The 576,716-nt window shown below is 39.3% G+C and overlaps 12 protein-coding genes, 2 long non-coding RNA genes and 1 other non-coding gene across 27 annotated transcripts; 6 read left to right on the forward strand and 9 right to left on the reverse strand.

The window, feature by feature from the left end:
- The first annotated feature begins 6,301 nt into the window (after window positions 1–6,301).
- On the forward strand, window positions 6,302–8,655 carry MAD2L1 (mitotic arrest deficient 2 like 1). Its single transcript, XM_021554940.2, has 5 exons — window positions 6,302–6,428; window positions 6,605–6,751; window positions 6,835–6,955; window positions 7,252–7,355; window positions 7,834–8,655. Exons 1-5 carry the CDS (start codon window positions 6,347–6,349, stop codon window positions 8,004–8,006), a joined length of 627 nt encoding a protein of 208 aa, XP_021410615.1. The 5' UTR covers window positions 6,302–6,346; the 3' UTR covers window positions 8,007–8,655.
- Window positions 8,656–9,088: 433 nt separating this feature from the next.
- On the reverse strand, window positions 9,089–12,763 carry RPL7L1 (ribosomal protein L7 like 1). The gene is made up of 7 exons (XM_021554930.3): window positions 12,706–12,763; window positions 12,449–12,557; window positions 10,992–11,155; window positions 10,691–10,828; window positions 10,341–10,450; window positions 9,959–10,171; window positions 9,089–9,707 (listed from the first exon to the last, which is right to left on the reverse strand). Exons 1-6 carry the CDS (start codon window positions 12,720–12,722, stop codon window positions 9,963–9,965), a joined length of 747 nt encoding a protein of 248 aa, XP_021410605.1. The 5' UTR covers window positions 12,723–12,763; the 3' UTR covers window positions 9,089–9,707; window positions 9,959–9,962.
- An 80,187-nt stretch (window positions 12,764–92,950) lies between these two features.
- On the forward strand, window positions 92,951–143,058 carry PDE5A (phosphodiesterase 5A). 5 transcript variants are annotated; one of them, XM_021554931.2, is made up of 21 exons: window positions 92,951–93,155; window positions 105,470–106,052; window positions 106,745–106,834; window positions 113,033–113,104; window positions 114,193–114,282; window positions 115,496–115,633; window positions 116,079–116,146; window positions 118,221–118,329; window positions 120,019–120,103; window positions 122,876–123,051; window positions 124,444–124,503; window positions 127,555–127,701; window positions 129,067–129,192; window positions 130,391–130,485; window positions 133,675–133,762; window positions 134,871–134,971; window positions 135,059–135,136; window positions 135,478–135,541; window positions 135,762–135,836; window positions 136,321–136,404; window positions 137,746–143,058. In XM_021554931.2, the coding sequence occupies exons 1-21, from the start codon at window positions 93,052–93,054 to the stop codon at window positions 137,878–137,880; spliced, it is 2,568 nt and encodes an 855-aa protein (XP_021410606.1). In that variant the 5' UTR covers window positions 92,951–93,051; the 3' UTR covers window positions 137,881–143,058. The 5 variants fall into 5 exon arrangements, with proteins under 5 accessions (XP_021410606.1, XP_021410607.1, XP_021410611.1 ...); XM_021554932.3 differs by having other exon boundaries at window positions 124,444–124,494; XM_021554936.2 differs by lacking the exon at window positions 92,951–93,155 and adding an exon at window positions 93,656–93,673.
- Window positions 143,059–147,140: 4,082 nt separating this feature from the next.
- FABP2 (fatty acid binding protein 2) lies at window positions 147,141–149,024 on the forward strand. Its single transcript, XM_031504619.2, has 4 exons — window positions 147,141–147,207; window positions 147,875–148,047; window positions 148,642–148,749; window positions 148,974–149,024. The coding sequence occupies exons 1-4, from the start codon at window positions 147,141–147,143 to the stop codon at window positions 149,022–149,024; spliced, it is 399 nt and encodes a 132-aa protein (XP_031360479.2).
- A 2,029-nt stretch (window positions 149,025–151,053) lies between these two features.
- On the forward strand, window positions 151,054–152,199 carry LOC110484351 (uncharacterized). Its single transcript, XR_002467729.2, has 2 exons — window positions 151,054–151,300; window positions 151,625–152,199. It is a non-coding gene; the product is annotated as an uncharacterized LOC110484351 (long non-coding RNA).
- A 1,454-nt stretch (window positions 152,200–153,653) lies between these two features.
- Window positions 153,654–182,493, reverse strand: USP53 (ubiquitin specific peptidase 53). Of its 5 annotated transcripts, none has more exons than XM_077783050.1 (17): window positions 182,374–182,493; window positions 180,600–180,716; window positions 174,913–175,612; window positions 173,068–173,160; window positions 171,098–171,232; window positions 169,939–170,052; window positions 169,777–169,859; window positions 169,360–169,465; window positions 168,783–168,929; window positions 168,107–168,256; window positions 167,446–167,617; window positions 166,688–166,837; window positions 165,922–166,065; window positions 164,810–165,536; window positions 162,825–162,898; window positions 158,035–158,140; window positions 153,654–157,260 (listed from the first exon to the last, which is right to left on the reverse strand). In XM_077783050.1, the coding sequence occupies exons 3-17, from the start codon at window positions 175,054–175,056 to the stop codon at window positions 156,258–156,260; spliced, it is 3,348 nt and encodes a 1,115-aa protein (XP_077639176.1). In that variant the 5' UTR covers window positions 175,057–175,612; window positions 180,600–180,716; window positions 182,374–182,493; the 3' UTR covers window positions 153,654–156,257. The 5 variants fall into 5 exon arrangements, with proteins under 5 accessions (XP_077639176.1, XP_021410649.2, XP_021410650.2 ...); XM_021554974.3 differs by having other exon boundaries at window positions 180,594–180,716; XM_021554975.3 differs by lacking the exon at window positions 180,600–180,716 and having other exon boundaries at window positions 182,374–182,488.
- Window positions 182,494–194,980: 12,487 nt separating this feature from the next.
- On the reverse strand, window positions 194,981–210,221 carry MYOZ2 (myozenin 2). Its single transcript, XM_021554983.2, has 5 exons — window positions 209,918–210,221; window positions 204,708–204,877; window positions 203,168–203,297; window positions 201,615–201,798; window positions 194,981–195,410 (listed from the first exon to the last, which is right to left on the reverse strand). The coding sequence occupies exons 1-5, from the start codon at window positions 209,991–209,993 to the stop codon at window positions 195,179–195,181; spliced, it is 792 nt and encodes a 263-aa protein (XP_021410658.1). The 5' UTR covers window positions 209,994–210,221; the 3' UTR covers window positions 194,981–195,178.
- On the forward strand, window positions 204,789–361,859 carry SEC24D (SEC24 homolog D, COPII component). 3 transcript variants are annotated; one of them, XM_021554979.3, is made up of 29 exons: window positions 204,789–204,891; window positions 286,885–286,945; window positions 294,631–294,724; window positions 297,241–297,311; window positions 303,352–303,421; window positions 312,277–312,370; window positions 317,342–317,519; window positions 322,350–322,532; window positions 323,411–323,537; window positions 324,911–325,059; window positions 326,394–326,666; window positions 327,420–327,541; window positions 330,172–330,283; window positions 331,598–331,725; window positions 345,144–345,282; window positions 346,459–346,574; window positions 348,886–349,010; window positions 351,393–351,584; window positions 352,220–352,313; window positions 354,199–354,315; window positions 354,621–354,788; window positions 355,251–355,347; window positions 355,954–356,099; window positions 356,657–356,795; window positions 357,206–357,324; window positions 357,986–358,165; window positions 358,300–358,491; window positions 358,963–359,052; window positions 359,431–361,859. In XM_021554979.3, the coding sequence occupies exons 7-29, from the start codon at window positions 317,441–317,443 to the stop codon at window positions 359,569–359,571; spliced, it is 3,228 nt and encodes a 1,075-aa protein (XP_021410654.2). In that variant the 5' UTR covers window positions 204,789–204,891; window positions 286,885–286,945; window positions 294,631–294,724; window positions 297,241–297,311; window positions 303,352–303,421; window positions 312,277–312,370; window positions 317,342–317,440; the 3' UTR covers window positions 359,572–361,859. The 3 variants fall into 3 exon arrangements, with proteins under 3 accessions (XP_021410654.2, XP_021410655.2, XP_077639178.1); XM_021554980.2 differs by lacking the exons at window positions 204,789–204,891; window positions 286,885–286,945; window positions 294,631–294,724; ... (2 more) ...; window positions 312,277–312,370; window positions 317,342–317,519 and adding an exon at window positions 319,202–319,280; XM_077783052.1 differs by lacking the exons at window positions 204,789–204,891; window positions 286,885–286,945; window positions 294,631–294,724; ... (2 more) ...; window positions 312,277–312,370; window positions 317,342–317,519 and adding an exon at window positions 319,325–319,386.
- LOC144246192 (synaptopodin-2-like) lies at window positions 231,100–233,070 on the reverse strand. The gene is made up of 3 exons (XM_077782652.1): window positions 233,049–233,070; window positions 231,960–231,988; window positions 231,100–231,666 (listed from the first exon to the last, which is right to left on the reverse strand). The coding sequence occupies exons 1-3, from the start codon at window positions 233,068–233,070 to the stop codon at window positions 231,100–231,102; spliced, it is 618 nt and encodes a 205-aa protein (XP_077638778.1).
- LOC110484360 (synaptopodin-2) lies at window positions 241,439–253,772 on the reverse strand. Its single transcript, XM_021554958.2, has 3 exons — window positions 253,632–253,772; window positions 248,707–249,497; window positions 241,439–245,617 (listed from the first exon to the last, which is right to left on the reverse strand). The coding sequence occupies exons 1-3, from the start codon at window positions 253,670–253,672 to the stop codon at window positions 243,402–243,404; spliced, it is 3,048 nt and encodes a 1,015-aa protein (XP_021410633.2). The 5' UTR covers window positions 253,673–253,772; the 3' UTR covers window positions 241,439–243,401.
- A 1,491-nt stretch (window positions 361,860–363,350) lies between the features above and the next one.
- On the reverse strand, window positions 363,351–399,261 carry METTL14 (methyltransferase 14, N6-adenosine-methyltransferase non-catalytic subunit). Of its 2 annotated transcripts, XM_021554981.3 has the most exons (13): window positions 399,196–399,261; window positions 380,675–380,787; window positions 380,391–380,572; window positions 380,218–380,306; window positions 379,395–379,482; window positions 375,199–375,279; window positions 374,739–374,826; window positions 372,294–372,384; window positions 370,704–370,845; window positions 369,315–369,407; window positions 368,499–368,615; window positions 366,053–366,263; window positions 363,351–365,201 (listed from the first exon to the last, which is right to left on the reverse strand). In XM_021554981.3, the coding sequence occupies exons 3-13, from the start codon at window positions 380,454–380,456 to the stop codon at window positions 364,888–364,890; spliced, it is 1,380 nt and encodes a 459-aa protein (XP_021410656.2). In that variant the 5' UTR covers window positions 380,457–380,572; window positions 380,675–380,787; window positions 399,196–399,261; the 3' UTR covers window positions 363,351–364,887. The 2 variants fall into 2 exon arrangements, with proteins under 2 accessions (XP_021410656.2, XP_031360536.2); XM_031504676.2 differs by having other exon boundaries at window positions 380,391–380,787.
- PRSS12 (serine protease 12) lies at window positions 393,051–426,111 on the forward strand. The gene is made up of 13 exons (XM_031504675.2): window positions 393,051–393,398; window positions 401,043–401,181; window positions 403,092–403,270; window positions 404,571–404,721; window positions 407,355–407,533; window positions 407,732–407,873; window positions 408,804–409,009; window positions 411,973–412,114; window positions 415,751–415,956; window positions 416,630–416,708; window positions 418,635–418,757; window positions 421,641–421,921; window positions 423,554–426,111. The coding sequence occupies exons 1-13, from the start codon at window positions 393,080–393,082 to the stop codon at window positions 423,859–423,861; spliced, it is 2,454 nt and encodes an 817-aa protein (XP_031360535.2). The 5' UTR covers window positions 393,051–393,079; the 3' UTR covers window positions 423,862–426,111.
- Window positions 426,112–427,543: 1,432 nt separating this feature from the next.
- On the reverse strand, window positions 427,544–429,281 carry LOC144246235 (uncharacterized). Its single transcript, XR_013339903.1, has 2 exons — window positions 429,169–429,281; window positions 427,544–428,753 (listed from the first exon to the last, which is right to left on the reverse strand). It is a non-coding gene; the product is annotated as an uncharacterized LOC144246235 (long non-coding RNA).
- Window positions 428,895–429,025, reverse strand: LOC116183624 (small nucleolar RNA SNORA24). The gene has a single exon (XR_004148286.1). It is a non-coding gene; the product is annotated as a small nucleolar RNA SNORA24 (small nucleolar RNA).
- Window positions 429,282–431,123: 1,842 nt separating the features above from the next.
- LOC110484356 (bifunctional heparan sulfate N-deacetylase/N-sulfotransferase 3) lies at window positions 431,124–482,802 on the reverse strand. 2 transcript variants are annotated; one of them, XM_021554945.2, is made up of 15 exons: window positions 482,652–482,802; window positions 477,388–477,433; window positions 475,154–476,280; window positions 458,792–458,879; window positions 458,055–458,209; window positions 455,110–455,295; window positions 452,569–452,697; window positions 443,555–443,737; window positions 441,925–442,021; window positions 440,936–441,059; window positions 438,033–438,207; window positions 437,507–437,677; window positions 436,418–436,527; window positions 435,860–435,962; window positions 431,124–434,681 (listed from the first exon to the last, which is right to left on the reverse strand). In XM_021554945.2, exons 3-15 carry the CDS (start codon window positions 476,132–476,134, stop codon window positions 434,562–434,564), a joined length of 2,622 nt encoding a protein of 873 aa, XP_021410620.1. In that variant the 5' UTR covers window positions 476,135–476,280; window positions 477,388–477,433; window positions 482,652–482,802; the 3' UTR covers window positions 431,124–434,561. The 2 variants fall into 2 exon arrangements, with proteins under 2 accessions (XP_021410620.1, XP_021410619.1); XM_021554944.2 differs by lacking the exon at window positions 477,388–477,433.
- Window positions 482,803–576,716: the final 93,914 nt, after the last annotated feature.

A 576,716-nucleotide genomic window follows, 5' to 3' on the forward strand; every position in this document is an offset into this window, starting at 1 on the left:
AGAAAGAAACCCCACTGTTTAAGTTTTATGGGTACTGAAAATCTCACACAAAGTGAAAATATATATGTTAAATAAAGTAAAAGAAACACAAAGTAATTTGACAGCTGGACTGTGGTTCTGCACTCTATTTGCAAGGTTTGATTGTTAAAGCTCAATCTCTTCCTCTTCCCTGCTGTCTCCAAATGGATTTTCAACTCTCTTCTGTTCTGTGGCACAGTTTCAACAGATGGGATAAGGAGTGTTGCCCAACCAAACTAACTTAAAGCCTGGTGATGACAACGCTTCCCTGGGCATGGGAGATGAGGGTTTGGATTTCCTCTGGATGTAAATGTTACTGAACCTCAATTTTCTCAGCATTAGATGACTGTTCTCATATCATAGTGTTAAATGAGTGTGGGCTCTGTCATCACTGTCAAACCTCTACCAAAAACAAAACAAAAAAAACCAAACAAACAGTAGAGACTCTGTTCTTGAAAATAAAAGGATGTCAGTGCACAAGGCATCTCCATGGTAGAAGCTGCAGAAACTCAATGTACATGAGCTTGGCAGGACCATTAAATCCTTTTGTGGAAATTTGTAATCTGCATCCAAACTGATTAGCCCAAGTTCATACAAAGTCCCAGGCAAGAAAGGATGGAAAAGGAGAGTGCTGACTCCCAGCTACCACAAGGGAATTTCCTCAGTAGCCAGACTGACTTGACCCTTCAGGTAAGAATTTACGCCTGGCCTACCTTCCACTGACTGTCAGATAGTGGACAAGGAATAGCTTATTTTGAGCAATAATGCCATGTTTTCACTCAAATCAGATTTCAAGGAAAGAAGACTGTAAGGAACAATTAACATCAAAGTGCTACTCACATTACCAAGCCATCTGGTTTCCATTTTTACACTCCTAGCAACATCACATCATGAGGTTTGGATGAGGCCTTCCACTGTGCACGAGGCACAGGTAACTGCTTTGAATTTGAATTTTGTAACTGGACTTCCAAATAGTGTTATAACATTCTCTAGATTTTCTCCTAAAAATTTTGCTGGTGTTGACTAACAGCAAGCAGTGAATTGGATGTCCTTCGGGGCTTATGAATGACTTAGAAAACCAAGTGCATTTGTTCAAATTGTACCAGCAAATCCTTTCTTCACTTTTCACATGTGATGCAGAATTGTATAAGCTTTGGTTTGTACCTGATACTTCCCACACTTACCTCAATGCTGTTCTTGTGCAAAGACAGCTTCTTTAATGGTAAAAGAAAAACTCCTGGCTGTATGATTCCCAGAGCACAGTTCCCTTTCCACTGAGAGGGGAGTTTTGGGTATGCTTTTTCCACATATCCAAAATAAGCCTTCTGGAGCTTTCCAATAGTCAAATTTTTGTTGATCTATATTCTCCCAAAATTTGGAAATTTCTGGGATGCCAAAGTTAAGTCATCAGTGCTAATAATCAGATATTGCCCTGATTTCCAGATAAAGGCATTTTTAACAGCTCATGTTACTTCTGGACTGCTCATGTTTGTTTGTGAACCAGCAGAGCAGATGAGTTCTGATTAAAGGCACACACAAAGTTCAAGAGTCAAGCATTTGTCTCCATGCTATGGGATGAGACTTGCAGCATGCACTGAGATGCAGGTATGGGATGGAGAAGAAGTGCTCAGGGTACAGTGGCCTGAGCATGCCTCATAAAGTATTTCAACTCTTTTCACTATTATAATTCATTGGTGACAAATTGTTCTTTTTTTTTTTTTTAGAATGGCATGCATAAATTTCTCAAAACATATGGAAACAGAACTTTTTCTTGAAATAAATCATCTTAATTGAATAATTCTTCATACCACATAGGAATAAATATCTTTAGAAAATCATTTTTTGCCATTTTCTGTCCAATACTTTGGAGAAAGTTGTTGTCAGTAATGATTATCATTCTGCCAACAGGACACCTAACTTGCCTGGAGATTTAACTGTAGGAAAACAAATATATATAAAGGATCTAATTTTCAAGTGGAAATAAAGGAAATATTCATATTTTTTGCCTCAAATGTTTCTAATGCCAATGACATGCTTTTCACAATGTATTTCCCTCTTCAGTCATCCCAATTCTCAGCCACTATGTAAGCTGCACTGTATTTCTTGCTGCACAATCAACTGAACAAGCCCATCATGATTATACATCAGAAGAAACACAATTAGAAAGCAATCATAAAGCAACAATTCCCATCTAACATGTTGCAACCACACAACAGAATCCTATCAAAATTCCATATGGTACTACCAAGCCGTATTTACTGTGCTACCAATCTTCTGGATCCTTTTCTCCTCATTTTCTGATGATCCACCAAAAGTCTCTGTTGACAAACCTATAAATGATAAATCAATGTTCCAGGGTACTTAAGAAGGCTCATTTTGAATTTAAAATTTAATAATACTGGCTCAGTAAATTTAAGCTACCTGAGAACTCCCTAGTTTTCTATTGATCTATTAATATGAAAACTTCAGATGTGACAGGAGCTAAACTGAATTGGATTAACATTCACCTTTCAAACTATAAACCTTCAGGTTGGGGATTAAGTAATGAAGGGGATTAAGCTGTAAAGAGCAGGATTCATTGGATTTCACATAGCATGTTACCAGTGTAATAGGACATCATCCAGCACTAAGAAGTTCTCAAGGCACAAAAAAACTCAGTAAAGTCCTGTTCTTCCCAATTCTGAAACCAGATTCTTATCCTCACATGAAATGTTTAAAGATAATAATTCCTTTGTTAAATTGTCTCTAATGCGACAGAAACCAAAGATAAACAACAAAACTGGGCATTAAGTATCCCCTTCATTCTGGGAAAAATATTTTAAATCTAGAAAAAGGTGTAAAACTAGTAAAGAACCTAACAGTGAAACTAACGGTGAAATCAACTCGCAGTACTCGAACCAAAACTGAAGGGGCGCAGATAACGCGTGTGCCTGCTGCCATCTCCTGGTAGAAAAATGTCAGGTCTCCGAAGGAAAACCTTCCCCAAAAACGGAAAAAGAACTTTATGTTCTACAGAAAATGCTTTCAAAACTCTCAAAATTTACAAGATTTTATTTCACTGTACAAGGCAGCCACTACCTGGACATAGCTCCTTACAAGCTAAATGGAGTTCTAACACTGGCTTAAGCAGAGAAACACCAAAGCTCTGTGATTTTTATAAAGGAAATAAGTACTCACCCGACTTACTCTAATTTAAAAATACATTCAGAAAATTAACTGTAGAAATTTACACACGGCATTCAAAATCAAAGGAAGTCGCTTTGGGAAGCCTGATCATCTTATTACAAGTTCTAGTGCAGATTATTGGCCCATACTGACTCATTTTAGTATCCATTTCTTTTCATGAATACTTGAAGTTCAAGACAATCTTTCACTGTTGTGCTACCCTCATTGCCTTTGATGAATTGCACAGAATTGATATTTGTAATAATATTCCATGTTTTATGTTCTAAAAATAGGATTAGCAAACTTGAAAAGAAATTTTATTTTGACAGCTGACAGAAGGCACCTGTACTTACCCTGCAAAATTTAGTGCCACAAAGACTGTTTTAACTTGCATTTCATAGGCTATTTTGCTGTTCTGGAGAGAAGAGACTTGTCCACATCCTCCCAAAGGTCAAAAGATAAACAAATAATGGGAATAAACTTTACAAGTGGATTATGTCTCCTAGGGTGCTGAATGACTGTGGGAATGTGACCTGGCGTGCCTTAGAAAAAATGATGGCATACTAGTGATTTGGATTGCCCATGGTTCACTGACAATTGCCATGGGGAAATAATCACTGAATGTTGCAGAAAAGCCAAGCTAAATGTGGAACATTTCCCTTCACAGAATGAGAATCCAAAAAATTGTGTTGCAACATCAAGCTGTAACTGAGAAACTGAACAATGACTGAAGAGTTGTAAGAGATCTAAATTAAATCCAACTGGGATTTCACATTCCTTATGAAAATGGAGGTTTTATCATGAGATGATTAAAGCAAGGATAGCCAACTCCTGGTGTGCCAGAATGTACAACTTAGCCTGTCATCCTGGTTCGTGAGAGTCCCTTGGAGCTGGTCAGGAAACAGCCTGTCACAAATCAGCCACTCGCCCTCAGCAGGATCCCTGGCAGAGCTGCAGAGCCCTCCTCCTGCTGGGCATTCCCAGCCACAAACTGCAGGCACTGTCTATGGAGCGTGGTCAGGAACATGAGGAAGGACTTGTGTGCATGTCCCCATCACACCTGGCCCGGCCATGGTCAGATGCCAGCTGCAGCTTACTTACAGCACAGAAGAAACAACACATTTCCAAAGGTTGTGCAAATTGCACCAAATGCAAAGGTGTTGGGGATTTGTTGTGGAGGAGAAGGGAGCACATCAGGGCAGAAACTGGTGCTAATCACAGCACAGAACCAGGGAGAGAAACGACCCAAAACTCTGAAATGCCAGGTGCAGGAAGCTCAGAGTTCCAACAGAGGTCACCAACCACTCTCAATGTCTGCCAGGTGAACCTTGTCAAAAGTAACGAGGAAGAAAATAAGTCTGACACTGATAAGCATATGCACCTGTGTGCGTGCAAACTATCCAAACTGAAACACAGACATTAACTTGGTAAACCAAGAAACACCTTGATTCCTTTCTTCTGTCTGATTTCAACAGGAAGACAGCTAGAGGAGAAATGTGTTAAATATTAATCAAAAGCTCTGCTATTCTTGCCTGGTCTCACGCTTTCAAGTTATTCTGTTTATCACAAAAATGAGCAACTCTTCCAAAACAAAATGGACAAGAAGCCAAGTGTAGGAAAAACCCCAGAGGACTGAGACCATTTGGGGATGGATAAATAAGAGCACCACAGTACATAAGGTTTTAAGCAAAACAGCTAATATTCACAGCAATTGAACTTCTAAAAGTTAGGCTTTGGATGAAAAATGCTTCCATTATTACAACCTTGGAAATATACCACTCTTACTCAGAAAATACTTTATTCAGAAGACTTATGTATAACACAATCACTAGTGAACAAGATCCAGAATAAATCTCCCCTGGTTAAATTAAATTATTCAGACCCTTTCAGAACTTCAGCACATGACTTCAGGACAATACCATTTGTTTTAATCACAGCAGCCTGAATCCTGAGAAAAACCATATTTCCTCTTGGATCAACACAGGAACCAAGAGAAAGCCTAAGCTTTTGTGGAAAAGTATTTTATTACAATAAATAAGCAATCACACCATCAATTCACTCTCTTAGCATCTGGCCCACTGTACTGTGTAATGATTACATGGTTTTTATTCTCAGTATAAATATTTGTGTTTTGAATACAACTTCATTTTAAGACTGATCAATTTGTTTCTTTTAAGGGTGATATGGTTATCTAACACAAGTATATCTTAGATGATAATATCAGATGATGCTTTGGAAAAATCACATTCAAGTTATAATTAATTTCATTTGCAGCTCTGCTCCATCCATAAATCCATAAATTTTCATTTTCTTGCTTACAATTGATTTTATAATCTAATTAGCTGGTGACCTTGTTACTATCCCGACAGACCATAACTTCCCCTCCTCATATTATTAACATACTTCAACATTTCCTTGTTTTTCTCAGTCTCTCTTACCTGTTAACCTCTGCCACAGCTTCCTCCAGGTGACGGACACTGCTGGTTGCAACATCTTCCTTGGTGTCCCTGTATTAACAGGACTAAAGATGTTTGACCAAGTAGCAAATTCCCTTCACCAAGGCAGCCCAACAACCCTAATGGTTCTCAACCCTTTATTATTTTTATTATTACTTCTGGAGTTGTTATGGATTGAATTAAATATTGTTTATCCACGTTCTCCCCACCTGCCTCTTCACACGTGGGGGGTGCTTGCAGAATAGTATTTTTGATTTCAAACAGCTACTGCATGACTTACACCATGAAAGCCACCAGTAAATCGTAAATGAAGTATTTGTTGAATTCATACCTGGAAAGTACCATTTTTAGGTTAGTACGGTCGAATACACCTCGGCAGAGTGAAACGCAACTTCCCACAGCATTCCCAAAGCAGAGCTCCTCACTCGCTCCACGCCCGCCCCGCGCTCCCCTCAGCCCCGCCCACAGACGCGCCAGCACCGGGAGCGGCCGGGCAGTTTAACAGGGAGGGAAAGAGCCCTTCCTCTCCCGGCAGGCTGCAGCCCGGTTTCCACGGCTAAGGGGCGCGGGGAATCGCCATTCCCGGAGGGAAAGCCGCCGCGGCAGCCTGAGGCGGCGCGCGCCCCCCTCCCGCGGCCGCGCGCGCGGGAAGGGGCGGGCCCGGGGGCGGGGCCGGATTCGAACCGGGCGGCGGGGAAGCGGCGGCCATGGCGGCGCAGCAGCAGCTCGGCCGGGAGCACCAGGGCATCACCCTGCGCGGCAGCGCGGAGCTCGTCGCCGAGTTCTTCTGTGAGGGGGCCGCGGGGCACCTCGGGGACCGCGCTGCGAGAGAGGGAGGGAGAGAATGGGGGTGGGAGGGGAGGGGGTGGGAGGCCGCGGCTGGTGGGGCGACATGGCCGCCGGCTGGGGCGTGGGGGGGGGTGGCTTGGTACACATCCCTTTCCCTCTCCGCCTAAATCGTGCAGCCTATGGAATCAACAGCATCCTGTACCAGCGGGGCATCTACCCCCCCGAGACCTTCACCCGCGTGCAGAAGTACGGGCTCACGCTGCTGGTCACCACGGACGCCGAGCTGGCCAACTACCTCAACAACGTGACCGAGCAGATGAAAGGTGCGGGCCGGCGGCGGGGCGCTCCCTGCGGTGTCCCTGCCGCTGCTTCTCGCGCTCTGAGCGACTGCCCCGGCTTCTTGCAGAGTGGCTGTACAAGTGCACCGTGCAGCGCCTGGTGGTGGTCATCTCCAGCATCGAGAGCAGCGAGGTCCTGGAGCGGTGGCAGTTTGACATCGAGTGTGACAAAACTGCAAAGGATGACAAGTGAGTTCCACGGTCCCTCCACTCCTGCGCTTCCCTATCCTGAGTACCTGGGCAGATCAATGCCACGGACTTGTTCCTTCAAAGCTTTCTCAGTGCCCTGCCCTCTGTTTGTCTGCAAAACAATAGAGGGAGAGCAGCTATCACTTAACTTTTCTAAGGACTTAAAAGTGTCACTACTACTCTAAAAATACTCTAGCAAACAGACTACCAGAGCTTAACAAAGATAACTATATTTAGAGGAAACTGTCAGTGCAGTAGTAGTTTCTTCTCTTACCAGAATTTTCTTATTTTTCCAGTGGACCACGGGAGAAATCTCAGAAGGCAATTCAGGATGAAATTCGCTCTGTCATCAGACAAATAACTGCCACAGTAACCTTCCTGCCACTCTTGGAATCTGCCTGTGAGTATTCCAAAGTGCACTAAAGAAATAAAATACTTTTGAAAAACCTCAGTAACTTTCCAACTTCGGAAAATATTTTTCTGAGGCTTTTTAATGATTACCCATTGTGCACCGTCAGGTTTGTGAGACAGCATGAGATCAAGACAGAACTTGGTGTGGCTTAACGAACTTGAGGAAATTAATGTGTTTGCCCTGAGGAATGCAAGTTTTCATGAATAATTTGCTCCTATGAAATGTTATACAGAGCTCATCTCCACAGCATTGTAACATGCTTTAAAAAAAATTACAACACAATTTAGTTATTGAGAAAACTAAAAGGATGTCACATTAATGTAACTTTTGGGTTGGTTTTTTTTTTTTCACATAACTAGTATCAGTGTAACTTCTGAAAACCTTGATCCTTGTCTCTAAGTCTAGAAGCTGCACTTCAAAGCTGCCACCATGTCCTTATGGTGAATTTGTTTTCCCTTGCTCCCAGGTGCCTTTGACTTGCTGATCTACACGGATAAAGATTTGGCAGTGCCAGAAAAGTGGGAAGAGTCAGGACCGCAGTTCATAGCCAATTCAGAAGAGGTTCGGCTACGTTCCTTCACTACCACAATCCACAAGGTCAACACTACAGTGGCTTACAAGAAGGATTCTGTTCCCTAAGATGCTGGGGCAAGTTTTGTGTGTGTAAATATCCTGTCACCTTGTATAGTTTCTGTTCATCATGCAGCTAAGCTATGAGCACATCATTACTGTCCTCTTGATAAAAGTATGACAAAAAGACAACGTGCATGTCTGTGATACTGTGACACTAGACTAACCTGGCATTTTTAAAGAGATTTAAAAAAGGTACTTATGGTCATAGTTCAATTCTTACTTTACTGTATGTAAAATAAGCTAAACTAATGGTGTGTTAAACCACTGCCTCTGCTAGAAAAACTGCCTAAATCTAGGATTAGTTGCTAGAGTTGTATTATTCTTAAACTGCATTCTGTTAGCAGTCTTAAATTCTCTGTAGCAACTAAAATAATCTCATTCCTAGTGTGCCAGTTTTCATGTTAGAAGCCTGGGCTGTTTTATTACCAGAAATAACCCTAAAACAAATCAACCAAACAATTCTTGTACCACTCTACAATGGTAGCAGCTGTTTTATCAGGAAAACTTTAAACACATGAAGCCTTCTATTTTAATGACCACTGGGCTCTGGTTCTGGGGACACAGTTGTTCTGTGTACGTCTGTAGTGTCTGTCCAGCGTTTTCTATGTTTCTATTCTTGGTTACAGAATAAAGCTTCGGGTTTTATGTTCTCTAATTGAGAGTCTACAGTTCTTGGTACTTCAGATGGTTCCATGAATGCTACATTCTAGTTTATAACTGTCACACAAGCAACACCCAAGACATCCTCCTTGTTACTTAACTGTTTCCTTCCTGAGTCTCCATGTGGTGTGGACTCTGTATGAAATCCATTAATGGATTAACACTTTGCTCCCACCTAAGTTTTCAAGCAACAGTTTAAACAGTCACAGTGAACTAATGACACTGCCTTCCATATTTGTTAAACAGCACTGGACTCTTTCATGTGTTCTTACCATTTCTGTAGTGGAAGAAATTAGGGATTTAAATCTCTGGAACTTTCAGACTTACATGGTTTTGTTCACTTCCTTCACTAAATTCATTCCAGCCAGAGTGTTTAACTGGTTTTTCCACTCTTTTACAGTGATGCAGAACTTTCTGTTATAATAATATAATTTCAGAATTTTATTTAAAAAACACAGATTACATATACCCTATCCCAGGACTGTATTTCTTGCATTTTCTTATTTCCAGGAAATACTTCTCCCCAGCAGTCCCAATACAGCAAAAGAAAAAAAAAAAAAAAAAAGGCAAAAAAAAAAAAAAGCTCTTTAAATCAGGACCACAAACCCTTAATTTTTAAAAAATAAATACAATCCAGGTACTTAACAAGTGACATTATTCACGGCTAGGGCTTGTGCTGCAGTAACAGAGCATGGTGTTTTCTTTTTTTTCTTTTGCCTATCAGCACAATTGTGACTGCACTACCCCTTTCACCCCCAGAAGCACATCAAAGAGTGAAGTCTGTAGTAGTGTGCATAAAAAACACTTATTTTACAGAGATGCAAATGTGAAATTGCTCCAAGAAGCTCATTCTTGTACCAAAGAGAATTTATCTTCTTTAAGAAGGGCCAGCCCAAAGTCCATCTCCATCATCATCTTTGTGTTTCTTCTTTTATAGAGGCACCAGCAATCAAGAGAAGTTGCATACAGATCACTGCATGTAGATAATGTCCACAAAAGGTACATGTGAAAAGGAACAGGTCATAGATCCCAGTTTTCACAAAATCCCTGCAGAATAGGGAAGAAAATATAAAATAAAGTCATATTATCTCCCAGGAGCCAAGCCTTCATGGAGGTGTCCAACTGCATGTGCTGATCCTAAAGGGATCACTCTTGATTAGTTTCTCCTACTCTGAGGTCAGTTTTGCAGAGTGACAAAACCAAGTGAGCACCCCATTCATCTTCAATGGCAGTCTGGTTGTCCTTAGGACAGGGAATGAAGGGTAAGCTTCAGAACTAACCCAGCAGGCACTGCTCACCTGACTAGTTGAGCTGACGGATGAGCTGGTTGATTGCATCACCTCTGTAGCCAGGCTTGCCCATCTCCTTGAGGAAACCCACTCTGTTCCGTGATGCGTGGCGAGCCACTGACAGGTGGAACGGCCACAGAAAGCTGGTTACTCTTTTGAAATACTTCCCAGTTGAGTAGATTTCATGAATAAGGTCTTCCAGGCAAATGATATTACAGCCCCCTGTATGAGGGAAAAAAAAAGATGTCCAGCTGTATAATCTTTCCTCACACTGCTCCAGAACTGCCAGTCCTCCAGTTTGACAAGATTTTGTCTGTCCCCACCCTTTCAGGCCAGACTGTAAACTCTCAACACCTAACCCTTTCCTCAATTTTCTCACCCTCTTCCTCACCTAAATGTTCCTCTATCAGCATGTTGTCTGTCAGAGGCACCTTCTTTTTCTTGATCTTGGCTTGGCCCCGTTTCAGGATGAGCTCTCGTACAGATTTCAGGTTAGGCTGTCTGTGCAGAAACAAAAATCAGATCCTGTAACAGAGAGACATGATGCAGAGGGACACCCATACCACTTCCTTGTGCAGAGGTGGGAAAGTACACAAGTTATGTCAAGAACAATCAGAACAAAGAAAATAGCAAGTTTTTAATACAAAGTTGATTAAGTTTTGACCATGATTGGAGAAGTAATGGATCTGTGATAGCAACTGGAGAATCCAATGACCCCCAAGTCACAGGAGGGGCACGTACCCCCACGCCACATAAGGCTCCACGATGCGCAGCATCTTCAGCGACAGTGGGCTCAGCTTCACAAATACCCCGGTATAATTCTTCCTCAGCCGCAGCAACTCAATCACTCTTTTCACCCTCTTAGTCACTCCCTTAATACTGAGGAAAACAGAATTTATTAGTAACCACATTTTTCTAATACAGCAACTAAAGGCCTCAGATCACCTGCAAGGAGACATGTCTAGGTTGATCCCACTGCCTTGGTATGGAAACGACACAACAACGGGTAGCAACAATGGAAGGAGTAGGGGAAGGCTCTTACTCCACAATCCTCACGACGAAGGCCAGCTTGCTCTCCTGAGGTGCCACTGCCTGCCCAGGCCTCTGCTCCATGCGCCTCAGCCGGGTGTCATCCCGGCGTTTGCGCCATGAATCCCGAACAAAGGTCTCCAGGCGCCTGAACTGGATCTGTTTCCCCTTCTGCTGCTGCAGACAAAAGGAAAACAAAGTGAGGTTTGCATCTGAAAGGCCAAATGAAATGCAAAGTAGTGAACAATGTCCTTACAGCTTTGGAAGCAGTAAAAAAATAAATTTGATTATCTAAGCCCAAGGGAGACAGAACTGAGGGACAACATGAATTTATACACAACTATTATTTATGAACAGTGAACAAAGAGTTTTTCCCTAGGAAAAGTATAAGTTAAGGAAAAGACCTGGGATACTTCTAGGCATAGCTACAGACAGAGCTCAGCAATGGCTGGGAAAGCCAGAAACGGCATGTGGGCAACAGATATTTAAATGTCTCTCTTTACCTTAGGAATGAGTACATCCACCAACACTCATAGTGTTTTCTCATACAAACAGGACTTGAAAATGCACAGCATTACACAATGATATTTAAGATACTCTACTGGTTAAATTACCTGGCCACTTTAAAGAATCTAATGTTGTGTGTCTTCTGTTCTATTTCACCTTGTAAATAACCCATTAAATTCGTTTGAATTTTCAAAGCATGGAGACCTAATAAAAGTCTCATCACTAAGATCCTTTTTAATGAGAATCTTAAGGAGTGGCTATGTAATATTACTGCTTATGCTCCCACCTTGGAAATACAGCAAACCACTGATGCTTTTAAAAATGTAAACATGGTATCAAACAAAAATGGCAGGAGTTTTGCACATCCCACAAGATTCACTGGAAATCTTTAAGACAGACACCTATTGTATTAGCTGTGACACAGCACAACAAGTCTCAGATTTGGAATTAGAAAGGTTTGCTGTACTCTGCTAGTCTGGAAATGGCACGATGTGCACAGGGTGTAGGACATGTGTCACCCCACTCGCAGAAAAAGGCTTCATCATGACCAGTGCTGCTCTAACAGAAAACTCTAAAGCCGCCCTCAGAAAAGGACGGCTTCCATGCAGGGTTTCAACACAAAGGTGGTTTCAGGCAGTGAAATCCCAGGGCAGCAGAGATAGCGCTGCAGTTTCCCACATGTGACTGCAAATACCTGACCACCACTGATCCAACAGGAACAACTCACAGTCTTCTATATATTTCTGTTTCGGTGTAATAACCGGTACAATTCTGTCCGCTTTACAAGGCTCAAAGGAGAAGATGTTGAGGGACTCAAGTCCCCCTCGGAACCCCGGAATCCCGCGGCGCTCTGAGGGGCCCGACCACTCGGGTCATTTCCCAGGAATTTCAAGGAATTGCGGTTCCCTTCTCCGGAGGGGGAGCTGGAGCTGCAGGCCCAGGCTCTGCCGGGACCCGCCGTACCTTGCGTTTGTTGAGCAGCGCCTGCTTGGCCTGGGTGGCCTTGATGGCCAGGTACGCCTTCCTCTTCTTCAGCAAGTTCTCCGGCACCAGCGGGATCCGCCGCTTCGGCCTGCGGGCGGGACAACCCGGTCACATCCCGGCCCCATCCCGCATTCCCGCATCCCGCCCCTTCCCGGGCCGGCTCCGTGGCCGCCCCCAGCCCGCGGATGGCGGCGGATCCCGCATGCCCTCCACTCTTCCCCCTACGCCGCACTCACTCCTCCAGCTCCGCCATGTTGCCGCGCTGCTGCCGCGCATGCGCGGGGGCGGGGCCATGGCCGCTGCCCCTCGGGAGCCGCTCGCCGGCCCGGGATCGCGGAGTGCCGGGAGCGGGATGGAGCGGGATGGAGCGGGATGGAGCGGGATGGAGCGGGATGGAGCGGGATGGAGCGGGATGGAGCGGGATGGAGCGGGATGGAGCGGGATGGCGGCGCTGCCGGCCCTGCGCTCGCCCGGCAGCCACAGGCGGCGGGCCCGGGAGACGCGCGGTGTGACCGGCGCGTCACCCGCAGGTGGTGCCAGAGCCGCGCTCTCGGCTGGGTGCTGGTGGAGATGTGTTCCTGGTGTGCCGTGCGGGATGCGGGACCTTACAGCCCGAAATCCTTCTCATTTCCACTGACCGTAGTGTCCTCTCACCGGTGAGGAGCTCCAGCCTTGCCGGGAGGTTCGGTCGTGCCAGGGTTTCGCTGCTCACCTTGGTGATGCTGCAAACCTTTACAACACTCTAAATGAGCCCGCTTCTGTTTTGACACCTAAAACATGAAAATCCGTATTTAGCAACTCGATCCCAAATGCCAGGAAGAACAAGCCGTCGGTGATCAAACCCAGCTCTCATATGCATTCTTTTTTTTTTTTTTTTTTTTTTTTTTTTTTTTTTTTTTTTTGCATATGACACACAAAGCAACAAGCTTAGGAAATAAATAATCTGAAACTTTTCCCATAACTACACAATTTTCACCCTGACTTACAAAAATAGCTGGAATCCCTCGTAGTTCACAACAGAGAAAGTGGCCCATTTAAATCTACAAATGAGTGTGCTTTGTTGAACAGGAGGGAAATGCAAACAGGCTCTTGGGTATTCCACCATTAATGGCCAGGAAGCAATAAGTAAGTAAATATTTGAAGTGCTGTTGCTGTTGAAAAGTCTCCCAGCACAGCAGCATTCCGAGGCTGATTTGCTGAACTTCAACCAGCAGTTATATTGTTTTAATGAATGGATATTCAAATGTCCCTGTTTGCAGGGATACCCAAGAAAAGTGTTCCCACTTTCCTAGACAGCAACCTGCTGTACACTGGCCTTCAGCACTCTGAATTCCCACACACAAAATTTTAGGGCTCCAATTCCAAAAGCCAAGTCAGGAGATGAGATGGGATGTCAGAGGTCCATGGAACTTCTTGACTTATTTTCTCATTCCATGGGTATAAAACTCCATTAAATTAATTCCAAATCCCACAAAACCTTTATTGATGCTGTATGCAGTCTCGAAACAGCAAGAGGGCTTTAGGTCTATCACTTTCATCATTGAACTATGCCCTAGTCTGAAATCTGTTTGTAATAAATTCTTTATAAAAAGAGCCAAAGAAATTAAATTTTGTTTATTTTACCAATGATCTAATCCTGAGAATATTTTAATAAGGAAAGTACCTTGAGATTTTAAATTATGCCTATTTTCAGATCTTTTAAGGGAAAAGTTTATACAATTAGGACAGATGTCTGGAAATTACTCCATGCACACACTCTAACCAATAATTAATAGAGAGAAAAGTTGGGTGATCCAAGACTTTCTTTCATGGAAACAGCAATCATATAGAGATGGACTAAAATTTCATTAAAATATTTTTAGAAACACTGTAGATAGATGCATGGGTTTATTATTTTCAAAATAAGCTTCCTTAAGATGGGCCTTTTTGTCAGTAATCCTGCAAATTCACTACAAAAGGAGCAATGTGGGTATGAGACTAACATAGATGGGTCCCCTCAGTTAGCGGCACCTAATACGTCAAATTGAAAAGGCTAAAACATAAAACTTGTCTTTGTGTCTCCCTAGAAAAAAAATTGAATGGGGCAAAACAATTCATTCTTTAGTGCCACTAATTTATCAGCAACAATGGAAAATATTCCAGTTTCAAAAGCTCATTTTTACAGTAACTGTTGTGAATAATTCCCTAGAAGAAAATCAGACTACTAATAAAGCCCTGGCACAATTTTCAATTATTGTCCCTGGAAATGTTATCTGAAGTTTTAAGTTACAAATATTAAATTACAGATTTATATCTGTCAGAATGTTCTGACATATTCTGAAAGAGTGGTGTTACCTATTTACAAGTTTCCAAAGTGAAACAATTGTAAGAATTAAAATGTAAATTGATTTTGTTTTACTTCTAATGCACTTGTAAAGGCCTGGCTAATGACCCCAAAATAGAAAAATTGTTTTTCGATTGCAATAAACAGCAATGAAAATAATTTATTTCTCTGCTTTGTCTATAAGAGAGTGTACATGGTGGCTGCAATTTGAGTGTACAACAAATTTAATTGTATCTTTAAAGAACAGTGGAGATAAAAATAGACATTATTATATGTAGTCTCCACAGGTCTCCATGACCTCTCTCCTTCTTCCACAGGGACAAAAAGCTGCATTGTATTTGGGAGAAAGATCAATTATGTCTGAGATGAAAGACAGTGAGAACAGAATAGGAGTCTTTCCCACACTCAGTAATTGGGAATCCTACCTCCTACTTTTTAATTGAACCTTCAAGATAATTATGCCATTTAGGTTGTGGAAGCATATTAATAAGTACACCACAGCATAAACTATTCATAAAAATACTACAGACTGGGGAGCCATAAAAAGAGATGGAATGGAATAGCCTAATTAGGAAGTTTATCATGTCAGTGTAGACAACTCAATAGGAGATGCTTTGCATAGACAGATAATGCTCTCTGTTCTAAACCTCAGTGGTTCTCCTACAAAGGTGTTGGGTAGTGGACGATAACTTTTAATCTATTTTTCTTTAAAAATAAGCATTTAATTATTTTTATTTTATGGCTCTGGTTACTGACACAACTATGTAATATTCTTTTGCAAGTTCAGTTTGGGAGACTAGGGAAGAAACAGGCAGCAGTTGTTTCAACAGAAACAGGAATCAGAAAAGGATTAAGACATCATAAGTGAGAAGTGACCTGCAGTAATTAATATAAAATCACAGCAGTTTCACAGGCTGAGCCCTGAAGGAAGGTGTGGCCCTGAGTGCTGACAGTGCAATAGGGCTATAAAGGTCCTCTCACTTTTTTTCCTGTTAATTTATGCAGGGAAAGTTCTGATTGGAATATTTGAGTTTGTCTGCAATTATTGGTGACAACTGCCCAGATAAAGCTACAGAGCGTCAGTATTTGGCCAGAAAACACCAGGCAGAAAAACACAGAGAGAAGGAGTAGGAGGGATGTAAGTGGTCACCTGTAGCTTTTTCCCAAGAAAGAGGCTGTGTCCCTACACACAGCAGAAACAAAGGAAGGGAGGAGGTAGTTGCAGGGTTCTCCTCATGGCACAGCAGATGTTATAAGTCTGAGTGCTAAGCAGTGAAACAGCAGATAAAAATCAGTAAATAAAAGTGCAGCAATGTTTCACAAATTTTTCTATGAAATGATGGGTTCAAGGTAAGATAATAAGATTGGGAGTAGGATTTTGGAACTATTAGAGATAGATAAAAATATCAGCTTAATGCTTAGGACAACTGAACAGTAATTGAAAATTATTAGAGAAGGGGTAAGGAACAAAGCAAAAACTGATTCCACAGCATAGCCTCTCACACCCGCATTTTGAATGCTCCAGCTTTGGTCGGTCATCTTTCTTCCATCTGTCCATCTCATACCTCCACCCACCTTCCCCCAAGACAGACTTGGAAAAGATTCAGAGAAAGAAGATCAAACACAGGGAATAGTTTCCATCTGTGGAGCAGTTATATAGACTGGACCTGCCAGCTGGGAGAAAGGTGCTTGAGGGAAGATAAAACAGTCAGTAAAATGATAAATTCTGGGATTCCTCTTTCAGCACAAAAAGGGAACCTCCGATGAAGGCAGCAGGAGGCAGGTTCACAGGTAATAATTTGGGTTTTTCAGCACATGAACTTGGATTGAAGACCCAGACCTCTTAGCCACCAGAGGAGTTACACATTCCAGCCGTGTGTTCCTGCCCACCTCCCCTGCCCCCAGTGGATGTGGCCTTTCTGCTAGCTCAGCTCTAAATTTTCCATTCAAATGAAATAGATCCCATTTTATATTTGCCCTTGCTATTATAGCCCAGCATTAGAAAAGGCAGACAGAAATCAGTTTCTTTGCCTGCATACAGAAGGGCTCATTTAATCTGAATGCATGCCCTTCCCTGCTCAGCTGCACCGTGTCCCATTTTCCTGCCTTTGAAGTCCACCCTTTCCAGTCTTTAAAGAGCTTTGGATAAATGAATCCTGTTCCTGCAGTGATCTATTATCAGCACTGTCTAAAAGCGAGAAGGATGAGGCAAATTTGCCAAAAAGCTGAGGAGAGGTGGAAAAAGTGAGAAAGGAATCAATATCTGTGTAGCTCCAGGTAGCACTGCCCGGACCACAGCAAGCAAAGCCCAGCTGCTTGGTTCCAGCAGCTTGGAGCATCATTGTCCAGCTGTAACAGTGATCCATCAGCTGGCAGACTGAGACTGCAGGGGCACTCCATCACCTGGAAAAAAGGGGGATGAGATGAGGGGAATGCCTCAACACGAATAAACCACAGGAATCCAAAGAAACTGTGCTGCTCCTCTGTGCTGTGCTCAGCAAGACTTGGTTCTTCCCTGAGAGTTTTCCATAACCCCTGGTGGAATCAAGGCATTTCTATATCAGATGCTGTGTTCTCACTTCTGAGATAGTTTCTGACCCAAGAGACATCCTTAGGAAGAGCTCCTGAAGAAAAAACAGGTCCTGTTTCTAAACCAGTCAGCAGGATAACAAGCCTGTCTTGCTAGTTCAAATTTTCTATTCACATATTAATTATACTGTAAATTATTTTTGATGTATTGTATAGAAAAAGTAGAAGAGTCATCATCTTTTTTTCCTACTTTTTAACAGTAAGAGTAAGCTTCTTTCTGTCAGTACACAAACCCAATAGTGAAAGAAATCACTCGGATGCAGGTATGCTTCAAACAAATGTTAATTATCAAAATAATCAAATAATTGTCAAACTCTTAATTCTCAAAACAGCATCTCCCACCTTGGCATATGACACACTGAAGTTGTAGCTGAAAAATGCTGGAAAACATATGCTATTTTTTTTTCTTTAAACCAATTTTGTCAAGGCACTGCCTACTCTAAGAGTTGGTGACGAGGCAGAGCTAATTAGGCAGGTAGGTTTTATCAAAGAATAGAAGGCTCTTAAATCTGCAGCAGAGAGAAGAACCTGACCTACTTTGTGTATACCCCTGGTGCTTTTATTTCAGGTGTTTTCACAGTCTTTCTAAATTCCTCATATAGCCATTGTAGAAAGGCTTTCTGTATTTTCATAGTGCTTAATTGAATTGCTTTAACTCAGGTTTCAGCATCTCCCTGTCAAAGAAAAATCATTCCTCACAGCCTTTTAGACAGGAGATGGAAATGAATACCTTCAAACACACTACATTCCCAAATCTTGAAATCTCTATGCAGAAACAATTTAACCTGAAGGAATGGGAAATGATGGCTTCTGCATCTCCCCTTCCCTTCAGCTCCAGACTGGCTCCCTTTCTGGGAGATAAGCTTGAATGAAAACACCTTATCTGCAGGATTCACTGTAGAGATAACAAGGTGCAGCATAATGACTGACCAAATGCACTGCTGCAATGTGATTCTGCTTCTGGTGTCAGGAGGGATGTGGGCAGGAAGAGGTGCCCATTCCAAGGTTTGGGCTGGGGCTCAGCTCCAGGGATTTACCACAGCTGTTTCCAGCTCCTGCCAGGGCAAGCCCTGGCACAGTCCTCTCCTTCCCTTTGTATTCTGATTTCTATGTGGAAAAAGTAGACATGCAGGACAGGAAAAAGCCAGAAAACATTCCTACCACATCCTAGTGAGGCCTAAGAACTGCAGACTGCATTGCAGCACAGACCTGTATAGCCCAGGATATGCTTTGGCCCCAGATAAGGATTTCATTCAAAGAGGTCACTTCTTCATGGATACTTCAAAACCTGGAAGGCATTGCTGGAATTCAACCCTGTTATCTGTTTGCAATCATCTGAAGATGCCTGGATTGTGTGGTGTATTATTATTATTATTATTATTATTATTATTATTATTATTATTGATCACCCACCAGATTATTTCAATAAAAATACTTCAGATGATGAAGTATATTTGTTTTTGAATTCCTGACATCACTTTAAAGGTTTGCTTTTCTGAATTTGCATTGTGGAAGTGCTCCCTTGGGCTTCCTTGTATTTTTTTTTGTTGCTGATTCTCTTCTTCAGTTTACAAGATACTACATCTACAAGCTGCTTTCTGCATAATCACATCTACCTTTGAGGTGTGGACACTTCTGCCAGAACACACGGGCTACTTATCACTGCCTTCTTTTTCTACAAACAGAAATTCACTGGCAAATTAATGTAAAGTTTCCTATATGGAGCTAAAAGGGAAAATTGGGGGATTTAGTGGAAAAAAGGGAAATATTTTTTTTCTTCATTCACCCTAATTAAAATTAATATCACTTTGGCTCCAAGTAACCCCGGTGACTGTAAGGAAATGAGTAGTTCAAACCAGCAGCTCGCTGAGCTGAGACACTGCCACACATATGGCCTGTGTGCTCACGGACTGTTCCTGAGAAGAGCCCAGATGGGTTACAGCAAGCAGAGACAGCCATGCTTTAGCCCCACTTGTTGCTGTTACTAAATTGTTTCTAAGTTTCACTCTATTTCCAGCTATAAGATACTTGTCCATTGTCTATTTTCACCTTAGCTACAGTCTCTTCAGCTCAACTGTAATTTCTCAGCACTTTCTTGTAGCCCCTCTTTTAATGACACAAGTTTTATTATACAAAGAAGCCTGAGCAAGGACCAAGGACTGTGCATCTTTAACAGACTCCTCCAAACACATCACTTACTGCAGCAGTGGCATTAATATTCCCTGTCACATCTCACAGTCCTTTGGGAAACTGCACTATCTGCCAGTAAAGCTTTTCTTTACATTATTCCCTAAGTGGTCACTGAGTGTTTCACACAAATACATACAACAGGAAATATTCTTCCTGTTCTTTTATAAATTCAATTTTGAATAGAAATATCTGTTTTGTTGTTTGTATGCTTGATATGTTCTGTGGCTGCTGCTCATAAGTTGTGAAATATTCTCTTTCATCCCTTCTAAATTCTATTAAAATCTAGTGCTTAAGTTACTGTTCCCCTGAGCTTAACCCATTTTAATAAGTTTTAGATGCTTATTTGGTTTCTAAAATTTATCATATATCTCCTAAACCTCTTTCCTTGCTCTAGCATACCCTTTGGAAGACACATGCCCAGAATATATTAAGAAAAATAATTACCAGTGGTGCAAATATAACAGTTTTGCTTTGTTAGTAATTAATTTGATGCCTGCAGTTCTAATGCTGATGTTGAGCAGAAATTAAACATAGTATCTGTAGCAGAAAGTTTATTTATGAAGCATGAGAATATCAGTCCATTGCAAGTCAGCACACTTTTGTACCTAAAAACCACCAGTAGCTTTATATATATATATATATATATATATGTATTTTTGGTATCAGAGCTCTTCATAGAGATTTCACAGTGCATTGACTGGAGGGAGCTCCCCTTTTCCCCGGAAGAGCATTTTAAGCTGAAATAGCAATTTTGGCCACATGTTCTGACAGAGTGTGTACTTCATTACTTTCTGTCATCAAGTGCTGGGTCTTTATTATGCTGACTGTAAAAGGGGATAAAAAATAGAACTATGCTAAATCTTAGTTTATATAACACTAATTTAATAGGGAGCAATTAAAGCATAGCTAAAATAGAAACATGCCCTTTAGCCCAAAACTTAATGTCAGCTGAACTCGTGTTCTTTCCAACATAACAGGAGGCCCATGCTAATTCTGTAAAAATGAACTTTTTAAGTTACACTTACTTAATAGTAGCATTTTCATTAGGACTAACAAAAAAAAAAAGGAAATAAAAAAAGGTTAAGCTTAAATCTTTAAGTAAAAATATTCCAAAAAATATATTACTTGGCTAGGAAATTATTAACTCTTAAGAAGCTATTGCTTATTGGGATAGTCGCAATTCTTTGTGAGCTTTCCTTTTTTCATTTTGGTTGTTTTAAACATGTTATTTTTGAGAAACTTAGTCTCTTGATTTCACTGAAATCTGAGTTAAGCCATTTCTTGAGAGAGAATTTCCAAGGCAACAGGTGCTATGGTTTGTGTTAAATTAGGTGTATGCAACACAAGTGATGCCACAAGCAACGTGACAATTAGACACAAAGATCCCATCTCCACAGGTGGGCAGTGAAATCCCAGCCTGAAATGAACAAATTTATTGTGCACAGTAGATAAATATTTGTTGGACTTCTATTGGTACTCTGTTGTTGCTCCTCTATTATTTTTTCCCCAATCTCATTAAGATTGCATCATAGCTTAATATTGCTTTATTGTCTGCACTTCACCTGCACAGCAGCACAGCAAGACTGTTACTTGAGATTTAGAAACAGTTTCACACTGACATAGATGAAAATTCCTCTCAATTCTTGTGGAGGCAGAACAAGAGAAGGAATAAATGATCACCAGAAGACTGGCAGGCATGAAAATGATCCCTGGATTTCAGTGGGACTGAAAATTCAAAAAGGGACCAAGAAAGAGTGGAATAAACAGCCCTAGAAATGCATCTTCACTTATCTAATGTTACTGCACTAACTTAAGAAATCTTTGCAACAAAATAAGTACTGTCAAAAGAACTCAGTTTCTCCAGGAAAGGTCTCCACTTCTCTAAATGACTCAAGGGATCACTTGCAACTGAGGAAAAAACTCCTGTGGTGACCAGTTCTGTGCACTTTATCACCAGCTCTAGGAGCTTCCCATAATTATGCTCTGCAGGTAAATTACCATCAGCATAACAAACACATCCAGACATTAAACATGAACTGAGAGGCATCTGGGATCTTTGAAGAGACAGAAAATGTAATTTGATTAGAGTTACTCTGAAAACAGCTATGAAAGAACTTCCTGTTTGAGAAGACTTTGCCCTCATGTCCTCCCAAGAATAATACCAAACAATAACTGACATTTCTGCAGGGTCTTTGGACCAAGGAGCTTAAAAAACAGAAGTGGAATTGCTTCCAGTTACCCAAGGTTTGTTTATCTTTTATGATCAGGGCCTCAATGCTCCAGTTTGAAGCTGTTCCTCTTGGTAGGGCAGCATGGTGCTGACATTCATGTCACCCGTTGCAAAAGTTGGGAAAACTGTGCCCAACAGACAAGATGTCCATGATCATTCACCCACTATGATATTATCCAAACCCCCTGGGGCTTGTGCAAGGAGACTTGCTTCATCTCCTGTGCTTTTCACACAGGAGTTAAAGGCCATAAGATCCAGCTTCTTCCTCCATCTCTTCCCAGCAACCAAATTTCAAGTCTGAGCACACTCCTGTGGGCTGTTGTCTCTGTTTGAGAGCAAATTAATTACAGGCACAATGGAAATGTGAGCAAATTAAAATCCTTTTGCTTTATATATTTGTGTCATCTGGTCTGAATTTCCTGAGAGAAAATGGACAGTTAAAACTGCACAGAATTCCTTAGGAACTGCAAGTAGTCATGCAGGAGCCGGCACATGGCTGTGGGGAGGCAGCCAGAAGCTTGTGAAGGAATAATTGAAAGGACTAACAGGGAGTACCATATGCTCACAATTCAGATGTGGCCACAGGCAGCATGGAGCATGTAGCCAGGCCAATAAGGGTCACAGGCACCAACAACTCTAGGAACCAAAAGAATCCCTAAGGAAAGAGTAGCTATATCTAGGACATGGGCATCACTCAATGAAGGATCGGTGTAGGAATATAAAAAGGTAAAAGACTTTAGAAAGTGCAAAAAGGCCCCAGAAAGTAGACATAAAGCTAAGAAAGTCTGGGAAATTTCTAAACCTTCTCATGGGAAGCTAGGAAGTTAAGAACCAAGTGAATACATTTATATTTATCATAAGGAACAAGAAAGAACTTATTGATAGTTCATGATGTGAAAAGTCCTAGATATATGCTTTGCAAAGATGGAAAAAGTTTAAATCTTAAATAATTAATTATTGTGTATTGTTTGAGGTTCATAGAAGTCATTTTACTTATGTTAAACCCACGTAGGTCCTTTTCTTATTGATTAGAGTATAATGACCTTGCACCTTTACTTTTATGCTATTGGTTCAAAGAATAGGTAGAAAAAAGCTTTGCATAAGCTGCCATCTTGTCTCTGATCTGGATTTGCATGGATGTTGTTATTTCCCTGTGTCTCTTGCTTTTTGCTTGTATGATACAGACAGATAATAAATCCTAAGTCTGCAAACAGTCAGGGTCCCATCCTGTTTGTGAGACATGAACCGATCCAGCAGAGACCAGGACAGATGAGTCCTAGAGGATTTTGCTGCATCTGTGCAAGATATTTCTGCAAATCCAGCTGTGAGTGGCTGGGGATGAATCAGGGATTGTTCCTCTGCCTTAGCCACCCCTGTCTGCAGTGCAGTTTTAGAGCTAGAACACTCCACTTCTGTGGGGTTTGTGCTAAAACAAGGACTTCTAACTGGCCCATTCACAATGAAGACATGTATCTTGCTCTGATGCTGTGACAGGCAGTAATGGACTATTTATCTGTGGGCAGCACTGCCAGGAGCCCCTCCAGCTCAGCTTTTAGGGTCCCATGTGAGCTGAAAAGACGGTCTTGTTAGGACAGATTCCTCATGGGAATCTTCTTCCAGGTCATGCCCAGACACATCAGGGCTGTTCACAGCCTATCCTGGAAAAGAAGAGTAATGCTCCTTCACACTGGCTTGCATGTTCTTTTGTCTTAACATATATCTAGAAAAAACACACTTGAAGAAATAAACTCAATTTTAAAAAGCCAGAGGTGAGGTGTTTACTGTTAGTATGTCCTTTTACTCAAAGATAAATAGTTATACTCTTCCCAAAGATTCTGAACACCAAAGACAAAGCTGCTTTTGTGACAGCAAGTTCAGTGAAGATGTGGGACTTGACACTTCTGGATACTGAATTCTCTTCTCTGAGCTTATAGCCGAGAACTGGATACTGTGGGAGCCTAAGCCCTGACTGTACAGAAGAGGTAAAGCACTGCTTACCCACTATATAAGGAATAGATCTCCAGGCCTGCAATCTCAGCAAAAGGAGGAAGACTTACTAATAAAGTACAATAAATACAGAAGTGTTTATGGAACATGTTATATAACACTCCTTCTTGAGCTTTGTGCCTTCCCCTGCGCTGACAAACACCATGAAATGTTTTATCTCTCTGCCTCTTTATATTAAAGAGAATCTAATTTTAAGAACAGAAACTGGGCCAGTATCTTATGATTTAAACCTATAAATTAGCATTCATATGAGCAAAGAGTTTGCATCGTATTCTGTTTCCTGTTTCTATCCTACTTTTCCCCTCCAAAGAATATTATGCTTTTTTTTTTTTCCTGTTTGCAGACTAATGCTGGAAGCAAGAGTAGTTCCACAATTTCAGAATGCACTTAAGAGAGAACAAATATATTTTTCAAATGCATTAATTGGAGAATTGCACTAAAAGGCTTAAGTAATTTTTTTGAAGGTTGAGGTAATAGATGGCATCTGCTTTTCTTTGCAAATAAATGTCACAGAGCAAGCCTACAATCCTAAAAGATGCGAACAGCTGCTAACCAAAAAGAGGCCAAAAGTTGCAGTGGAACAAAGTATTTTCTTAATATGCTGTAAGGAAGAGAGTCTGGCTTTGCCTGGTCAACATGAGGAGATGATATTAGATCACCATATAATCCTCAAGTTGAAAAAAAATGCAAATACAGGGAAACCTCATCCCAACCCATCCAGAAGAGTGAACACAGCAATGACGCTGCTGTCTCAAACACATCCAACTTCCATGACAAATAGAAGACACACATATGTTTTGGTACAACCAAGGTTTTTTGCCATTTTCTCCAGAAAGAGGCAAGTTTTGATAAATAAAATTTCTACCCCTGGGCTTGAAGGACAGTCTGTGTAAATAGTTTGATTTATAGTTGCTGGGTCTTGTGTTGGAAAGGAAGAGAGTGCTAGCCACGTAGGAAGTAGCCAACAAAAAGCCCGTGCTGTGGGAGTGCATCCCTGGAGTACATGCATGGGAGCGAGCCAGCTTTGTAGCACTGTGAGAGGTTCAGCTGGCAGCACACCAGGAACATTTTGCTCCCAGCTCGGAGTGAGTATGGGAAGAGGTTGGAAAATAGAGCACCTTTGCAATATGTCATTTCTCAGCGTAACTAAAAGCTGTCATGGATTGAGGGACGAATGTAGGGGGGAAATGGAGCAGGAGAGAAAGCATATAGAAAACACAGGAGGAGAAAGAATGTGAAGACATGGAAGAAAAAACAAGAAAAGGGGGTTAGAGTAGGTGGACAAATTAAAAGAGAATAAATAGGAGAAAAGAAAAAGGAATAGGAAAGGGGGAAAAGATCAAAGACTTTGGGAGTGGAGTGGATCAAAGACTTTGGAAGTGACCATGTTTGGGGCCCCACAGGGCTTCCTGCAGGAGCAAGTCTCTATCTGGTCAACTCAAAGACCTGCCTGAGGTAATTTTCCCCCAGCCAAGCCTTATGTCAGGATTTGCTGCCCACATGTGTCATGGCCTCCATGCAAAGAGCTCCATGAGGGAGAACGTGTCAGGGCTGGGGCAGGGTCTCAGCCAGGAGAGGACACACAGCCTTTTGCACCTGTGTTTTATGGGTTATTTCCACTGTGCACAATAGTCCTACCCTTTCACAGATGGCACAGCTGTGAATTTGCACTGCTACTCCCAATTTACTCTGCCTTTGGTTTCTCTGTTTTTCATAGGACTCATCTCTTCATCTCCTCAGTGGATAACTTTCCTTCCCTTGCCATCCCTCTTTCACAGCCTGGAAAACTCAGCTTTAGAGAGGAAAGGAGAGCAGTTCCCCAATATCTACTGGAATCACAAGCTTGTTTCTCCTCCCTAGGCTGTGGAGAGCACTGGTTCCCAGAATAAGCCCAGTCCAACAAGACAGGCAGGGAAAGTTGGGCTGGGGCAGCAGCAATGCCTGGCATCTGGCTGGAGTGCAGAGCCACCCAAGGACAAATCCATCTTGGGATTGCATTCAAGGCTTCAAAATTTGCTTTTGTTTCCACAAGGAATTAAAACAAACTCTTTCAAACATTTCTATGACACAGAATTGTGTTGAAACATCTGGTTTCTAGCTGAAGGTATTTTTTATTACTCTCTTAGTTTGGATATGACCAAGGACTCTGTCCTAAACCCTTTCAATTAAATGTTTTGTTGTGAAAGACCATGGCTATTTTAACTGACCTTTTCCTCAGGTCACTGCTCAGATATGATACATACAGAATACCCAGTAAGTAATTGAAAATTCTCTTTGTCTCTGCTATGTATTTGCCTACATATAAACTACCTTACACTGCCTCAATAATGAAAAACACAAAGAAAGGTGCCACTTATTAAATTGTTAACTGAAAAATAATTTGGTTTATGCATGATTAAAGGATACTTTACAACCTTCTATTTCTTTATTCAAGGAAGAAAAGAAACCTGAAACATATTTCAAGCTCTATTTCACAAGGGTTAATTTAATTCTTGGCAATGCAACTGAAAATTATTTCAGATTCAAAGTAAAGCTGGGCTAGGAGAGAAAGAACCAACTTGCAGGAAATGCAGCTTTTGGGGTGAGACCCAAGCATGTTGTCTTCTGAGTTCTGAAAACATTCCACATAGGAAAGGAATACTTGGTATTGGGGTTCTAGCCAGCACCAAAAATATGGAAAATGGAGATTCAGTAGGGGAATAAAAATACGTTTCATGCTAATTATTTTTTCACTTATGTTTCACCTAAAGAAGTAATTTATCTTTGTAAAAACCTTTTTTCAAGGGGTCTGTTTTGGCATTCACTGTTAAAACCAGCAATGTTAACCTACTTATTTTTACCACTGTTTTAGTTCAAGTAAAAAAAACCCCAAAACTATTATATTTCAGATTTGTAAGCTCTCCAAAAGGAAAGCTGCTACATTATGATGAAAGTTATTTTGAAATATTAAAAAAAAATTATTGCTAAGGATTAAGAATCTGCAAAGTAGTGAACTGAAGACTCCTGTTTTTTCTTATTGAGGAGCCTGAAATTTAAATTTCCATGTCTGTTTTTCTTATCCCTCATCTGTGGAAGTCTTTGGAGTCCAGTAGGGATTCTAAGGATAAACACAGTGAACATTTTGTCTTTGCTATTTCCTCAGAAGAAGAGAACATAACTTTAGAAAAAGCGTTACTCACTTCTGTGATCTGTCAAGTCATTTGAACATAAGGAATAATATTAAACATTTCCCAGAGGAAAACAGATTTCAAGTCCATTAATTTGGACAAACTGTCACTGTTTCTTCTTGATGTCAAATCTCACGTAGGAGCTTGATTTCAAGAATGGTCTTTTGTGGAACCTGCTCAAGGAGTTGGAATTTGAGCTGGACAGAAGAAAAATGTTTAAAACCTTTCCCAATTTCTCAATATTATTTTTGAAGCATATTTCCAAACACCTATCCATACAGCTTTTGTTGATGCTTCACAGCCAAGCTGAGCTCACACAGTGCTGGGCAGTTCCTCCTTTCCTTCATGCAGAGGCATGGAAAAGAGGGAGGAAACCAGCAGGAAAATCAAATGCCAGGCTTGCTTCTTCCTTGCCCCTCCATAGCCAGCTGACACCACAAAAATACCTCTTAATGGTACCTCCACACATACACCATTCCTAGTGCTTCTGCTGGGAAGTGTAACAGCAGCAAACAGCACAAACCAGCACCCCTAAGACATGATCTGTGTTTTTGGAATACTGGAGAACTTGGGAGCACAAGCCCATTCCTGAAGTCTTTGCAGAAAGCGGTTTCGCTGCCAGTTGTGCTGGACTCATGATACCCTTGTTGGACTTGCAGTGAAGTAGAGAAGAGAGTCTGGGCTTTGCCTTAGGATCACAGGAGCACTGGGAAGAGTCCCTTCCCCACAGGGGCACAGCAGTCACTCACCCAGATCCATTGCTTTCTTCCTACAGTGTCCCTGTTGGGACTGCATGACTGCTGTAAGCTTAAATCTCTTGCGTGCCCCACGCAATATTCCTGGTAAAATCTTCCTTCTCAGGGGAGAGTGTGATAAGCAGATAGATCAGAGATTGATTTTGGCATACCAGCCTAAGCTGAGTAAAATGAGAAGGGTTTAAAAAAACAACAACATAAAAAGCATTTTAATAAAATAGGCGGCATCTCTACAGGTCAAATATCTACCTAGATCTCACTTTCAGAAAAAGCTTGTTCAGAACAAAAGGCTGTTGTTTCTCCCTTGTGTACATTCCTGCTACTGAAAAAAACCCAACTCAAAATTTCCAGACCTGAGTGCCTAAGCTCATAAATGAGGATTCAGGCCCCTATAGCAGATGTGAGGAATCTGCAAGTGACCCCAGGCAGGAGGCACAGAGCCCACGGAGAGGCAGGCTGCAGCTCCAGGTGCCCCAGGTGATCTGCACGAGGCTGGGCCCTGGCACAGAGCTGCACCCACTGCCGGGGCACCCCTGCCCCAAACCCGCTGCTCCGGACAAGACAGTGCCATTTATTTTGGCTGGAAAGGAAGCTGAAAAGAAAGAGCCTAAGAGATGTCAGAAATTAATAACTTCTCCAATCAAGGCTCCAACCAGTTCAAAAAGCTTTTCTGCTGACAGTAAGTTGTTTTCAGTGCTAAGAATGAAGTATTTATCTTTATCCTTTGAAGCTGTGCCATTCATACCAATAAAGACACAAGAGTCCTGAAAGGGATACTTACTAAAACAAAATGCCTGTTCAAAATTAATATATTTTTCTGTTTGAAGCCACACTGTACACAGACATCTATTGGAGCATTTTAGAGACAAAAGCAAGAAAAATAAAGAAAAAAATTTGAAACCATTCTGTTCCTATGCACCAAGCAGTAATAAAAAAATAGAAAAGTTATGTCAAAGTGAACCACTAAATGGGTACACTTTCTGTAAATCAAGCCAATACAAATTTCATAAAACTTTCCGTGTTAGAAGTACAAACCATCCACTAAAAGAATAACATTGTCAGGTCATAATATTATAATTTGCACTGCTCCAGCTGAATGTGAAGTTCCCTATTGCATTGAAACAACAGTATCAGGTATCACAAGGCCATGTCCAGCACCATGACAGCACACTCCTCATGAAGGCAGCCTGACTCTGGAAGGTGTAATCTTAATTACAGAGGTACTGCTGAGGTAGTATTTTCTTCCAAGCATTAAGTTACTGGTGCACTGAAATTATTAAAAGGGAATCTACAAAAGTGAATATCAGTTTACTGTGGTTTCCTAACAAAAATAATAATTAATCCTTGCACACTGTGTTTATGTGTGGAAATTTAACTTGATCATTCAGGTTTTTACATGGCATTTAGGAATGGGTTAGCCATTGCAATAATTACATTGGGGCACCCTCACCTTTTGCTTAGTATCTGCTAAATAGCACCATATTAAAAGTAGTTCAGATTATGGATGTCAAGATCAAGATCAACAAACAAACCAAGATTCGTTATTAAATTCCCACAGTGCTTTTATCATCAAATTTCAGAGTCAACAGACTTGTGAGCACTGGCAGCTGCACAAATGACAAATCATGACATAAAGCTTTAGCTGATATTACATGAAGCTGACACTCCAGGGCATGGTGAAGGTCACAGTGGCAATTTATCAAGAGTGTAACTCTAGTTGTTTTCTGTCAAATTTATGTATTTGGTATGCTAAGATAAAGGAGGTGAATGCTGAGGTTGTTCTTGAGCATAAAAGATAAAACATTTAGAGGGACCACTCTCTACCTGCTTTGTAATTTCCAGAGAGGTCACAGAGGTTTTCACAGGTCTCTGCCTTGTGCCGAAAATTAACAACTTGTTATAGTATTTAATCTGTAAGAGACATTTTTATGAAGTGACCCATGTTCAAGTGCTCCCAGATACACAGTAGTAGGTTCTGACCAGGTGAGTGATGTCTGTGTCCACCCGACCACATCAGTCTTTCTTCAGAACTGCAGTTTTGAGAAGAGCCTCATACCCAAGAACTTTGATTGAAGCACCTAAACAAAAGCATTTTATGATGTTCATGACAACACCACCGTTACTCACTTCTGGAATTAGCTTGAACAAAGATCCACCTTGAATCCTAGTCCCACTGCTGCATTAATCTATCATGAAAATAAGGATGCATCTAGAGATTTCCTGCAACTCATCCTGAAGTTTTCACCTCCTGTCTGCTGCCGTCGTTCCTCATTTATGCGAGGACAGAAGCTCCCTGCTTCTGTGCCTTAAGGCATTTAGTCATATATCAAAGCCTGTTTTCCTTTTTCAGCCAAGAGAACTCTTGAAAGATACCATCATGGGAATCAAAGTAGGGCAGCAGATAACTTGAGATTGTATCATAATGTTCCAGGGCCACTGTTTGTAAGCTTGGCATTAAAAGATACAGTAAAACTTTTCATAAATAGCTGCAGATGATCCATTACCTCACTGGATCCTAAAGCACTTGCACACACTAGAATGATGGATAATTTATTTTCCAAATATTTTCTAATTTTTTGGAAGTGCTTCTATGAAATCTATAATTTAGGTATTACAAACATATATTATTAAGAGGAAAGGAGGAAAAATGTCTAAGAAGATACAAAAATCATTCACAAATGAGCTTGAAAAGGTGTCAAACTGTAGAAAGGAATGCAGTGCAAAAGTAATTTACTGTTTGCACGGGGGTCTAAAGATTACTATTTCAAATACATACGAGTGGAGCATTCCACAATGTAAACTATCCACATCCACAGAGTGGTGTTTGTCCTACAGTAACACATAGAAAGGTCAATTCCTATTGTGTTTGTATGGAACAGATTGAAAACAAGCTGCTTGAGGAGGACTACAAGTTTGAAAGGTTTTCATCTTCAGCTGCTTCTACAACATGTCAGCTGCTGGGATTGTTGTGTTTTAGTATGACTTTCTGATTTATGCCTTCAGAAGGAACCCGTTACTTTTGCAAAAATGCAATGATGTGCCAGCTCCTTTGAGCAAGAGAAGGCTGCAGCATGAGCAGGAGAGGAAGCCATGAAAAAAATCCCACATCTGAATTCAGCTGGTTTCTTATGCAAGGCTACAGGCCATAGTTATTCTCTATTAAACAAGAGAAGAAGAAAACTCGGGTCTATAATAAGCATTATTTCAGAGAAATTATTTTTCTAGCTATTCCAAGGAAATATAAGAGCTGAGGATAATTAATGTCCTCATGTCCACAGAGATTCACCTGTGCTTGAAAGTAAATACAGTCTCAAAGACAACTGGACAGCAGGCCACTGATCCCCCCCTGCCCACACCTTTTGATCCCAGCAGTGTGGAGAGCTACCAGCAGAAACGCCCAGAGCCTGCATTTCTCCACAGGGTGATGAGGTTTTTATATGCTCAGTGAAAACCTCAGTAAATGGAACTCCCTCCTACCCTCATCCCTTCAGCCATCCCCACAGAGTGGCACAAAGCCTTTACTGTGGCTGTATTGCTGTTTTAGTCTGCCACAAAAACCTGAGGGCTTATAGTTGTTCCTTTGCATATTTTCTTTGTAGACTAAATTACATGACAATTTATGATGTAAACTGATGCAGAGAAACCTCATTATCTGAGGTGTGCTGGGAGCCAATATAAATATCAAAGCATAGAAGCTGTTGCCTTGTTTGTGATATCTTAGTGATATCTTTAATAAGATCTCCTCAAAAAGCCTGAAAGCCAAACCCACACCCCACAGCACAAAGGGCTCACAGAAAAAGACACTACAAGAGACTTTGTCATCAGTTAATTTCTATGCTAATTTACAATAAAATTGCTTACTGGAAGCAAGGAGAGGACGCATCGGTACAGGTATGTTACAAGTGCTGCGGTGAAACCTGTTGTTCACAGTCATTTGAAATGCTGGGACTAAGGCTTTCTAGAAGGGCACATATGGCAACAGTACACCCTTCAGAAAGATCTTTCTTTCATCTCCAGAGAACACGCTGGCACAGGGGTAATTTTTGAAGCAGCCTTCCCAGGCCCTCCAAGAGCAGCACACGGGCATCCCACCAGTGATTTCTCTCCAGGTGCCAGCGCCCGCACACGTCACAGCCGTGTTCCCTCAGGATGAGCGTGCTTCTCCCAGCCCGTGGCCAAGGCAGTGCCAAGGACAGAGCCCTGAAAACGAGACCTGCCCTGTCCTGCTCACCATCTGTTGGTGGATAAAGCTGTAACTCGATCGGCTTTCAAGCAGGGGCCATCTGCAATTCAAGCCTGGCAGCACCTCGAATGCATCAGCAAAGGTGGCCATTTGCAATTCAAACATCTTTTTAAAGCTTTGTATTTTTCCTAGAGATTGAATTATTTGCTGATTTTTTTTTTTAATTATTGTGTTATTTAATTTGACAGTTATCGCTGATCAAAGCCTGGATCAAAGCAGGACATGGAAGTGAGAGAAATTGGAGCCAGAGCAGAAAGTGTTTTTTTTTTTTAATTTTTTCTTCTACTATATTTACTTTGATTAACTTTTAGTGTTGAAAATTAACTTAATTTGAACAAATACATTGCACTCCTGCTGCAGAGAATAGCAGTAATTAGAAGAGTTTATCTTCTGGAAGCAGTAAATTCAGATCAAGTGGGCAGCACAGACTGGTTAACTTCTGATTTGTCTTCAAAAAGTGGGATTTTTTTTTTAGTAACCAAGATAGTCTCACAGAAAAAGCCTCTAAGTCTGTACAAAATTTCACATAGAGGACCAAAAAATTCTCTCAGTTCCGAGGATAGAGATTAGAGCAAATTAATATTAATTTTCCCTGTCATTATCACAGTCCACCTAGAGCAAACACGAGCAAAATGGACTCTAACATGGCTCATGAATTCAGGATTTCTACTATGACCTCTCCCACACACCAGGGAGCAGCAGCAGCACAAGGAAAGGAGGCAGGAACACCTCATTCTGCCAGGTGGCAGCTTCCTCAAGGCCAGTTCTCTGCAGCAAAGAACCGACTTGGTAGTGCCTCAGCTCATCAGCTTGCTCAAAAAATACCAAAGGGAGCAACAAAAATTTTCCCTGGTATTTTCAGACAGCATTTCTTTTGAATAACACCTCCTTTACTTCCAGTGGAGAAATCCTAGTCGAATATGCTGAAGTATGACTCTTGACTGGGAACATAATCCACTGGCCATGTCTCTCCTCATGGTTTTATGGATCTGCTGGAGAGATTTAGCTCACACCAGCACCTGATGGCCTCAGGTGAATAATAAGTGCATTATCCCCTCATCCAATACCTGGTTTGAAAGACAAATGTGGTTTTATTTAACAAGTCCTGGCAGAGGATCTGCTTAAGAGCTTACTCATCTCATGGAAATCTAAGTAGAAACTCATTAAACAAAACCCAATATATAATAATCATTGGCATTAATCAGTGACTTCAGTGAGAAGATATTTTAAGAAATAGCTGTGGGTAGAGTAAGTACAGGATTTTGTGACAAAAGAGAAGAGGGGAATCATGCTTTTTTATTGTGTATTCCCATGAGAACCTTCTCCCTTATTAATACATGTTATAGAGGGGTGGAAATGCAGAGCTTCTGAGCTCATTACACCAACCAAATTCTGAAACAGCCCCAGCCTTGTGTTTTATATGGACAGCGAACGGTCCGACTCACCCAAAGTCTGCAGACAGCTGAAGACTGAAGAGCAGAGGAAAAAACACTGCACTTATACATTTACTGGTGGAATGAGTAGAACTGAAAATTAATACTGATAAATTCTTTTTATAGGCACATGCTTCTTTATCTGGGTCCAAAGAAACAAGGGAAGAACTTCTGGTTAGAAAACTAGGCCAGAACTAAAGCAGCTTTTCAGTTTGCAGTAGATGCAAAGTAGATTTGATCAAATTGCTCTTTTTGGAATATTACACAGAATATCTTTTACTTTTGCAAGCTGCTTGTATTGTAATCAGTTTGCCCAAGGATTATCTTTTAGCATGTATAATGTCTCACAAAGTGAAGCTTCCCCCTTTCCCCTAGATATGATTGTATCTCCCAGAGTATTAAGGCTAACAATGTCATTTAGATTACACTGGAAATAAGAAAAGTGCCTTGAAAAGATGCAAGTCTATAATTCCAAATTATAAAGTCTCTAATTAAGGAACACATTCCCCTATGGGTAGATTGTTGCATGTGATCCTACAGTAGCACTTCCTACACTTTCCAGAGCATTTGTTATTGCTCACCACCATCTACAGTAATGTGGCTGTGGTGCAATTCAGCACAACAATGCACTTATTTCACTTTACAAACGTGACTTAAGAACAATTTTTTTTCTCTTTCCCAGGCAGGTTCACTGCATTTCATTTACCTTAAGCAACACATAAATTTTACCATGACAGGGAAGGACTGTAGTCACTTGGCACCGAGGAGTGCATGATGCCAGGCTTGTTCCCACTCTGAATCCCTGCTGATTGACTAGGTGACTTCTGAAGGTCTCTGAGGCTTTACTAAATCTGAAATATATTCATATTTCCTTGACCAGGGGATTTACTCTTTCTCTGGAGGTTTCCAATTTTAGATGGCTCTGTAACACTTCTCAAATATTCTCCAAGAAAAACAGGGCTGTCACTCAAAGAGGGAATTTTCTAGGTGCATGGATCACTGCTGAGCTGAGGAACACTTGTGATTCTATGGAACAGATGACATGCCATGGCATGATGAGCATTTCATTGGCATAAAATTGACATAAAATAGCATATTTCATTGACATAAAATAGTTTCATCCTGCTAAAGGAAAGAGCTGCAGTTACCTCAAAGAAAACTTGAGTGCTTTGCTTCCATAGCTGTCTTTTCAATAAATCAAGAGGATCTTTATGGGATTCTCTCTGTAGACCTGTTATGGACAGGAAGTAGCTTCTGTTTTAAATTAAATAACTGAAAACTGTAAGAGTCTCACAAAGATTTCAGCATTTTCTGTTGCTAACCTAAGGCAGTCTCTTCTGATTAAATAATCGAATTGTAGGGGCAGATTCTTCATCCAGGATCTCTCAATCAATTACCAAATAGGTCTAAGAATTCAATTTTTCACAGATAAGCTAAGGAGGTTATCCAGTTGTATTTCTACACACACACATGCACTGACACACAGAATTGGAGCATTTGGGTGCATGAACTCAGAAAGCAAAAGAATGATAAGGAGGTTCACCTTTCATTATTTAGACCTAAATCTTTGGTCCTTTGTCATCATTGGTCCACAAAAACATGATTTAAAATTGCAACCAAAACATGGAATGAAACAGACTGATATTCTGATATGAAAGAGCAACTAGAACTTTGTTAGTTTATTTTCAGCACACACCATGTCTCTACCTCTCTTCTTCAGGGATCAGAAGTACCATAATAGAGTGAGAAGCACTTCTTCCAGTATTCCTTTCCTGCCTGAAGCCAGGAAATACTGGAAATCTCAAAGGAAAGACCTTTTCCAACAGCAAACTTTTAGGTATGCTTCAAGTGGAGAGTTTTGGATAATTACCTGTCCTTGGGCCAGATTTCCCTAGCAACTCTGTTTCTGATCACTGATGAATACAGCTTATATTTGCCTTCATCTAGGTAAGCATTTCCTCCTTTACTCTAAATTTCTCAGAAAACACAATAGTCAGAAATACTTGAGAGACTGAGGAGCCCAAGACTCCTGAAAATGGGACCTAGGTGTTTGATAATTGATTTTTTTTTTTTTAAATTAAAATCCTAAGCCCTCAAAGATTAGCTTTTAAAGGTTTTTATCTCTTCGGCATGCAGAGCAGTGCCTAGTGTGGTTTTCAGAAAATGGCTAGGTAACTAAACTCCTTCAGAAATGTTTTTCTTGCTGGTTAATTTGTTCTGAAGTCACAAGGAAATCTTCTGGAAAGTTATTTATATCAATAGCTATCACACTACTGAAGTCATCCGATTTAATCATCCCCAGAGAGCTGCAACAATGGAAATTATAAATAGCAAAAATATCCTGGATATCATCTCCACTATTTTAAAAACATTGTTTTCATAGAGAACAGTAACTAAGAAGAAATCTCAGGACATAAAGTATCAGAATATGTGCACATTTGTCACTGCCAAGAGGTCTTTCCAAGGGCCAGGCACTTTTGCCTGAGCTGAATCCATTTAATGCTGCAAAGGTGTCACAATGGTCCATACATTCTCTGCCTGGCCTCTGGATTCTCTCTCATCATATTATGCAAGGGGAGAGCTGAAACTGTGTTGATAGCCTGGAAATGCAATAGGTTAGACAAGGTAACAAAAGGCTTCTGTCCTAGCTTCTGGATAAAAGGAAAATTGCATGCAAGTAGTTGTTTATTTCCAATTTGTTTGCAGATGGATTCATTTTGCCATCTTCTGCATTGCAATTTAAGGGTGTCCAGGACAGACTTACCTCTATAAGGTCTCTATTTGTTTTCTAACCTGCTTTCCCACACAGCACAAATCCAAAGTACCTTAGCTAATAGAATATGCATTATTTTAATAATTTAAGCATTTCTTTATTTTGGTGGAGTTACACACTTGCCCTCTCTGATGAGTAGTGCCTGAGAAAAGCTGGGATCTTGGACCCTTTCACTGTCTTGATAGCATTCAGAAGATCCTCCAAATCCAGATAAAACCAACCAACGATCTTTATACTTGTTGTTCCTTACATAATTGTATAAAGTTTCTAATGCAGACAAAAATTGGAGTGATTAATCAGATGGCATGGAGAAAGCCTTAACTCCATAACGTGTGAAAAATTATAAAGCCAAACTTCAATATCCAGGTTGAAATTTCTTCTCCTTTGTCTTGGCAATTTTTTTTTAAATTAAGTTTGGTAGAAAATAGTTCAGCCATTTTTAGAACAAACTTTCACCAACATTCATATTTTTCATCTGTTTTCTGAAGAGCCATAGTGATTTATAAGAGGAGCTTGAAATCTGGCAGTGAGACAACCTCCAAGTTAGAATGGTATCTTTGTCCCTAGGAAAATCCATTCCTAATCAGCCATGTTAGAAGTTACAGAAAAATCCCAGTTGGTATTTACAAAGCAGAAACACATTTTGATTTTCTGAGTGTTTCAGTGGGAGTGTACAAGCCCTGAGCCTGCTGAGCCTCTTGTCCTGAACAGGTACTACATGTCTGTAGGCACAGCTCAGGGCAGGTTTATCTTGAACAGAGTTTTTGTTTTCTTGCAGCAAAACTCTGACATAAACAAAAAAGCATAACAGGGAAGGAAAAGCTAATTAGGAATTAGTTGGGTATTAGAGACTCCTAACATTATTAGACAGCATTAGAGCCTTTGAAACTCAGCCTGTACAATAATCATTTTCCTAGAATTTAAGGGCTTATTCTCCCGTTGTTCTAACTCAGCTCTATTAATATCACTGGAGTTACATTAGTTTGCCCTGACTAATATGCTTTAGCTACGCAGACAAGCAAATAAAATTATTTAACTGTTCTTTTAAAGTCATTCCTAAACACCATCTGAAAGGCTCCCTCAGTACAAAAAACAAACCCCAAACACAGGACCCCGGTGCAGCCCTGAACTGGCTGCACATTCCGTATTAAGGGTCAATAGGAGTTTCAGAAGGATACCCTTGGTTGCTGCTTCCTCACAGCCACTTCAGAGGGAGGGGAAGAAAGGGTTTGAAAAACATTCCAGATTTCAGCTGAGTTTTTGTAGCTGTGCAGACACAGAAGTCGCTGAAATGTCCAGAGGGACAGCTTCAGCAAGCCTGTGACCTTCTATGACAAACTGGACCATGGCATTTCAGAAGGGATTTAGCTGGGATTGCTAAACTTGTGCCAAAAAGAGAACAGCTTCTTGAATTTTTCCAATCAAGTAGCACTATATTTGGACTGGAAACAGCCTGTGGATGAGCAGGAATAACTGTTAGAAGGCAAGTGAAAAGTTTCAAGTAGATACTACAGTCAAAGAAGAAACAATGCGAAGGTATCCGGGCAAGTTTCCATACTGACTGAAGCAACACTTTTTCCCGTGACATCAGACTCAAAACAACCAATATATTATAGTCCATATGTTGATTAAGGAAAGCCCAAGCCGTGCAGAGCCATGCACCAGCCTTCAGAACAGCGGCTGAACAAAAGCTGGATCACTTGCAAGCCATGGGAGTTAATCAAACAAATAAAAAACCACAGGTTTTCAGGATAATGCACCTGGGTCAGACTTCTCAGCACCATGAGGTTGTGAATCCTGAGGTAAGACTGAAAGCAAACTGCCTGGATAAAATCTATGCAGTCTGACTAGACGACAAGGGCAATAAGTAAACAGTGCTTTGAATATGCAGCAGCCAAAAGGCTCAGAGAAGTTGGTTACAGATAATGTGCTCAGAGAACCTCGAGTTCTCTACCTGCCTGAGGTCATACGGCATTTGCATGAGAAATTTGGACTTTGGAATGGTTTGCAGTCAGAGTTCAGAAGAGCTTTTGGCAGGTTAAGCATGTTCCCAGTAAGATGATGCTAAGGATAAACATGCAAGGGCAACATATAAATGTTGTTTTCACAAGAATAGTGCTGCTTTCTTAGAACTGCCTGTATTTTAGGGAGGAAGGCTAGAATGCAGTCCTGATGGGATGCCAATACAATCCATCGAGAACAGTTCGTAAATCACACAGCTTAGCAACTGAAAAGGACATGGTACATTTTCAAATACGAAACAAAACCAGAACCATGCTCCTCAGGAAATAATTATTTGTTTAGCGTGTATTGATGCTGTTTGCAAAAAGACTGGGAGTTTAACTCTTACTGTAAAATGGCCTAATAACATAATAATTACTGCATACAGCTGAATTCACTAAGATATTTTATCAAACCTTGAATTATCTGATCCATTGATCCTCTGTAATAAGGAACAAGAGGGCACCTTTGATCTTTCTTACAGAATTTAATAAGTCAAAATTAGAAAAGAGCCCTTTCAAATGAGGACAAATTTGACTAGAAGGATAACTAGGCAAGTTGTTAAATTTTAATTGTGTTTTAACCAAATTACCTAAGCTCATAGCTTTAATAGTCACAACAAATCAGGAAATAAAATACTGCATTATTGTCACTGGTAGATTAAAGTGGCAGAACATAGGTTTAGAGAATTATTAAGGGAAAAGAGCATTTCTTTTGTTTGCACAGTACTGAACAGATTCACAAATCCAGCAAGAAATGCCTTGTTCCTTAGCCAGACTCGAGAAAATGCAATTCACTTAATGATTTTTCTTTTCTATTTTAAATGATGGATATAGTTAAAGGAGTTGTTTTCTAGTTCTTTACATCCATTTTTATTCCCTTATACTGTTTCCCAGTGCTTAATCCAGAAATTACTTTTTTTTGGTGTCAAACCACACAGTGAAAGTCTCAGCTATAAAACCATCTATGTAAACAAATTTGGCAAATGTAATTCTTCATCATTCAATTTGGGTCTTGGAAGCCATTTCCTTCAAGATAGATCCTTGTCCACAGGGATCTTTAGACACAGTAGACTAAATTAATCCCAGGTATTGTCAAGAAAAGAGGCACTGAAATGTGTTGCTTCCACATAACAGCAACCCTCTGGAGACAGCTGCTACAGCAAGCTGTTATCTGTCATGAAGATCCAAGACCCTCAGTATTAGTGATGAGCTCCCACAGCTCTGTGGGCTTCACTGTACATCTGCCACAGTTATTTGGAACACAGAGTATTTTAAAAATTGAATCTTCCTGCCAACTGAGGTGTGCTAACATCTGCCTGCTGCTGCTGTGCTGATCATCAGTGCCTAAATCCTAAGGGAACACTTAACAGCTTTCTTCACAGATCTCTCAGTTCTGCTTTGCAGGAAGCAATGGTGGCATATTGGCCAATTTTGTTGCATGAAGATCACAAGGGTTTTGAAGAGAAAGAATTGCACATCTTTATAATATTACCTGGATTTTAATTATCTGATTTGGTCTCTAGGTCCAGTCTGAAACCACTGGTGTAGAAATTAAGGACCTGCCATTGTTCCATACTCACTTGCAAATTACTCAGGGTATAATACACAGCAATGCTTCTTTTCAGCTCCAAATAAACAAAAAAAGTAATAACATTTTAACAATTTACTGTAAATAACTGTATTTAACAACTTACCTTAAGATATAGCAAACAGCAACTTGGCTTTCACTCATGACATCCATCCCACAGGCTCATGAAATTCTAGGAGGAAAAAAAGTAAACTAGTCCTAAACTAATCCTTAGGAAGTCATTCCTGTAAAACGATGGAAAACAAATATGGGTAGTCTGACAATTATCAGCCACAGAAGTGATCTTTTAGCCCTTGCTCTTGATTTTAAGTTGCTGCTGTACATTCCCCTCAGTGTGAAGAAAGAAGAAGGGATCACAGCCAGACCCAACTGGGAAGAAACATTCTGAATCTGGTGACAGGGACTTGTATGCAAAACTGACAGGTCAGTTGTGTTTTCAACTGTGCTACACTTCTGGTCTTTGATGCTTAATTCCTGATGTATGCAAAGGGATGCAAAGGTAGAGACAGACATGGTGCAGTTTAACCTTGCATTTACTGCACTGCAGTGAGTACCCATTCCATAAGAAAAACCTACCTTTCTAATTTATTATATGATTACCTTATTAGGAGCTTGATTAGGGTCTGTTTTAAGCATTGATCACGATTACAAACACTTTGTAGAAACTTTCTCTATGTTCTTAATCCAAACTCAGGCAAGTAACCTCTGCTCATTTAACAGTAAATTGTTTCAATCACAGCAAGAACCTTTTTAATTATTAATCAGCACAAATTACCTCAGTATTTGTTTCACTGGATGTATGTAAAACATCTCCGTGACTTTATTTTGCTTTCAGTAGTTATGCCATTGGCAATTAAAACATTTCAGTTCCATGGATCATATTTTCCACAATTTACCTAGAGATTCTGTGAAACTTACTTCAGTATAAATGCCAGTGTGATTTAATAGAAAAACCAGAGATTTTCACATTTCATCTCCTTGTATATTTTATGCACATGATTGCTTGTCAGATATTTATTTTAGTGTAGGAAAAGCAATTGAGTGGCAGTAAAACGTCAGGAAGCACTGGACAAAGAAATGTTCTGCTGGGCTGAAGCAGCTGTCAAACGTGTCTTCTCAAAAATCCTGAAAACCATGTTAGCTGCTACATCTCAGTTTTTGTGCACCTCAGCAGTTCTTCGTTCTGGCTGGAAGCGTAAGCTGCAAAACTGCTCACAGCATACCGAGTTTGGCCGTAGCCACGGTGTCCTGGAATTGTAATAGTGTATTCTTTGGGGTCCATTCAATGCTAAACTAAGTTTCCAAATGTTTCTTAGCTCAGCAGCCATTAACTGGACCTTGAACTTCCTATTTGTATTCAGTGTCAGGGGGCTAAACCTGCCATCTGTTTTGACAAATGTTTTCCATTGCCTCTGCATAACTGACAGAAAACGAGGCATATCAGAAGTTAAAATTCTCTTTCTGAACCACCAAGAGTCCTTAGAAATTCCATCAGAAAACAGCTAATTGTAATTCTGTTTGCAAAAGATTTTACCTTGTCAAGAGCTGCAGGTCTTAATATCTCCTAGATCCATATCACTTGTTCTTCGAGCATCTGCCTACTCTTCATTACTTTGGGGCAAAAATCTTCACTGAGTGGAAAATCATAGCTGCAGGCATTCTGGAAAAAAAATAAAATAAAAAGACAACATCACTTCTACTTGTGTCTTCTGCACTTTTCTCCAGCCTGAATAGTCCCAGCTCTTGGCAGAACCAGGAGAGTCAACGGAGCTTGATAAGGGTTGCCAGTTATGATATTAATAAACAAAGAAAGTGTCTAGAAAAAAGTAGTAATAAAAATATATAGTTTTTGACTTTTAGTGAACTTTTCTAGATTCTGTGGAAAATATGTCATAATCAGACACAATTGGTCTTGCATAAATTGTCCTACAAGATGTGCATTTAAAATATTTAAAATGGAGCTGAATAATTAATTGATGCTACCACTACAAGAGAATAAAGGAAAGATGAAAATATAAGGATGCCTTGCTAAATGAGCTCTTTAAGTTTGAGCAGATGAACCATGTCAGCATGGAAAAATTCTCTTATATCATTCACGTCACATGTAAAAAGACATCCTACCTGTGATTGCTGCCGTGTGCCACAGAGCCACTGTGCAGATGAATAAATCAAATGCTATGCAAGACATGCAATTAAGTTCAAAATATTTGGTTTCAGATTTGTTTCAGATAGGAAATTTATCCACACAGATGTAGCTGTCACGTTGTACAGACTGGACTGTTACTAACAGATTGTAGTTAACAAAAAACCAGGAGAGCAATATTCCACATCCATTTCACATGGAGCATTCAGGTTCCCGGTCATACTATAGGTTCAGCCATTGTATATGCTCCAAGAGACTGTGTGAAGGATCCTGAGAGATTCCCAGCCTTCCCTTGGCAATCACCTACCCTACCAGGGCACAGCAGAGAGGTTCTGCTCTTTCCAGATGCATCAGTGGTGTCTGTGCCATCCTGTGCCCCATGAAGCACTAATGGTTTCCAGATGTTGGCTCACAGGGTGCTGACAACTCTTGCACCATTACAGTATCACACAACAATATTATGAGAAGGATCAGAAACATGGGAGAATTTTATAGCCTTTGGAATCTGTAGCAACAAGAAGAGCAAAATATGATGTTGTTGTAACACTGAACTTGCTCAGCATTACTGCCTAGGATCTTGTCCAGATCAAGCTTGTGCTGCAGCACCAGAAAGGGAGCACTCTTTGAATTCATTGTGCAATTTCTAGCATTAGTTATCAATCCTGAAATGCTGTGTAATTACTTAAGTAATATCATTAATAAGTATTAGTAGCTAGGTCTGGCTGAAAATGATACATTAATTTTATATAAAATACTGAAACTTCATTTTCTCTTGCAATGTATTTAAACACATCAATTTCCTTTCTGAAACAAAAAATTCTTCCATATTTGCCTTTCCTACTTGTCTTCACTTACAAAATCACACTGAGAGAAGAGAAAAAGAGTAAAATTTAAAGACTGGTCATATCACTAATTTTTAAATCATTATCAGATTAAATGATAAAACTTTCTTTAGAAAAAAAATATTGGCAAACATAAAAGTATAATCTAGAATTTGAAAATACAACAACAATGGCATTTAAAGACTTGAGACAGATTTTAAGAGGATTAATTGAAGCTTCTTCTAGCATATCTGAAATATTTTAGACCCTGGGGAACCTGCTATTTTTCAGAAATATCTCAAATATAAAGAATATAAGGAGTTCTTCATTTATCCCATTTAGAAATTATTCCCTCATCTATGAACACAGAGACAACAACTCTGTTGATATAAATGACAATAAAAGCAGCCACTGATTTGTGGATGCATTTGTATTTAAAAAGGTGACCATGTAACAGCTAGTAAACACAAAACATGAGAAGAGGAGGGAAGTCCAGTGATTGTAACCATAAAACATTTAAAGGGCAAAACTAAGAAGAAATATGATTTAATCTGTTTTAGTCCATCTGACATTTTTATATCCACATTTAACTAACAGGTCATTAATATCCACACAAATGTAAGCAAGGGAATTTTGAGCCGAGGTGTCTTGTTCAAAGCAATAAAATCTTTATTCACACTCTGCTTGTACCTCAAACATTTCATAACTTGGCAGCCCTGAACAAGTACTCTGAGAGCCACCAGTCCAATTGCACAGAACAGAATCAGTCAGCATCTGTTCAAAAAATCCTTGCTCTGCTATGGAAAAAGCAATTATCATTAAATTTTTCCCTCAGAAAAATCTGGCTACACATGAGGGGAAAAATCAGATAGCAAGCTGTGTGCAATAGGGAGTTCTAATTTTCCCTTTTTGTCTTCTAAGTAGAAGATATTCCTTCAAGTGAAGTCCTTTTGCAGATTATAACTTCCTAAAGAGCCACAAGAGGATTTACTCATCCAAGTTCCCTTAATACAGTCCTGTCCTATCCCAAAACATTCTTAAATGCTGAGATCAGCAGATAGCAAGAACACATGTCAGAAGAGACATGTTCTTTTTCATTCAGGGGAAGATACCAGGGAACACTTTTTCAAGTTAGCTATTTGCAATTTGTCAGAAAGTCTCAGCTTCCCACTTCAAACAATGGTTTCTGCAGCTGAATTTCTTTGTGCAGACTGTGCTTAGAAAACAGAATGAAACAGAAGAGTATTTTACCAGCATAATATTTTTAATATTTTTTTCCATTTTCTTGATAAATTAAAGGGGAAAACTTGTTTCTGAAATGAAACAAGATTTTGTTTTTCTTTTTTAAAAGAAAAACAAAACAGAATCTCAAACAGAATGATGTTTTCCCAACTCTAAATCAAATTTTTTCATGACTTTAGGTTTGCAAAGGATATTTCTATAAGGTTTGCATTTAGGCATGACTAAAGTTGTGATTCTTACAATACTAATAAGAGAAAAAACGTTAGTGTTCCAAATACATGCAATGATTAAATCTTAAAGAATGTCTCCACTGACTTTGAGGTCCCCAGCTCTGATTTTCACAGCTTTTTATTCTAAAAAACAGCACTATGGAGCTGGTGCTGTAGTGAGTCTCATTTTGAACTGGCCTGAAAGAAGTTAAGGCTTCTTTAAATATCTTTCCCATACTAAGGGGAGGACCCTATAGTACCTAAATCTAAATCTCATGTAATTTTATGGCCTCTTGGGAGAGTCCCAGTGTTTTCAGTGGGAACAACAATTTTAATGCAGCATTCTTTAAAAATTAAAGATTATTCCTGAGGGTCTTCCTGAGCACAATAAGCAAATGTTAATATAAAATACACTCTGTGTACACAGAGTTACTGTATTACAGAGTTGGGTCAGCAATAATTCACAATAAAGAATATAAAAAGAAGAAGTTGATAGGAGACACAGGCCAGGCTTTGGGGAGCCTGACTGAATCAACAACATTACTAATGGTGTGGATCTCAGAGGAGAGCACACCTTTGGGAAGTGCCATTTTAAAGATGACTGGTGAGAGCAGGAAAACTGATGACTTACTTTGTCAAAAACATCTCTGAATGTTCATGCAAGCAGAGAGCATTTTCAGGATATATGAAAATCAGATTGTTTTCTGGGCTGACATCAGTCACTGTCTGTGGATCAGGCTGTGTGTTGTGTGTGCCCTTGGTGAGCTCATTTTTCCACAACTCCAAAATATGTTGTGTGATATTGTGGCCATAGACATCCAGTTCAGCAAATATTATTCAAGGTCAAACACTTTGAAACAATGTGGAGACAGCCACAGCTATCAGAAAAGTTTAGGTTTAATCACCGACTGCTCAGATAATTGACATCCACATCAGATTACTTTGGGTCCATGACTTACCTTAACATTTTTATAAGTGATGTGCTGTGTTTAACAAACTTAGCTCATCATCTGTGATTGCAGTTTTGCTTGGAAGCCTCCTTGAAAGCTTGACTGCACTGCCACTTGTACATGCATTTTCTCTCTGTTAAATGCTAAATTAAACTGATTTGCCTCAGACAATTCCTGAGGCTCAATTTCTGCAGGGCTCTGGGCTTTCCCTGCCTTAAAAATTAATGGTCTCTCCTACTTAAAATCTAAAGTAGCTTTTAGTCACCATGAATATTTTCATGTGCCAGTGTTATCACTTAAATAATCTCACTACCATCTACCTTCTGATATGTATGACACATCACCTGTCTTCTAATTTATTAGCCTAAATGTAACAAGTTTTCCCATCTTTTCTTATATGGCAGACAAGCTGGTAGATTCCATCAAGCTATCTTTAATATTTCATTTTTATGTTTTTCTCCCATTTTCAGTTTCCTGCCAGCTATCCAGAATGAGTTTTGTAGGTAAAGTCTGTGGCAGGACCTTTTGTCTGTGGGACATGGCACAGTCTAAAGATCACCAGTCCCAGTCAGGAAGGAACAAGAGAGCACTCACACTTCAGGATCTAAGTGAAACTTTTTAATTCAGAATAATATCGATAAGTCAAAGGTGAAAATAAGTAATCTCTTTCCTTCACAGAATTTATCAACAATTTATGAAAATTGTCGCCCCTCAGCTCTCTTGCTGTTCTTTGAGACATATTCCTGCAGGAGAATATTTTGTACCAAATGATGAGCTCATGTTGAGAGCAGCCCTCAACAAAATTTCCAGATGGCATATGAATTATAACCTTCTATCATGGACTTAACAAGCTGTGGGTTGCTGTTAGTTGTCACTTCCAGGTTTCAGTGTTGTTTATATGCACTAATAAACCTGCTGTTCTTAATAACAAAGCAGAAAATTTTAATTTTTAAGGGATACACTTGGCACCCTACTTTCCTCCTCCATTCTGTTACATTCCTGTCATGACTCTCTCCTGTACTTTTCTAATATAATCAGCAATAGGTCACATCTTAAAATTTTATTGAGATTTTCTTCATACCCTTTTCAAGCAAAATTCTTTGAGGGAAGAAGTACATGCCAAAAACCTTCTGCTTTATCTGTTCATTACTTAGAAAAAAATTTTTACTTTCATGGTTATTATTGTGAAGCAAATTCAGAGTCCCTTGTGAATAATATGTAAACAGAAGGTGCACAATATGAAAATGCATTTAATGTTTTATTATATTTTAGCTGCCCATTAGGTATTTCATCCCAGCCAGCAATTTATAATCATGTGCAAGAGCCAGCTTCCTGAATTTTGCATAGTTTAGAAATAGCAAAGCAGAAACAACATGGTGAGGGCAATTACTTTTAAACAATATTAGAGAAGAGCTTAGTGGATCAGCGCAGCATCTGCAAAGTTCTGCCCATTAAGAACTGAAAAGTCTTCAGATGAGGCCCTGAAGAACATGAGCTACATGAATTCAGCCTGTTAATTGCAGAGCTTTTATTAAATTAGTTGTCACATAATTGTTAAGCAGACGTTGGAGGTGGATCTTCCAGAGCTGCTTAAGGAAGCTCAGGGTATATAAAACAAACCCTGCTTGAGTGACCAGAAACAAGGCCCTGGTGTCAGCACAGTCTCAGCCCAGGAGTCCTGTGATTCTCCACAGAGTTAATGGGAGCACTCAGCACCTCGGGCTGGCAGGGCTCGGGCACAGCCCCAGCTCCCTCTGGGCTGGCCAGACCTGTCCCTATGGATTAGGAGGGCCCCCAATGCAGGTAGTGCATGCCAAGAGAGGTGAGGGTGCTGAAAGGCACCCCTGGAAGGTGAGGATGTGCAGATCTCCCATCAGCACGTTCCTCTCCCCACAGCAGCATCTGGGACAACAGGTCAAGGTTCGTAACCTTGGAGGGGATCTCCATCTATGGAGGGGATCTCCAAGGAAGTCATTTTAACCTCAGGGCCACACGTACAGCTGTAAAACATCTACATGGCCTGGAGGGAAGGCTCCCTCCTTCAGCCTTCAAGGCATTTCCCAGCACAAAGTGCAGCTGTTTGGGGTTTGTGCTGGGAACAATTTGGAGTTATGGCTTTGAAAACCCTTCACTTTTTATAGCTATTTGAAAAGTAAATGCAACTGGAACTCACCACGGAGAGGTCAGCTAACCCAGCAGTGTGGTTTGCACGCTTCCTCTCGACACACATCAAAGGCAAACCCAAACAAAAAGGCTTTTCTTTGTACTTATAATTGGCACTGGGCAGAGGCCTGTTCTCTTATGCAGCCCCTGAAAGAAAAGTAACCTGATAATGCAAGCTGGAGACAGACAATTCAAAAGAAGTTGTGCACCCCAGCAGCCAGTGACCCCTTCAAATTGATTAGAAAGTAGAGGAGAGAGGGACATTCAAAGCAGGTTACAGCCTGGCAGCTCCAGGAGGGACAGTATCCCTTTGTCACCAAAAGCATGCCCCTAACAGCCAGTTCTGCTGCTCAAGCCTCAGTCTCCCCACTTATATGTAGGAAAAAAGTTATACTGTCTCCAGGAGAGACTATACACCATGGACTTAGATCCTGAATTTCCAAGTGGCTCTTTTAGGCTCCAACAGCATATTAAAACTTTTTCTCAGAATGTTAGTCATGCTTAAAAGACAAATACTGCATGAATACATATGAGATTCCAACAAGCTACAGCCTTGCATGCAAAGCAGAAATAAAATCCCAGTAAAGCTAATTTTTAGACCCTCCCTCTCGATTTCTGGAAGTAACTCCTGCTTTGCCTTCAGAAATCTCTTCTCTGACTCCATGCACTAATACAATTGGATCTCTGTATATGTTGCATATTAAGATGTATGCACAGTACATTCTTTAAATCACACATAAGCTTCCTGAACTGTATTATTTTTATCTGTTTTTTGAGTGAATAATGCACACACACACACAAAAAAAAAAAAAAAAAAAAAATCTGTGTTCTTCCAGTGTTTTGGAATGTGTATTTTGGGGTAAGAAAGTATTATGTTGGATTTACTGTACTTTGGTAATTCTGTCTCAGTTACTCATGATCAAACCCAAATTCCCCCAGCCAGGGGGAGGGTGGGAATCACAGTAACATGGTTACATGATACAAATGCTATTTACAGTTGGCTATTATCAAACAAATCCTACCATTAGTAAGACAACCAATCATTGAAGGATACTAACCAAATTCCATATTTTCTGTGAATTAAATCGTCTATTCTGGCTTTGTTTTCATACACTGGCAGACCTACTGAATTTGTATTATTTGCTTTAAGTTGCAGCATTTGGTTCTTCAGGGTATTTTGGAGTAACTGCATTCAGAACAGCAGAGTGTAGGTTTTGGATTATTTTACATAATGTTGGTGATTTTAGTCAGATTTTGATTCCTACAGAAATGGTGTTATTTAATTTAAAAGGAACATCTCTACAGCAGCTCCTCTGGCAGACAGCTCCTTTAGGAATCTCTTGTTTCCATGTATATTGGGTCAGCTTCTCTCAGGGATCAATTCTGTAAACTTTTTGGGCCTAGGGAAAGCCTTCTTTTTCTTTTGGACAGTCAAATCAGATAACTATAACCCATTTCTTGATTTTTAAAAGTAATTTAACTCTTTCCTTTTGCATACAAATTTTTTCTCACACATTTTCTGCCATGAACAAGCCGTGAAATATTTTCTGCCTTCAACACACATCACAGGGTAAGACCTGTCCTTAGCAGAAGGAATTTTCAGACTTTCACATCCTATTCAAGCCCCTCAGATTTTCATGCAAGTAGCTTCAGCAACTACTCTAACACCAAACTTCCTGAAAAACATACCAGCCAATAGAGAGAGGTTCCCCAAAATTTTCATTCATTCACCCAAAAAGTATCATTTCCCTCACTCTCTCGGATGTTTGAATCCCTACATAATCCAAATTGCACAGAGCAGAAGTAATCCTGTGCTCAGAGGAATGCAGAGCTGAAAGGTCAAACAAATCTCAAACTATGCTGCCTCAAGCCTTTCTGCTTCCAAAGGAGTGGCTAATGACTTGTTCTTTGGGAAGACTGGAAAGAGTTCAAATATGAAGGCGTGATTAAGAGAAGAAAAATCTTCCACACCAATTACAGCTTCCACGCTTTTGGCCAGAATCCATAACCCAGCTTCCAGGGGCAGCCCAATGACTTTTCAGTTGCCTTATGCTCCACAGGGTCAAAAGGATAGATGCATGCTATCAGCTTGCTATTTTATAAGCTGGGAAAGAGAGAATTGGAGGGGCAGGCTGTCTCAGAAATTCTTTTGAAACATAATTGGCACTAAAAGTTTTCCCAGAAGAAAATGATTGAGGTTTCAAAATTTTCTGGGATTGAGGACTGCATGCAAGCTATGCTTCTCTCCAGCTCATCATCACTACTGTCTCCAGTGCCATCACAGCTTCAAAAAAACCTTCAAAACACAGGAAATTAGAATAAAGTAAGAAATTCCAGCACTTTTTAAGCATCATGCTCTGCATGCTCTCATTTGGCAGCCTGCTGCTTTCCAGCACTTGTTAGCATGCTCTTCTCTCTGCGTTTATTTGCTGCCTTTTTGGCTGACACAGCCAGGATTGCTCACATCCTTCACAACAGCATCCAAGGAGTTCTCCAAAGTGAGAGCTTGTACATTTACTGATGGTTGCCCAATGATGTGGAGAGTTTCAGACCCTGACAATGCCCTAAGTATTGCCAGGTGAATGAGAAACATGTGAATCTGTGGTGAGGGCATGAGAATTTTAGTGAACAGAGCAAAGATACACAGTGACAAGGCATTGTATTGAATTACTCAGAGCAGCAGGAATAAATGCAGAAATTTAAGAAGGAAACGTCAGGATAACTGTTACAATTAGGTCCCATCCATCTTTCAGGGTTTATCACCAATTCAATGGATAAAACCCACAGCTCTCATGACTCTCCTTTGTGCCCCTGTAGGTTTTTTGCTTTACCTCCACATTACTTGACCCCAGGAGCAGTTCAAGGGTGAGGCAGGAGGAAAGAGTGCAGAAAGTATTCCAATGGCTCCAGCTGGAAGAACAGCTCCTCTGAGAAAACATCCATGTAGCTTCTGTAATTTGCATTTGATAACATCTTGTTCCACAAAACTCAGAGAAATGATCCCATTTCACTGATGTGATAAAAAGTAATTGGAATCACCCCTGTCTTTTTCTGCATGGATCATGAACAAAAAGAAATTGGGCCAGTGTTTGAGGTTTGACAAGCACTTGCTGGTTTTTCACTCACTGGCTTTATACAGCTGTGATCAGCAGCACGTTAGGGAAGAGTGCAGCTGATACAGATATTTCCAGTTCATCAGCTGTAATTAGATCTGTGAGCATGAATATAAATCTAAAGACCTAACACCCAAATGGCTGCTTTTGGGCGTATTTCTATTTACTGTCTCAAGAGCCTTCTTTAATCTCTTGTAAAACTGTGTATCTCATTCAGATTAAATGCTGGGATAAATTCCTTCTCTTTCCACTTCACGTCCATGGAAATGATTTATCTGCATTATACAGCAGTTCCAAGGACATGATCCACATATATCAGAAATGGCAAGAAGTTACCTAAGTAGCAAACAACCAGCACAGCCAAGGTCACAGACTCCTTTAACTTAATTTAAGTAGCTGGGCTTCAGTTTTCCTCTCCAAGCAGACAACCAAATATACAGTTTACCTTAACAGAATTGAAGACACTTACAAGTGGAATTTCCTTTTGGATTTCCTTATTTCCTCACAAGAGCACTAATACATTATTTTTCAATTACATTCTGTATTTTGGCACAGTTTAACAGAGTGGGAGGACAACAAACTTGGGTCCTGTGAGGGAGGAATACAGCAGGCAATCATCAGAACATGGATGTGACAGCAGCCCTTTGCCTTTTTTTTTCAAAGTAAAAGTTTGTCAGAAATAACTGGGAAATGGATAGTGAGAGGATGAACAGCTTGCAGGAAGATTCATAAGAGGATAAACAACATAATGCAGTCAAAAGCTGGCATGTTCTGCTATTTCTTTATCCATATTAAGAGTCAAGTATCGATTACCCATAACATACAGCACATTTTACAGAGTAGGTTCAGGAGTTCTCAAATCACAAAGACACCCCTGACATTCTGCTGAATAAAAAGACAGATAAGCAACTATTGCTACAAAACAGCAGCAATGGACCCAAACAAAGCTGAAAATAATTAAATCCTTCTATAATATCTTTAAAAATTGTTTTTTAAACAAGGAATGTTAATACATTAATCATAAGTTAAACTTCAAGTAAAAATACCATCAAGGAATACTAGAAACTTTAATATTTAATATTTTAAGAAAAAGGCAAAAAGAAACTTTAAAGTTTAAGTCACAAGTTTGCTTTGTGACTTGGGGCCATGTCTTGTCTCCTTTGTGCTTCTATGAGCCCAGCTGGAAAGTGTAATAATAAATTAAGAAACACAAAAACAAAAAGCAGGCCTGCAATGAGATCCAGATGCTCCATTAAACTGCTGTTCCCCTTAAACACCTTCCAAACCATAGCTAAATAGAAATACGCCTGACAGCTGTATTTTAGGCATGCCTGTGAAACCATGGAACAGTCTAAATCTATTTTCCAACAATTAGAAACTACCATGCCTCTTCAGGAACTGGAACCACTTCAGCTCCTTCTATCCATAACAAGGTAATTAGAAAAGAACTACAGGGATGCCACCTCAATATTAAAGGATCACACACTTCATGATTCTCTGTTTGCACAGTAACTTATTGTGTGGTTTACCTTGGCCAGGCAACGTGCACACTGAGGCTGCTGTGTGTTATGTGAAATTCAATCTTTTCACTGTTACTATGTCTTTTCCTGGCTTTTTAATTCCCTTCCCTTTCTGAACTTTCTATGGGGTTTTTTCATCTTTAGCTGTTTTGATCACACCATTTTACCAAAGGCAGTATGTTGTTATTATATGTACTTATAAAATGGTGATTGGACCTGAACCTGGGCATACAAGAAATTATGCGTGTCATTTACTCAAGATGTTTTAGTCAGAGCTTTAGCTGGATATACTTTAGCTGCACAAAAAAAATCAGCAATAAATGGGAGAAGACTGTAGGACTGCCATGTAACTAAAGACTGATAACATCACAGACACAGAAGAAATTGAACTTCCATGAGTGTCTGCAACACCACTGCTTTGTGTCTGCAGTGTTTGACTTTGCTACAGCGACTTCCTTTCCCATATCATTTTTGCAGGAGGCATTTGCAGTACATACTACCAAACACTAGACTTCCTGCAGAATATTTGTCAGCTCTGCTGGCTCAGATTGCCCTGCTAGGATCTCAAAGTGAAGAACATGATATGGGGTTCCTTCAGAGGCAGTTTTTCTCAGATGTTAAGCCCTGAGTGCTGTTGAAGAAGTATTCCACTACTAATGAAAATGCTCAGTTAAAGTGTGACACCTACAGAGGAATGCCTTCCTGCAAGTGCATAAAGGGTTCCCAGAGCATCCCATAAAATAAGGAATTCCTAATGCTGACCTTACTGCAACCTGGGAGAAGTGCTGCTGAGTTCTGCTGGTGTCCTTGAAGGTTATTTTCTTGCCTCAATAGAAAAAAAAGATTCCAGTGAATAACTTTACCACTTTTCTCTGCAAAAGTTACAACCTCAGCATAGGCCAGAAGCAAACATGTCTCTCAGAACTCATTCTTAAATTATCACCATCTCTTTTTTAGGTGAGCACAGTGCTCCACATGCTTTTATTTCTTATTGCTGGTAACAGGATACACTGGCTCCAGGAGATTTCAAGCTCAGCATAACTGAACATGATAATTGCCATTTTCTTTAAAACACCTATCACCACTTCAGTAGATTATCAGGCTCACAGCTGAAATAACAGAATGTGGTTTCTTCCCAAAGGACATGGAGTGTTAAAACATGACATTGCTAAGTGGCAAATGACAAAAGACAACCAAAGGAATGGAAGCTGTAGTCCGTGCCAGTGTGCTGAGATCCATCAGAGACCCTAAGGCATGTGCTCCACAGCTTTTGGCTTCTCCCATGCAATTCCCAGAGTCTGCAGTGCATGGTCCTGCTGTGGCCCCAGGCACAGCGCCACAGCTCATTGCCACCCGGTGGCTGAGAATGTTTCATACAGCCCACCTTGACTCCTGGGCTTTGCATCCTTTCAGGAGGGTATTTTTAAAGTTTACTCCATCTTACAGATCAGCCCTTCCCATGGTATTGCATGGGAATGCATTAAACACCCACATCAGCAACTGCAACTGCAGCTGAATTTCTATTTACCAGAATGTCCAAGGTAACATGTTGCTACCTTAGCATGTTGATTCTCTTCCACAGCAATGAGAAATCACAGGATAAGTTTACAGCTAAGAATGACATGCAGCTAAGCACAACCACCTGAACTGGGACATGCACCTCAGCAGTTGCCTGATGCTTATATTTTATCACAATGAAAAATATTATAGACTGTCATAGATTACTGAAAATAAGGTCACAGGCATTTACTAAGAGACTTTCATCTCTGTTCTGCATATGGCTCACTAACTTTAAATTAAAGTGAAAGAAGAAAATTGATACAGGCAAAAAATGAGCCCCATTTTTATAATAGCCTGAATCTTGATCCTTTGAATCCAACACAGTTTTCTTACAGCATCCTAAAAATTACTACATACACTCTTGCATCTGTATTTCTCTAGCTGGCCTACCCCCAACCCACCCCATCCAAAATTGGGCAGCTGTATAGTTGTGGCCAGACAATTGCCAGTTCAGATGCCAAAAAAAAAATGCCCTTTAAAAGACAGAGCCAGATGTGAATACCAAAATGTGCAAGTGCCCAAGTGAAAATAATAAAATCATAGGCTTGACCTTGCTCCACCCATTCATTTTGGGCAGAACTTGCCTAGAAAAGCTAATGGGTTTGACCTCAGTTTCAAGTAATGAAGCTAAATCATGTGGAGCAGGGCCTTTGATGTCAGCAAAGTTATGCCTGATTTACCCCAGCCTAGACAAAGTTAGCATCTTGCCTGAGGGTAAAAACATATTTTAAATTACCTAGGCTAGTCCTCCCCTGTGCATGTTTGTAGCTGCATCACAGTGGCTGTTCTCCTTTCCCTGTGACTCGGAGTATTTCACTGCTTCCTCCTGGCCTCAGTGCAGGACAGATGCTCATGGTCACAGTTATCCTGGGAAAGTGAAGGGAGCTTTTCTTACAGACTTCTAATATGATCCTTTTTTCCTGCATTGTCTTCTAAGTGTTTACCTCTGCAGCTCAGCAGAATCAGGGAAACCCACTGGGTGGGATAACTTACATTTTCTCCAAGTCTGGAAAGTCAGCAAGCAGTTCTGAAGTAAAAAAATATGAGATGAAGATACAGGTTGTATTTACTTTGGTGATCTTGAAAATTTGGGTTCTCCTGTCAGCCAGAGAGATTAATGCAAGCCTAACTATTCAGGGAAGGAATATACAAGTGACAGAAGGGGTGATGAAGTAGGAATAGAAAAATTCCCTAGATCAAGTGAATAGAATGCAAGTTCATTATTGGTTTTGACTGCCAATATATCTTCCTATACCTGCCCCTGCTGATAATTTAATAAATTAAATCCCACAGTGTTTTTTCTCCCTATGGAACCACACAGAGTACTTATTTTCCTTTGCCTTGAAGCATCAGGTCAGTGCAGGAAAGCTGAGTGTGCTGAAAAAGGCTTTCAGGCACACACTGGCAGATGCACAATCACTGGTCACAGCAGATGGGACCTAGCTCTGGTCCCAAAGCCTTTTGAAGGCTGCCTGGGAGCTGAACTGAGTGACTGCACTGAGCACATTTCCCTGGGGCTCAACAGAGAGGCACTGGACAGGCTGGGAAACCTTGAGTCAGACACCAAGAATATGACTGCAAAAGGCTACGAGCATCCTGTTCTAATGTCGACATTAGCCCTGCCTGGAGCAGAGAAATGGGACTAAATCACTTCCTGAAATCCCTTCCAACATAAATATTCAGAGATATTACCAACATCTTTAAAATTTCACATTTTTTTAAAACATTAGTTAAACACAAATAGCGGAATGGAACCTCTCCAGAAATAAGATGTGCACTATTAATAAGCATACTGTAATAAAAACTTTAAGTGAGCCTTAAGTGACCATTAAACACATAATAATGCACTTTCCTACAGACAGTAATGAAATCGAGCACTAAACACTACAGGCAGAACAAAATCATTTAGCATAGATGTCTTGAAAGTTCATTATTAAAATAAAAACAAAGGACATTTGTTATCCCTACATGGGGTGCCATATGAAGAATTCATTCCCACATTTCTACTAGACACTGTTTTAGCTGAAATTAATGCTGTGTTTAGGAGAGCAGAGTCGCATATAAAGCTTCTTAGAAGTTGCAGGAAAGATCTTTGCCTAATAGAGAATATTGTAGTAGGCTCACATGCTTTGTTTGCAGCTTTTACAATTAGCAACACAAAACACTGGCTAGACAATGAGGAAGTAATACTGTAAAGAATATTGTTTTCTGGCCAGGTAGACAAAGTTCCTTTTGTGATACCATAACCTTGATTTCTTTGCCTTATCAGTGCTTGTGTGCTCTGCAGCTCTTTGTTATCAGACTTTTCCAATGACTGGTGTGACTTAAAGCATTCCTGCTGCAAGCACAGATTCATGGATGATGCCTGCTATAGGAAGTGAAAAAGTCCATAATCAGTTTTCTCAATTAATGTTACTTTGCTTAAGACACAATACAAGCCAGTCAGTTAACAACTGCTTCCAAAGATGGGTAAACACCTGAGGGAGGGAATGGACTATAATATTTATCTTAATCAGAGAGAATTCATCTGTCTCATCCAGAAAGGCCAGTATTTCTGTGACAGAGGCTTCAGGTATACACCTCACCCCAAACAACCAAAAATTTCTGCTAACACAGAGCTACATAAAATTTAAGAACAAATTCTTTCCATTTTCAAATTGATCAACAGATCCATCAAACTTTTTTCCCCCATGTGTCTACCCTATAGGTCTATACCAAAAGTGAGCTGATGTTCCTTGCACGTCAGCCCTTTGGTGTTCTTTCTATAGTATAAGTCCAACTAACCTTAACCCAATAAATAAATATTTCTAGTCTTGCTGCCTTCTTTGTGTCCTGCCCAACTGCAATGACATCATAGTGACAGCTCCCAGCACTTTGAGATGATGGGAAAGTATAAACAGTGCTCCATCTGCAGTTCATTTACTCTCACTGTGAAAAAGGGACCAAAACAAGCTCTTGACTGATGGTTGGTTTCCACAGTTTGGTGGCAACAGCTTTGCAAACGAACTATTTCAGGCAGGAGCTGGTGGCACTTATTTGATAAAATGCAGCAGTGCTGATAATACATGAGGGTTTTTTTAATGTGGACTTTGTAAATTATAGGATTCAAGGACAAACTTGTCAGGTCAAATCTGCCCCAGGTGCTGAATGTGTAAAAGCTGAGAGGTAGAGATTACTGCAGGGAAGATTAATGGCACTATTAACATGACTACATAGCTCTGCTCAGAGGAAAAGTTTGGGTTGCAAGCATAGTAAATGAAGTCTGGGTATGCTCTAGGCATATTTTTGTTCCCTTCTGTGTACAGAGATGTTTTATTTCAGAGTTATTCAAATACACGCAAGCTGTATATGTGAACTTTAAAAATTAACATATTTTAAAAATTCTTTTAGCTAATGAACCAGTTACAAGGTAAAATCAGCAGAGGTTTGCCTCAAAATGCCTTCTATTTAACATTATCCAGCTAACCTGTACTGAAAGTGCAAAATACTCACAGCAATATGCACAACTGCTCCCTGTAACAGAACATGTTTTACATGCAGCTGCAATACTATCAGTGTGTGATATTTTTAATTATTATAATTTCAAATGTGTAAAACTGAGCTCTGATTCTCCTCAGGAAAACCATTCTAATAGCTCATCAGGTGTGAATAGAGAACACACTTTTTGTGTCAAACAATAAGAAAACTTGAAACCATTGTTGACAATATTCTTTCCTTCTGAAGTCAGCCAAGACTCTTTTCAATTCATTACTTCCCTCATTTACATTGGCTGAAGGGATGGCACCTGGGGGAGGCAGGGCCACTCAGAGAGAAGGGCAAAAAGTTTTTTTCCTCTGACTTCAATTCATCCTTCATTTACAGCTGGTCCTGTTGCTACCAACATGGTCAAGAAAAATTTTGAGATCTGCTAAGAGGTTTTAGCTCATCTTTCTGTCATTCAACCATATCAGTTTCAGCAACAAGAAGCAGTTTTTGGGGAAACTGGATTGTGAGAACACAACTCAAATGTTCCTGAATTTAATGGAAAGCTCACGGAATTCAGTTCACTGAGTTATTTTTCAGTCATCCCTGAGTTTCCAGAGATGAATAAACGGTTCAGTCAAACATAAACATAATAAATTTTGTAATATGTTGAAAAAAGCAGCTTTTTTCCCCTGATCATGGCCTGAGGTTTGTTTGGGGTTAGTGGAAATGTACTGTGATTAAAGCACTGCACATCACCAGAGCAACATCCTGTTCCTAGGTCAGCCCATGAGGATTGTTCCTTGCTATCAGTTTGCAAAATTTTTGAATATTCATGAACTTTATTATCTTCAGATTAGGCTAAACTCTTGCACTAACTCTGGAGGCCAGGCTGTGAATATGCAGTACTCAGATTTCTCATCTGCAGAATGTTTTTTTTTACACCACAGAAGTGTGAGAAGCATGAATTAAAATACTTCCCAGGTAGGGAAGGCTTTTGAAGAAAGGAGTATGTAGGGGCTGTGCAAATTCACCCAGTGTGTGCAGGGGTTCTTGTGCCTTTTGCCCCCACTGGAAGTTCCTGGCATGTAGTGTGTCCATAATTGTATGGCAGGACTTTATTTGTCATTGAAGCTGCCTCTATTTCAGAATATTATAGGAAGGTGAAGAAGGAGCTGTTGGTGTTTAAAGTCCAGTACTGCTTCTCCATTTATCTCTCAAGTACCTTACAGGGCTCCTAATTGAAAGCTTGAAGTTCTGTACTGATTCATTGAAATATTTATTTTAGAGCCTTTCATTCCTTCTTTTTGCAGCGAGCAACTGGATTGCATCTTTTGTTTTTACTAAACTTGTATTGGTAATGGCAACCTGGATATAATCTCTCCTTTCCAGCTGGTAACTGCTTGTTGGAATCTCCTTGTACACACCAGAAATGCAGGATGAATGAAGGCAGTGACAATATTAAGCCATGTGCCATTTTTTTGTCTGGGTATGAAATTTCAGGATATCTGCTAAACCCCAAAATGGCTGAGTAACTCCACCCACCTCTCCTTTCCTCATAATTATTTACATGGAACCACCAGGAGACAGTGTGTCATAATATCCATTCATTCTTGCAAACCCCAAACAAGGAAAGAGCTGAGCCAGGATTAAGTCAAACATACAGAGAAAGAGACAAGTACATCTGGCTGGGAATAAACAGCCAGCTTTTTGCTTCCTCTCCTGGAAGCCTTCTTGACTTTTGTTCTGTCTCAGTTTATCCTCTTAGAGATGGAATGGCCTGCTTTGGCATTTGTGTAGCAGTTCAAAGCATCCTCAGATTTGGGTGTCATTAAAAACTTAAACGTTCAAGAGCAAAAGCAGAACTGATTTTCAGAGCTGACAACCCATTGCTGTATACATGAGCATAGGCAGAAAGGAAGAATCCAGATTGTATAATCAGTTTCCATCTACAAAGACAATACCAACAGGGGTGAGAATGATGAGCATTCTTCACTGCTCTTCTAATGTTTGAAGCACCCTGCATCATAATGAAAGAGAGCTTGGGGAAATATGCACAACAAATTGAATCAAACTGGAAATGCTGTTTGCCTCCAGAACAGACTTGGGAAATTAATGTTAGAAACCTTAATTTATTTTATCTGTCTCCATGCCATGGTAACTTGCTGTGTATTTTTAAGTACAATAAAAAGTTCAGTTTATTCTTCTCTGAAGTTATTCTAATGGAGTCAGTTATCCTCTTTTAACAAAATTGCAACAGAACATCACAAAAACATTTACTGGGGAGGCTGAAGAATGGTAAACAGAAAGAGACTTAGGATTTAATACTAATATTTGTCATATTTGTCATAGATGAGTAGGTACATTCAGTTATTTCTACTGACTCCTCTAATTCTAAACTTGTGTTCCAAACAGATTTCTCAAAGATATTTTTACCAAAAGGAATGAATTTTCTCAAAATTCACTCAGTCACATTTTAAAACTTCATACAGAAAAACTGTTATAGAAAGGTAAAACAAAACCAAATTTTATCTAATATTTTAAATAAAAAGGTTTCTCTGATTGTAATTGATTATTCTAAAATTAAATCATATACAGCAGAAACATGAGGGCTATTTACAAGGTAAATGCTACCAGAAAGATAAAATCTAAGTATCAGTGGTTACTTTCAGTGGTCTGTTTATGGCCTTTACTTTGTTAATTATAGTATGTTAATTAGCATTAACTCATAGAAATTAATTTTTTAATTTTATCTTTTATGTTTCTTAGCTATAGCTCTCATCTTTCTCCTGGCTGAGGGAGCTGAGCCTTCTTACAGAAAGGATTTCCAAAAGTTTCCATAGTTCACAAATCCTGCAGCAGCAGCTCCATGTCTGCTCAATTACTCTACAGTTTAAGTAAAACAAAATTTCAAGAAAAGGTGAGAGTTTGCTTTTGCAGATTTCCTCTGCACATCTGCCCAGACTAAATCCAGAGTTCTTTTGCTTTAAGCACACAGGTTTGGAAATAAAAATCTTGATAGGCAAAAAGTCAAAAATATGAGTGTTTTTCTAGAACCAGACCTGTCTGGATAGGCACTCACGTGTACGTAACTCTTCCAAATTTGAAAGAGCTCTCAAATGTAAAATTAGCCAACTTTTTTGTCTGGTGGCCTTGAATGAACCGGGCTTGCCCATAGACAGGGATCAAAGATAGAAGTTAACCATATTGGGACATTTTATATTTTTTGTGTAAGAAAATTTATCTTTCAGCTACATTTACCCACCTCAAACAATGAGATCACCACAAATGTATCTGCCTTGCTTTGGGAGTAAATCAGACACTATTTATATCGAGAGCTTTGAATTTTTCCAGCCTAGTAACACAGGACAAGACAAAGGAGATAAAAGAAGGAGAAAGTAGTTCATAGCTTTCTGATAGTTGGTGCTTTTCCCCATCCTGGAAAGTTTTACAAACAACTGTTCCTTATTGCTTTATGGGTTTGAGAAGTGAAATCAGTGATTTGAAATTTGGCTTGAAGACACTTCCCAAATCCTGTACTTAAACTTTAATGATGCAAGAGTAATGAAAGGGCAGGATATGCATAGATTATTGTAAATAAATACTATGATGTGCCAGGAAAAATGTGGAAGAGAAGTAATGAAAGACAAGTGTTCTACCAGAATTTAGTGAGTTCCATCTCAGACTGGCACCAGCACACTGAAGTTCTCCCATTATGAATTTGAGCAAAGCTACAAGGAGCAAAGCTGTGAGCTTTTCTTTTGTACTGAAAACGTTTTGAGAAGGTACTTTTCAGGAATTTATTGTGATGGAGAAGAACTACATTTCCCTGCTTGCACTCTCTCATTGTGGTTTTAATAAATTAAGGTAAATTAATCCAATTAAATATTTTTCTGAGGATTTTTTTTCCATTTAGGGGGAAAGAGATGACTGTTCTGAGAAGAGGATTTAGAGCAGACATTCAAGCTGTGCTGCAGGAAAGGGTTAGTAGCAAGAAACAGATCTCGAATGTCAGCTCATTCTCTTTATGTTTCATTGCAGTCAGGACTGGTAAAACCTGAGCAAACTGAAGTGTGTGCATACACACATCCTTCTGCTTATGGAATGTAAAACTCCAGGAGAGCTGAACTATTGTGACAAGAATAAACACAGAATGGTATAAATAGATTTCATTGCACTTGGTAGTCCTCAGTTAAAGCTTTCATGTATCCACATAGTGCCAGCCCCAATAAAGACAGCATTTAACAAAACTGAATGTAAAGTTCAAACCTAGGATCCAATTACATTTTCATGTATAAATAAACTCTGGATGCAAATATTTCTTTGCTAATCTGGGCACAAAAAGCTCTTGCTCAGTTTTCTGGAGATCAAAGAATGCCCTAAACTTTGTCATTATTATTTTAAAATTCTCTTAATTAAACTCAGAACAAGCTGGAGCTAAAAGGCCATAATTTAAGTGCTTTAGACCATGGAGATGCAGCTCTGAGGAAAAGTATGTTTTTGTGTTGCTAGGGGAACTCTTAATGTGCTATGGCACCAGGAACGTTTGGAAAAACAAGAAATGAAGCAGAAGTAAGTATTCGGTAATGAAAAACACAAGAAGATTAAATCAAAGTCTAGAACTCCAAAAGAGGGAGAGCCTTAGCATTTTTAAGAGTATTTTAGAAGAGTGGTATAATGTCTGTTTAAAATACTTATTTAGATAAGTTATATTTAGCTATTTCAGGGGAAAAGTTTAGACCTGAACTATTGCCAGAGATTGCTTAAATTAAAGGACTAATGGTGGTCTGAAGAGTCTCAGATGCCTGATGTCCAGTCAGTGGAAAGGTGTGGACTGAGATGTTTCACAACATTTTCTCAGAAATCCAGAAAACATTTTCTGAGAAAACATTTTTCTCAGAAATTCAGAAATCTGAAGTTTTTAAACTTCAGAATTTGTTATAAATCAGATCTCAAGAAATCTGTCAATCTTATATGCATGGTTGTGCCACTTTGTACAGTAATCTTCTCCCAGGTCAATACAAAAATCCTTTTGAACTTAAGCCTAAACAAAGACTTTCTCTATTTGCTATGGATTTAAACCATTGCTCTAGAACAGAACCAATAGCTTTGGGTTCTGGGGCTCAGCTGAGCAATGCCCATTTACACTCACAGAGTAGATATCCATAAAAGATGGAGAAATTAATGTCAAGGAAACAAGTTATTGTATATCTTGAATACAACTGTGTGAATAATTGAATTTTTTGCCAGCTGATCACACTGTATCACTTAGTGTCACTGAAGTATTAAGTAAATATAGCTAAAACTAATCTCAAGCATAGTGTGGTATTCAAAATTACACTATCTGAATTTTGAAATAAAACATTTTGACCAGTCTCAGAGAAATCTACTTGCTTGGGTCAAAATTATTTGAATAAAAAGCCTGAGGTTACCTCATCCTTTCATTGCCCTGACATTATTTTGCTGCATATATTTGAAAATATTACCAAGCAGAGTGGCAGGAAAGCAATCATGATTCAAGAGTATTTTATACCCAAATGATTGACATAATATATGTTTAATCATACCGGAACTGAGCACTGCTTGATAGAAATCTTCCTGTCTCTCACAGCATCCACAGAGCAATGCTAATTTACACCAGATGCACATCTGGCCTGGCCTGTATAAATAAGCTGTTGAGGTGGAAATTTAATATTTAAACTAGTACAAACTTACAGACTTCTGCAATAAAATTAAATTTGGGTAAAGGATTAGTTACTACTTTTATTATCTACTAACGGAGGCTTATTTTTACAGGAGACAGAAATTGCAAATAATTGGAATAGATATTTTTGCTACTAATGCAATGTCAATGTCATTACACCCTTAAAGTATTTAGCTCTGAAGTGGGTGAGTGACATGGCTAAACATGGTGACAGAGTGACCCAGCACCTCAGGTTTCCTCCCTGATTTTCTACAAAAGCTGCACACAGACACATACATGAACTCTATAGAGAGATGAACTTCGATATATCACAATGCCCTTAAGAAGTCATAAAACCTGAAAATCAGGGAAGGTGAGACTAGAAATATTTACTACATCAGGTTTTTTATGAGTCAAGGGTTGCTGAAGATACTTTTGGGACCAAGGCTTGAGCTAAGCAAGTCTTAAAGAAAAATAGCTTTTGTATCAATCCCTTTTCCTCTCTAACTCCACCTGTTCTGCTGCTTTTTCTTCCTCCTTCTGCTTCCTTCCTTCTTTTTATCAGGATATAAGAGGGGAAGGATAAGATGAGGCTCAAATTAGGACTTTTCTTCTGTATTTGTTTCTGTTTTCAAAAAGTGGGACAAGTCCTGAGGGCAGGTGACTGGTGCCTGCTCAGTGACTGAAGAGGATGTAGAAGAGCAGCATGGTTGGCTCCCTATTGTCCTGCCTTTCCTAAGCAAATTTTATCCCCCCTACCCTTAATGGGGTTTGTCTGGCGTTGCTATTAATGGGTCTGAGTGATCACAAGTTTTAACATAAGACCTGAAAAAGATAAACAGAGAAATAGAATATTAAGCTGCCATGTGGTTTTCCTTAGCTTCCACCTGACATTACAGAGATTTAATTAAATGTATCCAGTTTTGGCCACTGCATGATGGAACAGAGAGGGATCACTGGAGTTTGTGCAGTCCTTGCCTGACCTGAGGCATAGCAATGTGAGAATGTGCTGGAAAGAAAATTCCTGCAGAGAGCCAGAGGATACAAGGAGCAGTGTAGTACATCTTCACCCCCAAAGCACTGAACACCTACAGGACTCTCCTCACATTATTTTCCTTGGATTAGTCTGACCTTTTTTCCAATGTGATGCCTGTTGGGTAATGGGAGCATTTAGATAACAGCCCTTATCAGCCTCACAGCTCCTACTTTTCTCTGTAATGGTCTCTGCATGGCAGTGCTTCCATATCCACCTTCAGTGTACTCTGGAAAAAATACATTGTGGAAGGGTGGTGATGGGGGAAGCAAAAGGCATTCACTATCAACAGGAAAGGAATAATTCTGTAGATATTTATTTGTTAATCTATCTCAGTCTCTATGTGCTGTTGCGTGCCCAATGAGTGAACCCATGTAGAATTAGCAACAGACTTCCAAAGCTTAGGGATGAGGTAATGGTGCATTGGAAGTGTGACCAGCATGACTCTGAGTGCTGCAGGACACTGCACATGCTACACAACAAATTGTTTATATACTTTCAGCAACAACAGCAGCTGGAATTTTTACAGGGATTTGAATAAAAGATATGAAAGCACAGACAAGGACTTCATTATGTATTAATACCCCTTTGTTACCAGGTTTGAAATATCAGCTGTTCCTATTCCTTTTGGTTTAATAGCTCTTCCTTGCATTTTAGGCCATCAACTAACTAATTAGCCCTAGATTTGATAAGGAATCTTCTAGCACATAGTCCTATGAGTTTGTCCCTCATGACCAGCTATCAGGGAACATTCAGCACAACCTGACTTCACAACTACAGAAACTTATTTGACATACTAAAAAAGCAGTCTATGCCCTTATTTCTTTAAGATATATTATTTTCATGGAAGTCTGAAAAAATCCTCAAAATATTCATGGAAAAATGTCTTTCCTTTTGGATGTTTTGAGCAGTTATTATTCTGTTAGGAATATCTATTGAGTGTGATCAGCATTCCAAGTTCCTTTTTAAACAAATCCAAAATAGTACACCATAATACCAAAAACTCTATAACCCAAACCTGATAATCCTCTATCAAAAAATTATGGAATGATCTTGATTATGGAAGATTTCTGCCAAACAAATACTATAGAATACAAAATAGTTACAAACATTTTAAAGCAGAATTGACCTTGTGGACCATTTGGTTATTTTTTCATGGTATTTTCCCATGTTTTCATGCCTCATTAGTCCCCATGACTATGGTTTTAAATGTGTGCCCAAGGCCATAAGAGTGAGTATGAAATAATGAATCTAGGTCCTGTCCAGTGGACAGACAGGAAATCTATGTGAAATGCACCCAATTTAGTAGAGCTTTCAGCACCTTCTATTATTGAAAGCTATGAGGAAAGCAGTAAGTTACAATTAAGTTACATCCTGGCAGATTAAATATGCAAACTGGATGCTCAGTACTCTCAGCAGATGGCTAAAGCATTGCCAGACAAGCCATATAATATTCTTTTTCATTTGGTATTTCCAGATCCTCTGAAAGAGATGTCTTTGCTATTTAATACAAATATGCCTTGTGGAAGATTTTCCTCTAAATGGTTAAGAAAGAGCACTGTCTCCTCTGAAAAAAACAAGCATTTGCTAGAGGTACTGAGAAAATGGCCCTCCAGTTTTCTGAACATAATTCCAAGAACCAGCACAGAACTTTGGATAGTGAACCTTGTGAATTATCTAACACCTTGGTATATTCACCTATTTCAAAGCATGTATTCCTTAGAGAAGACAATATTTTGTCCTAGTTTATTACAATATTGCCATAAATCCCAAGAGATTACTTTAAAGAAAAAAGGCACAAACACAAATGAGGTATAAGGCCTAAACAGTATTTTGCTATGTATTCTGTATTTACACAGCAGCTATACTATAAACACAAAGTACGCAATTCCACAATCCTCAAAAGAAAAGGCAAGTGATCTGGTTTTAATTTTAGGTTTTCTACATTTATATCTGGGAACTGTATACTTCCAGGAATTACGGGTTAAGTTGGAGGAGAAACATGAGCAACTTACTTTGCCAGTTTAAAATAGAGTTCACTGATTTCAGGAATAGTTTCTTTTTCACATGCTGAGACTTCTCCTGAGGGAATAGCTCACTGATACAGTAATGATAACAGGACCAAGATGTCTTCCTACAGTGTAAAGTCAGAACAATAATGACTAGATATAAAAATTTGTAATTTAATGCTTTGAAAGGACAAACATTTTGAAAGCATGTTTCCAAAATACATCTGCAAAATAACTTGTCCTTTTATTTTATTCATTGTTCCATGAGACTCATGGCATTATGTTTAATGGTTGCTCAACTCCAGGCACAAACATTTTCCTGCTGAAAAACTGGCAAATTTTGTTGGCAAAAAGCATAAGCCAAAGCCAATGTGGAATGGATCTCCAGCATGGATCCACTAAAACAGTACACTGCATCTCTGCAAGTGACAGCAGCAGTGAAATATTATAAATATCCTTCCTCCAGATCCAGTGTTGTTCCAAATGAATTGAGATTGTACATGAGGTATATGATATTCACAGTCAAACCTCGGAATCATTATTGTATATTTTTCAAAACCTATGAATAACTTATCAGCTGCTAAATTAATGGTTCCTGTGCCTAAATTACACCCTATGCTTCTTTTGGTACAATTAATACCAGTAGTAATGGTAGTTCCAGTGGAATGGAAAAGCTGTGGAACAGCAGCTCTGGCAGAAACAGACACAGCAATAAGCTCACAATGTATGGTCGGAGCAGCCAGAACTGGGCTTGCTACAATAAAAAGCAGAAAGAGTTTCCATAGGAAGTGGAAAAACACCTAAAGACATATCTGTTAGCAGAGAGCAAAGAAGGTCAGCCAGGGTCTCTAGGATCCCTATTTATAAGAGCCTGTCCCTGAGTTCTCATTTGTGAAGGTGGCTGTTTTTATTAGGAATGACAGAAAAGGTCTAGTCATATCACACAAGGAGATTTGTATACACAAAAGTATCTTCTGCGCTTCCTTTTTTTTTCCCAGAAAGTTTGGAGTTTTGACCTATGCAAGATGGATGAATGAGGACGTGGTCTTGTCTATGGAGTTTACAGTGTTCAGATTAAACTGAGGATATTTTCCAAAAGCATGTGTTATGTATTTAAGAAAAGAAGTTCACTGTGGGGTGATAGAGATCAACATTTTTTTTCCTGGAAGAAACTTTGTTTAGTTTCCATTAAGTAATGAGCTGCTAAAGGATTTGCTGCTACAAGTATCCGAAAAAAAGACACCTTAAACACACTAGAGCAAAGTATTGTCCTGTGGGACAATTCCATGGTACAAATTGGTGCCAGTAGGCATTCCATCACTGAAATATCAACTAGAAATAGCTAAACACTGAAAATTTGTTCCAGAAACATTCTTGAGAAAATTGTTTTCCTGAAATACATAATCATGCTTATTTTTTTACATTCCAGTGTTTTTACTGGTTTGGTAGTCTTGACAGGAGGCATGAATCACAAACTTACATTTGCATTCTTTTTTGTTGAAAAGTTGGGCTCTAATAGTTTTTGCAAGATAGACCAAAGGAAAATGCAAGATGAAGATTGCTTATTTGAGTTTCATCTACATAAAAATGAGAAAATTGGATACTCCTATGGTTAGAGCTATAACAAAAGTTGTGTCAAAAATATGTTCTTTATTCTTCACTTGGCTATGTAGTAATTTATTTTATAGAAACAATTATTTTGACTGGAATACTCTATGAAGTGTGTGTGACTGAGAACAGAGGGGCAGTGGAGTCAGCTGAATTTCATTCTGAGGAATTGTTGGTCAATATACCACCCAGCCTTTATACTTCAGAAAGTTTCTCTTTATTGCAAAAAGATAACCAATGTCAGCCCATATGAGATTTTTCTGAGTGCTCAGTATTCACAATTTAGTATCTGAGTTGTTTGCTCAACTTAGTTCCTTGGTATTGTTTCCTCTTCCTGACCGGATAGCCTTCCGGATTAAATTTGTTTCAAATATACTCAATCTCATCATTAAACTAATCTCAATTTCAAGTCCTACAGTCACTTTCTGCAAACATATTGTCACAACAAGCAAATAAAAATGAGTGCAAGCATTTGCTGGAAAAAGGGTGAATATTTTCCTGTAATGCTGTTGCATTGCTCCAATCATCCGGTCTCCCGTAAAATATACCAGCAGTAAAAAAGTGATAAACAATTGGCCAACACTTATCCACTTATTTAGAAACAGTTTCTCGGTGAAGATTTGTGATTAAGACTGTGCATGTGTCCTGAGCTGTCATGCAGGATATGTATTTTATCCAGCCACACAAGAAGATCTCATCTTTAGTTCCTACTTGTGGAAGTAAATTGGGCGTGATGCCAAGCCATAGCTCCTTGCACACACCCTGTTCTCTGAAACCAGGTCTCACAGAGGAGTTCACAGCCCTGGCTTTGGGCTTACAGGTATCTTCTACAGTTGTAGCAGCAAGCACTAGAACCAACCCCAAACACCATAACCCCAATGTGCTTACCAAGCATTCTGTTTGCTCCAGCCTTGCTGGAAGCCCTCAGATTTCAGGTTAAACAAACTGCAGCAAGCTACAGGCTGACAGAAATAAATCTGGCTGACTTCAGATTTGTGTTTCACTGGAACAGCTTGGCCCTCAAGACACTCAAAGGGAGGACATCAGGCTTCAGGGCTCCATGCTGACAGCCTGGCCTTCCACAGTGGAATAGTTTTCAAGCAGTTTGAACAAATAACTTTGCAAAAAAAAAAAAAAAAAAAAAAAAAAAAAAACCACCAACAAAAACCCCATCCAGATTAAAAGAGCCCTTCCTTTCCAGGGCATCACAAGAATCATGATAAGAGACCCAGTTCACTTGTGCTGGAAGTGAAGATCAGCTTGTGACACCTGACACTAAATCAGCACAGTGCTGCTAATTTACCCATTTGCACAAGGTGAACACAAGGAAAACATCTACTGTGAAGACAATAGATCAAGTTCTACATAAATTTAGTTTAGGTGACTCAGTATCACTCCAAAATCTTTCTGCAGGACAGAAACACAAGTATTACTTGTAAAAGGGCCATGAGTATTTGTACAAAGTTTGGGACTCCTTCACCTCTTGGCTGTTCTAAGTGCTTGATAATTTGTAGGATTAAACCTGATATTCATACAGGAGACAACCTGGAGTTGAAATCTCTCTTTCTGCTTTGAACTGAGGTATACAACTCCATTCTCTAGAGACAAAGTTTCAACATCTGTCAAAAAAGGTCTGAAAGTACTATTTTTCCCTAAAGGGAGAATTACAAAGTAAATTAGTTAACACTTGGAAAGGGTTTAGGGTTTCAGGAAACAAAACACCACGGAAATACAGGGTGCTGTGATCCCTTTCTAATGGAATATTTTATCATCCAAAAGTGTCAATTTCCTTACAAGTCAAAATTTATTCAACTGTTATTCCATGATACTCTTAAAAACAGACACCATAGGTTTTCCTTGCATTTCTTACTTCACCCAGATAATCCTCCACTCCTTCTGCTTTGAAAATAATTGAGTACAGCAATGGCTCTGCTTCCAGCCTACAGAACACTTGGAGTTTTGCACTTCACACTTGGGCTCCTGTTGTATAATGGTGACAGCAATGAAAGGAAACAGCCCTTCCGAGTTGTGAACTCCTAGGTGAACTGCCTTTGTTTTCTGGAGTCAAAGCATGGTATGAATGTTCTAAATTAAGACTCAAAGCATTCCACATCTCTGAGTACATGCATAAATTAAAAGTAGGAGTTTATAAAATACTTCAAGCCATTGAACAATCGGAGGACATCACAGCCCATTCCACAATTCTGGACTGGTCCATTACCATTTTATGTACAATTAGCCATATATGTGATAAACACCCCTACATAACTGTGCTTTTTTCAAAAAGAAGCACTTTACATGTTAAAACAAAGATGTAAGTAGCAGGGGGAAAATAAAAACACCAAATGCAAACACTTGTAAATTTTCAGAACTTTGAGATCTTAAAAAAACTTTCAGCCCAGATCCAAGCATTCTCATACTGACCTTGAATTTAGCTGGAGACTTTAGAGTGGATGAAATGCTCCAAATTTCTAAAACTCAAATACTTACCTGAATTTGAAGTATATAATGAATTTGTCTTTATACAGTAGGGACAATTTAGGTTGCATTTGGTACCCAACCATTAAATTATGCAGACTTTTAAAATGCATAAGCTTATAATAAGTACCTCCAGAGCATTCAGAACTAAAGAACGTTTCTTGATATTTTAATTCTATATGTTGAAGAAGAAACAAGTCAACATAAAATATGTTCTTTTAAATGTGTGCTTTCAAAGACTCCCCCGTTTACTGCATATTAAGCAATTTTTTTTCAAAAATGTATTATTGAGAAAAAAAACAGAAAGTAAAACTATGAAGCTTAGATATTTAGCATTCATTAGTGTTATGGCTGTAATACCATCTCATATCACAGCAAGTTAGGGAAAAAGGATGTCCAATGGGAGTACAGAGCTAAACAGTTATGTATCTTATCATATGGGAGGATGTATCAAATGGATGTTCCACTGGGGTCTGCCCTAGTGCTGTTCAGTGCTTTCACTCCTTACCCAAAGGTCCCATCACAGAAGAGGCTTGTTTGACCTAGAGACAAATGAAACCTGGTACATTGCCAATACTTTGGAGGTCAAGAATAGGATTCTACATAGTTGAGACAAACTGGAGATACAAATGGAAAACTCTGTATCTTTTTTGACATCTATAAGTGTTATCACCACGCTCAGGAATAATAATCTGCACAGAAAATGTGGAATAGCTGCAGAGGGAGAAATTCCAATAGAAAAGAGCATAGAAATGACAGCTGAGAGCAGACAGGATGGGAGTTAACAACGTCGTGCTGCTGCCAACCCAGAGTGTCATTCTGGAATGTGGATAGCAGACAAGTTTGCAGAGGAACCCTTTTGCTAGAGCAGCACTGATAAGGCTTTAGCTGGATTGCTGTGGCTATGTCAGGGACCACACTTCAGGAAGTCCATGGACTGGTCAGACACGGTCCCAAACATAGCAATAAAAATGATGAAGTGATCTATAAATTATGAATTAAGGTAGAATATTGGAAAAGTGGCATATTTAGGCAAACAGACTGAGGAAAGCCTTGATAATAGTCTTTCAGACATGTAGAAGGCTATTTTATGTGTCTGCAGAAGTAAAAAGACAAAATTCAATAAATACTGAGGGTTACATCATCAGAAACATTTTGTAACAAAAGGGCCATGAACAGCAGGAAAATTTGACTGAGGTTTTGTGCATCTCTACTGAAGATTTCAAGACAGGCTAACAAATGTCTGCCAAGAAGCACCCAAAGGTTGCTGCTTTTGCCTTGTGTCAAGTGATTTCTTATTCTTTCCAGACCTACAGTCCCTTGGTTCTGTTTGCTCTTTGTCCTGTTTTAATTCAAAGCACAAAAAGTTCTGATACAAACCACACTGTGAAATACATTTGGTATGAGCCCAGAATATGTTTCTGCTTATCCATCTTCTACTTTTACTTTCTGCTGAAGGCAAAAGGCAAATTATTATTGTTCTCATTCACTCATTTAGTGAAACGTCAGTTTCTCAGTGATGATTTAGAAACTGAAAGGCTCAAGCCTGTGGGATGTGAACATTGTGGTCCTTAGTCAGATAGAAATGAAGGTTAAGAAGAAGCAAACACATACTTGCTGTTTCAGTGTCTGGCAGCTTGTTCAGAAGGCTCGTTATCTCGTATGGAGAGAGTGAGCAGTACGTGTTTCATTCAGGCAGAAAGACAACAGAAAATTAAATCTTGAACACTGCCATAAATATCTCCAAAACATTGTTTGTTGTTTAATTTACAATTTCAGATGACTAGTACAGCTCAGACTGAAAGGACAGAAATGATGCAAATAACCACAAGAACTAAGAAATGCCAACAACAGTATCAATCTTTCTGTGGAGATTTTCTGGAAGCTTCATAGAAAAGCTGGATTGTAGTGAAATATGTACTTTTTTTGTTTTTTAACTAGGCTGAGTTTTATATCAAATGTTCATTCACAGCTCATTTGGAGCTATTATAGGGATTAGGTGAAAGGCATAAGCTGTAATTACAAGACAAACCATGCCAAGCCAACATGGGCATTGTTCAGGAAGTCATGCCAAATGACATCCCAAGCACACAATGTGGAGAGAGGATTTGCTAACAGTTTTAATTTGTGAGAAATTGTCTCAGTATTTTGTTTCACTTTGTTAGTAACATGTTTTTTAAAAATGTCAGCCAGTTACACAGGGGCTGGCTGCAGTCCAGGGGTGAAACTGTGATGAAGAGGGCCATTAGTGAAAAATGCCAAGCTGTGAGTTTCATGTCATTAATATTTATGACACAGGTGAAGAATCTTGTTTAAATGCCACTCTGTATGTGGGTTGGGGTGAAGGAAAAGAGGGATGCTAGGGAAGGAGACTTACAGTATTTATGCTAAAGTTCGCAGGCATCTTGACAAGGAACAAAGCCCTTGACAGACACTGGGTAGCAATAATTACTCTAATATTTGGGTTGTTACACTTTAACTGACCTCTGATTTTAATGGCATGAAATTCTAAAAATGACTGTTCTGTCAAGCTGCCAAGTGAAATGCATTTAGATGGGTATTTGGAAACCAAATTTCATTTTTAACCATCACCTATTATTTTGGGCAAATTGCCTGAAGTGGACTGAACTTCAAATATTTATTTCATGCCAGCCTGCTTTGTCCTGAAATTCTGTTGTGATTTCAGGCAGACAATATGTTTTGTTCAGTACAGTGCTATAACTCCTACCAGTGCCAGCTGAAGTCCTGGTACCAAAAGATACAAGTTCCAAAGTGACAAATTCCTCCCTTTGTAGAGAATGGGAAAGAAACTCTGCTGCCAGGGAGTGCCCTAGACCCTTCCTGGGTCACAGGAGATGGTGAGGCACTTTCACATCCAGAAATTACATAAGCAATGGGGTTTGTGCACTTACTTGATTCAGATTCAGAATTTGGGTTTCTCTACAGTGGAACTCTGTCCTGTTTGTGTGACTGCCCAGGGGTGACAATGCTCTGTGCTTTGTCACATGGCTGCAGTGAGTCCCTCTCATGTTTTTATAAAGTTCACATAAGATTTGCATGAACTATATAGTGAGTCATCATCTCTCTGTTTTTAATGCAAATTGTCTCCTCCTCTTGACATAGACTGTTTTATATCCTAACTTAATTCCTACAAACTGCTGTGTTTTTTCAACTTATGTTGTTATGTCAAGAAATAAATGAAGTGCACTGTACACATCATATTTTTCATGCAAGTGTCTGGCATACATATTGCTTACATAAAAATACAGCAGTGTTTAAGAAAAGAAAAGAATTTAGAAAGAGCTGGTATAAGAGATCCAATTTTTTTTAATTCCTTGGAGATTTTTTTTTTCAAATTACAGTATATCATAGGCTAAAAAGAAAAATCTGCTGTTCAAAACACAGAAGCCATCAAGTCAAATCAAAGTTACAATTTTATACAAAGGAACACTGCTATTTGTGGCACTAAAATATAAAAATTAAATACTATTGGAATTAACTGCTGAAATTTTATTTTAATATGTGCTAACAGAAACTTGGTCATGCACTGTTACCCAGGAAATGTATCAGCTTTGAAGTCGCTATCTCCGGTTTCTATTTAGAGAAGGTCAAAGCTAAGGTTCAGCAGGAATCCAGGAACTTTTAAGGCAAGGATGAATTAACTCATGTGGCATGTTGTCCTAAATTATTGCTTTGTAATGATATCTATCTAGAGTATGCAGTAACATCCAGAAGCTAAGGATAGGTGATTGTACTTTGCATCTACACAATCAGTCATGAAATAAGAAAGAGCTTGCTTTCTCATTGACTTTTAACAGATAAATAATGACTGTGGAGAAATTCTTCCCAATGAATTTTGATAGAATTCTCATTAGTGGGATATGCCTTCTTGCACTCCTCTGGTGGCTCTTTAAATCTGACTGACTTTTGCCAGCCTCATCTCAGGGTCTATATTGATAAATTTAAAAATGCTTCTGGCTATTTCAAAAGAAACGTCAGTAGAAGGAAAAGGAGCCCTATTTGATATTCCTGGGAGGGCCATGTTCAATGGGCAGTGAGGATCAGGGCTGACTGGAGGGCTCACCCAATGCTGCTACACTGCAGCAGTTTAAGGTTAAAGGGGAGACTGCCAAGCATCTGGAACTGTTTAGCTTTTAGTGAGCTTTTTCTACTGAGCACAGAGATTATCTTATCTCCTTTCAACTTCAGTGCAACATAGAGACGTGTGTTTCAACACGGTTATTGTTAGTGGGATTGCTACATTCACACATTCCTCAGCATTTGATCCATTTCCTGCAAAGAGGGAAGGTCTTTGACTTCAGGCCTACTGAGGGTGACTGCAGGCTGATCGCAAAGGTGCTGAACACTGATGATGAAGACATCTCCAAATCAAGAGCTGAGGTGAAGAGTTCAGCTAAGAAGGTCCCTGACTCCCAAGAGCTGTGCACCTCTTGGGAGGCACCAGGCCTCTCCAGCTGCCCTGGCCATTAATGCGAGCTGAGGGTGCCCAGTATTTTGCCTAACCCAGCTATAAATGCATTACATTTAACTGCATAATCTCAGGGATAAGGGAACATCTGTCATCCAATAGCTACAAACACCATCTGCTTTTGTATCACCATATTCCCACTTACTTGAACAAATGGAGCTCAAGGCACACTGGGCACTGCTTAAGAAAAAGCAAAATGTATTTAGACTTGTTATTTTGCCCTTTTGCACATTTGGAATAGCTATAATGAAAGCCTTTGCTCACAAAAGCTTTCATTAGAGTAATTTGTTATTTGTGCTTTCTCTGCTATAGTTTCAAAATTATATCAATTTTTTCTAACCAGCTCATGGAAACTATCCAAACTAGTTATGAAATAACTCACCTCCCATTACTCCTGACCTTAGCTGGTAGCCTACATCCTTTTTCAAAATAATATCAGGAGTCTTTCCTGATCTCTTCAGCTTCTGCCCAGAAGAATGGCTGGCCCAGCCTTTTGCTTCTCTTTGCTTGCTGGTACTAAAAGAAAAGAAATGCAAAGATGGCACAGTATCAGGCAAAAAAAATCTTCCCTGGAAGACTTCTGGAATTTTGCCAAAAGAAATTTACAACTGAGTTGGTTTGAACACTTTGTACTGTTCATAATTTATAGTGATTTTTTATTATTAATAATTTTAATGTCTGGAGGAAAATGAAATTATACTCTACTGCATTGTGGAGTCAAATTTTAAAGATGTTCAAATTATCTGACTATATAATTGTTCCTCCTCTGGCTTTTGACTATGACTGTTCCTTCTGTTACTTGATTAAACAGATAGCAGAGCATGTGTCCTGGCCTGAAGAAGGAAATGGTTCTTTAGGAAGCTTTGGGAAATCTATCACTTCTCTCACTACTCCAATGTACTCTGAAGGTAGTTAATGATAACAAGTGATGCTGTGCTTTCCAAATTTAGCCCTCGAGGGATTGATGTGCTGAGTGTCCCCAGAAGAGTACTTGACTGGAAAATCAAACTTAAGGAATGGCATAGAAAAGGATGCTCGAGTAGGCCAAATGAACCAAATATAAACACAGCTCCAAGAACTAAGAGGAAATTAGTGGAGAACTAGAATGGATCATAAATCTAGAGAGATAAAAATACGTTTGTCTGGAATCTTGGAAATCAAATTCAATTTGTATCTAGTGGTTGGCTGAACTTTTCAGACAACATTTTACAATGTTTGCCATTTGCTATACATTTTATTACAATTTATAGAAGTAGTCTCTGTTTCTCTAAATATGTACAGAGACAAGGCCTGTAGACAGGTTTTGTACATTTTTGACCAATTACATCCATGCAAAAAAAACCCTGAAATGCTTTTTATTTGAAATGCCTTTAATCTCACAGATGAAGCTTTAAAGTGAACAGCATTTCTAAAGCCCCAAAGTCTTCCTCAGAGTTCCACATTCACATGTCTTTTCTCACCACAAAAATGAAAAACAAAGTCTCAAGGTAATGTTTAATATTAGTTGTGTCTCACAACAGCACTTGAGAACCTGAATAACTGTTCCCACTCTATTTAGGGACTGTGCAATATCTGTAATATGAGGCTATCTTAGAGGTTTAAGTTATTAGTTCCTAACAGACTGGGGGTAGGAGGAGAAATAAGCTCTGAGAGATGAAATGTTACAGCTCTGGATTGAATTCCAATCCAGCAAATGGCACAACAGAGCATATTAACTCCTAAATTATCACAGAAACTGGAGCAGCCTCTGAAGTGAGACTCATGTACTTGTGTGTCATTGTTTAAAACTATCTTCTAAGCCTGGAGACTGAAAGGAAACTTTGCATCTCCTTGCAAGTTGAAAGAAACGAAGAAGTTCTTTAAATTCCCAATGAGCACATCTGGAATAGCCTCCAGTATTTTGCTGCCAAATTTCAGAACCAGACACTGTGAGGTTTCTCTGGTTTTATCTGCATCACGAGCTGTGGTACAGCATGGACATAACTGAGCTGCTCCTGACCACTCTGCCTCAGCTGCTGAAAACAGGATCCTTATTAGTGCTGACATTAGTGCAAGCTTATTTATCTCACTCTCTCTGCTGGATTACTACCATGCTTCTCAGAATGTCTTCTCAGCCTCAAATTAAATTGCAAATTATAAGCTAAATTAAATTGTTCTTCTTTCCTGGCTATCTTTGGTTTCAAGAAGGCCGTACTTCCCAAACAAACAGTACCATAAGGCCTTGGTAAAAAAGACATGGGGAGAAGCCACTGGTCTTCTTTTGGCTGAAAATCAACAGGATAAAAAGGTTTCTGTCATGATCACACTTCTAGATTACCATCCTCTAATATTTTTGACATAAATCAGAGGTAGTTAAACCCTTAGGTAGTTAGTACCCTTAGGTACTTCAAAATAATCCAGGTTACTTTAAATATTACTAAAAGTATTTGTTGGTGTTGGGGTTTTTTTTCTCTAAATGAATGCTCTTTAGCACAAATTTCATTAATACCTTTGTCATCAAATTACAGGGATCAGTAACCTCTGCTGAAGAAAAGACAAGTCCAGAGGAGAAACTTTAATGAATCTGCACTGGGGGGCATTAACCTCATTGCTGCAGTTTGCTGGAGCCTGAGCAGGGCTCAGCTCAGCAGCCTCACTAAGGATTGGCTGACAAAAACAAGTTCTGTGTATGGGATGTGAAACAAGTCAGGAAAACATCCTTTACAAGGCTGCATGGAATATAGGCTATTCCCTTGGATAATCTCCCATCATAAACCATTTCATTAGTATTGAACCCTTCAGGGCCTCTCAAGCACCCTCCAGTGCTGCATAGCCACCAGGGTATGTTCTATATGTAATGTGTGCTGAGGCTGTGCCACTTGGGGCTTTTCAGTGTTTTCCCCTAAATAGAAAATCTTCTCTGAAAACATTTTTTGCTTCAGTTCCTGGAAAGAATTATAGGGTATTTTGTTTTTCCCTTTTCATAGAAGACAAGTTCCAAAGTGACAATTTCATTCTTGCAGTGGGTAAAAGGAATTTGATCTTGCCCTAATAACTGAGTACTTTAGGGCAGTGTTCAAAAACTTTTGAGATAAAGATATAGATACAGATGATCTAGATAAGAGCTTTTCCAGACTTTTCAAAAGACTTAAAGAATATTTCAGAGATCACATGCAGTAGATATGTACTCACTGGTAATGAAATAACATTTTTTCTCCTGCTTTTTGCAACTGATACAGAATAAACCCCTTTCCTCTTTCTCTAATGTTCCTTATATTCTTTTACACCTATATTACAAAAGCAATCAAACTTTTTTCCAGTACAAGCCATAGGTGGATGATACACTTTTAATTGTCCTTGCTGGGAATGTCAAAGCAGACAGTGAAATCCTTCTTACTTCAGCAATAGGAATAAACCCTTGTTTGATATTTCTAAAAGATGATCTCTTAGAAAAGACAAATTGCCAACTTTCTCCACTTCCAGTCACTGACATATTTGCATATATCAAATGAGAATAAACGGAAAAATAATGATTCAAAATCAGACATCAGTGTTCTAGCATAGAAGGCAAGCAAAATATAACCTATGACAAAGTAGATCCCACATATTTATAGTGCAACTTCTGGCCAAATTCCACTGGATGACACTGACAGGCTGGTGTTTCAAATCCATGTTCAGTATATATGTGATTCATTTACTTCATCCATATGGGATTCTGAATTTTTATTATGAATTAACAACATATTTTTCAGTAATAAATAAATAACTAGTTATAACAAAAATAATCCTAATTTGAGACAGGGTAGAAATGGAGGTAAGGAATTCTGACTCTTTGTCTATCAAGTCAGTAAAATTAGCCAATTAGACAAAAGGACAGGAAATCAGAAGGAACTAAATCCCTACTTGTATCCAGGAAGGAATTGCACTGCTAGAAGCCCTGCTCATGTAACTGAGACCTTTGAGCCTCTACAGAGTTCAGACTCTTTCTCTGGTTCACATCCAGCTTTTCCCCCCTCTTTCCACAGCTGTTTTATTTCTGGTCTGTGCACAGCAGCCATGTTAACAGTGTTAATTGGCGAGATGGAAACTGTCCTTTTCCATGAAAAAGCCAATTCAAAGAGCAAGTCTTTGAACAAGAGCAGGCTGGGTGAGACTGGAGTTCTGGCCCACACTAAGCCACTCACCCCACATTCCTCCTGCTATCCTGGCAGCATGAGTATCAGGACAGAGCTGATGGCCAGGCCCCACCACGGCTTGCCCATGCCCCTTGCACACTCTCCCTCCTCCCAAAAGTGCCCTGCAGAGCACCCTCTGACTGAGAGCAGTCCTGGCAGCTGTGGACATGGAGGGAGAAGAGCTTGCTTGGGGTGGCCCTGCTGCCCCTCTTGCCTACACATGCCTCTATCAGAAGGTGACAAAATATCAAAAACACACAAAGGCCACAAAATATCAAAACAGTTTTTCCTCTCTAAACTCCCTGCCTGTTGTTTTTTTCTCCAAAAGTGTCCATCTGCGCCTTCCCAAGCGATGGACGTGCGGTGACATCTGCGTCACTCTGAAAAAAGCATTTGTGTGTTTGCTTCTCATGGGAAGTGGGAATTGCCAAGAAATACTCATCAAGATCCTTTGTTGTTTTTCCCTTTTTGTACCTATTATTTCTGAGCAACCTCACCAATGCAAATCTGATTTAAGCTCAGAGTTATGGAGAATAAGATTCTTGAAGCATCAGAACAAATATTCTTCATTCCAGAGGGTATCAATCTACTTCATTAAATCACATCGATAACCCATATCTGTACTCAGCTCTCACTGACATCACTGTACTTCCTGTGTGGTAGCAAAGTTCTCGGGGCTGCTCTTAGGGCTCATACACTGTATTAGTCACTCAGAGATAGTCAGACTGATAGACACCTCTAAGTATTCCCAGGACAGCACTGGAGACACAGACAAGACCATTTCTGTAAACTATTGTGGGACAGAAGCAGTAAATATGTTATTTTAGAAAAAACGGAATCTGGTGGTTCAAGAAAAACAGTAACAGCTTTTAAAGTAAAATTACCAAAGTGAAATAACACATTACCATCATTCAGATTTGGTGCTTCCTCACAATTTTGATTGAAATACCACTTCAGCTGAAAATCTCCTAACAAGGGCAAAATGTCATCATCAACAAGCTTCTCCTTCATAGTATATTTGCATAAATACAGAGAAATCTTGGTGAAATTAGTCACTCTAAATGTACAGGGTAGAGAGAAGAATCTGACCCACAAATCTGCTTCTCAGATTTAAATTCTTTTGCAGTCATGAAGAGAATATGATGGTGAAAGGGATAGCAAAGAAATATCCAGGTACCTCTGCAGCCATTTCTGCCCCTGAGCCCGTGATGTTTCTACTGAATTCTGCACTTAGTGAGGTCACTGACAGCCATGAATTGGCACATATCCCATCCTGATCTCAGAAAGATGAAATAATGGACCACTCCTTGCCATAAAATACCTGCCTTTCTCAATTCTGCCTCTTTTTCATCACTATGATTAATTTATTTCAAGGCAGCTAACAAGTACAAAACATTTTTCTTCAACTCTGTAGATGTGGGATTTTCCTGAGGAAAACCAAGCCATGCAGTGACAACACTGTTGATTAAAAACACAACACCTACCATCCAATGCAGTTTATGACTTATCCCTTCTGTGGCAGGAGGGACATTATTTTGATAGTGGGGATGATAAATTATAGAAAGAAATTAAAATCTTTTATCCAAACCTTTCAGATGTATCCTTAAAAAAAACCCCATCAGTTCTTCATTGATTTTCCTTTTTCTTTGGAGATTGCATTTGTGAGTTGCAGCTCATCCTTAACTAATAAAATTTTACTAAGACACAAGGTAATTGTAGCATGAAACATTCAAAATCATGAGATGAGAATAAAAAGTTAAGAAAATTTAAATATTTTGGCTTATCAAGACAAAATTATCTTTTCAATCACATTCAAAATCTTCTTTAAATTCCCTGAAGTGAGAACTTTTGGCTCAATAGCCAAAATGGAAATGGAGTATAATTTCATAAATATTGTTGCCTATATGCAAAATCTTCCAGATTAGTAAGCAAAGTCACAGGTTTGTCCATCAAATGAAAATCTATAAAATCTTGGCTAGCAGTGGCATTTTGTAGCAGGTTGATATTTTCTGAGACAGATATCTGGTGGAAAGAAATCATTTTTCTACAGGAATATTCTTGGTGTTCACAAGACCTCTGTTTTACAATCAGATTCCCAAAGCAGTAGAAAGTTAGGGGAAGAGACAGATTTCCTCGGAGGGATTCCTGTCTCTGGGCACTAGTAGCTTTTTTTTCCAGACAGGATTACCCTGTGGGAGTTGTATGAACTTTATTTGAATGACACAGTTTTTGATTCAGAATAGCTCAGACTGTTCTGAGCTGCAGGTATTTTGAAATAAAACTAGGTTTCCATACAAGGTTAAAAATATTCCCTAAGCCCTCTCCCACATCAGCTTGCAGGAGCTGGACACTACTGTGCTGTCAATACAGTCAGTATATTTTTCAGGAGCAAAATACAAACATTGAGTTAGAACACTTAATATAAGTTTGCTAAGTACTTTTACTTCCTTTCTTGGTCATGGTTCTGAGAGTGTTTGTTTAAATGAGGAGGAAAATGAATAGATTCCCCAGACTTCCCTCCACTGCCAGCAAATACAGTGCTCACCGTTGTCCTTTGCATAACATGTGGTAAAAGGAGAAAAATTAGATTCCCCTGTTAAAATACTCATTGTCTATCCCTACTTCATTTTTCATTTTTCCTATAAATGGATACTTATGGCCACTTCAGTTTGTATTGACTCTTGTAGAGAAACGTCTTTGGTCTAAATTCTGTGCTCTCATGAGCTGGCATTAATCCCGAGATTTCCTACCATCCTGACAGCAATGCTGAGGAGGAACAGGGACATGGCAATGCACTGTGGGACTGGCCCAAGGGTGACAACTTTTATTGGGGAGGTTTAGTCAACCACAGCAAAAGTATGGTGTTGAGAAGAGAAGGATGCCACTCCAGCCTCCCCTTTCTGCTGGGCTATGCAGCTGCCTGGAATGGAACATTAAAAAGCTCTCTGAAGAGCAAGCTGTGCACCATGCTCTGTGGATGATCACCCTGCTCTGTAGGTAAGGATCTTGACCCCAGCACTGGCAGATCAATTCCTTTCAAAGCATATTAAAACTCTCATGTGCAAATAAAAAAGCTTCTTTCCTTAACTTCTGGGATATATACCTTCCAAGAAGGAATTTTAATGTAATGTGCACATATCATTTCCTATCAGATTCATGGAGATACACTTTACAGAGAAAGACAACAGTATTGACTATGCATTAACCTCATATCCCTTTTGCATGAATTTCTGTGTCATCCTGGTGTGTCAGACATCTGTGAACAATTCTGCTAAAGCTCTGGAAGCTGGCTATGAACTACCAAGCATCAGGGAGAGCATCTGTGCTCAGGACAGCAGGGTGTATGAATGGTGCTGCTCCTCTGCCTGTGGACCCCAGGCCATGCCAGCTGTTTGACAGGATGAATTGGAAGGCAGATCAATGAGAGGCCCTGTGAGAGAGGCCATGGCACACTCCCAAACCAGTTTTTTTTTTCCTTTCACTCCCCTGCTTTTATGCACTGCTCATATTGCTTCAGTTATTTAACTTCTTTAATCTGATAAACATTAATAAAGAAGCAAGTTCTCCTCCCTGCACTGAATTTTTTAATAATTTCTTTAGGCAGTGAGTTTACAATCTGTCCCTTTGCTAGGGTGAGACAGCTCAGATTACACAGCCACCTTCCTGCATTAGCACCCAGGGATTTATGGAGAAAGTTTCTATTCTGCTTTGTAGTCAGTGAAAATCAACAGGACTGGCAGCACAATCAGCTTTGTTGTAATGACCTGTTCTGAAGGGAACATTGTTGTTGATTACTCAAATGTTTTTACCTTTAATGGTTTTCTTTAAATTGCTTCATTTCATTGTGTTGTGCTTAGCTCACTGGAGCTCAGTAATCTGCTCCGCTAAGGAAAGACGTATTGGTTGTATTTTTCTCATTTTTGAAATAAAAACAGATCAGGTTGAATTCAAATTACCCATTTTGCCAAGAAGGAAGAAGATAAATATTAAGAAAACTTTCCTCATAATTTTGAAGGCCTTTTCTTCTCTATTTACAGCTCTTTTTAATTGAGCTCCATGAGCATTTGTGTGGGCAAAGTTGTGTTGGCATGAACAGTACACAGAGAGAATTTTGGGCCTGTAACAGAGAGTTGCTATCTCCAAATTACATTCTTATTAAATAAACCACATTTTGACAGCCTTAGAGTTGCCTTTTAAAGGTCAAGACATTCAGTCAGAGAACAGAAACACTCTGTACAAAATACAAAGGCCTGGTCCACGTCCCAAGGACCTTTGCTAAGCAGCACAGGTCTGTGAACAGAACACAGTGAGATCAAAAGGGGAGTAACAAACCAGAAGCAGCAGCATGGTCAAATAATGACGGCTGTTGCTATCTACTCACGTCTCTGAGTGCTGCCAAAGAAGAGTTTCCTGAGGCAGATGTGAATAGGAGAGGGTATTTTGCTCTTGCACTAGAGTGTGAGGTATTTTCAAGTCCTGGGGATGATAAGAGCAAAAGCAAAAGGGAATATGGTGAATTGTGGTGAGGACACCAGACACAACAGAAAAGAACTTGACTCTAGAGCTGGAACTGTAAGGTCAATGTGCAGCAGGACATTTTTCCTTACAAAAGAAACGAAAACTAGGAGGGCAAAATTAGGCAAGGTAACAAAGTTATCCGGTCTTCACACTCTTCTTGCAAGTAGTGGTTAAGACATGTAAGCTTGATGTTAGCAGAGGAAAAGGAGCAAGAGATCAGAGTCCAGTCTGAAGCAAGAGAGCTGCTTGCTCTGGAAGCATCAGAATAAACCCAGCTGCATTTTTTCTATTTGCATTTTGTGGCTACCAGGTTTTTAAGTGAATCATATTAACACCTTTCTGGGGCTGTGCAGAGCTCCAGTTGAAGCTCCAGCACTAGCAAGCTGCTGGTTCTCTGCTGCCTGCTGGTGCTGTACCTCCTGAGATGGTCACTGACACCATGACTCTTGAAAGCATGAAAACAGTGTCCCTTCTCAACAGAACACCTATTTTGTTTGGAGATGTTCACAGTACTTTGTTATATTTATTTTTCCACTAGATGTGCTTGATGCTGGCTAGTGAATTTGAAGGGTCCTGGAGTTGCAGGAACTGATAGATAGTCAAAGACACAGATAAACATACAAACTGAAACATATTTCAGATATTTCACCCCCATCTTTTTTTTTAATTACCTTGTAGTAAGAGCTTCAGAAGTTATTTTATTTTATATTACTATTCATGAGCACAACTCTTCAGAAACAGCAAGAAACCTGGGGGAATTAAAAAAAAAAAAAAAAAAAAAAAAAGAAGAAGAAGAAGAAGAAAGAAGCTCTGTTTTTGAATAAGGGAGGCTGTTTCAATCCAAAGCTTTCTTACTGAGATGTGAAGAGACCAACTGTCCTTGAGCTTTGAGCTACTTGGAATGAAAAACACCCGGAACATGCAGGGATCCCTGAAGCAAGTAAGGCCTGTCAGCAAATGGAAACAATAGTACTGTGCATGTTTCAGCTCGATGTTCACCTGGGCTGTATCTGTGGTCAAATCTACTTTCTGCAAGTTTTTATGGCTGGAAAGCACTTGGGAGAACTTGCAGTGTTCACTTTCAATTTTACCAGTTTAAGAACAACTTGTGTTTATTTCCTTTCTTTATTAGTAACTATAAACATTATAGAATTCCAGTTCCTGTTCCTTTTGTTTCTAGATATATATTTATATCCTTTTTTTTGTTATACACTTTCCATTCTAAATAATTCAACCTCTAGCAAGCAATAGAATTACAAGATTACAGGAACACTAAAATTTGTTTTACCTGGTTGCAATATTAAACTCCATGTATCAATTTAAATGCATATTTAGTCCATAGAAAATCAACATCATTCAACCTCACAAAAAATTCAAAGCGACCAAGAAGATTGATTTGTTTTTGTGTTATATTCTTCCTTTTGATGGTTTTCATTATGTAAAGCTCTGTATTCCCTTACCTCCCCTGAGTACTTTTAAGTAGCAAAACAAGGTCAGACTTTTATTCACACACAGAGATCAAGAATTTAAGAGTCAGCCACTAAGTATTTAGAGGGAAGAGCTGTTATTTGTCTCCTATAAACTAACAAAAATATTTTGCCTAAGACAGAAATGCTGGAAGAATAAATCAATCCACATCTGAAAGACAAAGAGCAGATTAAAAGACGACATAAATGTATCAAAAGAGCTGCTCTGGTCAATTGGCAATGACATGTTTGGTTTCCTTTACACTGAAAGAATCTGTGGTGGCAAATGCTTCCTTGATTTACTTGGGGTTTTCAGGGCCTTAAAGCAGAGAAAAAGATGTGATTTAGGGGGCCTGAAGTAGCTGTTTTCCTGTTCATACAGAATGCAACCCTGTCAATACAAGTTTAATCAGCTGTGAGGTTTTTGTTACAAAACCCATAATTCAGCTGTCACAGAAAAAAATGGATGTTGGCAGTTCTAATCAAAAGGCACACACTGCAAATTCTGACAATAGTATAAATTAATCTGATGTCTGTATAAATATACTGAAGTCCAGTGCTGCAATACTTCCTGCCCATGCTTTTACCTGGTAATGTCTCTATACTGGCAGTGTGTAGGCAGCATAAAATTCTCATAAAACCAGAAATTCTTCTACATCACTAAAAAAGGAAAGCAAAATGGCAGAGAGATACTATGCCCCCACACCAAAATCCTGCTTTCCAGTCCATTTTGTAACTCTGTCACCCAGTCTCACATGGAAAGGAGGAAAACAGCAGGGAATATGTATGTGCTCAGTGCAGGATGAACTGAAGAGCCAGGCTGCAGCCTTCAAACACTCAGCTGTCCTCACAGGCTGGCCCATGCTGTGTGACTTTTCATTTCCTCTGGGGTGCTCGTATTACTGTTTGAGCCATGAGAACACCACACAGACTTGCTTCCACATAAACATTTTACTCTGGAAATAAATAAAATTAATTCAATAAGTTCAAATAAAAACTGGTTTTTTTCCGAGATTCTAAAAAGAGACGAAGCCTAGAAGCCAGAAATCAGGAATGTCAGGCACAACTGGTAGCTCACAAGCAGCTGGAAGAAGTTTTAGGCTCATCAAGAGCCTCCTTAATATAGTTCTATATTGGAACACTTTAGCAAGATTATGTGCTTATTTCCATCCTGCTTCCTCCATATTGCTCACTCTTTCTGGCAGCTTTCTTCTCACAGAGTTTGATTCTACCTTACTCTAAAATTTGCAGTGAATGCCTCAAAAGTGGGGTGCCACAGCAGTGAACAGGCAGGGCTGAACCAGCTATTTGGTTTTGGGGCTGAATGGCCAAGGTTCACCTTCACCATAGACTCAGAGCAGCAGATTAGGCAGCCACCAGTGAGGTACACGCTGTTTTCAGATGCTCACATTATCCATTTGGGAGCAAAGGTACGTACCAAATGAAGTCTGCCACATTGTCCTCCTGCCTCTCCCAGGACCTGGCACAAGCTGCCAGAAGTGAGTGTGTAACCTTTGTAGCTGTAGAAAGATAGATTAAAAATCAGCTCCCTGGTGATTCAGAAGACTAAATGTAATACTAAAACCAAGTGACTCATTTGATGTAATTTTAGCTGTGACAGAAACTTTTTCTAGACCCTAAGTGAAATCCCATAAACTTTCTGTTTTGCTATAGCTACCTATAGTACAGTACCAGTGACAACTATTGCTGTCCTCACTGATCTAATGGAAGGACAAAAATTAATAAAAAAGCTCATAAGTGATACAAATGATATTTGGACTCCAACAAAAATGGATTTAATTCATCCCTTGCATTGGTTTTACAGCCTCACATGAAGTATCAGCTATGCTAAAGGCTGCAGAAACACATGGCCATGGAAAGCCCCTGCCTCAGAAACCTAATGGTGTGCAACCTGCCAGTGATGAAATGTAAGTAGCAATTTCAGAAATTGTGATAAGTACCATAATTATTGTGATAAGTACCACATTTATTTCCAAATGTGAAACAAAAAAATTCTCATAAAATTCTCATAAAACATAGAAACTCTTCTACATCACTAACAAAGGAAAGCAAAATGTCAGAGAGATGCTATGTCCCCCCCCAACACAAAATCCTGCTTTTCCGTCCATTTTGCACCTCTGTTACCTAGTTTCACATGGAACCAAATGTGAAAAGCTAGGTACTTAGCACACTTTGGACCCAGTAGCTCTTGCAATACTCACTAATTTCCCAAGAAATACAGCCTCACTTCTCCAGGAAGTCAGGGCGATGCTGACTCCAAGGTAATTGATGGGAGAATCTAAAAATCCATTCCACTGTTTTGTTCTAATACTTTTCTTCTTTTATTTACAAGAACTAGTTACCAAGTACCAAAAGGTTTTGAAAGCTCCAGGTACTCACATCAGCCAAAGCTTTAAAAAAAAGAGATGAGGAGAAATGAATAGGCACTGTGGGGAAAACCTCTCCATGAGACTGCTGATGATTTGGGATCAGCAGTGGTACATTGTGAATACTCTCATTCAGATTCCTTTGGCCAAACAAACATCAATACTGCAGATGCCTTCAGGGATAGGCATGAAAAATGAAGGAGAACATGGAAGGATCCTGAGTACGCCATACCCCTGAAAAAAAAAATCAAATGGGATAGTCAGAAATGGACACATACTCCTGTTTAACAACCTCTTTTCAGTCTTACTGTTCCCATACATTTTCTTCTTGAGTATAATTAAAATCCTATGCAAACCCCTTATATTCATTTAGCAGTGCTGCAGTGAGCCTTAGTTACAAACTAATGCCTTACACATTTTTCTTTCACATTGTTCAGAACAGTGAAAATTTAGTGGTTATACCCTTAGGTTATAATATCAATGTTATACATAAATAAACTCTATTCACTGTATTTACTGTTTAATTTTTTGTTGCTCTTTCACAATGAGAGATTAACATTTTCCTTTAATACCAGAATATGTCTGTGCATTCCTAAAATGCCCTTAAAACAGCTTTTATGTCCACTGCATAATACTCTGTATCACTAAAATATTCCTCATGTGACATATTAAAGAAGAAATCATTATGTTTACTACTGAGATTCCAAAACATCAGAACTAAAATAATACATGTACTTTTTATATGTGTACAGTTTAACAGGTATGAACCCTAAATCTAAACCCTAAAAGATAAAATTAAAAAGAACCAAACTAAGCAAAACATGTCTTGAAATTCCATATAAGATCCCCAAGACAGAGGAGAAGCAAGCATTGTTCCATTATTTAATAAGGAAATTGCAGATCATTTTGCCTGACATCAACGTCAAGGAAACTGATGAAGAGCCTGGTACAGGAAGAAATCAGTGTACAATGAAAGGATGATAGTACAATTAACGCCACTGAACACAGAAAATTAGTTTTGTCAGGAATAAAAAAACCTGCCTATTTTCCCATGAGACCATGAATTAGTTTCATAAAGTAAACTCCTGTAAGATTTCATTAGGCCTTTGGCCCACAAGTCTACAGGGTTTTTGATAAGAGCCCCAGCTGTGTATACTATCAGTCTGGTACATACTAAATGGACCCAAATCATACTGGATGATCTGAACAAAAAATATAAAATTATTGATGGAAAAAGCTGCAAATTACAAAAAGTTATAGAGATATAAATAACATGAAGGGCAGACCCTTAATATAGACCAACTAAGAATACTTAGTGAGGTCTGGCCTATATTTTAACAGAAAGAAATCTAAGTTTTCCATTAAAGGAACAAAGATAATCTAATTGAAAAGATAGGAAATTATTTCTGAAAATGAGTTACTGTGAAAATAAAGGAATAGCACTAATAGGCCCAAGCAGACAAAAGTTGAGTAAAGTGTGGGTAAAATTATTCTTATTGCCCAAGGTGGATTAAACCATGACACAGGAGTTGATGCTACTACACCTCTCTGTGGTTTCAAAAAGATCATTACTGGGAGAATGTCCTGAAAAAACAGCTCCAGAAACCCAAGAGTTTTACTGAGAGAAATGATACTCATTTGTGATGATAGGGGGCCTTCAGAAACCCCAGTTGTTAGGTAAACGTGTGAGAAGTTCAACAGAGAATTGTGGTATATGAGTACAGAAACGGGAGAGTGAATGCCCAAATTGCAGTGGTATGTACTTGAAGAAAAATCTCACTAATTTTTCATTTATATCATTTGCCACTGAGTCTCCATTTCCAAATAACTACAGCTAGGAAAACAAGTCCCTTATAATTTTACTCAATATTATCTCTAAGACTAGGTAGAAACCAAATATTGCAATTCAAAATCACAATTACTAGTAAAAGTACTAGTAAGAGCAACTGCTAATTGATTACTACATAACAGCTAAGAAGTTCTTTAAAAATAAGCTTAGTGTCATTGTAAATGAAGAAAGGGTTTGATGTGCCATTGATAAGGGCCTGGAATGAATCTGCCCTACACATTTCCTACTTACTCTCCACCTCCTAAGAAAAATCCTCCAAACCCTATGCATACATTATCCACCTACATATTTACCTACCTGCATCAAACCACATCACTGCCCAGACTGGTGCCCTTCAGCAAACATGCACTAAGCTTGGCCAAGTACACATTGCAGGACAGGCACAGAATTCAGTTTGATAAATTGGAGATATATTGCAAGCACAGGATGAAATTAAAAATGTTCAAGAGCAAGAAAATACAGTTAAGCAGAGGTAAACATACAGGCAGCAGCTGAGTATATGGCAAGTATATAAAAAAGGGAACAGAGAGTACAGAAGTCAACAATATCAGGCTGTTGCCAAGAAGGCATAAGCAAGGGTGACAGTATTAGCAGGAACAGAGCTTGCAAAAAACCCAAAGTATTCCTTCCACTTCACTGGGATTTGATCTGTGTTCAGATGGATTACTTAATCCTAGCTTGGTGAGACACTTCAGGAATGGGAGAGACAATCTAGGGAATGCCCAAGAGAAAATGATCAGAGGGCTAGAAAACGTGATGTTCAAGGAAGAACTGAAAAATGTAGCACCACTTAGCTTAAAGGAGAGAAGGCTGAGAGAAAGAGGGAGACTTGCTAACAGCTTTCCAACTTATCCTTAGACTTCCAATAGACATCAGAAAAAGTTCAAATTTGAGCATACTGGTAGATTTACATATCAAATGCTAATATGTTAAACTCAAATCCTAACTTACATTTTTCAGGAGATAAAGTTTGACAGTGTTTTCCAGACAAATATGCATTACAAACAGCTTTGAGATGCTGCTGCTTTCCTGACACGAGCAATAATTTTGCCTGGTACTTTGATTGACGCAAATGCTCAGTCACATTTAAATCAAATAGGAGGAAGCTACTATTTTTCATGGCTTCCTGTAGGACATATGCACTGTTATCCCAGAGGAGAGGGCAGGTTATGCAATTGCTGAGCAGCTCTGGGGAAACATTTCCAGCAATTATTTGGAAAGGACTGAAAGAATAAACTTATATGACATTCTCACCATTTAGTGTTTTCATCACTAAATAACTATTAGAGTTTAAATGAATTGGATTTTGGTTACTGTTTTACTCTCCTTATGCAACGGAATGGAAGGGGAATGGAAACTTGCCTCACAAGTATTAGGATTCTTCCACTGCATGTGTGTGAAAGTGCTGGCTAATAAAGAACTGGAATAGTTTCCTCTGCCTTATCATATTCTAGCTTCACTGGCCATATAGTACAGTCCTAAAGTTGATTTAGGAGCCAAAATGGACCAACTGTTTTCCAGATTTAAGAGATGGTAGAAAGACAGCCAATTCCCACTTCATAGCAAAGCTAAATGCTGCTCCAATTCATCTAATGAATAAGTCAGACAAGTTAAAATTGTTGACATCTGAAATGCTATTTTTTCTCTTTTAAAGGGAAATGAAGTAGAATTATATTACTTTCAAATAAATTTAAATAAATATAGAGTTCTTTGAGCATAAATTATCACTAATTATCACACTTTTTCTCTGGTTACTGGTTACGTGCTTCCTTATTTATTCTTACTAATTATCCTGAGTTAGCAGAATTTCTAATTTGTGTGTCTTGAGCACACAGAAAACAACCCAATTTTTTTATCTCCTTACATGATAATATTTGCAAAACATCAGATGAAAGATTTCAGCTAAATAATTTTTCCATCCACTAGCCCTGCAGTAGCACACCCTACTGATGGAAAAGCTTCCTGGCTTTAACACTGAGCTCTCAAGCAGCTTCTAAACTTGAACTAGACATTTTTATTTGTGTGTCATAACTACAAGCTCTTCTCAAGTTTAGAGCTACTCCACATCAGTTCTATCCTCTGAGCTCTGGAAACAAACTGGAAAGCTGGGAAAAAGCTAAGATACACGGAGCTTTTTCAGAGCACTTGGGAAGCCAAGATTATGGAAGACTTTTTCCACTTTGACCATTCATTCTTTGTTATGCTTGGCCTTCATCCCCTCCTGTCACCTTAAAAATGAAAACAACATGTTCATTATTATTCATGGAAATTCATTGGATACGGGGAAGGCATCCCTTCCCCAACCCCCCCCCCCCCAAACTGTTCCATTTTTATTTCTTTTGAGAAAGACTATGCTATTCTTTGCTTGGGTAGAAATCCTTTGAACTGCTACTTTGCCACTGAATTCACCACTGATGATCAGGAAAATAATTTGCCTTGGCTTCACTGATTCTTATCTGCAGGCTAAATATGGGCCCCAGCAGCAGCAGCTGCAGCCACAGGTCCCAGTTCCTTGTGGCACAAAGTACAGGGATGCTGGATGCACCTCAGCTGGCCTGGTATTTAATGTTACATGTTTACAGTGCTCCTTGGTGCAACCTCTGTTCCTGACTTGGGCGTACTGGATGTTACCACAGGATAAATGCTTATTTCTATTAGTGCTACTCCTAATTACATGAAATGAGATGCTATCTATTGCAGCTGACATAATTGCATTGACCATTACCTTGTTATTCTCCTATGAGACAGAGAGAAAATACTATCCTACTTTTTAAATACCAGTAATTAAATTATATATTTGTATTTCTTCTTTCGTAAACAAACTCTTTCTGCCTTTTTACAAAAAAGATATTTCCATGTGTGTTGGTCCTTCTTGTGTTTCCTGTCAAGATCACCTCTGATGATTCTGCAATTGCTTTTCAAGACTGGATCAGCAGTACCATGATCAATATTCCATGAGACCATTCAGGGAATGACATTTCAGTTACTTATAAAATCTGCATTCTATAATTGTATGTTTTACATACAATTGCTATTATACTTAAGCATTTTAACACAGTGTCATTTTCCAAAACCTCTGCCTCACTTAGGAGTTTTAACTGCCATGTCTACTGTAGCCTCAGAACTCTTTTTCTGAAATGAAATGGTTAATGAAGAAATTTTTGATTTACACATTGGGTTTATTTATTTTTTTTCTAACATACCACTGTTTCCAGGTTTTGGCACTAAACATTTGCTTCATTCATTATGCCATGTTGTCTGTTTATGCAGTTTGCTTGATAATTCTGTATTTCCCTGTTGAAGGATTTGTCTTTGCCTTGAACAGCAGCTTGACTCATGCTATGTTAACTGGCTTATGCTTTATCTTCACATTTGCTCTCTGGTCACCATGCACAACATTTCCCCTGAGATTCCCTTTACAACAGAGTAATGTTCATGTAAAACCTCCCTTTCTCTGTGCCTCATATTACACACAAACTCTCACAGCCAAAAGACACACGTGTACAAGTCAGCACTACACACAGACGTGACACAAAGAGATGGAAGATAAAACTTTTCCCTTGAGCGAATGGACAGGCTCTGAATCCCTTTGCTGTGAAGTTCCTGCTGCAGCCCCTTCTCAAGCTGCAGAACTCCACCTCACTACATACAGGAGATATATCTCTGTATCAGAAGTCTATATACACCTGAAAGGGGGTTAAGAGCAGCAGAAAATATTTCATACAATAGCTCTCAATTGACTACACAGGAGAATAATTTGCAACACTCTGTAGATTCTCTTCCCCTGAAACATTCTGCTATTTGTTATCTTACCTGCAAAGACACTGCACGTGTGGCAACACAGGAAGCCATAGATATGCATTAGACTTGGTGAAAGGTGTATTGTGAATGCAGAGTATAAATTATTATAAACGTCTGCACATGTACATCATAGAACTACAATACATGAAAGTGGTGCTCAGAGTTAGCCAACATCGTAGTCCCAGCTGTCTCATTTTGAGAAAGTAGGAGCTGTGTGTTGAGCATCCTCAAAGCTCGGCTGTGCTTATTCAGGGTCTAACAGGGATCTAACAGCACTGTGGGCATGAACGACTGTAAAGCCAGGGGTTTAGTACTCGTATCCAGGTTGAGGTCTGTCAGAGATCACACACTGACACCCGACAGCGGAACCCTCCAAAGCGACACTCGATTTGTCAAAAAGACACTTTTTCGAAGCAGGCGGGGCCGCGGTGGAGGTGGAGCCGGCTCTGCCCGCTGCGGGACCGGCAGCCGCGCCGGAGATGCGCTGAGGTGCCGCGGGCCGCGCTTCCTGCAGCTCGCACACCTGGGAGCGGGGCGTGGGCGGGCGTTGGGAGCTCAGGGCACCGCAGCTGTAAAGCGGGCCGGGCCGGGCCGGGCCGGGCAGGCGGCAGAGCGGCGGGAGCATGGAGCGCTGCGCTCCCCCCGCGCCGGAGCAGGAAGCGGTGGAAGCGTGGCTGGACGATCACGGCGACTTCACCCGCTCTTACTTTGTTAGAAAAGCTACGAGGTAAGGCTAGAGCGGCGGCGGATCGAGGCAGTTCCTTTTTTACAGGAAAACCTCATTCTTTTCCATTTCACTTTGCTGTCTCCAAAGCAAATAAAAAGCGACTCCCACCCCACCCCCGCCGCCCTCGCTCTCGAAAGAGCAAGAACTGAAACCACCAGGCAGCAGCTCCGTCCGGCTGCCACCGAAGGACACATGCGGCGCTTCCCGGCGGGCTCTCGCCTTCAGCCCCCGGTCCGCGGCCGCTCTGCGGCGGGGAGCGCCCGCCCGACACCGTGACAGCTCAGGGAAGTTGTCCCAGTCCTGGAGCTCCCTGTCCTGGGCTTTTAGTTATTTGTGTTTTCCTCGGTTCAAAACAGACACCGTCAACTTCTCGTGAGTAGCGAGCAACTACGTATTTCCCCGCCCTGCGAAGTAGGTAGAAGCCTCAAAGAGCATCTGATGTCTTTGCGGAGGGCGGGTTATGTCAGTGCTCAGTCATCTCAAAACAAAGGGCTGCTCTTCAAGGGCTTCGTCACCGTGTGAGTTTATCACGTTTTTTGACATGAGGGCAGCTCCCTGAGCGGCGACGGCCACGGGTTAAGCGCTGATGAGCCGAGCGCGGAGTATTCGAGAGCGGAGCTCCGCCCGAGGAGGGAGGCTCAGGAGCCCGTCCAGTGGGGAGAGCGCCTCTGGGACGCTGCGCCTTCCCCCGGGAGGGAGGCGAGGGCGCAGCCCGGGCAGGGCTGCGGGCAGGGAGGGATCGCTGCCCGGATGAGCGGGGTGCAGCCCGGGCAGGGCGGCGGGCAGGGAGGGATCGCTGCCGGCAGGGGGCGGCGCGGGGCCGGCGGGCGCCGCCGCTGCTCAGGGGCGGCCGCTCCGCGCTCGCCCCTTCTCGGTGCCGGTTCTTGCGAAGAACCCAATGTGAGGACCTGAAGAGCTCGTCTGGGCGTTTTCCCCCCCTTGGCTTGACATGCTGCCCTTTGGAGATAAAACGAGGTATTTGCTCACTGTTGTCACACACTTCAACAGCGCGACTTCAAGTTGACTTGGAGTAAATTCGGCTATTTTTAGAAGTGGAGTCGGGTTTCCATTTTGAATATTTTCCGATAAACAAAGCCGTGGGGATGCAGAGCCCGGGCGATCTGCAGCTCCCACGGTATATCTTAACAGGAGCTCGGGTTAGTAAGTCCTGCGGTTGGCTCCTCGGACACGGCGTCTCCGCGGGCTCGCTGCGCTCCCGAGCCGCTCGCACCATCTGCTCACTGCTAATGATTTGCTTCTTCCCCGAGTCACTTGGTGGGGATGGATGCGTTCTGAATGAGATTTTGCTGCTGCTGCTCCTCTCTGCATGGGATGGGGCGGTAAGAAGAGAAATCCCCATTAATAATTGACTCGCAGAGAGCTAGAAAGCTTCAGGGGTCACCTGCTTGCTTGTGACCATCTGTCAGGCAGCCCTCTTTCTTCTGCTGCTGCTTCTTTAGGTTTATTTAACAGGGAAAAAAGTCCTTTAAAATGTGTTTTAAATGTTGATTTTTTTCTAAGGCGGTACATAGGTGCAGGTTGCATAGATGGAAGTCGTTAACCTTGATGCTCTCCAGAACACCAGTGCGTGGTGTGGCACTGAAGGGCAGCTTGTTTGCCCAGGAAATAGGGTGCTAGCAGCTTTGAGAAGTAGCATTTTCCTAGTTCAGCCTATCACACTTCCTTTGGAAACTGGATGTACAATTGAACAAATAGGAATGCTAATTAATAGTAACCACTGTGTCAGATTTGTTTTCCGCATGGGCAGGATGGGTTAGCTTTTTCTTTTTTTTTTTTTTTTTTTTTTCCACTCTGAGGCACAGTTTTGAGTTTGTGCCGTTCTGAAAGAGGCAGTACTTCAGAAAATGCAATTCAGTCGAGTCTCCGCGATGGCAATGCCTCTGCAGTTAGAGAGGGGTTTGTAGAAATACTATGGGCTTTTGAGCCCTGGCTTTGCAACAATTCTGTGATGTTTCTGAAATGACGGGAATATTACAATTATCCCAAAGCTCTCTTCTCTGCTGTCTTGCATGGAATTTTCTTTGTCCTTATTGTATAATAGAAAGCTATATATAAGGAATACCTCTGCTATATGTAAGTTTGTATTTGAAAAGACAAATTACTTCACTGTATATTGGTTCAAAGATGATAACATGTAGAGGTGAGTGGTTTGAAAGAACAGCTGTACTTTTTAAAGAGGTTTAGCATTCCACTTGGTAGTGTTATTTAGGGCTTGAAAAGAGAAAATCCTAGCGTCTAATACTGTGCTTTGTTTTAGCTGAATCTTTGCAGAGCAGCAAATATTGAACAAAGACTATGCTGTTAATGTTTTGCTACTTAGCATTGTATTTAGTCTCTCAAGTAAAGCAGGGTTCCCTGAGCTAGTTTCAACACTTTTCTGATTGTAATTTACTGCTTCTCTTTTTTGTTTTGTTTCATAATATGCCAAAGTTCTCACAGGTCCTAGAAGCAGAAGATGGTTAGTTAATCTGGTATTTTGCAGAACACAGAGACATATTCAGCTGCACATTGTGAGGCACAATTGCTAATGGATAAAGATAGGTTGTGTATCCATTTCACAAATATTTCTACATAGGAAAAGATCACTAGCTCCATCATTTATGGCTGCATAATACAATCTGTTTCCACTCACATTAATGAGCTTTGAATTAGAACCTAATTTAGCAATTTTATAATGAGTGTTGAATAGTTAATATATTTCTTCTGCAGTTAATTAATTCCCACAGTGTTTTATATGGTAGTTCTGTTGGTAATTTCCAGACACAAAGAAGTTTTAATTAGGTGTCAAAACAATACTTAGAAGATATATGCTTTGTGATTTTTTTAAAGTATGGGGTTTGGATTATCATCTCATATAATTAAGTAGTTGCCTCCTGACCCAGTTTGAATAGGGCAGTGATATTAGTATCTGTTGTGGTTTGAATAAAAGTTGTATTTTCTGGGGAGGTGGCACTTTAAAAGAAGTTTCTTTATATTCACAGTTCGTTCATAAAGTGGCAACTGTTGGAGTCACTGTGCTCCCCAGCCCATGTTCTGTGTTCTTAGGGAGAAGGGCTGCATGTTGTCAGCTTAACAAGTGTGCACCTGTGTTCCTCCCTCTCCTCCAATGTGTTGCAGAAGATGAGCACATTCTAAGAGCTTATACCTTGTGTTTTGATCTGGAATGCCTCAGGGTTGGCAGTGTCTGCAGTAAGGCTGGCCTTCTTCCAGGCTGGGCTGGTTTTATGGATATTCTCTGATAAAATTGCATTGATTGACTTCCACGTGAGCGTGAGGCTACCATCCTACAAGCGTGTAATCCGGGTGAATAGCTTTGAGTCCTCTCTCCACTGAGTAGGTGAACTGGGATCCCATGAGTAGGAAGGTATGGAATCAGATATTTATTGCTTTATTTTGTACCAGGGAGGTGAGTGGCATATGGAGGCAATATACATAGCTGTTATCTGTGAGGTGCTGTTCCAGGATGATCAAAGTGCAGCACAACAAAGGGGAAGTGTCACCGGCACACTTGGGGACAAGATGAATTTGGTTCACTCACTGAGGCTGTGCTGGCTGACAAAACTTCTGGCTGGAGAGTTTGCTACTGCACACGAAAGGGCCAAGAGTTTTTAAATGCCTCACTCCTATGAAGCATTTTTTATTTTCCCCCAGGTCTACTTGTTATTTTTCCCTTCCCAAAGTTTTAGAATTGCCTATCATATTCTGGCTTCACAGAAACATTTTCAAGTAAGGTGATTCTGCTTTGTTGCTGCAACTATGGTCATTCTAACTAGATGCTATAAAGACATAATCTGCTGGGGTTTGGGGGTCACATTTATGGATAAATTCATTAGCCTTTTGTCTTCCTGAAGTTTTATCTTTTTACATTCCTTTAAAAAACCAGTGAATGTATTGCCATGCTCTAACATCACACTTATTTCAACCCTCTATGGAATATTTCTGTACTTCTGACTTCCTGTTTGTCCCTGTTTTAAAAATATGGGAGTGATTCTTAATGCTCTTTGCACTCAGAAGCAGCAGGCTGCCAAAACAACCAAAGTAAAATTTCTCTACTCAATTTGAAGTAACCATATTCTTACCAGGCAGCTTTTATCTGATTCCGTAAATGTAAGGTGTGACGAAGGCAAATTATTGACCCAAAATCTATATGCCCTTCAGTGGAAATAAGATTATTTTGTTATAAATACATCTTGGCTTATTAGCAGGTTTGAGAAATATTTACAAATTAATTAAGGTGGGGCTGTATATGGAAAAATAAATGTTCTTAACAGTATGGTACTTCACAGTGCTTCACTGAGGATTCCAGAACTGGTGATAACTGGGAAACTGCTAAAATTCAGCTATTGTATTACTTGAATTTATCAGTTACATTTATTACTTGGAGAAAACTCAAGCACAGTTGTTTGGGACATTTTTTTTCTTCTTGATGGCTGGTGGACAATCAATTTATAATGGGCTGCCTGCAGTACTACATTAGTCAGGATATTTGCCTTCTAGTCTCTGTCTAGAGGGCTTTTTAAAATGTCTTTCAGTCTGAGCCAGCTATCTGAAGTTGAATTTCCTAAATGTGTCATATGCATTCTCTGCATTGGTAATGCGTGTGCTAATTTTTTTGTAATTGAATGAAAATTCTGATTTTCAAAGACAAAGCTATTGGAGGTTTTCTGCACAGAAAAGGGCTTTGGCCTGTGTTTTTCTTTAAAAGGTGTTGCATACCAAAAAAAGTTATAATCCTAAAAAAGCACAGGTATGAACCATAGACACTCCTAACATGAGTTTGGTGAGTAAACAGTGGCTTTGAACTTCCATGATTGAAGGACCCCAGTAGCACAGAATCCTGTGCAGATAGTTGGGATATGCTGAAAGGGGACTGGCTTTTCTAAGTTACCCAATGTAAAGCATTTACAAGAGAGCTGCAGACCCACTGATTCTTGGGACCATGGCTTGAAACCCACAGGAAGCAGTAGTGTTAATGCAGGGGATCAGAATATTTTTTCCCACTTACTTGGTTTTATTGGATGTTTACCAAGCTTTTCTGAGAACTAAATACAGGGAAAAAAAATCAATTTCTGTGTGACTCTTGCAAAGTTTTCTTGTTGGTATAATGATGTTCATAGTTATCCCACTTATAAATAATGTATCCATATCCTTCCTTATGCCTTTCATGATAACAGCAAAGCTTTAAGATGATCCCAAAATATTTTTAACTACTGATTCAAAAAGCATTCAGGAAGCTGAGGAATGTTACTCGTATTCATCAAGTTGCAAATGTGATTGACTACTTCTGGCATTTGTTGTTGGAAATAAAGCGAGGTGAGTGCTGGAGTATTTTGGAAGCAATCTCTAAAACAGCAATTACTGTAGACTGAAGAAACTGTCATTTGAGAAGTGATAAGAAACCATTTACTAGCAATTTACATCTTAAATTACCCCAAAGCTCTAAACTGAACTCCTACACAGAATCTTTGGTATGGAGATGAACTAGTCAGCAGAAACTGTGAGGAGCTACAAGGAGAATGTGCTTTCATTCAGTTCCACTTGCCCTATTCGATAAAGAAACAAACGGGTGTGCAGAATACATTAATTAAAAGACACTGGTAAACCTTAGAGGATGGGTAGAAAATAAGATGGGGCAAACAACCCTGGCAGTTAACATCCCCTTTTTGCCTCCTTCTGTTTCAGGCTGACTATTATCATATTACAGTACTTTTGATTTTTTGATCTCTGCAGGAGACTCGAGAAACTTCAACACCTTTCTCTGATTTCTAAGTTACAGAGAATCATTGAGGTTCTGGTTTGGGTATTTTATGAAGAATCCTCATGTGTGGAGGATATAGGCAGTACATTCTTGACTTGAACTAATATGCTACCATCTACTTCAATTTTCGCTATTAAATCATTTTGGTTTTGTCATGGAAAAATATGGTTAATAAAAGCACAGTATTGAAGTATTTTTTTCCTTACTGGAAAAGAAAGATAAGTTGATATTGAATACTTCTTCATTTATATGATTGACTTGAAGAAAACTGTATTTTTAAAAGGTCATTAAATACAAAAGGAGCTATTTGTAAAATGCCAGAAAAGAAGCCCTACTCAATTAGCCGTCATGGAGAACACAGTGGTTGTAATTTCACATTGAGTCTGGCACTGAATATATCGCTACAAAATTTGCTTAGTAAAGGATATATATTTTCCCACTTACTTGTGCATTATGGATAACTCACCCCAGCAGAGAGAGCCATCCCAGAGCCTCTGCTCCACTTCAATTATACCTAACCTCTGGTTTACCAATTCAGGTGGAAATGAAATGAAGTAGTGCTGAAGATCTACATGTGTTCTCCAAGCTCATGTGAATTTAACTCTTAATCCATTTTTCATTTAAATTACTGGTATTGTCCTACTGCTTTCCTAACAAAACCATTTGGTACCTAGTTATTTTTAATTTTTTCTTTTTTTTTGGGCTTGGAGAAAGAAGCAAACATAGGGAGGAGAAATAAAGGTCAGGTTTTAGAATTTTAACTTTAATCCCTGAGGCTTTATTCTGTCTTTCTTTATAGTGCAACTAGAATGTCTCCTCTGTGGAAAAAAGCTTTCTTGTAAAAAGTTAATTGAAGTTAGGTCATTAAAGAAAACTTTAAAATAGGCAAGAATAGCCTGTCAGTGTTAGTTTTCCAATTTGAATACTTTTGCTAGAAATAATAACACAATCTCTACCCTCTATTTTTTAAAAAAATGAGCATCCAGACAAGATGAAAATTTCATCATTCTAAAAAGTTATTTCAGTCTCTCATGAGCATGGTTTGAATCAAGAATTAATGTTCTAAATTAAGAACTGTATCCAAACAGAAGTCATTTGTGCCAATTGAAATATTTAAAGCTAAATGTATACTAATATATTTAACCGAGTTGTGCTAAAAAACTGGCACTGACATAGTTCATATTCCGGAACTGCTTGCCTACCACTGTGAGAAATGGCATCTCCACTAACTATAATTGGGAAGGGTTTAAGGAAAAACACCTAGTGTTTTGTCAATCTACTCTTTTAGTCAGTTTGAAAACACTTCTTTTACAGTCAGTTTACTGATTCCATCTAATGAGGCCTTATACAGTTTATTTAAATCTTTCCATTGCTAGAAAAGAGACAAAGGCACTTAGAATGTAATTGTGAAATAGGAAATACTAGAAAGAAAATGGGAAGGCAACTATAACATCCAAATGGCTTTGCATTTCAAACTCCTTTGCTACAACCGAATAGTTTTGGAGTTTTTGCTAATGCTTTACATTATTTCTGTGTCTAAATGATGTCAAGATGCTGGAGAGAAATTTGAAGACATCTAGTGGTTATTTTATGGAAGGCAATTGAGAAAACAGCTATGAAGTTTAGTCTAAAATATTATTGATTTCAGCATTGTCCGGATTAGGCTAGAGGAATTCAGACACTTGAAAGTTGGCATTTTCTAGTAGGCAAGTTTGTAATTCCTCTCCTCAAGTGTGTTACCAATAACTGCTGCTTTGAATGAAAAATTAGCAGAACAGTCCACACAGCTACTAAAACATCATATGTTGTATATACAAGTGGTTTGTGAGTGACAGAGAAAACAGGGAATTTTTTGCCGCTTAACTGAAAACTACTTTTCGCTATGTTCTGTTATGGAACTGCAAGTGTTACACTATCTTTGTGAAAGGCAAGGAACACACAGCTTTTATTGTCATTGTTGCATCTCGGTGTTACCTTTGCATTCTGTTTTTTGTACATTTTCTCCGAAGGCGCCAAGCAGTTGTGCTGAATGGTCACATTGAGTTCTTACATAGGCTATATGTAAGCAAGACAATCACAGCCTGGCTGTTAAACACCTTCACTGTGCTGGGTTGTTGTTTTTTTGGTGTGGTTTTTTTTTTTTTTAATAAGTCTGTTGTGATTACTTTGAAGATAATCACAACAAAGCAAAGATGGGTACAATAAATTATTTAATATTCCCAGTCTATGAGTAGCATAGTGATTAGTGCTGTGTCAGTATGGTTTAATGTATATGGCACAAGAAATACAGCAAAGTTCTCTTCAGCTCCACACATGCCCTCCTGCATGACCTGGCTCAAGACATGTTGCTTCCTTGTGCCTGTATTTTTTCAACCATTGATTTTTTTGTTTTTATTGCCTATTAATACTGAAAACCTCTTGCTCTAGGGACAGGTTTACTTTCTGTGCATCATTTAACAAATTGGGGCCAAAGTCTTAATTCCTCTGAAGCTTGCAGGGTCTCATGTACTGCAGATTGTGTTCTTGTATGTAAGCAGTGATAGAGGGGAGGATTCCACAGTGTTTTTTCTTTTTTTTTTCTTCTTCGGTGTTTTGCCTACAATTGCATTTTTATCCCCTTCTTAGCACAATCACTTCAAAATTCCTCTCCAGTTTTGTCATCTGCTGATGAAGTCACCAGCCAAATTCAGCAGTCACTATTGTAATTTTTCATAGTGAATAGTAACTTCATATTCTACTATTCCTGTTTATGAGCTCTGGGATAAATTACATCTTTCTTGAGTGAAGGTTTATATTAAAGGATCATAGTGCAGTAAGGGATGCATCTTGGTTGTGAGGCATATGGGTCCTGTAGCTCTTCAACTCACAGTGATTGTCATGGTGGGATAAGAGATACTGCACTGAGTTTAACTGTCTGCATGGATCACTGTGGATTGGTATCTGCTCTTGCAACTTCTAAACAACAGCCCGGGTCTTGTCCTTACAATCAGCTCTTGACAATGCCAATGCTTACTGAAGACTGCTCACATGCATAGTCCCAAGTGTTGGTTTCTTCCTGCAGTCCTTTCAAATGACACCTTAATTGTACATGGCACTCGTTGCTAATTTCCAGGACCCTCACTCATGGCTTAGGACTTGTTTGGTGTTGGATATCTGCTGAGCTAATTCTGTGCTGTGAGAGTACTTGTGTTAGTCATAATACCCTTCTTGTCATGCATTGTTAAATAGGACTGAATGTCAACAAGCGGACATGTGTCAAGATACCGAGAGATTTTAAATAGAGTTAGAATACGTCAGCTCATGCAAAATGCTGGTTCTTCCACCCGTGTGTGTAACTGGGTGAGTAAAAGGAGCTAAATAGTTTCCTTGTTAGAAGAGGCATTTGGGAAAGGTCACTGAACACTGTTCTTTTTCCAGTTGAATTTGAATGGCTTTCCTGTTGCCCAAAGTAAAATGCTTAAAAGGCTTGAAGCTGAAAACCATGCTATAACCAGTTTAGTTAAGGATTTGTTGTTGCTGTTAATCTAAAGAGCTTCCTGAGAATCATGCACTATGTTGGCAAATTATTGAGCCATCACCCAGTAGAAATTAAAGGACAGGAATATGTTACTCATAATTATTCAGCTCCACATATAGTTCTGTTCAATGTTTAAGTGCTTCATAAACAGTGCTGATACCCAACAAGTAGTTCAGTTCTTGTTAAACATAATTCCTTTCATGTGAAAGGTTTTACAGCTGTGTTCCACATCCTTCAATAACCTCCATAAGAAATGGAGGTTATTTTACTCAGTAAAAAGACAAGGGGGTAAAAAATTAATGACCTCATGGCCACAGTTTGAGAACAGGTATTAGCATTCAGAGTACATTGTTCTTACTGATTGCTATTGCTACACCATTAAGGCCTGGGGAAATCATAACATGACACTGTAGAATAAATAAAATGACAGGTTTCTACTGATAAATCAAATTTCTGCTGTAGTTTTTTCTTTATGCATGAAAAGTAATAGATTCTTTCTCTGCCTTGCATCTTGTATCAACACATCCACATATGTAAATTCAGTGTAAGTCAGGAGAAGGGAAAAAGATAGCTTTTTATATTCTCCTTTCCTCAGGAGTAAGTAGGCAGTGAATCAGATTGCTCTGCAATTTGATGTTGCCCAACAACAGCACAGGTTCATTTCCAAACGTGCCTTCAAATATGTGCATTTGCAATTACATGGCTTCTGAGCCTCATCAGTTGTTGGAGAACACCCTCCATCTGGTACTATATCATTACTGCTACTTTTCAGTCTTACCTTCCATTAATGCCAATCCTCAGTACTCAGAAACTAAGTCAGCACACCTATGAATCTGGGTCAAGTTAGCTATCTTCTTTAAAACTACCAATTTTTCTATACCTACCTTCTTGTGTCTGAGGTTTAAATGCCTCCAGCTGGCATTCGCAGGTTCTTTTCTGCAGCCTTAGTGCTGGATAATAGTTTTGTTTTGGAGAAGCTAAAATTTCCAGATAATGTTTTATTTTGAGGAGATCAGAGTAAAATAAAAAGGACCCACTTATAACAAAGCTGCTAACAACAGTTAGCAGCACTGATTTTAGAGGTTGTACTGTATCTACGTATAGAATTTGGTATCTTTAGCTTTTTAATTTTCTTAGGGATATTTTTTGTCATTTTAATTGAAAGTGTTTTTCTTATTCGGTCTAATAAATGACAATTCCAAGTGTAACCAAATGCTAGCTTCTTATTTTGACTCTCAGTGAAACAACTTTTGCACATGTGACTCTGTCCTATGCAAATCATATTATGCATTGCAATATTGAATGGTTGCAGTTCCCACATTTAATGTTTATCCTGTTTAAGTAATGGAAAGTAATATTGTTGAAGTCAAATTTCATATAATATATTAGTTGTTCTTTGCTTCACTGCAAGAAACACTTGCATGAGGTTACTGCACAAAAATAGGTATCACTGCTTTATTAAAGGAGAATCATTGGTTTTTAATAATTCAATTTTTATAGCATTTTTTTGTTTTTTTCAAATTTTTATAGCATTTTGTTTTCCTACAGTTGAGGACTCCAAATGGTGTGTGATTGAAGAAACTCTTTCAGGCCTTCCTAATATAAGTCAAATGTGGGGTTTTTTTTATGGATGGCTTGCTATTAAAAATGATATTGTTGGACTTGATATTTTAATTGGTCACTTTGCTTTGAATTAAGGGTTAATTGTGCTTGCATTATTGCATCTTACAGCAAATACAAAGGTGTGCTCTAAGGAAAATAAGATCACAGTACAGTGCTTTTCACATGTAACTTATGAAAATATGTTCAGTTCATCAGTTACCGATGAGTGTAACTGATCAGCGGCTGACTAACCTGACTCAGTTCCATGGCTTCATTCAGCTTCAGTCTCAGAATTCCTGTGGTCTGCTGAGCAAATAAAAAATATCCCAAATTTAAAACATGACCACCATGAAAGGTTTCCAAAAGATCAGACTTGTTACTAGGATTTTTGCTGTTCCTAGGCTCATATGTTATGTAATACAGCAAAAAACTATTTCTTCTGAGAGTAGGGCATTTGCTGTAAGAAATCCTTGACACTGAGCAAATAAAATAAAAATCCCTACATTAAAAAAAAAAAAAAAACAAACGAAAGACAAAAAAAACTGAAAGAAAAACCCCTCAGATTTTGGATGAGAAAATGGTATCATAATGAAAAAAGTATACTCATGTTATGATGATATGCTGCATTTAGTAAGGACATTATTAGGGTTGGCATTCTAGTTCTAAATTAGAGAAGCACAGTTAAATACTTGAGATGCATGGCATTTTTTGATTGGTGGTGAGCACTTAAAAATACAGTTTCAGGGTTTTTCAGTATTCAGGGTTGAGTTAGGCAATGAGTGTCATCTGCAAGGAAAGGAAATAGTAGAGATGCATGAAAACAGTCTGTTCGTGTTTTGGAGGGGGCTGAATTGGTAATAATCATGTTTCTTTCATGGTTTTTAAGCAAAGATTTTATGCTTTGAGTCTAACCAGCATTTTTTATTAACTTCGAGGGCAGGGAAGTTAACTTAAAAACAGTTTATTGGCAACAGAAAAATAGGAAGGTCTGAGAGAATTAAAGTTTGAATTTTTTTTTTAGAGGCTAAAACCAGAAAGTTTTGTCTTCAAATGAATATGTATGTCTTACACAGAAATCCAGATCTTAGGAATGGAGAGGACTGGAACTTTTCAGTCACAAAATGACGGTGCAGACTTCTGATCTGTACTCTGAAAGCCACAGCATAAGTGGTCCTCCTCTGCCTTATTCAGGTATTTCCTCTAGGCAAAAATAGCTTTTTTTTTTTACAGAAAATGTTACTGCTTAATCCAGGCTAAGTGCTGCATAAAATGAGAGAATATTGATATAGAGGAGTCTAAAGGTGCATCAGTATCCTCTGTGTGAAAAGGTTTAGTTATCCTCTGTGTCAGCTTCCAATATGTGCTAGAGGATTTTCACTTCACGTCATTTGCTGTATTTTTGGTTTTGTTTTACAGAGAAATGGTTAATGCATGGTTTGCTGAGAGAGTTCACACTATTCCAGTCTGCAAGGAGGGAAGCAAGTCCCAGAGCGAAGCCTGTGCCTGTCACCAGCCTGCCTGTGCCGAGACCACCAACTCTGGGATACCAGCGAGGAAAATCTCTGCTTCTGAATTTGACAGACCCTTAAGGCCTATTTTTGTCAAGGACTCAGTAGGAGCAGTGAGCTTCCTCTCTGGCTCTGACAAGAAGGAACAGATGCCTTTGCAATCTCCAAGGATTGAGACCAGTGCAGGGGATCAGTGCTCAAGACTATTAGAACTTGTGAAAGATATTTCTAGTCACTTAGATGTCACAGCGCTTTGCCATAAGATCTTCCTACACATCCACGAGCTGATCGCAGCTGATCGTTACTCTCTGTTCCTGGTGTGTGAGGACAGCTCCAACGAGAAATTCCTCGTGAGCAGGCTGTTTGATGTGGCAGAAGGATCCACCCTGGAAGAAGCTTCCAACAACTGCATTCGCCTGGAGTGGAACAAGGGCATTGTGGGTCACGTGGCAGCCATAGGGCAGCCTCTCAACATCAAGAATGCCTATGAGGTAAGCCAAGAAAATCGGTCTTCAGCAATTCTTGAAACAGAAGAAGCTGCCACGTTATCAGCTGCTGAAATATTGCCGTTTTAGTGCCTGTATTTGGTGCTATATTGAACTAAAGAGGTCAAGATGCAAACTTGACACTATGGTTTTGATTATAATACATGTATCGTAGATGCATGTGCACACAGAAACATGAAGCTAGGACTAAAAAAATGAGAGTTCTGTTGAGGTGATTATTCAAAGTTCAGTACTGAGGTGAAGAAATGAAACAAGCGTTCTCTGGTAAAAGCAAAACCACAAACCATGTTTATGAAACTGTGTTCCTCTGTGGGTACAGATCTTTTAGTTTATTTCTCTAATTTTTTCTAGATGATAAAAGGTAAACTAGGGATGGTTAATCCATGAGGATATTTATTATAATGATCTAGGCTCAAAAAGAGGCTTCTCCTAGGGTTTGGGTTTTTCGTTCTTTATAGCAGCAGTCTTAATCCATTGGCACTCGTATTCCACACAATCTGTTGTTAACACACTGATAGGAACAACTTTATGTAATTATTGGCTGGTAATGAAACCTTTGTTATCCTGGGTGACTATTAAATAAAAAACTAAGCTTTTCTTAATCTATTAACCAAGGAAGAAAAAGAACTGATCTTTAGGCTAGTAGTCTAATTATTTGCATTTCCTTCCTGTATCAGGATCCAAGATTCAATGCAGAAGTTGACCAGATCACAGGGTATAAGACTCAGAGCATTCTCTGTATGCCAATAAAGAATCACAGGGAAGAGGTAAGTTGCAGTCTTGGGATCACTTCATGAAATATTATTTCCAGTCATGGTGATGCTTTAAACTTACATTAGCTGGCAGTCATCATCTTCCAACTATTTTTTTTTTAAGCAAGACTGCTTATGTTTGTTTAGACTGTAATTTTATCTTATCTAGTTGAGCAATGTAAGCCAAAGGGATCTGTCAGGAAGAGTTTAATCCCAAATGCAGCAGTAGAATATATGTATTTAACTCCAGAAGTGCTGTTCCTGCTTCCTGCACTCAGTATCTGTCAGCATTAAAGTTCTCTGCACACTTACTGGTCTATCTCCAATTGTGATTAAGTTACTGTACTTCAGCTTAGCTTGTATCTATATTGCTTAATTCAGAGGGCACAAAGTGGGTTTTATCATTTTCTAAAAACCTGATTATTTTTACACTCTCTTAACTCAACATGATTCCTAATTTATTACTTATGTGCTAAGTGCCTGACATCAAGCATTGAAAACACACGGTGTCAATGTGATTCAGAAAAGTCATCCTCAAGTCATAACTTAAATCACTCCTAATTTGAAACAATGTGAATCTGCTCACTGAACTCTTTCCCATATTTACTGTCCATGCTGCTTCTCATGGGAGCTCTCTCATCCTGTCTCATGCAATTGCAGTAAGGAGAGTTCTTATTATGGGCTGACAACACCTTCTTCCCCTGAGTATTTGAAGAGGGAATTCAGTAAAGTCCATGAAAGCCAATGAATGGGGAAAAGAGGAGATGCATTCTTTTGGAGTAAGGAAAGTATGGTTGGGTTTTCTTTGATCCTGACTGTAGTGGCCTTTAGCCACATCACCAGTTCTCAAATACTCATAAAATATAAGGCTCTCCACACAGTGTGTCAGCTTTGAAGTGGAGATTTTTGTCTCCTGGAATTCATTTATTTTTCAGAGCATTTATAGTTTGCTTCCAGAAAGCTGAAACTCCCAAAAGGAAGTGTTGCCAAGATTGATTTGAAGACATACCTTTTTTTCTGCTCTTCCATCTTTCACTCCTCTTCTAGAGTGTCACCTTGATTTCTACTGCACTGAGCCTTTTTTTAATTAAATGAATTTATTAAACTCCTGCATTAACTTGTTTATTGAATCTTATTCTAGCCAACTCAGATGATTGGCCAGTATTTCCCTTCTTCATGTACTGCAAATTTCAGCCTAAATTATTTTGTTTCATTCTTCCAAGGACAGCACTTGATCCTCTCCTACTCCCATTCCTGCATAAAAGTCTTCCCCATTTTACCTAGCAGCAGTCACTGCTGGCCCTGGGCCAGGAGATGAACAAAGCAGATGCCATGTCAAGAACTGGCAATGGCCCATGTCAGGCTGATGCAAGGCTTCCAATTTCACCCAAGCCATGCCATTTTCTTTTTGTCAAATGGAAAAAGATGGTATGCCCCACAGAGCTGGGTACAGTAATGCACTACAAAGCCCTGCTGCCTGGGGAGTGTGGAAGTGCTCACTTCTCACCAGGTGCTGGTGGTGAGTGGGGAAGCAATGAGAGCTGCAGTCTGTTTGTCCAGTCCACCATGACTTAAGGGCTGAATAAACCTGCAATGGGCCATGTCTTCAGCCAGCTTCCTCCTCCTGAGTGCATCAGCAAGCGGAAATGAAGCAGGAATTTGTTTATTTTGACAAGTTCAGTCAACCTGAAGTTTGAGTAGTCTTATATTCACAAGCAATAATTTGAAGGTGTTAAACTGGAAGATTTCTTACAGGAAAGGATGGCAGTCCCTATTTTTTTTTCAGAGCTTTACAGTCTCTACCAGAAGGTTTTTCTCATTCTCCCTGTAACAAACGACTGACATGTTTTTGGAGAGACAGCGAATCAGTCCTTAATTTTCCACTTGCATTCTGCTGCTTTTTCTGTTTAAAAATCCCCCAAACAACAAAACCAGAATACTGGCTCCTCCCTGATAAAATAATAAATAGATAAAATTTTAAAATCCCCAAAGCCTCTCTAGAAATACTGAGGCTTGTGAATGCTGCATTAGCTCAGGATGTCAGCAATCACAGTCAGAAGATGATTCTGGAAGACATCCAAAAATAAATGCTGAGAAAGAGGACCTAGTGGGGCTTTCTGTTTGTTTGTTTAGTATTCATGCTATTTTTTTAAAAACAAAAGAGTCAGTAATAGAGAGGAGGAAAATCTCATGCTGATTACTAAATCCTCTGGGCCTGCTGAAGTACGATTTTTCCAGTAGATGTTTTCCACATTTGCCTATATTTCCACAAGGCATGTGAGAAACCAAAGTCTCATTTAAAAATAACAGCTAGTAAAAAATTCCATAAATGAAAACAATTTGATTCACAGAAGATCTCATGGAAAGGACCCAGGAACTAGTAACAATGAGACACATTGCAGTGCACTAAGGACTTTGCCTTTGATGTGGTTTTGTAGACACTTGCAAACAAACAGTCGTTTTGGCGGGACTGGATAGGGAATAGACATCCTTAGCTTAAACCAACTTGTGGAGCTCTCCAGCAGGTTTGGGATACCTGGAGAATGGATGGTTTCTGAAACCCAGAGCCACCACAGCTACCATACAACATCTCCAGGAGTGACACAATTTTCTGTTATTGATTCTTTTGGGTTTTTTTTCCTTTGCGCTGGACATAGTAATTTTCATAAAAGGCAATCTCAGTTTAATTTCTACTAAAATTGGTAGGATTTTCTCATCTGGAGCTTTTAGCTGAATTAACTGAGACGTCTCTCCCAGGCTGTGAGCATGTAAGATGGAATTTCCCCTAGTAATTGGCTAGGAAAATGTTGGGGTTTTTTTCTGGCAATGTTTATTCAGTTGTTCAGTTTGTTGTTTACTGGGCCCTATCTTCTGTCACTGGGAAGTTCTTCCCAACAAATCAGGGGTGCTACTACTTAAAACAGCCTTAGAAAATCCCCTGTTGAATTTTACAGTGTAAAATGGGACTGGGTAAGTCACCTTTAGCCAGCTAAGTTATTTTCTCCCCCAGCAAACCCTTCAGATAGCACACATCCGAGTCATTGCACGATAGAGTAGGCCTAGCCAAGCTGATTTTAAACAGACTCAGTTCCAGCATCAGTCTTACTGCAGGATTATGGAGATCAGTAATTTGCTTCTTGGATGGATTTTCAGCTTATGCGGAGACGCACATTACAGTAGCTAGACTGTTGCAAAGCGTGGAGGCTGCTGCTGGCATGAACGATATAAAGGGATGTGAAATTTTTGTTGATAAAAAATGAAAGTCTGTAAATACAGTTCTGTCATTGCCTGATAATTTTAGAAGCTTGAATCCAACCTCTACAAGTCCAGGTGAGCAAAGTAAAGCCAACACTACTTTGTCTTCTGTAGTGGGTATGTTCTCTTATCAAAAAAGTCAGCTTTCCTATTTCTATTACCTTTCTTTGGCTTTAATGTAATTTTCCTTCACGTGCCAGCAAAGTAAATAAAGAATATATCTCCTTAACAAGCGATATTAATTACATCCGAAGGCAGTTTAAGTAAGAACGTACTGAAAAAGGCACCAGCTGCCTTTAGAGCTAGAACAGCTTTCACAGAGTAAGGCCTGTAAATTTACTGTGCAAAAAATTGCAGCATGAAACTATCCATATAAAATCCAGAGCACAGTCATCAGCATTGAAGTCATCAGTCGTCACCCACTAGGAACTCTAGGTAGCCTGCTACTTTTAGAGGCAGGACTTGGCTATTGCAAGAAAACAGTAAAAATGAAGCTATCTGATAATTAGAAAAATCTCTCCTTGTAATATGGATCAGGATTTATTAAATTGGAAAAGTAGCACAGCTAGAAAGGAAAGGTTTAAGAACAAGTAGAGCACTGGAAGATCACCTATGTTACCAGCATGAATACAATCAGAAAGCTGTGGTCCGATGTGGTAAAACATTGTGTGGGCATGTGAATCAGCAGTTGATGGAAGCTTTGTTCTTCTTTGGGACTTAAAGTAAGGGAACAATTCCATCATCAGAATTGCTTTTTGTCTTTTTGGTCTATGTCTGTATTAGGTGCTGTGAAGGGAAAATAGCATAGTACTTGGCTTCTGATCCAAGGGGAATTTCCTTCTGCTCACCCCCTTATGCTCTTTTACTAAAGCAAACCTGGAAGAAGGCTCTTGTTGGGAACTGCAGATAGACTGTGTTCTATAAAACCCACCTGCCTAGTCCAAATTGGAGGGAAAGCTCAGGAAAAGGAGTTTGTAGCACTCCACAGTACACTGCTTACTTCAGTGATTAGGCCATAAGCTCACAGGTGCCAAAGTATAAGCAGACCCTAATGACTTCAGTCTTTCCATTAGCCTTGTTTTTCTTCAGTCCAGAGTAGTATCTTAAGCTTTTTAATTCCCTGTCTAGCTGAGCCCAGAGCAGTTGGTCACCTTTGATTCAGTTTTTCTGCTGGTGCAGTCATAACTCCCAGCTGGAGATCACAGATTTAGCCTATTGTTATTTGTGATTTGCTCAGAATAAGTTTTAAAAATGAGGATTTGGGTTTCATACTGTGCTCAGTATTCTCTAAAATGCAGGCATATGTTCTCCATGGCCCCAAATGCTACCACATGATTGACTTTTGTCCTAATTACATAATTACTTTAGTAACAGGAGCAGATCCTCTCAAGTTTCTTACATCTTCTCCTAATTACCTGGTTGCAGGCAAGACTCCAATGGCTAAAAAATTCCTCTCTGAAGTTTCTCATTACTGTCTCTGCACCATATTCTATGGAATTTTGAGAAGTGCACTGAAATTTTAACTGATATAAATGAAGCCAGAATCTGGGCCAGTTTATTTTTTAAAACTGTTCACTTTGTATGAAAAAGAAATGGGCACAACACAAAGTTGTTTGGAAGCTTAGAATGCCACTGAAACAGTGACTAAAAAGAGGAAGGCCTGCATATGCACAAAATTTTTATCCTAACCAAGTCAACAGAAGTTTTTAGCAAGTTTATTCTCATTACTTCCTGCCCCTTCAATTAAAATTCTTTATTGAAACACCTTATCAAAGATCTAAAACTGATCATTGCTCTTGGAACACCTGCCTTTGTCAACATATCTGAAACCTGGAGTGCTGATGACAGGAGCCTAAAAAGACTTTTTTTTTTTCCTGCATTAATATGGTACTTTAACTGTTTCCTTAGAACTTTTTTTAAAGCACTGCATACTGCTTTCATGGAGGGGATGTATTTAAACAACAAACATGAAAGTACTCACCTTTTGGGTGAAAAGCCTCTGGCCTTAAGGTTGTCTTAGCTCATGCTGGATCAAAACTGGAAAAAAAAAATTAAATCAGCACCCAGGGAAGACAGTGGCATGACAAGAGGTCTAAGCATTAATCTCTGCACATGTAGATTAACATAAAAGCATAATAACTGGCTAAGGGGTTTGCTTTCATTCAAAGTCAGCCAGAGGAGAATACAGGCTGGTGGTACACTGTTATTTATAGAAAGGAAGTCCACTGGATGAGAAATATTCCTCACTGAAGTAAGAGGTTTTTGCCTGTGGGAAAAAATGGGGTTGTATGGAATGGAGCTGACAGTTGAGCTGTATTTCAGACATTTTTCAGCCCACAGTTGGCAGTGGTTCATGTTAAAGAACAATGGCCTTACTTATGGCATCAGTATTTTGGGAATGCTGGGCTGAGAGATAGTAAATTGTCTTTTCCATTACAAAAATAAAACCAAGTCTTCCATCAGTTTAGCAGTTACGACTTTACCATGAATAGTTAAATACAACTTTTTAAACATGCTCAATACACAGTTTTCCTCTGATAGTGTTTATCCTAAAAAAGCAAGATGAAAAAAACTGATCATTAGCATTTTGCATTGGTTTTACATTAATTACACTTCAAACAAAGGAAGTTCTTTGCAGCTTTTTCTATCAGTTTCTGTAATCATGGTAAAAATCTGAAAACATCTAAAAGCTTTGCATTATACTTTGTCAGATTAATAATACTTTGTCTCAAAAGGAATGGAAACACAGAATTATATTAGGGAAAGGCTAAGGTCTTCAAATCCTGTAATCTAGGAAATGTTTCTGCATGAGAGAGAAACATTTATTATCCTAACAATTTGATTTAATAGTGAACTAATACCTGTAGTGATCATTTATTATCTTACATAAATAGGTCTAGAAATGGAATCCAGTTACAGACCCCTAAAAATTACATTTCTCCATTTTGAATACACTAGGTTGTTGGTGTGGCTCAAGCAATCAACAAGAAATCTGGAATTGGTGGCACTTTCACTGAACAAGATGAAAAGGTATAAAAGCTGGATGATTATGTCTTTTCTGTTTTCATAGGGGAAGATGGATGGATATATTTTTAATTTTCCTGCTGCTCAGAAATTTTGGAGTTATTAAAAATTAAACATCTGTGAGGATGTGAACATTCCTGGAAATAGTGCAAATATTTTTCTTTATAAGGCCATGAGAAATGTGGACGTGAAATAATTTAATTTCTAGATCACCATGTCATATATCTCTGAAACATAGGCTTACTCTACTGGAATGCATTGTAAAATGCTTTAATAAATATTGATGGACATACTTTTTAATTACTTGGCTCTAACTCTCCTGGCAAGCCCAAGAAACATAATTTGAACAATGGAGTGATTCTCTTTTAAATACCATATCACTTCTCAGTATAGCATTTGCAGGAAAAGATAAAGCTTCAGATAAATTATGAATATATGAGAGAGTCAGGAGAGCAAACAATAGAATGGATTCCTAATTCTCCCAGTACAGTTGTTTTCCAAAAACTTCCAGACTTCATGTTCAAATTAGTGGGGAAAAACCCAGGCTGAGCTCAGGCTGAAAAAGTTGACTAAAAAAATCAGCAATAAAAAAATCAGAATTCATACTTTCTCTTTGAAAACTTCCCCTTTAAGACAAAATGCATTCTGAGTATTTGTACGATACCAGAATTAATTTCATCCTGTATGAGTAAAAAAATGTGGGTTTGCTATGTTAGTAAATTTTTATTTTTACTTCCCAAGAGATTGAAGTCCTTCAGAGAAGCTGGTTGTTCTTGTGGTCAGTTTTTCTAGCTAAAATATGCATTGCTGCATAATTTTTTCCTTGAAGCTTCTTTTCAGATGAACCCTACTTGTACCAAGATAATGATCTTCATATTTTAGCTTAATAAAAGGAGAAGGGATTCCTGCGGAAATAAGAAATTATGAGCAGTTGAAAATTACCCAGATCCTGAATGTGTGGTTGCCAAAGATAATAAAAATATAAAGTAATACTTCAGAGTGAAAACAAAGTGTTGCGGTAGCTTATCTTTGAATAGAGTTCAAATGCTGTGGGACATTATCTCTGTGAGATGTTGATGTTCATTTGTCACTAGGATTTTGCGGCATATTTGGCATTTTGTGGAATTGTTCTTCACAATGCTCAGTTGTACGAGACGTCTCTGCTTGAGAACAGGCGCAATCAGGTATGGCCAACAGGTTTGTCCCAGGGATACAGAAACTAGGAGGGTCTGCAAATAATCACCGCCTCCTCTTCCTGTTTCTGAGGTGGTAGTTGTTCCTTGACTGCTTTTAATCCTTAGTTTAATCCTTGTGACTGAATGCTGTGTGTCTGATAAAGCTCCCATGAGCTGCACTGAGAAGAGGCTGGGCACATTCCAGCCTGAGCTGTGAGAAATGGCTTGTCTAAGGGAAGCAGGTAGAGCCATATGATCAGAAGATTGATTCTGTGTTAATATACTTGATATTACCTGCAGTTATCCTGTGCTTCACCATATGTATTAAACAACCAGAGGTGTCAGACTCCAGAAATTACAGGCAGGAATATCCCTGTGGAATAGCAGAGGGCATACAGACTGTTCCTTTAAGTTGTTACCACTGTAACAGTTACTAAGCATAATTTCAGTAGTGATCAAATGGAAAACTTAATTTCCTTCTGATTGCTATAGCTCTACTTTGCTGCCAACTTGGTTTTGATGAGTTCTTAATGCCATGGCTTTTATGGGTGAATATGCTTACCCTGTATCATGTGATAATGTTTCAGAGAAAAGACTAGATAGCAGTTCTTTTAAAATTTTCCTGGTAGGTCTGAATTTCCAGCTATCAGTGTTAGCAAATTGGTACAAATTTGGATAGTTTATTAAATGCCTTCATGTTTCTTGTGAGGAAAAAAAATGGGCACATATGAACAGCTAAGTCTTTCAACAGCAGCATTGAAAAACAGCAGACTATCTAAATTGTTTTCACCAAATAAGTTAATTAGAATCTGTTATAATTACAATCAAGAACTGTGTTCAGAAGTCTTAAAAAATATAAATATCAGTGGTTTGAGAATACACACATGAGCCATAGGAAAATAGGTTTCCTAAGGGCAAGTACCTCTATTGTCTGGATTTCACAGGTTTCATTTGATCTATTAATGCCTAAATCTATGCTGCTTCTCTGACTGAAAAGATCAGACAGCTTATTGTACTATTTAATTCTTCCATTAAAAGTGTCAAGCTGGCTAATACTGACTGTTACCTTGAAATCTGTGAGAGCCAAAACTTACTTCTGGTCACAGGCATAAAAATTGCCTTCCCTGATTCAGGGGAGAGGGGAAGACTCAAAGACATCAGTAACAATAATTATTGCATAAATTGCAATTAGTCAAACCCTCACAAATGACCTTTTCTTCAGGTGCTTCTTGATCTTGCCAGCCTGATTTTTGAAGAGCAGCAGTCTTTGGAGGTGATCCTGAAAAAGATAGCAGCCACTATAATATCCTTCATGCAGGTGCAGAGGTGTACCATCTTCATAGTGGATGAAGATTGTCCGGTGAGTATGTTTATTCTGTCTGAAGGCAGAAGTGTTTATTCCCTGGGAGTGAGGTTGGCTTCCCTCTATTCTCATATGTTCTGTTGTCATTTAATTTTCTATCTTTTCTCAGGTTGGGTATTGACATGAGAGGCTCTGGCCTTTGTTCAGTTAAAGATTTCTGTGCTGACATATAAATTTGGCACAACTTGTAAATACTGACATTTCTTCTCCGGGCCATGACTAGATCAAGACACGTCAGTGATACTTAAAGTTGTATCAAAAGGTACCCTTATGGTAGGATACACTATGCTTGATGACATATGTGGAATGAAGCTAAATTTTACACTTGTCCTTAGTACAGAATAGGCCTTGATAACTGCAACAAGGTTTTAATGAGTAATACTATTCTAAATAATGACAACCTTATACACCTGTGTATTCAAGCATCCTCTTAATATTCCAGGATACATTTTCTAGTGTCTTTCACATGGAATCTGAGGAATTAGAGGATTCAGCTGAAAATCTGAAGAGGTAAACCAATTAATTCCAACTTTTGTTCATCCTAGGAGAATTCTGAAGAAACTTACGCTTTTAATATTCTTTTCATAATAATGGACTTATTTTTGCTGGATCCCATATATTACTGCTATTTTTATAGAGCAGCTTTTCACCTGAAGTGGGCCAACTCTCTTGCCTTAAAAGGGTCCCACTGAGCAGAGCAGGAGTAGGGCTTGATCTATTCACTTTGCCTGTCTAAGAATATATTTGTATCTCAAGGCTAAGCTGTGGAAATGCACAGAAGAGCTGCTCTAAAACTGATTTCAAAGAAATGTTATAAAGGAGACATATTCAAATTAGTATATAAATGCTTTTAATAAATTATTTTAATCATTATCCTCAACTCATAGATAAGGAAGATGACTCAAAGAACATGTCAGACTAAATCAAGACTAGAGTCCTAAAGTTCTAACTCTCACTCATCTTTGGGAAACCTCTAAGGAGTTCAAAGGGGAGGGAAAAAAAAAAGAGATAAAGAGCTGAATTAAAATAACCAGATAAAATAGTTCCCAAAGTTAGCCTGAACCTCTCCATTGAAGTTTGGAAATTACTGTCTCTGTCATTAAAATCAGTTGTTTCAAATATTGTCAGAAAGAGACACAGTTGTATATAAAATACTCTACCACAGATATTTTGTGCAGGGAGGAAACAGATTTTGAGCCCCTTTGATGTTGTTTTGCAGTAAATATTTATCATATTAAATCTAATTCCATATATTAGAGAATGATATACAAAGTGTGTGACTTGAGCAACTAAAAGCTGTTGAGCTGTATTAGTTTCAGACAGTGTTCAACCAGAAAGTACAGAGGTATAACAGCCTGGTAAGATCACAGGTGAAAAAGAAAATTCCTCTTGAATCCTTTTCTACTCTATAAGAAGGGAGCCCTCCTCCTCATTATCCCTTTTATGGTGACTAGTTAACAGACTTAAAATGTTATTTACTGCTTGCATGGTCTGCCAGGTACATATTTCTCATACCTGATAGGGAAGAGGAATCTTGGAGGCTTAGTTGCCTATCAGACTCTTGCTCATGAGACAGTCCAGTTAAGCCTAGGACTGCACTGTGAATCAACCATTGCAGTTACAACTTCTGCTATGCTTGAAGGGCACAATTTCAGGAATTTCAGGCAAGAGCAGAAATATAATGACACGCATTAGATGGGAAGTATTACTTCACATAATATTTCAGGCTTGTTATGCTATCAAGGACACTGAATCAAGCTCCAAATCAGACTGTTTTTCAGAATTGTGGGGCATTGCCTTGTATGTGTGAAATAACAAAAGAATAATTCCTCTCCTCCAGCCCTGGAACCATCTTTACACCCAGAGGATAACAAAAGTCAACCCAAATGTTGGAGGGAAACTACAGGAGCATGATGGGAATAGGTTTCTAAGTAGGATATATGTCCTCCTCCAAGGCAGGCAAAGGGCCTAAGAGAATTAAAATACCTTAAATAAATTGTGGCTAAAAAAGTGGAAATTATTGTTTCTGTAAAGATAATTTATATTCTGATTTAGAATAGACAATTCTATTTTAATAACAGAACCTCCATATGACTGTCTCTTTACTTTTAGAACAAATTTGTAATGAACTTAGCAGCACAAAATTCACAAGTGATACCTGCTGCACTCTCTTGAATGAATATGTGAATTTCATCCAGTATTGGTTTTTCAGGAGTACTAGATTTTCAAATGCAGTTTGTTTTCAAATAGTTCTGTTTATTTCTATATAAACCTAGCTGTTCATTCTTTATCCTTCGTCGATGTAAACTGTAGGGAATTGTTTATTTCTTCAGTTTGGTGTTCAGTGTTAATGTTGTTGAACATTAAAGAAATGGTGGAAAGCATGCACCAATCCTGCAGTTTTGTGATGACAGCTGGATTAGGATACAGTATTTGAACTCAACTCCATTATATATCTATTGGTTGTATCTATATAGCCTTCTCTCATATGGGAAAGACATTGTCTGGCAGGTAGTAATAATAATGAATAATGAAATTACTCACTTTTATACAAAGCACATCATAGTAATGTTGTATCCTTCAGGGACCATGACACAAACAAAATCAATTACATGTATGCTCAGTATGTCAAGAATACGATGGAGCCACTCAACATCCCAGATGTCTGCAAGGACAGAAGATTTCCATGGACAGTAAGTAAAATAAGCTTAAGTTTGAAATTCAGAAATGGAAAATGTTTTTCTGTTTACTTTTAAACCTGTCTTGCTTTCATTTTATTTCTGTCGAGGTCACTCCAGTTAAAATGGTGTAGAGACACAGCAAGTATTGGGAGGCTCTCAGAAGTCCCTTTTCTCCTTTCATTTCCCTTCTTGTTCTGACAAAGATTAATGTTATCAATGCAAGTTCTTTGCTGCAGTGGAGATGGATCAACTTTACTTTCCTTTGGGAGCTTTTGCCTAACATTTCCTCAATGTGAGCTGGTGAAGCAGTGGATGTCTGAGCACAGGGATAATGAAGGGTGAGGAGGGAAGGTCACTTGGCAAGGTTCAAGTTCCAGTCAGGTTTCCTTCATGGTCATCATTATCAAAAAGCAAACATTTAATTATGTTTTTCCCATATTTTCAATGCAGAAAATAGAAAGAAGTCTGCTCTTACTATTACGTTTAAGCCTGTTAGCAAGGGGGTAATGAGAGGGAGAGGAGCTACTATGGTCCAGCAGAGGCCTTTTTACCAAAATTTGTTCTGAGATACACAGCAAAATGATCAGAAAAGACAGTGCTCAGTGTGATTGTTCCAGTAAGTGGAAAGAAGGGGCAAGCTCATGGTGGGGAGCTGGGCTGTTTCCCTTTCTTTTCCTGTGCAAGGTTTCTTGGATGTTCTGGAGTGGGTTTCTGTGATGGATTGAGCAACACAGGAATTGAGTTCTCAGACTAACCCTGTCTTAACAGCAGGACTGGAAGTACAGACAGAATCCAATGGATATACCTTATAGATTAATAAAGAGGTGATGATTTTGAACACATTTAAAAATAAAATTTATACCTTGAGAACCATCCAAATAATTGTTTGTTGGAAACAGGCTATTCAGTACGGTTAGAGTTACTTTGATTCTTTTTTCTTTCCTGTAATTCACCTTATGTATGTAAAAGAAACCCATAAAAAGAAAGCAGTAGTGCTTTTAGAAATGTTTTTCAGCAGCACAGAGACTGCACTTGCACTACAGCGGGGCAGGACAGGACAGGGCAGTAGGATAAATGTTTTGAAAGCTGATGCACCCTGACATGAGGGAAATCCCAGGTGTTGCCAGTGCCCTAGAAACCTTGGCTTGCCTCTTTCTTTGGAGGACATTCAACAGCACACTTACCTCATGAAAATCCTGCCAAGATACTCTCTATAATCCTTGCACAGCAGCAGAGAACAAAGCAACAACACAGAAAAAAAAAAGATAACCTTTTGATCAGAAATATTAGTTTGTGCCCATTTCTGTTGGTGCCACACACAGTTAGAGGTCAGACCAAATGTACTTCTCAACAACTGCCACATGATTCCTGGGGCAGTCAGAGCGGAGCTGTGTCCTTTTCTCCCCAAGTGTTTGAAAAATTAGCTCTTTGTTCTATCCTTCCGCTCCCCAAATAAATTCATCTCCTTCTGTTGGACCACAAGATATTCCTAAAGTCCTGGGAAGAGTGCAGAATGCTGACTCAGCTGTAGTAGTTTTCTTGCCTGCTGTTTGTGGCCAAAATCATTGATCACCAGGTTGCTTTTTGAAGGAAGATGTAAGCCAAGAGTAGTTGTAGAGCCCAGCTCTACAGCTTTTTCACTTCAGCCACCTGAAAAACAGCCTTTAAAATTGTAACGGTATTTTTCTGTCTGTTTAACAGAATGACAATGCAGAAAATGTAAGTCGGAACATAAAAAGTTTGCTGTGTACACCAATAAAAAATGGGAAAAAGAATAAAGTGATAGGTAGGTATCTTAACAAAAATAATGCTGTACATTTCATAGATAAATTTACTTATCCACAGTAAAATCACAGCAACATGCAATCTCAAGCCAGGAGAGAAGATCCTTAATTATCATGTTCTCAACTAATAAATCCACTGCAAGCTTGACTATAAATTGCTCACCTAATAAGCTGCCAAAGAGTAGTGAATGCATGTCAGCCTTGTTCCTGGCATCATTAAGTCCCACAAGCAAACAAAATAAAATATACTGATTATTAGATAGGAGAATGGATCCAATTTCATCAGCTTTAAAAAATTTGGCAAGTAAATATTAAGAGTTCCAAGAATGCCTTTTTAATGATCTTAAAATAATTTTCTTTGAGAATGATGGCAAAAGTGCATGGCCCAATTTATAGAGTAAATATAATGTCCCTTTTTTGTGGAAACAGATTTAGTTTTTTAACATTTGAGGCAGAAAGAGAAACCTTATCTTTATCTAATAGAGTTCTCTGAAATTTCTGTTCCTATTAGCTTCTTTCATGAGTTCTTTTATTACTTTATTTAAATATTCTAACAATCCCTAGAAGACCGAGATGAAGACTGAACTGTGGAGCTTTAATTAGGGATATTTCACCATGCTGTGAGCTATTGATACAACAGTTACATCTGCTTTTTTTTTTTTTTTTTTTTTTTTTCCTATTGAAATATTTTATTGAAGCTAAAATTGAAAGTTTCAGTCAGGCCACTCATTTAGGTGGACTTTTCAAATCTGAGTCATTCTCACTGAGAAATGTTCTTTAAAGTATTTTATGGTTTCACATCTGCCTCATGTTCAATTATTTAATAGGGAAAGGTCAAGAAGTTGTCTTTGGGATAGTAACCAGATGCTCCTTTAAAATACTACATAGCAAGTATGACTATTATTATGAGTCTGGTTTATTTTTTAAATTATTTTTGAGTTTAGGATACCCCAAACCAAAATTTGGCAAGTGGGATGGGGGTGAGAAAAACTGTCCACATCAAACCCAAGCAAATCTTACTAGTGAGAAAGATGAAAAGAACTTTATTCTCCTGACTTGTGCATTTCTCAGATATGTGGTAAAAGCTTTAGAGAATCTTGCTGTGATTTTATGACTGTCTCAATTTAAAGACTTGGGAGTTCCTTCATTTGTAATCAATGGACCTCTCAGTGCTTTGGGGAAGCCTTTGAAAGACGTTAAAGAGTCTTAAGTAACACACAGTATATTTACTGCAGTTCTCAATTTTTTTAAGAGACATTTATGTGTAAATACTGTGTCTTTTAAGAATTCATTTACTTTTGTGGCATATTAATTTTTGAGTCTTAATCTTGTGTTTATTACATCACAATTGCTATGGAAATAATTATAATGTCATAAGCTGTACTAAACAGAAATCTGAAAGTCAGTTTCATGGGATTTTCCTGAAGACTTTTGTAAGTCAGATTCTTTTTTCCCCAGGGAAAGTTAATCTTGTTCCTTATTTGAATGATTCCTTTTCTAACAGGATTATGTGATTCAATGATCCATTCCTTTCCATCTCACTCCATAAAAGGTTCAGAATTCTGCTTGCCGTATTCAGATACCCCAACCCCTGCCATTACGCTTAACAGCTACAGCTATATTGGTCTTGGTCTCTTTAGAGGACACTCTGATACAAAGTTCCCCAAACAGAATACAATTTGGAAACAGGACAATGTTGCATTGTCACCAGACATCAAAACTTGTGAGGCCAACATTCTTCTAAAACCATAGTTTGTGTGTGCTGCATTTTTTCCCCTAGTTTTATTATCAGCTGTAATAGGGAAGATGCACACGTGGTAACTTTTTTCAGAATTTTTGATTTGCAGCTGGGCTATCTTGGCACTTGTCCAGGAAAATGCAGCTTTTATGCTCAAGGGAGTGAGAAAACATTTGGACTCTGTTAAGGCAGTACTCATGACCAAAGACAGCATATTCCTGTAATTCAGCTGCTTTAATTAATATTCTGATCTTAGCAGGTAAAACTAAGGGGAGGTGCATTTCTGAATTTCCCCCAGCTCACAGTGGTGTCAGAGATTTAAACTACGGCAAGGTGTGGTACAAGTTACCTGTCAGACTTCTTCAATGACACATGTGCAGAAAGGCACAGAAATTCTTAACAGAAAATTAACTAATATCAGCATGTTTGAACCTAACAAGCTGAATTCAGTCAGATGCTTCTCAAGGAGTTCACTAGTGTTTTCAAGAGGCTGTAATTCAACTACATCCTCAAAAAAATGACCAAGTGTACTTCAGCTTTGAACCTTAACTTGGGTATTCCCTGTTCAGCTCATTTACTTGAAAAAAATCTGAGTACTGGCTCAAACAAGGAAGCAAAAACTCTGTGTACCACTGTTCTGACTTTGATAAATGTTCTTTTGGCATGGTTGCAAAAATTTAATTAGCCTCCAAAGGACAAATTTTCTTTAGGGATTAAATCAATCTAGAATAGTATTAATAATAAAAGTTAGGATGAAAACGACATTAGAATTTCACAGGACAATTTCACAGATCTCCAAAGCCCTACATTTTTGGTTTACAAATCCTAATAAATACTTTAGAATTTACTATGTACATATAATATTTTAACATTTAATTTATAATACATTGGAACTACCCTTGAGGGGGGGAAACAAGCATTCCTGTCATTTATGTATGTTGGTGGTTTATACTGTAGGCTTATCTGTCCTAAACTTAATTCCTGGTGGTGATACATTCTCTGTATTACTTCCTTTCGTTTTTGTGTCCTGACATAGGGGTTTGCCAGCTCGTAAATAAGATGGAAGAAAACTCAGGAAAGATCAAGGCTTTCAACAGAAATGATGAGGAGTTCCTGGAAGCATTTGTCATCTTTTGTGGCCTGGGGATCCAAAACACACAGATGTATGAGGCTGTAGAAAGAGCCATGGCCAAACAGATGGTGACACTAGAGGTGAGCCCAAATCTAGGTGGTCCTTAATGAGCCCTAAAGAAATCCTAATGTTCCCCAGACCCTCTCTGTTCTGCATGTAGATGCAGCTACTCACAGGGACACTCAACAGAGACTGTTATCCCTCAGGAGAGCAGCATTTGGACTGTTGAGCTCCTCAGGAATTTTCTGCTTGTTTCTGACTCTGCCAACAGACTCTTTAATTTGCTATTGTGTCCTAACTTCACTCCTGAGATTAAGTGGGGAGTTGGGGGCATCTCTTCCTCTCCACAAGGCTGCACGCTGGCAGCACAGTGGGTGCGTTCTGTTGTGTAGGGAGAGGGAAATGGTTTGGCAGATTAAGGGGCTTCCTCTTCTTGTCTGAGGGGTTTTATGATGATTTTGCCTCAGTCCTTCAGACAAACCAGTGTGAGGAGTTAACAGCAGCGTTACTGTAGGTTCTCAGCAATTTTCTCAGACTCCATCAAACCATATCAAGATAAACATCATCTGGTCACAGCCTTTAAATTAGTTCCTGTTAAGCTTCACTGCTGAAGAGGGTTTTAATCTGAGAAACTGAATTACTCAAGGGTGATAACTTGAAGCTGAAAGTGAAAAATGTGTAGACTTTGGATCTCCTAACATCCATTATGTAAACAGAGTGTTTGCAGAGCTCCTAAAATGGGATTATGGGTCCTGTGTCCTCTAAAAGAAACATTACAGTTCTCAAATAAACCTGTATTAGGTCATGTTAAATAAAAAGCTGGTAAAACTATTGTCCAAATCATTTGCTTATAAGGTAAATTAGCAATTCTGTCTCCCACTATAGCACTGGATAGATAATATAGGAAGATCCAGTCAGATTATAGGTTAGAATATAAAATGGGTTCTTTACAAAAGAATAAAACTCTGTAACATTTTCATGTTGTATGTTCTCAATGGTTAAAATCTGAGCTTATTTTTTTAATTTAAAATGTATGTATTGCCTTTCAGACTTTTGTTTCAGCTGGGGCTAAACTTTCTTTTTATGTCTGAATAAACTCTTGAAAGAATTACTATGTCTATAACGTCAGGCTCATAATAAGAGCTGTTTTGTGTATTATTTATCTTTGAAAGTGGGCCATGAAAACTTTGCAAAGAGAAAATCAGAGTTCTTTGCTCTTCCATAGAAGCTATTTATGTTTTCTTGGCCTAATTATCTCGAGAAGATTCTGTGCTGTGGGAGATTTGTAAAAGATGCAGTTATCTCTCCATATGCATTCAGAGAGCTTCCCTAAAACTGGCTCAGGCCCTGCATGGACAGAAGATTTCATGAGCAAATGCAGTGGGATGCTGAAAAATCTGCTCTAAGAAAAGTACATTGTTATCACATGGCTTTTTTGTTTGCACTAAGGGCTGCTTTTTTTCTTCCCATAGGTTCTTTCATACCATGCTTCTGCTGCTGAGGAGGAAACGAGGGAGCTGCAGGTAACAGTGGTAATTGAATTTTTTACTATTACTTTAGAAATATTGCTTTAGTAGAACAACCAAGAGCAGTCCTGTACACAGATGTCATCCCTAAAAGGACAGAAGCATATGTTCCAGAAATAAAAATGACAGTGAAGCTCATACTGGTAGGTTCCTGAGCTGAATCACATAAAAGGGAAATATTACAATGTCTACAAGGAGAGACAAAAGCTGGCCAGAGCACTGCGAAACCCAGACCTGTGCTGACTGATTTTTCTCAGGAGTTTGAGACAGTAACTGGTGCAATGTCAGTATCAAAATCATAATGATTAAGTATTCCAAAAGCAAAATGTTGAGAACTCTCCATTCTGCAGCTAAGTCTGAATGCTGTAGATCTTAAAGCTTTAGTACCTTTCAAATATCCCAAGTATGGGTGCAGCTTTATGGCCTTACATATAAATTCCGTATTGAATTTTTAATTCAAGGATTTAAACTTTTTCATAGTTGCTTTTTTGTGCAGTGTCCTGTTGTGCTCATGTTTAATTCTGTGTTTAGAAGCCATTGCCTAAGGAATGGCAAGGATTTCAAGTGCATTTCAAAGCATAACATGTGCTTAGTTTCTCCAAGCCTTCAGTAGCTATTGCAGGGAAATAGCATCACCCCTGCTGCACAAAAACAAACAGGAGGGATGGAGAGGAAGGAAGGCACAGGGACTATGAGCTGGGTAGCATGTGACTGATCTGGCCAAGCAACACAACAAGGTGTGAGACTATATCTAGAATGGTGTCACATGGATTTTTGAACCTCAGTCCTACCACACTACTGCTCATCAATAAAGAACCATGACAAGACCAGAGTGCAACTCTTCTTCTAAGGTTTCTCTTCTGAGCTTATGATGAAATCTTTGTGGTTCCACTGTTACTGCTCAATGAAACAGAACCACAGCAAACCTAGAACTGGGCCAGTGTCCACTGGCATGGCTTAACTGTCCACAGCTTCCTAGCAGAGTCCTGGCCTATGTCAGCCACCACTCTCTAAAGTGATGAAAGCAGAGGCCTTTTATATATTTGCACTCATGATTTTTTTTAGATTTTATTTTTTTGCACTCACATTGTCATATAAAGATGGCCAGAATAGTTTGATGTTTTTTCTGGATATACTTTCTGCTTCTTAATAATCTGAAAATAGATACTTATCAGGCAGTTGGACTAGAAGATGGTTGTAGGGCTCTTCCAATTGGCACTATTCTATTCTATTAATTGTTTGCCATATGGAATAGGCAAATTTTTTACTTTAATCATAACTTCTAAATACTACAGAACTGTCCTATTGCATCAGTCACCTCCTTTGAGCCTAGGTACTGTCTACAACCTGTGTTTAATCATCCAAAGCAGATGAAACAAAGCAAAATTTTATAGTTGCCACACACTGGTCCCATGTTTTCCATAGCCACCTTTTTGCTGCCAATGTATTTACAGAAACGATAGCTCAATAAATTGAAATTAAAATAGCTGGTGAACTTTAATGCTGTAAAACAGGAGGCAGAAGCCTCTAGTGGCTTTATTAAGTGAAAAGGAAATAGCTAACCTGGTTAAACAACACTATAAACTTATAGAGTTCAGGGTTTTTATATTTCAGCTGAAATGAAACTTACTGTTGTGGCTGTAAAAGACAGGAGGTCAAGGAAGGGAAAGATAAATTATGAATGAAGTGCTCTTTTGAGCTCCATCTGTGCCCTTGCAGGCCCTTTCCTTGTGAAATCCCAGCCTGCAGTTGTAGCTATTCAAAATTATGTCAGTAGCTTTGCTGAACAGTTGCATTATTTACCACTGAACACACAGGCCTTTCATGTGCTAACAGCTGAAATCCTACATTAATCCAATCAGGGACACAAAATTAGTGGCAGAAGAAATGTGTAAGAAGGGTACATTTTTTCCCTGTGTTAATATTATTTTTGATAATCTTCTGTGACTTCCTGATTTTGACACACAAGAGAGAGGACAGTGAACTGATATGGAACAGAAGCTGCCAGCCATAATTCTATGGATTTGTGTGTTACATGCACTAATATTGTAGATGATGACAAATGCTTCCTTTTCAGTTCCTCAGCCTTCTGGGACACAGCTGCCCACACTGGAGAAATGTTTTTCCCTAGAATTACAAAGAGGAAGATAATCACAATGGTTTATTTCCTTCACCATTTCAGATTTACCTGATTTTCTTTGGACCACACTCATATTGAGGTGAAACAGCTCTAAAGTAGCAGCACCTTTTATTCTACTGCAGAAAATGATACTAAATTTTGTTCTATAGTATAAGCTTCAGCATTTATTTCATTAGTATAAGAGTTTAATATAAGACTCAGCATAACCTCAACAGCAGTATTTTGAAGGGCAACTGATATAAATACTCTGTATTATATAACTAGAAAAGGGATGGTATATATGAAAATATTCCTGACAATTTAAAAACATACAGGATAGCGGGTGTATTGTGTACTCTGTGATTCCAAATTGAAGGTTTATGGTTGTATGCAAACTGCACCAAAACCACTGACCACGAGTTTTAAAGATTACTGACCACAAACTCTTAATTGTTCAGGTTTCTAGCCCTGAGAAAGCTCTGCCTGTTGACGTGGTCTGACTCTCATCATGCTGAATGTGAATTCTGTTAGCAAGTCTGACATCTCTTTCCTCACCATTTTTTGAAAAATGCCAACAGTTACAGATTTTGCTGTCTGCATATCCATAAAAACAAACATATAACTCCACTACCTTATTTTCTCCTTCCAATTTCATCAATATTTGTGGTTACAGTTTGCCTCTGGTGATTTAGGTAACCAGACTTACCAGGTAATTCTATTCTTGTTCTCTTGATCTATGGAAAAGTGCTTGTTAAATCTAAGGTAATAAGGTAATGTTAAACAAGAGAGGCATGGGGAAGTAAATGAGAAGCAATCATCAGTTTTCAGTCTCACATGAATGTAAAATTGAGTGTCTCTTCTTAGTCTGTTGAAAAAGCAGGTATTTGTTCTGCTTTCTCTGCCCTACTGCTAAGCTGTATTCTCTCATTCTTCTTCAGGCTGCTGTAGTGCCATCTGCACAAACTCTCAACCTGACTGACTTTTACTTCAGTGACTTTGAGCTGTCAGACTTTGAAACAACACTGTGCACAATTCGAATGTTCACAGACCTCAACCTGGTGCAGAATTTCCAAATGAAACACGAGGTATGTTTGCTGCCAAATACTGCCCCACCAAAAGAGACAGCTTAATTATTAGGAATTCAGAGCAGTGAGATGATCTCACTGTAAACAGAATTGGACATCTGTATTAAGGAGTAAAACTAGGAAGGCATATGAAGAATTGGAGTCTGTCCTCAGTTTCCTTCTACTGAAGGATTAATAATTTTACAGTCTATGATTAATGGACTGGAAAACAGAATACTGAGAAGGGAGAGGATAGCAACTTCTCAGAAAGTTAAAAACTCTTACAAAGAGGACAATAACATTGTCCTTAATTGTTCAGTATGTCCATATGAGGTAGTGATTATCTTGGTCTTTCCCTACAAAATAATAGATTAGAGATTAGGAGGAACTTCGTGGTTATGGAGACAGTAAAGACTGAAGCAGATGATAACTTAGATGGGCTGTGGGAGTTTCCCTGAAGGTTTTTACCAATACATCTGTCAGAAGTGATTAAGACAGGTAAATAGAAAATCTCTTCAGCCTCTTCCACTCAGTGCACACAACATCTATTTGTAGAAACCTTCATTTTTAAATACCCCTTTTTTGCTTTATAACCTTTTCAACAAAACCATCAAAATTTATATTAAAATGCAAGATTAATTTGTAGGGCTTCATAGGCAAACACATTAGTTAAAGAAAGCATGTATTTATTTTCTAGATCAGCATTTTATAGACCAATTTAGATTAGTAGTGTTCAAGGGCCAAAAGTGCTGTATTACTTGATCTGATCTCTTGAATATCCTAGTACTTTGCTTATATAAAATTTTATAACCCACAATTTCTAATACTGTTGAGTAAAACATCCAGGACATGCTTTCCTCCTGTATAGAAAAGAAACTACCCTGCAAATGTAGTAATCTTACTATCATACTTATTTGCTTTCCAAAGTCCAATTCTGCTTGGGTTTTGACAAGCTGATAGGAGGGAAAAGCTGCCTGTCCATTTTTAAAACATGTCTTAAGAGGATTCAGTAACTAAATAAATTTTCTCTATCAAATAAACATAAACATGGAATGTCATCATAAACAAGGATTTTTTTCTACCAGATATCTCAACATATCTCAGTTTCTGAATTCACAGCAGTACTTCTGACATTAACATTTAGCCCTTAGCAATAAAACCCCAAACCCACAAGTATTACACACTCAATTAAGAGCTGTACTAGTGGGTGTAAGTCTGGTTTTATTTATGTTTACAGTTACAAGTGTGTTACTTTTGAACTTGAAATTGAGTTAAATAGTTTGGGGTTTTTTTCAGTAAGAGATTTTCGAAGTGGGATTAAGAAAGTTGGAATGTACTAGAAATCTGTTCTTTATGAAAACATAAATGTGATGCTGTTTCTTAAAGGTTCTCTGCAGATGGATTTTAAGCGTGAAGAAAAACTATCGGAAAAATGTTGCTTATCACAATTGGAGACATGCCTTTAACACAGCACAGTGCATGTTTGCTGCTCTGAAATCTGGGAAAATACAGGTACATTTCCAGTTCCTCTATTAAGACAAATTCTCTAATAATGGACAGCTCTGATTGTCATGTCAGTAAGATGTTCATTATTCCATGGTACTGTCAGTGGAATCTTCTGCTGAAGACTTCTGGCTATGAGGGCTTGGTTTGTGAAGCTGCTGCCATGGTTTTTGCTCTGTGATTGAGTTAAATCCTCTGGAAGTGATTATCAGGATGTTCCCAATGGGAATATCTCAAATAAGGCATGTATGTGGTTATGTCCTTTTTTAAACTTAATGCTTATGCTACAAACAAGTCAAAAAAGTGGTGAAAATAAGGCTGACCCATTTTCAGGATGTTTCCTTAAAATTTTCAACAGGAATTTTTGAAGTTCAAACGCAGAGCTGAGTACAGCTTTAAACACACAGCAGAACATAAAAAACACAGAAATAAATATTTAAATGTTCTTTCCAAAGCTTTTGAACAAATTTTCAACCTTTCATGTTAAAAAGACACCAAATAATTTAAAAAACAACCTAACCATTTTCATTAGGGCTAGATGATCCTCTAAATAAATAAAATACTTAGAATAATACAGTGTATGATTCTAAATTCTTCCAAAACAGATTTTTAGTTTTGGTTTTATATTGTTGTAGGAAACAGAATGTTTCTGTTCATTCTCAGTAAATGTGTCTTTTAAACATTTGTAGGCCAAAACCCAATACCAATGAGTAAGAGGCCTTTCTTTCCTCTACAAACTTTATCTCACTAATGAAAATGACAAAAGGTGCTGCAAAGAGACCAAGGCAAGGACATCCATCTTCCATCCCTGTTGGAATGGATATTGTAGTTTTGCTCTGTGTGCGGTCGAGCAATCTCTGATGATCCTGATAGTTTGCCTGCTATTTTTGGAATCCTGACAGTCTCCACTGCAATTTCCATAAATTGTTTATTCTTAACTACACTGGATACATTCCCTGCTGATTCTCATGTCCTAGATTCTGGAGTCTGAACAGCATTGAACATAACTCAATTTTTTCCTCATTTGAGGGGAAAGGCAAGCACTGGGAGATGCATCTTCCTAGCAGAAATGTAAAATCAATCATTTCCAGACTGAGTTGTCTTTTGAGTGTACTAAGAACATGTCTCATTATTTAGAAAGCAGATGTAAAACACATTGTACTAAATAAATCCACAATTCACTTCTGGCATTACTCTTTGCACACAGAGCAAACTGACTGACTTAGAAACGCTGGCTTTGCTGATAGCAACTCTGAGCCATGATCTGGATCACAGAGGAGTGAACAACTCCTACATACAAAGGTAAGTGAGTCTGAGAGAAGTTAAATAAAAACAAGTGAGTGACCAAACACAAGCACAGAGCTAAATTAGGTACAGCCTGACTGTTTTGATGATGTGGGGCTGTGCAAAGGAGCAGGTTTTCACAAAGCAGAAAGTATAAGAGCAGGCAGAACCATTCACAAGTCCAAAGATGCAGATGCACAGCCTCAGTTGCTGGCTAACTATGATGGCAGGTTAAGTGAACCCTTTGCTCTGCAGGGGCAAGATTTTCCTGCTCCCAAAGTCCCCTCCCTGATTTCCCATCAAGTGACAGCAAAAGGCTGCAGTGTCCCAGGGGCAGAATGTAGGAAACATGCAGCTTTTCAGATCACTCCCTGCCCAACACAGCTGTTCACTTCTTGTTCAGGCCAACACAGCACTGAGGTCTGTACCCCTCTGGTTCAGAGATGTTTCCCCATGTTTTGAACTCAGATTGTTTTACTCTTGGTTTAACCACTCTTTTCCAGAATTCTAAGTTGTTTAGAATAAGTTATATAGTTAAAATCACATTAAAAATGTATGGTTGTTTTGCATTGATTGTGGGTTATCTATACTCTTTAACTTTGATCCAGTCTGGAATTACAGAAAGGCCTGTACAATACAAAGACAAAATATTTTTTAAACACTGTAAAACATTTTTACTAAACCAAATATTTTCGTTTGAAAGTATCAAAATGAAATATCAGAACAAATTTTCCCCATATTTTAATTTTTAACTAAAGATACCAGGTATTTTAGAATTTATTAGCAGTTTGAAATTTGCCCAATCCAGTGAAGCTGGTATCACTTCAAGCAACAACATACAAGTCTTCAGTTGATTTAAAGCATGGCTTAATGTGACTCCTGTGATATGACAGTGTGTCCTGGTCTGACCAGAGATGGGCAAAAGATACCCAGAAATGTGCATCTTCTTCTGGCAGAGCTGGAGAGTGGTTTGAAGTGACCTGTGAAGAAGTGATCTGCTGTTCTCGCTATGTGTAAAGTAAGAGAGTAGGGGAGGTAAAGCTTATTTAAGGTACAGAATACTGAAAGGCGGAAAAAAAAGTAAGCAGAGCACCTGCATTTCAGATTTATGTATTTGGAGTAACACTGACTGATGTGTAAAGGAAAAAACCAAACTCCACAACATGAGAAGAGTGATCTATTCCTAGCTTGGTAATAGAGGATTCCAGCACTAACTGTAGCCTCACAGTGATTTGAACTCACTAGCTATTTTTTGCTTTATTTATTTAAAAACAAATTTCCTGGAAGACATCTGGAGATGCGTCATCTCCTCTCAAAAATGTCCTGGGAAAGTGACATAGACAGCAAAATCTAACATTTACACATGTTGTAAAGCTGAGATGGCTATAGCTTAATAGTTCATTTCTCAATAGAAAGTTCCATGAATTTCTTTTTTTAAACCTAAGCGTAAAAATTAATTCTAGGAACAGATCCCTTTTGTTTTTTCCCTTTTGCAGGGAGGGTGGATATTCTTTTCTTAAGCAGCAGGATTTCAAAAATTGAAATGGTCCTGGCAGTAGAAGTTACAGAAAGGGAATTGCTCGAAGGCCTTTTGGTAGTTATGGGGGGGGGGGGAGGGAGGGGGGCGGTATTTTCTTCTTGCTCCAATCCCACATACAAAGTAGGAAGCACAGAAAACTGCATAACAAAATCCCTGTGCTCAGAAAGCGGGTTTGACAGAAGTGCCACAACAGTAGTTGGACCTGAGTTTATTTCCAGCCCCAGCCAGAGTCTGTGCGTACTAAGCAAGCTCTAGTTTGGAGCAATACTTGGGAAGATAACCTAAGAGATTTCTCACATATTTCTCTCTCCAGTCAGGATAAACTCTGGGACACACAATATGCGTCCCACTTCATTCAATGGGAATTTCACCCAGCATGTGTTGGCACCATCCTGTGGTTTGTCTCCTTACAGAAACACAGGAGTACATTTCCTCTATGCCCCTTTTGTGGTGGTCTCAGAGGTGGTGCTGGGCAGCCAGCCCATATTCCTCAGGGCCTTGCATCCTTTAATCTTCCTTTCTGGGTTTTTGTTTGTCTTTCCATCTTTCTCTCCACATTTTTGTGCTTCTTAAATCCCCAGAGTCTCCTCTTATGACCTTTATTTGAGCCTCTGTGCACTCACACAGGGTCACAATCCTGCAGCCACTAACTCTTGTGAATGGTCTTTAACCATATGGAAAACCTCATGGAATTATATGCTAAAAGAGCTACTGACATGATTAAACATTTGTAGGTCAGATTATAATTAGAGTAATAGATCCAAGATCATCAGCAAAATAAGCTTCAAAAAAAGATCCAGATTTAGTTGAAGAGCTTATAAGCAATGTGGGTCCACGGGTTGAAAATTAAAACAGAGAAGCAAAAACCAAGAACTGTATTAGGCTAAAAGGAACAGGGAGAAATTGGAAATCCTCAAGAGAGGAGGAGTTTCTCTACTTTGACCAAAGCTACTCAAACAGCAAACTCTATTTTCTAAACTAAGATACTTTTAAGTTTTGCACTAAGGTATTTTTAAGTTCTGTACATACACAATTGGTTTCCTGCTATTTTTCACTGCCTGTAGTACAATCAACATCACTGCTGGCCTCTAAGCTGTTTCCCTTTTGGATTTTACCCTGGGCAAAGGGTAGGTAACAATGTTGCAGTAGTTTGGCCACGACAATAGTGGTGATGAAATACCAGTACAGTTACTAATACAAGGAAATTACTTGATTAGCATTTTGGGCTTAGCACCATATTGCACTGAGGTCAGCAGGAATTTTTCCATTGGTATCAGTGGGTTTCCTATTAGGTTTGCATTACTACTTACAAGCTCAGCAGCTGAGCTGACTAAATATGCCAGGCAGGTTAAGAACATCTGATTTAAGAACACGTTTCAGAAACCAAAACTGTCTCCTAAACTGTGCTTGTGAATTAACTCTTTGGGTTACCTTTGCTTTCTATAAAGGAACTTTCACTCCTTACAAAACCTTGTATTACATGGTCACTCCATGCATGCAGCCGATCTCTATAGGCAGAGAAGGCAGAACACCAGAACTGCAACTGCTGTGAAAAAGGAACATTATCTTTTTATCCATATTCCTACAAAGAGGGTGTAAAAGGGAAGTTATTTCTGGATCACTAATATGTTTGTCTAATTTGAGTTCTCCATCTTTTTCCTCCTCAGAAGTGAACATCCACTGGCGCAGCTGTATTGCCACTCAATCATGGAGCATCATCATTTTGATCAATGCCTTATGATCCTGAATAGTCCAGTGAGTGCCACATTCCTGTGTATGCTGAAGGAAACTATTTTACTTTCTATTTTTAGCTTCTGGATAGAATCCCACACTTATATGTTCTTAAGTGTTCTTTATTCCTTTTTGGGTAAAGAAAGTAAATGCAGCCAACATGGAAATCACAGTTCTGTTGCTGAGTGCCACCAAAGCCTTCCAAGTGCTGCCTGATAACGGGAGCCTTTCTAACATCCTTCTGAATACCTGCTTTCTTGGACCAAAGGAAACAAAAGGCTTTGTACCGTTTTCATGACCTCTTGCAAACCACCAAACAAAACGCAGTCCTTCCTCTCATTTCAAAAAAACATTCCAGTCTACACATACACAGAACAGCCCTGATGAGACCAAACCGAACACTGCTCATTTTGACATTCCAAAGTGAAGCCAAACCTAAGTTTTGTAAATATGCAAATAAAATTACATTCTTCTTGTTTGATGTTATTAACTAATTCTCAAGAAGAGTTATTTAACATTCACAATTCTTTCAAAGAATTGCTCCTTTTGTGCCACAGGTTATGGTACTTCTGGCATCCTTTGCATTGTAGAGATCCTTTCCTATTCATGTAGGCAAATATGGAAAAACAGTTGAGGCGAGATCCATTTCACCAGCTCTTTGGTTTAATAGGGATCTCCTGAGCTCATATTTATACTTAATAACTTGTTATTTATGCTGCCTCATAAAAGGAAAATACTTTCATTTACTAGAGGTGTATGGGCAGGTACAGGAATCTCTTATAATTCCTCTGCTTCAAGGAAGGGAGGGAAGTGGAAAGAGAAGCTGTGATACAGCCAGTAACACATTTAATTTTAATGAATGAAAGGTACTTGAAGGCTTTGATGTTCCTCTGCTTGCAGTTTCATTTTGTAATAGTCAGTGATGATGTTGCTGCTATGCAGCTTTCTGCCATTACTTGAGAAGACTGGAAGTTTTATTTTTAAAGTAGGGCATCTGCAAGAGGAAGGAGGGTAAAAGAATGATCTCATGTATCAGCAAGCAGCTCACAATGATTTGGTGATTTAGAGACACTTAACTGGTGTGCTGTTGCCCATTTTACTGATAGTACTGTGTTTGGCTTTTTTTGCAAAGGGAAATCAGATTCTCAGCAGCCTTTCCATTGAAGAATATAAGGCTACACTGAAAATGATAAAACAAGCCATTCTTGCCACAGACCTGGCACTATACATCAAGTAAGTCAGAAGAAACTTTGGCTGAATAATTGCTGCTGGATATTGGCATCATGTCAGCAAAATCTTTTGGTTTAACTTCTTTTTAAGGAGGAGAGGAGAATTTTTCGAACTTCTAAGGAAGAAGCAGTTTAATTGGGAAGATCCCTCACAGAAGGAGCTATTTCTGTAAGTAAAAGCAGAATAATCAAGAAATCAGTTAATATTACTGGGTACTCAATTTCCCATGCCATGTTGCTGTGGACTTCATTAAACCCAGCAGGTCTTTGTGCTCTGGGCCTGTACAAGCTGGCATTGTCACACAGATCACTGGACTCCCTGGGTCTGAACTACTAAGTGTGCAACCTGTATAAGAAATTTTGTTGACTAGCATGTGGATTTGCATTTGCTTTAATTTCACTTGTTTTTCTGACTTGGTGTTCCTTGAAATTCTATTTCGCTAGTCATTCGACTTGGTAGCTACGTTTCACGTAGAGTAATTTATTCCTTTCTTTCTGTTTGTTCTGCAGAGCAATGCTGATGACTGCATGTGACTTATCAGCCATAACCAAACCATGGCCAGTTCAGCAGCGGGTAAGTGTTTAATTTTTGAGATTTCCTAAATGCAAACTGCATTAAAATTGGTTTCTTCCACCCAGTCCTTATTGCAAAGGCAGTGGTGGAATGCTGAGCTGGAGTCTCACGATGTGTGTAGGGGGCTGATGTGATATATCCTAAGGAGAGATAGGAACCATTCTTGTTTGCAGGTAGCAAGCAAACTTTTAGAATTCTCAATGAGTGAAATATCTTACAGATTGCTGAGCTTGTGGCTACTGAGTTCTTTGATCAAGGAGATAAAGAGCGGAAGGAACTCAACATAGAACCCACGGTAAGTGACAGAATCACCTCTTTCAAAATGTCTTTTGGAAACAGCACTTAAAATTTCTCCCACTGACCACACTATAGGACCAGCTCCTTCCCTGTCTTCCTAGTAGATAGTTTTGTTCTGTAGTTCCAAAACACCAATAGTGTATCATTATCTCTGAACCAAAAGAACAGACAGTATGATTTCCTTTTAGTCAGTATTACTAAATGGGCTAGGAAATACATTGCTAAATTGGTACCTATATGCAGCTACCCAAACCTGGTAGGTTTGCCTGCTTATTTGGCTCTGTCAACCCAAAGCCAGTCTCCTGAAGGAAGTCATGCAGTCCAATTCCCTTCATTGTAACACCTGTAATGATACCCCACTGTGCTGAGCTTGCTGTGCTGTTTAAGGTGCTGCTTTTTAATTACAGACTCTGTCTTCAGTTTTGGTTGGGTTTTTTATTTAATGCATTTCAACACAGAGCTTGTTCGCTTATTATCTGCAGGATCTAATGAACAGAGAGAAGAAAAACAAAATTCCCAGCATGCAGGTTGGATTCATAGATGCTGTTTGTTTGCAGCTGTATGAGGTATGGTGCCTAAGGAAGAACAGCAAATATCTGAAACCAGAGCTTCTCACTAGTAGACACAGGTTTATAATTAAAATAAAAATAAAATTAAAAACTAGCCCCTTAGTTAGAAAATATTTTTATGTTATATTACATATGGTTCATTATTCTGTTGAATAAATTATTATTTTAGTATTTATAATTAGTTGTATATTTGTCTGATTAATGTGTTTTGTCACCATTTTTTTAAACCTAGTTAAAATGTTGTACTCTGTGCAATTGGTGTTATGTCCCTGTGCTGTATTCTGGATTATCAGGGAAAGTCACAAAGCTAATACTTTGACCTCTAAGGAAAGAATGGTATCGAGGTAGTGCATTGATAGAAAGCATTTAAAAGTTTTAAAGAATTCAGAATTTGTTATACAAAAGGTGATATGCTATGAATAGGAAATTGACCCAATTTTAATACTTCTCATCCCTTTCTTTTCCTTCTCTTTCATCACACACCAAAGCATTGCATGAGATAATTCATTGAAATCCTTTTCACAAACTGGTCACAAACTGTATGAGAAGCTGCTTGGTCAAATACAGTGTGAAAAACAACATAATGATTTCTGGGTTTTTTTTAAGCCAGTACAACATTGGAGTGAAAGTCTGTTTATTTGAACTGTACCAAGTGCTTTACAGAAACCAAGGTGAGAAAAAGGAGATTAACAGAAAACTGAATCCTTAATAACCTTCCAGTGGAAGGAACAGGATGATTACTTGAATTTTTCTCTCTGAAAAATTTTGTTTTTCTGTAAAGAATGCACATTCACCGGTTCAAAGGAAACAGGATAGAGAAAGGGAGCTAGCTGCTACTAGCTGCTGTCCCTGAAAATCAAGTGCTTCTGTGCTGTAGAAACTGTCAGGAAAATAAGGCAGCCTTTGCTTTGAAGACTCAGAAAACTGTCCCCGGTAGGTGGTAGGCCATTGAAAGAAGACTGAGTTTCTCTGCAAAGGTACAGCTTGGACAAACAGAAAACTTTAACAGAATGCCTGAGCACACTTGAATACTATTCTAGAGCCTGAACATCTGTATTTCTCCCTGTTAGGGGGGAGCTTTACCTTTCCATTCATGAAAAGACCAGAAAAACTGGAATTATTTACTCTGAAATATACACTGCTGCTTGTATCTACAGTTACCAGGTGATCCTAGTCCAAATTGTACCGTCTTGTGTTAGCTAACCAGTGCATTTAATGATCTACAAGTCTCCCTCTAAGTTCAGAAATCTGAAAAAAAATACAAGAGATGTGTTTCATCCTCCATTTTAAATTAAAAGTTGAATGCAATCTGATTTCTGTGTTCTCAATTTATTTCAGGCCCTAACACATGTGTCAGAGGCCTGCTCCCCTTTGCTGGATGGCTGCAGAAAAAACAGGCAAAAATGGCAAGCCTTGGCTGAGCAGCAAGAGAATCTGATTAATGGAGAAAGCAACCAAAGTAAACGGAACTGACATGCTGATTTCACCACCATAAGCTCAATTTCGCATAGGAGACAGTAATAGGGGAGTACTGCATTTTGCTAAACACTGTATGAATTTGGCTTATGTTTTGCCACTGCTGTATTATTTTTTCCACATTTCAAGATATAGCATGACTGTGTAGATGCCAAGGTTATCTGAAGACATGTTTCTCTTATTACATCTGACTGAGATGGAAGAAGACCTGCAGGGGTGGATTTTGCTACCCCACCCCACAAGAAGGTACTGGTGCAGGCACTGACTGTGCCCAAGAGCCTGTTGCTTTACAGATATACATAGTTGTTTAGTGATCATGTTGTGGCCAGTATCTGAAAGCCTACTGCATTTTGCACCTTTTCTCTCCCTCCTCCCATCTTACCGTGTTAAGTTATAAAAGTATTGAGCAACTTTGCCTGTTCTCTTTCCAGAGGTTCAGAGGAAAGACTGGAACTCACTCTGGGGAGCCTATTCCAAATAAATTATTGCTAACCTCTCTCAGAAAACAGAACTGGGCTCTGAGGTGAAAAAACCCCAAAATCTGTGCACCCAGTAGAGTTTGGGGTTTTTGCATATTAGACGAAAGTCTTAGCAAATGTTATTCCAGCTGAAGAAATTTCTAAGACCCCTGTGAATTACTAGGTAATGGGAGTCTCAGAAGTTCTATGGTAGAGGTGTCTGAGCTCTCCATGCCCAATGGAAATTGCTTGAGACCAATGAAACATCCCAATGTAATGGACAGGCTGCCATGGAAGAACAGCTCCCACAGAAAGCTGCAAGAAGCATGCAGAGAAGTGGAAACAAAACAGGATTGGTTTTGTATGCTGGCTTTAATTTCATTTGGAAGTTGATTTTAACATCATCTAACCAACAGACTGGATCAGAGGCAGAAGAGAGTGACTGCAAGAACAAGAGGTGAAAAGCTGAATTAGAATGATGCAGGAAGGGCACACTCCTGGTGACCATCAATGACTGATTCTTCAGGCCAGTGTTACTATGAAATGGCTATGACCACTTTGAAGAAAGTTTTATGTTAACATATCTTAAAAATAATTTTAACATTAGTTTAAAATTATTCTGATCATCATAGTGTCTTGAAGAAATAGGAAAAAAATAATACCAAAAGCAAAACCAGCCAACTGTGCTACAGGGATTTGCCATTTGTATGTGAGGCATTAATGTTCTACAAAGTAAGAAAACAATTAACTTGCACTAGTAAAAAAAAATGGTGTAGTGAAGTTGATTAATAAAAATGGTTTTGAATTGGAACCAATTAAAGAAAATATACACATTGGACAAATATCAAAAGAGGAATACAAGGAGAGTACTAGTCTTTAGATGGACAGGATAAGGAGATGAATGCTAGCAGTCTAGAATATAGTAGCAGCACACAACTTTGGCTGCACAGAGACACATGAAATGTTCCAGATTTTTAATCTGTAATAATTATTTTTTAGTTAAAATCAGCATTTGGCAAAAGAAGCACATTTAGCACTGGACTTTGAAGTGAGGGAATTTAGTTCTATCACAATATTTCAGGAAATTCTAGTTGGAAATTACAATAAATTCTTCTCGGGAGCTTGTTAACCCAACTCATAAGAGCTGGTCAAAAAGGGAAAACTCCCCCTTTTTATCAGTTTTTTCATTTAGATAGACAATGCCACAAGCTAAAAAAAGATGAAGCAAATGTTTCAAAATGTTTGATGATACCAAGTTATAGAGTCAATATTTTTTTAAATGTAGAACAAGGTATTCTGACAGTCAGCAGCATTTCTGCCACCCTAAATTATTTGTCACTGATTAAGTCCTATCTCAGACTTCTCTAGTGAGCATCAATAATAAATTATTGCAGCTGCAAATTTGAAAGCATTTTTCTACAGAAGTATTTCTCCTTATTCTGTCCCAACAAATTAAAAAAAAAAAAAAAAAAAAGATGGATTGCTACACTCACTAAGAATTCCAGGACTGCTGTTTTGCAGTACTCCATGTATGTATTTCTATGCATACACAGTCTGCAGGTGACAGCAGCCTGGCCCTGCCAACCACAACCTCCTCAAAAAGGGTTTTAGGTACTTTTTGATAAATAGAAAACTTTGTTTCAGGATTTGCTTAGTCCTTGTATAGCCTTTTCCTTGAGTGCTTGAGATACTGAAATATAATTATTATGCTCACTGATTAGATACATATTTAATATAAATAGGAATAAAATATATGTATATAAAGGTGTATTCTTGCTACTATGGTTGAGACTAGTAACTCATGGTGACAACACAGCTGATAATCATGATGATATCACAGTGTAGTGATGTAACTGTGACATTAATATTCCAGTATTTCTTTGCTATATTGTGTGTTCAGCGAAGCTTCATTATAACTAAATTTATAAATGCTATGAAGGAGTGCTGGATTCATACCATTGACTGGAAAAAACGGGCATGATGTTACATTTTTTTAAAGGCTCACTTAAAATGAACAGTTATACAGTATGTGCATATATTTAATTATATATCTGTACACATTTATCACATAGAATCTTTTCCACCATAAATGTTGGAACATACATATACAGTTCCTAGTAAATAAACATTTAAATATCATAACACACCTGTATCTGTATATATTTATACAAAGCCAAAGCCTTTAAACTACTGGTTTAAGAACCTTAAAAACATAGAGAGCTATATTTCATGAGATTCAAAGCCTTTACATTGTGTTTTACTCTGCCTGAAGGTAAAATCAAAGTGTGTCATGGCTTTGTGCAACTCAATTGCAGAAGCTGCTCCTTCCTTTCATAAAGTAGATCAGGGACAATATGGGAAAAGAAACCCCAAACCTCACCTGGCTACAGCAGGTTTCCTGCTTGAAGTTCACGGTCTTCAGAATTCAACCTTTTCAAAGCCAGCAGGTGGATTACAGCTATGCAGCTGTCTTTATTTCATCATGAGCTGTGTATCTCATTATTTCAGTCTGCTCTCAGATTATATTGTCTAGCTGTAACAATCAGTGTGGCTTACATAAGAAACCAGCAGAAATGGAGTTTATCATTGTCAGTTCAGCCTTAAGTCCATTGAAACCATTGTCACATTTGAGATTTCAATCTCTGGGTACAAGAACTTGTCCCACTAATTCTTAATACCACTCTCACTGAAGACAACTAAGTTAGTATCCTACTTGATCTCAGATACAAACATGTTTTCTTTCAAACTCACTCCACAGTACAGTTTGATGCTTAAAGTACACTTTTATTTCTCAGTTTGTTCTGAAGAAAATTACTTGTGTTAAGATACACAAAATTACTGATTAACCCTACCTCTTCTAATTCTAAATAACAGCGAGGCTCTTGAGCTGTAGGTTCTGTCTCTTTTCTAATAAATTAGCCACACATGCAATATTAGCTGTAGAAGGCCTAGGTTTTCTATTATCTCATACAGTTAAAGAAAGTAGCGGGGAAATAAGGTAATGCTGACTTTGGAGATGGTGTGAATTTTTAATTAGAATGTTTATAGTTAAGAGCAGATTCCTCATCTCTTCACTGAGCACATATACAAGTGACCTACTGATAAAAGAAAACAATTTCACTGATGATCAGCTGGTTTCTCCTCAGAAGAGAGAACCAAAACCTGTTTATATGCATCACCCCCTGACAACTCGATGCATCTTTTGAATTCCTATTCAATACATTTTACCTGGTAGTGACAAATTCATGGCACTTAACTAATTCATGCATAAGGTTTGTCAAAATTACCAAGTAACTGGTTTTCCAACCCATTATACAGAAAGATAATGAAGAATCAGGTCTAGGCCCTTAAAATTAGAGGCATGATCCAGCTGCTGTCCCTTCCAGTTATGCATAAGAACATAGCAAAGACTTTTTATAGAAAAAAAAATTATCTCACCTATAATAAATTCACATGTTTTTAAAGGTTTTTATAAAGACCTCATATTTCAAGCAAGTTTATATAGTGGTATTCATTCAGAGTCTTATCTCTGTGATACTGCAGGTTTTTTCCTAATGTTAAATTACATGCAGTTTACATTCCACAAGGTTTCAGCTTTATTTCCCAGTTCCCTGCTGTACTTTTTCAGGAGCTTGCACTAATTTAAAACATAAGCTTGAATAGCAGAATGAGTTTGGCCAGAGTATGGTAAATAATGAAGGCCGAGTTATTTTGGTTTGGACTTTGACAGGAAGAAAAAACATCACAGACTCTGTCCTGGTAATTAGTGACACTTGCTAAATGCAGCAAATTGTGACAACAGAATATTTCATCTTGGTCATTGCGAGGTGGATGGAAATTGCATGGGAAATTTTCTTCTCCACATAAGGAAGGTTGTTTCCACAGAGAAACTCATATCTGAGTACCAGTGTTTGTAAATGTGTATTTATGCGATAATGCTCTGTAATTGCTGGTTCTCACTAACTCCCACAGCACGAGCTTGGCATGCCAGGGCCTCACACATGCTCAGATGCCCACCTGAAGTCAATATTGTGATTCCCATTTACCTCAGGTGAACTGGGTTGTGCTGTATAGAAAGAATGGGTCAAATCCATCTTTTCTTACCTGTAAAGAGGGACCAACCCTCATCCTTGGTGACAGACAGCTGTCTCACCTGCTTTTTGCTGGTTCAGCTATTCCCACCGATGCCCAAGGTACCTTGCAGATGTAACTGAAGTTAGAATTTGATTCCTCTTTGTATTCACATGGCAGACACCTGCATGTGTCTCCTAAAGAATGTAGTTTGAAATGCACTGTAAATAGTTTTAACATACATTCCTATTATAGTTTAAAAAATGCTTTAATCACAGTCACTAGTCACTAAGTTTGTCCATTTGTATTCTTCTATCTTTTAAAAATACCTGAACAAATATATAGTTTCTGGGCACAGTATTTTTGTACTAGGTTAAGGGGTTTCTCTGTATATTATGTTTTGCCTTTAAGCAGTATTAAAGTCTTCTGAATGTCATGTGCTCTCTCTTGCTTCTGTCCTATGACTTCTTAGAATAAAGCTAGTTACATTACTTAAGAGAATCATTAGCCCTACTTACCATACAGCTGCTAGAGAACATAAGGGTCAGCTTATTTTCTGTGGTCAGACTGCTGCTTATTACTTGTTTCTTCATTCTTCTCTTTGTACTGTTTTCATGCTTTTTAAAATAAAAATGATGAAGTCAAATTTTTCTGTTTGTTATAATTAATATTATTGAGGTGTAATTTTCAATGCCTGATTCAAATCATTGCTTCTGTAAATTTATATTTCATAGTAACTTTTCTAGTTCCTAGAAATCCTGAAGAGAAAAATATCTGTTAATATCAAGATACTTCTGAGTACTACTGAGATCAGCCAGCAGTAAATAGTTCTTGTTTCAAACCCACGAAAAATAATTCAATGCCACTGACCACTAGAGAGCACTGGAGCTGCACCTCCTGAGAGCTGTCAGAAACCAGTTTATTTCTGACAGAAAGCAGAACCAGCACATACAAGAGTTACACAGATGTATCCTCATCCTCTGTCCCCCTAGATCAGTGCCTGGGGGATATCAATTGCAAGAGAGATAGAAATAGTCAGCCCAGTGACCTCAACCAAAACTGTGGAAAAAATTCTTTTCTTGCAACCAAAGCCTCATCTTGTGGAAACTGCTGATCCTAGAAGTAATTCTGGACCAGTGGGCTTCTTGGCAATTTCTCTTCTTTGCCTATTAGGCCCTTCACAGCAACACTTCTGGCTTGACTTTTTTTAGCTCTAGGCAAAACCAAGAAGTATGTACATCCCTAACAAACAGCAGGCTCATTCAAGAAGTTATGAAGGGCCAGATTTAGCTCAGCACAAAACACAAGCACTGTTTGCTCAAAGCAACTGCAATTTATGAGTGCAACTGCACAAGTGCCTGTGCATATCTGCAAATATCAGGTCACTATTTGCTGTTGGGACTACAACCTTTCCACCCCCTCACCAGCCCAGTCATGCTGCTGCCCAGCCACTCTGGCCTGCTGGAGTTTTGAATTCCCTTCTGAGAAGTGGCAGTGCTTGCAGCAGGAGTGCTGGGATCCATCTCTCATCCAGCCCTGGAAAGAACAGGACCTTGAGCGAGGGCATTTTTATTGAAGGGGTGAACGAACATCACACAAGGTCTTTCTCTTCTTGTACAAATCTGATACCTCATTAACAAATGGAAAAGACAAAAGATCTTTCCTCCAGCCACATTTTTAGCAGCAGTGGTGACAGCTACTGCATTTCACATTCCCATGAAACCTTGCCCATTAAGATTTTTAGGAAAAACCTCACAAGTAAGTTTGTTCTGATAGTAAGCTTTAGGGACAGACTTATGGAATCTCACATTCACAGTCACAAAAGTGTAGTTCAGATTTTGGAGAAACTGAAATGACTGATGCAGACTTTCAATACTGTACATTCTTAGTTCCCTGGACTACAACTTGACCCCACTCTATGATCACATTTCATATTCTAAACAAAAAGAAATTGGGGAATACAGGAATATTCAGGTATAAATTTAAATACCCTTAGAAAAGCCTCACAAAAAGCCCCACAGGGTAACTGTTACATCAGTCTCTGTGTGGCAAGTGTCAATGGCACTAATACTCGGAGATTCATTGAACCTTTTCTGGAAAAGCACACTTACTTTTATTGGCAATTTTTCACTGCCGCCCTTTTTTCATTGAAACAAGGCCAGATTCTATTATTCTATGTAATCCTAGGAATCATTTTAGCATATAGAAACTGACAAAGTAAATACCAGGGTTGTTCCTATTTTAATCCTAAATTTTGCTTCTAGATTTTTTCAGCCTGGGTCTTATTAACTCCTGCACTTTAGTTCTCTCCAGTAAAAATCTCTCAAAAATGCAGCACTTCATGGATCAGAGCCATTACACAGGAATTAGAAAGCAGTGTATACAGTTAGGAGCAAGCTTTAAAACCCACAGCCCACTGCTAACTATTCACACAAATGGATCTATACTCACTGGAAATTTCTAGGTAATCCTCAAATGCTGAATTCTCTTGCTGAACAGATTTCACATTAGCAGTATCCAGGAGATTCTCCTTGAACAAAAATAAAAGCAGAAATTCAGCAAACAGGCAGCTGGAGCAGAACACCATCTAGCTCAAGCAGGATGTATTCCTGCTGCAATGCAACACCCATCTGCAATATGTACTTTGAAATTATTTCTCCAAGACATGGCATTAGTTAGGCTCCATCAAGCTCCTGGTTGCTAGGTCACCCACTGCTAGGCTTAAATTGGCTTTACTGGCATAGAATTGTCCATTTACCACATTGATACAGAATTGAGTATTGTGAACCAAATGCTTAGTAAAACTTCCCAGTAAGGGATCCATCTTTGCAACCCAAGACATAATGCAGAATCATTCAAGAGAAAACACTCATAAATACTGCACAATCTGCATGGTTTTATCAGGGATTAGTCTCTTTTTATAGAAATCAATATTTTCATGAGTATATTATGTTTGTGCTGGCACCAAGCCTTAACCAACCCAACAGTTCTACTGTTATAGCTAATTTTAGTCAGCACAACTTGAATATAAGCCACTAAACAAAAATCAGGGGAGATGAATACAACCCACTGCAAAAGCCGTTTTGTCACCCTGATCTTTGGAACTTCACTGTAAATTGCCATCACAATACACCTTGCTACAATATCATAGATTGGCAGGATGAGGTTGGCATAATCATATAAGTTAATAATTTATTGCCATCCACTTTATCTAAAGATCAAAGTAAGTTTGTCCATTTTCAGTGTTCTGAAAGCTGACACGTTGGAGAAAGCCACAAAGCCAAGAACATACCGTTTGCTTTCAAAACTGTCATGAAAAAAGCAATAATAGAAAACAAGATTTCAATGCACCATCAAAGAAAAAGCTGTAGTTCTGAAAACCATACAAGGAAGAGGGAGACAGAAGAAGGAAAAAGGTGGAATAGTTCAACCAAGAAAATCTACAAAACTGATTCTAATTGTGGTGTTAGAAGGAGAATGAGCTACTACAGGAAGACAAAAGAATTCTAAATGAAGTGAAGATTGCATGGTTCTAGTACATGTGAAAAACAGTCATATTTTGTCATATTGAGCAACTCACATTGTTTTATACCTTGATTTTCTACTAAACAGAGCAGAAGCTGCACTACAACCACTGCCAGAAGGAACCTTTCTGCAAAGACTGTAAAGAGAGTTGTCAGTTTTGTTATGTAACAGCTTGGATGAACTGTAACTCAACACTGGGTGTTTATGTATATATACTACACATATCACGTAAGACTGCCAGTGATAACAACAAAGGTCAAGACACACACCAGTGCAGTAAAAACAGATAATCTGACTCTTAGAATAAAGTCTGCTCATTGTCTGAGCTGGCAGATGGGCATGCATTATTGACACAGCACAGGGCATGAGCTAAAACGTTTTTTGAGTTATTCAGGTGGTCAAAACCTGTGTGAAATTGTGGGAAAAAACTTCCATGTGAAAACTACATACAAAGACCTAAATGTTGTTGTGAAATGCACATTGTGAGGTACTTCCCTCATCACCCTTAGGAGTAAACAGCCTAAACACCTTCCATCTGGCTGGTTTCTTCACTGAATATGTTGTAATGAAGAAAATTTGTAGATGCTGCTGAGAATTTAAACTACATATATTTAAAAAATGGTCACATGAATAGACACTACCATCCCAATTTTCACAGCTCAGTGTTAGACAGGTGGCAAGAGGAGAGTTTTACGCAACAACCTGGAGACATTCAGTAAATCCTCTGCCCCATGCTTGTTATGCTGAGCAGAACAGATCCCAAACAAATTATAACGGACAAAGTAGAGACTTGTGTTTATTTTGTTATAATATCACCTCCTGTTGCCTGAAGACTCTCCCACAAGCTTAAAGATGCAATTGAGATAGAAAATGTCAAGCAGTGCTGTTAGTTTAATTATTAGTTTCACTAGACACCTGATCTTTACCCCACATTGTGGATAGAATGAATGGATTAGCAATTCTTAAATGGGAGAAGCAATAAAGATTCTGTCATGATCTGGGGCCAATAAGAGAGACTCAGCAAGCAGTGTGGTCAGGACTGGGAATTTGATTAAACTACAGGAAACTTCTCCTTGGAGAGGTCAGTGTATCAGTTGAGCTTTACTCAGCCTCGTCATCCAGTACATTGCTCTCAAGATAAGGCAGTCCATAAGTTCCCTGTGCAGACTCGTCCCTGCAGAGCAGCCCTCCTGCAGCACAGCCATGGCATTCGACGGCACTTGGAAAGTTGACAGAAGTGAGAACTATGAGAAGTTCATGGAGGCACTGGGTAAGGCTCACCTTTCCAATCCCTTCTGCAGGGAAAATGCCACTCCAAATGAATACAAACCCAAACTGTCTAAGAACTACCTTCAGGCCATCCTGTCCTTTCACTCTTGGCTGCTCTGCCCCTGCATTTATTTTCAAAATATTCTGAGGTGGGGGGAAGATGCTGAGAAATGTTCTGATTTTAATTACACTTAGTTACTCTTAAGCATTTGAAGTAATTCCAAATTTATTTCAGCAGAAAAAAAGAATATCTAAGTCTAGATTTGAGGAAAAGGCTCAGATAACTTGAATGGATAAACTTCAAACTGAATTTTATAGCTGGACTATTATTTTGACAACATCAAACCAGTTTAAAAATTCAACAGGGAGGAAATCATCATCCTTCAATTTCAGAGAAACACTTGATTCAAGTAATTCTAACATCTTGATATTTACTTGAAGTTTGTACAAAGTGTGAATTATATGGACATAAATATAACTACTCCAGTTAAGACAGTGATTTATATTATATGTGTACTAGTGAACATGGCCTTGATGAAAGCTGAAGGACAAATATTTGGGTCAGAATGCTGGAATAAACTCTCAGGATTGATTTAAAATAGATAAATCTGATGCTCCAGAGGTTTGTTTTTTTTTTTTTTCTGATTTATGGTAACTGATTTTTTTAGGTGTTGGCATGATGAAAAGAAAGCTGGGAGCCCATGATAATCTGAAGATCACCATCCAACAAAATGGGGAAAAATTTAATGTCAAAGAAGTCAGCAACTTCCGTAATATAGAGATTGAATTTACTCTGGGAGTCAACTTTGACTACAGCCTGGCTGATGGGACTGAACTTTCTGTAAGAATCTTCCTATATAGTTCAATATTTAATATGTGATAATTACTTTATAACGTGCAATTTCAAGATGAATAATTTGTCTTCCTAGTTTTTAATTTAAATTCTCCTTCTGAATTACATTACATTTTCCTGAACCTGACTGTTCAGGAATGCTTGCAGCTTATACACCAAAGCACAAGGAAGTCTTTAGTGTTAAAGGTTCAACACTGTACCACGGATCTCAGGGCTCCAGAGAGCCCAAAAAACAGAGCAAGCAGCAATTTTCACAAGATGAAATCCACGTGATTTGCAATTTTACTTCTTCTAATACTAAAGTCCACCTAGAGTGCAAAGTGGGTATTTTTAAGAAACTACAAATCTCTGTTGATACAATTATTTAAAATAAGGTATATTGACCAGTAAAAAATACCTAGGTTGGCTAGTACACATTTAAATAAGCCAATGGTTTTATTAAAATTTAATTTTTACAGCCTTTCTAAAAAGCATTATTACACTGTTTAAATATTTTTTTTCACTTTTAAGCATTTTACACTCTTTAAACCAAATCAGTGTTATAACTGTTGCAAAACATTTGGGTTTCTTCCCCCTTCATAGGGTGCTTGGACCCTGGAAGGAAATAAACTTGTGGCTGCTTTTACCAGAAAAGACAATGGAAAAGTACTTAAAGCAACCAGAGAAATCGTGGGTGATGAACTCATTCAGGTGAGTTGAGAGTCATTTACGTACAAGTTTGCAATAGAATCAACAAAAAAAAAATTGTAAGCTTTTCTAAAAGTTTAAAATATTTTCTTCAAGCTAAATAACTTCATTTATTTATTGTTAAAATTCCCAGTTACCTATAAAGAATTTAAAAGTCTACAAACCATATCTGGGAAATGAAACTTTGCAGTTCCAGCCACTGATTTTTCTTTCCTCATTTTTAACAGACCTATGTATATGAAGGAGTTGAGTCCAAGAGATTCTTCAAAAGGGCCTAAGCACTTCACACAGAACTGCACCACAACGAAGGAACAATAAAAGACCATTTTTACACATCCTCTGTGTTGTTTTCTTTCCCTATGCATCCCCTCACAACACCTCCCTAGCTGCAGTTACCTAGCCCTGCTGAAAACATGGGCTGGTTCTTTATGTTACTGCTTTGCCTTGAATGAGCAAACTCCCATTACCAAACGCTAAAATAGCTTTTGTACCAAGTCCCACCAAAGTGTCGCAATACAAAAGGCTGCAGAAACTATTTTGCATGAGCAGAACTTCAATAGTTTTTTGCACAAGCTCTCAGATGGAAACTTAGTTTCCTTACGAAGGTATTTATACTGAGAAACAGTTTCTCTGTGTATTTAACATTGTGCAAAATTATGGGAAAACGAAAAATAAACGAGATAATACAGACAAGGCTTAAAAGGGAAGTACTAAATTGTTTTGCCCCATATCTAACATACTTCATTTACTATACATTCTTAAACAATACTTCCTATATAAAGACAAATCCATCCTTATTTCTATTGACAGAATTGATAAAGGAAAGCTGCTACCCTTAAGTGCTTGTTTAAGAAAAGTAAGCTCTGTTCAGAAGCACCTGCTTGCAATCTACCTTATCTCTTAATAAAATCTCTTAATATCTCCTAATATTAAGGCTATAAATGTATAATAGCTAGCAAGAGAAAGGTTTTGTTTCACACACTCCTGGGTTTCTTATCATTCTTCTGGACACGAAAATGATAGCCCTGATTTCAATATGGATTTCACTGGAATTACTGAGGGTGGCACATCCCAGCTGTGAGTGTGACATCAGGTTGTGCCACTTCATTTATTTTTATTTACTCCTGCAACAAAAGGCACAAAAGAATACACTACCCACATGAACTTTTCCACGTTTGTTCCGTGCACAAGTTCCAACTAACCTTCAAGGAAAGGAGTGTATCTTAAAACAATTTTAATTTTCCTGAACTTCTTCACAACAGGATTCCCAAAAGGTCTTCTAGTTTTTTCTCAGAGCATCATCTGCTCTCCAAGGAACCGCATCGGGACGAATTCGCCAATGTTTATTTCCACACAAGCCCCGGCACAGGTGGCAGGACAAGACCAACACGGTATAACAGGACTGACCGCCTGCTCTTCCCCAGTGTCCGCATCTCACCGGGCAGGGAGCAGCAGCATTCCGGGAAGGAATGTCAGTCACCAGCGCTGGGGAATCCACAACCAGCGTCGCTTATTCCCCAAAACAGAGGGACAAGCAGAAATACTCTCCGCGTCCAACGCCTTTACTTCAAGAGCCCACCCGACAAGGAGGTGCCTGAGACAGGAATGGTGAGGGCTTTAACTGAGACAGGAATGGTGAAGGCTTTGGATGAGGCGGGCATGGCGGGGCGTTCCTGAGGAGGGGATGGCGGGGCAGTGACTGAGGCGGGGATGGCGGGGCAGTGACTGAGGAGGGGATGGCGGGGCGTTCCTGAGGAGGGGATGGCGGGGCAGTGACTGAGGCGGGGATGGCGGGGCGGTGCCTGAGGCGGGGATGGCGGGGCAGTGACTGAGGCGGGGATGGCGGGGCGGTGCCTGAGGCGGGGATGGCGGGGCAGTGACTGAGGCGGGGATGGCGGGGCGGTGCCTGAGGCGGGGATGGCGGGGCGGTGACTGAGGCGGGGATGGCGGGGCGTTCCTGAGGCGGGGATGGCGGGGCATTCCTGAGGCGGGGATGGCGGGGCGTTCCTGAGGAGGGGATGGCGGGGCGGTGACTGAGGCGGGGATGGCGGGGCGGTGCCTGAGGCGGGGATGGCGGGGCATTCCTGAGGCGGGGATGGCGGGGCAGTGACTGAGGCGGGGATGGCGGGGCAGTGACTGAGGCGGGGATGGCGGGGCGTTCCTGAGGCGGGGATGGCGGGGCGTTCCTGAGGCGGGGGCGGAGCTTTCGTGAGGCGAGAGGAGCGGGGCTGAGGGCGGGGCCGCCGCGCGTGACCCCGGGGGCGTGGCCGTGGTACGTGCGCTCCGCTCTCATTGGCGCCGCACCCGGAAGAGCCGCTGGCGCCTGCGCGGTGGGGCCGCCGCGCTGCGTTCCCTTTCCCCGAGGAGATGGAGGCGGCGGCGCGGCGGCGGCCGCGGGAGCCGGAACGGCCGGAGCGGGAGCAGGACGATGGTGGGCGACTGGTGTCGCGGTCCCTGTCGGGACAGTCCTACTGGCTGGACCTGTGGCTCTTCATCCTCTTCGACCTGGCGCTTTTCCTGTTTATCTACCTGCTGCCCTGAGGGCGCGGCCCAGGTGAGGAGCGGCGTTCGGGGGCGGTCGGTCGGTCGGTAAGGCCCGACGGGCTGTGCCCCGTGCAGGAAAGGGTTCGCTTCAGGAGCGGGACCCTGGGAGCAGCCTTGGCATTCTCACAGCCCCGCCTCAGAAGGCCTCGGGAGCACAAATGCCTCTCAGGAAACTGGAAACTGATTCCAAACCACCCCAGCTTCATTTATTTGTTTGTGAGATTTATTATCCGTTCTTTGTTCAGGACTGTGATTGATGCTTCTTACATGTCACTGTCTTCTGAAGGACTGTGCAGCACTACGAACGTAACCAGACTTTTTCTGTTCCCTGTAGGGCCATTGCCACCAAGGGAATTCTCACCTATTTCGCACCTTATGGACGGAGGCGGTGGAAGAGGAGGGCCATTTGTGCGGGATAAGCAACTGGGAACACAACTCCACTTGAGTCTGGCTGGAGGAGGCACATTTTTGTACTGTACCGTATAGATCTCTGTGTCACAACTGTTACTGTGTCCTGTTCACGTGTCCTAAACTGTGCCTTAACGGTCACGTACAACAGACTGACCGTGCTTTGTGATTAGTGCCTACAGGTTTGTTGGGCAGAAATGGAAGTATGCACTGTGTGAATAAAATCCCCTGAAAGGACACCCTGCAGAGTGGCTGAGAATAAAACCCAGCTCTTCTGTACACTGAAGTTGTAACTCAGGCATGTTCCCTCAACAGATGAAGCTTGGCCAGCTGTTCTGCTTCTGAAAAGTTAATCCTGAAGGGTTGATGCTGGTTGGTTTTCTATAATACCTTTCTCTGTTTTTTTTCTTTCTTTACCTTCAGCAGTTACTGAGCCCTCTCAGGCTCACTATTTATAGATATAAATATATACGTATATAAACATGTCAGTGTTTAACCCAACAGCAGTGTCCTGTCCTCACTTACTGATTAAGATAAATGAGGTTCTCATTTCCTTGCTAGAAACTGTGAAGGAGGAGCTTACAAGAGCAACCTTGAGTCACTGGCAGCTGACACTTAAAGATCCCACCTCCTCACTGTCCATGGATGGTCTAAGTAGACAGTGACCAGTAATCAAAAGCTTTCAACATCAATTTCCTCTGTCTCACTAGAGGGAACACTAACCTGTGTTAAAGGGAGCAGTCTCTTGGAGTCTTTGGAGAAAGAAACAGAGGCTGAGCACATGGAGTGAACTTTTTGTCAAGGCACATTTGGGGAAAGAAAGTTTTCAAGCTATGGATGAAGGGGATTCAGTTTTCCTTAGCATTTTTCCCTTGGGAATACTAATTTCAAGAAGTATAGTCCATGCTTGGTGGTTGGTTTTTTTTCCAGCAGTACATATAACAAAATAACTGGATTGCAGAGACTTGGAAGTGCAGAGTGGTTCAGTGTCTTCCCACACAATAACTGAAAATGGGCCAGGATGAAGTTAAATAGGATTGAGGATGCAAAAATAGACTGATGCTCTTTAATTTGATTGTAAAGACAATTTTGCTGCTGGAAGCAGTTTGTTTCATGTGTCAGCCCTGTGCTGTCAGAACAGAGATGCTGTGCCCTGCTGGCATTTATCATCGTGACTGCTGGTACCTGTAGATAAGAGTGGTTTCAGAGATCCTGGCTCCAGTGCACAGGAGGCCTGAACTGTGATTGCATTTTCACAAACACCAGAATGAGGGTTCCAGCTTTTGAATGAGGCCATTAAAGAGACAAGTTCACTTTTTATACCCCCCTTCTGGCATGATATCACAAGTGAAATCCCCAGTGAACAATCAAGAAAAGACTGCAATGTTACTCCATTTATATTTTGATAAGGAAGACAGGTGAAATTTAAAGGCTTAGAAAGTTGAATTTCAAGACATCTTCCACTGATTTAGTTTTCTCCTTCAACCAGATCTGACATTAAAGGTTTTGCTTATCTCAGAAAACTTAAGAGCTAACAAAGTGCAGGCTGGTGCTGCACTGGGCTCCAGCTGGTCCCTAGGCACATGGAGCTCCTAAGTACAGAGATCCAGGTAAATTTTGCTTATCCCTAGTGAAGATAGTAAAGAAGCTCATGTATCTGTCAATCACTTGTCACCAAGTCTGTGGGATTATGGTATAAAAATGGCTTTATGCATTTCATAGCTGTTTAAAAAGCTTAATATAGTTAATAGCTTTATGAACAAATACTTCATCAGAAGATGAATTCATCATCTTACTTCATCAGAAGATGAATTTTACTGTTCAGAAAAGGTAACCAAACTACCATCTCCACAAAAACTTTCACCCATCAGCAGCCGCATTATCTGTCACTTTAAAAATGTAGCTTTGGAAAGCCAACTATTTTTTAAACATGAAACACAAAAAGAACAGACAACAAAGATTTTAAATTTTTATCTTGATATTTTGAACAAGTAGAACTTTGCAAGTAAATAATTCTAAAGACTGAAAAATATATTAATTACAAGACTCGTTAATATCTTTACTGTTACAAAAATTGTCTAGGCTCTTATACAAATCTATAGCTGGAGGGGGACATTTATAAAAAAATAAATAGGCACCCTAGGTAAGTTAAAACGAGTTATCACATATTAGTTAGCAAATATTACATACATACATGGAGTGCAGAGGCAAATATAAAAACGAAGGTGCCTTGATTAGCTGTCTATTTAATCATGAAATACCTGGTAAACATGGGTCACAGAGGAAGCTGTCTGCTAAGATTGCTCCAAGCTAAGCAAGGAAACTGAAGTACACCTAAGTTACTGCAGCTACTTTGGACAGGAGTTTACCAGTTGTGCTTACTGGGAGCAGAGTTCATTGGTATCAGTAAGAGGCATTCATATTGCTCGTGGTAGAGAAGTATCAACATTGCTATGCATGTTTAAAAATAAGTGTTCTAACATCATTCACAGTTGTTGCTGTGCTATCCATACATAAAAATACTGTCATTTCAAATACAAGATTTTTTTTTCTTTTGCAAAACATTTTACAAATTATACATTATTTACAAATTCCAATAATCTTGGTTTTTACACAGGTATTAGAAGACAGTTGTACTTAACTGGCTATGTATATTATGTAACATGGCTAGATGAAATAGAAAAGTTTAATTTACAGGTTCTGAAATCTCTTAAAAATATTACAATAGGAATCACCCAAGTTCTTACATTTTTAGTGTTCTTCTGTATTCAGTTGATTTTCTTACAAAAGGATCATTGCTGTAAGTTGCTGTTTACTAGCAGCCATACAGAAAAATGCATAGTATTTTCACTATAAATTCTAGAATTCATTTTTTTTTCCCAAGTGCTACAACAAATTTTGATCAAGAAGGTAGAAAGGTTAATCTGAGATACCCGGTTTGTTGCATATATATAATGTTCCAGTTCTACTGTAAGGTAAATGTTATTTAAAAGAAAAGAAAACCTGACCTTGCCACAGAATAACCAAAACTACTGTTTAAATGTTTACCTTGGATAATTGTGCTAAACAATTGCCATAATTTGGTTGAAGCACTAAAACATGTACATAAGGTTATAAACATGAAAAAAAGCTTTTCTGATTTTTTATTATTTTCATAATAAAAGGCATTGATGTTTAGGTGTAATCAGCAGCACCCCAAGTTGACACTCCAATGTGAATAATGGAAAAATGTTACCCTTTTATGTTGTGCCAGGCTTTGCTATGCTGCCTCATGCATGCAGTAGATGGTTTTGTGCACTGATTTAACTAACCAGATAAAAGCCAAATAAATCTTCCTCCTTGTTACTGAGATAAGTCAGGTTAACAAAAGACAAGGTAAATTCCAGAGCTGCCAAAACTGGAGACAGTGACAGAGCAGAGAAAGAGGAACCACTTCTTTCCATGCCCCCTTAACGACCAGTCTCAGTCTAGCTGCACATTCAGCCTGATCTGCTAATGCAGACATATCCATGTGTAGGACTGATCCAAATGGGAAAACATGTTAGTGTAAAAAAAAAAAAAAAAAAAAAAACCAAAAAGAGGAAAAAAAAAATCAAATGTGTGATCCCCATGAACCTGGAAATAAAAGGGGAGTTTAATAAATAGCAGCATTGACTTTGCATGCAATTGTAGAGTAAGTCAGGACTCAACATAAGTAGGAATTACATCTAAAATTTTACAAAATTAATCTTTCTTAGTTGCATAACTGTATTTAAAATTAGCATTCCTATTCTGTTATACTGGTTTGTAACTTAGGAAGTTAAATTTAATAAGTTAAAGTATACAGCTTAAAGGATGAACAAATCTGATAAATGTGTTTAAAAACGTACACTAACAGAGCAGAGGTATTAATAGGAAAGCATTACTGCAGTTTACTTCAATTCCCTTTGAAAATCTAATTTAACAGTTGCAAACCAAAATGGTTTTAAAAGAAGTATTATTATTAAGGCTTTTCAAATAAAAAATAAATCCTCTGGGTAAACTTGCATTAAAGACACTTGAAGGTTTGTGAAAGCACAGACTCTGAGAGACATTGCTTGAAAAAACCATGTCACCTCCGGCTACCTCTGAGGATAAATACTGCTCTGTTATGACTTAATGTACTGCATTAGTTGTGGTAGCATGCTTATCCCTTTTGTTAGTCTAAGAACAGTGACCACAGTCTGAAGGAACACTGCTTACACTGCAGCTAACCACATCATCTTCCAGAATTAGTAACATCCAGCCAATCCCGCTGCTGCAAGGTGTGCACACCCAAGGGACCACATGGAATACAAACTGAAGACAAGCTGAGTAACAGAGGTAAGCATTAAGGCAACTAGAGTAACAAATCCAAGAACCACAAGTTTAGCACCTCTTCTCTTTGCCTCCATTTGCATATCGGTTTGAACAGTCACAACTCCTAAGCAAGTACAGTCGGCTGGGTACCTGGTTAACACACACACAGATTTGAGGTTGTGCCCCTTTACAGACTACATGAAATGCTGAAGTCAGATCTAGGTGTGGGCTTCCTGAAGAACCTATCGACTGCAGTGTATTCCTTCTGCATTTGCCTTGTACCTCTGTTCCGAGGTGGGATGCCTGGGCTCCAGAGTGACAGGGTATGTGGCATTCAGATCTACTGCGGCTGCTGGAGAATGCTTCTCCTTGTGGAAGCTTCCGCTCTCTGTGAAATACAGCTTGGGCCTCTGGTGGTACTTCAGCCTGTAGGTGTCAGTCATGCAGCTGTCTACGGAGAAGTAAGTGGTTAGGGACACGCTGTCGTTCCCATCCACATAGCCAGGGCTGGGTCCTGTGTGACGAGATCCTTTCTTCAACATGTTCTCAGACACAGTCCAGAACTCATTAACTGATAAGCGAGGTGGAGAATCCGGTTTATGAACAAACACTTCGTTCCCTGGAAAGGGCTCTTTAAGCCTTTGTTCAGCTGGGACTGCGCTTGCTTCTGATGCAGATTTTGAAGGTGCACCTGTTTGCCTTAATGGACTATTTCGCAATGCTGCCGTTGATTTTACATCTGCTACCGAGTTATTCTCTGACCCTGCCAAAGTGCTCAGAGCATATTTCTTCGGAGGTAAGGGGGGAGGAATGTTCTGGTACACAGCTTCAGGCACCCAGAGGGGGTCTGCCCTCCGGAGCGGGTGCCCCGTGTGCTCGCCAGGAGGGGCGGGCGGCACCACCGGCCTTTCCGGCAGGCTCTGAGGCGCACAGGGCACCAGCCCCACCTTGGGACCCAGAGTGTGATGGGACAGATTTCTTGTGTGATGGGACTGTGGCTGGGCAGGGGGGGGAAAGTCGCTGTGGATGGGCTTCCTGCCACAGGCATTGTCTGGGAAGGGGTGGGACACACTGTCTGTACAATACACCGGCCCGTTCAGCTTCTCAAACCTCTCTGCGTTAAGCCACTCGCAAGGGTTCGGTTCGTTTGCCTTGTTCCTGCTGTCTGACTTGACAATCTCTTTGACAGCTGGCTGGAGAGCTGATGATGGGAAAAATTTCCTGTTGGTCTCAGGCATTTCAGCTCTAAAATACAAAACCGTGCAGGATGTGAGTATCCATAAAAACATATGAAAAGGCTCATATAACAGGGATTTTTTCAAATAAAGCTTTTGTAAAACTGCTGAAATATTCAAACTGACAAGACAGGACCTGTTGAATAGGATACAGCCCTTGGAGTTGGAGTTGTATTAAATTACTCCAGAGTTTCTTTCATTTGAAATGTAAATGTGCCCCAAGAAGGTAAGATAAATTCCTTCAACATTCAGGACTAAATCAAATCTGACCTCTGCTCTCTTCTAAACATCCTTGTGACTCTGATACATCTGTTTTTCAAATACTGGATGCTACTTGAAGTTGATACATTTGTATTTAGATTCTCAGTTTTTAGGAGATACTGAGCACTGAGTTCATATTAGAAACAAGATACAGCAGTAGCTTCTAAACACAAATTAACTCTTTCCCCCCTTCCAGACAAACATTTCAAGGCTTTATAGGGTGACTCCACTAACCAAAAATTGGTTAATCACTGCATGTTGCATATAACTCCAACCTGAAAAATGTTAAATTCCTCTTTCTGGTAAGATGGTTTCAAACCATTTAAGCTATTTGTTGACATTGTCTGCATCAAAATTAAAGACAGAGAGAATTTAGACCCATGAATTATGCAAAATTTAAAAGGAATTGTCCATCAAAAATATTGAGTGCCTTGACTTGTCAATGCTTAATATTGCTCATTGTAGTATAACAAAAATCATTATTTCTTAAACTATTACAGAGAAATATGTCAGTACTGGTTACCTCTTTACTGGAGGACTGGGCACCTGCAAATGTAGTTCTGTTGGGAAACCAACATGAGGATGAGGTCTGTAGTTAACTTCAGAATTTATCTGGTCTTTCTTTAAATCTGTGGTTAGAAAAGAAAATATTTCCAAATTAACAGATGTACAATCCAATTCCTTCTTTGTGATTCCTCAGAGATTACAGAAACAAAATACAACAGAACATTCTCTTTCAAGATTTGATATTAGTCAAAATAACCATTTTGAAGATAATCTGCACGGAAGGTCAGATCTTAGAATCTGGAGGAAATTTTCTGCATTTTCCTGTTGCCAGAAAATAGGTAATTATCACAATTTTGAAGTCCTGTAGACATACTTTCAAGATCACCTTAATATTTAATCTAGCTAAAAGCACATTTTCAAAGGAAGTTTTTCTTAAAATGGTGTTTATTCAAACATCCCAAGTAATTTAAACAACAAAATAAGAACTATGACTTCTAAAAATTCATTTTGTGTTACAATAATTAAACAGAATTAATACTGCAGAGATTGGGACTGGTTTAGGTTGTTCTGTTGTTTGTGGGTTTTAACAACTCAAACCCTAGAGCAGCCTGTAAGGCTCACAGTGACACTGGGCAGACAAAGAGAACATTCACCCACGTGCCCCAAACACACAGCGCTGAATGCCTGGGCCAGCACCACTGTACTCCCACTCCAGAAGTTCCTTTTATTCCTAGGCAAAGAATCATTCCCTGAAAATACACTCCTAGTGAGCAGAAAATAAAGGAAGCATTGAAGTATTTTTTGTCAACACCACACAGCATAAAATACTCACTTGGCAAGTGACAAGCAGCAATCTGTTTGTTGAGAGATAGACACTCCAAGTCTTCCTAATGCCATGATTAGCCCACTAATATCAGCCACCTGCTCTGAAGCCACTCAAAGGAATGGCTTCTTATTTTTATCATTGTTATTATTAATACAATGGCTTATTTTGTCTATGTACAGAATACACTCATAAGTGCTATACCTATTTCACTTGTTATTTCCCTAAGTTTAAATATTTAAAGTCTTGGAACTTTAGACTCACGAACACATGAACAGAGCAGAAGTAAAGTGAAAACTTTGAGTGTTGCTGTTTGGTGATGCTCGTTTTTGGGGTCAATATCTGCCCTGTTTTTAGGTGACGTGAGACTAAAGACATGAAATCTTTGACCAAGAACACAGGTAGTAAAGGCTAAAGCAGCACACAGCTCAAGAGACAAAGCCTCCTTACGGCTTTCCTCAAGTCTTAAGATGAAAAAAAAAAAAAAAAGTCACAATAAACAATACCACCACCTTAGAAATCATATTTTTGGGAAAATATTCTTACTGAATGATCCCATGCACGGAACAAATAATTAACCTGAGAGTTCAAAACTTCTTGTATGCCACGGAGCTGGCTAACAGTGAGATAACCAACAGGGAGGTAATATTTGGCACAGAAACATTTCATTCTGCTGCAGGCCGTGATGATTTTCCCTCCGACCCCCGGAGGAGCCCGCAGGCTCCCGGGCAGTGCGGCAGGCGGCCGGGAGGCGGCAGCGGAGGCCAGCGAGCGGCTCCCGGGCACATCAGCCGCGCCAGGTGCCTTGTGCCCGCGGAATTCCAGCGAACTTAAAAATAGATGTGTTATTTTCCTTCTGCTGACAGGACAGCCATGCACGGTTAAAAACAGACGCCGGCTCGATTGGGAATTTTGGCTCTACGTTCTCTGCAAACCTAAGTATGGGACACACAAGCCCTGCTCAGATGGAGCCCCGCATCCTTGTCAATGAGTCACTGAGAGCTGAGCAATAAATGAAAGGTAATTTTGTTCTGACATATAAACCTGTCTGCTTTTAAGATTTACAGACGTCTATTTTCACATCTGGGTAGCCAATCCAGATTTTCAGGAGATTAACAGCCATTCTACAGGTAGGACTAAGCCCACAGGTAGAACCAACAAGGTCTAGTCTAATATATCTCCATTTGCACAGACAGAACACGTGCAAAAATCTACCAAGTCCAGCTTCTGTGGGGAAAAAAAAATCCCAAATGAAAATAAAGCAAAAACCCCTACCAAAATCTCCAACAAAAACTCAACTTCACATTAAATTCAACTTACTCTTTATGGGTTTTAACTGCATGTTTCCTGGAATTTTTTTTAAGATTTCCTACGTTATCAATAAAAAACCCAGCAACAAAGCAGAATATTTATTGTAACAAATATTTGTGGGTGAATTCCTGTCTCTAAGCCCAGATGTTTTCTGTATTCAGTTGAAATTACAGGCAAACTTACTGGAAGTTTTGGAAATGTGAAATAAGTCTCTCAGTCAAGGAAGTAAGTATGTTATAACTTGTCCAAAAGAGAGTATTATTTCTGAAATACAGTGAGCCTTTACTTTTTAAAAAGTAAAAAAGAAATCCTTCTATTCTATAAACTTTACTTTTGGAGCAACATTCAGTTGCAAAACCCTTCATAGGTATCTTTATCATTCAAAGACACTCCAGTCAAGCACTTATTTGTTTCTCTTTTATGGTAAGTAAACCAAGTAGCTACAAAGCTTTAATTATCTATTAATTTCTTTAAATTTGACATTATGTACATTGACTGTACCATAAGGGTAAGAACTGGAGTTCCTTAAGAGCAGTTGCATATTTTAAATTATTACTATAAATGTACAATTTTCCTAAGCATATGAGCTGTCTTTTTCAGAATTGTGGTTGGTTTGAGGGGTTTTCTGAAGTGACACATAAAGGCAATTGTGATTCTTCTTACACACTAACCAGATCTTCAGAATTACCCTAGATTTCAGTTTGAGTTGTCACATGCTATTGAACTGAACAATGGGAAAACCATTAAAAAACAATGGGAAAACCATCAAAATTAGTAATCTTTCTTTAACTTGCAGAACATGAGGTTGGAAGTTTTGCCCTCACATTGCTCATGTCTCAAGTACTTCATACTCAAAAAAAACTTTGCCTCCTCACTCACCCAGTTCAAACTTCATAAACACAAAGTGATTAATATAAATCATGGATACTACATCTGCTTACTCAATATTTACATTTTCCTGCCAAAATCTGACCACACAATTTAGGGATTGGTTTTGTGGGGCCCTTGTTTCAGTACTACAGTTATCCACTGCTTACTGCCCATGTAAGGAGCAGCCATTTGCTCTCCCAATCACGGATCCAGTGTTTCCATCTTTATAATGTTCTGACAATAAGTTTATTTTTGTTAAGTCAGGGACAGAATGCCTCAAGTGCTGAACAGTAGCCTCATTCAGCTCCAGTAAATAACATGAGGCTGGTAAAGCACAGTTATACAAACGGTGGGCTTAATTAGAAGTACAACATTATTTCCATAAGAAGTTTTCCACACAACAAACCACTCAGACATATTTCTTTGGAGTTGCCATGAGAGCCTAACAAAGATTTCTTACATTCCATTCCTCTCTCAGAAAGGACTGAACATTTTTTTTAAAGTCCTATTTTCTGGGAGTCTGTCTGGCATTTACCTAACAAACCATGTCTCGTTCATAATATTCAGAGGTGAAACACAAGGTAATACAACTGATACCTCTAAATTATTGCTGTTGTCCTTGCTGAAGCTGTCCTGACACACTTTTTGACAACCCAAAAACTGAGTCCAAATAAATTCTTTACCTCAACTAAATGTAAAATTATCAAATTATTCATCTCTTTTTGGTCCATTGATCACTTCCATTAGAAGTATTATTTTCCAAAATGGATCTCAATACATGCATTTTTAATAAGAAGCTATTTAACAGTTAGTTACTGAATTAGAATAATTGAATAGGTGGGATCTTATCATCAATTTCTTTATGCTATCTTGGAAGATCACATGGAATCACTATACTTTTTTAAAGAAAATGTAGGATGCATGTTGAAAGCTTGAAGTATTCTTAAGTACTCTCTCCAGAGAACAGTTCATTGCTATAACCCACTCATTTTTCATGCCTAAAGAGTATTTGAAGTATTTTTCACTGTTTTTTTTTTTTCCCTTTTTTCCTATCCAACTGTGTTTGATAAGAATGGTATAGCACAGAACTAAAGCAGAATAAATCTTATGCAAATCAGATCTTTGCATTCTATGCTACTCATTTTTGGTTGGTTTTGTTTGTTTGTTTGTTTTGGCTTATCAAAATAAGCAAACACCAAATTAGTTCTCTTTCTGCACTAAAAAATAAATCAGAATAAGGACAGAAAAGGTAGAACTGGTATGGCAACACCCCACCCCCACTTTAAGTCCTAGGAGAAACTATACTATGCATTATTTGAAAAGAAGCATGATATCTATAAAAATCAAATGTTTCCTGAGGAAGTGGCCTAATATTTATTGCCCCTCTTTGTACAAGCACCCTCCCATTGTTTCAGCAACAGCAGATAATGATTTTGGCTGGCCTCAGGATGACCTATAATATTTATATGCCAAGGCATTTATCAACTTTATAAAACTCCAGCAGACATATTAGTATGTAAAAGGAAGTGGACTTTCTTATTACAAGTGTTTCTTCCTGATACTGCTTCATATCTAGGAGGAAAACAAATGGTGCCACAGTCCACCCAGACATTTAAAAAAAAAGTCCTCCTTAATACCCACCAAGAAATCTCCTAGCAAAGCTTTTGGGGAAACCACAGGGAGTGCACCAAATTACCATGTCATCTCTGTTAGGGATTTTTGGGTTTTGGGGCAGGGGGGAAGAGAAATTCTGGTATATTTACAATAGTTTTTGAAAGCCTAATTTTTATATGGGTTCTTACCATGGAAGCTTCTGTTCTGCTGGGGTACTGAATGTACCACACTGTCAGCTTTTTTGGTTGGCAAGTTCTGTTCACTGTAAAAGAAGCATATGTGTGATTACAGCATTGAAACTGTTGAACAGACACCACTGGTCATCCAATCCAATTTATTTGTAGGTATAAATATCTTAAGTAAGTGCAACCTGTTAACCAACATTCCATCTTGTCCATTTTCCTAATCTGATAATTTGCTATTAATTAATTCTTTGGTTTGATAACAAATATTATTCTAAGTTGCAATTGGCACTTGGTATCTACTTCATAGGGATTTTCATTTAATTTTTTTCCCCTCAAACTGGAATAGAATTGGAAGATCACAGCTAGAAACCCAAAAGGAGAGAATAAATATTATCAGAGGATTTACTAAATCTTGCTGGTTTAGATAAGCAGAAAACATGCATTACTAATCCAGACAGGGAACTAACAAACACTCTGCCAATTTCTACCTTCTACAAGAGTAAGGCAAGGAAGAAGATACACAGGGTCAAAAGTTCAACTTGGAAGAACCCCTGTTATTGAAAGGACAGGAAAACAAGAAAAATACTGAAAGAAATATGAAGAATGCTAAACAGTAATATTTCCACTTTCTAAAAGAACTTTCAAAGAATTAATTTGTATTTTTGGGGATTTAGGAGATAGTCTGAAAGGTTAGCAGGGAACTAGTAGGTATTGCCAGCCAATTGAAATTACCAGTCATAAAAAGCACGTCCCAGGAAGCCAGTTGTATTTTGATAAAGTATGTTTCTTTCTTTCTTTGACAAATGTTCAAACAACAGTGTAAGTAGCTTCTTAACGAACAACACTGTTTGAAATTTATCTTATTCTCTCTCACAAAATGACACATTTGGGTGCCCCATTGCCTCTTGGGCGTGCTTAAAATGAAACAGTTTCAACTGTGCAAAATCATTGTTTGAGGCAACCATCAAACACTGAAAATACAACCCTGAGTTGGAGTAGCTTTATACAAAATTATGTCATTAACCAATAAAAGCCCATCAGGTTTTTGCATAGTGAAATTTTGTACAGTTTGGTGGGAGATAAAGAGTGGGACAAAGGGGAGAAAGGTCAAGGCCCTTTCATATCCTTCTATTTGCCATTCTCTTTTCCTGTGAAACAAATTGCCATGAAAACATATGTCTAAAAATTTGCTTGGATCTAGCAAATTAGATCTATTAGAGACTAGGCTTGGGCTCCCAACTGTGCTCTTCCATTTTATGGATACAAACAAAACTTGAAAGAATGAAAGAGTTTTAGAAGGATCTACATTCCACACACAGTTTGAGATACACAGTACTGAAAACTGCATGTAGAAGGATTATAACTTTCTATTTCAAGCATCACATAAATTTAAGTTGGAATGGACCTCTTGAGATCAAGTCCAACCAGCTTCAGTAATTTTACACTTCACTGAAAAGATTTATTTCAGACAGGGCAATCAATTACCAAGTGTTCAATACGTATCTGAGGAGATCTAGAAAACTGAATTTCTGCACAATGACTGGTAACAGCACCCAAGATTCACCTACTGCCATTCCCATCCTTGTCAGGGCCTGAACCAACGTTACAGGTGTGATTAAAATAGACACAGTATTATTCCATAGCAGATGGAAAGTTACACACAGTCTAAAAATCTTGTAAGTAAAGAAGCGTAGCAATTACTACAAATGAACACACCCTGCCCCTCAGCAGGGCTTAGCAGTTCTGGCTCAATGCCTCAGTAACTGGCTCAGTGCCTTCCAAAGAGAACCAGAGTGAAGGTAAATTGAACACTTAATTGCCCACACCCTTATTTCTAGATACACTTTAGCTTTCCACATACCTGACTTCAAGCAAGTTTCAAAGCATGTTTTCCTGGATGGTTTAGGTTTTGAAGAACACACAAACGTTAGAACAGGTTATTTTTCCATAAATACAGTCTATGCAAGCTCTAAGAGAACCAGCATTACCTGCAGGAAGCACTTTCCTTCGCATTCTTGGCATCTGCTGTATTTATTCCTTCAATAACAGGGGAGTCTGGATTTGCAGAGCCGTTGCTGATATGGTCACTGCTTTCATACCCAGATTCTGTCCTCTGAATTTGCCAATTATCACCATGGATTTTTCTCTCTGTAAATCCCTTGATTTTTTCAGCATTCCCTTTTCCCTCAGAATCCAGTGAACTTCGACTTCCTGTATCCTGCTTTGTCTCATCTTCATATATAGTCATTAAACCCTTCTGCATTTGGTTCTCCTTTGGCCAGTGGTTAAAGCCCCGCTCCTTTTCGTGCTTAGATTTACTGCTCAGGTTTGCTTTGTGCTTTGGGCTGTGCTGCTTTTTCTCAGTCTCACTGAAAATGCTGTCTACATTCAGTGTCTCTCGCATTGGTTTCCAACCTTTACTCCTGCTCCTCATACTTCCTTTGTCCCTGGAGTCTTGGCTGGTGTCCGTGTCATAGCCAGTGACGCCATCGGTTCGAGTCCTTGTCACTGGTTTCTCCCCAGCAGGAGAGGGCTCTGTTTTGTTTGATCCAAGCACATGTGCAGAGAGCTTTGCCTGGTGAGGTGCTTGGTTGTCATGCTTGTAGGGGCCCCTTCCCTGGCTGCCATAGATCCGCTGATCCATGCAGTGCCTCAGTCCATTTCCAACTGGAGGAGACCCTGACTTAGCACTGGAACGGTCTTCCCCAATCAAGTCTTAGAAGAACAAAAAGGACAAAAGTTCCATTACAGTTCTCGTTAATATTTCATAGAAGGATTTGTGTTGGAATGAACTTCAATGATCATAACAAGCTCCAGCTGCCCTGCCACAGAGCAGGGACACCTTCCACCAGACCAGGTTGTTAAGAGCCCCATCCAACCTGGCCTTGAACACTTCCAGGGTGGAAGCAATCATTTAACTGATATTGTTTAATGTTTCTTACAGTATCTCTACAAATCCAGTATGTATTCTAACATACTGAAAACTGGGAAGGCCTAATCTTACAGTATGGTCTCTTAAAAGGATAAAATCTGCACAAGTAGCATTGATGTGAAAAGCAATTTAATCCATTGGTTCTCTGGTTATATTTTTAACATGTACCTCTTTGTCTCCCAGACTCTTTCCTTGGTCCTCTGTCTGCATCTTTCCGTAAAGATGTGAAGTTTTTCATGTCAGCAGCTTTCTGGGCACACTCTCTGGATAAATCCTTCAGCCTGTCCTTTTGCTCACTGTATCCTAACTTGGCTGCAAAAAATACATCTTGTCAACTGTCATTCCTCAAAAGTCATTCATTACCAAAATACACAAACATTTATGGACAGTAAGATTTGTTCGTAGTTTTTGGACTACTTAAACTGACTAATGAATTATTTGACACAGATTAAGAACGTGAGATTTCTTTACAACCATAGGACCAGGTCCATTAACATACAGGACTACAAACCATGCTCTGATATCACAGTATTGTTGGGGAAAAATGTACCTCAAGTAGCCAGTGACCCATAGAGCCACACCTCAGCCTCAGGTCACTAATGTGCCTTTTAATCAGCAACATCACTGAAAAGCTTGAGAGTGAGAAATGGAGCAAGGCCTCAAGAGTCACTTCAGTTAAAGAATAACAAGGGTAATAAATATTCTGCATTTACAGCTCTGTCTGGAAAAGTTAATATTCCATGGCAGATATTCAGATATTACTTAAACATTGAGAAAATCTTTGAATAACAACTGAATCAATTCCTGAATTTTTTCCCTTAGAAATAGTTCTAGTCCTGAGGTTAGTACCCACCTGAAATGCTATCAATTGAAATCTTTCATAATAAGACATATCTGGTTTATTTTTTTGGGGGTGGTAGTAGGGAATACACACCTGGACCTCTACCACCACTTGCTTGAATATGGCTTCTACTGAACGCTGGATTATCTGGCTGAAGTTTTTTATTACTCCTTTGATTAGTGGAGTCTCCAATTCCGTTCTCTTTCACGTGGTCTGGTTTAGCAGCAGAATGCTTTTCAAATCCTATCAAACAGCATATTTATCTTTAGAAATAAAAAGCTTCCTAATTTAAATTTCCACTATAAAAAGTTTTTAAAAGAGAGAAGGCTTTTTCATTCTGGATTAAAAAGCCAGAAGAGAAACATCACCAAAAACCACACTACATTTCAATAGGCTAGGCAAGAAGGTTCTGTAATATTTTATATACTGCCATATTTATAGTGGTAGCCTGCAGTGAAACAGGATCCTCAATTCTTTGCTCCCTGAAGAAATCTATGTTCTATTGCTACACATGATGTGAAGAATAGCATGTCAAATTCTATTTGCCTTTTATTTAAGTTCCTTGTAAATTATGCTTAGCATGAAATTAAAGAAGCCAACCAGAGACAGCAGTACAAATTACAGAACCACAAGACTGGATTATTTTTCCCATTAGTGTCAATTTGTATCCCCTTATTAACAGGTCTAATACTGAGTATACGCTCACACTAATCTCATATCTTTTGAGACTCTTTGGATAAAGTTTGATAAAAGAATTTCAGAACAAAGCAGCCAATCCATTTTTTCTCCTTTACAATGCTCATTTCAGAAATACAGCTGATACTGTTATTAAAAAAAACATATCTAATTACCCAAGTCTTCCCCATTTCCTCCTGCTGCCTTGCATTGAGACCAGTGAATAATCTGCTTTGGTGCATCTTCTGGGGACACAGCTGTGCCATCTGGGTTAGCATAAAATAGCAGCAATGGCTGGAAGTGACACCGAATGCACCTGGACACCACATCTTTCCATTTTGTTCCAATCTAAGAAAAAAATCAAAAATCAAAACCCCAAAACATTATCAACAGTGCTGAACCTAAATATAGAAAGAGTAATTCATTAAGCAAGAAACACCAAATGATTAATTCCAAATGTACATGAAGCTAAAACATTTTTATGTCAACCACTGTGGTTTACATAAAATGCAACAAAGAGATAGATCTAGTATTGTAAGGGCTAAAAATCAGAATATCATCCCTATGGATACAGCTGCCAGTATCTTATTTTTCATTAAAAGAAGTACAAATTCAACAATAGACAAGTGCAAAAACATTCTGAAAATTTCAGCATTTGTAATACACAACCATAAAGCAGTGAAATAAATTCTAAAGGTCATTTTAAAAAATTACTTTAATGCTGAATTTTTGTTAAAATAAAAAAGTTGTTTGACTTTCTTCAACACTGGTGTCAGAACAACACTCTCCAGAAAAGAGAAGATGCCAAAATTTGGCAGGAGTAAATCCAATACTTACCTCTTTTACATTAGCATCATCAAACAGCACCCATTTGCAGCTCTTGGTGTGAAAGGCAAAGGCACAGTAATGTCGGCTCGTGTAGCAAATCATTCCCACCAGAAAAAGCTCACTGTTTTTGGCATTTTCATCTGTAACCCTATAAAACAGCTGTAAAAATGATTACATATTTTAAAACATGTGGAAAACACAGCCTCAATTTCCTTACCTACTGCTAGCATTTCACCAAGGCAACTGTTATTTAATGTCCTGTTGTATTACACAACTTTCCTGAGCATAAATACTGATTTTTAGACTTGCTATGTCTATTTTAGGGTTTTTTTTTTGTTTGAAAGAGTAAAGCATTAATGCTCTGGAATAATTCTACAAATTTCAAACTGAAAATTATATTCCTAGATTTTCAACTAGGAAGTTTTAGAGATTAATCACTGTACTTGGGGACAAAACACTTCCAACAGGACCTTTTTCTCTCACAGAAACTATATCAATCAAACATTATAAAGAACCATAGAAGTGGACATAAACCTTATATAAATATATAAACTTTATGACAAGTTAAGTCATGCTTATAAAAAATACATATTAATATCTCTATTTTTATATATTCAGATATTCATAAAATAAAAAGTAAAATTAAATTCTAGAAAAAGCAAAGAGTAAGTTTTAGGTCAGATACCCCTGGAAGATAAAGTTGTGTTGCCAGATTCCGCATAACCTCTTCTGTCAGATCAGAGTGTTCTGAATCCCAGACTAAACCAATGGTGACAATCTCAGGGCAATTCATAAGAACACGACGAATTTTTATTTTTTGACCACAATTACTCTAGAAAAAAATGAAACAAAAACCACAACAGGAAGGAAAATAAAAGTGTTTAAAAACTGGAAGTCCAAAGGTGAGTCACTACACAAGAATTAGTTAAAAAAAAAAAACAAACTGCAATGGCTTTATTCCCAACATTTAGTTATGGTGTTTGTTCCTAACAATTTAAGGATAACATTCCTCATTATAAAAACACTTCAGTGAAGACTACAGCTTAACTTCTATATCCAATCACCACCATCTTAAAACAATAATCTCTACAACTGGAACAATAAAACATAAATGTAAGATCTTTGTTTGCCCTAAGTTGACTGCTCTGAAGCAGCAACACAAGACATAACCCTGCTTTTAGAGGAAGACTTCTAGCCTGATTTAACGTCCCAAAAAGTTCTCCCTTGTATCCCAAAGCCATGTAACATTTTTGTTTACTTACAGGACACTTTCTGTAATCATCAGCAGTATTTGCTGCCTGCAGCAATTGTGCAAACATTTCTGGCTTGAGACGTTCATGCCTCTCCATCATTTTTTCTACTTCATTACTGCAAAAAAATAATTCCATAACTATGGATCTCCCTTCTAAAGAGTAACAGATTTTAATTAACTGTACTGTATAACTAAAAAGAAGACACACAGTGGTAAAACAGTAGCAATGCAAACTTTTTTTGTCAAGCCCTCTCTACATCTTGCTTTTGAAATCCAAATGTTATTTTTGAACAGTATCTCAAAAGCATGTTGTAAACAAAAAAATACATATTCATTTTTAACAGTTAAAAGCCTTTCTCTGGCATGCTTTGCATATTATTAGAAGGGTGCATATAGAAAAATCAGTAACAAGAATAAAAGCTCTTACCACAGGGCTGTGGTGGAAATGTAACGCACAAATTCCGTAAAAGGCAATGGATCTGATGATGCTCCACAACTGCGACACACACACTACAAAAATAAAAATATTTTATTTACTCAGGAAAGGGAAAACAAGGTATTTGTTAAACCAATCAAAAGGAGGTCTGACCTGCTCATACAGTGTCATAGCAAACTTCTGGTGAGAAATACAGGATTTTGAAGTGCACATATCTGTTTCACTGTTTGGCACCAAGTGGAAATGAATCCTCTCAAGGATATTTTCCTAAAAAGAAATAATAATATGAATGTGAACTGATGAAGTCAGAATACATGAAGAACATTACAACTTAGTACTCCAACTATGCTCCTTGGCTCCAAAATACTATGGCCGCAATGAGTTTGTCCCCTGAACTAGTAAGGCCATTTTTTCCTTTTGCCAAGAAGACCAGAGGTAATGGGAAGAAGTGAATCTATTCAGGTAGATCAGATAGATGATTAGTTCAGGAGTCCAAATGCATTTTGAATAGATGGAGCAGTAATAAGAGGCTCTCTTTCATGACTGCAAGATCTCAGACAGCCTCTTTCAGGCGTTCTGCACTGGATTTTCCCACGTACGTGAAGAAACATCTAGCAGGTAGGAATTAATTTGTGGATACTCCCAATGGATGTCCAAAGCTGAAAGTAACTGAAGCAGCAATCCTATTTCCTGCCCCTCAAATCCTTGTCTAAAGGTTAATACTGCAGGTGTTTCAAGATGAACCTTTTCCTTGTCTAAAACACAGGAGCCCTTAGGAAGGTTCCGTGACACCTGGAGTCACCTTTAAAGGCTACAGCATAGCTCATATTTTTCAGGAAAACACTTCACTGAAGCAGAAAGTAACTACAGCAATATTTTCAAGTATTTGTTTACTCTGGGTAAGACAATGGAAATCTCTTCTGCAGCCAAATTCAGCAATGAGCTGGCCAGTTGTAAAACATTGTATTTCAATAGCTGGTGACCCAATACTTCATGGAACAGACAATCTATTCAAATCCATAGGTGCTTCTCCTGAGAAGATAACCTCTCCATCAAAATAGTTTTAGGAGTGACTCAGAGTTCATCATTCTCATCAGCCTCCTGCTCTGCCTGAGCTACAGAGTTAAGGGAGGAAAGCATGGAACAAATTCAAGAGTACTCCATCCCCCTTACCTGACACATACTCCGTGTGTCTGTTGCCCTAAACGGGCATAAAAAAGCTCAGCAAGATTATGTTATTTACATTGTACCCGTGAGCTACCAAAACCCCTAAACTACCGGAATTCTACTCAGCTCTCATGAAGACACTCACAAAGCATTCTGCTGCATCATCCATGAATCCCAGCTGGAAACGCTGCTCATCCTTGAAGCTTTCCGCGAGGGCATGTCTCATGTTATCCGATGGGAGGGCTTTCTCTCGGCTGTGCTGGAATTGTGAAAAGATGGCCTAGGAAGAAATGCAATGATTACTTAGCTTCATTAACCACTTGGCTAGACACTGTCGTTCTACACAAACACATCATTTCTTGCATAAATATGTGAAATATTTATAATGTTTAGAGATACATGTAACTTTCAAAGTTACTGTTTTCTCTTCAAGTTACTACATTTGTATTCTGCTGATTCCTCTACAAGAAGTTATGGTACCAAACTAAACACCGAACCTGTAGAACAACATACAAAACTAAAAGTGATTGACTTGAGCTCCCAGAGGCAACACAAGCCCTGTTCTGTAATTATACAGCTTTTTTCATTTGGCCCCTGGAATAACAGTTCATCCATATGTATCTCATGTCTACAGATGGTGTGTATTTTTTAGGGCATCACATAATATCACTCATGAGTCACTAAATAATGTAATATTTACTGCTTAGGAGGGGAGTATATCTTTATTAAAATTATAAACCTTACATAAATGAGATAGAATGCCAATAATCCTTGCTATGAAATTAGCTCAGTGCTCAACCAGTGCACACAACACAAGAGAAAAGGTCAATATCTGCAGTTCTAGAACATGATAATAAATTGCACTTGGTTTTTAATTCATTTCCCAGAAGAGAGAGTTGGCTGCTACTTTTCTTTTTGGCAGTGATATCCATCCAAGTGAGCTCATCATTTAGCAAGTAAAGGAGGTTGATTCTGAAAGAACTGAAAGTTAAAAGCTATTAAATGAATTACAGATCTGCAGATATTTAAAGATGTATTATCCAGTCCAGAATTCTACGTCAAACTTTAAGGAGAACCAAAGAGACTAAAGACAGGAGAAGCCATCTAAAGCATAAATAAGGATATGCATTCTTCACATAGACTTCCTATGGTTAAAATCTGTTGGATAGAAGGCAAAGATAAAACAGAGAAACAAAGTTTCACTGCTAACAAAAAGTATTTTAACCATGATTCATTCCAGGGTGTCTCTCAAGTATTTAATCTTCCCTCTCAAAACAAAAAGCAGAGACTACTGACAAAAATTACAGCCACTATCTCCATGCAAACATTCAAAACAAAGTTTTTAACAGATCTGCTTTGAAAACACCTATCACTCCTCTGGCTGCTCGGTCATTTTTTGTTATGCAACATAGCTTTATATGTCCAGCTTAAAAAAAACCAAGCAGTACAGATAAGGAAGTGTGCAGACAGGTATGCTCAGTTTAGTGGCCTGCACTAAAGTCCAAATCCCAGAATTTATTGGCAATGATTTTAGTTCATAGGAGAGGCTGACAGAGATAAAATATCCTTCATTGTTAAACAGATAAGAGGAGTTACAATAGCCCAAGAGCATAAAAAGAACCCCAACCCAACCAAAAAATCCACTCAAGTCACAAACAAGTCATTGTTTATACTCATCCAGTGTATATATTGCATGGAAATTAACATGTCCAAGATTCTGAATGCAGAATGAACAGAATTACTTAAAGAGTCAAGAAAGCAAAACCAGTAGTGTACAAAAGAGCTGGGGACAGACCCTTCCAAATTAATTAACTACTATGTTTTGAGGTGAGTACATAGGGCACAGAGTTATATATCACAAATACATGGTTAAAAAAATAACTTGCACTATTCTAACCAACCCCAGAACCCTGCACAATTTCGTCTTTAAATACAAGAAAATATTTCTCTTACAAACATCTCTTAAAAATGTCCTTAAAACTAAACTGCTTCTTTACACAAGAATGATTTGGTCACCCAGAGATAGGTATGATACAGACACAAACTTCTAAAAAAATAATTTAAATTATTTTTCCCTCATTGTGAAATATGGTTCTTCCAGATTTTTTTATCTACCTTTAAAGCACAAAATATGCAGGCATCTCCTTGACACACATGTCCAGTTAAACCTCTTAAACTTCGTCGAAATATGTCAAGTTGCCATAATACCTACAAAAATAAAGAGAAAATAAGTAATCAGTTCTGAAGGTTCTTTGCCTAACACAACATAAGGTAAACAATTTTCATTGTTTTTTAATTTCTCATAGAATACAACTTAAGTAGCAATACTGCTGCAGGAAATGTGGGGTTTTTTCCATTAGTTTGGTATGTTATGGAGGTGGACATGAAAGTTTAACATTCAGCACTTAAAATTTAGAAAATTTATATCTGTTTTTTCAACTTTTTGAAACAATGTATTTTGGAAAAAAGCTGAAATACTTTCAAGGAAACAAGCAGCAATCTAAACTCTGTGCAGGGACTGTAGCAGTTTTCTTAAAGCTCTACGTAAGAGTTAAGTCCTATATTATATTTTTACAATCTCTTATCAAAATGATTGCTGAAATACATATGTTTTTGCACTGGTCAAAATAATCCTGGTTCTTACGCAGGTATGTGTTTACCTTATTTGTGTATATAAGGTAGAAACAAAAAAGTAATACCCGCAAGATACCCCACAAAAAGGTAGTAACCCACAGCTTTCAATATCTAATGTCATGGATACATATGAAGTGAAGCAGTTCAGAAAGTTGTCCATTTAAAGAATAAAAATAAAACCCCTAAAAATGAATTGTCAAGAGGCACAGTAAGACAACAGCTGCAAATTCAGGGGGAAAAAAAAGATATCCTATCTATAAACATAAAAGCTAAAATTAAATAGGATATGTTGGAAAACCAAAGTCCAAAGCTCAGTTCTGAAGGTGGAGCAGAGGTTAAAAGAAAAGAAAGGAACACATTCCTCCTTGTAAAAGGGCAGTCACTAACCATCTGCCACTGTTTGATAAACAGCACTGGGTTGTGAAGTTGTAGGATTGTCTGAAACTAGAACTAAAAATTACTTCAGGCTTCATTTTAGGGCACCTAAGTGAAAATAGCAGAACTGCAAGAGAATATAGGTCATGCTACTCCCATTGGATGCCAAACAGCAAATACTCTACTAAAATTACAGTATAATTTTATTTTAAATACATATAGATACTGTATATACCACATCACTACACCTCTCATATCTTCTAGTTTTAAATTCATGCCAATTTTAAGACTTCCAATTTTTAGGAAATACATGTCTATTAAGTACAGTCTATTAAGCCCTCGGCCAGTTTGAGAAATAATTCTGTACAATTTAAAAACATTCAGATCCAAAATCTGAGCATTTCAAGAAGTACCTTATTATAAGAAGAATTCCAAGTCATATTGCTTTGGTACCAAGTGTATCTCCCACTCTAATTCCACAAATCTTTCCTAAGATAGAATCAAAGCCCTCACTATATGTGAATATTCTGATATATCCCAGTATTACAGGCTCACATACTAATTTTGAGAAAATGGGATTTTAATAAAAATACTATCGTAGTCAATACAAGTAGCAATCTGTTGCCCCACCTAAAAAAGTGTCATATCAATTTTGGAAGTAATCTTGCTGTGTTTGACAGAAACATTACTTTTAAAATTCAAGCAGAAAGTTTAAAAGTTTTAAGTCCCACATTTTCAAATATAAAAGAAAAGGTTTTCAGATATCCTTGATGCATGCAAATAAAATTTTGTGCAAAATAAAGCATTAATATTCTCAATCTTTTATAGTTAAATGCTGAATAAAATTATCTTCATAACAGTGTCTTATTCCTATAATTGTCATTTTTATTTCCCACAGACACTCAGAAAAGTCTACTCCAAAACTGTTTAATATATGAAGTTTTTTCTTACCTGAACAGCACTATTAAGAAAGCAGCTGTTTTGTCCAGGTTCATTTAGTAAGCCTTTTGTAGGGGCCAGGGATAGGATACTTCCAGGCTGATAAACTTTTCCAAGGTTACCCCCAGGTTTTCTTAGGAATTTCACCCATGCCATTGTTTTTCAGAGTTTATAATCAAAATGTTCACACTTAAATATTTAAGGATATGATGGGTGCAAGGCAAAGAAGGTGGTTCTACAATAATATTTCTAAAGTCATGGCATTCCATTCAACTCTGTGCAGTAGTAACCATTCAGGGGCTTAAGTCCATTTTCCATGAGTAGCTGTGAGCCATCCCTCAGGAGCAGTCTCCCAGTAAAAATATAGCTGAACAATGTTTTGAACCCTCAGTCTTAAAAAAATAAATAAATAAAGGTGTCCAGTTAAGGTTAAAGCATGTTAAAAGTCCTTAGGATACAAATTCTTATTAAGCAAGTTGCACAGTAACTGACTTCTTCCAGGGATATCAATAAAGTATTACTATAAATCATTAGTTGTATTATGTTGAAAGTTTATATGTATATATATATCACAGAACTGCAAAGTTCTTGTCAGGTGTTATACTCCTGTTCTCTCATTTTGTTCCATCTTCTTTTTATTTCTAACTGTAACCCATGAAATATATTCCAGTTTCCAATACACCATGTTTATTGCATTCTCTGTCCAGTGAACCTGAAATAAGAAAAAAAAACCAAAAAACAGAAATTATTGAAAAAAAAAAAAATCCAAAATGCTAAAGACCTTCTAAATTAAAATAAAGATCACAGCTGAAGCAACCTGTACATCTAAAGGCAAGATGAAATAGCCAGGAAAGAGAAAAAAAAAATCCCCAACTAATAATTGTTTTTAAGCCATAAAAGTTGTTTTATCTATCATCATTTATTATCTTCTAATTTCTCACACATCTCTAAAGACCAAAATAAAATTGCTGTAAAGATTCTCCTAATAACCAGCAACAGCTTATAAAAAGACCATATAGTACACAAGTTATTCAATCTTTGACTCTCCAAGTCTAATAAAAACATTACTAAGAAATAAATCTTTTTATTCAACACTCAAAAAGCTATGCTGGTTTTTATTTCAATTTTATGGATGGATTGTCAGTTAGTACTCAGCTTTCAGAAGTTTGTGCTGTCTCCTAAACACAACATAAATGTGTCATTAACCTGGTTGCATTCTCAAAGCAACCAGAAAAACAGTGCTAACAGCAATGCAAGAATATTCTGGTTGCTGCCCCAATTCCAGGACTTTCAAATTCCAACAATAAGGGTTTTTTCTCCCTTATTGTTGGAATGAAGGAGCATGTTGAAGGTTAAATGAGTCCATTTCCAGAACATCCCCACAACCACATGTAAAGCCCAAGCTGTGATCCACTCACAACAATGGATTATTCTGTCAGTTTGGCATTACTACATCACCCACACAAACATTTGGAGAAACAGTACAGAACAGAATAAATTAAAATAAACCAACACAATTGGGGTTGCATATGTGGGAAAGAAAGAAAAAAAAAAAGAGTGGAAATTTGGGCTCACATTTCAATGGAGATATTCACCTTAGATTCCACACGCATGTGAGATACTACAGACATATTAGTATACTTCAAAACCTGCAGCTTCTCACTACAGTTTTTTCCAATATGTAAACTTAGCAAAATTAATGAGGAGTATTAAAAAACAAAAATTGTGTAGTTTGAATACTGTATAAACTGGAAGAGAACTTTGCTTAGCTCAGAACAAGCAACATCACATTCACATAAAACCACCCTACAGCTCTCTAATACTGCTCAGTCATATTCAAAAATACTCACAGGAAGTCTTGCACTCCTAAAACCATTCCCCATTATTTAAGGGCAATGCTGGTACTTGCTTGTATTTAAAAATAAAATCCATAACTGGAACCTAACCAAAAGTCTCCTTTGCCCCATGAATAATTGGATGAGTTCTGTTTGTTTACTGATGTTACTGTATCTCACCCGTAAGTAATTTGATTTAATAATACTGGAGATAGTAAGTGTGATTAGTGGCAGCACTGAGCAAGGAGTCTGAAATCTAGCTGGAAAATGACCTTGACAGAACATCATGTAACAATTTTTTTTTTCTTTATGTTCACTTCAGTTAATCCAAAAAGAGAATAGGAGAAGAAAATGTAGCTGGAAATGTGGAAATGTGTATCAGCTTCAGACCTTATTACAAATACACACTCTGTTTTGGAAACAAGAGTTCATCCAGAGCAATTTAGGATAATGACAAAGAGCATTCATTTCCTAAGAACTTACCGGAAGTAATTTTGTCTTGCATTTCAGGGCTGCCCTACAACTAATACTCCATGCACCAAGCATTTAGCTGTTGGGCTGGCTCTCAGGAAAAGTTATAACAATTCAGTGCAAGAATTTAATGAAAAAGTGTTTCTGGATTAGCTCTGTGTTATTGTCCCATTGCATTAAAATGCTTCCTGCTGAATTTCACATCCACAAAGCTGTGAATACAAATAATTCCATCTGCCACACAATCTTATTCTAATAAATTGCAGAACACATTAATTGCAGTTTTCATATGTAGAAGTTCCACTGCAAATTTTTTCTCCACTGCATCAAATACTAAGGTGCATGGCTTATCTCTCATTAGTAAGAGAGGCACTGTAGTTGAGCCTTACAATGGTGCCAGAAGCAATGGGGTTAATTTGTCATCACAGCCTCTCCATAAGGTGAGAAAGCCTTTTGGTTTGAAGTTTAAATTGGACAAATATCTCACTTTTCATTTGAAAAAAAAAAAAACAAAAACAAGAACATGATTATTCTGCTGACAAGCCTATCCCCATCACACATGGCTCCATAAACCAGATAAGTGATGCTGCTGATCAGTTTTGGTTGCTTCACCTCCCATGAGTTTGGGGGAGCTTTCAGGTGACTGGGACTTGGACCAGACTCCCATAACCCAAATCCAATAGTCAACAGCACTATAATTAGGACCTGAAGACTTCTTCCTTGTCTATGATAAGCCAGTGTTGCTAAGGGCACTGTAGCATTTATGAACCACTGGTGTTTACCAGATCTTTTTAAGCTCTTGGCTTGCCAAAGGTGTGAGTGACAAAGTATAGACCATCAGTCAGCTGTGCATGCCCTGTCCCTGGCAGTGTTCAAGGGCAAGTTGGATGAGGCACTGAGCAACCTGGTCTAGTGAAAAGTGTCCCCGCCCACCACAGGGGGATTTGGAAAACAATGAATTTTAAGGTCCCTTCCAACCCAAATATTCTGTGATTGAACCATACTGAGTCTACACTAAGTGCAATATTTCAGGAAAAGAGTTATTTCAGACAGTGTTAATGACATGCTACAGAAGATTTTTAGCATCTAAGAATTAAAGGAATATTCTTAACCTTCAGATTACAGGAATTGATTGTGTACAACTGTTCTCAATCAAAGACACTAAACAAGGGTTCTCAAACAAATGTCTATTTACTATTTAACTTCTTCTACCTTACCCAATTTCAGCCACTGTTCTTCAGTCACAGCTGATCTCATCAAGCAGCTTGCTACCTTTAGCTTTGCAGCCTCACAGGACAGAACACATGCTTGTCAAAAATTTCTGGCACTTGCCTTTACAGCTTCCAGAACAACAAATCCACTTGTCAGCAGAACTGCACGTTATCACCTGCTTGGTTGGTACACCTCAGCACATAGCTGTGGCTGGCACAGACTCTTTAGTTTAAGAAGCAGTGTCACTAAAGAAGCTTAGAAATCAGTGCAGCTGATATTTTGCCTAAACAATCACTTTCTACAAGCAGATTTGGGTTTAAGCATCTCTGATATCCATCAAGATAAAACTGATGAGATAAACAGTTGGCTCTGTGAACATTGGAACTACCAGTACCTGGGCTCCTGATAATTTTCTGCCTTGTGGCTGAGTTCTTCCAGTTTTCTCTCTAGCTGGGGCATAAGCCAACTCTGCTCCTCACATCATCTTACAAGGGCTCTCTCTTCCAGCCAGCTGCCTCTTTTCATGCACTTTCTAAGTACATAATCATCTTTGAGCCTTCTATCCCTTCTGTCAAATTGAGTGGAAATCTGCCAACAAGTTTAAAAGTTGTTGACTGCTTCCATCCCTAAAATTTGGCTGAAGAATAGTTATTTACATCTTCTCAGCTTCACTTTGCCACTATTCTCAGTGTGTTGCACAAATTACTAATGGCAAACTTTTCTCATGCCCAGTGCCAAGGTTACTTTTAAGCCACACAGCATTTTGCTTCCGTTTCATGCCTCTGTGCTGAGCCTGGCAAATCCACCCAATACCCTGACAACTCTGGGAAATCAATGCCTAAACTGATGTAACTTAGGAATTTAGACACAAGACAACAAAAATGGTGAATGAAGAGTGATGAAATATATTATGAGGGAATAAAGCTGTGATGGGAAACCATTAAAATTCTCCGCAATGAGCCAATATTATTAGGACTGGGGTTACTGTCTCCTCCTTAACAGAATGAAATTAATCAAAATTTCAACAACTTGCAATTGCAAGAATTGAGTGTTTTCTTCAGTTCAAATATTGTCATTTAAAGTTGCCAAATTTTGTTAACTGCATGAAAATCTGATTTGTACTGTGACAGTGCTGGAGGTTGTAATAATTTTTTCCCTACATTTGAAAAAAGAAATAAACAGTGAAGCTGCTTTAAAAATGTAAAAAAACACCAAAATTTGAAAGGAATAATCTCTTACACCCACCTGAATGAGGCAGAATCATAATTTTTTGGCCTCTGAACAGATCCTGTCCCCTTCCACCTTTAGCCCCCATGTTAAATATATTTGTCAACAAATCTCACACACCATAGGATACATGTAAATGCTTTTAGTAGCCACAAGTCTTTGTCTTTGGAAGTTGCCTCAGAAATACATTAACAGGAATGCAAATTCTCACTATTTTAAACATCAGAGAGGGAGAAAAACATCATTAATAGCACTTACTTGCCACACACGTAAGAAGGAACAAGAACAACACTACAAGAAAAGGCCAATACCAGTATATTACCACTGGCTGGTATTGGTGTGACACATTCTTTCTCCTTCAGTCACTGATTCAACAAGTCCCCAAGACACCAAAGGAGTATTTGATGTTATCTCCTCTAGAAAATCTTCCAAACCCAGATTTTCAACCCAGAGTTTTTCTTTTTTTCAGCATCTCTATTGTCTCTTCTGGAGCCCTTGCCTATTTAGCTGTTCCTCCTATGCCAAACCACTGCTCCTGCACGTCACATGTCTCTGTTCCCTTCCAGCACGGAGAACCAGAAGCTTAGATGCAATCTCAGACAGCTTTTGTGTAAATGCACAATTTTTTGCTTTAAGCTGTTCCAATAAAAACTTTCCTGTTTGCATCAAAACCAAAACAACAGGTTCACAGCTCAGCCTCCCTCATCTGTTTCAAGGAGCAACCGACTTTAGAAATAGCTGCAATGGGAACTCTGAGTAAAGATCTTGGAGAACACAAATGCCCAGCCCATGACATGGGCCAGCATTTACAGTGAATCATCACACAGACACCACAGAGATTTTTGTTTCTCCATCTTCCTACTGCTTTACATGCGATTATTCAAAGGCTACAACGTACTCTTCCCCGAGCCTCAGAAAGACAGAATGCATCTTTACAGTGATACTCACACTTGCCTTTTTGTCTCAGATTAATTGCCTTGCTTTTCAGTTGTTTGATCTTTGCAGATGTTTGATCATTAACAGAAGTGCAAAATACCAAGTTCTGCTCTTCCGCAAAAAGCTTTCTGATTTCTTAAGTCAACAGGAAAAAAAATGACAAAACTGAGTTACAAGGAATGGTAATGTCAGCATCATCTTTAAACCCACACATAACGTACAGGTTTGTCAAAAAAAGTTTGAATGTCTGAATCACTATACCTCACATATTTCCTCATTAATATATCCTATGCAAACCTTTCTACAAACATTTCGCTTCGTCTACACATCTAAAATCCTGATCTAGCCTCAACCCATCATCATTGAACTTGGCCCCAACAAACTCCTACTTGTTTCTGCTCAAACCCTGAAGCTTGTGAAGAGCTCTGTGAATAGGTTTTGCTCCCATCACTACATCCCTCAGTGACTAAACTGTTTTACTCTATCAAGAGGCATACACCAAGGAATAAGCAAGGACATTGCCAATACCCTGGCACCCTCTGGGTCACACATCCAAGTAATTCTGTCAGTGGCACAACATGCATACTGTATGGCCAAAAAAAGATTCTGCACTATCAAGGCTTGATATGAATGTCAAGCGCATATTTTTTCTGTTTTTACTGTCAACATCCCACTGGTCAAGAATAATAACTTTTTATACAAGTAATTTGATACTTAAAAAAATAACCAGTAAGTACTTCTTACTTTGTAACAATTTGTTAGGGGAAGAAAGGATTATTTACCCTTTGACAAGGCTAATTTACAGTCAGATTATAACATGAGATCTCACTATTTTAAAACCAAAAAACACCCTTTCATTTCTATAAGAAAAGAGCAGGTAATCATAAAATGAGTCAAGGGATTTTCCATTGCCTTGGGGTGGAAGGGCATCATCAATCAGGCACAATGCTGTTTGCACGATTAAGTTGTCATTCTTAAAATAGTCCTAGCAGCTTCAAAGTTAGGAAAGCTTAAGTGGTTCACTGTTTGGTGTTTTTAGCAGGGGGTTCCATGAGCAAAATAAAATACTAAGTAGAAATATGTAAAACTCACTTATTCTGAGAAGGGGAAAATGCACGTTGAGAGAACAAGTCATGGTTCCTCCGAAAAGCTGATTTTAAAATATTTGCATTGAAAATCAAAGTAAGGGATACAGGTAAACTTAGACCAGATGCTAAGCAGGTGATTTACATATATTCGCATACATCTACCCACATGCCTCTGAAACTCCATCTGTAGAACAACACACAGCAAACAATTCTGCCTCCAAAACGCCGCAAAACTGATTACATTTCAAACAGCTCCAACACTACCTGTACTGGCATTTCCTGTTCCAGGCAGACAGCCTCTGGAAGCGCTCCTAAGGACTCGCTGGCGGGCATGTGACCGCCGCGTTGAACATTAACCGCGGCTCGCTCCGAGCCCGCACCGCCGCTCGCCGGGTCCCCGCTCGGGCTCCGCGGCCCCTCCGCTCACACAGCGGCGGGGCAGCGCCGGCCGCGGAGCTGCGGCTGTTCCCCACCCACGCAGCCCCGGCAGGGATTTAACCCCGGCCGCCCCTCCGGCCGGGAGGAGGCGACGGTCCCGTCCCCGCCTCGGCACCGCAGCCGCCTGTCCCGCCGGGACCGCGGCCACAACCGTGCCCGCTCCCTGGCCCGAGCCGACCGCTGCTCACTGCGGTTCACCCCCTGCCCGACCCGCGGCTCAGCCCCTATCCCACCCCCGCCTCAGTCTCCGCGGACCCCCGGCTCACCGGCGGCTCCGCACGCAGCTCCTCTCCCGCCCCCTCCCGGCGGCGACTCCGGGCGCGGCCCCGCCCTCACGGCAACTTTTACTTCCCCCGATCCCCGCTCCTCCTTCGCGCTCCCCTCCCCAGCCCGGCGCCGCCGCGCCTGCGCAGTGCGGGGGCAGCCGGGGCGCTGTGCCGGAGCCGTGTCCCGGATATTCCCCGGCCAGGGCGCGCGGGGAGCGGGGAGAGGCCATTGGAGGAGCGGGCCGCGCCCGCGGCCGGCGCGCGTGCGCGGGGCGCGCGCGGGAAGGCGCGCGGGGCCGGGGGGCGCCTGAGGGGCGGCGATGGCGCCTGAGGCGCTGGGGCGGGAGCAGGAGCGGGGCTCGGATCCCCGAAGGTGCGGGGCGAGCCGCGGCCAGGTAAGGGGCTGTCACCACAACCCCGCTGCTCCCTCCCCGCCTGCTCACGGTTCGAGGGCACAGGCGGCCTCGGCTTAAAGGGCGCACAGGGAGCCCCTCAGGTGCTTGGGTTTGGAGTTAACAGCCCGTTAACATGAGCGCGGCTTGTTTTTTCCAGCAATTGTTTTCCAGTTCTCATTCCAGGATATCTGGCCGTGCTTTCCTTGAAATGCCTATGGAATAGCACTGGCATAAAAGTGACTTGTGAGCCAGACCCCACACAAGTGTACATCCACCTCAAAGTTGCGTTTGGCTTCCATTCGGCCTGCAAAGATCCTATGTGATTATTAATTTATCTATCACCTGCCCCAGAGTCACTGCCCCAAAGTTGTGTTCCCTCTGATTTTTATCTAATCTATTATGTTGGCCAGGGAGTGGTGTTTCCTTTTGTTATTTGAGATAGGAATTCTGTATCCACAAATGCTCGTATTTCTAGTTGCTCAAGTACCTTTTATATTCCACTATAATGATTTTTTTCCTGGATAAACATGTAGATTTCACGAACACAGTTCCTTTCTAGGTTAGCGATGCTTTTTTAGGTGCTGCCACACCCAGGATCAATCCTTGGCACATGCTGATGGATATAACTTGTATTTTTTCTCTTCCAATTGCCTTTCTGATAGTCTTCTAGGAATGGAAAAGTGCTTCTGTGCCTCAGAGCATGTTCGGTTTTCCAACAGTATCTTCTGCAATAGCAAATAAAATTACTTCCCTGTAGAGTTCCCTTTCTGCATCTACTTTAGGTCATCCAGATTGCAAAATGACTTTGTGGAATACAAGGCAGGCATCAAATTAGCTCACTATTTTAAATAAGACATTTTGTTGTTTTTGCATTCCATTTTATTTTAATGGATACATTTTCCTCAGATTACTTTTTGCTACTGTTTCTTCCATTATATTGCTGGTGTAGAAACCCCACTAGCAAAGCTACGTTAGCAGGTTCGCTCTACAATGTTTTCCAACAGCTTTTTGGTGATTCTTTGGCAAGATTTTCAGTGAATTTTACAGACTTCTGTAAAAGTACATATATAGAAATAGCTAGACAGATCAACAGATAGCCACATTTTTTCAGTGATTTGTAGAATCATGTTCACAAATTGGAATTACTTACTACAGGATTTGTATAAAATGTTTTTTCTTGAGGCATTAGGATGTTTTAACTGGATGCTTTTTAGTTTTTAATGGATGCCATTTTTGTCTCTTGTTTTCTTAAAATTTCCATAGAATTTGTGATTTTTTTTAAGGGAATTGAATATCTGATCCATTGTTCAAAGATTTGTACAGTATCATGACTCTACTTTTTTGCATAGTTCTTTCTTAACTATTCATTGAGGGATACTTACTAGAAACTTAAGGGTAAAAATATGTTGAAAGTCAGTGTGTTAACATGGCAATTAAAAATCTAATTTTGTGTCTGTGCATCTTGTTATTGTACACCCTTAAAAAGCATTCTGCTCATTGTTTTGTGTAGCATCAGTTCAGTTCTTGATCCCTGCGTTACTTCTTTGCAAAGCCAGTCAAGCAAAGGCATCTGTGTGTCCCAAAATGGGATTATGACCTCATTTTGATATTTTTGCTTTCCCTGAACTCTGCTTTTCATGTTTGCCTCTGCCCTTTCTTCAGCACGGATTTGTTTTTCACCACTAATCTTTAGAAGTCCCTTAGGATTTATATTGGTTTCTTCTGTTCCTTTTTTTTTTCTCCCGGAGTAAGTGTGGTCTGTGAGCTTTAATTATAACATATTTTAGGATTCTCTAGCAGTGAATCTTAACAGAGCCTTCCACACACAGTTCGGGCAGAGTGACACAGGTGCAGCACAGGAAGCCCTAAATGAGGCAGCACAAGAATTTTAAAATTAGAATAAATGGTACAAAACAATGCTACCAGGGCAAATGATTTCCTGCTGCTGTTTGTGGCAGTGCAGGATATGTGCTAGGCATGATGCACAGGAATGTTTCTCTGGGTTTATGAGTACACTTTGGTATTATCAATAAATAGATGCTTGCACTGGAGAGTTGATGGAGAGCTGAAGAGGTGCTAAACGTGCAGGAGAGGGGTTGAAGGAGGTGCATTCAGGATGTGACACAAAACACCGAGCTGGGAGGGAAAGGAGGCGGAACATGTCCAGATCCTTAAGAACATCCAGGGCATTGCAAGTTTGCACATGTCCATTCCAGGGTAAAACACATTTGTGGATAGCTACATACCAAAAGAAAAGTCTTAACATAGTTGGGAGATGTCAAAATGTTCAAAGGTAATTAATTGCATGAAATGTTTTTCCTCAGTGTTACAGACATCACAGATCATTTTCATAAATGACTGAGCTACAGATCTGTGTTTTACAGAGACACAAGGGTTTATTTTGGTGTTACCATTTTCCTGTTCCAGGGTCATCTCTAATCTTATTGCCAGTGGTTTTTCTGTAAATAAATAATTATATTGTGTCTTTTTTTTTTTTAATATGCATTTTTTTATTAGTATTTTCATTCCTGTAGCTTTACTGGAACACCTGTTCTCTAATTTCTTTCGTATTTCTTCCTAATGCTTGGAACAAGTTTACAACAATCTTTTCAATCAACTGTTATCCTCTTCATGTTCAGATGTTTCATAAAAAATTTTGCCTCCTCTAATTCTTCTTGGAAGTGTACAATACTAAGGTTTGTGGGGGTTTTTGAAAAATAGTTAAGCAATATTTTATTAAGTCATTGATTTTGTCATTACTGCTCTTGTCTTCTGCATGGATCTTTCTCCTTTTTTGGGAGCTGTTCATCATGTGAAATCAACTTTATGTACTTAACAGGAACTGTGTCTGTGCTTACTGGAGTATTTTGCAAAAGGTAGATTATAAAATTATGTGTAAGGTCTGAGGCAGAAAATTCCACAAGCCAATACAGAATTTAAGGTGTGCTTTATTAGTTACATCTCTCCTTTTAAGTGTTTTCACTGCATTTAATTCAGCACTACACTATATTGCCTGTTATGGTCCAGTCTGTTTTACTGGCCTATCATAAACAATCTTTATGTGATCAAGTACCATTTAGCACTTACTCTAAGACACTTTTGAGATAATGCCATTTTAATTGAAAAACTTGTTTAATTCCAGTGGATGGGAACTGCCATCGTGTTGTTGTGGAATAATTACTGAGCTCTGAAGAGAGTGTTTGAGGCTGTGCTATTCTTCTCAGGAGAAAAAAGGATAGAGAGAATCATTCTTCTAGAAGAAAATGTAGTTTGAAAGATACCAGGAGCACTGGGCCCTATTCTGCCTAGGCTGTAGCAGGCATTAAGTAAGGTAAGGGTTACTTCAGAATATGTGATTTTCCCACATTCTCTAAGCCTTTGGGGTGCTGTCAGATCATATGTTTAAGCAGTTCTGCCTGGAAACTACAAAAAAATCTTTCAAATTCCAAGATGTTCGTGCAGTAGCTTGTCTTCAGGAGCAGTGCTTTTTCATTGAGTGATTGGCTCAATGCTCTGCATAATTCTGCAGGAGTTGAAGAAAACACCCTGGTAGGATGGAGTGCCGTGAAGGTGGAGAAGAACCAGAGAAAAGGTAAGTAGTATTTTTATTATTTGTGACATCAAATAGCAATTATATGCATTTGCTATGGCTTCTGAAGGGAAGCCCTTTAGCCCAAGTGCTCTAGGCTGCATGCTCAGCTGTATTGCCACAAAATGATCCAAAACAAGAGCAGAACAAATGAAAAATATATCTTCATCTTGCAGTAAACCACATGAGAATGTGTTTTCTTATGGGGAACTTTACCTAACTCCATTCCAGTGCTCAAATCTTCCCTACCATGAACACCTGGTTCCCACAACATTTCTTTTAAACACACTCCAGCAGTGTTTTCCTCATATAGTCTGTAGCAAGCAGTCACATGAAGCTTACTCATCCAATTGATCTCATTCCCACATCCTGAATACAGCCTAAAATTCATACATGTAAATTGAGGACATTAGAAGGCATGAATGAAAGGCGAAGAAAATGGATCCTGTCTGAAAAAAAACATCACTGTCTTTTTTCATCTTAAAAGCTCCAAGTGAGGCTTCAGAAGCAATGGGAATGTTAAGTGGTGGTTTATTTTACCTAGGTTAAAAAAAACTGCCTAGCATTTCTGCTCAAGTTTGACCTTTTTCCTCCTCCTATCAGTTAGCTGTGGACACTTTCATAGAGTACAACCACCTTTTTTAAACTTTTCTTCCTGTAGGTGCAGGAATAAACACAAGATATTTTCCTCTTATTCATTGTATATTAGCCTGACTATACAATTTTTTCAGGTAGCTTTCAAGGGCTACAGTGTTCAGTGGGGTGGCAAAAGCAATTTCATTGAAGTCATCTAGGATTTCGCCCTTAGAAAAAGAAACATTGGTTTGCATTCTTCTCCAGACTTTTTGATGATAATGCGCCTGGAACAAGGTCTCTGTGTTCTTGATTTTTTTTCATTCTTTAGGAACAAGGAAAAGGGTGGGGGTTGCATAAGTCTTGCAACTGAATATTTTTCCTCTTGGATAATCCAGTTTCCAGTCCAATAATCTACTTCTGTGGAACAACAATGTAATAGGATAGCCTAAAATAGGAAAGGATTTTAGTTTTTAAAGTTATTTGTTGAAACAGTTGAAGTATAAGACAATTCTGTGCATGCTGTATATATCTGACAACTCTTCAAAATTGTGTCCTCATCTGGATGTTCTTGAAAAAATAAAGTTTTCATGATGATCTTTGTTTGGGTTGTATCAGTCTTCAACAATCCTTACAAGTTTCCAGGTCTCATTTATTGCTTCCTCCTAGCATGTAAACCAATAAGAATGGATGTCTGCAACAGAAAAAGTAAAGAAAGAGAGGTCTGATTCATGCAGACAACTCCTGTAGCTGAATTGAACTTTCAGGGTGAAACCCAACATGAAGTAAAATGAAAACAAAAGAGAAGAACTTAGTGATTATAAAATGAGAAATAATATAGCGGCTGACATTACATAATATATATTCTGTCTCATTGAAAAAAAAATACATTGAATACTTCAGATAATAGAATGCAAAAAATGTTTTGTATTTTGTCCTGGGTTAGAAACTGAGGATGATTTGATTAGAAATACATGAGTTGAGTCCCTTCCTCATGCACCTCAGTCTATACCCAAGTAAAATGTAACAGGGTTAAAACATAGTATTTAAACATGTTGATGACTTCTTAGAGAAAAAAAATGTGGAAGTAAATAGGATAAAAAGCATAAAACTTTTTTTTGTTTGTTTGCCATAGACAAATCATGCCAGATTTGCCTGCTTTCTTTCTGTGATAGACTAACTGCTTTTCTAGATAAACTTGTCACACTGAAGAAAAGGGAAATTTTTAAGATAAGTGTCAGATGGGTAAAGGAAAAGGTAGCAATATGGTACACTTAATGGCAGGGGGAAGTTGGAGCTCTGTCTGAAAATTGATATTTAAACTCATATTGTTCAATTTTTCATTAGTGGTCCTGGCACAAAACCTAGAACTTGCTAATGAGCTCTGTTGGCATCACAAAGTTGGGAAACAGTTCCTGTAGCGTGGTGTTGTACTGAACTAATTGGATGAGCTTGAGGCGTAGAGAAATAAAATGGGATGCAATATAAAGTACAAGGTTGTGTGTTATAACCTAATGGGAAAGGCTCCCTGATAAAAGCTCAGAGCTTGTCGGGTGGAAGATGAGAGAATTTTAAAGAAGTGGGTGTGCAAGCCAGAGACAGAGTGGCTGTGAGTCACTGATTCGATGCTACTGTGGAAAATGTGAATCCAGTCACAATTTCATTCCTGTACTTCTTGTACACATAAAACAGTACTAATGCCATGTGTTGCACATGTGGTCAGTGACACCTTAAAACAGAACAAATCTGGAAATCCACATGCAAGAAATTGAACTTAGAAGAGTTGTAAAAATATGTTTTAAATTCCTACTAAATGAAAGGAGTGGACAAGAGACTAAAAGGACTTGAATTTTTTAGTCTGGGCAACTGAAACATAAAAAATCTTACAGTCTGAATATACCAGTTGAAGCAAATGTGACAGGAATGGAAGCATGTATTAATTAAAAAAAAAAAGTTGTAATAAGAAATTAAGATGGCTATGACCAAATTTAGATTGAAAATTAGAGGAAGTTTTTTAACTGTCGAGATGTCTAAACATTGGTAAGAGAAAATGTCTTGTTCAAGGAACGTATTCTAAAATAGCACTGTCTTCATCTCACAGAACCCTAGAGCTGCAGGTCTGCTTTAATGCTTCCTTTCCACTGATGCTTCCCATTTCCACATTTGCCTTTCTTTATGCCTATTTTATAAGCCACATCTGAAGGAATGATAAAGTGACATCACTAAATATAAGGAGACTTTTCATTTTGAGCTGCGTGTAGTATCGCTTCCTTTTCAGCTGGGAGACTTAATGAGATAGATTTGCATCACTACAAAACCCAGATAGGAAATAGACACTTCCATTTTAGTTCAGCTTGCTCTTTTCCTTCCTTTTTGTACAGCATGTTCTTGTTGTTACCTTTGCCAGCAAATAGTCTAAATGTTCTCATTAAGAACTTGAGGAATGACATAGTGCTGGAATTCACTGCCGGAATTAAGCCTTACTTGGCTCCTTGACGTACAGTAGGCCAGCCTAGGAAGAGCCTGTCATGCCTCAAATGTTTGTTTATAATCATTTGTAGTTATCTTGCATAGTCATCTTTCAGTAATCAAGAGGGTAATGACCACAGTTTCACGTTAGTATTTGCCTATATCAAATTGGCTCTGCAGAGAATCTTCTCAAAAGAAAAGGAAGTGGAATGATACACTCTGGACTTGTGCACGGCTGCCAGCTTTCCCCCTGTGGGGACTGGGTATGGTCAGCCTCCTGGCACCCAGGATCTCCTCAAGATTTGAAACTTTTTACTTTTTTGTTTTGGAAGATGGCTGTCCATATGTCCTTCAGAACTCTGGAGAAATCCAGTTCTAAGTTACACCTTCCATGCAAAGCAGCCTGAGGGCTTTCCTGTGCTAATGAGTACAGCCAGCTCTGAACTGGCAAAGTTCAAGCTGTTCTTTGTACAAACACCATCGAATATTTTAATCTCCATTTGCTTTTGAAAGAATAGTTGGCTTAAAATACCAGGGCTTATTTTCACTCTTACAGTGATTTATAAATCCTCTGCCTTTTGCAAGTGTTGTTTAACTATGTCTCACAGTGTCTTTGTGCAGTAGGGAAGTATTGCAAATTCTGGGCCAGGTATTTTGGATGAATAGTCTGTTCTCAGGAAATCCAATTTCCATTTGAAAACAAAAGGATTGTGAATTCATCCTGAATTTAGTTTAAAGTTTTGTCCAAAAATAACAGTAAGAGAAGTTATTTGGACTTTTTAATAGCTAAAGTTACGTCTTTATTTGAAGAACATCAAATACTAATTTGTTGATACTTTTATTATTTAAAGCCTGCCCATTGTAGAATGAAATCCAGTATTTCAAGTAAAATGAAAGTAGAACATTATTCTACTTGAAATGTTTCTTACATTCATTTTACACCATAGCCAGGAATATTATGTGTGTACTCATGTAAGGCTATTTTTTACTTTCTTTATTTTTACAATGAAATTCATTCTTCAACATGAAAAACAAACAAAAAAAAAACCAAAACAACAGCAAAAACCCCAAACCAAAACAAACAAAAACAAAACAAAAAACAAACTAACAAAAAAAAACAGAAAAGAAAAAAAACCAAAAAACCAAAACCCCAACTCCCAAATATACTATAATAAAAGTAAAGGTTTATACAGCTTGCATTAGAATTTCTATTTTATTAAAGGGAAAACTGAGGAACAAGTTTTGTGTGTTGTGTCCTAACCTGAGCTCTCTCTATAGGATCAGGACTCTTGCCAAAGGTGTAGCTGAGGTCAGGTTTTTGTGTTCCCTGCAGTGTCCATATGCTGTGTGGGATGTTTAAGTTAGCCTTGGCTCCCTCTGATTCTCGCTTGCATTTAAATGTCCCCATTTCCATGTGGGAATTGACTTTGCTCTCACTGCTCACCTAATGGATATTTTGATTTAAATTAATGAACATTGTACAAACGGCCTGTGCTAGAATTGACATGGTACTTTAATACATGGCTTTGGGGGACAGAAAGTACTTCATAGGACTGACAAATCCTTCTTTTCCAGATGTTTGACAGTGCCCAGTAAAAGATATTTATAGAAAAAAATGGGGTAGATGTGGGGCGATCATTCTTACACACTTCCTATGTTCCAGGTGCAGATCCCATAGTAGCCATTATCCATAATAGGCATAGTTACCACTATTAAGTTGTTTATTCTATTTTGAAGTTATTAATAGTTTTTGACCCATAGAATCTTAGAGCACCAGGTTCCACAATCAGGCATTTTTGAAATAATATTTATTCCGTTAATTTTAAAGTTGGTTCCTTACCATTTTATTAAGAGTCAGTTTGTTCCTGTGTTATGTTTCCCTGTTTCCCTCATCATCTTTTCCATACCATTTGTGGAGACCTCTGTCATAGCTTCCTTTATTTGTGTTGAGATAGTTTAATTACTGTGTCCTTGCAGTATAGTTTTATTTGTCTTTTTGTCTTTTGAGTGTCCTCTATTGTACTCTTAAACCATGATAACTTTTTTTTTTTTTTTTTTTTTTTTTTTTTTTTTTTTGGGAGAGAGAGAAGGGTTAGAGCTCTGTAGTAGTAGTTTTTCCTTGCTCTGAACACTTAGTCTGAAGGCTGTTTTAAATAATGCATTCTTTCCTAGAAAGGATTTCACCCTTTCAGTGGCTTCTTTATTTCCTTTTATTAAGAGTATTATATGCAATTTTTTGTTTCTTAAACTGTATCAGTATTCTGACAGCAATTCGTAAGTATCTTATAATCTATATTCTAACACCCAGTTACATAACAGCTCTGTGGCAAACATACTATTTATAAATCATTTGGATCACTTTTTATTTGGTTTTGAACAGCATGTAGCCTCTGGGAATAATGAAGGAGACAGTGCTATGTGACTTGTCAGCCTTATAGGGATCTTCTGGTATTTCTGTCTTGTCTGCTTATAATTTATGGGCCTCACAATGAAAAATTCTAATCTAATATATATGTGGGTTTATGCTCCACAGTCTTAATGTATTTCAGGAAGTCTGTTTTATCTTGGTTTAGGTGCTGCCCAGAATATTTTTTGCTGGTTAGTAAGGCCATCTAGGAGCTGAGGTAGAGTGCAGATTATTCATGTCTGGTTTGAAAATAATTTTAAAGATACCTAAATAGATATGGGCTCATTTTCCCCTGCATTTCCATTTGGCTTCCCAAAGTATTTCTAAGGCATGATATGGTTGTTAACACTTCCCCATATGTAAAAATGCAAAACAAACTACCTATATAGGCCCAGCTCTGTAATCCAAAACATCCATTGTGATGCTGAACACATAGTATAAATTCTGATTACAAATACATGTTGAGATGAAATAAATACCATGTAGAAGTTCTGTCTGCACAGAGGGCAGTGCCAAAACCTTTGTTTGATTTCACTGGGAATAGAATTCTGTCTCCAGTGTGTTTTTTCTGCTTCTGATTGAGACAATGTGTATTAAATTAATTTAAACACAGGGATACTTTGAGACAATAGAATAATAATTTATTTCCACAATTGTCAGTTATATGGGTAATGCAGGAGGGAAAGCAGCCAAAACATGCTGACATATTTGAGACTTCTAAGAAGGGAGCGATTAATTTTTTTTCTCTCCAGAGCAGACAGTGCAGGCCATGAACCCTGATTTTTCATGTCAAAAAAGGTTTAAAGTTCATATTTTAAAAATCCCTTATAGTCATGGAGCTATTTGGAAGCGTGCATCTTTAATTTTTTACATACTATGATCACAGGGAATTTTGTATAGACTGCAAAATAGCAAAGCTATTTTCTCAATTCAACACATTTTTAGTGAAAATATTTAAATGAATTTTTGAGTTCCCTTTAAAGTGCTGCAATAGGTACCTTAATGTAAACAAAAATGAGACCAAAAAAACCTTTTTGAACTAAGACTTTTAGGCATTTTTATTATATATTTATTCTCACCATACTTCTGACTTCTCACCATACCTTTAGTGACTTTCTCTTTTCAAAGCAAATAGCAGTGTCTTTTGATAAAATGTACATGATGTTAAATGCACATCTCCTGAAATATTTATGAACTTGTCCATGTTTCTGTTTGTGTAAAACTTACTTGTGTGTTTTCCCATTCAATCTGTCCTTGCAGCTGTATTTGTTACCACTAAAATAAGCCTTTAGGAGCCCCCCTTCAGCTTTCCTTTAGTTCTAGGGTCCATTTCAAGTGCAATATTACAGTCTGAAAAAATAAATGCAGGTCCTAAAACCCAGTGAAGGTAGCAGTGGACTTCTGAATTCCCAGTCTTACCAAGAGATGTTCCTTTGAGGCAAACGAGTTGGATTTTGGCAGAGGGATTTGTTTATTGCAGTGGGACTTGCACAATGAGGCTCCATCCAGGCTGATGCAGCCAAGGAACATTCCTGGACACTGGCACTGGCTCCTGCGTGCTGTTGAATGCTTAGCACATTGCATAGCCCTCCCTCTGCCAATTAGCACTCTCCCAAACCCTTCCTGGGCACGACTCAGGAGTTTAGCGTGGCCTCTTCCCAGCAGGTGGTTTGGCACAAGCCCCTCGGTACGGGAAGGTTGAACGGTGCGGCTGCAGCGCTCCAGCCCGTGCGATGGGCTGGCGTGCTTGCGGCTCTCTGGTGGCAGAGCTGGGAGCAGGAGGCACAGGGCTCTTACGCTGCAGCTAACGACTGAGCTGAGAGGGGAATCAGAGCTCCTGGTTTGGCGGTGCCACTGCTCCTTTGGGAAGTGTCAGAGAGAACGTAAGGACTGTCGCGGGTTGCTTTTGTTTGGACCATCGGCTAAACGTGTCTATAGCAAGCAAAGCGCCTCTCAAACTTCTGAAGTCTCCTGAGCCCGTTCTGCTCCAGTGGATCCACGGATAAATAGGGAATTAAAGTTGCCATTATGTGTGCTGTGTAAGAAGCAAGGTGGCATGCTCTGTATGAATAGGTTGTTTTTACAGAGAATACAGTAAAAATGATGCCTCCCCTCTTCACAGTCCTCACTGTGTATGTGCTATGCACCAGTTTTCTCATATTTCTCTTCAAACAGCCTTAGGAATACTCATAAAATGCAAATTCCTCCAGAACTTGTTTGCATTACACTTCACCATAGCTTTTTTCTTTAGTCTTGCATCTTTAACCTTGAAGAATTCATATTTTGTTATTGTCCATTTAATGGTTGTACAGTGTGCACAGTTAAGATCCCCAAACGAATCCCTTGCTAGGAAAGCATTCTCAGTCAATGAGGTAATTTTTTAAAAATTTATTTCTTTATTTCCTAAATTTGTTCGGGATCTGTACATTTATTTGTGAAAATTGTGTGAGAAAGTAAATGACAGAAAATGGATGGCAAAATTTCCTTTGCCAACTACCTGCCTTGAAATGACATTTGAAAAACATGTATACTGATACCTATAAAATATCAGAGCTTGTCAGTCCATAAGAGCAAGGACTCTCTCATGCTTTTAAGTACCAGTATAGATGTAGGGGGAAAGGTCTATGAAATTTCCTTTTAGTAAGAAAAAACATTTGTGGTACCAGAGCTTGGTGATACTATTTTTGTATGTCTGACATAACCAGTCATTGCTGGGCTTTTTAGTTGTGAATAACACAAACATTCTAGACATCCAGGAAATACCTCTGTACTTTTTCATCCCCGTACGTAATCCTTGTCATTGCCAAATTCACTGAGTTTTTTGTAAACAAAACCAGGTGACACAGGCACTGATGTGCATCATAACAGCTGAGGAAGAGTCAGAAAGGACGAAAATGGCCTGAACTTGCTGTCACTGAAGTAGTGACACAATTCTTACCTTGGGCCAAAGGCAGGGTTTGGGAAGAAGGTTGATTTTTCAGAGCTTATCTTGAGCAGGCAGGACTTGGGGTGCATTGAGTGCAGAGTTTGGTTGTTTTCCCTAAATTATCGTACCTTTCAAGTCCCTTTAGAGTACTGTCACTTCTTTTTTCTTGGTACACCTGCTCTTAAATTACATGCAAATGTTTCAGAAAGTAAAAGAACATGTAAACACAAAATGAAAACATCACTGTCATATTTTCCAAGTTACTTTATTTAGTTTGTGTTTACAGATGAAACTGGGTGCCAGAAAAGAGACACTTCATCCCAAATTATTAAGTATACTCCAGCTTCCAATGAAAAATTTAGTCAGTAGCCTTTAGTAATATTTGGACCAAAAAAACACGGATGTGCAGCTTTGAGCATTTTGTACCATGTAGAATGCAACCTCTCTCACAGGTCCTCTGTTTCTGGAACAGTGTTGGATTCCGCAGGCTGAATGAACACTACAGGAATATTCTCGGATGTCCATCCTTTGGGAGTCCTGTTGAAGGATCTTCTGGCAGCAAGAGGGTTTGCAAGGATCATGAATCTGGGATCATTTAGCATCAGCATATTATAATCGGGTACCTTGAATTTAACCAGCTTTGATGCTCTCTCAAAACCACCAAAGGGAGTGGCAACCCTGTAGATATCAGAGAAATAAAAGTTAAATGTGATCTTAAAAATACTTATTTTCTTTCCATTCCAGAAGCTGAAAAGAACAGATTTTAGTTCTAGTTTCTTGTTTACATTTTCAAGCTTTGGAAACAAAAGCATTCTGTTTGTTTTTCTGGGGAATTCTCTTTAAGATCTGATTCATTTCCCCTTAGATAAAGCTTGCAGCCTTTTAAAAAATTCAAATGGATGGAAAAGCCAAGAGAAAAAGAAGTTACAAGAAAACCATGTAATTGGTGAGTCACAGTTACTAAACTTATTTTGTTGGTGATAAGTTGATAAGTCTGAAACTGTAGCTCAACACATTCTCTCTAGCAAGTAATTAGTTCAGAAACTTCTCACCCCATTTTCTCCTCTCCTCAGCTGCTTGTTCCACCCACTGCACTGTGTTTCAGCACCATATTGTTGTACCAGTTAGAATGTATGTGGGTTGTGCTATAAACTTGGGTCACTTGTGTGATCTGGGTTAAACAAAGACCCTTCAAAACAGAGAAGCACTTCAAAATCCAAATTATTTCAGCAATCTAGTTTATATCAGTATGCTCAAACAATTGTAGCAATACAAGTGAAGAGGAGTGGAGCTTAATGAGTGAAGCAGAAAGGAACAGCCAAAGACAACAAGTTCTGGAAAGGAGGGAATGGGTGAGGACTTGATAGCCAGCTTTGTTTCTGAAGAAAATGTTTATGTAACTAAACCTTGAAACACTGTTCAGCCAGTATTTTTCATGTTATTTAAATGTAGATTTTCCCCCAGGCAGTAAGCCTGAGAAACTGAAAGATAAGGAATACTAAGCTGGAGTTGACTGTTACATGCATTTGCAAATACTTTAAAACAACAGTATTTCCAAATTCCACCCCTGATCTTCTGTATATACAGGTTTCAGACTGAAAAAAAAATCCATGAGTTTTCCTGTCACTTCTTCCAGCCTCCTTTGGACAAACAAACAGACTATGGTATGTGCTCTGCATTTTGATCAGTTGCATAGCTTTGCTGGGATGTATTCTAGCCAGTGAAGAGTGTCAGATTTTCAAACTCCACAAGATCACCTGGTTTCTGCAAAAACCAGACATGTTATAGTATGGGAAAATTAATTTTTGTTGAAATGGAATTTCACCAGCCTTGTTATATTTGGTGTGTGGTACAAAACAACAGATCCGATGGAATATATTTCCAGTGGCTCCAGGTATTACAGCAGAATCCTGGAGAAATTAATGCCAACAGAAACTAAAATAAATCATTTGAAGGTCTGTCTAGGATTTTCATCAGGATAAAACCCTTAAGTTTTGTGCTAAGAATGAAGTACACATACACAAAAAGAAGAGATTAGTTCAAAAAAATTGAATCCATGTCATGAAAGAAGTGGTGCTGCTCTCTCATTACATGGATGATTCACTGCATTTTGGTACGAGTAGCATTTGTTGAAGGGGATGGTGTTAACTCCAAAGCATCAATCCTTGGAGATATAAAAAAAGCTTTGGGCATGCACCCTCACTGAGAGAAGAGCACTGCTTTAGATTAAGCTTTAAAAATGTGTCTCAAATTATGGTGAGACAAGATGTTGCAGCAGCCAGTCCAGGCATTAAACTCTTTTGAGGTCAAAGGGAATTGTTTATCCAAAGGTGGTATCGAGCCTGTGGTATCAAGATTTTCTTGTGGAGCTGTCTTCTAGGTCACAATGTCAACATGGATCTGGATGATACCGATTAAAAATAATTGCTTGGTAATTGGCACAGAGTGAATGTAGTGATCTACATCTCACCGGATAATAAATATTGTTTTAATTGCTGCCCTAATTACGATACACATTCTCACATTGTTGTTATGTTTAATTATCATTGATGTGTATATTAAAGGGATAATCAAAATAAACAGAATTATAATAGTTGTATAATTTGAAAAACAATTCTGTTGTCTGAAACATCCTCTTTGTAGTATTTATGTGTTTTAAATAGAGCATATTCCTATATGTAACAGAAACAGGAGGGCTTTCTTTGGAATTCAAGTATCTTTTGTAGCAAAATACCCTCCTGTAGTTGCTATACAAAGTCTGACCTCAGAGAACTGTGCATTCCTGCCTTATAGGCAAGGGCACATGATGATTGACAGAAAGGAGAGTACAGTAATTGGCTAAGAGATGTTGATTTTCCTTTACAGCAGCAGTAAATATATTATTGTGAACAATAAGTTGTCTGACAACATGGTGTTGTAATGACCTCTGTTGCACACACATCAGCTGTGCTACTTGAGCTCTGATTCATTGTATAGAAGCCTAAATCTCATGCCTAAAAAATTCCAGCAGTCATTGCTCATAAGGGTGGAAATGCTGGTTCAGAGCCATAGGAAATAGCAGGAAGTGTAACAGATTGTTTAATATTCACTTTGCATATTCCTAAAAAGTAGATGCTTGATTTAATAATAGCAGGTACATGTTTATTTTTACATGTCATTTTAATAGTATTTATTTTTCATTTTTTTACCCTTAGTCTTTCTTTTTCAATATTATATTGTCTCAACATAGGAGACTGCTTTTAGCTAATGATCTGGGAAAGTCTGAAGAAATGTTTTAACTGCATTAGATTAGCACCTTTGGTTACATAATCACAAAAATTATGTGTTTCACATTTTAAAATGGGATCATCCTTCATAGAACATTTTGTTTATCATTAATTCTGTGAAAAAATGGGACATAGGAGCAAAGAATTTGACCCTGCAAAATGCTTGGAGCTTCATGGGAGCTTCACTGCCTAAGCACCCAGCTCCCACTCATCTCACATCACTTTAAGTTAGCACCCAAAATCCCTGTGGGACTCTGGATCTTAGCATTTTATAATAGACTTCAGAATCCATGAATCAACGAAAACAGAGCCCAGTCCAGATGGACTGAATTCTTGCAGTGCTTTTGAAAGAGTAGTCTTTGGGAATTGAGAAAGCAGAATTTATCTGGTAGGAGAGGCTGAACTAGTCTGACTTGCTTGTCCTATGTGAGTAAGATGTGGTGCTTTGTATGTTACTCATAATCCTACCTTTGACATTTTATCCAGCTCCAAGAAAGCAAATGGAATAAAAGTACTTATTTAAGTAATATTATAAACTCCTTAGCAAATGCAGATTCATGCTGCCTTCCCACAGATTTATTACTTGGTGCTTCCACACTGGTAAAAGAGACAAGAAATTTTTTCACTAGTAAATGCTTTTTCAATCCTAATAGGAATGAATCTCCAAGAGAAGCCAGATGGCATAGTCTGTTCTGCTGCTTTTCTCTGCTAGCACAGATCCGTTTTATCTCTGAGGAAGAGAAGGAGTAGCCTGGTGTGCACAGTCTGGTCAGAGCCCCTCTGAGCCCCACTCCCCTCTGCCCAGTGCTGTGCTGTCAGAGCACCGCTGCCTGACTCACAGACAGCCTTGCCTCGCTGCACAAACCCTCCTGACATTTGCTTCCACAGCTCTTCCTCCAGTGACCTGCCAGGTCCCTGCAGCTTAAAATGAATACTAAACTCAAAAAAATACCTCTATGAATTCCTTATTTGTTTTTAAAAATTCCTTTGTGTTATAAAAACTGCACTGCTGCAGGGTCCACAGTCCCCTCTTCACTGCTGGATAGTGGGGAAAACAATCTGGATGCTGTTTAGTGCTGAAGACACTTTTAGCTGTGAATGTGTGCTCCAGTTCCAATATATCAGACCTCCCTACCTGCTCAGGTTGTGCTGCTTTTCCAGTTTGTTGTGTAACAAGGAAAGCTGAAAGGAGCCTGAAATTATTTGTTAAGTCTGAGTGCCATTTCTACAGACGCCAGCGAATGAACCGGGAGGGATCCCAGGCCCATTTCCCTTGGGAATCCTATGGCTCACACTTGCTGTTAACCACACCCGCTCCTGACTAATGGTGACTGTAGCAGCGCTTTGCAGGAGAGCAAACACAACGGCACTTTACTGGATGATGAGGCAGGATGGAAAGCCTAGATAGATACCCTCACTGATAACAAAATGGTGCTATTATGTCACACTTAAATTGTTTAATACAGTATCATTTGCTTTCTCTCCAAGACTGCAATTAAGCAAGCCAAGGATGCTGTGACCTAGATGCACAGGGTGACTTAGTAGGATCTAGGCACAAGAGTCCAGGTAGTCTTCTTTTGTTGGATAGCTTGGCATGGCAGTGTGCTCTTTTAAATCCCATCATCGAACACTCTCCTGTGCATTTTTAGGAGTGTAGACATCTAAGTCATGGCTGTAAAATCCTCTCCAAGAGATGAGTATCTTGAATTTTAATTTTTCAAATTCTCAATTTCTTTTTGAATCTGCTAGAAAACATATGTCTGACTATAACATGTCACAGCTTTTCTAGGGCTACCAGGCATCCTTTTTTACTGGATATCAGGTTTTTTCCATGAGAAGGAGAGTAGTTGTGGACTATGTTTATATATTTTTTGGGTTGAATTTTACCAGTTTCACAGTCTGGATTTGGATTTATATGCCAGATTTTAGGTTTTTATGGCAGTTACAAGGAAGAGTATTGACTTTTCCCTTATAAGAATGCACATATGTTCAAGAAATTCAGACTTTGGTGAGCCATAGTTCTGCCACATCATACACAGAGATACTCCACATAGAAAGAAATTCAAATAGTGTTGTGAGGAGGGCAGCTAGCAGAACACAGCGCCACAAAGACAGCCTTTAAATCCACAAAGAAGCCATCAGACACTGTCTCAAGACAGATATCCCTGTTAATGGAGTCTCTGTGCCCTGACTGATGCTGTCCTTCACAATAATGACTAGCACCTCTTGTGAGAGGGAGAACTAATTCTGTCTCCATGCTTTTGTATCTTCAGCATTTTCTTGGGCTCTATTTTTTTTTATTTTTTTTTTTTTTAGGTTACAATAAGCACAGTACATAAACTGTGCTGTTACTGTTCTGATGTTGGCAGCTGTGGCACATCTCTGACTTGTGTTTGCTATTTTGTCTGCTGAGAAGAGTGTACCACAGACTCAGTTATTAACATGGCAACGTATATTGCTGCTAGGAAATCAGAACTAATGCAGTGTCTGCAGTGCCAATTTTGATGTTAAATTGTGTAATGTTTTAGTCCTTGCACTCATAGTTGAGGCCCACGTCAACATCAGGAACATAAGTTATGTTTGTGGTATATTTCTCTAAGTTTGTTTTGCCATGAACAATTTTGTTTTTCAATAGATTGCTGTCTGGCCTTTTGAGGAGGGGTTTGGGTTTGGCTCAGCTGTCTGGAACTCAGCAGGGTTGTCCAGTACTTCAGTAAATAAAAATAGTGTAAATGGAATGAAAGAAAGCAAAAGACATGAGTAAGAATTTGCTTTAAAGCATTAAAAACCCAGTGTTGTCCATATATCTAGAAGTTTTACTGAAAGCCATGATACACTAGTTACTATGTAAGTAAAACAATGTTTAATCTGTTAATTTGTTGCTGAAGGTTGTCAAATATATAAAAAATGTTACACTGAAATAAAAGAGGAAATCTTCTTGCTATTTAGTGTGAGGGATTGGTTGTGGGATAAAGTTCATTGCACCACCATTCATTGCCTAAAACAAAGCCATGTGAGTTGTATTTAAAAAATAAACAGAAAAAGAGTACTTTGCACTACATAACTTAGAAACAAAGCTCTGACTGAGAGATCTGACAATACCATACTTACTGAAGTCAACAATAGGCATCCTGAAAAAAAATTTGAAGCTTATATTTCCCATTTATTGGTACACTGAATTACAGAATCATAGACTCATGGAGTGGTTTGGGTTGGAAGTACCCTCAAAGATTATTTAGTTCCAACCCCCCTGTCATGGGCATGGAGGTCTTTCACTAGAGCAGGTTGCTCAGAGCTCTGTGCAGCCTGACCTTGAACACCTCCAGCAATGGGCATCCATGACTTCTCTGGGCACTGTATTTGGATACTTTCTTTCACTATTTTTAGCAATTTATCTTCTGTTCCTAGGTCTACAGTTTGAATTTGGGCCCATACTTTAGAGATAGACTAATTTGCTCCTTAATGCTCTTGTTTGCCACTTGTAATCAATGTTTGTGTTCATGTTTATGCATACACTTGCAAACACAGGTGGTAGGGTTTTTAAAGCTGGTGGTAACATTTTATTTCATAGTAATTTTCCTCTGATCAGTAAAATTCAGTGTTCATTCAGGATTACCTGTTAAAGCTCCTGTAGTCAGGCAGTTCCGGCTTTGCTTCAGGTGTGAAAAGTTTAGGATATAAAGCTTCCAGCAGTTCTGGATCATCCCTAATGGCTTCTATCCAGGGAGACTGGTAATACTTTGGCACAGCAGTAGTGTTGAACTTTTCAGGAGGAATTTCTTTCAGTGGTCCAGAATATCCTGCAATGTGATCAAGGTAAAATGATTATAGTGATTCTTTGTATTTTCTGCTTCCTTGTCACTGTCCTGTGCAAGCAGAAACTAACACAGCAGAATTTCTCAGTGAGTTAAAATTAACAGTTGGTTCAAGTCACCAGGCCACTGCTACACAGAAACAGAAATCTGGCAGGGTAAATTTGTAGCCTTTTAGGCAGATAACTCCTCCAAAGTATTCCAACTTCTTCTGAGGCTGAGTTTATTTTGGGTTTTTTTTATAAGTTTGTTTCAATTGTAAGCATTTGTTTGAAAGCAGATAGTACATAGTCCTTTGGCTAAATTAACAAAAATATTTTAAAAATAGATTGCTGATTAAAAGTAATATAATTCTACCTCTTTGAGTGAAAATTTCCACAAGCATATCTACATCTAGGTCTTTAAATGAATGCTATTTCATTCTATATGCTTAAACCTCCCTGTGGCTTAGTGTCTACTCTGACCAGACCTTTTTTGCCTAAAGAAAGGCTTGGAGATTTCTATCATGTCTTAGCAATGGAAATTACCTCTGTTTGCATTGTGTTTGGCCAAAGGATGCACAGAGCCTCAGCAGACACCAGCAGAGCAGGACTGACCTAGTTTACATGGACTGGAAAAGGTCTGCACAAAACATGCATTGAGCAATTCTGAACAAAGAATGAATTTGTAAAAACCACGGTCTGCTCATGGATAATTCATAAACAGGAAGAAGGGCTATATCACTGAATAAATAAATTAAAACAAATTAGCTTTTTCTAGTCTTTAAAGAATACAAAATAAGGCCTTCTTGTAACTCACTCCTTTAAATAAAGCCAACAGTACCCTCACAGTTAAGGATTTAAAAAAGAACAGTTTATGCAGCCAGACACAAATTCCTTTCAAACTTACTCCTCTCTAAAGGATTCTAGCAAAATTTAGTGGCTTCAGATTTATATTTATGGATAATTAAACTACAATGGATAGTTTGCTGACTGTTGAGCAGGGTGTTACATGTTGGAAACAATGGTTTAACAAAGAAAAATCAATGTATTCATGTGGTTTTAAATCAGAGGATCTCTTTCTCAGTGTTTTTAAGACCTGTATATGAAGGAGCAGTCTCTCTTGATATTAAGATATGTTTTCAGTTTAGAGAGAAGTAGTACAAAAGTTGTATCAGATCTCTTAAAAATGAACACAAGCAGCTAAGAGTATCACTTTACATTTCTTGGAGAAGTTCTGATTAGTTACCTGACTCAAATGTGTCTATTTCTAGTATTAGTCCATTATCTTCTTCTTGAAGATACTGCCTTAAAAATGGTCATTTCTTTGCTGTGCAATGAGACTGAATGTATTCAGTGTCTGCAGACTCCCGTATTACCTGGGGCAATGTTGTCAGGGTGTGGAGGGCTGCGGGGGTCAGGTGTGTTGGGAGGTGTCATTGGGGCATGCTGGGGGATTCCTTCCACGCTGAGGCCGTCCATTCTGACACTCTGGATGGGCTCTCCACGCTGTGTTTGGACACAAAGAAATAGCACCTGAGGCATGGCATTCTCTGGGGAGGCTGCACCAGTGCTCCGATTTACAGCCCAGATCTAATTTCCAGCATGCACAGTGCTAAAGCACACTGTGCTGCTGTTTGGTAGAGTATTCCCTTCACACTTGCATTGTCTAAGTAACCAAAAATGAGCATTTTTTTGGTCACTAGATGCTAGAAGCTGTTCTGTACCCAACAGAGGACCCATGCTACCTAAAGGGTCAAGAAATCTGGCAAGTTTGATCCCTTTGAGTTTCAAAGCATTGATACTTCAAAGCGTCTCTTCCCCTATCAGTTGAAAATTCGCTGCATTTGTTGAACTGCTATTGTTTGGGATTGTCTTTTCCTTTATTTGTAGTAGAAATAACAACCTCAGTGCAGATCACTTTCTGGAGATTCATGATATGGTGTTATTTTCCACCCTCCTATTGGGATATCGGTTCTAAGGAAACATCTGAAGGCTTAATCATTGTTGCATAAATATAGAATTAGAGTCTCATAAGAAGTCAGCATCTTATTTTAGCCATGACACATAGGCTAAAAGCTATTTAAATATAGATTGGTTTAGAGTAAGAGTTTCTTGAATAGGAAAGCAAACAAATAATACTTGTTTAAACTTGAAGTAACAACAAAAAAAGATCAAGGCAGAATGTTTTCTAGTCATCCTGAAGTATGTTAGAAAGATTAACTTTGGCAGACAGAACCCTAAAGATGATGCAGACACCACCAGCGGTGCTAAATAGACATTTAGGGGAGGGAACAGGAGCCAGAGGCATCGTTTTTTCATGTTTTGGAATGTCATACTGACACATACTGACTGTGGTTTTGGAGAGAAAAAGTGGACTAGAGGGAAATGGATCTGTCAGACTGTAGCAAAATCATGTGATTGCATACAGAATTCTGACAAGATTGATAATGTGCTCAGAATTTTTCTGTCTAGCTTCTATTATTCAATAGAGGGAGAAATGAGGGGACAGTATTCATAGATGGGTTTTTAAATGATACTGTTTAGTGATAGCCTTGGGTGGTCTGTGGAGTTATTCAAGTTTTTTTAAACAGGATTTCTTTTGTGCAGATTTATTGTAAAAAGGCAGATTTATCAAAGTTCAAAGTGGATCTCATTTTATCCCAGTGTAATATAACGTCTGTTGAGCAACTGATCAAAGATGTTGAAAATATCTATACCATATAAAAAGAAATGTAATTTTTTTTTTGTCTATAGGATCTCATTTAATAAAATACAATTGACTCACTTCTTCTTAGCCTCATTCTAAGATTTGCTTTTCTTTTTCCTGAAACTGCAAGTAAATCATACACAATGTGTATCATGTGCACCAAAGGAACCCGAAGTAGAATCATTAAGAAGTCATTAGAAAATACTCACATTTCTTGGCTTGTTTGCCACATAATGATAATTTTCATATGTGTATTTGTCAGATCTCCGCTGGCGTCGCTTGAAGAGCCTGGCCCCTCTGTTGCTGAGTGTTGACAATTCCTCCACCATGATATCTCTGGGCGTGCTGACCTTTTTTCCAAGGTTCAGGGTGGGTGAGACTGCAATGCAATGGGTAAGTACAAACCTCTGTTTGTCTCAAATTTCTGATATTCCATGCTCTGCACCTGAAATCCAGCAACTTGTTCATGCATATTTAGTTAACACATAACACAGCGTCACATGGTGTTAGTGAAATAAAGCCTTCTTCCCAAATTTTGGAGGAGATTATTGAGCACCACAAACCTGTATTTTTAAAGATAAACACCTCAAGCTCCAAATCAGTTGTTATCAAGATCAGGTCTATAGTGTCCTACACACAATATTAATAGCAGGCTAGTAAAAACTGGCTTCTGCTAAAACTGGGAACAAAATTCCTTCTGATCCCAGGTTCCCACATTAAACTTTCAGTTAACTTTCTGTGTCCTGCATTGGATAGATAAGAGATAACACCTACCAGTTTCTATTAAATGCTATTTTTAGACTGACTTTAAAAATAAAGCTCAAGGTGTGGAAAATGAGAATCAACAAATCATTATGATGTGCTTCTAGGAATTGATTCATTTAGGACCTTTTGGGTTTTATTCTCTCTAAGAGGAAACAAGTACTGGATGCATATTTCTTAATTCACTACTTGGGGAAAATTTCTATGTCTTTATTAACGTCCTGTGGAATCTGAAAAGGAGAATGCATAAGCAAGGTAAGGGGAGATCAATCAGGATTGAAAACAAAGAATTCTGGATGTCAGAATTCCTATTGGCATCTTCATGGTGGTTTTCTGGAAGCTGGGATGCTGGTGGCACTGAGCGAGCTATTGCTTAGTGACTGAACTGTCACTGAATGTCCTCAACCTAGAGATAAAACTTAAACCTTAGAACACAGAAACCTAAACACTGAAGCAACTATTTTCTATTTATTTGTTTTTGCTTAGAGCATTGCAGAATTTAAGAAATATAACAATAATAGGACATTGTATGCTTCACATATTCCTATGGTCTCCAGGATTTAAAATTCTGAACTTTTCTGACATGTATTTTAATACATTAAAATGAATTGAGGACAAATTATACATAATACGTATCCTGCTATCAGAGTAAGCAGACAGGAGGCCCAGTTTAAAATTAACATTACAAATTAATTAGCTGCAGAAGGTACCTAATGCCACAGTCAATATTACATATGAAGGGTTTTGTTTTTAGTAAATGGCATGTGTCTCCTAGTAACTTTATGTTGGAAAAACAATGTGATGTGCTGACATTTAAGAAAACTTAATGGAGACAGATATATTAAATATTTAGCTGAAGCTGGATGGACAAGAGTTTTCCACCTAGTAAATCAAACAAGTAGATGGGCCCTGGAGTGTATCCTTTGTTGATCCATTTCTGTCCGTACCAATTTCAGCTGAATGCTTGCAGTGGATTTCAGTGGAAGAAGAGCAAGTTAACTGGATCATGAGATGAATTGTGCACTTCTGCTTTAAAAATAGTGTGTGCAAAGAATCCTAACAACCTCATGTTATTTAAGAGAACAGAGAGTTCCTAACATGGGAGAAAATGGCTCAGCTTGCCCAGTGTATCTCTATCAGTGGCTGATAGTGATGGGATTTTGGCTCTGACATGGAGATAACTGGTTGTTGGCCCATGGCCTAAAATTCAGACCTCAAGTCATATTTTGATTTTATCATTTCTCAAAATGACTGCTGGAGTAGAGACTGCTGGATGGTTTTATATTAACAAGAAGTAAGAAATTCACCCCACAATTCAACAACATTTACACATAGAAAAGCTTTTGTTGTTTGTACACAGAATGGGGAGCGTGCACATCCTCAGAGACTGGGGAGCCAAGGCAATTGCAGAGCTCTGTCTACAGCACTCGGGATTCTTCTGGGACACTCTGGGTCTTATCTATTTTGGGCCTTGCTGTTCCCTTACATACATATTGTTCTTGTTAATGTTAACTGAAGGCTCCAAGCTACTTTGTAACCCACAGTTGTGTACTCTTGTGTATCCAGGCAGCATCCCAAAATCATAAGTGTAAAGTTCATTTGAATTCCTTGCCAACTAAAATCTAATCATCTGTCTAGCTTTATGATGTGTCTAGGGATAGTTTCACTGTCAGTGCAGATAAGGTGATGGAGAATGAGAGAAGGAGGACATTTAGGGAATGATAGAAAGAGAACATTAATGTCATAGATGGACACTGAAAAATAATATTGAAAGTTTAATTCACAGTTTAATCCTAATATTAATCTTTTAGCTTAATTTCTTTAATTTGCTTCTAACAAGTTCTTCTTGTCCTGTGCTTCAAAGCACAGCAGATTGCATTTGAATATGATTTATATAGTCCCTCCTGCATACACTACCTAATATTCCTTTAATCCTTCAGTTTACCTTTACTTTACTTTACTAATCCTTTACTTTATCTTTCTAAATACCTTAATCTGGACTGGAAACTTTAATGATAAATGACAAATATTAGTATGCTTGTTGTAGTATCAGAAATAAGATCTTTTAACTCTATCAAGAAAGACAGTTAATCATGTAGATACTGAAGATTGCATTTAAGAAATAATATAGAACTGGGTGTGGGATTTAAGTGATGAACTCCAAGGGCTTTCTTAAACATACATATTTATATACATCCAAGGTTTTCTTTACCAAGCATTTTTAGAAATGTTCTGATTAGTCCAAGTCTGCCAGCGACAAACCAAGGGCTTGAGGAGGTCACTAAATGCACCCACTGATTTACTCATGCAGTTTCTCTTTGAGCTGTAAGAAAGTTACAGTTGATGTCTATTCCTGCAGCATATTATGGTGTGTCCATTTTCTCTAAAAAATGAGACAAAGTCATGTCCCACAAGCCAACAGCAGAGGTGGACTTCCAGTCTTCACCAGTCTTGCCCAGAGATTGGTGATCTCTGACAGTGGCAGAAAACTTGGCTGGTTTTGGAGTCTACCAACAGCTGTTCCTGCTGTGATTATATTTTAACAAGGAAGTGGAGAGTCACTGTTTACCCGAAAGCATTATAATAAAAAGAGTCTGAAATAAAAGTGGAGCAGGCATGCTTACCCCATTCAAAGGTGCTAGGGTTTGCGTAATGTTGTACCAGAGCCTTCTGTTATTGTGTACCTGTGTTAGCAGTGGAGAGTTTCAAAGGGCTGTGAGTCTGGCTGGAACTGTACATTTAGTTTTGATGTAAATACCAGTTTCAGAATTGTCATTAGGAACAGTGATTCCAAGCCCAGAGAGACAGCAGTTCACTTTCTAGGTCTCAAATTAAGCTCAATGAATTAACAATTCGGGGCAAAACAAAATATCAAAAATTAGTTAAGCTGAATCTAACCAATTAAATGTGGTATTTCTCCATGTTTTTTCCAAGGCTTGTTCAGATCTGGTCCCAGAGAACTGGCTTATATTTTGTGTCACCACAGCTTTGGTTATCCTTCTCGTTTCTATCTGGCTTCACTGAGCTTGTACAGTTATAAATTTCAGTCTCTTATCACACCCATTTCATGGACTTTCATTTTCTGTTAACATATAAATACCTCTAGCACCCGAAGAAGAGGCAAAAATAGAATTTTACTAAGAGTTAGAATTGCCTTCAGTGGCCACATATCACAGCATCTCTTGCAGGATAAGCTGTCATAACTATGAGTATGAATCTTGACAGCAAATCTGATAATACGTAAATAATAAAGGGGAAGATTATGTGAGGCAAATGTTAAGCATCAGCACAGATTATCCAAATATGCCGATGATTTCAAGGTCTGTATGCTACATTTATTAGTATTGCTATGAATAGTAGCAACATTTACCATGTGAAATGCCTGGTTCCAAACAAACATATGAAAGACTTTTTTTTCCTTTTGCCCTGAAGAGCTTACAGGCTATTTCAGGCGCATGTAGTGCTTGGGTTTACAATACAAAAAAACCCCAGGGTTGTAATGAAATCTGGAAGGACAGACTGGCTTTCAGATTTGAGGGCATGTTCAGTGGAGAATTGAAACAGTAAAGAGGTATTTGTTTAGGAACAAAAAATTCAGGAAAAAAAACCTCTGGAAGTATCAGAAGGAGTAGGACCAGGCAAATTTGTAGCTTCTTGTTCTAAAAATTCTCAAGTCTTTCACCCTACTCTTCATGAAATCACAATGGTTATCAAGTGAGTGCAGAAACCACCCAAAAGTTCTTTGAAACAAAAGCCCACAAAAGATTTTCAAAACTGGAATTCCATGTTCAATATTTAATCCCATGGAAGTGGTATAACTTTAATAAATTCTAAATATTCATGCAGTTCCCTGTGGTTGCAGTGAGGCTTGTGGAGTGCTTATCAATTATAGAAAATTGATCTTTTATGTAAATGGTAAAAAAGGCTTCATGCGCAGGATTGGAAGGTTCTCCAAAAGCATCCAGCGCATGCCTAATGAAAGCCAAGCAGATTTGTATTTCCAATGGAGTTAATTGCTTCTTAAGGTGCCATGCTAGAAGCATACCTTCAATAACCTGTTTTAGAAAATCAAACAACTTTCCAAAAAATGCCTGCATTTTCATCAATGCAAGTACAGAGAAGTAAAAATTCTGTCAGATAACATTAACTGGTGGTTATGCGTTAGAGAGAGTGACAAATGCTAGTAAATTTGTTAGTTACAAAGACAAGATTTGAGAGGAATGGAGATGTGAGCATTTGTTTAAAATGTTTTTATCATTTATATAAAAAAGCAGAGTGAAACAGAGCAAATAAAAATGCAACAAACCAAGAGGGTACAGATCATTATGTTTCTTAGATGATAGCCTTTTAATGTGGAATGAAGTCATGTTATTAACCCCAAATAATGTTCTGAAAGGCTATCCTAGCAGAATGTACATCAGCTGTTAGATTACTTCATTCCTCCACAGCAGTTGTTCATCTGAAAATAGCTTTCAAATGAAAAGAGGCAACTACAAAAGGATTAGTTACCATAGGCAGCATGATACTCCCACAAGATTATTTATGGCAAAACACCCAGAGACAAAGCTGTAAGAGAGTTAAACTCTATGATTAAAAAAATGTATTAGGGAGGGCTAGAGGACATTGCATATGCAGTAAGCTGGGTTCAGTGCTATACCATTTCTGTGTATTTCATCCATAATGGCTGATGCTTGCTCTTTCCTCTCTTTGGCCAGGGCAGAATCTGATAACATTGTGATTTTCTGATATGACTTTTCCTTGCTGCAAAAAAACAACACATTTTTATATTGTTGAGCCAGCGCACACAGTTCAGCTAACTTTCATTTCTAGCAGCCTGTTGGGAATGGCTGAACAGTGAAGTCAGGGGTTTCTGACTGAGAAATACTGCACTGCAAAATGCACTGGCAGTTCTTGCTTGCAGACAGATGTTAGAACATGTTTTGATGGATAGAAAATTCAAAGGAATGGACTTTGAGTTGGTTACATAAATCCTTCAGCAAAAATCAGTGTCAGTGGTATAGGTCTTCTCACATCTATTCACTATACTACAAGATGTAAATTCCAAACTAATTTTAATTTACATCTTGGTTTATGTTTTCAGAAATGTTACATTTTGAATTTTATTAATGTAACAAAGAATCTGAGGAGTGAAATGAGTTCCTCTGTCATCTTTAAAGAAGGTGCATTTCTGACTAAGTAAAAATACAAACGTCTGTTAAGTTGCAGAATCAAGAGCTTACATAAATGTCTTGTATATGACAGTTTGTAGGACAGACAATGTCAAAACATTTCAGGAAACAATACACTTACCCTACTGTTTTGTTGTGCAGATAAAAAGCGATGTCAACCCTTTAGCTGAGGCTTCAGAAGTTAGTTATGCATGGGGATGACCTGCCTGGTCCTGGATGGTTTGTACCCTTGTGCTGGGATCTGCATGGTACCTAGCACTGAGACAAACTGGGGGGCTGATCCTCTCCAAAGGGGTTGGCATCCAGCTGACATCAACCAGTTATATATAGAACCAAACACTCCAGCCACTCATATCTTCCTGGCAAAAGAAGAGAACAGAAAAGATTCAACTGCACCCACAACAAAGAGAGGTTATGTCCCTTTCAGAGCTTATTGAAAATTTGATGGAATGCCCCCCTTGTACTTGTACAGATCATCTCCTCATCTTCCCATCACCCCTGAGAATTATAATCTGTGTATTATAATCAGGAAAGAGACATTTAAAAATAAGGCGTTAAGTGTATAGATAGGCAAGACTATAGTGGATGAGAATGGCATGGGCTAATCCTTCAGTGAAAGATGAAACCATGCTTCTGCAGGGGCTGATGGCTAAAGTCAGTTGCAGATGGCTGATATACAGAGGCCGCTCTGCAAGAGAAATGAGATCTTCTTCAGCATTATACATGCTAGGAGTAATTGCTCAACAAGCACATGCCTCGCAAACTGTTACTCAAAATCCCTTCGCTTTCTTTGAGCATTAGGGACAAAAAAACCTTCAGCAATTTAAAGCTCACTAACATCCAGCATTCCAGGATAGTGTTGTATCAATTTATCAAAGAAATTTATGATTTGCAGTGCACAGATATTTCAAGACACTGACCAGCTTTGGACAGAATAAAACAGTGGCAGAAAGGAACATTCCCCCTTGCCCTTCTGTCTGAATGCAGATAGATGAATTTTGGGGCAGTAAAAGCAAGTTGAAGTTCCTGTATTTCTGATTTGGATTTGAGTTTGTTCTAGGAAGTTCCTTTTTGTTATGGAAAATGATGGTCTTATTTGGCTTGGATGATTGATCAGAAAATTGCATGTGTTCTGACCGTAAAGGGAATCTGGAAAGTAATAAAATAAACCAACACAACATGCAGACCTTTTCCATCAAGAAGCACTTTGAGATAGATAAAATAGATGTGCCTGATCCAATGTCCTGAAAATCTGCCTGTCCAACTGAAAAATTGCATTATTTTTCCCCTCAAGCTTTCTGTTCCCTTTGCTTAGTTTTGCAAAACATATTTCTGAGATCCTGGCCATCTCTGCCCCAAATAAATGTTCATTTTAATCCCCACCATCAGAATTCATTGGTGATTTTTTTTCTAGCTTTTGTGCCTTGATCAGAGACTTTTAACAATACTAACAAGCATGGTCACAGTCCTGGTTGAATTGTACCAATTCAACTAACATCTCTGAATAGTCTCAGTGGTTTATCACCAGCCTGCCAAATGGGATTGAAGGGAAGAGTTTTAATGTTAAAATAGCCTGATGAATTTGGGATGGGGGGAGGGAGGTGGAAATCAAATGCAATTCAGTGAAGCCATATCCAAAAGCAATTTTAAAGTGGGCATTCATTTGATTGACACTGACTTAAATGTTTAGTCCAGGAGGAAATAGCAAGAGCCATTCGAAATGGGATAGTCTCATGTTTAGTCTATTCCAATTCCCATGAACTAATTATTTGATACAATAAAAAGTACATAAATGTTATTGTTTTGAAGCTGTGTTAAAAAAAACTTTGTAGAGTGACTATCCTAGAATTTCATTTACTTCTTACTAGTGTGTGAAGATTTTGAAATAATTTAATAAGATATTAATAATTTAATAATAAGATTTTGAAAGTAGAAATAAGCATGTCATTGCAGCTGAAATAAAGAATGTGTATGTGTCATGACTGCAAAAGTAGAACTGATCCTGTTCAATGCTGCTCTCTTTTATAATGCTCAGAGGGTCAGGGCACCATAAAATACACCAAGTTGCTGAAACATCATTCATATATACATGTGGCTAGTAGAATATCCATAATTATTAATAAAAGCTAAGGAAGGTGAAAGAATTACAGTACCATGTGACTTCACCATAAAAATTAAACTCTGCATGTCAATGAGAAGAACTATTTTATTAGAGGAAAACTAGGATGTTTAGTTAGGCTGGTAACAAGGGCAATATTTCTCTGTCTTCTTCATTTAGGGCATTTTTATTTAACCAAGTAAGACTTTTCCTTTGAGTCTGGTCTTTTCCAACACCTTGTGGGTTCTTTCCCACCATACTGCTTCCTCTAAATTGCATAATTGACCAGAAAGGACACCCAGGCTGGCAAGTGGAAAAAGCCTGAACTATTTCTCCTTCATTTTCTCTTCTTTTCCACACTTTGATTCTTCTCTCCTCTCCACAGAGGCAATTTAAATGCTGAATAAAGCCTCAGTTCTTAACAGGTACTTAAATTCAACCTGAGACTGTGACTGCTATAACTGTGGCTGCTTAACTTCATGCCATGAATTTTAATCAATTAACTATTCAGGTGGTTAACGTATGTGTAGTGTATAATTCACAATATGGGAAATACCTGTTTGTAAAAAGGGGGCTATAATTACTAGACAATGGCAAAGTTGCTGTTCAATTAATGATGAAGCTGATGTTTCTGTATTCTGTGTCCATCTGTGCTTCAGACAGCGATTTACAGATATAACTTACTGTAAAATACCTGGCTGCAGCGAAATAATAAGTTACATAGAAATAAAGTGTCAATAGTTGCTCTTAAAAATTAAACTGGTCCCTTTTCTGGAGATAAACTGCCAGCAGTTGCTTTTTTCAAATGAAACTGGCTCCCATATATCTAAGTGTATTTATAATCTTGTTTTTGCTTAAATTCTGAACCTAGGCCTCCTACATGTGTTGCAAATGAGATCAAGTGCTGTTGTTGTCATAAATTTGCAGTCTGACTGAGGCAGTAGGGTTCCCTATTTCCACTTCTAAATTCAAAAATGTTGGAATGAAAAAGCACCCACGATAGAGTTATCTGGAATATCCTTCTCTGCCTATGAAAAGTGTGGAAAAACCCTTTTTTAAAAAATATGTCCAGTTTGAGTTTTTGCTTAGGGAAGTTTTTGTCTTTTTTAGAGGAAAAATGAAGTATTTTAATTTCAATTATATGCTTCATTGGTACTTTTTATGTAGCTACATTGAGTGGACTGGCAAAAGATCATTACATTTGAGGTATTGATGTATTCAATAATGTATAATCAATAATTTGATAGGCTCTTAAAAATATTGTTACTGTTGTCTTTCTCTTCAGGATCCAAAGAATATAATTTTTATCTGGGATTCATAGGAAGACATTCTAAGATTTAGTATATGATTTAGTAATCTCATTATTCTCAAGGTTTTTTTTTCAAACAAATGGGATTATTTATTTTGTAGGATTTACAATTGCCACAGAGACTCAGTAACAATTCACGTAAAAGCCTGAGAAAAAAAGCCCCCTTGTTTTACCTGCATTGTCTGTAACAGAAGAAGACCTAAAGGAGGATGACAGATTAATATTGCCCTTGCTCACAGGCTGTCAGGCTGGTTTAATTATCTTAGTTGTTAAATAATACTTCTCACTGAAATTCATGGTTCAAAAAGTACAACTCATTGGAGACTCTGGTCTATGTTTGACTAGAGTTAAATAATCCGTAAGACATGGGATCATTTCTTCAGTGGTATTTTTTCCATGCTGTGGGATCTTTCTGCATTTAGCACAGACACATGGGAAATACATTTTCTGTGCAGAGGTGGGGATGGAACTTCATTTTTGGAGGTATGGTATTGCCTCTACTCTCCCTGAGAGTGGGAAGACTTCCCCAGCAGCCCGGGGATGGGGAGGTGGTGTGGGTATGGCTGTAATTCAGCCTACAGGGACAACAGATATGGGGAGACTCCTCAAGGTTTATTACTTACAGTTGTCTGACACTTTCATGCTTCATTTCCAGTTGAAATAGGCATTTTAAGAAAACATAAAGCTGCCAGCCTCATTTAATCCCCACGGCTAAGGCCACAAGCACCAGCCTATGCTGTCAAAGACTTAATCAAAGCCAGCAGCTGGCCAGGGAGCTTTATTTCAGTATGTGCATGTTCTGATGGTCACTAGTTGAAAACTCCTTCATCTCTGTGAGCCTGACTCTGTTTGTTTTATACTTCCATCAGAAGGATACAAGTCTTCTCCCTGCTTGCATCAACATTGCAATCTGACATTGTGTCACGAGCATGCAGAGTTCTTGAGTAAGGGGCTCTTAAAGAGAAGATCCTTTCTTCTTAAATACTGCAGGGTGTGCACATCTTTCTGGCTGGTCGGTGTTTGTTTGCAGATAAGCCCTTTTCATACTGCATTCAATTCCAAATTCTTTCTCCATACCTAGAGAATCTATTTAGATAGCTTCACCACAAGATTTGGATACCTGAGAATTTTATTTTGTTATTTTTGATGTGGCGCTGTGATTTTAAAAGGAAGCATTCCAAATAAAATAGGAGTTCAAAGAAAAGACTGAATATTCTGCCAAGTTGTTGAACTTCTTTTGTTTGCTGGGGAGTGCCAAACATCAAACTGACAGAGTATCTTGGGGGGTATTGTTTTTGAAGGTTAAGGGAAAAATTTTAGTCCAAAATACATGTCATAATGGTTAAAGTATGTAGAATGTTTTTAGAGTACTTGAAGATGTAGATCCAAGGCAAACCTTGCTGTATATCTGATTTTTATGAGCTCCACTGTTACTATCAGATCAGTGAATTAGTTTCATACTTATTTTTCTAACTTTGTATTGACAAATGCAGCCATTCAAAATGAAGAGTCATCTTCTTGGCAATGGTTTATAAGGAATGTGGGGTTTTAACTGCATTGTGAGGAAAGTACTTAATAACTTTAGTCTGACATGCTTCAGATGTCTTTTCAATTTTCCGAAAAGAAGCTATTAGAAGACTCAAGTCTTTATGAATGCAGGAGCTGGAAATAAACAAAAAAAAGCTTTAAAACTTTATATTAAATTCTGAAATCTTAATAGCATTGCTGTTCCTGACTCAGAAAAAAAACAACCTTGATGCCTTCATATGCATTGAATTCTTTTCTCTCTGTTAAGACAGCTACAAGCTTGGCTTGTGATGCTGGCAGTACTCATGATGCAAGTATCTTGTTGCTTTATCTTCTAACTGCTATAAACTCGATGGTTTGAAACTAACTCAGAGAAGACAAGAGACTTTTGTTACAAGTAGGGTGAGTTCCTTCATATGTGGCTGGTAGTTCATATGTTTGTTTTAAAGTCAGGACAGTGTGAAATCTTCAAAATAAACAAAGAGGGCAAAATGCCACCACTTAAAATCACCCTTAAAATGGTAAACACTGGTAAATAAACCTGAGAATAATGGGGATGAGGGGAAATAAATTTTGGTTTAAAGAAAAATAAGCTCCTGATCCCAACAGTAAACACCTGTTCAATTTTATGTGTTTTTGGTCAACTGATTGCTGGGGGTTAAAGCTCCAAAGCAAGACTGGACTGATTGAACAGTGCTTCAACAGAAAGGTAGTCTGAAAGAGCAAATAAAAGGTTGTAGAGCTAGAAACAAACTTGAGCAGAAAGAAGAGCATTTGGACTATCATTTTTATATCCAAGTATGAGTATAATCAAGCCCTGTGTGGTTCATATAGCTTTTCATGCTGAAATAATTTTAAATTAAACATAAGTCTGTCAAGTTGAGAACACCATGTGAGTATAAAAGCACAGAGGTTGAGATGGAGTTATGGCTAAGTAGGAACACTGCTGTGCACACACAGGAACTGTGCTAGCAGGAAATAATCAATAAAATTTACCAAGAAGGAATCAGATGGCCAAGTGTTTCCATGGGAAAAAACTGGCAGGAAAATATCCTTATTTTAAAAAAGAAGAAAATAAAAACAAATAAGGTGTAAAAGCTTACTTTGGTGTTTCCCTTTTTTTCCCACACTTGAGAAAGAGAGCAGTTATTAACATTTGGTTGAAAAACAGGTGTTCTGGCTGCCAGCCAAAGGTAGCTCTGCTGTAAAAACATTTCTGTGGCTGATACAGTACCTTATGGTAACCACTGCCTTCATCAAGGAGCACTTTGCAGCAGGATAAGACAGTGTCTGTTTTATTGCTGACATGTTTCAGCTATTTTAAATGCTTTTTTCTGAAGCAGATCTATTCAAGAAGCATTTTCCAGTACTATTTCAGGTTCTTCCTCCATTGTTTCATCCTCTGTACAGTTCATCATCCTGCCTGGGACCTCTGCATAGAACTTCAGTGGATTTCTGGTTTGACTACCAACATCAGGCTTCCTTTAGAATCTCAGGTTTCATTTACCACTTGCTCTGATGCTTTCCCCCAACCAATAAATTTACTGGGGTGTGATCTTATTCATGTGTATTTTTTGATCTCCAGAAAGGACAACCTGCCTTCTTGTATAATAACAAACTTTATATAAAGAGTAATTGTATCCAGAGATCACATCTTTTGAAGTACATTTTTTTTTTGCTTTTGGTTTATTTGTATTCCAGGCAGATTCTTTTTTCTAAATTAAAAATACAATCTAATATAATTTCTGATTACTTATTTTGCAAGGCCCTAGACTGTATCGGCATCCACTTTATTATTATAACCATTAGTTGAAAAGCATTTTTCTGTTTTCTTTTGAGGAAAGTAGCACCCACATCCCCTCACTGTACTCACAGCCTGGAAGCCTCTGTCCATGCTTCCATGATGGAGAATGGATGAAGAGACACCTCTTCTCTTTGAAGAGTGGCAGCCTGCAGTATAAAGGACATGGATAATTTTGCATTATTTTCTTCTGTCACTGTGTAGGCCAAAATACAAGTTTGAATGCTGGCCCCAGTGCCCCATAGACGACAGCTAAAAATCCTATTTCTTGATGCAGACATGTTCACAAGTGCCCAATCCTGTTTCATAAGAAAAATAGAGAAATGATGTGATACTCCTGTGCTGCCCTGAGGAAAAATTTTATGAACATGGCTTCTAATCCCTAGAACTGAAGTGAGTCTGTCCTGGAAACTTCAGCACGGTTCCAAGAGAAGTGTCATCCTAGGTAACAGTGATTTCTTTCCAAGACACTTGTTCCTCTGGGTACAGTTGCTATTTGTAAGTGATTCAGACTAATGTCTCACAGTCTGCAGGAACCTTCAGTCCTGACACAGGGCAGCTGTGTTAACCTTGCTTTATCCTCAGGGGTCTGGGGCAAGGCAGCTCTTATACTCATTGGTGTCACTGAGTTTTAGGCCACGTGTCACAGGGATGATACTGTTGTTTTTAGAAATGGGAATATGTCCTGCAGTGGATATTCTGATGTTGGGTGTAGTAGCTTTTGATGGACATTTCACCATAAATTAGAATAAATTGGGGGGAATCGATTTGTGATTTAAAGCAGCTGAAGTTTCCTTCAGTGGCAAAGCTGGTGTTCATTCCAGAGATGGCAAATCATGTCTCCTTTCAGAGACATGAAGCATATTTCAGTAAGTACACATTACATAACTTGTCCCACATTTCTTTCTCTTTTTAGTATCCCAGTGTTATGAAAAATTATGTTCCCATTAATCATTATAGCTGCTCATATTTTTCTGTAAAAATAAATCACCGTCCTCTGCCCTTCCTGCACAGGAACATACTTAAATCAAAACAAGGATATGTCCACGACTGGTTCAGGGAAGGGAGTGTCAGCTAATGTGGCTTTGCTGCTGCAGAAGGATGAAAGCAGGATTTGTCTCTGCACTCAGTGGATTGCAATGCTGTGTGGTAGTGTCACTTGCCAAATAAGATTTCCCCTTTAGCACATCAGAGCTCAGCTGAACGTCAGTGGAAACTGCATGTGCTCAGTGCGGGGGGACCTGCAGCTGAGTCCTGAGGGTAACATTGAACCCGCTGCCTCTTTTGTTCTTCCTGCGTCTGAAAACATTTGGGCTGGCAAAGCTAGAAAGTACCTATACTACTGGGAGAAACCAGAAGGCCTCTAAATTCCTGATTTAGACTGTCACCAGCTTTATTGAGACTGTTTTTAGAAAGCATTTAAATCTAGGTGTCCAAAATTGCATATGCAGCACCATTTTCAGGTTACAGAGCAGGGGGCTGATTTTAAGACATGATGGGCATTTAGGCATTTACTGTTTTCAGATCTCAGGGCTTCTGCAAAGTAATTTTTATTTACATGCTTTACATGTAAATTAGGGACTTATTAGGAACATGAATTTAGGGACTTAGCTTATCCAACAGTGTAAATATAGAGGCTAGGCTATTTTTAGACTTCACAATGAGATACTGGGCAAAAGGACTTTGAAGCAGAGATTGCTTGTTACCAAACCACAAACCTGGACCAACATTTTTTCAGTAACTATCTGTTTCTCTTTATTCAGGACATGTGAAGCCTTAGAGAATAAGTTAAAGGCTGTAGATGTAGATGATTCTCAAGGAACAGATCCTCTCTTGGGATGACAGTTTTCTCCAGTGAAGAGGTCTGAGGAAAATTCACCCTTAGGACAGACTGAATTTTCTTTTACAGTATGTGTAAGATGTTAATTCTGTATTAGTTGTACAAGGAAAATCAGTTCCTTATTTGGCCTTTGAAGAGAGAGAAATTTTCTTTGGTTTTCTGGAAGAGCACAATGCTATATTTTGGAAAATGAATATACAATACAAAAAAGACAGAAATTTAAATGCAAAATGAATCAGTTTCATTCAGACAATTGAATACTTAGAATTTAGGCTCTTCTGCTGACCTGTTCAGTTTTGGCTGAGAAATTAAGTCCTTACATAGTGAAGGTAGCAGAAATAAAGAAGTAATCCAAATAAACTCTGGTCATCTTCAGCTGACAATCATGTGACCAAAGCAAGGGATATTCCCCTTGCAACCCAGTAATATTTGCTGACCTTATAGGCATTGGGTGTCAGTTGACAACCAGCCTTGTGAGGCAACCTGGATGTGTTTTAGAAGCTTTCGGATATTATTTGTTTAATAAAGTCACAGAATGATTATTTATTAGTAAGGGGATAGTCCTAAATCTCTAAGTCTGCCTCTGGCATTTGTGAAGGTTCTTCTCTAGGTGTTTTTCACAAGCAGACTCAGTATTAGCAGAGAAGATGTAGGATATATTGCTGTTGTGGTTTTCCCCCAATAATCAGAAATGAGATGTAGACATCACTTCTGAGATTATAGTCTAGCTGAACTTTTCTGTTTGGTGTTTTCATTATCAAAGAAGGTTTGGAGTTTCTCTCTTATCATTATTAATTTAGCTGAGGAAAAATATGCCCACCACCAAAGTGGTCTCCTTATGGAAAAAATCCAACTTGGAAAAAAATTCAACACCATTGTCACCATTGAAACAACACAGACTATCAATTTGATTTTGGAACATTTTTTTCCCTGTCTCATATATAGGGAACTAATTTCTGCACTCAGCAATGCAAATTGTTAGCAACCATCTTTAGTGAATTTTCCTTAAGTGTTCAGGATGATGTTGCTGTTCTGCATTGTGGCATTTCCAGTGTATGGATATTTTCTGGTGATCGCATTAACTTTGAAGTTAATTGGAATACTTCATGGCTGAAAGTAGAAAGCCTGTAGTTCAGCAGATGTTCTTTTTATAAGTTAGCACAAAAGTGGTGAATTAGAACTAACATTTCCTTGTTGCTGTATCATCAAGACTTATCATGACCTTACCTTTCAAAAATCTGAACGCTGTTTCCAAACCCATTTAAAAGATTCTGCTAGTCAGTGAAACTGAATACACTATCATTAACTTAGGCAAGTATAAATTTTAAAACTTCACATGTCACAATTGCATTATAGTGCCAAATATACCTATCAATCTGACCCTTTTAAGTGCTAGATATTGCAGTAGTTTTCATTGTGTGGGGCACATCTAGTGTACTACTGTGCATGTGTTTTAGGGATATCTGCATTTGTGATTAATTATTGGCATTTTTCCTTTTTTTTCCTTTAGCTGTTATTGGAGTCATGCAGAAAAGATCAGTGAGCAGGTTGACACAGAAAGGATGTATTTTACAGGATATTTGGAATATGCTATCAATGTACAATAGGTTGTATACTATTCATTACCAAGAGTAAGCAATGGTGTTGGAAGTAATACTTCCTGGGTTACACCATCATCAGCCTGCCCCTTTAATTTTTTAAAATAAGAAGTTATTTGCTGCATCCAAATAATGGTGAACTCACAATTTTTTATTCTCCAGATAGGAGAAAATATGAAGAATCAAAATATCTTAAATATGAAGAATCAAAGCCCAAATTTTGATCCATCTTTGCAAGAAGAATTATTTTAAAATGAGAGAAGGACTATTTCACTCCTGAAATGTGCTGTATTTTCTCTTAATGTTGTTTCTCCTTTTTCTCTCTTCACAGATTCACTGTGTTTAGAGGCATTCCATGACTAATGGGCTTGCTAGATGATTTGCAGAAAACAAAACTCCTACCATCTCATATTTTCCACTTTACAAGAGTCCAGCCATGCCATAGATATTTTCCATTCTTACTCTTGATATTTTACAGATGTAGAATTAAAACTCCTCTCACTGTATGGGAATGCATTGTGGGATTGTCCTGTGTGTTTTACTCTCCTGAGTAATTTCTCCATTACTTGAGCTGCCCTAAATGTGGGCATTGTGCCCAGTGGAGCAACACTCGTTGTACCAACACCTTTATACTCCTTAATTCAGATAAAGCTTATCTGTCAAATCAAACAGAAGCTGCCAACATTTGCAGCTTAATTGCTTTTCCAAATTCCTCTTTCGCTTAGAACAGTGAACAGAACTAAAAGAAACAAGAAACTATTGTTGGCCAAAGTCTGGATTTGTGTTTATAGTTCCATCCCCCTCAAAAAATCCAATGCAAGGGTAAAAGTCATTGGTGCAGGAATTAAGGCTTTTTGAAGAGTAAAACCTCCCAGAAATGTGGATTCTTTTTCATCCAAACTCTTGACAGGAATTATTCTTCTAGTGTTATTGCACTAGGAAGAAAAGATATGTATAATATATTATGTACATCCTTAAATACCAAGGCTGAAGGTTTTTTCCTAGGGAAGTATTTCTCTTTGTGCTGTGGCATTTGATTTAGAACAAATAGCCATGCTCTGGTGTAATAGGAAAGAAGAGACATGGATAGGTGACTAAGGATGACAGATCCAATGTTTTTGCTTTTCCCCCTGAATTGTATATACTATTAGAACTTAAATTAAACAGCTATTTAGTACTGTCATTTAAGTGGATGACAACTTGTGCCTGCATGGCAAGGAAGCTGGAAACACCATAGTCTGCGTGACTTTTGACTGTGCACATAATGCATTTTAATTATGCCAACTTCCTTCTCTTTCCCCCAGAGACTATGTGCATGGAAATCACTGGAGCTGGTGGACACGTAATCACATGAACTGACTATGCATTTGTTCATGACCTTAAGGCTGTTCCTTGCCACTGTGCATTCAAAGAAGATTCTTTAGCAGTGCTTGTGTTGCTTTCTGCTTATGTACTTTCTGTCTCTCTTTTCCAGGAGGTTTCTGTTTCCAGGAGTTAATATTGACAATCCATTAGCACAGATTTTGTTACTTTAAGCTTTTTGTTCGTCAAAATACTTTGTCTGCAAACTGATTTTATCTACATTTATTGTTATGCCACCTGCTAAGAAGGAGAAGTTAATTGTTAACTCCACTTTGTTGAGAAAGAAGTGGCAAGTTGGTCAAGTTTTGCTTGCTCATTTTAAAATTAATCACAGTTTCTTATTTATGCAGTTTTCAAGGAGGCACTAGAGAAACTCTTGCACCATCTTTCATAATTTTTCATGTGTGTCACCTTTTCCCCAGGTTAATGGAAGGTGACTCCTGATATAAATATGCCTTCATTTGGTGCCTTTGAGTATGGCTGTGCCATTCTTTTCCCTTTAGTGGCAGGGTTGACCCCCTTGGTAGCAGCTGAGTGTATGTTTTACATTACTGTTGGGACAGATACAGAAACAATATGTGCTCCTTGGTAACAGATGTCAGACTGAGGACATTGCCTGTGGTGATTTGGCAATGGCTCATGGGGAGGCTCATGATTTAACAGAAACTTAAGATTTATTTCCTTTGGATAGGTTTTGTTTGCTTTGTTACAGACTTTAGGTGACATTAGCATGGTGACATGGAAGAAGACAGGGGCTTCCATTATGGTAAGCAAATATGGACTCCCCCCTTTAATTCTGATCTTTTAAACGAATCATTCTACTGCTCTTTGAAGTCCACTCAGCTGTGGTTACTATGAGTAAACAACTCCAAAGCCTTACATTCTCTGTTATGGGTTTTGGTGAATTTTGTCTGGCAGTCTGGGCCGTAACTTGATTTGTCTCTTGAATTACCAGATTGTTTCTCTAAAGGATGTGGAGCTTCCCTCCTCTTCCTTTTCTGAGCTGTAAGAATGTAATAGTGCTGGTTGTGAAGTATGCATGACTGCTATAAATAGCCAGTGGATTATAGGTGAAGGTAAGAGCCAGGAATGTCCCCATCCAAGTGCAGCACTACCATTGTCCCAGCAGCCTTGGGCAGTGCACGTGTTCTTTTCATTCCATGTTCTCTGCCATCGGTAAAATGAGATAATGACATCTGTCCATCCCGTGCTGCTGAGGTCAGGAGCAATTAACTACAATCTATGTGGGACTCATTAAGCAATGCCTCCTCTATCATCTGATTCAGCTCAAACTTTAAAGTTTTATGGCATTTGAGTTCCAGTGGACGTGCTGATAATGACACTGCTTGGTGTCTGGTGTCCCCACAGATTTCTAACTGTGCTACAGCTTCTCTGTTGAAACAGGCTTTGTCAGGGAGAGCAAATAGTATGGATTGTATGGATTGTGTACCATTGCCCTCTGTTGGACAGCACTAGGCTTAGTCCAACTGCTTGTCTTCTGGGCTTGCAAAACTTTAGGGCAATAAACCTGATAATATTGTGTAAGTATGCTTGAAGTGTTTAGTGACAAACTGACCATCCTTGTTCCAAAGATTGCACCAGTCCCTAAAATGCAGAGGTAAATAAAAGTTTGAAAACCTACGATGTCCTGAAGTCTGATACAATATAATTTTTCTGCTTTCCTGGTAAAACAAGGTTTTATTTTTTTCCCTCCTGCTCTCTGCCTACCTCACCTCTTCTGTGGCCTATGAGCTTTCTGTGTATATGCTGGTGAGTGTTCAATATAATGTATTTCCTCTATTTAGTTTAGCTATGCTTTTTCAGGAGGTTTATATGCTTTGTCAAAAAGCATAATGCATTTTGTACACACTGTAGTATCTGAAAGGGAAATGGTGAATAATGGCAAGAATTTAAAACAGGGAAGTAAAAATATGAAAGGTACAAACAATCAAATTATTATTGAGAGCGGAAAAAATTGCAATGTTTCTTGGAAGTGCCCATAATCCTCATTGTAGCTGTGAACTCAGTCCTAACTACTTTTGTGTTCTATGCTCTCCTGTACACAATTTATGGCAGAGCATTCAGAGCAGTAGAAATTATTATAAAGGTCACAAGAAAAAAATAAAGCTACTGTTGCTACTGCCTGAATGTTATCTGTTTGTATTGTTGCTCTCCAAACCTTTATTCATACTGCTGTTCATTTGAGGTTACATGCAGAGGAGTCACATCTAACTCCAGTAATAAACATCCAAAACACAGTGATCACAGTGATCTGTATCTAATTCTGCAGAGTAAATAGCAGCTTATTAAAATGTAGGAAGAGATGAGTGGTGATCTGTTCCTTTGAGAAACCTTCAAGTTGATTTTGAAAAAGCATCTACCTAAACTTACATAACTTTATGGCTCCCAAAATAACAACAGTAATCTCTTCACTGTCCTTGGGTGTTTTTTCTGGTCTGTTGATTATCCATTTCTCAAGTACATAATTATCCAAATAGACCTCTGCAAGCCTAGGTGAGTTTGGAGTAGTGTAAGGCTATGCCTGGGTTCCTGGGATCCAGTCCACCTATTTTAGGCATTTATTTGAGGGTGGAGTTAATTTCTTTTTAAGAATGCCCCTCCACACTGGTTATACACGAGGCCAAGACAGCAACTTAAGCCTCAGCAGAGTTCCATCTGAGATAACTCCATAATTCTGTACATGAGTGAGCAAATTCCTAAGAGTAGATGCTATTAAAAAACCTGATTAATGCCATAGTGTTTTGTCAATCACATTTTTTAATTCTACAGGCTACAAAAATCTACAGAGCTGCTGACACCAGTTCAGTGCTTGTGGTGCTGCACATTTCTGTGTGAGGTGAAGTCCTTGCCCTGCTGGCATAAGTGGTAAATTAGTCAAGGTCCCACTGACTTAGCTGGTAACAGGATTTTTGCTCCACGTGGTCCGAGGAATTTTGTTGCCCTGTTTTGTTCTTGGTGTTTCTTTGAAACTCAGTTTTTTTCAGGGCATACTAACTCAGTAGGAAGATTTATTAATTTCAACACTAATCTCTTTATTTTACTGCCACATGGAAAATCTTTTGGGGTTTTAAACTACCAAAGGAAGTAAAGAATGAACTCCACAGAAAAGTGGAGAAAATAATCTTGAACTTTCACAAAATCATGAAATGATGTGGATCTGTGGTGGGGAATTTCTTGGAAACTATAAAAGTTACCAGTATTGATAATCTTCTTTAAAATATTGTATTTTGCATACAAGTAATTCACTAGGGAGCTTCAAGTCCTATGTTTGTATACAAACCATTTTATAGGCAAAATATTTGCATTTAAATATAAACTGTATTGCACAGATCTAAAAATCAGAGTAGCTGATGTGCACCTGATCAAAACTGCTGAGTTTATGCTTATAAGCTTTTCTGTTAGAAAAAATCCCCAAAACATTAGAAATACCACTGAGTTAAGAATATGCTGAATTCATATTGATTATTTTTTAAAAAAAATTACTGACTTTCTAAGGCCAAACTCAACTGCATCCATTGATGTTAGGAAGTGACTAATTAAAATGAAAATGGCTTATGAATTGTTAATAACATAAAGAGGGGCAATTGTTTTATAGCTGCCACAATTCTGTGAGGTTACTCATATTGGGAAATTATACCAATATATCTATTATTCTGATTTAGAATTCTGTAAAGCTTCTTATTTTCCATTTTTCCCTCAGGCAAATTCTGCTTGTCTACAGCCTGGTTTAAATTATTTACAACATACAATATTGTTTGTTCAGCAATTAGCATAACTTTCCTTCAGTTCCCTTATTTATAGGGAAAAAATAAGTCATGAACCTCTGCAGTATTTAGACAAAATTACTCTTGGGTTTTGATGTACTTTGAAGACAAAATTAGATCTGGAGATTTATCAGCACCTTTTTTTTTATACGTGTATCAGTGAATTGTAACCTTCCAGCTGTTTGAACTGTAATGCAGCACAATACATTCTCCTAATTCTCCATTAGCATCTGTTAATTGATCATTACCTTTCTTTCTCAACAAAAACCCCACAACTTCATGTGCATACATGCAAACGCTCCCAAGGTCATTTTGTTTTGAGTGTGAAATACTTGAGTCCTTTTTTAGGAATAAAAATGTGTGAACAAACACCAGACATTTTCCAGCATCTTGAGTGCTGTTTCTGACTCAGCAGCAACACAAGGCTTCTTTTAAGGTCCAATAATATATCCAGGGAACAATTTCAAAGCACAAATGCTCAGTTTGAGGAAAACCAGACGCTGGCCTGGAAATGTCTGCCTTTCTGGACTTTAAATTCCTCATTCCACCAGCCTCACATTCAGAAAGGGAGCAGTCTGCCACACTGGAGTCATTTTAAATGCTCTTAAGTGTTGATGAATGCACCAGAAAATGGAGGGCATTCCAAGAAACCCAGGGTACATTCTCTGCAGAGTGCAACATCCTACAAAACCTATGACTGTTCCCATGGCAGGAAGATTTTTAATCTGTTGCAATTACAGAAGTCAAGGGAGTTATGTTAAACTGTAGATTTGGCTTATGCTTCCTTTCTTTATGATGTATTTAAGAACTTACCAAAGAAGAATGGACATGTAGCCATGGAAAGGAATAGTACTGGGTTCTCTTATAACCTTATAAATCTTTTGTAGAGCAAAGCTCTTAAAATGCTATTGTGGAGCTTTTTCAGTTCCCTGAGTTTTACATGCATTAATCATTTTTCTTGTACTGCAGACAAAATCCTGCTTGATGTACAAATGCAAAAACTGCTTTGGGATTCATTTCATGTCTATAGTGAAAATCTCATCTGACTTTCCACAGCTAGATTGTGTGTGCTGGCCTTATTTTCTGAATAACTATTTATCCAAATAGCCTGCATAGTGTACAGACAGGGTTCACAATTTATTCACAATAATTATTTCATATTTGAACAGTATGTTTCAGTTGAGAATAAACAATGAGAATACAGCAATGAACAAGAAACTAAACAGAGAATTAGGTGCAAGTAAAGTAGACAAGTAAGTACAGTAAGTAGATTTTAGTTGCAGACTTTTGTGGTTGGGATTAAAATGTCCAAACATTTAAAACTGTTTTGTTTGTATTATTTAACCTGGGTAGATTGTGCTTCACTGTGTTTCTTTCCTCTGCTTAGTCAGTATGGAAGTGAAATTCCACTAAATTTGATAAGTTGCCTTTTGACCTGATGCTGATTTAAGCTTCTAGAAGCTCATACCAGCCCGAGGTCACTGACAGGCAAAGTCAGTGAGTCTAAAAATGGTGCAGAAAAAAAGAGATTAGGCTTTACTTGGGTTCAGATTATTTAAACAAACAGACAAGAATTTAGGGAAAACAAAATTGTGTTTCTCATCTGATTGGTCAAATCACTTTATTATGTGATACAATTTACATCGCTGGCATGCACTGTCAAATAAAGTGTCCTTTGCAATGAGCAAAAGTCTTTAGAAGTGAAAAGTCTTTTATAAAGATAACACAGTCTCTTGCTACTAGGCAGAAATGCAGTGTGAATAGATATTTGGTTGTGTTGAAGCACACCAAAATGAAAACAAACTATGAACAAGAGTTGTGAACATAATCATCTAACATAACTAAAGAAACTAAATTTTCAGTTATATTGTGTATTCAAATGCTCTGCATGTTAACAGAGACACACCTCTGAGGGTGAACACAAAGCCAACAATTTAAAATATCAAGAGAAGTTTTTCCTCACATTTACTGAGCAGATCTGTGCATTCAAAAGCAAACGTATTAATTACTTGCGTTAATATATTCAGAACTCACACACAACAGTCACAACTATTTGATAGAAAGATGCTTTGCTAGTGGAGGAATGGGGTGAAGGACAGAAAGTGGAAAATGCTGTGGGGTCCTTTTAAAGTTCTGATGCATGAATATTTCATTTGCTGGCCTGGGCCTGCTGCTTTCTTAGAAATCACTACATGATCTCAATCTGGATTTAGCCTGATTTCCTTCCAAACAAGGCTATGTGATCTGTCTGCATGCCTGCCCTCATGTCTGCCCTCCCATTAATAACTTCAAAAATGTTTATTAGTTCCATTTCTCTGCAGCAGAGGAACAGATCTCAGAGACAATCCATTGCCCACAGACTTTGTAAAAATAGACGGCGTCGGGGAGGCCAGATCCACTTACCAGTGTTGCTATTGAGGGACATGCTGCACTGGGAAGTCCTTCCATATTAGATATGGGAGAATCCATGTGGGAAAGAGAGCTAGGAAATCCTCAGCGGGAGGAAAAAAAACCAAAACCATCTGGAGTAGGTAATTTTAAACACCCAAATTAATCTATAATACAATACAAAGCCACATGGAATTCAGCATCAGAAATTCTCATGTTCATAGAAGTACTGAGAGATTCATTCCTACTTCTGTATAGGATGAAATTACAAGGCTGCACAATTTTTGTTCTAGAGATGTTGACAGAAAGTCAGTCATCCTGTCTGAAACTCTTCACTTCCAAGTTTGTTGCCTATTTGGGGTGGGGAAATAGGGCTTCATCCTAGAGAATGTTTTCCTGTAATGTCATGTGATCACAACATTAAATCCTTTCCAAGATCGCTTTGTATCATAACTTTTTTTTGCAATATCAAAATTTAAAAACGCTTTTGGCAATTTTTAATTGCATGTACCTTAAAATCAAGCTTCTGGTAGATGAATGATCTCAGAATTCACACCACTACATTCAATGGGATTGTAAAAGTTAGGTGTTCAATTCTTAGAATTAAAATAATGGTGTTGGGTAAAAATATGCCTTAATCCAAACTCATTAATCTAGTTTTCTTTTTAATGATGTAAAAGAAACAGTTAGAAACCTGAACTTGACCTGGAAACAGAAACTTGTTTTGCTATCTAAATATGGAGCACAGGTCAGCAAAATATGTAAGAGGCATGCACTTTTAAGAATGTAGGCCTTCTGTAAAATGCATATGCATTGGTATTTATTGAATAGTTTAAGCCTTGATGACCTTGAACTATAAATTTCACTGGATTTCAATTTGATTTATAATTTAACGGAAATTAAGTGAAGATTTGGCATGTATTTCTAGGGCAATAGTGCTAGATATGAGGATAAGCCCCCTCAAGGCTAAGTGGACTTCCACAGTCCCACTGGTGGAATATTCCCAATTGTGATAAAAGGAGACATAAAGGGACTACAGAGAGATATATATTTTTGCCTGTGTGGCAGGAAAATTTACTCTGATTATGTGCATATATAACTCTGAGGTGCAAAGCACATTTTCAGGCATATCATGGCAGCCATCTTAATGTAATTTTTCTAAATAACTTTTTTTTTTTTTTTGTAAATTCATATTGTGAAATAAATTTGTAAAGTGCTACAGCAATATGATTCTATGCTAAAGGTTTACTAGTCTCATATCTTCATTTCCTGATTGGTCAGAAGGATCAGTTTAATATTAGGGAGACTTCTGTTTGGCTACAGAATTTTTGCCAACTTAAACTCATTAAGGCTATATTTTTTCCTGTAATTATTTGCTTTTAGGGAAAGTTCTAACTCAGCTGAACTTAGATTTAATTTTCCTTTCTCCTTCATACCAATTACATTTTATAATTGCTATAAGTGAAAATTCTTTGCTGATGGGAATATTTTGTATCTTTTCTTGCCGCATATATGTTTTAGTTTTTTCTAATCGAATCCCTTCACTCACAGTGACAGCCTTAATGAAATTAAGGAGAGTTAATAGTGCTTCTGCAGTAATTTCAGCTGACTGTGCTTGACAGATCCTTCAAGAATTCCCCACAGAATAAGAATTGACAGCACTTCTTAAAACTGGGGGTGTTCATTTAATGCTTTAACAATATCTAAACTACCCAGGAATCTTGGAATACGTACATTTTTAGCCACATTTCTTTTGTTTAAATAAGCTGCAAATGCAAGGTATGTCTCGCCAGCAAAAATTATTCATCATCCCTTCAGATCCATCAACATCACTTAGGTATAACCAACCACCCAAAGATTTGCTCCTAGACTCGCACCGTGCACCACGTATCAGGAACCCTCTGTCACATGCCAACTTCTATGTAGAGCAGGAACTGTCCTTGCTAGACAACTTATCTATGTCTTCCCAACTGAGGATACAACTCAAAAGCTTTCTAAACACTGAGCTACCTTAGAAACACTAATAACTGCCCAGCCAGTTGGATTACCAGGCACTGGAGCAGTAAATGCTCAGCAAATAGTGCATTTCACAGAGAAATAAAGGCTGTTCAGCCTCTGACTTGTTTGATAGTTTATTACAAAAATAACTTGCAATCCAGTTTAAATACATTCCTTATCTCTTTTGTTGTTCAAGTATCATGGTATTGATCTCTATTAACAATGCCTTTCTTCCTGGTGTTTTCAGATTAATTACAAGATGTAAAACTTCATTGGAACTGTCTTGAAATCTATCTTGAAATGAATGACTGTGTATGATTTCCTGTATCTACATATTGTGGTGATTCATGTGCCATTGCCACAGATGTATTTTAACTGTTGCCACAGTAAAAATATTCATGGATTTACTTTCTTAGCTCATTATAGAAATGCAGTGAAAACCATATGGCAAATAAGCCAGTGCTTCAAAGTCTTCCACTTTCATCAGAACTTTTGCAAATCTGACTATATTTAGTAACTTGGAACTCATGTCAACATTCTCAGGAAACCTACAAGATCTGTAAAATATTTCTTGGTTTTAAAATGCCCTTATTTTACTTTTTTTTCACATTAGCTTAACTGCAAGCAATTTTGCTGTCACTTTCTACATCCTTGCTAGATTTTTGTATCGAGTACATGGATTGCCCCACTTTCATCTCCCCCCTCACCCCAAGAAATGCATATTTTTGCCTTTTGACAAACAGAACAATTGTAGGTGTAAAACTGAGTCTATTCTAGAGGCTGCTAGCGCTGTAGTCATGTGAAAACTGTGTTCCATTCAATTTTGTCTCCTCATTTTTTTACTTCAGAGATCACCAGGCCAGCAAGAAACTTTCCTTCTCCAACTCAAATCTTAGGGCTTGCTGAGCTGGAGGAAGGGAAAATGCCCCAGACCCTTCAGCTGCTCATGTTGGACGCCTCCATCCCCTTGGCTGTGGATTGTAGTTTGAATCAGCTGTTGACAAACAATAGTCAGACCTGGAATCCATGGACATTATGTCAGGATCCGTTGTGGAGCGCTGAGTGCAGTAGGGATACTGCAGCTTAGGGCCAGCCTGGTTGGGGGCACTTGGGGCAGACAGGGAGCTTTTTTGGGGTGATAGAACCCCTGACTGCTTCCCTCCCAATAAGGCTACACTACCACCTGGGGCTGGGGGCTCGTAAGAAACTTTAAATTTCCATTCATCTGGTGGCTCAGGAAGTGTTTTCCTGCGAGCAGCCGATACCACGTTAGCAGCAATGGATTCCTGCATGCTTTGGGGGCCAAAAGCTTCATCCACTAGGCCAAGGGGAGATCTGGCTGCTGCTTCCCAGGGAGTCAGTCTCTTGCCAGGCTTGTCAGCTGCTGTGTCTGGCTTGCTGAAGTAGTCAGGGGCAGGCTGAAATACAAGAGGAGAAGTAGGAGACATGGCTCGAGGGATGAATGAAGAAGGTCTCCCAGGAAGCGATAATGAGCGGCCACTGCTCCTTCCCTAGGAAGACAAAATACCAAATACAGTTATTAACCAGCAAGAAAGGAAGCCCCTTTTCTTCACTTCCAAACTAGAATTAAAGACACTGAAGGCATGTGACATCCTGGCAGTCCCTTTTTATATCTATGGGTATCTTTTAGAACTTTAATTTACTGGAAAGGCAGGAGGCAGAGAAAGAAACAGGAACAAAGACACAGGAAATTGAATTTTTGAGGAAAGTAAGCAGACCAAATCAGGCTTTTACTGAAAAAGTACAGCGGCATTAGCAACTGTGCAGCTTTCCCACTACTTACCTGATGTGCCTTGCTCTGAAAAGACCATTCTAAATGCAGAAGGGAGTCATGTTGTGACAGTTCTATGTGTGTTTACAAGATTCTTTCTAACATTAGGCACGGCCTAATTTATTTGATAACAGGCTCTGCCTACGACATCTGTCCAAGAACATATCTCTGGCAATCTCCTTTTAAGAAAGGCTTTGCTTGCTTGAAAATTATTAGACTTATCCTAGTTTTCACTTTTTGGGGCACAAAAGTGAACACAAGCAATTAAAGGCGTTAATGCAATCATTCACTTAATACCCTTACATGACTCTACTTTTGGCTTCTTTAAAAGGCAATGCCCACAGAATTTCAGTACATTCTGACCCACTTATAGGAGCAATCCATTCATTTTTGAAAAATCCTAATCTTCTTAGTAATGCAGCACTTTGAAACAGAAACTGTGTTTGTGAGAAGGTTCTGCTGTAGCAGCCATTTGGCAGCGCACGAAGCAGGTACAGCCTGTCCCCAAGCCAGACCTGCTCTCTGTGTTGCACAAATTACCTTGTTCTTACAGTCTCTGTAAATGTGGTTCCTAAACTCACTGATTTACACTCATTGATTCAAGTCCTCAGGCTTTAATGCCTTTAATTCTGAAATCTGCTGTGAAATTCCTGGCTCTTTTTGCCAGAGACTTTGCTAGAATTCACTCTAAACTACATTACCCTGTGTTACTTTTTTTAATGAGCTTCCCAAACTTGAAACACTGTGAGCATAAACTAGAGAACAGCCAACCAGGTGTGTGATCATTCAAGGTATAGCTGATCTAGCAAAAATTCACATAGAAATGTCACATTTTAGTGTTTATGCCACAGGACTTTGCTGCAATTAAGAAACTTGAACGACCACTGCTTCAGGTTTTAAGTTATGTTGTAATATCAGCCTTCTGTATGAGAGATGGAAAATGAGGAAGAGACTTCAGATTTCATAATTTTCAGCCAGTTGGGTCATACTTAGCCTGAATCTTTTTTAAAAAGTGTAATTGTACTCAGAGGTTATGTCATGAGAATTTTTACAAGTTTCACAACCAATGTATTATGACAGGACTATCCTTTCACCTCTTACCTATGATATTTCTGGTTTGCATTTCCGGAGAGAAAACTCCCCAACATTATGACTCCCACCCACACACCCCCATATGTTAGAAATTAATCAGATAACTCAAACCACAAGAAATTAGGTGGTAATTAAGCAGATAAAGCAATTAAGAAGATGAGGTTGGAGAGAGGGATGAAGAAGAAGATCAAAGAGGCTCACCTTGTTAGTCTAGTTGTGTTAGCTTATCTCAGTAGGGTTCTAGAACAGAAAAGTTTCCCTTTTTCAACAGAAATTCCAGTTCAAAGCCCTGTGTATACTTTGTAGGATTTCAGAGATGCAGAGGTAAATGATACTGCTTAAACAAGTGTTGGATAAAATATCTGGCTTTTTAAGACCTTTAGATGAATATACTGTTTAGTCTGTCCTGTTCAGAGAAAAACTCCAGAGTTCATCAAGTTTTGGAAGTATCTTTTTGGTGTGACCATAAGTTATAAAGCAGGAACTAATTTTCTTTTACAGAGTTTAATCAGAGAATGGTGAGTTATTAACTGTGTTTTAATACTTTTTAATCAAAATGAATCATTCTATTGTATTGTTTAGGTAGAAGTCCTGGTCTGGGCTTCTATTTCCCACTTGACAGCTTGTCTCAGAAAAAAGTTGTAAAGACTTCTATTATTATCTATAATAAATAGGCTGGGTTTTAACTTTGAAATTACAAAATGTGAAAATGCACATCTGTTTCCTCTAGCTTTGGTAAAGTAAGGATAATCTCTGCTTCCATGAAGTAAGGACTGAACAGTGTGTGGGTTTAACTAGTATTTATCTTCTTGGATTGTGAGAGGACAAAACCTGTGAGGGTAAATAGCATTCCAGGTGTTTTATCTGGAAGAAGGCTGAATTCAATACATGGGAAGAACTTTGTCCATTCCGTAAGAGCCTGGAAGAATTTGAGGAAGAAGATCCCTACTAACTAATTAACACACTACTTTGGTGTTCAGCCTCTTCAAGCTAACAAACTCTGGAATTAAGGCAAATTCCAATTACTAAAATTCATCATTCACCTGCTGGACAGCAGCAGCCAGATATGCTAATACTTTCTAATATTCCCCCTTTATATTTAAATCTTGGAGGTAGATCTGTTGACAAGCATGTACTAGAAACAATGCACAAACCCCAGATACAGTGGATAACATGAAGTGTAACTAGAGAATAATTACTGTCCCCTCTTTGTCCCTTAAACTAGAAGAAAATCATAAAAAGAGGGGTAGAGATTTTCCAATCTTCACCTCAGAAACCACGGAAGGAGAGAAAAATGAAATGCTACAAGAATTATTACTTTATCACATTTTGTATTCCTATAATCTTGTGGTAAACAGTTATTAGAATATTGAAGTATTATGCAGCAAGACAAACAAGAACCTTCTACACTGGTTAATTTATTCTTTTTCAGTTCCTGGATGTTTTCAGAGGGAAAAAAACCCTTTTCTCTGATAGTTATTGAAGGGAAAGTGATTCCTAAATGTAAAGAAGAGGAAGAGCCATTTAGAACTGTTTTTTGCAATCAAAGAATCCTGACAGCTACTAAGTGCCTTGGATGTCTCTGCAAACAGATTAAACTGTTTAGGTTAGTTTTAAATTACCACTGATTTTGAAAATGCAAACTAGTTATAAATGGCTCACTGAAGTAAACATTTATGACTTGGCAAGAATTTCTGATATTTATAAAATATATGTTAATATAAACTAATATTTATATAATACTACTTCCAAAAGGAACTAATTCCATATACAAGAAAATGAATGTGAAAGCAATACTTAGGTTTGTGCATGTATAGATCTAGTTAATGTAAGATGGATGAGTGTGACTGTCTACCTTTGATTCAAGAATATGTTTACCAACAGTCAGGAAAAATGGGCTATTTGGAACTAACAGCTATTTCAATTTTCTTGTTAATTATGAACAGCTGCAAGACAAAAATAACAATACTTAGGTTCATAAAATAGTGCAATTTTGAAGGCAGGAGTCAGAAAGGTCTTTTTCCTTTTCCAGACTAAATAAGAATGCATAATACTACTTAGTGAAATTATTTCCCAGAAGCTTTTCTGTCTCAGGTGGCACATCTCAGTAAGAGAAAACTCTGTGGGGTGTGGGTGTCTTTTTTACCAGTCAAGGAGAAAAAAGTGGATTGGACTCTGAATAATCCAGTGAAACTCTCCACATAAACTCCTCCCTAATGAAATCACTTGAAAAAGTTGGACCTTCGTGTTTAAGTCATTAAAGCAATTTTATTTTTGTCTTTTCATTATAGTCCTTGTCCTTAGTCCCATATAAAAGCACATTAAAATCTGAGTTAACAATAGTTCCTGGATGCAGTTTACACAGAAAGGGGACAAAGGAGGAGGAAGCAGATAAAACAGTTGGTTTATCTCAAAAAGTGACTCTGTCTTTATACAAAGCCCAAGGATGCATTTCTCCTTTGGTCTTCTATGGGCTTGTAATGGCCACTCCAGTTAGAGACCAAACCACTGAGAAAATGCTAGGACAAAATAAATAATACTGAATTTTTATGCCTTTCAATTCTTTCCTTCTTTTTTTTTTTTACTAACATGAAAGGAGCACTACAGCTTTTTAAACTGAGCTGAGTATGGAATGGAGACATACTGTTAATATTATTACAGCTTTTTTTTTGTCCCAAATCTTTTATTATTTAAACTTTATGTAATGAAAAAATAATTTCTCTCTGAAATGCTGCCAGCTCTGCAGTAAATGCTACAGCTATTTTACAATTCAACTACCAAAAGTTTTGAAATAAAATGGGAAAATAATTTTTATTTGAAACTCTTGAAATATTTTACAGTAGACTAAAATGAGAATGAAGAAATTTGGCTAATAACTAGGGAAGGAGGGAATCTCACCTGTCTTACAACTAAAATCCTCTCAGTGGCTGTACTGAGACCAGAAATAGATTAGAATCACACAGTTCAGGCCTGATCCTGACTTCCTTAAAGCTGTCTTGTCAGGGCTTGATTCTGAAAATGTATAGGGAATTTTAGGATTGGAATCTAATTTATTCTAAATTCAGATTGTTTCTAAATGTGGTGTTATTTCAAGTGAGAACAATCTTGTTTTCATAATTTGAATACAGACTAAGGAAGAAGTTTCTGTCAGCCACCTCACATAAGTTTTGTGGCAAGACATGTAAGCTGTATAACAAAATTTGTGAAAAATTTTGCTTTTGGAAATAAAGCCAATTTTACTTGTCATGTAATGGTAGAAGAAGAAAGTAAATTATTAGAATTAGGCCTTCACTACTATAAAATGCCTGTGTGGCTAAAAAACCAAGACTGTTGCTAACTTGTCATAAATTATTTAATTAGCTCATTTTGCACCTGTGCAAATGAAAGAAAATCAGCTTTTCATTATCATTTAATCTTTATCCATATGCAGTTCTCAAAATACAATACATTTATGGCTGTAGAAAGCAAATGTCTGAAACTTTTGGCCATAGGCACCTTAGATTTCCTTGGAATAAACTGTTTATTTCTTGGAAGGAAGAGCATTTGCTGCCACCTCCTGGATTTTATATTGCACGGCTACCAGTACAAAGTTGGACCTTTTTTCTGGCTTTTCTACCTAGAGATGTGGTACCCGTGCCTGCTTTAGAACTGGTTTGACACAAATCTTTGTGTCTGAAGTGTCCCATATTTCCGTGTAAATGTCCCTGTGTGTGAACATTTATACTGAGAGCTTTATGCAGGCTCAACAGCAGCACAGCCTGTTCCAGCCCCATATCCTGTGAGGTAGGAGAGTTTCATTCATTCCTACTAGTATCTGGTGGTTCAAACTCCTGGTACAGTGTGCCCCATGATTATATTTCAGGGTTTATTTTGGCTCTTAAAAAGCTACCTTGAAGCAATGCTAGTGAAGTTGAAAGGTCAGCTGTTCCAAAGCTCTAAAATGAAAGCACCAGATTCAAATTGCCCAGACCTGATGCATTTTGATTAAATTTCAGGATTTCTGCCCCACCAGTGCCATTTCAGGGATTCATTTAGGAAATATTAGTGTTCTCTAACACAGGACTATATTGTAAAAAAAGGGTGGTTTTGCAGGTTGGAATTAATAGCTGGTCACTGAGTCTTCCCTTTCTGAAATTCCACCTGGAGTCTGCCAGCTGTTAACACTTACAGAAGGATGTTAAGGATCACATGGACAGAGTAACCACTGAGTGTGCTGCTGTCCTCTGGAGATGCCTTGAAGTGCCTTGAACTGGCCAACCAGGGCCACAGAGTGCCCTGCTGTCAGTGCTGCTCAATCAGTGCATTTTTTACTCATTTGTAGCGTAAAGACGAGCAGTGCAGCAGTGTAAAGATGAACCCTGGCTTCTGAATGATTTGGGTGCTAAGAGCAAAAATCTGTAAGAAAATAGTTCAGTATGAAGGGCACCATTTGAAGGGTGTGCATTGAGTAAGGAATGGTGCTGAGCATGGAATTATGTCAAAACAAAGCAGCAAAGAGCTGTTTGTCAGATGGGAATCCCTGGTTGGAATCCTACAGCAAAAGAAACCAGATATGACATGATTGCAGATGTTCTGGCCACACAAACCAAGGAGGTTGGATTATGCTGACACAGGCAACAAGAATTCCAAGTGCCTCACTTTGCAATCCAAACAGCAGTGTTTAATATTGTTTTTCTCACAATTCTATATACACAGTGTCAGGTGCTTGCATCAGTACCGCTTCAGTACCCTAGGAAGAAAACCAAGTGTACCTGGATGCCAGATATTTTGCTTTTGTTTGCAGTATAATGCCACGTACCAACAACAACCTGCATAGAGGGGCTGTGAGAAGTAACATTCTCACAAATCAAAGCCAAAAATCACTAGCAGCTATTTATGTTTTTTGGGGAAAAAAGGACCTTTTAAAAAACTGAAAATATTTGTCCATAGGTTTTTACAGTATGGAAACTTTTGCTTATAATATAAATGTGCTGAATTCTTTGCTTCTCAATCAGTTGAAGCTCACACTGAAACTGAATGTTGTGCTCCATGTCACTCTTTGTAATCCAACGTGCCCTGTGATTGGGAATGTATTTTACTTCTGTAATGTTCCTCCTTTTCTTCTGTTTGTTGTATGTTTCTTAAAACCATTACAATCTGCTGTTTCAGATCTAGATGGAAACATCAAGAGAAACACTCCATCTGTTCAACAGTTCAGTCTTGACACCTATTTAGAAATGATCTGGTTATTTTCATAGCATCTTATCTTTGAATTGCCTGGAGTTATGAGTGGAGTCTCTGGTTTAAGATTTCTGTCTTAAAGATGTACAAAAGAATGAGGATTCTTGTTTGAAAATGCTGGTTTTACATTAATTCCCCACAAAGGAAGCCTTCATCCAGTAGTTAATCTGTAAATTCAGGAAGTTACTTCTCTCACAGCTGAGTTTTCTCAGCCTAAGGGAATGTGCAGTTATGATATTAACACAGATGTTTGTGCAGGTTTCACATGCACTGCAATTACAAAGTTTGTCAAGATCATTACAATGAAGAATAAATTTTTCCTTTAAATGCTGTAGAGGATAACTGGAGACTTGATTAGCACACAAAGAAAAAGTCTGTCTGCCTTACTTAAGGAAGCAAATATTAAACCCATAGGATTACTGTCATATGGTTTGTCTTAGCTCGTAAAGAAAGAGTTCAAGTGTGCATCTGTAGAGATCATTTCAACATAGAGCTTCAGGATCTTTCCTACTTTTTAAATCATTTGATGAAAACATGGAGGGCTTCCTTTGGTAAGCAACCAGCCTGAAAACCACTTGTCAAACATAACTCTTGAGTGATTCCAACTGCTCCTTTATGTAATTGCATGCAAAAGTAATGTCTACTGTAAAACAAGACCAGTTGTTGTCATGGGTACTGTGAAGTTGTGATGGGGGCACCAAGACTGCCATGAAATTACCAGGATTACGTATTTTCCCAAGAGTTCTACTAGCAGTGAGTTCATTCAGAGCTTCTGAATCCACAGGGTTTTGAAGATCTTATCAAGTTTCTTCTTCATATAGTGTTTCCATTCCAAGCTGAGCAGAGCCAGTATAGAATGCCATTATGCCAAGCTGTGTAACTAAGATTTGCACTTGCCATGCAAAACCACCAAAGCAATCAGTGGAATCCCGGGTGTTTGACTTCAGGTACAGAAAGTTGCATGATGCAAAAAGGCAAGAGTGGAAGAGGGGAACTTTTTAGAACCAAAGGGTTTGGAATTTTAAAGCTAGCAAATCTGGAAAAGGATCCTGGAAAAAAGAGAGGAGAAACATTTTGCATAGTGTTAGTTGTTGTCATTTCCCTGCTGTTCCCCTGCTTCACAGTATACAGAGCATTGCCCAGTCCAGAACAGCTGGAACAGCAGCATGTGAGGGTCATGCTGGTCCTTTGTTGAGCTGTCATCCTGGATACTTGATAAGCAATGCTCCTGCCAAATCACATCATCTGGTGTGAAGTTCTCTTTGTAACTGCTTATAATCTTTTATCAGAGTTCAAAAAAAACCAAAAAATTCAGGAAATGTCTGGAAATAGTCAGCTGTCTCTATATGCAGAATAGATGAGCCCCTCTTGCTAGTTGTTCTTTTACCTTCAGTATTTCAAAAGCCTCTAACAGATATTTTACCCTGTGTAGTCATTGTTTTTTTATGGAGTTTTGTCCCCATAGCTTGCCTCCCTCTAATCCCAGTAGTGTTTTCTCTCAAAATTTCTGCTCTGACACTTAGCACAAATTTTTCTATCTGAACCAACACACAAGCTCCATACTTCCTAATTTTTTTTTTTGTTTGTTTGTTTGTTTGTTTGAGTCTGCTGGTACCTCAGCCTCTCATTTTTTGTTTCTTCCTTAGGAGAGCAGGAAGCAAAACAATCAGGCTTACTTATAAGAGGTGGTAATGTTTACATTATAAATGTCCCTACAGGAAAAATGCATTGAAATATCTTTCTGGTTGTTTCATAATATATTATTTTTTGACAAGAAGGAACATAGTAAGAATGGTTCCTTTAGAGAATGGAGGAGGAGTTAAGCAGTTCTTTGTTGAAGAACTAAATTTTGTCTTTTATTTTTGCAGTAGAAATTTTAACTCTTTGGCTGAAGCCACTCATCTCCAAAACAAAACTTCAGTTATATAGCAGGATGTTTATAACTTAATCATAAATTGAAGGTATATTAACCCTTGATTGAGGTAGCTGTTTCTATGAAAGGCTGTCTAGAATGTGAGGTCAAAACTGGTGCATTATAGTACTTCCAGTCAGTGCTGTAATTAAATGTGTTAAAATAGTCATAAAACAAATTCCTCCTTTAATGTGAAAATACTGGAAGTATTGTTATTGGACACGGCTTAAAAATCACTTTTAAATATGCTTCCATAGCAAAGATTACAACCACATCTTGCCAGTCTTGCTATATTATATAAAATAATTGTAATAGCTTCTTCAAAAAACCATTTACAAAAGCTCACTTCCCTTTCCACGTGAAATTTCAGATGGCTCCTCTACACAAACAATTCATTTCCTTGACATTTCAACTACGTTTGACTTTAGCTTTTCATCTGGACCCATGACAACGAGCAGCTCAGCTTTCCTCTAAATATCTGTTTCACATGAGATTACATCTTGGATAAACCTGTTACGGTAGGCAGAGCAGCCTTTTGAAATAGTAATAAGAATTAAAGACTTACCTGATTAGTAAAAAGAGCCTTGAAGCCAAGTTGGATCCAAGTCCCATGTGTGTAGGATGATGTGTATATAAGAAATTGAATTCAGAGTTGACTTTTGTTTTTAACTCTCACTGGTGCCTTAAAAATCCTTCTGTCATTGTTCTAGGCCACATAAAATACTTGTATTTGAATGCAAATGTGATTGAAATTCAGCTTTTCAGCATAGATGCACTTTCTAAGCTCCTGTGTCTCGGAGCCACAGGCATCAATACCAACACTTGTGGAGGAAGGACAAAGCTGCTATACATCTCATTAGGGAAAGGAAATATTCTTTTGGTGGTGGGGTGAACAAGTACAGAATTATGATTATAATTTACAGATGTGCTTTACAGGAGGAGACTAAGCAGAATCATAGAAGGCAATATGAGGCTGATTGGATTTCTGTCTCTTCACAGCACTACTTACCTTTGGCAGGGGATCTTTATTCTGAGTACATACTGGTGTCTTAAAGTCCACCTAAAATAATGTGTGCAACTCCAGATTGAACTTGGAAAGAGGGAAAGAAAGGAGGGAGCAAAAGGGTGAGGAAGGGGAGGGAGGAGATTTCATGTTTACAGGCTAGCATAGGGAATAGACTTCCCCCAAAAATATATTGTCAGTCTGTACATGGAAGTGAAACAAAAAAATAGTAGTCAAACCAAAGAAAAAAGCCACAAACAGGCAGAGAGGAAAGGGACAAGTTTAATGATAGAAGAAAAGTACAGATATTGACAGTGGAAAACAGGTAGAAGGGAGATCTCCAAAGGACTAAAATATTGCTACTTTCTATTTCCAGGTAAATGCAGTATAAATATTTATTGAGTTTTCCAATTTTTTTCCCTCTGAATTTCATATCATTTTTTCTGAATTTTAAAGGGGAGATGGATCCCTTGGTCATTTACTTCTAATTCAGTCAGTATGCCAATCTAAAATTTAAAGAGGAGAATAGAATTTTGGAGGTCCAAAATTCATAGGAAGGTTTTTTATTGGTTTGATTAGAGTTTGAATTCAGCCTGCTTTCTGCATGTGCAACCAAATGCATTCTTCTCATCTTTGATTGCAGTTTGAGTTGCCATCATAGGACCAAACTACAGAGATTTTGTTCATACTTAGGAATGTTTTCTTCATCGAGATAGATGGTTCTACAAACCCTGCTGTGATATACAAGGTCCATAATCTGGTCTGTAACTAGCTGAATGATAGTTTAAACAACTATACCAACAGATTCTTCCACCTTTATTCACAGTTATGCTTTAATCTTTAGCTTCACACCTGGGATGGATTTTGATTCCCTTAGTTGTGAGAAACAGCACCTTGTTTTAGCCCTAGCACCACTGATGCTGATGAAAGCCATACTAAACTACTCAAATATTCACTCTAGATTCACTGCAGGATTATACACTACATTTCAAGACCACAGGCTCTTAAAAGTTCTCCCCAGTAGCAGTATTTCAATCCTTAGTCCCCAATATGACAAGTAAAAGATAGTAAAAAACCAGAGTAAAAATATTTAAAGTGGGAAGAAGCATTGTAGAGGCCCGAGAGAAGAAAATGAAATGTTTACAAGAGGCCAGTAGGAAGACACAGTCATAATCATGATTTACTGGTAATTTCTGTGGCACAGAGTACTCTGGGAGCAAGAATCAGCACTCTACTCTACGGGCAGCCCTCCAGTTCTCAGTCACTGTGCTTTCACAAGAAACTAGTTTATTACTTCGCAGCTGCAAAACCCAGCTCACCTCTCTGACTGCTCAATAATTTTGACTTACAGGCTTTTCATACTTGCTGGGTTCAAGGCAAACTCTGGCTAAAAATATGCCTGCATGTGGGATGTGAAATTTCCCCAAAATGGGAAATTTTAAACAATTTGTCCAGCTGTCTTTCCACTTCTTTTTAGTCTTCATAACACTCCAGCATCTCTTATAGCATGTTCTCTGTGAAATCACAGAGGCAATTCATGATTTTGGATCATAGCTGATCCACATAGCTTACAAGCTAAGCCCCTGGCTGATCAACCAGATTCCTGTGGAAGGACCTTCAAGCCAGGACAGATTCTAAGTGAATTCCATGAGGCTCTGTGCAGGCCAAAGGTCTATCCAGTTGTGTTCTGCTAGTGATCAGTCAGAGTCTAACACTGTACCTATTTTATGCTGTGTTAATAATACATATTACTATTAGTTAATAAGGCACTTCTTAAAAAAACAAAACAAAACAAAACAAAACAAAACAAAACAAAACTACCAAAGTCCTCTAATCCCTAGGTCATTAGAACACAGTTGGGGAGAGGGACAGGAAGAAAGCTGTTATCTGTTAATTTGACATACCAGGAATATTGCTCATTGTTTCTATTGTTGTAGTCCTAAAGCAAAAACCTAGTGTCCTGCTCACTTCATGCAATGGCACCTCTCCATTTCAGGATGTCATCTCTGTAAAGCACCTGATAAAATGCATAAATGTGCTAAAAATTTTAGATCTATTTTGATTCCTTTAAAAAGTTCAAATGTTTTGGACCCAGATTTGAGGTGATACATCTGACATTCTTAAGCAAGCTCAGGAACACCACTGGCACAATCTGTGTGCCAAGTGACCACTGCAAACCAGTGACTGCAAGCAAAATGGACACTAAGTTTCTGCTTAGAAACCAGGTTTACTCTTGAATAACCGATGGCTTCCACACCTGTGCAGTGACGCCAGCTTTCTTGGCTGAAAATTTTGGCCTCGGAGCAGTAAACAAAGAGGATGTGGTGGTTTCTGGCTTAGAAAACGCAGAGTAGCTTGTGGGTGAATATGATTCATTCCCTGGGAGAGAGGCATTGGACGGGAACGAAGGCTGGGACCCATAGGCTGGCACGGAGTACACTGAAGAGGGCCGGGCCCTTGTAGGAGAGCCAGCACCAGGTGGAAGGTAGGGAGGTAAAGGCAGTGTTTGCTTTGAAGAGGACAGCTTCGATGTCTGCTTCATGGCAAGGCTTTCCTTAGGAGGTTGGAAAGTAAATAAAGATGGATCGAGTTGATAAGGTTGATGTTTCATGATATCCAAAGCATTGAGACCTTTCTTAGGTTTTCTTTTTGTGTTTTTGGTAGCAGCAGCGGCCTTAGAGGAAGGCTTGGTAGCAGCAGGAGGGTAGGACGGGCAGTGGATGGGATTATAAGCGACGGGTGGAGGTGCTCGGACGTTAGATGAGTATTTCCAAGAAGCTGGTAAAGATGGAGTTGGGGATGCGGCTCGTGCCATGTTTGCCTGCACAGTCTCTGAATCCACCACATACTTCTCCATTCGGGAATGCCTCCTGGCAAACAGCTGTGCTCCTTTCCCACTCATAGCTGGTGGCATCTCGAAGGGAGGCTTTGTTTCTGCAGCACTTGGGGTGACTGGTGTTGACTTGGGGGCAAGGTTTGGACTCGCCAGGCTGGCCTGAGGCCCTTTGAAAGGACCAGCAAGGTCGAGAGTGCTTGGGGGATGGATGGGAGAATGAGGATACTGTGGAGATTTGGGTGGTGCAGGATACGCAGCCTGAGGTGAGGCTGGTGCTGGGAAAGAAGGAGGTTTGTTGGAAGACGCAGCTGAAGGTGACCAAACTGGTGAAACTGGATTACTAGCAGAAGGAGACACCTTGAGTGAAGGTTTTGGAGCAACAGGAGGAGGGGCCTTTTGTTTAGATGCTTGAGTCTGCATGAAATTGCAAGCTTCTGCTCCCAAACTGAGGTAGTCTTCTTCGGGTCCTGACTCAAAACCAGCTCCGGTCCCTTTTTTGCCCTCTGCATTGTGTACAAGGGACAACAGGGCAGGATTAGGACTTACTTTGGGTGCGTCTTTGAAATTGAACATAGGTTTGGAAGTGCTTCTTCTCTTCGCCTCCTGCAGTATCCCGGTTCTTTTGGCTGGCACGGCAATCCTTTCATCCCTGGATGCGATGTGCTCCGTGGGCTCAGTGGCTGCCCATGCTGGTGGGGCAGCCTTGCTGGCCACAGGAGCTGAGACAGGTCTGTAGAAAGCCTCAGCTGGTGGGCTGACAGAGCAGTAAGGAGGTGGTGCTGCTGCATCTGAAAGGGGACTGGTGACGTTTCTTATGGGTGAAAATGGTGCAGCTGCTCGGTTTTGAACTCCGGAAGGGAAGGGTTTTGCAGTTTTATTCAGAGATGCTGCCTTTTGAGTTCCAGAGGACTGAAAAGAGAGGTTTGTGCCAGGTGCTAAGCCAAAGCCATTTTGTTGTACCACTTTACTGTGATTCTGGCTCACGTCTGTGTAGTTTTTGCTCACACAGCTCTGCTCTCTTGACATTTCCTCCTCTTTTGATTGATAGACGGAAGAGCTCACTTTCTGGAAGTTCTCTGTCACGGTGGTTTCCCTGTGCTCCTCTGTATGCACTGTGCTTGCCTTCATCTCCTCTTGCTCGGCCGTAATCTGATCCATCCTCTGCCGCCTCTTGGCAAACATGAGGGCCCCTTTCCCTGTGCTGTCTGCAAGTGTCTGCATCTCCTCTCCACTTTTTGTCTTCTTTTCCACCTCGAGCAGACCACTGTCCCAGTCAAAAGTCACGATCTTGCCGTCCTTGTCAATGTCAGAGAAAAAATCTTCATCTATTTCCGACTCACTTGTTGCAAGCAAGCTCACCTCAAAAGTGTTTTCCTTGTCCCCCTCTTCACCTTCACCCTCTTCCCCCTCGTCCTCGTCACGTTCTAACTCCCCAGTCCCGTAGCTGACTAAAGTGTATTTCCTCGCCCTTTGGCGGCGCTTCTTGAACATCAACACCCCCTTGGAATTGGGGTTGGGAGCTGCCGTCAGCAGCAGTGCAATGCTTTTACATTTAGATTTGGCTTCTTTCACCTGCTTCTCCGACAGGCTCTCGCTTCGTCGGAGCCCTGTGGAAAGAAAAAGAGTGCACATTAAATTCATGCGGCCCATGAGACTGCAAGGAGACTATCAAGTGCATTTTTCTGTACTGAAATTTATTAAATATGAAAACGTTTTTTTTGTATGGAAAGTTCATTACACTCAAGCTTTTCTCATAGTATCAGCTGTGTTATAAATTCCATACCCAGCATGCCTTGGAGCCACACCCATGCAAGTTCAAAGGCTACATCACTTTCTTTAGGACTCTCTTAGCTCAACAGGAACGTTACACATGTCTTTATTTCTAGCATTCTTAATTTTTATTCCCAGCATCAACAGGCAGGTGATATTTTCTCGTTTATCCAGCTTCTGGTCTGGTATTTTCCAAGTATTTGACTACAGGCTCCTAGGCTAATAGCAGCCATTCCCACCCAGGCAGGTCCATGACTGCTTAATGTCTAATATCAAATGCAACTGAGCAGATTTTGTCTGACAGTGGCAGCAGCTTCTGCCATTTAGGTGTTTCTTTTACTCCTATAAATTGCAAGCTTACTAAAAGTCAGTATGCTGCTTTGTATTAGCTGTTTAAAAGCAAGTATACATCCAGAAGGGCATACACAGAAAATATTGGCTTTTACTTTCAGCCCCTTGGTAGATGTGGGAGTTTGTCCATGGCATGCAATGAAAGCAGTCTTTAAACAAGCATCCAGTCTTCAGTCTTTAAAAAAGCATTACTTGCCTGAAATATAAGTTCTGTAAGATATAACATATAGAGAATAATTTTGAAATGTGGCAAGAATGAATACACATTTAAGAACAGAACCAAGGAGACTCAACTAACTTCTCAAGGGTATTCACTGGAGTATCAATGACAATATTTTTGAAAGCATAAACTACTGGTTTTCATCAGGTCATGTGAAAGAGGAACAGATGCAGCTGCAAGGCTGATGGATGCACTGGACATCAGTGTGGCTGCTTCCTTGTAATGGGACATGGAGCATGTGCCTCATGGGGCAGTGCTAGTCAGCTGGTGCCCCTGCTGCTTTCCCTTCATCATACTCTAACACTGAACCTTGTCAATGACAGCCTCAATACCTCCTTCCTTCAAAAAACACAGAATTGAAAGCTATTCCTGACTAAATCAATAGTCATGAGGAAAAAACAAGCCTCTGATAAAAGTAAATTATTTAGTCTCTTTTTCTGGCATAAATAAAACAAACTTATTAAGTAAAGCCATGCCGTATGTTTTCTAGTCATGATCCTTTTAGCCATGTCAGTAGATGGAGTCTGGTACTTCTCCTATTAAAGAAAATTGGAGTTTTGCCATTATGCCAGATGACTGCACAACTGGACTAATGGTCCTCACAAGAATCTATAGAAGAGAAAAGAGCATGGCACCCAAACCAGCAATTTGTAATATTTTATTATTGGAGAGCAGGATCACAAAATCCTTAGCTCAGTCCTGTGACAATCGAATTGCTTACAATAGTCACTGAAGGTATTTTCCAAAACTATGGGTTTTAGTGTTATCTATTCAGGTGAATATAATCAGAATAATACTTACCGAGAAAATTTCTGCTAGAGAGATCACCCATAATAAAAGTTATTCTCTAGTTCAGACTTAAATGCTGCATAATAACTTCTATTTTTTGCAGAAAACATGCATAGTATTTGCTGCACATGGATCATTCACTATGCTGGGCAATTTGTTTTTTCTAATGTGTAGACAGGTTAATAATAATAATAATAAGTAATATAGTAATAATAATGCAAACAAAAATTGTGTTAAATCAGTGGCTCCTAAGGATAATGACCAGCCACTAGTTTAGAAGAGACTGAGATGGTTGTAGTTGACACGGAAAAAGAACAGGACTTCTTCCTTAAGGAACATTTTATAATTTAAAAAGTAGTTCATCTTTGTACTTTTGCCTTTTAGGACAGGCACTGCAAGTCAATCCCTAAGAAATGCAGGCACAGTCCCACAGTTGGTTCTGACTTCACAGCCAAAATGTGAAGCATGTGCACTTTTCTTTTATACTTCATTTAATATGCCCAAAGTATGTGGGTTGCATACAGACACTTAGGCATAAGTAACTGCCTAATCCACTTGCCAATGAGACACAAATGGTTATCATGCTAAAAATATGCTTCCAGAGGAATTAGCAGTGGGTTAGCAGAGGAGTTCCAACACTGCCTATGAAATAGTTTGTTGCTACAGTATCTCACTGCACACATTCAAGCACCTTTGACATACTGCTACTAAATCCCCAGACAGGATTCTTCACATTGCTTGGAAGGAGCAAGAAACCAACAGAAAGCTCCCAGATGAATAAAATAACAAAGAAATAAATATATTAATTAATAAATAATACACCTCTACACCCAATTAATCAATATTGGCTCCAGTGACAAGTTTGCTTCCATGCAAACTTCTTGGACACCTTTTGAAGCTGACCTCTGGATCTGGGAGTCAGGAGAAATAACATGTTCACTTTACAGTCTAGAGAAGGCTGACAAAACCAAAAGGATCATGTAACAGTTATACACATGCTGGTGTCTGTCAAAATCTCTTCTGCAGACAACATCAAGCTTTGCTGCTAGACTTTTTTATTAACTTTTCAAAGCGGTGGCATGTCTTTGGTTTTAGATTATGCAAATGACAATGCAAAGCTTTTGCTATAAAAGGAGAAAGCCACAGGATTCACTTAGACATGTGCAAGCAACTTGCTCTTTTTGTTAATATTTTACAGATTGCCACTGAATATGAGTTGGAAGACCAGCAGAGTTCAGCCCTTTCAGGAGTTGCAAGTATTTTTAGTTGGACAAAGTCATGAGTTAATTTCAAAATGGAAGTCTACTAAGCAAAGTTATTCAGTACAGTTAAGGCATGGGTACACTCTTGGCTCATCACCAGGAGCACTGTATTACCCTGAAAAATACATAAAGCAAGAACAGAAACATCATTTAAAAGAAAAAGAGAGAGGGGAAGTTAGAAAACTGCAGAAAAAAAATCTCTAAATATTTTTTTTTCTAATGCATTCTAAATCCTGAAAATTTATATCCAAAGCTACAAAAGATGCCCCCAGGTAGTGCAAATGATTAGATGGGACATACTCACTTGCGTGCCTTGCTCTGTGCTTGAGAGGTCTGTGTTCCTTTTCCGAGTGCTTGCTGTCTTCTCCCTGCACTGTGGCTTCTGGTGAGATTGCAAAGGAGAGGAGGGAAGGAGGTGCTTCTGACTGCCCTCCTTCTACTTGAGAATCAACACACCCCCTTTCAGACAGAGACCTGGGTGCTTCCTTCTCCCTGTCTGAGCAGTCTAGGATCACCTCCACTGTGGGGATAGATGGAGCTGCCCCTTGGATCCTCTTGACCTCCTTGCTGCTGGAAAAGTGGACTACTTTGTTTGACCACTGGATGTTGCCCTCCTTCACACCCAGGGGAACTGCGATGAGGGGGCTGCTCCTGCCCTGTGGTGCACTGGGTCCTCTGCCTGAAGGGGGGCACTTTTCTGCCCCCAAGGGAGTCACAGCAGGAGCATTGGTGGCCTTGTGGGCGTCATTTGAGAGGGACACCTGCAGCTCAACCATAGCATCTGGCATTTCTTCTGCCGTCCCTCTGACACCAGCCTCATCTGTCACGATCACTTTGGGGGTGCCTATCACTTTAGGAGGAATTCTGTGGCTTTGTGTGGTCTCTTGTTTTGTTTCAGCAAAGTGTGTGTTGCTTTCTGCTGCTCCGTGGTGAGTCCCACTGTAAATCTCTGTGATGCATAAATCTCCATGGGGTATCTCTTGTGCTGTGTTCATTTGCAGTGTGGTGTTCTCCCCATAGTCCTCAATTGTTATGTTCTCGTGCTTCCCATTTTCTCTTTCAGCATTCAAGGTTTCATTTATTCCACTGGAGGATCTGCACATACATAAACAATTCAAGAAATTAAGCTTCTGTAAGCACAGACATTGTAAATAGAGTTGCAAAAGCAATTTCTGCATAGTATTTCTCCACCCTAATTAATTGTGGCACCTTCTAGCAGGTCCACTTAAAAAAAAGAAATTTCCCAGAATGTAGACATTTTAAATATAAAGCATCTTTGTATCTTTCAGAATTTTTCAACTTAGCAGTCCAGTAAGAGGGAAATTACATGACTGTGGTAGAGCTATTACCCCACTACTAACCTGAAATGTGGAATTGTATAATTCTTAACATCAGTGTGCTTTCACAGACACATTTCTGTTGCAGGGTTTCCAGAGAAATGCTGCTGAGACTTTTCAGACAATCCTTCATATTTCACATGTCTGTGAGATAATTGACTTTGCATGACACCACAGGAGTGGTTAATTTTTGGCTCTGTAGCCACTACTGCAACAGTTTTAGGCACCATCCTTACATGAGGTTCCTCTCCCAAATCAATCCTGCTCTAAGGAATAAAGTACTGGATAAGGATCAGAGGGAGGGAAATGAATATTTGAAATACACATTCAAAGAATTCCTGAGTGTATCATCATCCTTATATATAGTGGATTAATTGAAATATTCTGGGCTATTCCAGTGATCCAGCAAAAAAGGGTAGTGAACTATACAATATTTCCTATCTATTTAAAAATATACTATTTCCAACTGGAAAATGTTGTTCTCACTTACAAAACCTACAATACAATACACTGTAGCTCCTTTTTTCTAAACTGTTAATTTCTCTGGCCCAGTTAAGATGATTTACTGCTCTTAGGACACTTGGTGTACCTCTAGCACCTTCTTTCAGTACTCCTGACCATACTGAGTACTATTAATTTGAGGAGAAACCTTCTCTGCACAGCAAGACTGCAGCATGTTATTTAGAGTTTCTATCTGCTAGAAGGTAGCAAAGCACTTTTGCAAAGTGGTAGGTGTCCCCAGTAAAGTCCTCATCAAGTACTATGGACTTTTGAAATCAAAAGCAGCCCTGGCTATTCTGAAACTTTGGAACCCCCTAGAAAAAAAGATTGGAAGAAGCAGCAGAAAGAATTAATCTGTCAGTGTGGTGAAGAAGCATCAATATGGCTTGCTTTTCAGGCATACATCTTACTGCTTGTGGCAGTCTGGGTCTGCCTCCTGTAGCATAAAAGATGTAAGATCCATTTCACCACATATGGGCCTTGGTAAAGGTCAGACAGGTTTTAATTTAGGGAGCTCCTTGTGAGTGCTGCTGGATCCCATGGGATGATGCTATTTGGATGATCAATTGTACTGCTCTGGAGCACAGATAAATTACAGAATTCTGCAAACATTTCCTTGTAAGATATGGACTGGAGGCTGGGCCAGCTAAATGTTAGCCTTTATTGGTAGTTGAATGATTGTGTGTATGTGTGGGAGAGAAAGATTTCCACCTTAAAAGGCCCTTGCTACGTATGGATATACTTCTACTCTATATAGACATAATTGTGTATCCCGTGTCAAAAGGCAGAATACTGGGTATGATTTCTTTTTTGTAATTTCCAGGAAGGAAGCAAAACTGGAGTCAACACAGCAGGGTTTGTTGCAGGCTCATGTCTTTACATAGTGTATTTCATGTCGGCATGCAGTGAGCACTCCCTTCTTCCCCCTAGAAATGTTCTCTCCAGACTCAGCAGCAGCCCAGGAGCTGCTAACACTGATGTGAGAAGGCCAGGCTGGCGTTTCGATGTCTGTCCCCTCTCTCCACGTTTCCCGGATCCATCTGCTCAGCATTTGCCGGGAAGGTCAGTGAGATGCTCCCCCACACGGCATCTGGGAGTGCCCGCCCTGCAGGGTGTCGCTTTCCTCTCATCCTGTAAACCGAGCATTTTCTAGGCACTGCTGCTGGTCACTAACTCCTTGTGGCTTACACAGCATTGGGAAAACTTTTGGTAGACATCAAAGACCAAGTAGCATTTTAAAAACTATTTTAAAAGCCCAATTTTCCTCCCAGGAAGATTTGTAAGAGCAGAATTAGGTCAACAATTAATGCTTGTGAAAAATCACATCCTTCATGCAAAAAAATCAGGGATAGCCAGGAGCTTTCCAATGGAAAATATTCTTTCCTGCTAACAAAAGATAGTTAGATGTAAAGATCACCAGTGGAATACCATTTAAATTATTATTTCCTCACGCTTTTCAGCATTTTCTTGAGGTGGCTGCTAACAATTGGCTACTCAGGAAAGGAAGTATTTGCTTCTCATTGCCCTCAAAGGATGGTAAGGCACTTCCTGAAGAATCCTTACGGGGGTAGTGCTGAGAGGGATAGTGCCCACAAACAAGATGGGAGTGGAAGAGAAGTGTTTCAGTCCATTCTCCCATACAGAGAAGATACAGACAGCAGGGACTGGGATTTAGGAGAGATGAGCTGATGAGAAGAAATTTAAAGATTCTCACAGTGAATTTCTTTAGAAGTTTTTAGTCACTTTCAGAGTGTTAAGCAACTGCAATTTTCCAATAATTTCTGACATGGTTTCATTCCATGAAACACTGAATTACATGGTATAAACACTCTGTTTTGGTTCTGATTTTCATGCCTTGCTGTTCACCATGAATTCTAGCAAGGGCAATGGAGAGTCCCTTTCAGCTGCAGCATCCTGTGGCCTTCAGACAACTGAATATCAGTTAGGGAACAGCAACAGGCAGGAGTCAAAGTATGTGGAGCTATTTCTATGGCTGAAGAGAAGACAGCTGGTCAGCCACAAATACCATTCTTACAAACACAGTCCCAATAGCAATGTTACAAATTAAAAACAGAAGAATGCAGCTATCATATGAGGAACACTCAGCTGCTCCCCTGCTGAACCAGGAGTAGGAGCTGTGCACTCTGGGGAAGGTAAACTCTAATCCTCAGCTAACACTGTTCCCCTGATCCTGTCACACTGATACATTACTCAGCCCCAGACAGCATGTACACAGAGGCCATGTAAAATGTCTGTTATAAATAAAATGAGCACTCGTTGAGAGCATCTAGTTTTGAAGGCAGAGTGTCACTTTGAACTGCTAAGCACTTGAGGAAAGCTCCTTTGTGTAGGTTGCAGGAACCATGAGGAATTCCACATGCTGCATAGACATCCCTGGTAGCCAGAGACAAGTGCCTGTTTTCAGCCTTTCTAGGGACACTGCTCTGGTATCTGTCATGATGAATTCTGATCCTTTCCTGGTCCTGCCTGTGAGAGGGAGCTGCAGTAGCTCTGGGGGGAGCCTCAAGTCCTTACAAGGAGTGTGGGAGTTTCAAGAATTTTCTTCCTCTTCTTACCTTCACTGAAGGCAACTCAGAATTCATCCTGTCTGAATTCACTGTCTGGGGAGAATGTGCTTTCCTGTAGGTGGCTCTGAACTCAGGTTGGCTTTATTACACTGATGGCAATTACAGAGTAGGCATTGGAATAGACTGATGTTGAGTCAGCAGTAATGCTGGCCTGCTTGTAAGTTTGTATGAAGCTTCTCTGCTCTAAGAAACTTGAAGCATTTTCAAAAACTGAAATTCCCCCTCACTATTTTACGAAGGCAGAAACTGAGATCCAGAGAGCTGTGACTTCCCCCACCTCATCTAGTGAGGTGATAACAGCTACAGAAATAGAATTTCATGACTTCCAGACCTTCTCCTCCTCCTAACCACTAACACATTTTGCCACCTAAGAAGACCATTTGCCGTGTCATCATCAAGGCCTATCTGTGCAGCACAGTTTCTTCATCTATACAGCCTTTGTTTTATGTAAGCCTCACTTCCCTATCTGTGGGGAATAACAACACTTCACTGCTTCAAAGGGGTGCAGGGAATAACTGAACTCAGGGCTCTGCAGTATGCATATATGGTAGTAGACACCTTGCAAGTATTAGTACTTACATTTGGAGACTGTACTATTAATTCTGTGCCTCACTGCTGTTGGCACAAAATTATATACATTAATTCCTTCAGCTCAAATTCTCTGTCTTCCTTTTCCATCCAAGCAGTTACAGACATTAACAACAGGACTATCAGAACCTCTCAGTGTAAGTCTGCAAAACAAGTGTGTTCAAAGCCAGCATTTTCCAGCTGATTCACTGAATTGCACCAAAGTATCCTTGTACCTCTTGATAAGCATCTGCAGGACGTCAGTCAGGCTTTCCATCAGAACAATGACTTCAGCATAGGTTAGGTCTCCACAAGGCTTGCCATTGATAGACACCACCTCATCCCCCTCACACAATCCAGCCTTGGCTGCTTTGCTTTTGCTGCGAACCTACAAGTCAAAGAAAAATTCCAAATTGCACAATTAGTGTTAATTTGAAAACAGCAGCAACCATGTCCTCAGCATACTTTTTTTGTCTGTGCAAAAGGATCAGTGATATTTATCATAAACAAATTTATGGTAGCACAAATTAATAACTTGTATCAGTTGAGGTTAATACTATTCTGGCCAGTAATAATACAAAACCTTCTGCTTTACTGAGCTTGTGAGCTAGGTGTCAAACAGGCTGGAATAATTCTTTCAAAACCAGGAGACGTGGAAGTTTGGGACAGACAACAATCAATTGATCCCAGTTCAGCAGAACTGCAAAAAATGCCCCATTAGTTTCTCTGAAAATGAAGGCTACTAAGAGCTGAAATCTGTGCTGAGACTGTAAAAGAAGAGTCTGTAAATTCAGGTCTCTCTGGGTAGAGTATCAATATCTACATGCTGGTCACTTTTTCCTTAGGTGCCCAACTGTAGTTTTAATCTCTAAACGATAGACATCTGCATCCCTGGAGATCCTAAATCCATGTTTAGTCATGTGAGTAAGTGCCCTGATTTATTAAAGCATGCCTGTTATGGTCTAAACTTCCCAGTTAAGTTCTCTTTAAAGAATCCTGTGCAGTTCAGTTTTTCACTTTCACTCCTTTTTCCACTGGCAGTGTGTTATAACTTATCACAGTCTTTGCATAACAAAACCCAGACAGCTCTAACACCACTCAAGGTATGCCTACAGTTGATGGCTATTTTTGAAGTACATATTTGGCAAAGAGTGTGTTGTATTAACCAGGATTCTTGAACAAGTCTATTTTATAATGACATATACACAAAAAAGGGCTGGCCTTGAGTTCTTTGATCTCAATCTTTTACCTGTTGGTGTGAGTACTTTGGCCTTATACTACATCCAGTTGTTCATTCAGTGTGTTTCCCTTGCTAATTCTTGTAGTGTTTTCTTGAAAAGTTTTAGAGAAGTAGCATTTCTACCACACTCACTGTAGCAGAGTCAGTCCGTACTCACTGAAGGAAAGCTACTGCTGATATACTCTGGACCTGAGGGTGGAACTGCACCGCAGACTTATGGAATTGTCCCAGATTTTCTATTAAGCCACTGGGCTGGTACCTAAGAAACATTTCAGAAAGGAAGTTCCTTGGAGTCAGGATGATGTGGGGCACAACAGTAAGACTGCACATTTTTCTGTGACAGGGCCATCATATCTATCTCTGCTGTTTCAATTTACACATTCCCATATGTCACATTACGGCTCTTGGAGCAGCGAAGGAACAGAAGCCTGGTGCATACAGAAGCCAGTTTCTACCTTGCAGAGTTAACATTTACAAATATGGAGTGGTATGCTGCTCTGTTTATCTCCCCTTGGACAAGAGGATAAACATCCTTGTGCCTCGGGAAGAAATGACACTTTAGACAGTGTTGAGAAAGTTTTGCTTCATATAAAAGCTAGCATTTGTGTTGAGGTCTAGTTACTGTCTTTTTTTAAATAGAAGGGTATGCTATTAAAATTTTACAAGATATCCTTGGCCTGAATGTAAATATTTAATGTAGATGCCATGAAGAATTTTGAGTGAGCCTTTTTCAGAAAATCTATAAACATCTATTATAGGAACCTGTGAACTCTGAAACACTATAATGTGATACCTAGATTATGAGAAGAAAACTTGTTTCTCTTTCTTTATTTAGTGTTTGAGGGATTCCTTGGTAGCATAAAAAAGAAAAACAAAACCAAACAGACAAGGAGATTGATTTTCCTCTCAAAGTTCTTAAAAGGTTCTCTTGGTCCATTTTTTCTGCCTAATGAATTGTTGAGAGATCACAATTCTGAGATATATGAAACTTCATGCAAAACATCCTCCCAAATTTGAACAATGTCTATATAAAATCACCTCAGTATTAACCTTTTTTTTTTTTTTTTTTTTTTTTTTTTTTTTGGTGTTTCTGTTGGGTTCATAAAAGGGAAGAGAGTGAGAGAGCGCCCAGAAGAAAATAGGCAAGGGCAGATTGTGTGGTAAATTATAGCAGGTTGCTTTTAGGATAGAATATCCCATCATCATTTGTGTTATTTCAGCCTCAGCATACCACCCACTTACTCAAAAATATGTAGACTGCTTTGCCAGGCAAGCTGTAACTGTTTCTGGCTTTGTTTATTTGTTTTCGTTTGAAACCCACAGAAATGAATAAATAATTTACTCATGTAAACTGAAACTTTTCAGATTTCTGGGAAAAATAATATAAATAAACAAATAAAGAAAAAAGACCCACCCAGAACAACAACAACAAAATTCCAAGAAGATTTGTGGAAAGAAAGGTCTCCCTGGTAAAATATGTGTTCGGTGGACAGTATTCTCTCAAAGTTTTGGCAGAAAGACTTTGAGAAGCCCACTGGGAATCAAAAGCTGCTTTTGTTAGCAGAAATGCAACTTGGTCACACAGGGGACAGTAAGAAACATTTATCCAATTCTTGGGGACTTAAAGCGAGGCATATTTGGTTGTAGAGCAGGAGAGATTCTTACAAAACCAGTGATTGTTCTTGCCTCATAGTGCAGCCCTGGCTTTCTCAGGTATTTGTTTCTCCTATGCACTTGGAGTTTGAAGTTTTCATGAGCAAGAAAATGTGAGTTTTCTAACCAATTTTTTGAATGGGATCTCACCACAAGGAAAATAAGTTTGGAAGTATTTTCTTTGTTTTGCAATGACTGCAATACCAGTATAACACAGCAAAACTGGGCTGGTGATGTTAGTGCTGAACCTGTCAAGATACCAGCTGCTAGTGGGCACCTTGAAGAGCTCCACCCCATTTTCAGCTGGTGCTGCCTCTATTGCTTTCCTGCTCCCCTTCAGTCAGGACACTTTATTGTTCGATGTACCTGAAGTGTGTAATTTCTTTTCATTTCCAGATTCTCCTGTACCCAGAATTTCCTGCTATCAGGAGTGCCCTTTGATTATTAAAATGTCGAGTGCTGAGCAATTCTTCACATCCACAGAAATATTAAACTTAGCAGAAAACTGCTCCATGTTGTGGGAAGAACTTAGCCTGGGTGTTCCCTGTTATCTGAGCACCCCAGGGAATCCAGGAACCCCTGGCACCAGTTCAGAGGCAGCAGGGACTGGGGGCTGACCAGAGGCTGCTCAGGAGGGTCTGTGAAGACTTCTAGTGGAAACTGTGAATGAGCAAGCTCTGGGTGCTGTGCTGGCCTGGTAAGAGATCACCTCCCAAAGACACAGGTACATGAGGAAAGTGTAGGACAGGAACTTTGGTGGTGGCTATGGGAATGCTGCTGGGGCTGGAGTAGCCATGGATGCTCACAGCATGTGGCAGTTCCAGTCAGTTTCTTAACCTGTAAAGAATAAATGGATGCATACACAGTGGCTGTGCTCATGTGAGTGTGGGGAAAAGGTATTTTTAGAGAAAGCAAATGGGATGGCCCAGCCCTCATCCTGTGCTTTTAATTTAAACTAGATCAAGTCTCCTTCTGCCAACAGGATACTCCTTCCCACATAACTAGATATCCTTTGATTCAATCTGAAAGCTCTCCAGTTACAACCCAGAGTTGTTCCATGCTATGAAACAAAGTATGGTAAATCAGGAATAACTAAGAAATTAGCTTCAAAAATGTTATCTCGATGAAGCTAAAAATCTGGAGTAGATGAACCTGTCACTTGCTGTGGCTGCAAGTGGATGCACAGACAAGCAACTGTGGCTCAGCTGACCAGCTGATGATTTTGGGTGCATGTTTGAGCCCTATAATAAGCAAACAGGGCTGAGGTATGTTGAACCTGGTAACAAGGTCAGTGAGTTATAGTTTAAAGTGAGGCAAATAGACTTGAGGACACTCTGCAGTCCAGGTTCTCTAATGGCACAATGAAGAATTATTAGGATTTTTCATAATCTTTTCATCATATTTACCAGTGATTTTTGTTAAGGATGATGTGTATCTTAATCTTGTCCTGAAGCTTAGTTCATTCTGGAGCCAGGAGTGCAAACATTTATCTGGGACATGCGTCTAAGTGCTGTGCATCAGGTATAGCCTTACTGAGCAACCAGTCTGAGGAAATGAGTAATGTGACCATAAGCACAGTCCATTTAGCCTAAAAATGTATCTAATAAAATAAGACTTACATAGGTTTAAAATATACATATATTTTGCAACATTCTGAATTTAAAGCAAGCTTTCCAAAACCATGAGTTATTTTCAGAACTATCTACTCATTCTTTCTCAGTTTGCCAGCAGCTTTTAAACAGCAGAACAGCAGAACAAGTGGAAATATCCTTCCCTGCCATTCCAGGCACCTTGCTCATAGAGACAGAGTAGTTTCCTTCACTGAGGGGTCACCTCTGGAAGAGCCTATTCAGCTGGATATCCTGTCTGACTCCTGAAGCCTCATTTGAGCTGCTGCTGCCCCTCAAGGTTTGAAGCTGGTTCCTGGAATGTTATTCACATGTGTGTCCTCAATGGTAGGCTTGGGTCTTTGGTGGGAGGCCTTGTGTTCTGCTGTGATGAAATATGTTGCCCAAAATAGCAAGGCTTACCAGGCAAGGGACTTCTGTAGATCAGTTGTTCATCCTCATTACTGTTTACTGTTTTAGTTATGTCAAGTGCAAACTTTAGCAGCATTGATTTTTTGGTTTTCTTTTAAACTGGTGATTAAACATCAATAGCAAAGGACATGTCCTTTGACTACTGTTATGCCCTTACTGAATAATGATTACTCAGATTAATGTTACCTTCTCAGACGCAAAACTAGCCAACTTTTAAAGCAGTAATTTTTACTACAGTAGCAAACTGTGCCCTTTGATGTCTTGTTCTTATCAGTAATGCAGAAATGTGTTTAATAAATTCCTATTAAATAACCTTTTTAAAGTAATAATTAACTTAAATCTTAGGATTGGTACCCTTACTCTATAGAACTAACTAACTATGAATTAGTAGAGTGGCATTGTTTAAATGTGCCTTGTGTTGAGGTTTTTTTAATTGTTCTGTTGTATTGCCAGAGATATGAAATCATAAAGAAGCAGAGAAAACAGGTGTCAGTATGCAAGAAGGTGGGGCTGGCGAGACACTGCTGCTTCTTCTGATGTTCATACTAATATTAAAGCAGTAAGCGGTTGATGCACTCCTTTCACAAGTAATATTTTCTCTAAAAGAAACAACTTACACTTTGACACCCTGAATACAGTTCTGATGTTTCTAAATGTATTTTTTTTAATATACAGTCAGATACCTTAACTTTAAGAGCAAGTAAAGTTAAGTTAAGAATCCAAGTTAAATGGGTTATGTGTCAGAAATAACAATAAAGTCGAACTGACTTGAATAGGCCTCGTCCTGCGGTAAAAGTGGTGGTGATTCAAAGTGATTGGAAAGACAGAAGTGATGAAGTGATCAAAATCTTAGTCATTAGAGAAAGTTGTATTCTTCTTGCTAAAAAAGTGACAGATAGTACTACACATGAAAGTACACAAACTATAGTGGAACTCAGCTTTGCCACATAACTAAGTACAAATTAGAATTACAATTAAAGGCCTGCCTTGTTAATTGCTGCAATAAATTTTTCTGGCTAACATGTTTTTCTTAAATATGTTTTGAGGCCAGAATAAATAAAGTATCATATACACTACTTAGTTTAACTTTAGCAGACATTAGGTCATACTTTCCAGAAGTTATTTTTTCTCATTAATTGATTGGCTAAGTGTTAATCATGAAGTTCAGGATGCGGGATCAACAATCAGTGTTTCCTGTACATAGTATTAAAAAAAAAAATCCCATAACCCACCAAAAAAGGCACTTCATCTTTTCTGTTATAAACCCTACAGCAATGACAGTGGCTGGTAAATGTATTTTAAAATATTTGAAGGTTATCTGTCACTCTAATAAAATGAGCAATGCTTTGCTATGAGAAAAAAGCAGAAGCACTCAGAGTGACAAATATTAGTGTATTAGTAGTTTGACTTGTATGAAGTTAGGGAATTAAAATGAAGATACAAATCAAATTAATTCAGCCACAGTTTATAAATAAGGCTGTAGGGCCCTGCTTGGCAATGGTCAGGCATGAAGGAGTCTTTCAGACAGAAAAGCAGCCTTCAGTTAGTGAGCTTTTGGGGGTTAGATATGAAGGACTGTACAGTAAGTTAAGCCTACCTCCTAATGTGCTTGGGTTTTTTAGGGATCTCCGTAGATCCTTTAAATAGCTCAGAGACTCCAGACTGGTAAACAGGGTTATTGCCAAATCAGAGGGGGTGATGAAAGGACGAGTTCACATCCCCTTGTTTTCTCCATGGTTTCTGGAGGGGCTTTAAGTCAGGTTTACAATGAGAACATCCAAATGGATTTCCACCTTAACTCTCTTCCCCAACCCCAAGCACTGCCATCATGAGTTATAATGTGGGCTGTATAAATAATGAGTCTTAAGGAAAAAAGTGCCCATAAATGAGGAAAACTGGAAGAACATTTTGTTCTTAATTTTCTGTTTTACTATGTATATAAAGGGAATGTAGCTGTCAGTAGACAGCCATGTGCAGACAGGAAAGAGTGATCCGATCTTCAGGAAGGGAATTGGAGCCACTTGTAGATTTAACTGAGTAATGGTAGCAGAGGAGTTCCTTGACAGGTTTTAAAAGTCAAATTATTAGGAAATAGTCTTGCCTAGAAGTCTTGCTTTACATCCACATAAATGAATTGGAAATACCAGGTTCTGGTCTAAACTGAAGGTATTTTTTGTAGGACAGGGCTCAAGCTTATAGACTGCATTTTGAGCAAAATGGGTTAAATGCTACTGAGGAAACAGTGTCACTGATGGAGCTGGAGTGGGATGATTTACCTGAGTGTATGTATTCTGTATACAAACTCCACAATGGCTGCATGCATTTTACTCTTGCAAAGGGCCTCTTTAGAGCTGGCATACCAAATTTTACTCTGCTTTCATTAGCCATGCCTGTACTTGAGCTTGAGTCTGCTGTGTGATGTGGCTTGAGCTGTTTGCATCTGTGGTGCCTGGAGGTGACTTTGCATCAAGCTGATTCCAGTTCTCATCCTCTCTGGACTGAATTTCTCTACCAGATAAGCTACTTTCTTTCAGAATCAGTCAGGGTAAAAGCCACAAAGTAAAAGCCTCAGACAGGGCAAGTTGCCTGGGATTGTGAGATCCAACTGTTACCTAGCTCTTCTGAAAGTATGGGTATGCAATGAGAAGCCTTGCCCCAGAGCTAAAGCTCAAGTGCTGTGACTTTAGCTACTTTAAATATAGATAATATGATTAGAGACAGTATGAGTATAAACTACTTTTCTGTGTTTTACTTTGAAGTCTTTGTGTCCCCTCCTTTGGGCATTATACGCAGGATTTACACAGTAAAACTGATGAGACAATGCAAATACCTGTTAATTAACTGGGTTAAACAAAGATGCTTCTAAGTTATCTCCCAAACAGTTTTCCTGAGAGGAAGCTTGAATAATGAAGTATCTTTGGCTTGTAAGTTAAGCACAGAATATTTCCTCTCACCAAATTCTTCCCAGTAGCAGGATAATGATATTGGGAATTGGGCAGTTCAGCCCACCCTTTTCTCCTTCTGGTCTTAAAGGAAACCTCCTAGAGACATCCACTTTCATGTCTGTCTGTAAAGGTAATTATCTTCCTAAATGGGTTATGAGACAAAATAACATTGAAGACATCAAAGGAGAAAATAGTTAATATGTCCAGACATAGTTTTATTACTAAATGTTCAAAAAGCCTTTCCAGAAGGGGAGGTAGGATAGCACTCTTTGAATGCACAGGAGTGCTGCCATTGATTATCACTAAGATCATCATGGAGAAAATTGAACGCTGGGATAGTATTATAGTAGTTTATGGCAAGCCACATAAAACAAAGGTACTATTTAACTTTAAAATCAATGGATCCCATTGCAAAGGTGCTGGCTTTACTTAGCAACTCACTGGTAAAGCAGACCTTTAATCATAGTTTGCTCATGTAAAAGTTCATAGGACATTCTGCAGAGGAGATACCGTATTTTTTGATTAACTCTGTCTCCATTTCTTCTGCTGCACTGTACATGTGGAATCATAATTCTTGATTCTGGATCAGTTCAGTGACTGTTGTCTTCTCCTTCCCACAGTGTCAGAAGTACTTACATAAAGGTTCAGATCTTCACAGTGTCTATTTGACAGATGCAGTTTCGTAGAACTTCTTGCACATTCTATCGTGGGAGGGTTACAGAACCTGTTTGGCCATTTATATATTGACAGAACACTTGTGCCATTTGGACCCAGACAGTACACTGATCTCAGTGAAAAGAAAAGCCTGCTCAGTTTCCCAAAAGCCTTGCCTAATGTACTGGCGTATCATCTTACTGGTGGTTGCCTTTTTCTGGCAGGAATCCAAAGTTAGCAGCTGAAGAAGAGATGAGATAATGACCTCTGAAATATTGATGTGGTATGCTGGCGACGCAGCAGATTTCCCAACAGTGAGCTTGGGTGTATGGCACTTAAATTTTGCTGTCCATTTTGTACAGCAGATCCAGCGCATAGCCTTTCTTGGAGTGTACCATGGTATACTTGTAGCTGATGTGTCAAAACCAAAATGTTGTGCTGCTTTACCTTTTTACAGTGAACTTTTGCTACAGTGGAACATGTGACAAGGAGAGGAATGATGCCATTGCTTTGGTAGATGTGTAGATAGTATGGTAGATGTGCATTGTCTGCTCTATTTCCATTCCCCTTTTCTTGCAGTGCTTGAGCAGTGTCTGGCTGTATGCTTCCTGCCTTATTTCTAAGTCCTAATCAACTTTGATCTCTCCGTGAACAGTGTAGCTATGTTTTCATTTCTTCCTTCCCACTGCTCCCCATGCAGAGAGATAATTGCATTGTCAGTGCTTCTTTGGGATTGAGAAAATAAAGAACCTTTACTGAGTGCTTTGGTATAAAAGAAGAATAAAAACTCTTAAACTGCAGTATACCTTATGTCCTGGAGACCAGATTTTCTGTAATGATAAGGTCAAGGGAGAATAAATAGGGATCTCAAATATCTTTATTATCTGCTGCTGAACAGCTGGAGGCAATATGTGCTACAATAGACATGATAGATAGATAGATAGATAGATAGATAGATAGATAGATAGATAGATAGATAGATAGATAGATGATAGTTCTTGTGATAAGTATATCCACTGCCTAACCTGGGGCTGAACTCTTGTCACTGAGGAGTAGAGGAACTGCAATATGCTTGCAGTATTTGTATGGTCCCAAGGCCATACACCGGGAATTTCCAGTAGGAAAAGGTGTAGGGAACACGCCAACAAAAAGGGACACCTTTCTTATACCAAAATTGCAGTCAAAATCACAGGTAAATGAAAGGTAAAAAGCAAAACCTTCTACCTGAAAGTACTTAGCTGATGATGCTTCTAAAAGAATGATGGTATATAATATTTGCACACTATTACAAAGAGAACATGTCTAGCCTAGACTTGCAGCTGCTGGGAGAAAGCAGCAAAGGTATGTGAGAGGTAACTGAACCCTTTAGCTTCTTAAGAAAAAGAGAAAAAGAAAAAGAAAGAAAAAGAAAAAGAAAAAGAAAAAGAAAAAGAAAAAGAAAAAGAAAAAGAAAAAGAAAAAGAAAAAGAAAAAGAAAAAGAAAAAGAAAAAGAAAGAAAAAGAAATTAGTTTGCTGGAGATCTTTGTACTTTCCCCTGTTTAGTCCAAAGCATGTTTGTGTAATTTGATGCTTTGACTTGTGACTTGCCTTTCAGATTAAGCAACGTTTTGCGGGCAGATACAAGGGGCATGAGGGCTTTTTGGGGAGGTAGCAGTAGGGGGGATGACTGGCTTCTTAGTGACACACAGCCTATAAATCCATCTTGCTGGCAGGCAAATGAGCCACTCAGTTTACTGGTGTGCACTTTGTCAAATCCACCCATTCCTAGCTTCATATCCTGTATCAATTACTCTGTTCTGTGTGGCTCCCTGTCTCATTTTCACTCCATTGGTCACCTGCCCAAATTCTCTTGATGCAAGGGGGATGGGAACAGGCGGAGAAGGAAAGACAGGAGGATTCTCATTACAAATCTGGATTTGAGACAACATATTTAATCCTTAAAGCAAAACTGCTCCAGTGACAGTTAAATGTTCAGTCTCCCCAGTCTATTCCCCGAAATGGTATTGTTTATTACAATCCCTTAACATTATGTCATGAGCTTGCAAATACATGAGCATGCCATATGATCATCCTCCCGAAAGGAATAGCAAAGGCAGCAAGAAGGAACAAATGCCGTCTTACAGGTTTCTGTTTCAGCAAGGGCTGTAGCTATCACTGTCAGTGATGTCAAGGTTATCCTGAAATGTGTGCCCAGTGATGTATTTCTTGCTACTTGCCTCACTGCTGAGGCAGCAATTCAGTCAACACCATGCAGAGGTAACTGGAAGCTTTGCCTCACTCCCAGTGGAGAAAGCAGTGCCCTGTGTTTATTGTGGGAGCTTTCTGTGTGTACAAAGCTCAGCACAAATGGGCCAGATCTCAGATTATGGGGTAGGGGGGTTTTGGTGGCTGTACTAGCACAAATGAGAGGCATTGTTCAAAGAAACTAAATAACATGAGCATCTGGTAAAGGCAGTATCTAGATAATATACATTAAACACTTACTGTGTTATGGCACAAGAAAAGTGCTCAATGCCAAATAATCTTCACAGGAAAGCACAGTCTTCCAAGTCATATGAGAAATATGAATCAAACAGTGGCCTAAACTTAGCTGAGAGCTCCATACAGGGGCTGTGTTCCAGCTCCCAGTGCTTGTGGTCATCTTTACCTGGACTGTTCAACTAAATTAGAATTAGTCTAAAGAAAAATGGTCCTCTGTGAAAGCTGCTAGATTTATTTACCAGGGCTTCACATGAAACTCCACCATGTTGCTGTCTCTTGAATTGTATCTATTCCTTCCACTCCTCAAAATAATCAGCTGGATTCAAGCTTCTCTACTTCCTAGGAAAGTTCTTACTGACAAATTTCAAAACTGCCAGTTTCACTGAATTTTCACTCTTCCTTGACATTTCTCTAATTACTCAATTCTTCATATCTGAGACAGGTAGTGTACAAATTTCTATTGACACGTAGCTTTAGCCATGAGGTAGAGTTTCAGACAAGTCTCCCAAGACTCACAATTTAAACAGTCAAAGAAAACATGCAGAATAAATTATCAATCTTTTAATTTCCTTGGCATTCCTCATGCTTACAGTGTAATGTTTTGAAATAACCTTTTAAAACTGAGGCCGTCTCAGGCCAACCCACCTTGGTGTTTAGGAGGAAAAGCTCTGCCAAAGCTGGTGAATATTCTGTGAGTGCCAACACGTAGGTTCATGTGAAGGCCTTCCAGTGTTGTCTGGCTGCTGTCCTGGACAGCTCCTGTTTTGTGACTCATCAGGAAATTTGGATGTTCATCAGTCTCACATCTCCCTGGTGACTCAGATAAAGCTGGCCAGGAAAGCAGCAATGATGGTTCTGAGAGTGGATGTACAACAAGGATATCCTAGCCTGGTAGAGGCCAGAAACCTGGGGAGGTCAGTGATCTATTTCTCCTCCCAGAAGAGGAGATAAGGCTTCTTTGCTTGTGCTGGAAGTCCTAATGATGGGGAAAATGGAGGCTGAAGACTCCCAGGAGATGTTTTCAAAACCTCCATGGAATTAGGAGACAAAAGTATTCCCTCTGTGGGCTTTCTCACCTGCCTGGACAACAACAATGGGCAAGATCTTTAACCTGTGTTTTTAACTAAAAAATTAAAGCCTATAATCTGCCATGAAGATTTCCTTATCTGAGTCTCAACTTTTAGCGAATATTTCCAGAATTTGCCTAGTTTTATCAGTTTTATCAAGCTCTAAATTGGCCATAGACAGATTGATGCAAACTGTCACAAAAATTCATCTTTCCTTTTCAGTGGCTTAAGCTGAAGTGGCTTTAATCAAAGATAATTATAAACAGGAGGAAATATTTTTATTGAAAAGATCATTTTGTCACCCCCTTAATCCTTTCTTGTGAAGGCAGCTCTTGAACACATGTGACAATAATGCAGGTTTCATGAAATTCACATGGAGATTAGTATTCATGATCTGTCTTTCAGCTCTTAAATAAATTCCTGTGTAAGTCAGGTGTGGGACCAACCAGACTAAAATCAAAATATCTTACGAGTAGAACATGAGACTTGCCCTGGAACTGAAGGCTGAATGAATTAATCTCTCCCAGGGTAGGCTAGAATCATATCCCCATCTCCTCTTCAGATTTTAAAATCAGTACTCATTCACATTTAATAATTTGGAAATATCAGCATTTTCAAATTCATGTAATATATACTTCCAGGGAAATATTACAGTGGTAGAAGAAGAACTGTTTTGGCATGGCAAATGTATAGTAGTAGTCAGAACACTGAGAAAATGCTGTTTTACTCCAACAGTAAATGTGGAAGCTGAGCCAGACTTCTGGCTCTCATGTCCAGTTGTGGCTGTTGTCCTTGCATGTTTGTGTCTGAGGCCAGTCTAACACAGAGGTGCTGAGCTCTGTTTAATGCTCCTGGACTTAGTGGTCCCAGGAATTAGACCTCCTATTCTTACAGTCTCCAATTCCAGTATGCTGGCAGACTTGGCTTGTTTAGTCCCTGACTTTAGTAAGAGCAAGTTGTCAACATCTTCAAAGGCTGGATGAAGAGGATTTGCATCCCCCCTGCCCTTCTTTTCTGTATAGTTCCAAGAGGAATGTCTGCCTGAGAACTGGAAAAAACTGCTACCCTGATGTGTGAGATTTCTGTTTGTTTGTTTTTGTCTGTCCTGTTGTCATCAGTGCAAGTGTTGGGCTTAACTCAGGATATCGTGCCCAGTCAGGCAGTCTGGGAAAAGTTGGCAGCTATGTCTGAGGGCAGGGGTGGGGGGAAAGAAAGAGTGTTATTTTTGCAGAGCTGTAAATCCAGCACCTTTTGCCAGTGCTGCATCTTTTTTTATTGCTTGTTTCTAAGAAGGTGTTGCTGCAACAGCACTGGCTGCAAAAATCTTGTTTGCTCAAAGTTCACGACAGGACAGGTCATGCATTTTGAACATTTGTGGGACACTCGTAAAGGAAATGCAGAGCGTGCTTTCCAAAAGCTTCAGCTTGAAATGCAACAGTTTCCTTGCTGCCTGGAGCTTCAATGTCAAAGAGATTTCTATTTTTAGAGAGAGATTCTACTCAAAGAACTATATAAGGCTGTGCTGGGGAGACCATTACTTTTTTATTATAGATGAGAGTATTTGTCACTCAGCTGGGAAGAAAAATTCTGTATAACAGTGAAAAATACAAAGATACTCTAATCTGGTTGTTTTTTGTGGGTGAGAAGGAACTGAGATGAAAACTGAAGACTCAATATTTGTTTTTCAGTATTCTGATTTCTCTCAACTTCTTGAAACAACTGCTTTAGCCATTAAAAATGTCAGACAAGGCTCTTGATCTGAAGTGATGATGCATGAGGGAAGAGATAGTTTCCAAGTGGAGTTTGATGCCAAAAGACAGCATACTATGCCAACATGTGACAACATAAGGGAAAACCCCACAAATAATCATTGTTTTATTCATTGGAAAACTAAGTAAAGCTTGATGTTACAGAATCAGCCTTTACAGGTATATATTTATTAGTTATCCTGGGTACAAAGTGCACCTAAACTGAATGGGTGCTGCAGCAAAGCCATCAGGTCAGGTGGGCTCAGAATAGCAGTCACAGCTAATGCCAGGAAAATGGAAGAGCATCTGAAGTTCTAGCTTTGCTGGGGAGCCTTTTTCTATGTGTTTTTTAGTCACATAGAATCATCCAGGAAACACCTAACTCTGTAACCCTTAATATCTGGGTTTGTATTAATAGAGAGGAAAAAGATCTGCACAGAATTGGATGAACTTGTGTTCTCAGTTAATATTCTCACGTGATTTCTCTCACAGTTTGGAGAGGAGCTGTTGGACTTCTTGTTTGGCTGGACTTTCAGAGGCAGCCCAGGTGACACTGGTTTTAGCAGTTATTGCCAATGCTAGCACAGCAGCTACAGCCAATTTGGTTTTGCTTGAGTAAGGACTAAATGAGGTAACAGAACTAAATTAAGGACACTGGGTCCACTTCTTCTGTAGTCCAACACAGCTCCTGTGTTGAATTCTTAATTAGGGATGGGACTGAAATGATGCTGGCCTTAACTTGCCCAGGGTTTCTACTTCTGTTTTTATATTGTCTGGCTAGCTGTGACATAACCTCTTTGGCTTCAGGTGAATAAAATAGGGAACAGCTACACTGAGTGAGGGGTGAATGAAAAAACAGCAGCTGGAATTAATGTGTGCATTCCCGTAACATAAGGAAAGACAATGGTCTTGGGTTCTGCAAAGGGTAACACATGGCAGATAAATCGGTGGCAAAGCTGGAGCATAGGCAGCAATAGCTGAACAGCTTGAACGAGGGACATTCTTTCATCCATTCAGTGCACTGAGCCAGGAATAGCGGGAGAAACAACATCTCTACTTTGACTTTTTTTTTTAATTCAAAAGAAATAAATTTACCAGCATTTAGAAACACGCGACATACTGATCCTGGTGTGAGAATCAGTTGAGGTATGTCGGGGCCCGGGGTACCTTCGCAGAGTTGCTGGTGAGATCAGCTTTAATCGCTGACAGCGGGGCGGGTGCAGGACCAGCCGCGCCGTGCTGGGCCCCGCTTCCCGCGGTCTCGCACCGCCCCCTGGCGGCCAGCGCTGAGCGCCGGCCCGCCCGCGGGGAAGCGCGGGAACTGCGAGGCGTCGTTCCTGACAATCCTGAGGAACGTGGCCGTAACTGCGCTGTACCCTTCCGCTGAACGATTTATGCCTTGCCCAGGAGGGGTCCGCACCAAGCAGCCCCTCGCCCTACAGGAGCAGGAGGTGTCTGTTCCCTCTGAGGTGCCGCTGTCCCCCCCCGAGGCGCCCGGAGCTGTGTCCATGGCCGCGCTCCTCGCTCCAGCCCCTGGCAGCTGTCTCCGGGCAGGAATCCCGGGCTGCCTTTCCACCGTTCCTGGACAGTTTCCTTCTGGGATTAAACAAATCCCCGCACTGTTTCCCGAATAAGCAACTGGCTGAAGGTTTCGTAATTAATGCTGACTTTTGCTTGCTGTGCTTTCAGATGGCAATTAACTTTTTTCTTCTCCCTTTTAATAACAGACGCAGAGATTTTCTGGTATTGACAAGCCATTTCTTAAAATGTTGTACATCTGGTCAGTCATTTGTCTTAATGTATTCTCAATTATTCAGTGTGGTTTCCACTGATATTTCCATGCTTCACATCTAAGATACTGTTCTTCACGTGAATTTTTGTTTTCTTAGCTACTGTCCATAGAGAGATCAGAACTGATAGTTCCTAAATAACTAAAAGATTCCATTTGATCAACACTACCTTTTTCATAAATGTGTTGCATAGTGTTTCTATTTGTAACATGTAAATCCAAATATGTTAATATACAAATGCCTATTCCAAGATTATAATAATAGACTATAAGCTCTAAGGCACTCCTCTAAGGCACTCCAAGGACCTGAGAAAAAGAAGTACTAGCTGAGGCAAAATCTTTTTTTTTGTTTGATTACAGCAAGGTATATAATCCTGCCTTACCCGAGCTTCTCCCACTACATTGGTTGGATATGTCAAAGAAAAAGCTTGAAAGTCCAGAAAACCAGGGAGACACAACATCACACCTGAAATTTTAATTATCACTGATAGATCATCTCAAATGGTTAGTACAAGGATACATATTTGATCATTTAAATGGTTTTATGTTTCTATTTCAGTTGCAAACTCTTTTTAAAATATTAACTCCAAAATTTTGGTATCAGTATAAACTCAATCTGCAATGTTTTCTTAAGCTTTGTTCCAGTGTCTGTCTCTCATGCAGGTCTAGATAAGCACACTTCTGTTATCTGGGCTCAGTAATCTCGAGTAATGTAAGACAGTAACATATTCTGCATGTTAAAAAGCCTCAAAGGGATACAGTGAGCACAAGCACTTCTTTAACACAAAAGCAGCAGCATTTTCTTACTGAAATGCTGCTGTAGGAGACAAATAGGATTAAGCAAGACCATTGTGTTGTCAACAAACACCATCAGTCTAAGTCATGATTGTACAATTATTTCCTCAGGCCTCCTCTTATTAGCTGAAGGTTAACTCAGCAGCACAAAATGCACAATGATACAAAAAACAGCTGCACTGTGCGTGTGTTAGTATGAGCCTGAATTTAATTAAGGATAAAGATTTATTTGGAAGCCACCAATTTTCAAAATATCTGTAAACATTTTACTACTCCTAGAGTAATTCTGTGTATCTGTTTTGAAATATACTTGCTGTGATACTTGTTCTGAGCATCCAAGAAAGAAGTAAACAAACTGGGTAAAAGAAATGAGATTGAGGGGAAATGCTAAATAGTTATTTTTCTGTTGAGTACTTCTAAGTATTGTCTGATTGTACTTACCGTGTTTGTCATTAGAACTGAATATTTAAACATTACATGTAAAGAACACCAGGCAAATGTAGGATGAGGTATTTTTTACTTTTATTCCACTATCCTTGCTTTCTTGTGATACAGGAAAAATATTATGAAAAATTTATGGAGTTATCATAAAGCATACATATAAAAACATAACTGATACAATTAAAACCACACTCCGATGAATTTAACTGCTATCTCTAGCTTTAGAAAGTTCTGGATTCATATGAATGTTGATCACCACCAGAGGGCCCAAATTTCTCTTTGAACAAGCCAGATTATTTATTAAAAGTAGGGTAGTGGAATTTGGTCCGTTTTGATAATTACTGATTTTTTTGCTCCTATTACTAAGGTGCACACACACATGCTGTGCCCTTTGTACAATGCAATATAATGTAGCTTGACTTTAATGAGATAATAACAAAGACCTTCACGGTAATTGGGTCTTATTTAGTGGAAAGCTTTTCCACCAGTGCAAAGTTTAATTGTGCTTGTCAGGTGAGACTGCTATTTTCTGATTAAAGGTTTCCCAATCAGCTGGTGTTACAGCTGAAGTTAATCTGGTTCCCGGCTGCCCTGTGCTTGTCTCAAACACCAGAGGGCAGTAAATCCCCGCCTAAGGAAAATGAAAAGGCCAGCTCCTAGAAGAATTATCATTTCTTTTCTCTACAATCCCTCTTCCTAGTCATTCCCCATCACAAATGGCCACTGTAGGGCATACCCAAAGTAAATTACAATAAATCACATGCATAGTTATCATGATGTGTTGTTGGTTTGTTTTGGGTTTTTTGTTTTATTTTTGTTTGGTTTTGTATTTTTTGGGCTTTTTATTTGTTTTTGTTGCTGTTGTTTTGGTTTGTTTGGTTTTGGTTTTGTTTTTGGTTTTTTTTTTTCTTTACTTAATAGACCCAATACAGGCACAATTCGATAAATTAAAATGGTTTTATAACTAAGTGTAACTTGCAGACCAGAGCACTGTTTGCTAAGCTGCATATGTTGTTGTCTTGATATATTGTAAAAGGGAGCAGAGAACAAGGACAAGGGAAAAAGAAAAGAAGATAAGGTCAAAATTAGGATTCGGGGAAAGGAGTACTACAACCACAAAAAATATTAGCTGAAGCTACAGTAGTGGGTGGCTTTTTTATCATTTTCCATGTCTGAATATTTTTGACAGCAGTGAAATATGAACACTAAGATCTGTTCAGATAGGCTAAGGATGTCTAAAAAACCACAAACCACCAAAACACAATCAATCAAAAAACCAGAAAGCTTGGAACTTTCCCTCATTAAAACTCTTTTCTCCCCAAAGTGAATGACTTTAAAATTCAGTTTTGCAAAGAGGAGTGATTTGATGTGAAATATTTGAGCAGCTTTATTAAAAAACATAATTTCTGATGGAGGTAAGCACATTCATATTGCACATTCAAAGTATTGCAAATTCTTCAGTACCATTTTCACATTTGTTAATCTATTTTTACAATCTCTTCAGATTAACAGTAAGAATCACAAGTTTGATCTAGCTGAGATAGGGACATTTTATCTTTTATCTTTTTTTTTTTTTTTATCCTCACTAAGACCATTGTGATAGAGCATTTCTTGTGCTTCTCTGTCTTCTCATGTGTTAGATGATGTGAGAACATGAGGCTTTTCACCAAGTCCCTCTATGCAGGGAAGTATCCCCACAGGATTGAAAATTGGCTGCTATCATTAATGGCAGATCTCCTGTGAGTTTCTGTATTTCCTTACACAAAGCATACCACACTTTATTGCCAGAAGATTCTATCTCTGATTGGAAAACTACTAATGTACTCTGAGACACCAGGGAAGGAGTTGCCTTATAAGCCTTTGAAGGCATTTATCATTATTGTCTGACTTTGCAGGATTAGATCCTTTGGAAAATGTTGTTTGTTTTTTTGGGTTTTTTTTAAGTAACATTCTACATCCAAGCAGTGTTATAGACTTACGTAAAAGATGTTCTTTTGTTACTCCTTTTCATTAATCGCCCACTGGAGTGAGAGTATATACATATAAATGACTAATGAGAGCCCACAAGGTGTGATTGTTGGCATAGTAAAAGAGCCACATTCATTTTGAATGGCAAGACAAAAAGTGGATTTTTATAATTCGTTAGAGTAACAAAAACTGTTTCACTTGAAAAATGAATTTATAAGTGAGGAAGTGTCCTGTAGACACCAGTTGAGCCACAGAGGTTCTGGGGGATATTTAGTGTGACTCTAAACTGAATAAGGGAAGCCTGGGGCAAGAGGTAGGTGGTAGGATTTATGTTGTCTGTTGGGTTCTTTCCTTAGGAAAGGAGGGAAATGTGATCCTGGGCTATATTAATAGGATAGCTCAATCTGCAGAACATGGGAGGTAATTATTCATCTTTACTTGGTGCTGTGAGTACCCTGTCGAGTTCAGAAAGATGTGGGCAATTTGGAAAGGGTCCAAAGTAGATCAGTAACTATGCTCAAAGAGTTAGAAAGCATGACCTATGAGGAAGCTGGGGAGGAATTTACTGTATTCAGTCTTTCTCTTTTGGAAAAAAACCCCACAAAAACAAGTATAGAGATGGGAGGGAAGACTTAACCTCTTCACAGCAGGAAACTATTATAAAGAAAGCAGGAAAATTTTTGATTCTTCTTTGTATGCTTAAAACACCAAGAAATCAACTTTGCAGTGAAGAAAATGTACGCTTATATATTCAGTATTTTTGAGGACAGTGAAGGATTTTGCTAGGTTATGAGCCTGGAAATTCCTTCACTGGAGTTTAAGCAAATTTCTGTCAGGAATTGCCTATGCTGGTTTAATCCTCTGGGCTAGGAGCTGGTTTCAGTGGTTTTGAGTGAAGTTTTACTCTGGCTACAAGTCCTGATTTTTGGTGACTGAGGTATTGTCAAAGCCCCATTGCAAGTGATCATCATGGTAGATACAAGGTATTTAGCTCCAATCAATGGAGCAACCACCCCTGGAGGCTCAAGCAGCCCCACGCATATCTGCTCAATTCTAGCTGGTGCCTTATAACCCCCTAAATAATCTTATGGGAAAGGGGGAAAACCAGCCAGGAGCCCGGTCTACAGGACCTGACTGAATGTGCAGTTGCCACAGAACTGAAAAGGCCCCCACAAACATGTCTTGAATTGTGCCCCAAACAGCCTTGGTTCATCTCAGCCATATTTTGATAGGAAGAGTGCCTGCAATATGAATACTTGAAAACACAGACTCACTTTACCTCTATGTCTGAAAAGAAATAACGTAAGAGAAGAGAAATGCATTCCTTTCTGGAATAACTTAGCACAGAACTGAGACTCCATAAGGCCCAGACTGACTTCACTCAAGAGGGCAGCAGCCACAGGAAAGTGTATTATATGATCTCTCATTCTTCTGGGGTCAGTGTAGGAAGCTACAGTCTGTGCTAGAGAGGATTCTGCAATCATTTTGAAAATGTTACTCCACTTACTGGTGACTCTAACAAGGTCTGGTTATTGAAAATAAGACTCCTATAACTCCCAGTGCCTTTATCAGGCAGCTGGACTCATCTGACAAAACAGATTGCAGATCACTTTTGCTGTTGGGAGTGTAACTACCTCCCAAAGTATGGCTGAGATGAGTTAAGTGTCTGGATGACTCAATGAACAAGTGCTTCATTTCTTTCCTGACCCAAGTTCATATCTAATACAGAGAATCTGGAATGTCCTTGATGTCACCCTAATCCCCTGCAGATGCTGGTTCACCTTGCATTTGGAGAACACTTCATTATGAGTCATCTGTATTGAAGAGGGCCTACAACTGAAGAAGAGCAGCTGAGGACAGAAACATTGAGGAGAGAACAGGCACACACACAAAAAACTTCTGGAAGTCTCTTCTTGTTACTGCATGTATGCAGTGAGATGTAGGAAACCCAAATAATTCCTGGTGTGAGTCATGTAAGGAAATTAACTATTTGATTTAGCACTGCTGCCTATCCTCTCCATCAATTGCTGCATCCAGACTTGCTCTGGGCATTGTGTCACAACAGCTGTGCTGGCTTCCTATTCAGATTGTCAAGTACCAAAATGGCAGGAGATTTTTTCAAAGACTAGTGACTTGTAGAGAGTCATTGGATGTGTATAAACTATAGCTTCAGTTCTGAGCAATAACTATGGAAATGTTATATACCATCCCTCAAGCATGCACAGGTATGTGTGGACCATGAAATGATAAAATCTTTCCCTACAGTTAATTATGACTCATGTAGAGATTTATGCTTCATCCAGATCTGTTCTCCAGATTTTCCTTAAGGGAAAGTATCTATGTATTTAGAAGCATAGTCTATAACAACAAAAGTTTGCAATGTGCAACATACATTCTTATAAGGCACCAGTCATTTGTCTTTTAATGCTTGCTTGTAGTCCAGCTGGATATTTGTTACTAACATGTTTTCTCAAAATCTCTTGTAATAATGCAGAAATCAAGGGGTTTTTTGATTACTAGCTTGCTTACTGGAGGTTGGCTTAATTATGTCAGTTGCCATTTACAAAGATTGCAGCAGTTCCAAACATGATTAATAAAAAATGAAACTTCTTATACTTGAAGATACACAAAAAAAAAAAAAAAACCAAAAACAAAAACCACCAAAAACCACAAAACCAAAAAAAACCCAGTGGAATAGAAGTTCTGTTTCCTGTCCAATTCTGACGTGGTTTGGTTTTTACTTTTTTATTTATTTTCTAAGCAAATTCTTCTCTGCCTCTGGTCATTATAGTAGCTTAGCATTCAGTGAGATCACCTACAGAAGACCCCTGTTTTTATCAAAGAATCCTCCTGCTTGATGATTATCCTGAATTATTCCTTGCTTTTTGGTACATTACAAAAAAAGGGAATACCTGGAAGCATGCTATGCTGTATGGATTGCACAACCCTCATATGGTTCATTTGCTCTAATTCTGATGCTGAGGAAGGTAAGGAAATGATCAGCTAGCCTGAACATAGACACATACAAGGCACTGGAGCTCACTATTCCTCTTACTTTCAGGGCCCTCAGACTTCTCTTTTCTACACCCTTGCTTCTTGTTTTTCTGTAACTCAACTTTTCCATTCAAAGCACTAATGATTTTCAATTATAATTCTTTTTAGTTATACCAATAGCAAATATGAGAAATTCAAACGAGTTTTGATTACCCTAAAGTATTGTACTTAGAAGAGCTGAGAGTACTGCAGGTTGTGAAGTGAAAAGTTATTCCATTTTTTTCTGGAACAATATTTGTTCTCTGCACTTCATTCCTCTCTGTTTTCACACCCAAATGAAGTAAACTGAGAAACCTTAAACCCAGATATTAAGAAGTTTCCTTACAATTAATACTCTGAATATGTAGCATCTGGTTCTGAGTGTACTAAATTTATGGGAGAAACCATAAATGAGATGACATCTTACATCAGGGCTTTATCTTAGCATAAACAAATAACTCTTGTATTTCTTTTGGAACTCTGCTGTCCCCAGTTAGATATGAGAACAAACAAGACATTAGTTTTATTTCCCAGTATAAAAGTCCCTTAAAGCAATCTACTGGGAAAAGTGGGTCTGGAAACCACTGGCATTGTCTCAGCCTAAGTTATTTGGATTGTAATGAATTAAAAAGGACAAAATTCTAATTTTAGTAGTATTTTAAGTAGGCTTGTGAGAACTGAAAAGAGGATTGCGGTTGCTCATTCTTAATAAAACAACTTTTAGCTGTGGTTTGATTTTTTTTTTCCCTGAGAAGCAGCTTAGATTATATGAATATTGATTAGGGCATAGGTACACATCTCCCTGCAGATAAGGAGATGATCAAAGAGCATTACCTTTGTGCTACCCCTTTCTATCACACAGTACAACCTGAGAGAGACAAGTTGCAAGGGCAGTTGCAGGGAGCTTGGCAACCATGATGGTGGTGGTGATCCTGCAGTTTCCTTGAATGTTATCTGCTTCCCCACAGGTAGATTGCACCCAACAAGTAAATGAGATGGCTTATTCCATTCCCTAATAAAGGATAATATGCTGGATTTGGCACACATCTGGAAAAAGCATTGGTTCTTCAGGCTGTATGCATTGCAGGCCCAAGTAACGGCAAGGCAAAAACAGTATCTTTCCACTTATCCTCTGTGTAATGGCAACCATTGTCAACCAGCTGTAGAAAAATGTCCCCTTACTTAGATTTTACTTGCCAGATCAAACATTTCTCCTACTTTCCACTTAACACATCCCTAGTTCTATTTTATTGAATCAGCAGTGTTTCTTTTGTTTAAAAGAACACAACGAAACATTCCTCACTGTTTTTCCTTCTTCTGTTTAGCTGAATTGTGCAGACTTGTTCTGCAAGCACAGATTCAGGGATTTCCAAAAGCTAAAGGTCATCCTGAAATCTCACAGCATACTTACTGTACAAAAGCCAAGCAAGGAAATGTTCAAAGAGTCTTTGGAGAGCATTATCCTAAAATATAAACTTAGAGTCACGGCAATCCCATGTGCCTCGTGGTCTGTATCTTTTTTTTTTTTTTTTTAACAAAGGATGCTATTAATATGAATTTTCTTATATCCTGAACTCTCAAAATAAAGCAGACTTAAGAGATCATTTTTACAGTTATCCCTTTTTCCACAGAATGTGGCTGTCATGTTTTATGTGACCCTGTATTGACTGTTTTAAACAAATTAGATTGCTGTTTTTATTTAATGGCAAAGTCAGTTATTCTTTTCTGAGACCAGATCTTGCCCTCAAATACCTTCTTTCATGATGTGTTCTTAAGGTAAACAGATATAAATATTGAACACATACTTTAATGGTCTATAATTACAGTGGATGGTCTTAGCAGTGCTGCCCATCCTATGTAATTCCCTTATCAGGGAACACACTGGGATCAACCTGGTCTCAAATAGCTGATTTACCCTGATGATAAAGATATTTATTGACATTTTTGCCTGCTTCTTGCAGCTTAAAGCTATCAGGGTGAGTTCCTTTATAAAGTATAGAAAAATATAAGTGCATGGACACCCACACAGATTTTCGGATGACTAATGCTGTTGCTGAAAGGAAAAGGCTTCCAACAAATCTGCTTGTAATTGGACCTGACTCAGTGCTGATTCTTCCAAAGCTGGCTAGAAAAATATATACTAATTCCAATCAAAATTTCTCATATTCTGCTGTGAGAGAATTGGAGTTACTGTTTACTATCCTTAATATTCTCCGCAAAAAAATATCAAAATATTGTGAAAACTGTTAAAATAAATGTGTTCTTCCAGTAAGACAGATGAGTGCATCTCAGTAGTATGTGGACCAGGGAAACTGAACAAGGAAAAAAGATCCTCAGGAAACTGTTGCCTAAATATGTCACAAAAAATATGGGATCTAGTTAGTTTGGAAGCCTTGTTCCTTGTGGTGTACTGAAGCTAAATAGCAGGGGAATCCATAAATCATGTTAAAGAGTGAAGCAAGTTGGAAAACTTTAAAGTCATTTTGTACAGAAGTTCTCTTTAGCTCACTAGTGCTTTGGGTTTTTTGTTTTTTTTTTTCCTTAACCTTTTTTTTTCTCCAGAAAAGTCAGCTATGAATACACATATAGTATGGGGGAGAGCTTGCAATGGCTACAGTTGGAACAGAATCCACGCCTTGTACAGCAGTTTCACATTCCATTTAGAGACCATAAATTCTTCTTTCCAAACTTTTGTTTTAGCTTCAATCCTGACAATTTTCTATGCTAAACCAAATGCAGTTATCATTGCTGCATTGTTGTGTGTATTTTCCTCTGTAACTTTGCCTTCTGCTGCTCAGCATTGGAAATATCAGTGGTGCAAGGTCTTCTGGAAGGGTTGTGTGGATTTATATCCTCAGCAGTGCTTTTCAGCTCGTGTGTGCAAGGGATTGCTGGGCTTCTGCTCAAGACCAGCCCTTGAGTTTCCATCATTGCTACCCTACAAGATGAACTGGTGATTGGGAACCAGACCATGCCAGCCCAGCTCTGGGCTGTAGCACTTGTGTAAATCCACAGGATACTCAGGCTCAGCCAGACACCAGGCTGCCAGACCAGGCTCATTCCAGCTCTCTTTGATGTAAAGGCACTGCCTGAACTCTGTAGGAAGTGATACGTGTATAAGATGAGAGCAATAATTTTTAGCGCTTTACATCTATATTGCACTTCTAAAGTTTAACAAGGCTCAGGCTTTTTGTCTCTTTTTTTTTTCCTCTGTGCAAGACTAAGTTTATTAACTCTTACATTTTATCATTATATATTTTTACCTACATTCTATGGTCTCCTGCTGCTAAAATTCCTTCACTCAGCTTTGTTCTCTTTTAAATTGTTCATTTTTTTAATGTGGATACATTCATTGATATCTTGTAATCTCTTTCTGTATTCAATGTGATATATTTGGTTTTTTAATTATTAAACTTATGTTTCCTAGAAACAAAAAGAGAAAAAGAAAGCAATCATGTCTACATGTGTTGTAGAAGGTGAGAGAAGAGTGCTATGTCTCTGAGCACAGAGTCTCCAGGCAGTTGATATATTCAGTTTGCACTATGTCTACACAAAATTTTTTTCTGGCATAACTACTTTTCCACATTTCCATTTCTAAACCCTATGAATGGATACCAAAACTTGTAGTAGTGGAAACAGCACATCTGCACCTGTCTGGCTCCAGGTTTTAGCAGCAGAAACCTACCTTTTCTATTGTTGTTGTCACTAGGACACAGCATTTCAAGCATTTCCCCAATGGCCTCTGTGAGGCTGCTCTTTGCTTTCTATTCTGTCCCATTCTTGAGTACAGACAGAGGTTTGACACTTGAAATCACTTCAGCAGGTTACAGATAGAACTCAAGTTGTGATTCTCTTGCAAAAGGAAAAAACAAGATCCGTGTGTTTTAGATGCTGAGAGGATTTTTTGGGGACAAGTAGAGCAAATACCACTGGCATTAATTTGTAGAGTCTCATATGGGCTTGTGAAAACCTCCAGTTTTGTGGCAACAGAATCCTTATAAAGAAACTTTTGCTCCTGTTGCCTCTATTTTATGTTTCGTTGCCTTACTGTAACTGTGTAACAGTTCTGAGTGCCATGGTTCAGCCAGCTGCATCAGCATTATGTGAGCCTAAGCAGATAGCTGTTGTATAAATTAATGATGCATATTTATACAAATTATGTGCTTGAGTGCTCTGGTGGGTTATGACTATTGTTAGTTCACATCATGTGCCACTTCTGGCTGAGAGAGTAGATAGGAATCTATGTTTATGAGTTATAGGTTCAGTCCCAAAAGATCTGAAATCTTCCAAGAATTTTAAGAAACCTTGTCCCTCATTACATGAACACAGCATCATTCTCCATGTTTTGCTGGTTGCTCATTTATATCTCCAGATTATAAGCACGTATATTGTTGTTTGTACATTGTACAATTGCTCTATATATAGCTTGTGCAAAGATGTTTGTTCCAGAAGCATAACCGACCCTAATGTTTAAGAAATCAAATATCATGATAAATTAGCTTTATTTTTTACAGATGTTTAAAAGAGGGAGATAGAGGTGACACTTGTCCTTCATTTAATTCTAAACTCTGAAGTATGTGGTTTTTATAGCTTCACATTTCAAGGTCATAAGCATGGCTGTGAAAACTTAAATTTTGCTTTCTCTATGTCCATGTAAAGAGCTTATATGCTTGGTAATTGAATTTAAATGAACTAATACAAATCTCCTTGCAAAATTGTGTTAAAATTTCTCTGTTTCACTTAGTTCCACATGAAAACTGAAGAAACAACAAAGCAATTTCATGCTTATTTGAAACTGAGCAAAGTTCCTCTGAACTTGCTTATTTGTGAAAAGGTTTGCACTAATCTATGAAATGCAGTGCTGAAGTCTGTTATGGATATTTGGCATTCCTTCAGGTGATCCCCACAGGAACATTTGCTTCCTACAGAAAGTGAAACCACAATTTAAAAAGCAGTATTCAATTACTTTTCTGGTTTCAAGGTCCTTTTTAATTTTTTTTTAATCTGGAATGTAATGTTTAGGCAAGATTACAAGCTCTGATGGAAAATTAGTAAGGCTGAATTACTTTCTGGGGCTCATAAAGGGTTTCTGTCTCATAATTCAATGAACAGAAGTATTTCTGCAGCCAGAATTTTAACTATTAGAGGATCAACTGATTTTTCTTAAAGTATTTTAACTGTAGGCGCTGCTTTATGCTTAGGATTTATTATATGAGGAATTTGCTTTTAGCCTTGGGAATGATTAGTACTTCACAACTGAGAAAACATCAACACACCTAGGGACAGAAGGTAAACCAGAAAGTTTCTGTTTTGATGTCTTATCTATTAAATCTTCTGTCTGCATTTCCTTATTTAAGGAAAAGTTTTACAACTTTTGCAAGCAGGTGCTCAAGATAATTTCTGTGGCCATGCTTAATATATTCAGAGCATGAAATTTACTCTATGTGCTGTAATAAGTCTACACTGGTTTAGAAATGGCTTCTTATTACAATGGATGCACTGTGAAAGTCATAAAAGCACATAACTGTGTGGTGCTCTCAAAAAAAACCCAATCTGCACTAGTTTGCTAACCAGAAGCCAGAAACAGTGAGTAGATTTTAGAAATTAGATACTATCCTATTAGAGGATCACTCACACAATATTTCATATCTTTTATACCCACTCTGGGTTCTTCTTGAACATGTTGAACAGTTATGATGGATCGAAGATGAATCTATTATAGGAATCTGCTGACACTTTAGAAATGCTTCATTTATCTATCTGTTAAAGTGCTAGGTGGGACCTCATTTTTCCCAGAAAGAGGAAAGATGGATAAAAAGATGTACATGTGGACAGGAGCAGTATAAAGCTCATTATTCATGAATTTCCACAAGTGTCTGATTGGATTATAGCATCTCCAGTGCAGCTTTAAAAACTTGAATTGACACAAGGTCTGTATGATCACAGCAGCTGCTTTAGAAGGAAAGAAAGGGTGTGGGTATTCAAATGGGAATCACAAAACTATGGTCATGAAAGATCATACCAAGTTGTCATAAACCCTCTGTGAAAGCCTGAGAGAGAAAGACAGGGACCTAACCAATAAGATTTTTGACCTCTAAACGAAAAGAAAACAGCAGCAGAGAAGATAGTGATTGCTCAGAGGGAAAGAGAATTCAATAAGGGTGGTCTTTGTTGGATTTAGGTGCCCGGTGTCACTGTGATAATGTGAATGTGGCCATAGTTTGGCTTGTGTTGAAAAGTCCTGTATCATATTTGTTGATCTTGTCTTAAAATGCAACCATAGCAGTTCCTCACAGCTCCTCTTTAAGGATTTTGCAGTTGTTGGTGGTGGCAGTTGTGTGCTGCCTCCTTTTTTTCCCTTTTTTAAAAATTTTCAATTCCCCAAAGAGCTTTGTGGTTTTGTTCTTGCATTCCATGTTCCTTTCTTTTCCTTCTCCTCTCCATTCTAGCCAGCTACTTTTGGGAGGGACAGGAATAGCCACTGACTTGCAGTACATGATTTCATCTTCTTGTAACCCTAGGGAAGATAATAGGCACTTTACTTCTGTAGAAGGAGAGAACAGGAAATCTTGTCTTGTAGGGAAATATGGTTTTGTTCTTGGATTTAAAATGAAAATTACTCTGTTCCTCATTCAGGAGGAATGCTTGTGATTGTAATAATTGTTCAAAGCTCGAACTGTGAGAGACAGACAAGGTTTAAGAAAATGTGACCAAAATAAAGATGTGTTAGGGTAGTCTTAACGCAGGCTTTTTGTGTGTTTGAGGAAAGCTAGTGCAGGGTTACTAAGATGAACTTGTTTCATGTGGTTTTAATCAAAGCTGGGATGCCTGGAATTAAGGGTCATCACCCTGCGAGGCACCTTGAGAAGAACTGCTGTTTCAAATAAGGCCATTGCTGACATGAATGTGCACTGAAAGTTATGCTTTGTTAGAAACCAGGCATAACAACCAAACCAAACAAAACCAGAAAGAAAACCCACATATCAACAGAATATCTCAATTTGTATTTTACAGTAATTTATAGTACAGAAAAGAAGGAATATTGTTTCTTTGTCCAAGAAAACAAGAAATTTAACTTGCTCAGGCACATCTAATATATTACACAGTAATGATTCTGAGCAGTTCTGAGGCCAAACCACACTTGAATAAATTGGCTAGATTTGTTCTTTATTATATCCACTTCACCCTGCTCCCACAACTGGCTGCAGCATCCTCCTTGCCTCTGCTGGCTGCAGCCACAGCCCTGAGCTTGGGCTCATCAATCTGGTCCCACCTGAATGAACACGTGCAAGCGGCTCCTGCATCCTCCACGGTGCTCCCCAATATTCCCAGATCCCAGACTTGGATACAGGGGCAGAAAACCTACCTCACACTCAGCCTGACAGGCTTCACACTGTGCCTGGCTCTGTCATATACCAGAGCCCTTTGCAGAGCCACAGCTCATCAGGTACCATACACTTCTGGTAAGAGCTCGTTTTGGGTGTCTCAGAGGTCATGATGCATTGTTTTCTATGCACTCTAATAGGGAGGAGATAAAGGTTCATCACAACTCAGCTGATGGTGAAAAATCAAATGTGAGTTCAGTGCCCCAGGAGGCTGCAGGATTTGGATCAGAAGTTAAAGCTGCAGTTGTTTGTCACTGATGCTGGGTGGTAGCAGTATTAATTTTTTTTGAAAAAAGAGATGAAGATAACATTAGAAGCCCACAGCTCTGTGGCTTTGGTTTAGGTTTTGCATTTGTTTTAATTTCTTGGCATTATAATTGAGTTGGACACAGACAGCTTAATACAATGCAGTTTTACCAGGTCATGGGCACTTGTTCCCTTGTTGCCTAGATATCCTGAGTACAAATAAACAAAGCATTCAAGGTAGGCATAGTTCTGGATGGGGAGAAGGGCTTAAATGTTGTTCTGTAAGACTTAACTAAGCAGATGAAAATAGGTTCTGACACATTTATCCTGGGCTTTTCTGGCACAGAGCTAGCCTTGGTTTTTGGACAAAAATCATGTCAAATTCATATTAGGATAAAAAGAAGAACTCATCTGAGGAGAAAAACTCAGAGGTGCAGTAGCATATGACAGCCCTCTGTGTGATGCTGCACCAAAGTCTACTTGTCCAGTTACTTAGAAAAGAGGATTGTTGGATGTCTCCATGGGGACTGGACCCATCTCCCCCACAGTGGCCACAGGAGATCTAACATCACAGCTACCAGTAGGGCTTCATAAAGAAATTCCAATGTGCCTGAAATTTCTAGTTACCTCTCTTGACACAAAAGATTTAATGATGAAGGACTATCATAAAAGAAGGAGGCAGAGCAATTGTCTAGATGTAGCCAAAAGGTAGGTGCACATTTAGGGTCATTTGAATTTGAATCTCTAGTAATCTTAAATTGAAAATTTAGATTTATGTAATGCAGGGGACAGAGAAAACAGAAGAAAATACCAAACACTTTTCCTGTGTTTCCACTTATTAAGGAAGGGAGCCCCAGTGCCCACTGTTGAGGAATGGGATAGTGTGGGCCTGAATTGTACTGAGTAGCATAATGTTCTTAAAGAAACCCATAAACCACTGCAGAGCACACCTGAGGTCTCTTGTTTTCCAAATTTAGCTGCACAAGAGGAACTGCTACTTTTTTTCACCCAAACTTTGAATACAATCCAGTCTTTCCAAGCTTCATGCTTAGAACATTTATGTTGTGTGAGAATTTGATAAGCTGTCTTGAAATTTATGTACCTTACTATTTTGTGTACAAATTTAGCAAATCAGCAATACTAGCAAATTCTACCTGAAAGGTACTAGCAAAAGACTTCTTCCTTTAGGAGCCTAACAGATCCTTTGCAATCCTCCTTATGAACAAGCAGTGAAGCAGCATTTGTGTCTGTGTTCTCCTACTGCACTTGGAATGAAGCTTATTGTCATTTTAGATCAGCTTGCAGTTACGTTATCAAACCCAAACAAAGAAATCTAGACAAAAAAATTTCCTAAATAGGACAAGATGGTTGCATGGCCAATGCTCTAAAATTCAGCATGCAGTAGACTGCCAGAACATGAGTATATTTTTGATTTTCCTTCTGCCTGCCAAGCCTAGTTAAATATTGAAGCATAATAGCAATATCATCCTGTAAAAGGATGTTGCTATTTGCAAGCATCTATAGGTGATTTTTGCTGGGAACTGGCAACTTCTGTATTTCATATCAACACTTTCAAAGACATGTTTGGCTGATGGTTATTTGAATGCGTAACATGTAAACTATTCAATATTTCATCTGTATACTGTTCTGTTTTGGGACATCCTATCTATAGGGCCATAAAATTCCTTTCATGACTGTCCCCGATGCTCTTTTCATTTGGGGTTTATTTTTAGTGTGAGGAGTAGAAGTAATACTAGGATTTTTCTACAAGAGCCTTAACCTTAATGAAAGACAAAAACACCCCAAATAAATTTGGCATGTCTTCAAAGCTCTCTCAGCAGTACAGATGTCTTCTTGTTCTATAGTCCAAACAGTCTTCTTAGATGCCCCCACCTGCTGGCTGAAGTAAATTTGCTCAGCTGCATAGATGAGAAAGAATTTCATACTGAGTACGTTTGAAGGCTTGTGAACCAAGTTTAATTACTGTCATGATCATTTACATCTTCTTGTGCACACAGTGTTTGTAGTGAAGCAGTTAATACATGTTAGTTACTGTTCTTTCCTATTTGATAACCCTCACAATCCCTGACTGAACTTTTGTACTCATCATGCATCAGGGCTTCCCAGTACCTTCACCTGGAATGGTTTCTTTCAAACCTGTCTGTTGAGCTCCCTTCCTTAAAACACCTGACAGATGAAGGAATGGGAAATGTCAGGAGAGACATGTGTATGCCATTAAACAAGGGGAAGCATAGTAGAGCTGTTTCCTGTGGTATAAATGGCCAAAGAGATGACCCTAAGAGCCACCTGATGTTAGAATTGATGTAGTTGATGTATATGGAAGGATTTAGAAGAAAAGGACCAGAAAACCAAGGAGAAAGCAGAAGAAAATAGGGCCCAGGTTAGGAGTTAGGTTAGACTAAGCAGTACAAGGTGTTTGAAGACAGCTTTTTAGACCAAGGTAATTTAGAAGTGGATAATTCAAGGGTGGAAGTTGTGTGCTCAGGTCTCTGTGCAAAAGGAAATCAGAGGAGCACACTATGGGTATCAGAGCGCATGGAGGGATGAGGGACAGTGAGACTTTAGATGGGGCTTTGACTGCAAAATGTGTTCAGAACTGATCCACTTAACAACTCAGATGTGATAAAGGCAGGTTTGCAGGTAAGAACAGTAGTTGGAAACCCAAGTCCTAACTATTTCCAGAAAAAGCTGTATCTGACTCATGAATTTAGGCCTGGCCTGCATTGTGGGACTCTTCTGTGTGGATTCATAACTCATCCCTGCCCCTCATCAGCTCTTTGTAACTGCTGCAATAATTACTGCAACCAGCTCTTCCAATAGCACCCTTCAACATGTTGCATTGCCTTTAATCAGTGCTGCTGATCACATCAATATGAAAACTAAACTTTATGTTTCTAAAATGAGGTTGCTGGAGCAGTCTTGGGTCCAAGTTAAGAATTGGGTCCTGGCATCCAAATGCCTCAAAATAAATAAGCACAAAATATTACAGAATTCTCACCTGCATTGCAGGAGTTTAAAATGAGTCAAGCTAGGAAATCTGAGTAATATTTCTGACTTTTTGGTTTGTACTCCATCTTTAGCTCCATTAGAGTACACTTTGATTATAGAACCTCTTGTCACCCTTGTTCTGTCCATCAGGCTATTTTCTTTCAGAAGTAATTATTGCAGTTATACAACAAGGTTTGGCTGTGCTTTCTCTTGCAGTTTTGATTTTAGCTATTCCACGGAGCATGCTAAAAATGTTGTTTTAGAACTGTGGCCATATCTTGCATACGTACTGTCAAAAATGGACTAGATTGACATTTAGTAGTTTAGCTCTTGGCAAGAGTTGGATATTTGTCAGCAAGACTGGTCCATAACCAAAAAAGGTATTACTTGAAAAAAAAAAAATCTTTCAAACAATTTAGATTTCTGCTTCTGAGTGCAAAAAAGCAGGCAAAAGATATTTTATATTGTGAGCATGGAGATTTTCCTCTAGCAAAAGTATCTGATAAGTTTTCTTCCATAAGGGTTGGTTTAAATTTAGGCTTTCAAAATACACCAAGTTGTAATTCTGGTGGTGCTGTGTGTAAATTTGTGTTGCTACGAGTTGAGGCTGACAACTAATGCATAGGAGAGCTCAGAAACTAAGAGAGTGGAACACTAAGGGGAGGCAGCCACAGCAAAGGGACTTGGGGAAAGGACTTAACTTTCAAGTTGTGTGCTTGACCTCTGTCAGCCATTTGCTCTGCAGTAGGAAAAATAGAAACTAAACCATTGGCCTTTGCAACTTTGAGAAGGCTGCTTTGCAGGAACTTGTAATTTTCAACCTTTGAAGGAAATGGGAGCTCAGCTGCAAATTCCACAGCAGTTTGAGGTAACGTTTTTATGGACTATTACTACAATTTCTTTGGAGTCTTTTTTTCATATACAAAATGTATGTTGCTACCTGTCCTATTATTTTTATAAGATTGTTTCCTTTGTTTCTCATTGTTTTCTTTTAGACAGGAATTCATAATTTGAGAATACCACCTAAAAGCCAAGTTACTTCTTCATCCAACACTTGTAAGTATTTCTGTTGTCTCTGCTGAACATTGTATTATTCCCCTGAATATATGACCTAGCAATCTCTTGCAGTATATGTTCTTCTCATAGCTATTGCTGTGTATCACTACATGTTTTCCACTTTGATTTTTCACTTAGGTACATGTATCTGCAAAAAACTACCATCAAGGAAGTCTAAGCAGTAGGGAAATCCACTCCTGTATTGCTCAAAGAGCCCACTTGCCTCAATTGCAAGCAGCACTTTCTCACACCCAGTTTCTTCCTAAATCTCTGGCTTTAGTATGAAGTGCAGTGGTGGTTATAAATAAATACTAGGTGTTTGCTGGCTGATGAATACCTATACCAGTGCCAAACAAATTAAATCTACAGTCCAGGAAATACTCAGGATGCTTCCTCTTAAATCAAGAAAATCACTCTCATTAAATCAATTAGGTAGCACTTAGAGGAAAATTGATCCAGGATATCTGAAGGCATTAGTAAAGTGTTGGGTTGTTTCTACTCCATTAGGGTTATATCCTGGCCAGTGGTTTGACCAGGACATTTGGAAAATCTCAAGCCATTCTACCAGAGGAGCTGTTGCCCTCTCTGCAGGTGTTCAGCAGGAGTCCTCAGCAGAAGGGGGAAGGAGGGGTTTGCTCACAGTCCTGTTCTCTCATGCTGTTACTGCTGCTTCCCTTTGATCCACAAACCAAGGCAGCAGCTCCTCAATCTCTGTGGGGAAAGCAGTGCCTTGCTGTATCTCTGCCTGCTGTAGATCCTGAAAAATGACCAATGTCAGAGGGGCCAAGGTGGGTCCCTGCCATGTGTGCCAGCCTAAACACAATCATATCCTCAGCACATTTGCAACTGTGCAATGCAGTGGCTCATGTTGGAAAGCATGAATAGCTCAATATGGTATAAAGGAATCTGTAAAGGCTCCAATTTCTGTGGTCATAACCCTTTCTGATTTAGGGAAACTGTTTATTTTAATAGTTCACTTAGTTCTACTGATGCACTCTAATTGAATTCAGCAGAATTATTTCCCTGTCTGCTGCCAGCCTTTACCCTCCTGCAGCTCCCTGACAACCAGGTCCAGGGTAGGCCTCTAAAAGAGGCACAGACTCTCTTCTGCAGTCTGTTGAAATATCACCCCCCTCATTATCAGGCAGATCACTATCCAGACTATTGTCAACAGTGAGCCTCCTGTCCAAGCTGCCCTCCCATTCCCAGCAGCAGAACCCTTCCCAAACAGTGACCTTCTAGGTCCTCACAATGACCAGCACTTTCGGACAGCAGCAGCAAAAACAGTTTCACCCACACCTTTTTTAAAATGTAAGATCTATAAAATATGTATATTTCTAAAATCTATTAAAATATCCAAATTCTATAATTTGTCTATCCGCAATCTACTGCAGTGGTAAATTATGGCTTTGCCTGTAGATGTCCCATATAGGTACCTCATAAAACATCAGCAGTGCATGCCTACAATCTACTGTAAAACCTGGGCTAGACTGTAAAGCACAGAGTCATCATTTCTGGGTTTGCAGAAAGAGCTGAGTGCTTGTGACACATCCATGAGCCTTGTTTGGCCAACCAAATGGTCCAACATGAGCTAGCTGGAAGTGGGGTGAAGAGGGTTTTGAAGCATTTTTCTTTTAAAACTTAGCTTGAAGACTACAGGACATTCTAGATACATTCAGAAGATTCAAATGGAGCATTCAAAATGTTCAGCATTTTCCTGTAAAATTCCTAGGAATGGGAGTCCAGATTCATCAATAGTCTTGCCAAATTAAAGTCATGATTTTGCTCTCCAAATGTGAAACTCCCATTGAAATCACTTGGTCACTTTCTATTAACTTCAGCCTCAGTTGAACTAATCTTAGGAGAAACAATCAGGGAAAAGTTTCATAGTGCTTCAAGAATGAGAGAATAATAACAAAATTTCTACTAGCATTTTGGGAAGTTTTTATATAAATGGACAACATTGGAAATTAAATTTCAAACGAAAACCACATAATAGTCTAAAATGCAAGGGAATGTGGCTTGACTACAAGGGACAAATTCCTTTATATTGTATATACACTTAAGGAGAAAGAAAATATAAATTTTATAAAATTCTCTTGCTAGATTAGCAATATGCAAATAACTAGTGCTGAACTAGGAAAAAAAATTACACTTGCTAAACAGCCAGCATCCCTCACCCAGCTACTGCATGAGCAAGCTTGCACTTTTTCAATGCATGTTCCTAAGATGAGCAGACCACAAATCCTGTTAAAACTTTGCTTTATGAGACATAATCCCAGTTTCTCCCCCTGAAAGGCAGGATACTCAAGAGCTGCAGCACTAAGAGAAGCAGAACTGTAAGTGGAATGCTGAAGACATGATTTCATTTATAAAACTGTAAAAAACTAAAATGAGGGCTATAAGGAAAGGATGCTGAATCATAAACATTAACAGAAGTTTTTATGTCCTAACTTTATTATTGTATCCTTTGTGGCATTGCAGGGACGGCAATACAGGGAGTAATACAATAATATTTCCTTGTAACATTTGCAGTCTCTACTGTGCACAGCATTAATGTTGTTTCATTGGAATAATGTTATAATTTTTAACAGTTTAACTGATAGTCTTGGTGTTTGGGGGAATTTCCAAGTACCTGAAGTACATGGGCTGCAGTAGCAAAGTCCCATTGTCTGTGCATAGCTGAGTAGGGAATCATTCCCCAGCTCGATGTCTGGTTTTGGCAGCCAGTGATTTGCCTGGTGCATGCAGGAGCTCACTGCCAGACTAGATCAGACCAGAATCAAGTAAATTAAAATTTCCTTAAAAAGGGGGATTTCTGTCTTATCTATAGAACTGAAACTACGGCAGAATGTTTTTGTCTTTCCTGACCTTTCCCCCCTTCCCTTCAAAATACTACAGTATTAGGTTGACTTACAGCGTTCTGAAAAACTTCATATTTTGCTCTTTCAAACTATCCTTATCATGCCCAAAACATAAGATAATTTGGTTTGGTTTTATTAAAATCCTTTCTGAACTTTTTACACTGTAGCTATTCTTCCCAAATGAGTCATACAATAACCATTCCCAGTTTGTAGTCAGTTCTCCAAAGAAGCAGTAGAAAAAAGAAACAACTTCCTTTTAAGGAAATGAGACCTGTTTGTAAAGATAAACCTCTTTCTGTTTCTATTTGAAGACATTCTCCATAACCCAAGAATTGATAGTTATAAAAACACTACCTACTTTATTTGGACTACAAAAACAGTCCTAGCTATAGAACATTGTTTAATTTAGCCTAAAGCATCTGTATATACACTCACACATAAGGGCATTGTAGAAACGACATATGCAACATGTCAAATGAGCAGCAAGTTTACCAGAAATCTGTAAGAAACAGCATGACATGTGTTTGATTTCCTTTCATGTAGTATTTTAAAATTGATTAATTTAAACAAAGGAGTATTTAATATTTATGTGAAATGAAAACAATTCAAGAGTATGTAATTGTATAAGTAAGCTAACAGCAATTTCTTTTAAAGTGCTGTATGGCTCCCAAAAGGAATCATGCTGCTTGAATGCTAGACAATATGTATGCTCTTAGGATTTGGGAAAATATCTGCATGCCATAATTTGCTGTGACAATCCATGAACCTCTGAAAGCCACTGTTATTTTAATAGCAGCTTTGTTGTACTACTCAATTTCTGTCTATAGAAACTGTAACAGATATTTAAGTGTCCTCACTGGGCATTTTGTTCTCAGACTGTGGGCCTGCCAAGCTTATTCCATTAGCCCTGCAACCAACAAATACTAGTTTCTCTAGTACCACATGAAAAAAGATTAAAACATTAAAAACTTGGGGTTTTTTTCTCCCTGGGGGATGGGATCACTTTGCACTCCAGGACATCCAGAAATGTATTCTGATTTTAATGGAATCTGGAACTCAGGTAAGAATCAGATTCTGCTTGCTGGTACTGTAAGGAAAGTTGTATTTCTCAGGAGATCCACTGTGAGTTTTAAAAAGTTGGACTACAGGGAGTTTTTAAGATACCTGACATTCTTTTCAAGATACTAATTTTTAAAGTATAAAAGGTGTGATTGTATGCAAATTAAAGTATTTCACTGGATCTGTTACTTATATAGGAAGGTAATAATAGAGTTATAAATTAGTTAAAGGTTGAAGGGGACAAAAACCTGATATTAATTCAGAAACATAAGCAGAGATGAATCGTTAAAATTGTATTGCCATCCATTTATCTCTGAACCCCTGACACTATAGTTTATTAGAGAGGCAGAGACAACAGAATCCTTTGTAACAGGGATTTATGTTACCAGAGGAGCTACAGCAGATTTTTCTGTGTTGTTAAAATAAATTAATCAAAACCAGCAGGGGAGTGTCCTTGAATTACAATGGTTGCATTATTCAGAAACTGTAGATTGAATTTTTAAGGAAATCCAAAAGACATGGAGCTTGGGAGGGAGCCAGTTGGGGTAGTTTTTAATGCTGCTATTTTTGATAATTCTTAATATAAGAATCTAGAGTATTGTTTCAAGCAGACCTTTGGCATACATTTTTTATGCTTTTATTTAATTTTCTTCCTCTGAATTTCTTTTTTTATGTAATAACACAAACATAATATGGCATCTCTCATCCCAGATAGATGCCGAAGTACCTTCATGATCTTTGTCCAAGATCTGTGCCAGCTTTCAGACATTTGCTAAGTCCAAGATGCAGTTCCAGAGACAGAAGGCTGCACATTCATAAAATACATCAATCCTATAGCAAGACCAGCCCAATGTGCTCCTTCTGGGAGCTGAAGTAATGTTTTCCTAACAAACCTTTCACAGAGGAAAGGGATGCAGGGTATCTGATGCCATTAGATCATAGGCATGAGTTGGAAGTTTGGTTTAAAATATTTTTCAGAAGTGAAATTCCTGCAATAGGTCAGAACATCCAGGTGCACGATTCTTGCTGGGATCAGTGAGGAATGACCTCAGCAGGGAATGGCCACATGCTGAAGGCACAGCATTGACTTTCTGCAACACTGGTTCTGTCAAGGAGGAAGGGCCTTGAAAAACATCACCATTTGAAGCGCTATTATTTATGTTGAGGCACAGCTTTTATTTTTAGCATGGATGTAATTTTAATAAAACCATACTGCTAAGTATGACAGATAAATATCACTGCTGAATCCCTCAAATGAGTGAAACCTAGGACAAAATTCCTACTTGCTTAATTAGTTTAAATTAAATCCTGGTCTCTTCCAAAACTTTGAATCATAGAAATAAAGATTAAGAAACATAACAGGAAAATGCTATGAGACTAAAATAAAAAATATTTTAAAATCTTACTCAGATGTTAGAATAATAATAATTTTAAAGAATTTTCTAAAAATAACAACAAAAGAAAGAAGCACATGCAAATGCATAGGATAATCTTGACTGCATCATACATCTGGAAAATATAAGTGTACATGAAAGAGCTGCTCATTTTGAGGATTTAATTTAATAACTCATCCTGCTCAAGAAGATTAACACATGGCCATAAAAAACATGCTTGCCATCAGATTTCACCCCAACATGGTCATAGAAAGATTCCAGATAGCCCAAGTGGTATCACTCTAGGATAGCAGCATCCCTTTTAATTTTGTGTGGCTACTGTTGCTCCAAGTTTGCTCCAAGATGTCCTGCATATTTTTCAGCTATTAAATGATGCATCTGACTTGGCTGCACTGTTGTGGAACCTCCAAGTAACCTTACTATGTTTAAATCCTAAACTGCGCCACATCCTCATGACTTGATTTTTAGACTGAAAACTGCATAGGAAAGTAACAAATAACTGCATCTTGTACCAATTAAGAGGCACCTTTTGTAAGTACTTTTCAAATGAAGACTCTGGCAGCTATAGATCCAAAATCCCCCATGTGACGTTTCCCTATGGAAAGTGCATCAACTCCCAGCAAAGGTCAAATACTAACTTTAAAACAGGAGACAAAAGCAGAAGAGGAAATGGACATCATTACCTTCTCCTCTCACATGCACTGTGCTGCTTTCAGAGCTTATTTGTGAAAGAAAAAAGCAGTCTCAAGGAACATCTGGCATTATGACAGCATAGGGTGAATTTTCCAAGGAGTGTAAAGGAAGCCCCTGGTAATGTCAAAGTCTGCCCTGATCTGCAGCATTTTTCCAAATGCCAAGCACCAACCAAAAGGAGTAGAGGCTAAGAGGAACTTGTGAAGGCACAGGGGTTAACTGAAAAGACATTCATGTGAATTGGTTCCATTATTTTGTATTTGTTTCCTGAGCGAGTGCTTCCCAACAATTCAAATTACTAAGTATGTTGAAAATTGATAGGTTGTGTTACTCTTTATCTCATGGCACTGATTTTAGCTTTTCAACAAGTCTTATAGTCAGTTTTCAGCATGCTGGTGATGTAAGGAGTCATTTTAAAACTAACTGAAGATCAGGAGTGCCCTTTTAAGCAACTGAATAGGAATGTGAAAATGTACAGTGCTCTTTTTCACCTAAAAGATGAGAAACTGACTCAGATAAGACTTTGCTGACACCCCTTACTAATATTTCTTTGAGAGAAAGCTCCTATTCTATGAACTGCAAGTATCTCCTCAAGTTTCTCTGGGAAGCACACTTTTTAAGGATGATGTAGTCTTTAAAAAGATATCAAAGGCCAGCACCTCCATAAATTAAATTCAGTGTTAGAATCAGTGTCCAGTTTCCTTTTCTCTTTTTTATTTTGCCCTGAAACTTACCTTTTTCTTATTAACTTATACAATTAATTGAAAAAGCACAGCAAAAGCATTTTAATGTCACTGTGTTGGAGAAGATTGTACATTTCTTTTAACATGGAAGAAACTAGTCAAAATCAGCCAAGTGCAGTTGTGTCAGGATCTGCATTTGAGATACTTCTTTAGGGTGGGACTAAATGTGTTCAAATAATGGAGAAACTAGAGGTACAAAAGGCCTGTGTGAGCCAAGTTAAATGGCCAAAAGGAAACAGAAGCACATGAAAATATCTGGCCTGAGAGCATCTTGCAAATGTGAAACTGAAGAAATCCACAAAAGTTCATGAAAACTTTTAAATTAAACTAAACAGTGCAATTTTTGCTTTAAGGGACATACAGGTATAACATGAATATGAATCCCCATGGATGTGAATTATATTATATGTAAATCCCCATGGGTGAACACTGCTTTCTGTAGTACTACTCTAAAAGCAAAGAGCATTTTGTAACATATCCTTTCTTCTCATAATGGCCTGATGCAAAGCTATTGGAAGAAGTTTTTTAGTTGTTTATCAGACAAGAGAGGTACTGCATAAGGCTGAGGCAAGAGGTAATTCCTACAGCTGTGAATCACTGGATCTGCATCTGGAACATTTGATCCAGTCACTGGAATAAATTGTATTCCTTGTTCTTGATGGACCATACCTGCCCACAAACATGGCACAATGAATATTTTTCAACCTTTAAAAAAGTATTTGGGCCTAGAGCAGTAAAAGGTTTTGGGGAAAGATTTGGTTTGGCTCTCATTTTAGGTGAGCTCGATTGCCATGGTGTTGCCTACAGCAACACCCAAAAGAGCCAAGAAGAAAGCATTTTCCATAAGAAGAAAGGTTCCTTCCCACCCTTTGCAGATTCAGCTGATTATGCTAAAACATTATCCCATTTCTGCCCGTCTATTTTTATCCCAGAGCCCAGCAGCTGATGAACTGTGCCAGAGTTTAATTCTTCAGCACTGGACGATGCAGGAATCCAGAGGCCTGAATGCAAGTCTGATTTGAACAGGTCAGTGCATCTTTAGTTTTTGCCTAAGTCAATTAGCACCCCATATCAATTTGTGCTAATTCCCAGCCTCTGCAGGCTTTTGCAGACCTCTTATGCAAATCAGGCCTGGAAGCAAACAACCAGTGAGTGACCCAGAAGGCTGGTACGGGGCTGGACACTATTGTTCTCAAGCCATGCATTTCAGTGCTCTGTTTGTTCATAGTGTAACTAAAAAAATGACAGGCCACAACCATAACTACCTCCTCAGGCTTAATTATTGCAGCCTTTGTACTGTTCTTGCCAGTGCAGAAAAAGAAGCATTCATGGGTCTTTCACTGCATTAAGATTCATTGGATTGTTTCTCACTGTTCCTGTAAATACAGAGGAAGAAAACTGAAACAGAATGAAAAAGATTTTAAAGTCAAACCCCTTCTGTAGTCACAAATTGTGTCATGAAATCAAAAACTCTTTAGTAACATTATCCTGGGGATGTGGAAACTGGCTTAAAAAATAACATATTTAGGAGCTGCATCAGGATTCTTGAAAGGAAGATTAAACTATGAAAAATTTAGTTACATCACACCTGTACTACTTATCTGTTAATTTTAAACTATTTGAGTTAAAATGGGCTTAAGCTGCCAAACTCAGATAGATTTCCAACACCATGGCTGGTCAATGATGCAGTCTTGGATTTGGTGTACTTCATGTTAGTCTATTCTTAATCAAATTAGTAAAATAAAGATCTAATGTTACAGACTGAAGTCATGACTAAAAGTGAGGGCAGAGAAAGGATAATGAGGAATTTATTAAAAACACCATTTTAATATAGCTCAAAATTTGATTTAAATTGGATGCAAGACCTGGGAGAGTTCTTAGACCTCTAGGGCTTCCAGCTCTGTCTGCTCAGGCTGTCATCATATTGAGCTGCAAGGAACTGAGGTCTGAGATAATATTTTTCATACTCTTTTTAATTATTATTTCGCTGCATGTCATCAATAGTTGTGTTTAATATTACTATTTAATGTTCATAATATGGTGTCAGGTGCAGAAATACTTTTGTTTTCTCTTTAAATGATTACAACTGCTTCCCTCTTCTGCAATTCTACTGAAATAATTTTTAGTCAGGTTTTTTCTAAGATCAAAATTTTTCCTAACTGTAGTGTTATGAAACCACAACTCAAACCCTAGTACAAATTTATGGAGCCCTCCTTAAGGGGATTACATTTTATTTGTGTGCAGGGACTAATAAGTAGAAGTGAAAGGAAGATTTGGAATTAGTAATTTGATGTTATGATTTTGATTAATTTGATATTCTGTGATTCTAGACTTGGTTTATATACAAATTTTCCTGAGGACATTAATTCTGCTATGTGGTCTGAGTGGAACTGAGCTGAACAATACTTGCAGCTTCAGTAAGAAAACATTAAACCTCTCAGTGAAAACCTCTCCAAGGTAGAACTGTCTTTACATTCACCTATCTATGGTTTTGGGGGTTGTGAAGAGCACCATCTAGTGATAATCAATAATGTCAGTATCATGAAAAGGTGATAAGTCAAAGTGGACTTAAAGGCACACTGCAAATTCATTTACCAAAGGGACTGGGAGGCTCCAAAGGAAAGAGTGTCCTAGTTGTGGTTGTCAAAAGTCAGGTACTTTCCCTCAGATACCCCCAAAAATACACAATGCATCTAAAGACTGACTTTGACTAACAGCATGAATATCACGAGATAACAACTTTAATACTAAAATTTTGTTTCAAAAGCTAATTATGTAATCTTAATGTGCATACTATAATGAAACTCTCCACTTTTGTTAATGGCTTATTTTATATTCATCAGCATAATATACTTATTCCACTGACTGAAAATTTAGGTGAAACACTTCTAATTTCCTAGATTTTTTTTTTTTTTTTTTTTTTTTTTTTTTTTTTGGAAAACCAACAATTCTGAAACTTTGGTCTCTTTTTCTATGAATGATGTCTAACAGCTGCTCCTTCATGAGGATCTTAGGCATTAAATAGTATCACATGTAGGAATTTGCTTAAAACATCCATGCTTAATGATAATTTTTCCTAATTGGAAGGAATTTGCAAGCGAGTCTTACACTATCTATCCTCCAAGTATTATTTCAGCATGCAGAAAGCTCATTATGAATATATGATAATAAAGAAAGCTATTTATCCCTTTCAGATTACTTCCATATGCATCCTCTGTAATTAAATCAGTGGCTAATGCAGCTGGCCTTTGAAGTGATCTCTGCAAAATAGGAAAATGTAATTTGTGGAACAAAATGCTGATCACTCTATTCCAGCCACATCTGTTAAGCTCTAGTAGTTCAGAGATTGCTGTGCTGAGAGAGTTCATGAAAGTAGAAAGTTTCCTATATTCCTTTCAGTCCAAAGGAAGTTCAGTGGAAGTGATGGGCACTATTCTAACCAAATAACAAGGCTTGAAGTTGGAGGCATTTTGCCCACAATTTGCAGTGAATTCACTGAAACTGATGTTTAAGTGAGTAACTGTAATTCTGTGTTTAAATAGAATACTACAGTGAGAACGGTAACAGAAAGCAGAGCAAGATTTCCTGGCAGAGAAGACAAGGATTGAGAGAGGTAAGTAGGGAGATGACTGTTTCAGTGGTGGTGGATAAATAAAGATGTCAGAACTCATGATGTGAATCCCCTTGATAGCAGCACACCTTGGGAACACCTTCTATTACACAGGTACAGACAACAATTGCAATTACTGTTGCACAGCTCTCCATGGAGATGTTTTTCTTAATGATGACAAGCTGGACCCTTATAGCCTTTCCAGAGGGATGCCAGTTAAACTGTTGGAAACACATCTACAAGATGGGTGTGTCATGGAATTACAGATTTGTCCAGACACACCTGTGCCTGCTGGAAAAGTGTCACCCCCAGCTGCCTGGCACTCCTCTCCCTTTCCTGCTTCCTCTCCTCTCCTGGGAGTTTCTACACTTCAAACCTGACAGATAAACTGCTCATAGGACTGTTGCCCAAGCTGTCAGGCAAAATGAGGTGAGTTAGCAAAGCCCTGAAATCTAAATTGTTTAGGGAATACCATTCATCCAACACAGGTCAGTCTGTTGGCACAGCTAAAGAAAGTGAGAGGGCAGTTACAAGGAGTGCCTTCAACCAGTAAACATTTGCAATGGAGGGATATGTCCACTGTCTAAATTTTTTCCTTAGCTTACACTGCTACATTATCAGTCCTTTAATTAAACCTAGAAGCCTTTAATTAATGGCTTCTAGGTTCTTGTAATGTCAGTCTACTCTGTTCTATTAGCAATCATTTCTTTCTCTTACAAATAAGCAGACTGAAATGCCTTCAGCTCAAGTGAGCACCTTTGTCCTGACACAGACTTCCAAAACAGGTTGGAAAAGAAATATACTAAATAATTGCTAAATAATTTGAATAAAATATACATTATCTAACTGTGTTGTCACAATACTCTGAAGTGTAAGGTGATCTTTTGTTCCTTAGAAGGAAATTATTTCTGCTAGACACAGAAATCTGTACTAAATAGATCCATTGCAAAATCTGCTACACTCTTCCCAATGAGGATTTTTATTCATGATATCTGCTTCCAATTAAATAACTGCACTATATTATACAAACTAAGGCCCAATCCTTTGCCCTTTGAAGTCAATGGCAAAGCTCCCAATGAGTTCATGGGAAAAAAATAACTCCTCTGTTAAGGCTTCCTTTAGGTTTTTAAAACAGAGCTTCAGCTTTGCCACCTTTTGCCTTCAGACAACAAACATCTCCTGATATTCCTGTATTAGACAGAGAGTACTAAGAAGGGCAAATTTAGTCTTGTTAAATTATGCTTTCCTGTCATTCTGTTTGCTTTTCTTTCTGTTGCTGTGAAGAGCCACAATGGACATATGGTGTCTTATATTATTTTTATTTTAGAAACTTTCTATAAATTCAATATAGCAGCAATTTATGCCATACGTGGTATGTTTATGCTTTGGAGAAGATATGAAACCAGCAGTATAGAACACCACAGTTTATCTATTTTCTTCATAGTTTTGACCTATCTCCAGTTCATCTGCTAATGAATTGTAATATAAAACATGCTTCAAAACCCAAAGCATCCAGTTTCCTAAATAGGACCATATTTCTAAACTATACTTACAAAAAGGCAAGTTCATAAAATAATGGTTCTACAGCTACTCAGTCCAAGATGACATAACTCTTTTGAAGCAAAAGGTTACCCATGCATTCAGTGCCTAGTCCCAGATGTAGGAAGGAGATGTAAAACAAAGAAAGATACTTAAGGGATTCAGAATCTATTTCAATAAAGTGAAATGACAACTTGCAGACAGAGTTTCCCTGCTAAACAAGAGAGGGATGGTTTTTGCTGTGCCCAGGACTGCAGAATATTGTAGAGATCTCAGGGTCTAAACCTGTTGTGTGGCAAGCTTAGAGTTAGGTTTTTGTTAGAATTTACCTTCCACATAAGCCACAAATAAGACAGCCACTTTTCACTTTTCTTAGCCCTCCACTGAGAGCAAGGTCCTGAGGTGTTTTGAAGATTTTTGGCCTTCATGCTCAACACAAGGTTGTCTTGGCAGGTAACCAAAACACAGCACTTTGATTTTGGTGCATACTGAAGTGTTCCAGTCTAAATGTATCTTAGTCCGATCCTAAAATTCCCACTGACTCTGGCTTACAGCTTCTAATGAAATGGTGCAGATGGGATAAATTACAGAAAAGGAGAAAAAAAATCCACTGTGTAACTTGTGTACATTAGGTTTGAAATTTAAAACCTTCAAGCTGATATCCAGGGGTTTTTTTACTGCCAGTTTTGTTCCAGCCAGTGCTCATGAGTACTGGTTGCAGTCTAAATGTTATAATTTCTGTCCATAGCTAATTCCATGAACAGAATTGTTCCTCTTAAAGCTGAAGTGCTCTCTGCTAATCCTTCTCCCTTTATAGTGTGCTAAGCACTTAACTTATGAAATATGGTCCCTTAAAGTAATTTCTGCTCTCAATATTTCTGCTGCAAATAGGAAGAATGCTGAGTTCTGCATTTGAAAGAAAAGCCTTTCATGATATGCATAAATTGTTAGCGGTGTCCTCTTAAACAATCAGACACAATCCTAGAGGACTCTGTAAATAACATTTCCTGTTGTGATATTTTAATGTGAACTTGGCCAGAAGTCTTACTATTACATTCACATTCACAATAAGAATTCAATGGTAGAAAACACAGAACAATGACAAGTGATAATGTCTTGCAGTGTATTTTAAATGTTTCCAGCAAAGAACGTACAAAATGAAGCAAAGTTCTATACAAAGCAGCTAATCTAATTTAGTAGGAATACACTGTTTGGTTTTTTAGTTTGTTTAGTTTAAATCAGTGTGAATTATGGTGTTCATTCTATTCCATTGAAAACTTGCCTAGCGTGAGAGCTGGAAAAGCATCAGTTGGAAATAAGCACAAATGAATAATACCATGTATCCAAAACATGCTTGTATTTGGCTAAATACTGTGGGAAGCATGCCAAAACCAGCTTGGTATGTAGTCCTGTATATCCAAAATGGGGTATACACTCATGTGCTAATTCAGCCTGCAGCTTTTAAACAACTAGATGGGACTCCAGTGCTAAACATTTCCACTGGCACAATGGCTGGAATGCAAAAGCTTAAAAGTAGGGAACACAGAGCCCTAACCTTTAGAAGAACATGTAAACCTTTGTTGGTTAAGGTGTATGGATTTTTTTCTTCATTATTTTTCCAACTAGCATTGGCAGATGTTTTTTTTAGAACAGGGTTATTTAGCAGTGGTCTATTTTAGCTAGATTTGGGGAGCCTTACTTTTGTTCTTCTGTTTTGCAAAATAAATTAACTTAAGCTCCAGAAAGCACAGCTTCTTCCAGTCTGTCAGTGGAAGTTTGGTAATTTACTTAAATACAAACTGAACTATGTCATCTAAACACGTGCAAAAATGTATTGGTTATTAAATTGTGTCAAGGCTCGTAACACAGTCAAAATCCTCCCCAGAAAATATAGATAAACCCACAATCTTCCACATAATTCCTCGTGTGAAAGAATATGTAAATATGCCTTACAGGGTTTTCTGAATATCAGCAAATACCAGCTGTGTCAGATGGTCTGAAGGGTGAATTTGAGAGTAAGAGTCTGTCCAGGCTGCAAAAACAAACTATGTTTGGAAATGTATTAGCCAGCAAATTTAAACAAACAGTTTTAAATACAGGCCAAGTAAGGCAAGTTGTGTTTAAAATCATGTAGGTTGACTCTAAACTCCCCTCCTTTGCTGCCAAAGTTCAAATAGCATGTCTTAAACATGACTTGTTCTGCTGATTGCTATTGCATAAAATTGTGCTCAAATCCTGCTTAAAATGTCAAGTGAAATGATGCAGGATCAGCAGGGTGGTGTTAGCCCAGTGCTGAGCCTTCACCCAGCTCTGAGAACTGCAGCTCCAAACAGTGATGGAGAGGAAGATCCTGCTTTCACTATCCTCATTTACCTGCCTGGAAATGGGAGCATTTTCCAGGGGTGACAATGTATGAGCATGACAGCAGCATAAAAAGGTTTCCTTCAACCCAGCAGCTGCTATGTCTTTTGTGGATAGACCAAATGTTTGTTTAGATATACCTTACACATATGTGACAATGGCATGTTTTGCCTTACCTCAGGATCCAAAGCATAACTGTGCTAACATGTCTCACCCCTTATTTCTTTTCTGCTAGACAAAGTGTAGAGGTAAACTTGATGAAAACCTCTTGTGGTTGCTCTGTATGTGTCAAGTATTTTGGAGAAATGCAGAGAAAAAGCCAAACTACCACAACACAGCCCACCTCTGTTTACATCCAGTGTTAAGTAATCATATTCAGATATTACTTTTCACACTGCTGGTTCAGGTTATTCCCAAGTCTTTGAGTTTCACTTTCTGTTTTAGGTTCCAATGAATCCAAAATGATGAAACTGAGACTTGAAATCTGAGCATGTTGATGGTCAAGGGCACAAGTCTAAAATGACCAGGCAGCCAGCTGTCACATGTCATTAGGTAAAGCAAACATGCCAAAGGTAAAGCTACAATTTGGGAAGCAGTAGCAGAAGCTTCCTTGTAAGCATCTGTTCATTTTTACTTTTAGGATACTAATCTTGATTGCCTTTGAAGTGCTTATGGGTCTGAGTCATGCAACTTGCCTCCCTTAAATATTAGAACTATTTGGTTGAGTTCCCAAACTTGAATTACCAAGACTTTGACAGATACAATGAGTTCATCAAATTACTCTTTGGTGCAGGTAACAAATATGCTCAAAATAATGTACCTCACTTGCAAAGGTGATTTAATAAAGTCACATTGTAAATGAATATAAATATCATCATCTATAAAACAACTCCATTAAATTACCTGTTGCAAAAGACATGCCTCTTAAAAGATATAACTTTACTCTTAACTATTGTTCAATATTAATAGAAAAAAGTCACCAGACTTTCTTTCAAATGCTAGTTCAGAAAATCAGCCATTATTTTGTATATATTTTAAATTAAAAACTGCAAAGAAATTTTCAAGAAGAAAACCCAGGATGATAATGATTTTTAAAATATTCTTTCATATATCTCATGGTAAAATGGAAAGGACATCATGCATTGCTTAGCTTTTATATATCTTGAATACTTATCCTTCTAGGGTCACTGCTACACTGAGATTTCCCATCTCCTGCTTTGGGAAAGCCATCCTACAGCACAGCACTGACATGGTTTAGTGAAGGGATATGCACAACAACGGTTTTCCTTAGCTTTGAACTCATGATTAATCTTTTTAAAAAATAACATCCATTTATTAGATAACTTTCTTAGCAAAGTGTGTCTTTAGGCATAGCATTTAAAATACTTTATTTTAAAGGCCTTATGTTATATTGGGATGTTATATAGAATATGCAAATTCTTTTTAACTGAAAATAAGTTCTTATGAAGTATTTGCAAAATTATCGGACTTCACAAAGTAAGTTGGTGTACTGAGCCAGGGTTTAGAGGAGAATTGTTGAATCCTTCTTATGCCTCTACCAAAAATGAGTCAAATTTATGTCTTGAATAAGTGTTTAAAATAGACAAGCAGAATGATACTTTCTCATACTTCAGTAAAATCCATTTGTTGCAATCTCACACTTAAAAATTACTGAAAGGTCTTGAATATAATTTAGTGGTGGTAAAATTATTTGCTAACGAAAATTGCTTGTTTTATCTGCAAAAGTACTTGTGAAAAAGTACTGAGATATTTTTTGGTAAAAGGTTTGTCTTCATCTCTCCATTGATATTTTGCATGGTAATGGAAGACAATAATTTATACTCCAGGCAAAACTTTCATGGATTCCAGTGGGAATGCTACTGGAATATATGCTTTAGGAGCTAGGCAGAGGGGGGAGGGTTTACATATTCTTTATAAATGTAATAAAACTATTTTAAAAGGCATAAAACAAACTGATAAAAGCTATTTCTGGCAGTGAGCTGCAGTGACTTATCCCATCAGCTTAAAAACAATATGTTTCCTTTATCAAAGAATAGGTAGTGTGAATTTGGGAATTTTGTGTCCTGACATACTTTAATGGATTATCTCATTTCCCTCTATTTCATATCCCTCTCTGCTTTAGATCTATTTCACAATCACTTCTCCACGCAGGACCAGAACCTGAATGTGCCCTTCCCTGCACTCAAACAAAGGTAAGTAACCCCTCTGGAGCCTTTCCTTTAATTTACAGGAAAACAAACTTTTACCTGTAAGTTTTTTCCTAAAAATACCTATTATTTGTTTTCTAAATATAAGTATATTTTCCTGGGGGTTTTCCCATTAGAAAGTACTGTGTATTATTGAGTATACAGTATTACTGTGTATTACTGAAAATACATTAAAATAAGGTCCATCTACCTCAAGTCCCAGCCTTTAGTACCCAGACTTAAGTGTTCCAGTCTAGGATGTAAACGTGGAAAAAAAACCAAAACAAAACAAAACCCTAACCTTGAATAGACGATTTTTATCAGGAAAACTAAAATTTAGTCAGAATTTTGTGGGTTTTAATTTTGATTTTATGTAATCAAGGCCACTTGCCTTTTACCATTGTTCACCATTTTTAAGTTCTAGCTCCAAGTTTTCACTAGATGGCAGGAGTCCACTGCCATCTGTTATCAGAGGCTTTACTTGCACAGCAACAGTTGCCCACCAGTAGGGAAAAAAGTGAACATGTTAAAGTTTTGCAAAACATAGAAAAACAAAAACTTAACAGGAATGAGAAAAAAAATATTCAGGCCCTCAATAAATCACAGATCTGTTACTGGATATGGTTGATAGGCTGGAAATAAGTGAAAAGGATAGTGAAAAATGTTCTTCTCTTGACAGAGGAGCTAAAAGGACTTTCTCCTATAAAATAAGGTAGATTTATTGTTTCTGCTATTTGTGAAAAAGCTGATACAGTAAATTAAAGTTAACTAATTACCAAGTGTATTGACACCCTGAGAAAGTTACAGCTTAAATACTAAACTGCTGATCAAAAATACCATATCAAAGTAAAACAAACACTCGGTGTACTGCATTACCAAGATCCTGGTAAGGAAGGAGATAAGACACATTTTAAACTTTCTCCCTGGGTTTAACTAGGCAGAGCTCATGGGATGATGATCAGTCCCCCTACTGTTTCAGCTGGTGGTATTTTGCTGAGCTCAGAGCTCTGGACAAAATTTGTCCCTCTTGTCTAAGGGAACAGAATGCAGCTCCATACAGTTACATAAGCCTTAATAACTGTGATAAATCTTCATTGTTGCACAGGAGTAAGCACTGATTTTTAATAAAAATTCTTTTAAAATATTATTTCTGCAAGCTGGCTACCAGTTCCTATTTTTAATTTATTGTCAAATTCTACTGTCTGTCTTGCCCTCCTTCTATACGTGCAGATAATTTATAAAGTGTCCAGTAATTTTCAGCATTGCTCATGAAATATAAGAGGGGATGTTTGGCATCTGTTAAAGCTGCTTCTGAGACTGGATAACTTTCCAAAACCAGAGATAGTCAGTGTAATGCTTTCCAGGATTCCCAAAATAGTAAGAACATTTTCTCATGATAAAGCTGTATTTATTCTATGACCAGAGTAGAAAAACTGTCATAAATAGATGACTGAAGCAGCATTTCCTAAAATGAGATTGAGTTTTGCGATGTGCCGAGCGCACTCAAAGCCAGAGAGCGAAGCAAACAGGATCTGAAAGGCACATACCGTGTCACAAGTGAAACATTCAGCATCTAAAAAAACCTTAGTAACACTTGCAAGCTACCCTAAAGTAATAATCCCTTTTTATTGAAAATGACAGAATCAGCACCTGCAGAATCTCTGCAAAACACATTAGCAAATTCAAACAAACATCACAACAAGATCCATACCAACCGTTTTCCTGGAAGTAGGATGGATTCAAACAAAGTGGTCCTGTCATCTGTGCCCACAAAACTCCAACACCACCTTTCTGTCATGCTCTTACCTTGGCGATTTGCAAAGGCTGCTTCTGCTCCTTGCCCCCTTGCAGCCTGAAGCCCCACGGCGCCCCTCCGCTCATAGCAACGCAGAGATAATCCCCTGTGCCCATTTTCCTGGTGCAGTTGGGCAGCATTCACATACGGGAGAACATGAAAAACTTGGCTTGCAGATGTTTAGCGAGCCAGGCAGAGCTGGAGACCCAGAGCACCACACTGTTGCTGCTGCTGTGTACTGCACGAGCAAATGTAGTCATTGAGGGGAATGGAAGAGCTCCCTCGCACAGAGGGCACAGCCCACTCTTTCGTCAGATTCCGATGCTCAGCCCACCTTCAAAGTAAAGTAAGTGAACTTGGAGTTTAGGGGAATGCACACAGAGACTCAGCCGTGAGGCAGAGAAGGCTGGCTTTAAACGAGTCTCCTGCCAGCTAAATCAAAAGCACAGCAGAAAGAAGTGTACATTTCCCTGTGACAATTTGGGAAATAAGTTCACTTTAGTAAATGGTACCAGACGTTTAAAACCCTAATTTACTCATTTCTTGCATTTTTACTCCAAGCAGAATCTCAAGCGAAACACCATGTACATCCTCTGAATAACTGATTCACTTAGACTGAACTGGCTTTAGGATTTTCATCTCTACTCTGCAGGTACTTTCTGCAGCACTGCAGGCAAGTAAGCAAAAACAAAACCAAAACCAAAACCAAACAAAAAAGAAAACAAACAAAAAAAGAAATAGAAAAGCTTTGTAATTTCCCTGTCACTGAATTGCTTCATTTTCTAGTTCTCTCTGACTGCAGTATTGTTTAACATGTGCTGAGATTTAGCAATGACCTGAATTACTATTGGACCCTAATAATACCTGTTCTTATGCAGCCTGCTGCCTTTCCTACCAGAGAGGGGAAGAGGGTTAGTGAAATGAAGTATCAGATCCCTCTTCAGATGCTATTAATGGATGGTTTACATTGTTTTGTTGAAGGGAAACCTTACTATAAGCACCAAAATAATAAAAGAAATTCATTGGGATGGTCTAAGAGGTGACTGTTCTTCAGTACAGGATGAGTATTCCTCTAGCTGGGTGTTAACAACTGACAGCACCTCCTATCACCTCAGCCCAGTCAGGTAGCCTGGTTTAAATCACATTGCATTTTGAACTATGCTGGTTCTAAAGGAGTGTTCAGCAGGTGAGCAGTCTTTAATGTCTAGACAACTTTCTGACAGAAACACCTTTTGCTTTGAGACCCAGGGTACTGGGACACAGAGTCACAGTATAAATTCACTCAGGTCCCTCTTGGAAATGTTTCCACTTGGTTGGTTCTAAGCTGTCAGAGATGTTGGGGCTACAGGAAACCCTCATAATTTAAATTAAAAGACTTTGCATCTAAGCAGCAGATAACCACAGAGGGCTTAAATCTATCCAGTGCATCTGTCAATTAAGTGACCCCTTGAGTGATGCTTCACAGGCAAAATATCAAGGTAGAGACAGGCTATTCTATCAAACAGAAATATTCTGGCTGGAAAAAGTAGACAGACTTTTAGGAGCCTGAGTCCTTCATTAGTCCTTAAGACACAAAGGTAGCACAAAGCCTGGGTGGAGAGGAGATCCCTAATCAAACAGAGGAAAATGTCACTCTCTCAATAACAGGATTTAGTAGGAGGAAGAGTGCTTGCTTTATTGACTACAAGTCAACAGCCCTGGAGAACAAAACCAGCACAGGTTGCCATATAATTAAATACTTAAGGAAAACACCATCAGAGAAGCCATGCTAGGAAAGGAGATGGCCTTTAAAGGGACTTTGCTAGGCAACCTTTGAGTGCAGACATGTAATTTGAAATAGTTCAAGGTGGCTAATTATTATCTTATTATCTTCTGCAGTGTTGATGCATTGCTGTAGCAGACAGATTTTTAGTCTTTCCCTAGGCAGAATCTTACTTTAGACAGAATTCTCTCCTTTTTACCCAACGATGCAAGTTTTTATAGATTTTATGGCAATGAAATTCTTCAGTATCTAGCTGCAACAAATGCTCCATGACACTCTGTTAAATAGAAAAATTAATCTGTTTGAGCAGAATTTATCACATAATTATTAGTCCTTCATATGTTACAAGTTTGTGATTAAATGCTTAATTGCTGTTAGGATGTTTTGAGCTTGTATTAGTCTCTTATTATTCTGGTAAAAATGAATAATCAAATCTGATCTCTGCTTCTGAACTTCTTCATATACTTACCGGAGAAATCAAATTAAAGGGAATCACCTCTGCATTTGGATGGTCACATATGTGATGGAAATTTGTACTAGAAACAGATGTTTCTGTCACCTTTGACCATATAACTGTACTGTGTAAAATACTAGAACAGAACAACCTTGATTTTCAGCTCAGCTGAAAAAATGACTGGTCAGAACACCAGGATCTGTTTAATTTTGGTGGATGACAAAGCTTTGGGGATATTTTGACCTGGTACATTTCAAGTGATACAGGACTCTTCGCTTGAACTGACAAGCACTGTGATCCTGACAGGAGAAAAAAAATAGGAGAAATAGGAGAAATAACTTTTGTCTTGTCAGCGTGTTGAGGGACTTTTCTAACAACAATGTCAAACAAATTGTTGCATTCTTCCAAGGGCTCATTTCTTGTTTGCTCTGCAGTAAACAAGAAATTAAGGAAACCATTTGAAGTCTGTAACTAAACTATTCCCATTATGGGGACACCCAAAACTTCCTATGTCTTAATCTCATAAAGAACATTCCATAGGCCTTAACAATTCCCAGTTGCTTTATATGAATTTCTTAAATGCTTATGCTGCAGTATGTTTTGCTTTTTAATACAACTCATATATTTTTGTACACTCCTGCATCCTTTGGGATTTCTGAATGCTGGTCAGAAACTGGACATCAAGATAAAAGTGGAGTCCATAATGGAATTTATGACCTTTTGATCTCTGTCATTTCTAGAGTTTAAATAAATTGCATCAATTCTGAGATTATTTTCAAAATACACTTGAAAATTTCAAGTTAATTACAGCCATTTAACCACTTCCACCGCCTCCATTGTTTCACTAAAACCTAAAAATCCAGTTCTAGGCAACAGTGATAAAACTTTGATGTCACAAATAATCCTATAAACTGGGAAAATGACAAGTGGCAGAACTCACTCAAAGTCTATCTGTGCATAAATACAGGGAAACCTTTGGCTTTAATCTAAGCTTGTATGACGAGATCTGTATTACAACATTTCCAGGTCAAACTTCCCCTTGCTCATCTCCCTTCAAGAACTGCCAGTCAAAAACCCAGCACAATAACCTGGATGAGCTGTGATAAGCTAGGCTAGTAATAGCCATACTTGTAGAACAGCCAAAGTGAGACCATCTATCCTGAAATGTTGTCTCTGATAATAGAAAATAGAACATGGAAAATAGTGCCTTTCTTTTCCCAAGGAGCCTCCACTCAAAGACTTCCTCAGCTGAATGTGGGAGCTCTGTACTTTGTAACAGGAATTTCTCTTCCATGAACTTTTGCATGTTGTTTCCCCTTGAGCCCACATAACTTTTAGTATCTTTAGCTTAGCGTGGGAAATCATCCCTAACTAAATAGTGACTTAAAGAATCACCTTCTATGCCTTCAATCTGGATCCTACAGATTCATTTGATGTCCCCTGGTTCATGGATCAAGGAAAACTGTGACCAAGCAATCCCCAGGCACACTTCACAGGCACTCATTTTACAGAACTTTTGCATATCTAATGTTTTTCAAAGAGAGAATAGAATAATTAATCATCCTTTAGGATCTCACACCTTTCACCCTTTACTATCTTACACCTTTCATTCTCCTAATTTTCTTTCTCTACATTCTCTATACTTCTAAGTCCTTTTTGAAATGAGTATCTGCAACACCAGATACTGGTGCTTCAGGGAGCAGATAAAGCTGGGAGTTGTGCAATAGCATGATGATATATATTTTGTTCTCTAGTTGCTAACCCAAACACTCCTAATTTGCTTTTTCAGACACTGCAGAGTTAATGTGTTACTGGAATTATTTTTCAAAATCTTCAAATCTTGTCTGTTGCTACTTAGTTCAAAGCACACAGTTTTATATGTGAATTAATGTTTCTTTCCCCAATGTGTATCACCTTATACTTCTAAGCCATGTTATGGTATGGCTGTTTAGTCTTCTTAAAAGCCTTTGGTGAAGGAATTTGTTGAAAGCCTTTTGTAAATCCAAGATCAATCAGATCACCCTTATCCGTGTGTTTTTTGATCCCCTCAAAGAACTGCCTTATGTTTGTGAGGCAGGACTTCCTTTTATGAAAACCATTTTAACTCTTCCCAGATAAATCATCTTTGTCCAGATGTCCACTGTTCCATATTATAGTTTCCACCTCTTTGTTTTGGATAGATATCAGGCTGACAGACTTCTTATTCTGGGAATCTCTCTTGGAAGACTTTAGTTTAAAAATGGCACTCTCTAATCTTAGTAATGATCAGCTATTTCAGCTTTGAATTCCTCTAAAGCTCTTGGTGTGGTCTTGGTGGCCACTTCTTAGTTTTCTTTGCCTCATCTGCTGCCGCTTGTCCATATATCTTCTCTTTGTACTGTCATACTTTATGATACTGACCAGTTTTACTACAAGTGGATTTATCTAAAATCTAATAATCAAGTATTTTTGCAGCTGAGTTCAGAAGACATTCTTCAAATGTGAGAAGAAATAAGACATATGTTTGTCTTTTCATTCAGCAATAAAAGCAAGGCTTTCATTTCACCTACAGTAGTATCCTAGGGCTGTGGATTCTTTAAAAATGCAAACATTTCCACCCATTCCTTAGTAATGAGGAAGACACAGAGGGAAAGGAGATATCATGGTCTCTAATTTATGGGCAGCATTTTACTGCTATAAGTATCCAGATGGTCTGACTTTCTCCTTTTTCTGCATTTCATTTTTGTTTCATATTTTATTTTTTTCCACATTAAAATCAACATAATCTAGTTCCCCAATAATGCTTATTTTAACAGCTTTCTAGATTTAACTGTATCATCTGTAAACAATTTGACAAACTACCAAATTTATTGTTGAATGTGATTTTAGCCAAATGGGAGAATCAGCATTGGGGGAGGGGGGAAGGAAGAAAAAAGTCAGTGCTTATTTGTTTAGTGTGTTATTGATGGTTTTTCTGTTTGTTGGTTTGGTTTGGTTTTGGGGGGCTTTTTTGTTTGGTTGGTTTTGTTTTATTTTGTTAATTATGTGGAGAAAATCCCTCACTGGTTTAATGAAACAAATGATAAAATCAGAGCCATGCCACTAAAGAAATCATGACACACTGTCTCTTCCAAATGAAGGGAAGATGACCTCTTCCAATATATCCCTTCCAATGATTTTTTTAAAAGTGGCTTCTGTAAACTGAGCAATGCCAGGTACCTCAGCACATGTTCTTTTTTCAAATCATTGCCTAATAACATTTTGTTTTGTAGTCCTACAATTCAGTAGTTACACAAGGCAAAAGCAAATTTTGAAGGCAGATCTAAACATAATTTTCCACGAATGTACAGAAGTAGAAAAATACATTTATGCTTAATTGCTACCCTTGAGTTTTTTCTCCTGACCTAAGAAGCAACAAGGAACAGAGACACATGGAAAGGATTTAATTTTCAAAAGAGGTATAAAATGACAATGTGAATTAAATATATTGATGGAAAGTTCAAATGCGTGGCTCCAGCTAACATCCATTAAAGCTGATTCCCTTCATCTTTTCCCAGCAAAACTCTCTTGTTCTACAAGACAAATTAATGAAATCCAGATGTTTTGATTGCATGAGGAACCTTGCAGTGCACTGCCAGATAAGAGGATTTGCTCACAGGAAGTACAGATGTTGAGTGGTAAAGGTACCAAAACCAGTAATACCAACTTCTTAGTGAAAACAAATTAAATATAGAGGTCATAGATAATTCTTATCTACCTATAAGGTTAGACAGAAAAACTCTGCTCACATTCACAGGAGGCACAAGCAGTTCCTCACCATTAAAGGTAAAAGCTTTTAATTTTAATCCCTAATGTGGATTATAAGGCAAGGTACTATATGACGGGTTGGAATTTAAGGACTAGTCCTGCTTTCTTGGCTTTTTCCCCAGCTTCAAGACTGGCAAATTAAGTACAGTGGAAGAAGAAGAGAAAAGTACAGGAGGGGATTTCTCAGCATTTAGGTTACTGGATGTCATCCTAGATTAGGAGTTTTGGATCTATTGTGAGGGGGAAAATCCAAATAAATTGGCAAAATAAGCCACTTTCCTCCAAAACACAGAAACAATGTTGTTGGCATTGAGCATTGCTGAATTATATGAGAGTAAATAGAAATTTGTGCAGAGAATGTAACGGCAATCCACTTAATGAGCAGCTCTCAAAATATGTACATAAGCCCTCTGCAGCCAAAGACCTGCACCATTAAATACAAGACATAAGAATGTATAAAAATGTATGGAAAACTCAAAGAGACAAGAATTTGGGGAAGAGACCTCTTATGTTTCTTTGGTGTTTGTCCTACCTATTCATATCACAGCCAGTCTCAGATAATCAGGAAATACTTTCCTAAACTGGCTAAAGAGAAGTAAACTTTTTTTTCCCCCTGGACTTCTTGGACAAAAATCTTTTGAGGTTTTCATTTATGAAAAAAACAAGGATTTCAGATTGTGTCCAAAAATTAATTCACAAAATAGCTACAAGACTGTGTTATGAGAAAAAGTAAAACACGCTCACTGCAAGGTTTGTGAACATGAAAAAGAAATTGTGATGCTGGAATTACTGTTTCTGGTTAATCTAGGAGCAATGTTTTGGGCTAGAATTCATGTTTCCAGGTGCCATTCCACTGCTGGTTTTACTTATCCCTGTGTTTTAACAAGAAGTCATTTACTCTTGGGACTTGGAAAGACTCTTAGGTGTCTATTTCCTTTTTTGTTTTGATTCCCAGGAGATGGGATGACTACATTTTTGGCTTCAGTAGTTGGAAAAATTCTGATAAAAGCCTCTAAAGTAAAAAGAAAACTATTTATATGTCGTTTTCTTTCTGGTTTTGGCAGGGAGAGGCTGCATCACTCTTCCTAACAGAGCTTTTGAGAACAAAAATTGATCTTCTTTGCCAAAGTTTGGAAGAGCCTTGAATGGAACACGCATGTAAGTAATGCAAGCAGGTGTTTCACTTTCCTCACCTCTGCCCTAATGCTTCATCCTGCTCTTTGAATTGTCTTTTAAAGGGGGCAGTTAAGTAACACAGCACCTTTTATCCATCTGTTCATCTAAACCAGTTGGATTTTATGATCTCCCCTCTTCCTATTGAAAGAACATTTCATGACAGCGTGTTGGGCTAAAGAAATCCACCATGCAAAACTTTTCTCTGATGTACGACAGTGAAATTAATCAAGAGTAACCACATCATATTCAGGAAGAAAATATTTTTCCATCATAGCTGAGATATGGATTAGGCCAAAATAATCTATGACATTTTGAAATTATGATTTAATGTGGAATTTAGGATTGAACACAAATATTTAAAATTAGTCTGATGAATACTCTCCTGCATCAGATTTCATCTTCTAAATTTTGTTTCCTGTTAGCAAGTGCAGAGGTGATTCACTCCCCTTGATTGGTTGCTTTAAAAGAGCTCAATTACATGCATGGCTGCAGTCCAGCATAAAAATCAACTATTTTTGCATTGCAGTTTAAAGCAGGTATTGTTTCTTACTTGGAAGGCTCCTAAGAATGAATTTTTCCATAGTGAAAAGAAGAACAGGAGAAGCAGAGAAAAACTGAGTTACAACGCAGTATGGGTTTTGGGAAGTTTGGGTTCTGTTACTACACTTGAAAACTATTTCTTTTCATCTGGGCCTGGAAAATGGGAGATATAGCTGCTAGATATACAGTGAAGCCTTGAAAATATGAAAACTTCTGAAAATCTCTTCTTGTAGTTTGGTAGTTAGATAGTTTGAGTGCCTCTGGAGTATCCTTCCCTTCCCTCTTTCCTCTGTATTACAAAATAAGCCATAAGGTTTGTGAAGCAGTTTCTAACACTCACAACTGCAGTGAAGTGTTTTGCTCAGTGTCTGCCCCAGTTGGTCTGATGTTGGTGTTTCCAACTAGAGAATTTGACAAAAAAAGGGCATAAAAAGTTGCCTTGGCATCAAGTCCTGCCTGCAAAAGGCAGACAGCATTGCTCACTCTGCCTCTGAATGGTTCTGGTTTGGCTTTACCAGAAAAGCAGGAGTGACATAACCAGGACCTCCCTGCATGAAATGTTACCCCCACCCATCCAAATAACTGCAATAGATTAAAAAACAATCCAGCTATCTTCATTCCTGGCAATAGGAACAAGAATTCCAACTCTTTGATAACTAATTCATTTCCAAGTGGAGCAGATTCTATTGGAAAAATCTGCCCTCCAAAAACACCTTGATGTTTAACCCCTGCTGATCCTGCAGCCTTGCCTGTTGCACTGCATCTTCTTGCCAGGAACCAGTTTCCAGACTTCTCAGCTCCTTTTGCCTCTGGTACAGGACTCTGCTTTTGGTGCTCATGTACCCTGTAGCTGGCCTTGACATGGATCTGTCTGTTTTCCAGACAACTGCCCATGTCTGCAAATGCTGAAAAAGTGGTTTATGTGCCTCCACAGTGCAAATCTACCACACGTGCTGTGACACCAAGGGTGGCGTAGAATTTTGCTTCTGCCCTTAATTTTAACTCCAGCTGCCTCTCCTATGCCTCTGTTGCTTCTATGGCGTAAAAATAACATGATGGATTTTTAAAACAATTATTCTGATGTTTATTTTTGTTGATCATGGGGAAGGCATCAATTGCTTTATACTAAAGGTATCCAAATAGCGTGAGCCCAATATTTTGAAAAATACTTTGTAATCAAGACTGATATTCAACATTAATGGTGGAGTAAAGCAGAAGCGCAGTCAAAGTAAGAACACACATAGAAGTATTTGCATCTTAAGTAACTCAATCAAATCACCAGTTTATTATGAAGAGCTCACTCAGCTACTCTTTTTTTATTGCTAATAAGTTTGAGTATTGCTCTATAGCAAGACTCCATTACTACATCAGAAATTTTAAACACAAGCAGGAAGCATAAAATGAAACTCAATGTAAATAAAGCTGCCTCAGATGCTTTTGAATGTAAAAGTGAAATATATCAATGTTTGAGACATTCCATACATTCAACAAGCAAACACAGAAAGGATGATTTAACTTTCTGCTGTTCTTTCAGACTGGTGGCCTAATGTTTATTCACAGTGCTTTATAAGAGATATATTATTAATCAGATTATACTAAGACCTCATTCTTGTTTTTGTGCTACAGTTCATTAAGTAGCAATTACAGCAGGATAATCAAGTCTTGGTTTTTTTTGTTGTTGTTGTTAAGAACAGGTAGTGCAATCTTCCACTCTCATGTGTCTTAGACAGTAGTAAATAAATTTAAAAAATAATTGAAATTCCCCAACAGAAACATCACAGCATTTTGCTCAGTACACCACATCTATCTCCTGTAAATGTTCCACATTGAGTTGCCAGAATGTTGATTTAATTAGAAAACCAAAATAGCCAGTCAGTGAGAGTAAGCAGAGGAGTTTCAGAGCTTGCAGATATTGGGAAATCCAGAGGCTTGAACTAGTCAGAAAGTTTTTTTTGGAAGAAAACAGTCACAGTCATTTTTCTAAAGCACATTTGCTTTTGTAATGTGTGGCTTGCATAGAATTTACCACATGTGGGCCATAAAAAATTTTATAAAAATTTCTGGTTTACTGAGTTTCAGGGAAAGAAAATGTTTTAGCTAAAAGGGGACCAACTTAACAAGAGATCAGGACCTTGGCTTTAAGGCAAGTGCACTGTTCTCAAGACCCAGAGTCTCTCCTTAGCAAATTAAGTACTCTTTCACTTGCATATAATTTTTTTGTGCCTCAATAGAATTTTTTGCTTCGCATATATTACAGCAAACTCTACCAACAGTTTCTGAAGCAGGCAGTGAATGCCCTCTGGCTGGTTGTTTTTCGTCCTCTGTAGGAGTTAGGGAGCATGGAGACAACAGGGGCAGTCATTGTGGACTTCCCAGTTGCCAGTGATGTTGAAAAGGATTGGGGCAGGGAAGGAGTCAAGCACTTCCAGTCCTCCCATTCTCTGCAGTATATAACAAAATTCAGCCATTACTAGAGCAGTGCAGCAACCAACAAAAGATCCCAGTTCACAGCAGGGAATAGAATGTATAATCAGTCTAAATGAATTTGCAGATGAATTCAGACAAACAGAATACAAGTTTATGAATTGGAATTGGATTTACACTTCTCATCTAAAAATACCTTGGAAAGTTTAATGAGCACAAGGTGCTAGGATGTCCTTATGTGAAGCAGCCTGAGGGGTAGCACAGCTTTACTGTACCGTGGAGTGGGAGGTCAGCACTCAGAAGAAGGAAAAAGGGAGATTTCATTGGCATGATCCCTGTGCTCAGCAATCCCCAGCGGGTTCCCAGTGGCCTCCTCCACTGGCCAGGACCCACTATGGTTCTGGGTGCTCCGATCTACAGCCTGAGTTACGTTGGTGAAAAAAAAACAAACCCACAAACCAGTAAAGAATTATTCTTCCTTTATTGTGGCCTGAGCTGAAAGGGTGATAGCGGACAGCCCCTGTAGGTAATATTTATTAACATGGGGTACTTAAAATATACAGCAGTGAAAGCATGCCCAGGATTTTAATGTTCCTGTATCTCCAATAAAATTTTCTAATTGCCTTTGATACTGTTGAATCAAAATATCAGTATTCACTTCTGCTATACCCTCTTTCAGGTTTCTACTGTGCTTAGCTTTTTATATTAGAAATGTAGCTGAGTCACAACACTGATGTGTTTCTTCTTACAGTAGTGTTCTGATTCCTGAAATATTACATATTTTCCTTTTTTCCATATATAATTTTCTAATCTGATACACAATTTTTTGAGAGGAACATAATCCCTTCCAAGTTTCATTGATTTTTTTAAATACCAAAGTCCTTGCCTTCATTTTAATCAAATAATATTTTTAAACATAATTCCCATTTTTCTTGTAAAGAACTTTACATGGAGCTGTAAGCTGGTTCTCATAGACCTTAAATTTACAGTAGGCAAAGCATTAAAGAATATTTTAATGAATATATGTTAGCAAGATAAGAAAACAAAGTAATTTTTTTTATGTAAATAGCTCTTAGGACCCTTCTGATGTGCAAAAGCAAACCTGTAGCTTGTCTGAAGGACATACAAGTGAAATAAAAGAAGAAAAACAGTTTCAACAAAAAGAAGCATCTTTTAAAATGCACCTTCAATCCTTGGAGTTTTATGAACTATTCTTTGTGATTAAATTGTCCTTTCTTTAAAGAATATTGCCCACACCTTCCCCTAGGGAAATGTTTGTTCTGATTCTTCCTGGCACTTTGTAGCAATGCTGTATGTTAAGAAAATCCAGTAACTGAACAGGTTAGGATAGGATTTAGGTTTCCTGGAATCACACACACATTGTCTTAATGGGATGTGCTATGAGATAAAAGACAGCAGATCTGCATGGTTTGCACAACAGGGGCTTTTATAGACCTTTGATAGTAATTTCTGGGAACGGTCCAATCTCAAATTGTTTGAAAAATAATAATGACTAAAAAACAAACTAAATAATCGTCTCTGAAAGATTTGAGCTAGCCTTCTGTAGAGCCTGTATACTACTCCAAAGTAGGTCTGAAACGTATGAAATCACAGTCAGTTTCAGCAGTATTGCATAGGTACCTCTACAGGATAAATTTTCCAACCTAACTGATTCTGTTAAGAAAGGTAATTTAACCTAGAAGGTCATCATTGCTGGCAATGATCAAGAACAAACCAGTCTGATTCTCAGATTTTATGGTACAGTTTAATTAAAATGTTCAATACTATTACTTACAATAGTTTAGCAATCCTTCATTCTCATTTTTGTGAAATTACATTCCAGACCTATAACACTTTAATGATGTTTCCATGTTTCTGAAGTTGCAAACCTTAAAATACTCTTAAGTGCTATAGGTGAAAACAGTGGATAAATCCTATTTGCAGTTCCAAACATCCAGACTGTGACATGCTGCATGCCTTTTGTCTCAGTGTGCCAGGCTAAAGGACAACAGGAGCATCCTTGAAAAAAAGAGGCATCTTGATCCATTTCCAGAGTGGGCCTGAATTAAGGGAAGAACTGCCAATGCCATGGCTTCTCCTTGCTATCTTTTGCTGATCTCATGTTTCGGTTTCACTGGAGCTGATTTCAGGGAGGAGAAATCTGATAGTAAGTATTCAGTGGCCAAGTAAGTGCATGGTTCCTCAGTGCTGAGTTATCCACAGCTGCTTACTCTTAATAGCTCAGAGTGAGACACAGCAGGACTGGTGGGACAGTGGCTGCCTGTCTCCCTGGCAAAACAGAGAATGTCCAAACTTAAACCTGTTATTTTCCTCGGTGGCATGGTATTTCAGAAGAGTTTTTGCATAACTTTAATGTGTCTGTTAGAACCAGGGAAACAGATAGGGGTAAGGGGTGAAACTACAGCACAGCAATGATGAAAGGCATTGGTTTGCATCCTGCTTATGAAAGAGTCACTGATACCCTGCAGCCAAAACCACATCCAGCTTAACCGATGCTTGTCACCTCAGGGATGAAATTTTCCATTCTGATTAGACAGTTGGGAAAGATTTTAAAGGTTTTAGACTTTCCCTGACATATCCAACAGTATTGGCTCTGATAACACATAGAAAAAAAGCTTCTATTACTGAGTGGTGAATCCAGCTCTGGTTAGCAAGAATAAGACAGGTCAACCCTTGTTCTTACCCGCTTTGTGTTGCTTGTTGAAGTTTCTAGTTAGTCTTTCATGTAAAGGATGCCACTGCGTATCTTCATTTTGACATCTGTTTCAAAGGCCCTGGGTTTTTTTCCAGGATTTTCTGTACAGTAATTAATGTTTTGGACAGTTAGTTTTGAGCTCACAACCATTGCTGAGGTAAAACTGTTTAGTCCTTTCAGAAGACTTAATAATGTTGTAGAACAAGGATAAGAAAGCCTCTGGAGCCTGAACTCCAGGTGCACGTGAGTTATGCAGCTGCTGTGGTGTGATTCTTGGGGCTGCCCTGTGCAGGGCCAGGAGTTGGATTTTGATGATCCTTGTGGGTCCCTTCTAATTCAGGATATTCTGTGATTCTTTGGTTGATTGCTTTTTTTCATCTGTCAGTCTCCTTTCTTTTTACTTTAACACAATTATGTTTATTTGTGATCAGGAAGAAAAGTAACTTTAAAAATACATCTTCCTCATGTTACTTCCAATCTCTCTCATGTTACTCCCATGTTTCTACTTTGTTAATTAGAAAAACATTACCTATCCTGTAACCAAGGCAGCATTTTTAAATGCACTTGAACAGTAATTAAAACCAGAGTATGCAAACAGGTAAAGTACCTGCATCATATTTCACTGGAAATATTCAGGTGGCATAATTTTACATACAGATATGCAAGATATATATGTGTAAAATGTAGTTGTAAATATGCACATATACATATGTACATATACCAGGCAGCTGGTGACAGGATGAGAGGATACAGTCTTAAACCGGTCCAGCGGCGGTTTAGGTTGGACATGAGGTAGAATTTCTCACCGAATGGATAATTAGACATTGGAATGGGCTGCCCGGGGAGGCGGTGCAGTCACCGTCCCTGGAGGCGTTTCAGGAAAGCCAGGACGTGGCACTGCGGGACATGGTTTAGCTGACGTGGTGGCGTTCGGTCATAGGTCGGACTCGATGACTTCAGAGGTCTTTTCCAACCTGATTCTGTTTGTCAAGCACATAACGAGAGGGTGAAAAGCATCCCTTTCGCAGGACAGCGGGCCGCACCTCCCGGCGCCGAAGGACGCCCGTCCCGGGCTGCCCCTCGCGCCCGCCCGGGAGGGCACGGCCCGGCCGCGGGCGCGGCCTCGCCGCCCGCACTGCGCAGGCGCGGCCCGCGCGGGGCCGCCTCAGACGTGGCACTGGGGCGCGTGAGGCGGCGGGCGCGCGGCCGCAGGTAACGGTCCCAACCGGCGCGGCGGGCTGAGGGCACGGCGCGGGGCGGCGGCGGCCGCCCGCAGCGGCGCGGAGCCCGCGGTGCGCCCGGCCCCGGGCAGGCGCAGGTACCGCCGCGGGGCGGGCGGTGGCTCCCGGCGCGGGGCCGGACCTGTTGCGAGCTCACGGCGGCTTAAAGCTCGTAGGCGATGGGGATGGGAAAGTTACGCGCATGAAAAGATGCAGTAAAGCTTGGCAGTGAGTGGGGAAAAATGTAGGCTTTGCTTTCGTGGCTTGGTTCGCAGTGTGTTACCGGAAAACAGCCGTGAAATAGGTGTGTGGCTGTGTGGCGTGCTGTGTGTGCGCGCAGCTTTGTTCCATTCCGCGTGTGCGTAGGTAAAGGTGCGCACCCCCGGGAGTGGTTACCGGACACACCGCAGCGCGCGCTGGGAGGGACAGCACCTCTGCTGGATGACGTGTCGGGGAGCGCAGTGTCTCCGAAGAAATACAAAGTTTGTACTTCAGAGAGCCAAGGACTCGACCCTGTTTTTGTTTCTGTTTTCCTACTTCTGCTTACACATAGTTAACTTCACATCTTCACAGAGAGCTGCATAGGTGCAGCGATCCTCTGGAAAAGGTGACAGCCTATTTGGTAATAGAGGTCAATTAAATTCTGCAGCTGTTCCTCAGTGCTGGTGTTGTTCTCCAGGTTATGGGATATAAGGTAAACTAGTGTTGAGACAGAGAGAAAAAAGTTTTCATGACCTTCTGTATGACCTCTTTTCATGGTGTGGTGGTGCATCCACACCCTCCCCTAGAGTATAATTTCTGAAATGCTCATAATCCTTCAGGCAGCCTTAAAACACTCATTTGTGATAGTTGGTAAATATACCTATCCTGAGAAGAGATTAAATATCCTTGGTGCTAAATAGAATCTGGAACTGTGTTGAAGAACTTGTATTATTTTATCTGTGGTGAGAGCTCCTGTCTCACTTCAGCACAACCTCTGTGTGTTTATACTGTCTGTGGGAAGTTTGACGTGGCAAGATTTTTTTTTTTTATATGTGTGAGTAAGCTATGGAGGAAGTAATTTCTTCTGAATGCTCTGCATCTTAAGGTCTTGGTTGTTGCACTGCATCTAAGTGAAAATCTCTTATATAGGTATAAAGTATGTGTGTGCTGGTGTGTAACTAATTTAATGCTGATTTACTGTCTTTTGGAACAACTAAAACTCATGAGTGCCACGTCTTTTCGGATGGAGGTGGGGGAGGGAAGAAAGTATAGCTGGCAGCAGGAAGCCTCTGATTAAACATCTTTCTTCTCCCTGTGTTTACCTTGTTAACAAATAAATAGGAGAAAACTCCATAGGATTAACTCCTGGAAGCAATTAACCACTGCAGCTGAGAAATTTTGTGCTGCATTGAAGTGTGTGGAGAGGGCCAGGCCCTGTACACAGCTTAGAGGGATTTCTTGACTGATATGGATGATCAGTAAAACTGTTAAGGTTTTTTTCTTCAGAAATATCTGTTTAATTTGGGAATGGGCTTTCTGGTAGGGATAGCTTTTTTCTACTGACATATGCCAGGGCAGCATAAATTTATCTGAGTGTTCTTGGAGCTGTAATTTTGAGGTGCCTTTGTGTGTGCTTCTGAAGCACAAGGAGCGTTTTATTGTCATCCAGTTTCCATATTAAAAGATGACTACATGGTTTGAGCTCAAGAATGTGAAGTACAGGTGGTTGGGAAAGCTATTTCAAAGGAACTTAACACCTGAAATGCTAATTTATGTTGTGTAGTTCTTTGGAGATGCCTGGCTTACAGGCTTGAGACACTGTGGAAGTAGTAAATGTTTGTTCAGGGTTTGAATCCTCAGCATTTCGCATAACAGTTTAATTTGGGCCTTAAGAAAGTGAAATTCTGTTATTGTTAAATTCAATATATTATCAAAATGGAAGCTCTCACATGTAAAAGAGGAATCTTGTTATCAAGAATGCAGAGTGTACAACTAATAATGTCTCAAATCCCTTGGCGGCAAGGGCACTCTATCTGAAAATTAATCTGATGAAATACAATCATATGGGTTCTCAGTGCAGCATTCTTCAGACTTTTTGCTTCTAAAAATGATGGCAGTTACCAGGACACTCTTTCCTGAAAGTTTCTAAAATGTTACTCTGTCCTGTTAAACAAAATCTGACTGCAGGGCAGAAATTACATATCTTGTGAATGCTCTCATCATTAGAAAACTCTTTCTGAATTGCTATCTGTGAAATTTTGGGGTTTGCTTGTTTCATTTATTTAACAACAACAGGATCGAGATGTGAAACTTATGGAGAAGATGCCTGATAACAGCAAGGGCAACATACCATGCAGTTGAGGCCACACTGCCTCAGCTCTCCCTTGTGGAATATCTTGTGCTCAGTTTTGGCACACTAGGGAATTCTGGAGTAAAAAGGCTGCTCAGGCCTGTGCCAGTAATGCAGAAGACAACCAGAATTAGGAGCTCTTTCTATCCTGTGTTTTATTCTCTGTTTCACCAGCATCAAAAGCAAGGAGTCTTCCATCGTTTGCTTGGAGTGGGCTTGATGCAGGTTTATAAAAGGTTTGGTGGAAAACTGGTGTAGTATTCCACACCTCCTCTAAATTAAGGTGTGCTAGCACAGGAGAAGTAGTTGCTAGGGGAGTTTGCTGCTCTGGTCACTCTGCCTTTCCTGATTTTTCAGTGAGTTCTGTGTTCTTTGGGATGGCTGATATTTGGGGACCAGGATTCACCATGTATTTTCCATGTGTAGTTGAAGTCAAGGCTCTCCTAGTAAAAGGAATAGTTTGGGACTTTTCTTTGAGACTTTTTTCCATCTGCACATCCATTGCTTACAGTTCTGTCTGTGAGCTTGGGAGAGGTGAATCCCATGTAAATGCAGCATGTGGTGAAGCTGAGGAAACTAAGCTATCAAGCCAAACCAGTATTTGCCCCTGCTTTCTGGTCAATTTTTACCTTCAGATGTGTCTGATCTTTTTTGGGGAGAATACAAGTCATGGCCTTTTTAAATGCACAGAGTGATGAATAATAGCAGGTGTCATTTTCCTTTTTACAGATTCCTGTAGAGGACACAATACTTGGAATGAGAAAATTGCCATCATGAGTCAACAAGGTTATGTTGCAGCTCCTCCATATTCCCAATCCCAGCCAGGAATAGGAGGTTTCGGACCACCAAATTCTCCAATACATTATGGACATTATGGGGACCCTAACTCTTCATACTCAGCACCTCAACCAGGTATTATTTTGGCTTAAAATCTGTTTTCACAGTCTACCTTTCTATATTGGTGTTTTGTATGTCTTTCTACCTTGTGTAAATTTTACACTGATACTGCAACAGGAAACAGAAAAAAAATTTTACCCGGTTTCTCTAAGACTTATTAAAGACAGCAAGAGTTGTGTTACTCTAATCAAATGCTGAATATAGTCAGAATTCTGATAGAAATGGTTCTGGTAATTGACCTATTTGAAAACTTGGGTTAAGTACTGGTTTTCATACCAGATGTTATTTTTATGTTAGAATAATTTAAAGGGAAAATAGTTCAAGAAATACAGTTTGAAAGGCTGTTCATTCAACACTGCTCTTTACATAAATGGGAGTTTCTTCACAGTCACTATTCTAGATCTGAATGAGGAACTGTTTTCAGCATAGGAGAGGAGGTTCTACATATGGAAGCTCTTTTTGTTTTTGCTTTAGCAAGCTGTTTTAAGTTTTCATTCTTATCTTGGTCTCTGAAATCAAAGGGACTTCTTGTTTCTACCTTGAAATATAACTGGGTGACAGGCCATTATAACTGCCCCAAACTGGCAATTGCTGTGTCTACTCATTGCTTTTTCTTAATGTCCCTCTTGGATTCTTTGCTGGAAAGTTATGGACTGCTATTTGTTTCCTTTTTACTCTTAGTTTTTCATATCCGTTTTTATAACTGATCAGAAATCTGTGCTTTCCAGCAGAATCACTGAGATTGGAAGGGACCTCTGGTCCAACCCCTCTGCTTAAGCAGGGTGACCCAAAGCTGTTATTGTTAATGCTAGAGCAGAGCTGCACACCTTCATTTCTTGCCCATCTTGTTCTGTCTTACAGGGTTTTACATAAAAATACTTAATGTTTTCCAGGTGTGTCAAAATCAGCTGTGCCTTTTGGATCTCCAGCTCCTGTTGGGCCTCCACCACCTGGTGCACAACAATTCAGCCAGGCCAGTTTCCAGAATGGGTCTGGTACACCAGGACCGCAGCCACACAGGTGACTGGAAAGGATCAACACCTGACATCTGAGCTGTTTGACCTCTCTTATCTCTCTGTGAAGGAGGCAGGAATGGGAAGGGGAGAAAACAGGGACAGGTGAAAGCTGTAGAAAGAAATCTTTGCAAAAAGGTTGTATGAGGGAATAGCCAAGCTTTATTACACAATATTTGTGTTGCAGGTAAAGTGAATCAATATGCAGCTCTTTTATTCTGTCAAATATTAGTTATTTTCCACATTTCCCAGGAGTGGCAAAATTAGTTTGTGTACCCATAGCTCCTTCAGTTTTAGTGAACTTGACACCATTTAACAACATTCTTCTTGTAGTTGATTGAATTTTTAATCTCCTTCTATGCTGCTTAGTTTTTGTGTCATTATTTCATTTTCACTGTGGGAAGGAGGACCCAAAAAGACTGGTAATCAGTTATTCAAGATGATGTACTCTTGCATAGGGAGAAGTGGTGGTTGTCCTGAAGATGAAAAAACGAAGTGAATAGTGTTAGGTTGACATGACCTAGCAAAATGCTGATTCTCTTTCATAGCTTCCCATCATTGCTCTGACAGCTGCGCATCTCCTGTTCTTCACCTGATCTTGTTTTTTTTCCCAAAATTGCTCAGAGCTGCTGTTCTAGGCTAGGAAGTATTTAGGCAAAAATTTCAAGTAACGTTCTACTTCTCTTTAAATAGCTGGGCTCATCCTCAGTTTTACAAGGGGTCACAGGAAAATTCATGTTGATTGTTTCACTCTGGTAAAGTAAGATCCCAGGCTATGTCCCTGAGACAGTCTGGTAGAAAATGCCTTTGTAAGCCATGTGTGTGTTACTGCTTTCTTTTCTTTGGTTATTTTTCTTGCATTCATGTTTTCCATATCTGATAATCATGAAGTTTTTCTCTACCCCCGTCTTCTTCTTTCCTCTACTACAGAGAGCTCCTCAAGAATTTCTCACTTCCTTTTCTTCTCTTCACAGATTTTTCTTCTAATCTTCTTCATCCATCCCTGGTAGGGAGTCTTTCTTTATAAACTGGGAAAGGGGATAGAATGCTGTGATATGTTCAGAAGCTTGTGTTTCTTAATTTTCAGGCTTACAGTTATTACTGCTTACACTTTGCCATGGCATACTCACTCTGCATTGTTTCTAACAAGTGTGCAAACAAACACAGACTGCCTGTTTTTATTAAACAAATGTGCAATCTCTCTGTCCTTTGTGTATTTGAATACAAGTGTACAGTTTCTGAGCAGAATGTAGGCATACTCCATTAGGGTTTTGTCCTAATTAATTGTTTCAGCACCATCTTGAGGAGGTATGAGATCTTCGAGAGTTAGGATTGTTTGATGTAATTTTTTTTGATAACTGCACTGATTTTTTCTTTTAGGTTTCAAGGCCCTTCACCTCCAAGTAACACAGGACCTTCCTATCGTCCCTACAGTCATCAGTCCCAAGCAGCCTTTCCAAATACTGCACCTGCTTCCTCTACAGCACAACTTGCTGACCAGCTCAACAGCATGCAGATAAATAGCTATGGTAATTGGGTTTATCTGATTGGCTTTTTCTCAGTTAAAGCATTAGGACTATGATAATTAAAAACTCATTGAACTTCTGTATAAACGGAAAATGAGACCTTTGACCACCATCATTGGCTTAAGTTCTTAGAATTTTTTTATCTCACCCAGTTGCTTAAATGAGTAGTATTGGGTTAATTCTGAATTGCTGTTTAACAAACCTTCCGTAAAATTCAGATATCCCATCAGTCATTTCTCAAAATACTTAGTGCAGGTGTCAGTAACAGCCAAGGCATGAGCAATAGTATGCAGACAGGGTAATTTTTCTCAACTTTTTACAGTTTCTTTAGTTACAAAGCTATTTTCCTTTTTTGTCTAAACATTTTTCGGTTTTAATGTAAATTTATCTGCATTTATTTTGATGTTTTACCGTCTCAAACCTAGGCCATGAGGATGTGATCATGTGATGGTGCCATGTAAATGACTTCCAAGCACAAATGCCAATATGTATTTAAATTATGCAAAATATATAAACAATTTTAAAACAATTATGTAAAATACAGTGTTCTTATGTTATGCACTGGGAGGCTTGTATTTTGCATGTAAAGGTTTTTTTCAGTTAACATATGTGACAGAAGATGTATTTCAGTGTTTGTATATGAACATGTGGCTCCTTTTGCTTCAAACCTAATATTGGTTGTTCTTCTAGCTCTATTTAAAATTGTTCTGTCTTTGGGGGAAAATCTGATTAAAAATGTAGGTTTTGTAATGTAATAAGTGTTTACAGATTGTAAGTCACAAAAAAAACTCTCTTGCAAGATTCCTCTTAATTCTAATTGGAATTTGGATCTTATAAAAAACAATTCCTTGCCAGTGTGTACAAAATAATTCCCACATTTTTCATCTTTTAGTATCAAGTGGATTTATTTTACATCAAACCTGTAATGGTGAAATACAGATAGCAGACTAACAAAAACATGCCACAACGGATAACTGATCAGAAACAATGTTGTTTCACATTCTGAAATGAAGTAGTATTTTGAAAGCTGAGTGATCTATGTGTGTTCCGCTGAAGAACTGTCAAACCATGGCTTCTCTCACTCTTTCCCTATCTACCCCAGCGGCAGGGTTTTATTGCACATAGAGCCAAAATAAATAAAATTACTGAATCGGCTGAGACTCAAACCATGATTTGTTATGTGATCAGACACACAGAGTCCCATAAGGCAGCGTTGTCAGTATGGGATCCGGTATTGCCTGTATGCTATAGAAATGTATTGAGCAGAACCAGAGCACCTTTGACACAGGTTTGGTAGGTTGTCATTTCCAACTCACCTGACGTTGTTTCTCGCTCAGGTCCTGGCACTGCTCCGAGCTCTGGCGCGTCTCCCGGGCATCCGGTGGCTTTCCAGGGCCCACAAGTGCTGCCCTCAGCCCAGCAGCAGATGGGTTTGCCACCTGCACCACAGCTGCCTCCTCCACCAGCAAACAGTGTTAATGGCCTTTGTGCTCAGCCAGCATTGCCTCCTATGGCCAGGCAGGGTGGAATCCCTGGACCTGTCCCTCCAAATCCTAACTTGCAACACCTTCCAGGACAGCCTCCAGGGCCTGGATATCATCCTCAGCAAGGTAGGGAAGGAAGTTTGTTATGTGGTTGAAAACAAAGTGTGCAGGCACAATCAGTGGTGGAACTGTGTCCATTCATAACTGAATCTTCAGCTGACTGGGAAACATGAAGTATGAGTTCCCTTTCTGTAGAAGGGGAGGATGTGCATTGTCAGTCAGTACAGTTGAGACAGGCTCTGCTTTTTCTGACAAGTTTAGCACTCTGTTGAGACTGTAACAAGAAAAAGATTAATTTGGGTCAGAAACAGAATTAGTGGTTAGTAATTGGTAAAGACACAACATACTACAGGAAGGGGTTTTTCTTACACTCTGTAAAGGTATAGGCTGTTTTCTGTCTTGTAGTACTGTCACAAGCAGCTTTCAAAAATGCTTTGCTATAGCAATAATGGATTGCTGAAAGGCAGCCAGTAATATTAGTTTGCATTGACTGATGTTAGTGGAGAGATTCTCAGTGAGGTAATGGCCTAGCATGAGTAGCTGTGGTAATCTCTACTAATCTCATACTAACAATGTCCTACTTGACATAAACCTGAAAACTTTGGAGCCAGAGTTGTCACATCTGGTGTTGTTCTTACTTTCTAAAAACACAAACCAAAACCAAACTGAGCCACAGAAATGTATTTCTTTTAGTTGCTGAAAACAGAGGGGAAGGAGGAGTTGCACTTAGCTGAGTAACAATTAATTGCAGGCAGAAGCTGATGCTAAGCATTGATAATGGAACTTAAATACTTCAAATTGTCATTTATAACTCTGCAGCAAACTATGGTCCTCAGATGGCAGCATCTCAACTGTCCTATCCTGGTGCTTTTCCTGGTGGTCCAGCACAGCTCTCAGGCCCACCACAGAAGAAGCTTGATCCTGACTCTATTCCAAGCCCAGTAAGTAACATGGCTCTAGTTTTTAATAAATGTAACTTCCTGCTCATTTAAGATGAAGGAATGACAAATGCTAACATTGTGTTCATTATAGCTGGGTGAGGTTTTCATAACATACTTTTGTACTCTGTGCTGTCAGTTTTGGATCAATTAGTGTATGAAATTAGTTTGAGTACTGAAGAAGTTTTATAACTTCATCTAACATGGGACACTCATACATGAGTATGTCCCAAATACCTTATAGGATATACTTCAGTAGGAATTCTCAACAGGTTTCTTAATGAGACAGTGACCAGTACTGAAGAACTACTTGTGTTCACTGTAGCTTATCATCTTTCCTTTTCACTCTGAAAAGTTTGAAGGCTTGAACTTAGTAACAGACAGCAGAAGTAGGATTTGTACACAATACCGGTACATGAACTTTGGAAGTGCAGTCCTGGCAACACTGAGAAGTCACATGCTCAGAAACCACTTCACCTTTTGCTTTCAAGAGTTTCTCAGGCAACTAGAATTATTTGCCTGAGTCATACTTCCTGTTGCTGTGGCCTTGTAAAGATTTCAGTAGCCTGGAATACACCTGATGCTTAAGATTCATACAGGCTGAAGAGTCTCAGCTCAACATGCACTGGTGGGACAGTGTCTCTTCTTAGGATGGTTCTAGAGAAAAGAAGGTTATGGTTGTATCCATCTTCCTAAAATAAAGTAGTGTAATTGGTATGCAAAGAAAGGGCTGGTCAGGCACAGGCAGCATTTAACTTATTTATTGGAAACAGCTGATGGAAATAGAAAGCAATAGTGTGCTGAACTCATGGAGAAAATGTTCTGGTGCCCACACTTAGAGTGGTTCTGGCAATCATCTGGACAGGTCAAAAGGTCATCAGAGAGTCAGAATTCTTGAAGCAGCTTAAACCTAGAACTTTCTGTTTAAAAAATTGTTTTCACCACTGCACAGCAGGCTAGTCTGGGTGAAGGAATCTTAGATTTCTTGCTGAGGCAGGTTTGCTGTACAGGAGAAACAGTTTTGCAAAAGTCTCACCCTGCCTACTATGTAACTGTCCTGTTTCTTTAAATTGGGGTATTCTTTTGTTCTTCTAGAAAAGATTTTTTTACCCAGTGACGAATTTGATGCAAACCCCCCCACCCCGTAACTTTGGAAAAAATACTTGTTGATAATCCCTTAGGGGTTAATGTAACAACTGCAATTGCCTCATTAAAGGCATTTTTAAACTGAAAAGCACTGTGTAAAAAACCCCCTGAATCAAGTGTCTGAATAAATAACAAATGCCCTTAAGTCAGTCATTCCTAGTGTTTCAGTGCAATGCTTTTTACAGTAGAGGGATAAAATGATCTTGTCTAATTAAAAAAAAAAAGGCAGAGAGAGAAGGAGGTCTGGCATGAAACATGGGCTGATGTCTTGTTTCAATTATGCACACAGTATAAACAGCCTTGACTACAACAGCCATGTTAAAATAGGTTAAAAGGTTTGTTTAAGCCTTACAGAGAGGATCAGAATGAATGTTTAAAAGAAACATGATCTGGGTCAACGTCTGTAAAGGACAAAAAGCTAATTCAGAATGAGGAATAAGTATGACCATGTGTATTTCGGTTGTTATATTTAAATTATATAATTATAGTAGTGTTGCCAGATAAATTTACTTCTTATCTGTAGCCATTGTTGATTTATATTTCTCTTATATATGTTAGAGGGTGATATGTACCCGGACAACATCTATGAAAACTGGCATCTGGACTTTGTCAACAATTATTTCCAAGAACAATGATATATTTAGGTCAGTTAGCTGCAGAATACCGTGGCACATTGATCCTTTGCAGAGCTAAGTCTCTGAGTGGTTTGCTTTCTTCAGCCAGTGGACCTCTTTAGAGCAAAACCTTTTTTCTTCCAATTGCAAGAGTTAGCTATAAGTATACAAGCCAAGGAAGCAGGGAAAAGTAATCAAGCAGAAGATCTAACAAGCTCTCTGAGGAATGTCTTGTATATTTAAATTGCACTACAGAAAACTTTATTGGTGAAACAAAAAATATAGGCCCCAGACTATTTTCAGTGTTAGGAAATACCTCTTGGATGTTGATCAGTAGACTCCATGCAACTAATTTAATTTTTCTTCTCTGTTTGCTTTCCAGTAGAGGCTTCTGAAGTTACCTAGTTACTATTAGAAGTTCATGTGCAGTGTAAAGACACAATTCCATGAGGTACCAGCAGCAGTGGCAAAGGCAGTTTGAGAAAATCCCTATCTCATTCCTCTTGCCTCCCACTGGAGTGCTGTTTGGCTGCACTCCAAACCAGGTTGCTGAGGAAAGAGGAGGAATGATGGATCAGTGACTGGATTTCTGGTGTAGAACAAAATACAGCTTTATGTAACTTTGGTTATATCCTGAAAAGTGTCAGCCTTAAACCTGAGTAGGGATCATACAGAAGAAACAGTGAGCAGCATATGGGAAAGGAATTTGGACAGCAAAGTCAGCTCCATGAATATGTCATGACATTATATTGTAAATTGTTATAAATGAGGCTTCAACCAAAGTCTTATTTAGTGTAGATCTTAGGCTGTTCATGAGCGTAGCTAAATGCATGACTTACCTTCCTCATATTGTTCTTGCTTCTTATTCATCAGATTCAAGTAATTGAGAATGATAAGGCTGCCAGGGGAGGGCAGATTTATGCCACAAACACAAGAGGACAGGTTCCTCCCCTCGTCACCACCAACTGCGTGATCCAGGACCAAGGTAACTGTCCTTGTTACTGCTTTGGGAGTCTTTTTAGGGGAAATCTAATATAATTAAATAAAACAAAGAATAAATTCTCAGATTTCACATCTGAAAATGATCGTATTCGCTCTAAATTGTACATGAAATTGCAAACTTCCTTTGAACAGAAAATAAGGGGGGAGGAGAGAAGTGGGAGTTCTTACACGTTGGCTTAACACCTTCTCTACCTTTCCTGGCCTTTCAAAGAAAATTAATAATTGAGACAACTTTCCTTTTTAACTTAAAAATTTTTAAGGTGTTACATTTCAAGTTGAAAATCCTTTCTGGATTATTCTGAAAATTTAAAAGGTGGACATTAGAAGAAGCAGTAAGACTAGACTAGCACTGTTACCTTTTAAGATACGAATTTCTATTCAAGTGAGAGGCAGTGTGCAAGTTGTCTAGTTGATATACGCTGGCCATAGGAAAAATTTATTTGCCTTTGCTTCTGCCTGGAGCCTGGGATTACAGTCTTCCACATGCTGCTCTTGACAGCAGGCTCAATATTTTAATACAGGTTAAACTCGTGGTGTTATTCAGCCCAGCAGTAATTTATCAATGCTGAGATAAACTGTATAATATGTACAAACACACTGAGATTTTTTGGCATTATCTGAGAATGGGATAAATCCATTCTGATGATCCAAGAAATTCCTTTCAAGAAACTGAGTAGAGCTGCAATTTGTTGCTTACAAAGGGAGCATCAGGAAGGTGATTCCTGAACTCTTTTCAGTGCTCTTGGCTGCAACACACAGATGTTTCTCTTTGAGGGACCTGTGCTGAGTGTCCTCTTGGAAGTGTGGTGGTGACTCTGCACCCTGTATTTTGCAATGTAGGTGAGCATGGTGATGTTAAGACATGCACAGTGTTTTCTGAATCAGAGGTAGGTCATTAGAGCAGTGTTAACAGTAGATATCAGTCTGCCTCGTCCCTTTATGTACAGTGTTGGCATGTCCACTGGGATATCATCCATATTTTCTTCTAAGATCCTAGATATGGGTTGCTTCCAAGGAATCTCTACTGAGATTTTTCTTGCTAGTAATTGTTGGCTTATTCTTGTTATGTTTAAATCTCTGCTTTAAACTCAGGTAGAAAATATTTAACCAGAGGGAGGGGCAATGGGCTGGGATATAAAGAGGAAAGATGGGTAGAAGCCTACATGGGAGGAAAAGCAGGCATGTATTTAATGTAACACGCACTTGTTGCTTTGTGTTGTTCTGGTTTTCCTGCTCTGTGCTGAGGCGGGCAGGTTCCTTCTGGCAGCCTTTCATTCTGCTCTGCTGTGTTTGGCAGGCCACGCCAGCCCCCGGTACATCCGCTGCACCACCTACTGCTTCCCGCTGACGTCGGACATGGCCAAGCAGGCCCGCATCCCCCTGGCAGCCGTCATCCAGCCCTTTGCCGCTGTGCCGCCAAACGAGGTAGGGTGTACTGAGCACCAGTCCTCGGGCTTCTGCCTCCAGAGCAGTGCAGATGTGTTCCTCTGTGAATGCCGTGTTTTAGCTCAGACTGTCAATTGGTACGACCGTAAAGAGGTGGCAGACGACTGAGGGGTGCTTGGGTCGTGGTGTAACTTCAAAGGACAAAAGTTTTCATTTGGAAAAGGTACAGGAGTGATGGCTCCCCTGGATTCCTGGTGTTTCCCCAACTGCCTCTAGTTTATGCCAGTTTGACAGTTGCTTACTCTGCTGGAACTCTGTAGTTTCAGGCAGAGGTATTAAAAGAGGATGACCACAAACTGTATGAAGTTAATTTTAAAATGTGCAGAGTTAGATTTGAAGAAACACATTTTTCCATTGAGGTCTTTACAAAATAATTTCCACAACAGACCAAAAAGATAATTGGGTTTCTACTTGGATGAGCTGAGTCATAGAAAGAAGATAAATGTAACCAGCCATTTTTAGCACTCATTTGAAGGCACTAAGCTTTTCTCACATAACCATCTCTAATGACCCTCCATACTCAAAACATAACCCTAGTTCTTCTGCAGATATTTTCTGCAGTATTCTCTGGTCTTAAAACAATTACCCAGGTTTCCTGGCACCCCTAGAGGATTCTATCAGTGTCAGGGATAAATCCATTTTTAAAGTGCAGCATTTAGCTACATCATCTGTGGGATTATCTTGCTTGGTCTTCCATCTGCTGTGTCCTCCATTGCTTCTAAATTCTGCAAGGTCTGCAGAACGCATTTTCTTTTCATGTCTGACATTGATTTACTCCAAAGTGCTGTGTCATGGGGGAAAAAGCAGGGATTTCATCAGTTATAGTATGTGATTGTGTCTTCAAAAACTCCTCATAAACTGCCTGCACAGGAAAGCCTAATTAAAATTGCTAAGACATTCAGTGCTTGGTTTTGCAGTCTGATATTTCTTTAACTTTGTTTTATTGCTTATAAATTCTTGGTAGTTTTTTTTTTTTTTAAATATACATTGGGAAAAAGCAGATGTTGCTCTTTATCAGGATGGATAACTTCCAATCCAGCAGACCTCTGTAGTTTGAATTGAGAGCCTTATTTCAGCAGGGTAGATTGTAGTTATCTTCTCTGTGGTCCACAGGGAAATAGGATGTATTACTGATGGCTCTGCAGATACAAAGTCTCACCATTATTCTGCTAGACAGCAACTTCGGGTTTCATTCCAGTTCTTGAGCGAAATGTGCACACTTGGCTTGTTGCCCCCCCTGCATTTTCTCCTAGATGAAACTCCTGCTGTCGCTTCTCCACCACTTCACTTTATCAGCCAACCTTTGCACTTTACCACCCTTGATCCCAGTTTCTGTGCCCAGGTGGCACTTACAAAATCCATTTTCATGTTGGCTCATCATTTGTGCATCTTGCACTCAGAATCTGCCTCTAGCCCTTTATCTTTCCCACACATGGCTTCCTTGTCTCCAGCGTTGTGTTTGGACAGAGTGATCAATGAGTTGCTAAAATCTGAATCTCTTCTGCATACATAAATTTGCAGTATGTTCAAACATTTGTCCTCAGCCAAGTTCAGGGGAGTTTTCCTGGGGTTGGCAAGAAGATGTGCTTGGTGACCCACCCGTTGTGAAGTGTTAATGCTCTTGAGTTGTTGGAAAGGTCAGTGGGGCTCATTAATCCATAAGGAGCAGTATGTTTTTCCCTAGTCTCTCCTTTGGAGGAGCCTGAAAAATGTCTCTCAAAATTGGCAAAAGCCCAGTGTGGAAAATTCTAGTCAGAACAATTATAGCTTGGTCAAATTGTAAGAACTAAGGAGATAGGGTTAGAGTGGGAAGAGCTGGGCAGTCTTAGCTGAGGCAGTTTTTCCATGGCTTGCGTGTGCCCTTTGTCTTCACTGCTGCTGCCAAAATAAGATCTTACTCTTAAGATATCCTAATAAAAATGGTCTTCCATATGGGATTTATAACTACTTTAATTTTGAAAAGCCACTTAATTTGAAAGAACTGGGCTTTTTATAGAGGTAAAATACATTTAGGGGCTTATTCGTCCTTATTCTGTTTCTGAACTTACTAGTATGGTGTGTTCTGCCTGAAACTGGTGACTGCAAGGCACAGAAAGTTCTTTGTTTCAGACTATCCACCCTATTTTAGAGACAGTGCCTTTTAACAGTGTCTACAGGTGATGCTCGTCACTGGCTATTGGGTTACAATGTGAAAATGTCTTAATTTCTTTATTTCTTGATATACAGCATGTTTTATACAATAACTACAGCAAAAATTTAGTTAAGAAAAAAGAGAAATAGCTAAGTCTTCTGCAGTAACAGAATTAGGGATATGTATGAAATGGAGAGCCCAGTTGTACAGATCTTCCTCTCTTAATTGAGCACTGTCACAGTTTGGGTGGATGACTTGTAAACGTAGTAGATTTTGGTTTTAGAAAATGAACTGTCAATTTCCTTCATGGAGACAGTAACTCAACTGGAAATTGAGTTCTGGGGATTTACTTCCTTTGACTAAGGATACAAGACAAGATGGAGATAAAAGATCCTGGGAGCTTTCAACTAAAAGGTTTGGATCTGGTGACTTGACTGTATTCCCACACTTTCAGTTGGAAGGTTTTCCAAAGGTAAAGGTAATTTGGGATTTCAGAAAGTCTGAAAGGCAGATTTAAGTTCAATAGTCACTGTGGTTTCTTTTTGGCTGAGTGGAATATCTACACAGAGGGACCGGTGTCCTGCCTCCAAAAATGAAGTGGAAATATTAACATGCAAAGTGAATTTTTTTTTCAAACTTATTTTAGCCAAGATCTGATAAAAAAATTGTCAGGAACTAAAAATTGTCAAAAAATTGAACAGGGATGTATTTTGAAGAGGTGTACACCAGATAGTTCTAGTTTCTAGGAAAGAATAGGATACAAGTCATCTCTGTAGGAGAAAATAAGAACAGAAAGTGAAATCATAATGTTGGCGGATAAGGATGGTAAATGAAAGGATCAGGAAAGGATCTCATGCAAGTCTTTGAATAAATGTAATATGTTTCAAGTGAACCCCTTCAAAAAACCAGGGTTTGCCCCTGCAGTGAGAAAGAAAAAAAAGAAAAATGTAACCTGCTAAAGCTGCACTGTGAGTGTTGTAGAGAAGCCATAATTTAAGTTGAGACAGTAATTGGTCACACTGAGGAAAAGGTCACAAGTGAGTCTTTACTTGAGAACTGTTAAATTACACATGAGAGTGAATTTAAGGCATAAGTGGAGACCCCCGGGTAAAGACGGTTGTAGGGTTCTGTGTGATACCCCAAGAACAGGTGAGGTAGCAGCACTTGGCATGCAGGCACTGCGCCTCAGAAGGACAAGTGAAAGGGATTTTTTCAGAAAAGCCCTCAAGCTGAAAGTTAGTGGGGGAAAATCCATGGAGGGCACAGTCTTATAGAGGTTGCTACAAAAAACCTGCAGCCAATCTAGAAAATCATGAACGCGTGAACATTGCCTGTGCACTATTTATCACTGGAAACAAAGGCTGTTAAAACATTCATGCCTTCCCTCCTCTGCCAGTGTCTTAAAAGCACTACAAATTTCAGTCTTATCTTTCCATGTCCATATTTATTATTTCTCAAAAATAACAGTTCATTTTCACTCTCCTGATTTGGATGATCTATGGAAAGTATTTGTGTGTTATAGATTGAGAGTACAGTATCATTGTTTGACAGAACTTATTTTTAGTTCACCAGTGCTTTAGCAACAGTCTATAAAAATAAACTAGCTCTCACAGTTATCATCCTTAGACCAAGCCCTGCATGAATTTGTTTTGGAGATGGATGAATGTTTCCAGAGCCTGAATAAACCATGTGATCTTGATTTAGTATTAGTACTACTTGCTATCAAAAGTTAGTTAAAAGAGTATTCCATGTTGTAAAATCCAATATAAACAATTCAAAATACTTATCTATAGCTTTAGATATTTGCCTTCTTTGTTCCTTAGTAGTTTTGTGTCATTCTTCTTTCCTATTTATTTAAATTCATTGGTGGGTATCTAACATTTTGCTTCCATTTTCTCCTCAGCTAATTAATTAGTTAAGATAATGGAATTGCTTCTCAGAAATGCTGGTTCATGTAAAAGCCATTTTACCTTTTCAGAATAGTGAAATTTGATGAGGCCCAATGTGACTAAGCTGTTTAGAAAGCCATGATTTTTACAGGGATGATTGTATGGTTTCCTAGATGGAGTTGTAAGGTTGGCAGCAGCTAAAAATTGAATGAGGTGGATAACTAAAATGTGATCCAATGTTGTCAGTGTAGTTTTTGTTGGGAAGTCCTCACGTTCCTCCAGTCTCCTTTGGACTCCGTAGGACCCAGGTTCTGCTGTCCCTGATTTCACAGCTAGTGAGCAGGGCAGGCAGGCTGTGGCTGTAGCTTGAAGCACACGTTTGCACACACACACACAGATTCATTAGCAGTTATGTGCTTGTGCAGAGCTTTGAGGAGAGTGAGGAATGCTGAGTCTGCAAGATAAAATTATTCCAACTAAACATCTTGCTGAGGGCTCCTTTCTATTAGGAATGTGTTAATAAGCTGGCTCTGAGGAGCAGAGGTGCTTGCTGATAACACCTATGCACTGTAAAAAGCCATTATTTGGGTTTTGCCCTTTGATTTCTGTCTTTCAGTGGTTACTTATTCACAGGAGGCTGTTACTGATTAGAGGATGGGAGCTTGGCTAATTTAAGAGCTTTTAACAAGGGATTCTGTTGAAAGGCTCTTCCTTCAAAAGGGTTACATTATATCAACTAGGTCATGCTTATCTGCATGGTGGCTGGTTTGACAGAAATGAGGACATCTCTCTGTCATGACATCCCTCCACGAGAGCAGAGTTAGACTGTAAAATTATCCATAATGCTAGTAAGATAATAGTTCCAAGGAAATTGCTTGAAGAACTGCTGTTGACACTTCTGTCCTGCTCTCTGTATGGATTATTTTGTGTGTTCTGGTGTCTGGATTGTCCAAGATCCAGCAGGGAATGATTTTGTCAGTGTCTTTGGGTTGTTGTGCTTGTTCTAAAACATAGTGCATATGTAATATGTACCTTAATACACATTGCTGTATATCATGCTGGTGTGAGCCTAAACACACATTTTCCAGGTATTAAAATAAACTCATTTCCAGTGCATCCTTTTTGGTGGTCTCATTTGGGAGAGGACTGAGACTTTGGGCTCATAGTTTTGAGTCTGCTTGGGGCAGGGCAATCTTTGTTGCTCTGCCAAAGCTGTTTTATTTTAATTTTTTCAGCTTACTAGTGCCCGGTTAATGTCTGGGAGTTTTGCTAAGCTCCTCTGAGGTGCCAGACTGCCATTCATGGTGTGGAGAGCCCAGAACTCTCAAGCATCTGCAGGTGCTTCACCCAGAAAATGTTACACCACTCTGGAGATCAGTGTCTGTAAGCTTGGTTTCACAATGCCTAATTTAGAGGTGCATAAATTCTGTATTAGATGAGGCTTTTGTTACAGAGCATGCCCTGTGCTAGTCTGCACTTGATAGTAAATCATTTGGAATTGGATTGCTTCCCAAGACTTCATCATCAAGGAGTTTTCTGTTAGCCTGTAACTGCACTCTGTAACTAGAATGAGCATTCAGAGACAGGTTTAGCAATGGCTTTTGCAGCGGAGCTTCTTCTAAGTGAAGCAAATTTTCTCATTTACTTTCATCTGTCTTTTGGTTTTTAGTGTACATTGAAAAATAGTCCTAAAATGTACCCTTTAAAATACTTCTGTGGTATATTGGTCCCTGCACCACTGTTATTATGGTAAGGTTGTAATTCTGATAGAGATGAGAACAGTGACTTGAAAATGTGACATTTATATAAGTTTTATTAATGTTTAAATTAGAGTTCCTGACTGATTTCATACAGATTTGAAATTTAAACTGATAAGAAGCCCTTATAAGGGTGATGTACTACAGTTTCTGGTAAATCAGAGACTGTGACTGTCGTTGAGGATTGTAATGGCAGAAGAGAAGTGTTACTAAGCAGTAGTACATACAAAAGGGAAATAAAAAGTAATAGTTATATCCATTTAATTAACTGGCTAATAATACTAATGATTTGTTTTGCCAACAAAAATGACACTCGAGTTAAAAATCACTTGGGCTATTGATCTATTCCTTGAAAACTTCAGAGTCAGAGCACACTGGTACTGAGTAAGTTCCAGAGGAAAGGTTTGTATTTTGCTTTTTAAAGTGGAGTTCTCCTTGCATATTTTTTTTATCTATGCATATATGCAGTGTTGTATTTTGGGTGCCACCATGTAAAGTGTGTTATTACATGGAAGTTGTGTGCTTGCTAAATAGGGGCACAGATCATCCCCTCAGCAGGGCATGTCTGTCCTTCACAGGATTACTTTCCTCATCTCATGGTTTAACCCCAGGCAGTTCACTCCCCCACCAGTGGGGTCAGGGAGAGAATGGGAAGGGTAAAAGCTGGAAAACTCAAACCTTGAGACAAGGATTAATAGGGAAAGCAAAAGCCACACATGCCAGCAAGTCAAATCAAGGCATTAGTTCACACTTCCCATGGGCACCCAGGTGTTCAGGTATCTCCAGGAGAGCAGGGCCCCATCACTGTAATGATGCCTTGGGAAGACAAACATAATCATTCCAAGTGTCCCCATTCCTCCTTGTTCCCCCCATTTTATTTACTGACCATGAGGCCATAGGTGTGGAATATCCCTCTGGTCAGTTGGGGTCAGCTCTCCTGGCTGTGTCTCCTCACAATGTGGCAGTGTGGAAAGCAGGAAAGGCCTTGGCCCTGGGTGAGCCCTGCTCAGCAGGAACAGAAACATCTGCTGAACACAGGAGGTAACACATAGATCCAAAACACAGCCCCATTCCAGGCACCATGAGGAAAACTAACTGTACCCCAGCCCACAGCAGCACACTGCCGTAACTCAGTTCCACACCGTTGTGACACCCAGCTGTGCTATAAAAGAAAGTCACATACAAGTATTATTAATATTTGAAGGTTCTGGAGTTTGCTTGAAGCATCCCAGCTATTGTAGAAGCAAAAGTATTCATGAAAGAGAGACTCAGAGTGGGAACATTCTGACCTGATGTGGTATTTGTGAAGTAACAGTTAGGTTTACTATTGACCTTCAAACCACCATCCTAGGAAGGACTTGACTTATTTATAAAGGGCATTAAACTCATTCCAAATGTCCTTGCTACAGAGGTGAAATTGTTCAGTGCTGCTTTTTGTTCACATAGCAAAAATTCTCCTTGTACTTTCTAAGTTCTCCTGTGGCAATTGGCTAGCTCTGGTTGGCTTGGGAATGCAGCATGATGCTTTAACTATGCCCAATTCTTACTGATCTCAGTGGAAATAAATGAATTAGCCTTAGAGGTGTTTTCACTAGTAAATATTGTCCAGGAAAGGCTGCACCTAAGCAGAACTGTTCTTTCCATCTCTAATTAAAATACTCCTAAACATTTCTGTGTTTTTTCCCTAATTAAAGTTTTTTTAATGTATTTGGCTGTGCAAAAATAGGAGCCATACAGCTCCTGTTATGAAAGTTCTCAGGAATGCAAACATGAGAAGTCAGTTTAAAAAGTCAAAGTAATGTCATCTAACAAAAGAGAAACAGCTCTGATTTTGAGAAAAAAGGACACCTTCCACTAAGATTTTCATGCATGATCTTGGGTCAGCAGTCGCTTTTCTCTCATATGCTGATAAAATATATTATGTATATAGAGACACATCTGTCTATCTACCTATATGTGTGTGTGTGTAAAAAAGGAAAAATTCCCTGATTGGTCCCTAAAGTTGGTGATAGCCCAGCAGGCCAAAATGGATCTGAAATCCAATGTGGGGTTTTGGTTTTGTGGTTACTGTGAGGATATGAATGACATTGATAATGTTCTGGTACAGAATTTCCTCTAGGAGAGTGTGGCTTCAAAAGTCACTATAGCACAGTTAGATTCATGTATAAACTGAAATAGTTGTTCTGTAAACCTAGAGCTGCATGTTCCATGAGCACTGTTTGGAGTGTTGCTTTATTGCCTGTCCTAAGGATATAGAAATGGTCACAGCTTTGTATGCATTAAATGGTCTTGGACTTATTAAAACATAATTGATGTGCCAAGTAAACCATTATCTTTATATTTTACAGGCTGTGCCTATGTTTTAAACTGTGGTGTTAATTATTTATTTAGCTATCTTATAAAAAAAATATGATAGACTTACCTTGATATATCATACAGCACCATAAAGTAAGAGACTGGTCCTGTCCAGAAATCAGTATTTCATGCCCAAATTCAGTCTGGCATTTTGAAGATTCTCTAGAGCTCTCCTGCAGTGATTTGCAGAAAAACAGAAATAATACCTGAGTGAGGTATCTTTAAGAGTTCTGTTTGGTTTTGTAAAATAAGCCAGACAGATATCATGTCACTGAAAATCCAACTTTAATTTTAATGTGAAAATCTTATGACCAGCAAAGCTAATCCCTTGTAATTACTTCTTACCATTCCTGTAGAGAAGCTCTTTGAACCTTGCCTGTTTTTCTTTTCAGTGGTTTTACAGCTAGTGTAGCAATCTTGACTAAGGTCTCAGACAAGGAGTGCAGTGCTGGACCACCTGTGATACTGATAAGGTGGTAAGTGGAGCTGTGGATTGGTACAGCCACAGCCTCAGCCCTGGCATGTGATTGAGCATGTGCTTATCCCCCTCAGGAGTGCTAGCAGCAGTAACAAAGCTGTCCTAGGGCAGTTCTGTCTGGCCCTTGTTCCTCCGTGGGTTTGTGCCTCTGCAGCAGCTCCCACTCCTGCTGAGTTGAGGGTGCCCTGGGCTGAGACAGCTCTGGCTGGGACCTGATGGGTTTCAAGTGCTAACATTGTGGGAGCATGTTGTGCAGCACCATTTCTTGATTAGCCAATGTCACACTCCTGCTTCTGTCATCAGTTAATCCTGGCTGCTGGCCTTGCCTCGAGATACAGCCTGTGCCTGCATCCAAAGAGAGTCAGCACTGCAAAGCCAAGAGGTGCTGCAGGGCACTGCCTTGCTAACACTTGAGACTCCCACCCTGGGACAATGACCAGCAGAACTTAGGATGCCTCTCTCAGGCATGGGTAGTGAACTTTTGTCCTTTTTCCCCCTCTCCTTCTGTCCCTTGTACGATACAGAAATTTTAAAGAAGTAAGCAAACTAGTTTTGGTATTTTTTTACACCAACATTTTATCATTATTGCATTTATTTCCCCCCATCCTCAAACTTTTACGAGTCCTTCTCATGTTGAATAGAGTGTAGTATGTGTTTACGCTCTTCACGCTGCCAACTCTGTTCAGTTAATTGCTATATTCCCCTTAAAAAGGGAATGCTGAATAAGGATTTCAGGGATGGCCTGAGGTATGATACACAGACTGGATCATATCCTGTGTGCAGGGTCCACTTGAAATTCAGCTACCATGCCATGGTGTGTTTTGCAGTGCTATGTATGCAGAGGAATGTGCAGCCTGGGCCTGGAGGGGCTTTGAGCAAGGAGGTTTGAACATGCTTTTGGCATTTTTGTGTGGTCTGTGAAAGCCAGGCTAGAGCCAGGAGACCCTGCATCACGTGGGGGATGCTTTAGCCTTGCTGCAGTCTTGCAAGCAAACAAGGAAACCCATGGAAAAGAAGTGTGAAACAGAAAATAGTTGAACCTGCTGTGAACCTTACAGTTGAGATAGTCCAAATTGGCCTGAGTCATCAGCTGAGGAGGCTGAGCATGTTCAACATCTGAAAACCAAGAACAGGCAAAATAACTCCTGCCTTCAGAGGGACTGGCTTCTGATAAAAGACAGTGGAAACATCACAAAGGAAAATGCTTTCTTGATGTTTTAATGTGAATCAGTAAAGCAACTCAAAACCAAGGGATTATTTGTAGACTGGTTAATCTTTCTCAAAAGCAATCTATGATGGTAGAAAAAAAAACAAACCCCTTCAATGGTGCTAGGAAACAGAGACACTATGGTTCATGACCTGTTTTTTTTCCAAAAACATCAGTGTTATATTTCAGAATTCTCTTTGATTATCCAGTGGAGTTTTTTGTCATCTTTTTACTGTACGGATTAAACACATCATTTTCCTGGGGCAGTGGTGCCATGCTTGGACAAAGTCTTCTCCTTTGTTCATTAGACAGTTATGTTGTATAGCATATCTTGAAATGTTCATAGGATTATTTTAGTGACTAGATTTTCACCAATGTAACTGTCAGTAACAAATCCAGAAGCACTGCTTACACTATAAGGGTGTGATAGAGACACTGATCTGTTTATTTTGTTCTCTGAGAAATGGGTCATTTTCTTCAGTATCTGTATGTGTCTCTCTTGCTCTCCAGAGGATATGTCTCTTAGGATTTTTTTTTACAATGTTTCCCAGAGGTGTGCCATGATGATCTGGAGCTTTAGCACAGTCCTTACTCCTACACTTACAATTTGCAGCTGTGGTCCAGATCCTGCAAGAAGAATATGGTGATGGTTTGCAGGAGCAAAACCCTCAGGAGCATCAGGACTTCATTCTTATAGTGAGCATTAGGAATTCAGCTTTCTCAGACTTTAAATTGCAGGTTCAAGTCTCTTTGGAAATTTTTATGGATGTGTTTTATCTTGGAGTTGTGCCACCAATGTCTGTCTGTTGCTTTGTGATGTTTTTCTAACTCCTGAGAGATGGTCTTGCTGAAATATTTCCAAAATAAAACTCCTCTTATTGCAGCTATATTTGGGGTTAAGTTATGGTTTATCAGATCAGCTTGCAGGGTTTGCACTTCAGTGGGGCCTCAAGGTTACAGAGAAATTAAAGTTTGTGCAGATCCCTTGTAGCATTTTCCATCTTCTGCCCAATCCTTCTTTGCTTTAACCTAAAATTACAATGTTGTGCCTCCGAGCAAGACTGATTCTTTCTGAGACAAGAGAAAAAGAAAATGCTGATACTTTGTAGGTGGAAACAGAAAAGAAACAGTATTGCATTTACTTAAAAAAAAGAAGAAAAACAAAACCTTCCAAATGTAAAAAACCTCTTATTAAATTTTACCCCATTTCCCTTTCCTTTGCCACTGATTTCGATGGGAACATAAAGAGATCTCTCTGCTTTTTCCTCTGGTGTACAGTGCCATCTACAGAGAGTGGAGCACATCAAACAAGACTTTCCCATTCAGTATGATTTTTTTTTCTTTTTTTTTTTTTTTTAGTCTTCTGCATTTATGTGCCCTTAATTTAAACTTGGGACTTTTTACAAGCACAGTATTACTTACCTTTGTACATTCCCACAGAAATCCACTTTTTAAAAAAAAGTTATTTTACTATGACAGAAATGACTTTGATGTTTGGAAGTGCAATAGCATTTTGCACACAAAAATAGGAATTCCTTTCTCTTGATGGGGTGGTGGGATGTCAGGCTCTACAGTGCAGTGCACTGGAAGACACCTTTTTGCAGATGAAATTTCTTTCATAACTGTGTTGTTCTCATCAAGAAGTGGATTTTGGATGCTTTTGATCTGAGTTTTTCTGCCGTTATCACACAGATAACTTTTCCATTAAACACTTGAATTATTGATGTATCGTTCTGAAGTGTTAAAGAAAACACTAAGATGTAAATTTCATTTATTTTCTAAAAATTCCAATTAATGAATTACTAAGGAGACAAATAGGGCTGTTCTAAAAATTTTTCATTGTTAGACAAACTCCTTAATTCCGTCACATACATTTTAGTTGGCTTATTCCTTGGGTTTTTTTTTTTTTTGCTTTTATTTTTTTGTCTTTTAGAAGGTAATTTATTACATGTGTGTAAGAATGTAGATACTTGGGCTCTGAACTGCATGGCATTTATTTTTTAATTGTTCTTGTTTATGCCTTTTATGTAAAAGTTTTACTTTTGATATATCAAATGTGAACATTTTTGGGGAGTAAGTTTTCTTAGGTATTAAATATTAAATGTATCAAACCAAGGTTAAAAGTTACTGCATCAATGTGTATAAATGCATCAGGAACTGGTTTAGTCTTGTTTTTTTCCCATACCAGGTTAGATGTTATGATAATATTAACTGCAAACAAGATCCAGGTCTCATTAAACTAATACAGCAGAATGATAATCAGAAAATTGCCAAGTAATGAACAAAACCCAGAACTTTTAAATCTTATTAAGCCATTGTAGCTGATGAGCAAGTTTCATGGCCAAGGCTTTCATGTCTGAAAAATGACCCTGATATTTGCCAGCTGGTATTATTGGTTAATTTGGTTAAGCTCAATTTGTGTAGAGGAAAGAACACAAAGTAAAAGAATATATCAGTGTAGCAGAGTGGAGCACTTAAAACCCATGTAGTAAAAACCTATTTGTATGTAGAAAATCTCTGGCAAAATGCATCCTTATCCAGCAGTAAAAATAAAGTCTAGAATAAATTGTAAAAAGAAAGTGTATAATAAAGTGTATCATGAAATACACCCATTCCTTAAGAAGAGACAGAGTAATTATTAAAAAAAAAGAGAGAGAGAATGTGCTAGTGTGATGTTAGCATTGAAAGACATTGTCAGCATTGTTCTTCTTGTAGGGACCTGCTCTGTCCAAATTCTGGACATTTCTTATTCCTACCTTAGCTGGGAGTGAAAGGAGTAAGAAAAGAAACATTAAAAATTAGTGTTTCACGAATAATTGAGCAAACTTCCATTTCTGTAGTGATTTCAAGTACGACTTTGCTAACTCTAAGAACAATCACAGGAATCTTTCAATTGCTGCAGTTTTTATGGAAAGAGGCATCTGGAAAATGTCTTCCCTTAGTGGGTTTTGGCAGGGGCTGTAAGTGAGCGTGGTCAGTGTAATTAAACTGACAAGTGCTTGAGGTACTGTACTTTTGCTGTACGTACTTTCCTTCAATAAATATTAGTGTTTCTCCTAAATCTCCCCCTCTAGCTGGTGACCCTGGCATCATTTAAACTGGAGTGTAGCATGTAACAAGGCAGCACAGGAGGCAGCATTTAGGACAAAGTATTAAGGGCTTTCTCAGCAAATACCCTTTGGCAATTGATAAGCAGCTGTAGATTTCTTCAGGAAAAGTTCATCTGACAGAAGCCAAAAGACCTGACTCCAACAGATTTTTCTTAGTGAGCTGTAAAAATTACCCTTTGCTGGAGAAATTCAGCCTGGAGCCCTAAACTTTGAGTGCTTACAAAGCTCAGTTGTGGGGTTTTGCTCTGAATCCTTATTCTTTTTCTCATAAGCATCAGCATACAGCCCATGAACTTGTGAATTTAGCCCCTGAGGGGATGTCTGGGGCTCAACAGCTTTTGTATGAGTGCTGAACAATAAATGATCTCTTCATCAGGTGGTCTCTAGCGAGTTCAATCTGAATTAACTCTTTGTAGCTCTCCTTGGCTTCATGTTTACATTGCTCTCTCTCTGTACTTCTTCCTCTACAGACACCTCTTTATCTCGTAAACCATGGGGAGACCGGCCCCGTCCGGTGCAACCGCTGCAAAGCTTACATGTGTCCCTTCATGCAGTTCATTGAAGGTGGCAGGAGGTACCAGTGTGGATTTTGTAACTGTATAAACGATGGTGAGTAGTGTTTCTCTAATCTGGGATTCGTAGCAATTCTGTAAGACTAAAAAGAAACCGTATCCCTAAAATTATTTTCATGACTTGGTGATTTAATAAGAAATAGTTTAGGGAGATGCAGTAACTAGACTTACTTCACAAATTAAAAAAAAAAAAAAATCAATTCCCAAGAATAGTAGAGGGAAACATTTGTTCAGTACAGTTTAAAAAAATATATGAAAAATAATGCCAACTCATGAAGTCCAATCTGGTATGATCAAAACTTTTTTTAAAAAAAATTGTGACAACACAGGATAGAGAACTGTTTGTGTTGTGAGTTGAAAGCAATTTTTATGCTGAAAGAAAACATTAATTTCTTTAAGAAATGCAAATTTACGGCAAGAAGCAAATATTTAGACCCATGTTAGCTTCTTCCTGTGCATGACTGTGGGTGAAGTGGTTAAATAATCTATTAATCTTACTGTGACACGTGTTGGTTTTCACAGAAGATACCATGCCATATTTGTTCAAGTGTGCTGCATGTGACTCATAACTGTTCTTGTGCTCCTGGCGAAACCCCAAATCTTTGTCAGAACTAGCCTTTCTAGACATTTGTATCAAGCTGGATTTCCTCAGCTGGATCACAGGGGTATGGTGCTTTCCCTAATACAGTCATCTTTTCAACTCTGAAACGTGAACCTTGTCAGACTCCCTCCAACTGCTTTGCTGCCTGAAACTCTATAATGTTTGTGCAGGCATAGCAGATAATAAATTTCATTGTTTGTTAACAATTTAAACTCTCATAAAGGGAAATTTAGATGCATTGGGAGCACTTTAAGAAAGACATTTAAGTTGCAGTATCATTTTAAATCATGTTGGTATTACTACAGTGTCTTAGTTTGAAAGCACTTACCAAAAAAAATCATTGATGAGGACTAAAAATGGCTAGGAAACTAGGTTGATATTCCCCTCACTCACAAACACATGGACTTCTAGAGGCAAAAATGTGAAAAATAAGCATTCTGAATAAGTATTCATTGAGGAACCATAAGATTGGCTCTGTGTAAATTGTTGGTACAAACCCACTTGATTTCTTACCGCTTTGGAGTATATCGCATCTGCAGAGAGGATTTGTTGTGTTGTTCCTCTCTTTCCTCAGTTTTAAATGTTTCTTCCTGCTCTTGTGCTGACTTGTAGTCCCCCCATTCTTCTTTCAACACCTGGACCACGTGGGTCGACGGATAGATCACTATGAAAGGCCTGAGCTGTCCCTGGGATCTTATGAATACGTGGCTACTTTGGATTATTGCCGAGTGAGTACTGCCAGTGTGCAAACCAGTGTACAGTGTTATGGCAAAACAAACAAGCTCCTCAGAGTAAATGCACTTGTAAGCTGCATATGTTTCCAGGACAATTCTAGGAAATATGGATAGGTGTGGAGAATACAAGGATTTGTTCTTTTGTGCTGCAGAACATGATAGAAGCAAGTAAGAGCAACAAGCAGTGCAGCAAAAGCATGGATCACCAGTCTTTAAGCAAGACATGTTTGGTCCTACCCAGCATGTTGCACTGTTCAGGGGATAGCTTTAGAATTCTGGTGCATTGTTGCATTTTAGATGTGATTCTACTGATTTTGAAGACCAACATATGCCTAAATTGCCTTCCTAAAACCTAAACCTTAGCAAGGCAATTTGACCTTGGAATCTGTTCCTGGCAAGAGTCTGCTTAGGATTCTGACCAATAAGTTATAGTGGAATTGGTTCTCTCTTCTAATATCAACTCACTGAAGAGCTCAATCCAGAGCCCACTCATGTTACTCTAAATATTTGTAGTTAGTTTTATTACAGAACTCTATTTGATACTTCTGAAAGCATAAATTACTTAATATTTTCAAACTTCAGCTCATTTTACAAAACTGCAAGTGTGACTTCATCTGACTGCAACACGGACATATTTTTCAGTTCTTGCTGGAATCTGGCAGAATTTTTTTTCCTGTGAGTGGACCTGAGGCTATCAAAAGGTTAGAAAAGGCAACTGGGTCCTACAAAATCTTTAAGTAACTACCAGTATCTTCTTCAGACCATCAAATTAATCCTGCTATGAAGAAAATTAATAATTTCTTTCTGCTTGGTTTGGTTTGGTTCTGCTTGCTGACTAGAGTACTGCTCCAAAATCCAGTGAGATCTCTGAGCTGAACTGTAAGATTTGATTGAAACCTGGGTTAGACCCCAAAGGAGGAGAGAATTGCAGGGAGATGTTGCAGAAATACAGTGTGGGACATTTAGTGTACATCCAGTGAAGCTCCATCAGATCCTGAAGCCTCAACTTCTGCCACATATCTTAAACCAGGGAGTTTCCTCTACAAGTCATCCAATCTGGTCTGCCTGCTTGCTACAAAGATGGAGCCTCAGACTTACTGCAATGTTGCAAAAAAGAAATCTCATACAAAATAACACTGCACTGGCAATGCTAAGTCATTAAATGTAGCATTATTTTGTTATTCACTTTTCATTTGGCTCCAAGTTGCAGAGGTTCCCTTCTTTTATAAATCCAGTACAAGACCAGAACTGAGAAGTCATTTCCTTTTGTGCTTATCAAATGACAAGGATGAACAGCTACAAAGAATGTTAACAAATCCCAGCTGGTTTGCATTATTGCACTCCTGCTAAGCGGATGTGGTGAGAGCACAAGTCCTTGTTTCTGCTATATATTTGTCAGAACTTAGAGATTCTTTCTAAATGCTGATCTGATACAAGAGTTTAGAAGCAGTTTTTGGTGCAGTTTCTGAAACAAGCATCCAAGTACAGTAAACAGAACACTTTTGAAAAAGACTGCCTGGGTTTGGTTCGCTGGAATTAAGCCTTATTTGCATGAGTCAAATGAGTGAGATCAAGGGTATAATGTTCAGTTTAGTTTAAAGTTTGCCAGGGACTAGGGATAAATCATAATTCAAGGGTTAGATTAATTTTTCTTAACTGGAATTTTTCTAGGGTTTAGTTTAACAAGTATAATTTAAGAGGTCAGAACGCTATATGAAGGAAGTGAATCTGTAATGAGAAAGCTGTCCTGAATTTGACACTGAATAATAACTACTACTCATTTAATGGGAGCTAAGAAAACCCATTTTAGCGGGTGTGATGTTTACTCTCTTCAATTTGTATCAACTTCCTAGGTACATCTCTTGGCATTACTCTTTTTTTAAACAAACCTTACTTTTTCTTACTTACAGAAACTTGTGTCAGTAGTGTATGCATGATTTGTGTGCCACTTACACTGTGGATAAGAGGAACATCCTAAGGAAAGCAAGGGTACAAAAAAAGCCAAAATACAAATTTTTTTAAGCACTTGAGTTCCAGCAAAAAAGTTGATGCTTCATCTTATCTAATGAACTGTTACCCTTTACATATTTTATTCCATTAGGATGCTGTTTTGCAGTGATAGTGGCTGCACTTTACCCAATACATGTCAGCTCTCTGCAGTAGTTACTATTTACAATTCACAGCCTTTTCCAAACAACTGAACACTGTATTTGCCTTGTCTTATGGTACCACCTCTAAATTTTTTCCTTGTAACAGGACACTGTCTAATTTCCCCTGTAAATGGTCTTTTTTTTTTTCTGTGTAGGACAAGAAGCCTCCTAAACCACCAGCTTTTATCTTCATGATTGATGTATCATACAGAAACATAAAGAGTGGCCTAGTGAAACTCATATGTGATGAACTGAAGATTCTACTAGATAAACTTCCAAGGTAAAGAGGCATTAGTGTGCTTGGCTTAACTCACTACACTGCATTTCTCATGCAGCTTTGCATGTTGAAAGGCAAAAGCAAGCTATGGAATATGTCAGAATTTCCAGAACAGGACTTTTTTGAGTGATAGTGACCAAATGTTAACTTTTAACACTGCTGGCAATTGTTACACTTGGATGTCTGGGCTTACTGTATGAACAGAAACAATCTGCCATGCTACTGCACATGGAGCTTGTATTCTTTTCCTTTCTTGCAGCGAACTCTAGTGGTGTTATCAGCTCAGTCACAGCTCGTAGCTTCCACTTCACTGGCGGCAGTTGTGTTCGCTGGAGCCCTGCTTTTCTCATTGAATTAAACAGGGAAACACCCAAACCAGAATACTCGGGAGTAGCCAGTCTCTCTAAAGCTGTAGTGCTGGTGGCTTGTATTTTTAGCTCTTACTGTTAATTAGCAAAACTTTTAAGGCTTCTTGCTGCACTGTGAGACTTTTCTGTCCTGGTTTCTATCTGAGAGAACACATCTTGTAAGCAGCAACGATTTTGTGAAATACAGCACATGTGCTTTGTGAGCATGAAACACAGCAGTAGTGTTACTTCTCATCATATTATTGATACTGTATTATTTTAGTGTATTTTAGTGTATTAATGTAGTTTTCAATTGAGTTTAAATAACACAGACACATAAGGAAAAGAGAGCAGTGAAAGACTGAAAAACGAAGCAGACAGGATGTTTCTTGTCTACATATAAAGGCATATAAAAAAAATCCAAAAAGAAAATGCTTTCTAAATAACAATGCTTGCAGAGGGAGAACAGACTTAGGAAATGGAGAGAGCAGTGTGAGGAAGGGTGGGAGAAGACATCCTTGGGAGAATCTGGCATATGTTAAAAATATTTTTTCTTATGGCCTTCTGGGATCCTTGTGCCAGAAAGAAATTCCGGTCCAGGGTGGGGGTTTATTTTATCAGATGCCTATGTAAGGCTACCTCTCAAGTAGTTTTTCACTGAAAATTACACTAGAGACACAAGTATTTGGTATTATCCTGGACATATCTCACAGCTTTCCATCAGGACTGGTCATGACTCTGAAGAGAATAAGAGGCATGAGTGGAGTAAAAAAAAGCATTTTTGGCAGTTTGGAAACTTGAATAGGGCAAGTAGAGGAGGAATGAAAGCAAAATATAGACATACTCATCCTTCTCACCAGCACACTGACAGATCTGTTGTGAAATAATTTGTGCCCAAGTTTTCATGTCTACTGAAAAAAGCAATTTAAAAAAGAAAGCCAGGCCCTTCAGTTTCCTCAGAGTTTTCTGTTGGCTTAAATAATATTAATTTAAAAGAAGACAAACATAAGGAGACAAACATTCCGCCAAAATCGGTGGTGAAAATGTTACTATGTTGCTTAGACACAGAGGTCACTATGTGTTCATTTTCCATTGCTGGGCAAAGACACCTGCAGAAATATTCTGCTGTTCCCACATGAGGAAAAAGCCCACTTCAGGTAATTCACCTTGAGCTTGTGTATTTTAGAGGAAGGACTTGGGGTACCAAAGGAATATGTGCAGAAAAAGAATTGCTGAAGTTTTAGAGCAGATGTTCTCAAACCTGTGTTCCAAACAAGAACTCCCTTCCTGACTGCATTTTGAGAAATACTGAGAAATGCGTTTGTAGAAATGTGTTTAGAAGTTCAGAAAACCAGACTAATGAGTTGTGTAATTATGATTTTCAGGTACATAATTAAAAATAAAAACCAAAAAGTATTTGAATGCATTTCTGTGCATATGGATCAGGTTCCTCCTTGTGAGTCTTCAAAAATAACTAGAGTGTGAGCTACAGAGACAATTAGCTGCTTAAAGCTAGCCTTTAAAACAATGATAGAATTTGATGGAAGTGGGGCAGTGCACAGTCACACTGGTAAGAGCAACATCTGGAATAAAGGTCCCAAACACCTGGTGTGTAACACCTTTGGGACTGGGATGATGTGGATGCTTCTCTTTGAAGTAGCAAAGTGCTGTATGTATAGCGCTTTGTCCTCAGCAAGCTCCATAACTAACTGTGCTGTTCTTTCTCTGCCATGTTGTCAACATGGTTTATTCTTTATCTTTGGGATTTTTGACTGTTTGAATGGGATGCACCATTGGATAGGGTTGAAAGAGTAAATAGAGCAATAAAGAGTAAACAATAGAGCAGTTGATTTTATCGGGGTGTTTGAATTTGATGTAAGGCAAAGATTGAGACCATTACAGTTGCTTGGTTGTTGTTTGCTTTGTTGTTCCCAGTACAGATAATGATCAGAGAACGGTGTTGCATGTCAAAGGGATGCTTTTATTGCAAGGTCAGGATTTCAGAATTATAACCAGTTGGGTTTTGTTTTTCTTACAGAGAAGAGCAAGAAGAATCCTCAGCAATTCGAGTTGGTTTTGTCACTTATAACAAGGTCCTTCACTTCTTCAATGTAAAAAGCAGCTTAGCTCAGCCTCAGATGATGGTGGTCACAGATGTGGCAGAAGTTTTTGTTCCTTTGCTCGATGGCTTCCTTGTTGACTTTGAGGAATCCCGATCAGTTGTTACCAAGTAAAGTACAGTTATACTTCATGAGAGTAAGATGTGAACGCTTTTGATGTGCGTTATGCCTTTTAGTCAGCTGGGTTTGGGGGCATACAGGTATCTATTGAAATACTTCAGAAACCAGGAGATGCTTCAAGCCCTGTGTTTGCTCCTCTGAGGCAAAGAAAAAGCAATAGCTATGGCCTTCTGGTGCCAAACTGGAAAGGCTATGTGGGCCAGGTGTAAACCACCTTTCAGCTATGCTGCCTCAGAGCTGGGAGACGAGTGAGGCTCTGAGCCACATTGTGATTTTGCTCTTGCAATAGGCATGATGTGCACCAGGATATGATCTTAAGACTCTGTAGTCCTTAGAGCACACCAGAACTACTTAATGATTAGCTATTTTTTTTATTTATTGCATGTTCCTTTAGGTTGCAAACTTTGAAACAATGCATCTCATAGAAATAAAAACTGCATATTTTCTTTTATTCTGGCTTGGATCCTATGAAATTGAACAAGGAAAATTTGTATTATTTTTTGCACTATGAAGTTTCATTATCAACATCTTCCTATGTGAAGATGTTGATATAGATTTCCTATGTGTGTGTTTAGGGATTACCTTACAGTGACCAGTTGAGACACTGATCCTTTCTCTTCTGTAGCTTGTTGGACCAGATTCCAGAGCTGTTTGCGGACACTAACGAGAGTGAGACCATCTTCGCTCCAGTTATCCAGGCTGGCATGGAGGCACTAAAGGTTAGAACATTCCTCTCTGTCAGAGAAGTAGCTTGAAATCAGGTTTGCTAAAAGCCAGTCCCATCAGAATGGGAAATTAGGGGGGAAAAAGGTCACTGATTGTTTCCAGCACTAATGTTCCGTTATTCTAACAGTATCTTCCAACGGCCCTAGTCAGAGTAAGAACTGACAAACATAACATCTGTTCCCAGATGTTCTTATTGAAGGAAACCAGTCCCCAGAGTCTGTTCCATGTAGGAGGGATGTTTAGGAGATGAGGAGCAGTTTCTGGTTCAGCCTTTAAGAGAAATAAAGACACATTTAGTTACCACTGCAGAACAAATGAAAACTCTTGGGTTTGCACAGTTTGGTATCTGGCTTTTTCTTTCTGGTATCTGGCATGTGTGAAGAGCAGGAAAGTCAGTGTAATAATAATAACAACAGATTTTGGTTATTCTCTTGCTTCTGCAAAACTTGTTGTGCAAAACAGGATATTTATAACTATCTGTGTGACTGAATCAGGCTGTGGCTGGAGGATTTCCGTTTAACTGACAGGCTCTCCCAGCTTGGATACAGCTGGCAGGGAATCCACGGGCCGAGGAGCTCCCCAGTTGCTTTCTGTATGTCTGGGACATCCCCGGAAGTGCTGACATTCCCTTGGAGCATTGCCAGTTAAATGCACACCGCCCTGGCTCACCACAAGATTTGAAGGGGCAGAGCACAGCCAGTGGTGCTTTAAAATGGTTGATTTGGAAGCTTTGTATGAATAAACCATAAACTTTGAGTACTTTGAGTCAAAACAAAAATTAATATTTCTCAATTTTTTTTTCTATATTTATTTAATACCTGCTTTCTTGTTATTTATTCATATTACCAGCAGGTATGTGTGCAAAGCACATCTGAATGATTTTTCCTAATATTTGACTTCTACAAAACAAATCAAAGGGCCATAATCATAAATTTCCTTTGATGATAGCTATTAAAGAAATCAGCTCTTAATTAAATGTTTTATTTAGCTCAGGATTTTTAAGTTACAATTTGTAAGGATTTTCTCCCTGAATTATTAATCTGCAAGTACCTTTGCTCAAGAAAACAGTTCTTGTCTAAAAAGAATAAACAGATTATGTTAAAAAAAGTATATTTTAGAAATTTTGTCAAGGCAGTATCACTAATCCCTGATGCATATCAGGACAAACTGGTATTTGGAAAGTCTTCGGCCTTCAGCAGAAGTCTTCTTCAAAGAAACCAAAGAAGTTGTCATTGGTGATCAAAAGTAACTGTTCCTGAAATACCAGGGGTGAAATTTCAGCCATTTTAAAAGTCAGGTGCTGCCTTCAGTTGTGTTTCTGCCATAGCAGAGAGACTTCTGGTTTTGCCAGAATGCCCCAGCTTATTTTGACAGGTGGAATATTTTGTGAACGTGGTGAGTTCTGCTTTGTGCCTGCACTGTGGCAGTGTAGATTTCAATGTGGAACCTGCTATAGGGGTGGAATTGTCAGCCATTTATAAAAATACATGGAAGACCAGTGTGCCTGACCTGCATTTTTCTGTTCAGCTGCATTTCCTTGTAATTTGATCCAATCTGAGTGTTTGTATTTGGATGCCTGTTGCATAATGCTTGTGTCCAATTGGAAAGTCTCCAAGAGAGGAGCTCCTCTTTTGCCTCTGGACAAAGTGCTGATGGAGTACCTCAGCCAGCAAACCTGTGTGCTGGACTGCTACTTCCTGGGAGAAAAGCCCTTCTTTATATGGGGGCTTATTCCATCAGGTTGTAAGCCTGGAGTTGAATTCCTGACCTCTGAGGAGCTTGCAGGAAGGGCCCACTGTTCTCTGAGCCCCCCCGTGTGTGAATATGGGCTGTTAACCCTGCAGTAATAAACGTGCCAATGTGGTGTCTTTGGAACAGGCTGCAGAATGTGCTGGGAAATTGTTCATCTTCCACTCTTCTCTGCCAACTGCGGAAGCGCCAGGGAAGCTGAAAAACAGAGATGACAAAAAACTGCTCAATACAGATAAGGAAAAGGTATTTTCTGCTCTGAGCGAAGAGGGGACTGCATCTTACATTGCAGGTCTCTAATGGGGCATTGATCCTTTTTTATCTATTTTCTTTCACACAGAAAGTGTTTGGTTATATGATGCCTCTGTACTGGTGGGTTCTCCAAGAACATACTGAGGTCTTCCCTGTATCCATGGGCGGGGGAAGCATGTTTTTGATGAAAGCCATGCCTCACTTCAAACTTCCACTTCTTCCTTTTGTCTTCACCTGGCCCTTTGATTTGTGATTAATATGTAATATGATGGTAACTTGTATTTTTTATTCCTGTGCAGACCCTCTTCCAGCCACAGGGAAATTATGAGGCCTTAGCCAAGGATTGTGTGGCCAGTGGCTGCTGTGTGAATTTGTTCCTCTTCCCAAATCAGTACATAGATGTAGCCTCCATGGGCCTTGTCACAATGTACACTGGTGGAACACTGTACAAGTACAACAATTTCCAGGTCAGTGGTGTAGGTTTCCTGCCTTTCTGACAGTAACAGCTGGAGGGTTGCTATTGTTTTTCATCTCATTTCAGTGTGTGCTTGGACATTTAGCTTAAAAGCAGAGTGAGTCTGGAAAACCTGGTTATCAATTCCAAGGGATAAAATTCAAATTTAACAACGGCAGGTTAAGCTCAAGTTTGGATCTTGAAGTAGTAATAAGCTGGCTGGCATCCTAGAATTTTGCTGAAAGGTTAAGTGCAGCAAGTTCCAGTTAATGTTCAGGCCCAGTGATGAGTGGTGGATACTTGCATATACCTGATTCTGATAACAACAATCACATTGGAAATACTTTTTAAAGGACTCAAGAGCTGTGAGCAGATTTGCTGTAGGGAGATGGGGATCATGGAGGGGATGTTGGGGCACTGCTGTGCTGCTGCCCTTCAGTGCTGAACCTCTGAACCTTCTGTTTGGTGTTTTCAGCTTGATACCGACAGCTCCCAGTTTTTAAGTGACCTCAGGAAGGATGTCCAAAAAAAGATGGGATTTGATGCAACAATGAGAGTTCGGACAAGTACAGGTAATAGGACCCATGGGAATGAACTTTAAATACTGTAGTGCCATGCAAATCACTTGTAAGATCAGACTGGTTTAATTTCATTCTGTAAATTAATTGAAAATTAATTTAATAGGCTGATGAAATCCATGGCTGTGTGTGTATATATTGTTACTGATATACGAATATATGTACACACACACACATGTACTTCCTGTATATGCCTCCTTAATAATTGATTTTCAAGCCTGAAGGCTTCTGCTCACTCTGCACACACTGTTGACTGCAAGGAAGTTGTATAAAAAGGTGTTGCTGCTGGATACTGACCTGTGCCTTCATTTTCATACTCAAATGACATTCTTAGGTCTGTCCAGCCTCTTTTATTCATTCTTAGCTCAAATGCAAGTACTAGAGAAAGGGACACACCCAGAGGCCAAGCCAGCAGTGCAGGAGCTCTGGGTGTCCAAGTCACAGCTTTTGCCTTTCTCCAGCTCTCACAAATGCATCAGCAAGGACAGTTGTTGGGACTCCTGTGGCTGTAAAGCTCAGAGGGGAAATGGCTCCTGCTTCAGTAAGCGATGTCAATTTAATGTGCCATTTTTAAATGAAATTCTCTGAATCTGGCTGCAGGCTTCAGGGCTACAGACTTCTTTGGGGCCATGTACATGAACAACACCACGGATGTGGAGATGGCAGCAGTTGACTGTGACAAAGCAGTGACAGTGGAGTTCAAACATGATGACAAACTGAATGAAGACACTGGAGCCTTAATTCAGGTAAAAAACCCACATTCATGTATACCATAAAATAGTGAGCAAGAGCAGAGAAGTGATGGTGTAGGAGTGATGGGAACAAGGCACAACTGGCACAGGCTCTTGTGCCAAAACACCACTAGTAAAGAGTGTGTGTTCCCCTACATCTGCGCTGCATGTTCTATTCAGGGGTACCCAAATCCTTTCTAAACACTCACTGAGACCTCATCAGCTGTTCATTTTTTTCCATTTCACTGTAAATAAGTTTATGTGGAGTAAGAGATTCATTGCTACTTATATAGCAGTTGTTATTGCTGTGGCAGTCCTTGTGATCTCTCTATTCAAGAGCAGCTCTATTGCTAAACCTCACTTCCCCCTCTAAGGACTGTAGGACCTTTTATGATGTTAATATGAGACTTATTTTATAAAATTGTCTGATAGATGTCCCTCAGAACCACAGGTATGCTGGTGCTACAGCTGCCAGCAGCACTGGCAGGCTGCCCTGGCTGCAGAAGGTGTCATGTGCCTTTTGTGCACAGAGAAGGTGGCTCCAGTGGTGACACTCTGTGCCTCTGTTGCAGTGTGCTGTCCTGTACACTTCGATGGGCGGGCAGAGGCGAATCCGCATACACAACATCGGTTTGAATTGCAGCTCCCAGTTAGCTGATGTCTACAGGACTTGTGAGACTGATGCACTTATCAACTTCTTTGCTAAATCAGGTACAGCAACAGACCAGTTTTGTTTCCTTTTTTACTTTGGCATGGACGAAGGGGAAGGAAAGGGGACTGAAGTAATTACTTAGTGGGAAATCATTTTTTATAACTTGCTGCTCCACACCTGAGCAATTCCTGAAATATTATGAAATTGAAAAGACTAATAATTGCCTGTTGTAGACAAACTGCCATAAAAGTAATGCTTGTGTGTAGGTAATACACAGAACAGGGCAGGTGCAGTAAGTGGCAATGGACATCCTGCTGCAGTGTTGGAGGTTTGGTGGGGTTTTTGGATATCTGTAGAAGAGGCTGAAAAGCAGCCTCAGCCCTCAGGTGTGTAAAATCAGAAACTAGCAGCAGACAGATACTTTGAGAGAGTGTCTTTTTTAACACACACTTTTAATCTGTGCTTGTAGCTTTTAAAGCTGTTCTGAACCAGCCTCTGAAGACGGTCAGGGACATCCTGATGAATCAGACTGCTCACATGCTGGCCTGCTACAAGAAGAACTGTGCCAGCCCAGCAGCTGTCAGCCAGGTAAAACCCACACCCAGTCCTACCCACACGGGCTTTGCCACAAGTGCATAACCACCCTGCAACATCAGGAGAGCCAGAAAGCAAAATTTCAGGACAGACTTGTCCTTTTCTTTGAAATAGAATTAATGACAAGTGGGATTCAGTGGTGGCACTTAGAGCACAGAGAAACTGTTGTTCTGGAACAAAAGGCACTGCCACTGATGAAACTGATGCCTATAGTCACACCAAGGAGCTCAGCCAGCCCTTTTCTTCCTGCTGGAATTATGCAGGGACTCACAAAGCTTTCATTTTTAATTCTTATGTTGTTATAAATGGTTGTAGTAATCTAATTTTTGACTAAGCAAAGTGACTGATTTGTTTCCATTCAATTTATTCAGTCACATTTTAGTGATTCAACTCAAAGAAAGACTCAGGCTTTTCCATCCCAGAGGTGCTGCAGTAACCACAAGCTTGGGCAGTGAACTGTTCATTGTTGGTGAGGACCAAATATGTCAAAAATCAGAGCTACTTATTGTGGACCACTGTTTCTCTCCTTAATTCTCCAGAGAGTGCCCCAAAAATTAACAGTGTTACAGGGAGATGACAGCAGCCAAGACAGCGACTACAACTTATAGAGCAAATAATTTCTGTTGGGTTCTTTTTAAATGTGTTGTTTTCTCAGCTGATCCTGCCAGACACGATGAAGGTGCTGCCTGTGTACATGAACTGCCTGTTGAAGAGTTGTGTGCTGGCCGGCAGGCCCGAAATCCCGACCGATGAGAGGGCTTTCCAGCGCCAGCTGGTCATGGCCATGGGGGTGGCCGACACACAGCTCTTCTTCTACCCACTGCTGCTGCCAATTGTGAGTCAGTGGTGGTTTTTTTCACTTTAATTTCTAACCCCTCTTACCTGGAAAGGAACCACTAAGATGTACCAAGGCTTTGCATAGTTACTTTTCAAATCAATTCCACAGCTCTTGTGTCTTTTGCCCCACAGCACAGCCTGGATCTGAAGAGTGACGCAGTCCCAGCCGCCATCCGCTGCTCCGAGGAGCGCCTCTCCGAGGGAGGGGCCTTCCTGCTGGCCAACGGGCTGAGCATGTTCCTGTGGCTGGGAGCCAGTGTGTCCCCAGAGCTCATCCAGGGGCTTTTCAACGTGCCATCCTTCGCACACATCAGCACCGAGGCCGTGAGTAGATGCAAACTAAGAACTGAGGATTTAGCAAGGCAAGATGCTAATCAGAGAAACAAGTGAGGTCTTTATTCATCCTTCAGCCTTAAAAGCAAGAACAGATGACCAGCAGGTGTTTAGACACCAGAATTGCTTCAAGTTACATAAAACTTAACACTTTGACACTCTGAACACTAAGAGGACAGAAGCTTTCACAATTTCTTTGATCTTCTTAAACTTTGTTGCACATGTTGAAATCCTTTCAACTGTGTATTACTAAAATTAGAACAAAAGACTTTGCAATGGTTAAGTTTTCCTGATGATGCATTTTCATCTAGTGATTATTTTAAACTGAACAATGAGTCCTCAAGGCGAGATGGAGTTTCCTGGTTTAGTATGAAATCCACAGTACCTCAGAATGTGACTGTCAGCAGCTACTCTTGGTTAAAGATGTGACTGGACTATTACAATCTCTTTTCCTTCTGACAGACATCCCTGCCTGATTTGGACAATCCATTTTCTAAGAAACTGAAGCATATCCTGGCACAAATCCAGAGCCAAAAGCCCTACACTATGAAGGTAACTGCTTTCTGCCTCAACTCATTCCTTGTACTTGTTCAAAGAAATATTTCAGGCTTTGCCAAAACTTACCAGTGGCTGTAAAAGGTATCGGGAGTCTTCCTGCATGTAGATGAGTTCCATCATGATTTGTAGGCACAGGCATCTCAAATGTGCTTTATTCTCAATCAAAACTGATTTTCAAAGGTAGTCAAGTTTCAAAGGTAACCATTTTATTCTGCACTCTTCAATTCACTTAGTCTCTCCAGCTTCTGCAATGTGGAGATTTTTTAGTTTTGGGGGTTTTCCCCACCTCAAGAGCATCCATTAGGAGACATAGGATGTAGATGGCAGTACAGTTTTCCTAAAATTATTTGCCTGTATCTCTTATCTTTCCAGCTGATGATAGTGAAGCAGCGGGAGCAGCCAGAGATGCTTTTCCGCCAGTTCCTAGTAGAAGACAAGAATATTTACGGAGGAGCCTCGTATGTGGACTTCCTCGTGTGCATTCACAAAGAGATCAGCCAGCTGCTCAGTTAAGGCAACTCGAGTAAAATGTTCAGCTCCTTTTTGCCTTTGCAGGAGGGACAGTTTTTGATGCCTGAAGACTGGCTCACGGCTCCACCAGACCCAGGCCTTCTGCTGTGCTTTACTGACCCCTTTCTGTGCTCTTTTTGTACAGTTTCATTTGATCCCACCTCTCCCTGAGTATTTTGCTTACTTCTTAAGCTGTAGAATAGGGAGTTCTGCACTCAGGTATTAATCTGCTGGGAGTCGTGACTCTCTACATGAATTGTCAGATTTCAGACTACCAATACTTAAGAGCATATATGGCATACCTTTCTTAAAAGACAATTTAGAAAATTCTCAATTATTCCTTTTGCTAGTCATAAGTTGTACCAGAGCTGGGAAAGATGATCAGAATCTGTACAGAGGAGGAAAAAAGACAAAACACTTCTTTTTCTAAGTGAGGACATGGAGTTTAACCAGATTGGCAATAAAAAGGTAGTCCAGTTTGAAGGATTTCAAAGTCCTTCCTGTGAAGCAAATCTCTGTAGAGTAAATCCTCTTTTCCCTGGAAGGGACAAGTGTTACTATATACAGAAGTAAAGCTCTAAGGACTCTTCCACAGCCAGGGTTATCCAGGAGACAGAAACGCCTCAGATTTGTAACTGGACTAGAGTAAGTGTAATGCAGGGATCACAGGAAGAGCAGTAAACAATCCTTTTGCCACCTTTGGCAGATGATGTCACACTATTATGGTACAATTCTGTCCACTTGGGGGCAGCAATTAGCTGAGCGTACTATTTAATTATATTTTCAAAATTGCACAGGTTATGCTTTATTTGGTACATTTGCTAACTGGAATATTCCCAACACAACTCATAAAAATCTGTCCCTCAAAATTTCTGTGACAGATTAGCTGTGAGATAGTTGACAGATTAACCAAAGGTTATTTGTGGTGCTATGAAGTCTCTTGTTTATTAACAGTTCAGTTACAGTGACCTCCTCTCCCATGACTAATTTAATCAATGGTCACTGCTTTGGAAAAGCTAGCCTTTGCTAATACCAATATTGAAGGTAGAATTTGGAAAGCCAGAGCCTTTGGAATGGCTGTTTACCTCAGATATGTCATCAGTCTCTGTCTCTTTAGGAGTAGTGCCGCTGAACGTGAGGTTTGAACTTTGCCAAGCTTGAAAAACTATTATTAAATAAATTAGTGTTTCAAAGAAAGCCAAAAAACACTCAAAAGTAAGGTTAAGCCTCAGTAAAGAAAAAAGTGCCTTTAAACATGTTAGTGTTGCTACTTATATTAATTATTTAATATCCACAATAAGCAGTCAAAATGCATAGTTTTTTGTTCAACAGCTTATCTATAGAGTCATTCTTGAGATGGACCAAGAGCTCTTGAATTAAGTGGCTGTATTACAAAAGGGTCCTTGGCCTGAATTCAGCTGCCAAGACGAGCACTTTTTAGCTGTAGACATTACCCTGTAAAAAGTATTTCATTTGTAAAATGACACCAGCAACATTTGTGTAAAGAAATGAGCAATTATTAAATATAATCTCTGTGTGTGTTTATGTCATACATCCCAAGTTCTCCAAGGTTCTATGGCCATGACATCCAGCAGTGAGTACACTGTAGGTCACCTTCTCCTACTGTGCCTCTCAAGAGAGGCAGCTTACATGGCCTCAGCATTTTCAGTGTGTTTCTGCTGTTATCACCCATGACTGTGGTGAGAAGACATGACCCGAGTGAAGGAAGTGTCCCAGAGAGGGGCTGTTCAGCACCAAGCTCAGGTAAGCCAAAGCTGCTCATCTTGGCAGAGCTACTGCAGCAGAGCTCTGGCCTGCCTGGGCAGTGTTACCTACAGGAAGACATCACAGTGAAGAAAGCAGCCCATGGTGACAGCAGTCCTGACAGTGACAAGTATCACACAGACATACTACAAGTGCAGTGCTTGGCTTCACCATAAACTGCAAGACTGGAGTATTTAACTCAGATTTACACAAATTTGGCCCTTTTTCTTTGCTGTTTTCATTGCTGCATTAATTATACTCAAAATTACTTTCTGTTTCATAGAACTTGCCCACTGCTTTCATTTCAGCCCATGAAAATGATGCTGTTATGAAAAGGATTAGTGCAATTCTCTTCCACTTTAAATTAACATTGAGCCAATTACACAGTTGCCATTTCTGTTAAAGCAATAAAGTTGCCAACTGCAGTAATCTTGCAAGGAGAAAATACCTTTTCTGCTATATACAGAAAGAGTGGGTTCATTTATCTGTTACTTTCAAATGACTCGATGTATCTTTCAAAAGCCAAAGGACTTGGAGATTTTTTTCAATGCAATGGTCTTGAAATGTTCACGTATCCTTTTCTAGAGTGCTCTCTGGCTATTAAACTCTATAGCAGGGCACGGAAAACCAGCTGAATTCTAAAATTAATTCCATTACTTACTGCCAGTTAACTTCCATGATCATCTCAAAACTGCTCATTCAGGTTTGGAACCTGAATTCTACTCCTCTGGAGAAAGCATTCAGCACCTATGAACACACAAAATGAACTGATGCTAGGGAAGAACCTCAACCCCCTGAGCGCATTGACTGCCAACCTGCACAGCACACCAGCATTCCAGCCAGCTTCTTGGAACCAAAACAGTACTGTGAGAGAGTTCACAGAATTCTCCAGCTGATGGCTGATTTACACACAGTGATCTACACGTGATCAATGTCTTATATTCCCTCTGAAGCCAAATGCCAACACATTTTGAGCACCTTGTCAGTGCAGGTGTTGAATTCTTCACTGAATTCAGAGGATGCAAGATAATCCAAGGACTCTAAGCCTGTTCCCGAATGGAAAGACATGACAAGGTCTAGACAGGCAGTGCAAATCAGACTGGAGGAATTATGCATTTAATACAAGTGGAAAGAAGAAACTCATCAGGCTTTTTATCTTCCAGGAGAGCATGCTCAAAAGAAGTCTTCATTTACATGTGGCAAATGAAATACTCATCAGCTCAGTGATTCCGAGTCTTATCCTCCCCTTGCTCTAGAAGTGTTACAAGTGAGAAATTAACTGCCAACTACTAATGGGATTAAAAGCTTTTCATCTCTAGTCACCATTTCTATATGGTCCAAATCCCAGTGACTACAAAAATGACCTGATGTTTTTGCAGTCTAATGGAGTGCGTGGGACTCACTCCAGTACTTTGAAGTCTCATCTCTGTCCCCACAAGGACATGGACCCAGATTTGGGAGCGTGCAGACCTGAACTACTCTGACTTACCTGTACAACCTTTGTCAGTCCGCTACTGCTGAAATTTAACCTTCAGATGAGCAGGGGCAGTGTTGTCTTCATGGAGGACAAGTGCAGAGGTGAAGTTCCTGGTCCATTAACCTCAATTAAAACATATCATCAGCTGCTTGTTAACAACACGGACATCAGACTTTGCTCGCAAAGGTGGCCAATCCAGACAGCTCTAATCTAACACTCACTACAGCAACTATTCATTTTTTTCCTTAGTTATTGAGCTATTTCTGTTTTGATGAGAACCAAGAAACCTCCATCACCTGCCACTACGTTCCTCAGTCAGTGAAGTCTTGAGCAGCACCCCAGCTTCTGCAAACTGATACAGAGGCACTTCAGATCCAGTTGTTTTTGACCCTCCTCTTCCCTTTAGCCTAAGTGTATGTTAAGAGCAGCCCATTCTCTGAACTACTGGTATTGGGCATATAATTAAAAGGGGCAAATGGAAATTAATGTTTTCTACTCATTGAAAAACAAGAAAATATTCTTCCCTGGAACAAAAGCAAGGTCGTAAGTAAAGTGTCTTTACTTTTCAAATAACAACATAACTAAGGCAAAAGTCACAAAAAAGGTGTCCCTACTAGGGCATTTACCTTCTCTCAGATGCATTCCATATAGCCTGTGGCAGACTTCATCAATGACCAGATAAACATCACATTTAAAACTCCCTTTCCCCAAATCCAGTCATTCTCCAGATGTGCACATACGACAGAGGAAGAAACAAGCTGTAAATAACAGGCAGTTTCCACTGGCACTACAGCAATCCCCTGCTAAACACAACCAAAGCCAGGGAGTTTCCCAGCCCGTCAAAATCTTCAAAACCAAAAGAACAGTTCCTGTCTACAATAGCACAAAGGAAACCACTTAGCAATTCCAAAATTTCAAGGACAATAAACCCACAAAATATTAACAAATATGTTTAAAATCAGCTTTGATAAACATGTTTAATAATCTGCCACTTTACAGGACAATTATCTAAAAGCTGGGCTTCAAGAGAAACATTCAGACTTAACCAGTTTTTCAAAACTCACACCTAAGACCTTGAGACATCAAAAGCCAGGTTTGTTCAGCCACCAAGAACTGCACAAGAAGCTCAGAGTTGTGGTTTTGCTAAGAACAGACACTGTACATAGGGAAGGGGGTCACTGTCTTTCCACAGTGCACTGGAGCAGCAAGAGCCATTCTCAAATGTGTGCAGCACCTGCAGGCAAAGGCAGCACTCGGCTCCATCAGTGCTCCTGTGTCCGGATCACACACTCACACTGGGATCTCTGGGACTGCTCTGCAGTGACACTGCTCTTCCCTCCCACAGAACAAGGTGTTACAGACACACACTGGGGGAAAATCCCCACTCGAGGAATAACCCAGACCTGTGCACAGCTTCTGGGGTGCACATAAATACACAACTTGGTGCTTTCCAGGAAGGACAACACACAGCTGCACAGAATTATCACTCTCCCCTCTACTAACACGACAGGTGAAGTGCATATATACCACAAATTAAAAATTAACCTTTTCCTATTCCCAGGAATAATTTGGGAAATTTAAACCAAATAAGAAAAAATAGAATTCTATTTATTTGATTTGCTCCTTGGTTTCAGAGAAGTTAAAATAGGTGTCAATACAGACACATCAATTTTTCTTCCATAGGACAGCAAGTCTGCTGTGGCCATGCAATTCAGAACTGCATTTCATGCCCGCTCCATCATATTAATGCAAGTCAGTCCAAACCCAAACCTCCAAAAACAGAGGAGGAATCCATGTTCCTTGCACGGTTCCTAAGTGGAGAGCACGGGGGTCATTTCCATCCTGCTGTGGTGTGAAGGGCTGGTGCTCTCTGCTCCGAGTTCAGTGCTGCCCATGCAGGACATGGCCAGGTGAGGGGCTGTGCCAGAGTGCAAGGCTGACTGTCTGGAACGGCGTGCACCAAAAACAATTGTAAAAGTCACCTAGCTTGAGTCCCCAGAGGAATTCACTGTAGGAAAAACAAGACTACGGGAAAGATTCCCAGACAAGGCGTAGGCAGGGAAGCAGCCGTCACCTCCTCAACGGGTGGGGAAGCCCCCTCGATGGGTCCCTCCACGGCCCCCTCTGAAGCCGCCCCGCTCACCACGGAAGTTGGTTCTGTTCCTCTCCCTGCCCCTTTCTCCTCGTCCTGCTGAAGTCCCTCCTCTTCCTCCTCCCCTGGGAGCACCCCCACCCCGGTCAGACTTGGACTTGGGTGGCGGGGACTTGGGCCGCAGCCTCTCGATCTCCTCAGTGCAGCCGGTCAGGTGGGAATTGGGAGCCGTGAAATACGAGGAATACGTTTCCGCGTTGAAGTTGCTGTTTGTGAGGGTAGGTCCCACTGTCAGCCAACCTCGGGAACAAAACCACAGTCAGCAGAAACAACAACAAACTTCAGGCTTCAAGGCTACAGCTAAATTTCTCCCAGTAAATGAACACTTAAGTGACAGGGAGAAACACTCACCTACACATCAGCGGCACTGAACAGAATGAAAAGTCACCTCTAGAGTTGGTGCAAAGTTAAGATTTCAACTGGGTTATTTCTATGAACTTGTTTTCCTTTTTCTTTTTTAATTTTTTATTACACATGGCTGTGGCAACATTCACACTGTTCTTTCACAAACCCCTACTCCTTCTTCTTACTTGTCCTTACACCACAACAGTGTTTTTAAAAAATACAGAAGTTCAAGCAGAGCAACCTGATCCTGTGAGACACTGACATATAGGAATCCACTGGCAGCAGCACTGAAGGAATATCCGAACACTGTGTCCTGATCCATGTATTTCTTGCATTTTGCATCATGCCAGATGCAGCACCCATTGTGAGATACTGCAACTTCAGACACTGGCAAAAGCATTACACTCATAGGGGTTGAAAATCAGTTGGAGAAAGAAATTACTTTTCTGAAAAGCGTAAACATATAGGAGAAAAGGAATCTCAACTGGATTTTGTTATGTTCACTGATGAATTAAACACATGGATAGGCAAACATACTGGTTAACAAAAATCTCCCTGCTGGAAAAATTACAGAACTTTTAGTTCTCATAAACTTTCTAAACGACAGTACTGTGACTGACACATCTTCATATCCACCAAAAATCTATCTCCTTCAGATCTTCTGTCTGACCTGTGACATACATCTGGAAACCTCTTTAGGACCCTGAAATGAATTCCTGCTTGATCAAAAACACCACAGCAGTTACCTGGTCGAATTGTGCTGTCTCTGCCAAAGAGGTGAAGCCGCCGTCGCCCAAGGCAGAAATGCTCAATGATGTGAAAAATCTCCACAGGTTTCTCTATGTTGCCGATTTCAGGCTCCTCGGTGATGATGAGGTCGATGTCCACGTTGGCGTGGATGAAGTCCCCGTCGGTGCTGCGGCGCACGGTGCCCTTGATGCCCATGAGGCAGTGCTCCTGCAGAACACAGAGCTGTCACGTGGCACACCTACTGCTGTGCCAGGTGGGCACAAGGGACAGCAAGGGCAGCTCTAGGCACGTCCCACTCCTACAGGAGAGAAAAGTCTGAAACATGAACTAGAGCAGAAAAGCTGGAGCTACCAAAGGAGCCAGCTGAGAACAAAGCAGAGCAGTACTTTAAGCTGGATAAACTACACTATGAGGTGGTAAAACTCAAATCAAGGTCAGCTACGTGGACTTCTTCAATTACAGAACTTTAGGCTGGAAAGGCTGAGAAGTCTCCACAAGGTAAAAGAGAAAAATGTGATGGCAAGAGCAAAGAAAGGTTATTAATTATGATTAATACCTGTCTTAGCATTCTGATCCTAACTTTATTCATATAACAATTTTAAAAGTTTTCAGTCATGAAACAGACAGTGGAAATAAGATGTACTTTTCCATACTGTACCTCTGTTAATAAAGTGACCCTCAGAACTCCCCTCAGATTCCTTTCTAGAAGATATCACTGCATAGAACCCCACAACTTCTATCACTCTCAGGCAGCTCATCAGCATTAGAAGTGTTCTTGAGCTGTAACATGCGTTGTTTCCTTCCTTCTACAACACTGCAGACCCATTTGAGTGAGTGATATGTGGCACCCATGAATGAGGATTGTTCCAGGATGAAAAGAGGCTCCTACATACTCATTTCAGAGCTCTGCTTCTGGGAATATCAACCTCAGATGAGTCATGTTCCCCAGGATCAAAAGCTCTGACTCATTAAGTGCCCCCAGATGGCTCAGGAAACAGTCACAGATGAGCACATAATCATTCCTGAATTTTGGAAAGGGTTTGTAGAGTTAGTGGGTAAACATGAAAGGTGTAACATCAGACCTATCAAACCTATGCAGATGGTACTGCACTCATGCAGCACAGGTTTGGACCTACAATTTACCTAAGTGAAAGGCAGAGTGCTGCTAAGCAAATCACCCACCAAGCCAAGCCTCCTCAGTCTAGTCCTTAAGGAGAACTATCCCTAACATTTTACTTCCATACCACACGGTATGTCACTCACAAATACTGGGGTTCTCTGACAGGTGGCACAACACCGAGCATCCATGGAGAGATGCCTCAGCCAAACAGAACAGAACACTGCTCTAAGCACTGGCAAACACAGCTTGCAACAGTGTTCATTTGTTCAGAGCAAACTCACTCCATTTTCAGTGTTTATCACAAACAGGGACCTCAGCTCAACTCTCCCACAATAAACACAGGAATTCCCCCATACCAGGAACTATTTCTCTGCTAAACAGAGACATAAAGTCCCCTCAGATCCTCCTGTGTTAGCTTTAACCTTGCCCTCATGAGCAAACTGCACATATTTGCAATACTATATGCAATAAACACACAATATTTATACTTATAAATATTTAGAACTAATACAACACACTTTCAAACAAACTTCAGATTAATGTAAATCCAAGTCAAAGAAAGATTCCAGATATCCTAAAGGGAAGTTTATACTCCTAACAATGGCCAATTTGAGACAGACTTGAGGATGTTTAATGCTAATGAATGATAAATGAATGAGGAAGGAGTCCTGATGTTCACTGACAACTTGAAATTAATAAATTGCCAATCAGCTCTCTGTACTCAGTAAACTTGCAGCTACATTCACATATACCCAAACCAATTATTTATGAGTCCCGTTTACATTTCTCTAAGTTTCTCATCAACAGACATTTGAGTTGCAAACTACAACACTTTCTCTGCAACTCCTTCCATACACATCCCCCACAAAGCACCTTAAAAAAAAGGGGTTGGTTAAACCAAGCTGACCCATTCTGTCACTTGTACTATACATTCACCTCCAAGAAGGCAGAAGATCCTCTGGTTCCCCCAGACCTCTCTCTGGTCCAAGCTCTGGGTGCACACCTTGTGTGCATTTAGAACCAATAGACGATCTTCTATACTTATTTTTTATTAATAGATTCAGTTAAAATCTACAGATTTAAAAGACTTCTTTTGACATTGACATTAGTCAAATTCTATTGCCAAGTTTAGTTAGCAATAGAAGTTCCATAAACTTTAGTTCCATAAGTTCCACATTTTTAGTTCCATAAATGTACTTTGCAGAACAGAACTTGCAAGTCCTCCTGTTGGCTTTCTCACAAGCCTGTCACCAACACTGGGTGCTGTCATCAGCACAGAGAGGCAGAATGGAAACAGAGGAAGAATGGAGCTAATCCTTTACCTTGGTTCTTTGGAAGACAGCCTTGGGGTCTAGAGTCTTTGTCTTGCCAGGGTTGTTCTTATTTGTTTTAATCCAGCAAATGTCCTCACATCTTCTGTAACCCCATTTGCGTAGACACTAAATGTTATAAACAAGTAAAACAGTACACAAAAACATCAAGTGACCTGAACTGAATATTCACTTAGGCCCTTGACTTTTCTAATTCAAGGACTGACCAGCTACTATAAATCTGTCTATGACCAAATCCAATCTATCTAGCTGACTTCAGACCAAAAAACACCAGCCAAAGCAAACAGATCAGTATCACAGGCTGCCCTTAAACAGTTGTCTGTGAATTATTTTCATGGAAAGCACTGTTTGAACTAAATTAAGAATGTTTAAGCACAGCAGGAGCCAATTGGGAATTCTTTAGTGCAGCATCCCCAACACCAGCAGCATTTCCCTGGCACGCAGAAAGATGACAATTGTATCTCCATTTATGAAACAGCAGGACTTTTCTGCTAGTGTGAACATTTCTGGCAGAAAACTACTGAGACTTCTGTTAAAAAAGCTGTAACTTGGCAACCTGCTCCTCTGTCAACACACATACATCAAAACCACGACCCCAAGGAATTATCCTTCCTCACATAGTCCATGAGTCAGCTGGACGTTTACAGTATCTAAACAGTTAATGCCATTTAAAATCACATATCCTCTAACACAGTAACAAAACATCTCTCAGTAGTTAGGGCAGAGAATTCTATACAGGGAAAAGTCAAAGATAAAAATAAACTCTTAAGCCTGTCCCTGATAAATTGAATTAAAACAACATCTTACCACTCGGCCGAGATCCAGACCCTCGCCTGAGCCGCACCACAGAAACACAAATGACCTTGGGGCTGCAATTTCTTCAATTTCCAATTTCATGATCTAGTAGTAATAAGTGCAATAAAAGCATTTCTGAATTAAATACAAATCCCCAGTTGCATCAGGAAGAATACTAAGTCTTCAGGCATAGTCACAGAAAACATCAGGAAGCACAAATGGAGGCCAAGGGAAACAGGAAACTGATTCCTCGTTTTGCTTTGCTTGTGTGCATGCTTTTGCTTTCCCCATTAAACGGTCTTTGTCTCAAGGTTTGAGTTTTCCAGCTTTTACCCTTCCAGTTCTCTCCCTGATCCCACTGGTGGAGGAGTGAACAAGTGGCTGCCTGGGGCTGGGCTGCTGGCTGGCATGAAACCATCTCAAACAGAAATTCTACCTGTGTAAGAAATTCTAGACTTAAAAGACCAACACAACCCACATGATCTTCTCCTCAAATCTCTACTTCATTTTATCATTCCACTGGCAGCAAAAATATCTAATACAGAAGCAACAGTACTGTTTCTTTTCCTTTCTGTAAGTACTTATATGAAGGTTGTGAAGACATTCTCAACATCTCAGCTTAATTCCCATCACTAAATAGGAAAGACATTCTCGCCATTTTCACTTTCAGGAAAGGCAGCTAGAATTTATGAGAACAGAGGTTCAACAATGGCAAATGAGTAACATTCAACATGAAATAACTTCTGATGCAAAGCATCTGTTAGTCATCACAAGTTGAAAGGATTAATCTCTAACTTGCCAACACATCAAATCAAGCTTCATTCAATGCTACTCCAAGGAAAAATAATGCAATAGGAGCCATTCTAAGAAGAAGTATCTCCACACTAGGAGGATGAGTCCTGCCTCCTCCCACACTCCAGTTTTTCTGTTTGGATGAAATGCTTTTTCTCTGGGCACCACTGCCAGGCATCATTTTTGAATAAATACAAGAGAAAAACTTCCACAAGTGAGGTTTATCTATTTTGTTAAGTTTCTAGGGATTATTACTGGTTTGACCATTGCAATTTCCTACCCAATCAATACTTGGAGAATGGAGGAATGTCTCTAAAGCAAACTAATCTGCACTTTTAATGAGAAGACCAGCATGCTAAAAAGCATGCCTAAATAATCTCAAGAATTTAAAGAAACAAGGGAATCTTTTCAATGGACATTCTGTATTTTAACAGCCAAAAATCAGCGAGCTCAGTGAAGGTAAGGGCAGAGAGAAAACCCACTATTACCAGGTTCAAGTTTTCAGCCAGGCTCAGAGAGAACAAAAAGTTGTATTTACTAAATTAAACCCTGAAACTATTTGCTTAAACAAATGTATGAAATGTTCTTCAGAGCAAAACAGGTACTTACGTCATCCCAGGTCCAGCATTTTTCATTGGCAGTAATGCCAGTCTCTCGGTAATATTCTTCCAGTGGTGGCTCCAGGAGAATCACATCAAATTTGGACTTCAGTTCCCTAATATCAAAGGCTTCCAAGTCTGCTTGCAAATACCTGTTTAAACAGAAGATGCCAGATGCTTGGACAAGGTGCAACAGTGGCCTGAGAACTACACTCCACACAGCACTTCTGTGCAGCCAGGATCTCCTGGGTGGGTTGTACATCTCAAATGCTCTAAATCCAGAGGAGATCCATTACACATCCTCACTTAATCGAGGCTGGATGCTATTGCATTGTGTTTTTTAAGTAATCTTAATAAGCAGTTTTTAGGCTTCTAACTTAGCAAGCAGGAAACAGATAACCATGCAGACTGTACAACAATACCAACTCACTGCCCTTTCTGTATACCCGTGGACTATAATAGGAAGAAACAAACATTTAAGAAGCAAACACTCACTGCCTGGCTAACTGGGAAAATGGCATATTTTTAGAATTATTCCAAAGATTCTAAGTACTGGAAACATTGTTACTTTTTATGTAGTATACATGTATTTCTCTATTCTTGTACCAAACAAAATTCCCCCCTGTCATTGATTCTATTAAATACATGCTCACACACACTCTTACAACTCTCCTTCATACCACTCACTGCTCTATCACTATCAAAAAATTACACTGCCCTCCCCTAAACTCCTTTAACCTTAGTAAAGCTGATCAACAGACCACCACCTTCCCCTTCCCAAAAAGTGTGTGGAAAAGATTCCATGTGTAGATAGCAGCATTTGATTACTGGTTTTCCCCATTTTGTACTTTATGACTAAAACATATCTAGCTTAAAAGAGCAGGCTGAATTTCTGCAGTCTGCACTCAGTTGTCCAGACAACTATTTAATAGGATTTTATGTGACTCTCAGTAAACAAGGTGGATTTTTGTGGTACAGATCAAGATTACTGCACATGACAGGCATCCAGTTAAGTTCAGAGAGGTCTGAATCCCTGGAGTAACACCCCGCACACTGAGGCTGCGTCTGACATTCAGCAAAAATAAGGACAAATGACTTTCAGTCAGCCTAAACATCTTTGTCTTAAACTCCAAAATAACAACTTATTGATGTGGACACTGAGATAAGAGCTGAACACTATACAAAAACCAGCTGCTACAAGAAAAGCTAAGGTTATATTAAGAGGCAGTTTTTTTAAAGCTCTTTTTGTTATCATAAACCACACGATAACATGACATTCACCACCACATGATATTCTCTTAGTTCCCAAATTAAAGCCTGCAGTTGACAATCTGGTCTTAAAAAAATCAAAGCTTTAGAGACTATAAATAATCACACACTGGAAAGCAAATCTGGTTTATACACTGTATTAAACATCTACATTAAACTAACAAAATCAGAGTGATCTTATTCTTCTATGCTTCAATTGATTCATTAGTATACACAAACAGAAAGAGAAAATGTAAATTCCAAGCAGGTGCTGAAGATAGAGATTTGCAAAGCAGACAGCTAACTTCAAACAGGTCTGGAGAAGAAAGGCATTTTCCACAAGAACACTTACATGGGAGGAGTGTTAGATTTAGATATCAGCTCATCCTTCAATCTGATGAGCTCTCTAAGTTTTGGATATTCTTCAAACCTATCTGCTAAGCCTAAGAAGAAGAAAACATGAAGTTAACAACTACTTAACAGAGTAAATCTCTATCAGTTAAGCATTGTCCAGTATTCTGAATAGGTCCAAATGTTAATACTTAGCCTCATTTTAATTTTTGTTAGAACAAAGCAAACCTTTTAAAGCAGTTTTTCACTCAGTACTTGACAAAAGCCTCCTGCCCTCACCCAGCTAATCAGGGCTGTTACTAATGCAGTGTCTATGCTCTGATCTTCTCTAGAGCACTGCACTGGATCAGGAATTCACAACTCACATTACCAGAAGGAAACAACCTTTAATTTAAACTTAAAGTGCCAGAATGATGAAAGAACTTATTTTGGCTTTCCCACATCCATAAATTTCTATAAAGATCTAATTAACATTAATTCACAGCATAGTCTGTGTAATCTTTGACAGCTGTTTCCAAAGTGGCACCTGGGGTGTGGCTGATTCCCTGAGGCAACCTTCACACTGAGATTTGGTGCTGTGGTGGCAGTCATGAAGATCCAAACACGTTCCTACATTTAGCTTTATGATGTCCATTTTCCAACCTTTTGTGTGCACAGAATGCGAAGGAGAGAACCCTCATTAGATCTTTTGCAGCAAATGTTGTAAAAAGGAAAATATACTTTGAAATATATTTCATTCTCTCTTAGAGACAATGGGTTTGCTACTGCCAGCAGCAGGTTCAGCATAAACCAACAAAGTGCCATTCCTGCTTCCCAAGCAGTATCACTTCTATTTAAGTAGGAGTTATTCCAAAGGCTTCACCTTCATTTAAAAGTACAAATTGGAATGGTACTAATAAATCGGTGGAAAAAGCCTCACCCAAACCTATGAACCCTTCATCTCTCTCCTTATTTTACTTCAAACTTCCTGAGTTCCAATCCTAGGAATGCAATGATAAAAGCAAAGTACCTAATCTTTATTATCTCTTGCTACTTGTGCACAACACACCCCAAAGTTATTTCATTCTTCTCCTTACATATGTAAACAGCTTAAAGCTACTGCTGGGTTCTCCTGATTTCCACCACTGTGCTGCTTCCAACCATTGTGAGTCCAAAACCCCTTGGCAGCAGCAGCAGTTAAGCAATAGACACAAGAGAATTTTCAACAAAAACCCCCAAACTAACCAAACACAGACCCACAGGTCTCTCCCTCTTTTCCAACAGCAACATCAGAAAGATACAGCTGGGTGTTCTCTTAGAACCACTTGTTTTCTTTGGGCCACGTTCACTAACATGTAGCACCTCAGCAGAGTAGTGGTCATGGTGTAGAAACCGACGTGCAGCTGGACACAGCTCAGCCCTGCTGCAGGCTCTGGCCCAGCTGCTGCTGCACCTGGGTTCATCTCCACACCAACACCTGCTCTGTGTCCTGTCCCTTCCCCACCCATGACACAGCAGAGAAGTCATGGCACAAAACAAGGGCTGCTGTTTCTCCAGACTCATTTCCAAGAATAGTGTAGAGCTGCCTCAAGTACATAACTCTGAAGGCCAAGGGCTTTTGAGATAAAGATCCAATTGAGTCAAAACAGCCCATTTTTCTTTAAAAACATCCAGATGTGTTTCACAGCATCATTCACAAAATATAGAGAAGAATAAACTAGAAGCCTCTGGAGGCAAACCAAACCTCTTTGGGCTGCCATCTAATAACAAACCCCCTTGCCTTGGCAATCTTACGCTTAATAAAATACAGAAAATTGTTGCATAAAACTGCAGAGGGAGAAGTTCTGCTCCTTTTAAAAAACAAATGCCAGGCACCTATTCTGGGAAACAGGACCAAACCGTGCCTTAGTTTTAGCAAGTTTAAGTTCAGGCCCAGTGTAGCATCATTTCAGAGTAAGTTATGTCTGGATACATGTAAACTTGAAAAGCAACGTCCTCTAAACCTGGGCATTCTAAGGAGCAGTGACATAATTTAGCTGAGACACATTATCCATATTGCTTCCTGACTTCAATGTCAGTATTTCCCATACTTTACTTTTGTAAGAGGCAATACAGCCCAGTACACAGGTGAACTGTAAACTTCCAGAGGTTTCAAGATCTCATTAAACTCTTCTACTTTCTGGAATCAAAATAACTTAGATTGGAAAAAAAAACCTTCCTGGTGAAATACTTCCAAGTAAAACCAAGGGTAAGAGCAGCCTTGATAATAATGACCTCCTAAGTAACTGAAAATAAAACCATTCATGTAGACGCCTATAATGATATCTATGCACACTGAGACAAAAAACTAGGAAGAGTTTGTGTATCTACAGTTCCCAGAAACTGTAAGGAATTACAAAAGGGGAAGAAAAAGAAAAGCTATTGAATCAAATGAGTCATCTTCAAACAGTAACTGGCTGTGACATACCAACGTCTCTGATGAAGTTCTGGGGTCTGTGTCCTGTATCCACAAAGTGCTGGCAGTAATCATTGTGTGGATTTAAGCTCTGAGTGCCCTGGAGAACAGGAAGAAGTTCAGTGAGAGCAACAGGAGATGACTGGACATACACAGACACATTGTATCTGTTAGTCTGATAAATGAGAAAGGAGCAGATTATCTTTTCAACATGCCTTTCCAAGTTTCACTGGTCAAGACCATCCTTTTAGTTCCAAACCTGGCCCACCATTCCTGCAGCCCATCGCAAGGTCCCTCAGAATAATGCAAACACCAGCTACAGTCAGATCTGGCACAGGCAACTTCTGTACCCGTGAGTTCCGAGCCACTACTTCAGCCTTTAAAGCTGTATTTCAGACCCCATCAGCTGCAGAAACAGTTTAAGACAACTAGGCCAGCTTTGACTACATTTCCAATTGCAAAAGCAGCTCACCTTCAGAAAGGTACTGGAATCTTTGTAAATCTCTTCTTCATAGGGCAGATTTTCTTCATCTTGCTGCAGCTCCACTTCATCCTTGGAAATAAAGCAGGTATTACAAGTGTGCATACGAGATCAAGCTGTTTCTGTCCTTTCCTTAAGAAGCAGATCATAAGGAGAAGTGGACTGTCTACAAACAGCAGATCCAGCTCCACTGTGCGAATGGGGAAAAAAAACTACCTGTTCCACAAAAAATCTGCACCTTTCTCACTAACAAGGAAAGTGTTACTGTGAAAGGCCTCTGAAAGAAGGAAGAAGTAAGAACCCCTTCACTTCCAGCCTCTGACAGTTCTTTACAAGGTATAGAACTTTACATTTTTGTCCCACAGAACTTTTATTTTTTGGACTGAAAGTGTATATTTTGTTGATGTTCTTCTGCAGCAAAACTACTGAGCATTTATATCCACACAGTCATCTCTTACTTTCCAGCCTTAGCAAAGTCCACACTTTGAAGAAACATCTTATGGTACAAGTCAGTATTTAATCTGGACCGTCTTTAAATGTAACTTTAACATTTTTCTTCTATAGCCCCAGAATTTATATTAAAACTAGAGAGCCACCAACTGTTCATTCGACAGATTTCTGGGATTCAGAGATCTGTTACACTGACATACTCTGAACATCCAACACAGAACTCAGAGAGAACAGACTCACTTCACATCACTTTCTACCTTTGCACTAATCCTGGATCAACCCAGTAATAGATTTATAGAACACAGAAGTACAACTGAAGAACTACTAAATTGATAACATCTGCCATATTGTTACAGCTGTATTTACCCTATGCTACATAAGCTGTCTGAATGCAGAATAAAAAATTAAGTGCTGTCCCTCCCAGTTTTGGTCCCTCTAAATGTCAAAATCTTCAAGTAAGCTTCTGTTATTTCCAAGGTGGAGCTTTAGGCCAACTTCTGAAATGTCTGATGTGATAGGTCACAGCTTCCTCTTCCCTATTCAGGTGATGAACTTAGAGATACACAGTCTTTTTGCTTGTCTGTTTAACCAGATCAAAAAAAAAGATTGCAATCAGAAACAGCAAGAGTGTTTGCAAGGAAAAGAAATGTACAGCCAGCAGCAGCAAGTGTTATTCGGGCCAAAAAAAAAAAGCTGAAGGCCTGAGTTTTACTAAAAATGCTTATGCCATCATAAGTTACATCTGTTTCCCTCTTTCATCTTTTGTCTTTTGATGACAAGTACCAGTTAGACACCTGAGTGATCCCAATTCTCATTTCGCCTTCATAAATAATTTAAAAAGTCTTGTGGTCACAAACAAAAGCCCACACCACCAACTTTCAAAGGGAAAGGACACAATCACAGCAGAGACACAACGACACCAGCAGTAACACAAGATACAAGGTTCTTGTACATTAATCATCTGTGTTTTCCAAAGCATCTGCTATAGAGCTGCTGCATTAGGGAAACAGAAATGCCCCACAATATTCCAACATAGCTTGTTTTAAATGACTGGAGATACATGGAATCCATGAATCAACCAAGTAAGCTTCCTTCAGCCTCCACAACAATGGCATGGAAGCATCCCGAGCCTGCAGGTCTCTGCTTGCACAAACCAAGTAGAACAGGGCAGTCTCTAAGCAGATAGCAAAACAGAACCACAAGCAGTTTTGTACTCCCCACACCAGACACTCAAACAGGTTCAAACCATGGAGTCAAATCACCTGGGGAAGGCAACAGGTGGAACAGCACTCGCAGCTCCCAGAGGGTGGTGAAAAGCCTCACAGTGGCAGCAGAGATTCTAATCCCAATTATATCTCATTTCCAAATACAGACCATGGAACCCAATTAACCCTGGGACAACTGTTACAATTCCACAAGAAAAAAGTATTTTAGGAGCTCTCCAGAACCACAACTGAACTTTCTGACTTTAAAAAATCCATTATTCATTTTTCCAATAGTGCATCTTTTTCCTATCACCCACCTCCCAAGGCTGGCAAGGCAGAGCCAGGCTCCAAGACTGGAGTCAAGCTGCCAGACTAGAGTCAATGCTGCCCTTTGTTCTCACATCAGCCTGGGCCTTATGAAGAATTACCACTATAAATTCACACCTATTCTACAGAAAAAAACAAAACCAGACACATAGAAATTTTAAAAAAACCAAAAAAAACCCAACAAAACAAACAAAAAAACCCCACCAAAATTAAAACACATTGATTTTTTTCTTGTTTTGCATCAGATGTTCCTACATGGTTGAGAAAAGTAAAATACTTCACCTTTTATCTTAGAAACTGTTCTCACGCAGGTTTGAGGGTATATTCACTTCCAACAAATTTGAAGCCAGGGCACAGAAATTTTAAATAATTTCAGAAGAATTACCTGATCCCATCATATAGAACTCAACACTGCAAGTCAGGGGTACAGACACAAGTCCCTTCACATCAGAAATGCCTCTAATTTTCCAAACAAAACTGGCAAACTTGAAAAACTTGTCCACAACAATTCTAGTTAAGTCTATTATTGCTTTTGTCTAAGTTGCATTAAACACAATACAACAGGGCTTGACACCTTAAGGATCCAGTATGAGTTCATATTACAGGACTAAATTTAAGCAGACTCAGAGAGATTGGGAAAATGCAGATGGAATTTTACTGTTCTTATCTCCTTGCCAATAGAGAATTAGCAATGCCTGCAGGAAACAGCTGATGACTCCACAATAGATGTTCTACTCTGAGGTTTCAGGTTTCTTAAGTCTGTTTATCTGCTCGACTGAATTTTGTCTAAGCTACTGTTATTAAAATATTCTTTCATTTCAACAATATAGAAAAAGTCTGGCCACTTACAAGTGGTCACAGCCCACCTCAGGGTAAGTCTTCTCCACAATGATTAAGAAAATCTTAATTATAAGATTCATGTACTTTACCAACCTGAGTAATTTACCCACCTATACTTTATAGGTAATTAAAATTTAGTTCTTTAACCATATACGTGGTGAAGAAGTAAAATTAATTGATATTAACTGATCACTAATGCAAGAATAAAAACACTGCTTCACAAACAGCCTTCTAACTCATGGTGACCATTCCTTTACTAAACAGGATATACAGACTAACACTTATCATGTTAAAAATAATGTCTGTCTCTTCACAGAAAGACTTTCAAAATCAACCATCAAAAACCATCCTGTCATACTTTAACTTCTTGGTTTAGTAAGATAAAAGGTAGGCATTATTACAGGAAGAATTACAAACCTGAACACAAATGTAACATGATGAAGGATTTGTATTTTAAAAATTACTATTTCAGGCATCCAAGAGAATAGCAGACACGGAACTATTTCATAAACACACTGACATTGATTTGATTTAACCACAGAAACAAGGTTATTAGGACATGGAAAAAAGGGAGGAGGCCATACACTGCAACCAGATCTCAGACCAAATCATAAAGACAGCTGTATCATAGTCATACCTTTGTTTAAGCTCTTTCTATCTCTTATCTTGGCCAAAACATCACATGAGGAGAAAGCTGTCATATAGCTTTAGGATGAGAGTATTACACATCAGTGACCATGGAGGCATTTTGGTTTGTTTTTCTTTACCTAACTCTTCCTGGACATTTTGGACACTTAAAAGAACATCCCGAACCAAGCCTCTTACTTCCAATTCCCTTAGGATCCCTTGTTGCTTCCACTCATCCAGAAGTGCATTCCTTGGCACTGCAGAGATGGGCCAGAAGACACTCTCAGCCTCCCTTGTCTCAGCCCATGGCCTGTGCTTGCTGCTAACCACAGGCTTTCCTTTTGACACAATGAAATTCTTTCCACGTTTTCCCAAGCACATATACATTTTACTGCTTCCTCCTATAGCCAGCCATGGCTCAGTGCTGTTCCCTGTGGACTCTTACTTCCAGGCCTGCCTCCTCCGAGGAGCAGCACTAATTAAGCCTCCTTAACAACACACTGGAGTTTGGTGAGTGTACAGTTCAATGTACCTAGGTCACACCTGAGGTGAACCACATAGCATCTATGTCCTCTCTCTTACACTTCTGCAGTGGAAGGCATAAAGGGAGATGCCACTGTGGAACATACATATTAAAGGATGTATACACATCACATTTATTTTAACAGGCACACAAATTTTTTAAGTACCTCAGGGACACGACACCAGAGAAAAGTAACTTTTTCCTCTTTTTCTTACCTTATATTCTTCAATCTCTTCCTCATCAGCTTCTCCCTCATCTGGATATTTACGTTTTGCATTTGGTGCAGAAGTATCATAAGCAGCCCTATGAAAAGCCAAAAAATCCTAGTAAAAAAGTTTCCATCTCCAAAGAGAAGTGTTCAGGAATCTTTGATAATATATCTTGTCTGCATGCTACATATTTGAAACGATTTCAAAACATCATACATGAAAAGCTATTCCTCTCTCAGTATATTTGAGTTCAGCACAACTTATTAAGAATACAACTCTTGAAAAGAGTAATTCCTTTGACTTTCTCATTTTTCTGCTCTCAAAAGTACAGCTTATTTTAACCAATGCAGTATATCCAGAGAATTAAGCTAATTCCCTTCCATTTCTCATTTTTCTGTTTTAGAAGGTACAGCTTGTTTTACGTCAGAGCAATTTGTCTACAAAATTAAGCCTGTTCACACATATGTAAGAATTGATAAGCAGTAGATGCTCTGTCCTAGACGTATCCGTAGTTTCATGAGAACTTTCGAACTGAACTGCCCGGAACTGTGCTTAGCACAAGCATGAAGGCTCTGGGACCCAAGCAATGGCCCATTCTAAATTCAGATCTCGGCTTTCCTACACAGTAGCTTTTTCACACCAGAAACAAAAGCCAACCTGTATTTCCAATCTCCTCTTAGACGAGAATAACTAGACCCTACTCGCCTTAGTCGCGGCTCTGATTTGATTACTGAATTTCCTTTCACCGAGTGCAACCCCATCGCACCTCCCGGGCCAGTGCTCCTATCGAGCACGCAGTAGCGCACAGCCACCGCCCTCCATCACCGACCTGCAGGTCTCCCTGGTTTCCGCGATCTCCCGCTGCTCATCCTTGCTGTTGAGCACGGCGCCGATGCTGTCCGCGTTTTCGGCCCCCAGCTGCACGGCGGCAAACACAAAGTCACTCCCGGCCCCCAGCCCAGCCCGGCCCCCGCCCGCAGCGCCCGGCCGCTCGGGCCGTACCTGCTGCGCCAGGAGCTGGCGGCGGAGCTTCTGCCGCTGGCGGATCTCCTGCAGGCGGCTGTCCATGGCCGCCCCGCCGCCGCCGTCGCTTCCCGCCCGCGCGTCACTTCCGTGCCGAGCGGTTCCCGCGGGAAATCCCGGGGCCCGCGCGCCGCCGGTGCCGCGGCTGCGGCGCCGTTCCGCTGGGGATGTCCAGTGCACGTTCGCTCGGCCGCTGCAGTGCCCGGACCGCGCCTGAGGCGACACCCGGCTCAGGCCGCGCCACAGCTATGACCACTTAACACCTGGTCGGTTTTTCTAAAGTCCATCCTTGATATCCAATTCCAGTATCCAGCGTGGTTATTCGTAGGATGACCTTAATATTTTGCTTCATCTTCTGATCCTTTAGAAACTTTAGCTGTGAGGGAAGAGAATCTTTGAAGCTCTTTTCATCTGATTTTTGGTATCTTTCCCACCTCCTCCTATTTCCCCCTCTGCTTTGTACTGTCTGGGAATGTATCCATATTTCATGCTGACTTTCTGAGAACTATTCAGAATGCAGTGGAGAATAAAGATGGAAATAAAGGCCTGCAATAAACGTCAGTCCCTACTGTCACACAAAAGGAAACTTAACAAAAGCATAAAGAAACATTACAAATTATCTCACAGTTGTAATTAATGCTGATGTTTGCTCGCCTGACAGGGACCAATTCTTCCCGTAGTTGCCAGACCCAGCGACGTGGGCAGCAAGAGCTGAGAAGTGACACTCATGTCCCTGCTACACACGGCATGCTGTTCCTCTGCTGGTTTCTGAGTGCCAGATAATGACACACTTTAGTGATACGAGATGTTATTCTCCTTTTTTTGAATGTGGTATATATTGTGTACATGACAATAACATTATGCAGGTCACATGGTCACACTGAAAACTGAGAAAGATGCATGAAGAGAAGGAAATTAAAGAATTCCAGACTAAGACAAAAAACCATTTGCAGCTACTCACATTTCACAGTGATACAATATCCTAGAAATATGAGGGAGCTTTTGAAATGTTAAAACCCTACAGTAGCAAAAGTTGTTTTTTAAATTTCCTTAGGGAATACATTACTAGTTATACTGTCTTATCCATGGAAATATTATGGGGAAAGAAATGCTCAGTAGCTGTCTCATGCTACTGTACACTCCTTTGATATTGTTGGCTGTAATGAATACAGTAGAAGTCTCTGTGCAGTAACAAAATCACTTCCTCCTGGATGTGATCTGATGAGGTTTGTGGGAGCCTGCACTCCATTTTTGGAACTCGCTGCTAGATGAGCTGATCTTTACAAACATTAAGGGCTATGAAGATGTTCTACTGTATATATGCACTCTTTCAAAACAAAAAAGTTTTATTTTTGCAGAATGCTCCATGCTTTTCTTCTTCTCTGTGCATGCTGTGGTTTCAGCTCTCTGAGCCTTATATCCAGCCTGTGTTTCAGTTAAGGTAATGATCAGACAGAATTCTCACTGGTTTAATGGTGACTAAGGAGTTTATGGAACTGCCATCAACTCTGATCCATTATCCAGACCTTTTCCTTCGTATTTATGAAGCCAATTGTTTCGACATCCTGTTTTTATTTAGCTGATTATCCCTGAGTTCATTATCTTTCACTTCTCTTTTCTGACACACATTCAATCTTTTTAGGCATTACTATCGTTGTGATAATTTTGAATTCAAATACTGTCCTCCACCCTATTTGTATCTACTTTCAACGTCAGGTGGTTGTGCAATAAGCAGATATTCTCTGCCACTTTGTTTAACCATTTACAGCATTACAAAAGACTATTAACACATTTATGGCATTATAACCAATTATGGCATTTATAAAACACTAACAAATAATGACACAATTTCACACCCATTTGGGAATTCAGTTACACTGACATATTCAAGTCTAGACTACTCCATTTAACAAAAAAACCTGCTACTTATTTTATATCAGTAGAAACTATTGTAGAAGTTACACAGAATTGGAGCCAAAATGCTTAATTTAGCACTGTTCTCTCATTTTAATTGTTCTTCATATCACAAAACTCAAACTACATTGTGTCCAGTTAGATGCCAAATAAATTAATAAACTAAAAGGACCAAATGGATCAAATAGATGAAATGAGAAACTTTGTCTCTGAACTCAAAATGGATGATTAGGAAAACATAAAATGTAAGAACCTTTCATAAGAGAAAAACAGATGTTAACAGGGACTAACATTACATTCTTCTTAATGTCCCTTTTCCCCATGCTTTCAGTGAAGTACCTAGACCTACCTCTTTAGCAATGTCTTTATAAATTGTTACCTCAATATCGGCGCCTATTTGGAACAAGTGGCAGTATCCCAACGCCCAGTGACCGTGGCTGTGCTTGCTTTTGTACCCCAGCCTTACGCTGTGTCCCCACCAGAAGGCAAATCTGACTTAATGAGCCTACTGCAAAAACACCACACCCATGAATCTGTACAAGCTCACTGTAGCAGCTCCCATTTCGTTTAAAAATCTATTGGAAGGAACTAAGTAGCAGCAGAGTGTCTATCAGGCGAGTATTGCATGTCCTTAGTAAGCCCACAAGCATCCAGCCCAAAGAGAGCCTTCAGAAACACCCTGCCACTGGCTAACACACTGCCACTGGATAATTTGCCAGGCATGTGCTGCGATTTCACACTTCATCTAGATCAAGTTGCACTGCCACTTGATCCAACCTCAGACATGTCCTTTGTGGTGGACACAGAGCCTTGATGTTGGAGTTGTTGCCCCTGCACCGATCATACCTGGATGTGACCATTGACAGGAATTTTCAAAGAGATTCGGTAACTCCTTGCCTTTTGAATGGCATTTTATTTCATTCTACTTTGTCAGCAAGAATAAGTGACTTGCACACAAAAGTTTAAAAAATTGTAAAATATTTCTAATTCCCCTACATGGAAGAAACTTATTTAATGACCTGAACTAAACATTTTTCTGGCTTCCTCACAAGCAGTATCCAACATTGCTGAAGAAAACCAGCAGGACTGGAGCAGAATTAGAGAAGCTTTTTGGACAGAACTTTGTTTTGCTGAAAAATGTGGATGGGTCCAGAGAGGGTTTTAAGACCTTGCACTGGATTTGTTTAACTGCTGTGAATAAAAATAATTTCTGCTTTTAAAAATTCCTCTGATCACTATATTTTGTTCTAGAAATATCACAAATGACCAAAATTATAGTCTATATTCTTAATTCAAGATATCCTGTTTACAGCTATTCAGACTTGACATTAGGAAGCATTTCTTTAGGAGAGGGTTGTCAAACACTGAGCAGCTCCCTGGAGAGGGGATCAATGTCCCAGGCAACCTTTCAATGTTTTAGAGGTGTTTGGACAATGCCCTTAACAACTTTTGGTCAGCCCTGAAGTACTCAGGCAGTTGGACCACATAACAGTCTGGTCTAGTTTATTCTACTCTACAAATTCAGTGTGTTAATTTGCATTGCAAAGGATAAGACTTGGCCTTTTTACATTACTTCCCTCAAATCCCACTTCATTTGGAGACCACAGGCTTCTCACCATATTCAGAGAATGCTTTACAAAACAGAAATGTCTGTGTATATGCCTGAAAATGCAGCATGTGAAGAGAGGGTGGAGTGCAGCTTTATGTTGCATTGCATCTAACCTTGTATTGACTCCTTTTCACTTAGACACTGCCCCCTTAGTGAGGCAGGAGTAAATCTCTAGTAATTATACAATTCCATGATATTATTTGTTCTACTACTGAGCTTAATTTGATCCACTCAAGGGCAGTAAGATCTAATGACATGACATCTCCTGGCTTTACTGTTACAAACCAAAGCATCAAAGTGTGAATTGGTAATGCATTGAATAACAGAGAGCCATATTTCTATACATCTCAGTGTTCACCGACTCACAGACTTAACTCTACAAGCACCAAAATCAGAAAATATTATGTATCACTTTCCTGCTTTCCCTATGTTTTTCACAATACATTAAAATTATACTGCCAGTTTTACCTTTCAGCCATATCTGTGTCCCATCATACTTGCAAAACAAGACCATTTTTATGTTTATATGTGGTACAGAAAAATGAATGGACTTACACTTCACAATGCACATAGACTTCACAACAATGAAATGCAGAATTCTGAAACAGGTATTATTAAGAAATGCTTTGAGAAATTTATCTCGGAGCAAAGAGAAGACAAATGCTACCATTCCAGACATAAATAATTGGAGGGAACTACCTGGATTGTTTGTGAGAGAAGAACACTCTGGCTCAGAGCTGTTTTGTTTGTGCTGACTGGTAAAGAAGTAAAGACTGAATGATACTGTACAGAATGTGACAGGATATGGCAGCTTTGTACACTGAAAACCTCCTGTGTCTGATGTCTCTGTATTCCAGAAAACTCGTTCTTATTTATTACCTGACATACTCAGTACTTTAGTTTTCAATATTATTTAGTGTCTCCTGACTACCTCCCCAGCTAACTAAATGGGGTATTTTCCATCAGCATGTTATTTGTACAAAGTATTTTAAAATATAGCTCTGAATTTATTGTTTATCTTCTTGTTACTCCAGAATATAGCTTGTAGTTAAATCTTAGAGAAAGGATTTTTTTACTTTTCCTGGATCCTAAGAAATTCAGAGAGAAATTCAGGAAGAAAAACCCACACATACAGGAAAAAAAAAAAGTGGACACATGGACTACACATCATTGAAATAATTTCCCCTGGGAAGTGGTGGGTTTCCCAACACTGGACACTTTTAAAAGTGCTGAACCATCTGTCTAGGTTGTGATTTTGCCAAGAAAGTTTGGATCAGATGGTATTTGAGGTCCTTTACAACATGGTTTTCTACGATCCTATGATTCAAAATGCAAGTCCACCCTCTACAGCTCCCAGCACATGTTAACTTACTTGATTTCTAAGGGCCAAATGAAGGCTCTGCTGAAACTAATAGCAACCCAGTTCCAAAATAGAGTAATAATCATAATAAAGCAAGGAGATGTTTGAAAGTTTACAATTGATAAAGTTAGCAGTACTTCTACTTCACACAACTGGACATTTGGTCTGGTAGGATTGAATGACATAACATTAGGAGGTATTCTGTAAAATAACAATGTTTAAAAGTCTAAAGTAAAAAAAAGTAGAGCATAGTGTAATACAGTGCTCATTCAAAAAATAAATGGAGTGCTAAGCAGATCAATATGAAAACAGAAGTTTTGTATAGCTGTACCTATAGAAAAAATAGTGCTTTTCATAATCCAATGAGTTTAATTTTAATTTTACCTTTTACTTGCTATATCATTATGTCAGCCAAGATGGCTAAGTATGAAAACAGTAAGTTGGAACATGTTATTCCACAGAGCCGTTAGATTATCAAGGAAATAGCAATGGGGAAATCACAATAATAGGACAAGAGGGATCTGAGGAGATAAGAAAGTCAGAAGTGAAGATGAACAAGGGAGGATTTAGACAACAATGATGATTATATGAAAGCTCTTTGTTTTGCCAGTAGTTCCAGCAGTGGAACTTTCCTGCTTTGCACCCTTGTTATCTGTGACCCTTCCTACCTATATTCTGTGGGAATGAAGGCAATCTAAGTGCCAATGTCTGTCACAGGTCTGCACAACTCCAGTGCTGTTCTAACTACAGGATACATAATTCAATAATTCAATAGTGCAAAGGTAACTCTGGTCCCATCTGGTACAGAAACTCCTCAAAACTGTACACAGGATACCCACCATATTTATTTTAAAGCATTGTAAAATTTCAACTACATTGTTGAAAGGAGGCACAAATACCAAGTATATCTCTGTGTATCACTTTATAGCAATCAATATGAAATGGGTGCTGCAGCTCTGCATGTATTTGTGAAAAGAAGCTAGGAGCTACTGAGATCTGTATTTTTTTAAATGTACCAATATGGGCAAACTAAGGCATGTATTCATAATGCACAATATCTTCTCACTAACACGAGAAGATTGGTTTCAAGGAAATTACTAACCTAAGACATCCAAGAGACCATGGATTATAAACACTCATCAGTATTTTCCCCTCCTTAATAGTTCCCAACTAATTCAATAAAACAAAAGGTAATTTGAAATTTGTCCTCATACTTTCAATACAAGCTAATAAATCCCAGTCTCTCTGAGTCAAGTAAGTATAAACTGTTTTTTTACCTTTCCCTTCAGTAAGTATGAGAATATGTGTTCCTTTAAAAAAATAATAATATTCTTATCCAAAACTATTACTAATGATAAGAGAATGAAGCTTCTGTCTTTCTCAGAAAACAAATATATATAAAATAGGTAGGATTAAATTTGGGTAATGCTGACCAAGAATCATTGCATATATGTAGCTCAGCACTAAATTAATTCCTGCATCCTTTGAAACTGCAGGAAAAAAAAAGTCTTTACAGACTGTGTGTGTGTAGCTGTTGAAGATAGTGTAGCAAATAGCAGAAATGCCTCATTCCACTGCTGCTAATGGGAAGGTGGGACTTGAGCTAGGTGGAAAACAAAAACACAAACCAACCCTGCCTGTGCCTCACTTTCTGTGGTTTGGAATTTTCACTGCACTTACACGTCACAACAATGAAATGCAGAATTCTGAAACAGGTATTATTAAGAAATGTTTTGAGAAATTTATCTCTGAGCAAAGAGAAGACAAATGCTACCGTTCCAGACATAAATAATTGGAGGGAACTACCTGGATTGTTTGTGAGGAAAAAACTTACTTAAACAAGTACATTTTTAAAGCATGTTAACCTCAGGGAACCTTCTACACATGAATGTCAGAGGAAATTGTAGAAGGTCATATATCTCAGCTCTGTGAACCAGTTGTCCTCAGTGACAGGGGATGTTTTGCATAAATAGGCTTAATCCTTCTCGGTGGCAGGCTTACCTAATGTTGATGCTTTTGCAAGGGCCATCTTCTATATGAAAAAGAGTCCAAAATGTATGTTTTATGACGAAGAAAACATCGCTTTTTTTTTTTTTTTTTTTCCACATTTTGTGTCCCTTAAAGGACTGACTCACTTATCAAATCCTACATAGACTCAGGGTAGTCAGGTTTGGAACTGAAGTTCCATTTCTCAGCAAAACTCCACTAAGCTTATTTGTTAACAAATGTGATTTTCTATACCATTTCTTCAAAATATCCTCCTTGGCATATTCTTGCCTCTTTAAATATACTTATCTATAGGCTGGCTACACAGCCTCCCCTTTCACCCAGTTAACAGACTGCAACATATGGGATGCTGCCTTTACTTCCCACTGTGAGCATCAGGAGATAAAGCAGCACCTCTCTTGTATTTCCACAGGCAGGCTGGGGCTCTCCTGCTCACACATTCCAGTCTCACTACCCGTTCTGCCACATGGCACCGCACACTTGGGATCTGCTTCTGTGAGAGAAGCATAAGGAGTGCTTGGAGGTTACTCAGGGAAGCAATATCAAACCAGGCTCAAACCTCACAGCACTGAGAGTTCATGAACAGGCCTGTATGCTGTGCCAGTTGCATGTTCCTGGGTGTTGCTGAAATAGTAGCAACACCATGGACATATCCTGTCTCCAGTGCTCCTGTAACCTGCTTTACACATGCAACAGAGAGTTGGTCCCCAGTTTTAAACCTTCAGTTTTAACTGCAGTTACTTCATCATGTCTGTGGAACCCAGTGTTGAGCACATATACACCCATGTACTGAACTCCTTCAGGAAATCAAGTTTCTTATTGCCTTGCTCCAGGAAAACAGTTTCTGTATTCCCTTATAATATGAACTCGGCTCCTTGTACAAGAAAGTATTTAACACTTTAAAAAAGCTTTTCCTGTGATCTCATTACTGTGCACACTGTGTTATGTGTTAATGGAAACCTCATCAATTAATGGCTGTTCAGTGACATCCTGTGCAATGCAGGGTCACCCTATGGAGCTTATATGGAATTAGAGACAAAAGGCCTATTGTCTTCCACATAAGCACAAACCCAAATTAATTTTGAGTCAGACTTGGCAGCATTTCAAATTTCTGCTGCCCATGTAGTTAAAAAGAATGACACTAATGAATAAAATTATTTTATAAGAGCGCTGACTTACATCCTAAAAATGTTGACTCATTTCAGCACATTTTGCACATGGAAGTCTCCTTTGTGTGAAGCCTTGCTTCCTCTCCTAATCCTGACTTCAGCCTGGTGTTTGATCTCACCCAGTGCCCACTAGGTCACGTGTACAAGTTTTTCCATTTATTCCAGCACTTGATCTATTTGCCCCAGCCTAGCTAATTATATGGAAAAAAAGTCCAAAATTATTAGCTAGACAGTAAGGAAATAATTTCATTTGGTGCCTGGCAATTTGATTACATTTTCTCTGCTTTGTACTTCTTTCCTGGGGGAACTTTTCACATAGCTCGTTGCCTGAAGTCAGCTCTTGGTCTGAGCTGTCCCATCTGTGCTGCTGCTTGATGCTAATGTGGGCAGGAGGGAATGCAGGAGACAATACCTTGGATAGGGCTATCAGTGGCAGTGAGACAGGACTGAGTCAGGCCTTTACTTGTCACCAGTATTTAACTGAATTCCATCAACAGCTGGAAGTGCTCAGCTTTTCTAAAATCTCTGCTGACAGCACACTGTATGAGTGACTCAAAAATAAAGGTAAGCAGCTTTACTGAACACAGGAAGAGGCTAATCAGTGAATTTTCCTATTGATTCAAATGGCAGCAGAATTACACTGATTCTCCAGCGGAATTTTAAATGCCGGGTATTAAATGTTTTGAAATTCAAGATTACTATTTTTGCACTGTTAACCCACACACATCAGATATTTTCACCTATTCACATGAACCACTCATTGAAAATTAGTCCTCTAATAACCTGGATCCTCACATGATGCAAAATCAGAGCCAGCCACAGGGAAGAACTATCAAGTGCTTTTAGAAAGCTATTAGGATGAAGGAAGCTCTTGACTAAGTTTCCTTTAAAGCCTTGCATATTATGAAGAACCCACACTGCTCTGTATAATGTGAATATTTCCATTATTTCCATTTCTTGGGTAACCTAAGGAATCTATGCACGGAAATATGAGGGGAGCAGGGGGTGTTGAAGTGGTCAGATCCATTCATAACTATGAATTATTTATTATTCTTTATCAACAATTTAATGTTGGGACTATCAAAAATCAGTAGAGAAAAAAGCAGCCAATCCTGTGGAATTGTACAGAAACTAAAACCTATTGTGGCAGATGGTTTCCAACTGCTGTCACAGAAGTTGCTAGTGCACAGCACAGACTCCCCAGCTTTGGTCATGAGTGGTGGTCTATGGGACTGCTGTCAACACAAGCTAAATACTGAGACTAAGTATTGGAACCATTTTGCAAAATGGGGAATGGGTCTCACCTGGAGCCAGTTCACTCACTGTAATGTCGTCTTAATGGATTATGTTCCCTACCAATCCCAAAAGGCCATAACAAGACTTTGCTTTCCTATAAAAATACAGGTCTTGTTAAACACAGATTACTGACTTAAAATCCCCCAGTGCTGCAGCAGGAGTTTAACTAGCAGTTTCCAAAGATTTATGATTTTTCAGCATTTTTTGCCTTTTTTTCCTGAAAAGCTGGATGCTGCTATTTCAGAATCCAAGTTATATGTAACACACAGATTGATTTTGAGGTGTCCAAAGAACTACTTGCCTATTTTCCTAAGAAAACATTTTTTCTTCCCTTTTAATTTGCAATTCCTTTTTTGTTTGCATTTCCTTTTTCAAAAGCAATTCAATTTGTGCATGAGTTTTCAACAGTTTAGTACAGCAGAGAGAACACTTTTAAAGGTGCTAAATGCACTAAGAGCATTTCATATTTGGCATCTTTCTAGAGCTATAGCAGAGTAATAATCCTCTGTTCCTTGTTCCTAAATATATGAAGGTAAAGTCCACCCTTAAAGCATAGTGCAGTTTTTTACTGTTAAGTGTGAGAGTCCATTTTAAGCCCAAAAGAATCAATGTTCTCAAAACCACAGTCTATAAATGTCACTCTTGCTTTGTCTTTGCTCTTTCCAATAACTTTTGAGTGATTGTGACTACATGTGACAGAGGCAGAAGTCACAGAGATAATGAGCTTCCTACAAGTGTGATAAAAGCAGTCAAGCAGATCAGAGTGATCTCTGCATGGCACCTGTAAGTGCCAGAGCCGCAGGACAAACTGTGCATGTGCTCACACTGTTTAGGCACCAGAGAAACCATCTGGGGGAGACACTCAGAAATGCTCAAGCCAAGACAGAAGCTGCAAGACAAGTGCAAAGCATACAGCCTGCAAAAAATTCCATCAGCTCCAGGATTCTTAGAAGAGTGCCCCTCCTCTTAACAGTGAGTTTACTATCAATGTCTTGAATGGATGCCAAACTGAGTCCCTAATTTGTAAATTGTAACAAAAGCTTTATTTTCTGTAGCATTAACAGACCTCATATCATAGGGAAAGCTCATTTATAGTTTCTAAAACAAATGAAGGCTCCTTCTCCTTATAAGAGCAGATCAAAAAGAACAATCATCATGATAAAAACTGAAATCTTCAAGAGTCAATCTGTACATGTGGATCCTTCAATTAAATTGGAACCGTGCCTTGGGAGTGAATCATTATGACGCTGCTTCTTTTTGTTCTTGATGCTTTTTTGGAATTGTACTTACTTCCAAACCTTTTTCCTCTAATAGCCTGCCCTCTTTTCCCCTACCTCCTGCTGAGTACCATTTTGCAAGCTCAAGCACAAATACCTCTACCCAAATAGGTAAAGAAGGTTCACTGCACAGCCCACACACCTTGGAGAGGCCAATGCAATCAGAATACATAAATAAGTGCCAGGCTCAGAGCTTTGCCTGAAGCACTTTGCAAGACTCATCACACTCATTTGTTCTCTTCCCCCTGTGCTGATCAAGAGAACCCTTTTTCTTCCAGGCTACAGAAGGCTGGAAAAAGAGCTTAGGTCAGGGAAAATGAAATATTGCTATTACTTGATGCCAAAAGGTGTTTACTAGGCAATGAAGGAAACCTTAACCAGCTAGGCTGAGCATGATTTTAACTGGTCCTTCCCATAGGATAAAAGCAAGCAACTTGTCACAACAGAAACAGAATTTCAGACAATTTAAAAATGGCCATAATGAGTTGTTTTCAGGCTAATGTCTTGTATATAGTCATATACTTTGAAAACAAATTAAATTCTTTCCAGTCTTGATATTTTTTAAAATAACACATATCCATATCCCCAGAAGAAATCTCAGCAAGAAAGAACAATCTGTGAGCTTTTGTCCACAAAGAAATGCAACAGACACTGTGATAGCATAGTTTTCATGTTGCTGTAGAAACCCCAGCAGAGTATGCTTTAACTTTGTGAGTGATTAAAATACAAACTGTAATGCTGCAATAAAGAATTAACCACAGATGAGCAGAAATAAGATGAACACAAGCAACCCAAACACTACCTTACCTGCTTTCCTTAGCATTGGAGCTCTTTTGTTCTTATAAACAAAAGTTTAAACTGATAAAGTTGCATTTTGCACCTTTTGAACAGTTTGGATGTCACTAAAGGAAGAGCACAGTTCAGTGATTGTATGTGGCATTCTGCATGGAAAGCAGAAATCACCCTCTTTCTTTTAGACTTTTGTCTCAACAAAAGATAGTGTAAATACGTGTGTGCTCACTCAAGAACCAGATTAACATTTTCCAGACAAAAAAATTAGAGAGGAAAAAGGATCTTATGGAGAGGTGAATCAACAGACTCACAGACCAATTGCCAAATAAAGCGTACGTGCTCCATGAGGCAGAACTGGACCTCAAGAATGAACGACATAGATTAAAACCAGCAGTAAAGTAAAACATAGTATAGCTGACCTGAACTAACAACCAAAGAATATGAGACAAAGAAGCCATCTGACTGACAGCCATCCCGTTGGGACAAGGAAATCAGAGATGATCAGGTTATGCAGATCTCTGCTGCGCTCAGAAATAAGCAGATTACTATTCAGAGCACATGGGACTGGGATAATGCTAAACCCTCGAAGATATGTTACGGCATTTGTTTCCAGCCCCTTTGTTCCCCGCTAACACGATGGATGTCTCCATCCCCTGTGCCGCCCCGGACGGCCCTGAGGGCCTCTCTCCCCGAAGCTGCGCGCCCCAGGCCAGGCTCTGTCCCGGCTCCTTCTGCTCTTTGTGAGGCTATCGGAGGTCCGGGGGCATGGGACGAGGGCAGAGAAAGTGGCTGCTAGGGGAGCCCCAGTGCCAGGGGTGAGGTAAGCCTGCGGAGCTGCGGTGGGACCGGGGGCAGAGCAGAACCCGGAGGGATGCCGGCGAGGCTGAGGGATGGTACAGAGGTCGTGGCCCCGAGGCTGGCGGGGGAACGGGAGGAAACCCCGCGGGCTGGCTCGGGGGACGCGCCTCCTCTGTAAACCCCGCCGGGGCTGCCCGAGGGGCCGTGCCCGTGGCCAGGCGGCCGCTCCGCTCCGCTCCCCGCCGCGCTGGGCAGGCTGCGGCAGGTAGGAGCCGGCAGCGCCGGGGCTGCGCCTCTCCGCGCCCCGCTCGCCCTGCCCCCGCGGGCCGGGCAGCCGGGGGCGGGCGGCGAGGGGGATTAGCGGGACGCCGCGGCCCCGCCTTCCCTCCTCGCATCCCGGGCGCGATGAGAGGGGGAGATGGACCCAAGCCGGCGGGACTGGCACCATGACATTGGCCGGCTTCGTGGTGGCGCTGGTGATAGGGGCGATCCCCGGAGCCCGCGGGCCGGGGCAGGTCTCCGCCAGCCTCCCGGCAGCCCGCGCCCCACAGCCCCCCGCCGGCTGCCCCGCCGGGGGCTTCCCCGCGGCGCAGCGCCCCTGGGCACCGGCGGCGCCTCCTCTGCCGCGGCGGGGGGCGGCGGGCCGGGCGCCGCGGGGCCGCCGCGGCTCCTGCGCCCTGCCCGGCGGCGCCGCGGGGCGACCCGGCTGCGCCCCCGGAGCCGGCCGGGGCGCGGCGGAGCGCGGCCGCGCTGACTGCGAGCGAGGTAAGCGGGGAGGGGGCAAGCCCGAGGCACGGGGTGGGGGCGGCCGAGCGGAGCGGGAGAGTGCGGGGCTGCAGGACGCGGGGGGGAAACAGACGCTGAGAGAGCCTTGGCGGGGCGGCGGCGTTCTCCCATCCCGCAGCCGCTTCCCTGCCGCTGGAGGGAACGGGCAACGAGCGGACGGACACCGTCTGCCGAAGTGACAGCCAAAGCCGCTCGCAGAGGAGAGTTCAACTCGTGCATCAGAGGATGCAGGGGGAAAGACGAACGTCCCGACCGGGTTTATTCCGCCGCTATTCTAATACTGGCTAGGTGAATAGCGTTTCAAAGCTGTGCCATAAGCGTTCAGTAAGCTCAGTTTGTCAAGGCTGGCTGGCATTCCTTTTTTGTAACCGGGTTCGCTTACCGGCAAAGAATTTGATCTACTGAAGTGGCAGAAAGAGAAATAGAAGGATGCCTGGCTCCAAAGATGAACTGTTTACACAGTATGACTTTCTTTCCACCCCTGCCCCCCCCATCTTAGGATAATGGGGTTCACAAGTTAGTGCTGGTGCTCAACAACATCCGTGAGCTGAGCAAAGAGATTTGCACTTCCCTCACACACTCCCAGCTAAACTCCCACTGACTTCAGTGGAAGTCTTCAGTGTGTAAGGACTGAACAGCAATTTCAGCATCCTGCTCTTGATCAGCTTTACATTTCATCAATGCTGGCATTAAATAAATGGATGTACAGTCTGGTTTGAATGACTTCACATTTTCTCCTGCATTGTGTTGGTATTATCTTCTACCTAATAAGAATCGTGTCCTATATATAGCTATACTAAACATGACCAAGCGTAATTGTTGAAATGAAAATAAAATTACCTGCTTAATTGTCCTTCTTTTTACATCTTTTGTAATGGCACAAAATCAGCAAGGAGGTTGACCATTAATATTATTGTTTGTTGTGAAAGCTGACTTTGGGTTGTGAGGGTTTTTTAAAATTAATTTACTTTCAGATGACTGAAAAGGATTCGTATCCTTCTCTTCCAACAGTACCTATAGAACATGTGTGAAAAAAAAAAAGCTAGTTTGAACAACATGATAATTATACGTATAATTATATAGGTACAAAATACCCCATGAAGAGGATATGAAGGCACCAAGGTCCCTATTGATCAATTACACATTAAAAAAATGAAGCTTCCAAAGCTATGCTCCAAATCAAATGTAATCCTTCAAGAAGACAGAATGATGTTATGCAGTACAGATGTTTCCCTGGGAAGAATACCAGGCAGCTGTTGGCATGGAGGAGAAAACAGATACCTAGACACAGATGAAAAAAACCCCAGAAGCCTTAATGCCCTTTAACTGATCTCACTTTCAGAGAGGGTACCACAGTTGCTTCTCTAATTTAGCCCAGCATATTAATAGTTTTTTTTAGAATTCTTCAGTCTGGTTCCCAAAATACTTTATGAGGACTTGGTCTAATATAATAGTGAAGAAGACAGCAGTTTATTGCTATGAACCCAATCTTGCACTTAGTAACGTAAGCTTCAGAATCCCCTCCGAGTTCAGTATGAAGGGGATTTAGGCAAAAAACCACCAAAAATATGACATGAATTTGGTTTAGCTGTCTTTTCAGAATGCTGCTTTGTTCCCCCAGAAAAAGGAAATCCAGGTTGGCCCCTGCTAAGAGGGCAGACACAGCTACTGCACAATAGTCAATACTCTGTAATGGACAGATCATCTGTTCCTCTTGGACTCAGTGGTAAATTTCCAGTGGCATCACCAGGCCCAATGTCTGTCCAAATGCCTCCATGGGGGAAGATAAAAGAATTAGAGTTTGTGAGATGGCTAAAGGTGGAACATGGACACAAATCAAGCCATTTGTCCAGAAATAAAAGATTATTGTAACATTCCCTCTGAAGTATGTTCCTTTCTTACAAGAAGCATAAAGAGTGCAGTGAGCCAATGTCATGATGTGGTTATAGCTAGAGAGGGACAGACTGCTCAGAGAGAAACTCACTGCACCTCTTGCTTTGGTACCTGGGCTAAGGAAGCCCATACTCCATGTTCGTCACCTGCTGTAACTAAATTCAATGCCATATTCAGAGGCTTACCTGTAAATCTCTGGGTTTTTCTAGCTTAAATATTATGACTTATCTGCAAAGTTAATTGGCTAAACTTTGTGCCTATGTATATATTAAACTGTTTTATATTTAAACAGTAAGAATGAAAATTTTTTAAAGTGCCTTTGCAATTATATTGTACAGTACTAGACTAAAATCAGTTTTACTGTTTAAAATAATAGGTGTTGGTGTTTCATTTCCTTCCTTCTAAAAATATCTGGGTAATATTACTTATTCATGCCTTGAAATCAAGTAAATGAAACACAAATATATATAAATTATCATGATTAACCAAGGATATCAGAGAGGACAATAAATGAATATGAGCATACTCTCTACACAAAGCCTAAGTCCACCAGAATTTAGTATTTTAGTTGCTGCTAATAACAACTTACCTGTGGTGTAGTCAGGTTCCAAGAATGAGGCTTAGCTCAGTACCTGGGAGCAGCTGCTGCCACACAATGTTTGTGTGGCACATAGTTACAGTTTTGTGCATATGTTGTTCATGCTATGTTACACATCTAATTTAAAGCACTTTGAATCAAGTGGGTTAATTATTTGCTTTTCTATTACGAAGAGGGACCAATACAAAACAGGGTAAGTGCCTTTGGCAGAGGTCAGTGGCAGAACTGGAAATAAAGTACACATCTCCAACTTTTAGAACCTTTCCATTAAAATTGCTTTTATCAAAAGGTGATTCCACTAATGTCAATCAAATAAAGTTTCAGTAAACTTTTGTGAGAGAAGAATCAAGCCTCAGGCTCATAATCTAAAAACTAGATTATTCTCCCTACCTGTTTTACTATAGTACAAGCACTTGATGGAATGACTTTTGGGACTTTGGTTTTTTTTAATAGCTTGTGATTAGAACTGAAACATGAATGTCCATATTTTCCTTCTAAGAAGCAGCTCCTCTGGAACCATTCTTACCAGAGCTGCACAGGGTGAGACCCCTCATCTTCTCCTGCTCTGCTCACATAAGACAACTGCAGTCCTTCAGAGCCTGTTACATTGCTCAGTTTCAGTTTTGTTTGTCAGAGCCTTAAACCATTGATTGCTGACATGATGGATCTCAGCACTGCAGAGGAGCCAACACAGCACATTACACACTCAGTGTATACAATATTTATGAAAATTCTAATGTAAGGATCCTTGAGTATGCAATACTGTTAGTGAACCTCAAGATAGTTCTTAAAAAGTGGTTCTACTGAAGGCACCCTTTTTCAAGGTTAAGATGCCTGGAGAAAATAATTGTAATTTTAGACTAAGAGCAGTGCTCAGGAAAGTGATAGACAACAGTGTTCATTGATCACAGTGAGCACCATGCATAATTTTGCTGAAGTTGACAGGTTTCATTTATTTGATTTTAGTCAGGCCTGATCCTGGAAGTTTCCATTCATTTGAACCAATGTTAAGTTTTACCTGTGCTACATGCAGCTTTTTACAAGTACCTCATACAAATCAGTGAACTAGTTTTATTCTGAAACTGGGATAGACCATTTTATATGTATTATGGATCATCCCCATGTATTCTAAATACTACGAGTAACAGTGTGATCCCATGGGATACAGAGCATGGGAAATCCTCACACTTGATGTCAATTTGGACTGACCTAATTTACTCCAAGACAACAGACATGAATTGTCAGTGCAGGGCCTTTCTGTAGCACTATCCCACATTGTAACACCTTGAACATTAGGGCAGAAATACAAATATTTGTTGTTTTAACATATTTCTGAAATTGAAGTGACTTCTTTTGCTTTGCTTTAAAATTGCCATTTCAGAGCACACTGCACCAGGGTGAAAGGCACAGGCAAACTTTACTTCTGATTTCTACTTTCCCAGCCTACATTTACAGCAAAATTGCAAACTGTTGGACAGGTGCTTACCAAGAAACTGTGGCATGCCTTTATCCAACACCATAAACACTACTGCTGCAGCACTAACATGTACAGCAGAAGTGGAAGTGATTCCCATCCTATCTGCAATTCAGCCACACAGTAATGATGCTCATTCCCAGTGAAATGCAAAAAATTAAAGAGGGTTTGAAGTTACGCAGCAACTCTGTACATGAGAATGCATAGGAAAAGAGGCCAAGCACAACAGTGCAATTCCTTTGAAGCTCTTCTGCTTTTTTGAGTTAATTAAAAGTTGGCTGGGTGGTTTTCCTCCCCCTGTTTTCCTGAGTGTCTCATCTTCAGCCTATATGGCAGGTGTTCTGGAGCAAGTCTCAGCAGCACCCACTGGATACCCTTACTTCCTTGCATTTGCAAGTATAACTTAATCTCCTTTCAACAGTGATAGCAGATAGGAAAGACTGACTTGGGCAGATACCAGGACAACTAAAATTACCAGACATTATGTAAACAACAGGAACTGACCATCAGTAACCTCAGCTAAAACAAAATTACATAAATGTATATATACTTTCTGAGTATTTAGACTAATTTTTACAAGTGAAGGAGTTTCTGTCAAGCCAGCAGATTGTATTTTTTAATAAAGGGCTGAATTAAGCCTGTTCTAAGACCACAGTATGTGTCTAGAGCTGTCTCATAGGCCTGCCCTGTGTCCTGTGCCCTAGTTTCTAACTACTGTGGGGTCACATCACCTCTCCTCATCCTCCCTCTTCCTAACCAGTGCTGAGGAGGGCAGAGCCACGGGCAGGATCCTGGTGCTGCTCTTCCCTTTTGTTGAGGGAGAGTAGGTTTGATAAGCACTTTAAGCAGAGGTCTGAGACCATATTGAACTGGTGGAGAGTAGAAAGAGTAGATACTACTGCATTAGCTCTACTCCCAACAGGTTTAGTTTTCTTCAGCAACTAAAAGTGCTGAAAAATTATAGTTTTAAAATTTGAGATGCTACTGTATCTCTGACTCCAGGAACCTAGAGCCTCCAGTGCATACACTTAAGCTGGACATGTTTGGTAAGAAGGAATGCAGGCCCTCCTCGGCAGAGTTGTTGTGCTCCAGGGGCAGCACAGAGGAAGCCCCTGAGACACGTGTTTGGGTGCTTGAGGCCTTACATTGGAACAGCAGTAGACTTAACCAGTGAAAATAAGAATTAACCTGTATCCTTTCAATCATGTTAAATACTATGTTTCTTGCTTCCTATGAAGTGAAAAAGTGTTTCCTGGTAATTTTACAATGTAAACACTATCTTGCAATTAAAATATTAATATATAAACAGATACTTGGTTATACAGCATAAACACACATGATGGCAGATCCTGCTGTTATCCTGCAATTCCCTAGGATCAATTTACACAGGAAACACAGAGCTGTGTTTCATCATGAAGAAAGAGTTTTTATATACCAGAAAGAAAAACTAAGCCACTGTAATGAAAGTCTTGATGTTGAGGTTGTGTTTTATGAGGTATCACTACTGTAACATGAACTGGTAATATAACTACCAGGTGTCTGAATACCGCAACATTTTGAGTAAACAACAGAGAAATAATTTTCTCATTAGTACCCTTTGATATGTTTGCTATATAACTTAAGTCATATGACAGAGGTTGATACATACTTCAAAGTGCACATACATTATATTTGGTTACCTCCACTAAATGGCAGGCTTGATATTAGCTACATGTAAAAATGGTCTTTCTTTCTATTTCTTTCTAGATTCTTTCTAGATTAACTTAACTAGGTGAAAAATCAAGACTATTTAAAATTGGTTACAAAATTACCTTTAGCAATCCTCTTGTGTGTTTTGCTGTGTGTACACGACTAAGTTCTTCCACCACTGTCATTGGGAAATCTGTAAATACAGAAAGAGGAGTGAGCCATATTATGCCATGGAGACTTTAGAAGAAAAATTGTATTCTTCAAGTACTCCCTTATTCAAATATGTGAATAGAAACATTGTGTAATGTGTACTCAGGAAGCACTGTATTGATTTCAGTAGGTGTCATGCAGCACTGTAAGTAATCATGCACTAAAATAAACTTATTTTTGGAGATGACATCTTCAAACTTGCTTTCTGATATGTCAGGAATCACTTTGCTATGAGTGCAGTTGATGTTTCAAGTGAAAATAATAGTCTATACAAAAGTCTGGTGAAGAACAGAAATAAACAGAATTCCAAACTCTGTCTGTGACCCATACAGAAAAACACAAAGAGAAAAATTTTAAAGACAGACAAATGATGTGCAACATGTCTACACTATAGTTATATTTGACACAGTAATAATCCTCTCTCAGGAATGATAGCTCACTCTGTAACATGAGTCAAATAAATGTTGTTTGTAATTTAGTGCACAGTAAGTTACTGCTGAGAAAGTAAATAGGAGGCAAAAAGGATCATGCCAAGCTAAACATGAGGTTAATTAATTCCTTGAGTTATTTGGCAGTTTCTTGGTTTTGTGGTTTTATAAAATACACTGAACTAAACCCAGGACAGAAGCTGAGAAGAAAAAGTGGATCTACCTATTATTATTATCATTATTATTGTTATTGTTATTATTATTTACACAAAGATGAACACAGACACAATGAAATGTAGGCACAAGCACTGACTATCTTCATCCCATTGCAAAACCCCTGCAAACTGGATGATGGTGTAGCTTCTAAGTAGATCACAGAACAGAGGCAGATGGATTAACTGGGATTTCAGGCAATACGAATTCATACAGCTGGGCTATGTTTGATAATTTAACAGAAATGTTTCTTGTTGAGTTACTGCTCTGTCATGGTTTTTCCTGTTTCTGTGTAGTTATCCCTATGACCAGCTTTTCCCCACCTTTACCAGTGCCACTTCAACAGAAGATGCATCAGACATCTCAAGTAAACTACTGGAATACAAAACTGCAAGATCTGCTAATTTTCTTAGATTTCTGTGCTCTGTAGCTCTTAAGAAACACTTTTTTCTTCCCCACTTATTTTAGACCATTTGTTATGCTTTTGAGCTTGCTTTGTCTGAGAGTTTGGTAAAGACCTCTCATGAATTAATAAAACTACATGCAGTGGTTTTTTGTCTGAGAAAAGTATGAACCAATGCATTCTTTGGCTAAAATAAACTGCTGTCATCTGTGACATGCATAATGTAACATAGGCCAGAGCAAAAGCTATGCAGTTCATGTGGTTATTTTCTGATTCCCTTAAGGTCAATGGAATTCTGTGAAAGATAAAAGTATAGCATATTTTATACAAATATACACATGCATACATATATATATATATACAGACATATATATATTTTGCTCATTTGGGTAGAGGAAATAACATTTCAATAATTATGTGTCTATAAATGCCTTGTAAGATCTTTAAGTTGTAGCATCAGAAGGATCAAAAATATGATGCAGTTGCAGTATGAGGAGAATAATGCTTTCCTCATGTTAAAAAAGGGTTCTCTTAATTTGTGCATCACTGTATGAGAATGTTAGGTGTGCCAGAATGTTTCTTGGGAAAAGCTCAGTATCCATGAAACAAGAACTAAGGGAAAATGAGGTTCAGAGTCTTTTGTGTGGGATGCATGAACTGAGCAATAGAGTATCTTGGAGGTGTAATTGTTTTATTTTTAATTTTTGGTAACTAGGGTCAGTGAGACTCCGGGGAGGCAAGAATGAGTTTGAAGGTACAGTGGAGGTTTATTTGAATGGAATCTGGGGAACAATCTGTGGGAACCATTGGGACAATAATGACGCGACAGTTGTATGTCGACAGCTTGCACTTGGGTAAGTTTCAGTTTGAGTAAAAACCAGTCAAATAATTTTCATGATTTTTCAGTATAAAGGACAATCTACTTTGTAAATCCTGAGAGCTTTTTGTGTTTGATGATTGCTTTTTCTGTTTGATGATTGCTTTTTCTGTTTGAAAGTGTTTGAATGCTGAAGTTGTTCTGCTCAGAATACTTTGCTGGCTTCATCTGCATTACCCTTCAAAGAGGAAACGAGTATTTCCTCAGAAAGCTGAAGATAGGCTCTGGATAGGAGCAGACTATGCAAATGCTTTGTTTTCAAAGTGAAATGTGTGAACAGGGCAGCAAGCTTCGACAAACTCCTCTACTGGACAAATGGAAGATGTCCACATGTACAGAATTACATGGTCCAGTCCTGATCTCACACATCTGAGATTAACCAAGTCAATTAACACCTCCAGTGAGGTTACTGAATCTATAACAATGTAAATGTGGCCAGGATTAGACTCTACATGGGCTCCTAATTCTCAGGGGCAAGGGGTTATCCTAGTAATCACCCATAGTAGTATGCCAAATAACACCTGGAACTCATCCTACGTTTTTGGCATATGACAACACTTTAGAGCTACAGCCATACTGGACAGGTTGAAAATCCCTGTACTGTCCTTGCTGACCACTACTTCCCACTGCTGCCAGAATGGAGTTAATCGACAGCACCCTTTAGCATAATTTGGCTGCCTTTATTGCCTTTCTAATATTTCTTTCACTCACATACCAAAGCATTGGTTTTGCTTGCTACAAGCAGTAAGAGGCTTTTATAGCAGACTTGCACCATGACATTCCTAATGATTAATCCACTTTTTAAGACTGCTAGCCAGAACTAAATCTAAGCTGGTTTATAATGTTCAATACTAATCTGGACGCACCATGCCAACTTATAAAAATATAAGGATTAGATGCAATAAAAGTTCAGCCATCTGGAGGCTGTGATTTTGTTTATGATTTCAGCTGTCTACGTGCAGTAGTTCCTTCTCTGTTTCATGTAAGTCCTATCTGCTTTCCATACCCTGAACATTTCAGCTGAACGAGACCGCTGTTAGCAAATATAGTTCAGCAATACAGGTGAATGGTTTTGTCTTTTCAGTAGAAATAGCTCAAAGCTGAACCCAGGCCAAAAAAATCCCCAAGCAAACAGTGGCTAAAAGTTTGAACTATCTTGAATGTTTTGCAGAAATTTGGATCTCTGTACCACCAGGTGAACTTATGAGGTATTACTAGTGCTTTTCAGGTGCTCCATCTATCTGTTCCTTTGATATCACCCTACTTGGGCTTTGTTTTAACTTCAGTGCTTTGCAAGGAATAGAAGGTGGCTCTATAAGTGTTGCTGTAGATTCAGCATGAGAAGGAAAAGAGAGCTGTTTATAAAATGTTCTGGGTGGATGGGAATGGCTGAATAGAGAAAAATGGATGGGGGCCTGATCTAATGGTGTGTGAGGTGGTTGCACAACCCCATCATCACAGTCACAATACAAGGCATTTATGGGCTGAGCATGCTATGTCTTCATGGAGTAAAGGACAGAATAAGGGAGAAAGATCTGGTGGCATTACCCCTCCTGGAACTGTAACTGCAGTGGGCTGGTACTGTAGATTCACCTATGGACTGTGGACTCTGTGTTGATTTTTGTAGTTAAGAACTGGGAGAGCAGGAATGTAGCTGGCTCTGCAGCAACAGTCATTGTACTAAAATATCCCACAACAAAACAGTGAGAACTGGGTCACATCTGTTAGTTTTCTTTGTGCAGAAGACAATGCTGAACTGTATGAAAATGTGATGAATTTACACCACTGAAGAAAGCCCTTTCTCTCCTCCTCTGAGATTTATATATGAGAAAATGTTTCCACTTCCCTTCCTCCCACTCTGATACCCTACCCTGATTATTTTTACAGGGAAAAAGGTACAGCAAAACACATACCCTTTTCTGCATTAGGCCTTATTCCTGTTTTCTGGAGTGAAGTGCGTTGTCGTGGTGATGAAGAAAATATACTGTTATGTGAAAAAGACACCTGGCAAGATGGGACATGTCCTCAAAAAATGGCAGCTGCTGTCACATGTAGCTCCACCCTGGGTAAAAAAATACATATGTTTTTCTCAAGCCCTTGCTTTATTTAAGTAGAAGTTGTAATAATTACAATAATTAAAATAGAAAAAGTGTTAAGATTTCTTGGAACAGATTATACAGATTGAATAATTGCATCATTAGCTGCTGCCTCGAGGAGGGCTGGGCTGGCAGTGCTGGGAAGATGGCAATGCCAATCTCTTCAGCTGAAACCACAACGTGTAGCTGCAGCCAGTTCTGTGCTGCCTTTCTTATCCTACTTATGGTTTTATCCAAAGAAGGTGGGTGCATTTTTGTCCTATAGCTTTATTAATAATGAGCACTATTTTCATAAATGGCTTTTAAAAGAAAATTTTGGTCTTAGAAAACTACTGAGTAGAGGGAAGGGAGAATCTTTTCAAACTAAGAGACTAATTAAAGAATGAAAACAAAAGAGTTTTGCCAAAAGAAACTGAAAATAATAAATGTTTTTTACATTTTTCAGGTTCTATTGCAACTAGCCTTTTAAAGAATTTACAATCCCCCCTTATTTCATATCAATGACACACTAGTAAGAAATTGGAGAAATGCTTTCAGTATTGCTGTTTTGGGGTTTTTTAATAACCAAGAATTAAATAGTAGCATTAATTGGTTGGAAAGTTATACAAGTATTACTCAAATTTAAATCATTTGGATGTTTAAAACTTTAAAATAACCTTGTTCACATTACAGCAATTATGGGGTTTTATATGGTGTTAAACTGTTTCCATTATTATAGATTTATTTAGTAGTGATGCTTTCAAGACAGTTTCTTGGTACACCAGAAGAGAGCTACTGATTTTAAGACTGGAAGCAAGCAGGGAACAATACTTGCACAATTCAACTGAGACTCCACAGTCAAAGAGATTTCACTGCTCTGACTGAATTTGCTAATGGAATGAGAAAACCCAGGAATTTTTATTTCTGTGTCCTTCACATAATCTTTATCCCTTACTTCAGATTTTATCCAATTTTGCTCTTACTTGTAGAAAAGTAGCTCTACTGACTGATTCAGTATTTGGCCTTACGGCACTAAGTGTCTGTGAATGCTGTGACACTTAGGTAATTCAAGATCAATATGGTTACTTGTATGTGTAAGATTTTTCAGCTAGTGAGAGTGGAACATAAGGGAACTCACTTTACTTTCAGGTTTTCCATCTAAGTGGAAAAAAGAAAATGTGGTTCTTGAGTGATGTCAGAGAAACCATTAAGCCATCTTCCTCCTTCTTTACTACCAGGATGATATTTTAGGACCTGAATGACCTGTTCTATATCCTGTGTTTGCTCCCAGGCCCTGTATTCACTCCGATCCGGCTGGCCGGTGGGAGCAATGCCCACGAAGGAAGAGTGGAAGTCTACCATAGTGGCCAGTGGGGCACAGTGTGTGATGACCAGTGGGATGACGCAGATGCTGAAGTTGTCTGTCGGCAGCTTGGCTTTGGGTTTGTTTTTCTATATGTTTGTTATTCCAGCAGCAAAGCAGGAGAGTTATCAGACCCTCAGCTGAAGCTAGGAGAAGTGTAATTGTCAAAAAAATGCTCCTTTAGAATAATACTGATAGTTTGGAGCAGTAACTAAATTTATTTATAGAAGATTCAGGTACAGTGACATTAATTTCAATTCCCTGGAACCAGTTTTCAGTGTCATATGATAGGGCCTATTTTGTCTGTTTGGCCAGACAGATAAAGAATGTCTCCAAATAAATGTTGACTTTGTATGAAAACTCACTACAATTCCTGTAAAGTTTAAATCCAAACCTGTAGTGAAGAAAATAAATTCTTGATTGTTTAAATCCTTACGATCCATTTTACTGTAGAGTCTGACAGCCTCCTGGCTTTGGCACAAGAACTCTACTTTGTCAGGAAGGATATGTTTTTTGGTATGCTTGTGAGAATGTCTCTACATTTGTTTAAATCATGCATCTCTGAAGATTGTCAGTTTGCATACACTGAGCTAGAGATCTGTTTGAAGTTTTGACAGTTAAGCTTGTCAGTGGTTTTGTCTGAACTAAGCATGGTCCAGAATACAACTACAGCAGCAGAACTGGATTTTCTTGATTCACTTTCTTAACATCCAGGGGGGATTTTGATACCCCACAGAAGATAAGTATTGGTATTTGCAGAAAAATGCTGCAGAGGTGGGAGAATAAGAGGAAAACTGCTGGACCAGAGAGGAAGGAGATGAGGAAAACTGGGATGGAAGAACCAATAGGGTTGAAGAGGGAAAGAACTAGGAGCAAGAAGCAGAGAAGATGCTGGGTTATACCCCATGCAGGTGAAGGGGATTATTTCTGAGACAGACTGGATGAGAACTAAGCAGGTAAATGCAGAGGAGACTAGAACAGAAATTGCCTGCTGGGTCTACAGTGAAGTGAAAGAAGTGGTATTGAAGGTAGAAAGTTCTGTGACATTAATGGGTGATTCCCAGAATGTATTTGTTTAGCCCAGAAAGATGAGAACTGTGAACTAGTTAAAAATATTGTAGATCTCCTGCTGAGCCAATATAGGAACCCATATGCTCCTCTGACATCAGTTTTTTTTTTCCCCAGCTTATTTTATGTTGTCTTTCTATATTGCTGCACATTTTCAATTGGGAATACCTAATGGAAAGTCTATCTTCCTGCAGCCTTTTCTTGCTTTTGGCTTGGGCTGCTATTAATAGGTTTGGGGAGTTATCACGCCCTGCTTTGCATTTCTGTATACTAATGACAAGTGTAATGCTCTTAGCCTGCCTCCTTCTTGATGACACTAAAACTTTTTATTACTTATATTTAATCATCACAAAGTGCAGTGCTGTGATGCTTCTAATTTGATTTGTTTTTCTGAGTAAATCAATTGTATTGAGACAGTGCTAAACCTACTAAGTCTTTTTGAAATATGTCTAGAGAGTTACAGAATTTCTCAAGTAAGCAAGATGTTACAACAAACATGCTAATTAATTTGAAGTGAAATGAACTTACCAACAGTGGCAGTAGACCAGTTCTGAAGAACTAAAAATAATCCAAATTTGCATACTCTTAATCCATCTGGAAACATGCCAGAAACTGTAAAACTAAAGCTTCTCAGTAAGTAGGTTCCCATACCCCTTTAACTTTTCTGTAGCACTCCTGTAATACTCCAGAATATGAATCTACCATGAATAGGTGGAGAATAACGGTATCATCTTTTATTATTTGTTTTCCTAAATAATTTTTGCTTGACACAAATTCCCCTGGTTATAACGTTGGGATGTGTTGTCTCTGCCTAACTCCAGAGACTCTTACTGGAATATGGTATAAAATGTAAAAGCATTCAGAGCAGTCCATCATTATATCTTTGATTTCAGCCAGCTGCTTAATGAATAAAGATTTTTTCCTTAATATTTTTCTATACATTTATCAGACACACTGGAAAAACAATATTGTTCTTTTAGTTAATTTAAACTAATGCTTTAGACAGGTAAATTATTACAATCCAAAATTTAGACATTTCAATCTTGCCATTTCAAACTAGAGCAAATAGAGGAACAGAGAAAACATTGAGTGGAAAGAAACCAAACCATGGCTAACATTTATGTATGAAAGACATGATGTTTTAAATAGAATTGAAAAAATCCTGACAGATGATAAAGGTTTAAACACTGCATAATTTCTTTAATTCTAAACCAATGGAGTGTTTCAAATGAACATAGTATTTTGTGCTCAAAATCCGTTCTGCTGACAAAGAATATACCCCAAACAAGGCTAGTTGTTGATCTGCTTCCTGTTCTTATTTCTATTGCTGATGGGTGATAATGACACTTGTCAAGTCACTTAAGATCTCTTTGATGTGGTTTTCACAGGACTAAATAGGGAACAATCACATTTACCTGGGTATTTGATTAATGTGCTTTGAGGACAACAGGTGAAAGTCACTTTAGAAATATATATTGGATTATTTTTACTACATATAGATATTAAATGAGTATTAAAATTAGAATCCTCATACCCAAGCTGTTCATCTGTAATCTTTCCTAGGAAAGTTAAAAGTCAAAGGCACAGGAAAGGAAAATCTCCAGCATGCTTCCTTCTGACTGGGTGCTCCTTGCATTTCCACAGGGGTGTTGCCAGGGCATGGAGCCAAGCTTACTTTGGAGAAGGCTCTGGCCCCGTGCTGCTGGATGAAGTACAGTGCACGGGAAATGAACTCTCGATAGAACAGTGCCCAAAAAGCTCCTGGCGAGAACACAACTGTGGCCACAAAGAAGATGCTGGTGTTTCCTGCACACCTCTCACAGGTACTCCAGTCATCAATCATCACAGGAAAAAATGGAACAAAGGCAGAGTTCCCAGCTCTGGAAAAAACTTCTAAAGTTTGCAGAGGCACAAACCCAGATGGATGCAGTAAAGGCAATGTTACTGATTTTGCTTTAGAACAACAATGAGACCTAAGAAACACTGATCCTTGTTTTTGTTTTCCCTTGTTCCGGGCACAGAGGGTGCACTGCGGCTCACAGGTGGGAAGGGCAGTCACGAGGGCCGCCTGGAGGTCTATCACGCAGGGCAGTGGGGCACGGTCTGTGATGACGGCTGGACGGAGCTGAACACGCAGGTGGTTTGCTGGCAGCTGGGATTTAAGTAAGATTACTGGATACTGGATATCTGACTCAGTGACTTGAGCATGATGACGAACAGTTACATGAACCCTACATGGACCCTATTTTAAGAATCTGCTTTTTAATATTAGCTGAGTGCTTCAAAGAAACAACCAAGTTAAAATCCATTAAAGCCTGCTTTCCTCAGTTTCACAGAGGTATTTAGGCCTTAGTTTAGGTAGGAAAACCTTCAATAAGCCTGATTTAGCAGCCTTTATTCACCAAGTTCCTTCCAATTCTCTTTTTTGCTGAGATCAATGCAGGTGCTATAGAGAAGAATTGATTTTGATTTCTATTTCCCCTATAAAAGCTTGCTTCTTCTAAATCTTTGCTTGTTGCACAGTCATTAATGACAGGTATTTTCAAAGAGTAATTCTTTCTGCACTACCTCAGAAAATCCCACAGCCTGGCCTTGGAACAGTTATGTATTGAATGCATTTTAGAAAAATCCCATTTGTTTTATGCATTCAGTCTTCCCTACTTTTCCTACTGATCTCTGGCTACAAAGATACACTCTCAGTAGATGACTGCTGTCTTGCCTTCAAACTGTAACAGCTGACATTCAAAAAAGGATTTTGTCTCAGACTGTGACATTTAAATGTATACAGAATACTAAGAACATGCTTAAAGCCTCAGAGACATTGAGCCAGCCATATGCTTGGTTGAAGAGCAGCCTTAATCAAAGGCATTACATTCTTAAGTTTGCACTAATGTAACAGTAATTCCTTAAAAAAAAAAAATACTGAAGAGGCAGCATATGGTGCTCTCATTGAATTTAATGTTAACTGAACGTGCTTACTGAGAATACTGGAGAAATCTTTATTTCCTCAGGAATATCAGTTTCTTTTCTCATGCTTAAGCAACATGTGTCCTCTGATCACTGTGGACCAAAACATACCTCTGTGTTGTGCAGGTATGGGAAAAGTGCAGGTATGGAAAAAGAGAGCCACTCAGAAGGAAGCTCTGGGCCCATCTGGCTGGATGATGTGATCTGCTCTGGGAAGGAGACAAACCTTCTGCAGTGCTCCTGGCGGGAGTGGGGGAAGCATGACTGCAACCATCAGGAGGATGTCAGACTCATCTGCCACCCAGAAAATGACAGCCACAAGCGCACACTTGGTAAGGAAGCTCTTTGCTGAAGTCACAGTATGAGTATTGCTGTGGATACAGATCCAACCAAAGGACAGGATACTTAAGGATTCTCAATATCCTGGTATTTGTCAGATGGGTGCAAGGAAAGCACAGGAAGGGGAAAAACCCTTAACTTTTCTCCTGAAGATCACAGGAAGTAATCAAGTTTTGTTTAGAATGTAAGCATCCAGAACATTAAAGCTCAACCCAGATTTGCACGGTAACAAAGTCACATTCTAGACATGCTCAGTCTCAGTCTCAGTCTCCATTAGATTTTGAACCTATTCAGTACTTCAGGATGAGGTACCTAATTTTACTTGGCACTTCTCAACCTCCAAGTAATGCCTGGTGTCAAATGCTGGAGACAGAACTCAGGAATACAAATCAATACTAATCCTCCTACGGCTTTGCATTCAGACAATACAAAACAAGGGATATGGAGAAGATGGGAAGTTCAGAGATAGCAAGAAGGAAGGGTGAGATGCATGAAATTATTTCTGTGTTACTACAGCCTATCATTTATATTGTGTCTGGGTCAATAGGCCCCACTCGCTGACCAGGACAGAATGATACTACACACCCAGATAAAAGAGTTAGTTCCAATGTCAAAGGCCTACAAACTTGTGTGAAAATAAAGAGAATAAAAAGACTGATAAGAAATTATAGAAAAATAACAATTACACAGTGATAAAAATATAAACAAAATAAAATAGAAACAACTATAAACAAATAAATGTCAAAGATTCCTAAATCCACATGCAGATAATTACAAAATAATTCTGTCTATGACATATGTGCAGTAGAAACTACAGGGGAACAATGGGTTGCACAGCAATTCTGAAAAAGTTTGTTTTACAATTTGCTACATGAAGTGTGTAGCTTGTCAGTATGTAGTAGTTTAGAAAATTTCTGCCAATGTTGTCTAGCTTACTCAAGAATGTTTCAGTTGAATTTGAAATTGGTATTATATGCCTGTTTCCTTGAAATCACAGTCTGAAGGTTTATCCCACAAACTACAACATGGTTTTACTACACAGTGTTGCTACTTGTTATATCATTCAGCACTTCCACATGTACTTTTTGAGTCTCTCTCTCTTTACAGGCTTATTCAATATAGCTCTCTCAACATCCAATGACTGTTTTGTGTTGCAGTACATATATCAAATCCTATTTGTTAGAAAGAATTTTCCCAAAAATAACAAGAATTCAATCCATGACTGCTGTCTTTCCAGATGCAAACCATCTGTGCCACTTTGCTCAAATTCCTATAAAATATCTCTGCTGAAGGAGTCTGATTCATTTAAATACATCCATATGGTTACATTCTCACATCCCTACTGCCAGAATGCTATATTAATTTTTTGGTCATAAATAAAGATATGTTTTCTAAACCACAAGATGATGAGATAACAATAAAATATTACTTAAACAATAAATAAATAACAATAAAATATTAATAGTATTCTGTGCCTCTATTTGGTTAATTGAATTACAATTCTCACCTAAGTTGTATTCTTCCAGAACATATCAGTTCAACAAGAAAATAAGACCGTTTATCTGACATTTCCTAGGAGATTTCTTCTTGGAAAGTGGACAAAGTGTTATTACTATTTACTTCTCAGCATTTGAAAAAGCTTTTTTTTCCCATAAGGATAAATTCAGTGGAAAACAAAAGAGAAAACAGATGATAGGACTTAAGGAAATACAGATAATACAGAGCACTAAAAAGGAGATAGGATATACTACAATAATGACATTTGTTCAGTAAGATCACGACAGCATAAGTAAACAGAATGCTGGTGAAGTTAATCAATGTAACTGTCCAGACAGTATGAACTCCAACATAAACAATATGCTTTAAATTACATTGGAAGCAAACATACTTGGATTTTATCTTCAAATATTTCCTCATTCATTTAATGACTTAGGGTTTAACTAGCCCTGACCAGATTCATGTTTGGTATACAGAAGTTATGCATACCCTAAACAAATCTGAATTAAATAGCAAGTGCAGCTATCCCAAAATACTGCTTTAAGAGTGCAATTAAGTAATCCCTCATCCTCACATATTTAGAAAATATTAGGAACAGGTTAGAAGAATGAGGAAGAGTCTTTTCCATTATTCTAAAAAGCAACTCTCATGAGTATATTAAAGATGATAAAGTATGCTATACAAAATGATTGAGAAGGTGAGTCTCCCTTGACCATTACAAAGAGGCCACACAAGAATTCATAACTGTTTTAAGGGTATTTGCATTGCTTGCGGGCTACAGAGGAATTTTAGAGTAAGTAAGAATTAAGTATGTACTTTGCCTAATGAGTCAAAACTTAACTAGAGGCTAAGCACTGCAGAAACCATGATCAACTAAGTCTGACTAGTCCACATAAGTGAAATTTCATATTAAGAATGTATGTGAATAAACAATCAATTTAAATTGCTAGAAAAATAATCTAGAATAACATGCTGCAGAACAATGTGCATAGTGATAATGAATAGCTGAAGTTCAACACAATGCTGTGGTATTTTTGCAGTGGTTAGGAGGAGCAAGAGCAACCAGTTTGAGAATAGATTTATAGACTGAGATACAGTTACATCCATCCATAAAGTTTCTGTAAGGAAAACCTGTCCAGCTTGTATGGGTATCGCATCAAAGGTATCTCAGGTGTTTTCTACCATTTGTATAGAATTGTGGTCAATTTCTGAATTATGTCACATATTGGCTTGGAATGAAGGAATCAGCTGAAGAGTAAAGTACAGTAGTATTTAGTATTTGTCTTGTAATTTGTACAAACTGCTTCATTTTGCCAGCCAGGATGAACATGACTACTTTAACCACTGATATTAGGCTTGTTGAATGTAAATATCAGTTGTACGAAATATAATGAAAATAAACAGAAGTACCAGTTCTTGCTTCTGTTGCTGTGAGCTGACAACAGTAATTTATTCCCAGGTCCTCCCATCAGGCTGATGGATGGTGAGAATAAGAAGGAAGGACGTGTGGAGATTTTTATCAATGGCCAGTGGGGCACAATTTGTGATGATGGATGGTCTGATAAGGATGCAGCTGTAGTCTGCCGACAGCTTGGCTACAAGTAAGAAAACTCATTAAGCTGTTTGTCAAGTTATGTTTTCTGTATCTAAAAATCTTAAGTTGCTGCAACCAAATACCACAAACGTGTCTAATAAGATAATGTATGTATTTTACTACTTGTCAGTTTGGGATTCTTGTAGGAAAATGTATTTCTACTATTTCTACGAAAAGTAGTAAGGCTGTGTCTTCAAAAAGAATGTTCATTAAGTAGCATAACTGGGAATGGGAATGTTAGTATTCAAAAGTGTGCCAGCCTGACTGGCCGCAGAAATGCAAGTTAGTGCAAGTTACTAAGTATTTTTCATTAGAAGTTAAATATTCCAAATTATTAAATCTATTAAATCAATACAAAATTTTAGTTTTCATATTAATTTCAAAAACAGGTCAGTGTCCACTGTCATGAGGCATGGATATGATGACTGCAGATTCAGATGCAGGCACACCAGCAACTGAATTCCTAATTTAATGGAGTTTTTCCTTCCTTTACTGATCTGGCTAGATCTGATGTAGCTCAAATATGTGATGAAACTGTTACACAAGGGATTATGGCTCTAGTCTGCATGACAGTAATTTCAATAAACTTAATTTAACACAGGGATAGACCTGACAGAACAAACCCGCCCTCCAATTAAAACCACTGCAATATATGTGTCACTTTTGAAAGAAATCACTTAATCAGGCTTATACCGCTCATCAGCATTTTTCTTCTGGATACCCAAGAGCAGCAAAAAGTTAGCTATAGGGCAAATATATAAATAGCAGTACTAATATAAGACTTGAAAAATACCCAGAATAGTAATGAAATACAACAGGAAATTAGTGAAATGTCTTCTCCAAGTGTATCTATAAAGAAACTTGAGCTGAAGAAATACATATAATATTAAGTGTTTGTTCTATCTAACAATGTGAAGTTTGTCCAATCAAATATCATCACATTATGTCTGAACACACAATATATACCTTGTAAAAACTCCCTGGTATTCATTTAGTAAAAGCCTATTTAAAAGCAGTACTACACTATAGCTTCAAAATGGCAAAACTTGACTTACAAGTCAATATATCACTCTTACAAATTACCTGACTTGTTAATTCTAGCATAGGTTTCCATCTATCTTAATCCACTCAATTTCCTCATTAACAATATCATTAATAATAATAATAATAATAATAATAATAATAATAATAATAGTACTGCATCTGAAAAGCTCAGCATTGTTATTGTGCATGGCCCTTGGTGTGGGAGAACTGAGAGGAAAAGACCTGAAACCACTTCTCTCCAGGGACAGATATGAACAGACAAAAAAGGCTGTTTCTTTGAGGGTCATCCAATAGCTGGCTTGGAAAGCAGCAATTAAGGGACGTGTTTGTTAGGGATGGACTAAAGCCAGTTGTAAGGGCACATTTCAGTGTGTAACAAATACATAGATGTAACATTTGTATCTTCAGAGATTTCCCAATTATATGAAATAATTTTATCTATTAAGCTGCACTCCTTGCTCAAGAACACCACAGTTGTTTCCTGAGATGTTCTTCAGTGGGGTTTGTTTTGGGTTGTCTGTTTTGCTGTTGGTTGGTTAGCTGGGTCTGAAAAGCTTTCATTCCCATTATCAGCAAACTGAGAGATTACTGATGCTCGGTAAGAGATAGTTTGCTTTCATACAAAGGTAAGAAGAAGGAGGTAGTGTCCTTATTAAGTAACTGATAAGATTCTGGAGCGAGAATTCTAAACTGCAATAAATACTTTTCTGGGGAAGGATAAGAATACTGTGGTTGGTGATTGACAACAAAGTAGTTTTCAATATCCTGAAGAACTTTAGAACAATGCCCTAAAGCAGAAACTTTGTTATTTGACAGAGATACCAAAAACAGGTAAGAATTTACAATGAGTGCCTGTACTATGTCACTGTGTTGTAACAACAAACATGAACACATGAGCTGCCCACAGGTATCAGAGAGTTGGACTTTTTTTTTTTTTTTGTCGTTATCTGTAATCAGAGTATCTGTCACAAAAGAAAAATATTTGGAGCAAGAGTCACACTGTTTGGGACTGACAAGTCAAATAATAGTAAACTCATTCGGCAGAGATTGTCCTATACTGGTTCCAAAGGCAATTAAGGCTTTGGATTATCTAGCAAATACCTCCTAACCATAGTTATTGAAAATAGGTATGGATAGTTGACCTTGTGGTATCGTCTCTCATGTAGTGTTTCATGAGCTTCTCTTTCCTGGCTTTTTATAATCTCTGTATTCTAACCCATGTTCCCTACTTGGAAATCCTGCCCACCTACCCTTCAGTACATAGTAAAAAAATCCACACAGGCAAAGCTATCCATGTGCAAAAGTTTCAAAAGGGAGGAAGCTCCTGTGTTACTTTCATGTTTCAGTTATATGGATGTGGCAATTGAGAGCTGGTTCAGTTTGAGCCAGCCACACTTCTACGGTGATGAAGCTTTGAAAATGGTTTGACAGATCAGGATTCCTCCCCAACAGACCAAACCCAGCTCAAGAAAGGATGTAAATTCTTCATGCCATTCTTACCTACCTTCCCCAACACTGCAGGTATTAAAGAGGTACAAAAAGAGCTGTAACAGGAGAGAAATACTTTCTTGCCTAATACATTTTCATAGTCAAATTCTCTTTCTCTGCTCCAGCATTTCATCACATCTGCAGTTAGAGTTCTCTATGCACAGAAGCAGTACTTTAACAAGATACAATTATAGAATATCCTTTAAAAGGGTAATCTGTATTTTAATTTTATGGAATTCCATATATTTATATCCCAGTAAAATGTCAGTAAATTGCTCTTAACCAATAGGTAAACTTATAGTTCAGGCACATTTAGAGGTGTCTGTGGCTTTCTGCCACATTTCTCTGTATAGCTAGTTGGGTGATCTCTCACTCATTCCTTCTGCCTCTTAAACCATATACAACAAAACATCTATTTATATATTAAGATGATTACTATAAGTAATTAACAGTAATACTCTATCATAGGAACTGTCAAATGAGATGCTTAAATGCTACACAAGCACCAAGTACTGGGTCTGTCCCAAGAACAGGGGAATGCAGACACTGAACTGGTCTCCAGTGACGTGACATTTTTAGACCTCAAATATGAGGTGCCCTGTACAAGATAACATGATAATAAAATATTTTAATAACTACTAACAACTGGTAGGTCTGTACATCATCGCTCCTACTGCACCACAAGTATACTGTATTTAACTGGTCCATCTTTCTGAGGGAATCAGACCTGAACAAACTATTTTTAGCTCTCACAGATGCTGACTTTATATGAGGATTAAAGAGATTATGAAAAAGCAGCTTTCACGTATTTTGTTTTATGGCAAAATGTAATGCTGATACAATGTAAAATACTTTGCACACTGCCTTCTAACCAGATACACAAAAAACATTAATGAAATATAGCAATTTTGTTTTATTCATTTCACAGTTTTATTTTTTCTACATACCAGAATTAGAGAGGTGGCGAGAAGGTGCTTGCTATCAAGTGAAACAGTAACAGGGTTTGGAATGAACCATCAATGTCTTTGACTGCTCACTTGGAAATTTGATTAAAATGTAGAAAAATGTCTCAAAATGTTCAATAATAAGAAAAAATATGCTGTGTTTGCAGAGGCCCAGCTAGAGCAAGGACAATGGCCTATTTTGGTGAGGGCAAAGGCCCGATCCACGTGGATAACATCAAGTGTACAGGAAATGAGAGGTCCTTGGCAGACTGCATTAAGCAGGACATTGGGATGCACAACTGCCGGCACAGTGAGGACGCAGGGGTCATCTGCGACCACCTAAGCAAGAAAGTTCCTGGGAACAGCAATAAAGGTGAGGCTGCTGTCATGAGGGGCGACCAACAGGTCCAGGTGAGCAAGTGTCACGGTAGGAAGAGACAGACTTAACAATCCCACCTCACAGAGGAAACAGTTTTATCAAAAACAATTATAGAACAAAAGGAGTGGGAATCCTCTCTGCTGACACTGTGTGAACTTATTCTTTGCAGATGCACAAAGGAAGCACCAAGACTACTCAATCTTTGTTGCTATGGTTTAAAGCAGACATGTTCATTAAGCTGCTTGAGGGACATGATGCAAAAACCTCAACAGCTCCTTTCAGCTTTTCAAGGTATAGGTTATCCTCAAATAAGGACTGAGACCTGTGTGGTTGGCCAAGCTCTGCTTCCACTTACAGGAAGTAAGGAAGAGCCCTATAAAATTCTACATGTGAGAAGCAAATGTGTAAATGACTGATCACAGTCAAAAGAACTCAGCTACAAAGCATTTCTAAGTCTTAAAAGAATTCACTGTATTTTCCTCAGTCAAAAGATCTCACTTATAAAGAATTTCTAAGTCTATTTTCCCAATCAAAATTTAACTGTTAAAAACTACCACGGAACACAGGATAACTTCAACGTTTAGATTTTTTTAAAGTTACCTCCATTGAACGTTGGCCACTTTTCATGTTGAGTTTAATGCTCTCTACATCTCCCTTTCTGGTTTAGATTCTCTTGCTTCTGTTTGTGGGCTGAGGTTGCTCCATCGTCGACAAAAGCGAATAATTGGTGGGAAAAATTCTTTACGGTAAATAATTGGTAAAGATAAATAATTTTGAATATAAAGCTTCTAAGACAAATATTTGCCACAACTGGTTTGCCAAATGTACAGTTTTATTGTAGGCTTGTTGTTTGCTTTTCTTTTGACTTGTCATGGTGTAGGACTAGAAATATACCCAAAGCAAATTTGGCAGGAAATGAAAAAGTATTAATTGATAAGTACTTGCAGCATTAGTTGAAAATCTGTAGATGCTTGAATGGGTTCAATTTTTAACTTACAAAATAGCTATTTTACTTTTATCAGATGATATCTTGATATCAGGATATGAGCTATAAAAACAGAACTATGAATGTAGTACAAGGTTTTAAATGCCACCTATACCAAAAAGAGAGGCCTGGGTATGATTCACTGCCTAAGACCTTATTTTCTTTCATAAAATAAGACTTGATGATGACTCAGCTAAAAAACTGGGAGGCACTGACTTTACTTTTTTAACAGTTCTGACTAAACACAAAAAAAATATTCACACTATCTTACAAAAGGCATTGTAAAAAATACACTAACAGCATCATTACATGGCACTGTGCAACCTGTTTCAAGGTACATGCACAGCACTGATCAATCCATTTCTAAGAAGACACTGCCCAAGTGGGAGAGCTTCAAAGAACAAGAGGTTAACAAGAGGTAGCCCAGAAAAATACTTTAATACAGCCAGATAAAGCAAAGTAGGATAACTTACCTTGATAAAGAGACAAATGAGATAACAGAGAATGCATAGCACAGGAAGAGACTGAGAATTCTTGCCTCAGAATATGAGTTCTAAGGACACTTGCTGAAATGCAATGCTGACAAATAATGTATTGCACAATTTAGTCAGAGCAAGGAAGCTGGTCTCACCATAATTCAGTACAGGGATGTTAGATGAAACAAAAAGGTGATAAAAATCCAACAGTGCATGCAGAAATGCTTCAAAAGCAAGAAAGGGAGCATATGTATGTATCAGAAAAGGACTCAATGTCACAAGAAGTCATTAAGACAAGGAACTTGAGGAAGTTTGAAAAGAACTGGATACTTACATATGTACCAGCAAATCCAAAGCTGCCTAAATCACCTCATTTTAGAAAAATATATGAAATCCTATCTTTTAGAATGAAGAAGTATCTAAACTGTTTTATTCTTTATGGGAAGTAAATTCCTCCACCTCACTTTAAAACATTTGGCACGGGTAACTGAGATGCTGGACTAGATGGCCCCTGGCAACTCTTGTTGTCCAGCACATGCCATTCAAGCTGACTACTCAGAAAACACTCAGACTACCTGTTGCTTACTCTTAGATGCTGCCATTGCTTACAGGTGCATCTCTCTCCCTTTCCCTTCTCTGACTCCTAATATATTGAACCAGCAAAAAAGAATACATCCTGTATTCACATGTATGCAAGTATGGCCAGATCTACAATAAAAAACAGATAACCACAGGCTGAAAACAGGTGCTCCTCTATTCTTGAGACTTCTACAGTTGCTTTATACCTCTTGTATTGCCACTTTCTCATGAAGACACGGATGGATGCTGGGTTCAGCTTTTTAAGAAATTCCCCTTTCCCCTCTCCAGTTGACAGGAAATTTCTGGTTTGTTGACTTGGACAGCATTTCGTGAGGAACCCACAGAATGTATTTTTGGATCAATGAATGCAACCTGAGAAGAGAAAATTCAAATAGCTGACTGTGGGAGGAAGCACTTAAGAGTGCTGGATTCCCAAATTCTCTGTGAAGTAATGCGGACCATTGTTAAATGGAATTCTGAACGTTGCCAGGATTTTAAATATTCACCACCCTTAATAAATATCAGATTTTTTAAGTAAGCTGTGTCAGTCAAAGAAAGCCAACAGGATGCACACTGCAGGTAACCTGAGCTCCCCACTGATGTATGCTGAACACCATGTGTCACTCCTGCAGGGGCGGCTGGCCGTGGCAGGTGGCACTGCGGCTGAAATCCTCTCATGGTGATGGGAGACTCCTGTGTGGTGCTACTCTCATCAGCAGCTGCTGGGTCCTCACTGCTGCACACTGCTTTAAAAGGTGGGTCTATCTTCAACAGTGCACTGTGTTTGAAACTGTTTTGCTGTTCTGGGCATATGCAAAACCATTACAGTTCAAGCCCATGGAAAACTGTTCCAAGAGTTGGCCTTTGGTTTTAAAAAACTACCAACTCAACTTCGCTTCCCTCAAACAAACAAAACACCCTAATGCATTGAAATTATTTGGGTGTTATCATTCATGTGATTTATATTCACCACTTCAGCATTTTAATGAAAAAATACAGACAACACTTTGGACATTTTAACTTCCTATTCCAAAAAAATTGCAGCTTATGACCTTGAAGATTATATTGAAGACAACTGAGCAGACACCAAACATAGGGACTGGAATATTTTAGATTAAATTTGGTAAGAACAAATCTTGACAGTAATAGTCCTTTTTACTGTGTCACAGCAGTGACTGTGATACAGACACAGTTGTACAGGATTCATTACTGAATTAAGTTACTGAAGTATAAAAGCATCAACTAGCACAATAAGGAAGCTAATCTTGTGATTAGTGGTTATTTCATTGGAATAGATTGGCAAAAAACCATATAGGAGCACTACAATTTTGATAGTATTTGGTAGAATTTGCTCAAGTGAGCTGCAAACATTTAAAATTTTGATTTTGAGCCTTTCCTTTTGCACACTAGCAACTAAAATGAAGAGTCAGACAGACTTTTACTCAAATACAGTGTGTATTACATCTGCTGTGCACCAGATGCACATCTTTTCTTGTGTCCTGAAATCACAAAGGCCTTTCCTTGGTAATATTTCAAGCTGAAATAGTCAAAGTTAGTAAAATTTTCTGCTATTTCAACTGATGCCCTAGGTGCATCTGTAGAACCGTGGAAGCTCTTTAGTTGTTTTCATCAAAATTCATAGACAATGGCTTCCTATTTCCCTGTTCATTATCTCTGTAGTGACTGCCAAGGATGTTACCTGAGGGTCTTGAGAAAGCCTTTGATAACAGGTTTGAAAACTGAATGTGGTGCCAAGGAGTGCCAATTTGAGGTACTCTGCTGAGCACCCACAGGATGGGGCAGCAGCATGGCTGGAGCAAAGCACACTGTGGTAATTCCAGATTGGTGCATCCACTCGAGGGGCTGTCACAGGCTACCCTGAAACTGTTACCCGTGGTCTCAGGGACCAAGGTATTGTTTTATCCCAGAAGTTATGTTTAAACTGCAATTAGACCTAAGCATACAGCTCCAACACCCTGTGGATGCACTATTGTTCACTGTAAATACGGGAAGCCTTTAGCTTTAAGCTGGCTTTGGACAGGCTGGGCTGAACTTCCAAATGATCTCAGAGTGATTTTCAGGGATAGGTTTCCAGGAGCTATCTATAGATCAAGTGCCTTCTTCACATATTTTCCACAGATGGACAAGAGAAAAGCCAGCATACCATTTCTCATATCCTGGAAATTTTAACACTGCTTAAGTAACCAATGTGGGCTCATCTATACTAGGAATAAAAATTAAGCATAATTTTATGCATGATTATTAGAATTGTTCATCAGTACTACAGTAGAATTATTGGTTTCTATACTTTGGCAGGTATGTTATTTAAGATAAAATATTTGAAGCTATTTTTTGTTTTATAACTCATTCTTTTCTTGAGTTATTCCAACAGCTATAGTGAAATTGGAAGGTCCATACACTTAAAAAAATAACTGGATAATTAGAAACATGAGGCATAGGAAAAACCCCTTAATGTATCCTGTATACAAGGTCATCTTTGGATGAAAGGATGTTTGTTCACAGCCTGCAGCTCTCTCTCCATAAAGCCTAGAAGTGAAATTTTGCTGACAGAATACTTGAATGATTAGACCAAAAAAGCTTTACAGGCAACCAGGAATTCAACTCACAATGAGAAGAAATATTCAGTGGTACAGTTATATATTGTGCAGAAAACTCTAATGTTTCTGCTTTGTCTGCTGCTCCTCAAGTAGGCTTTAACAAGCAATGGAGACCAAAAATTTGCTGGATGGTATAAAAAGAACAGGCACAGGTTGAAAGGTGCTGGGCCACTGTGGGTACTATTTTCTCCTAGCATATTAGAAATTTCCTGTTGAAGGCTATTAAGGAAAAGGAGAAATAAAAGAAAAACATTTCTGTTGGCTTAGCCATATTTTAAAATAAATACATACACCCAACAGTACTCCCTTGTTTACATTTTGCCTGGGAAGGACTGTGTGTAATACAAAAATCTCCAAAGACTTGCACAGAAGATTTTTATCTCAGTCACAGTAGCAATCTCTAATGTATTTACCATTTAGTCCACGATGTGAAAGAAACTGGAGTTCTATCAGATGCAAAACAAGCCTAAGATCTATAGGCCTCCTGTCAGTTTGACAATAGGTGCTTGTGATGCATAAATGCTTTTTCATCCTTAGTATAACTTCAGTCGATGTGACATGTTTTTAAGTTACCTAAGCCTCCAAAGTTCCTCACCCAACCCACAAAGCAGGCCTGAACACTGTTTTCACTCCAATAATTATTTGGAGCATCGCAATGATGTCAGTACTCAAGTTGTTGTTGCAATTACTGGCAGTTTGTGTTACCCTTTCTAAATAAATTTATAATACACACCTTGTACATTTGAAGCGCCAGTCATGGCAAATGGCCCTAAGAGAATTGCCTGTGAAAACATTCCAAAAGAGCATGGCACAACCTGAAACCTCAGAAGGTTTTTACATTCTTTAGGACACACTGAAATGTCAGTGTAAACATTTGAGAAAGCATTTTTGCTCTTTAAAAAAAATCTTTTGCTAATATTAGTTATGTGAACAATAAAGAAAATGATGAACACTCCTGTTAGCATGCTCAGGATGTGACTTTGCCTGAGCCAGACCTGTTTGTTTTCACCTCCATCTCAGGTATGGCAACAACACTCGCAACTACGTAGTGCGGGTCGGAGACTATCACACGCTGGTGCTGGAGGAGTACGAGGAGGAAATCGGAGTCCAGGAGATTGTGGTGCACAAGGACTACAGGCCTGACAGCAGCGACTACGACATCGCCTTGGTGAGGCTGCAGGGGCCCGAGGAACAGTGTGCAAGGTTCAGCACCCACGTTCTACCTGCCTGCTTGCCACTGAGGAGGGAGCGACCACAGAAAACTGCTCCCAACTGTTTCATCACTGGATGGGGTGACACAGGTAAAATCATTTCCATGCACCAATCAGATTATCTGAGGCTGCTTTAAAAAAATCCTCAAATAATTAAAATAAGAAAATGCTCAAAATGAAAGTATTTTACTCTTTTTTAATATAGACAAATATTTTTTCTCCTAATCCTTAACCAGGAATGATAGTATTTTGTTTACTCATTATAATTTGTATTTGTATCCAAGCGGTGATTAACCATGCCACTCTAAATCACAGACCCTGTCAGTAAAGTGGCCTCATTAAGAACGACAAGCAGAAAGAAAAAGCTTATTTGTTGCCAGGCACACACTGCACAGCAGCTTATCACCCCCTGCCTCAGTACATAACTAACAGCTCTAACGCATTTAAGGTTTCAAAGATAAGGACCATGAATATTTTAATTTTAAAAAGGTTATTTAAATTACAATACTTCAATAGAGAAATTGATAGAAAATATGACACAATAGAATTTCAAATAACATTTTAGTGTTCCTTGTTACCACTAACATTTTAAACCAGCTTTGATTTAAATAACAGAACATCCTGCCAAAATTTACAAGAGCCTCAACACAATCTGCACTTCAGGCTTCTACTTGCTTTTTTTGGTCAGTACAAGATTCTTCCTCTTCAAAGGTCTTTGTCCTTTAAATGTTTCACAAATTAATAACCATGTTTTACTTTTGTTTTTGTGGTGCTGCATACAGTGCAAGACAGCAACCACACTTGAGTCTTTGTTCCAGTGACTCACTCACTGCCAAGGAGACAAGGCATGGCCAAGTATCTGCCCCTCCTCTTTACATGCACTAATCTGTGTGCACAGATGTCAGGGTCACTGTACTACAATAAATGAGAGAGATGTGTTTTTGCTAAAAACAATTGTTAATTCATTACTAGCTCTGTCTAGACTTTTTACATAATTCACTGAAAGACCTGCCATACTGTTAGCTTAGGACATCTATTTCAGGAAACATTAACCACTGCAGTAATTGGCTTCAATTTATGGTAAGAAATGACATCATTGCAATACCTCAGCTGACATTTCACACTTACTATATGAATCATAATTGCTTCACAAGTTATAAACTTTTACTTTAAAAAAGGCAAAACCAACACTGCCTGTCATGTCCCATGCTTTCAACTGAAAGAGGTGTAAGCTATGGAAAAAAAGTAGAAAGCTCAATTTGAATGCTCTGCTTGGAAGCCACCAGAAAATGCAGCACCAGTTCAGGCTGAGCTACACTAGACTTGAACTGGCAACATAGAAATAAAGGATTTCTACTGCTTTACTCTCAGCTGCTCAAGACTCCCAAAAATTGCTTCACATAGAGGTATTGAAGTCTGTGTTCTTCTGTAGAAGACACAAAGTGCTTGGAGTAAACCAAACTCCAGCCTTGGAAAGATCCAAGAGAACACATGCAGAAAACCTACCTTTTTTTAAAAGCATCTACATTTTACATTTACAATATCTACTGTATTTTAGTATTATATTTAATGCAGAGATTTTTTTTCAATAATCATGCTTCCATTAATTTTATGTAATGACAAAGCAGTGTAAAGACCCGAGAGTAAAAATTGGATTAAATCATATCTATGTTTCCAAGACTGACAATTGTAATGAGACAATAATTTGGATCTCCTTTTTAGGACGGTCTTATTCAAGAACACTGCAACAGGCTGCCATCCCCTTACTTCCCAAGAGGGTGTGCGAAGAACGCTACAAAAGAAGATTCACAGGAAGAATGCTCTGTGCTGGAAACGTGCAGGAACAGAAACGAGTTGACAGCTGTCAAGGAGACAGCGGTGGACCACTGATGTGCGAACGCCCAGGGGAAAGCTGGGCTGTGTACGGTGTGACCTCCTGGGGCTATGGCTGTGGGGTCAAAGATTCCCCAGGTGTCTACACTAAAGTATCATCTTTCATACCCTGGATTAAAAGTTTGACCAAACTATGAACGCCCATAATGAAAACCAAACTTTGAGGCAGGACAACTTGAACAGCACATGCAGTGCATAGCTGGGGCCCACAGTGGGTGGAAACAGGTATTTACACGATTCATGTGTTTTTGTTTTCATTAAATCCAAGCTGTGTACACTCAAGCCTTCCAGTTAGGGATTAATCCTCCCTGTTCCAGAAGTTCAAATACTGCATGAAAAAATTACCATGTATCTAAGGGGAAAAGTGATAGCCAGCTAGAGTAATACTGGAGCCAGACAGCTGGAGACTTTGTCCACAAGACTGTAGCTCCATGCTATTTATGCTCCAAGCTTCTCTACAATTACAGATCTCAATTAATCTTTAGTCTAGTTTATTTAATCTATTATTCCCATGATTTTACACTCAGCCCCCTAAATCTGACTCATGTTTCAGTAGCTTCTGAGACCATTAGTAGCCTAATTCTTCATAAGTAACTCCGAGTGTGTATTAAACGCAGGAAGAAAAACAATGGTCAATAATCACATCCCCAGCTAACTGGCTAAATGTCCTCACAGGTTAGTGAGCCTGAAGTACATTCCCAAGTAAAACAGCCAGTAAAGTGACAGTTTCCCCACAAACATCCTGCACAGCTGCAAGAGCAACCACTTATTTACTTCACTGAAGTAGCATTAGTCCTATTTCTGAAATTCACAATTTTGAGTATATACAGCATTTTGGAGATTATTTACTTTTTCTATTTACCACTAGCTGTCAGTACAGTGTCAGACAACAAATACCCCTATCCTTGCATTGCTGGGCTTAGCTCAAGCAGTGCAAAGAACCTCCGTCAATCCTACCAAAGTTATACATACAATGGAGTTGTTGAGCCAAAGCTTGTCTGGAATGGTCTATAAAGTCTTAAACTGTGTTTTCTATAAAGTAATATTTAGATAACTCTCTCCTGTTAGTTGCAACACTGGTTCAGACTGATCTCACAGGAAAGCTGTTTTCAGTTACTTCTAAAGCACTGACCCATCTTGATTTCATCCAATTGTTTCCAAATACTGTTCCCCATGCTATGAAATCCCTAACTTTTTATAAAAATGCACTGATAACCAACTTGCTGTCCTGTGAGGAAGGGCCACCACACTGACGTAGAACACAGCATATAGTCACTACCTTAGTGTAACACTGAAAGGCATCAGTCTGAAAACCACCTGTGAACTGACTCACTGGGGAAGGAGCCACGACAGCTCAGCTCTACAATCCCCATGGGTGTATGTATCACAGTAACAACTATGCTCATAAAAACACAACTGAAAGCTATGGGCCATGGAACAAGTGTGACAAGTGTGGCAGATGAGTGACACCACATAGTGATTGTGCAAACTGTGACCACCAGTGACTGTTTCCCAGTTTCCTATCCCCCAAACTGGCTAGGATTGTGTTGTGTGGTGTTTTGTGAAAAAGTGGGGTGCTTGCATTCACGCTGTAAATGGGCAATCATTCATTTTTGTATTGTTGTGTGTCTCTCTGGTGTTACAAATATCCAATACTACTCACTTGCATATGAAGTGGCAACGACATTGCCGAAGCCCATGTGATTGAATATTTAGCCGTTAACAACTCCAACCTCAAATTTAAGTTTTCAATGATCAGGACTAATTATTAACTGGTGCTAAACTAGTACATGAGGTGCTTTAATATATTTCAGTTCTCTGTAATTCCACACTATTTGAAATAGTGTAAAATATTTTAAAACATCATAAATCACTGCATTGTGACCACCTAGTTAGATCAATGCAAAACACTGTGCTAGTCAACTTCAAAGCCATTACATTTTTACTTCTCTATGGTCCTTAATTACAAGGGAAGTCAGTCTGTCAAAAAGTATCTGCACATAACATCTGAGTTTTGCTGTATAAGACCTATTGAGACTTGTGGTGAAGTAGGCTACATAGTGCAATATAAGTGTTATATACAGGGGAAAGAATCATCCTTTAATAGTTGCATCACAGAAACAAAATACTTTGAGGGAGAGGGAGAACTAAGCCTGCATACTAAGTGTAGTAAGTGTTTAGATTTAGTACAGTACTTTATTATTTTTGCCCTTTTAATAGAATGCTTTATTAGATTTTAAAATGTTGCACTACTGTTTCCATGCTGAGCATGCCTTTTCAGTTTCTAACATAAAATGAAAATGCCTCCATCTTATGTCATTGTTATTTTTGTTCAGTGAGCCTGATGGTCTACATGTCTACAATAAAAACTGCCACAATGACTACAATTTCTGTACGTTAATTAATACCACAGATGTTCAAGCAGCTGCTGCAGAACATCAGCTGGGCAAAGCTCACATGGGCTGTACCTGAGGAAGGGGGTTCTTGAAATCATTAAAGCATATAAACTTAGGGCTACTTTCTCAGAGAGGAAGGTTTGTCTTATTCCCAGTGCTTTAACTGAAACCTGTTACGTTGTTGAAAGTTCATCCTACAGTTTTAAAGCTGTTTAATAACTGTGTTAAGTGTGGCACAAACCATGAGAACACGTGGCACTTGTTACCAGGTAAGATGACCATCCTCAAGAAACATCATCTCTCCAGGTTCCCCAGCACTGTAACAATTTACAGTTAGATACAGTCCTCTTATTAAACATCCCAAGTTTTTATTTGCCAGAGAATAAACAATACAGAGACATCACAGCAACTGACACACAAAGCCTCCTCAATGTGTATCTTATCTCAACTCCAAGAAAGTTCCCAAAATAAAAGGGCCAGCCTGCCTGGCATTTGCCTATTTAAGATAAGCAAGTAACTGCCCTTACAGAACACACGTGATTCCTACAGAGGTCCAATAGTTCAGGAGAAAAGGGAACTCACAGTAAACACTGATTGTTGGCTAGCAGGCTTGGCAGCCACTACCTTGGAATGCAGAGCAGTAAGCAACGATAGGGTTCTTAAAAGAAGAGAGTAATTGCACACCACCAGTTAAAACAGGTGTGCTATCACTTGTTACAGCACCACACAAAACACATTCAACTGTACTTCCTCTTGAGCAGAAAAAGTATATGCTTAAAAAAAAAAAAAAGTTTCCTATGACAGCTCTCTAATCTTCCCACCAAACACAACCACAGAAATAACTTCCTCAGATCTAGTCCATGCTGTAATGAGAGTCCACAGTTCTGCTCCATTCACTTCAAGCAGGAATCCAGACCTCAGCTGCCAAACGCTCAGCAGCAATTACACCACATGCTGATCATCTCAGCTCTGGCTTCACAGATTTTGTTTCCCAATCCTTTCAAACTCTCCCTTTCCTATAGTTTCTAACTATTTGCAAAAATGTATTATTATTTGAAAGATATTGTGTAACAGATTGTGCCAGCACAACTGGTGTTCACTAAAACAGTACATTTAAGTATTTTGTGTAAGTATGCAATGATTCACCACCTACCAGATCTCCATCTGTTTTCTTAAGTATGGAACCCTCAGCAACTGCAAAAATCAACTCTATTTGAAGTTGTCATTTCTGCCCTGCAGCACTTACCTCTGATTCAAGCCGTACCACTTCTGGAGTGGTTCCCAGACGTGCATCAGCCACCCAAAACCAGATTCTGCCCAAAAGGTGTGTCCCCAGAACAGGCAGATTTGTAAGCAATCCCAACAAACGGGTTGGTCTAGTCTTAGTTACCAGCAGTTTTTCAAGAAAGGAACCACACTTGCAGCCAGTCATGTATCTTTATTGACTTGTTCATACATTCAAATGTTTTACATTCACACAGACACCAAAATTACAGCTGTCCACTTCCATTTTCCAGACTTCAAAAACTCACCTGCAGCTTTTGCAGCACAGGTACACTCATTGCAACAACCTTTGCAGCACTTTGAGAGCAGAGGAGCTATCCCTCAAGGTGCAACACAGCCGCTCAACTACCAAAATCAGTACTGTAATAGCTTAAAGCTTAGTGACAACCCAAAGAGAGGAGCAGCACATGATGAGATCCTAACTCTATTTTGCTGTATAGAAGCAGTCAAGGCTAATTTTAGGCACAGTACGCTGGGTTCCAGCCCCTCTTAATGAAGATCAGATGGACTGCGGAAGCTCTCATTGAAGCTCCAAATTTTAACTCTGTTTAAAAATCGAGGTAAAGACCTAGCCGAAAATTACCTTTTACTAGATCTGCTTCACATCTTACTGCTCCCAAAAGGTATCAACTGCAGATGATGAAACACATCCACCCTACCCTAACAAAAAATTAACATGTTTAGACACAGCTACTCCTAGAATTCACATGTGGAATTTAGCCCAGTCTTCTTTCAAGAGGGTTTTTCCCCTGTAAAAACAAGTCTGAGGCAGTTCAATATTTCTATGGGATACAAATAAACAGCAATCATCATCAACAGTAGGATTCTTTCCCAGAAGCTGTAAAGCTGCTCTGAAACAAAGCTGTTGATATTAATTTCCAATCTCCCTTATTCCTACAGCTGCAGATTTCTCTTAGTACTCATATACTTACGAAAAAAAGCACTCCTCTTGCCCAGGATATCCCTGAGAAATCTGTGCACTTAGATGCTTCTAATTTGGCAAGCAAAGTACTGGCAGTGTTATTTTTTATGCTAGGAATAGTGGATTATGTTTTCTGATGTCTCTACATCCAAACCAAATTCCTCCTAGTCCCATTAATGCACTTGATGACACTTTTCTGTCCCGAAAACACACAAAAGAGAAGCATGCCTTAAAACAAAACACCATGATACCTTGATTTCAAAGGACAAGTCACAGCAGAGTAATCACTAAACATAAATTATCAAATCGGTATTATTCCTGCCCCAAATCTCACCTCTGAAGAGCTTATTAGGCACAGCCAGACACATACTTTTTGGGAAGAGGATCTTTAACAACTACAGTCTCCATGCTTTCGGCTTCTGTATTCCTGCGGAATTAAAAAATAAAAATGTTTAAAAATTGGGCTGTAATAGTGTACTGGAGGGGGAAAAAGGGGAGAAACCCGAAAAACCAATCGACAAAAAAACACCCAAAAAAGGGGGAGACGGCTCACCCCACGGCAGAATCGCTTTGTTACTTGCCACAGTCAACGACTCATACCCACAGGAGGGTAAAAGTTTTGCCAATTAGCAAGGCCCTGCTCTTCCATGTCTAGGAAGGGAGTGAGCCACAGATGGCAGCTCCCATGGAGTCATGGATCTCCGCATCCCTCACCACCCCCCTCGCCGCCACGTGGCGGCCGCCATTTTCCCTCCCTCTCTCCCTCATGTGGGCCCCGGCCCCGCGCGGCCCGCTCCCACCCGTCCTCCCTGTAACGGAGCCCACGCCTTCATGGAGCCTACCTGCTACCCGTCACGCTCAGCTCCTCTGCCGCTGCGGAGGAGAAGGCGCCCGATCCGCGAGCACCGCCGGCCCCGCCGCCGCCATCGGTCCTTCACCCTCCCCGCTCCGCTCCGCGCCCCGCGCCCGCCCGCGCGGAGCCCCGGCCGCGCGCGACCCGCCTCACGCGACCCGCCTCACGCGCCGGCGGCGGGCTCCGAGCGCGGCCGGGCCCGCGCGGGGGGCGGGGCCTCGGGGCGCACGCGCACTGAGCTCGGCCGCAAGGGAAAGGCGCGGACGGGAAATGGGAGAAATAGGAGCGGTGGCTCCTTCTTCCCGAGGATACCGAGCAGTAACCCCGGGGGAAAACGGGTTAAGGCACTCTCCAGAATAAAGCGGAGAGCTTTAGCTTGATTGAGACAGCGATGCTGCTTTGTCTGTGTAGAGACACTGTGTGTGTATGCTTGGTCCAGTCATAAGTTGGCCTTAAATGCTACAATAAAACTGCTTGTTACTTGAAAACCATGGACTAAAATAAAAATCAGAGGTGGTGAAAGATGTACTAGACAAATGAAGTCATCCCTCTAGGTGAACACAGATTATTTTCCTTTTCCAGTCCATGTAAGCAACTGCATGCTGGCCAAATGTCCACACTTCAGTTTGGAGTTGTAACAGCAGAGAACAGAATATTCCTGTTGGGAGGCACCTACAAGGATCATCAGTCCAAATGCCCAGGGCCGATCAGAAGTTAAAGCCTGTTGTTAAATGCATTTTCCAAATTATTTCTAAACACTGACAGGCATGGAGTATCAATTACCTCTGCAGGGAGCCTGCTCCAGTGTCTGAACACCTTCTCATAAAGAAATGCTTCCTAATGTCAAGTCTAAATCTCTCCTAATTACTGTAACTTTCATGCCACAGCAGCTTAATGTATTATTACTAGTCATCCTCAGTCCAGGGAAGACTCAAGCTCCAAGTATCTTTTTCAGATGACCACGAATTCCTCCTCCACTCAGGTTTCCCTGCCTTCGGTTTCAGGTGTTGATCAATTCCCTGCTCCTGGGGTTTGCCCATTGCTGACTCTTGTGCTTTCTCCATCCCTGTCACCCGGAGAGACCAAAAATAACCCAAAAAAACAAAACCAAAACAAACAAAAAAACAAACAAATAACCAAAAAAGCAAAAACCAACCAAAACCCCCCAAAATCAAAAGTGTCTTTTGCCTTTGAGCTCTAGGAATTGGTGGACTGGAGGAACTGAAAAGAAACATTATATGAAAGTAGATAAATCAAAGACAGAGACCAAGAAGCTATTATTATTTGTAGCAAGGATCTCTACCCTTTTCTTATTACCAGGTACTACTTTACTGTTTTTTACGAGCTTATAGAGATGGGTATTATACAAGAAGCTTAGACTTCTTAATTTTAAATTGCATCATTTCTCTGTAATGAATGCAATATTTTGTTAATGTAGGTTTCCTATCTCCCACGCTCCTAAGCAGCTTTTACCCAGCTAGATAAGTACGATTTTGTATTCTGTTCTGAATTTATTGATAACAGTGAATTTTCCTTTGGACATTCATACCATCTTTAGAGGTTTCTCCAAAGAAATATTTTCTCATGTCTGTGTAGGCTGATGCATTGGCACAACTATTAAATCCTCAAGGCAAATTATTTGAATAAATTTTCCTTGTCATCTTAAAAATAGCAAACTCTGGAGATGTTTCTCCAGCGCATTAGCAAATGCTGGCACAAGAAATAAAAAGTAAGCAGGAAGCAAAAGCAGTAAAACAAGCAGCTGCATAAAGCAGCAATATTCACTCACAGCAAGAGTAAGCAGTATTTTTCATTTCTGAAAACATTTCATGCTGCTCCTTTGCTGCTGGACTGTGTTGTAGCTCAGCGTCAAGCTGCAATGGCTGCTAACCAACCTGGAAAAGGACAACTTCTGTGAACATCAAAGTCACTTCCACACAGCACTACATTTTCTTATCAGAGTTTATTGTTGCACTTCAAGTACCATGCCACTATCAGAATAATATCTATTTTTTATTTAAAAAAAACTCTTGAGAAACATGTTTCCAGCAATTTTCATTCAATGTGAATGACAAAGAGTATTACATCTATAAACATTGAAATATCTATTTAATTTCTTCCTGAGGAAGTTTCACATTTTTAAGCAGTGGAAAAGGATATTCTGTACAAGATGGTCTGCAAATCATCCGAACTCATTCTTTCTGCACAAGTAGAACTGGGAAAATGTCACAGTATTCTCAGGAATGTTAGCTCAAATAATTAGGTAATTTCTGATCAGGCTCTGTGTTTACACCCCCAAATGGTCAATATCTGCTCAGAACCACAGATTGTTTTTTAATGGCACTGATGGCCATATAAAGCAATCATGTTTATGCAAATGAAGATGAAACTCACAAAATCAAGCAGTTAAAGAAATTGCTTGTGCAGTTACCTACCAGGGGAACAGAAACCATGGCTGTGTTAGCAGCCACAATGAAACATCTGACTTGGACTAGCAAACAGATTTGTTGTAACAAACCTGTTTTTTCAGAGTATTAATACTGATAGAGTACTTCTGGACATCAAACACTGACTGCAGGTAAGCTGTGAACAGAAGAGGTTACACTTTGCAGGTAACTCATGTGGTATGACTTGGTTACTCAGCTGTACTCAGGTGCATCCCCTGACACACACCCAGCTGCTGTCTGCATGCTGTGCTCAGCCTCCTCCTCCGTCACCAAGCTGGCTGCCTGTTAAAAGTGCTTTTTAAAGGCTCCTGTTAAATGTAAGAACACATTTCAATAGAATAGTTCTGGAATAAAACCTCCCATGCCTTCATACCATCCTTTTACAAACAACTAATAATCCACCCAAGGTCGAGGCCATGCACGTGGAGGATTTATTGTCCCAGTACCTCATGGTGACCACAGATGGGATGTAAAATTCCCCAGGGGACAATGTGACCAATGTCACTACTCTGTCCTTGACTGCCCACTCATTCTCAATCTATCAGGGCCTTGCTTTCCCAGGGCAAGAAGACAGAGAGGGAATTCTTTAAAAAAAAGAATGAACTGGGAATGATGCTGAAGGTCATCCCTCCTGCATGTAGGAGGCAATCCATCTGTGTTCTCACCCTGGAAACATCAGGCATTTGACAGTGCCCAAGGTTTTTCCCATTCTCCTTTATTTTATAATGCTGTTTCACTGAAGAAAACAGAGTAACTGAGGCAGCAATGCACAACAGGACCTTTGTGCAATCCCTGAATTTTTAAAACATTTGAGTGATGTTACACCAGGTTGTATCAAGAGTAAAATCAATCATGACAGGATGAAAACCCCAGGTGTTTTCTCCAGTTATTCAATTTAACTGTAACAAATCTATATGGATGCTTGCAGGATGCACAAGCAGTCCGTGGCATGCAGAGTATTTGCTTTTACAGATGTTCAGAATCTAGAGTGTTTCTTTTATCAAATAAGAAGTATTTAAGACAAGTCAGCTTTTGAGACAAATCCATATGACTGAATATTTAAAGTGAAATAGAATTCTCATTCTAATAAATAATAGAAATGTTCATCTTAAAAAATGTCTACTCTAGTAGGTCCTCATCCTTAATCATGCATATTCCCTTAGCAAAAATGTGCTGCGTAAAGAATATTGTTATATACAGCAAATCTGTCTAGATTTTTTCTTTACAGGCCTATCAAAACCACATATTACATAGACAAAATCAATAAATAATAAAGATTACCAGTTAGAGGTACAGTGAGGATCTCAACATCTGTTTTCTATTTAGGGAATAACAGACTGGTTTCCATTCTAATACCTTGAAAGTTAAATTGCATGATTACATAAATGTTGTAAAACAGCACTGAGACACAGGAAGTTTTTCCACCATCTGATGCATGTTTTTAAATATTCACCCTGAAATAAATGATGAAAATGTAACAGAGCTACTGTATAAAGCCTTGCATTTAGTGCTGTGGTTCTTTTTGTTTTCACTAACCCTTCATGCCTTTAGAAAAACCCAGAGCCAAAGTTCTGTGAGGAGCATTAAGGCCACACTCAGCTGAAGTTTCCAATGATCTTCCACAACTTCTAAGCACTACTAATTAGACTTTATTTCACATCTAAACTGATGCATTGAGAGATGTATTGTTGAGAACTATCACAAGTATCCGCCTGCAAGGGCAGATATTTGTGTTTTCCCATGATTTGAGTGCAATTTTCTACCATGACTACACACCGTGTTTATTTTTGTCCCCTTTAAAGCTCATTCCTAACATCAAACATATTTAATGTATCTGGAAACAGAACTGGTATTTTCATCTGGAAATCTGTTGATTTTTGCAGCTGATGTCATCCGAAGGCTGCATAAAGATGCTACAGTTTTGATGAGGTTGCGGGGGGGGGGAAACCATAGGTTAAAGGCAAATAAATTAAGGAAAAAATAGTGGTGCAAATTAAGGCAATAAAAGTAAGGATCTGTTGCTGCTTTTTAGGAGTTTTTAATTCATGCCAGTGGAGTCACTCCTGACTTGGAGCAACGTAAGCCCAGAGTGCAGTGTTTGGATCTGGCCACTCACAGAACCAGCACTGAAAGCCTCTTCCTTGCCCTGCTCCAGTTTGGGTCACAACTGTTTAGGTCTAATACTGCAACTTGTGTGTTTCACACATCCAATAAAATTGCTGCTCAGATAATTCACATCTCAGTCAGTACAAAATCAGACATATTAACTACAAAGGCCCTTCCCGCACTGGAAGGGTTTGTTGTTACTGGATATAATGACAGGTTCTGTTTTGGCTTGTGGTTTTCTTTCTACACCTGTGGATTGCAGATGTTGCTGGGTGCATTTGTTGCCATGCACAGCTAAATGATACATGATAACTGTACTGCTCCCCAGTGTTTGCACACACTTTGGGCATTAGCAAGCTGATTCCAAAGGCAGAAATACTCTGGGCATTTTGTGTTACTTTTAATTATTTATCCTATGCAACACAATAAGCAAATCCTAAGAAAAATTGCCAGTGGTCCAACACAGGGCTACAAAACCTACATGAGACACGATACTTTAAAACTGATATATAAAAATGTGAATATTTACCACTAAATCAGATAGGTCATGTATTTCTGATGCTTATACCAGTTGTAAATAACTTCCACGTATGTGCACAGTAGTCCACAACTCCACAGGCCCAGAAATGTTTATGAGAAAGATTTGGCCCACCAGAGCTCTGAGGAACACATGTATTTTTACAATCCACATGCCAGCATATGGAAATAATTTCTATCCTTTACAGTTTTTTGAAGAGGTATATCTTACAAGACCTTCTGGTAGCTGCTGGAAAGTTCAGGTATGACAACTGAAGTGTGGAAGGAGATTTCAAAAAGCTCTTTTCCAATGCTATCTCACTTTCTGTAGCTCCTGTCTCAGCCACGATGGCAGGGGTTGTCCCAGTTTGTGGAGGAGTTTTGACAGTTCCACATTGTGATCTCTGTAGTAGCTCGAGAGAAAGGCCCTGCACTGATGGATACAAAAGAAGAGGTTTTCATTTAATAAAATGCTGTACTGCAGACGCTGTGAATTCGAGGTTTCAAAGTTGGTTTGGCCTCTGTGAAAACTTTACTTCCTTTATATTTATATTCTTTTATGCTATCTACTGCATGCAAAGAGCTGAAGTCTGAAAGGTAATTTCAAGGGAAACAAAGGTTGTCCAAAATGAACACCAAAGTCAAAGCAAAATTTGATTCTACTCTTAGTCTTGTAGATTTAGAATCACACTGAAGGTGATGGAGATACTTTTGTGATAGTGTGACTGAAATAATAGCTACTAAAATAGCTTTGTATGTAGACTTCTATCAGCTAGCAACTCCCATTTTGAGAACTATTTAGAGTTGAAAAAGACAAGAGTTTGCACACACACAGTCTTATCTCAGACCAAAATCCTTTTCACCCAATGGTTTTGTATCAGTATGACTCTACTGAGGTCAAGTTATTTATAATTTAAGTACTGTGAGGAATAAGTCCTTGGTACATTAATTCTTACTGGTGTTCAAACTATAGGCTTTTATATGCATTTTAGGTAGGCTAAACGAAATGGCAATGCAAGACAGAATCAACATGAAAGCTACAGCTAGAATAGGAGACTGAAATACCCTTGGGTACAGGCTGCAGCATTTAATCTGACTGAAATTTCCCCATTTGTGCATTTGTCTGGGGAAGGTATTTTTAAAATTCATAGAAACAGAATCTAACCTCTCTTAAAACTGGATTATGAGAGTGCCTGCACTACCTGTCACAGTCTAACTTGTCTCATAGACAAGGGCCCACATAAATACACCTGTCTGATCATGACTGAGGAGAAACTTGCACTGAGGAACTTCTGCTGCTTAAGTCCATAAGGTAAAGGGGACAGGACTTCAGGAGCAGCACATTTGGTTTCTTAAGGGGTGCCAAGTTTTAGGATTTGTGGGGGTTTTCACTGTTATTTTTTAATGACTTAATCTTCACATTTGAAATAAAGAACTGAATGTCTATGCAGCCCATAGCCATCTTAAACATCTCCTTTGTAGGGAGAAGTAACTCCCTACTCCAAATAAGTAACTCCTACTTAATTTTGTCTTCTCTCCCTTGTCATGACTTTGCCTTGTGTCATGTCCTGTATGTGCCAACTAAATTCTTGTACAATGCCAATGGTTTACCTCAGAATCCATAGGGGGGTATTTTCTGCCTTTGCTCTTTCCAAGACACTTGGTTTTTCCTTCTTCCAAGAGCTGACACCAGAATCCTTTATGAGAATCGAACCTGAAACAAACATTGTGCAGTGTAAAATTTGTGTGCAACCAAATCTAGGAGTCAGACTCCAAAGGAGTGGGTGTTACATTCCTGACTGCTATAACTGAATCTGCTTTTCAGCTAATGCCAAAAATAAAGAAAAATTATTCTATTTGCTTCATGTTTCTGCATATCAGCATTCCATATTCCACTTATGGAAGTAAAATTAATTTTGATCCGTTCAAAATTCATATGCAATTCTCACAAAGCAGCACTTTATCTGTCAGAGCTCTACTTCTGTAACAGCCAAGTGGCTCAGTGAATGATTCACAGAAAATTTAACCCCAAATTGTGCTCTGAACAATTCACCCTACCAACAGCTCAGAGAACTATGAAGGGCTTTATTCTGCAGTGGGCTGACTTAAAGACTAGCTGGTATTTTTGGAATGTAGGAATGTGTGAAAATGATGAACTGATTAACTCACGTTAGGGCTTCAGAGTAATTATAATGAGGAGAGACTCCCAGAAACTTCTGTACTTCATCCATTACTGTAGATGGGTCAGTTCTCAACTGCTGTCCATCAATAATTAGCAACTACAACAGAAAATAAATGGAGTTTTAACTTGAAATTCATTATTTCAGGCTTGCAACTGAAACTTTCACCTCTGTAAAATTCCATCATATGGAGAGTACTGCCCCAGGAAACAATGATAGGCCCAGTCTCAATTGCGATCATCATTAATGGCCTGGGAGCAGGGTAAATAGCATCTTAATTAAATCTGAAATTTTATTGCATTGGAAGCTGTTATGACAACAGAGAAATAGCAGTGAAGGATCTAGAAAGATAAGAAATACTGGCAGGATATTGAGAGAGATTGGCCCAGCCAAAAAAAAAAAATTATAATTAATGGCTACTACTTTTCCAGATAAAACATAAGGCCATCAGGGCTGATTCTTCACTATCACTGTGGGACATAAAATCTGGCAAAAATCTGCATGACAATGATGCATATTATTCATTATTCATGGGTTACTTGTGGAGAAAAGCTAATGAAAACATAATGAGGAAGATTTCATTCAAGAGTCAGGATATATTACAGCACTGTGCATCTCATGAAGGTTGGCTGAAAAGAGAGTATGTGGAGAATAACAGCAGCTAGATGCATTGGAGCTTCCTTGGCACACTCCAGGGAAACAGAAGGTGCAGACTCCAGCCAACTTGCCTCAGCTACAAGACTCCTGGATAAACAGAAGGTTGGGATGGCAGCCAATCTCCCTCTAACTGTTGGGTGGGGAGCAGTGCCAGACACGCTGCCAATGTCACAAAATTCCATTCCAGAAATAAATCCTCAAGGAGATAGTGATCATGTGATAGTATCTGTCTGGTCTGCTGTTATCACATGATATTCAGGGCTTAGGATGTGCACCTTGCATGGGGCCAAAGGAGGGTAATGATTTGTAAGATATCCCTGAGATCAGCAGTCAGTAGGCAAGACTTTAACAAAGGTAAACTTTTAGGACGGTATATATACATATATATCTGTAGGATGATGATGTCAAGAGTTTTGTTTACCTGGTAAGGTGGGAAGTAAGTGAGCCATCTTTCAATGTGGGTAGCATACCATCCAGGTGCCAGGCATCTCTTCTGGAGAGCTCTGAGCTCAGAGGGGGCTCGAGGGCCAGCTGTAATCACCTGATAGAAGCTGAATTTCAGAGCTGCGGGGTCTTCGTGGGATCGCTGATGCTGTAAAAGGAGTGACATTGATGGAATTTCACAGACCACAAAAGCTGGGGAAACAAGGCAAAATTGATGCTCTTACTGACAAAAGTTTCTTAGCCTATCCTGTATTTTGAGCATGAACTAGATAACTGTGTCTATATACTAGTTTCTGTATGTGCTGATTACATTAATTAAGTAATCATTTTTAGATAACTTGAAAAAATGGTTACTGGTATTTTAACCCTTAAAATATGAGAGATAGCCCATGGGTGATCACAGATGGTCACTGAGTATACGGATATATCCTGAGAGGATATACAGAGAGGATTCAGGGTGGAAACCTGGCCTGGTGCCTGCCCATGTTCTCCCAAATGCATACCTGGTACCAGGAGTACGCGCGGTCGGACGGGTCGATGAGGATGGTGATGATCTTGGCCTTGGGGATGAGGGAAGCCACTCTCTTGGGAGCTTCCTCAGAATGGAAATAGTTGGCACTTTTCTCAAAGAGGAAGTCAGTGGTGACATTAGAAGGAGTTGGAAAGAAATCCATGTACCTGGGAAAGCAACATCAGTCTCAGAACTACTTAAAAATCACACAAAGGCTGATAAATCTGTTAAGCATACTTTATTCTAGAGTACTCAATTAAAATAAAAGCCTAAATGGAAAAAAAAAAAAAAAAAAAGAAAGCAAACCAAAGCTTACATTGTATCTTTGATCTTATTTTACTTGGTACTAGCTTGCTTCTCACTACATGTAACTAGACATTGCAGCTTTTTTTTTTTTACAGTATTATGTATTTTAAAATCAACAAGTTCCCACTTTTCAGTCAGAACAAACTGCTGAAGTCCAAAGTAGAAACTGAGTTCTCCAAATTTAGCCTTTTGCTGACACCAATTGAAGTGCAATACTTAGTATCAACCAGAATTGCTTTCACTGAGAAGAGGCTGTTTATATGGGGAAGATGCACTGAAGCAATCTCCCACAGACTCATCAGGTTTCTGAGCAGTGACAAAATTAGCTTATTTTTCTGTGAGTCACATTTTTGGGGAAAATTGCTTTGTAGTTGTTTCAGGTTTTTTTGCGAGCTTTCCACATCCATTATGAAGTTGTAGTTAAATTCCTGCAATTGCTGTCATATAAGAACTTCTCTATCCCTGGCTCTCAGACCACTTTTTGTTATTGCTGGGGAAAACAATAAATAGGAAATTTTGGCCCTCTTGACTTTTCAGTTAACCTGTATTGAGAAAACAAATGTTATTTAAACAGCCTCTTCTGAAGACCATCCTTAAGGACCAAGATTTCTTCCAGTGCTTAGACTTTTCTCTATTCATACGAATGAACTACTTCCAATACAAATGATGTGCGCTTGTTGGCTTTGAAATTGTAACCACTGAAGTCAATGGGCTTTTATCTCCCAGAAGTGTTCGGGCTGATTTGATGAGAATGATGAAGCTGAGAAGGCATTAGAGGAACTTGTCCATGAAATCTGTAACAAAACTTACATAAAGAAATGCAGGACTGGTCTGTTTAGACTTCTGCATTTCAACAACAGCAAGATCAGTTCTCATCTTACTATTCTGTCATGTCTGCTGGAAGCCTACAATTTACATCTACGCTGCTTTCAAAAGGGCAATACTGAGGTTCTGAGGGCTAAAATAACCCTCTTCTGCTTCTATATTTGGCCCTGCTCTAAATCCAACCTTGGACAAAGACTACAAGTCAGCTCAGGGATAAAGCCCCATCTCCATAAATGCAAACAAAATTGAACTGATTGCTATTTGTGATTCTTACAGGAATCCCAGCCAATTATTGGACTAATGAGGAGAGCCCTTGTATCTGATTACAAAGTGGCAAGCTCATTACAAGCCAGCATTAAAACACACTATCAGACTAGCCAGTCTGAGAGATCTGCCTGGCAGACAGAATACAAATCAAAGAATTAGGCAAGTACACCAACACAGAGTTCTGAGGATCTGAGACTTAAGTGTGGGAACCTGGCAGGGGTGGTGGGGCAGAGAGTGGGTGCTGTGGTGAGAACCTGTCAAGGTTTAGACAGGCTGACCGCTGTGAGCTTTACGCACCAGCACCACATTAAGATGAAGGTAATCCGACACGTGTGTGGCAGCCACATTGTACCTGCCCCCTAGGGAAGCAGATAAGGCAGGAGGAAAGAGAGAAGCAGCACAGTAGTTTTTCAGCAACATGAAAACATGGATTTTGTGGAAGAACGGGCTGGCTTTCGGCTGCTCCATCAGCATGGAGCTGCTCTGCTTTGCCTGCATGTGCTCCTCACTGACTGCAAACGCCTCAGCAGCAATTTCCCACTGCCAGTCATTCATCCAGCACCTCTCCACTGGCACAAGGGCTGACTCACCGCCCTTCCCAGCGAGGATGTGCCGCAGCAATTACGACTCTGGGAAAACGAGTGGCGTGCAAACAGATTGGATCTGATGGGTCTGCACTGAGACCACAGAACAGCGTTCACCCCGTTCATTTTATGGATGAATACAAAGTCAAAGGCAATAAAAGTATTCCCCCTTAAACTGGGGGCAAAAGGAAGAAACAAGACAAGAAATCAATAATCCTTCAGTGGTGCTCCCCAGCCACTACAGCATGTCACCAGCTTTCATGCTGCAGTGCTTTACAGCACAGCACTTTGGGAGAACAGAGGAATCAGGAGTGACCTTCAGGTGCAGCTGTGCCTGGTGACTCCCAGGGAGACACAGTGAAGGTGGCAGCAGGGACACAGGCTCTGTCTCAGCACCACTTACTGACCCACACAGACACATTCTCCTAATTACCTGATCTTTAAAGAACATTTAGAGAGGCTTTCCCTGCCCCCATTTTTTATTATTTATATTATTGCTACCGCTATATCCTATTTAAAGGAAGAAATTACTCTTACTGATAGTATCTTTATTTTTCTCTTAAGAAATAAGATTTTCAACAAGAACATAACTTTTGTGTCCATATATCCAACTACCAACCATTACTGTCCCACTTTCAAAGGTATGTGTAACAAGAAATACATCATTTTGTTACTGCTCTGCACATATCCTTATCTGGATATTTACAAGAAAGCCTCACAAAAGTTAGTGCATTTAAGATATTCTGTAGTAAGCTCATTATTCACTTGCATTTATTTCTCATTTCAGAGAGACACCAAAGGTTATTTCTTATCTCACTTTACATATGTACAGTTCCCATTACCAACAGTAATGTAATTTTTCTATTGTTCACAATATATAAACTTTTATATTTATACTAATAACCCATCTTACCAATCAATCCCCCTGTGGTAGTTATTTCTATTAAAGAACTGTACCTCCTCAAAGGTTTTTGGGCTGGGGGAGTTACTAATGATGGAAGGATGCATGATCAGGAACAAATACAAGGCTGTAGTACCTGCAAATAGGATAAAAGTCCAAGATTTAAAAAAAAACAAAACACACACACACACATATATTTTTGGAGGGGTCATAGCTGCAGATGGGACTAAATCAGTATTATTCCATTTCAATTCACTGAGGGGATGTTGATTTATATCACTTAAGATCCTGCACTTCCTGAGCTTTTGGAATTAGGACGTTAGAAGAACTGCAACCAGTTAATACAGAAAACTGGAGTACCAGTGTTGAAATCTGTTTTTCCAACTTAAAATAGCCACATTTAAAAAAATAATGATTTATGTATATGAGACTGTCACAAAAATAGTTTTTAAATGTTGCATTCAGCAGCTTTTGGGGATTGGTGAAGATGAAAGGAATTTCACAATTCTCTGATTACAGGGAAAAAAAATAACCATTGAGTACATTTATAAGCTAGAGCAATCTTGTAATGAAAACTGTCCATTAGGAACTTCTTGACTTGAAAAAAATACCAAGAAACAACAAGATTCTATAAACAAGACACATGCAAAAATTTGCAATTCAGAATGCAACCCATTTGAAAGATGTTTCTGTCCTGTCCTTTTTCTTCTTCCACTTTGACAAGAGCTTGTCTGTTTTGTTCACCTCTTCTTCAAAGTTTACTCATTTTGATATAAAGCCCAAAAAAACCTGACACACTCCTGAACCCTGCATTTTCAATGTATACTGACTGCTGTTGTAACTCACATGATTAAGCTATATTTGCATGGTATCCGAAAATAAAGAAATGCTGTTGGATGATCAAGATCTCTACACAGCAGCCTGAGTCAGCACTGGTTAAACTGTTTTACTTATTTGAACTTACACACAGCCTATCTTGTTGGAATAAAAGAAAATCTCACCAGTCTTCTGGGGTCCTACAACCAAGAATTTTGGTAACCGATCACAGGTTTTTTCCTTAGACCAGATATCTTTGTGCCGTTTGTCATCACAGGGGTTCTAAAACAGAGAAAAAAACCTCAGAATTTCATTGGCAATCACACTTGAAAAGGTTCTTAAATTACCCTTATATATAAATTACCTAGTTTTTGCCCATGTATAAATATTCTTACCAGAAATTATTATTTTTACTTATGACTGAAAACCAATGCATTCCAGAACTATTCCAGCAATTCAGAATGGTATTTCCAATGTGACCAGGTCAGAACCTGATTTGCTGAAGTGTCTGGAATTTTTTTTAAGGAAGCATGTTGAAGAAATATATCCTACACATATACAGTTGCCCCATTCCTGTAACAGCTATCACACTACATATGCTACATTTTAAAACTAAAAGAGTAAGTCAATTATGATTTAAGGCTTTCTATTCACAAATACATATTCTGATCTTCCAATACAAATCAGTACCTAATATTAATCTTTAATCTTCGCTGCTTCACAATTGAATTGGTTCAAATTTGTTCTGGAAATGTTACTCACAAAGAACTTTTGACATTGTTTGGCAATACTGCACTGAGATGAAGAGAATTATCTTCACGTACCCCTCTGAGGCTTAAGAATATATACCTGTATTCAAAATCACATCAATTATGGACAAAACACACCACATACAGTATGTCTTAGTCACTGTAACTGAAAAATGTGTTTTCTAAGTAATCATAATTTTTCAAGTAACTTGGCTACAGGCTAATTTTCATTTTTAAAATTATTGTCTCTTAGTGTTATGCAAAATCCTTGACATTCTCCCCTCAAGTTCAATGTTTTATTCAAAACCAGCATGAATTTCAAGATGCATATTTAAGTACAAATTTGCAATCTCAGACCCTAAGTTGGCAATTCCATATTCAACGCCGGAAAACATTTTAGTAAGAAAGCTTAAATACATTTTTATGTTTGATTTAGTAAAGTTTTCTCCTTAGAGTATTTCCACCAAGCCACCTTAGTAAGATTTTATTTGGGTTAATATTATCACTGTCAGGACTCAAGTATCTACAGCTTCTTGGCAAACTTCCTCCTTCGGCAGCTCCCAGCCTACTGTGAATAACTTCTGATGTATCTCATCTACTTCCACTTGGCTAATTAGGGTATCCATGGTATTAATGCTCTTTTCTCTTTTTGGATGCCCTCTTCTCCTTACATGCTTGGAGAAAAACTAATTTCTTTAACTGCTAGAAGATGCATATAAATCTGTCTGTCAAATGCTTTGTTCCTGTTAGCTCCAAAAGGAGAAGAGAAATAGCACAACATGCACTTGCCTGCGTTTCCCCACATTTTTAAAGGCAAGTAGTGACACAAATAAAAAAAAAATTAAAGATAATTTTAATTACACATCCTAACGTATATATATTTCACAGCCTTTTACAAGTGACAGGAACCACAATCACATCCTGAAGCTTCAGATGCCTGTTCTATGGAACTAATTTAAAAATATACTGTAAGATACAGATATATTTCTCTACAAGAAACTGAAAAAAAAATTAAAAAAAGAAACCATCAAGACAATTTTTCTCTGATCTCTTGCTCAGCCTTCACCTGCCAGAGAGGGTCTTTCTGCTCAGGGAATAGCTCAAAATACTTGTGAGCCAGCTGGACTGGGGGAAGGGTTTGCAGTTTCAGGTTTGTCCAGGTACGAACGAAGTTGGCCAGATTCACAAAGGTGTACAAGCCCAGGCGGTCGTTCCCGTAATTAGACAAGTGTGTCATGAAGATGCTGATCTGTGGGAGACAAAAGGAAGAGCACACCTCGAGTCCTTGCATCACTAGATGGCAGTGCAGCCCCAGGTAATGTAAACATCATTTGCATTTTGCTCTTAGAGCAGCAAGCCTTGGATCACATTCACAGAGCCCTGGCCCCTCACTGAATTACATCCTTCTGCTCAAGTTGACTCAATGCAAGCAATGAGGAAAACCCAGGGAACAGGCAACACTGACAGGACCTTCATGTGCACTTACTTCATGGGATACAGCAAAAACAATGCCCACTGCTTTACTTTAAGAGGAATACAAATGCAATGTTAAAAACATAATTTCTGTTTTCATGGAAGAGTAAAGAAGCAACAGATCAGGGAAGCAGCTGAGCTCTATTGCTGTGACTTTAATCTTATGGCTGCAGGTCTAAGTTTTCTACAGCGCTCATCTCTTCTACAAAGGTATTCCGCAAGCACTGGCCTGACACACAAAACAGTCAAAAATCTGAAACCTGAGTACTTTGAAGTTACTGTGCATGGAATATTCCCAAACAAAAGACACCAGAGTTATAAGGCTGCTGGTATTTTACTCTCCCAGTATCTGACTATGAAGGTGATAGCCAGATACACCCTGCCACTTCAGCCCTTGCTCCAACTGCACTCCCAATGGGAGCAATGCTTCTGTGAAGGTATCTCACAGGAAGGGTATTTTTGGATACACCTAAACTGAGCTGATGAACAGAGCAGGAATGCACAGACTGCAAGGATGGGCTCTCAGGGACTGAGGAAGGGCTGCAGACAGAACCCTGTTTTCTACAGTGATTCCTTTCCAAGGTAATTTTTTACTAAAGCAACAGTTTACTCTTACACTGAAATCTGCAAAGCCTCGCCTCTCCACCAGTGATTTCTTTCTTCAAGTTCTTTTTAAAGTAGAACTCTCCCAGGCGATAAACTCGCCAGACTAATTTCCAATAAAAAATTAGAAACATGACTCTTCATAAATAAATCTGCTAATGCTATGAATAAGAAATTTCTATTTAAAGTAAAGTAAAATCTGATGTAAGCCACTTCAAAAAAAGAAAAGCTTATAATGGTCATAATGCTGAAATTAGTTCAGGAACTGAAATTAATCTTTTGTAAAGGAAATCCAGTCCTTAGGTTAAAGAAAGAAAAGAAAATAATGAAAATCTGGTATTTACAGTAATATCAGAAGATACACACTCCTAAATCACTAGGAGATGATCTTTCTTTGTGGGTAGGACTGAGAGTGAAAACCCCTTCCCTTTAGGCACCTTTTCAAGTTTCCTTTTTCATTTCAGTTCTCAAAGCAGGAACAGAGCAGCCACAGGACTACGGTGTTCTCACTAAAGTCACAACCAGCAGGTTTCCATAAAAAAGGTTAACCTGCTTTCCTGACAGCCCCTTTATTTCCTACACATGGGCTGACCTCTGACATTTTTAATGTCAATTCACCTCCTGGCAACTCCTTACCTGCCAACAGCTACTGCACTGCTATGAAAGAAAAAGCAAGAGAAGTTGAAAAGATTGCTAGTTCACAGAAAATAGAATTATTCTTTCCCTGAAGAGAGTATCACTGTAATCACGGAATGTCAGTACAGGCTGAGAAATTGACTGGACATATCATTATAAATAATTGCCAGCATATAAAACTGTGCCAGTGAAGGGGAATAATTACCAGAGACCTAAGCTCCCATTTTAGTTATATTTTTTTAAGTAAAATACTTCATGGTTAATTATTTACAGCACAAAGATGATCAAATACTGGTTTGAAAACTTAAATGGCTGAATCTTGTAAAGAAATCCGTAGTTAGCCAGGCAGATACATGACCTAATACATGACTTTACATTGTAGAAAAAGACTTTTCTAGATGGCATCATAAATATCACAGATCAGCTGAGAGGAATGGTGGACCACTCCCCACTTCCCTATGCAGAAGGATGGGAACACACATTAATCCCCTTCCATCTGCAGGTGGTGCCATACTGGGTTTATGATGCTTTAATTTCCTCTATCATACCACATCCTGAGTCATTCAAACAAGTTCTAATTAACAAGAATCGTTATTCTTTCTCTGCAGCTAATAGCATGCTATGCTTCTAAAGATTTACTCTCTTGGAACCACTAATCAAGGAGCTCTAAAAGGAATCCTTTGTGGCCATGTCCCAAGGCCAGACCTAGTAAATAACACTATTTGTTCAAAAATCTTCCACCTCTGGGAAATGCTGTAAAATACAAACAGAACTTAATATATTTCTTTATTCCTTCTTCAACAGGGAAGCAGCTGTGAATAGATTTATATTTACTCTAACAAGCATTTTAACCTCCTTTTCAGATAAAAAGAGCTTATTTGATTTTATTATTTCCAGCACTTTTCTCAAATAATTTCTTTCAGGCACCTCAGCATTTTTTTTATTTCAGTGCAGAAGGATCACTCTTTTTTAGCTGTTCCTCATAAACAAACCATCATCTTGGTTGCACTTCAATGCACAGTCTCCACAGGATTTAATACCCTTCACGAGGGAACTGAAATGGAATGCAGACAGATTTAAAATGATGGCTTGGGACTAAATGTGGCCTCTGGGCAGCAGCTCCTTTCCTGCTCTCACACATTTTCAGATCAGAACTGCAAAGGTACTCTCCTGTGCCCTGCCTTCTCCTTCCAGCTTCTCTTCAGGATTTTCTTGTTCCTCAGAGTGAAAGGACAGAGATATAGGTTACATTTGCTCTCTTTCCCCAGTCCTGATTTTATTTAGGATTCTGACTGGTACTGCAGAAATACAGGGAAATGAGAACAAGCACTCAGGAGAAAATCCTTATCTTTTTGACAGCTCATTCTATACTGTGTATTTCCTTACTACAACATATCCCAGTTAGAGGCAACAGCTTTTAGGTCAACAAACTGGTGTTGAGACCAAGAAGGAGCTGCTGCTGTTAAATCATGTCTCAGGAAAAGATAAACCAGCATGATCTAATTTATGTATCAAGAACAGAGAGATGCTGGACAAACAACTTGCACAGAATGAAACAATGCAACAAGCTACTCAACTTGTAGTGACGGATGTTAATTAGCTGGGTATTTTAAAAAATACTGATCACTACAAAATCAAGATTTATTAGGATGCTGCACCTATTGAAATTGTACAACAAGGACACTACTCAAACTTAGCTTCTGGAGTCATGGTAAGAGCTGACAAAACAGAGGTGCCCAACTCCCAAAGGAATGATATTACCACTCCCAAGAGTGACTAGCCCTTCCTAGGGCTCCTGGCTTCTTCCCCTGGAGTCAGGGGGTCTCTCTTAAGCTGCCAGGATCAGACCCCAGAGCAGAGAGGACTTTTTTCAGACATCAACTGCAGCAGCATGGGAAGTGGAGGGAAGTCTGAGAGTTGCAGGACACTGATAATCTTGAAGAGTTTAATTATTTTGTCATTTCAAATCTAGAACTAGAAGAGTTGGTATAGGAAACTAGTGAGCACATTACATACTAGGCACTTATTTTTTTACCATATATAAATCTATTACAGGCAATTCCAACTTGAATAAATTCCTACTAATAAACCAGTCATCAAAGTACTTTAGTCACAGGCACTATGTCACCCTCCCATCTGTGCAACAACATTACAAGATAGTATTGAGGCCTCCCAACCCAATGAAGTTATGCACAACCCTTCAAAATGAAGTTAAATTATGATTGACAATTAATTCTGTGGTCTTGGCCAGGCACTCACAGCAGATGCATTACCAGTTTGGAATATTGCTGCTTTTCTAGCTACTGAGCACATGCTTACAGGCCATGAGAGTACATCCAACTCTCAGAACACCTATATTCCAATTAATTTGGCATTGTGCACACTCTGTTTGCAGTCCTGCTATTGTTTCCAAGTTATTCCAAACCATTTAGTTTCAGCTATTCAGAGACTCAGTAACAGCAGATTTTGGCCCATTTGACTGCAGAAGTGATGGAATAACAAATCAGAGCAGAGCCTATATGGAATAAGTATTTTTAATAGCTGAAAGAGTCCTTTCAGACCTGGATGCTTGCAGAAAAGCTGTATTCAATTCCACCACGGAGATTCCAGCTTGCAACTCCTTTTTTAGCCCTGAGCTTGTCCTGCTGTTTTCACAGCTGCCACGGACCTGTCCTCTGCATTTACATAGTGGTGTCTCCACCATAAATACAATGGAGCCAGGGAAGACTTATGAGCTCAAACAAAATCATGTATTTGATGTAGTTCTGAATTGTTGATCACACAGTCAGGAACCTCAAGTTTATTTTCTGCTGCTGCTCATTCCCCTTCTCACTCAGTAGTGGTAGTACTGTTCAAAAGACTTGCTTCACTCTAAACCACTGGCACAAAGCTTTCCATTCAAGAATTTTAAGGATCACAGAAGAGTAAAGATTTCTGATTGCCACAGTTTCAATGCATTTCCTGCCCACTCTTACAAGGAATCAACTCTAAAGAGAGAGCTATTCCTGTCAGTTCCACAGCCTCTCCACACTGCCTATTCACATAGGAATTTCTTTTGGTTTTTTCTTTCCATTCCACCCACAAAATACCAGACTCTGTTTGGCTTTTATGGATGGGTTTTGAAGAACAGATAGGAAGGCAAAGAATACTTGTGCTCTGCAGTCAGTCAAAATGCTTGGCCAAACTGATTTCTCCTCTTCCCCTAACTCATGGCAACTATTGCTGGAGTTACAGGCATGATGAGGACAGGGAAGAAATGCCTTTCTCACCCATGAAATGGGGCAAGCCTTTCAAACGGAACCACTTTCCTGAACCACTTTCTCACACTCAGTACAGTTAAATACGAGGTTGTGCCAAGCAAGATGGACAGAAAGGGAATATCTGAGTCTGAATGTCTTTGATTTTGATTTTCTTCTGTAATGCCAGTTCAGGGTCACATTAAGATACAGCAAGTTCTGCTGATGCTCATACAAATCCTCTCATTTTCAGTGCTGAAGGAGATAATTTCTCCCTTGCTGCAAGTCAATTAGCTTAATAACAGCTCTACTCACTACAACCGGGGAGAGGTAAAAATTAGAAGAAAATAATACTTAGAAATGAATGCACACAAAGACTACAATTATTCTGAGATCAGTCAATGTGCCTAAAGCATTAACAGCCTTTCCTCTTCATCAGCACTGCTGTAACCATGTCAAGAGCACACAGCTGGCTACACATTAGTTTCATTGTTGGGCTGTCAACCATTTGAAGGCTTTCACCAAATTCCTCTCCACAGGGCATTTTCCCTTTTCTTTCCATCTGCAGACACACAGTACTTTGCAAGGAAGTGCACGTAAGCGCACATAATGCAATTGTTGCATTCTGTTTGTTTTTCTTAGGGGCAGAAATGGTTAAGAAAAATTTCATGAACTGTTGGTTACCCTTCAACATTTATCTCATAGGACAGAAAAGCTCCACATCTGTATCTTCTGCAGTTCAAAGGATCTGAGAAGCAATGGCAGAGTTGATGGCAGTGCCTATACTGACCTCTTCATTATACATAGCTCAAAACCTAATGGCTGACTTCCTACAAAGGACAGATTTAGGAAACTGCTAAAATTTCATTCTAAGAAACACTGAGCAGAGATTGGTTTTACTAATCCAAGAACTTAACCACTTATTGCAGATATATATGAATCTGAAACCACTGAACAGTCTAACTAGCTTATCAGGAAAAATACTTGCTAAAATGTTTTAAAGACAGTACAGCAGTATGAAAACCAGTAACAATGTGAGACAATAAACCAGAGATGTGTCTGACTGGATAAGATACTCCTCACTAGCCACTTCTACAGTACACGTTTTCCTTGTGGCTTTGCCCCAGAATTCCCTGGCTCAATCAGTGCAAGTCCCTCAACTTCCCCGTAAGTCAATTATTCAGCTGATAATGTGGGAGAAATAATGCCAGTATACCAATAATACAGGCTGCTGAAGTTTGCTTTTTTGTTTCCTGTGAAACATTTTGTGCAAGATCCTGATATAGCATGATCTCGCCCGAGGGCCACTGCAGCCAGCAAGTTTCTTTAACAGGTGACAGACTTAAAAAATATTACTTCACGAGTGGGTAATAGTGTTCTCTTAGTGCTTGGTGGCACTTTGGAATTTGGGATAGCTTACAGGAATAGCGGTCAGGATCAGGTCCCAGCCACCAAGCACCCAGTACAGGGGTACCAATGCAAACCACAGGAACACAAGCTGCCAGCTGTGAGATTTACTAATCCACCAGGCCAACTGCTGGCTCCCAGTTCCACAAACAGCATCTGCAGAGCAGGATTTCCTGAGGCCTTCCATACCTGCAGAATGCCTGCCCAGACAGGGCTCTGGGAACAGGGCCATCACACTGGTTCTCATGACAAAAACCCACAGCTGCACACAGGGTCCTGTGGTTTTTGGTGGTTTATCCTGCACACGGTGCTTGATCAAGCACACTGTAAGGAGGCAGAGACTCTCTTACATCACTGCACAGCCAAAGCACTGAGAAATTTTAGGCTTCATTCTTAGGGGCACTTATTTCAGAGTAGGGTACTCAGTTCTTGAAGTCTCAGCCTGGTAACTTGCACTTCAAAAATTATATTCACTTCCAAATTAAATATAATGAAGAAATTTGTTAAGATTAACATTTAATCCATACTCACATTTTCCAGGTTTGGAAACTAGCTATTTATGTACTCACTATTAAGAATGTTGTTTAGCTGACATTGTAATGATTCATGGGTAGTGTTTTCCCTTCTTAGTTTTGTATCAGTGAAAAATAACATTTTGAAAACGCCTCATAATGGAATTTTTGCATCCTCTCAACAGCTGTGTTTCTCATAAAGAAATCCCAGCAATTTTAATGAAAACACAAGAAAGCTTATGAAATCCAAAATGCCACTCCATAATTAGACGGACTCCTAAAGTTATTTATCTTCATTTTAATTACTAAATTTTTGCCCAACTCTGACTTGCAAACTATGACATAAATACATGCAAGACCTAAACCCCACAAATATATAAAGCTCAGTCTTTAAACTGACTGTGTGCCAGACTAATGCTTAGAACCTCAGGAAATGCTTACAGGCAGATATTTAGAAACTAGATGCATTGTCTTTTCAAAGGCATTCCTTAGAAGGAGTCTTGGGCAGATTTTAGCTTAATATTCATTTACAGTTATATTTAGAAAACACTGAATTTAGCTTCTGTTCTTTTAGCCTGTATTGCATTTGGGATATCATAATTTTCAGAAGTAGATGATCACACAGTCTACATAGCAATGCATGAATCAAAGATCTAATTTTAATGAATTAAAACACACTGTTGTGCTCTCATTCCAGGATGTCAGGCAGACATGATCAAACCTCCATAATGAATATCAAAAATCAGGGGTGTTTCACTGCTTGTCTTCCATTTTCTTCATTCTTCTTATTTAAAGGGCTTATGACTCAACCACTCATATCAAATGTTGCTGTTTCCTTACATTGTAAAATAGTTTTTGGCTGTTGTGGCTGTATTTCAAGGTGGAATATATTTTGTCCTGACTCAAAATATTGTTCTGTGCCTTCCTCAAATTTGGTCACCTAGTAACTTCTAGTCAAAACCCACATCATGCCAAAGGACTGCTATGGTGCCAATACCCTCCCCACCCAATAAATTTTCCAGGTGTCCGCCCCATTAAGCTGGGGTGGGAAGGAGATGGTCTTGAAGGTCCCTTCCACCCTACACCATTCTATGACTGATTCTATGCTGTGCCTGGAATGATACACATCAAAGCCAGGACTGCAGCCACTGCCACCCTCTAGAAGGGAAATCACACGTGTGCTAAAGAAGGCAGGTTTTTTATTTCCCAGTTCTGCTATGCGAATGTGAACAAGGGGAACAAAACACAGTAACTGCTCTCAAAGAGCCAAAATTATAGCCTAAAAGAATCTGAGGCTTGAAAAATGCACCTCCATACAAACTGCTGAAACAGCTCTCAGAAATGGTTTTCTTTTGGACTGCATTACATTGCAGAAGATTAAAAAAGGGCACACAATATTTAGGCTGTTATCCCAAAAGATTTGAGTGGAAATATGTTTTGTTCCCTTTGGTGTTCCCAGTGACTACATTTCCATAAAACAGCAGAATTTTATTTATATGTTTGATTTGGATCCCAAATGAAAACCTCATCTAAAAGCTTGTCTGAAAGGTCAGTTTTGAGGCAGCTGACCTAATCTCATGCCATTTTGAAGTACTACACTCCTCTCTTTTGTCAGTGTTCTGTAGCTTCAGTGCCTCACTAGTTGTTTCTCTTCCATTAAAGAGAAATGAAAGGTTAAGCAGATATGGTTCATTTACTCAGATCTTTTCTTTCAACTGTGTGGTTCTTTTACTTGGATCTGTTCTTTGAAGCTGCTATGAGAGAGCAACTGAAATTTCTCAAAACTTACTGGAGCCCAAGCATTCCTTTCTTGCAGCCTTCTCACCTCAGTAAGTGCTCCCAACACTTAGCATCACGACTTTGGCACAGCAGAGAAATGAACTTTACCTGAGATACTCACAACAGTTCTTCACACTCAAATTCTTTGAAATATTAAATCTCAGGGGTCTTAGTTCATGCAAAAAGTGAAGAACAAGACAGGCTGGCACTTCTGCATTATAACAAAACAGTTGTCAAAAAAAGGTGGAGACTGCTTTGTACAACTAAGAGAACTTACATAATGTTAGCTCTTAATTTAAATAATTGAAAAAGCAAAACAACTCACTGTCAGTAACCATTACTGTTTGGGAGACCAAGCTGATCAGCCCTGGAACATTCAGTAACTTTTTCTTCAATTAATTTTTTAAAAACATTTAAAATTCCACTGTACTTACTGGATTGAGAACCACTGTGAAGAACAACTCTCCTCCTTGAATACTTTTGTCTAATTCCTTTGGACCTCCAGGATACTCTTTATAGAAAATGGTGTGGGTGAATAAGCCACAAGTTTGCCTAGGAAGTACCTGAATTAATGAAAAATACATTAAAAAAATCAAGAGCTTATACTTCTAATGAGATTATAAAAGTCAGAGAAGTCACATATAACAGATAATTGCTGGGTATATTTGGTCTCTCAACTTTGCTGGAAATCAACATCATAACATCTAAAAATACATCTTATTTTGTTTGAAATTGGAGACTGATCTCTATCACCAAATTGCAGTTCTGGAGCCTCCTCAAACTCACTCTGTCTATAACACCTCATCCTAAATCCAAGTATTTGAAGTCTAAAGTTGTAAAATAATGTGAAAGATAATCTAAAATATTATCAGTTTGTATCATATCAATCAGTTCCACTTTCATCTGAATGATGGCTTTGTTATAAATTTAAATTGTAATTGGAAAGGCAAATTGGGTTTCTTTGCCTTAGGCATCACCACCAATAACTCTGCTCTGGCACATGGGGAAATTTGCCAATAATGTTCACCTTATAAGACAGATTTACTTCTCATTCAACTGTGCTATTTTTTGAGACCCGTTGAAATACGTAGTACAAGCAAAATTATTTTTAAAAACATTCCATGAACAAATCTTTCATTCTTCAATATTAAGAACTACTAAATGCAGTTATGTTTTTCATCAGAAACTCAAAATATTTTCTCCTAAATTCAGAAAATAATTTACTGGGGAATATTTCAATTATATCTATTCCTTATGGAAAATCAACAGCTGAGTATGGAAGTTCATGTATAATGCTTAACTGGGATTGTTATGATAGATTAATTTTTTAAGCATACAAATGCCTTATTTAACACAGGTTGTGGTTTTGTAGATACTCTTTATTTCTTGCAGTTTCATTTCTCAACATTTCTTTTCTTGTGATGTAGAGAATACTGTGATCAAGGATCATATATTTTGTTGTCAGAAAATGTATGGAATTTGTACATCTGCCATAGACGTGCCTGAGTTTTCCAAAAACCTTTGGATTTCATAAAGGAAATACTAGAACAGTTTTCAGAGGCAGGGAATTTAGCTGTACTGGATGGGAGGTGCTCTGACAAATCTTACACAACAATGTTCCCACAGAGTGTGTTCATTACTATTAGCCTGCAGATGTAAAATATTGATGCATTTGCCCTGGAGAACTGAAAGCTTGCGTTTCCCTGAACAGGTGGTTTTATAAGACTGGTTTTGGAAATAGATTTTGGCTGCAGTGTCCTTGTGTTAAATCTCATTATGTGTCTTCAAATGACGTGTTTTTAAAAATATTTATGGAAGGGATTTTTGGAGATTCTGAGTCAATCTGTCTTCTCCAAATGCTTTGTGCTCCCTAAGCACATCCACAAACCCCTTATTTCACATGCAGTGATTGCTTTGAGAACAAACTGTAGCTCAGCCCTATATTGGTGCCAGTTTTGTGCCTAGATTTCTGAAGATCCTTTTCATTTGCTTCACTCAAAAATAGATCAAAACATTAAAATACTACTACTTAGCTTAGGAAAGTGGTATCCATGGCAACCCAAGAAGAATACCAGAATTCTGTTCTAAGTGTTGTGCCAAGGCTTTTGACCTCCCAAAAGTGCCTGTTGCAGCCAGAGGTACAACAGGGCCCCCATTAACTGCTCTCCCACACACTCCAAAAGAAAGTTACTTGGGAACATGCCACCAAGTATTTTGGAAAGCTGTTTTGAAACACTTCTGAGGTAATGCTGATGAGATGTGAACCCAAAATAGCCTCTACCCCTGATGGCAACAGCACAACGCCTTCCATGTCAGTTGTGCACAAGCCGTTCCTTTGGCAAATGTGGCTGTCAGTGACAGTGCTGGGAATTAGGTAATTCAGGAAAACAGTGGGATTTGAGAGCACTTCAGTAGCCTGGAGGTGGTGTGGAGGGTGTCTTCCTTCCCCTCAGCTCCTGAGGCTGTGGATTAAACCAGGTTGCAAAGCCCACATTTGTGTATGGCAGGAAGCCAAACAAGGGCAGCCATGCACAGTTCATAGGGAAGACAACAATACATACCCCACCCAGATCCAGATTCTGAGGTGGTGTAACCAGGCAATACTCTTTTGCAGCTAATGTTACCATCTAAATTTAAAACCCAATAGAAATCTAACCCAGCATATTGTGTTAAATGATGCAAAATTGACTTTTTCCTTGAGCTCATTGAACCAGCATTAACCAGAGGACTAGAACAGTTAACAGCCTGCTAACTGCTGTCATCAGGGTGCCTGGATGCCACCTTCATCAGCAGAAAAATCACCAGCAACAGACAGATTTTAATTAACAAGACACTGTGAAATACACCTTGCTACTTATGCATAGCAATATGTGCTTCTCACAGTGTGAACTCTCAGGATACCCTGCTTTTCCACTTAAAAGGAAATTGTTCATGAAATGGCAGAGTACAAAATGAACATCAGTAACACAACTCACCATGATGTTTTTGTGGATGAAGCCTCGTCTATACCTTGCAGGTTTCAGATGTGGGTATTCTTCTGTGCTAGTTACTCTGATGTTCCAGACCTTTTTCCAGGCATCATAAAGCTGAACATGTACTGGATAGACTCCTGAGTGGTGTGGGGCCACTGCATAGCCCAAGTCAGTTGGAATACCATGTTCCTAAAACACAACAGAACAATGGCTGCACTCAAAAATTTAAGAAACTTGATGTTTTGTCATTTCTCAAATGCTTTGTTTGTGAAAGACCAAGAACAGGTGCGAAATGCAAATAACAGTAATATCAAAACATGATGGTCTGGAAGCAGATGGAGGGCAGTGTAGTAAAGGTGAAACAGACGATTTTAAGACAAAAGCGTTTTTAGGAAGTATTTTTGTGAGTAGGCAGGGAAGAAGGATATAAATGCATTTTACATTAGTTTCTTCAATCTACATGAAACAGAAAGCTGCACACTTTCAAGTTCTTGCAAGGAATTTGCTCACAAACTCCAATTTCAGAAGGATAATCACTGGTACATACTCAACACAACGCGTAGCATTTGGCAGCTACAACTACAAAACCACAATTTCCACTACATTTCCCTTCACAATTACTTGGATGAGGAGCTGAATTTCAGCGTCACTGCATTTCCCCTCTAGTCCATTCAAAACACAAATCCATTTCCAAAAACAGCTTAACTATTTTAGTGTCATGTTAAAAATGGAAGAAAGGTAACCATTTGTAACAATCTACAGGCAGATGTTGTACAGTAAAACCTTCTGTAGCAGAAGAACTCTTCCTATTTTTCAAGACTGCACCTTGGTGCCATTACATTCTCTTCACATCCAATGCATTTTCCTTCAGGTTACTTTTCAAAGGAACAGTATATAGCAGATAGTCCTTGACAGTGATTAGCAGAATGCACAGTCCATAAGATATCATTTTGCCATGATTTAGGAAACTGCCTTTGTACTGCCTTTGAATTCTTAGGAGTTTTTATTATGGCTTGAATTGATAGTCATCTTCACCGTATTTTCTAATCGTACTGTGTGTACAAAGCATTGGCTGATTCCTGGACCTCTTCATTTCAATAAACTAGGTACTGAGAAACATGAAAATCTCTAGAAAAAATGGGTGTGTGGTGTTCGTAAAACCATTTATTGTGTGTAACAGACACGCCTGGTTCAATCACAGTGGAGAGCCCTGAGTTCTCTATGTTTAAAGAATGGTGAAATTTTTGTTTCCCTTTAGGAATTTATGGCACACATAAAGGGCACCATGTGTAATCTGCCAAACAGGAATGAGTAACATCTGCCCTCCTGGCTGTACTGCATGAGAAGATAAAGAGTGGATACTCCATCAGTTACACTGCTTTACACTATTTAATTCCATCACAGATAATCCAATTCTTCTTCCTTTTATCTTTCCTACTGCCCTTAAGCATGCATACACATTAGAAAGGAAAATATTCACAGATCATGTAAGAAATTGCATTCTCTAACATCCCACTGCATTGCCTTCATTTAGCTATAAGCAAAAGTCTGATTTTTAAGGCTTCTCCCCTCAAGTTTGACAATAGGCAGTAATAAGTATGTAATCTAAATCTTTCACTCTAACAAGAGGCCTATCATCTCCAATCAATTAGTGTCTCCATTATTCCTTACTGACTGTTATTGCCCGGTTGAGCATCTCCCACACATTACACACATTGAGTGGATAATGTGCGAGGCAGTGGCAATTTTGGCCTCTTTCAAACAAGTGGCTACTTCTCTCTGTTATTAATTTAAAAGCTCTGAGCAAATTAAATATAGTGAGTAGCTTCATGTCTGTATGTCTAAACATGAAAAAAAATTAATAGAAAGTATCTGTAAGCATTAAGAGCATTGAAAGTAGTGAAGAAAATGGCAAGTGCTGAAGTTACATAAACCAGGGTTGAAAACGCATTATCCTTCTAACACTGTTTAAGGATTACATCCTGCACACTAATCCCAGAGGATGTCTTATGTCACACCAGAACTACAAGGACCATTTTATTTCCAGTGGAGCTTGCACCACTACACAGAAGCATATTAAAAGGAAATTCTGGACACAAGATTTTTAAATTTTTCCGTAATCTAACACCTACTGCAATGCTTTCTCGAAAGGAAACATTAAAGTAGAGCTGTCCTGTACTCAGTACAGCTACAATTTGCAGCAAACTTGGAGAAGTCTTTGTTTGAAAAGTGTGTTTCACTTAAAAGCCAAGTTTTCAAATACAAACTTTAATTGGCTGATAGGTCTATCCTGTTCTCCTACACTCACTGACACATGACCATTACGTGCACTCTTTCTTGTTCTGGTATTTCAAATCCCCCCGCTCCTTCCAGAAACAAAACCATCACCTGCCAGCTACAGAGCACCCAGTGGATTTTGAAAAGGAAGAAGTAAAATTAGGCTATAGTAAGAGCAAAAGCAGTTCAGCAAACAAGTTGTGTCTGCTGATCTATTTTGATACAATTAGGTCTTACAGACCACTTCTTCAGGCAAATAACACATTTTACGTACGGCAATTTTGGTTTATAGTATGAATTTAACTGTGATCTGTTTCTCCAATATCCTCAGACCTAAAATCTGCTTTGATTTTTTTCTTATATTCTCACCGAAACATTCTGATTCAGAGCTTTGCTGTGAATAAATAATAAGTAAAGGCAATGCTTTTCAAAACAAGTTTACATGAAGTTCATGCAAAGGGAGTAAATAAGGTGTTATTTGATATCACTGCAGAATTGCATCTTTGAAAAAGTGGCACACTTACCTAACCCTAACATCCAGTGGGGTTTCATTTCATACCTTTCAATGCACTATTTATTCTTTCAGAAACTTGGGGTTTTTTTTCTAGTCTAAACAGAATAATGGTTTCTGAGTAACTAAATTAAATAAAAAATGCAAAAATGTAACTCACTAAGGCAAATTTTTTGTTGAGGATCATCTGCTCCACCAGTGAGGACTCATTGTGGAAGAGGTGTGGCTGCATGTGACTCCACATGTGGGGAAACCACCAGAACTCATCCACAGATCTCAGCAGCAGGTCATCACCCTCATCCTCCTCCTCAGTCCCTGCAGAGGAAATTAAAATAAAAAAATCCAAAAAATCCAAACATTTCTACTTCAGTAGAAATAAAGTTTCTATTTTTATTATATTTTTACAAATGTTTGAAACTGTAAGAATGATATTAACATAATAAACTGTGACCAGTTAAAATACTTCCTGCTGAGGCACTGGTGATAAGATGGGACAGTCAGGACCGCTTGGCTGGCCCACATCCTATTTAATACTCTTGCTTTTATCTCTCCTATTTCTATATGGTTTTAAAACAAAATTATTTTAAGGGATAATATATACTGCTGTATTTCTACAGTAGAGATGAAACAATCACAAAGATGAACTGTGGTAGCTCAACAGATCCTTCAGTGAAATCAATACAAACTTTTTTGTGTTTGGTGGAATTTACCACTTAACAGCAGACTGAAAGGAACTAAATTTTAATAAAAGGGGAGGAAGCATTTAATCTGTTCCACACCAGCAACTAATGTAGGAACACAGCATACTAAAATCCTTAAGACTCTATCATTCCTACTTATCCTCACACTATACAGAACATGATCAAAATCAAAGTAATTTTAGTGCTTCGTTCTTACCTGTGTGATAAAATTTTCCTGAAAATCCCAGGTTGAAAGTAAAATTTGTAATCTGGGCTCTCAAAAGATTCTGAGTATCAAGCAGGGCCTGAAAAAGAAGTAAACCAGCATATAAATGTACCTGTAGAGAACACAACCTGGCACACAAACTTAATATAACAATATAAATATTTTTACAGTTATGTGCCTTTTCAATTGGTTTTGCTAGTTTTGCTATTTAAAAACAGCTCTTTATGTATGTCAGAGAAGTACAGATATTTTTATTAGCACATAAAGATTAAAGACCACACAAAACTCCATAATTTTCCTCATGAAGATGATCAGCTATTAAATTCTGGGTTACTCCCTGAATCATGAGATACGAAAACAAAGGCACACAGAGAAAAAAGACCTTCCACCAGTCACTCAGTAAACCTGGGCCACAGCCAGGAATTCATTTCAGATCTCCTGTGCCCCCCAGCACTGCTCCATTCACAAGGGTGAAGAGCAACTGTCAGAGCTTCATTTCTCTGCATCAGCTCAAGTACATCTACAGCATCTCAATCATGTTTCAAAATCATGGGCAAGGTGAAAAGAAAATCTAGAGAGACAGCAAGAAGCTAAATCAACCCTATTCCACATCAAAGAACTGGATTGCAGATTCCCCCAAACCCTGACTCATTTCTCTGACAGTGAACATACTGACTGTCAGCATCTGTGTACTTGCACTAAAGCAGCACAAACAAAAAACCAGCATGTAGGAAGAAGGGAGAAGCATTATTCATCAAGTGAAGCTTCACTCTTTGGTTTCAATATGCTCTTCTTGATTTGTTACTCGTAAAATTTACATATCACATTCAGGAGTTCTCTCCCAGACTCTTACACCCTGCTGTTCCCTTGCTCAGTCTTTCAGGTGGAACACAAATCCAGCTTTCCAAGTCAACATACAGTATAGCACAATGATTCTAATAAAGTGGTTGAAAACATCACTATTGTCAAAGAAGCGTAACTGTGTTATGAATGGGGAACGTATTTAACTGCAAAAAAATATTAAAATGACTGGAGATTTTCCAAGGTCTAGCAGGCACCCTACTCTTGAAATGCAAACACAACTTAGTGCCTTGAAAAATGAGCCAGTAATTTTAATTACTTTCTCTGAACATTTTCATTACATAAATGATTTGCCTACAATTATAAGCCAATGACAACAGTCATTGAGTCCAGTCCAGTTGAGGTATTAAGCACAGTACACTCAACTTACAATTCTTTAAAATATGACCCATTTTACAGATTCAGGCAACATCCACCTTATTAAAGCACAAAAACTCTTCTTCAGGTCTTTCCCAGGGTCACCTGGTAAAGATCATCATCTTCCATTGCAAAGCCTGAAAACTGTCCTGTGAACAAGAGACATTCAAAAAGAACAAGCAAAATGAAGCACAGAATGGAGATAATTGAAAATAAGCTCCAGACTTATGAAGCGGAATATTAAGTGAAAAATCTTGCAATGCTGTAACAAGGGCTTTTGCACAGGCTGAGTGCGCAAAGATCTCCAAGGAGGCTTCTTATTCTAATGAAAGGCAGCAAATCTGCACAGGATTTATATGAAAGCTGCCCTGGACTCCTCAGAACCTATTCAATGAAACAACTTTATCTCTGTGTGGTTAAAAAGGTAGGAGGCAAATCCAGCTATTCCCTTCCTGTGCTAAGGGCACACATTGTTGAGGGGCAGGGATCCTGAGCACAGCCTGACAAGCGAGGTGGCATGAAGGGCTGCTCACTTCTTTCCCTCCACATTAAGAGCTGTGAGCATTTTTTGAGCTGAAGGTTTTATGCTGTACCTTTCTAACACCTAACACCTTCCCAGCTTGCCACCCCCAATCTGTTCTCCATCCAGCAGGATGGAAAACTAGAATGACAAAAAGGCTTTTAAAAGGGAGAAGGGAAAAAGGTGGCAAAAGGCCCAAGACATTTCTGTAACAATGCAACACAGAGCTCACTTCTTCCCTGGGAATTAATTTTGCCAGTGTGGTTCCCACCTTCTTGCCTTGTGTTGGGAATGTATCAGCTAATTCCAAGGGTGTACCTGCTCAGCCTGCAAAGAGAGAGGCCACAGACCTGCTGTGAACCACTCTGGGTACAGACAAGCTGAGCTAACATTTGAGTTGTCGTGCCTATGATTATTTTCTGGGCGACTTGACATTTTACTCATCTTTCAGGTTCTAAAAACAAAATGTTAAAACTCATGAAAAATATATAGTAGCAGATGGCAGGGCGTATTACTGCGAGTTTCCATCAGAAAGACAGAAAGAGAGAAATGTAGGGGGACTAAAAGCCTGAAATTTCATTTTTACATGCTGTTTTATAAGCTGAAGGTAAACTGCTGGTATTTTCTGGATATTTCATAACTGTTTATGAACAGCACCTCTGGGTATCTGTATGAGACGTTACATAAATACACCAGTACTGAAGATTGTATTTTAAAACCATCTAGTCAAGTCTTCATATGTTTATAAATAATTATTTAGGACATGCCATATTTCTGCTGGTACTATAAGGAAAATAAAATGCTGGCTACATAATCCCTTTCATGTGCACAGCTCCAATGGAGTACTTTCTTTTGAACTTTTCCTAAGCTCACAGACTAGGTTTAGGAAATTCCTAGTGCCAGAAATCAAATGTAAATGCTCAATACATGATGAAATATGCCTTTCTTCACTAAGAGTAAAAATAAAAATCTCAGAAAAAGACCCTGTTACAATTCAAGGGATAGACACAAGTTATCCCGACAACAGAACAACAGACTTTCTCATCTCTCAAACAAATCAACTTTTCTTCAAATAAATCAGCTGAAAAGCCAAGGATAAAACTCCTATCTTCAAACCTGCTTTCTACTTCCATAGCCAGGAAGCCATCGTGCCTCCTGCCCTCAAATACCTCAATGTGATTTCACTTCAGAGTCTGCTGCAGAAAAGGTACAAGTGTCAGCCTGTCTTCAGCAAAGTTATAATTTCTTCAGCATCAACACAAATATTCAGACTCTAATGCCTTGACTGATCAAAGGAATAAATCAAGAGTGCCTTGTTGAACTCTGGTTCACCAAAGAGGAACGACGCCTTCTTTGTGTAGTCACACCAACATATTTATGACTATTTTCCTGCTGAAAAGCTGCTAAAGAACTCAGGCACTTGAAAAGAGAAACAGTTCAACATGCTGGTAATTCTACTTGCAATCACGTACATTTCAACTAAATTGGCAGGCAGACAGACAGAGCCTCACAGTGCTGCAGCATTAACATCTTACCCTTCACATCAGTACATGCTTTCATGTCAGCAACAAATGCAAGGGTGACTTCATGTCCCAGAAAGCCTCTCTCCTCCTCCTTTTTTTGGGAAACAGATCTCATCTCTCAATGCTTGCTTGCTTAACTGTTTTACTGTCTGAAAGTACTATCAAAGGAGCCATTAAATTAGGAGTTATTTTGCTTTTGAGTAAAATTTCTAATGTTGTGTTGGCTCTTCAACAACGGCAAGGACCCTCTGAAAAGGAAGGACAAATTAATAGTGTAGTGTGAAAGCACCTGAGTTAAGCAGAGCAAGCCCCTCTAGGGGAGCTCTTATTCACAAGTAAGTTTTAATTTTTCCATATTGTATTTCTTCTGTAACTCCTGCAAGAGAGGGAAGAAACAGAAGTAAAGCCATTTTCTGAGTGGAGCTCTTGGTGTAGAGAGGTTTAATGAGCTGTAACTGATGCAATGTCCTTTTACTCTGCAATTCTTGGAACATCACTTTGCCTTTTCCTGCTCTGGGAATGCTGCAGCAGAAGCTGCTGCTCAGGTACTGGCACACCACCTGCCTCCCTCAACCTTCCCCTCCTGCAGAACCTGGGGTGTTGGGAAGCAGCACGAAGAGCAGCAACAGAAGACAGCCTCAGTGAAGGTCCAGCCCAAGTGTCTGGGAATCAGGATTTTACTGGACTGTTTTGCTTCTGAGGAAAAATTATTCCGCCATGATAAATTATGTATTTTGGAACATCATTAAAATGCAGTGACTAGTCTTTCTGGACTTCCAAGATTAGCAATTTGACACCCATTACCATAAACATTTAATCTATGCAGGAGAAAGAATAATTGCTTTGGGTATAGGGATGTACCTGAAAAAAACATTTTATCCATCCTTCAGACAAAAGGACAAGAGAGCTTCATTTGTCTTTGTGCACTCTTTTAGCAGAGCTGACAGTACAGAGAGGGCAAGAGATAAAACAAAGAAACCCTTTGGCTTTTTCTGCAGAGTGTTTTGCAGGCAGAGAAGAGGTAACCCAATTTTCCCTCTAAGTGTCAATAAAGTATCAGCCTGGAACCCGGTTATGTGCCCCCTAAGTTTCTTAGTGTCCAATAGAAGAAAAAAATTCAGGAGCCACATCTTCATCTTAGGGTCCAAACTTATGTGTCCAGTGAAGGATCCTTAATATATAAAGAGCCACTTTGGAAAATGTTGCTCAAATGATTTCAATAAAAAGTTTTTTCCTCAGGATACAGTTTTAAATGTCACCAAGTCTTCCTTTACAGTTGTTTTTTTATCCCATACAATAACGATCTTGATGATAGTGCAATTATGTATTTTCAAGTAATTAGGCTCTTTCATCTAGGTAAATCATTTGTACAACCAAGAGATTTAAAAAATATTTCTAACTTCCTTCACCAACTTCTCACTTCTTGGAGGCTGAGGTACCAGCTAATGAGAACTGAGCTAATTACGGCAAGGTAACTTGAAGGTTATAAATACTTGGTGCCAACAGTAGTTAATAAAGCACAGTAATTAGCATGCTGTTTTCAGGGTTCTGTCTGAACTTTGGCTTTATTAGCTCTTAATTAAACTGTACTTAGATGAAAGAGGTTACTGTTACTAAACAGCTAAACGATCTCGTTATTTTGCAGTTAGCAGAAATAAAATCCCGCATTTCTTTTAAATAAAGGTCAAAAAAAAAAATCCCAGGTTAGTTGAAACAGAACTAAAAAAACATCTTACTGCTACCTATTTTCCCCTGGATTCTGGTCAGTTAGTTTTCAATAGAAACCTTGCTGGCTGCATTTTTACCTAATACTTGACCTGCTTAGGTCACACCAAGTATTAAGAGCTGAGTTCTCAGAGTATAAAAGAACTCAGGGTAAAACCAAAGTGGCTCTAAAACACATTTAGAATCTCTTGGTATTTTTAAGTTCTTGTGATCTGGTGATGGTCAATACAGAGAGAATGTGAGGTTTGTTAGCCCCAGAGGAAGCACTTCAGTAGCTGAGCTGCAGTAACACACAGCCCAGTGCTGTCTCAGCCCTGAGCCATGACAGTCCATCCCTCAGATGCTGTTCCAGGTCACTTCTGGGCCATTCTGCTCTGCTTGCTTAGACTGGCTTGTCTCCATTGCATCCCACCAGCAGGAGATAAATTCTGAGGGTTATTCATTGATTTGTGTTGACACATGTCTGGCTCCCAGGAAATGTTAGGCATTACACCTCTGCATCCCTCATTAGCCAACCCACACTTCTGCAGCTTCACATCCTGTGTGCAAGCGTGCACAGTGTTCTGTCACAGATAAAACAGAGCCATGGCTGTTCCATCCAACTGGACATGTATTTTATAGTCACCCAGCTCAGAAAGGACAGAGGTTGTGATCTGAGCTCCCAGCTCCACATTCATTATCAACAGCACATTTGCTCCTTATTTAATGCTTCCTCACAGGCCAGCTCCAGCTGTAGCTCCCACTGCCGGCAGCAGGCCCAGCAGGCAGATCTGGCTGCAGGACAAGGAGGGCTGCCCATGAGCTCCAGCACTGCAGCACATCCCCATCCCTGCCTGGGCTCTCTCACCCTGCCACTGGCAGCAAGTGGCTGGAAACATCTGCAAGGCTCAGCTCTGGAAGAAGATCAAGGCCTAATCTCTGAGCAACAGAGAGCTTGGGGCTCAGCTGATGTGCAGGCAGCTGCAGCCGGGGCACTGCACCAGCTCTGCTCTGAGAAGTTTGTCTGTGGCCACGTTACTCTGCCAAAGCACTGACATCTTACAGGTACCATTTCAGGCCTCTATACACCGTGGCTCACGTACGAAAGATGATGTTCTATAAAACAGTTTACCACAAATTTGATTCCAAAACTGCAACTCCCAAGTTGCAATCGCCTGCAGCTCCTTCCATGCTGCTGCCTGGGATCTGCTCTCCAAGTCAGGTTTCCAAAGCACCTCCTTCCCTTCTCGCTCTGCCCCACATGTCCTACCCAGATAAGAAAGGAATAGTAACCTTACTCCAACCCCCTGCCAAGGGAAGGGACACCTTCCACTAGACTAGGTTGCTCCAAGACCCATTCAACCTGGCCTTGGACACTTCAAGGGGTGAAGATACCACAGCTTCTCTGGACAGCTTGTACCAGGGCCTCACTACCCTCACTGTAAAAATCTCTCCTTCCTGATGTCCAATATAAATCTACCCTCTTTCAATTTAATTCCTGGACTGACAGAGGCAGACTGCAAAATAAAAAAATAAAAATCCATTTCTTTAGGTAATGAAAGGAAAAAGTAGTGTCAGTGTTACATATATCAAATCCAAGAGAGTGTGAATATGGTCTTCTGGAAAAACCTCAGCCTTACTTTTCTCTTCAGTGCCAATATTCTCGGGACCTCAAAGCCTGAGACTGGATAAACTGAGACCCACTTATCTCCAAAAGGCCTACAGGCTGTGCTTCCTGCTCAGCACAATATTAAATAAACAAGATTTCAAACTCTGGTCTATATCATTATCTAAACTATGAGAGCTCAAGAGTGAGTGAAATTTATTTCTCTAATGCACACAGGATTCAAAGCATTTAAATTTCAACACTGTTTTCCCACAGACTAACAATGGCCACACTTACAGTATAAATCTGTTAGATGATTACAGAAAATCTCCACAGACCAAGGTGTAATAAACTGCTGTTTAGGTACCTTGGAAGAAGTATTGGAAACTGCAAGCTATGTCTGAAATGCTGACACTAAGCAAAGGGAAACACCTCAGGGTTTGTTTGCCTCTCAGCTGATACTTGTTCCCCACAGGTAAGTCTAGAGCACAGTATTTGTGTTAATGATAAGTGTTATATACTAGAGAACAAAGAGAGTGCAAATGAAGATTCAAACCCTGTAATCTAGATTAAAAACCAAAATAAACTGGTTGCTCTCCCTGCTTACCAAAACACAACAAAATTATCTCATCACTGGCATATTAAATAAAGATTATTCCACATGCTGGGCAACGCATTCATGTCACAGTTCATTCACAAATGCTTCTTAGATGTTCTTTTTTTTCCCTAATAGAGCCAAAAAGGCTCCGCCTCTGCTTCTAATACTTTCTGAATAAAAACAGCTATCTACTTCTGTCCCTATGTTTCAGGTGAGCTAAGAAAAAACAAAAGCTCTTTTTCTATGTCTTAGCTTTACTGACAGAAAAAAACAAACAAAAAATTTTCATTTTCTCACTCTGTCTGAAAGCTCCAGGTAAGACACAGCTGGGAATTCAATGTTCAGCTTGCTCACCAGCCAAGGGTCACAATTTATGTTTTTCTCCTTCTCTTTATGAGTAGCTCTAAAGCTGTTGAATGAAATTCCCCAGCTACATCAGCATTGGTATCAAACAAATTACAAAAAAAACCCCAAGAGAAAGTTTCCACAAAATAACAAATACATCTCTTTTCTCAAGCCATACTTTCGTGATTACATGTAGCCCACATAGAAATAACATAAAAACTTATTTCAAGTTAATAAGAACTTTGACAATTTATTGGCTTCCACATAATACCAAGTCTAAAGGATGTAACTGGAGAAAATCCCAAGATTTCCGTGAAAAAAGGGTGGGGGGTGATTTTGTTAGTAGTGTTAATGTGCACCTTACCTGTTTTCATGAGTGCTTGCATCCCTAAAAGACAAGATGACAAAAGCTAGGTGTGCCTAGATAAACATCCCAGCTGGCAAAGTCTACACTTGCAGCCTCAAACCAACACAGGAATCCAACTGAGCTCTACATTTGATTTACTGTACGAGACTGAGAACATATCTTAATACAAATCCCCTGCCAATTTTATACTCCTTGCAATAGCATATTTCATACTCTTTTGCCAAATCTAATTTTTGAAGACTTACATAATCCTTCAACTTCCTTTTTGGATATTAGCCTCTATTCTGCTGCTTTTATTGGCTATTCAGCCTACACTTAAATATCTCTGTGCCTTACATTAAATATTTTTATCCATCCTCACTGTTTATACCCTGCAGACATCTGCAGCCTATTGCTTTCTGCTTTGCTCATCATTACTTACTGCATTCTTTAGCCTTTATTTTTTCGCTCAGATGTTTCCTGACTATTCTGGTGTCTCTAAGCACTCTCCAAATATTTCTAATCCAGCAGTAAAGAATTGAGCACAATCTAGAAATCTCCTCAGTCAGTAAGATGAAGTACTTCACTGATGTAAAATATTTTTCATAGTCTGTTTGAATTTAAATTCAGCTTACATTACAAACTTAGATACATTTTAGTATTCATCTTGTTTTAGGAGAGTCTCAGGATTACAATTTTCAACATTTCTATTACCTTTAACAATGGCAATGGAAAAGGACAAAGGATAAGAGGAACATCTCGCAGCATAAAATAATATTTTTTACAGAAATGCAAAATTGATTTTCAGCCTCCTTTTAAGTGCCATTAGCATTCTACTGAAGACAACTCTGAGGTATCTTTAGTCCAAGTCCAATTTAAAATGGAGAAGAGACACTTGGCTTATTCCCAGGATTGCTAACACTAAAAGGCAAGTAAATGGGAGCCTGAGGAAGAGCTGTGGCTTATTAGTTCCACAAAAATGCAACCAGTGTTCCCAAACCAAATCAAACCTGTCTCCTCTGGAGAGCCTTTGTCATGTGGATTTACTGACCGGTGTTGGAATAAATTTGGGGAGGATTTCTCTGCACAGTCACAGGCTTTTTTATTTGTCCTCACCACTGTTTCTATTTTCAAATAGATTGCAGTATAGTTTCTGCAATATAAAGTGGTTTTAAATTTAATTTATTACTTATCTCAGATATGAAGCTACATTTTAAGGAGCAACAGTAACTCTTCTCCAGGACTGCAAAGTGAAAGAAAGAAATCTCCTAAAGAGTAACTACTTCTAAAAATTGGTCGTAAGGTTTTTATGGTCTGTGCACAGAAAATAAACTGGAATTGGAAATAGATAGGGAATTGTTATTCCATGAGGGGCTACACATAAACTGTCAACCAACTGCTTTTCCTTCACTTGGTTTTGTAAGCATGGTCACCTAGAACCAGTGTGTCATTGCACTGACCTTCCAGGCTGCACAGGAGAAGCAAGGCCACTTCCCATGCTGCTGCACTGTGAAAGGAAATTAATGAATTAGGAGTCCCACTTCCACTCTCATTTTTCTCTTCTCGCCAGACTGTGCCCCGTGATGTGACTGAAGAGTGGGATGGAGGAAGGCTCACTTTTGGTATCATGTTTTACAGTTAACGGCTTTGATTTCTAGATCTGTCTGCAGTTTGCTTTTTATTTGTTGGCTGTAGAAGTTTTATTCTGTTCTTTTAGCATCAGGAAGTGGATGGCTAACTTGTCACTGAAAAAGCCCAGAATAAATCTTGTAGCAGCCACTCGTATGCTGCTGCTGAATCTGTGCAGCACTGCAGGAAGCTGTAATGAATGATCATTGTTTGTATTATTGAGGTGCTTGCTGAACAAAAAGAGCCTCTGACCAAGAGAGCTCACAACCCAAGCAAAGAGAGGGACTGACAAGATAGCAGCTTTTGTTTCCATGGCCAGGTGGATTGACCCAACCACTGCAGAGTTTAGGTTATGCTGACAACACTCAAAGTGTGCAAAATCACATGTATTTTTTATCATGCCCATGAAAATACTCACCTACATTCCCAAAATGTATACTTTTAAGCAGACAGAGGAAGACAGACCTTGCTAACCACGTGGTTGTGAACCAAAAATTATCTCAGTACAGGTTGGCACACTGGGTGGACATAAGCATTTCTTACAGATTTCTTTGGATGGGAAGCCTTATGCTCAAGAGTAAAGAATTCTCTGCATAATATATTAAGTCAAGAGAAAAACCAGAAACAGCATTACCAAGTATTCAGAGTTAGATCACTTGATCTCAGGTGAGTGTCATTCCTTAAGTTTCATTTAAAAGAGCTCTTGAATCAGAGAACTCCATTGAGAACAAGAAGACACTGTTGTTACATTAAGCCTAAGGATAGCAAAGTATTCACCACCACAGAGAAATATGAGGAATTTCGAAATGAAAACAAATTACTCTGATTTTCTGGAAAGATGCAAATGACTGAACCCACAGTGCACATCATCTTATTTGGGAAAGCACCAGCAGATCCACAGAAGCCATGATTTCCTTACTTTGGTTCTGTCCTGAAGAAACCAAGGAATGTATAAACAATAGTCCAATCAGGTGCTGGGGCACAAGAGCTTGAAGCAAATCAGCCTCATTGCTCTCAAAGACCTCGTGGGATTTATTATGCCAAGAAAAAGTTACTGGAGGCTCTCTGACAATAAAGAACTGCAACTAAAATGCATTTTTCTTCTCTCAGCTACCTGCTAACTGAATTTATAATAGCAGATGTTGCAATCTTTGACATATCACTGTCTCAAAACTCAGGTCTGCATTAAATATTTTTAGGTTTTCATGTACAGTGTCAGAACATTACAATTAAAACCAAAACAAACAAACCAAAAAAGCCTCATCATATTCAGTTATTCCAGTATTGCAAAACTAAAGAGAGGTGGAAAAATTGCAGTAATTTATTTTTCAAAGAAAACCAAATACAAAATACCTGATGAAACAAAAAAGAATTTCAGCAAAAGCACAACTAATGCAAATCACTGAATTTACAGGAATGAAGGCTGCAATACCAAAACTGCATGCACAGTTTCTGTCATCATCCACCATGGATAAACTGCTAAATTAAACACAGCATCAAGCTTATTCCATGGATTTGGTCGTGTCTAGCTCACACAAGTGCAGAACAGGAGGAAGAGGCCCACAAGCAATTACCTGGCAGCCCCAGAAGTGTCATACTCAAAGCAGAACCAGCTCATCTGCATCCCTGTGGCCTCTCTGCAGTCCCCTTGCTCTGGGAGAAGATTTTTATCCTGCTTTTAACTTCAAACATCAGCATGATTTTAACAAAAAGGCTCTATTGAGCAGCAGCTGTACCCATCTTACTAGGTTAAAATTCAGAGGCTGGCACAAGAACCAAACTGCTTTTAGAAGTTAGATGCTATGGTGACTGCCTGGTAGAGTGTACTATATGCTGGTAGCACCCCATAAAATATATAAGACAATTTTTATAACTTCTTTTAACGTTCTATTTTAGTTCTGAAATCTAATTCTAACTCTACTGTCCCACAGTGTGCAATATTCCCACACTACTAGAGCTGACACAATATGCACAAGCAAGTAAATCAGTCTTCCTAGGGGATCAGACAGCTACAGAGACACCCCAGTCAGCAATTTTCCTTCTCCTTGACACTTGTGAAGAGCTGAATGCACTTTTAACCTGCCATTTCCAACAAGTGAGAAAGAAATACCTCAGGAGGTTCAGGTGAAAATAAGAGAGAATGTATGTACACACACAGCAGACACGTTGCACAATGGTATATGGGTATTACAGCTAACTGACTGGGAATGCAGAATGATTTAGCAGAACAAAAGTTCATAATCATTAATTTCTTATATAATTTAAAGACATAATTAAAAAGATGTTTTGAACTTCCCCAAAAGAAAGATTTATGGCTCAGTGGTTCTGCAGCTGACTTATTTGATGACATGTCTGTCATTTCTTTTCTGATAACCTTCTACATGACCCTACAGATAAATAAGCAATTAACTTGGAGAATTATACTTCCTCCTGTGACAGGGACCATCCTTTGTCTTGACAGTTCCTGCTTTCTGCCTGAACCTTCTAGCCTTTCTGCCTTAACACAATATATATGGAAGATTTTCTCCTGAGACAAATATTTTGTCATTCCTATGCAAGAAAAACTGAACAGCCACATGACTGGATTTTTAAAATTTATAGCCAAGTGATCCGCTTTGCCTTGGGAAGTTCTGGTTTCTTTCCTTGTATTCTGCAGAGGGTGAAAAGATACTTAATGGGTTTTAAATAACTGCAATAATTTAAGAAGTGCTGAGTAATGTGGATGAATTTAATGGAGGGAATATGCAATTAGCTCTTAGTGGGGAAATCTGTTATTAAACAGAACTATATTAAACAAAAGGTTATGCCACTAATGTTACTAAGAAAGCAACATAGTGACAGCACTGGCTATGGAAAATGGAAGAGGACTGATCTGAAGAAATACAAATGTTTATATTTGATGTTTGTTCATAAATTGTTTCCAGAGTGACTAAGTCACATACTTTTAAGGTGCAATTCACTTAACCAGTGCCTCCCTGAAGATGAGCTGTTTTTCTGTGTTTATGTCTACTGTGGGAAGTTAGAGGAGTAGCTCCATTAGAGGTGTCTGCCTTATAAACCTCAACATCCAGGCAAGATGAGAGACTGTAGGGAGACTGAAGGGCTATGAAATTGATTCCTTTTGGCCGAATCTTCTCCATTACCAGAACAATGTCTGGCACAGCTTTTTTCTCCAATTCTGCAGTGATTAATGCTGGAAGACTGTAGCCTGACTCTTGTATTGCCCACTGCAATGCACATATACACTAACAGATGCACTGCCCAAGCACTCCCAAACTAGAATGATACATAAGGATCTATCATCCCCTTCCAGTAATGGATATGGTTAATATGAAGGCTTTTCTTTGGCAATTATAAAGAATAACTACAGTTACAGAAAAAGGTTAGGCTTACCTGAAGAGATCTCCATCCTGACTTCAATTCAGCCTCTTTTGAAAAGCACACAAAGGACCAGACAGTTAAGAGGAGCTCAAACAGCTAATTATTAGGAAAAAATAATCTGGCAGTGTTCAATAATTTGAAATATGTGATTAACTCTCCAGGGACTCCAGCAAGTGCATATACTGGGGAAATGAAGGGAAAGGTAGACTGCCAAGACCACCAGCACAGAACAAACTGTCATCAGGAAAAAAACCCCACATTTAATTTCCCCTCTTTTATCATCTGCTTCTCCCTTGAAAAACCTCAATGCTTTATAGTAATAAAAATTTCACAAAGAGTAACAGTAAGAAAAGAAGATATTAAATTAGTAGACTGTCAGCTAGGACAATCACGGTCTATTAAGATAAACTTATTCTCTGGATCTCTAGATAGATTATTCTCTGTATGTCCATTTAAATGAATTACTTGCACTGCACAGGCTCTTAAGTCTTTCTAAAAGAAACAAGGAAAATAAAATATAACATTGTCACAGCCTAATGGTCCCTCCTGCCTGACAGACAATAGGAGAGAAAAAAACTTACTGAAAAATGAATGTTGAGTTGATTATTACCAAGCTTATTTTCAAAGTGGGAGGCAATTAGACCATGGAAACATTCTCTTCCATTATTTCTATTATACCAGAGGAAGATAAAGTACATAAATATAAGGATGGATGGTTATTGTTGATGCACAGTGACAGCTACTCAGTATCTTACATCAAAGAACTATGTTCTATCAGCCTAGATGTTACATAGAGACAGGCAAATATCTAACAGGTACTTATTCTAAAAATCTGAGCCACTGTTTCAAGTTGCTGGGGTCCTTTTTTTTTGTAATTGAAGAAGCTGTGGTAAAACTAGAATAAACTTTATCTGCTGTTTAACAAAACAAAGCATTTACAACAGGATTCAGGTTGATAAACTATGTTTGTAAAACATTTTCAGAAGGGCTCTTCACACTTGTCTCCTGACACTATAGGTACTCAAGCTGAAGTAGCACCACTTCGCCTCCTCTTCAGAGGTACAGAACATTGATTTTGGAAGGCCTGCTTTTAATCTGACCTCTTCTGAGGTCAATATATAACACTGATAAAAAATTACCACTAAACCTTATAATAGTAATTTTTCTATTTGCTTAACTCCAATTCACACACTTAAAAGGAGAGTGAAATTAAGCTTTAATGGGTTAAGCCCCCAAATACTAACTATTCTGGCCACGTTGGGAATCTATTTTAGATCTCTAAAGAAGAAATTCCTTTGAAACCATGATCTGATATGCAGTCAGGATCTCTCTCCTTGGAGACAGTCAAAAGGCACCTGGCCATGGCCCAGCCTGAGCAGGGGGTTTAGAGCAGACGACCACCTGAGTTTTGCTACTGGTTCTGCATTAACCTTGCAATTTCTGAACTCTGTCCCATCCACAGAACAGTCAGAACCAACCACAGAGGTCTTCTGGCTCTTGGGAGATTCCTTAAGTTTCAGATTGATTAGCATTAATAGAATACTGGTAGAAACATTCACCTTACTCTCCTCCAGCTCACAAGCCTAGCAGCTCTGAGTATATCAAGAAAATATTAACAAGGAGATATGTCAAACAAAATTAGATCACAAAAGTGCATCCTCCTTAATTCTATATTGCCAGTAGTTAAAATGAAAGCTTAGTGGAAATCAACTAGTCTTGAGTACTGAAATTATACAAAGTCTACATTTAGAACCTCTTTTCACACTTGCAGCATCCCAGTCACAGCAGCAGAACTCGGTAAAACTCCTATTTAATGAGATGTCATTTATCTGCAAATACACTTTACAATAACGTATTTCCAACTACTGTAAATTGATTTTGTTTCATTCCTTCCACGTGTCATTGTGCCACCAAAGATAACTCCTTTGATATTAATAGTAATGAAGATGCATTGCATCTGACAGCCCTAACAACATGTTTAATACAACATTTTAACTACAAGTAGATGAAGAATCAGAAGGGAACACTTTTTTTAGATTCCATTGTTTCAGAACACAGTATAAATGAAATTACCCTACTTAAAAGTTATTTCCACTTTGATATTACTTCTATTTAATATGACAGTTTTATTTTGGGAAGATTACTTTCTGACATACTGCAAATTATTTTCCCCAAACAATATGGTTTATCCTTCTGTATCTGCTGTAATCAAATTTGTCTCAATACTCTCCTATTTCTGTTCTATAACTCTGGCAATTAAACATTCTAACTTATTTTAAAATTACAATCCTGAAGTGTCGCTTGCAAAGAGAAACAAAACAAAACATGCTGTCTTGGACTCCTATGATGATTTTATTCAGGCTTTATTTCACCCACTTTGTTACCAGAAAGTGTTGCTTCTGCAGAACAACACACATTCTGCCAGTGATGCTCGTCAGATGTGACTTTTATCCTGCCATCTGAGTTTGCATTTAGGAGACTCTCCAAGCCCGCTCCCTCATCTAACCCAAGCACTGCCATTGTGTTCTCCCACAGGAAAACCATTTAGGAAGCTTCACCTTTATTTCTGTTCTCTCCCATGACATTTGTTTGCCTAAGGAAAACACCTACTTAACAAGGAGGCAAATCTCATTTATAATTGCATGTACAAAGGAAAAGAGTGTATGCTGCAATTTTAAAGCAAATTAAAAGTTTAACTGCAGGGTCAAGCCTTTTGTTTAAGGAAGCACTGTATGCAGAGCTGCTGTAAATAGCTTAACAAATATATTAACACTGAAAAAACCCAAAAACATGGTTAAAAATGAAACAAAAAGAACCCACTGCATGTGGTGCTATCCTTGTCTTTCCTTCTTGCAGCTCTTCATTCCATTAACCAAGTTCTAAGGAAACATTCTCCCTTATTTTTAGCACAAACAGAGCAACAATCAGTATGTTACAAATTACTAGCTTTTAGACCAAGTTGAGAAAGGTGACCTCCTACTACCTGCTTTGGGACAATGCTCCTCACAAAAAGCACAGAAGAAATACTTACAAGAAGAAATAATGTTAAGATGTTAGTGCTACTGAGCAACTATCCTCTCATTTGAACAGCACAACAGAGTGGAAAAGGACCTTCAGCAATGTACAACTTAAACATAAACATGGAAATTGTCATTTAGTGACAGAATGAGTTTTTAAGAGCAATAGTAACACAAACTCTCCTTGCAAGCAAGTGCCATAAAACAGAGATGAAAGAGGTGAAATGCTGCAAGCAACTCCTGACATCCAAATCCATTCCAAACAGCCAATAACCCAGTCCACTCCTCAGAGTTTATGCTGACATTTACTGTTGCTCACCACATTTACCTCCTGCTTGTAAGACTCAACATGTGCATTAATATGAACAGCTCCAGGGTAGAGCCCTGAAGTTCCAGCTATGAATTCACTTTCAGGTTAAAAAAATCACTTTGCTGTAATGACCATTAGTCCGTGCACATACTTTACCTGTACGTCGTTGGTGTTCATCCTTGTTCCATCCTTGCCAACGAAGATATCATCTATGTCAACCAGAATGTACCTATCCAAGGATAGTGTGAGCTTCTTTCCAGAGAGGAAAGAGATGGCATCTATGAAAATCAGCTTGTGCAGCCAAAAATTCAAGTTATTGCTGAAAAGGACTCGTTGAATCCCATCGTGGAGCCCCAAGTCATGAATTACCGTGGCATAGAGAGCACTTAGAGCAGCAGGTGGAGAAAGGTTTTCTGGTGTCTTTACTTTTGCAAGTATCACTGGTTGGTAAGTTGTGTGATTAATCTGGAAAACGGCCCAGTCATTTCCAAGCAAGAGCCCTTTCTCAAGCTTAGAAGGTTTAGTCACATGGAGCAGTGGGGAATGAGGGTTAATGCAACAGTCCAAAATACCCAGATTGCTGTGGACATGGAAGGGAAAACCCTTCAACTGAAAGCTCTGCAAGCTGTTCTCATTGCCTTTGTGAAACCCAATCACACCTACACCATATTCTATACAGTACTTATCTAGAAGGCCTCTGTTCCAAGAGTCCATATTCACGTACTTAAGAATATTTTCATATACTATGAGAGCGTATTTGCCTTTGTTTTTGTCTATAAGCACTGGGAGGTCACCTTTCCCAGATGCAATCTCAATGTGAAACTGAAACCTGCTAGATTCCAGAATGGTTATTATATCTTGGCCTAATGCTGAGTACTGGCTTTCCACAAACACCAGCACTACAAGGTCTGTCCTCAGGGGATCAATAGGCTTCATGGTCTTCATCTCCATCAGCTTGTATGGCAACAGTTGAGGATCACCACATTCCACTTCTGAAGAGGTTTCAGGAAGTTCATTTTCCTGTTTGTAGCCATTATACAAGTAGTAGGCAGAAATAACTATGCTCACCATACAAAAAGTGGCCAGCAAAATGACTGTTCTTTGAAAATGTCTGTGAAGTTTCAGGATAAAACTCATGGTGTTTACTTGCCTTAGATAGCTCTCAACAGCAGCATGAAAAACAAACGCAGATTCTCAACAACTTGTTCCAGTCCTCTGAAATATTTATGTCACCATTTCAGCACACACATCTATCTTCCACAAAGCTTTACTGAAGGTAAAGTCTAGGAAGAAAAGAAAATAAAATCAGAGATTAAATTGAGGCATCACCTTGTGAAGTATCATCTGCTTAAACTAATGAGGAACAAAGAAACCACTGCCAGCCAGAGGTTTCTGTTGGTAACAACTGCTCAAAATTTTGCAATAATATATTTTTCCTGCTCCCACTGCTTGCCATGTGCATTTGAAGGTCTCTAAATCTCACAGGTTCCTCAACTCAGAGGATCAAATAAAGCAGGCAGAGGCACTGAAAAGCAAGATGTAAAAGCGAAGAATTTACAGTGTTTTAGAAATTCTTTTTACCTAAAGATAAAAGTCCAAATAGACAATTGCTAACATCCCAAATATTGGAAAATTTATAACCTTCTTCCTTCTACCCCTGGGCAAACATGATTAAACAAATTCTATCTTGTATTAGTTTTTCAAAGAACCAAGGACATGCACATCTTAACTGTTGTACAAACATATACTGATACACTCTATATTATATCTATCATAGGAATTTTTTTAAAGCAAAACTTCCGTCCTGCAACATTAGAGGAAAACCAAGCATTTTTCTGGACTGTGGAGTTTTGCAAACTGTTAGAAGTACTTTTTTTTTTTCTTTTTGTTAGCAGCATCTCTTTGCATAAAAAAAAAGAAACACAGAATAATCAAGCTCTTAAATCTGAGAAAAGAAAGTAATAAATCAAAAATTAAACCTAACAGGCAGATCACCTAAGGATATACTTATGTTCTACCTTGTACTTAAGGAAAGAGTAATTGTTCAAGCCAGCAGTACAACTGCTGTCAAAACTCCCTAGTAAAACAAGTGGATGGTGTGACAAACATAAAATAATGATCATAAATCATAAACAAAGGTTCAAAGCAGATTTTGAAAAATATTAAGTGTGTCAAAATCTAGAACATGCCATGGTCACTACAGTGTACTTTGCACCCAGGTCCATTTGGAAATGGAATTAGGATAAGGTGTGGCATTAACATGGTCATTTCCCAAATGAGAGCTTAATCCTTCCATTCCTGGTTGGGTTTTTTATCCTATATTGTAAGCAAACTCGTCTTTCACTTCAGATGTTCAAAAAAGCTAAAAAATATGATGCACTTAACAGTACCTATGTAATGTCCACAGATGTAATTAAATCCTGAAGACAGATCTTCCTAGTGCCATGATGAGCATAAAGCAAAAATAAATGAGAAAAATCAGATGAGGCGTAAAAAGAAACTCCAAGTCATTCTGTTCATCAAAACTGCAAAAGTCAGCATGAAGAGCAAGTGTACATGAGCTGTCTCATTCATAGTTAAGATTCATAGCAAGATTCCTTCTGTCTGGATAGATTCTACTCTGGATAGATTTTACTCTCCTCATCTTCTACTCACAGATAACTGTTTATCAACCCCTTCTCTTCTGGGAAGACTTAAACCCAGCCTTGAACCTTACCTGCAGCTGCACAAAGTCCTGCTCAAAGCTTTTGGGTAGGAGACCTACCTTTCACCCAGGCTCACTAATTAGTGTTATACTAAAATAAAGATAACCCCAGCTTCCCAGTTTCTATCTGCAAAAAACCTGAAGAATGCATGAAGACTAAGTAACAATATGGAAGTACCTTTATAAGACCTCAACATTCTTAAACATTGAAATGTTCAATCCTTGCCATACTAGCTTCAAGAATATCAGTCTGGATGGCATAACAGAGATATTTAACACGGTAACAAGTCAGGTGACAAAGAGAAATTCCACCCTGAATGAGTTAACACCAGGGAGAGGTTTCCAGACAGATAATTTCTCATTACACACACGAAGGGTTCTCTTCATTTTGCATTTCCAATTCAGCTGCCTGAATGCCAAGAAACACATCATTTTAGTGCCTAAAATTAACACTGACTGCATTCTGTAGAAAAGCTGTACACACATTTACTTCTCTTTGATAACCACAGATCTGGTTGGTCTAGATACAGAAAAAATGAAAATTGACACTAACTTAAGCTCACAGCAAGGAAGGGCTGATGAGACAGAGCTGTTTGAACTGGGTATTACACAAGGGTTACAACCCAAGAAACATTTGCAGCAAGGACACAGCTCCTAATGCCATTCCATACAGAGGAAAATCTGGAGCCAGCCCAGAAAGCTGTGTTTTCTTCAAGAAAAGCCCTGTCACTGTATCATCAGTTCCTAATTGCAGGTACCCCCTGGGGCTACAGAGTGCAGCTGTAAGGAGGAGTGGCTGGAACTGTCAAGACAGATGTGAGGTTCGACTGTGAGGAATGAGGAATTCTCCGAGGCAGCAGGACACAGCCAGACTTGGCACACTGCCTGCTGAAGACAGGAAGTGGGATGGAACAGAGCAAGGCACAAGGTTTACATGCAGGCTCTCTTGCATCGGCTTGAGGCTTAGGTAATTTTCACTTGCTTAAGGACTGCTTTGCAATACAGGAGTTCAAAAGAACATAGAAAGAAGAGAACAAACATTTTCAAAGAGAACATATATTTTACAATATCAACAGTCTCAAAGCCTTGACAAGGTACAGTTGCTTTTCTTGAGGGACAGCAGCATTTTCCCCTGAGCAGTAGTACTTGCTGGATACTCCAGTGCTGTATTACAGCAGCATGCTACAACAACTCAGAATGTGCCCCCTTGAGAGTGACATGCTTGGGATGTGCCACACACCACACATTGTGGGATCTATGGAGATCAAGACAGTGACCTTTATCACATCTCTAGATATGGCTTCAGGGAAGATGGCCCTTGCTTGCTATCATTTCCTACAGTACAACCAAATAAAAAGCGTAATTCTCAATGTAACTGCAGTGAGTACATAAGTTGTGAGAGGACAGCTTACAGAATAGGACAGTACTTGAGGAGTCTTACTTTCATGATGGAAGAATGCAATACTTTACCAAAGAAAGGAAAAGTCATGATAGCTTCAACATCAATAAAAAACACCCAAGTATAAGAAAAATGCTCAAAGGAAAAAACCAGAAAGAGTCTAGAAGTCTTCACAAGAGTTCAAGCTTTTTAGTATTGTTTCAGTAATAAAACATCAAAAACATCCATAGTTATCATCACCAGCCTCAGCTCTTTTTGATTTCTACAGTCATGTGGAATTCTGTGACAGAGGAATATGGTCCCATCCTGTATGTCAAAGCACTTGAAAACAGGTGTCAGATATTATATTAATCCAAAGTTCCGTAAAGCTGATGGTGCAATAAATTTTACCTATAAAATGATTTGTGTGGTATTTTGCCATGATTTGAAGTAATAAAATTTCCCTGTTTGTTCTTCTATCTAGAACTTTATTGCTTTAGAAGAACCTGCATTTGATCTCCTATTTTGCATTTTCATGCCACTGTGTTAAAATTCAGATCAGGACCTTTTACCTCTGCTGCTCAAAGTAGGAGGTATCAAAATGCTCCCTTTAAGGTGAAAATTAGCATCTTTGAATATTCAGAATTTGCTTTTTAACTTACAGACTCACTATGGAGAAGATCTTGCTGAGAGAAAGCTGAGTCATGGAAGCAAGTTTTGCATTTTGTTATGAACACAGACAGCAAGGCTGAATGTTCTTGTCATCTGCAGCAGAAGTGGTTTCTGCATCCCAGAACCAGCTCATGTGAAAATCTTGCTGGTACAGGAGAGAAGTATCACCTTATTAAGCAGAAGAGTTACCATTCTGAACACACTGCTGGGCACTCACAATTACAGGCATCTGCAGGCAACCAGCATGAAACAGATGCATTTGAATAGAGATCTTCAATTTGGATTGGTTTGGGGAGGGATTATCATTTGTTATGCTTGTTCTGCTTCAGGTTTTTTAAATTCACTAACAAAGTAGTACTGATAGAACAAATATTGTGAGGAACCCCAAAGACCCAAAGCACACCATAAGTGAGTTCCTACCACTTGCAGCTTTCTTTAGTTTGTTGTTTTATTGCTGAGCATAAATGAACAAATTCTTGGCTTCTGTAAATCATTTCCCCCTAATAACCCCAATGGAAACTCTTCCAGGAGACAACACAGGCTTGGAACACAGCCTACTAAATTCTTCACCGGGGTTCTCAATCCAGTAAAAACAAATGCTCAAGTAAGAAACTGCACAGGCACATAAAACTGCACAGAATTAAAAAAAAAAAAAATACTATTGATGTTGAATCATGAGTATCAACACAAATTTAAAACTACAAGAAACTTTTTTCTGCTCTCTTAATATCAAGATTAAAGCAATGGGATCAACTAAAATGCCCATAAATAAGTGAGAAATAGTTCTCAAATCAAATTTATCAAAGCCCAGCAAGAAAACTCTAGTTTAGTCTTATCTCAGGCCTATGCTAGGGCCTTGATTAGAAACAATAAAGTTGGGTCATACTTACAGGTAAAAAACACACTCTTAGAGGGTAACAAAAATCCTTTTCACCAAGAAATACTAAAACAGAGCTAGTTCTGGATTGAGTAGTCATCAGTATTATTCAGGTATACTACATTTATCTGGAGACATATTTTTAATAACTTTTTTCTAATAATCCCCATCACTATATTCTCATTCTGTTCTTTACCAGCTATCACATACTATCACAGTGCTGGTGACATGCTGGTGATGTATTACATGAAGGATGAGTTTTAAATGAAGAGCAGAAAAAAAGGAGGCATATTGTTTAGTATGCTACTATAGACATTTAAATCTCCACTGATTAGAATGCTGCTTAGCTGCTTTGAACATAAACGTCTGCTCTGACCAGTCACTATGAAATATGACTTCAAAGGAAATATTCTCAAGTCATTTTAGTGTTACTAAAACAGAAATCTTTGGATATACAAAGGACCTGGTAGGAAGCAGTAAAGTACAACCAAACACAACCAAACCTGGGGTGAACAGCAGGGCTGATTTTTATATCAGTTATGAAAATACCAAAGTAGTCTCCAAACACTGAGTACCCTTACTTACAGCATTATTTTACTGACTAAAATATTCAAGCATTAACAGCTCAAATAAGTAAATCCAGGCTGAGAATAAGACCTTACAATTGCATATTAAAAAGACACTTTCAACTTGTAAAAATGGTGATATGATATGAGACATAAGCTGTCAAGGGAAGTCTTTGGGACCCTTTAGTATCCCATAACAAACCCTGAAATGTGTGATTATTGAAAGGCATACATTCCCTCATAGCTGTTAGAAAAAAAAGGAATGGTTCAGACAGTACAGCAATTCTGGTGGACAGAAATTCTTTTCCAAGTCCTTGAGGCAAGCAGTTCCTAGTTTCTACTGTACCTGTGATACCCTTAGCTCCATGCTGCATTGCCCAACACAGTGCTAGAGACCCTTACAGGATAGGGATTCAAGCATTACAGTTTGTCAAGAAAAAAATATCTATAAAGATTAAATATACAATGTTTAAAAATAGCTTAAAAGAAGGTTTTAAAGACTTCAGCAGAACAGAGAAGTTTGGTTTAGTCTTCAAATTACTCTTTACCTTCATACAATACTTTCTACAGACAGATCTTTAAGCTCTTGACATCACATAATTTTTCTGAGATAAACCCTGTTATTTTTCAGCAATTGCAAAAACATCACTATTTAAAGAGTAAATGATTTGCTCAAGGTCTCTGAGATAAATGTCCAGCACACTGTCTGGTCCACGCCTATACCATTACCTCCCCTCTCTTTTCTCCCCCAGCTGCCAAGTTTAAAGAGTTAATACGGCAGAGATCAGCACCATTTCTTCCGAGACACCTGACTGGGGATGCTGACAGTGAGAGAAACCCATTTCTTTCACTTACCATTCTATTAGGAAAAGAAAACCTCACCACACTAAAACCTGAAGCAATTATCCAGCACATCAGGCATCGACTTGAATAAGTTACAAGCTTTCTGCCATTTCCCGAGGGTTGCACATGACAGCTGAACCGAGCAGCAGCACACATCAATTTCTGACAGGATTTGGGGAATCCGAGGAGCTATAACCACCTGAAGTTATGAATAATTACTGCACTAGGCTGACTAATTTTGTCCCCCAGCAGAGCCATAACCAATTCCCGCAAACACTAGAGGGCAACAGCGTCGCGCAGAACAACTCCGCGAGGGGAGCGAGGGAAAAGCCCAGCCACTGAAGGGCTGGTGCGGGGATCGCGCCAGGCAGATGCTGAGTGCGCCGGGAAACAAGAAAAACAAACCCAAATCCCAAGAAACCCCACAGAACAACCCCGCAAACCTCCGCAGCGGGAGCCTCGGTCGCGGGCAGCCGCCCCGTCCCGCCGCGACCCCGGCGCGGGCGGTGCCCGCAGCGGAGCGGGAGCCCGCGGGCGGCTCGGGCACAACTTTGCCGGGGCCGGCGAGCGCGGAGCTGCGCGGCTCCGCCGGCACCGCTCGCCCCGCTCGTTACCTCCGGGCGCGCTCCGCCGACATGGCCCCGCGAGGCGCCTCCGATCCCGCTGCCGCCTGTGCCCTCCGCAGAGCCCGCTCCCGGAGAGGCGCCGACACCCGGCGGGCGAGGAGCCGCCCGGGGCGCGGAGGTGCGGCGAGGCTGCCGCCGGGGGTGCAGCAGCGCCCGGCAGCCTCGCCGCGCCCTCCCGGAGGAGGAGCCGCGCTCGCCGGCGAGGGGCGGGCGGGGGCTCCGCCGCGCCGCCTCCCACATCGCCCGCCCTCCTCCGGGGCTCGGCCGGGCCGGGGGCGGCCGCGGCCCCGCGCCCTCAGGCTGCTCCCGCCCTCCGCCACCCGCCGGGGCCGCCCCTCACGGCACCTGCGGCGCACCGCTCCCACACCGGGTCGGCGCTGCCTCAGTTGAGGGATTCTTAGTCCCTATCTTAAATAAAGTATAATTTTTAATTTTTTTTTTTTTCCCACTCCTCCGAAACCAATTTAGGAAGCCCCTGCCGCTGAAGCGCTGAGGGGAAGTTCCACTCGCAGCCTCCCGCCAAATCCCTCGCTGCCGGTGCAGCTTTAGGTACGGCCGACTTCTGAGCCGGTCTAAAGGTAGCACACAAGGGCGCAAATTCCCTCCGGTCTATTACATTTTGTCAAGACAATGTAGGGTTAAAACCTTGAGAGAAGGCCAGTTGTTAATGTATTTACAGCCTCGCTGCTTTTCTTCATTGAATTGTCTAACCCTATGCTAAACACAGTCCCACTGTATTTTTCACTGATACCCTATATCCTTGGCTCTGGAGATGAAGCTGCTCCATTACTGCAGCTGAGGGAGTTACGATTCCCTGTGTGAACTGCATTAGCTTTCACAAATGGGAAATAAAATGAATGAATTTTACAAGTGCCCTCTTGATCTAGCTAATTTGCCTCGCAATTGCCCAGTGATTGTTAGCTCACCTAATGGCTGACAGTTCAATAGATTGGATCAACTCCATCACTGGCGCTTGTCTGCCCAAACCTTCCTTTCTGTGACTAAAATGTAAAGGAGAAGAGCTACGGTCACCTGAATGTTGCTTTTTCAAACATCTGGAGAATTTACAGCTCTTAATTCAGGAATACTGTTATTTGCTTTCTCCTCTTTTTCTCCCTTTTATTTTCATGACATACTAAATACCCCAAATGTTACTGTCTTCTAAGCTACCAAACAGTGCAAGGTCCATGAGCTAGACTTAAGAGTAGAAAAGAGAACTTGTCACAAGGGCTTACTATGTGTGAGGTTATTAATCCCTGGAATAGAACATCCATCTGAAATCCTGTTGCCCTCTCAGTATGCTAAAGAAAGGGATTTTCTCCCAGATTGAGCTTCTCAACTGGGTGAATATCCTGATACAGTCTTGTTTTGGGGACTCTTTATTACAACAGATTTTTCCTACAACAGGCTAGGAAACATGGGGTGGAAGTCAGCCACAAGTGACTGAAATTTTCGGCTGTGAGTTCAAACTCATGCTTTCCCTCCTACCCTTCTCTCTGAGCAGCTGTTTTTTCAGGTTATCACTGGCCAGCCTGGTCAGAAATGTGTCGGAGCACGCCTGTCCTCGGAAGCACTTGGTTGCTCACAGAGATGTGCCAGACACCTCACAGCTGAGGGCTGCAGCACTGCAGCCAGCAGCTGCAGCACTGAGCGCTTCTGGCACGAATATTAACAGCTTTCATCTTTCTTGGTGCTACTTTTCAGGTTTTTTGCTCTTGAGCTGTCAGTGCAGCCGGAACTGGGAATAATGTCTTAGCCGTTCTTTGAGCAATACATCTTAAGACACCGCTGACTGCACTTCTGGCCAGGATTTCTGCCTGGCACACAGTACTTCACAAAAAAATAGGAAAATTAGTAGTAAATCCAGACAAGAAATTAGGGAAGAGGAAAACCTACTGAATTGCAGGCAAACAGAGACACATCTAGACAACTGCTACTCTCCACCATGAACCAAGGACACAGCTTTCTGCCTTTCTCACTGTTGGCCTCGACACATGAATGCTCCCTTTCCCATTCATGTTTTTCTTCCAACTCAAGTCTTCACCTGTGCTATGTCCTTCTGCAGCATCAGCAACCTCTCTTCCTCAAATGAACTGAATCCCACTTTGTCTCAGGGTCTTGGCAATTTCAGTCAATTACTGCAAGAAACAGTTCAAACCATTGTGTGGTTCTACATCTGCAAATGAACTCTTGGTCCCGCTCAAACCTGTGCAAAATTTGGTTATTTTTGGTATGGTGATCATTACTACAATTCCCAGCACAAATTGCTCATACAATGGACAGACTGATTATACTGCACATTAGGAAGGTTATTGTTTGAAGCATTACTTGTAATAGCAACACTTGTCTATTAATAAATAAATATTTTATCCAGTCCTACCATTTCCAAGTTTAGAGATTCTTTTAACCAATCACTCACTATTATTTGTATTCTTTTTCTTGGCCTTTTCTTGCAGGAAGCCATTAAATTGAGATACATATTTGAAAACAAGGAGCATCAAGGCAATTGCCCGTTATTAGTAATTTCGTGATTACTTTTTTAAAGCTCTTATGAATGCTACTAGTCAAAAGGCAAACTTACTGTAGATTTATAATGCTGTTTGGATTAATCAGAAACTTGTTAAACTGGGAAATGTTTTCTTTACAAATTTCATCTATATAATGAGGAGAAAAATGTGGCCTAAGATTTAAAAAATGCTTATGGTCAAAAATGTCATCAGCTAAGAGGCTATCTCAGAGAAGAAAAAACCCCAATACTGTTCAAGTTTATCACTGAACTACATTTTCCCAGTATTGTTAGTATAATACCCTTCACTTGTGAAGCGTGTAATGACTATTCTGTAGCAAACAATATAGGAAGCCAGCCACACTTAGAGATTTTCCCTATAAAACCACTATCTTTCAGATGGAAACCCCACTTATTGTTTCTTTTCAGAGCTTTCCATTTAATTTTCAATACATTAGCCTAAAAAAATCCCACTATCTGCATACATTGCAGTAATATCTTTCAATCCAGTGGAAGGAAGTTGCTAATTGCATGCCGTGGGCGCTGACTGCTTGGCAGCAGCAAGGCGGTTTTATCTCCAGTCTTAGAATAAACTATTGTTATAAATATGTTTTGTTCCATGTTAATCAGGGAATCAGGACAATTGGAATCTTTGTACAATGATCAAATGGACAGCTCAGGAATTCATTAGGTGTGTCTGTTGTAAGCTGCAAACCCACCCTTTACTGCTCAAATCATGCCATGTGAAGTATATGACAGATCCATTAATGAGGAGGACTGAGCATTTTCTGTTGCAATTTACCAGGAAATTTGCTTATGAAAAGAGAGAAAAGACTCTTCCTTCCCATTATATCAGGTTCAGAGGTTCCAAGTTAATAAATATACCAAAAAAAATAGCAGCACTGGTTCAGAATGTATTAATTTTAGTGAGTTGTTTTGAATGTATGTCAATTTGAGTGAAAGTTCCTTAGCAATATTGAAATTGGTTACAGGAAAAGGATAATGGGGATGGAAGAAAATTAAAAAGAAACCAAATCTCTATAAGCACAGTCAACAATCTGAAGCATCTTTACCCTTTTAAAAGTAACAGGTAATTAAAACTTCTGTTAAAATTTGATTTTTAGAATATATAATAAAATAGGGCTAAGAAGACTTTGCATTACTACCCTAAAATCAATTCATTTTCCACACCAATAACAAAGGAAAAGTTCTAAAACAGTCTTGAAATTTGCAGAGAGGGAAAACACTAAACTGCTATACTTCAGTTGAGCAATAATCCAAACACTTCGCAAAGCAGAATGTCATTCACAGTCAGCTGGAAAAATCATCATAGTATCATCTTTCCTTTCCCTTAGCAGAAGTAACTCTGGAGAAAATGGGTAATTTAGCTGATTTTTTTTGAGAAAAGCACCATGCTTCAGCACTGCCTTCAACTTCCTCACAACCCTCCCTTTCTTTTATATAAATAATCCCTCCTGCCTTCTGTGCTCCTGAGCACCCAAAGCACAGCCCCGCTTCCCTGTGGCAACAAAGAAAGAGCAATAACCAGAGGAGTTTGCACAGGAGTGGGAAGTTACTCAGCATGCAAGGTAACGCTGCAGGATCAATGACATGACTGTCTGCTCCAGACTGAGAGCTCATCAGCTGGGAATCACTGAGGTGAGAAAGGACGTGGGGACCAGTCAAAGTTAGGGAGTGTCTGTCAGCTGCCAAAGTGATGTGTCTGGAAATTACTGCAGGCAGTGCTCAGAGAGGAAAAGAAGAGGTGGATATATGGAAGTGTTGATGCTACTTCATAGGGCTGAGGTACACCCTCAATTGGAAGGCTGGTTAAAGTTCAGGGAAAGTGATTCCAAGTGGAAGAGGTGGAGAGAAGAGCTGTTCCCGTGATCAGGTGAATACACAGCCTGTTCCATGATAGTCGAGCTGAAGGTTGAGAGGTGATATAGCTGCTGCACTCAAGGGGGACACATCAATATGCAGTGGTAACTCACAAGTATTTCAGGAAAAGAGATTTTGGCATAATAATGATTGGGTAAAACTGGCACAGAAAGTTAGGATGGAAATTAGAAGAAGCTCTTAAATCACCAGAGTGAAGCAGACCCATTCTGTAAGTAGTGAAGGCAAAAAGAGTGGTTGATTTTGAGATGGAGATTAAGTGACAATCAGACATTGTTCATCACAGTGCTGGACTGGCCTTGATGGCTTAGGAGCACCTATAGATGCTCTTAACCCCAGAGTTTTTATAGTGCTGGGATATCAAACCCAGCAAGAACACGAATAAATCCTCATCACTGATGTTGAAGTTGCTATCGGCTGTTTCAGCTGTGCTGGTTTGTTTGTCACACTGGTTGTTTCAGGCTGTCTGTAAGCACTAGAGAAGATAAGCACCAGCACTCTGTTCACATGAATATGAACATCTCCTCACAAGTCATCATTTTTTAATGAAAGCCTGTATTCTGGAACATAAGATGTTAGCCTCCAGGGAAACATATCAGCTTGTCATCTGTCCCACAAGTCAACAGGTAAAAAAAAAAAAGGCCAAATTGTTTTCTTTCCTGCTAGAATTAATTTGAATACCAGATCTTTCTGCTTATTAATATTTCAGTTCTCCCCAAACATGAAATGGATTGAAATATCAGATAAACTGGTAGAACTCTTACGTTTGTCATATATTATTTTGATTTAATCATAAGAGATTATGTCAATAGGTTGCCCATATGTAATCATGCACCATGCACAGAGATCTTAATTACCCTGTTCATCAATATTCATGATAGCCCATATTATCCAGGGTATTATCCTATATTGTTATATGTGATGCCATATGAATACCATATGGGAGAGGGATTTAAAAAAGGTTACAGGCTAATAAGTGTTTTTTATTCCACTCAGAAAACTCAAGAGAAACAGTTCTTTTCAAACATCCAGAGACTGTAATTACATGCAAAATGTTAAGTCACTTTAAAGGCAAATGCTAACCCAGACGGACTGAAGATTAAAATTAAAAGCTAAAACTTCCTATTGTTATTATAGTTATAGTTATATATAGTTGCCCCACTGCACTACATATTGTGAAAATATATGAAAAAGGTGACTCCCATCATAATTCTACCTTTCACCTTGGTTGTTCTAGAACAAAAATTGTAGTAGGTTTAAGCTAGCAGCTGGTGGTCATATAATAGCAGTGAATTATAATGCTTTATAATGCCAGAAATTTTGTATGTAATTCCCTGTGAAGTTTCCTAGGAGCTGTGCCTAGAAAATGCTGCTTTGGCACGTCAGCCTTACCACTTTATTTCATTTACCCATTGTGTGCCACAGCCCTTGCTACTCCTTGCTACTCCTGGGCCAGATCAGAGGCAGCTGAACAACTCAGGGGACTCACATGAAATCTGGATGCAGCTCCCTGCCCACTACGTGCTTCTGTCACTGGCATCTGTGATTATATGGATGTGTGAACAGGAGGGGATGCTCCTGCCATCCTTCAGTGCAGCAGGGGGAGCACAGCCGATATCTCTGGCACACCACGACTGTGATGCTGTAACAACTCACCGTGCCTTAAAGCACGATGTGTAACTATCTCAATAGGGTTGGAAGTCTTGATTCTGCAAACGACTCAAGTGCCACTGTACACACAGGAGATCAGAGGGCTGGACACAGGAGGCTCTGGGAAGGCTGAGCCACACTGAGTTCAGAGAGAAGACCCAAGTTCACCATGTGTGAGCACCACAGCCAACAAAGAACTAAGGAGTTGGGATTTCTGCTGAGGAGCTCCTCCCTCAGTCCACTTTTGAGGATGGCATTTTTCACAGAGGGGCACTATCAGAACTTCTCAATTTGTAGAGAACATTGTTAATTATTTTCTAGAATTAGTATTTTGCTCTTCCAAACACTATTTGCTGTTTGAAGCAGACTGCAGACTGATGAAGGTGCAGGTTTTGCCTGTAGCAAAGCAGCATTCTCCTTCTTTATCTGCAATGTTTCTCCTCTTTGACAGAAACAGTGTCCAAAGCACTCTAATTCCATCCATGCCCAGTACAAACAGAACAAACAAGGAATGATTTATGCATGCTTGACTGCACTCTATATCTTATTAGATGAAGATGAATTACTGTACTGGACAGGGACACATTCTCCTGAAAAATCCATCTTTGCAGATTCTGGTGCTCAATCTCTTGCCTTGTGCAAATGTATTTTAGCATACTATAGCCATTTTCCACTTGGTGATGCCACATACAGCAGAGTGGCCCTGGCAGAGCACTGAGGGAGGTTCCCTTGCTAGCAGACTGCCATAGCTGCAAGATACAGCTCAGGCCTATCACTTCCAAATGACTCTGCTCCTGTGTTCTAGGACGGGTGTCATTTCCCAACTTCTGCCACATGCTGATAACATTATTTAAGCAAAAGATTGAATCCTCTTCTTCTTTCCTTCCATCACTCCTTGTATGAATAGCATTCTCTGCCTTTGTAGCCACTTCTGAGACAAGTCTGTCGATTTATACACAGAGAAAGAATTTAACTTTGTTGATATTGGACAGAAAGCCGAGAGTCTGCATCTTATGAGAAGTTTTATGCACGGCTGTGGTACGGAATTGATGCTTCCTTCTAGGGAAAAACCTCTTTTAAAACCCATGAATTGTTGATACATGTTCAGCTGCTATCAGAAAAAAACCAATACAGTTTCTCCTTAAGTAACTGGACAGGTAAATCAGCCATTGCTCAAACCAAGAAGCAGTAACTTAACAACAAATAAGCTAATTTTTCCCATTCTCCTTCCATTTTCTTTCACTTGCAGTATGAAGTGACCAAACTTAAATTTAATTTGTCTCCTCCCACAGTATCTTACTCTCTACCCACATAAACACTGAATAAAATCCATTTTCAAACTCCTTCTTCCAAAGGTAACACAGTGACAGCAGTTATGTGAGACAAGCTGCATTGCAGTTTTTAATAAATCAGTCTTTACAAAAGCATTTCTAGAACTTGTCTTCTAGAACTGGCAGTGTAATGAAGAATGTCCCTACCTCTTAGTCTCAGACTGGAATATTAAAACACTTTCCAACAGTTTAATTTCTCTGTGAAGTTTTTTAATTACAGTCTGTGTTCTTATTTTACTCAGTACAGCTTCACTTGCAAGAGGCAATACCCTGTGATTTCAGGGTCACAGCCATCGGGTACCTGCTCAGTTCCAGTATCCCAGCTAAGACACCAGACAAAAGCCCCTGTGGTGCTGCTGGGTGCTTTCCTTGCTGCAGGCATCCATTGGGCTCTCAACTGAGAACTCACTCACAAAAGCCACAGAACAGCAATTAAGAAAGGTTTATTGTGAATCCCCTCTGCACACAAAGCTACCACTGATCTTAGAGAATTTTTTGCATTATAGGACCAGGTCTCAGATGGTGATTTCCAGCTGGTGTGGACATGAACCAGCATCAAACATCAGCTCTAGAAGCAAAAAGCTCTATGTGGGTAATGATGCCCCTAAGACACACAGTTTTATAGCTTTTTCCTTTAAAAACAATGAATCACATCCATTTTCTCAGCATTCAAATAAAAAAACAATACTTTTCCATATAATTGTAAGGCTGCACTCCCAACATGATCTAACAAGAGCGATGCCAACTCCTGTATGCTTTGAAGAACTATTGCACAGAAAATGTCCCCCTGTTCTGCAGTAGACATTCCCTAGTGCAATGTTTTTTCTTTCAGCCTTAATTGAATTTTGTAGCATTTGGTTGTACATGTTGTTGTTATCCACATGAGCTTTTCCTTTCTCTCTTTTTTTTTTATTAGAGGTGCCATTTACAATTTGCCTTCTACCAGGTCAAAGAATAGAACAGAAATCCAACTGTACATAACAACCAGGAATTCAAAATGCTAAATTAAGCCAAGAGTCAGTATAATGCAATGTTAATTTTCATAGGGTAGATAGAATACAAAATATTTTTATATCCCTAGTCATTAACAGAGTACATTAGGTTTATGTTTTGAAATCAGATTGTTACCAAGAGCTTTGTGTTTAAAACTATTTTATGAAGCCAAGAAAGGAAAAATCTGAGACTTACTGGGGAGCTGGGAAATTGTCACCATGTTGAACACTCTGTTATTCCTGCCCTGAATTGGCAGTTTGGGCAATATTCTGGGAACTGGGAGAAGCTAAATCACAAGAACTCTCCTATCATTTCATGCTCAGATGGCTGTGGGCAAAATAGGTATTTAAATTAAAGTGCCTGTTCAATTAAACTAATTTCTTCCACTGCTGACCAGGAGCAGTAGGATCTCAGGAGTTACCTCTCCTCTTGTGCTACTTGTAATTATACATCTTCTGAGCTGCCATTCGTTCTTTATTGTGCACAAGAGGGAGGAGAGCTCTATCAGCTGGAGGTCTGGGTATGCTCAAACCTTTTGTGGGATCTCCAGTGGGTGTCCAGAGATACATTCAGGGCTCAGTGGCAGTACTGGAACCCAGATTTATTCTCTTCCCTTTTCCAGCTCTGCTGGTATGCACAGTCTCACAGGTGTAGCCATGATGGAAAATGTAAAGCACAAGAAAAAGAACACAGATGAGAAAGGCCTCTGTGCTTGCAATGACAAGCTTTTGAAGTCACAGCATCTGATACAATTTTGTCCTTTCCAAACTGGAGTTATCAGCAAGAGCCTTAAAAACTCTTGTTGAGCTAAGAACAAATTGCACATACACCTAACCCTATGGCAACCTGCATGCATGTGTTCATTGCTAGCCTTCTGTTATGTAATCTGTTCTTCAGGAACCGGTCCTATTTTCTGGAAAACATCATTGGATCCTTCTTCAACTATTTTGTCTTCATGGCTCATCAGTTGGCCTCCAAGGAATGAGATGAAGGAATGCTACACTTTGTTTGTCAAAAACCACATGACCCTTTCTTTGATCCTCTTACAAGACAGCAGCATTACTGGGATAGAGTGTCTTTGTTCAAAAATGTTCATAACATGTACTTCTCCAGCATTCACCAGAGTTACTGGCACCTTGCTTAATCAAAGTGAATAAAAACATCAGTATCATGTTTTTCACAAAGTTTGCACTTCGCAGTCAGCCACACTTCCTGACAAATAATGAGCTCCCCCATACCTCATATTCCCAGAACTTTTTCTTTTTTTTTCATACAAAGTAGGCCACACAAAAAAAGACAACCTGGTCTGTCAAGTGGCTGAAAAACATCTACTAAGCCTTATCTGAATGTTCCTACCTAATAAAACCTCTCCTGTCAGTCCATGAGACTGAAGTTTAAGTCTTAAAGGCTCATTTTCAATATCTCCTCATGTAGTAGAAATCCAGGAAGAGATTTCTTTTGAGAACAAGCACATTCTATGTCCATGTTGCTGCTGAATTTCATTTACCTCTATAAGAAATAACTGTCTTCCTTTCTGGGAACTGCAAATAGTAGAATATATTAATTTTATATTTTTCTATTCCTGTTTTAAATGAAGGCAGTAAGACTCAAAACATGAAGCTTGGACACAGATGGAAAGGGACATAAACTGACAAGAGTAAGCGAAGTCCAGAATAGCCAGGATCCAGTGACACTGGATGTGTTCTGTGAACCTGGGTGGTGCTGCTGGGACAGGCTGGGTAAAGGGATTCAAGTGGATAAACTTAAACTGGGGGAATCCATAATGAGCCTTGTGAGCTGTAAGGAGATAGATAAAAAACGTGCTGGATGGAAATTGTTGCTATGGGTCTCTTGCAGTTTATCACACCAGCTGGGCACATGAATCTTTGCTGCCTCCTCCAGTTCCCTGACACACAAAAGACCTCATCTGAGACACCCCTCTCCATAAACAGAGCCCAGGGGAGCAGGGGCAATGGGCACACACTGAAAGGCAGGAGCTTCCCCCATTTTCACTGTGAGGATGACCGAGCACTGGCACAGGTAAGGCTGTGGAGTCTCCATCCCTGGAGCTGTTGCTGGGCTGCTGCTGTGGGTGACACAGCTGGGGCAGGGGAGGCTGGATGAGGTGACCCCAGGGGGCCCTGCCAGCCTCAGCCATTCAGCGATTCCGTGACACCAGAGGATTTCACTCTACGCTTGCTGCTGCTGTGTGGGTGCTGTGTCACAAATGCCTTAAACACAACTTCTGTACATTCTCAAGAGTCACTGGTGAGATAAGTGTTTGACTTGCTTGACTTCCTTGAGGACAAATTAGATTCTCCTCATATATGCTTTACCTTTCCTTACATTATTATTTTGCTCCTGTAGACCTTGTTCAATGAGGCAAAAGCCCTTTGATTTTAATGACAATATTGCCATAGTTACTGTAGGACTGTGCCCTAGAAAACCATCAAACTTTTATCTTCTTTTTTTTTGTAATTTCCATTTTCGAGGCAAATTACCTGTGGTGCTTCTCACAGTTTATTTATGCTTCAGAGTGCAGGAATACACAACTTGCAGCTCTTTGGCTGCAAAACCCTTCACCCTGCTGATAGCTGATATGATTGAAACCCAAACACTGATGTTCCTAACTCATTCTTGAATTTAGCCTGGTGCCTTGTGAGCAGCCATCCAGGCTCTGCTCTCAGGTATGACTGGAGGGGCCTCTGCTGTGCCAACCTGACAGCTCCAGCCAGCCTTGGCAGCCTCCGAGTTTTACAGCTGCTTTGCTTTAAAAGTGGGCTGTGATGCTGGGACCAGAATAAGTACAAAATGTGTTACCATCACATACACAAACAAATCTCTGAGGGCACAGGAGATGTTCCTATAATAATGTTCTGCTCTGCTTGGTTCAGTCTTCTTGGTCTGAAATTTTTGGACTATAACAGAATTGGAGATAATTCAAAAGCTGGAAAAATAGATCTCTTCTCAGAGATACTTGATGTCATTTTCAATGAAAACTTAATTAGTTTTCTCTCCCTGTGACCAAAAAGCATGTCTTTTCTATTGTCAGACCTGGAAAAATTATGAAATTTAAGCACATGTTGTGATGCTAATGAAACTTTGCCTTAGTTTCAATCCACTCTATGCAGAAGCTATCAGACTAAATCACACTCAGTAAAAATAACCCACACCCAAAAAACCTAAACCAGCCCAAAATCCTATATTCTCCTATCTTTTTGAAAATTAAGGAAAGAGTAAAAAATTAGGAGGATTTTTACTCTCTTGACCTCTAAAACACAATAAATATGTAAATAATATTTAACCTAAAGCTGATCACTCTTTTCTTCTTGTTTATATTTGACTAGTGCTCAAGAAGAGCAGCCAGAAGAAAAGTCCACTACAGAAAAGGAAATTACTACAACAGTGGTTTGTTTCCATGAATGCTTAATAGAGTCTTTGTTCACATTGATGAACTATGTATCTCCTTAAAAATAACTTATTTCACATCATGGCTTTTGGGGAATATCTGTGGAAACACTACACATGGGGATGCAGCTGTGAAATAACTCCTGCTTTTTCTAAGCCAGTTTGAGATAGTTAGGTGGAGAACTAGCTATTTCTGGTGTTCTTCTTTTTAATATAGAAAGATGGAAGTGCACTTGATTAAGATATGAACCAGAGGACAGGTTTAACTCTGAGATAGCTAACTCAGAGTTAAGGTTAGTATAGAAAGCTTTAGGAAATACCATCATTGTATGTCCATGTACTTTCATGCCATGTGTAGAATCTAAATAATTTCTTATATTCATATGGTAAATATGCGCATGGTGATATTTCCTTTATTGTACAGATTTTACCTTTCCAGCTTGACAGAATTGGGATGGCTTCCCTCTAAGAGCAAGGGTGGATGGTTTTTAAATTGCTCTGAATGTGTGCAGAGGGAAAGGGAGAGAGGAATAACATCTCCAAACTTTATTACGATGATGGATGTGGAAGGCTGGTGATTTATGCAAATAGTCAAGGTTGCCTCTAAGGTAGGATGTACCTCCTGCAGGCTGCAAGAGCAAGGCACAGGCACTTAGCAGGAAACAGAACAGTACAGGTGACCACTGCAATGAAGTTGCACGTGGATGCCTTAATTGTTTTGTTGCACCTCTACTGAATACAAGTAACAAGCTGATGAAATGTCCATGTTTAAACTCGAAACAAGATTGGAGTTAACAAAATATCTTGGTGCAGAAGTGTTTGAACATTTTATCCTAATATTTATTGCCAAAATTATTGCTTGTAAGCCCTTGACATTGAACCTCTTCACTTTGTTAACTGCTTGAAAAACAGAACAAAACCGACTGTGTCTGCTGAAGAATGCAAATATCAGAGAAGACATAAATACAGACACACCAAGGGCAGCCAAAAAAACCTGTCTGAAGAGATTCTAATGTTCACAGGCAGTGCAGCCAAAATTAAGAACGAAATAACTGAAGGGGATGAAGGATGAAATAGGAGGATCAGAGAAGCTGGAGGACTCGGGGTTAAGGAAGTTAAGGTGAAGATCAGGGGGCTTCTGAAGAGCAGTGAGAAGCTGGACAGAATTTATGAATATGGAAGAGATCTCAGTAATGCCCTCCTCACTCACTAAACCAGTCAGAAACTAAGATGCTCTGACTTATACTGACATTTATCTCCTTCCACTGTTTTGATTAAAACTGGTCTACAGTTACTTGTAGCTTTGCAATGTGTTGAAATGAAGCAGGAAAAAAGTACTTTTGAGAGCAGTTAATTTGGAATTAAATTAGTTTCTTCACAGATCAGAAGATATGTACATAGCAGAACCTTACTGATTTATTCCAGCATGTAAGAAAGAGCAAAGGACAGTGAGACATTACTCCTTATAGAATTACAAAGATATATCCCAATCAAAAACAATCAAAGCAAGAGAAAAAAGAGTATGAAAACAATTTTGCCCTAAAGGATCTTTTTTAAAAATATTTTTTAAAGGAAGGTAAAAATAAAACAGTTTGGGGTTCCAGAAGGTAGTTTCCAATACAGAGTTAACTCAAGGAAGCTGGCATTTTCCCACTGACTTCAGCAAGGGCCTTTCAAATCTAGAAGGTACCACAGCCCACCTAGAGTAAGTCTGCTGTGCCTTGAGGGTGATGCAGAAGGTTGGATAAATCACTGGACTAGGCACAGGCTGTTGCCTGAGGAACAGGGATCTTGACCCTGCCAAGGTCCAGCCTGAGAGAAATGCATTCCAAACTAAAACACATAGCTATATGTAATTCTGAGGTCTTCACTTTCTAAATGAGAAGAAAATATGAGAGAGATTGAATGGGAAGAAAATTCAAGCATAAAAACATGGTTAAAACTTGTTTTAAATCAAAGTCATCCTGTGAAAAAGGAAGAGAACTCCAGGCAACTTCTGGTCTGATAAAGAAATAAAGGCAACGATTAAAAAAAAAGCCTACTTGTAAATCTAGGGATGGAATAAATGAGATAGACACCAGCAGAAATGACAGGTTAGAGTACAGGAAGTTCATATGGCTTGCTAGAGATGTAAAGACTCAAATTCATGACGACCAGAGGCAAATACCTACAGCTGTTAACTGAGATAGAGAAGAGTCGGAACTACTTCATAAATATTCATGAAACTGCAAAAAACAGGACATTGCACCTGTATCCTGTGAAAACAGGTGCTCTCCAGCCTGTCAGTTGTAAAGAAGATGCTAAACCATAACCACGGGGGATGCATGCTTTTTAGTCAGGTAATCTAGATTATTTCTACCCAGAAGCCTAAAATTTTGGGTCAGCAATTTTTACTGATTTAAATTTTTAATACATCTTGGAATACCAGGGCATTGATAGAACACTTAGGTACCAAAATCTTGTACCAATATTTAAAACCTTCTGTATGGTACTCTCTGCAAATGGAGTAAATTAATGAGGAAAGCACAATTTGGGAAAAATCGAAATGATTGTGATTCAGTGTGGGAGAAAGGAGAGAGGTAAATGTATGCATCTGGCCTGACATATGTTTTGGCTCAGCTCTGTGAAAGGAAAAAGATACATCCTGTAAAGAAATGTCACAAAGAACAAGTGATAAATAATGAATAAAGATTCTGTTTTGTTTGTTTATAGAATATCAAGAGCATCCTGCTAGGTGCATTTTCAATTATCATTCATTCTGCACAGCCCTACTGTGATTGCTTTAACCTTGATTTTAAGACAGCAGTAACAGTAATGTGCAAACATATTGGTACAGCCACAGTAGCAAGGCAAGAATGGTGAAAAGTGTATTTATAAAGCAGTAAAATCACATTAAAACTGCTATGCAATAAAAACTACATTGTAGCAGCATCTGGGAAAAGGGTATTCACAAACCAATAATATCCTATTAAAACTAATGTGCAATAAAAGCAGATCGCAGCAGAATTTTTAACAGTCTTCAGACAAGGGCTCTGGAAATGGGTTTTTGACCTTTCCCAGTACTGCTGGCTTCAACTCAGCTCTGGGGACACTGCTCAGGAAGCACCCAGGACACAGCTTGGGGTAGGTAACCGGGCATTTTTCCTCATTAATCAAACAAATTCACAGGTGTGGTGAGTTAACCAATTATGCAGCAAGTAACCTTCTTAAAAAGGACACCTGAATCTAATTAAACATTTCTGACAAAGAAAAGAATGAAAACATGTGTCCGCTTCAAAATAAATGTTTTCAAATAGCCTATGGCTGTATTTTCACAAATGTTATACTGCTGCACCCAAACTGCAGTAAAAATAATTGCATTTGAAAATAAATAACAGGATCTTTTTGAATAACTGACTTTGCTTACAATTTGAATCACCTTTGTTGAATCTCTGATTTTTCCCTGTAGAAGGTGTAATATAAAATCCACCAAGTTCATTGGAGTTTTTGCATGTCAGTGAGCAAATGTCAAACTCCCCACTGCTCAGATCCTGTTACACTACGGAAACCTGATACAGAAAAGCAAGAAAAATTAAAAGTTTCACTGGAAAGTGAAATTAATGTTTGTCAGGACTGTGGTGGCTTAAATTCAGAGGCTACTCTGCAACTGTAAACAAACCTTCCTCAAGGTAAGCAGCCATCAGGGAACAACAAAGCTCCAGAAATGTGCTCAGGAGACAAAACAACAGTGAGAAAAGAGAAATGTTGTGCTGCAAGTGTGATTCTGTGGTGACATGGAGTTATAGTGGAAGGTGCTGGGAGACCAAGCGGGTACCAGGTGAATTATTCCATTAGGGACATCGTTCCATCGTCATCCACCTCTCCTGTGTCTCCTGGGGGTGCTGATGGACACCCTGCAGGACATGGGACAGACATGGGGCTCAGAGCCATCCCTGCTGACTGACACCAGCACGGGAGCAGGGTCTGGCTGTGTGTTACTGCCCCGAGGGGACCAGGACAGGGGTCCTCACCTCCTGCATGCCACAGAAACAATTCATGTCCTGTGTTCTGCAGAACAAGGGTACCTTTCTCTGAAAGGCTCCCAGAATCCCAGGTAACAAATGGTTTTTCCTCTTCACCTAAGGAGACTTCTGCCTGATTTCTCGAGCAAAATTTAGCACTGCTACTGCAGATGCATCAGGCTCCTTGTTCCAATGGAATTAATAACTACTGGGGACTATTTACCTTCAGTTAATGTCTTAGCCCAAACCAATGCCTGGAAATCAGATATACTCAGTATGCCATTGTAAGATTCTTAATTCTTTATCAGAAACTCATCTCATGTACATCACATACATAAATGTGCTGGCCTCATGTTTTAAACATTTGAAAAAGCCAATTAGGCTTGTCACTGATCCCATTGTTTCTTTCTTTTACATTAATGCTTCTTTATAGTTGAGATCCCTACATGGGATATGTCTCCAACAAAAACAACATAAAAACAAGGAGCTGAATTTTATTCCTCTTGTATAATGAGCTTCCAGTATGGTGCTTACAAAGACTCTGTTCTCATGTAAAGTAAGCAGGAGGGATTAAAAGAGCAAGGGCTGTAATTTTATATTCACTTATCAGCTGTGGCTCAGCTCTTCCATGAACTGAATTATCTCATTAAAAATCCACTGACTGTCATGTTGCTCAGTCAGGATATACAGGGAGCTGCTGTTCTCTTCTGTGAGTGACAGGCATCACAAGAAATGTGGTGGGCTGAGTGACACTAGTGGCTGGGAAGCATAAATCCATAACAGCACAATGCAGTGGAAAAATATTCTTCCAGTGTGATTCCATTTATTTTGGCAGAGATTTTGATTAAAGTCCTTGGGACCAAAATTTGGTTTGGATTTATTTTTTTCTCCAGTGCAAAAAACCAACCAACCAAAAAAAACCCAACAAAACAAAAAAAAAGAAAAAACAAAAACAAAACAAAAAAAAACCTGGAGATGCAGACAGGTCTTTTTTTCACTCAGGATAAGAACTGAGCACAAGTTAGAGATAAGGACACACAGCCTTTCAAAGCCTGAGCACTGACCTTGAACTTCCTGAGGACTAACATCTCTGCCAAGCTTAGCGTAACAGTCTCCCTGGAATAATTTGGGCTGTGGCAGCCCCAGGTACAGAAACAAAAAAGAAATTAAGTGTTTACATATACATTTATTCTGCACTTTGTAAACTTCAGAAACCAGAAGTCACGGATAAAATTTAAACGGAATCCTTCATCTGAAAGAGATCGCTGATATCTAAGCAAACCTTTTATTTGAGGAGAAGAAACACATTTTGGGCGTTTGGGTGTGGAAATTTTTACTTGGGCAGGTTGCTGATGTCTGCTTTTCCCTGGATGTGAAGGTGCTTCCCAGTGAAGCCACAGGTGACCACTCCACAAATGAACCCTCGATGCACCACCCCAGAGTCCAACATTAATATTGTGCCCAAGTGCCCCCCTGAACTGATGTATTCCAACAGCCTTTGGCTGAGGACATACTTCCCAGTTACAAGAGAAGTTGCAAATAAAGAGATGGGATGACATTTGAGTGGCTCTTTAACTCAATTTGTGACCTGATATTTTTTTTTCCACCAGGGACGAGGGGGTTTATGAAAGGCCGGATCTGGGATTTGCACATTCAGCCCTTTCTACTGGATGAGTGCATATCTGCCTCAGCCTTACAGGACAATGCTGGTGATTGCAATTCGTTACTATTAAGATTACTTCTATTTTATAACAGGAGTTTTTTACTACAAAATGTGAAGTGGGGAGGAAAGAGGAAGTTTTCCATGGGAAGACAAAGGGAAATGATTGCTCTCCTTGCAGATTGAAGTACTAACTGGATATATTTAAAGCAATGTAGTTCAGGCCTCTGTTTTTTCTAATTATTCCCCTTCTCATAGGAAAATCACAATGATTTGATTGAAAATAGTAATTAGGAAAGTTGCTGTTGTGTTCCACATCATGAGCAATTAATCTCCATTTTCCTCACCTAGCAGGAGTGAGGAGCCTCAGGGCTGCAGGAAGCCAGAGTATGGATTTCCAGGCACCAGAGAAAGCCAACATCACGCTGCTGTCACCATCAGTGAGCTGCAACACCTCAACCCTGCACCAGCTCCCTGGCCAGGGAATGACTGTATTTGGAACACAACATATCCTAAAATTCCCTCTTTCTATATCTATATCATATTGTTGCTGCTGTCTAATTCTTTGAGTAGCCTCACCTCAGGGCCTCTTTAATCACTACCATTTCCAATTTTCTCTTGCTCACTGAGCCTGTGTGCTCAGGAATAATTTCCCCAGGGGAGATCTCTCTGCATTTTTTTTTCAGGTTGATTCTCATTTTGCATTTCCAGTGCAATATACTTTTCTCACTAGGCACTATTTTGTTCCTTTATGTCTCTATGCCTGTACTGTTTATAGTACCTGTCACATCAGTACCACCTACAAATTTTATTAATGTTCTTTTTCCCCTTCTCCAAAATGCAGCTTTTTTCAGCATTTATGATGAAGCATCTTTCCCTACCCATCCTTGCCTAAAGAATAACAAGATTTCTTAAAACAATGACTTAAGGAAGTAATTTTGTTTAATTGGAGAAATATCTCATTTATTTCCTTTACAGAGTTGTTTAAACTTGTCTGGTTCATAAATTTGAAAAGTTTGCAACTGAAAAATAGCACTATAATTCAATACAATGAAGTCTGGAAAACAAGAACTGGTGCACACTTGTACCTAGTGGATAAAATATGTTCAATTTTCTCTAGCAAGGCTCAGACACCCATGTCAATGGCATTGTAAAACCTAAATTTGACTGCTTTTCCCTAACCATGGATATTAAACAAGCCACATCGTAATTTTGTATTTTCTACCTAGCTGACCTGTGCAGCCTACTAATACATTCCCACTCTTTACAGTGCCTGACCCATACCTAAGATTTTTCCATTAGGAGTTGATTACAAGCAATGTTTTTCCTACAATCCTCCTGAAAATGTTCATCCTGAACAATAGTACAGAACAATCACTTAAATCTGTGCTAGGAGAATTGAGAGGTTTTATTTTCCTCTTGACTGTAGCAGAAATTGCTAGGGTTTGGCAAGCTGCTCCTTATGTAAATGCTTTCTTTTCTCATCACCAATACAATGTCACAGTTATTTAAGGGTTTGCTACAGTGCCATTAAAAAAGCATATTTTGCACTTCAGAGACTGACAAGGATTATTTTAATATTGGTAAACAATGCAGTAGAGTGGCTGCAAAGTAAAGACCCAGAAAAGAGGAGATAAAAATCAGGTCTTTAAGGAGGTCCAGCTGGGACTATGGGGAGATACCCCGAAATTTTTCCCTCCAGTGATTTCAAAACAAACATAACCATCCAGAAGCAAATTGCTTTATCAACATCCCTGCAGCAACAGGGAGCTGCTTGCTACAGAAAGGACAGTGGAAACCTGAGAAATATGGAAAGTATCGAAACAAAAAGAGCTTTTAGGGAGGTGCTGCAGAAAGGTGGCCTTGCAATGTAATATTGCCTCTCTGTTACAGGTTTTAAAAATTAACAGTGCAAGTTACAGCCTACGAGACACTCTGCAGGTAGACAGCACCCTAGGGTATCCCATAAACATCAGTTTATTCCAAGGAATAAATGTGCTGATAAATGCTACTCTAGAGCACAGAGACCCCTGTGGAAATCAAACTAATTCAGAATTATAGTAATTAAGCTCTGTAGCCATAAGGGGCTGGGGGTGGGGGGTGTGGGATTTTTGTAAGGTCACTGTAGATAAATACAGAGAATAGCTTAGAAATGTTGTGCAGCTGTGGAAAAAACATTCCTACACTCTATCAGCCATAGATTCCTACAGAGATGGCACAGCTGAAAAGACACCAGCCTTGCGTGGAAGCTGGCTAAGTGCTTTTCCATGTGCTTCTCAGATAAAAGCTAACAAAGAAAGCAGTGAGAGTTGCAGAACTAACTGATCTCCTGTAACAAAATGCTGCCTGATAGAGACAGAAAACAAACCATCTCTGGGTCTCTAGAAAACATTATTAGTTAGGTTGTAGGAGCTGCTGCCAGCAACATCCCCAAGTTCCCAGTGGGAAAAGCCCTTCACTTCTGTCACAGGCCACAACAACCAAAGGAGTTAAGGGCACCTCACCTCCCTGGACGTGACTCTGAACTTGGCACATCCTCAAAACAAAACTTAATTTTTATCCTTCTTCTTTGGCTAGACTTTTTCAAAAGGCTTTTGCCAGTTGTAAAGCAAAAGCAGGTTGTATTGGAACAGAAGTTTAAAGTAGAAGTCTTGTGTACAGCCAGCAAACACAGCAGTGCTGTACAAACCCTACCAAATCCTGCACAGGTACATAAGCAGTGCCTATCAGCCCAGGGAGGTCATGGAAGTGCAGATGAGCTCAAAGTGCCTTTCCACTGGCTTTGCTCTCACAGGAGTCTCACCATCTGCCTTCCCATGACAGGTGTGAATATATGAAGTCTGCTTGCAAACTTCTGATGAAATTAATGGGCTGTTTTATTCTGCTTCACGTGATTCAGAATAATGTGTCTCCATGTACTGAATTGTAAGTATGACCATAAAAGTTAGAGAGGATATTTCATTGTCTAAAACTTCTTTATTGCAATAGATCTACTGGTTTACAACCATGGCTTTATACTCACTATTATTCACTTCTCCTGTCCTACACAACTTTATTCTCCTGGAATAACAAGGACTCAATCTATTGATAGAGTTAAAGGAGGAGTCTCTTATTCCATGAAGGTAAGCTGGAATCCAATTATCCACCACTTGACTCAGTGAGTGGGTAATAGGATAACACTAGAGCCCTCTGAAAATGTTCAGGTAACACTTTAATAGGACTTTCCATAGGCAAAGCAGTGTGAAGAGAAGCAATCCTGTTACCACCTCTGTAAGCAGAGGACATATCATTACTCCAACATTACTAAAAGAAAAACCGAGACTCAGAGAGCAAACCTTTCAAAAAAACAGATGTCTAAAATTCAGGATTAAATTCAGAATTAGGTGATCGGCAGTCACCTGATGATCACATTTTAGTATATTCTAACCCAGGCTGCTTGTTTAGGTATCTGATGGTTTCTGTTTGGATTCTGCCATTTAGTTTGATGGCCTGTATTGTGGCTCTCCATTAAAATTGAATTACTCTTTGAACAAATAGTCACATTTCCAAACTCAAAATTGGTTTTCAGCCATTTAGACAAATGCTTATATATCGTGTTTGCCAACTGCATGCACATTAGGCTTAGTAAAGCCATTCATTACACAGTATGAAGAACAGAAGCAAGAGGATGCAAACACAGAAGACAGAGTTTATAACCCTCAAGTAAAACATCACTGCAGTACTAGTCCACATTTACACCCCATACTGGACCTCACATGTCTTCAAAACATTCATGTCCCACCATAAACACCTGTAAAAATTTATCTGTGTGAGTTCACTAAAAATACAACTGTGTATTTATTTCCCTGTCCCTGGCCTCTTTCATGGGCATAAACTTCAAAGGGGTTACCCACTGTAGCTCCAGTAATTTCAGGAGTGCTGCTGATTTGTCCCTCAGCTTGTAATAATAATAAAAATATTCCTTAAAAAGTCTTCTCAGTGTTAAATGTATTAAGTTTGGATTAAGCTATCGGTTTATATTACAGCAATAAATTCATTTCAGTTTAAACTTCAGAGATAAATTAGAACTAATTTTATTTTATGAAAGTAAAACTCTAACACCTTTTCAAATCCAGTCTTAGTTTGCTTTTGATATATTAAACACAGATCGTGTTCACATTTTAATCTGGACTGTGCTAACTTGATGAAATTACATTAGATGCAATGGGGAAAATGTTCTTCTGAGTGTGAATTATTGTAATGGTATTTGCTAAAAATGAAAGAAAAAGAAAGAAAAAAGAAAATAAAAAGAAAAAGAAAAGAAAAAGAAAAAGAAAAAGAAAAAGAAAAAGAAAAAGAAAAAGAAAAAGAAAAAGAAAAAGAAAAAGAAAAAGAAAAAGAAAAAGAAAAAGAAAAAGAAAAAGAAAAAGAAAAAGAAAAAGAGAAAAAAGAAAAGAAAAAAGAAAAGAGAAAATCATAAAGCACTCACCTGATGTATGAATACCCTGACAATTCAGTAGCCCTTCAAATTTTATGGAAATGAAGACAGAGGTGTTTTGACCAAGAAGGCACCACTGATCTCCCCTTGCTTTGGAGAACTTTGCTTTCTGCATTTGAAAGCTGCCCTCACACTCCTAATGCACGTTTACATTTCTGAGAACAAATCTCTGAGCGCTGAAGTGACTTTCTCATAAAATTACTGCTTTAAAAGGAAAATGTGCTATCTCATGTTTTCTGGCAAATGGGGTCTCCAGCCCACCCACTCTCTCTCCTTTCTCTAGCCATAATCCTTTGGACCATATTTTTCCTCTTCCCACATGTTCTGCACTGAAACTGGTGATGCCATTCCTGATTCACTGCCATGGAAACCTAAATTTTTTTGTCTTTTCCATCTCCTTTATGTCATGGCTCTTAGCTAAGAGTAAGTGGTCTGCAGGATGTGAACCACCTGGAATATGGTCCTGATATTGACAATAACTAGATGTTTAAAAAAAAAATGTCTTAGATCTGTTTCCCACATTTTAGGAGTATACTGGTATGTGTGATGTTTATCCTGGAAAAAGATTCCAGTCAGGTTGTTGTCCTGAATTATGCCCTATGAGAAAGGAGTATATCAACATCAGATGATGCAGGCAGAGTGTGGAATCCATCACTGGGCCTTTGACTGGTGCAGCTGGCCCACAGCAAGAGTCTGAGCCAGGCAAGATGCTTGGCTGAGGGTATTCAGAGGGAAAAGAAAAGGTTGTGACAGTGAGGCTGGCTTCAAATTATTGCACAAATTCACCTTGGTAACACTCATCCCTGAGCTGTGGAAGTGATGCCACAGAACTCATCCAGGAATCCTAAATTTGTTTGATATGTGGGGAGTGACGGGACAAGGATATAATTTTCCATCTAGTTCAGACAAGGCAATTGGGTCAATGACGTTTTCCCCCATCTGCCTCTCCTTGCCTTACTGCCAGTAGTCCCTCTGCCAAATTTGCCCTGGGTTACAATCTGTGCAATCAACCTGGAAATCAAGATGGGTCTGCTGGCTGCAAATAATCCCAACAGGATGAGGAAGACTGGATAAATGTTGTTGAGGAGTGGCAGGTACTGCACAGCATGGAGCTTGGCAGGACGGTACAAGAGTTGCTGGTTAGGCAGTCCCTGCCCTGCCTTTGGACTGGGAATGAGTGCCCAGGAACTCCCTGAGTAATTACCTGGCTCATTATCTGCCAGGTATGGCTTTTCCTTCACGCTGCTGCACGGAGCGTTAGCTGAGGCTGGCAACACGAATGCTAATTGGGGCTAATGTTTTCTGTGAGCTGCAGAAAATACAAGCATCGAGATAACCTGGATTTCATGCCCTGGCTCTCTCTGTGCCTGGCAGTCAGGAAGCAGCAGTCATTCACCTGTAGGCCATTAAATGTAACACAAGACTGGCTTCTCTCAGTACCTGAACAATTACTTCTATCAATCAAAATTCTGATGTTATTTCCTTGAGGTAAATAAAGCCACTAGAATGAAAACTTTTAGAAGTGACAGAGATAATAACTGAACTGATGTTGATAACTAACATGGCAGAGAGAGGGCTTTGCTTATGCGTGGAGCACTGTAACAGCCATAATTGCTAATGTCCTGTTGTCCTAACATAAAAGGCCATGGATTTTACGGAGACAGCAAAGCACAAGACAAAAAGCACAGAAATAAAATAAATGGTCTATGAGAATCATCTGTTGTCTGTGAGGAAATGGCTGGCAGCAATTCCATTTGCTTACAATCTTGACAAGCATCTCCCCCTCTGACAGAGTAACTAACATGCCTTAGCAATAGCTGCAGAAGTAGCCCAAAGTGATTAAATCTCACTCTTTCTTGCAGGAAATTGCCTGTGAGTCTTGTCTCACAGCTACATTATGTCTCATTATAAGTTCTGTCTTCTATATAGATTGGACTTCAGTTTCAGAGTCCCACGGAGCATCTGCTGTTTAAGGTTTCCTACCAATATGTTGCAGATACAGGAATATATTATATATACATTACTGGAAATCTGAACAGCTTTAATCGCGTCTCAAGAACAGTTGCTCTGTAATTGGAAATGTCTTTGTTTTTATTTCCATGTTTGCTTTACTGAAACCAGAGATGCTGAGAGCTTCTTTTTGTCACTTTGCTCTTGAAGGTAGAGGCATTTTTTAAATTCAGTAAAGGTAAACACCTCAAACCTAAGAAAGTCAAAGAAATCCCCATTTTTTAAAGACAATATTGAAAATAAAAGGAGATTCAAATTTAAAATGTATATTTAGTATGCATCAAGTTTTCTAAGGTGGCATGGGTCCATAACTCCTCAAACAAGTGGTAACTCTTACACAGACTGAAATAATGAGCTTCTCTAAATTCTGAGAATTTGTAAAATTAAAAAAAAAATCTGTTTTATTCAGTGAGGCAAATCCTAAAATTCTAGAAGTAAATACACAGACAACTTTAAAGTAGAAATCGCTTGGAAAAGTATTTTAAATTTTTTCTATATTTTACCACAGCTTTTATTGCCTTTTTAAAATCTTAACCTTTTAATCACAAGCTGTGTAAGCTGTCTTTCAGTGCTGGGCTGAAAAAGAGATTCCACCTTTCCAAAAGCCTTCTAGATTCTAGGGAATCTGATTCTGGACCAGACTGCATGGGATGGGTCTTGTAAAGGAAGAAGGATTCCTGTCAGACCAGGTCTCATTAGTTCACCACCTGCAACAGCCACCACACAGTATGAAGCTAAAAGAATGGTGCTGCTGCCCTAGAAGGGATTTGGGAATTCAGGCTGTTCCTTAAGAGTAGTTGGCTGGGCCACTTCTGCCTTGTGTCAGCAGCTATTAAGAGGGAAACTGTCTCCAAGGGGCCCAAACCTGTCGTTGTGCCACAGGCATGTTGTAAAGGAGCTGCAGGAACAGCCCTGAAATGGCCTTTTATGTGGCAGTGGCACATTTTCTGCATGATAGAAAAGGCAGGGACTTTAACTCTCCCCATTAGCACTATGCATTCCTGAACAGCCACCACAGCCAAATGAGGCTGTACCTGCTGGGGAGCTTTGCGATGCTCTTCTAAAATTCATCACTTGGGAATTGTGAGGAATTAATGTAAATTGATACTACAGAAACGAGGGTTTGAAGCAGACTCCTACAATAATAAGAACTTCTGCCTCAGATACTGAAAGGTTTAGTAATCAGATGTGTACTTGATCATTACAGTACATTATTAAATGTAACCATCCATTACTGTTGTCTATTTTCTATACTTGTAGTCTACAGTAGAAAGAAGATACCTAAAGTCTTCTCTTAAGAAAGATGAAATCTTAAGGTTTAACATTTGTCCCTCAGGAAACCCTCTGTAGAAAATGTCAGCTGTTCTGGGGAAAAGTAACTGCTGCATGCATTCCCTTCAGCAATATGTATTTACCCTTGAAAAACAGTTTATCCAAAATGACCACACTCACTCAGGTAAAATATCCTACAGATTAATAGGGATGAACAGAACTGGATTTTACTTACTCAAAGGGAAGTCCTTTAACTCATAATGAAAATGAAGTAATCAAAAGGAAGACCAGAACCCAGAGAGGAGAGGGCAGCATGGTGCAAACCCTATTCTTCCTGTTGCCTGTGTGCCGAAGGTGCTGAACTCCATTACTGTACCTGCCTGGCACAACTCCCTTTTCTGCAAGGATGATTTGAATTACAACAGCTTCTACAAATTCCTCATGAAAACTTTATTCCAAGTGCTAGACAAGCACAGGAGAAACAGCCCTGCCCAAGAGGACTGGCAACATGAAGAGATCAATGACAAGGCAGAAAGGTATTGTATCCTACCCGAGTGTGGCACAAAGCAAACAGGAAACTTCAGCTGAAACCTCCCATTCCCTTAGCAGCCTTACCACAGCTCCATACCCAGGAGCAATCCATAGTGCACTCCACGGAATATTCAGTATTCACTGCTCTATCATACATTTCAGCAGAAAAACAACTGGTAGCCCATCAGGAGTGCTCCATCAGGAGCACCAGGTGCTCCATCAGGAGTCCCTGCTATTCCTCATACAAGCCAGCTCTTGGGTAATTCTTGCCACTGTTCTCCCCCTAGGCCCAGCCAAGGACAGGATCTTTCTTCAACTTTTTAAGTAAAGTGGAACAGAGAAAACCCAGAAAAAGAGGAAAAGAAAATAAAATGCTTTTTGGAAATTCTCAAAGCTAGTCCTTGTAGGAGCAATAAAAACCTAGTGAAATAAACAGCACTTGGTGACAGACCTGTGCAAGATCTCTGCCCATCTGCATTTCAATGGGACAGACTGACATTTCCATCCCTGGTGCTTCTGACAGAGCACAGCTGTACTGCCAGGGAAAGCTGCTGCTGCTTTGGAACAGACACCCTGTAGGTGGACAAGAATAACCACCCTCCTGCTCTGCTGTCAATAAGCCTTTCCTAAAGAGCCACAGAAGAACAGTGTGCAGCACCAATACAGACATATTTAACATTTATTGACTGAGCTGTACAAAGCTGTGCTCGCACGTTCTGTGGTACCTTACGTGGATGAAATCTGGCATTACCTTAGCCACCCCCTACAGCTACAGCATCCCAAAAAATCTCTGTAGGATTCCTGCCCCCCTTCATTTGTCTCTCCACTGTCATGGCACCAAAATCAATAGTGGCACACTGATAGAACTCAAATTGGTTGGAAGATCCATGTACATGCTATCCAGTCAGTCAAGTGTGATGGATTTAATTCACGCAGCACTTATTATTCCCAAGCTTTGCTTGTCAACAGGGAAAAAAAGGATAGATCTGAAAAGCAATCAGGCAGTTTTCAGAAAGACAAATCTTGCAGTGGTTCTACTTGCTCTCCTACCTCCATTAGTTTATATTTTTTTCTTCACTCTCATTTCTGTACTTTTCATTTCTCTAACACTGGCATCATAATAAAGGGCAGCTGTTGCCAACTGAAGTCTGCTAAATTTTCTGGCAATTTCTGTAGCATATGCACAAAGGTTTTAACTAGAGCATGATGAAACCATTCTCTAATGGGCAAATTGTCAATCCAATATGAGGAAGCACAAGTAAAATACTAAGGCTTCTACATGCTAACACACAGACCCTCTACTTGAGAGTTTGGGGCTACATTTTCAGGTGGCTTCCCTTTCTCACATGTTTTGTGAAACCTGTATTTTGCTTTGTATTTTCACAGTTAATGGCCTAATTTTTCAGGAAGAACCCTGCATCTAAACAGAAGTTTTTTGATAAGAGCAGTAAGGGCACTGTGAATCTTAAAGTTTGAATGGGACTCCAAGGAAAACTTGAGAAGTCCTTGGGAAACCTTAAATATTACTAACCACAAATAAACTATATGATGTTAGTGCATTTTGGAGGAAGGCATCAGGTGAGGGCTGAAACAATTTAAAGAAATTGTCCTGGTTTTACTCTTCCCAAACATGTGCTTATGTCCAGTGATGGAAAGGGAATACAAATATGTATGGAGTCCTGAAGCAGGCCAATTTCTACTTCTGATTAGCATGTTGCTGTGGCTTAGCCTGCTCCCTTTTTCCTGGAACCTGGTTTTCTAGAAGCTTATCTTCAGCCATGAAGGAATTCCTTGTGTGCTGACAAATAACTGTACAAGAACACCGGGAATTCCTGCTCCTGACATCAAGCACCAGTCCTAAGACCCAGCTGAGTTGGAGACTGCCTTGGCTGGGCACCTCAGGTGAGAATCATTTCACCATGATTTAACCCCTGTGCTTACTGCCTGTTCAGCAATCACATTTTGCAGAGCATCAATATTAAGTGGGAGTTCCAGGGCCACTACAGTGTGAAGGCAGCCATTGGAACCAGGGGTTTTCTAACATCCCTGAAAAGATGACTTGTTGGTGCAGCTTTTGATATTAAGTCATTTTTAGCAGATATTTCCCCCAAGTTCTCTAATGTAAGTGGCATTGCACAATTAAAGTTTAAGATGAATCTCATGCACCAGACATACACCTTCAGTATTGAGGTTTTAGAAGTCCCTAGTTAGCACATTACTTCATCACTCAAGTTGTTCAAGTGCTGGATGAGGATATTAATTCCTGTTTTTTTCTGCTGCAAACAACAGGGTAATAAGGCTCATCTTGGAAATATTAATCTATGTTCTTATGTCAGCTTTAGGTTTCCATCTGGTCATCTGTTTCCCTGCTCCACACTCTCCCATGGCTGAAGGCCAAGGTTGCAAAACGAACGTATGGCTACACCTGCACTGCCATCTGCTGCACAGCAAAGCCCTTCCAAGATCACAGTGGTGGGGCAGGAAGACAAAGACAAAAACAACACTTTTGTACTGAAAATGAGAATTGCGTACTTCAATTTATATATTCACCATCAGTATTTATCATATATACAGAGTCTAAGACATATACCTTCGTTTACTGACAGGAAAAGATGAGGCCTCTGACTTCAAAATCTTGGAAGTTATGGTCACAATTACTCTTCTGCTTTGTGTGTCTCCCTTGGAAAGGCTGGAATCTCTCCATGACAAGGCTGATGCCCCAGCAGAATGTACTTCACATGGATTTCACTAGCATGGCATACATGAGTGACATACAGAGTTTGATTTTAATTTAGGTGTAAAGACACAGGAAGGCTAGGGAAAAAAGATCTCTTTGTATTTTCTTTGAGTTTATATTTTGATCTATTTTATTTCAGAGTACGATTATACTAGAATGAAAATGAAATCAAGATATTATTCAGTGAGTCATGAAAACAGATTTTTTGGAATGGACAAGGATTAAAAGGCAAGACTATTTATATTGCACTGGAGGATGATGATTACTTTAGATTTAGATGGCAAATAAAATACCAGAATCAATCATTCAGTTATGCTTCCAAGCAGGATGAATTAATTTCTTTTTTTCAGAAAGCAACTATTAGTAAATAGGTAAAGACCTAGTCCCAAACCTCTAGAATACCCAAAATATCCACTCTGAGAGAGGTTTCAGAGACATCAATGAAAGGGTTGCTATCATTTTACATACAAGTTTTTAAATTACTATGGTGATGCATACTTGCAAAAGATCTTAAGTCTTCCCATCAAATTAGTAGAGGTTTCGGAGTTGTCTTTAACATGCCTCCTAGGTTTAAGAGTGGAGGTTTCATGGTTCAGGGTCATGAATAATTTCTGACTGTAAGTAAAGGTAGACCGGCTACTGCTGTCATTAAGCCAGACTTCTCATCAGCTGTCTCACACTCTGGATCTTCATGGAAACCCAGGCTAAAGGGCCCCCATCCTTCCCACTGTTCCATGACAGAAAGGTTATATTCAGCACTTTGCTTCAGCCAAGTACACCCACGATGCTCCTGTTCTAAATCAAGTAACTGGTTACAGCAATGCTCCCACCTCACAGATTTCAGCAAATGAAAACTTTCATGCTCTTCAATGAACATCACTGATACCATCTCCTAATCTTCATGATGATTTGCTCTAGGCACTGAACTTCCACACCTTCCTCCCTCTTGCACAGGATGTTTCCTGAAGCATTTGTTTCAAGGACTGGTTGGTCTGGAGGTAACAGAGCTGTCAAGGCTGTCCTGGCCTCTGAACACTGATTTGTTTTTGTACCACAATTATCCAAACCCCATGACCATGTACCTCTCTCTACCACCCAGCACCATTGCTACGTGCACCAGGAACACAGTAATGATTCCCAAGAGGGAATAAAAAAAAAAAAGACATAATTCAAAACCACTGGGGGAACTTCACTCTGCACTAAGAACAGGCATCCTGAAAATCTGCATCCTGTTAGTTCTATTAATAAGCCAGTGTTCTAGTCAGTATTGACCTATTAATTATGTGTCCATAATTCATATGAAAGCATGCTCAGCTCCCTAAATGAAAGGTGAGACCAGAAAGGGTTTCAAAAGCACAAACAGCCCAGGGAGAAAAACTCCCAGGCCAAAACCAGGATCCAAAGCTGAACATTTGCTACTGCTTCAATTTCGTCTTTGCTCTCCAGAATAAACTTAGTGACCGAATGGAGGTTACGGGCACCTAATCCATGACAGCATTAGTTGGTTCTTACAAAAATTCCTTTTCTTTTTGCAACTCTTGCCTTGTTTCTGCCAAAGGCTGTCCTTGAGCCCGCAGCCAGACAGGCTGGGACAATAGCTCCCAAGGAGGTGTGACTGCCCGCCCACTGCCGAGCTGCTCACTTCGGAGCCTGGGCAAGTTCATTTACATCATTTACATGCTATTAACGAGTAAACAAAACACAAATGGAGTTGGTTTTTTTTTGTGTTTTTTTTTTTTTTTGGGGTTTTTTTTTTTTTTTTGGTTTTAAGGCAGCTGCGCCCATTTGGGGATTTTGACAGTGAAGACACACAAGAAAAAACAAAATCCAGCATACAAAACAAAACCAACCCAGATGTCCTGTGGCAGCTTAGAGGAATTAAGGAAAGGGATGAAAAAATAAAAAAAAAACAGAAAAGAAAAAAAAAAGTGTTTTTTAAACTGCCGCTTCGGAGCTTTTATCTAGATTTAACGGATACATTAATTCAATTGATGTGCAGTTTAACCAGCCGACAACACATGAATACCTTCCACAAATGGTAGGATTTGCCTTCTTTCCCCCTGCAGAGACATTACCACAGATGTGAGCTTCTTCCTTCTGCTCTTTTCCTTCCCCCATCTCTCTCTTTGTAGTATTTTAGCAAAAAATGAAATGTACCACATGTCTCCCAACACACAGGCACGGTAACCGTGAAATGAGCTGCTCTCGGCTCCACGCTGCAGTTTCTTCCTTAACTGTTTCACCCTCTTAATGCAATTTTATTGGCTTTTTAAATTTTTGATGGACAAATATTGATATGCTAATGACCTTCAAACCAGTATCCAAGAACATATTCTCTTACTTAAAAGAAAAAAAAAAAAAAAAGCCAAACAGATTTTTTTTTTTACCTAGGATTGGCATAATGTCCAAGGACAGGTATAAAAAGAAGCAAAACTGGGTGTTGGGAAAATAGGGACATGGCTAGAGAAATTTTTATAAGATGAGAAAAAAGGAGAGAGAATAATGGAATGCATGCAAAAATACAGCAAAAGAAAGGAAAAAAACAGTACTGGAAGGGAAATCTGACATTTAAACCTCGGATCCTGGCTGGTGCCCATGGCAACTCCTCTGACAAGTTGGTAAAAACTATTCTCTCCTTTGACTGCTTTCAAGGATAATCCTTGCTTCTCTTTCCTGGGAACCATGACAGATTTTCTCTCTTTGGGGACATTGCTGGAGTTTCTTTTATAATGGCTCTAATAAATAATGGAGTGTTAATGTCTTTTAGGATGACTAGCTGTGAAGTTGGGCCTGTTTAGGACACATTTTCACACTTGTGTCCAAGTGAGGCATTATGTGGCAAGGAATACAGGTACCTTCAAATGCTTTGTATCACATTTGTTTGTGCTGTTTTAAAAATTCAAAATAGAATCCAGCATTAAAAAAAAAAAAAAAAAAAAATCATTTAAAGGAAAACAACTTGAATTGCTCCATTGAGCTCAGCATGTGGTATTCACGGTTTCTAAATTTAAATAAGGTTTCCATCTGCTCTGTTGTTCAGGAATCTTAGGGAAAACTATTAGAGAGCAGGAGGAGGAGGGGAGAGGAAGCCTACACATATTGAGGCAAGGTTATGCTTTCTGTGTGGGATACTTTTGAAGCAAACACAGGTCTGTACTGTGCTGGGTGTTTTCTCTGACACACAGAGCCCCACAGCCCCAGTCCAGCAGCTGGGGCTGTACCTGGGAACCCCACAGTGCCATAGAGTTTCCCTGAGGCCTGCCCAGCACATCCTACTGCTCATCCAGGGCTTTCAGACGTGCTGGCAGCAGCCTGAGGACACTGGGAAGCATCTCTCCTTCAAACGGTGTCTTCACTGCAGTTTGTGAGGGACATCCTAACCTCCTGAGCTCCTTCCCAAACATCAGACACTGTCTCCTTGGGTGTAAGGTAAACTGGGCATGGAGCAAGAATGGATGGATCAGCTGCAGGAATGAAGGTTCTCACACACGGACCTATTGCTCTTATTTCTTCACTGAAATATGAGCAAAAATTTTACCATTTCCAGTAACCACATTAAGTAGAAAGAGGAGTGCCAGAAGCTGTACAGCCTTGTATTAATAAGTCAAAGTCAGCAAGATAAAATGCACTCAGAAATCCCTGGCAGCATGAACAAGATGCATAGCTCTAGCCCAGAAGAGAAAAAAACATAGTGTAAGCAAGCCATAAACCATGTATGTTTAAAGAAAGTCATAAGGTTTTATACTGTACTTAGAATAAAAGCATTTAATATATTTAACAGCTATCTGGAAAATGGGCAGGACACAAATGTGGTGATATTATAAAATGTACAAAACAAACATGCCTAGGAGGACACAGAGAAGCCCAAGAAGGCTCGAGGCAGAAGGGCAACATGAGAGCAGATGGAATTAGTTGTGAGTAAAAGCAAAGTAAAATATAACCAATAATCATAACTTCAAATTTTGCACTTTCTGTGCATTTAAATGAGTGAATTACCCAAGAAAGAGAAGAGAAAGCAACTAAGGGACAATGCCATTAAAACCTACTGTGTCTGTGCCACAGAGCTTCTAAAAGCAATTTCTCACAGTGAGGTTGGTAGTAGCACATCAGTGTTGCAGGACTGAATTCTTTTCAAACCCTCTGCGAATGGTGAAGAAATGGGGTAGGAACACAGTTTTGTTATGCAAATCCACAGTGTACTTCCTGAAACATTTTGTTCATTTCTCATCACTGGTAACAGACACACACAAAGTTTTTGGGGGAACGGGACAGCAGACTCTAAAGGATCGATTTAATTGATTAAAGGAATGAGGACATTTCCATATGAAGGACCATTTACAAGTTCTGGGGCTGGTCTCTGTGTTCTGCTTGTGCAATGCTCACTATAATGCACTGCCAGCCACAGCAGTAATGAGAAGCAGGACAAGGAGCTCAGCCCTACCCTGATTAAATGGGATACATCTTAGGGAAGCTGTGATACCAGGTTACAAAGAACTGTGCAGATAAGCCCTGCATTTTATAGGCCTTCTTAAAACACAAGATCAAGAAGGATGTTTGAAAGCCAAAAATGTAAAACTGATACAAAGTGCTCCATAATGAACCCATCACCACAATCACCAAAGGCAAGGGCTCAATGAGGTTTGAAAAGATGGCTGGTTTTACAGCTATGAAATCCACACAAATTTCTGAAAACAATTAAAAGCTTTCCTAATAACACAACCATAAAATACCACAGGATAGGATGAAAGAGGAGCACCTCGTTCTTCAAGCACTGATTCGAAAATGTACTTAAGGATTAACCTCATTTTTACTTGTGGATATTGCCAAGTAGAGCATGATGGCAACTCACACACTTAAAATTAGGAAGAAGTTTAAGCAGCCTATGTAAATTGATGCCTGACTAAAGAAAGTGCAAGAGACACTCTTCCACTATGGATGTATCATACTGTAACCCTAATTCATAGTAAGATTTTCTTCCTTTAGAAGCCATAGCTAGCCCAGCAATATAATATTTGACAAGGTGGAGGCTGGATTAATTTTTCCAGAACATGCTTAAAAAGTAATTTAGTCAGTGGTAAAAGATTTGAGAAAATGTGCTTACTTTTAAAGCAGAAAGAGGTTAGATAAGGATGGAATAAATAGCCTGGAAAAAGCAGATGGTATCGTGGTTGTGATGGACCATCAGGAACGTCTCACTGCAACAGGAATGCAAACTAAATGTGCCTCAGCAGTCCCACCTTTTAACAGAGGCTCATCCAACAGTTACGCCAAAAATATGGGCTTGCTTTCCCTACAGGGTTTTTTTTTTTCAGCAGTGCAGCCATGACAAATGACCACACAGTCACGAATTAGCTAAAAGTTTTCAGCAATAATTAGTTTAGGGATTAGTAGTTACAGATTTTAAAAATATTTAAATATAAAAAGAAGGAATACAAACATTCTGCTCTTCAAAACTAACTGATAGAAGAGTTTTCAAGCAAGCAAAAACACTTAAAACTTTTGTTTTTAAAGAACGTTGAGGGTCCTTTTTCAGCTGCTTGACTACAGAAACTGACACTCGAAGAAAAATGTCAAACAGTGCAGCAATCACAAATTACATAAAATGTAATCACAGAATTTGGCATCACTGTGCTAGAACGTTAAAATATGCCCAAAATACATCCTGTTCTAGTGGGGAGAGCATTCAGCTGAGAAGGATGAGGCAAGATCTATTTGTGGCTTTCAGCAGTGGCTTTCGGGGCAATTATAAAAACCACCTGTAGAGCTGCTTCCCACTTTTATTTTGAGACACAGCGTTGCGTTGACAAATCTGTACAATGCTTAGTAAAAATGGTTCCCAGTTTCAACTGGGGTTGAATGTGTAACTTCACTAGAAATAACAGCAAGAAAGATACTCCAAAGCCCTGTATTTAATTCCTTGTGAGAATACCAAGTCACAGGCAATCCTAGCTGTGCTTTCAGACAGGCAGAGAGCAAGGGTTCAGGAATCTCAGCAGCAGCTGCTTCTTCCTCTGGTGAATAGACAATGCTTGGTGGTCCTGATGCACTCTTTCCCTGTCTTCTCTGCTCCTTGGGATTGAGTGCAAACATAATAATAATAATATACAAATACAGACATCACAGCCTAGAGCTACTCTTTTTATCCCCAAAGCTTCATATTGCAGGTGTTATTTATAATGTCTGTTCCATAAGGAAATCTCTAGAAAGCAAAATGAGGAGTTTCCAGCCTTTTGAAAGATAAACAGCTTGCTGTGTGAAGGGGAGGAAGCACTAATAGCTGCATGCACATAGCTTGAGCACATTATTCTTTGATGTATTACAGCAAAGTCATTTCCATGACACACTAACATTGTTCCTTTAGGTACTGATTCAGGAATAGAGTATTTCTGGTAAAATCCTCAGGGAGCAGTAAAAACTCCAGCTGTCTGCCCTCAAGACATGCTAAGTGATGATTTGAGTATTGGAAGACATCAGTGATTCAGATCTGAGGTACCTGAGCATTATCTACGAGCATCCCATTCTCCAGGCATCACATTTGGACTGTAAAATAGCCCACTGTTTGTTTCTGCTGGACTCAGATTTAAAAGAGTAACACACCTGATTTAGGACAGACCAGTTACAGACTCATACACTGTGAGATGGGTGATACTTTCATGTGCAGATAATCAGCCTTCCTAAACTAGGGCCTTGAGGATCACTTCTTGGTAGCCAATACCTAACCAGAGCTGGTGGCAGAGGTGCATAAAGGGGATCAGACACACAGGGACAGGGACTCTGGAAAGTGGGGATTTGGAGTCTGAAGAAGAAATGGGGAAAAGAGGACATCTTACCTCATTCTTTCGGACTGTAAGTATGTATCATTTGTATTCCCTTTTAATGAGTTATGCAAACATTTGTAATTTACAGGTAATCTGAGTTACAGTCACAAAATTAGAAGTCAGATGTGGCAAGAAACCAATACACTGGGCATTACACTACAAGCTGCTTCCATTCTGCATTTGGATTAGACATCACCTTTGCAAACCGAGAGGAGGCTCTAAGTTTGCAAATGGAAACCTCAAAGCAGCAGGAGGTGAAAGGAAGGACTAAAGTTTGCAACCTCATGGTACAAAATGTCTTGTCTTTGCAACAGAGAGAAACATGAACAGAGTGCATGACCTCAGCTACTCCTGCTCCTGTAAGTCCCAAGCATCCAAATTCACAGCTATGTGGGAGGTCCCAGGAATGAAATTACCATCTTGGTGCCTGAGACCCTCCAGGTACTACAGCTGATTAATTCCCTACAACTGTAGGCTCGGTGACCCCTGAAGAGCATAAAACCAGCAGGAAGGAGCGGCTTCCTTGGCAGTGTGTGTGGTACATGCATGAGCCAGGTGATGTCACTCCCAGCCAGAACAGGCCTCCCACACTTCCTTCACCAATTCTCCCCCAAAGGGCCCTTCTGGCCTTTGAAACAGCAAACAGGGGCTTCAGCTCTCACCAGACTGCTGTGCTGTCAGAACCATAGTGTAACTTCCCCAGCAACTCCTTTCTTGGTGCCTCTGGTGCACCATGGCCGGCCAGGCTGCATTTCTCTCTCCTCATGTGACTCCTTCTAGAGATCTCTCATCTGCTCCATTCCCATCATCCTGGCACAGCTCCCTAGCTCCAGCTCCCCTTTTGGATCACACATCATCTCCCTTCCAAATGCTGTACCAGGACAAAGTCATGTCTGTGTGTGACAGGGAAGGAAGCGCTTTATCTGCTGGGTTACTTAAAATCTATTCCAACCTTCTAAAATGTCTGCCAGCGACTGAAGCAAAACCAATGCTTTCCCAATGAAGGTTTAAAAACATGTATCTTTAGCAAATTTCAGAATATCCCACAGGAAGCAGGACCAGATGTCACTGAACCTACCACCCCCACACATTAATTCTGTGAGAGATGGAGCCTTACCAAAGCACCACTGACCCAACAGCAAGGTGTGCTCGGGGCAGCAGATCTTTCTTGTCTCACGGACAAAGCTGCCAGAAGACTCTAGAAGAAAATCAGTGACAAACTGGGAGTAATAGCTGAACTCTGTTTATGCTAAAGAAATACAATGGGATGAAAAAGAACTCCCTGCACTCTCAGTCCCCTCCAGCCAAGCTCACAAGATGCCACGAATCTCGTACTGGTATGCTGCTCTTGTATAACACAATCAGATACTGCTCTTCTGGTCATGCCTAATGTTTTGGAGGATAGTTTTATTTGTTGATATAGAAACAACTGAGAAAGGAATTTTTCCGCCTCAAGACAGATGGTGAAACATCTGTATATGGATCAGCGTTACCACATCTGCCTCGTTCATGATCAGCAATTGCCTCTACCACAGCCAAAATAGAAATGTAGCCAGCTTGAACTAAACACTTTAACTCAACCAGTGAGATAAGAAATGAGGAAAAAAAAAATCCTACACATTCCCCAGAAAACCATAAGTAGGCAGAAATCAAGCCCCCAGTTCAGAAGAACTCTTTATGCTTGAGTGTTTTGTGGACACTTGAAGAAGACAAACCCTGCAGTGGCATGAAGCCACTGAGTGCTGGTCAGCACTTGTTTCGGTGACAGTTCACAGAGCAAAGCTCCTGAAAGTGCCAGCATCATTCCATGGAACTGCCCCAGTGGCTCCAGCTGCAGTCCCAGTCCAGCGTGATCCTGGTCAGGCAGAGCAGCAGACAGGGCACCGAGCAGACAAACTAAAGCCAGGACAAAGAAACAGCACTAAGCTTTGGCTTTACCTTTCCAGCAGGAGCACCATGCACAGGGATTGTGAAACAATATCTCAATAAACAATAAAACCCTGAATTAATAAGGGAACTAGTCACATGCTTTTTGCCTGACATTTCTATACAGTATATAAGTAAATGTTATCTCAAAATATCCTGCTGCTGGCAACATATTATCCTATCAGTGCATTATTTGACCTGTGCTTTCCTTTAACAACCAGAGAGGCAATAAGCAGAATCTATGGAGCTTCTCTCAGCTTGAATTCCTCTACAACTCAGAGGGATACTGCAACTGCAATCCACCACACATGTGGATCATAAAATACTCATCACTGATTCTCAGGAGCAGGTTTCACTATTTTGGTAGATGGGCACTTCAGCTCCTTGACGAAGTTTACTAGCACCTAATTTTACAAATCTTGAGAACAAACAAGGGAGAGATCAGTGTTTCTGCCTTTGGCAGCCCACAAGAATGATGACATCCTTCCTAAACCTCAACCAAGTCTAAGGTTATAGATACAACATTTAATCTCATTCTGCTTTTTGCACATCTGTATTACTGGTTTATACAGCAGTTCTGTAAAGATTCCCTGTAGACTTCAAAAAATTTTTGTTTCAAAACTGATTTATGAACTGAGAGTCATGTTCAGTGCTTATGGTGTTTTTATCCCTAAAAATGAAAAGCTGAGAGTGAGTGATAGGTATCTCCTGTTAACAGGACTTTAGGACTATTTGTTTTCCATTTTCATTTCCCAGCACAGTCATAAATCAGTGTTGGATTGATTCAATGACCTAGATATCACTACTTCCACAACTTGGTCATTTTTATCTCCTCATCAAAAAAATGGTTGCAATACACGGAAGGATCTTTATGTCTTTTTCTATCAAGTTGCTGTGCCAGTTATTTGCAACATAGATGCTAAAATGGACATGTCACAGGAAAGTTATTATTATTTTTATTGCAAACAGAACAGAATTAGCCACAGCTGCAAACTAAAATTTTATTCCTCAGCCTTTTTATTAAAATTAGCTCACTTTGTCATCTGGTGTCCAATTATCCCTCAGACAGACAAACTGCATCTTCCACACAGAAGAAAAAAGCAGACTGAACATCTCCTTCACTGGAACAGTGTTTCCCTTTTGATCCCTCTTGGTAAGATGAAGGTAAAAACAGCCATGCATGTTCCTCTGTCCTACACAGGAAGCTTCCCATCTGTCCACAAACAAGGGCTCATTTTTATTGCTTTGGACATTTCCTAGGGAACAGTAAGTACCACTGCCAATTTCTGTCCCAGGAAGTACGATGTTTGATTTTAATTATATTTCCAGAGCTTTTTAGGACTACAGCATTTCTAATTACTAGTGCAAACTGAAGGTATAAGGACAGGATGCCCTCCTGACATCTTAAGGGCAGCAAAACAGCCGAGCTGATCACTCCATTCCTCGCCTCAGGGTATGGATCAATGTCAAAGGAAGGATAATAGACTATAGAAACCTCTCCTGGGCACTGGGAAAAGGCACCTGAGGAGATGCTTTACTCTGATGGGAGGTCCCATCAGAGCATTCTGCTACAGGAGAGAAACAAATTCTGAATGGTGACACCACCAAAGTCCTGCAGAAACCTGGTGTAAGCCCTCTGGAATACCTGAATCCCACATTTCTGCATGGAAAAAATTCCTGAAACACTGGACAGGGAATACAATGCTGAGTCTACATACTCCTCCTGTATGTTAACAAGTGGGTGAGAATGGGAAGAAACTATTTCTATAGTTACCTATTTACCCACTGCTCACCCTCCCCCTGCTCCTCTCTCCTGGTTTAGTGCCTGCAGAGGATCCCAGGTGGGTATCCATGATCTGAAAACAGTAACAGAAATTAACAAAAAACCAATTAGAGAGACCATTGAAATAATACAACAAACATTCATTCTAAGAATTACTGCCAACTACAAAAAAAAAAAAAAAAAAAAAAAGGCTTTTACCTCTTTTTTTCAGTTAGAAAGCCAAGAAAAGTTTTAACTGAAAATAATTACAGTTGCTTAAACCTCGGAATGCAATGGATTTAGTTAATATGCAAAAATATCTTTGGAGCTATGCAAATAATTGGGTTATGGAGATGCATGAGAGATGGGTTTGTATCATGAATCAAGGTAAGAGAATTTCATCACAAAAGAACAGATGTTCCAGGGCCTGACTTCTGAAAACAAAGTTATATTTAAAAAAAATCTCAAAAAGGCTCCCTGGCAATATTCAGTATTAAGGACAGCCATAACTTCCTATTCTTGCATTGCTTCTCTGCATAACTGATGCTAGAACTCAGACACAGATGGTTTTGTTCAGTTGATTCTGCTGACTCGATTTGGGAGCCATGTTTTGGAATTCCAGCAAAACACATTGTCGTGTCTAAGAGTTTTACAAATGCTGCACATGAGCAGTGCACCAGCCTTCATTTGAAGTCTCCTGTGTGGATAGCACCCACAAAACAGTACAAATTCCTCACTTTGTTCTTGGTGAAACACAACACACTCTGAGAGTGACAGTGCCTCTCTTCATGAGAGGCCAGTGAACAGACTCAGCCACCGGAGGCAGGTTAAAAACCCAGTTATTTTTCTATCTACTGCTACCCAGAGCTATTATTACAGCTTCTCTCCTCTTTGGAAACCAAGCTAAATAAAATATCACAACCCTGTAGTGTGACTTTCTTAGTCTGCTGTCTGGTTTAAGCAACACGAAGTCACAGGCCCCTGAGGCCTCACAGAGAGGGCACACCAGCCTTTTTGCCTGGCAAAGTCTTTCTCAGCACTGTTCTTCTCTCATATGTCTAAAATTCACTCTCTCAAGACCTTATGCACGCTCTGGCCATAATCTGACTTCACCTCAGGATACAGGAGCAGTGTCCTTCCCCAGGGTTTGAGAAGATAACTATGCAAGTGGGACAGTACTGCTGCAGATGCTGCCCAGGCCCTGAGGACACTGCAGGCTCCACTGTACACACAGTCCGACCTTTTCTCATGAGTTACCTTCTCTAGCACATTTGATTCACAGTATTTGCAGTAACTGGTTTTCTAAAATCACTGAGCAAGTGCAAATGTGGTACTTCTGTTGGCCCATGGATGTTGAAAAGTACATTCCAGAGCCCTGCTGGAATGAAAGAGCCAGTTTTCCTATGGAAACTTAATTACATTGTTCTGTGATTACATTGTTCCAGCAAACACAGGATTGCTGGAATGCACAAAGAACTTCCTCCATAAATAGATTTTTCTTCTAATTTCAGTTGTTTGTTCACCCAACTAATCACTCATAGAGCAGCAACTGCATTACCATCCTTGAGCACTGTAAATTATCTAGATACAGCAATAAATACCACCTCAGAGTTTAAACTTGGCTTACTTGGTAATTTGCTCTGAAACACTGTTTTAGCTCATGATGCTGAAATCTCTCTCAGTGAATGGGTAATGTTAGAGTGCTTTAGCTCTGCAACACATAAAGGAGATTCCTGTTACTCCAGATGTTCAGTATGTGCCAGAGACTGAGACAGATATATTCCCAGGCTCCTACACTCACTCTGTCACTACTTCCAGTATCATAAATGCATGTATGAACTAAAGAGATCCACTTCAAACAATGCACTGCAGGCACACAATAAATTCACAATGAGCTCTTCATTAGAGAGGGCATTCACAGAGGGAACTGGCTCTGTTCTCCTCTGGAATTTGCAGCTATACTTTTTTCAGCTATTTTCTTGATTGTACATTTTGGACTTTTTCTTTTTCACTTACTTAATTTTTGGTTTCTTTCTGCTTCCTGGCCAACACTTTGTACTTCAGCCTGCTTGAAGAGCTGTGGCTCCAGGCATGCTCCCCACTATGCTGTATTGGAGCCCTGCTCTGGAAGGGAGAGGATCTGAGGCCTTGGATTACAATTGCTGACCTGAGACTGCAAAATGTCTTACACCTCTTATAGAAATAAGTACATGTCACTAGTTCTACTTGGTAAATAATTAAATTGGCCCACAACTCAGATGGCAATGTTAGGTAGTTCATTTCTGAAGGAAAAAAGTTAATGCTTGAGAAACTGAATTAAAATAATGAAAACTCTATGGTAGTTCCCCATTTAGATATGTGCAAAATATGCTAAAAATACAAAAAATATTCAAATATATGCTAAAAATAAAAAAAAAAAAAAAAAAAGAAGGAGGAATCAGAATCTGCGGGTCTTACTGCTTTGAATTAATCTACTTGACAGATGTGTACTACACTTCTATATCAACAAAGATAATTTAATTTTATAGGAAGAAAGCTAGAAATACAAGTTACATTGTACCTGTAATAGAACTGATTTATAATTAAGATTGAAAACTTTGTTGCTGCATTCCTCATGTTTTGTTGTTGTAATGATACAACCATAAGAAGCATTTCTCCTTTGAAAGCACTTACATAAATATGCCATCCACTCAGAAGACCTGTTTTACTTGAACATTCTGACATGCCTTTGCAATTTTAATGATTAAAATAGGCCCTCTGTGCTTTTTATTGCTGATGCCATCAGAAAGTCAGAGCATGAATAGAACAGGTCAATCCTCCAATCCTCCTTATTATGATCCACAGAGTAATTTACTAAATTAAGTAAGCTCTTCCATCTCAAGTAATTTAATGCAATTAAACACACACCTCACATGTATTTAAAAAAAAAAAAAAAAAAAAAAGAGGATTTAGAAACCAGTTAGGCATTTCTTTGTTAGCCAACAAGAATTTCCAAGAATTTGGAGGAAATGGATGCTTTATGTCAGTAATTGAAATGAATTTTATAATGAGGTCAATATATCAGCAGGAAGACAGCTGCTGTATATCAATGAGTGCATCCTCCTGTGAAGGAGGGCTCTGAGAAAAGAGGCACAAGCAAAGATTTCTGGCTTTGCCTGAACTGCAGTAGGAAAGAGCAGGCAAGCAAGGAACATCAGGAGCCCAGACAGGCCAGAGACAGAATCCAGGCTTGGGACTCCTAATTGACAGGGCAATCAGCTGGGTAATTAGGGACATAGCTGTGCAGATCCTTACTCAGGTTTTACCAGATAAATCTCTGCCTTAACATACATGTAACCTGGTCCTCCCTTGAAGCTTGAAATCAATTCTACATCAAAAGTTAACCTCTTCCACTTAAAAACTGATATAAATAATAGGGAAAATACTCTTTTTGTATTTGTTTACCAGTCTAGGGAGATGAACTCATGATGGTCTGCTATTATTCAGAGACTACTGGTATGTCAATTATTTGTAGAGTTGATAAGAAAACAATTAGCATGTGCCATGGGAAAATATGAAGGACATAAAATTCAGTTCTCATTATCTGGGAAAGTTTTTGATTTGTGAAAAGAAAACACTAATGAATTCTTGCTGAGAACCAGTGATTTTTACTACAGCCTTGATTTTGCTGCTGCCATCAATTTTTCACACCCCTTCAACTCAAGCTAAACATCAGGGGATTCTGTTTCTGACTCAGGGAGAAGATAGCAATCCACAGATCACAGGCACATCACAATGAAGCCAGACTGTTCCTTCAGGTGGACATGATGACAAAGTGAATTGGACATGAACTTGTAATTATGCTCCAAAAGCCATGGTCTGCACTCCCTGCTGCCTCCCAGCTGTCTGAGGTAGCCTAAGTTATCTTAAGGAAGGGACTGGCTGCATGTCTCAGTAACACAAGATAATGAGGGCTTGGTGAACCAAGTGTCACAAAAAAGAGAAGCTGCAAGAGCAGTGGAGTGAACAAGCACATCCATCACACACACTTTCTTCCCCTACAACTCACCATAAATTCTAGGGCTGGAGGAGGCCCACAGGTTTAATACAGGGCCTGAGATAAATTACACATCCCAACTTGTCATTTAAAAAACAAAGTAGATGCAGTCCTCTCACCAACAGAAATTAACTGTACCACTGTGACATCCCACCCTTAAGGAGAAGGGAGCACCACAGACTTCTCAAACATCAGCCCCATGAGAGGACCAGCACTTGACAGAGCTGTGTTGGACACTGGAGCTCCACAGCTGATGGAGCTTCTCCCTGCAGCTCTGTTCTATGTCAGGAATGTCTGTGGCCACAGGAACTGGGGCTTCTTTTGATGCCCTTGCATGAAGCCATGTGAGCACTGTGAGTGGTGGTAAACATCCCAAAGGAACCTTGGTACAGGCATAATTTACAAACACTGCTCACTCAGCACTGACATGACCATTGAGAATCATGGACCACATCCACCACAACAATATGAACAAAAAAAAAGGGTTTTCATAATCCTCTCTTTTTTCTTCCTGTTTTAATACATCAGGATGACTGTAGGCTTTGCCTTAAGCTTGGACTGACATTTTGGCAGCCTTTCTCCACAGAATAAATCTACAGAGATCAACAAAACAGCAAACATAAAACAGAAGTGTGCAACTTATTGTGCTCACAGATATACTTTTTAAAAGCTTACCATGTCTCTTATGGGGAAAGAAAGAGAGAAAAAACAGGAAAAAAAAAAAAGAAAAAGAATAGAGAGAAAAAAGAAAAAGCTTAACAGCCTAGATCCACTTTTATTTTCAAAGATATTCTTCATCAGTGAAGCAAAAGAAACTATTTTTGCCCAAATGAATCTTTGTTGCTGGGGTTGTACTTAATCTAGATAGTGGAGTTCACCAAAATCAGTTCACAGAAAGTGGAATGCTCACACCAGTGGTGAAGACAGCTTTACATTGCTCATTTTAACAAATGAACTAAGGATGAGAGAAGCACCAATAAAATTTGGATTTCCCTAAAATGAAAGTCAGTAGCACCACTTCCACTCCTCAAGTACTCAGCAATTTAGTGCCACACTCTGACATGTGATGTGACAACCCGGAGGAAGCACAGAGGGGTTGGGAGCTGCTGAAAAAGTACCAGATAATATTAAAGAGTTCAGCATACTAAAATCCATGCTAGGTAAGACCTCACCTGGGTTTTAAAGTATTTTATTTCACCTAAATTAAATAAACAGTTCAGTCAGTAATCAACTAGTAGTTTATTCAGCCTTTCCATGTTTCAAAGTCCTCAGCCTACTCAATCATCATCTCATTGAACCAGTTTGGTATTTTCATGTTTAAATAAATTATATCACTGAGGACATTTGGAGTGCCTATTGCTTGTTAGTGCCTTTTCCCAATGCTCCAGAGGATGCATGGCTGAGAGCCAGCTGCAAGAAAAGGTAAGCTTCATGGAAAAGCTCACATAAAACCCAGACTGTCATCACTTCAAAATCTCTGCTTCACAGAAAAGAAATAACAAGAAAAACTATTTTCAGATGCAAGACTGGCAAAAAGAAATCCAGCTTCTCAAGCCTTATCAAGTCTAGTCCTACAGCCCTTATTTGAGACAACCTGTGTGAACTTGTAACAGACTTCCAAAAGGGTGCAAGGAAATCATCACACATGACTCTGTGTAGATAAAAGGCAATTCCCTCAAACTTTGACCCAGAACTTAGAAATTTCTCTCTTCCCAGTGCAAGCCTGAAGCAGCTTCAACTCAGATCTGCTCATTAGAGACCAGTTTCTTAAGAAAAGAACACAAGGAAACCAACTCAAAAAAGAGTTACTGCCAGCTGAAGTATTTCCTTGGCCTCTGGAAGAGATTTTCCCAGAGAGGATGATTTTTTTAGAAGACAGAATTCAGAAATTTAGTGTGTGCCTTTCTAAAAGCAGAGTATCTATCAAAATCATAAAGTTAATGAAAAGGAAAGTGGGTAATTATTGTTATTCATACAACAGTAATACCTAGATAAATTCAATCTGTTGGCTTCACCACATTAGAAATCCCACACATCATGTGTCCCATCATACCTTCCCAGATTTACAGCATTGCAGAACTAAAAACCATTTGCTTAATTTTTTTTTCTTTTTCTGAGACAGTACCACACATTCCAAGTGATCAGCCATGGCAGCTACAGTCCACAGCATGAAACAGCAACAGCAGCTTTCTGAGAGAGCCTGATGAAGAGGAATTATCTTTAACTTGTTCCTATGAATTCATATACACATTGTGCGATTAGTGCTCTACAAATGGAGAGCAGGTTTGGAAAACTGCAGATAATAACATGATGAACAGCAAGTTGCAGAAAATAATCTGATTTTTAAAATTGTATGTTAAAGTCTTTATTAATAATGTTACAGGGGGGTTGTGCAAACAAGGGTAGCAAAACCTGACCTTGTGTAAAGCAAAAAGTAACTCCAAAAGAGGGAACTTAAGTACTTAGAATTGCAGTGTGCAAAAAACCATTGAGTTACAGATACACATATTTATGTACTTTACAGACTCATTCTCAGTGCATCAGTGTTGGAGAGTTTATTGTAAAAGTGTGTTTAAGAGGAAGCAGAAATTAAGGGTAAGCAGCTGGTACACAGAACAGATGTTCCACACCTGAGCACATGAGTGTGGTGACAGACACAGCACTTATTGAAAATAGGGGAGGCAAACAGCAGAAACTAAAGATGAAAATTAGTACTAAGACCAAGGGATCCAAGCTCAAAAAACAAAGTAAAAGGTTTGGAATTCAGAAGTGACTTGCTCATCGTGGCACAGATTGGTTTTCTCTCTTTTATGCCCCTGTATAAATGGGAACCTGTCAGTCAGAATCAGTTCAGAAGTGCACAACCCATCTTTGCAAGTGCTCCTGCTAATTAACATAAACTTCCTCTGATATCAGTAGTTTGAGATTCTTCTGATATCAGAGGATCTTTTAACAGTGGATTTTGATTGTGACACAAGCATTTGTGATCTCTAAATCCTTTATCTGTTTGATCCCCTCCGGGGAAGTATGTACACCCCACATATTTTTATTTATCACATCAAGGGTGATTTGTCTAGAATGGATAATTACAGAAAAACATGGCCACAGGGTGTTCAGGTGTTTCTTTTAACTTGGGTAAAGGCTTCCTACCTCAATGTTATGGGAATAGCCTGTCCTTTCATGTGACACTTGGCTCATGTCACAAGCATGTATGAAATGTCTACATCAGGAATGGTTTTGAGAACTCAGTCCAAGATAAAAGGTCAGATAGCTAAAGCATCTAAGTTTTTATTTTCTTTGAAGTTTTAATTCAACAGCAAAAATCTGTCAAATAGGAGTACAAGCTTTTTTTTCCTATTTTTCCTGGCTTGACTTTCCAGTGCATCAACATTTTAGAAAAACAAACTAAACAGGGAAGACAAAAAGAGGCTGCCTGCAATTTCTTCAAAGTGTAGTCAGTATCCACAGCTCTTTGTGCCATGATTTTCCTTGGAGAATTTTGGGCAGGAGGCATTGAAAGGATTTTATGAACATCAGTCCATTTAAATGCAGCCCCAGGGAGATGGGGAAGCACTGTCCCCCCTCAGCAGATGGAGATCACTGAAAAAGAGGCCAAATGGTTTGCCCAAAGATATCCAAGTTAGCAGGCTGAAAGTCTGGGGATGTTTAGAAAGCAGGACATGAAATAAACATACCAGAGAGAAAAAAAAAAGAAGCGGTAAGAGGCTATTTTCCAGAAAAAAATATTTTTGGCAGATTAATGGTATCTCCAGGATAAACAGAGGAAACACATTAATGGAAAACTTCATCAAAATTGGATAAAATGCAAATAATCTAATATTTCTGATAAATTATGCTGTGACTGATTTTCTAAGAGGAATTTCAAATGAATGTGGAATGTTCTTTCATATTCTAAAGTGCTTTTCCATCATCTATTATAGAATTAATTTAAGATTTATTCACTGCTAAAATATGAAGTCCTTAAAGAAAAATAAGAACAGAGAAAGCCTAGGAGGTCTTCAGAAATAAGTTTATCTTTGTACCAGTATCATCATCACTTTTAAACTGACAATCTGAAATGATTCCTACATATGGCAGGCTGGAATCCCACTCAAACAGAACCATCAGAGATTTTGGTGTATTTTTTTTAATGTCCTTTTCATACTGAGACAGTATTTTCCTGCCATCCTTTCTGGTTTTAGGTTACAGTGGTCCCTTTTGTTTCAGGCAGATGGAGATGTAGGGACTTGCTGTGATCCAAGCACAAAGGAGAAGCACTTTGCCTTAAGGAGAAAGATTGAGCCCAATCTGCAGTGAAGGAATTCTGTTACCTCTCCCTTTACCTGTACAGGAACTTGCAAGACACTGTGGAAACTTGCACATCAAAATAAACATAATGTGACAGATCTTAAAACCAGCAGTTTTTAATTAAAAAAAGGCAAAGTGATAGGAAATACTTGTTGTCTTACTCTGCATCTCCTAAGGGACCTTTATTCATTTTGTTTTTGAAAACAGCATCAGCAGAGATTTGTAGAAAAATATAGGGCTGCCTATCACCTACCAGCTTCCACTTCAAAATGAGTAAAATAAAGCTTAAAAGTAAAGCTTGGTGTGTTTTTTCCAAAGCTCTGTAAGAGGTTTATCTTTATCAAAACAAAGAGAATGATTACAACTTACTAAGAGGGCTTCTTCTGGCTACTTCAGCTAGGAAGGACTCAGCTTAAACTGGAATTTGTGAGTGAAAAGGAATAATTTACTCCAACTCAATATTTGTAGAAGCACATCTGGAGGAAGAAAGGGTCATTCCCATTGTGGGAGGAAGCTACATCCAGTTTCATGCTCACTGTTCTATTTCCAATACTGGAGGGCTGCTATTTCTGCCAAAGCACACAATATTCCAAGCCAGCAACTGGTAGGAAAACACATGGTGGTAGATCAAGGCCACTGACTGTGCAACTAGGGAATATGCTTTCACGAGTGGGAGCGAGTCAGCTATGGCCTAGAAATAAATCTTAAAACCCTCAACTCATCCATGTGATATAACAAAATATAACCAAAACAATTTTTTGCATCTGCAGTTTATTAATTTTAGATTTTCATCATTGTTTTGAAAAGAGAGAAGGAAGACCTCATGCTAATTCAGTATTTCTATTGTCTCATAGCTTCTATGAAAGCCTCAGTTCTCACTGCATCCCCTGGAACGTCTGTCCTGAAGATGTAAGCACTGGAGCAGTAAAAATGGCACAATAAATATATAGCAATGTAGTGAAGTTGACAAGGACAATCTTCATCAAGAAGATTCAAACTGCAAAGAGGAATAAAATATTTCTGCAAGTTTCTGGCCCTTTCATACCAATCCACATTGTGAACCCTTAGCAGATTCCAGATTAAGAAATGCTTTGGCAGTTTTTGGGGTAAAGATGGTAGAACTAATCATGAGATTTGATTGGCAGGAAAGGCTGATGTGTTCCTAAGTATTTGCTAAAGGTCTGAGATATTCCAGAAGACAAAATTACTGATTTGATACAACACTTCTTACTAGATGACTGGCCAAGCTTTAAGTGAATAGCAGTTTAACGTCTCTCATTTCCATCAGACTGTGAAGGGGAAGAAAGAATATTTCAGCTTGCAATGTGAAAGCTGACACAGAGCTGTCAGACATTTCCTTTCAGCTAATCCTCCCTAGGAAATGCAGTGTGCGAGCTCTGAATTCCCTGTGAGTTTATCGATCTCACTTTTGCCATATAAACAAGTGACATCAGCCTTGCGGATCTGTCACCACAAAGTAAAATGGCAGCTCCTCATATCCTCCTCATATGCAGGAGGGTTGGTTTGTTTGTTTGAACAGAATGAGCACAAGATGCTGAAGGTGCCTCAGCAGATCCAGAGTGCAACAGCTGCCAGGATGTGACCCTTCCCTCAGTTACTCACAAACTGAAGACAACCTCATTGAAGAGCTGTTTATAAATACCCATTTTTGTATAATGAGTGCAGGTCACTCAGTGATGAAGTAGCTCATGACATTTGTTTTAGCTACAGTTGACAACACAGTGTTAAACTGACTAGAGCAAATCCAACACCAATGTACTTGGACATGCAGATGTGAAAGAAGTAGCTTCCCAAATATTTAAATGGAAATGTCAAGGCAGTTACAAATACTGCACCACATTAGCATTACTAACACCATTTGTTATCTGGAATTATGGAAAAAAGTCCTCATTCCTGAACATAATACTTTGTGTAGCCTATTAGTACTTATTGAGTATCTCCTGTCTGCCTTCATTCTTTGGCCAGACTGCTCATTTATCAGGAGCTCTGTGCAGCCAAGATACTCGGGGAGGCAGCCCTGCACAGGCTGCCCATACATCATGGAACCCATTAGCCATGCACATTTCTTTCCCTGGCTCCAAATGAGCTGCACCAATTTGTTACACAAGCTCACCCGTGGGAGTGAAAGGTATATACAGCAGCCTAGTGCCAAATATATGTAGCTCAATTACAAGTAGGACAATACAATTACACAAATATGGGGGATAATTAATTGCTTGGAGAATATGCCTTCAGACATGAACTGTTCTCCCAGTACCAGAGCAGAGCACAAGCAGATGTGCTTGTGGACAATATGCTATACGAACAATAAAATGCAGATATAAACATCTTAAGTGTAATTCCACATTTCAATTTATGATAGGTGCATTTCTTTGGGGAAGCTGAGTCTAAAACCCTCTGACTCCACCTCACACCAAAAACAGATCAACAAAACCACTTGTCAGCGTTGTCTTATTAACTCAAAGTTGCTTTGAAGAACAGTCCATTACATAACTGCTGAATGACCTCTCTCTCAGACAAAAACACTAAACAGTTTGCTACTTCTATTATTTCTTCAGTTCCCAAGTTTGCTGCAGAACTTTTTAATATGAGCCAAGAAAACTGTTCTTTAGAAACTGCTCTATTCACACCCTTACAAAAAATAGGTCCTTTCTGATAATCTTGTTGAATTATATTCTGCAAGGTGTTTTTCCCAATATTTGATTTTATTAGCTACTGTTCCCAGGCAAAAGATTTATCCTTTGACTTCTTGAACATTTTCTGGGTGTTTGTTTTCATCACGTTGCAATTTCTGTTTCGAGGCAGCACAGTTCAATCTGGGAAGCACAATGTGCTCACAGGGGTGACATTCCTTCTGAGGGCTTCATATCCAGCTACTCCTCTCTCCCCCAAATGCCTTTTGCCCTGTCTGTTTATGCCGTTTCTAGGTTTCAGTTCTGTTGCCTTTTTCAAATGTGCTCTTTCATTATGCAGGAGAGACGGGCAGCCCAGAACTTGCACATCAAGGATGAGCTCAGGGAGGGTCCCAGGAGATGGGACTGAGTTGCCCCTCACAGAAGACCCTCACAAAGCCCTACCAATGGTCCCACGTGGCACTGCCCACCTAGCTCCTCTCCCAGCCCACCTGCCTGCCAAGAAGCCACTCCTGGCACGTGTCAAACTAACAAATACTGAGGGTCACTGAGTAATGAAGCATCAGCCATCAATGCTCTTCATGCAGGTGCCATGCACACACATCTCAGAGTACTCCTAGAGAGACCAGCTCTAAACTTGCAAATAAATTTTGCAGTCTTCCAGCTTAAAACAGGATATAATTTGTTACATTAAAAATTTGCAAGTTACGGTAAGACAGAATTAAAATTATTTTTCCCTGACAAAAACTACATCTTAACAAATGGATTACAAAACAGACATCAGAGTTTATTCTATTTCTAATGCAAACCGATAAGAGGCATAGGAGATAGTTCTTGTATTCCTTACAAGGAAGAAGAAGAAGGAATTCTTGTAATTTATAAAAGATACCCACATTTTCAAAAGATTGAGCCTATATAACAAGAAAAACATGGTGTGCTACAGTGGACCAGGCACATCCTGTCACGAATGAAAAGTGCTCCTCTGTTTTTCACACACTGGCAATGCAGAGAAGGGTTCAGCATCTCTGCCAATCCCTTGTGTGATTTGAGTCTTACCACTTCACCTGCTCTGCAGGGAGGAAACTTCTGACAGGAAATATATATTATTGAAGGAAGTTTTTTTTTGCTAGGGCACAAACTTCTCTACTAGACAGATAATGGCATAGGATGGTATAGCCAAAGAATGTAATTCTGTTTGAGTGGAAATGAAAATGTTATTTGATATAGACTAGAAAGACATGAAAGCAAAGAGATTTTACTGCCTTAGGCTCAATGTCGTGCTTGGCAACGTTTTTCCTCTTGGCAGCAGTGAAGGCCAAAATGAGGGGTGTGAGTATTACCCAAGCTTGCATGAAGGGCTACCTATATTACCTAATGGTGCATGCTGGGCACTTAATGAGCCGTTCCTCAGCTCTGGCTGCTTTAAGAGGAAAAAGAAGCTCCTCTGAAAAGTGCATTTGTCATGAGGGGGTGAGTGGGTTTGATGCTTACTGCCATAAAGAAATATCACTGGATGCAAATACATCTGTCCATATGCACTCCAGAATGTATTTTTTCCCTTTTACTGGGCACAATTTTAACAAGACAGAGCATTATGTTCATGTATTAAACATTTTTTATAATGTATGCTGTCTTCAAAGCTACACAAAGGTGGTTTGTGACATAATTAATGAACTTTGCCTTAGGTGTGCTAAAAATGTGTAAGTTGTGTGAAGTAGTACCTATTTCTTTATTATGGCAACTAAGTTGAATTTACTGTGAAAAAAGTGTAGAGTATCCCTGGAATACAGAATTACAATTCTCAGGACAGTGATCCTTATACAGTAGAATTTGCTTTAGCTGAATTATCCCTTCCATAACACCAATTACTGCCAGGTCCACAAGCAGAGACCAGAATGGTTCCTGAGAATAACAGGTTTGGTGGCCACCACCAGCCAATGCAAAGTAGTGCCCCCAAAGTGAAAGAAGTCATCCACACTCAAACAACCCCTGCACACTTTGAAATCCTACTTGTTTCTAGTGCTGCATTGTGGTGCTCCTTCTGAAACTTAAGAAATATGACCTGCTACAGTGCTCAGCACCCTAAAGGCACGAAGATTTGTCCTCAGTGTGAAGTACCATTAAGCCCTTAAGAAATGCAGTGATTTATTTTTCATATTACAGCAGTTAATAAATGTGTTACTGAAATGAATCAAAAAATAAAGCAGAGGAAAGCCTTTTCTGGCTCTGAATTTTGTTCCTTTACTTGGACTTTAAGCCTCATTAGGACACCAAAACACCCCATCTAACTCAACATAGGATTTCTTGGAAGATTCTTCCATATGGTTGAAGAAACCCGGGGAAGACAAAACTGCTTTTAACACCTTAAATGTACAATTTGGGTGTGTTTGCATAAATTTTAACCTTCAGAAGTACTTTAGTAAAGCAGGAACACATATTTTGGTGTATTATTCCCAAAAAATTGTTGGTAATTGCTTGCTGTATCTACAAGCACATATTTACATTATATTTGCTAATTTAAATTATTAAGATAACAACTCTTTTTTTTCTTACCAGGGAGAAATGAGGACTCACTCCCAGCTTTTCTTTTCCTAGTTATTTAAGCAGAAGATGAGCAAAATCTCATTCATATGCCAATTAGCATATATTTAGCAGAAGCAATTTTACACAGCTCACAGCTTGTGTCCAAAGATCAATCTTCACTTGTTTTGGAAAGAATGCCAACCAGCCTTAGTAATTTAAGTTATTCTAATACTACAAAATGTTTCCATTTTATTGGGCTTACAAAGCCTTGCTGATGATCTTGGTTACCATATGAGTCTTTCAGCAAAAATATCCCACATCTTTCCCTGGACTCTGCATGAGCAGTTTCAGGTAGTATTTGTTATCATGGATAAAGCTGTCATGGTTTGAGTGTTTTACCACCTCCTGCAACAGCTCCCACAGGACTGAGTTTATGCAGAATTCACAATGACAAATAAAAACCCAAACAAACAAACTACTGTCTTGCCTAAGTTGTACATTTTACATCACCAAGGGGCAAAATTCAGCAAAGCACAGCTCCAGTCCCTAAAAATGACTGACACATTCCTATTTACATGAAAGATTTTGCAAAGAAACAAAAGCCAGTTGACATCTCAGCCACATGTAACATGAAATGTTAAACAGCACAACCAGGTCTTCCTCCACTTTGATTCACTGAAGCTTTCATCTATTCTTATTTTCCAGTCTGCCTTCCTCCATCTGAAAGCAGTGCATTCCCCAGAAACTCTGTTCTTCCAATAAACAGTCTGGCAGGATTCCACCTTTTGAGGATGAACACACTGGGTTGTGTTTATCAGGGTCAGAGGAAAGGGCACGTGTAAGGGAGTTAGGAGAATTGGCTCTATACTTAGCTCCCTAATTACAATCAATTTTTGAGGCACTTTTTCCATGGCAGGCAGGCAATGACTTTGGTGACTAATGCTTGAAAGAAAAGATTGTCTCTGCAGTTATTCCATGGGTGTGATGCAAAGAAATCCAACCATCACTTATATAACAATCCCAATTAGCATCACTGGCTCTGTCTCTCTAACCTTCTCTCAGGTGGCATGTTGGCAATCTTACTTTCAGCAGAGGGATGCTGATTAAAAGAAAATAAAAAGAAGCACCATATTCTTATTTCTTTGTCTTCCCACAGCTCTGGAGATAAATCAGATGTTAAAAAATATTTTTAAAAAATCCACAGTTTCCAAGTTTTGGGCATGTAGTGGAGATCCAACTTCTGCTACTGTCTGTCAACATCTTTGGCCTAATAAAGCATCTCAGGACAGCTCAAGCTCCCTGTTAAACTGCTATTATAGCTCCCCAAACATAATTTTACTGACCTGCTTTTTAAATTACAATTGCCCACTGGCCTGCCTGCTGGTGGGGAAAACCTTCAATCCATTATTCAGCACAGACTCATGCAATCATTACTATTAACAAGGGAGAAGTTAGCTAATGACTGGCAGCTTAAAGAATAATGAAACTCTTAATATTTGAGGCCATCCTCCTTGCTTCTGTCTATCACAAGTGCTGCAATCATTTAAATTAAATACTTTATGCCATTAAAACACATTTCAGATGATAAAATGAGCTACAGCTATGGCTGTTGAATGTATCTATCATTTCTAAAGTTCACCTGCTAGCTGAGGGCTCAATTTTGCTCTAAATTACACATGGATAATTCCACCACAGTGAATCATATGATAGGAGGTACATTAGAGGAATATTTCATTCTTGTGAAGTATTTTGCTACGTGTTTTTGAAAAATAAATTCAATTCCAATAATTTTTACATTTTTGAAAGCAATTCAATTAGCATAAGCACTATTGAAGAGAAAAGTGCTGCTGGTTTGATGAGACTAAAGGTACACCTTTAGTACATGTGCAATAGAGTTTTGTAAAAGACTACTTTTGCAAATACAAATAATTTAGTTCAAATGAGATTTATCAAAATGGATATGCCAGAAACAAACTATTAAAACACTCTTTTTTTGTCCAAAGGGAAAACACCTCTGCAACCATAGAATTTAATGTTATTAGTCTTTAGCTAGCTCTGTAGAGGTAGAGGAAGTTTTGAGCCTTACAATACATGGGGTGTGGGGAACCAATGTCCCACAGCCATTCCTGGGTGACCTCATTCCACGATTCCCTTGGATTTTAAGACACAAGATATAACACTCCCATTTATTCCTGCCAGTGCTGTTTTTCCAGGGCAGGCTTAGGAGCATAACCAGGCTTCCCCTCCTCCATGCAGAGCTGATCAGAATACCAACAGAGAAAACATATTTCAAATGAAACAATGCCATTAAGTATTCACAAGACACCCAATTACCACTGTACCCAAGTGTGCTTGCTGTCAATGTGTATTAGCTACAAAATTGATAGAAGGCAAGAGCTGACCCAGAAATTGTCACAACTTGTGACTTTTGTCAATTCAGCTGAGTGACAGGCTGAGCTGTGTATATAACTGGACCTCCTGCCATTAAAAAGATCATTTCAGGTCACTTGAAGCAAAACTTTTATTTTCTCACAGAAAAAAAGCCCTCAGAGCTTTCTCTGACCAACCAAAGCTTTGTTTAGTCAGTGTGGTTTTATTCCCAAATTTTAAAAAGTGAAACATTTCTAAAACAATTTTTGAAATATATTTTCAGATTGAAATGAAACTTTCCCAAAATGTTCTGAAGCAACATAAGTTTACTTCACCAAGTGTAATTGTGGATCTTTGTGACTTTTTAAGGAAGCGCTCCAGAGCCCTCTGGGTGCACCAGGGTGAGATAATCAGGCAATATCCTTTCCATGGACTGCCTGCTCCTTCCCAGCCTTTTCCATTGATGGCCTGAGCCAACAAATTGTAACAGCTTACTGCTCAGTGTGCCCTGCAGTCTCAGGAGCTGGAATTGTTTCCCCTGGAAAGCTGAGCTCCTGCTCTCCCCTTCCATTGTCAGACTGGCGGCTGTTCTGTGACACCCACGGTAATCTTTGATCAAAGACAGCATGTGCTCATGTGCCATTTATCACCTGCTAAATCCTCACTCCCATTTGGCTGCCAGCTGGTGTTTCATGGAATTGTACCTGGATATGTTTATGGATTTCACCTTCATCAGCATTCCCAGAACTCCCACATATGTTAGTGGTGGCAAAGAGAGGGGAAGATTTCTTCCTTAGCTTCCAGGACAAGGCTAATACATGACCAAAAGAGGACTGAATCCTGGAAGCCTATAAAGTACTTGGTGGCTGGTTTTAACAGGTGAAAGTGCTCTTCTAGAAGGCCCAGCGGGCTGGATTGTGTCAGATGTGTTTTGATTAATCCCATGTAATTCGGGTGCTTTATTAAGCTGGCAGTATTTAGAACAGCTCTCCTAGCGTACCTCAGCTTCCTTGCTTTGCATTATAAGATATCTTGTAGATCAACATCCATAATGTATAAGCTCAGCCTTGACACAGTGACAGCGCTGCACAGCCCTGCAGTGGACAGGATGCTAAGAGGAGATTTTCTGCTCCCTTCCCAGGGGGTGCTTCCCCAGCTCAGTGTGGAGCCCACAGCTGCCAGGCTGGTTTATGCATGCTGACACTAAGCACAGCCAGCCACCCAGAAGAAAATGAAATCTCACACTGAGAAAGGACCTACTAGCAGTTAAGCTTGCAATAAGCTGCAACTCTGCCAAGTACCATCAACAAGACCAGTTCTAGGGTTTTATTGTTGCTCAGTACAAGAGATTACCCCTCTAAGCCATGTTTGCCCCCGAAGAAGACATTGGGGCTCCCCAATGGACTTTGTAACTTCCAGTTTTCTCATAAATAGTCACAAAGTTCAGCGCAAAGACACCCAATTCCTTAGGGAAGTAAGCATGGTAACAGTAACTGGCAAATCAAGAACCTGGTGCTAAGTGCAGTCTGAACAACTCAAGGAAATTCCAGAGCCAGCAAGGCCTTGATGGCAGAATACATCAACAGAGGAGCCACACTTCACAGCAGCTTCCCTGATCCCAGGATATTCTCTTATTCTTCATTTCTAGGGTCAAACTTTTCAATCACATTAATGAAAATTTTTTCACTGATTAAAACATCAGACTCTTTAATTCCTGAACATGTGAATATGTGCCAAGATTTCTTCTTCAGTGCAGGATTGAATAAGAGAAATTTCAACTATTTTTCCATCTCGCTCAGAATGGCTTCCTATTAAAAAATCCCAATCTTCTGCTTACAATTTGATGACAAGCAGAAAATAAACAAGAGACTCCTTCCTTCTGGGACAGTGCCCCAGCTGCACTGAGACAAGTTTTGTTTAAATCAGTATATCAGCAAATTCACTTAGTAGCAAAAGTCCTCAAATCAAACCAAATTTAAAGCCTTCCAACCAAAGTAATAATTTTTTGGTTCAGTCTCAATTTCCTTTTCCATATTCTTCCAAGAAAAAAGGGAGAGATGAAGGCTTCACAAAATTAACTGAATTACATGCAACTGACACAAACCAGTGTGTGCAGCTAAAGTTTCACAAAAACCTTTATTTAATTTAAAAACCCTTTTTAGATGATGCTATGCTTTCTTGTTCTTTTGACCTTTCTAAAATGAAATAGAAATTCTAGCATTTTCTCTATGAAAAATCTGTGATAGAATATACCTTTTAAAAATACATGTATCTTTCAATAAATTTGATGTAGAAGCTTTTTTGCATAGTTTACTTCCATCATATTGAAAACCTTAGAAAACATACCCAGAAGCCTGAGTGGCATTTTATTGAACTTGTCTAAACTGTGTTTCAGAGGTTATTTCATTATACTAGTGCAAACATTTCTGTGTGCCCATTTAAATAATTTTAAATTTGGTTTATATTGATTTAGTATGTCAAACCCTTCTCGGTTTAAGGGAAGTCAATATAGGACAGGTTTAATTCACTTGATAGCTCCCTGAACAAGAGCTTAATACAATCATCCAGCACTCAAACTTGATTAATCAGTGCTATCCCACAAGTACCCAAACCACCAGAAGTAGAGGAACTAGACTATTTCATCACCTGAAAATATACTAGTAGAAAAAAGAAAGCTGCTGAAAGAGATTCCATTTATATCCTCAGATATCTACCTGAATCTACTCAGGGAGGCTGAGCACACTGACAGGAAAATGCTGCATCTGTAATTAGACCACAATTACAAAGCTTTGGATGACTTCTCTACAACTAAATGAGTGAATGGTGTTTCAAAACTGTGCAAAAGTCTGGTAGGAAAGAACTAGAGGAAGGACATGAAAGTCCAAAGTGGTTTCCTGCTGAACTGCACACTCTTGCTCAAGGCAAACATTTCCAGAACACAAACCAAAATCAAATCATTAGGAAAAGTCGAATGCTGCTTACTAATATCCTTTAATGACACAATGGGCAATAATGGTTGATTCAACACAATTGCTTGCAGTTGTGCAAGGGTGGTTGGGCCCTTAGTCCTGCTTTTCTCAAATCAAACAATGCTGCCAAGAGAATGAGGAACAGATGCTAAATACGCACGTCGCACATGCTGCTTCAATTTGTTCATCACCGACTTCCTTCGGGATAAAAGAGATATTGTCAAAATGATAATGATGGTGTAAACATTTTGGCCACTTCAAGCATTTTCTGAATGCCAGATAAATTCAGAATAATTTTTTGCAGTAGGCTTGCCAGAACATCAGCTGAAGCCTTCATTATAGCTATTCATATCCCTATAATAAAGGTTGCATCAGCAATTCCATTATAAATACTCTTTCAGAGGCTTTGATAATTTGGCTGCAAAAAGTATTTTTGGCTGAAGCCTGGTGTGTAAATTGTCTTAAATACAATTTTTCAACTAAGTTTTAAACTGTTCAGCTGTTTTCTGCATAAAGACGGAAGAAACAAAGAGGGTTTAGCTTGTTTAAATGGTTCTTTTTTTGATCCTACATAAAAAAGCACCATTGGCCCTACACTAAAAAGCACCAAACTGTTTCTTTCAAAGCAGAAACTCTGTTAAGGAAAAAAAAGTAAGGAGTCACATACACTTAGTGCACACTTACACTTAGATACATTCGAATTGCAAGCACTCTGGTTAACTGTGGCATGATCTGGATTAGCTGCTAGGGAAGAAATTCCTTGGAGGAATTGTGGTACAACATCATTCAAGCATTTCATTACACCAAGAAAGGGTTGCACTGATAAAGTCACCAGCCTGAGGTCAAGTACTGTTCCTGTAGAAAACAGAGTGCAATGGGACAGTAAATTCGTAAATGTAGCTATAAAGGAAAACCCTGACAATTCTTCAGAGTTAATTTAATCACAAAATTAGTAAACAGAGTTGGAAATCAATACTTTGATGGCACTGATCTTCCACAGTGTCTATAAGTACCATCTACTTTTTAAAATATTATGAGGGCTAAATAGATTCCAACAGGTGTGCCCCAATTATATGCTCGGAAGTTGGGAAACGGAAAAAGCCCTCAAATGTGCTTTGTCCTGACAAAAGAAAACTTCATAGAACCCTACCCCATACTGGGTTCGTTTCACCAGTCTTCTTACTCTCTGTCACTCTGCCTAGTGATGAAGGAAATCGCCTAAAAATGAGGATTTTTTCTGTTTTCCTCTGATTATTTTGCCTCAGCCAGAATAACTTGGAAGTATTTCTTTTCCTTCTGTTGATAACCTCACACAAAGAGGTGGCTCAGGGCTACTCCCTTGGTGGGCAGGTCAGCCCGAGCTTCTTTGATAAAAACCCTGCATTTCACTGTACTTGCCTGCCATCTTTTCCAGCAGTTACATCTTCCTGGGACAGCTGATGTAACTGCATCTCCCAGGCAGGAACATATTTCTCTGTCACAGTTACCATCTCCAGAGCTCTGGAAGGAGTGGGACAACCTCCCTCTACACAGTGACCATGAAAGAACATAATGTGGTAGTGGCAAATGATAGCAACTTCTGTGTGATGCACTCAATTTGGGAATGCTGTGCTTTCAGTGAATGCAGTTCTCATCAACAGAGGGGTTACTGCTGGAAAAGGAGGAAAGAACTTTGTAACAGTAAAATCAATCTGGGTTAAAGTCACTTTTACAAAAAATATGTATCCAAGGTCTTACAACTGTTGGAGAATTAACACCTGCTTGCAGGAGACAGAAATGGAGTACAGAAATCAACCTTTAGGTACTTTTTGAGAAGAGATCTGTATCTGTTCATACACTCCATTAGTGCCAGAGGGCAGGGCTCCATTTGCACTTTCTGGCCATACACAGGGAGCATCTACCCTTCCTTACTGTCCCAAGAAACTTCTCCCTCCTACTTCAGCACAGGCTAAGAATTACAGCACACATTCGATTTCTGAGATGGATTAAATCACTTTCAATTACCAAAAAAACTAAGGTGCTTGACAGATGGCTTCAAAGCACTATCCTTCATGGTTCATTACCAGGATCTTGTAAACAGGAATAGGCTTTTCTTACCTGCCTGTAAAGATGCTGCTCAATGTTTTATTTCTGGAAATGCTGCCTATAAATATGACAATGTTATTTTGTGACACAGAACTTCCAGAAACTGTTTTCCTCTTTGAAAATTAGCTATAGTGAGACTATTTTGAACTTAGAACTGGGTACAAAATTTTAATACTCTCACATTTCTAAATGCAAATCTGCCTTTACACAGTGTCAAATGTGTTCCAGATACTTTGTCACACACACTTAAAAAATAAAAACGTGAAGCACAACCCCATTGGAACCATGATGGATTTTCTCTTAGCAAGTGGCAGAACATTTCCAGAAGAACATTTCCATCCATGAGCTGAAGTTCCCAGAACTCAGTCCTCAATTCCTCTGCAATAACAACATCTACACTAGGCCTTGAAAACAGCAGACTTTCTACTAAAGTTTGATGCCACAATTAGAATGTATGTTGAAATATACTTTGATTTCTATCTTTATAGACATTATATATATATATTGTCCAATGGGCAGTAGTAACAACCATGCAGAAATCAATTCTCAGGACTCCCTTCTCTCTCCAAAAGCACTTGGCTACTCTGGCAAGGCTCCATCCATCTCCAGGAGTGTCCTGGCCCAAGTGCCTTGGCAGGAATGGCAACCCTTGCCCTGGCACAGAGCCCAGAGTAATCTTCAAACCTGAAGGACAGTTTTATCTTGGCCATATGCTGCCATATTCTTCACCATTCCAAGCAAAGGTGCTACATTTACCATGGAAACTAATAATGGCTGCAATAGCCAGCATTATTTAATTTATATCTGAAGTGATTTAATCTTAGTATTCTCTCCAAATTGCTGGAACTTCTCATATCTAGTGTATTGATATTTCACTGTTAATATATGAGGGAATTAGAGACATCTTCAGGATGAATGCTTGTTTTTGCAGCTGGCAGACATGGAACAGCCAGGGATTAGCACTCAAAAAACACAGGGAACAGCTTGCAATCTGTTTGATTAGGTAAATGTCTAAGGTGACAGCAGGAAGAGTTAACAATGTCTTCTTTGAGAAAAAGATACTTTTAGCTGCTATTAATTCAGTTTAGCAAATATAAATGGAGAGGACGATGACAATGTCTGATCAAAGGGTTTATTTGGAGCAAGAAACTGGTAAACAGGATAAAGAGATAAAAAAGAGGAACATCTCTCTAACAAATCAGGTTATACCCTAAGCAGAGCAAAACACAAGTGAATTCAAAAGAGCCATCCTGAAAAATCATTACAATTATGTGCATTTTTTAAACTTCTGCATTTGAGCACAGCCACGCACATTTAAAGCCTCTTGTTCTCCTCTTCCTGTACTCTTGGTCCAGAAACAGCCATGCACAGATGCAAAGTATTTATTTGAAGTAATTAAGCAATTCTGCCTTGATTGAAGTTTTTCTTTCTGCTTTCATGGCTAGTAACACACAAAGGAAGTTTACAATTCATTTTGTTTAGTAAACACTGCTGCACACAACTCTGGACAGCCCCAGGCAGCTTCAGAGGCTTCATGTTTAGTTTAAGCTAAAACTTAAGATCCACTACCAAGTTTTGAATTCCCAGCTTCTGAGTAAATACCACTGTAATCTACAGACAGCCCAGCTCACCCCGATAGGAAAAGCCTAGAGAGCATCACTAAGGGTGGCAACACCCAGCCCTGTCTGACTGTGCCAGCATCAGACAAATCACTGATGTTCCAGAGGAAGAGCTCAAGGGCTGTGACTTTGTGGGGTCTTGCTGCAAAGACCATGCCATGGGAAAAGCATTTAGGCCATTGAAAATGTAGAGTTATCTGGTTTTGACTTTTTATACTAAGATGTTATGACATAGTATTACAGAAAACCTTTTGCATTTCTGAGTTGGGATCTCAACAGCAAACATTGCTCTGGACTGCTGGGATAGACACCAGGAGAGAAATTATTTCCAGTGCTTCGCATGAGGTACAGGCTGGATCCAGAGCCTGTACACAGACTAACAGCTCTGCTCAATTCTGACTATAAACCCTCCATTCCTACACCTTGTACTCCAAAAAATTCTTGTGTTATGTCTGAGTCCCTATACTGATGCTTTTGGAGCTGCAGCTCCAAAATCCACCACAGCCAATAACACAAGAGGAGTGCTAGGAAAAGCACAGCTGAGTTGTGGGAGTCTCCTCAAGCACCAACTCCTCCAAGCATCCCAGTAACTGTGGAAACTAAAATCATGCATGAATAAAGACCAAATCTCCCCTGCTACAAACACCTCCCCTTTGCATCAGAGCACTGTTAGAAAATTTTCTTGTTGCTGTTTAGGCTGCTATCTCAGACTTTCTTGTGACTGGCATTAGGAACTGTGGTGTTTTTTTGTTTGGTTGGGGTTTTTTTGTCTTTTTTTTTATTTGAATGGAGGGCAGCAAAACATAGAGATGAAAATTAAATTGGGAGTTTGCCAAGAGTTAAGTATTTTTCATGTTCTTCCTCCCCGTTTTGGGCTATAAAGCAGAGCAATAGGGACAGGAGTGCCAGACTCATTTTTACATGTGATCTATGGTGCAAGTGAACATCTGTCTGCACAAGTGGAAAGCCAGTTTATTATTCTGTCACACCTCCTAAACCCCTGATGTGATGTCAATGGAAGCATCACAAAACCATTCTACCAAAATTGGGAATGTTTTCGTAAAAATAGCATTGATTGTATTCCTTGTGTGGAATACTGATAAGACAAAATAAGAACAGGAAACATCCAGCCACTTTTACAGAAATGCTCAATTTTTTTTTTGGAACTGCTTCTTAAAGGAACAAAAAGCAGGATGCATTTCAGCTGGTTTTAGAAGGATCACTTTCCCTCTCCAACCCTTCTATCTACCAGATAAATCCTTTTGGCTCTTTCCCAGAGACTCGATAATGGGGATTGCACTCAATCACTCACTGCAGGGACTCCTTCATCCCTTTTCCTTCTGAGGGACTGGAAGGATGGTCAGTGGATCTGCTGCTAATTTAGAAAGATTAACCACTCCTTAAAAGAAGCAGGTGCTAAATCCCACATAAAGCAGCAGCTTACACGCTCTCCAGTATGAGCTTTTCTTCTCCTGCTCGTCTTCTGGCCCTTGTGCTGAACACAGCAAGCCCTGTACTGAAAGAAATAAAAGCTTCTCTGCAGAATTCTACTGGCAAAATTAGGCCAGATATAGCAACAAAAATATTGAAATCTACCCATCGGGTATATTTCTCATTAGCTTTGTGTTAAACCAACACTGTGGAGAGGAAAATTTGTATATAATTTAAACCAAAACCAACTTCAAATTGGAGCTGGAATGACAGAGTGACTGCCACAGGAATTTTCTAACAAATCTCATCACAAGAATAAAAAAAAAAGCTTTAAAGCAGTAACACGTAAACAAAGAACACAAAATCAGGTATTAATATTGAGGCACTAAAGTGAGTATCATACACAAGTAGCATCCATGTGTGGCATGCAGTATTTATGTTGTTTTTGAAACACTAGGTACTGAAGAACACAGCCTCAAAAACCACTGGTCCTATTCATTTCCTGAAGTGCTAAATTCACTGCATTCAGGTTCAGTTAATTTCTAATACATTTGTTCTGCCTTTGTGCTGTTAATGCAAATGTGAATTACAGCTTCTTCAATGTTTAGAACCTCTAGCTTAATTCTGCTCTTCTCTCACAAAGCATATCTGGACAGGTAGACAGGACATAAATTCCCTATAAACTCTACCCATTCTGTCCCAGCCCAATAAAATTCTCCACAAAGGTTTCTGAGCAGGACCCTGCAGAGCAGAGCATGGCGTATGTTACTGCAAGAAGGAGGAAGTGACAGATGTTGACAGCATTTTGGAACAACACAATTGGGTCCATAGATAGATACAACTGTATCTGATTAGGCAGACAGCTCCATTCATCTCTCTGTACACCAGCCAGGAGGTCTCTAATTGTTTTGCAGATCACTTAGCAATTAATGATGCTGTTGCCCTTGGATAGATCATGCTACAGATCTATATTTTTTTGTCCAAGTCAAAGCACTGAGGAGATACAGAGATACCAAAGTTACTCTATCAATAGAGCCCACAGCAAAGATTTGAGGGGGGGAACTTCTTGGGTAAGAATTTATTTCTGTGACAAACATTAATTTTCTCTCACAAGTTCTCATGTCAAATAACCACAAGCCTTTACAAATTCCGTTTCGCAAAATAAAGCCTACACAAAATTTTGCACCAAGTCAGATGCTAAGTTGGAAAAAGAAGAGGCTGAAGAGTGAACAGAAGTGGGAGTCTTAAAACTGGGCTGAAATGATCCTACAGGGATCAAAAGCAGAAGGGCTACAGAGGGTAAGAGAGCCTGGGTGAAATGTCTCCCAGCACATGTATACTGTGAATATTGCTGCTGTGCAACAGCTTTAAGAGATAGTCTCCATGGCCTAAGCATTAAAATTCTTCATTAGAGAGACTGACTTATCTCTACTGACAAAGCAGGTCTGCACAAAGCACTCTGGAGCTAAAGTGACCAGCCCAGTTGCCCATAGGAAGCTCATGAGAGCCAGGGCTGATATTGTTTCCCTCATTCTCAGGTGAAATCTCAGGTATAGAGCACTGAGTAACACTGGGTGTCATCCGAGCCAATGGTAAAATTTGAGCTGATGACACCACAGTAGAGCTTTTTATCCAATACTTCCCCAGTAAGAAAAATGGCTCAAATTTCCTGACTGGAACACATTTGAAAAACAAATCAAAATCAACTTTAATCCAATAAAAAAAAGTTAGACAACTTACTATAAAAAGGATAGTTTTTTATACAGCTCACATGCTCAAAATGGTTATTGAATATGAAATATCAAGTGAAGACTTACTTGTATTTCTATTAGAACTTCAAATTATAGCTTTTGAGTGCCTCGGGATAATTTTAATTGAGAAAGAACTGTAGTTTGAAAATCAATTATTTTCAGTAATCATCTGTTTCAGTTCTTTACTAATGACCCATACAGCTATCTGTGCAAAACAAATCTTATTAGCCTGATATCAACTACTTGAGAGCATCTCAATAAACAACTCAGTGTCTCCCACACTTGGTACTATCTGTGTAGCCACAAAGTCTCCAGTAGTGGGAGTCTATTCAATCCATTGGGATTATGGCAAAAATGTGGCCATGAGAACCTGCCTGGGGGGGACAAGTGTGGTCTGCTCTTGACTTCAGCCACAGTGCCTGGAATGTGGCAGCAGTTTGGACTGAATAAGGTGCTGCAAGCCAAGAATAGGGAGCCACAGGAGGAGCTCTAGGTCTCCCTGACACTCTTCCCACTGCTTAAGTTCACAAAAGCATTCCTCAAAGCAAAGTCTGGAGAAGGGGAAATCAGGTGCAGACCCCTGTTTTGCTGGCCAAAGAATTTGCCTGGTGTGGACACCAAAAAGAAGCTGATTTGCTGTTTCTATGATTTTACTGCTGCTCGGTTTTATTATTTAGAATGGCTTGTTTTCATTTAAACTCAACCTTGTTCTGATGTTTAACTAACCTCTCCATCAGAAAGATTTCCTAATGTACAAGATAAATTTAATTGTGTTTTAAGTGTATTTTTTCCTATCCATAATGCATATCATAATTTCTTCCTTGCCATGCTGAAACTACCTTTCATGTACCATCCCTTTATCTTCTCTCTGTGAAGTAGCTCCAGAAGTCTTTCCCCAGAGGGCTGATTTCAGAGCTCTTTGTTCTTTCTGGTCTCCTATGGCTTCCCTTCATTCTGCACAGACTTTGCCTTGCAGTGCAGTGTCCTGACTCTGCCCAGGGACTCTGGATGAGATCCTGCCCACGCTGAGCAGAGCAAAGGGATTAGTGCACACCTCTCCTGTGGGGCACTGCCTACCAGATAATTCCCCCTGCAACAACTGCTTTTCCTGCTCTGGCTCCTTAGGAGGGCTTCAACTCCCACATCCTGTTCTAATGAAGGGATTCCTGGAAATTCAGTTCCATTATTTCAGGGCAGACTTCATACCACCTGGGGGTAAAGTCTTAAACTGAAGATTTAGAATTAAAAAAATCTTCATGTTATCATTTTGATTGCTTAACTTTTATTTTTGCTTGCTTCTGTAATTTGTAGATTGTAAGAACTTTATTTTAAACTTTTCATTACTTTCATGCTACAATTACTGATATTAGTTTGCACTACAACTACAAACAATTTTATACTTTTAAGGTATTTTACGCATTGTGGGAAAACTATATATTACATTATATGATTATATACATTCAGATACTTGTATATTTCCAGAAAAAAGCAGCTAGCTGTGCTTACCCATATTTGTCCTTCAGAAGCCAATATATACAGAATTATGCAAATTAATTTAAAATTTTCTATATACTAAATTATAGTTCTCTTCCACCTTCACTTTCTGTAATGCATATTAAAGAATAAAGAATACAGAAATACAAATTATGTTCAGGAAAGAGTGTAAGGTCAGCATAATTTTTTTCTGTGGTTCACAGTTTTTTGGATGCATGCTTCCTACTCGACAACTGTTTTTGGTAAGAATTATTTGGAAGCAGTTAAATAGGTAAACAAAATGGAGGATTCCATATAAGTAAGCAAAACATGAAATGAGGTTTTGACTCAAATCTCTCCTTAAGCATGACCAAGACATATTCCTAACAATACTGATTTCTATGGACTTTTATGGATTTGGTCCTGATTTCTCTCACAGAGTTCAGAGGTTTCTCTTGGAGGACAGTGACACATCACATCAGTGAAAATCCTGAACTGGAATGCACACAACTCTGTTTACCTTGAAGGGCATCCAACAGTGATTCTGCAGAGAGCAGGTCACACACTTACAATGATGTCTCTATGAGAAGGTAACTGCTCCAGCCACTGTTGACTCCTGCTGGACACACATAACCTTTCCCAGGCACTCTGTCAAGGCAAATACCCAAGGCTGCCGTACAAAACCAACATCCTGCCAAAGCACACGGTGAACCAGCAGGTTCCAGCTCCTGAGAACTCTGTTTATTATAGGCTTGGCCAAATCACTAGAGAGTTGAGAGCTCAACGTGAGGTTCAGGCAGGAGCAAAACCATCTAGGTAGGATTGATGTCCACATGCTGAGAGGACGAATGGCACCCCATCTTCCTCCATGCTAAAGAAAAAGTAGGAGTGGGAAGTTTGTACTGCTGCATGACAACAGCAAGAAACCACAGATCTAATCCAAATGTTGGAATGAATCCAAGAAAAATCTGCAAAGGAAACTTGCAATAACTCTCAAAACACTCATCAATATGTCTTAAGTGTTTGATCAAAAGCATTACAGTCATTACTGTTTCTCATTTGGAGAAAAAATTGAGAGAACTTGCAAGCAGGAAAAATTGAAAACTTTCTCTCATATAAATAATGTTGAGGAACTCAGGAAGCTTATTTTCTAGCAGGGGTTTTAGGCAGGAAGACAAAAATGTATCTGTTTTCTATTAATAATCAATGTTTCATTGGTTTACCTGCTGCCTGTATGGGGCATGCTGGGTCAACAGCTCTTCAAAGAGTGTTCAGCTCTGACTCATAAGGTGAGACAGATTCCTGCATTTTCAGGTCTCCTGTGTATAACATCCAGGTTGCTGATGAATAAAAAAAATCCCTTTCCAATGAATATATGAGACTAATTCTCAGCTGACAAGGATTTATATTACATAAATAAAACCCATCAAAACTGGGTTGGCAAACTCTTTGGCAGTTTCAAATGGAAGCCAAGAATTAATTGGACACAGAGACAAACCATTTTTCCATTCCAAAGATGAATTCCTGCAAATCAAGGTTGAGTTACATTTAACATTGCCTAGAGGATTTTCATTTCTGGGAGTGTTTGCCTGGGACTTATAATAAAGACTAGGGAGAATATCCTAAGGTTCTATTTTACTGAGATTTTTACACAGTGTCCATCACCATGGTAGCTGGTTGATATATGTGAGCCACGGGGCTCTTCCAATTCAGATGGCTCATTATTCATAACAATGACTCTCAGTTTACATGCACAGAGAAGGAATTCTTGCTCCCCTTCTTATAGCAAAACATCTTTTCCAGAGTTTGGCCCAGTCAGAGAAAAACTGTTAATTCATGTCTTTGTTTTACTGACTGGCAATTCTGTGGAGAGATTTACCTAAACACCACTAGTCGCTTATCAGGCCTTTTTAAAGGAAGAAAATTGGTACTTTATTTAGAGTTTAAGTTCACCTCAATGCACCTCTGGTTCAAAATTTTGTCCTTCCAGGTAATTAAGAGCTAAATTGCACTGAGATAGCCATTTATTTATTCCATGTAACCTAATTCAGGCTATTTGAGATCAACGAGGGAGTGCACTCCACAGCCAAGGAACCCTCAGAGAACAATCTCTGCAAACAGCAGGCTCTCCTGTAAACTGGCTGAATTTTGCAAACACTCTTTTGCCTTTGAAGGCAGACCCAGCAGAAGAAGGTGTTCAGCAAGTGAGAAACACAAGTGAGAAAAGATTGAGCTAAGGCATGCTCCACATTGCAAAGTGATGATAACTCCAGAAATTCAGCATGCAAACGTAGAATTGTGGCTTTAACAACCTTTTGAAGGAGGCCACAGGAGAGGACTTTGGGTTTTGTCTGCTTTCATAGAAGCCTTGACAAAAGGAGCTTAGGGAGAAAAGGGCAGCTGCAAGGGATGGGCTTTATGTGAATCACTGGGGCCCACTAAAGTGGACTGTGGCTTCCAGAATAGCTCAAGAGATCTGCAATACAGCTGTATTTAGAGAATGCTTTTCTCATTTCCAGCTTTTTTTTTTTTTTTTTTTACTTAGAGACCCCCAAAAATCCAAAGTCAGTGAAAATTATTATATGCAGACAGGAGAAAATGAAAAGGGAGTTCTGAAGAGCTCCCTTTTTGTCAAGCTTCCCAGCACCACAGCAATGTATGTTGCCCCTCTGCCACACTCCACCTGCAACCTGCATTTTAAAATCTGCTACAGAAGGGGCACAGAATGCACATGAATGAAAAATGAGAAATAAAGCAGAAACAGACAAGTAACATCTGAACTTAACTTGTGAAATTATGGGAATCATCCATATGAAAAAAATCCCCTTCATTATTTCACAGGAGTGAAACTATTGGAAAATCCACAGAGCGAGCTAAAATCTAAAATCTACAGGGTCAAGGCTATCATGAGGGTAAAAATTTTACTACAATATATAAATACAGAATTACTCAGTGCTGTGTACTCCTGAATCGTCCTTGACAATATTACATTACTTTATATGTTGTGCTTAATTTTCAAAGCCGTGCATTTTTTCTCCAGTGCCACTGATTCCCTTTGCCTCCAGAATCATGTCCAAATTACACTAACTGCTGCCAGTTACTGCCCTAATAGGCCATTAGTGTAATGCCATGCACAAATTCAGCACTTGGACAACTGCTTTGCTGGAACCATTGCTCTTTTCCCAAAATTCAGTGTTCTGCTTTTGCTCACCTGTCTCTTGCATCCACCTGTTCTCTTTGCAAAAAGTGCTGCCTTTAAATAAATGAAAGACAGTAATTTTATTCTTATCTCCCTGCATTTACTATAAGCCTGAAAGTATTGACCTGATATAGAAGCTTCAATTGCCTCTTGAAGGACAGAGAAAATCCTCAAATTGACTGGAAATGGGAAAACATCCAATACTCTTCAGAACAGAGCAGCATCTTGTGTCCATGCTGGGCAGCGGGAAGGTTATTTATAAGCCCATTCTACTGAAAGAAGATGAGGACAAACAGCCATGTTTAATATATTATGTGGGAGGTCAAGACTCAGGTGTATTCCTCCTTTTCTGATACTAAAGTCTATGATTAACTTCAGAGACCGGAGCAAGGAAATAACTTGTTACAAGCTCAACATGGTTTTCCCTATCACAACACAGGATGACAGGAGATGCAAAACCAGGAATGAAATTACTAAATGGCTTTATAGAATTCCCCTACACAAAAAAAAAAAAACAAACAAAAAAAACCAACAAAAAACCCAGAGCACAGAAAACTAAAATACAGACAGCTAAACAGAAAATAGGATGCTACTTGAAAATAAATGTATCTCTTCACAATATATCCATCATCAGAGCCAGAAGATTTTATGAGCTGATTAGGAGTCTGCAGACAAACTACTCACATAGCACAGGTTAACAGGAACTACCAAAAAGAGCTCCAGGCCTGCACCTTTATATCAACTAATAATTCAAACAATCCAACTATTTTATTAAAGCTGACTCATTGGCGAGGCTGCAGCTTCTGCTAATGAGGATAGAAGACAAAACAGAGAAAATTATCTGTCGAGAAATGACAATCATGGGTGAGGGGGAAGGAGGAGGAAAGGAAAGCAAAATGCTGGTTAAGGCAAAAATCTACCATGAAGTGAAATCAAACTCTTGCCTGGCAGAAAAGCAATTTAGCTTTATGAGCAGCTGCCTCACAGAGTCAGGTGTACCAGCAATTAAAATTAAACAAGTTGATTTTAATATGCCTTAGTAACTGTGATTGATCTCACAGAGCTGCTGTTGACTGTACACCAAGAAACAATTTAGGATCCAGGTTAAAGCAAAGTTTATAATCCTCCTTTAATGGATTTTAGTACCTGAGGCAATACGGTGTTCCAAAAATTATTAAAATATACCCTGTCTCTGTGTAATCAATAAGCTTCCCACTGTAAGGCTGGTGCAGTTCCAGGCACTCCTCAGCATGCCTGGCCATGCTGTGTCTGTAGAATTCCAAATAAGTCATCTATCATTATTTCTATACACAGGACTCATTAAACACCTCATCCTTCAGCTTATTAGCACTCAAGTCTGCCAGACAACCAAAACAAAAGGTCACCTTTTATCAAATGCAGGCTTTGCCCAAAACACACCAAAACCTTGGCAGATTTATGTATAAATACAGCAGGGATGGATAAATGAATGATGCAAACGTTCAAGATGGGAACTGCAAAGTACCGATAAATGGAAATTGGGATAACTCACTCTGGTTTATCAGGTAAAGCCTAAAATGTCAGGGTAAGAAACAGGTTACACATGAGATGGGAGAAGGAAGCCCCACCTCTCTGACCATCCAAACCCTTATACTCCTGAAAGCTCATTTGTTATTTTTAAAATCTGCTTTTCTTTGTGTCAAAAATCGAGACAGGAAGCTGGAATCAGATTTAGAGTTTTCTACAGGGAAAAAGCACCAAGCAAACACTAAAATATTAAATAGCCTATTACATGAATAAAGAGCAAATGAAATCACACTATTGACAACAGATTAAAGACAAACATGAAACATGAATTTTGAGAAATCTGAAGAAGTGTTGTCACTGCCTGAACTTCTACACAATGAAAATTCACATGAAGCAAGATCACATTCTCTGTAACACTCATTTTGTTCTACCACTACATGTCCCCTGTATTTTTGGTTTTAACAGAGAAATAAATACAAACCCTTCATGTGTGACAAGGAAAAATACCTTTTCTTGGATGAAAGCTTGTTTTGCTTTCCCATCAATCTAAATGTCCCTTCCATATCTTTTATATCTCAAAATAAACAGCACACCTGTGTCTCCTTCCTATTTTGTCTGCTTTGAAAATGTTGTGATTTTTCATTACATAAAGCAAAGTTTCTGATATGAAGATGAAGTATCTTTTAAATCAAGCAATTCAGAAATTAATTATCTCCTTGTGCATCTTTTGGCATTGGAAACATGCTGATGTTCTTGGGTTTAATCTGATTCTTTGCTTCATCCTGTATTTGGCACAGAGCAAGTTATTATTTTAAGCAAAATATTGAAAGCCACAATTTTTGTTTTTCATAGCTGCAGACTTTGCTTTACCAGCCTTAGTTCACTATTCTTTTATCAGAGTATTCATCACATATTATTGTCTGGAGTCATGGGCAAAAAGCTGTGGTTTCCTGCAATAATTTCATAATGATGAAATGTATCCTGCTGAGAAACATCACAAGGAGATGTTTTCAATACCTTGCATCTCTATCCTGTGGGAGATCTGGTTTGGTATTTCTCTATAATTACTGTAATCTATATACAGTCAGGCATGAAAGACAATGGTAAGGCAGAACACACAGGAAAATAAAAAATGTAAATACCAAGAAGTGGCTGGCCTAGAGAAGCAACTATTCTTGTGCTTGCCCAACCAACAGTAAATGAGATGTTTGAGGGGCAGAAGGAAAATCTAAAATACACAGTAAAGTGTAAGATTCTCCAGAAAAATCCAGCTGGAGGCAAGGAACTTTCCTTCAATTACCTATTTATTCTTTATTCCCTTACTTAGTTTTGGCTGCCATCATCACACAGAGTTTAAGAAGTAACTGAGATTTCAATAACCCTTGGATGGTAGGTATGTCCCTGTGAGAACAAAGAGTAATTTCTGACCTCACCCAAAATCACCGTGTTCTATTGGCCAGCTCCATCTCAGCCCATGAAGGGGTAATAGGTTTGTCAGATGCCACAGAATCTCTGTGCCAGGGCTCCTAAAGGACAGTAAATCTTTAGAGATGAGTATTTATGCTTTCCTCAAATGCTGTCCTGGATATGTACCTTCCCTTAAAGCCATATAAGAAATCCTCTCATCTTCACAATATCCAAGAGTTACTCTGATATAAGGAAGTTTTTCCAAGAGTCCTTGATACCACCTCATTTTGCTTTTTTGCCTGTGCTCATCTCTAAACACCATGTACCTCTTCCTCTCTACTTTTTCTAATTGTATTAATTACACACAAAGACATTACAATGTTCTGCTCATGCAAAATCATTGTTATACTCAAAATGTAAAGGCAATTACAGTTGACAATTTCATTTCCTTCAGCATAATCATGGAAACTGAGTCATGGGTTAAGGTTTTAACAATTCTTTACTCCCCATTAGAGCTTTCTCCTGATGAAATACTGCTATAAACATCCTAAAAATTAAGATTTTTTAGGGTTTTTTTGGTTACATTACTGCTCTGGAAGAATAAGAGGGAATGTCACATGACATTTAGGTGAACATTGGCCAACCAGAGATTAAAATCATACAAACAAAATGAAAAAAGCACAGAACACCATTTTTGGCCTGATCCTGCACATTCCCCCATAATGTTCAGTAGGAGCAGAAGCCTATTGGAAGGGAAAAGCATCTATACGAATTGCAGGGTTGTTTCCTTTAATTAAATATACTATTTCAAGCAATTAGCCCTAGATGTAGGAAATATTAATTGGTACTTATGTACCAAAACAACCAGTGATAACAGCTTGTATTTTACCAGCACCTTCCAATTGGAATTGGTTAACTAAGTCGTTAATTAAAATAATTAGTAATGATTCATATAACCTGAGGGACATAAACATATTTTTCTTTATCTTTACATCTACAAGATCTCATACTGATATTCTTACCTACATAAATTTTCATTTGTTTTCTGAAATAAGCATTTGCTATGTCTAAAAAAGATCCTATTAAATACAGTCATAAAAAACCTTTAAACTGAAAAAACCCCAAAACTTTTGCATTTCTGTCATCCAAGTCCACCTCCTATAGATACCTCTCTAGCATGCAGGCCTTAGCATTTTTAAGAGCATTAAAAATACAAACTGGCCACTAGCCACTTGAATAATCAATTAAAATGGGTTTTCCTGTATGATATATGTTAATGTTTTGGGAGCAATCCCCCAGCTGGACCATAAAGAATTCTGTGAGGAATTAAAACACAATTAAATAAAAAATATGCTTCAACTTATTAAGAATTTAATTATGCTCATTTTACTTGGAAAATAACGGGTAGCAAATAACACCAAGTTCTTATACAAAAGATATGAAGGGCATATCTTCCTATTCAATTACATTTCAGATTAAAAGAGGCTTTTTTACAGACCAAGACAAAATCTACTGAACCATTCAATCAACTAACTTACAAAGTCACTAAAAGTAATAAAAACAGTGGCTTGTACTGTCATGAGATCACAACAGCCAGCACCTTTTAACTCCAGGTCTATTTCTGGCCTAAGAGAAAATTAGAGAAATGACTGAAACAAGAAAGATAAACAAGGGCACTACAATGTATTCGTCCAGTACTAACCTGAAATTTTTAATGTGCATCAGTAATAACTGATTTCTTCACTTAAAATAGTAAAATCTCTATTTTTTTCAGTTTGTTCAAGTGCTTCCTCTGCACCCTTTTCCCAGGGCAAGGCAGAGCTGTGGCCTGGAGACAGCCAGGTCACTTCTCGTGGCAGAGAAGAGTTCCTGAAGCCCTGGCACCAGGCACCATGATGCATATGTTTTACCAGAGTAACCAGGCTGCTCAGGGGCAGTGTGATTCCAGAAAAATGCTCTTGTCATTCCATTCCTTTGCTGGGGCCAGCCAAGAGGCCACGGAAGCAATGCTGAAATACACAGAGCTTAGAGTGGCTTTTCAGCACTTAAAATAAATGAGATCATTTGAGTCTTTTATGAATGAGCAGAGTCCAAGGAAAGTTTTGTGGATCCTAATTTGCATAATTAACAGTGTAAAAACCCTCAGTCATCCACCCTCTGAGCCTTGACAATCCAGAGCTGGCAGGAAAATAAAGGTCTTGCTGGAAAGGAGGGTTAGATTTTTCTGGGAAGGTTTCTGAGCAGGCTGGGGCTCAGGGACACAACCTGAGCTAGGAACCTTGAGCTCAAGACTGGAAACAATTTTGGAGCAACTGGTGCTTGCACAGTTGCTGGAAGCCAAAGAATGATGGTGCTGGAGAAGCATCCTGGATTTCTGCTAACAGAGGGAATCCTTGGTAGCACCAATTTATTAGTACTTCCAGTAAGTTCTGGATTCATTCTTTTATGATGATAGGCAGAAAAAGATTCTCCAACAGCAAACAAGGGCTGGCATCTGAGCTAACTTCCAAGAGCAGGAAGCAGAAGAACTTCCAGCCCAACCACATCTGCTTGTTAGTCTTCAGAGCAGCAGGGCAGCCTGAACCATGACACTGGGCTTTAGCAGACACTGAAGAAGTCTGCAACATGATATAGAAAAAAACTCTTGAAACTGGGTTCATTCTATCATCAGATCAAACTCTTACTCAACACCTAGAAGCTCATTTCAGCAGCCAAACCCTTTAAACCTAAAGCCTTAATAAAATTAACTTTTCACACATATGGCCAAGACTATTGGACTGCAGGAGCTTCCTTTCTCTGATTATCTGATGTAGAGCCTCAGAAAATTTTGTGGTCTGAATGGTAGTGGCATTTTTATCAAGGAAAAAAAGCCAAATTGGAAGGAAGTGAGGTTTAACCAGAAAAAGACAATGCCTACTTCACATGTTCATAAGGTGAATGTGAACGAATGCACTTAGAAGTCTGAATATGCACAGCTTCAAATCATGGCTATATGCACACAGCACAAAGAACAGCATCCTTTTGTAGACTGAAAGACTATTTTTTAGGGCAGACAGAGAAAAGTATTATCAAATTCTTTTTACACAGAATAACTGTGACTAACATAATGGTTACAACAGCTAGAAAGAATCTTAGTGAATTGAAAGAGACTCTACTGCCCCTTCGGATGCTTTCATTACCAGAAGGAATACAGCCTGAAGTGCTTTGCTGCAATCCTGAATTCTTTCTCCTCCAAGCATCGATTTTTTGGAAGTCTGATTATCAGCAGGTGAAAAAGCCCTACAGAGTAGATAACTTACCTTCTTCTCAAAGATGCATAAGTCATCCAAAAGAATGATATTGATTATTCTGTATCATCACCTGCAGTTCCTAGATTTACAACAGGGGTATCAGAGAATTACAATATTATTTTAAAGAAATGCATTAAACAAATATTTGTACTACTAACCTGCATGCCCAGCCTTTAAGTGTCATACATTCTAAGTTCAGCTGACCTTTCAATTTCCTTTCTCAGTCCCTAAATAGAGAGCAGACTATATACCTTGTGTGCTGTCCAATTATTAGCTCAGAAATGTAATTTTATTTCCACTAAATTAGTTATTTTACTTAGTAAGTCCCATGGTTATGACTAAACTGCCTCTAGAAAATTGAGGCCAAGCAGCAGCAGACTGGCTGAGCAGTTAAGCGGCGAGAGGCGCAAGTCTGGTGTAACACTTTGCACCAGCAGGAGCTACTTAGATGTTTCTTTAGGTGAAGGAAACTTTAATTTTGAACAAAATAAATCACCATTTCGATGGCAAGGCTAGACACAGAGTGTCCACAGAAACTGCAAACTGAAGAGTTTGCTTATATGTAGCGAGAGTTATTGTATCACAGTTATAGCATGACATCCAGTTGTCCTGGAATTTTACAGAATTTCAAGTTTATGCAAGGTGAAAGACTCATTTTTCGCTGGGTTGTTTTGGTTGCTTTGTGGTTGTGTTGTTGGTTTTGTTTGCTTCGTTTTTGTTTCTTTTCCTTTTTGAATTCTATGCTGATTCATGTAATAATAACTGATTCAGGTAATGGTTTTAAACAATCATTAGGAAATACTCTAGAGATTCCAGTTCTCAGTTTCAATTTCCAACACCTAAGAAGCTTTATTTAGAGAATGAAATGAGCTTTAATCAAACTGATAGAAGCTCTGTGAATTTCAGATTTTATCATACAGCATTATGTAGCAAAATTCCTTTCTGTTGACTGTTTCATTAGCTCTCATTATGCCATTCTATCATACATAACTGGAAAAATCTTGTTTAATCTGTACTAAATACGACAAAGACCTCGAGCTAACCACTTTAAGTTTAGATCTTCTTATCAGAAGTCTTCATGTTAAAGGCATAGAGAGCTTTGATTCTAAAGAAACTGTCTGTGCAAGAATACTTACATAATAAATGAGATTATTTCTACCCCAGAACTCAACATCACCAAAAAACTTTTCGGAAACTAACTTCTCAGCTGTCTAATAAAATATAAAAACATCTGTGCCTTCAAAGCGGCTCTGACCTTATGATACAGAAATAAACCAGACTGCTATTAAGTGAGACATTCACTTCTATCCCAGTTCCACATCTCTGACAAAGCACTAAGCTGGCTTTAGACTGTGAGTAAAGCTGGAATTTGGTTTTTCCAGCTGTAGCCAGCCAAAGTGGCTCAGCAGAGTGCAGCAACCCTGGAGCCAGCACAAAGAAGGGAGCTGGCCTGAGGACTGGGAGCAGAATACTCCTTTCAGTGGCATGGAACAATGCCATTGGCTCAGCCACAGCACATCATTTTACCCAAGGATAACACATCCCAAGTCATCTTTGTCTGAGCTCACTGGAATTGCCTGCATTTACACTGGGGACTTACTTCAGAAGCACATACTTCTAAGAACATACTCAAGGGCACGAGGTGTCTCTCATTCCTCAAAGTAGTCACATGCCTTTGCTCAACAGCAACTTTTGTCAACAGCTACTTGTCCTATTAAATAATCAAACTATTCTGAAAGGCTGGTGGTAAAGCTTCCCCAAGAAAGCACCTCCATTCCCCTCCCTCCTCTGCCTCCCTTTGTTTTACTTCTTTACCCTATGCTATATGTTCCCATCATGCTCCTTATATCCAACCTCCTTCCCCTTGCACCAGCTTTGGGGCATCTCATACCCCTCATTGACTTGTTTCAATTTCCAAAGTCTGCAGGAAAAAATCTCCCAGGAAAATTATTTACACACACATTGTTTTATCTTCCTGCCAGCTCAGTGGGTTGCACAGGCTCCCAGAGGGGTGTGCTGAAAGGCAAAACTTGTGCAATGAAGTGCCCAGAGCACGTGGGCAGCAACTGAGGGGGAACGTGTACGTGGAGACAGCAAATGCTGGGTTGGGAATGTTCCCTTTGGCAAAGACAGGTAATAATGGGCTCACAAACACAGTCAATCTGTACTTTGAGGCCAGCAGATATTTGCAATGCTGTTTGGACCAGTCTAAAGCAGTGCCAGACATTAATTATTTGGCCTTGGCTGCTAAGTTGTATTTAAGCCATAGAAAGGCATCTCTGCCTAGGAATTCCATGTACCACACCTTCTCTTTGCCACGTACCCAAAAGACAAGGACACACAAGTCCATCCTGAATGAGGAAAAGGGAAGCATAAATGCTTTTTGCACTTTCAACACAGGGCCTTCTTCCAATAAAAAACACCAAACAGCACTCACTGGACTTAAGGCCAGTGTAATGATCGTAAACATTAGGAAGAAGATAAAATCAAAGCACCTAATTTACTGGTTTCAATATAGTATGTTCCAAAATTACTCCTCAAGGATGCACAGAAGCAGCAGATCATGTAGTGTTAAAAATGAGAAAGCAGAGAGAACTCTGTATCTCACATTTCCTGAACAGCTTCAAGCAGGCAGGCTAGGCTCTCTGCAAGGCTTTTTACAACATTCAATGGCTACAAAAGCATTCTGACTTTGCTGCACCTTTTGTTCTGCTCTCCTGTGTGCCTGCCTCAGCTGCACATTTGTCTCCCTGCATTTCCAGCACCTCCTATATGGACAAGCTGATTGAATGGCTCCCTGCAGCTCTGACCTGCTATCCTGCCTTCGAATGAGCAACATAACAAGATGGTTGGTATTGCAGAAGACCCTTCACAGCCCAAAAGCTGCCAGGGTCTATCCTCATTGCAGTTCAGGTCTGAACCCTCTGACACACTCACAGGTATGGGCTCGTCAGCATTAACAGAGGAAATCCCACCAATTTCACTGGAGCTGCACCGCACATACGCAGCCAGGGCACACAGACTAGACTCCAGAATCCCCTGAAGAACCTCCTCAGTTTTAGACAATTGGAAAGTGAAAATTCCAGGTTCTTTTCCAGATTCTTTTTTATGTTTGCTTTGGTTTGTTTGGTTTCTGTTTTTACTTAGTTATGTGCTGCAGCACCCTTTATTGTTCATAGGCTTTTAAATTTCTCTATCTACCCTCTACTTGCAATCAATGAAAGCGAAGCTGGAATGAGTAAGTATTCAACCCCTTGTGTCTAAGTTTGTTGGGGATTTTTATCGTTGTGCATAAAACACATGGACAGACTTCCTAATCAATGAAAAGGTGTAATTCCCTTTTCTATTTGCAGTTGGCTATGCACAAGTGATATTTAGACACAGCAATCCTCCAGGACAAGATTTCAATCTGTTGAATGTACATGTTACAAATCAGGTCAGGGACCTCTGGGAGAATTGGTCACAATTCCCACAAGCTCTGACCAAGCTCCTGTGCTAACAAAGTCTGTCACTTGCAATAGCAAAGGTAGCACAGCACAAACCCTTTAAGACTGCTCCCTGCTGTGCCCCAAAGGTTGCAAAAAGGAAAAGGAAGATATGAAGAGAAGTTCAATACCACTGAAAACTTCTCTTTACACACCAACCTTTCAATAGTATGACCGGGACAATTAAATTAAGTTTCAACATAATAGAGACTCTTGATTTGCAGCTTTCTATGCTGTACCAATGTAACTGCTTTTTGTGGCTATCATGATACTTATCCTCAGAGATAGCACCCAGATTTGTCACTCTAACCCTTATTATGTAAGGTATTTTCTGTGAGAATTTAGTGCCCTAACACACTTTTATAGATTTCTCCAGCAACCTTTCCTGGAGCTTATTGCTGAAGGCAGTGTCTGCAAAAACTCCAGCTGAATTGTGGAGGATATGCTGCCGGGATAAACAACACACTGATCACTTGTTTATTCCATCTGGTCTAAGACACGGAATCAAGAGCACTTGGGAGAAAACAACACTTTCAATAATCCTGTTACTTCCTCCTTTTTGACCCCAGTGTGGGCGTGGAACAACTTGCTAACAAGGCTTAATGAAAAGCTACAAAACTTGACTCCAAATGACTAACGTGACATCCAGAAGCTGCTGCCATTGAAAAACACCTATTGTATATGTGAACTTCAGTAGATTAAGATTTTGATGTAAAAATTCACTTGCAAACCTGATTGTTTTTGTAAACCCTTACAATTGATGCACACAGAAAAGCCTAAATCTCTATTTCAGTATAAGCAAATGGTATAGGAGATGGCTCTAGCTGGTATATTACAGTAAGGGATTGCAATTCCTTAAATTCATATGGAAAAGGCTACTGATGTTCATGCAAGAGGTTAGAAACCTAATCTAAGAAAGGAGATTAATTCACGTGGTATTAAGGACAGACTTCACCTCACTTAATATGAGTTGTCTGTGAAGTGTCTATGTGAGCTTTGTTCAGTTAAGTTCAGTGAAGAGGCGGGCACTGGCATGATTCCGTTTCACATACTGAGACTTCTCTATGGGATGCCATTAACTACAGCCTAAAAATGCTTCTTTTGCTTCATTTACTATAAAAGGAATGCAGATGAAAAGCTCAGATATAGATATAATACAGCTGAATACTGTCTTAATGTTGTAAAAAGTTTTGGAAAAAGAGTGTATAATCAAGAATTTTGCTTTAACATTTATACCACTGAGATGTCATGGTTTGCTTTGATATAAAATCAGAGTTGGTTGTTGAAGGGATAGCTTTCATATATTCCAAGAATTTTAATTATAAAAAAAAAAATAGCATGGGTTTGGATAAAAAATAGTTTGAAAGCCATAAATTAAGGCTGTGGCTTAATACCGTGCATGGAGCAAGAAGGGAGATGGAATTTGGAACAACCCACATACCTGGTTGTGATTAATTTTGTCACTAGGCAGATGGAAATAAGCAGCAATACCATTTCAACCAATCTGCTCATAATATTAAGTTTCAATGAAATTGAAAGTCTAATGTAAATTAAAGAAAACATTATTACGGAAATGAAAGAAAATAGGCAAGAGTTCCCCCAGGAAAATAAGATTCAGACTGGAATACATGCAAGCTAATAGCTGGAGAATGAAAATCCAAAATAAGGGTAATTCAAGAGACGTGAAAACTTGTAAATCAGTAATTTTGAAATAAACCTAAAGGTGATAGTGGAAAGATAATTAGGCCTCTATTTGTCACATGGTGTGTAAGTCTGAAAGGTTAATGCAATTTTGTGCTGCAGAGACATAGACATTATACAAACCACAAAGAGCTAACAGTCTGTTCTCCACAGCCTGACTACACCTGACACATTGCCTTGGGTTCTAAGGAAGTTGTTACTATGATTTAGAAGAGCAAATTATGACACTTAATCTCAATGTTTTTTAACAACTAGGTTCAGATGACATTCCTCAAGCAGTTTTATGAGGATTTTGTCAACTTTAATAAGCTGCACACTAGATAAAACAGAATGACTACATGATCCATAATGACTAACCATGTTTTCCATCTGATTTCAGTCTATTTTGAAAGTTTTCCAGGCTTAATTCAAACTTTGCCAATGAACAGTTCGATAAGCAATGAATTCTAGACACTGCATCATCTCCTCTTCTAAAGGCACTGCTTAGGTGCTGGTCATGTGCATCTGGGATACTGGTGACAGACCAGTAGGCTGTGATGTTACAAATTTCAGTGTTTTTTTTCAAGGACACTGACATTCAGACCATTGGTTAAGCAGAACCCACTGTGTTATTATTTCCTCATTGCTCTAGCTGTGCTAGCAATCCAGCTACTGTAGTCAGTACTTCAAAAGCCCTTGCTGATATCACTGGGACTTTCAGAGATTATCTATTATCCTTTGGGAATTAAATAGTAAAGCTATTATCCTTTGGGAATTAAATAGTAAAATTTAAAACTGTCTTTCAAAATAATTTGAAGTGAGGCTTGCCAAGTTCATAAGCTCAGGGTGCTTGTTTGTAAGAATTTCAATCACTGGAGCTAGGCTGGCTGTGGATTTGAACATGTCATTGATTTTTTTCTTTACAGAAAGGAAGCTTCAGTTTGGATCTGCAGCCTCTACCCACACACATTTGAAAAGTGTATGATTGTAATTTTCTAGCTTAAGAGGAGTTCTATAAATACAGCCCAACATTCAGTCCTACTAAAGATGATGTGTCTGGAAGAACTATTTGCACAAGAATTCTGCTACTGTGAGTGAGTCTTGCTGAGAAAATGGCACCAAAACTCGTATTTTTTCTGTAGCTTGCCCATGTGTCATCAGAAGCCATTTCAGCAAAGGATTGTTCCATGAAAAATAATGTGCCACACAATCAAGCTCAAAAGAAATTGTGAAATCAGCAGATGATTTGTGAGGTATGCCAATGCTGATGTAAAGTGAAACAGGGACTTTTTATCTCTGCTACCTCCACTGAAGCAGGGTATTATTACACTGCACTAGGAGAGAGAGCTGAAGCTGTAAATGCTCTCAAGCTACACCACCCCAGCAGCTCTGTACTCATCACCACACTGCCCACTGTGTGACCAGCACAAACCTTCCCCTGTACCATCACCTCACAGACACATTTTCACATCCTACAGAGTGGCACAGCTCCAGTGAATATAACCTACCAGCTAAACTCCTAAATGCCTCTTAAAAGGTTAACTGTGATCAGTGACACTAAAAAATATGCTGCTGGTGAAAAACAAAACCTAACCCCACTTCCTTACCCAGGATATATCAGCTCTAATGAACATGTTGTTAACATTGCATTTATTTGAGGAAACTGAGCTGGCTAATTGCACAAAATGTAAGGGATGATATTCAGTGAAGAAGACCGTAAGTAAATCCCATTAATCAAATTTACTTTCCTTCCTTCATATCTTGAGCAGAAGAATCAGTCAGGGTTTTTTTCCTTACTTTTCTGCCTTTAAAAAACTCCAGAAGAAGCTAAGAAGAGGTTTCCTTCAGTATTCAAAAGATGCATTTTTTCAGCTAAGTACAGATCATAGATATTTGAAGGTATTTTCTCAATAGAATTCAACAGTCAGGGCTCCTGTTCATCCCCATCAATGTCGAAAGACTCTTCTATTTCAAAATTGCTAAAATCTTTCCACTTAATGTCTTTGTGCCATGAAGTGATTCAGATGAAAATGTGAAAATTCAGAAGTGATGAAACATGATGACTGAATAACTAATACTGCTGTAGATGAACACCAGCCAAAAGGAGCTTCCTTAGGTTTTTCTATTGTGCCATCCTGGCTGGCAATCTCTCCTGATGGGAAAACAGTAACACAGAAAGGGCAAAACCACTGAACTATTTCCATCCTGATTACCTGGCATTGCAGATTACAGCACACTAGTTGGACAGCTTGTATAAACATGTTTAAAAATAAGAAAATTTTTACAGACCAGTACTAAGGCTCTTGCTCTCAAGCACATTGTTTCATTTTATCCAGTTAAATAAATAAGTACACTTGATCAAGAGCCTTTTTGCTGCTTCCTGAAAGCAGCTGAGACAAGGCAGAAGTGCCCATTTCCATATGCAGAATATGGCAGGGGTGGCTGCACAAGCCCATGCCCCTGAATGCTGATTATCCTGGAGCCCAGGGAAAGGCAGAGCCAGGCTCATCAGCATGCAGGTGACACTCAGGCATGCCTGGCTCTCTGAGCTGCAAAGGGCCCCTCTGCTCCAGGCAAGGGAATCAGCAGCCCCTAATGCTTTGGCAAATATGCTGGAATCTTGTCAAGCCAATTATCGACTAAGATCTCTTCAGATTGTTTTTGGCAATGATTTATTAAACAAGTTTGGTGTTCATCTCCAGCAGGATGTTTCCAAGCAAAATTTTCTGTCTAACTGAAAACAGATGCTCCATAGGAGTGTTTCAGGAGAAAGCTCTCTTTGTTTTTATTTTATGGAAGGAATTTTGGGCTTTTTCAGTAGAATGGAGACAATTTCTTAAAAGATATGTGGAAATGAAAACATTCAAATTTGCCAATTCACAAAGTGGCTTTCTGCTTAGCATACCCTTTCCCTGACATGGGGAGCCCAGATGTCCTGCCAGGCCACATTCTCTCTGTCTGACCTGTTCCTGTTCATCATTTGCAAGTTAACACAAAATCCCACAAGCAGTGATCAACAACACAAACCACCCATTTTTTTTTCCTCCCCTATCTGAGCCCTTCACCAACTCCCCTCAAAGCCAGGACAATGGCTGGCAAGGCTTTCACTGTGTGGGGAAATAACCTGGCCAAGAGCTCAGCTGAACAGGCTCTGTCTACCTTAAAATCATTTCTCCAGGGCTAGAGAAGCTCTAACTGCTGACATCCACTATCTTCACACTACCAAGATGCTCTTCACCTCTGCCTTCCAGTATTTCTACACCTTTTATTCACATATGCATACTCACAATACGCACAACACAGTGCAAGTGGAGGCACGGTTGTTCCTTTTGCTCTCTGAGATGAGAGAAAAACCTCAGCTCAAAAGAAAAACATGTGACAGCCTAAATGATACATCCTTTGCATTTATTATCTTCTGTTAGCACTGAAAAGAAAGCTGATGCATGCCTAAGACACACTTCAAAATTGTTTGGGAAGGTGTTAGTCAGGTCTAAATAGGCTGAGTCTTTTTGTCAGTTTAACAGCTCAGGTAAATCAGATGCAAATACAGAAATGTTTGAATAATCAGAAAAGTCCAGCACACCAAACACTTTCAGGAAAACAACAGAAACCCACCAGTTCACTTGAATCTCTTTTCTTCCCAGCTGGACATAGAACACAGAGACCCATATGTGGGCCCCATTTCCACTCTCTTAGTAGACAAAGGTGAGCTGCAAATGACTGAAATGAAAGGCTAGACCAGGTACACCCCCTTCTCCCAGCTCCTGAGTCTCATTTCATCTCTTCTCAGTCCTCATTTTACAACAGCAAGCTGACAAACAAAGCTCTGTTGCATGAAACAGACTTCAGTTGGTAAATCCTTTCCAACTAAACACAAGCATTTCTTAGATATTTCTAATAGTGTTGTCCTGCCTGATCTCTCAGAGAAAAAACTGAAATTTCCTTTGTACTTTGTTTTTTTTGCTTCATTGCATCTCTACCTGAACATACCCTGTCTTCCAGTGCATCAGGTGGGATGCAAAGAGAGCCTGAAATGCACAGTCCATGCTCTATTTTACACCCCCTTATAGCTGTGAAAGTAAGTACACACAAACTTACACTTCCTAGGCAGTCTGCTGGCTAACAGGGCCTGTGCTGAAACAAGACATTATGGCCTGCATACACAAAAGATTATTCACTACGGGAACTGAGGAGAAACTTCTCTGTGTACAGTGGGAAACCAGCCAGTGGAACTGACTGACAAATGCAGCAAGAGGGGTTCAATCTGTGAGTGATTTTAAGAAATTAGTGACATAAAAAGGATAAAGTGATTACATAAAAGAAGGGAGTGCAAACAACAGAATAGCAAATGGGCACACAGAGTATGGAAAGGCTCTGCTGTCTTTCAGTTCCCAAAATGTTTCACATAATCATTTACTATTAGCTCTAATTGACTTCAGTACAAGAAATGCACAAGGCATTTCTGGACAAGCAAAATACAGAGGCACTGCTGGGTAGCAGAACAAAAGAAGTGTAACTACTTCAGGGAAGTCATGGCTTGGCAGCTGATGAAAAGAACGGAGGTAAGAGTTATTCTCCGCATATTTTTCTTAAGCCTATATAGTGTACAAATACTTCATGCAAACAATGCCACCTACTTTACATGACCACCCCAGGGATAAGGTAATTAAGTTACCTTGCAGAGATTGGTGCTTAATTCAAGGTCAAACTAAGTTGTGCTTGGAAATCTCAGAAAGCTGCTATTGAATGTTGCTCCCGTTGTGGGCTTTACCACTTTTCATAATCCTCACCTGCTGCTAAATATTTAATCATCACATTTCTCAGTTGAATTTGACATTAATTGACACACCTTCTTCCACCACCACACATTAATAACACAACTCAAAAACTGAGTTTTTATTGTTAGCCTAGCAATACAATAGAAGAGGAGAATAGGAAAAGACTGCAGTTCTTGCAAAGCAAACCATGGTACATACATTTACTCATTTATCACTCACTGTACTGTATGGACACTTATTAGAAGTTATTTTCATACTAAATTACGTTGGTTTTGCTGACATACAAGAATGATTTAGCTTTTGTGTTACATGTAGCTAAATATTGTGCATTCTTTGTACTAGAGCCTAAAGAAATATATGTCACTACAAAAGCAAAAGCCTGAAAAAGTAACACTTGAATAAGTCCTGTATCAGCACAAAGTCCGAGTATGAATGCTAGGTACTGATGTTGAAAGTAGTGAGATTAATAAACAAGTTTATCAATAACAGGCAAGAGTGAAAATTAACTGTCACTGAAGTTTATAAACACATAAGATTTCAGCATTTCTGCAATTTAAAGCCAGACGTATATTTTGGAAACACAGTATTTTAACATTTAAAAACAAACCAATTCATCCCTTTCTTTCTCCATTTTACATTTCATTTACATTTCACCTCCCAACACTTTGAACAGGATATAAAGGCAGACAAGGCTAGGACTGTACGTAAATACTTCCAAGCATATGAACAGCCATTCTTTTAAAGAAAAAAGGACTTTGAAAAAAGGTATTTTAAAGTTGATTAATAAACACTTATTGACAGCTAAAAATACCTCTAGTACAGTTTAAAAGGTGCACAAATGCGTTATTGTGCATTTGTACAAAAATCTCTGAGAAATCCATAGCACAGAGCTGAGATTCAATTGTGAGCAGTAAGACAAGTAACTGAATAAAAAAATTTGATCACAAAGAACTCCCTGCAAGACAAAACTGTCTCTAGCACTTGGTTTTGGCTGCTGTGACTTCTCTGTCAGTCACTGAACGCAGCACTGCTGCTGCACCTATGTGCACCCAGGTGCAAGAGGAATAAACATGGAACCTTCCCAAAGTGAGGATGAATTGGTGCAGCTGGAGAAGGACAAACAAAGGCTTGGATGCAGTCTCTTCTATTATAGCAGCCCAGGGAAGCACAGCTGGGCTGCAAGACCACATCCTCTGTCACTTCCTGGAGTTGAATAGGACCTGCTGTTGCACAGAGTAACATCCAGGTTCTCAGAATGACAAATAGGATAGAAGACAGACCAAAGCAGTCTGGAAATGCCAGAGTTACATTGGGTTTAGATTACTTACAGCTTGAATTCTCTGAGGTTTGAAAATGCCCGATGCCATGGCCTCGCTGTGCCTCAGCAGACCCAAAGGCAAACAAGACCCAGATCTCAGTGTCACAGTCAGGCAGGTGTAGAATGCAATCCTCAACAGCAGAAATCAATACTGTTTGACTGCACCAACACCCAGGGTAATGAATATTTATCATTCCCAACTGATGCTTCTAAGTTTAGCCTGGTTTACCTTTTTAAACAAAGAAGAAACCTGCTTGTTCAGGAATCTTTGGTAATTTAGATACAGCACTTTTTAAACAGTTACAGAAAACCTCTGCACTTGTAGCCACAGAATGTGTTTGTATGCATGTGTCCATCAAAACAGAAAATCATGAGGAATTATGTCACTTGCAGTCACTTATGGGAATCACTTGCTGTGGCTGAATCAGTAACTGAACTCTCACAGTTCAAGATACGGGATTCTGTGGTGCCATATTAGAAAAAAAAAATACATATATTGAAAAATTATTTTAAAAGTTATTTCGACCTGTTTAAAACGTTATTTCAGAGCTCATTTAGGGAAGCATACAGGGAAAAGTTGGCAGAACATTTATTTCACCAGCCTTTCTCTATACAACATAGATTAACTATTAACAAGGTATTGAAAAAGAAAATACACAAAACGGTCTGGTACTTGGGAAGCTGCTCCAGCAAGCTGAGCTGCAGCTCCTTTTACTGCCCTGTCCCATGGCACATATTTCAACATATCATTTCACACCACTCCAGCGCATCTTAAATATTTTTTTAAATTGCTGTCAATAAAAGGCATTCCTGGAAAGGAACTCAGTTATCCACATTGCTAAACAATTCTGGAGAAGACACTGAGTGAGACAGGGAACTAGAGTACACAGGCCTCCAAAAGACCAGGCCAAGCACCTTCTGCTCCAGCACTTACTGTAATTAATGGAAGTCTTTCCAGTGACTTCTGTGAGTTTTTGGGTCACACGCAATTAGCAAAATTCCAGATGTTTTCACTCCCATGATTCTGTCCAAACATCCTAGAGACCAACTCCACCCAGACAGAGCCTCACCATGGATTACACATATGGAATTAAGCATAATTTTCACATTGCTTTCCAATGTTCAAATTTACACTCCCTGAGAAAAACTGTACTATGTCTGAGACACACCATAACCAATAATCCTCCATTTGACAGAGATATATTTCTTGTTTTTTGAGGTGAAACTTCCTAGTGCCTAATGCAGCAGCACAGTAAGGAGTCACTACAATTCATCTGATCATGTAGGAAATGCCATAGCCTAAATCAGCTTGCTTTTACACTGTCCACAGCATGCTTTCATAACAACAGCTATGAAGCTGCTGAGATTTTTGTGTAGCCTGTAACATTTATAAGTTCAATGTAACTGTAGCTGTTTTCTGTTCAGTCAGTGTGTCCAATTTGCCCCAAGACAGAGTTACTTAAATGGCATCTTCCCATCTTGGAGAGATTCTCAGTGGCTGATGAGTGCATTAGAATGCAAGACAGACTCTAACTGTGATTATATAACCCTGTCCTACACTTGGGACAAAGATAATGACGAGAACAGAAAATGTATCTGCTCTATTCTCCTGACTGGCGGTTTTTTTCCTAATGGTCAGTTATGCAAGTGTCCCACGGGAATCTTTCACAGTACTTTTGATACAATGAACATAACCAGCTCAAAAGACTTTTTCTTTCCTACCCCAAGGAGTAATAAAAATGAGGGATTACAGAGTTGCTAGGTCACCTTACCCTTTTTATTCTACTCTACACTTAAGACTGTGTTCCATACAGTTATATTTATTACTGGTCTGACACTGAAAGAATTTCTCTGATTTAGATCACTGAAATCCCATGGGAGGGAAGTGGATGAAAAATTATTTACTTCAGATGATGATCTAATTTATTCTCCTCAGTGAAACAATAGAGTCACAATAAATACATTCACATCAACAACTTTAGTCAGAAAAGACCATGGTTATAAAGTGGTTGTTTGGAGCTGTTCCCATTCTGCTGATTTTTAGATCTGCTTGTGGAGGTTTTTTGGTTTCTTTTAAGCAAGGTCAAGGAGATAGTAAATGTGAAATCAGCAAATTATAACATTTTTTTTTCTTTTTAAAAATACTCCTTTGCCTTTCAGTAATAGAAATCATTAACTCCTCCTACTCATTTTCTTTTTCAGCCAAACACTAAAATCATAGATACATACAATCAATTCCAAGTGGCCCTTGTGCCAAAACTGAGAAACACAACTTTAGAACTCAACTTTGAATAACTTAAAAAAAATTTAAACTCACCTTTAATTCGTAATTTATTTACTTGAACTGGTATGGGTTTATTTTGCAGAAAACTAAAACTTGCTAAAATTTAAACATTTTTAAAGCAGAAAGTACTCAATACAGACCATGGAAGAATGTTCTCAAACTGCTGGTTGCATACAAATATGTTAGGATGGGCTATTTATGCCATTAACTCAGTGACAACAGAACAATATTAAAAATCTCAAAAAATGCCATTTGAAATAAATGCTCCAGGGGCCTGCTTAGCCACAGTTCTGCACTAATGATGTTGCTAAAACTAGTTTGAATAATTGGCTATTATCTTTTTCCAAAGCTTTGGAAATCTCAAATGAACCCAAAGAGTGAAACCATTAATTCACTTGCAGCAGAAATTCCAAACTAAAGATGACCAAAGCTGTCTGTGTTTTTAAGGATCTCAAGCCTAACGTTGTCCACAGATTTGCTGATAGCTCTAGAAAACACAAGTGCCAACTGAGTGCTGAGTCGGAACTAAATGATACAGTGAGAAAGGAATAATAAAGCTGAGATGAAACACAAACCCAGATGGGCATCAGCTGTTCCAGCCACAAGAGACTCAACCACTACATCACAAAAACTTGCTTACCTCCTCTAGTGTGGTGAAGTTTAGTAACTCAGCTTTGCAAATAGTTCTAAGATGAGGGATGCAAGCTTTGAGAAGCCTACAAATCAAACTAAGGGAGAAAGGAAGGATTTTATTCGACTGCACAAAAGCTGAGATGATAAAATGACTATTTTTTAGATCATAATTGCAATTAGAGATATAAAAGCTACTTCATTGAAGAACCTGAAAATCTGTTTGGCTCATTATAACAAACTCCATACTGAGGTGCCTGTTTTAACTCTGAGATGTGCAAATTACAGAAAACAAAAGCAGTTAATGTATTTGGAAGCTGTAATTCACTTACAACTGTACTAACTCTGAATAGCCCCAATTGCAATTCAGGCCCTAAGACTCACACATTTCCCCTCCCATTTAAAATAAATGCTCTAAATTTCTTTCCAAAACAAATGTTACATATTCTGTGTCATCTCCCTTAACCTGGTATTCAGCACAAGCAACTTCACTTCCAAATGCCTGTGCACTGCCGATGTTGGATTGTGAATTTTTACTTTACACTATATGTGTGCTACTAGATCTTCTCAGGGGTTGGGCTCCATGTGTTGGCAGCTGGTTGGAGAAAGCTGGAATTTCTGGTACATTCAGACAATTCTCCTGGTGAATGAAATGGTATTGACAGTTACCAATTCAAGATCTGAAGAGATCTCAGAAAACAGGAACTTGTCAAGGTCACAAGTTAAGAGTCACCTAAGCACCTTTCAAAAACATTTTAAAATAACTTCTATTTTGAATGCTACTCTAGCACAAGTGCTCTTTGTCAATGGGACTTTTTCAGAATTAAAACAATGAACCGGGATTTGGCTTTGTGGAGGAATTAAAGCCAGCAGACTCTCACAATAATGTCCAAAATACCAAGATATATGATAAAGGAAAAGAACTAGCAAGGATTTGTATGAACTCAAGCTGTCTTATCCCAAAAGCTGAGATCTTACCTCTTCGATTTGACAGTGGCTAGTAACTAAACCAAAAGAAAAATTAAATAAGAAAAATTTAAGATACTTCAAGGGACGTGTATTGCACAAACCTCCCAGCAGAGGCTGAAAGAACTTCCCTTGCACCAGAGCTTGATGAGAACTCAATAAGCAGAATGCCCAGTTAGTAACAGCATCTGCACATCCGATTGGATTGACATTGAAGAAGTTGGTGTACTGCCCTGGCATCCAAGAGAATTCACAGCTATGGATTTTCTTCTCAGTCCCCCCAAATAAATATAATTTCTGTCCCAATCCATGACATAACCATTCTGTTACAGTAACAGTACCATGGAGCTCAGAGTGAGCTAATTGCCATGATTTTTGTAATTGCACTGTAAGTTTAAATGGCCACAGTTTAACCTAAGTAAACTACAATGCTGTAATTGCTCAACAGCTTGCAATCAAACTTATGAGGGGTTTTTCTAAGGCTATTTTCTGCCACTGCTGGCTGGTTTATCCTCATCATTAGGACATATCAATAACTGTCCAACATGCCCATGCCCACAGACCTCCAAGCAGGCTATAAAGACCCGTTCAGAGAGCACCAGCTATGTTTGTACTGAATACAGCACAGATTAGAAATCAGATTTCACAACCATTCAAACTTGTTTAACAGAATATCCCACTGAACACTGAAATGAGAAAATAGTGAAGATTCAATAAAGAACACAGGAATTTCCTCAGTAAATGTGATGATATTTGGCACATTACTTAAATAGAATAGTCCAGGACATGGAACAGGAGAGCATCAGCAAAACGCACAGGCAAAGAGAAAGAGAAGGAAATAGGCATACACAGAAAGAGCAGCTTTAGAGAAAATGCTTCTGTGATGTTCCCTCTTCTATGAGCATCATTCTTTCTAGCATTAAATTCCCTATTCCAAACTTACGAGGGGTCTTAGTTAAAGGCAATGACAACGTTTCTCACCCAGTGCTCCAGGGCTGGGCATGCAGCCTGAGGGAAGCCTTCACGCCTGCTGCCCTTCCCCACATTTGGTGCTTTGGCAGAATAATCCTTTTCCTGACACACTTCAGAGCCCTTACAAGCACAGATCAGAAGTGCAAGCATCTATTTCTAAAACCATATCTATCTCACCTCTTCATACACAATTAAAACCCCAGAAAACTGTTATATGCTCAGATAAAAATTACACTGGAGCTCTGTCCCAGAGGTCATCAGCATTTCCAAAGGCCACACATACAGAGGAGGTACAAGATTTTCCATTTCAGAGGCTGTCCTGAAACACCCAGCTCACAATTATATTAGATCATAAAAGCAAAACTCACTTAAACACAGCAAAATAGAATATGTTTAGAAGCAAAGGATCTGTAGGGAGCTTTACAACACAAAAAGCTGAGGCTAGCTGACTGCCTTCATGTCACATCATGATATGTTATCTTTTGCACACATTAATTCTGCTAACTGGTGCCAAGGGACTTTCACAGCCATTTCAGCACCTCCAAGGTGACACCTAAGGGGAATTACATTTCACATCAATAACTGAGTGTAAAAGCACATGAAAATGTGTGTGGATATGTGCTAAAACTCACTACCACAGGATGCCTGAAAGTACTTTAAATCTGGTCCTTGCTCTTCATCTACCTTATACACTAGTAATTATTATTTTAACCAAGGTTCTCCATTCTATAGAAAGGAAAAAGGGAAAAAAAAATCATCAGCATGGAAATAACATAAAAATTATGCATTAAGGACTATGTTGTTCTTGCAAAGATTATGCTGTGGCTGTGCAGTATATAGCTTTTAACAATGTGGGTTAAAATATAAGACAAGTACTTTTGGATTTCCCACTGACAAATTATGCCAGTTCTATGAATCTGAGCAGACCTTGCCCAGTTTCCTGGCTGCTTTTTTTTGTTTTCTGTTTGTCTTACCTTCCACCTCCCATACTGTTGGAGTGGTAACCTACATGCAGCCCAGAGAAAAAGGAGGTGGCCCTTGGAGACCAAGTGTCAGCCGATGAGAGCAACAGGAAGGTTTGAAGAGACACAATGGGCTCTCACCACTAACACCCCGGCAAGATCGTCACCTCATTTAAATCTGATTTAACTATAGGCAGTTAGAAATATTTATTAGAAGTTCTACATATGTCCTAATAGCATTTCTACATACTTTATATCATATTAAAACACCATGACTTATTTTAATAACTGAGTTATAACAAATTGAAGCTACTGAACTGCATAATGTTTAGACACATTAATTATAGTTGTTTTTTCTGGCTTGCCTTTTAAAAAAAAATCATTAGCAACTGCTAAAAATTTTGCAGACTTTGAACAGCTTGGGCAACAGTCTATAAAAACTGTTTTAGGAAGTTTAAAAAAAAAATGGCTCAGCTTTTTCCCAAAACAAAACCAGAGAAAATACCTAAGTTTAACAACTAAAAATAAGCAAACAAACGTAGAAGTGCTTAGTCAAGGAGCTTTCCAGTACTCATACTTTTGGAGTGTGCAGTGGATTACTTTTTACTGCCAAATTACTGGCAAAGATTCAGGAATTATGGATGCTTATTGACGTCCAACAAATCTGCCCAATTTTCATTTAATTGCAGTGTCTGAAGCTGCCATTTGCAAATACTCAGTGAAAAATAATTAAAGACTGGCAAGGAAATTCTCCAAGGAGCCTGTAATGATACCAGCACTTGGAATGAGCTGTGAAGATAAACCCGTTAACGTTTGTAAAACGCTCCGATGCCACAATAATGAACTGCACATAAAGCCCCTGAGACCAGGATTAAATCTGTAACTAAGTGGGATATTAGGACACTGTGTAGTAAATAGAACTGTGCACCTCACACTGAACACTAAAAAACAACTGCATTTCCCCATGGCCACTGGTAGGCATCTGTGGGCTGCCTAAAAAGAGTACCATAGAAAGCAGAGGTATAGTAGCATATAGGAAACAGAAATAAGGTTTTGGTAAATTTCATACATACAAGTGCCAGACTAAATTCAGAGAGTCAAAACTGTGACTCTGTACTTCAACTTTCAAGAATTTGAGCAGTGTCATCCAAGCACCTTGAGCAGCCCAGACCAGCAACCAACAAAAGCAACCACCAGCAACCACCAGTGCGCCAAAAGCCTGAATAGAGACAATTCTTTTTATCTCCACAGGTGGCACATAGTAATGAATGTAGTCCAGTCTAACAGCCCTTCCTCTGGGAAAAAAAAAAAAAAAAAATCACAGTATCTTGAAATGTCATCCTCTTGAGAAGAGGCAGGAGCCACTGCTGCACTTA

This window comes from Lonchura striata, chromosome 4 (assembly GCF_046129695.1).
Source record: "Lonchura striata isolate bLonStr1 chromosome 4, bLonStr1.mat, whole genome shotgun sequence".
Classification (NCBI taxonomy): Eukaryota; Metazoa; Chordata; class Aves; order Passeriformes; family Estrildidae; genus Lonchura; species Lonchura striata.

Bases quoted from the DNA above. Each gene is read 5' to 3' on its own strand.
- LOC144246192 (XM_077782652.1), bottom strand. From the start codon at position 233,070: ATGCAAACCAGAAATATCATAG. The intron at 231,989-233,048 runs GTAAGAGGTGAA...TTCTGCATTTAG, and splicing joins GCAAACCAGAAATATCATAG to AATGGTCTTTTCAGAGCAAG. The intron at 231,667-231,959 runs GTAAGTAGTGGG...TTGTCTTCCTAG, and splicing joins TTCAGAGCAAGGCACATCAG to GGAAGGAGCAGTGGCCGCTC.
- PDE5A (XM_021554931.2), top strand. From the start codon at position 93,052: ATGGAGCGCTGCGCTCCCCCCGCGCCGGAGCAGGAAGCGGTGGAAGCG. The intron at 106,835-113,032 runs GTAAGTTGCAGT...TGAATACACTAG, and splicing joins TAAAGAATCACAGGGAAGAG to GTTGTTGGTGTGGCTCAAGC. The intron at 124,504-127,554 runs GTAATTGAATTT...ATTCTTCTTCAG, and splicing joins GGGAGCTGCAGGTAACAGTG to GCTGCTGTAGTGCCATCTGC.
- MAD2L1 (XM_021554940.2), top strand. From the start codon at position 6,347: ATGGCGGCGCAGCAGCAGCTCGGCCGGGAGCACCAGGGCATCACCCTG. The intron at 6,956-7,251 runs GTGAGTTCCACG...TTATTTTTCCAG, and splicing joins AAAACTGCAAAGGATGACAA to TGGACCACGGGAGAAATCTC. The intron at 7,356-7,833 runs GTGAGTATTCCA...CCTTGCTCCCAG, and splicing joins GCCACTCTTGGAATCTGCCT to GTGCCTTTGACTTGCTGATC.
- LOC110484356 (XM_021554944.2), bottom strand. From the start codon at position 476,134: ATGAGTTTTATCCTGAAACTTCACAGACATTTTCAAAGAACAGTCATT. The intron at 442,022-443,554 runs GTGAAGGCTGAG...TCTCTGTTTTAG, and splicing joins AGAAAGACCCTCTCTGGCAG to AACCCCTGTGATGACAAACG. The intron at 438,208-440,935 runs GTAAGATGGGTT...TTGCTTTCCCAG, and splicing joins TACCACAGGGGGATTGATTG to GTACATGGATTTCTTTCCAA.
- USP53 (XM_077783050.1), bottom strand. From the start codon at position 175,056: ATGGCATGGGTGAAATTCCTAAGAAAACCTGGGGGTAACCTTGGAAAA. The intron at 166,838-167,445 runs GTAATTAGATAT...GCTGTTTGATAG, and splicing joins AGGAAATGGGGAAGACTTGG to GATTTGAAAAGCATTCTGCT. The intron at 158,141-162,824 runs GTAAGAACCCAT...TTCTAACCACAG, and splicing joins GCAGAACAGAAGCTTCCATG to ATTTAAAGAAAGACCAGATA.
- MYOZ2 (XM_021554983.2), bottom strand. From the start codon at position 209,993: ATGTTATCAGATTCTGCCCTGGCCAAAGAGAGGAAAGAGCAAGCATCA. The intron at 201,799-203,167 runs GTAATACGGGAG...ATCACATTGCAG, and splicing joins CCCTGACAACATTGCCCCAG to GATATTCTGGACCACTGAAA. The intron at 195,411-201,614 runs GTAATCCTGAAT...TGATATCTACAG, and splicing joins GACTACAGGAGCTTTAACAG to GGTTGCCACTCCCTTTGGTG.
- FABP2 (XM_031504619.2), top strand. From the start codon at position 147,141: ATGGCATTCGACGGCACTTGGAAAGTTGACAGAAGTGAGAACTATGAG. The intron at 147,208-147,874 runs GTAAGGCTCACC...TGATTTTTTTAG, and splicing joins GAAGTTCATGGAGGCACTGG to GTGTTGGCATGATGAAAAGA. The intron at 148,750-148,973 runs GTGAGTTGAGAG...CATTTTTAACAG, and splicing joins TGGGTGATGAACTCATTCAG to ACCTATGTATATGAAGGAGT.
- LOC110484360 (XM_021554958.2), bottom strand. From the start codon at position 253,672: ATGGAAAGCCTGACTGACGTCCTGCAGATGCTTATCAAGAG. The intron at 249,498-253,631 runs GTACAAGGATAC...ATGTATGTGCAG, and splicing joins CTGCAGATGCTTATCAAGAG to ATCCTCCAGTGGAATAAATG. The intron at 245,618-248,706 runs GTGAGTATGTCC...TTCTTTCCACAG, and splicing joins GCACAGAGCAAGGCACGCAA to GGCTCCGACGAAGCGAGAGC.
- SEC24D (XM_021554979.3), top strand. From the start codon at position 317,441: ATGGCTTCTCCTTGCTATCTTTTGCTGATCTCATGTTTCGGTTTCACT. The intron at 330,284-331,597 runs GTAACTGTCCTT...TGTGTTTGGCAG, and splicing joins CTGCGTGATCCAGGACCAAG to GCCACGCCAGCCCCCGGTAC. The intron at 356,100-356,656 runs GTAAAAAACCCA...CCTCTGTTGCAG, and splicing joins ACACTGGAGCCTTAATTCAG to TGTGCTGTCCTGTACACTTC.
- METTL14 (XM_021554981.3), bottom strand. From the start codon at position 380,456: ATGGACAGCCGCCTGCAGGAGATCCGCCAGCGGCAGAAGCTCCGCCGC. The intron at 379,483-380,217 runs GTCGGTGATGGA...GGCTTTTCATAG, and splicing joins GAAACCAGGGAGACCTGCAG to GGCTGCTTATGATACTTCTG. The intron at 375,280-379,394 runs GTAAGAAAAAGA...TTTATTTCCAAG, and splicing joins AAGAGATTGAAGAATATAAG to GATGAAGTGGAGCTGCAGCA.
- PRSS12 (XM_031504675.2), top strand. From the start codon at position 393,080: ATGACATTGGCCGGCTTCGTGGTGGCGCTGGTGATAGGGGCGATCCCC. The intron at 401,182-403,091 runs GTAAGTTTCAGT...TTATTTTTACAG, and splicing joins TGTCGACAGCTTGCACTTGG to GGAAAAAGGTACAGCAAAAC. The intron at 404,722-407,354 runs GTTTGTTTTTCT...GCATTTCCACAG, and splicing joins TGTCGGCAGCTTGGCTTTGG to GGGTGTTGCCAGGGCATGGA.
- RPL7L1 (XM_021554930.3), bottom strand. The intron at 10,829-10,991 runs GTAAGAGCCTTC...TGTTTTCCTCAG, and splicing joins TTCGTCGTGAGGATTGTGGA to TATTAAGGGAGTGACTAAGA. The intron at 10,172-10,340 runs GTGAGGAAGAGG...TCCCTCATACAG, and splicing joins GCTGATAGAGGAACATTTAG to GGGGCTGTAATATCATTTGC.